Genomic DNA, 527,782 nt, shown 5'->3' on the forward strand with positions numbered 1-527,782 from the left:
GGAAGAAGTTTCAGTGTGTGGGGAAAAGGTTTCAGTGTGTGTGGAAGAGGTTTCAGTGTGTGGGGAAGGGTTTTAGTCTGTGGGGAAGAGCTTTCAGTGTGTGGGGAAGAGGTTACAGTGTGTGGGGATGGGTTTCAGTGTGTGGGGATGGGTTTCAGTGTGTGGGGAAGTGGTTTCACTGTGTGGGGAAGAGGTTTCAGTGTGTGGAGATGGGTTTCAGTGTGTGGGGAAGGGGTTTCACTGTGTGGGGAAGAGGATTCAGTGTGTGGTGAAGAGGTTTCAGAGTGTGGTGAAGAGGTTTCAGAGTGTGGGGAAGGGGTTTCAGTCTGTGGGGAAGGGGTTTCAGTGTGTGGGGACGAGGTTTCAGTGTGTGGGGAAGGGGTTTCAGTGTGTGGTGAAGGTGATTCAGTGTGTGGGGAAGAGGTTTCAGTGTGCGGGGAAGGGGTTACATTGTGTGGGGAAGAGGTTTCAGTGTGTGGGGAAGAGGTTGCATTGTGTGGGGAACAGATTTCAGTGTGTGGCGAAGAGGTTTCAGTGTGTGTGGATGAGGTTTCAGTGTGTGGGTAAGGGGTTTCAGTCTGTGGGGAAGAGATTTCAATGTGTAGGGAAAGGGTTTCAGTGTGTGGGGAAGGGGCTTCAGACTGTGGAGAAGTGGTTTCAGTGTGTGAGGAAGAGGTTTCAGTGTGTGGGGAAGAGGTTTCAGTGTGATGGGAAGGGGTTTCAGTGTGTGGGGAAGAGGTTTCTGTGTGTGGGGAAGAGGTTTCAGTGTGCGGGGAAGGGGTTACAGTGTGTGTTGAAGGGGTTTCAGTGTGTGGGGAAGAGGTTTCAGTGTGTGTGTAAGGGGTTTCAGTGTGTGGGGATGGTTTTCAGTGTGTGTGGAAGATGTTTCAGCGTGTGGCGAAGAGGTTTCAGTGTGGAGGGGAGATGTTTCAGTGTGTGTGTAAGGGGTTTCAGTGTGTGGGGATGGTTTTCAGTGTGTGTGGAAGATGTTTCAGCGTGTGGCAAAGAGGTTTCAGTGTGTGGGGGAGAGCTTTCAGTGTGTGGGGAAGGGTTTCAGTCTGTGGCGAAGAGGTTTCAGTGCATGGGGAAGTGGTTTCAGTGTGTGGGGAAGGGGTTTCAGTTTGTGGGGATGGGTTTCAGTGTGTGGGGAAGGGGTTTCAGTGTGTAGGGAAGGGGTTTCAGTGTGTGGTGATGAGGGTTCAGTGTGTGGGGAAGGGTTTCAGTGTGTGGGGATGGGTTTCAGTGTGTGGGGAAGGGGTTTCCGTGTGCGGGGAAGAGGTTTCAGTGTGTGGGGATGGGTTACAGAGTGTGGGGAAGGGGTTTCAGTCTGTGGGGATGTGTTTCAGTCTGTGGGGATGGGTTTCAGTGTGTGGGAATGGGTTTCAGTTTGTTGGGAAGAGGTTTCAGTGCGTGGGGAAGGGGTTTCTGTGTGCGTGGAAGGGGTTACAGTGTGTGTGGAAGGGGTTTCAGTGTGTGTGGAAGCGTTTTCAGTGTGTGGGGAAGGGGTTTCAGTGTGTGTGGAAGAGGTTTCAGTGTGTGTGTAAGGGGTTTCAGTGTGTGGGGAACGGATTTCAATGTGTGGAGAAGTGGTTTCAGTGTGTGTGGAAGAGGTTGCAGTGTGTGGGGAAGGGATTTCAGTGTGTGGGAATGGGTTTCAGTGTGTGGCGAAGGGGTTTCAGTGTGTGGGGAAGAGGTTTCAGTGTGTGGGGATGGCTTTCTGTGTGTGGGGAAGGGTTTTAAGTGTGTGGGGAAGAGGTTTCAGTGTGTGGGGAAGGGTTTCAGTGTGTGGGGAAGTGGTTTCAGTGTGTGGGGAAGAGGTTTCAGTGTGTGGGGATGGGTTTCAGTGTGTGGGGAAGGGGTTTCACTGTGTGGGGAAGGGTTTTCAGTGTGTGGGAAGGGATTTCAGTGAATGGGGATGGGTTTCAGTGTGTGGTTAAGGGGTTTCAGTCTGTGAGGAAGGGGTTTCAGTGTGTGGGGAAGAGGTTTCAGTGTGTGGGGAAGGGGTTTCAGTGTTTGGGGAAGTGGCTTCAGTGTGTGGGGAAGAGGATTCAGTGTGTGGTGAAGAGGTTTCAGAGTGTGGTGAAGAGGTTTCAGAGTGTGGGGAAGGGGTTTCAGTCTGTGGGGAAGTGGTTTCAGTGTGTGGGGACGAGGTTTCAGTGTGTGGGGAAGGGGTTTCAGTGTGTGGTGAAGGGGATTCAGTGTGAAGGGAAGAGGTTTCAGTGTGCGGGGAAGGGGTTACATTGTGTGGGAAAGAGGTTTCAGTGTGTGGGGAAGAGGTTGCAGTGTGTGGGGAACAGATTTCAGTGTGTGGCGAAGAGGTTTCAGTGTGTGTGGAAGAGCTTTCAGTGTGTGAGGAAGAGGTTTCAGTGTGTGGGGAAGAGGTTTCAGTCTGTGGCGAGAGGTTTCAGTTTCTGGGAATAGGTTTCAGTGCGTGGGGAAGGGTTTCAGTGTGTGGGGATGGGGTTCACTGTGTGGGGAAGGGGTTTCAGTGTGTGGCTAAGAGGTTTCAGTGTGTGGGGATGGCTTTCTGTGTGTGAGGAAGGGGTTTAAGTGTGTGGGGAAGAGGTTTCAGTGTGTGGGGCAGGGTTTCAGTCTGTAGGGAAAGGTTTCACTGTGTGTGGAAGAGGTTTCAGTGTTTGGGTATGGGTTAAAGAGTGTTGGGAAGGGGTTTCAGCATGTGGGGATGTGTTTCAGTCTGTGGGGATGGGTTTCAGTGTGTGGGGAAGGGGTTTCAGTGTGTGGGGAAGAGCTTTCAGTGCGTGGGGAAGGGGTTTCAGTGTGTGGGGAAGGGGTTACAGTGTGTGTGGAAGGGGTTTCAGTGTGTGGGGAAGGGGTTTCAGTGTGTGTGGAAGAGGTTTCAGTGTGTGTGTAAGGGGTTTCAGTGTGTGGGCATCGGTTTCAGCTTGTGTGGAAGATGTTTCAGCGTGTGGCGAAGAGGTTTCAGTGAGTGGGGATGGGTTTCAGTGTGTGGGGATGGGTTTCAGTGTGTGGAGAAGTGGTTTCAGTGTGTGGGGAAGAGGTTTCAGTGTGTGTGGAAGGGGTTTCAGTGTGTGGTGAAGGGGATTCAGTGTGTGGGGAAGAGGTTTCAGTTTGCGGGGAAGGGGTTACATTGTGTGGGGAAGTGGTTTCAGTGTGTGGGGAAGAGGTGTCAGTGTGTGGGGAAGAGGTTTCAGTGTGTGTGGAAGAGGATTCAGTGCCTGGGGAAGAAGTTTCAGTGTGTGGGGAAGAGGTTTCAGTGTGTGTAAAAGAGGTTTCAGTGTGTGGGGAAGGGTTTCAGTCTGTGGGGAAGAGCTTTCAGTGTGTGGGGAAGAGGTTTCAGTGTGTGGGGATGGGTTTCAGTGTGTGGGGATGGGTTTCAGTGTGTGGGGAAGTGGTTTCAGTGTGTGGGGAAGAGGTTTCAGTGTGTGGGGATGGGTTTCAGTGTGTGGGGAAGGGGTTTCACTGTGTGGCGAAGAGGTTTCAGTGTGTGGGGGAGAGGTTTCAGTGTGTGTGTAAGGGGTTTCAGTGTGTGGGGATGGTTTTCAGTGTGTGTGGAAGATGTTTCAGCGTGTGGCAAAGAGGTTTCAGTGTGTGAGGGAGAGGTTTCAGTGTGTGGGGAAGGGTTTCAGTCTGTGGCGAAGAGGTTTCAGTGCGTGGGGAAGTGGTTTCAGTGTGTGGGGAAGGGGTTTCAGTTTGTGGGGATGGGTTTCAGTGTGTGGGGAAGGGGTTTCAGTGTGTAGGGAAGGGGTTTCAGTGTGTGGTGATGAGGGTTCAGTGTGTGGGGAAGGGTTTCAGTGTGTGGGGAAGGGTTTCTGTGTGTTGGGAAGGGGTTTCCTTGTGTGGGGAAGAGGTTTCAGTGTGTGGGGATGGGTTACAGAGTGTGGGGAAGGGGTTTCAGTCTGTGGGGATGTGTTTCAGTCTGTGGGGATGGGTTTCAGTGTGTGGGGAAGGGGTTTCAGTGTGTTGGGAAGAGGTTTCAGTGCGTGGGGAAGGGGTTTCTGTGTGCGTGGAAGGGGTTACAGTGTGTGTGGAAGGGGTTTCAGTGTGTGTGGAAGCGGTTTCAGTGTGTGGGGAAGGGGTTTCAGTGTGTGTGGAAGAGGTTTCAGTGTGTGTGTAAGGGGTTTCAGTGTGTGGGGAACGGATTTCAATGTGTGGAGAAGTGGTTTCAGTGTGTGTGGAAGAGGTTGCAGTGTGTGGGGAAGGGGTTTCAGTGTGTGGGAATGGGTTTCAGTGTGTGGCGAAGGGGTTTCAGTGTGTGGGGACGAGGTTTCAGTGTGTGGGGATGGCTTTCTGTGTGTGGGGAAGGGTTTTAAGTGTGTGGGGAAGAGGTTTCAGTGTGTGAGGAAGGGTTTCAGTGTGTGGGGAAGTGGTTTCAGTGTGTGGGGAAGAGGTTTCAGTGTGTGGGGATGGGTTTCAGTGTGTGGGGAAGGGGTTTCACTGTGTGGGGAAGGGTTTTCAGTGTGTGGGAAGGGATTTCAGTGAATGGGGATGGGTTTCAGTGTGTGGTTAATGGGTTTCAGTCTGTGAGGAAGGGGTTTCAGTGTGTGGGGAAGAGGTTTCAGTGTGTGGGGAAGGGGTTTCAGTGTGTGGGGAAGTGGCTTCAGTGTGTGGGGAAGAGGATTCAGTGTGTGGTGAAGAGGTTTCAGATTGTGGTGAAGAGGTTTCAGAGTTTGGGGAAGGGGTTTCAGTCTGTGGGGAAGTGGTTTCAGTGTGTGGGGACGAGGTTTCAGTGTGTGGGGAAGGGGTTTCAGTGTGTGGTGAAGGGGATTCAGTGTGAAGGGAAGAGGTTTCAGTGTGCGGGGAAGGGGTTACATTGTGTGGGACAGAGGTTTCAGTGTGTGGGGAAGAGGTTGCAGTGTGTGGGGAACAGATTTCAGTGTGTGGCGAAGAGGTTTCAGTGTGTGTGGAAGAGGTTTCAGTGTGTGAGGAAGAGGTTTCAGTGTGTGGGGAAGAGGTTTCAGTCTGTGGCGAGAGGTTTCAGTTTCTGGGAATAGGTTTCAGTGCGTGGGGAAGGGTTTCAGTGTGTGGGGATGGGGTTCACTGTGTGGGGAAGGGGTTTCAGTGTGTGGCTAAGAGGTTTCAGTGTGTGGGGATGGCTTTCTGTGTGTGAGGAAGGGGTTTAAGTGTGTGGGGAAGAGGTTTCAGTGTGTGGGGCAGAGTTTCAGTCTGTAGGGAAAGGTTTCACTGTGTGTGGAAGAGGTTTCAGTGTTTGGGTATGGGTTGAAGAGTGTTGGGAAGGGGTTTCAGCATGTGGGGATGTGTTTCAGTCTGTGGGGATGGGTTTCAGTGTGTGGGGAAGGGGTTTCAGTGTGTGGGGAAGAGCTTTCAATGCGTGGGGAAGGGGTTTCAGTGTGTGGGGAAGGGGTTACAGTGTGTGTGGAAGGGGTTTCAGTGTGTGGGGAAGGGGTTTCAGTGTGTGTGGAAGAGGTTTCAGTGTGTGTGTAAGGGGTTTCAGTGTGTGGGGATGTGTTTCAGCTTGTGTGGAAGATGTTTCAGCGTGTGGCGAAGAGGTTTCAGTGTGTGGGGATGGGTTTCAGTGTGTGGGGATGGGTTTCAGTGTGTGGAGAAGTGGTTTCAGTGTGTGGGGAAGAGGTTTCACTGTGTGTGGAAGGGGTTCCAGTGGGTGGTGAAGGGGATTCAGTGTGTGGGGAAGAGGTTTCAGTTTGCGGGGAAGGGGTTACATTGTGTGGGGAAGTGGTTTCAGTGTGTGGGGAAGAGGTGTCAGTGTGTGGGGAAGAGGTTTCAGTGTGTGTGGAAGAGGATTCAGTGCCTGGGGAAGAAGTTTCAGTGTGTGGGGAAGAGGTTTCAGTGTGTGTGGAAGAGGTTTCAGTGTGTGGGGAAGGGTTTTAGTCTGTGGGGAAGAGCTTTCAGTGTGTGGGGAAGAGGTTTCAGTGTGTGGGGATGGGTTTCAGTGTGTGGGGATGGGTTTCAGTGTGTGGGGAAGGGGTTTCACTGTGTGGGGAAGAGGATTCAGTGTGTGGTGAAGAGGTTTCAGAGTGTGGTGAAGAGGTTCTTGAGTGTGGGGAAGGGGTTTCAGTCTGTGGGGAAGGGGTTTCAGTGTGTGGGGACGTGGTTTCAGTGTGTGGGGAAGGGGTTTCAGTGTGTGGTGAAGGTGATTCAGTGTGTGGGGAAGAGGTTTCAGTGTGCGGGGAAGGGGTTGCATTGTGTGGGGAAGAGGTTTCCGTGTGTGGGGAAGAGGTTGCAGTGTGTGGGGAACAGATTTCAGTGTGTGGCGAAGAGGTTTCTGTATGTGTGGAAGAGGTTTCAGTGTGTGGGGAAGAGGTTTCAGTGTGTGGGGAAGAGGTTTCAGTCTGTGGCGAAGAGGATTCAGTTTCTGGGAATAGGTTTCAGTGCGTGGGAAAGGGTTTCAGTGTGTGGATATGGGGTTCAGTGTGTTGGGTAGGGGTTTCAGTGTGTGGCTAAGAGGTTTCAGTGTTTGGCGATGGCTTTCTGTGTGTGGGGAAGGTGTTTAAGTGTGTGGGGAAGAGGTTTCAGTGTGTGGGGAAGTCTTTCAGTCTGTAGGGAAATGTTTCACTGTGTGTGGAAGAGGTTTCAGTGTTTGGGTATGGGTTACAGAGTGTGGGGAAGGGGTTTCAGTCTGTGGGGATGTGTTTCAGTCTGTGGGGATAGGTTTTAGTGTGTGGGGAAGGGGTTTCAGTGTGTGGGGAAGATGTTTCAGTGCGTGGGGAAGGGGTTTCAGTGTGCGGGGAAGGGGTTACAGTGTGTGTGGACGGGGTTTCAGTGTGTGGGGAAGGGGTTTCAGTGTGTGTGGAAGATGTTTCAGCGTGTCGCGAAGAGGTTTCAGTGTGTGGGGATGGGTTTCAGTGTGTGGGGATGGGTTTCAGTGTGTGGAGAAATGGTTTCAGTGTGTGGGGAAGAGGTTTCAGCGTGTGGGGATGTGTTGCAGTGTGTGGGGAAGGGGTTTCAGTGTGTGGGGAAGGGTTTTCAGTGTGTGGGAAGAGATTTCAGTGTGTGGGGATGGGTTTCAGTGTGTGGGAAAGGGGATTCAGTCTGTGGGGAAGGGGTTTCAGTGTGTGGGGAAGAGGCTTCAGTGTGTAGGGAAGGGGTTTCAGTCTGTGGGGAAGTGGTTTCAGTGTGTGGGGAAGAGGTTTCAGTGTGTGTGGAAGGGGTTTCAGTGTGTGTTGAAGGGGATTCAGTGTGTGGGGAAGAGGATTCAGTTTGCGGGGAAGGGGTTACATTGTGAGGGGAAGTGGTTTCAGTCTGTGGGGAAGAGGTTTCAGTGTGTGGAGAAGAGGTTTCAGTGTGTGGCGAAGAGGTTTCAGTGTGTGTGGAAGAGGTTTCAGTGTGTGGGGAAGAGGTTTCAGTGTGTGGGGAAGGGTTTCAGTCTTTGGCGAAGAGGTTTCAGTTTCTGGGAAGAGGTTTCAGTGCGTGGGGAAGGGTTTCAGTGTGTGGGGATGGGGTTCAGTGTGTGGGGAATGGGTTTCAGGGTGTGGGGATGGGTTTCAGCAGTGGGGAAGGGGTTTCAGTGTGTGGGGAAGAGGTTTCAATGTGTGGGGAAGAGGTTTCAGAGAGTGGGGAAGGTGTTTCAGTCTGTGGGGAAGTGGTTTATGTGTGTGGGAAAGAGGTTTCAGTGGGTGGGGAAGGGGTTTCAGGGTGTGGTGAAAGGGATTCAGTGTGAGGGGATGAGGTTTCAGTTTGCGGGGAAGGTGTTTCAGTGTGTTCGGGAGAGGTTTCAGTGTGTGGGGAAGGGTTACAGAGTGTGGGGAAGGGTTTTCAGTCTGTGGGGATGTGTTTCAGTCTGTGGGGATGGGTTTCAGTGTGTGGGGAAGGGGTTTCAGTGTGTGGGGAAGAGGTTTCACTGCGTGGGGAAGGGGTTTCTGTGTGCGTGGAAGGGGTTACAGTGTGTGTGGAAGGGGTTTCAGTGTTTGTGGAAGCGGTTTCAGTGTGTGGGGAAGGGGTTTCAGTGTGTGTGGAAGAAGTTTCAGTGTGTGTGGAAGCGGTTTCAGTGTGTGGGGAAGGGGTTTCAGTGTGATGGGAAGGGGTTTCAGTGTGTGGGGAAGAGGTTTCTGTGTGTGGGGAAGAGGTTTCAGTGTGCCGGGAAGGGGTTACAGTGTGTGTTGAAGGGGTTTCAGTGTGTGGGTTAGAGGTTTCAGTGTGTGTGTAAGGGGTTTCAGTGTGTGGGGATGGTTTTCAGTGTGTGTGGAAGATGTTTCAGCGTGTTGCGAAGAGGTTTCAGTGTGTGGGGTAGAGGTTTCAGTGTGTGTGTAAGGGGTTTCAGTGTGTGGGGATGGTTTTCAGTGTGTGTGGAAGATGTTTCAGCGTGTGGCGAAGAGGTTTCAGTGTGTGGGGGAGAGGTTTCAGTGTGTGGGGAAGGGTTTCAGTCTGTGGCGAAGAGGTTTCAGTGCGTGGGGTAGTGGTTTCAGTGTGTGGGGAAGGGGTTTCAGTTTGTTGGGATGGGTTTCAGTGTGTGGGGAAGGGGTTTCTGTGTGTAGGGAAGTGGTTTCAGTGTGTGGTGATGAGGGTTCAGTGTGTGGGGAAGGGTTTCAGTGTGTGGGGAAGGGTTTCAGTGTGTGGGGAAGGGGTTTCAGTATGTGGGGAAGAGGTTTCAGTGTGTGGGGATGGGTTTCAGTGTGTGGGGAAGGGGTTTCAGTGTGCGGGGAAGGTGTTTCAGTGTGTGGGGAAGAGGATTCAGTGTGTGGGAAGAGGTTTCAGTGTGTGGGGAAGGGGATTCAGTCTGTGGGGAAGAGATTTCAATGTGTGGGGATAGGGTTTCAGTGTGTGGGGAAGGGGCTTCAGTCTGTGGAGAAGTGGTTTCAGTGTGTGAGGAAGAGGTTTCAGTGTGTGGGGAAGAGGTTTCAGTATGATAGGAAGGGGTTTCAGTGTGTGGGGAAGAGGTTTCTGTGTGTGGGGAAGAGGTTTCAGTGTGTGGGAATGGGTTTTAGTTTGTGGGGAAGGGGTTTCAGTTTATGGGGAAGAGGTTTCAGTGTGTGGGGATGGTTTTCAGTGTTCAAGGAAGGGTTTCAGTGTATGGGGAAGTGTTTTCAGTGTGTGGGGATGGATTTCAGTGTGTGGGAAAGGGTTTCAGTGTGTGGGGAAGAGGTTTCAGAGTGTGGAGAGGGTTTCAGTGTGTAGCGAAGGGTTTCAGTGTGTGGGGAAAGGTTTTAGTGTGTGGGGAAGAGCTTTCAGTGTGTGGGGATGGGTTTCAGTGTGTGGGGAATGTTTTCAGTGTCTGGAAAAGATGTTTCAGTGTGCAGTGTAGAGGTTTCAGTGTGTGGGGATGGGTTTCAGTGTGCAGGGAAAGTTTTCAGTGTGTGGGGAAGGTGTTTCAGTGTGTGTGGAAGAGGTTTCAGTGTGTGGGGAAGATGTTTCAGTGTGTGGTGAAGGAGTTTCAGTGTGTGGGGAAGGGGTTTCAGTGTGTGTGGAAGAGGTTTCAGTGTGTGTGTAAGGGGTTTCAGTGTGTGGGGATGGGTTTCAGCTTGTGTGGTAGATGTTTCAGCGTGTGGCGAAGAGGTTTCAGTGTGTGGGGATGGGTTTCAGTGTGTGGGGATGGGTTTCAGTGTGTGGAGAAGTGGTTTCAGTGTGTGGGGAAGAGGTTTCACTGTGTGTGGAAGGGGTTCCAGTGGGTGGTGAAGGGGATTCAGTGTGTGGGGAAGAGGTTTCAGTTTGCGGGGAAGGGGTTACATTGTGTGGGGAAGTGGTTTCAGTGTGTGGGGAAGAGGTGTCAGTGTGTGGGGAAGAGGTTTCAGTGTGTGTGGAAGAGGATTCAGTGCCTGGGGAAGAAGTTTCAGTGTGTGGGTTAGAGGTTTCAGTGTGTGTGGAAGAGGTTTCAGTGTGTGGGGAAGGGTTTTAGTCTGTGGGGAAGAGCTTTCAGTGTGTGGGGAAGAGGTTTCAGTGTGTGGGGATGTGTTTCAGTGTGTGGGGATGGGTTTCAGTGTGTGGGGAAGGGGTTTCACTGTGTGGGGAAGAGGATTCAGTGTGTGGTGAAGAGGTTTCAGAGTGTGGTGAAGAGGTTCTTGAGTGTGGGGAAGGGGTTTCAGTCTGTGGGGAAGGGGTTTCAGTGTGTGGGGACGTGGTTTCAGTGTGTGGGGAAGGGGATTCAGTGTGTGGTGAAGGTGATTCAGTGTGTGGGGAATGGGTTTCAGGGTGTGGGGATGGGTTTCAGCAGTGGGGAAGGGGTTTCAGTGTGTGGGGAAGAGGTTTCAATGTGTGGGGAAGAGGTTTCAGAGTGTGGGGAAGGTGTTTCAGTCTGTGGGGAAGTGGTTTATGTGTGTGGGAAAGAGGTTTCAGTGGGTGGGGAAGGGGTTTCAGGGTGTGGTGAAAGGGATTCAGTGTGAGGGGATGAGGTTTCAGTTTGCGGGGAAGGGGTTTCAGTGTGTTCGGGAGAGGTTTCAGTGTGTGGGGAAGGGTTACAGAGTGTGGGGAAGGGTTTTCAGTCTGTGGGGATGTGTTTCAGTCTGTGGGGATGGGTTTCAGTGTGTGGGGAAGGGGTTTCAGTGTGTGGGGAAGAGGTTTCACTGCGTGGGGAAGGGGTTTCTGTGTGCGTGGAAGGGGTTACAGTGTGTGTGGAAGGGGTTTCAGTGTTTGTGGAAGCGGTTTCAGTGTGTGGGGAAGGGGTTTCAGTGTGTGTGGAAGAAGTTTCAGTGTGTGTGGAAGCGGTTTCAGTGTGTGGGGAAGGGGTTTCAGTGTGATGGGAAGGGGTTTCAGTGTGTGGGGAAGAGGTTTCTGTGTGTGGGGAAGAGGTTTCAGTGTGCGGGGAAGGGGTTACAGTGTGTGTTGAAGGGGTTTCAGTGTGTGGGTTAGAGGTTTCAGTGTGTGTGTAAGGGGTTTCAGTGTGTGGGGATGGTTTTCAGTGTGTGTGGAAGATGTTTCAGCGTGTTGCGAAGAGGTTTCAGTGTGTGGGGTAGAGGTTTCAGTGTGTGTGTAAGGGGTTTCAGTGTGTGGGGATGGTTTTCAGTGTGTGTGGAAGATGTTTCAGCGTGTGGCGAAGAGGTTTCAGTGTGTGGGGGAGAGGTTTCAGTGTGTGGGGAAGGGTTTCAGTCTGTGGCGAAGAGGTTTCAGTGCGTGGGGTAGTGGTTTCAGTGTGTGGGGAAGGGGTTTCAGTTTGTTGGGATGGGTTTCAGTGTGTGGGGAAGGGGTTTCTGTGTGTAGGGAAGTGGTTTCAGTGTGTGGTGATGAGGGTTCAGTGTGCGGGGAAGGGTTTCAGTGTGTGGGGAAGGGTTTCAGTGTGTGGGGAAGGGGTTTCAGTATGTGGGGAAGAGGTTTCAGTGTGTGGGGATGGGTTTCAGTGTGTGGGGAAGGGGTTTCAGTGTGCGGGGAAGGTGTTTCAGTGTGTGGGGAAGAGGATTCAGTGTGTGGGAAGAGGTTTCAGTGTGTGGGGAAGGGGTTTCAGTCTGTGGGGAAGAGATTTCAATGTGTGGGGATAGGGTTTCAGTGTGTGGGGAAGGGGCTTCAGTCTGTGGAGAAGTGGTTTCAGTGTGTGAGGAAGAGGTTTCAGTGTGTGGGGAAGAGGTTTCAGTATGATGGGAAGGGGTTTCAGTGTGTGGGGAAGAGGTTTCTGTGTGTGGGGAAGAGGTTTCAGTGTGTGGGAATGGGTTTTAGTTTGTGGGGAAGGGGTTTCAGTTTATGGGGAAGAGGTTTCAGTGTGTGGGGATGGGTTTCAGTGTTCAAGGAAGGGTTTCAGTGTATGGGGAAGTGTTTTCAGTGTGTGGGGATGGATTTCAGTGTGTGGGAAAGGGTTTCAGTGTGTGGGGAAGAGGTTTCAGAGTGTGGAGAGGGTTTCAGTGTGTAGCGAAGGGTTTCAGTGTGTGGGGAAAGGTTTTAGTGTGTGGGGAAGAGCTTTCAGTGTGTGGGGATGGGTTTCAGTGTGTGGGGAATGTTTTCAGTGTCTGGAAAAGATGTTTAAGTGTGCAGTGTAGAGGTTTCAGTGTGTGGGGATGGGTTTCAGTGTGCAGGGAAAGTTTTCAGAGTGTGGGGAAGGTGTTTCAGTGTGTGTGGAAGAGGTTTCAGTGTGTGGGGAAGATGTTTCAGTGTGTGGTGAAGGAGTTTCAGTGTGTGGGGAAGGGGTTTCAGTGTGTGTGGAAGAGGTTTCAGTGTGTGTGTAAGGGGTTTCAGTGTGTGGGGATGGGTTTCAGCTTGTGTGGTAGATGTTTCAGCGTGTGGCGAAGAGGTTTCAGTGTGTGGGGATGGGTTTCAGTGTGTGGGGATGGGTTTCAGTGTGTGGAGAAGTGGTTTCAGTGTGTGGGGAAGAGGTTTCACTGTGTGTGGAAGGGGTTCCAGTGTGTGGTGAAGGGGATTCAGTGTGTGGGGAAGAGGTTTCAGTTTGCGGGGAAGGGGTTACATTGTGTGGGGAAGTGGTTTCAGTGTGTGGGGAAGAGGTGTCAGTGTGTGGGGAAGAGGTTTCAGTGTGTGTGGAAGAGGATTCAGTGCCTGGGGAAGAAGTTTCAGTGTGTGGGTTAGAGGTTTCAGTGTGTGTGGAAGAGGTTTCAGTGTGTGGGGAAGGGTTTTAGTCTGTGGGGAAGAGCTTTCAGTGTGTGGGGAAGAGGTTTCAGTGTGTGGGGATGTGTTTCAGTGTGTGGGGATGGGTTTCAGTGTGTGGGGAAGGGGTTTCACTGTGTGGGGAAGAGGATTCAGTGTGTGGTGAAGAGGTTTCAGAGTGTGGTGAAGAGGTTCTTGAGTGTGGGGAAGGGGTTTCAGTCTGTGGGGAAGGGGTTTCAGTGTGTGGGGACGTGGTTTCAGTGTGTGGGGAAGGGGTTTCAGTGTGTGGTGAAGGTGATTCAGTGTGTGGGGAAGAGGTTTCAGTGTGCGGGGAAGGGGTTGCATTGTGTGGGGAAGAGGTTTCCGTGTGTGGGGAAGAGGTTGCAGTGTGTGGGGAACAGATTTCAGTGTGTGGCGAAGAGGTTTCAGTATGTGTGGAAGAGGTTTCAGTGTGTGGGGTAGAGGTTTCAGTTTGTGGGGAAGAGGTTTCAGTCTGTGGCGAAGAGGATTCAGTTTCTGGGAATAGGTTTCAGTGCGTGGGAAAGTTTTTCAGTGTGTGGATATGGGGTTCAGTGTGTGGGGTAGGGGTTTCAGTGTGTGGCTAAGAGGTTTCAGTGTTTGGCGATGGCTTTCTGTGTGTGGGGAAGGTGTTTAAGTGTGTGGGGAAGAGGTTTCAGTGTGTGGGGAAGTCTTTCAGTCTGTAGGGAAATGTTTCACTGTGTGTGGAAGAGGTTTCAGTATTTGGGTATGGGTTACAGAGTGTGGGGAAGGGGTTTCAGTCTGTGGGGATGTGTTTCAGTCTGTGGGGATAGGTTTTAGTGTGTGGGGAAGGGGTTTCAGTGTGTGGGGAAGATGTTTCAGTGCGTGGGGAAGGGGTTTCAGTGTGCGGGGAAGGGGTTACAGTGTGTGTGGACGGGGTTTCAGTGTGTGGGGAAGGGGTTTCAGTGTGTGTGGAAGATGTTTCAGCGTGTCGCGAAGAGGTTTCAGTGTGTGGGGATGAGTTTCAGTGTGTGGGGATGGGTTTCAGTGTGTGGAGAAATGGTTTCAGTCTGTGGGGAAGAGGTTTCAGCGTGTGGGGATGTGTTGCAGTGTGTGGGAAGAGATTTCAGTGTGTGGGGATGGGGTTCAGTGTGTGGGAAAGGGGATTCAGTCTGTGGGGAAGGGGTTTCAGTGTGTGGGGAAGAGGCTTCAGTGTGTAGGGAAGGGGTTTCAGTCTGTGGGGAAGTTTTTTCAGTGTGTGGGGAATAGGTTTCAGTGTGTGTGGAAGGGGTTTCAGTGTGTGTTGAAGGGGATTCAGTGTGTGGGGAAGAGGATTCAGTTTGCGGGGAAGGGGTTACATTGTGAGGGGAAGTGGTTTCAGTCTGTGGGGAAGAGGTTTCAGTGTGTGGAGAAGAGGTTTCAGTGTGTGTGGAAGAGGTTTCAGTGTGTGGGGAAGAGGTTTCAGTGTGTGGGGAAGGGTTTCAGTCTTTGGCGAAGAGGTTTCAGTTTCTGGGAAGAGGTTTCAGTGCGTGGGGAAGGGTTTCAGTGTGTGGGGATGGGGTTCAGTGTGTGGGGAATGGGTTTCAGGGTGTGGGGATGGGTTTCAGCAGTGGGGAAGGGGTTTCAGTGTGTGGGGAAGAGGTTTCAATGTGTGGGGAAGAGGTTTCAGAGTGTGGGGAAGGTGTTTCAGTCTGTGGGGAAGTGGTTTATGTGTGTGGGAAAGAGGTTTCAGTGGGTGGGGAAGGGGTTTCAGGGTGTGGTGAAAGGGATTCAGTGTGAGGGGATGAGGTTTCAGTTTGCGGGGAAGGTGTTTCAGTGTGTTCGGGAGAGGTTTCAGTGTGTGGGGAAGGGTTTCAGTCTGTGGCGAAGAGGTTTCAGTGTATGGGGATGGGTTACAGAGTGTGGGGAAGGGTTTTCAGTCTGTGGGGATGTGTTTCAGTCTGTGGGGATGGGTTTCAGTGTGTGGGGAAGGGGTTTCAGTGTGTGGGGAAGAGGTTTCACTGCGTGGGGAAGGGGTTTCTGTGTGCGTGGAAGGGGTTACAGTGTGTGTGGAAGGGGTTTCAGTGTTTGTGGAAGCAGTTTCAGTGTGTGGGGAAGGGGTTTCAGTGTGTGTGGAAGAAGTTTCAGTGTGTGTGGAAGCGGTTTCAGTGTGTGGGGAAGGGGTTTCAGTGTGATGGGAAGGGGTTTCAGTGTGTGGGGAAGAGGTTTCTGTGTGTGGGGAAGAGGTTTCAGTGTGCGGGGAAGGGGTTACAGTGTGTGTTGAAGGGGTTTCAGTGTGTGGGTTAGAGGTTTCAGTGTGTGTGTAAGGGGTTTCAGTGTGTGGGGATGGTTTTCAGTGTGTGTGGAAGATGTTTCAGCGTGTTGCGAAGAGGTTTCAGTGTGTGGGGTAGAGGTTTCAGTGTGTGTGTAAGGGGTTTCAGTGTGTGGGGATGGTTTTCAGTGTGTGTGGAAGATGTTTCAGCGTGTGGCGAAGAGGTTTCAGTGTGTGGGGGAGAGGTTTCAGTGTGTGGGGAAGGGTTTCAGTCTGTGGCGAAGAGGTTTCAGTGCGTGGGGTAGTGGTTTCAGTGTGTGGGGAAGGGGTTTCAGTTTGTTGGGATGGGTTTCAGTGTGTGGGGAAGTGGTTTCTGTGTGTAGGGAAGTGGTTTCAGTGTGTGGTGATGAGGGTTCAGTGTGTGGGGAAGGGTTTCAGTGTGTGGGGAAGGGTTTCAGTGTGTGGGGAAGGGGTCTCAGTATGTGGAGAAGAGGTTTCAGTGTGTGGGGATGGGTTTCAGTGTGTGGGGAAGGGGTTTCAGTGTGCGGGGAAGGTGTTTCAGTGTGTGGGGAAGAGGATTCAGTGTGTGGGAAGAGGTTTCAGTGTGTGGGGAAGGGGTTTCAGTCTGTGGGGAAGAGATTTCAATGTGTGGGGAAAGGGTTTCAGTGTGTGGGGAAGGGGCTTCAGTCTGTGGAGAAGTGGTTTCAGTGTGTGAGGAAGAGGTTTCAGTGTGTGGGGAAGAGGTTTCAGTATGATGGGAAGGGGTTTCAGTGTGTGGGGAAGAGGTTTCTGTGTGTGGGGAAGAGGTTTCAGTGTGTGGGAATGGGTTTTAGTTTGTGGGGAATGGGTTTCAGTTTATGGGGAAGAGGTTTCAGTGTGTGGGGATGGGTTTCAGTGTTCAAGGAAGGGTTTCAGTGTATGGGGAAGTGTTTTCAGTGTGTGGGGATGGATTTCAGTGTGTGGGAAAGGGTTTCAGTGTGTGGGGAAGAGGTTTCAGAGTGTGGAGATGGGTTTCAGTGTGTAGCGAAGGGTTTCAGTGTGTGGGGAAAGGTTTTAGTGTGTGGGGAAGAGGTTTCAGTGTGTGGGGATGGGTTTCAGTGTGTGGGGAATGTTTTCAGTGTCTGGAAAAGATGTTTCAGTGTGCAGTGTAGAGGTTTCAGTGTGTGGGGATGGGTTTCAGTGTGCAGGGAAAGTTTTCAGTGTGTGGGGAAGGCGTTCCAGTGTGTGTGGAAGAGGTTTCAGTGTGTGGGGAAGATGTTTCAGTGTGTGGTGAAGGAGTTTCAGTGTGTGGGGAAGAGGTGTCAGTGTGTGTGGAAGAGGTTCAGGATGTGGGGATGTGGTTCCAGTGTGTGGGGAAGTGGTTTCAGTGTGTGGGGAAGTGGTATCAGTGTGTGGGGAAGAGATTTCACAGTGTAGGGAAGAGATTTCAGAGTTTGGGGAAGGGGCTTCACTCTGCTGCGAACTGGTTTCGGTGTGTGGGGAAGTGGTTTCAGTCTGTGGGGAAGGGGTTTCAGTGTGTGGTGAAGGGAATTCAGTGTGTGGAAAAGAGGATTTTGTGTGCGGGGATGGGGTTTCAGTGTGTGGGGATGGGTTTCAGTCTGTGGGGATGGGTTTCAGCGTCTGGGGAAGGGGTTTCCGTGCGTGGGGAATTGGTGTCAGTGTGTGGGGAAGGTGATTCAGTGTGCGGTGAAGGGGTTTCAGTGTGTGTGGAAGTGGTTTCAGTGTGTGGGGAAGGGGTTTCTGTGTGCGGGGACGGGGTTACAGTGTGTGTGGAAGGGGTTTCAGTGTGTGGGGAAGGGGTTTCAGTGTGTGTGGAAGAGGTTTCAGTGTGTGTGGAAGGGGTTTCAGTGTGGGGATGGGTTTCAGTGGGTGTGGAAGAAGTTTCAGCGCGTGGGGAAGAGGTTTCAGTGTGTGGGGAAGATGTTTCAGTCTGTGTGGAAGAGGATTCAGTGCATGGGGAAGGAGTTTCAGTGTTTGGGGAAGAGGTTTCAGTGTGTGGAGAAGATGTTTCACTGTGAGTGGAATAGGTCTCAGTGCGTGGGGAAGGGGTTTCAGTGTGCGGGGAAGAGGTTACTGTGTGTGGGTTAGGGTTTCAGTCTGTGGGAAAGAGGTTTCAGTGTGTGGGGAAGAGGTTTCAGTGTGTGTGGATGGGTTTCAGTATGTGGGGATGGATTTTGGTGTGAGTGGAAGGGGTTTCAGTGTGTGGGGAAGGGGTTTCAGTGTGCGGGGAAGGGGTTTCAGTGTGTGGGGAAGAGGTTTCAGTGTGTGGGGAAGAGGTTTCAGTGTTTGGGGAAGAGGTTTCAGTGTTTGGGGAAGAGGTTTCAGTGCGTGGGGAAGCGGTTTCAGTGTGTGGGGAAGAGGTTTCAGTGTGTGAGGAAGGGTTTCAGTCTGTGGCGAAGAGGTTTCAGTGTGTGGGGAAGAGGTTTCAGTGTGTGGGGATGGGTTTCAGTGTGTGGGGAAGGGGTTTCAGTGAGTGGGGAAGAGGTTTCAGTGTGTGGGGAAGAGGTTTCCGTCTGTGGGGAAGTAGTTTCTGTGTGTGGGGAAGGGGTTTCAGTGTGTGGGGAAGGGGTTTCAGAGTGTGCTGAAGGGGATTCAGTGTATGGGGAGGATGTTTCAGTGTGCGGGGAAGGGGTTTCAGTGTGTGGGGGAGAGGTTTCAGTGTGTGGGGAAGAGGTTTCAGTGTTTGGGGAAGAGGTTTCAGTGTGTGTGGAAGAAGCTTCCGTGCGTGGGGAAGGGTTTCAGTGTGTGGCGAATAGGTTTCAGTGTGTGGGGAAGATGTTTCAGTGTGTGGGGATGTGTTTCAGCGTGTCGGGATGGGTTTCAGTGTGTGGGGAAGGGGTTTCAGTGTGTGGGGATGGGTTTCAGTGTGTGGGGAAGGGGTTTCAGTGTGTAGGGAAGGGGTTTCAGTGTGTGGGGATGAGGTTTCAGTGTGTGGGGAAGGGTTTCAGTGTGTGGGGATGGGTTTCAGTGTGTGGGGAACGGGTTTCAGTGTGTGGGGAAGAGGTTTCAGTGTGTAGGGATGGGTTTCAGAGTGTGGGGAAGGGGTTTCTATCTGTGGATAAGTGGTTGCTGTGTGTAGGGGAGAGGTTTCAGTGTGTGGGGAAGAGGTTTCAGTGTGTGGGGAAGGGGTTTCTGTGTGTGGGGAAGAGGTTTCTGTGTGTGGGGAAGAGGTTTCAGTGTGTGGGAATGGGTTTCAGTGTGTGGGGAAGGGGTTTCAGTATATGGGTAAAAGGTTTCAGTGTGTGGGGATGGGTTTCAGTGTGTTGGGAAGGGTTTCTGTGTATGGGGAAGAGTTTTCAGTGTGTGGGGATGGATTTCAGAGTGTGGGGAAGGGTTTCAGTGTGTGGGGAAGAGGTTTCAGAGTGTGGAGATAGTTTTCAGTATGTGGCGAAGGGTTTCAGTGTGTGGGGAAAGGTTTTAGTGTGTGGGGAAGAGGTTTCAGTGTGCTGGGAAGAGGTGTCAGTGTGTGGGAATGGGTTTCAGTGTTTAGGGAAAGGTTTCAGTGTGTGGGGAAGGTGTTTCAGTGTGTGTGGAAGAGGTTTCAGTGTGTGGGGAAGATGTTTCAGTGTGTGTGGATGAGGTCTCAGTGCGTGGGGAAGGAGTTTCAGTGTGTGGGGAAGAGGTTTCAGTGTGTGGGAAGAGGTTTCAGTGTGTGGGGAAGATGTTTCACTGTGCGTGGAATAGGTTTCAATGCGTGGGGAAGGGGTTTCAGTGTGTGGGGAAGAGGTTTCAGTTTGTGGGTTAGGGTTTCAGTCTGTGGGGAAGAGGTTTCAGTTTTTGGGGAAGAGGTTTCAGTGTGTGTGGATGGGTTTCAGTGTGTGGGGATGGGTTTTGTGTGTGGGGAAGGGTTTCAGTGTGTGGGGAAGGGGTTTCAGTGTGTGGGGAAGAGATTTCAGTGTGTGGGGATGGGTTTCAGTGTGTGGTGAAGGCGATTCAGTGTGTGGGGAGGAGGTTTCAGTGCGTGGGGAAACGGTTTCAGTGTGTGGGGAAGAGGTTTCAGTGTGTGAGGAAGGGTTTCAGTCTGTGGCGAAGAGGTTTAAGTGTGTGGGGAAAAGGTTTCAGTGTGTGGGGATGGGTTTCAGTGTGTGGGGAAGGGGTTTCAGTGTGTGGGGACGAGGTTTCAGTTTGTGGGGAAGAGTTTTCAGAGTGTGGGGAAGGTGTTTCAGTCTTTGGGGAAGTGTTCTGTGTGTGTGTGGGGAAGGGGCTTCAGTGTGTGGGGATGGGTTTCAGTATGTGGGGATGGATTTTTTGTGAGTGGAAGGGGTTTCAGTGTGTGGGGAAGGGGTTTCAGTGTGTGGGGAAGAGATTTCCGTGTGTGGGGATGGGTTTCAGTGTTTGGTGAATGGGATTCAGTGTGTGTGGAAGAGGTTTCAGTGTGTGGGGAAGGGGTTTCAGTGTGTGTGGAAGAGGTTTCAGTGTGTGTGGAAGGGGTTTCAGTATGGGGATGGGTTTCAGTGGGTGTGGAAGAAGTTTCAGCGCGTGGGGAAGAGGTTTCAGTGTGTGGGGAAGATGTTTCAGTGTGTGTGGAAGAGGATTCAGTGCATGGGGAAGGAGTTTCAGTGTGTGGGGAAGAGGTTTCAGTGTGTGGGGAAGATGTTTCACTGTGAGTGGAATAGGTTTCAGTGCGTGGGGAAGGGGTTTCAGTGTGTGGGGAAGAGGTTACTGTGTGTGGGTTAGGGTTTCAGTCTGTGGGGAAGAGGTTTCAGTGTGTGGGGAAGAGGTTTCAGTGTGTGTGGATGGGTTTCAGTATGTGGGGATGGATTTTGGTGTGAGTGGAAGGGGTTTCAGTGTGTGGGGAAGAGGTTTCAGTGTGTGGGGAAGATGTTTCAGTGTGTGTGGATGAGGTTTCAGTGCGTGGGGAAGGAGTTTCAGTGTGTGGGGAAGAGGTTTGAGTGTGTGGGAAGAGGTTTCAGTGTGTGGGGAAGATGTTTCACTGTGCGTGGAATAGGTTTCAGTGCGTGGGGAAGGGGTTTCAGTGTGTGGGGAAGAGGTTTCAGTCTGTGGGTTAAGGTTCCAGTCTGTGGGGAAGAGGTTTCAGTTTGTGGGGAAGAGGTTTCAGTGTGTGTGGATGGGTTTCAGTGTGTGGGGATGGGTTTTGTGTGTGGGGAAGGACTTCAGTGTGTGGGGAAGGGGTTTCAGTGTGTGGGGAAGAGATTTCAGTGTGTGGGGATGGGTTTCAGTGTGTGGTGAAGGCGATTCAGTGTGTGGGGAGGAGGTTTCAGTGCGTGGGGAAACGGTTTCAGTGTGTGGGGAAGAGGTTTCAGTGTGTGAGGAAGGGTTTCAGTCTGTGGCGAAGAGGTTTCAGTGTGTGGGGAAAAGGTTTCAGTGTGTGGGGATGGGTTTCAGTGTGTGGGGAAGGGATTTCAGTGTGTGGGGACGAGGTTTCAGTTTGTGGGGAAGAGGTTTCAGAGTGTGGGGAACGTGTTTCAGTCTGTGGGGAAGTGTTTTGTGTGTGTGGGGAAGGGGCTTCAGTGTGTGGGGATGGGTTTCAGTGGGTGTGGAAGAAGTTTCAGCGCGTGGGGAAGAGGTTTCAGTGTGTGGGGAAGATGTTTCAGTGTGTGTGGAAGAGGATTCAGTGCGTGGGGAAGGAGTTTCAATGTGTGGGAAGAGGTTTCAGTGTGTGGGGAAGATTTTTCACTGTGTGTGGAATAGGTTTCAGTGCGTGGGGAAGGGGTTTCAGTGTGTGGGGAAGCGGTTTCAGTGGGTGTGGAAGAAGTTTCAGCGCGTGGGGAAGAGGTTTCAGTGCGTGGGGAAGGAGTTTCAATGTGTGGGAAGAGGTTTCAGTGTGTGGGGAAGATGTTTCAGTTTGTGGGGAAGAGGTTTCAGAGTGTGGGGAAGGTGTTTCAGTCTGTGGGGAATTGTTTTGTGTGTGTGGGGAAGGGGCTTCAGTGTGTGGGGATGGGTTTCAGTGGGTGTGGAAGAAGTTTCAGCGCGTGGGGAAGAGGTTTCAGTGCGTGGGGAAGGAGTTTCAATGTGTGGGAAGAGGTTTCAGTGTGTGGGGAAGATGTTTCACTGTGTGTGGAATAGGTTTCTGTGCGTGGGGAAGGGGTTTCAGTGTGTGGGGAAGCGGTTTCAGTGTGTGGGTTAGGGTTTCAGTCTGTGGGGAAGAGGTTTCAGTGTGTGTGGATGGGTTTCAGTGTGTGCGGATGGGTTTAGTGTGTGGGGATGGGTTTAGTGTGTGGGGAAGGGTTTCAGTGTGTGGGGAAGGGGTTTCAGTGTGTGGGCAAGAGATTTCAGTGTGTGGGGATGGGTTTCAGTGTGTGGTGAAGGCGATTCAGTGTGTGGGGAGGAGGTTTCAGTGCGTGGGGAAGCGGTTTCAGTGTGTGGGGAAGAGGTTTCAGTGTGTGAGGAAGGGTTTCAGTCTGTGGCGAAGAGGTTTCAGTGTGTGGGGAAACGGTTTCAGTGTGTGGGGAAGGGATTCAGTGTGTGGGGAAGGGTTTTCAGTGTGTGGGGACGAGGTTTCAGTTTGTGGGGAAGAGGTTTCAGAGTGTGGGGAAGGTGTTTCAGTCTGTGGGGAAGTGGTTTGTGTGAGTGGGGAAGGGGTTTCAGTGTGTGGGGATGGGGTTTCAGAGTGTGGTGAAGGGGATTCAGTGTGTGGGGAGGAGGTTTCAGTGTGCGGGGAAGGGGTTTCAGTGTGTGGGGGAGAGGTTTCAGTGTGTGGGGAAGAGGTTTCAGTGTTTGGGGAAGAGGTTTCAGTGTGTGTGGAAGAAGTTTCCGTGCGTGGGGAAGGGTTACAGTCTGTGGTGAAGAGGTTTCTGTGTGTGGGGAAGAGGTTTCAGTGTGTGGGGAAGTGTTTCAGCGTGTCGGGATGGGTTTCAGTGTGTGGGGAAGGGGTTTCAGTGTGTGGGGATGGGTTTCAGTGTGTGGGGAAGGTGTTTCAGAGTGAAGGGAAGGGGTTTCAGTGTGTTGGGATGAGGTTTCAGTGTGTGGGGAAGGGTTTCAGTGTGTGGGGATTGGTTTCTGTGTGTGCGGAAGGGGTTTCAGTGTGTGGGGAAGAGGTTTCACTGTGTGGGGATGGGTTTCAGATTGTGGTGAAGGGGTTTTAGCCTGTGGAGAAGTGGTTTCAGAGTGTGGGGAAGATGTTTCAGTGTGTGGGAAAGTGGTTTCAATGTGTGGGGAAGAGGTTTCAGTGTGTGGGGAGGGGTTTCTGTGTGTGGGGAAGAGGGTTTCAGTGTGTGGGGAAGGGGTTTCAGTATATGGGTAAGAGGTTTCAGTGTGTGGGGATGGGTTTCAGTGTGTGGGGAAGGGTTTCTGTGTATGGGGAAGAGTTTTCAGTGTGTGGGGATGGATTTCAGAGTGTGGGGATAGTTTTCAGTATGTGGCGAAGGGGTTCAGTGTGTGGGGAAAGGTTTTAGTGTGTGGGAAAGAGGTTTCAGTGTGCTGGGAAGAGGTGTCAGTGTGTGGGAATGGGTTTCAGTGTGTAGGGAAAGGTTTCAGTGTGTGGGGAAGGTGTTTCAGTGTGTGTGGAAGAGGTTTCAGTGTGTGGAGAAGATGTTTCAGTGTGTGTGGATGAGGTTTCAGTGCGTGGGGAAGGAGTTTCAGTGTGTGGGGAAGAGGTTTCAGTGTGTGGGAAGAGGTTTCAGTGTGTGGGGAAGATGTTTCACTGTGTGTGGAATAGGTTTCAGTGCGTGGGGAAGGGGTTTCAGTGTGTGGGGAAGAGGTTTCAGTCTGTGGGTTAGGGTTTCAGTCTGTGGGGAATAGGTTTCAGTTTGTGGGGAAGAGGTTTCAGTGTGTGTGGATGGGTTTCAGTGTGTGGGGATGGGTTTTGTGTGTGGGGAAGGGTTTCAGTGTGTGGGGAAGGGGTTTCAGTGTGTGGGGAAGAGATTTCAGTGTGTGGGGATGGGTTTCAGTGTGTGGTGAAGGCGATTCAGTGTGTGGGGAGGAGGTTTCAGTGCGTGGGGAAACGGTTTCAGTGTGTGGGGAAGAGGTTTCAGTGTGTGAGGAAGGGTTTCAGTCTGTGGCGAAGAGGTTTCAGTGTGTGGGGAAAAGGTTTCAGTGTGTGGGGATGGGTTTCAGTGTGTGGGGAAGGGGTTTCAGTGTATGGGGACGAGGTTTCAGTTTGTGGGGAAGAGGTTTCAGAGTGTGGGGAAGGTGTTTCAGTCTGTGGGGAAGTGTTTTGTGTGTGTGGGGAAGGGGCTTCAGTGTGTGGGGATGGGTTTCAGTGGGTGTGGAAGAAGTTTCAGCGCGTGGGGAAGAGGTTTCAGTGTGTGGGGAAGATGTTTCAGTGTGTGTGGAAGAGGATTCAGTGCATGGGGAAGGAGTTTCAATGTGTGGGAAGAGGTTTCAGTGTGTGGGGAAGATTTTTCACTGTGTGTGGAATAGGTTTCAGTGCGTGGGGAAGGGGTTTCAGTGTGTGGGGAAGCGGTTTCAGTGTGTGGGTTAGGGTTTCAGTCTGTGGGGAAGAGGTTTCAGTTTGTGGGGAAGAGGTTTCAGTGTGTGTGGATGGGTTTCAGTGTGTGCGGATGGGTTTAGTGTGTGGGGAAGGGTTTCAGTGTGTGGGGAAGGGGTTTCAGTGTGTGGGGAAGAGATTTCAGTGTGTGGGGATGGGTTTCAGTGTGTGGTGAAGGCGATTCAGTGTGTGGGGAGGGGGTTTCAGTGCGTGGGGTAGCGGTTTCAGTGTGTGGGGAAGAGGTTTCAGTGTGTGAGGAAGGGTTTCAGTCTGTGGCGAAGAGGTTTCAGTGTGTGGGGAAAAGATTTCAGTGTGTGGGGATGGGTTTCAGTGTGTGGGGAAGGGGTTTCAGTGTGTGGGGACGAGGTTTCAGTTTGTGGGGAAGAGGTTTCTGAGTGTGGGGAAGGTGTTTCAGTCTGTGAAGAAGTGGTTTGTGTGAGTGGGGAAGGGGTTTCAGTGTGTGGGGATGGGGTTTCAGAGTGTGGTGAAGGGGATTCAGTGTGTGGGGAGGTGGTTTCAGTGTGCGGGGAAGGGGTTTCAGTGTGTGGGGGAGAGGTTTCAGTGTGTGGGGAAGAGGTTTCAGTGTTTGGGGAAGAGGTTTCAGTGTGTGTGGAAGACGTTTCCGTGCGTGGGGAAGGGTTTCAGTCTGTGGCGAAGAGGATTCAGTGTGTGGGGAAGAGGTTTCAGTGTTTGGGGAAGTGTTTCAGCGTGTCGGGATGGGTTTCAGTGTGTGGGGAAGGGGTTTCAGTGTGTGGGGATGGGTTTCAGTGTGTGGAGAATTTGTTTCAGTGTGAAGGGAAGGAGTTTCAGTGTATGGGGATGAGGTTTCAGTGTGTGGGGAAGGGTTTCAGTGTGCGGTGATTGGTTTCTGTGTGTGGGGAAGGGGTTTCAGTGTGTGGGGAAGAGGTTTCAGTGTGTGGGGATGGGTTTCAGAGTGTGGTGAAGGGGTTTCAGTCTGTGGAGAAGTAGTTTCAGTGTGTGGGGAAGATGTTTCAGTGTGTGGGAAAGAGGTTTCAGTGTGTGGGGAAGAGGTTTCTGTGTGTGGGGGAGGGGTTTCTGTGTGTGGGGAAGAGGGTTCAGTATGTGGGAATGGGTTTCAGTGTGTGGGGAAGGGGTTTCAGTGTATGGGTAAGAGGTTTCAGTGTGCGGGGAATGGGTTTCAGTGTGTGGGGAAGGGTTTCTGCGCATGGGGAAGAGTTTTCAGTGTGTGGGGATGGATTTCAGATTGTGGGGAAGGGGTTCAGTGTGTGGGGAAGAGGTTTCAGAGTGTGGAGATGGGGTTCAGTGTGTGGCGAAGGGTTTCAGTGTGTGGGGAAAGGTTTTAATGTGTGGGGAAGAGGTTTCAGTGTGCGGGGAATAGGTGTCAATGTGTGGGGATGGGTTTCAGTGTGTTGGGAAAGGTTTCAGTGTGTGGGGAAGCTGTTTCAGTGTGTGTGGAAGAGGTTTCAGTGTGTGGGGAAGATGTTTCAGTGTGTGTGGATGAGGTTTCAGTGCGTGGGGAAGGAGTTTCAATGTGTGGGGAAGAGGTTTCAGTGTGTAGGAAAGAGGTTTCTGTATGTGGGGAAGTGGTGTCAGTGTGTGGGGAAGTGGTTTCACTGTGTGGGGAAGAGGTTTCAGTGTGTGGGGAAGAGGTTTCAGTCTGTGGGGAAGTGGTTTCAGTGTGTGAGGAAAAGGTTTCAGTGTGTGGGGAAGGGGTTTCAGTGTTTGGTGAAGGGGATTCAGTGTGTGGGAAAGTGGTTTCTATGTGCGGGGAAGGGGTTACAGTGTGTGTGGAAGAGGTTTCAGTGCGTGGGGAAGGGGTTTCAGTTTGTGTGGAAGAGGTTTCAGGGTGTGTGGAAGGGGTTACAGTGTGCGGATGGGTTTCAGTGGGTGTGGAAGAAGTTTCAGCGCGTGGGGAAGAGGTTTCAGTGTGTGGGGAAGATGTTTCAGTGTGTGTGGAAGAGGATTCAGTGCGTGGGGAAGGAGTTTCAATGTGTGGGAAGAGGTTTCAGTGTGTGGGGAAGATGTTTCACTGTGTGTGGAATAGGTTTCAGTGCGTGGGGAAGGGGTTTCAGTGTGTGGGGAAGAGGTTTCAGTGTGTGGGTTAGGGTTTCAGTCTGTGGGGAAGAGGTTTCAGTTTGTGGGGAAGAGGTTTCAGTGTGTGTGGATGGGTTTCAGTGTGTGGGGATGGGTTTAGTGTGTGGGGAAGGGCTTCAGTGTGTGGGGAAGGGGTTTCAGTGTGTGGGGAAGAGATTTCAGTGTGTGGGGATGGGTTTCAGTGTGTGGTGAAGGCGATTCAATGTGTGGGGAGGAAGTTTCAGTGCGTGGGGAAGCTGTTTCAGTGCGTGGGGAAGAGGTTTCAGTGTGTGGGAAGGGTTTCAGTCTGTGGCGAAGAGGTGTCAGTGTGTGGGGAAAAGGTTTCAGTGTGTGGGGATGGGTTTCAGTGTGTGAGGAAGGGGTTTCAGTGTGTGGGGACGAGGTTTCAGTTTGTAGGGAAGAGGTTTCAGAGTGTGGGGAAGGTGTTTCAGTCTGTGGGGATGTGGTTTGTGTGTGTGGGGAAGGGGTTTCAGTGTGTGAGGATGGGGTTTCAGAGTGTGGTGAAGGGGATTCAGTGTGTGGGGAGGAGGTTTCAGTGTGCGGGGAAGGGGTTTCAGTGTGTGGGGGAGAGGTTTCAGTGTGTGGGGAAGAGGTTTCAGTGTTTGGGGAAGAGGTTTCAGTGTGTGTGGAAGAAGTTTCCGTGCGTGGGGAAGGGTTTCAGTCTGTGGCGAAGAGGTTTCAGTGTGTGGGGAAGAGGTTTCAGTGTGTGGGGAAGTGTTTCAGCGTGTCGGGATGGGTTTCAGTGTGTGGGGAAGGGGTTTCAGTGTGTGGGGATGGGTTTCAGTGTGTGGGGAAGGTGTTTCAGTGTGAAGGGAAGGGGTTTCAGTGTGTGGGGATGAGGTTTCAGTGTGTGGGGAAGGGTTTCAATGTGTGGGGATTGGTTTCTGTGTGTGGGGAAGGGGTTTCAGAGTGTGGGGAAGAGGTTTCAGTGTGTGGAGATGGGTTTCAGATTGTGGTGAAGGGGTTTCAGTCTGTGGAGAAGTGGTTTCAGTGTGTGGGGAAGATGTTTCAGTGTGTGGGAAAGAGGTTTCAGTGTGTGGGGAAGAGGTTTCAGTGTGTGGGGGAGGGGTTTCTGTGTGTGGGGAAGAGGTTTCAGTGTGTGGGAATGGGTTTCAGTGTGTGGGGAAGGTGTTTCAGTATATGGGTAAGAGGTTTCAGTGTGTGGGAATGGGTTTCAGTGTGTGGGTTAGAGTTTCTGTGTATTGGGTAGAGTTTTCAGTGTGTGGGGATGGATTTCAGAGTGTGGGGACGGAGTTCAGTGTGTGGGGAAGAGGTTTCAGAGTGTGGAGATGGGGTTCAGTGTGTGGCGAAGGGTTTCAGTGTGTGGGAAAAGGTTTTAGTGAGTGCGGAAGAGGTTTCAGTGTGCGGGGAAGAGGTGTCAGTGTGTGGGGATGGGTTTCAGTGTGTTGGGAAAGGTTTCAGAGTTTGGGGAAGGTATTTCAGTGTGTGTGGAAGAGGTTTCAGTGTGTGGGGAAGATGTTTCAGTGTGTATGGATGAGGATTCCGTGCGTGGGGAAGGAGTATCAATGTGTGGGGAAGAGGTTTCAGTGTGTAGGGAAGAGGTTTCTGTGTGTGGGGAAGTGGTTTCAGTGTGTGGGGAAGTGGTTTCACTGTGTGGGGATGAGGTTTCAGTGTGTGGGGAAGAGGTTTCAGTCTGTGGGGAAGTGGTTTCAGTGTGTGGGGAAAAGGTTTCAGTGTGTGTGGAAGGGGTTTCAGAGTTTGGTGAAGGGGATTCAGTGTGTGGGAAAGTGGTTTCTGTGTGCGGGGAACGGGTTTCAGTGTGTGGCGAAGAGGTTTCAGTGTGTGGGGAAGGGTTTTCAGTGTGTGGGGAAGGGTTTCAGTCTGTAGGGAACGGTTTCAGTGTGTGGGGAAGAGGTTTCAGTGTGTGGGGATGGGTTTCAGTTTGTGGGGTAGGTGTTTCAGTCTGTGGCTATGTGTTTCAGTCTGTGGGGATGGGTTTCAGTGTGTGGGGAAGTGGTTTTCGTGTGTGGGGAAGAGGTTTCAGTACGTGGGGAAGGGATTCAGTGTGCGGTGAAGGGGTTTCAGTGTGTGTGGAAGGGGTTTCAGTGTGTGGGGAAGGGGTTTCTGTGTGCGGGGCAGGGGTTACAGTGTTTGTGGAAGGGGTTTCGGAGTGTGGGGAAGGGGTTTCAGTGTGTGTGGAAGAGGTTTCTGTGTGTGGGGAAGAGGTTTCAGTGTGTGGGAATGGGTTTCAGTGTGTGGGGAAGGGGTTTCAGTATATGGGTAAGAGGTTTCAGTGTGTGGGGATGGGTTTCAGTGAGTGGGGAAGGGTTTCTGTGTATGGGGAAGAGTTTTCAGTGTGTGGGGATGGATTTCAGAGTGTGGGGAAGGGTTTCAGTGTGTGGGGAAGAGGTTTCAGAGTTTGGAGATTGTTTTCAGTATGTGGCGAAGGGTTTCAGTGTGTGGGGAAAGGTTTTAGTGTGTGGGGAAGAGGTTTCAGTTTGTTGGGAAGAGGTGTCAGTGTGTGGGAATGGGTTTCAGTGTGTAGGGAAAGGTTTCAGTGTGTGGGGAAGGTGTCTCAGTGTGTGTGGATGAGGTTTCAGTGCGTGGGGAAGGAGTTTCAGTGTGTGGGGAAGAGGTTTCAGTGTGTGGGGAGGAGGTTTCATTCTGTGGGGAAGTGGTTTCAGTGTGTGGGGAAGTGGTTTCAGAGTGTGGAGATGGGTATCAGTGTGTGGCGAAGGCTTTCAGTGTGTGGGGAAATGTTTTAGTGTGTGGGGAAGAGGTTTCAGTGTGTGGGGAAGAGGTTTCAGTGTGTGGGGATGGGTTTCAGTGTGTGGGGAATGTTTTCAGTGTCTGGGCAAGATGTTTCAGTGTGTGGGGTAGAGGTTTCAGTGTGTGGGGATGGGTTTCAGTGAGTAGGGAAAGTTTTCAGTGTGTGGGGAATGTGTTTCAGTGTGTGTGGAAGAGGTTTCAGTGTGTGGGGAAGATGCTTCAGTGTGTGTGGAAGAGGTTTCAGTGCGTGGGGAAGGAGTTTCGGTGTGTGGGGAAGAGGTTTCAGTGTGTGGGGAAGAGGTTTCAGTATGTGGGGAAGTGGTGCCAGTGTGTGGAGAAGTGGTTTCAGTTTGTGGGGAAGAGGTTTCAGTGTGTGGGGAAGATGTTTCAGAGTGTGGGGAAGGGGTTCCAGTCTGCTGCGAAGTGGTTTCAGTGTGTGGGAAAGTGGTTTCTGTGTGCGGGGAACGGGTTTCAGTGTGTGGCGAAGAGGTTTCAGTGTGTGGGGAAGGGTTTTCAGTGTGTGGGGAAGGGTTTCAGTCTGTAGGGAACGGTTTCAGTGTGTGGGGAAGAGGTTTCAGTGTGTGGGGATGGGTTTCAGTTTGTGGGGTAGGTGTTTCAGTCTGTGGCTATGTGTTTCAGTCTGTGGGGATGGGTTTCAGTGTGTGGGGAAGTGGTTTTCGTGTGTGGGGAAGAGGTTTCAGTCCGTGGGGAAGGGATTCAGTGTGCGGTGAAGGGGTTTCAGTGTGTGTGGAAGGGGTTTCAGTGTGTGGGGAAGGGGTTTCTGTGTGCGGGGCAGGGGTTACAGTGTGTGTGGAAGGGGTTTCAGAGTGTGGGGAAGGGGTTTCAGTGTGTGTGGAAGAGGTTTCTGTGTGTGGGGAAGAGGTTTCAGTGTGTGGGAATGGGTTTCAGTGTGTGGGGAAGGGGTTTCAGTATATGGGTAAGAGGTTTCAGTGTGTGGGGATGGGTTTCAGTGAGTGGGGAAGGGTTTCTGTGTATGGGGAAGAGTTTTCAGTGTGTGGGGATGGATTTCAGAGTGTGGGGAAGGGTTTCAGTGTGTGGGGAAGAGGTTTCAGAGTTTGGAGATTGTTTTCAGTATGTGGCGAAGGGTTTCAGTGTGTGGGGAAAGGTTTTAGTGTGTGGGGAAGAGGTTTCAGTTTGTTGGGAAGAGGTGTCAGTGTGTGGGAATGGGTTTCAGTGTGTAGGGAAAGGTTTCAGTGTGTGGGGAAGGTGTCTCAGTGTGTGTGGATGAGGTTTCAGTGCGTGGGGAAGGAGTTTCAGTGTGTGGGGAAGAGGTTTCAGTGTGTGGGGAGGAGGTTTCATTCTGTGGGGAAGTGGTTTCAGTGTGTGGGGAAGTGGTTTCAGAGTGTGGAGATGGGTATCAGTGTGTGGCGAAGGCTTTCAGTGTGTGGGGAAATGTTTTAGTGTGTGGGGAAGAGGTTTCAGTGTGTGGGGAAGAGGTTTCAGTGTGTGGGGATGGGTTTCAGTGTGTGGGGAATGTTTTCAGTGTCTGGGCAAGATGTTTCAGTGTGTGGGGTAGAGGTTTCAGTGTGTGGGGATGGGTTTCAGTGAGTAGGGAAAGTTTTCAGTGTGTGGGGAATGTGTTTCAGTGTGTGTGGAAGAGGTTTCAGTGTGTGGGGAAGATGCTTCAGTGTGTGTGGAAGAGGTTTCAGTGCGTGGGGAAGGAGTTTCGGTGTGTGGGGAAGAGGTTTCAGTGTGTGGGGAAGAGGTTTCAGTATGTGGGGAAGTGGTGCCAGTGTGTGGAGAAGTGGTTTCAGTTTGTGGGGAAGAGGTTTCAGTGTGTGGGGAAGATGTTTCAGAGTGTGGGGAAGGGGTTCCAGTCTGCTGCGAAGTGGTTTCAGTGTGTGGGGAAATGGTTTCAGTGTGTGGGCAAGGGGTTTCAGTGTGTGGTGAAGGAGATTCAGTGTGTGGGAAAGAGGATTCTGTGTGCGGGGAAGGTGTTTCAGTGTGTGGGGAAGAGGTATCAGTGTGTGGGGAAGAGTTTTCAGTGTGTGGGGAAGGGTTTCGTCTGTCGGGAACGGTTTCAGTGTGTGTGGAAGAGGTTTCAGTGTGTGGGGATGGGTTTCAGTGTGTGGGGTAGGGGTTTCAGTCTGTGGGGATGTGTTTCAGTCTGTGGGGATGGGTTTCAGCGTCTGGGGAAGGGGTTTCCGTGTGTGGGGAATAGGTTTCAGTGTGTGGGGAAGGGGATTCACTGTGCGGTGAAGGAGTTTCAGTGTGTGTGGAAGGGGTTTCAGTGTGTGGGGAAGGGGTTTCTGTGTGCGGGGAAGGGGTTACAGTGTGTGTGGAAGAGGTTTCAGTGCGTGGGGAAGGGGTTTCAGTTTGTGTGGAAGAGATTTCAGGGTGTGTGGAAGGGGTTTCAGTGTAGGGATGGGTTTCAGTGGGTGTGGAAGAAGTTTCAGCGTGTGGGGAAGAGGTTTCAGTGTATGGGGAAGATGTTTCAGTGTGTGTGGAAGAGGATTCAGTGCGTGGGGAAGGAGTTTCGATGTGTGGGAAGAGGTTTCAGTGTGTGGGGAAGATGTTTCACTGTTTGTGGAATAGGTTTCAGTGCGTGGGGAAGGGGTTTCAGTGTGTGGGGAAGAGGTTTCAGTGTGTGGGTTAGGGTTTCAGTCTGTGGGGAAGAGGTTTCAGTTTGTGGGGAAGAGGTTTCAGCGTGTGTGGATGGGTTTCAGTCTGTGGGGATGGGTTTAGTGTGTGGGGAAGGGTTTCAGTGTGTGGGGAAGAGGTTTCAGTGTGTGGGGAAGAGATTTCAGTGTGTGGGGATGGGTTGCAGTGTGTGGTGAAAGCGATTCAGTGTGTGGGGAGGAGGTTTCAGTGCGTGGGGAAACGGTTTCAGTGTGTGGGGAAGAGGTTTCAGTGTGTGAGGAAGGGTTTCAGTCTGTGGCGAAGAGGTTTAAGTGTGTGGGGAAAAGGTTTCAGTGTGTGGGGATGGTTTTCAGTGTGTGGGGAAGGGGTTTCAATGTGTGGGGACGAGGTTTCAGTTTGTGGGGAAGAGGTTTCAGAGTGTGGGGAAGGTGTTTCAGTCTGTGGGGAAGTGTTTTGTGTGTGTGGGGAAGGGGTTTCAGTGTGTGGGGATAGGTTTCAGTGGGTGTGGAAGAAGTTTCAGCGCGTGGGGAAGAGGTTTCAGTGTGTGGGGAAGATGTTTCAGTGTGTGTGGAAGAGGATTCAGTGCGTGGGGAAGGAGTTTCAATGTGTGGGAAGAGGTTTCAGTGTGTGGGGAAGATGTTTCACTGTGTGTGGAATAGGTTTCAGTGCGTGGGGAAGTGGTTTCAGTGTGTGGGGAAGAGGTTTCAGTTTGTGGGTTAGGGTTTCAGTCTGTGGGGAAGAGGTTTCAGTTTGTGGGGAAGAGGTTTCAGTGTGTGTGGATGGGTTTCAGTGTGTGGGGATGGGTTTAGTGTGTGGGGAAGGGTTTCAATGTGTGGGGAAGGGGTTTCAGTGTGTGGGGAAGAGATTTCAGTGTGTGGGGATGGGTTTCAGTGTGTGGTGAAGGCGATTCAGTGTGTGGGGAGGAGGTTTCAGTGCGTGGGGAAGCGGTTTCAGTGTGTGGGGAAGAGGTTTCATTGTGTGACGAAGGGTTTCAGTCTGTGGCGAAGAGGTTTCAGTGTGTGGGGAAAAGGTTTCAGTGTGTGAGGATGGGTTTCAGTGTGTGGGGAAGGGGTTTCAGTGTGTGGGGACGAGGTTTCAGTTTGTGGGGAAGAGGTTTCAGAGTGTAGGGAAGGTGTTTCAGTCTGTGGGGAAGTGGTTTGTGTGAGTGGGGAAGGGGTTTCAGTGTGTGGGGATGGTGTTTCAGAGTGTGATGAAGGGGATTCAGTGTGTGGGGAGGAGGTTTCAGTGTGCGGGGAAGGGGTTTCAGTGTGTGGGGGAGAGGTTTCAGTGTGTGGGGAAGCGGTTTCATTGTTTGTGGAAGAGGTTTCAGTGTGTGTGGAAGAAGTTTCCGTGCGTGGGGAAGGGTTTCAGTCTGTGGCGAAGAGGTTTCAGTGTGTGGGGAAGAGGTTTCAGTGCGTGGGGAAGGGATTCAGTGTGTGGGGAAGAGGTTTCAGAGTGTGGAGATGGGTATCAGTGTGTGGCGAAGGCTTTCAGTGTGTGGGGAAAGGTTTTAGTGTGTGGGGAAGAGGTTTCAGTGTGTGGGGAAGAGGTTTCAGTGTGTGGGGATGGGTTTCAGTGTGTGGGGAATGTTTTCAGTGTCTGGGCAAGATGTTTCAGTGTGTGGGGTAGAGGTTTCAGTGTGTGGGGATGGGTTTCAGTGAGTAGGGAAAGTTTTCAGTGTGTGGGGAATGTGTTTCAGTGTGTGTGGAAGAGGTTTCAGTGTGTGGGGAAGATGTTTCAGTGTGTGTGGAAGAGGTTTCAGTGCGTGGGGAAGGAGTTTCAGTGTGTGGGGAAGAGGTTTCAGTGTGAGGGGAAGAGGTTTAAGTCTGTGGGGAAGTGGTGCCAGTGTGTGCAGAAGTGGTTCCAGTTTGTGGGGAAGAGGTTTCAGTGTGTGGGGAAGATGTTTCAGAGTGTGGGGAAGGGGTTTCAGTGAGTGGGGACGAGGTTTCAGTTTGTGGGGAAGAGGTTTCAGAGTGTGGGGAAGGTGTTTCAGTCTGTGGGGAAGTGGTTTGTGTGAGTGGGGAAGGGGTTTCAGTGTGTGGGGATGGTGTTTCAGAGTGTGATGAAGGGGATTCAGTGTGTGGGGAGGAGGTTTCAGTGTGCGGGGAAGGGGTTTCAGTGTGTGGTGGAGAGGTTTCAGTGTGTGGGGAAGCGGTTTCAGTGTTTGGGGAAGAGGTTTCCGTGTGTGTGGAAGAAGTTTCCGTGCGTGGGGAAGGGTTTCAGTCTGTGGCGAAGAGGTTTCAGTGTGTGGGGAAGAGGTTTCAGTGCGTGGGGAAGGGATTCAGTGTGCGGTGAAGGGGTTTCAGTGTGTGTGGAAGGGGTTTCAGTGTGTGGGGAAGGGGTTTCTGTGTGCGGGGCAGGGGTTACAGTGTGTGTGGAAGGGGTTTCAGAGTTTGGGGAAGGGGTTTCAGTGTGTGTGGAAGAGGTTTCTGTGTGTGGGGATGAGGTTTCAGTGTGTGGGAATGGGTTTCAGTGTGTGGGGAAGGGGTTTCAGTATATGGGTAAGAGGTTTCAGTGTGTGGGGATGGGTTTCAGTGTGTGGGGAAGGGTTTCTGTGTATGGGGAAGAGTTTTCAGTGTGTGGGGATGGATTTCAGAGTGTGGGGAAGCGTTTCAGTGTGTGGGGAATGTGTTTCAGAGTGTGGAGATAGTTTGCAGTATGTGGCGAAGGGTTTCAGTGTGTGGGGAAAGGTTTTAGTGTGTGGGGAAGAGGTTTCAGTGTGCTGGGAAGAGGTGTCAGTGTGTGGGAATGGGTTTCAGTGTGCAGGGAAAGGTTTCAGTGTGTGGGGAAGGTGTTTCAGTGTGTGTGGAAGAGGTTTCAGTGTGTGGGGAAGATGTTTCAGTGTGTGTGGATGAGGTTTCAGTGCGTGGGGAAGGAGTTTCAGTGTGTGGGGAAGAGGTTTCAGTGTGTCGGGAAGAGGTTTCATTATGTGGGGAAGTGGTTTCAGTGTGTGGGGAAGTGGTTTCAGAGTGTGGAGATGGGTATCAGTGTGTGGCGAAGGCTTTCAGTGTGTGGGGAAAGGTTTTAGTGTGTGGGGAAGAGGTTTCAGTGTGTGGGGAAGAGGTTTCAGTGTGTGGGGATGGGTTTCAGTGTGTGGGGAATGTTTTCAGTGTCTGGGCAAGATGTTTCAGTGTGTGGGGTAGAGGTTTCAGTGTGTGGGGAAAGTTTTCAGTGTGTGGGGAATGTGTTTCAGTGTGTGTGGAAGAGGTTTCAGTGTGTGGGGAAGATGTTTCAGTGTGTGTGGAAGAGGTTTCAGTGCGTGGGGAAGGAGTTTCAGTCTGTGGGGAAGAGGTTTCAGTGTGTGGGGAAGAGGTTTCAGTATGTGGGGAAGTGGTGCCAGTGTGTGCAGAAGTGGTTCCAGTTTGTGGGGAAGAGGTTTCAGTGTGTGGGGAAGATGTTTCAGAGTGTGGGGAAGGGGTTTAAGTCTGCTGCGAAGTGGTTTCAGTGTGTGGGGAAATGGTTTCAGTGTGTGGGCAAGGGGTTTCAGTGTGTGGTGAAGGAGATTCAGTGTGTGGGAAAGAGGATTCTGTGTGCGGGGAAGGGGATTCAGTGTGTGGGGAAGAGGTTTCAGTGTGTGGGGAAGAGTTTTCAGTGTGTGGGGAAGGGTTTCGTCTGTAGGGAACGGTTTCAGTGTGTGTGGAAGAGGTTTCAGTGTGTGGGGATGGGTTTCAGTTTGTGGGGATGGGTTTCAGCGTCTGGGGAAGGGGTTTCCGTGTGTGGGGAATAGGTTTCAATGTGTGGGGAAGGGGATTCAGTGTGCGGTGAAGGGGTTTCAGTGTGTGTGGAAGGGGTTTCAGTGTGTGGGGAAGGGGTTTCTGTGTGCGGGAAAGGGGTTTCAGTGTGTGGGGAAGAGATTTCAGTGTGTGGGGATGGGTTTCAGTGTGTGGTGAAGGCGATTCATTGTGTGGGGAGGAGGTTTCAGTGCGTGGGGAAGCGGTTTCAGTGTGTGGGGAAGAGGTTTCAGTGTGTGGGAAGGGTTTCAGTCTGTGGCGAAGAGGTGTCAGTGTGTGAGGAAGGGTTTCAGTCTGTGGCGAAGAGGTTTCAGTGTGTGGGGAAAAGGTTTCAGTGTGTGGGGACGAGGTTTCAGTTTGTGGGGAAGAGGTTTCTGAGTGTGGGGAAGGTGTTTCTGTCTGTGGGGAAGTGTTTTGTGTGTGTGGGGAAGGGGTTTCAGTGTGTGGGGATGGGTTTCAGTGGGTGTGGAAGAAGTTTCAGCGCGTGGAGAAGAGGTTTCAGTGTGTGGGGAAGATGTTTCAGTGTGTGTGGAAGAGGATTCAGTGCGTGGGGAAGGAGTTTCAATGTGTGGGAAGAGGTTTCAGTGTGTGGGGAAGATGTTTCACTGTGTGTGGAATAGGTTTCAGTGCGTGGGGAAGAGGTTTCAGTGTGTGGGTTAGGGTTTCAGTGTTTGGGGAAGAGGTTTCAGTTTGTGGGGAAGAGGTTTCAGTGTGTGGGGATGGGTTTCAGTGTGTGGTGAAGGCGATTCAGTGTGTGGGGAGGAGGTTTCAGTGCGTGGGGAAGCGGTTTCAGTGTGTGGGGAAGAGGTTTCAGTGTGTGTGGATGGGTTTCAGTGTGTGGGGATGAGTTTAGTGTGTGGGGAAGGGTTTCAGTGTGTGGGGAAGGGGTTTCAGTGTGTGGGGAAGAGATTTCAGTGTGTGGGGATGGGTTTCAGTGTGTGGTGAAGGCGATTCAGTGTGTGGGGAAGAGGTTTCAGTGTGTGAGGAAGGGTTTCAGTCTGTGGCGAAGAGGTTTCAGTGTGTGGGGAAAAGGTTTCAGTGTGTGGGGATGGGTTTCAGTGTGTGGGGAAGTGGTTTCAGTGTGTGGGGACGAGGTTTCAGTTTGTGGGGAAGATGTTTCAGAGTGTGGGGAAGGTGTTTCAGTCTGTGGGGAAGTGGTTTGTGTGAGTGGGGAGGAGGTTTCAGTGTGCGGGGAAGGGGTTTCAGTGTGTGGGGGAGAGGTTTCAGTGTGTGGGGAAGAGGTTTCAGTGTTTGGGGAAGAGGATTCAGTGTGTGTGGAAGAAGTTTCCGTGCGTGGGGAAGGGTTTCAGTCTGTGGCGAAGAGGTTTCAGTGTGTGGGGAAGAGGTTTCAGTGTGTGGGGAAGTGTTTCAGCGTGTCGTGATGGGTTTCAGTGTGTGGGGAAGGGGTTTCAGTGTGTGGGGATGGGTTTCAGTGTGTGGGGAAGGTGTTTCAGTGTGAAGGGATGGGGTTTCAGTGTGTGGGGATGAGGTTTTAGTGTGTGGGGAAGGGTTTCAGTGTGTGGGGATTGGTTTCTGTGTGTGGGGAAGGGGTTTCAGTGTGTGGGGAAGAGGTTTCAGTGTGTGGGGAAGATGTTGCAGTGTGTGGGAAAGAGGTTTCAGTGTGTGGGGAAGAGGTTTCAGTGTGTGGGGGAGGGGTTTCTGTGTGTGGGGAAGAGGGTTCAGTGTGTGTGAATGTGTTTCAGTGTGTGGGGAAGGGGTTTCAGTGTATGGGTAAGAGGTTTCAGTGTGTGGGAATGGGTTTCAGTGTGTGGGGAAGGGTTTCTGTGTATGGGGAAGACTTTTCAGTATGTGGGGATGGATTTCAGAGTGTGGGGAAGGGGTTCAGTGTGTGGGGAAGAGGTTTCAGAGTGTGGAGATGGGGTTCAGTGTGTGGCGAAGGGTTTCAGTGTGTGGGGAAAGGTTTTAGTGTGTGGGGAAGAGGTTTCAGTGTGCGGGGAAGAGGTGTCAGTGTGTGGGGATGGGTTTCAGTGTGTTGGGAAAGGTTTCAGTGTGTGGGGAAGGTGTTTCAGTGTGTGTGGAAGAGGTTTCAGTGTGTGGGGAAGATGTTTCAGTGTGTGTGGATGAGGTTTCAGTGCGTGGGGACAGAGTTTCAATGTGTGGGGAAGAGGTTTCAGTGTGTCGGGAAGAGGTTTCTGTATGTGGGGAAGTGGTTTCAGTGTGTGGGGATGTGGTTTCACTGTGTGGGGAAGAGGTTTCAGTGTGTGTGGAAGAGGTTTCAGTCTGTGGGGAAGTGGTTTCAGTGTGTGGGGAAAAGGTTTCAGTGTGTGGGGAAGGGGTTTCAGTGTTTGGTGAAGGGGATTCAGTGTGTGGGAAAGTGGTTTCTGTGTGCGGGGAAGGGGTTACAGTGTGTGTGGAAGATGTTTCAGTGCGTGGGGAAGGGGTTTCAGTTTGTGTGGATGAGGTTTCAGTGTGTGAGGAAGGGGTTTCAGTGTGCGGATGGTTTACAGTGGGTGTGGAAGAAGTTTCAGCGCGTGGGGAAGAGGTTTCAGTGTGTGGGGAAGATGTTTCAGTGTGTGTGGAAGAGGATTCAGTGCGTGGGGAAGGAGTTTCAATGTGTGGGAAGAGGTTTCAGTGTGTGGGGAAGATGTTTCACTGTGTGTGGAATAGGTTTCAGTGCGTGGGGAAGGGGTTTCAGAGCGTGGGTTAGGGTTTCAGTGTGTGGGGCTGGGTTTAGTGTGTGGGGAAGGGTTTCAGTGTGTGGGGAAGAGATTTCAGTGTGTGGGGATGGGTTTCAGTGTGTGGTGAAGGCGATTCAGTGTGTGGGGAGGAGGTTTCAGTGCGTGGGGAAGCGGTTTCAGTGTGTGGGGAAGAGGTTTCAGAGTGTGGGAAGGGTTTCAGTCTGTGGCGAAGAGGTGTCAGTGTGTGGGGAAAAGGTTTCAGTGTGTGGGGATGGGTTTCAGTGTGTGGGGAAGGGGTTTCAGTGTGTGGGGAAGATGTTTCAGTGTGTGTGGAAGAGGATTCAGTGCGTGGGGAAGGAGTTTCAATGTGTGGGAAGAGGTTTCAGTGTGTGGGGAAGATGTTTCACTGTGTGTGGAATAGGTTTCAGTGCGTGGGGAAGGGGTTTCAGAGTGTGGGTTAGGGTTTCAGTGTGTGGGGATGGGTTTCAGTGGGTGTGGAAGAAGTGTCAGCGCGTGGGGAAGAGGTTTCAGTGTGTGGGGAAGATGTTTCAGTGTGTGGGGAAGAGGTTTCACTGTGTGTGGAATAGGTTTCAGTGCGTGGGGAAGGGGTTTCAGTATGTGGGGAAGAGGTTTCAGTGTGTGGGGATGGTTTTCAGTGTGTGTGGAAGAGGATTCAGTGCGTGGGGAAGGTGTTTCAGTGTGTGGGGAAGAGGTTTCAGTGTTTGGGGAAGAGGTTTCACTGTGTGTGGAATAGGTTTCCGTTCGTGGGGAAGGGGTTTCAGTATGTGGGGAAGAGGTTTCAGTGTGTGGGTTAGGGTTTCAGTCAGTGGGGAAGAGGTTTCAGTGTTTGGGGAAGAGGTTTCAGTGTGAGCGGATGGGTCTCAGTGTGTGGGGATGGGTTTCAGTGTGAGGGGAAGTGGTTTCAGTGTGTGGCGAAGAGGTTTCAGTGTGTGGGGATGGGCTTTAGTGTGTGGGGAAGGGGTTTCAGTGTGTGGGGAAGGGGTTTCAGTGTGTGGGGAAGGGGTTTCAGTGTGTGGGGAAGAGATTTCAGTGTGTGGGGATTGGTTTCAGTGTGTGGTGAAGGGGATTCAGTGTGTGGGGAGGAGGTTTCAGTGTGCGGGGAAGGGGTTTCAGTGTGTGGGGAAGAGGTTTCAGTGTGTGGGGAAGAGGTTTCAGTTTTTTGGGCTGAGGTTTCAGTGCGTGTGTAAGAGGTTTCAGTGTTTGGGGAAGCGGTTTCAGTGTGTGGGGAAGAGGTTTCAGTGTCTGAGGAAGGGTTTCAGTCTGTGGCAAAGAGGTTTCAGCGCGTGGGGATGGGGTTTCAGTGTGTGGGGAAGGTGTTTCTGTGTGTGGGGAAGAGGTTTCAGTGTGTGGGGAAGGGGGTTCAGTGTGTGGGGGAGGGGTTTCAGTCTGTGGGTAAGAGGTTTCATTGTGCGGGGAAGGGGTTTCAGTGTGTGGGGAAGGGGTTTCCGTGTGTGGGGAAGAGGTTTCTGTGTGTGGGGAAGAGGTTTCAGCGTGTGGAGATGGCTCTCAGTGTGTGGCTAATAGGTTTCACTGTGTGTGGAATAGGTTTCAGTGCGTGGGGAAGAGGTTTCAGTGTGTGGGTTAGGGTTTCAGTCTGTGGGGAAGACGTTTCAGTATGTGGGGAAGAGGTTTCAGTGTGAGCGGATTGGTTTCAGTGTGTGGGGATGGGTTTCAGTGTGTGGGGAAGTGGTTTCAGTGTATGGCGAAGAGGTTTCAGTGTTTGGGGAAGAGATTTCATTGTGCGGGGAAGGGGTTTCAGTGTGTGGGGAAGGGGTTTCCGTGTGTGGGGAAGAGGTTTCAGTGTTTGGGGAAGAGGTTTCAGTGCGTGTGTAAGAGGTTTCAGTGCCTGGGGAAGCGGTTTCAGTGTGTGGGGAAGAGGTTTCAGTGTGTGAGGAAGGTTTCAGTCTGTGGCAAAGAGGTTTCAGTGTGTGGGGAAGAGGTTTCAGTGTTTGGGGAACTGTTTCAGTGTGTGGGGATGGGTTTCATTGTGTGGGGAATGGGTTTCAGTGTTTGGGGATGGGTTTCAGTGTGTGAGGAAGGGGTTTCAGTGTGTAGGGAAGGGGGTTCAGTGTGTGGGGATGAGGTTTCAGTGTGTGGGGATGGGTTTAGTGTGTTTGGAAGGGTTTCAGTGTGTGGGGAAGGGGTTTCAGTGTGTGGGGAAGAGATTTCAGTGTGTGGGGATGGGTTTCAGTGTGTGGTGAAGGCGATTCATTGTGTGGGGAGGAGGTTTCAGTGCGTGGGGAAGCGGTTTCAGTGTGTGGGGAAGAGGTTTCAGTGTGTGGGAAGGGTTTCAGTGTGTGGCGAAGAGGTGTCAGTGTGTGGGGAAAAGGTTTCAGTGCGTGGGGATGGGTTTCAGTGTGTGGGGAAGAGGTTTCAGTGTGTGGGGACGAGGTTTCAGTTTGTGGGGAAGAGGTTTCAGAGTGTGGGGAAGGTGTTTCAGTCTGTGGGGATGTGGTTTGTGTGTGTGGGGAAGGGGTTTCAGTGTGTGGGGATGGGGTTTCAGAGTGTGGTGAAGGGGATTCAGTGTGTGGGGAGGAGGTTTCAGTGTGCGGGGAAGGGGTTTCAGTGTGTGGGGGAGAGGTTTCAGTGTGTGGGGAAGAGGTTTCAGTGTTTGGGGAAGAGGTTTCAGTGTGTGTGGAAGAAGTTTCCGTGCTTGGGGAAGATGTTTCAGCGTGTCGGGATGGGTTTCAGTGTGTGGGGAAGGGGTTTCAGTGTTTGGGGATGGGTTTCAGTGTGTGGGGAAGGTGTTTCAGTGTGAAGGGAAGGGGTTTCAGTGTGTGGGGATGAGGTTTCAGTGTGTGGGGAAGGGTTTCAGTGTGTGGGGATTGGTTTCTGTGTGTGGGGAAGGGGTTTCAGTGTGTGGAGAAGAGGTTTCAGTGTATGGGGATGGGTTTCAGAGTGTGGTGAAGGGGTTTCAGTCTGTGGAGAAGTGGTTTCAGTGTTTGGGGAAGATGTTTCAGTGTGTGGGAAAGAGGTTTAAGTGTGTGGGGAAGAGGTTTCAGTGTGTGGGGGAAGGGTTTCTGTGTGTGGGGAAGAGGGTTCAGTGTGTGGGAATGGGTTTCAGTGTGTGGCGAAGGGGTTTCAGTGTATGGGTAAGAGGTTTCAGTGTGTGGGAATGGGTTTCAGTGTGTGGGGAAGGTTTTCTGTGTATGGGGAAGAGTTTTCAGAGTGTGGGGATGGATTTCAGAGAGTGGGGAAGGGGTTCAGTGTGTGGGGAAGAGGTTTCAGAGTGTGGAGATGGGGTTCAGTGTGTGGCGAAGGGTTTCAGTGTGTCGGGAAAGGTTTTAGTGTGTGGGGAAGAGGTTTCAGTGTGCGGGGAAGAGGTGTCAGTGTGTGGGGATGGGTTTCAGTGTGTTGGGAAAGGTTTCAGTTTGTGGGGAAGGTATTTCAGTGTGTGTGGAAGAGGTTTCAGTGTGTGGGGAAGATGTTTCAGTGTGTGTGGATGAGGTTTAAGTGCGTGGGGAAGGAGTTTCAATGTGTGGGGAAGAGGTTTCAGTGTGTAGGGAAGAGGTTTCTGTATGTGGGGAAGTGGTTTCAGTGTGTGGGGATGTGGTTTCACTGTGTGGGGAAGAGGTTTCAGTGTGTGGGGAAGAGGTTTCAGTCTGTGGGGAAGTGGTTTCAGTGTGTGGGGAAAATGTTTCAGTGTGTGGGGAAGGGGATTCAGAGATTGGTGAAGGGGATTCAGTGTGTGGGAAAGTGGTTTCTGTGTGCGGGGAACGGGTTTCAGTGTGTGTCGAAGAGGTTTCAGTGTGTGGGGAAGAGTTTTCAGTGTGTGGGGAAGGGTTTCAGTCTGTCGGGAACGGTTTCAGTGTGTGTGGAAGAGGTTTCATTGTGTGGGGATGGGTTTCAGTTTGTGGGGTAGGTGTTTCAGTATGTGGGGATGTGTTTCAGTTCTTGGGGATGGGTTTCAGTGTGTGGGGAAGTGGTTTCCGTGTGTGGGGAAGAGGTTTCAGTGCGTGGGGAAGGGATTGAGTGTGCGGTGAAGGGGTTTCAGTGTGTGTGGAAGGGGTTTCAGTGTGTGGGGAAGGGGTTTCTGTGAGCGGGGCAGGGTTTACAGTGTGTGTGGAAGGGGTTTCAGTGTGTGGGGAAGGGGTTTCAGTGTGTGTGGAAGAGGTTTCAGTGTGTGGGGAAGGGGTTTCAGTGTGTGAGGATGGGTTTCAGTGTGGGGATGGGTTTCAGTGTGTGTGGAAGAGGTTTCAGTGTGTGGGGAAGAGGTTACAGTGTGTGTGGAAAGGGATTCAGTGTGTGGGGAAGGAGTTTCAGTGTGTGGTGAATATGTTTCAGTGTGTGGGGAAGATGTTTCAGTGTGTGGGAAAGAGGTTTCAGTGTGTGGGGAAGAGGTTTCAGTGTGTGGGGGAGGGGTTTCTGTGTGTGGGGAAGAGGGTTCAGTGTGTGGGAATGGGTTTCAGTGTGTGGGGAAGGGGTTTCAGTGTATGGGTAAGAGTTTTCAGAGTGTGGGGATGTATTTCAGAGAGTGGGGAAGGGGTTCAGTGTGTGGGGAAGAGGTTTCAGAGTGTGGAAATGGGGTTCAGTGTGTGGCGAAGGGTTTCAGTGTGTCGGGAAAGGTTTTAGTGTGTGGGGAAGAGGTTTCAGTGTGCGGGGAAGAGGTGTCAGTGTGTGGGGATGGGTTTCAGTGTGTTGGGAAAGGTTTCAGTTTGTGGGGAAGGTATTTCAGTGTGTGTGGAAGAGGTTTCAGTGTGTGGGGAAGATGTTTCAGTGTGTGTGGATGAGGTTTAAGTGCGTGGGGAAGGAGTTTCAATGTGTGGGGAAGAGGTTTCAGTGTGTAGGGAAGAGGTTTCTGTATGTGGGGGAGTGGTTTCAGTGTGTGGGGATGTGGTTTCACTGTGTGGGGAAGAGGTTTCAGTGTGTGGGGAAGAGGTTTCAGTCTGTGGGGATGTGGTTTCAGTGTGTGGGGAAAAGGTTTCAGTGTGTGGGGAAGGGGTTTCAGAGATTGGTGAAGGGGATTCAGTGTGTGGGAAAGTGGTTTCTGTGTGCGGGGATCGGGTTTCAGTGTGTGTCGAAGAGGTTTCAGTGTGTGGGGAAGAGTTTTCAGTGTGTGGGGAAGGGTTTCAGTCTGTCGGGAACGGTTTCAGTGTGTGTAGAAGAGGTTTCATTGTGTGGGGATGGGTTTCAGTTAGTGGGGTAGGTGTTTCAGTTTGTGGGGATGTATTTCAGTCTGTGGGGATGGGTGTCAGTGTGTGGGGAAGTGGTTTCCGTGTGTGGGGAAGAGGTTTCAGTGCGTGGGGAAGGGATTGAGTGTGCGGTGAAGGGGTTTCAGTGTGTGTGGAAGGGGTTTCAGTGTGTGGGGAAGGGGTTTCTGTGTGCGGGGCAGGGGTTACATTGTGTGTGGAAGGGGTTTCAGTGTGTGGGGAAGGGGTTTCAGTGTGTAGGGAAGAGGTTTCTGTATGTGGGGAAGTGGTTTCAGTGTGTGGGGATGTGGTTTCACTGTGTGGGGAAGAGGTTTCAGTGTGTGGGGAAGAGGTTTCAGTCTGTGGGGAAGTGGTTTCAGTGTGTGGGGAAAATGTTTCAGTGTGTGGGGAAGGGGATTCAGAGATTGGTGAAGGGGATTCAGTGTGTGGGAAAGTGGTTTCTGTGTGCGGGGAACGGGTTTCAGTGTGTGTCGAAGAGGTTTCAGTGTGTGGGGAAGAGTTTTCAGTGTGTGGGGAAGGGTTTCAGTCTGTCGGGAACGGTTTCAGTGTGTGTGGAAGAGGTTTCATTGTGTGGGGATGGGTTTCAGTTTGTGGGGTAGGTGTTTCAGTATGTGGGGATGTGTTTCAGTTCTTGGGGATGGGTTTCAGTGTGTGGGGAAGTGGTTTCCGTGAGTGGGGAAGAGGTTTCAGTGCGTGGGGAAGGGATTGAGTGTGCGGTGAAGGGGTTTCAGTGTGTGTGGAAGGGGTTTCAGTGTGTGGGGAAGGGGTTTCTGTGAGCGGGGCAGGGGTTACAGTGTGTGTGGAAGGGGTTTCAGTGTGTGGGGAAGGGGTTTCAGTGTGTGTGGAAGAGGTTTCAGTGTGTGGGGAAGGGGTTTCAGTGTGTGAGGATGGGTTTCAGTGTGGGGATGGGTTTCAGTGTGTGTGGAAGAGGTTTCAGTGTGTGGGGAAGAGGTTACAGTGTGTGTGGAAAGGGATTCAGTGTGTGGGGAAGGAGTTTCAGTGTGTGGTGAATATGTTTCAGTGTGTGGGGAAGATGTTTCAGTGTGTGGGAAAGAGGTTTCAGTGTGTGGGGAAGAGGTTTCAGTGTGTGGGGGAGGGGTTTCTGTGTGTGGGGAAGAGGGTTCAGTGTGTGGGAATGGGTTTCAGTGTGTGGGGAAGGGGTTTCAGTGTATGGGTAAGAGTTTTCAGAGTGTGGGGATGTATTTCAGAGAGTGGGGAAGGGGTTCAGTGTGTGGGGAAGAGGTTTCAGAGTGTGGAAATGGGGTTCAGTGTGTGGCGAAGGGTTTCAGTGTGTCGGGAAAGGTTTTAGTGTGTGGGGAAGAGGTTTCAGTGTGCGGGGAAGAGGTGTCAGTGTGTGGGGATGGGTTTCAGTGTGTTGGGAAAGGTTTCAGTTTGTGGGGAAGGTATTTCAGTGTGTGTGGAAGAGGTTTCAGTGTGTGGGGAAGATGTTTCAGTGTGTGTGGATGAGGTTTAAGTGCGTGGGGAAGGAGTTTCAATGTGTGGGGAAGAGGTTTCAGTGTGTAGGGAAGAGGTTTCTGTATGTGGGGGAGTGGTTTCAGTGTGTGGGGATGTGGTTTCACTGTGTGGGGAAGATGTTTCAGTGTGTGGGGAAGAGGTTTCAGTCTGTGGGGATGTGGTTTCAGTGTGTGGGGAAAAGGTTTCAGTGTGTGGGGAAGGGGTTTCAGAGATTGGTGAAGGGGATTCAGTGTGTGGGAAAGTGGTTTCTGTGTGCGGGGATCGGGTTTCAGTGTGTGTCGAAGAGGTTTCAGTGTGTGGGGAAGAGTTTTCAGTGTGTGGGGAAGGGTTTCAGTCTGTCGGGAACGGTTTCAGTGTGTGTAGAAGAGGTTTCATTGTGTGGGGATGGGTTTCAGTTAGTGGGGTAGGTGTTTCAGTTTGTGGGGATGTATTTCAGTCTGTGGGGATGGGTGTCAGTGTGTGGGGAAGTGGTTTCCGTGTGTGGGGAAGAGGTTTCAGTGCGTGGGGAAGGGATTGAGTGTGCGGTGAAGGGGTTTCAGTGTGTGTGGAAGGGGTTTCAGTGTGTGGGGAAGGGGTTTCTGTGTGCGGGGCAGGGGTTACATTGTGTGTGGAAGGGGTTTCAGTGTGTGGGGAAGGGGTTTCAGTGTGTGTGGAAGAGGTTTCAGTGTGTGGGGAAGGGGTTTCAGTGTGTGAGGATGGGTTTCAGTGTGGGGAAGGGTTTCAGTGTGTGGGGAAGAGGTTTCAGTGTGTGGGGAAGAGGTTACAGTGTGTGTGGAAAGGGATTCAGTGTGTGGGGAAGGAGTTTCAGTGTGTGGTGAATATGTTTCAGTGAGTGGGGAAGAGGTTTCAGTGTGTGGGTTAGGGTTTCAGTCTGTGGGGAAGAGGTTTCAGTGTGTGGGGAAGAGGTTTCAGTGTGTGGGGAAGAGGTTTTAGTGTGTGGGGATGGGTTTCAGTGTGTGGTGAAGGGGATTCAGTGTGTGGGGAGGAGGTTTCAGTGTGCGGGGAAGGGGTTTCAGTGTGTGGGGAAGAGGTTTCATTGTGTGGGGAAGAGGTTTCAGTGTTTGGGGAAGAGGTTTCAGTCCGTGTGTAAGAGTTTTCAGTGCGTGGGTAAGCGGTTTCAGTGTGTGGGGAAGAGGTTTCAGTGTGTGAGGAAGGATTTCAGTCTGTGGCGAAGAGGTTTCAGTGTGTGGGGAAGAGGTTTCAGTGTGTGGGGATGGGTTTCAGTGTGTGGGGAAGGGGTTTCAGTGTGTGGGGAAGAGGTTTCAGTGTGTGGGGAAGAGGTTTCAGAGTGTGGGGAAGAGGTTTCAGAGTGTGGGGAAGGGGTTTCAATCTGTGGGGAAGTGGTTTCTGTGTGTGGAGAAGGGGTTTCAGTGTGTGAGGAAGGGGTTTCAGAGTGTGGTGAAGGGGATTCAGTGTGTGGGGAGGAGGTTTCAGTGTGAGGGGAAGGGGTTTGAGTGTGTGGGGGAGAGATTTCAGTGTGTGGGGAAGAGGTTTCAGTGTTTGGGGAAGAGGTTTCAGTGTGTGTGGAAGAGGTTTCCGTGCGTGGGGAAGGGTTTCAGTCTGTGGCGAAGAGGTTTCAGTGTGTGGGGAAGAGGTTTCAGTGTGTGGGGAAGGGGTTTCAGTGTGTGGGGATGGGTTTCAGTGTGTGGGGAAGGGGTTTCAGTGTGTAGGGAAGGGGTTTCAGTGTGTGGGGATGAGGTTTCAGTGTGTGGGGAAGGGTTTCAGTGTGTGGGGATGGGGTTTCAGTGTGCGGGGAAGAGTTTTCAGTGTGTGGGGATGGGTTTCAGAGTGTGGGGAAGGGGTTTCAGTGTGTGGGGAAGGTGTTTCAGTGTGAGGGGAAGAGCTTTCACTGTGTGGGGAAGAGGTTTCAGTGTGTGGGGAAGGGGTTTCAGTCTGTGGGGAAGAGATTTCAGTGTGTGGGGAAGAGGTTTCAGTGTGTGGGGATGGGTTTCAGTGTGTGGGGAAGGGGTTTCAGTGTGTGGGGAAGAGGTTTCAGTGTGTGGGGAAGAGGTTTAAGTATGTGGGGATGGGTTTCAGTGTGTGGGGAAGGGGTTTCAGTGTGTGGGGAAGAGGTTTCAGTGTGTGGGGAAGAGGTTTCAGAGTGTGGGGAAAGGGTTTCAGTCTGTGGGGAAGTGGTTTCTGTGTGTGGGGAAGGGATTTCAGAGTGTGGTGAAGTGGATTCAGTGTGTGGGGAGGAGGTTTCAGTGTGCGGGGAAGGGGTTTCAGTGTGTGGGGGAGAAGTTTCAGTGTGTGGGGAAGAGGTTTCAGTGTTTGGGGTAGAGGTTTCAGTGTGTGAGGAAGAGTTTTCCGTGCGTGGGGAAGGGGTTTCAGTGTGTGGGGATGAGGTTTCAGTGAGTGGGGAAGGGTTTCAGTGTGTGGGGATGGGTTTGAGTGTGTGGGGAAGGGGTTTCAGTGTGAGGGGAAGAGGTTTCAGTGTGTGGGGATGGGTTTCAGAGTGTGGGGAAGGTGTTTCAGTGTGTGGGCAAGGTGTTTCAGTGTGAGGGGAAGAGGTTTCAGTGTGTGGGGAAGAGGTTTCAGTGTGTGGGGAAGGGGTTTCAGTCTGTGGGGAAGAGATTTCAGTGTGTGGGGAAGGGGTTTCAGTGTGTGGGGAAGGAGTTTCAGTCTGTGGAGAAGTGGTTTCAGTGTGTGGGGAAGAGGTTTCAGTGTGTGGAGAAGAGGTTTCAGTGTGTGGGGAAGGGGTTTCAGTGTGTGGGGAAGAGGTTTCTGTGTGTGGGGAAGAGGTTTCAGTGTGTGGGAATGGGTTTCAGTGTGAGGGGAAGGGGTTTCAATATATGGGTAAGAGGTTTCAGTGTGTGGGGATGGGTTTCAGTGTGTGGGGAAGGGGTTTCTGTGTATGGGGAAGAGTTTTCAGTGTGTGGGGATGGATTCCAGTTTGTGGGGAAGGGTTTCAGTGTGTGGGGAAGAGGTTTCAGAGTGTGGAGATGGGTTTCATTGTGTGGCGAAGGGTTTCACTGTGTGGGGAAAGGTTCTAGTGTGTGGGGAAGAGTTTTCAGTGTGCGGGGAAGAGGTGTCAGTGTGTGGGGATGTGTTTCAGTGCGTGGGGAATGTTTTCAGTGTCTGGGGAAGATGTTTCCGTGTGTGGGGTAAAGGTTTCGGTGTGTGGGGAAGGTGTTTCAGTGTGTGTGGAAGAGCTTTCACTGTGTGGGGAAGTTGTTTCAGTGTATGTGGATGAGGTTTCAGTGCGTGGGTAAGCAGTTTCAGTGTGTGGGGAAGTGGTTTCAGTGTGTGGGGAAGTGGTTTCACTGTGTGGGGAAGAGGTTTCAGTGTGTGGGGAAGAGGGTTCAGTCTCTGGGGAAGTGGTTTCAGTGTGTGGGGAAAAGGTTTCTGTGTGTGGGGAAGGGGTTTCAGTGTTTGGTGAAGGGGATTCAATGTGTGGGAAAGAGGTTTCTGTGTACGGGGAAGGGGTTTAAGTGTGTGTGGAAGAGGTTTCAGTGTGTGGGGAAGAGTTTTCAGTGTGTGGGGAAGGGTTTCAGTCTGTAGGGAACGGTTTCAGTGTGTGTTGAAGAGGTTTCAGTGTGTCGGGATGGGTTTCAGTGTGTGGGGTAGGGGTTTCAGTCTGTGGGGATGTGTTTCAGTCTGTGGGGATGGGTTTCAGCGTGTGGGGAAGGGGTTTCCGTGTGTGGGGAAGATGTTTCAGTGCGTGGGGAAGGGATTCAGTGTGCGTGAAGGGGTTTCAGTGTGTGTGGAAGGGTTTTCGTTGTGTGGGGAAGGGGTTTCTGTGTGCGGGGAAGGGGTTAGAGTGTGTGTGGAAAGGGATTCAGTTTGTGGGGAAGGGGTTTCAGTGTGTGTGGAAGAGGTTTCAGTGTGTGTGGAAGGGGTTTCTGTGTGTGGGGATGGGTTTCAGTGGGTGTGGAAGAAGTGTCAGCGCGTGGGGAAGAGGTTTCAGTGTGTGGGGAAGATGTTTCAGTGTGTGGGGAAGAGGTTTCACTGTGTGTGGAATAGGTTTCAGTGCGTGGGGAAGGGGTTTCAGTATGTGGGGAAGAGGTTTCAGTGTGTGGGGATGGGTTTCAGTGTGTGTGGAAGAGGATTCAGTGCGTGGGGAAGGAGTTTCAATGTGTGGGGCAGAGGTTTCAGTGTGTGGGTAAGAGGTTTCACTGTGTGTGGAATAGGTTTCAGTGCGTGGGGAAGGCGTTTCAGTATATGGGGAAGAGGTTTCAGTGTGTGGGTTAGGGTTTCAGTCACTGGGGAAGAGGTTTCAGTGTGTGGGGAAGAGGTTTCAGTGTGAGCGGATGGGTTTCAGTGTGTGGGGATGGGTTTCAGTGTGAGGGGAAGTGGTTTCAGTGTGTGGCGAAGAGGTTTCGGTGTGTGGGGATGGGCTTTAGTGTGTGGGGAAGGGGTTTCCGTGTGTGGGGAAGATGTTTCAGTGTGTGGGAAAGAGGTTTCAGTGTGTGGGGAAGAGGTTTCAGTGTGTGGGGGAGGGGTTTCTGTGTGTGGGGAAGAGGGTTCAGTATGTGGGAATGGGTTTCAGTGTGTGGGGAAGGGGTTTCAGTGTATGGGTAAGAGTTTTCAGAGTGTGGGGATGTATTTCAGAGAGTGGGGAAGGGGTTCAGTGTGTGGGGAAGAGGTTTCAGATTGTGGAGATGGGGTTCAGTGTGTGGCGAAGGGTTTCAGTGTGTCGGGAAAGGTTTTAGTGTGTGGGGAAGAGGTTTCAGTGTGCGGGGAAGAGGTGTCAGTGTGTGGGGATGGGTTTCAGTGTGTTGGGAAAGGTTTCAGTTTGTGGGGAAGGTATTTCAGTGTGTGTGGAAGAGGTTTCAGTGTGTGGGGAAGATGTTTCAGTGTGTGTGGATGAGGTTTAAGTGCGTGGGGAAGGAGTTTCAATGTGTGGGGAAGAGGTTTCAGTGTGTAGGGAAGAGGTTTCTGTATGTGGGGGAGTGGTTTCAGTGTGTGGGGATGTGGTTTCACTGTGTGGGGAAGCGGTTTCAGTGTGTGGGGAAGAGGTTTCAGTGTCTGAGGAAGGGTTTCAGTCTGTGGCAAAGAGGTTTCAGCGTGTGGGGATGGGGTTTCAGTGTGTGGGGAAGGTGTTTCTGTGTGTGGGGAAGAGGTTTCAGTGTGTGGGGAAGGGGTTTCAGTGTGTGGGGGAGGGGTTTCAGTCTGTGGGGAAGAGGTTTCATTGTGCGGGGAAGGGGTTTCAGTGTGTGGGGAAGGGGTTTAAGCCTGTGAAGAAGTGGTTTCAGTGTGTGGGGAAGAGGTTTCAGTGTGTGGGGAAGAGGTTTCAGTGTGTGGGGAAGGGGTTTCGGTGTGTGGGGAAGAGGTTTCTGTGTGTGGGGAAGAGGTTTCAGCGTGTGGAGATGGGTCTCAGTGTGTGGGGAATAGGTTTCACTGTGTGTGGAATAGGTTTCAGTACGTGGGGAAGGGGTTTCAGTATGTGGGGAAGAGGTTTCAGTGTGTGGGTTCGGGTTTCAGTCTGTGGGGAAGACGTTTCAGTATGTGGGGAAGAAGTTTCAGTGTGAGCGGATGGGTTTCAGTGTGTGGGGATGGGATTCAGTGTGTGGGGAAGGGGTTTCAGTGTGTGGCGAAGAGGTTTCAGTGTGTGGGGATGGTTTTTAGTGCGTGGAGAAGGGGTTTCAGTGTGTGGGGAAGGGGATTCAGTGTGTGGGGAGGAGGTTTCAGTGTGCGGGGAAGTGGTTTCAGTGTGAGGGGAAGAGGTTTCAGCGTGTGGGGAAGAGGTCTCAGTGTTTGGGGAAGTGGTTTCAGTGCGTGTGTAAGAGGTTTCAGTGCGTGGGGAAGCGGTTTCAGTGTGTGGGGAAGAGGTTTCAGTGTGTGAGGAAGGTTTCAGTCTGTGGCAAAGAGCTTTCAGTGTGTGGGGAAGAGGTTTCAGTGTGTGGGGAAGTGTTTCAGTGTGTGGGGGTGGGTTTCATTGTGTGGGGAATGGGTTTCAGAGTTTGGGGATGGGTTTCAGTGTGTGAGGAAGGGGTTTCAGTGTGTAGGGAAGGGGGTTCAGTGTGTGGGGATGAGGTTTCAGTGTGTGGGGAAGGGTTTCAGTGTGTGGGGATGGGTTTCAGTGTGTGGGGAAGGGGTTTCAGTGTGTGAGGAAGAGGTTTCAGTGTGTGGGGAAGGGTTTCAGTGTGTGGGGAAGGGGTTTCAGTGTGTGGGGAAGGTGTTTAAGTGTGTGGGGAAGAGGTTTCAGTGTGTGGGGAAGGGGTTTCAGTGTGTGGGGAAGAGGTTTCAGTGTGTGGGTAAGGGGTTTCAGTCTGTGGGGAAGAGGTTTCATTGTGCGGGGAAGGGGTTTCATTGTGCTGGGAAGAGGTTTCAGTGTGTGGGGAAGAGGTTTCAGTCTGTGGGGAAGGGGTTTCGGTGTGTGGGGAAGAGGTTTCTGTGTGTGGGGAAGAGGTTTCAGTGTGTAGAGAAGGGTTTCAGTCTGTGGCGAAGAGGTTTCAGTGTGTGGGGAAGAGGTTTCAGTGTGTGGGGAAGGGGTTTCAGTGTGTGGGGATGGGTTTCAGTGTGTGGGGAAGGGGTTTCAGTGTGTGGGGAAGGGGTTTCAGTGTGTGGGGATGAGGTTTCAGTGTGTGGGGAAGGGTTTCAGTGAGTGGGGATGGGGTTTCAGTGTGCGGGGAAGAGTTTTCAGTGTGTGGGGATGGGTTTCAGAGTGTGGGGAAGAGGTTTCAGTTTGTGGGGAAGGTGTTTCAGTGTGAGGGGAAGAGCTTTCAGTGTTTGGGGAAGAGGTTTCAGTGTGTGGGGAAGGGGTTTCAGTCTGTGGGGAAGAGATTTCAGTGTGTGGGGAAGAGGTTTCAGTGTGTGAGGAAGGATTTCAGTCTGTGGCGAAGAGATTTCAGTGTGTGGGGAAGTGGTTTCAGTGTGTGGGGATGGGTTTCAGTGTGTGGGGAAGGGGTTTCAGTGTGTGGGGAAGGGGTTTCAGTGTGTGGGGAAGAAGTTTCAGTGTGTGGCGAAGAGGTTTCAGAGTGTGGGGAAAGGGTATCAGTCTGTGGGGAAGTGGTTTCTGTGTGTGGGGAAGGGATTTCAGAGTGTGGTGAAGTGGATTCAGTGTGTGGGGAGGAGGTTTCAGTGTGCGGGGAAGGGGTTTCAGTGTGTGGGGGAGAAGTTTCACTGTGTGGGGAAGAGGTTTCAGTGTTTGGGGTAGAGGTTTCAGTGTGTGAGGAAGAGGTTTCCGTGCTTGGGGAAGGGGTTTCAGTGTGTGGGGATGAGGTTTCAGTGAGTGGGGAAGGATTTCAGTGTGTGGGGATGGGTTTGAGTGTGTGGGGAAGGGGTTTCAGTGTGAGGGGAAGAGGTTTCAGTGTGTGGGGATGGGTTTCAGAGTGTGGGGAAGGTGTTTCAGTGTGTGGGGAAGGTGTTTCAGTGTGAGGGGAAGAGGTTTCAGTGTGTGGGGAAGAGGTTTCACTGTGTGGGGAAGGGGTTTCAGTCTGTGGGGAAGAGATTTCAGTGTGTGGGGAAGGGGTTTCAGTGTGTGGGGAAGGAGTTTCAGTCTGTGGAGAAGTGGTTTCAGTGTGTGGGGAAGAGGTTTCAGTGTGTGGAGAAGAGGTTTCAGTGTGTGGGGAAGAGGTTTCAGTGTTTGGGAATGGGTTTCAGTGTGAGGGGAAGGGGTTTCAGTATATGGGTAAGAGTTTTCAGTGTGTGGGGATGGGTTTCAGTGTGTGGGGAAGGGGTTTCTGTGTATGGGGAAGAGTTTTCAGTGTGTGGGGATGGATTCCAGTTTGTGGGGAAGGGTTTCAGTGTGTGGGGAAGAGGTTTCAGAGTGTGGAGATGGGTTTCAGTGAGTGGCGAAGGGTTTCAGTGTGTGGGGAAAGGTTTTAGTGTGTGGGGAAGAGTTTTCAGTGTGCGGGGAAGAGGTGTCAGTGTGTGGGTAAGAGGTTTCAGTGTGTGGGGAATGTTTTCAGTGTCTGGGGAAGATGTTTCCGTGTGTGGCGTAAAGGTTTCGGTGTGTGGGGAAGGTGTTTCAGTGTGTGTGGCAGAGGTTTCACTGTGTGGGGAAGTTGTTTCAGTGTGTGTGGATGAGGTTTCAGTGCGTGGGGAAGCAGTTTCAGTGTGTGGGGAATAGGTTTCAGTGTGTGGGGAAGAGGTTTCAGTATGTGGGGAAGTGGTTTCAGTGTGTGGGGAAGTGGTTTCACTGTGTGGGGAAGAGGTTTCAGTGTGTGGGGAAGAGGTTTCAGTCCCTGGGGAAGTGGTTTCAGTGTGTGGGGAAAAGGTTTCAGTGTGTGGGGAAGGGGTTTCAGTGTTTGGTGAAGGGGATTCAATGTGTGGGAAAGAGGTTTCAGTGTGTGGGGAAGAGGTTTCAGTCCCTGGGGAAGTGGTTTCAGTGTGTGGGGAAGAGCTTTCAGTGTGTGGGGAAGGGTTTCAGTCTGTAGGGAACGGTTTCAGTGTGTGTTGAAGAGGTTTCAGTGTGTCGGGATGGGTTTCAGTGTGTGGGGTAGGGGTTTCAGTCTGTGGGGATGTGTTTCAGTCTGTGGGGATGGGTTTCAGTGTGTGTGGAAGGGTTTTCGTTGTGTGGGGAAGGGGTTTCTGTGTGCGGGGAAGGGGTTACAGTGTGTGTGGAAAGGGATTCAGTGTGTGGGGAAGGGGTTTCAGTGTGTGTGGAAGAGGTTTCAGTGTGTGTGGAAGGGGTTTCAGTGTGTGGGGATGGGTTTCAGTGGGTGTGGAAGAAGTGTCAGCGCGTGGGGAAGATGTTTCAGTGTGTGGGGAAGATGTTTCAGTGTGTGGGGAAGAGGTTTCACTGTGTGTGGAATAGGTTTCAGTGCGTGGGGAAGGGGTTTCAGTATGTGGGGAAGAGGTTTCAGTGTGTGGGTTAGGGTTTCAGTCAGTGGGGAAGAGGTTTCAGTGTGTGGGGAAGAGGTTTCAGTGTGAGCGGATGGGTTTCAGTGTGTGGGGATGGGTTTCAGTGTGAGGGGAAGTGGTTTCAGTGTGTGGCGAAGAGGTTTCAGTGTGTGGGGATGGGCTTTAGTGTGTGGGGAAGGGGTTTCAGTGTGTGGGGAAGGGTTTCAGTGTGTTGGGAAAGGTTTCAGTTTGTGGGGAAGGTATTTCAGTGTGTGTGGAAGAGGTTTCAGTGTGTGGGGAAGATGTTTCAGTGTGTGTGGATGAGGTTTAAGTGCGTGGGGAAGGAGTTTCAATGTGTGGGGAAGAGGTTTCAGTGTGTAGGGAAGAGGTTTCTGTATGTGGGGGAGTGGTTTCAGTGTGTGGGGATGTGGTTTCACTGTGTGGGGAAGCGGTTTCAGTGTGTGGGGAAGAGGTTTCAGTGTCTGAGGAAGGGTTTCAGTCTGTGGCAAAGAGGTTTCAGCGTGTGGGGATGGGGTTTCAGTGTGTGGGGAAGGTGTTTCTGTGTGTGGGGAAGAGGTTTCAGTGTGTGGGGAAGGGGTTTCAGTGTGTGGGGGAGGGGTTTCAGTCTGTGGGGAAGAGGTTTCATTGTGCGGGGAAGGGGTTTCAGTGTGTGGGGAAGGGGTTTAAGCCTGTGAAGAAGTGGTTTCAGTGTGTGGGGAAGAGGTTTCAGTGTGTGGGGAAGAGGTTTCAGTGTGTGGGAAGGGGTTTCGGTGTGTGGGGAAGAGGTTTCTGTGTGTGGGGAAGAGGTTTCAGCGTGTGGAGATGGGTCTCAGTGTGTGGGGAATAGGTTTCACTGTGTGTGGAATAGGTTTCAGTACGTGGGGAAGGGGTTTCAGTATGTGGGGAAGAGGTTTCAGTGTGTGGGTTCGGGTTTCAGTCTGTGGGGAAGACGTTTCAGTATGTGGGGAAGAAGTTTCAGTGTGAGCGGATGGGTTTCAGTGTGTGGGGATGGGATTCAGTGTGTGGGGAAGGGGTTTCAGTGTGTGGCGAAGAGGTTTCAGTGTGTGGGGATGGTTTTTAGTGCGTGGAGAAGGGGTTTCAGTGTGTGGGGAAGGGGATTCAGTGTGTGGGGAGGAGGTTTCAGTGTGCGGGGAAGTGGTTTCAGTGTGAGGGGAAGAGGTTTCAGCGTGTGGGGAAGAGGTCTCAGTGTTTGGGGAAGTGGTTTCAGTGCGTGTGTAAGAGGTTTCAGTGCGTGGGGAAGCGGTTTCAGTGTGTGGGGAAGAGGTTTCAGTGTGTGAGGAAGGTTTCAGTCTGTGGCAAAGAGCTTTCAGTGTGTGGGGAAGAGGTTTCAGTGTGTGGGGAAGTGTTTCAGTGTGTGGGGGTGGGTTTCATTGTGTGGGGAATGGGTTTCAGAGTTTGGGGATGGGTTTCAGTGTGTGAGGAAGGGGTTTCAGTGTGTAGGGAAGGGGGTTCAGTGTGTGGGGATGAGGTTTCAGTGTGTGGGGAAGGGTTTCAGTGTGTGGGGATGGGTTTCAGTGTGTGGGGAAGGGGTTTCAGTGTGTGAGGAAGAGGTTTCAGTGTGTGGGGAAGGGTTTCAGTGTGTGGGGAAGGGGTTTCAGTGTGTGGGGAAGGTGTTTAAGTGTGTGGGGAAGAGGTTTCAGTGTGTGGGGAAGGGGTTTCAGTGTGTGGGGAAGAGGTTTCAGTGTGTGGGTAAGGGGTTTCAGTCTGTGGGGAAGAGGTTTCATTGTGCGGGGAAGGGGTTTCATTGTGCTGGGAAGAGGTTTCAGTGTGTGGGGAAGAGGTTTCAGTCTGTGGGGAAGGGGTTTCGGTGTGTGGGGAAGAGGTTTCTGTGTGTGGGGAAGAGGTTTCAGTGTGTAGAGAAGGGTTTCAGTCTGTGGCGAAGAGGTTTCAGTGTGTGGGGAAGAGGTTTCAGTGTGTGGGGAAGGGGTTTCAGTGTTTGGGGATGGGTTTCAGTGTGTGGGGAAGGGGTTTCAGTGTGTGGGGAAGGGGTTTCAGTGTGTGGGGATGAGGTTTCAGTGTGTGGGGAAGGGTTTCAGTGAGTGGGGATGGGGTTTCAGTGTGCGGGGAAGAGTTTTCAGTGTGTGGGGATGGGTTTCAGAGTGTGGGGAAGAGGTTTCAGTTTGTGGGGAAGGTGTTTCAGTGTGAGGGGAAGAGCTTTCAGTGTGTGGGGAAGAGGTTTCAGTGTGTGGGGAAGGGGTTTCAGTCTGTGGGGAAGAGATTTCAGTGTGTGGGGAAGAGGTTTCAGTGTGTGAGGAAGGATTTCAGTCTGTGGCGAAGAGATTTCAGTGTGTGGGGAAGTGGTTTCAGTGTGTGGGGATGGGTTTCAGTGTGTGGGGAAGGGGTTTCAGTGTGTGGGGAAGGGGTTTCAGTGTGTGGGGAAGAAGTTTCAGTGTGTGGCGAAGAGGTTTCAGAGTGTGGGGAAAGGGTATCAGTCTGTGGGGAAGTGGTTTCTGTGTGTGGGGAAGGGATTTCAGAGTGTGGTGAAGTGGATTCAGTGTGTGGGGAGGAGGTTTCAGTGTGCGGGGAAGGGGTTTCAGTGTGTGGGGGAGAAGTTTCACTGTGTGGGGAAGAGGTTTCAGTGTTTGGGGTAGAGGTTTCAGTGTGTGAGGAAGAGGTTTCCGTGCTTGGGGAAGGGGTTTCAGTGTGTGGGGATGAGGTTTCAGTGAGTGGGGAAGGATTTCAGTGTGTGGGGATGGGTTTGAGTGTGTGGGGAAGGGGTTTCAGTGTGAGGGGAAGAGGTTTCAGTGTGTGGGGATGGGTTTCAGAGTGTGGGGAAGGTGTTTCAGTGTGTGGGGAAGGTGTTTCAGTGTGAGGGGAAGAGGTTTCAGTGTGTGGGGAAGAGGTTTCACTGTGTGGGGAAGGGGTTTCAGTCTGTGGGGAAGAGATTTCAGTGTGTGGGGAAGGGGTTTCAGTGTGTGGGGAAGGAGTTTCAGTCTGTGGAGAAGTGGTTTCAGTGTGTGGGGAAGAGGTTTCAGTGTGTGGAGAAGAGGTTTCAGTGTGTGGGGAAGAGGTTTCAGTGTTTGGGAATGGGTTTCAGTGTGAGGGGAAGGGGTTTCAGTATATGGGTAAGAGTTTTCAGTGTGTGGGGATGGGTTTCAGTGTGTGGGGAAGGGGTTTCTGTGTATGGGGAAGAGTTTTCAGTGTGTGGGGATGGATTCCAGTTTGTGGGGAAGGGTTTCAGTGTGTGGGGAAGAGGTTTCAGAGTGTGGAGATGGGTTTCAGTGAGTGGCGAAGGGTTTCAGTGTGTGGGGAAAGGTTTTAGTGTGTGGGGAAGAGTTTTCAGTGTGCGGGGAAGAGGTGTCAGTGTGTGGGTAAGAGGTTTCAGTGTGTGGGGAATGTTTTCAGTGTCTGGGGAAGATGTTTCCGTGTGTGGCGTAAAGGTTTCGGTGTGTGGGGAAGGTGTTTCAGTGTGTGTGGAAGAGGTTTCACTGTGTGGGGAAGTTGTTTCAGTGTGTGTGGATGAGGTTTCAGTGCGTGGGGAAGCAGTTTCAGTGTGTGGGGAATAGGTTTCAGTGTGTGGGGAAGAGGTTTCAGTATGTGGGGAAGTGGTTTCAGTGTGTGGGGAAGTGGTTTCACTGTGTGGGGAAGAGGTTTCAGTGTGTGGGGAAGAGGTTTCAGTCCCTGGGGAAGTGGTTTCAGTGTGTGGGGAAAAGGTTTCAGTGTGTGGGGAAGGGGTTTCAGTGTTTGGTGAAGGGGATTCAATGTGTGGGAAAGAGGTTTCAGTGTGTGGGGAAGAGGTTTCAGTCCCTGGGGAAGTGGTTTCAGTGTGTGGGGAAGAGCTTTCAGTGTGTGGGGAAGGGTTTCAGTCTGTAGGGAACGGTTTCAGTGTGTGTTGAAGAGGTTTCAGTGTGTCGGGATGGGTTTCAGTGTGTGGGGTAGGGGTTTCAGTCTGTGGGGATGTGTTTCAGTCTGTGGGGATGGGTTTCAGTGTGTGTGGAAGGGTTTTCGTTGTGTGGGGAAGGGGTTTCTGTGTGCGGGGAAGGGGTTACAGTGTGTGTGGAAAGGGATTCAGTGTGTGGGGAAGGGGTTTCAGTGTGTGTGGAAGAGGTTTCAGTGTGTGTGGAAGGGGTTTCAGTGTGTGGGGATGGGTTTCAGTGGGTGTGGAAGAAGTGTCAGCGCGTGGGGAAGATGTTTCAGTGTGTGGGGAAGATGTTTCAGTGTGTGGGGAAGAGGTTTCACTGTGTGTGGAATAGGTTTCAGTGCGTGGGGAAGGGGTTTCAGTATGTGGGGAAGAGGTTTCAGTGTGTGGGTTAGGGTTTCAGTCAGTGGGGAAGAGGTTTCAGTGTGTGGGGAAGAGGTTTCAGTGTGAGCGGATGGGTTTCAGTGTGTGGGGATGGGTTTCAGTGTGAGGGGAAGTGGTTTCAGTGTGTGGCGAAGAGGTTTCAGTGTGTGGGGATGGGCTTTAGTGTGTGGGGAAGGGGTTTCAGTGTGTGGGGAAGGGGTTTCAGTGTGTGGGGAAGGGGTTTCAGTGTGTGGAGAAGAGATTTCAGTGTGTGGGGATTGGTTTCAGTGTATGGTGAAGGGGATTCAGTGTGTGGGGAGGAGGTTTCATTGTGCGGGGAAGGGTTTTCAGTGTGTGGGGAAGAGGTTTCAGTGTGTGGGGAAGAGATTTCAGTTTTTTGGGCTGAGGTTTCAGTGCGTGTGTAAGAGGTTTCAGTGTTTGGGGAAGCGGTTTCAGTGTGTGGGGAAGAGGTTTCAGTGTCTGAGGAAGGGTTTCAGTCTGTGGCAAAGACGTTTCAGCGTGTGGGGATGGGGTTTCAGTGTGTGGGGAAGGTGTTTCTGTGTGTGGGGAAGAGGTTTCAGTGTGTGGCGAAGGGGTTTCAGTGTGTGGGGGAGGGGTTTCAGTCTGTGGGGAAGAGGTTTCATTGTGCGGGGAAGGGGTTTCAGTGTGTGGGGAAGGGGTTTAAGTCTGTGGAGAAGTGGTTTCAGTGTGTGGGGAAGAGGTTTCAGTGTGTGGGGAAGAGGTTTCAGTGTGTGGGGAAGGGGTTTCGGTGTGTGGGGAAGAGGTTTCTGTTTGTGGGGATGAGGTTTCAGCGTGTGGAGATGGGTCTCAGTGTGTGGGGAATAGGTTTCACTGTGTGTGGAATAGGTTTCAGTACGTGGGGAAGGGGTTTCAGTATGTGGGGAAGAGGTTTCAGTGTGTGGGTTCGGGTTTCAGTCTGTGAGGAAGACGTTTCAGTATGTGGGGAAGAGGTTTCAGTGTGAGCGGATGGGTTTCAGTGTGTGGGGATGGGATTCAGTGTGTGGGGAAGTGGTTTCAGTGTGTGGCGAAGAGGTTTCAGTGTGTGGGGATGGTTTTTAGTGCGTGGAGAAGGGGTTTCAGTGTGTGGGGAAGGGGATTCAGTGTGTGGGGAGGAGGTTTCAGTGTGCGGGGAAGGGGTTTCAGTGTGTGGGGAAGAGGTTTCAGCGTGTGGGGAAGAGGTTTCAGTGTTTGGGGAAGAGGTTTCAGTGCGTGTGTCAGAGGTTTCAGTGCGTGGGGAAGCGGTTTCAGTGTGTGGGGAAGAGGTTTCAGTGTGTGAGGAAGGTTTCAGTCTGTGGCAAAGAGGTTTCAGTGTGTGGGGAAGAGGTTTCAGTGTGTGGGGAAGTGTTTCAGTGTGTGGGGATGGTTTTCATTGTGTGGGGAATGGGTTTCAGTGTTTGGGGATGGGTTTCAGTGTGTGAGGAAGGGGTTTCAGTGTGTAGGGAAGGGGGTTCAGTGTGTGGGGATGGGTTTCAGTGTGTGGGGAAGGGGTTTCAGTGTGTGAGGAAGAGGTTTCACTTTGTGGGGAAGGGTTTCAGTGTGTGGGGAAGGGGTTTCAGTGTGTGGGGAAGGTGTTTCAGTGTGTGGGGAAGAGGTTTCAGTGTTAGGGGAAGGGGTTTCAGTGTGTGGGGAAGAGGTTTCAGTGTGTGGGTAAGGGGTTTCAGTCTGTGGGGAAGAGGTTTCATTGTGCGGGGAAGGGGTTTCAGTGTGTGGGGAAGGGGTTTCATTCTGTGGAGAAGTGGTTTCAGTCTGTGTGGAAGAGGTTTCAGTGTGTGGGGAAGAGGTTTCAGTGTGTGGGGAAGGGGTTTCGGTGTGTGGGAAAGAGGTTTCTGTGTGTGGGGAAGAGGTTTCAGTGTGTAGAGAAGGGTTTCAGTGTGTGGGGGGGGGCGGTTTCAGTGTATGGGGAAGAGGTTTCAGTGTGTGGGGATGGGTTTCAGTGTGTGTGTATGGGTTTCAGTGTGTGGGGAAGGGATTTCAGTGTCTGGGGATGGGTTTCAGTGTGTGGGGCAGATGTTTCAGTGTGTGTCAAAGAGGATTCAGTGCGTGGGGAAGGAGTTTCAGTGTGTGGGGAAGAGGTTTCAGTGTGTGGGGAAGAGGTTTCACTGTGTGTGGAATAGGTTTCAGTGCGTGTGGAAGGGGTTTCAGTGTGGGGGGAAGAGGTTTCAGTGTGTGGGCGAAGAGGTTTCAGTGTTTGTGGATGGGTTTCAGTGTTTGGGGATGGGTTTCAGTGTGTGGGGAAGGGGATTTAGTGTGTGGGGAAGAGGTTTCAGTGTGTGGGTATGGGTTTTAGTGTGTGGGGAATGGGTTTCAGTGTGTGGGGAAGGGGTTTCAGTGTGTGGGGAAGAGATTTCTGTGTGTGGGGATGGGTTTCAGTGTGTGGTGAAGGGGATTCAGTGTATGGGGATGGGTTTCAGTGTGTGGGGAAGGGGTTTCAGTGTGTGGGGAAGGGGTTTCAGTGTGTGGGGAAGAGGTTTCAGTGTGTGGCGAAGAGGTTTCAGAGTGTGGGGAAAGGGTATCAGTCTGTGGGGAAGTGGTTTCTGTGTGTGGGGAAGGGATTTCAGAGTGCGGTGAAGTGGATTCAGTGTGTGGGGAGGAGGTTTCAGTGTGCGGGGAAGGGGTTTCAGTGTGTGGGGGAGAAGTTTCACTGTGTGGGGAAGAGGTTTCAGTGTTTGGGGAAGGGGTTTCAGTGTGTGGGGATGAGGTTTCAGTGAGTGGGGAAGGATTTCAGTGTGTGGGGATGGGTTTGAGTGTGTGGGGAAGGGGTTTCAGTGTGAGGGGAAGAGGTTTCAGTGTGTGGGGATGGGTTTCAGAGTGTGGGGAAGGTGTTTCAGTGTGTGGGGAAGGTGTTTCAGTGTGAGGGGAAGAGGTTTCAGTGTGTGGGGAAGAGGTTTCACTGTGTGGGGAAGGGGTTTCAGTCTGTGGGGAAGAGATTTCAGTGTGTGGGGAAGGGGTTTCAGTGTGTGGGGAAGGAGTTTCAGTCTGTGGAGAAGTGGTTTCAGTGTGTGGGGAAGAGGTTTCAGTGTGTGGAGAAGAGGTTTCTGTGTTGGGGAAGAGGTTTCAGTGTTTGGGAATGGGTTTCAGTGTGAGGGGAAGGGGTTTCAGTATATGGGTAAGAGTTTTCAGTGTGTGGGGATGGGTTTCAGTGTGTGGGGAAGGGGTTTCTGTGTATGGGGAAGAGTTTTCAGTGTGTGGGGATGGATTCCAGTTTGTGGGGAAGGGTTTCAGTGTGTGGGGAAGAGGTTTCAGAGTGTGGAGATGGGTTTCAGTGAGTGGCGAAGGGTTTCAGTGTGTGGGGAAAGGTTTTAGTGTGTGGGGAAGAGTTTTCAGTGTGCGGGGAAGAGGTGTCAGTGTGTGGGTAAGAGGTTTCAGTGTGTGGGGAATGTTTTCAGTGTCTGGGGAAGATGTTTCCGTGTGTGGCGTAAAGGTTTTGGTGTGTGGGGAAGGTGTTTCAGTGTGTGTGGAAGAGGTTTCACTGTGTGGGGAAGTTGTTTCAGTGTGTGTGGATGAGGTTTCAGTGCGTGGGGAAGCAGTTTCAGTGTGTGGGGAATAGGTTTCAGTGTGTGGGGAAGAGGTTTCAGTATGTGGGGAAGTGGTTTCAGTGTGTGGGGAAGTGGTTTCACTGTGTGGGGAAGAGGTTTCAGTGTGTGGGGAAGAGGTTTCAGTCCCTGGGGAAGTGGTTTCAGTGTGTGGGGAAAAGGTTTCAGTGTGTGGGGAAGGGGTTTCAGTGTTTGGTGAAGGGGATTCAATGTGTGGGAAAGAGGTTTCAGTGTGTGGGGAAGAGGTTTCAGTCCCTGGGGAAGTGGTTTCAGTGTGTGGGGAAGAGTTTTCAGTGTGTGGGGAAGGGTTTCAGTCTGTAGGGAACGGTTTCAGTGTGTGTTGAAGAGGTTTCAGTGTGTCGGGATGGGTTTCAGTGTGTGGGGTAGGGGTTTCAGTCTGTGGGGATGTGTTTCAGTCTGTGGGGATGGGTTTCAGTGTGTGTGGAAGGGTTTTCGTTGTGTGGGGAAGGGGTTTCTGTGTGCGGGGAAGGGGTTACAGTGTGTGTGGAAAGGGATTCAGTGTGTGGGGAAGGGGTTTCAGTGTGTGTGGAAGAGGTTTCAGTGTGTGTGGAAGGGGTTTCAGTGAGTGGGGATGGGTTTCAGTGGGTGTGGAAGAAGTGTCAGCGCGTGGGGAAGAGGTTTCAGTGTGTGGGGAAGATGTTTCAGTGTGTGGGGAAGAGGTTTCACTGTGTGTGGAATAGGTTTCAGTGCGTGGGGAAGGGGTTTCAGTATGTGGGGAAGAGGTTTCAGTGTGTGGGTTAGGGTTTCAGTCAGTGGGGAAGAGGTTTCAGTGTGTGGGGAAGAGGTTTCAGTGTGAGCGGATGGGTTTCAGTGTGTGGGGATGGGTTTCAGTGTGAGGGGAAGTGGTTTCAGTGTGTGGCGAAGAGGTTTCAGTGTGTGGGGATGGGCTTTAGTGTGTGAGGAAGGGGTTTCAGTGTGTGGGGAAGGGGTTTCAGTGTGTGGGGAAGGGGTTTCAGTGTGTGGAGAAGAGATTTCAGTGTGTGGGGATTGGTTTCAGTGTATGGTGAAGGGGATTCAGTGTGTGGGGAGGAGGTTTCATTGTGCGGGGAAGGGGTTTCAGTGTGTGGGGAAGAGGTTTCAGTGTGTGGGGAAGAGATTTCAGTTTTTTGGGCTGAGGTTTCAGTGCGTGTGTAAGAGGTTTCAGTGTTTGGGGAAGCGGTTTCAGTGTGTGGGGAAGAGGTTTCAGTGTCTGAGGAAGGGTTTCAGTCTGTGGCAAAGACGTTTCAGCGTGTGGGGATGGGGTTTCAGTGTGTGGGGAAGGTGTTTCTGTGTGTGGGGAAGAGGTTTCAGTGTGTGGCGAAGGGGTTTCAGTGTGTGGGGGAGGGGTTTCAGTCTGTGGGGAAGAGGTTTCATTGTGCGGGGAAGGGGTTTCAGTGTGTGGGGAAGGGGTTTAAGTCTGTGGAGAAGTGGTTTCAGTGTGTGGGGAAGAGGTTTCAGTGTGTGGGGAAGAGGTTTCAGTGTGTGGGGAAGGGGTTTCGGTGTGTGGGGAAGAGGTTTCTGTTTGTGGGGAAGAGGTTTCAGCGTGTGGAGATGGGTCTCAGTGTGTGGGGAATAGGTTTCACTGTGTGTGGAATAGGTTTCAGTACGTGGGGAAGGGGTTTCAGTATGTGGGGAAGAGGTTTCAGTGTGTGGGTTCGGGTTTCAGTCTGTGAGGAAGACGTTTCAGTATGTGGGGAAGAGGTTTCAGTGTGAGCGGATGGGTTTCAGTGTGTGGGGATGGGATTCAGTGTGTGGGGAAGTGGTTTCAGTGTGTGGCGAAGAGGTTTCAGTGTGTGGGGATGGTTTTTAGTGCGTGGAGAAGGGGTTTCAGTGTGTGGGGAAGGGGATTCAGTGTGTGGGGAGGAGGTTTCAGTGTGCGGGGAAGGGGTTTCAGTGTGTGGGGAAGAGGTTTCAGCGTGTGGGGAAGAGGTTTCAGTGTTTGGGGAAGAGGTTTCAGTGCGTGTGTAAGAGGTTTCAGTGCGTGGGGAAGCGGTTTCAGTGTGTGGGGAAGAGGTTTCAGTGTGTGAGGAAGGTTTCAGTCTGTGGCAAAGAGGTTTCAGTGTGTGGGGAAGAGGTTTCAGTGTGTGGGGAAGTGTTTCAGTGTGTGGGGATGGTTTTCATTGTGTGGGGAATGGGTTTCAGTGTTTGGGGATGGGTTTCAGTGTGTGAGGAAGTGGTTTCAGTGTGTAGGGAAGGGGGTTCAGTGTGTGGGGATGAGGTTTCACTGTTTGGGGAAGGGTTTCAGTGTGTGGGGATGGGTTTCAGTGTGTGGGGAAGGGGTTTCAGTGTGTGTGGAAGAGGTTTCACTTTGTGGGGAAGGGTTTCAGTGTGTGGGGAAGGGGTTTCAGTGTGTGGGGAAGGTGTTTCAGTGTGTGGGGAAGAGGTTTCAGTTGTGAGGGGAAGGGGTTTCAGTGTGTGGGGAAGAGGTTTCAGTGTGTGGGTAAGGGGTTTCAGTCTGTGGGGAAGAGGTTTCATTGTGCGGGGAAGGGGTTTCAGTGTGTGGGGAAGGGGTTTCATTCTGTGGAGAAGTGGTTTCAGTGTGTGGGGAAGAGGTTTCAGTGTGTGGGGAAGAGGTTTCAGTGTGTGGGGAAGGGGTTTCGGTGTGTGGGGAAGAGGTTTCTGTGTGTGGGGAAGAGGTTTCAGTGTGTAGAGAAGGGTTTCAGTGTGTGGGGGGGGCGGTTTCAGTGTATGGGGAAGAGGATTCAGTGTGTGGGGATGGGTTTCAGTGTGTGTGTATGGGTTTCAGTGTGTGGGGAAGGGATTTCAGTGTCTGGGGATGGGTTTCAGTGTGTGGGGAAGATGTTTCAGTGTGTGTCAAAGAGGATTCAGTGCGTGGGGAAGGAGTTTCAGTGTGTGGGGAAGAGGTTTCAGTGTGTGGGGAAGAGGTTTCACTGTGTGTGGAATAGGTTTCAGTGCGTGTGGAAGGGGTTTCAGTGTGTGGGGAAGAGGTTTCAGTGTGTGGGCGAAGAGGTTTCAGTGTTTGTGGATGGGTTTCAGTGTTTGGGGATGGGTTTCAGTGCGTGGGGAAGGGGATTTAGTGTGTGGGGAAGAGGTTTCAGTGTGTGGGTATGGGTTTTAGTGTGTGGGGAATGGGTTTCAGTGTGTGGGGAAGGAGTTTCAGTGTGTGGGGAAGAGATTTCTGTGTGTGGGGATGGGTTTCAGTGTGTGGTGAAGGGGATTCAGTGTATGGGGAGGAAGTTTCAGTGTGCGGGGAAGGGGTTTCAGTGTTTGGGGAAGAGGTTTCAGTGTGTGGGGAACAGGTTTCAGTGTTTGGGGAAGAGGTTTCAGTGCGTGTGTAAGAGGTTTCAGTGCGTGCGGAAGCGGTTTCAGTGTGTGGGGAAGAGGTTTCAGTCTGTGAGGAAGGGTTTCATTCTGTGGCGAAGAGGATTCAGTGTGTAGGGAAGAGGTTTCAGTGCGCGGGGAAGTGTTTCAGTGTAAGGGGATGGGTTTCAGTGTGTGGGGAAGGGGTTTCTGTTTGTGTGGAAGAGGTTTCAGCGTGTGGAGATGGGTCTCAGTGTGTGGGGAATAGGTTTCACTGTGTGTGGAATAGGTTTCAGTACGTGGGGAAGGGGTTTCAGTATGTGGGGAAGAGGTTTCAGTGTGTGGGTTCGGGTTTCAGTCTGTGAGGAAGACGTTTCAATATGTGGGGAAGAGGTTTCAGTGTGAGCGGATGGGTTTCAGTGTGTGGGGATGGGATTCAGTGTGTGGGGAAGTGGTTTCAGTGTGTGGCGAAGAGGTTTCAGTGTGTGGGGATGGTTTTTAGTGCGTGGGGAAGGGGTTTCAGTGTGTGGGGAAGGGGATTCAGTGTGTGGGGAGGAGGTTTCAGTGTGCGGGGAAGGGGTTTCAGTGCATGGGGAAGAGGTTTCAGCGTGTGGGGAAGAGGTTTCAGTGTTTGGGGAAGAGGTTTCAGTGCGTGTGTAAGAGGTTTCAGTGCGTGGGGAAGTGGTTTCAGTGTGTGGGGAAGAGGTTTCAGTGTGTGAGGAAGGTTTCAGTCTGTGGCAAAGAGGTTTCAGTGTGTGGGGAAGAGGTTTCAGTGTGTGGGGAAGTGTTTCAGTGTGTGGGGATGGGTTTCATTGTGTGGGGAATGGGTTTCAGTGTTTGGGGATGGGTTTCAGTGTGTGAGGAAGGGGTTTCAGTGTGTAGGGAAGGGGGTTCAGTGTGTGGGGATGAGGTTTCAGTGTTTGGGGAAGGGTTTCAGTGTGTGGGGATGGGTTCCAGTGTGTGGGGAAGGGGTTTCAGTGTGTGAGGAAGAGGTTTCACTTTGTGGGGAAGGGTTTCAGTGTGTGGGGAAGGGGTTTCAGTGTGTGGGGAAGGTGTTTCAGTGTGTGGGGAAGAGGTTTCAGTGTGAGGGGAAGGGGTTTCAGTGTGTGGGGAAGAGGTTTCAGTGTGTGGGTAAGGGGTTTCAGTCTGTGGGGAAGGGGTTTCAGTGTGTGGGGAAGAGGTTTCAGTGTGTGGCGAAGAGGTTTCAGAGTGTGGGGAAAGGGTATCAGTCTGTGGGGAAGTGGTTTCTGTGTGTGGGGAAGGGATTTCAGAGTGTGGTGAAGTGGATTCAGTGTGTGGGGAGGAGGTTTCAGTGTGCGGGGAAGGGGTTTCAGTGTGTGGGGGAGAAGTTTCACTGTGTGGGGAAGAGGTTTCAGTGTTTGGGGTAGAGGTTTCAGTGTGTGAGGAAGAGGTTTCCGTGCTTGGGGAAGGGGTTTCAGTGTGTGGGGATGAGGTTTCAGTGAGTGGGGAAGGATTTCAGTGTGTGGGGATGGGTTTGAGTGTGTGGGGAAGGGGTTTCAGTGTGAGGGGAAGAGGTTTCAGTGTGTGGGGATGGGTTTCAGAGTGTGGGGAAGGTGTTTCAGTGTGTGGGGAAGGTGTTTCAGTGTGAGGGGAAGAGGTTTCAGTGTGTGGGGAAGAGGTTTCACTGTGTGGGGAAGGGGTTTCAGTCTGTGGGGAAGAGATTTCAGTGTGTGGGGAAGGGGTTTCAGTGTGTGGGGAAGGAGTTTCAGTCTGTGGAGAAGTGGTTTCAGTGTGTGGGGAAGAGGTTTCAGTGTGTGGAGAAGAGGTTTCTGTGTTGGGGAAGAGGTTTCAGTGTTTGGGAATGGGTTTCAGTGTGAGGGGAAGGGGTTTCAGTATATGGGTAAGAGTTTTCAGTGTGTGGGGATGGGTTTCAGTGTGTGGGGAAGGGGTTTCTGTGTATGGGGAAGAGTTTTCAGTGTGTGGGGATGGATTCCAGTTTGTGGGGAAGGGTTTCAGTGTGTGGGGAAGAGGTTTCAGAGTGTGGAGATGGGTTTCAGTGAGTGGCGAAGGGTTTCAGTGTGTGGGGAAAGGTTTTAGTGTGTGGGGAAGAGTTTTCAGTGTGCGGGGAAGAGGTGTCAGTGTGTGGGTAAGAGGTTTCAGTGTGTGGGGAATGTTTTCAGTGTCTGGGGAAGATGTTTCCGTGTGTGGCGTAAAGGTTTCGGTGTGTGGGGAAGGTGTTTCAGTGTGTGTGGAAGAGGTTTCACTGTGTGGGGAAGTTGTTTCAGTGTGCGTGGATGAGGTTTCAGTGCGTGGGGAAGCAGTTTCAGTGTGTGGGGAATAGGTTTCAGTGTGTGGGGAAGAGGTTTCAGTATGTGGGGAAGTGGTTTCAGTGTGTGGGGAAGTGGTTTCACTGTGTGGGGAAGAGGTTTCAGTGTGTGGGGAAGAGGTTTCAGTCCCTGGGGAAGTGGTTTCAGTGTGTGGGGAAAAGGTTTCAGTGTGTGGGGAAGGGGTTTCAGTGTTTGGTGAAGGGGATTCAATGTGTGGGAAAGAGGTTTCAGTGTGTGGGGAAGAGGTTTCAGTCCCTGGGGAAGTGGTTTCAGTGTGTGGGGAAGAGTTTTCAGTGTGTGGGGAAGGGTTTCAGTCTGTAGGGAACGGTTTCAGTGTGTGTTGAAGAGGTTTCAGTGTGTCGGGATGGGTTTCAGTGTGTGGGGTAGGGGTTTCAGTCTGTGGGGATGTGTTTCAGTCTGTGGGGATGGGTTTCAGTGTGTGTGGAAGGGTTTTCGTTGTGTGGGGAAGGGGTTTCTGTGTGCGGGGAAGGGGTTACAGTGTGTGTGGAAAGGGATTCAGTGTGTGGGGAAGGGGTTTCAGTGTGTGTGGAAGAGGTTTCAGTGTGTGTGGAAGGGGTTTCAGTGTGTGGGGATGGGTTTCAGTGGGTGTGGAAGAAGTGTCAGCGCGTGGGGAAGAGGTTTCAGTGTGTGGGGAAGATGTTTCAGTGTGTGGGGAAGAGGTTTCACTGTGTGTGGAATAGGTTTCAGTGCGTGGGGAAGGGGTTTCAGTATGTGGGGAAGAGGTTTCAGTGTGTGGGTTAGGGTTTCAGTCAGTGGGGAAGAGGTTTCAGTGTGTGGGGAAGAGGTTTCAGTGTGAGCGGATGGGTTTCAGTGTGTGGGGATGGGTTTCAGTGTGAGGGGAAGTGGTTTCAGTGTGTGGCGAAGAGGTTTCAGTGTGTGGGGATGGGCTTTAGTGTGTGGGGAAGGGGTTTCAGTGTGTGGGGAAGGGGTTTCAGTGTGTGGGGAAGGGGTTTCAGTGTGTGGAGAAGAGATTTCAGTGTGTGGGGATTGGTTTCAGTGTATGGTGAAGGGGATTCAGTGTGTGGGGAGGAGGTTTCATTGTGCGGGGAAGGGGTTTCAGTGTGTGGGGAAGAGGTTTCAGTGTGTGGGGAAGAGATTTCAGTTTTTTGGGCTGAGGTTTCAGTGCGTGTGTAAGAGGTTTCAGTGTTTGGGGAAGCGGTTTCAGTGTGTGGGGAAGAGGTTTCAGTGTCTGAGGAAGGGTTTCAGTCTGTGGCAAAGACGTTTCAGCGTGTGGGGATGGGGTTTCAGTGTGTGGGGAAGGTGTTTCTGTGTGTGGGGAAGAGGTTTCAGTGTGTGGCGAAGGGGTTTCAGTGTGTGGGGGAGGGGTTTCAGTCTGTGGGGAAGAGGTTTCATTGTGCGGGGAAGGGGTTTCAGTGTGTGGGGAAGGGGTTTAAGTCTGTGGAGAAGTGGTTTCAGTGTGTGGGGAAGAGGTTTCAGTGTGTGGGGAAGAGGTTTCAGTGTGTGGGGAAGGGGTTTCGGTGTGTGGGGAAGAGGTTTCTGTTTGTGGGGAAGAGGTTTCAGCGTGTGGAGATGGGTCTCAGTGTGTGGGGAATAGGTTTCACTGTGTGTGGAATAGGTTTCAGTACGTGGGGAAGGGGTTTCAGTATGTGGGGAAGAGGTTTCAGTGTGTGGGTTCGGGTTTCAGTCTGTGAGGAAGACGTTTCAGTATGTGGGGAAGAGGTTTCAGTGTGAGCGGATGGGTTTCAGTGTGTGGGGATGGGATTCAGTGTGTGGCGAAGAGGTTTCAGTGTGTGGGGATGGTTTTTAGTGCGTGGAGAAGGGGTTTCAGTGTGTGGGGAAGGGGATTCAGTGTGTGGGGAGGAGGTTTCAGTGTGCGGGGAAGGGGTTTCAGTGTGTGGGGAAGAGGTTTCAGCGTGTGGGGAAGAGGTTTCAGTGTTTGGGGAAGAGGTTTCAGTGCGTGTGTAAGAGGTTTCAGTGCGTGGGGAAGCGGTTTCAGTGTGTGGGGAAGAGGTTTCAGTGTGTGAGGAAGGTTTCAGTCTGTGGCAAAGAGGTTTCAGTGTGTGGGGAAGAGGTTTCAGTGTGTGGGGAAGTGTTTCAGTGTGTGGGGATGGTTTTCATTGTGTGGGGAATGGGTTTCAGTGTTTGGGGATGGGTTTCAGTGTGTGAGGAAGGGGTTTCAGTGTGTAGGGAAGGGGGTTCAGTGTGTGGGGATGAGGTTTCACTGTTTGGGGAAGGGTTTCAGTGTGTGGGGATGGGTTTCAGTGTGTGGGGAAGGGGTTTCAGTGTGTGTGGAAGAGGTTTCACTTTGTGGGGAAGGGTTTCAGTGTGTGGGGAAGGGGTTTCAGTGTGTGGGGAAGGTGTTTCAGTGTGTGGGGAAGAGGTTTCAGTTGTGAGGGGAAGGGGTTTCAGTGTGTGGGGAAGAGGTTTCAGTGTGTGGGTAAGGGGTTTCAGTCTGTGGGGAAGAGGTTTCATTGTGCGGGGAAGGGGTTTCAGTGTGTGGGGAAGGGGTTTCATTCTGTGGAGAAGTGGTTTCAGTGTGTGGGGAAGAGGTTTCAGTGTGTGGGGAAGAGGTTTCAGTGTGTGGGGAAGGGGTTTCGGTGTGTGGGGAAGAGGTTTCTGTGTGTGGGGAAGAGGTTTCAGTGTGTAGAGAAGGGTTTCAGTGTGTGGGGGGGGGGGCGGTTTCAGTGTATGGGGAAGATGTTTCAGTGTGTGGGGATGGGTTTCAGTGTGTGTGTATGGGTTTCAGTGTGTGGGGAAGGGATTTCAGTGTCTGGGGATGGGTTTCAGTGTGTGGGGAAGATGTTTCAGTGTGTGTCAAAGAGGATTCAGTGCGTGGGGAAGGAGTTTCAGTGTGTGGGGAAGAGGTTTCAGTGTGTGGGGAAGAGGTTTCACTGTGTGTGGAATAGGTTTCAGTGCGTGTGGAAGGGGTTTCAGTGTGTGGGGAAGAGGTTTCAATGTGTGGGCGAAGAGGTTTCAGTGTTTGTGGATGGGTTTCAGTGTTTGGGGATGGGTTTCAGTGTGTGGGGAAGGGGATTTAGTGTGTGGGGAAGAGGTTTCAGTGTGTGGGTATGGGTTTTAGTGTGTGGGGAATGGGTTTCAGTGTGTGGGGAAGGAGTTTCAGTGTGTGGGGAAGAGATTTCTGTGTGTGGGGATGGGTTTCAGTGTGTGGTGAAGGGGATTCAGTGTATGGGGAGGAAGTTTCAGTGTGCGGGGAAGGGGTTTCAGTGTTTGGGGAAGAGGTTTCAGTGTGTGGGGAACAGGTTTCAGTGTTTGGGGAAGAGGTTTCAGTGCGTGTGTAAGAGGTTTCAGTGCGTGCGGAAGCGGTTTCAGTGTGTGGGGAAGAGGTTTCAGTCTGTGAGGAAGGGTTTCAGTCTGTGGCGAAGAGGATTCAGTGTGTAGGGAAGAGGTTTCAGTGCGCGGGGAAGTGTTTCAGTGTAAGGGGATGGGTTTCAGTGTGTGGGGAAGGGGTTTCTGTTTGTGGGGAAGAGGTTTCAGCGTGTGGAGATGGGTCTCAGTGTGTGGGGAATAGGTTTCACTGTGTGTGGAATAGGTTTCAGTACGTGGGGAAGGGGTTTCAGTATGTGGGGAAGAGGTTTCAGTGTGTGGGTTCGGGTTTCAGTCTGTGAGGAAGACGTTTCAGTATGTGGGGAAGAGGTTTCAGTGTGAGCGGATGGGTTTCAGTGTGTGGGGATGGGATTCAGTGTGTGGGGAAGTGGTTTCAGTGTGTGGCGAAGAGGTTTCAGTGTGTGGGGATGGTTTTTAGTGCGTGGAGAAGGGGTTTCAGTGTGTGGGGAAGGGGATTCAGTGTGTGGGGAGGAGGTTTCAGTGAGCGGGGAAGGGGTTTCAGTGCATGGGGAAGAGGTTTCAGCGTGTGGGGAAGAGGTTTCAGTGTTTGGGGAAGAGGTTTCAGTGCGTGTGTAAGAGGTTTCAGTGCGTGGGGAAGCAGTTTCAGTGTGTGGGGAAGAGGTTTCAGTGTGTGAGGAAGGTTTCAGTCTGTGGCAAAGAGGTTTCAGTGTGTGGGGAAGAGGTTTCAGTGTGTGGGGAAGTGTTTCAGTGTGTGGGGATGGGTTTCATTGTGTGGGGAATGGGTTTCAGTGTTTGGGGATGGGTTTCAGTGTGTGAGGAAGGGGTTTCAGTGTGTAGGGAAGGGGGTTCAGTGTGTGGGGATGAGGTTTCAGTGTTTGGGGAAGGGTTTCAGTGTGTGGGGATGGGTTTCAGTGTGTGGGGAAGGGGTTTCAGTGTGTGAGGAAGAGGTTTCACTTTGTGGGGAAGGGTTTCAGTGTGTGGGGAAGGGGTTTCAGTGTGTGGGGAAGGTGTTTCAGTGTGTGGGGAAGAGGTTTCAGTGTGAGGGGAAGGGGTTTCAGTGTGTGGGGAAGAGGTTTCAGTGCGTGGGTAAGGGGTTTCAGTCTGTGGGGAAGAGGTTTCATTGTGCGGGGAAGGGGTTTCAGTGTGTGGGGAAGGGGTTTCTGTGTGTGGGGAAGAGGTTTCAGTGTGTAGAGAAGGGTTTCAGTGTGTGGGGGGGGGGGTTTCAGTGTATGGGGAAGAGGTTTCAGTGTGTGGGGATGGGTTTCAGTGTGTGTGTATGGGTTTCAGTGTGTGGGGAAGGGATTTCAGTGTCTGGGGATGGGTTTCAGTGTGTGGGGAAGATGTTTCTGTGCGTGTCAAAGAGGATTCAGTGCGTGGGGAAGGAGTTTCAGTGTGTGGGGAAGAGGTTTCAGTGTGTGGGAAAGAGGTTTCACTGTGTGTGGAATAGGTTTCAGTGCGTGTGGAAGGGGTTTCAGTGTGTGGGGAAGAGGTTTCAGTGTGTGGGCGAAGAGGTTTCAGTGTTTGTGGATGGGTTTCAGTGTGTGGGGATGGGTTTCAGTGTGTGGGGAAGGGGATTTAGTGTGTGGAGAAGAGGTTTCAGTGTGTGGGTATGGGTTTTAGTGTGTGGGGAATGGGTTTCAGTGTGTGGGGAAGGGGTTTCATTGTGTGGGGAAGAGATTTCTGTGTGTGGGGTTGGGTTTCAGTGTGTGGTGAAGGGGATTCAGTGTATGGGGAGGAAGTTTCAGTGTGCGGGGAAGGGGTTTCAGTGTTTGGGGAAGAGGTTTCAGTGTGTGGGGAACAGGTTTCAGTGTTTGGGGAAGAGGTTTCAGTGCGTGTGTAAGAGGTTTCAGTGCGTGCGGAAGCGGTTTCAGTGTGTGGGGAAGAGGTTTCAGTGTGTGAGGAAGGGTTTCAGTCTGTGGCGAAGAGGATTCAGTGTGTGGGGAAGAGGATTCAGTGCGCGGGGAAGTGTTTCAGTGTAAGGGGATAGGTTTCAGTGTGTGGGGAAGGGGTTTCAGTGTTTGGGGATGTGTTTCAGTGTGTGGGGAAGGGGTTTCAGTGTGCAGGGAAGGGGTTTCAGTGTGTGGGGATGAGATTTCAGTGTGTGGGGAAGGGTTTCAGTGTGTGGGGATGGGTTTCAGTGTGTGGGGAAGGGGTTTCACTGTGTGGGGAAGAGGTTTCAGTGTGTGGGGACGGTGTTTCACTGTGTGGGGAAGAGGTTTCAGTGTGTGGTGAAGAGGTTTCAGTGTGTGGGGGAGGGGTTTCAGTGTGTGGGGAAGAGGTTTCAGTGTGTGGAGAAGTGGTTTCAGTGTGTGGGGAAGGGGTTTCAGTCTGTGGAGAAGGGGTTTCAGTGTGTGGGGAAGAGGTTTCAGTGTGTGGCGATGAGTTTCAGTGTGTGCGGAAGGGGTTTCAGTGCATGGGGAAGAGGTTTCAGTGAGTGGGGGTGGGTTTCAGTGTGTGGGGAAGGGTTTCAGTGTGTGGGGAAGAGGTTTCAGTGTGTGGGAATGGGTTTCAGTGTGTGGGGATGGGTTTCAGTGTGTGGGGATGGGTTTCAGTGTGTGGGGTTGTGTTTCAGTGTGTGGGGAAGGGTTTCAGTGTGTGCGGATGGGTTTCAGTTTGTGGGGAAGGGGTTTCAGTGTGTGGGGAGGAGGTTTCAGTGTGTGGGGATGGGTTTCAGTGTGTGGGGAAGGGGTTTCTGTGTGTGGGGAAGGTGTTTCAGTGTGTGGGGAAGAGGTTTCAGTGTGTGTGGAAGAGGTTTCAGTGTGTGGGGAAGGGGTTTCAGTCTGTGGGGAAGAGGTTTCAGTGTGTGGGGAAGCGGTTTCAGTGTGTGGGGAAGGGGTTTCAGTCTGTGGAGAAGTGGTTTCAGTGTGTGGGGAAGAGGTTTCAGTGTGTGGTGAAGAGGTTTCAGTGTGTGGGGAAGGGGTTTCAGTCTGTGGGGAAGAGGTTTCTGTGTGTGGGGAAGAGGTTTCAGTGTGTGGGAATGGGTTTCAGTGTGTGGGGAAGGTGTCTCAGTGTATGAGGAAGAGGTTTCAGTGTGTGGGGATGGGTTTCAGTGTGTGGGGAAGGGTTGCAATGTATGGGGAAGAGGTTTCAGTGTGTGGGGATGGATTTCAGTGTGTGGGGAAGGGTTTCAGTGTGTGGGGAAGAGGTGTCAGAATGTGGAGATGGGTTTCAGTGTGCGGCGAAGGGTTTCAGTGTGTGGGTAAAGTTTTTAGTGTGTGGGGAAGAGGTTTCAGTGTGTGGGGAAGAGGTTTCAGTGTGTGGGGATGGGTTTCAGTGTGTGGGGAATGTTTTCAGTGTCTGGGGAAGATGTTTCAGTGTGTGGGGTAGAGGTTTCAGTGTGTGGGGATTGGTTTCAGTGTGTAGTGAAAGGTTTCAGTGCGTGGGGAAGGTGTTTCAGTGTGTGTGGAAGAGGTTTCAGTGTGTCGGGAAGATGTTTCAGTGTGTGTGGAAGAGGTTTCAGTGCGTGGGGAAGGAGTTTCAGTGTGTGGGGAAGAGTTTTCAGTGTGTGGGGAAGAGGTTTCAGTATGTGGGGAAGTGCTTTCAGTGTTTGGGGAAGTGGTTTCAGTGTGTGGGGAAGAGGTTTCAGTGTGTGGGGGAGAGGTTTCAGAGTGTGGCGAAGGGGTTTCAGTCTGTGGGGAAGTGGTTTCAGTGTGTGGGGAAAAGGTTTCAGTGTGTGGGGAAGTGCTTTCAGAGTGTGGTGAAGGGTATTCACTGTGTGGGAAAGAGGTTTCTGTGTGCGGGGAAGGGGTTTCAGTGTGTGGGGATGGGTTTCAGTGGGTGTGGAAGAAGTTTCAGCGCGTGGGGAAGAGGTTTCAGTGTGTGGGGAAGATGTTTCAGTGTGTGTGGAAGAGGATTCAGTGCGTGGGGAAGGAGTTTCAGTGTGTGGGGAAGAGGTTTCATTGTGTGGGGAAGAGGTTTCACTGTGTGTGGAATAGGTTTCAGTGCGTGGGGAAGGGGTTTCAGAGAGTGGGGAAGAGGTTTCAGTGTGTGGGTTAGGGTTTCATTCTGTGTGGAAGAGGTTTCAGTGTGTGGGGAAGAGGTTTCAGTGTGTGTGGATGGGTTTCAGTATGTGGGGATGGGGTTTCAGTGTGTGGGGAAGGGGTTTCAGTGTGTGGGGAGGAGGTTTCAGTGTGTGGGGATGGGTTTTACTGTGTGGGGAAGGGGTTTCAGTGTGTGGGGAAGGTGTATCAGTGTGTGGGGAAGGGATTTCAGTGTGTTGGGATGGGTTTCATTGTGTGGTGGAGGGGATTCAGTGTCTGGGGAGGAGGTTTCAGTGTGCGGGGAAGGTGTTTCAGTGTGTGGGGAAGAGGTTTCAGTGTGTGGCGAAGAGGTTTCAGTGTGTAGGGAAGAGGTTTCAGTGTGCGGGGAAGAGGTTTCAGAGTGTGAGGAAGGGGCTTCAGTCTGTGGGGAATTGGTTTCAGTGTGTGGGGAAAAGGTTTCAGTGTGTGGTAAAGTGGTTTCAGTGTGTGGTGAAGGGGATTCAGTGTGTGGGAAAGAGGTTCATTTGTGCGGGGAAGGGGTTTCATTGTGTGGGGATGGGTTTCAGTGGGTGTGGTATAAGTTTCAGCGCGTAGGGAAGAGTTTTCAGTGTGTGGGGAAGATGTTTCAGTGTGTGTGGAAGAGGATTCAGTTCGTGTGGAAGGAGTTTCAGTTCGTGGGGAAGAGGTTTCAGTGCGTGGGGAAGAGGTTTCACTGTGTGTGGAAGAGGTTTCAGTGTGTGGGTTAGGGTTTCAGTCTGTGGGGAAGGGGTTTCAGGGTGTGGGGAAGGGGTTTCAGTGTGTGGGGAGGAGGTTTCAGTGTGTGGGGAAGTGTTTTACTGTGTGGGGAAGGGGTTTCAGTGTGTGGGGAAGTGGTTTCAGTGTGTGGGGAAGAGGTTTCAGTGTGTGGGGTAGAGGTTTCAGTGTGTGGGGTTGTGTTTCAGTGTGTGGGGATGGGTGTCAGTGTGTGGGGAAGGGGTTTCAGTGTGTGGGGATGGGTTTCAGTGTGTGGGGAATGGGTTTCAGTGTGCAGGGAAGGGGTTTCAGTGTGTGGGGATGAGGTTTCCGTGTGTGGGGAAGGGTTTCAGTGTGTGGGGATGGCTTTCAGTGTGTGGGGATGGGGTTTCAGTGTGTGGGGAAGGGGTTTCAGTGTGTGGGGAGGTTTCAGTGTGTGGGGATGGGTTTTACTGTGTGGGGAAGGGGTTTCAGTGTGTGGGGAAGGTGTATCAGTGTGTGGGGAAGGGATTTCAGTGTGTTGGGATGGGTTTCATTGTGTGGTGAAGGGGATTCAGTGTGTGGGGAGGAGGTTTCAGTGTGCGGGGAAGGGGTTTCAGTGTGTGGGGAAGAGGTTTCAGTGTGTGGCGAAGAGGTTTCAGTGTGTAGGGAAGAGGTTTAAGTGTGCGGGGAAGAGGTTTCAGAGTGTGAGGAAGGGGATTCAGTCTGTGGGGAATTGGTTTCAGTGTGTGGGGAAAAGGTTTCAGTGTGTGGTAAAGTGGTTTCAGTGTGTGGTGAAGGGGATTCAGTGAGTGGGAAAGAGGTTTCTTTGTGCGGGGAAGGGGTGTCATTGTGTGGGGATGGGTTTCAGTGGGTGTGGTATAAGTTTCAGCGCGTGGGGAAGAGTTTTCAGTGTGTGGGGAAGATGTTTCAGTGTGTGTGGAAGAGGATTCAGTTCGTGAGGAAGGAGTTTCAGTTCGTGGGGAAGAGGTTTCAGTGACTGGGGAAGAGGTTTCACTGTGTGTGGAATAGGTTTCAGTGCGTGGGGAAGGGGTTTCAGTGTGTGGGGAAGAGGTTTCAGTTTGTGGGTTAGGGTTTCAGTCTGTGGGGAAGGGGTTTCAGTGTGTGGGGAAGGGGTTTCAGTGTGTGGGGAGGAGGTTTCAGAGTGTGGGGATGGGTTTTACTGTGTGGGGAAGGGGTATCAGTGTGTGGGGAAGGGGTTTCAGTGTGTGGGGAAGATGTTTCAGTGTGTGGGGAAGTGGTTTCAGTGTGTGGGGTTGTGTTTCAGTGTGTGTGGATGGGTTTCAGTATGTGGGGATGGGGTTTCAGTGTGTGGGGAAGGGGTTTCAGTGTGTGGGGAAAGTGTATCAGTGTGTGGGGAAGGGATTTCAGTGTGTTGGGATGGGTTTCATTGTGTGGTGGAGGGGATTCAGTGTGTGGGGAGGAGGTTTCAGTGTGCGGGGAAGGTGTTTCAGTGTGTGGGGAAGAGGTTTCAGTGTGTGGCGAAGAGGTTTCAGTGTGCAGGGAAGAGGTTTCAGAGTGTGAGGAAGGGGCTTCAGTCTGTGGGGAATTGGTTTCAGTGTGTGGGGAAAAGGTTTCAGTGTGTGGTAAAGTGGTTTCAGTGTGTGAGGAAGGGGTTTCAGTGTGTAGGGAAGGGGTTTCAGTGTGTGGGGATGAGGTTTCCGTGTGCGGGGAAGTGTTTCAGTGTGTGGGGATGGCTTTCAGTGTGTGGGGAAGGAGTTTCAGTGTGTGGGGAAGAGGTTTCAGTGTGTGGGGTTGTGTTTCAGTGTGTGGGGAAGGGGTTTCAGTGTGTGGGGAAGGTGTTTCAGTGTGTGGGGAAGAGGTTTCAGTGTGTGAGGAAGGTGTTTCAGTGTGTGGGGGAGGGCTTTCAGTCTGTGGGGAAGAGGTTTCACTGTGTGGGGAAGGGGTTTCAGTGGTTGGGGAAGGGGTTTCAGTCTGTGGAGAAGTGGTTTCAGTATGTGGTGAAGAGGTTTCAGTGTGTGGTGAAGAGGTTTCAGTGTGTGCGGAAGGGGTTTTGGTGTGTGGGGAAGAGGTTTCTGTGTGTGGGGAAGAGGTTTCAGTGTGCGGGGATGGGTTTCAGTATGTGGGGAAGGGGTTTCAGTGTATGGCGAGGAGGATTCAGTGTGTGGGGATGGGTTTCAGTGCGTGGGGAAGGGTTTCAGTGTGTGGGGAAGAGGTTTCAGTGAGTGGGGAAGTGTTTTAGTGTGTGCGGATGGGTTTCAGTGTGTGTGGAAGGGGTTTCAGTGTGTGGGGATGGGTTTCAGTGTGTGGGGAAGTGGTTTCAGTGTGTACGGTAGGGGTTTCAGTGTGTGGAGATGAGGTTTCAGTGTGTGGGGAAGGGATTCAGTGTGTGGGGAAGAGGTTTCAGTGTGTGGGGAAGGGGTTTCAGTGTGTGGGGAAGATGTTTCAGTGTTTGGGGATGGGTTTCAGTTAGTGGGGAAGAGGTTTCAGTGTGTGGGGAAGGGGTTTCAGTGTGTGGGGAAGAGGTTTCAGTGTGTGGGGAAGGGGTTTCAGTCTGTGGGGAAGAGGTTTCAGTGTGTGGGGAAGGGGTTTCAGTGTGTGGGGAAGGGGTTTCAGTCTGTGGAGAAGTGGTTTCAGTCTGTGGGGAAGAGGTTTCTGTGTGTGGGGAAGAGGTTTCAGTGTGTGGGGAAGGTGTTTCAGTGTTTGTGGAAGAGGTTTCAGTGTGTGGGGAAGATGTTTCAGTGTGTGGGGAAGAGTATTCAGTGTGTGGGGAACGGTGTCTGTCTGTAGGGAAAGGTCTCAGTGTGTGTGGAAGAGGTTTCAGTGTGTGCGGAAGTGTTTCAGTGTGTGGGGCAGGGTTTTCAGTCTGTGGGGATGTGTTTCAGTCTGTGGGGATGGGTTTCAGTGTGTGGGGAAGGGGTTTCCGTGTGTGGGGAAGAGGTTTCAGTGCGTGGGGAAGGGGTTTCAGTGGGCGGTGAAGGGGTTTCAGAGTGTGGTGAAGGGTATTCAGTGTGTGGGAAAGAGGTTTCTGTGTGCGGGGACGGGGTTTCAGTGTGCGTGGATGGTTTTCAGTGGGTGTGGAAGAAGTTTCAGCGCGTGGGGAAGAGGTTTCAGTGTGTGGGGAATAGGATACAGGGCGTGCGGAAGGAGTTTCAGTGTGTGGGGAAGAGGTTTCAGTGTGTGGGGAAGAGGTTTCAGTGTGTGGGGAAGGGGCTTCAGTCTGTGGGGAAGTGGTTTCAGTGTGTGGGGAAATGGTTTCAGTGTGTGGTGAAGGGGATTCAGTGTGTGGGAAAGAGGTTTCTGTGTGCGGGGAAGGGGTTTCATTGTGTGGGGATGGGTTTCAGTGGGTGTGGTATAAGTTTCAGCGCGTGGGAAAGAGTTTTCAGTGTGTGGGGAAGATGTTACAGTGTGTGTGGAAGAGGATTCAGTTCGTGGGGAAGGCGTTTCAGTTCGTGGGGAAGAGGTTTCAGTGCGTGGGGAAGAGGTTTCACTGTGTGCGGAATAGGTTTCAGTGCGTGGGGAAGGGGTTTCAGTGTGTGGGGAAGAGGTTTCAGTGTGTGGGTTAGGGTTTCAGTCTTTGGGGAAGAGGTTTCAGTGTGTGGGCAAGAGGTTTCAGTGTGTGTGGATGGGTTTCAGTGTGTGGGGATGGGTTTCAGTGTGTGGGGAAGGGGTTTCAGTGTGTGGGGATGAGGTTTCCGTGTGTGGGGAAGGGTTTCAGTGTGTGGGGATGGCTTTCAGTGTGTGGGGAAGGAGTTTCAGTGTGTGGGGAAGAGGTTTCAGTGTGTGGGGTTGTGTTTCAGTGTGTGGGGAAGGGGTTTCAGTGTGTGGGGAAGGGGTTTCAGTGTGTGGGGAAGAGGATTCAGTGTGTGGGGAAGAGGTTTCAGTGTGTGGGGGAGGGCTTTCAGTCTGTGGGGAAGAGGTTTCACTGTGTGGGGAAGGGGTTTCAGTGGGTGGGGAAGGGGTTTCAGTCTGTGGAGAAGTGGTTTCAGTATGTGGAGAAGTGGCTTCAGTGTGTGGTGAAGAGGTTTCAGTGTGTGGGGAAGGGGTTTCGGTGTGTGGGGAAGAGGTTTCTGTGTGTGGGGAAGAGGTTTCAGTGTGCGTGGATGGGTTTCAGTATGTGGGGAAGGGGTTTCAGTGTGTGGCGAGGAGGATTCAGTGTGTGGGGATGGGTTTCAGTGCGTGGGGAAGGGTTTCAGTGTGTGGGGAAGAGGTTTCAGTGAGTGGGGAAGTGTTTAAGTGTGTGGGCATGGGTTTCAGTGTGTGGGGAAGGGGTTTCAGTGTGTGGGGATGGGTTTCAGTGTGTGGGGAAGTGGTTTCCGTGTGTACGGTAGGGGTTTCAGTGTGTGGAGATGAGGTTTCAGTGTGTGGGGAAGGGATTCAGTGTGTGGGGATGGGTTTCAGTGTGTGGGGATGGGTTTCAGTTAATGGGGAAGATGTTTCAGTGTGTGGGGAAGGGGTTTCAGTGTGTGGGGAAGAGGTTTCAGTGTGTGGGGAAGGGGTTTCAGTCTGTGGGGAAGAGGTTTCAGTGTGTAGGGAAGGGGTTTCAGTGTGTGGGGAAGGGGTTTCAGTCTGTGGAGAAGTGGTTTCAGTCTGTGGGGAAGAGGTTTCTGTGTGTGGGGAAGAGGTTTCAGTGTGTGGGGAAGGGGTTTCAGTGTGTGTGGAAGAGGTTTCAGTGTGTGGGGAAGATGTTTCAGTGTGTGGGGAAGAGTATTCAGTGTGTGGGGAACGGTGTCTGTCTGTAGGGAACGGTTTCAGTGTGTGTGGACGAGGTTTCAGTGTGTGTGGATGTGTTTCAGTGTGTGGGGCAGGGGTTTCAGTCTGTGGGGATGTGTTTCAGTCTGTGGGGATGGGTTTCAGTGTGTGGGGAAGGGGTTTCCGTGTGTGGGGAAGGGGTTTCCGTGTGTGGGGAAGAGGTTTCAGTGCGTGGGGAAGAGGTTTCAGTGTGTGGGGAAGATGTTTCAGTGTGTGTGGAAGAGGATACAGGGCGTGCGGAAGGAGTTTCAGTGTGTGGGGAAGTGGTTTCAGTGTGTGGGGAAGAGGTTTCAGTGTGTGGGGAAGGGGCTTCAGTCTGTGGGGAAGTGGTTTCAGTGTGTGGGGAAAAGGTTTCAGTGTGTGGTAAAGTGGTTTCAGTGTGTGGTGAAGGGGATTCAGTGTGTGGGAAAGAGGTTTCTGTGTGCGGGGAAGGGGTTTCATTGTGTGGAGATGGGTTTCAGTGGGTGTGGTATAAGTTTCAGCGCGTGGGAAAGAGTTTTCAGTGTGTGGGGAAGATGTTTCAGTGTGTGTGGAAGAGGATTCAGTTCGTGGGGAAGGCGTTTCAGTTCGTGGGGAAGAGGTTTCAGTGCGTGGGGAAGGGGTTTCAGTGTGTGGGGAAGAGGTTTCAGTGTGTGGGTTAGGGTTTCAGTCTTTGGGGAAGAGGTTTCAGTGTGTGGGCAAGAGGTTTCAGTGTGTGTGGATGGGTTTCAGTGTGTGGGGATGGGTTTCAGTGTGTGGGGAAGGGGTTTCAGTGTGTGGGGATGAGGTTTCCGTGTGTGGGGAAGGGTTTCAGTGTGTGGGGATGGCTTTCAGTGTGTGGAGAAGGAGCTTCAGTGTGTGGGGAAGAGGTTTCAGTGTGTGGGGTTGTGTTTCAGTGTGTGAGGAAGGGGTTTCAGTGTGTGGGGAAGGTGTTTCAGTGTGTGGGGAAGAGGTTTCAGTGTGTGGGGAAGAGGTTTCAGTGTGTGGGGGAGGGCTTTCAGTCTGTGGGGAAGAGGTTTCACTGTGTGGGGAAGGGGTTTCAGTGGGTGGGGAAGGGGTTTCAGTCTGTGGAGAAGTGGTTTCAGTATGTGGAGAAGTGGTTTCAGTGTGTGGTGAAGAGGATTCAGTTTGTGGGGAAGGGGTTTCGGTGTGTGGGGAAGAGGTTTCTGTGTGTGGGGAAGAGGTTTCAGTGTGCGTGGATGGGTTTCAGTATGTGGGGAAGGGGTTTCAGTCTGTGGAGAAGTGGTTTCAGTATGTGGAGAAGTGGTTTCAGTGTGTGGTGAAGAGGATTCAGTGTGTGGGGATGGGTTTCAGTGCGTGGGGAAGGGTTTCATTGTGTGGGGAAGAGGTTTCAGTGAGTGGGGAAGTGTTTTAGTGTGTGGGCATGGGTTTCAGTGTGTGGGGAAGGGGTTTCAGTGTGTGGGGATGGGTTTCAGTGTGTGGGGAAGTGGTTGCCGTGTGTACGGTAGGGGTTTCAGTGTGTGGAGATGAGGTTTCAGTGTGTGGGGAAGGGATTCAGTGTGTGGGGATGGGTTTCAGTGTGTGGGGATGGGTTTCAGTTAATGGGGAAGAGGTTTCAGTGTGTGGGGAAGGGGTTTCAGTGTGTGGGGAAGAGGTTTCAGTGTGTGGGGAAGGGGTTTCAGTCTGTGGGGAAGAGGTTTCAGTGTGTAGGGAAGGGGTTTCAGTGTGTGGGGAAGGGGTTTCAGTCTGTGGAGAAGTGGTTTCAGTCTGTGGGGAAGAGGTTTCTGTGTGTGGGGAAGAGGTTTCAGTGTGTGGGGAAGGGGTTTCAGTGTGTGTGGAAGAGGTTTCAGTGTGTGGGGAAGATGTTTCAGTGTGTGGGGAAGAGTATTCAGTGTGTGGGGAACGGTGTCTGTCTGTAGGGAACGGTTTCAGTGTGTGTGGAAGAGGTTTCAGTGTGTGCGGATGTGTTTCAGTGTGTGGGGCAGGGGTTTCAGTCTGTGGGGATGTGTTTCAGTCTGTGGGGATGGGTTTCAGTGTGTGGGGAAGGGGTTTCCGTGTGTGGGGAAGAGGTTTCAGTGCGTGGGGAAGGGGTTTCAGTGGGCGGTGAAGGGGTTTCAGAGTGTGGTGAAGGGTATTCAGTGTGTGGGAAAGAGGTTTCTGTGTGCGGGGAAGGGGTTTCAGTGTGCGGGGATGGGTTTCAGTGGGTGTGGAAGAAGTTTCAGCGCGTGGGGAAGAGGGTTCAGAGTGTGGGGAGGATGTTTCAGTGTGTGTGGAAGAGGATACAGGGCGTGAGGAAGGAGTTTCAGTGTGTGGGGAAGAGGTTTCAGTGTGTGGGGAAGATGTTTCAGTGTGTGGGGAAGGGGCTTCAGTCTGTGGGGAAGTGGTTTCAGTGTGTGGGGAAAAGGTTTCAGTGTGTGGCAAAGTGGTTTCAGTGTGTGGTTAAAGGGATTCAGTGTGTGGGAAAGAGGTTTCTGTGTGCGGGGAAGGGGTTTCATTGTGTGGGGATGGGTTTCAGTGGGTGTGGTATAAGTTTCAGCGCGTGGGAAAGAGTTTTCAGTGTGTGGAAAGATGTTTCAGTGTGTGTGGAAGAGGATTCGTTTCGTGGGGAAGAGGTTTCAGTGCGTGGGGAAGAGGTTTCACTGTGTGTGGAATAGGTTTCAGTGCGTGGGGAAGGGGTTTCAGTGTGTGGGGAAGAGGTTTCAGTGTGTGGGTTAGGGTTTCAGTCTGTGGGGAAGAGGTTTCAGTGTGTGGGCAAGAGGTTTCAGTGTGTGTGGATGGGTTTCAGTGTGTGGGGATGGGTTTCAGTGTGTGGGGAAGGGGTTTCAGTGTGTGGGGAAGCGGTTTCAGTGTGTGGGGAAGAGGTTTCAGTGTGTGGGGAAGAGGTTTCAGTGTGTGGGGTTGTGTTTCAGTGTGTGGGGATGGGTTTCAGTGTGTAGGGAAGGGGTTTCAGTGTGTGGGGATGAGGTTTCCGTATGTGGGGAAGGGTTTCAGTGTGTGGGGATGGCTTTCAGTGTGTGGGGAAGGAGTTTCAGTGTGTGGGGAAGAGGTTTCAGTGTGTGGGGTTGGGTTTCAGTGTATGGGGAAGGGGTTTCAGTGTGTGGGCAAGGTGTTTCAGTGTGTGGGGAAGAGGTTTCAGTGTGTGGGGAAGAGGTTTCAGTGTGTGGGGGAGGACTTTCAGTCTGTGGCGAAGAGGTTTCGCTGTGTGGGGTAGGGGTTTCAGTGGGTGGGGAAGGGGTTTCAGTCTGTGGAGAAGTGGTTTCAGTATGTGGTGAAGAGGTTTCAGTGTGTGGTGAAGAGGTTTCAGTGTGTGGGGAAGGGGTTTCGGTGAGTGGGGAAGAGGTTTCTGTGTGTGGGGAAGAGGTTTCAGTGTGCGGGGATGGGTTTCAGTATGTGTGGAACGGGTTTCAGTGTATGGCGAAGAGGATTCAGTGTGTGGGGATGGGTTTCAGTGCGTGGGGAAGGGTTTCAGTGTGTGGGGAAGAGGTTTCAGTGAGTGGAGAATTGTTTTAGTGTGTGGGGATGGGTTTCAGTGTGTGGGGAAGGGGTTTCAGTGTGTGGGGAAGAGGTTTCAGTGTGTGGGGATGGGTTTCAGTTAGTGGGGAAGAGGTTTCAGTGTGTGGGGAAGGGGTTTCAGTGTGTGGGGAAGAGGTTTCAGTGTGTGGGGAAGGGGTTTCAGTCTGTGGGGAAGAGGTTTCAGTGTGTGGGGAAGGGGTTTCAGTGGGTGGGGAAGGGGTTTCAGTCTGTGGAGAAGTGGTTTCAGTCTGTGGGGAAGAGGTTTCAGTGTGTGGGGAAGAGGTTTCAGTGTATGGGGAAGGGGTTTCAGTGTGTGTGGAAGAGATTTCAGTGTGCGGGGAAGATGTTTCAGTGTGTGGGGAAGAGTTTTCAGTGTGTGGGGAACGGTGTCTGTCTGCAGGGAACGGTTTCAGTGTGTGTGGAAGAGGTTTCAGTGTGTGCGGAAGTGTTTCAGTGTGTGGGGCAGGGGTTTCAGTCTGTGGGGATGTGTTTCAGTCTGTGGGGATGGGTTTCAGTGTGTGGGGAAGGGGTTTCCGTGTGTGGGGAAAAGGTTTCAGTGCGTGGGGAAGGGTTTTACTTTGTGGGGAAGGGGTTTCAGTGTGTGGGGAAGGGATTTCAGTGTGTTGGGATGGGTTTCATTGTGTGGTGAAGGGGATTCAAAGTGTGGGGAGGAGGTTTCAGTGTGCGGGGAAGGGGTTTCTGTGTGTAGGGAAGAGGTTTCAGTGTGCGGGGAAGAGGTTTCAGAGTGTGGGGAAGGGGCTTCAGTCTGTGGGGAAGTGGTTTCAGTGTGTGGGGAAAAGGTTTCAGTGTGTGGTAAAGTGGTTTCAGTGTGTGGTGAAGGGGATTCTGTGTGTGGGAAAGAGGTTTCTTTGTGCGGGGAAGGGGTTTCATTGTGTGGGGATGGGTTTCAGTGGGTGTGGTATAAGTTTCAGCGCGTGGGGAAGAGTTTTCAGTGTGTGGGGAAGATGTTTCAGTGTGTGTGGAAGAGGATTCAGTTCGTGAGGAAGGAGTTTCAGTTCGTGGGGAAGAGGTTTCAGTGCGTGGGGAAGAGGTTTCACTGTGTGTGGAATAGGTTTCAGTGCGTGGGGAAGGGGTTTCAGTGTGTGGGGAAGAGGTTTCAGTGTGTGGGGAAGAGGTTTCAGTGTGTGGGTTTGGGTTTCAGTCTGTGGGGAAGGGGTTTCAGTGTGTGGGGAAGAGGTTTCAGTGTGTGGGGAAGGGTTTTAGTGTGTGGGAAAGGTGTTTCAGTGTGTGGGGTAGGGGTTTCAGTGTGTGGGGAAGAGGTTTCAGTGTGTGGGGAAGAGGTTTCAGTGTGTGGGGTTGTGTTTCAGTGTGTGGGGATGGGTTTCAGTGTGTGGGAATGGGTTTCAGTGTGTGGGGATGGGTTTCAGTGTGTGGGGAAGGGGTTTCAGTATGTAGGGAAGGGGTTTCAGTGTGTGGGGATGAGGTTTCCGTGTGTGGGGAAGGGTTTCAGTCTGTGGGGAAGAGGTTTCACTGTGTGGGGAAGGGGTTTCAGTGGGTGGGGAAGGGGTTTCAGTGTGTGGGGAAGAGGTTTCAAAGTGTGGAGATGGGTTTCAGTGTGTGGCGAAGGGTTTCAATGTGTGGGTAAAGGTTTTAGTGTGTGGGTAAGAGGTTTCAGTGTGTGGGGAAGTGGTTTCAGTGTGTGGGGATGGGTTTCAGTGTGTGGGGAATGTTTTCAGTGTCTGGGGAAGATGTTTCAGTGTGTGGGGTAGAGGTTTCAGTGTGCGGGGATGGGTTTCAGTGTGCAGGGAAAGGTTTCAGTGCATGGGGCAGGTGTTTCAGTGTGTGTGGAAGAAGTTTCAGTGTGTGGGGAAGATGTTTCAGTGTATGTGGAAGAGGTTTCAGTGCGTGGGGAAGGAGTTTCAGTGTGTGGGGAAGAGGTTTCATTGTGTGGGGAAGAGGTTTCAGTATGTGGGGAAGTGGTTTCAGTGTTGGGGAAGTGGTTTCAGTGTGTGGGGAAGGGGTTTCAGTATGTAGGGAAGGGGTTTCAGTGTGTGGGGATGAGGTTTCCGTGTGTGGGGAAGGGTTTCAGTCTGTGGGGAAGAGGTTTCACTGTGTGGGGAAGGGGTTTCAGTGGGTGGGGAAGGGGTTTCAGTGTGTGGGGAAGAGGTTTCAAAGTGTGGAGATGGGTTTCAGTGTGTGGCGAAGGGTTTCAATGTGTGGGTAAAGGTTTTAGTGTGTGGGTAAGAGGTTTCAGTGTGTGGGGAAGAGGTTTCAGTGTGTGGGGATGGGTTTCAGTGTGTGGGGAATGTTTTCAGTGTCTGGGGAAGATGTTTCAGTGTGTGGGGTAGAGGTTTCAGTGTGCGGGGATGGGTTTCAGTGTGCAGGGAAAGGTTTCAGTGCATGGGGCAGGTGTTTCAGTGTGTGTGGAAGAAGTTTCAGTGTGTGGGGAAGATGTTTCAGTGTATGTGGAAGAGGTTTCAGTGCGTGGGGAAGGAGTTTCAGTGTGTGGGGAAGAGGTTTCATTGTGTGGGGAAGAGGTTTCAGTATGTGGGGAAGTGGTTTCAGTGTTGGGGAAGTGGTTTCAGTGTGTGGGGAAGAGGTTTCAGTGTGTGGGGAAGAGGTTTCAGAGTGTGGGGAAGGGGTTTCAGTCTGTGGGGAAGTGGTTTCAGTGTGTGGGGAAAAGGTTTCAGTGTGTGGGGAAGTGGTTTCAGAGTGTGATGAAGGGTATTCAGTGTGTGGGAAAGAGGGTTCTGTGTGCGGGGAAGGGGTTTCAGTGTTTGGGGATGGGTTTCAGTGGTTGTAGAAGAAGTTTCAGCGCGTGGGTAAGAGGTTTCAGTGTGTGGGGAAGATGTTTCAGTGTGTGTGGAAGAGGATTCAGTGCGTGGGGAAGGAGTTTCAGTATGTGGGGAAGAGGTTTCAGTGTGTGGGGAAGATGTTTCACTGTGTGTGGAATAGGTTTCAGTGCGTGGGGAAGGGGTTTCAGTGTGTGGGGAAGTGGTTTCAGTGTGTGGGTTAGGGTTTCATTCTGTGGGGAAGAGGTTTCAGTGTTTGGGGAAGAGGTTTCAGTGTGTGTGGATGGGTTTCAGTGTGTGGGGATTTGTTTCAGTGTGTGGTGAAGGTGTTTCAGTGTGTGGGGAAGAGGTTTCATTGTGTGGGGATGGGTTTTAGTGTTTGGGGAAGGGGTTTCAGTAAGTGGGGAAGGGGTTTCAGTGTGTGGGGAAGGGATTTCAGTGTGTGGGGAAGGGATTTCATTCTGTGGTGAAGGGGATTCAGTGTGTGGGGAGGTGGTTTCTGTGAATGGGGATGGGTTTCAGTGTGTGGGAAGAGGTTTCAGTGTGTGGGGAAGAGGTTTCAGTGTGTGTGGAAGAGGACTCAGTGCGAGGGGAAGGAGTTTCAGTGTGTGGGGAAGAGGTTTCAGTGCGTGGCGAAGAGATTTCACTGTGTGTGGGGGGTGTTTCAGTGTGTGGGGAAGATGTTTCAGTATGTGTGGAAGAGGATTCAGTTCGTGGGGAAGGAGTTTCAGTTCGTGGGGAAGAGGTTTCAGTGCGTGGGGAAGATGTTTCACTTTGTGTGGAATCGGTTTCAGTGCGTGGGGAAGGGGTTTCAGTGTGTGGGGAAGAGGTTTCAGTGTGTGTGGATGGGTTTCAGTGTGTGGGGATGGATTTCAGTGTGTGGGGAAGGGGTTTCAGTGTGTGGGGAAGAGGTTTCAGTGTGTGGGGATGTGTTTTAGTGTCTGGGGAAGGGGTTTCAGTGTGTGGGGAAGGGGTTTCAGTGTGTGGGGAAGAGATTTCAGTGTGTGGGGATGGGTTTCAGTGTGTGGTGAAGGGGATTCAGTTTTTGGGAGGAGGTTTCAGTGTGCGGGGAAGGGGTTTCAGTGTGTGGGGAAGAGGTTTCAGTGTGTGGGGAAGAGGTTTCAGTGTTTGGGGAAGAGGTTTCTGTGTGTGTGTAAGAGTTTTCACTGCGTGGGGAAGCGGTTTCAGTGTGTGGGGAAGAGGTTTCAGTGTGTGAGGAAGGGTTTCAGTCTGTGGCGAAGAGGTTTCAGTGTGTGGGGTTGTGTTTCAGTGTGTGGGGATGGGTTTCTGTGTGTGGGGAAGGGGTTTCAGTGTGTGGGGATGGGTTTCAGTGTGTGGGGAAGGGGTTTCAGTGTGTAGGGAAGGGGTTTCAGTGTGTGGGGATGAGGGTTCTGTGTGTGGGGATGGGTTTCCGTGTATGGGGATGGCTTTCAGTGTGTGGGGAAGGGGTTTCAGTGTGTGGGGAAGAGGTTTCAGTGTGTGGGGATGGGTTTCAGTGCGTGGGGAAGGGGTTTCAGTGTGTGGGGAAGGTGTTTCAGTGTGTGGGGAAGATGTTTCAGTGTGTGGGGAAGAGGTTTCAGTGTGTGGGGGAGGGCTTTCAGTCTGTGGGGAAGAGGTTTCAGTGTGTGGGGGAGGGGTTTCAGTGTGTGGGGAAGGGGTTTCTGTCTGTGGAGAAGTGGTTTCAGTGTGTGGGGAAGAGGTTTCAGTGTGTGGGGAAGAGGTTTCAGTGTGTGGGGAAGGGGTTTCGGTGTGTGGGGAAGAGGTTTCTGTGTGTGGGGAAGAGGTTTCAGTGTGCGGGGATGAGTTTCAGTATGTGGGGAAGGGGTTTCAGTATGTGGCGAAGAGGATTCAGTGTGTGGGGATGGGTTTCTGTGCGTGGGGAAGGGTTTCAGTTTGTGGGGGAGGGGTTTCAGTGTGTGGGGAAGGGGTTTCTGTCTGTGGAGAAGTGGTTTCAGTGTGTGGGGAAGAGGTTTCAGTGTGTGGGGAAGAGGTTTCAGTGTGTGGGGAAGGGGTTTCGGTGCGTGGGGAAGAGGTTTCTGTGTGTGGGGAAGAGGTTTCAGTGTGCGGGGATGAGTTTCAGTATGTGGGGAAGGGGTTTCAGTATGTGGCGAAGAGGATTCAGTGTGTGGGGATGGGTTTCTGTGCGTGGGGAAGGGTTTCAGTTTGTGGGGAAGAGGTTTCAGTGTGTGGGGAAGTGTTTCAGTGTGTGGGGATGGGTTTCAGTGTGTGGGGAAGGTGTTTCAGTGTGTGGGGATGGGTTTCAGTGTGTGGGGAAGTGGTTTCAGTGTGTACGGTAGGGGTTTCAGTGTGTGGGGATGAGGTTTCAGTGTGTGGGGAAGGGTTTCAGTGTGTGGGGATGGGTTTCAGTGTGTGGGGAAGGGGTTTCAGTGTGTGGGGAAGGTGTTTCATTGTGTGGGGTCGGGTTTCAGTGTGTGGGGGATGTGTTTCAGTGTGTGTGAATGGGGTTTCAGTGTGTGGGTAAGGTGTTTCAGTGTGTGGGGAAGGTGTTTCAGTGTGTGGGAAAGGGGTTTCTGTGTGTGGGGAAGGTGTTTCAGTGTGTGGGGAAGTGTTTCAGTGTGTGGGCAAGGTGTTTCAGTGTGTGGGGAATGGTTTCAGTGTGTGGGGAAGGGGTTTCAGTGTGTGCGAAGGGGTTTCAGTGTGTGGGGAAGGTGTTTCAGTGTCTGGGAAAGGTGATTCAGTGTGTGGAGAAGGTGTTTCAGTGTGTGCGGAAGGGGTTTCAGTGTGTGGAGAAGGTGTTTCAGTGTCTGGGAAAGGTGTTTCAGTGTGTGGGGAAGGTGTTTCAGTGTGTTGGGAAGTGGTTTCAGTGTGTACGGTAGGGGTTTCAGTGTGTGGGGATGAGGTTTCAGTGTGTGGGGAAGGGTTTCAGTGTGTGGGGAAGAGGTTTCAGTGTGTGGGGAAGAGGTTTCAGTGTGTGGGGAAGGGGTTTCGGTGTGTGGGGAAGAGGTTTCTGTGTGTGGGGAAGAGGTTTCAGTGTGCGGGGATGAGTTTCAGTATGTGGGGAAGGGGTTTCAGTATGTGGCGAAGAGGATTCAGTGTGTGGGGATGGGTTTCTGTGCGTGGGGAAGGGTTTCAGTTTGTGGGGAAGAGGTTTCAGTGTGTGGGGAAGTGTTTAAGTGTGTGGGGATGGGTTTCAGTGTGTGGGGAAGGTGTTTCAGTGTGTGGGGATGGGTTTCAGTGTGCGGGGAAGTGGTTTCAGTGTGTACGGTAGGGGTTTCAGTGTGTGGGGATGAGGTTTCAGTGTGTGGGGAAGGGTTTCAGTGTGTGGGGAAGGGGTTTCAGTAAGTGGGGAAGGGGTTTCAGTGTGTGGGGAAGGGGTTTCAGTGTGTGGGGAAGAGGTTTCAGTGTGTGGGGAAGGGGTTTCAGTCTGTGGGGAAGAGGTTTCAGTGTGTGGGGAAGGGGTTTCAGTGGGTGGGGAAGGGGTTTCAGTCTGTGGAGAAGTGGTTTCAGTCTGTGGGGAAGAGGTTTCAGTGTGTGGGGAAGAGGTTTCAGTGTATGGGGAAGGGGTTTCAGTGTGTGTGGAAGAGATTTCAGTGTGCGGGGAAGATGTTTCAGTGTGTGGGGAAGAGTTTTCAGTGTGTGGGGAACGGTGTCTGTCTGCAGGGAACGGTTTCAGTGTGTGTGGAAGAGGTTTCAGTGTGTGCGGAAGTGTTTCAGTGTGTGGGGCAGGGGTTTCAGTCTGTGGGGATGTGTTTCAGTCTGTGGGGATGGGTTTCAGTGTGTGGGGAAGGGGTTTCCGTGTGTGGGGAAAAGGTTTCAGTGCGTGGGGAAGGGTTTTACTTTGTGGGGAAGGGGTTTCAGTGTGTGGGGAAGGGATTTCAGTGTGTTGGGATGGGTTTCATTGTGTGGTGAAGGGGATTCAAAGTGTGGGGAGGAGGTTTCAGTGTGCGGGGAAGGGGTTTCTGTGTGTAGGGAAGAGGTTTCAGTGTGCGGGGAAGAGGTTTCAGAGTGTGGGGAAGGGGCTTCAGTCTGTGGGGAAGTGGTTTCAGTGTGTGGGGAAAAGGTTTCAGTGTGTGGTAAAGTGGTTTCAGTGTGTGGTGAAGGGGATTCTGTGTGTGGGAAAGAGGTTTCTTTGTGCGGGGAAGGGGTTTCATTGTGTGGGGATGGGTTTCAGTGGGTGTGGTATAAGTTTCAGCGCGTGGGGAAGAGTTTTCAGTGTGTGGGGAAGATGTTTCAGTGTGTGTGGAAGAGGATTCAGTTCGTGAGGAAGGAGTTTCAGTTCGTGGGGAAGAGGTTTCAGTGCGTGGGGAAGAGGTTTCACTGTGTGTGGAATAGGTTTCAGTGCGTGGGGAAGGGGTTTCAGTGTGTGGGGAAGAGGTTTCAGTGTGTGGGGAAGAGGTTTCAGTGTGTGGGTTTGGGTTTCAGTCTGTGGGGAAGGGGTTTCAGTGTGTGGGGAAGAGGTTTCAGTGTGTGGGGAAGGGTTTTAGTGTGTGGGAAAGGTGTTTCAGTGTGTGGGGTAGGGGTTTCAGTGTGTGGGGAAGAGGTTTCAGTGTGTGGGGAAGAGGTTTCAGTGTGTGGGGTTGTGTTTCAGTGTGTGGGGATGGGTTTCAGTGTGTGGGAATGGGTTTCAGTGTGTGGGGATGGGTTTCAGTGTGTGGGGAAGGGGTTTCAGTATGTAGGGAAGGGGTTTCAGTGTGTGGGGATGAGGTTTCCGTGTGTGGGGAAGGGTTTCAGTCTGTGGGGAAGAGGTTTCACTGTGTGGGGAAGGGGTTTCAGTGGGTGGGGAAGGGGTTTCAGTGTGTGGGGAAGAGGTTTCAAAGTGTGGAGATGGGTTTCAGTGTGTGGCGAAGGGTTTCAATGTGTGGGTAAAGGTTTTAGTGTGTGGGTAAGAGGTTTCAGTGTGTGGGGAAGTGGTTTCAGTGTGTGGGGATGGGTTTCAGTGTGTGGGGAATGTTTTCAGTGTCTGGGGAAGATGTTTCAGTGTGTGGGGTAGAGGTTTCAGTGTGCGGGGATGGGTTTCAGTGTGCAGGGAAAGGTTTCAGTGCATGGGGCAGGTGTTTCAGTGTGTGTGGAAGAAGTTTCAGTGTGTGGGGAAGATGTTTCAGTGTATGTGGAAGAGGTTTCAGTGCGTGGGGAAGGAGTTTCAGTGTGTGGGGAAGAGGTTTCATTGTGTGGGGAAGAGGTTTCAGTATGTGGGGAAGTGGTTTCAGTGTTGGGGAAGTGGTTTCAGTGTGTGGGGAAGGGGTTTCAGTATGTAGGGAAGGGGTTTCAGTGTGTGGGGATGAGGTTTCCGTGTGTGGGGAAGGGTTTCAGTCTGTGGGGAAGAGGTTTCACTGTGTGGGGAAGGGGTTTCAGTGGGTGGGGAAGGGGTTTCAGTGTGTGGGGAAGAGGTTTCAAAGTGTGGAGATGGGTTTCAGTGTGTGGCGAAGGGTTTCAATGTGTGGGTAAAGGTTTTAGTGTGTGGGTAAGAGGTTTCAGTGTGTGGGGAAGAGGTTTCAGTGTGTGGGGATGGGTTTCAGTGTGTGGGGAATGTTTTCAGTGTCTGGGGAAGATGTTTCAGTGTGTGGGGTAGAGGTTTCAGTGTGCGGGGATGGGTTTCAGTGTGCAGGGAAAGGTTTCAGTGCATGGGGCAGGTGTTTCAGTGTGTGTGGAAGAAGTTTCAGTGTGTGGGGAAGATGTTTCAGTGTATGTGGAAGAGGTTTCAGTGCGTGGGGAAGGAGTTTCAGTGTGTGGGGAAGAGGTTTCATTGTGTGGGGAAGAGGTTTCAGTATGTGGGGAAGTGGTTTCAGTGTTGGGGAAGTGGTTTCAGTGTGTGGGGAAGAGGTTTCAGTGTGTGGGGAAGAGGTTTCAGAGTGTGGGGAAGGGGTTTCAGTCTGTGGGGAAGTGGTTTCAGTGTGTGGGGAAAAGGTTTCAGTGTGTGGGGAAGTGGTTTCAGAGTGTGATGAAGGGTATTCAGTGTGTGGGAAAGAGGGTTCTGTGTGCGGGGAAGGGGTTTCAGTGTTTGGGGATGGGTTTCAGTGGTTGTAGAAGAAGTTTCAGCGCGTGGGTAAGAGGTTTCAGTGTGTGGGGAAGATGTTTCAGTGTGTGTGGAAGAGGATTCAGTGCGTGGGGAAGGAGTTTCAGTATGTGGGGAAGAGGTTTCAGTGTGTGGGGAAGATGTTTCACTGTGTGTGGAATAGGTTTCAGTGCGTGGGGAAGGGGTTTCAGTGTGTGGGGAAGTGGTTTCAGTGTGTGGGTTAGGGTTTCATTCTGTGGGGAAGAGGTTTCAGTGTTTGGGGAAGAGGTTTCAGTGTGTGTGGATGGGTTTCAGTGTGTGGGGATTTGTTTCAGTGTGTGGTGAAGGTGTTTCAGTGTGTGGGGAAGAGGTTTCATTGTGTGGGGATGGGTTTTAGTGTTTGGGGAAGGGGTTTCAGTAAGTGGGGAAGGGGTTTCAGTGTGTGGGGAAGGGATTTCAGTGTGTGGGGAAGGGATTTCATTCTGTGGTGAAGGGGATTCAGTGTGTGGGGAGGTGGTTTCTGTGAATGGGGATGGGTTTCAGTGTGTGGGAAGAGGTTTCAGTGTGTGGGGAAGAGGTTTCAGTGTGTGTGGAAGAGGACTCAGTGCGAGGGGAAGGAGTTTCAGTGTGTGGGGAAGAGGTTTCAGTGCGTGGCGAAGAGATTTCACTGTGTGTGGGGGGTGTTTCAGTGTGTGGGGAAGATGTTTCAGTATGTGTGGAAGAGGATTCAGTTCGTGGGGAAGGAGTTTCAGTTCGTGGGGAAGAGGTTTCAGTGCGTGGGGAAGATGTTTCACTTTGTGTGGAATCGGTTTCAGTGCGTGGGGAAGGGGTTTCAGTGTGTGGGGAAGAGGTTTCAGTGTGTGTGGATGGGTTTCAGTGTGTGGGGATGGATTTCAGTGTGTGGGGAAGGGGTTTCAGTGTGTGGGGAAGAGGTTTCAGTGTGTGGGGATGTGTTTTAGTGTCTGGGGAAGGGGTTTCAGTGTGTGGGGAAGGGGTTTCAGTGTGTGGGGAAGAGATTTCAGTGTGTGGGGATGGGTTTCAGTGTGTGGTGAAGGGGATTCAGTTTTTGGGAGGAGGTTTCAGTGTGCGGGGAAGGGGTTTCAGTGTGTGGGGAAGAGGTTTCAGTGTGTGGGGAAGAGGTTTCAGTGTTTGGGGAAGAGGTTTCTGTGTGTGTGTAAGAGTTTTCACTGCGTGGGGAAGCGGTTTCAGTGTGTGGGGAAGAGGTTTCAGTGTGTGAGGAAGGGTTTCAGTCTGTGGCGAAGAGGTTTCAGTGTGTGGGGTTGTGTTTCAGTGTGTGGGGATGGGTTTCTGTGTGTGGGGAAGGGGTTTCAGTGTGTGGGGATGGGTTTCAGTGTGTGGGGAAGGGGTTTCAGTGTGTAGGGAAGGGGTTTCAGTGTGTGGGGATGAGGGTTCTGTGTGTGGGGATGGGTTTCCGTGTATGGGGATGGCTTTCAGTGTGTGGGGAAGGGGTTTCAGTGTGTGGGGAAGAGGTTTCAGTGTGTGGGGATGGGTTTCAGTGCGTGGGGAAGGGGTTTCAGTGTGTGGGGAAGGTGTTTCAGTGTGTGGGGAAGATGTTTCAGTGTGTGGGGAAGAGGTTTCAGTGTGTGGGGGAGGGCTTTCAGTCTGTGGGGAAGAGGTTTCAGTGTGTGGGGGAGGGGTTTCAGTGTGTGGGGAAGGGGTTTCTGTCTGTGGAGAAGTGGTTTCAGTGTGTGGGGAAGAGGTTTCAGTGTGTGGGGAAGAGGTTTCAGTGTGTGGGGAAGGGGTTTCGGAGTGTGGGGAAGAGGTTTCTGTGTGTGGGGAAGAGGTTTCAGTGTGCGGGGATGAGTTTCAGTATGTGGGGAAGGGGTTTCAGTATGTGGCGAAGAGGATTCAGTGTGTGGGGATGGGTTTCTGTGCGTGGGGAAGGGTTTCAGTTTGTGGGGGAGGGGTTTCAGTGTGTGGGGAAGGGGTTTCTGTCTGTGGAGAAGTGGTTTCAGTGTGTGGGGAAGAGGTTTCAGTGTGTGGGGAAGAGGTTTCAGTGTGTGGGGAAGGGGTTTCGGTGCGTGGGGAAGAGGTTTCTGTGTGTGGGGAAGAGGTTTCAGTGTGCGGGGATGAGTTTCAGTATGTGGGGAAGGGGTTTCAGTATGTGGCGAAGAGGATTCAGTGTGTGGGGATGGGTTTCTGTGCGTGGGGAAGGGTTTCAGTTTGTGGGGAAGAGGTTTCAGTGTGTGGGGAAGTGTTTCAGTGTGTGGGGATGGGTTTCAGTGTGTGGGGAAGGTGTTTCAGTGTGTGGGGATGGGTTTCAGTGTGTGGGGAAGTGGTTTCAGTGTGTACGGTAGGGGTTTCAGTGTGTGGGGATGAGGTTTCAGTGTGTGGGGAAGGGTTTCAGTGTGTGGGGATGGGTTTCAGTGTGTGGGGAAGGGGTTTCAGTGTGTGGGGAAGGTGTTTCATTGTGTGGGGTCGGGTTTCAGTGTGTGGGGGATGTGTTTCAGTGTGTGTGAATGGGGTTTCAGTGTGTGGGTAAGGTGTTTCAGTGTGTGGGGAAGGTGTTTCAGTGTGTGGGAAAGGGGTTTCTGTGTGTGGGGAAGGTGTTTCAGTGTGTGGGGAAGTGTTTCAGTGTGTGGGCAAGGTGTTTCAGTGTGTGGGGAATGGTTTCAGTGTGTGGGGAAGGGGTTTCAGTGTGTGCGAAGGGGTTTCAGTGTGTGGGGAAGGTGTTTCAGTGTCTGGGAAAGGTGATTCAGTGTGTGGAGAAGGTGTTTCAGTGTGTGCGGAAGGGGTTTCAGTGTGTGGAGAAGGTGTTTCAGTGTCTGGGAAAGGTGTTTCAGTGTGTGGGGAAGGTGTTTCAGTGTGTTGGGAAGTGGTTTCAGTGTGTACGGTAGGGGTTTCAGTGTGTGGGGATGAGGTTTCAGTGTGTGGGGAAGGGTTTCAGTGTGTGGGGAAGAGGTTTCAGTGTGTGGGGAAGAGGTTTCAGTGTGTGGGGAAGGGGTTTCGGTGTGTGGGGAAGAGGTTTCTGTGTGTGGGGAAGAGGTTTCAGTGTGCGGGGATGAGTTTCAGTATGTGGGGAAGGGGTTTCAGTATGTGGCGAAGAGGATTCAGTGTGTGGGGATGGGTTTCTGTGCGTGGGGAAGGGTTTCAGTTTGTGGGGAAGAGGTTTCAGTGTGTGGGGAAGTGTTTAAGTGTGTGGGGATGGGTTTCAGTGTGTGGGGAAGGTGTTTCAGTGTGTGGGGATGGGTTTCAGTGTGCGGGGAAGTGGTTTCAGTGTGTACGGTAGGGGTTTCAGTGTGTGGGGATGAGGTTTCAGTGTGTGGGGAAGGGTTTCAGTGTGTGGGGAAGGGGTTTCAGTAAGTGGGGAAGGGGTTTCAGTGTGTGGGGAAGGGATTTCAGTGTGTGGGGAAGGGATTTCATTCTGTGGTGAAGGGGATTCAGTGTGTGGGGAGGTGGTTTCTGTGAATGGGGATGGGTTTCAGTGTGTGGGAAGAGGTTTCAGTGTGTGGGGAAGAGGTTTCAGTGTGTGTGGAAGAGGACTCAATGCGTGGGGAAGGAGTTTCAGTGTGTGGGGAAGAGGTTTCAGTGCGTGGCGAAGAGATTTCACTGTGTGTGGGAGGTGTTTCAGTGTGTGGGGAAGATGTTTCAGTATGTGTGGAAGAGGATTCAGTTCGTGGGGAAGGAGTTTCAGTTCGTGGGGAAGAGGTTTCAGTGCGTGGGGAAGATGTTTCACTGTGTGTGGAATCGGTTTCAGTGCGTGGGGAAGGGGTTTCAGTGTGTGGGGAAGAGGTTTCAGTGTGTGTGGATGGGTTTCAGTGTGTGGGGATGGAATTCAGTGTGTGGGGAAGGGGTTGCAGTGTGTGGGGAAGAGGTTTCAGTGTGTGGGGATGTGTTTTAGTGTCTGGGGAAGGGGTTTCAGTGTGTGGGGAAGGGGTTTCAGTGTGTGGGGAAGAGATTTCAGTGTGTGGGGATGGGTTTCAGTGTGTGGTAAAGGGGATTCAGTTTTTGGGAGGAGGTTTCAGTGTGCGGGGAAGGGGTTTCAGTGTGTGGGGAAGAGGTTTCAGTGTGTGGGGAAGAGGTTTCAGTGTTTGGGGAAGAGGTTTCTGTGTGTGTGTAAGAGGTTTCACTGCGTGGGGAAGCGGTTTCAGTGTGTGGGGAAGAGGTTTCAGTGTGTGAGGAAGGGTTTCAGTCTGTGGCGAAGAGGTTTCAGTGTGTGGGGTTGTGTTTCAGTGTGTGGGGATGGGTTTCTGTGTGTGGGGAAGGGGTTTCAGTGTGTGGGGATGGGTTTCAGTGTGTGAGGAAGGGGTTTCAGTGTGTAGGGAAGGGGTTTCAGTGTGTGGGGATGAGGTTTCTGTGTGTGGGGATGGGTTTCAGTGTATGGGGATGGCTTTCAGTGTGTGGGGAAGGGGTTTCAGTGTGTGGGGAAGAGGTTTCAGTGAGTGGGGATGGGTTTCAGTGTGTGGGGAAGGGGTTTCAGTGTGTGGGGAAGGTGTTTCAGTGTGTGGGGAAGATGTTTCAGTGTGTGGGGAAGAGGTTTCAGTGTGTGGGGGAGGGCTTTCAGTCTGTGGGGAAGAGGTTTCAGTGTGTGGGGAAGGGGTTTCAGTGTGTGGGGAAGGGGTTTCTGTCTGTGGAGAAGTGGTTTCAGTGTGTGGGGAAGAGGTTTCAGTGTGTGGGGAAGAGGTTTCAGTGTGTGGGAAAGGGGTTTCGGTGTGTGGGGAAGAGGTTTCTGTGTGTGGGGAAGAGGTTTCAGTGTGCGGGGATGAGTTTCAGTATGTGGGGAAGGGGTTTCAGTATGTGGCGAAGAGGGTTCAGTGTGTGGGGATGGGTTTCTGTGCGTGGGGAAGGGTTTCAGTTTGTGGGGAAGAGGTTTCAGTGTGTGGGGAAGTGTTTAAGTGTGTGGGGATGGGTTTCAGTGTGTGGGGAAGGTGTTTCAGTGTGTGGGGATGGGTTTCAGTGTGTGGGGAAGTGGTTTCAGTGTGTACGGTAGGGGTTTCAGTGTGTGGGGATGAGGTTTCAGTGTGTGGGGAAGGGTTTCAGTGTGTGGGGATGGGTTTCAGTGTGTGGGGAAGGGGTTCCAGTGTGTGGGGAAGGAGTTTCATTGTGTGGGGTAGGGTTTCAGTGTGTGGGGGATGTGTTTCAGTGTGTGTGAATGGGGTTTCAGTGTGTGGGTAAGGTGTTTCAGTGTGTGGGGATTTGTTTCAGTGTGTGGGAAAGGGGTTTCTGTGTGTGGGGAAGGTGTTTCAGTGTGTGGGGAAGTGTTTCAGTGTGTGGGCAAGGTGTTTCAGTGTGTGGGGAATGGTTTCAGTGAGTGGGGAAGGGGTTTCAGTGTGTGCGGAAGGGGTTTCAGTGTGTGGGGAAGGTGTTTCAGTGTCTGGGAAAGGTGATTCAGTGTGTGGAGAAGGTGTTTCAGTTTGTGCGGAAGGGGTTTCAGTGTGTGGAGAAGGTGTTTCAGTGTCTGGGAAAGGTGTTTCAGTGTGTGGGGAAGGTGTTTCAGTGTGTACGGTAGGGGTTTCAGTGTGTGGGGATGAGGTTTCAGTGTGTGGGGAAGGGTTTCAGTGTGTGGGGATATGTTTCAGTGTGTGGGGAAGGGGTTTCAGTGTGTGGGGAAGGTGTTTCATTGTGTGGGGTAGGGTTTCAGTGTGTGGGGGATGTGTTTCAGTGTGTGTGAATGGGGTTTCAGTGTGTGGGTAAGGTGTTTCAGTGTGTGGGGAAGGTGTTCCAGTATGTGGGGAATGGTTTCAGTGTGTGGGGAAGGGGTTTCAGTGTGTGCGGAAGGGGTTTCAGTGTGTGGGGAAGGTGTTTCAGTGTCTGGGAAAGGTGATTCAGTGTGGGGGGAAGGTGTTTCAGTGTGTGCGGAAGGGGTTTCAGTGTGTGGGGAAGGTGTTTCATTGTGTGCAGAAGGGGTTTCAGTGTGTTGGGAAGTGGATTCAGTTTGTGGGGAAGGTGTTTCATTGTGTGGGGAAGGTGTTTCATTGTGTGCGGAAGGGGATTCAGTGTGTAGAGAAGGGGTTTCAGTGTGTGGGGAAGGGGTTTCAGTGTGTGGGGAAGGTGTTTCAATGTGGGGGGAAGGGGTTTCAGTGTATGGGGAAGGGGTTGCAGTGTGTGTGGAAGGGTTTCAGTGCGTGGGGATGTTTTTCAGTGTGTGGGGGAGGTGTTTCAGTGTGTGGGGAAGGTGTAGAAGTGTGTGGGGAAGGGTTTCACTGTGTGGGGAAGGGGTTTCAGTGTGTGGGGAAGGGGTTTCAGTGTATGGGGAAGGTGTTTCAGTGTGTGGGGAAGGTGATTCAATGTGTGCGGAAGGGGTTTCAGTGTGTAAGGAAGGGGTTTCAGTGTGTGGGGAAGGTGTTTCAGTGTGTGGGGAAGGTGTTTCAATGTGTGCGGAAGGTGTTTCAGTGTGTGCAGAAGGTGTTTCAGTGTGAGGGGAAGGGGTTTCAGTGTCTGGGGAAGGGATTTCATTGTGTGTGGAAGGGGTTTCTGTGTGTGGGGAAGGGGTTTCAGTGTGTGGGGAAGGTATTTCACTGTGTGGGGAAGGTGTTTTAATGTGTGTGGAAGGGGTTTCAGTGTGTGGGGATGTGTTTCAGTGTTTGGGGAAGGGGTTTCAGTGTGTGGGGATGTGTTTCAGTGTGTGGGGAAGGTGTTTCAGTGTGTGGGGAAGGGTTTCACTGTGTGCGGAAGGGGTTTCAGTGTGTGGGGAAGGAGTTTCAGTGTGTGGGGAAGGTGTTTCGATTTGTGCGGAAGGGTTTCAGTGTGTGGGGAAGGGGTTTCAGTGTGTGGGGAAGGTGTTTCAGTGTGTGCGGAAGGGGTTTCAGTGCGTGGGGAAGGCGTTTCAGTGTGTGGGGAAGGGGTTTCAGTGTGTGGGGAATGTGTTTCAGTGTGTGGGGATGTGTTTCAGTGGGTGGGGATGGGGTTTCAGTGTGTGGGCAAGGTGTTTCAGTGTGTGGGGAAGGTGTTTCAGTGTGTGGGAAAGGGGTTTCAGTGTGTGGGGAAGGTGTTTCAGAGTGTGCGGAAGGGGTTTCAGTATGGGGGGAAGGGTTTCAGTATATGGGGAAGGGTATAAGTGTGTGGGGAAGGGGTTTCAGTGTGTGGGGATGGGTTTCAAAATGTGGGGATGGGTTTCAGTGTTTGCAGAAGGTGTTTCAGTGTGTGGGGAAGGTGTTTCAGTGTCTGGGGAAGGTGTTTCAGTGTGTGGGGAAGGGGTTTCAGTGTGTGAGAGGAAGGTGTTTCAGTGTCTGGGGAAGGTGTTTCAGAGTGTGGGGATGGGTTTCAGTGTGTGCGGAAGGGGTTTCAGTGTGTGGGGAAGTGGTTACAGAGTGTGGGGAATGGTTTCAGTGTGCGGGGAAGGGGTTTCAATGTGGGGGGAAGGGGTTTCAGTTTTTGGGGAAGGGGTTTCAGTGTGTGGGGAAGGGTTTCAGTGTGTCGGGATGTTTTTCAGTTTGTGGGGAAGGGGTTTCAGTTTGTGGGGAAGGGGTTGAAGTGTGTGGGGAAGGGTTTCACTGTGTGCGGAAGGGATTTCAGTGTGTGGGGAAGGGGTTTCCTTGTGTGGGGAAGGTGTTTCAGTGTGTGGGGAAGGTGATTCAGTGTGTGCGGAAGGGGTTTCAGTGTTTGGGGAGGGGGTTTCAGTGTGTGGGGAAGGTGTTTCAGTGTGTGCGGAAGGGGTTTCAGTGTGTGGTGAAGGTGTTTCAGTGTGTGCGGAAGGGGGTTCAGTGTGTGGGGAAGGGGTTTCTGTGAGCTGGGATGTGTTTCAGTGTGTGGGGAAGGGGTTTCAGTGTGTGGGGAAGGGATTCACGGTGTGCAGAAGGGGTTTCAGTGTGTGGGGAAGGTGTTTCAGTGTGTGGGGATGTGTTTTGGTGTGTGGGGAAGGGGTGTCAGTGTGTGGGGATGTGTTTCAGTGTGTGGGGAATGGGTTTCAGTGTGTGTGGATGTGTTTCAGTGTGTGGGGAAGGGGTTTCAGTGTGTGGGGAAGGGTTTCACTGTGGGCGGAAGGGGTTTCAGTGTGTGGGGAAGTGGTTTCAGTGTGTGGTGAGGGTGTTTCAGTGTGTGCGGAAGGGGTTTCAGTGTGTGAGGAAGGGGTTTCAGTGTGTGGGGAAGTGGTTTCAGTTTGTTTGGAAGGTGTTTCAGTGTGTGCAGAAGTTGTTTCAGTGTGTGCGGAAGGGTTTTCAATGTGTATGGAAGGTGTTTCAGTGTGTGGGGAAGGGGTTTCAGTGTGTGGGGAAGGTGTTTCAATGTGGGGGGAAGGGATTTCAGTGTATGGGGAAGGGGTTGCAGTGTGTGTGGAAGGGTTTCAGTGCGTGGGGATGTTTTTCAGTGTGTGGGGGAGGTGTTTCAATGTGTGGGGAAGGGGTAGAATTGTGTGGGGAAGGGTTTCACTGTGTGGGGAAGGGGTTTCAGTGTGTGGGGAAGGGGTTTCAGTGTGTGGGGAAGGTGTTTCAGTGTGTGGGGAAGGTGATTCAGTGTGTGCGGAAGGGGTTTCAGTGTGTGGGGAAGGGGTTTCAGTGTGTGGGGAAGGTGTTTCAGTGTGTGCGGAAGGGGTTTCAGTGTGCGCGGAACGGGTTTCAGTGTGTGGGAACGGGGTTACAGTGAGTGGTGAAGGTGTTTCAGTGTGTGCGGAAGGGGGTTCAGTGTGTGCGGAAGGGGTTTCTGTGTGCGGGGATGTGTTTTGGTGTGTGGGGAAGGGGTTTCAGTGTGTGGGGATGTGTTTCAGTGTGTGGGGAAGGGGTTTCAGTGTGTGTGGATGTTTTTCAGTGTGTGGGGAAGGGGTTTCAGTGTGTGGGGAAGGGTTTCACTGTGGGCGGAAGGGGTTTCAGTGTGTGGGGAAGTGGTTTCAGTGTGTGGTGGTGGTTTTTCAGTGTGTGAGGAAGGGGTTTCAGTGTGTGGGGAAGTGGTTTCAGTTTGTTTGGAAGGTGTTTCAGTGTGGGCGGAATGTGTTACAGTGTGTGCGGAAGGTGTTTCAGTGTGTGCGGAAGGGTTTTCAATGTGTAGGGAAGGTGTTTCATTTTGTGCGGAAGGGGTTTCAGTGTGTGGGGAAGGGTAATCAGTGTGTGGGGAAGGTGTTTCATTGTGTGGGGAAGGTGTCTCATTGTGTGCGGAAGGGGATTCAGTGTGTAGGGAAGGGGTTTCAGTGTGTGGGGAAGGGGTTTTAGTGTGTGGGGAATTGTTTAACTGTGTGCGGAAGGGGTTTCAGTGTTTGGGGAAGGTGTTTCAGTGTGTGGGGAAGTTGTTTCAGTATGTGGGGAAGGGGGTTCAGTGTGTGGGGAAGGGTTTCAGCGTGCGGGAAGGGTTTCAGTGTGTGGGGACGGGGTTTCAGTGTGTGGGGACGGGGTTTCAGTGTGTGGGGAAGGGTTTCAGTGCGTGGGGACGGGGTTTCAGTGTGTGGGGAAGGGGTTTGAGTGTGTGGGGAAGGTGTTTCAGTGTGTGGGGAAGGCATTTCAATGTGTGGGGAAGGTGTTTCAGTGGGTGCGGAATGGGTTCAGTGTGTTGGGAAGGTGTTTCTGTGTGTGGGGATGTGTTTCAGTGTGTGGGGATGTGTTTCAGTGTGTTGGGTAGGGTTTCAGTGTGTGGGGAAGGAGTTTGAGTGTGTGGGGAAATAGTTTCAGTGTGTGCGGAAGGTGTTTCAGTGTATGTGGAAGGGGTTTGAGTGTGTGGGGAAGGTGTTTCAGTGTGTGGGGAAGGTATTTCAATGTGTGGGGAAGGTGTTTCCGTGGGTGCGGAATGGGTTCAGTATGTTGGGAAGGTGTTTCAGTGTGTGGGGATGTGTTTCAGTGAGTGGGGATGTGTTTCAGTGTGTGGGGTAGGGTTTCAGTGTGTGGGGAAGGAGTTTCAGTGTTTAGGGATGGGTTTCAGTGTGTGGGGATGGGTTTCAGTGAGTGCAGAAGGTGTTTCAGTGTGTGGGGAAGGTGTTTCAGTGTGTGGGGAAGCTGTTTCCGTATGTCGGGAAGGGGTTACAGTGTGTGTGAGGAAGGTGTTTCAGTGTGTGGGGAAGGTGTTTCAGTGTGTGGAGAAGGGGTTTCAGTGTGTGGCGAAGGGTTTCAGTGTGTGGGGAAGGGGTTTCAGTGTGTGGGGAAGGGTTTCAGTGTGTGGGGAAGATGTTTCAGTGTGTGGGGAAGGGGTTTCAGTGTGTGGCGAAGGGTTTCACGGTGAGCAGATGGTGTTTCAGTGTGTGGGGAAGGGGTTTCAGTATGTGGGAAAGGGGTATCAGTGTGTGGGGAAGGGTTTCAGTGTATGGGGAAGGGGTTTAAGTGTGTGGGGAAGGGTTTTCAGTGTGTGGGGAAGGGTTTAAGTGTGTGGGGAAGGGGTTTCAGTGTGTGGGGAAGGGGTTTCAGTTTGTGGGGAAGTGTTTCAGTGTGTGGGGAAGTGTTTCACTGTGTGGGGACGGGGTTTCAGTGTGTGGGGAAGGGGTTTCAGAGTGCGGGGAATTTGTTTCAGTGTTTGGGGAAGGTGTTTCAGTGTATGGGGTAGGTGTTTCAGTGTGTGGGGAAGGTGTTTCAGTGTGTGTGGAATGGGTTCAGTGTGTTGGGAATGTGTTACAGTGTGTGGGGATGTGTTTCAGTGTGTGAGGATGTGTTTCAGTGTGTGGGGAAGGGTTTCAGTGTGTGGGGAAGGAGTTGCAGTGTGTGGGGATGGGTTTCAGTGTGTGGGGATGGGTTTCAGTGTGTGGGGAAGCTGTTTCAGTGTGTGGGGAAGGGTTTTCAGTGTGTGGCGAAGGGTATCAGTGTGTGGGGAAGGGTTTCACTTTGTGCAGAAGGGGTTTCAGTGTGTGGGGAAGGTGTATCAGTGTGTGGGGATGTGTGTCAGTGTGTGGGGAAGGGGTTTCAGTGTGTGGGGATATGTTACAGTGTGTAGGGAAGGGGTTTCAGTGTGTGGGGAAGGTGTTTCAGTGCGTGGGGATGTGCTTCAGTGTGTGTGGATGTGGTTCAGTGTGTGGGGAAGGGTTTCAGTGTGTGGGGAAAGGGTTTCCGTGTGTGGGGATGGGTTTTTGTGTGTGGGGATTGTGTTTCAATGTGCGGGGATGGGTTTCAGTGTGTGCGGAAGCGGTTTCAGTGTGTGGGGAAGGTGTTTCAGAGTGTGGGGATTTGTTTCAGTGTGAGGGAAGGGGTTTCAGTGTGTGGGGAAAGGGTTTCTGTGTGTGGGGATTGTTTTCACTGTGTGGGGATGTGTTTCTGTGTGTGCGAAGGCGATTCAGGGTGTGGGGAAGGGGTTTCAATTTGTGGCAAATGGGTTTCAGTGTGTGGGGAATGTGTTTCAGTGTGTGGGGAAGGTGTTTCAGAGTGTGGGGAAGGGTTTCAGTGTGTGGGGAAGGGGTTTCAATGTGGGGGGAAGGTGTTTCAGTGTATGGGGAAGGGGATTCAGTGTGTGGGGAAGGGTTTCATTGTGGGGATGTTTTTCAGTGTGTGGGGAAGGTGTTTCAGTGTGGGGGGAGGGGTTGAAGAGTGTGGGGAAGGGTTTCACTGTGTGCGGAAGGGGTTTCAGTGTGTGGGGAAGGTGCTTCATTGTTTGGGGAAGGTGTTTCAGTGTGTGGGGAAGGTGTTTCGATGTGTGCGGAAGGGGTTTCAGTGTGTGGGGAAGGGGTTTCAGAGTGTGAGGAAGGCGTTTCAGTGTGTGCGGAAGGGGTTTCAGTGTGTGGGGAAGGGGTTTCTGTGTGTGGGGATGTGTTTCAGTGTGTGGGGAAGGGGTTTCAGTGTGTGGGGAAGGGTTTCACGGTGTGCGGAAGGGGTTTCAGTGTGTGAGGAAGGAGTTTCAGTGTGTGGGGATGTGTTTCAGTGTGTGGGGAAGGGGTTTCAGTATGTGGGGATGTGTTTCAGAGAGTGGGGAAGGGGTTTCAGTGTGTTGAGATGTGTTTCAGTGTGTGCGGAAGGGATTTCAGTGTTTGCGGAACGGGTTTCAGTGTGTGAGGAAGGGGATTTAGTGTGTGGGGAAGGGGTTTCAGTGTGTGCGGAAGGTGCTTCAGTGTGTGCGGAAGGGGTTTCAGTGTGTGCGGAAGGTGTTTCAGTGTGTGGGGAATGTGTTACTTTGTGCAGGGAAGGTGTTTCATTGTGTGCGGAAGGGGTTTCAGTGTGTGGGGAAGGGGATTCAGTGTGTGCGGAAGGTGTTTCATTGTGTGGGGAAGGTGTTTCATTGTGTGCGGAAGGGGATTCAGTGTGTAGGGAAGGGTTTCAGTGTGTGGGGAAGGGGTTTCCGTGTGTGGGGAATTGTTTAACTGTGTGCGGAAGGGGTTTCAGTGTGTGGGGAAGGTGTTTCAGTGTGTGGGGAAGTGGTTTCAGTATTTGAGGAAGTGGTTTCAGTGTGTGGGGAAGAGTTTCAGTGTGTGGGGAAGGGTTTCAGTGTGTGGGGAAGGGATTTCAGTGTGTGGGGTAGGGGTTTCAGTGTGTCGGGAAGTGTTTCAGTGTGTGGGGAAGGGGTATCAGTGTGTGCGGAAGGGGTTTTAGATTGTGGGGAAGTGTTTCAGTTTCTGGCGAAGGGTTACAGTGTGTGGGGACGGGGTTTCAGTGTGTGGGGAATGGGTTTCAGTGTGTGGGGAAGTTGTTTCAGTGTGTGGGGAATGTGTTTCGGTGTATGGGGAAGGGGTGTCAGTGTGTGGGGAAGGTGTTTCAGTGTGTGGGGAAGGTATTTCAATGTGTGGGGAAGGTGTTTCAGTGTGTGGGGAATTGGTTTCTGTGTGTTGGGAAGGGGTTTCAGTATGTGGGGATTTGTTTCAGTGTGTGGGGATGTATTTCAGTGTGTGGGGAAGGGTTTCAGTGTGTGGGGAAGGAGTTTCAGTGTGTGGGGATGGGTTTCAGTGTGTGTGGATGGGTTTCCGTGTGTGCAGAATGTGTTTCAGAGTGTGAGGAAGGTGTTTCAGTTGGTGGGGACGGTGTTTCAGTGTGTGAGGAAGGGGTTTCAGTGTGTGTGAGGAAGGTGTTCCAGTGTATGGGGAAGGTGTTTCAGTGTGTGGGGAAGGTGTTTCAGTTTGTGGGGAAGGGTTTCACGGTGTGCAGAAGGGGTTTCAGTGTGTGGGGAAGGTGCTTCAGTGTGTGGGGATGTGTTCCAGTGTGTGGGGAAGGGGTTTCAGTGTGTGGGGATGTGTTTCAGTGTGTGGGGAAGCGGTTTCAGTGTGTGGGGAAGGGTTTCACTGTGTGCGGAAGGGGTTTCCGTGTGTGGTGAAGTGGTTTCAGTGTGTGGGGAAGGTGCTTCAGTGTGTGCTGAAGGGGTTTCAGTGTGTGAGGAAGGGGTTTCAGTGTGGGGGAAGGGGTTTCACTGTGTTGGGAAGGTGTTTCAGTGTGTGCGGAAAGGGTTTCAGTGTGTGCAGAAGGTGTTTCAGTTTGTGGGAAAGGTGTTTCAGTGTGTCGGGAAGGTGTTACATTGTGTGCGGAAGGGGTTTCAGTGTGTGGGGAAGGGGATACAGTATGTGGGGATGGTGTTTCATTGTGTGAGGAAGGTGTTTCATTGTGTGCGGAAGGGGATTCAGTGTGTAGGGAAGGATTTTTAGTGTGTGGGGAAGGTGTTTCAGTGTGTGGGGAAGGGGTTTCAGTATGTGGGGAAGAGGTTTCAGTGTGTGGGGAAGGGTTTCAGTGTGTGGGGAAGGGGTTTAAGTGTGTTGTGAAGGGTTTTCAGTGTGTGGGGTAGGGTTTAAGTGTGTGGGGAAGGGGTTTCAGTGTGTGGGGAAGGGGTTTCAGTTTGTGGGGAAGTGTTTCAGTGTGTGGGGAAGTGTTTCACTGTGTGGGGACGGGGTTTCAGTGTGTGGGGAAGGGGTTTCAGAGTGCGGGGAATTTGTTTCAGTGTTTGGGGAAGGTGTTTCAGTGTATGGGGTAGGTGTTTCAGTGTGTGGGGAAGGTGTTTCAGTGTGTGTGGAATGGGTTCAGTGTGTTGGGAATGTGTTACAGTGTGTGGGGATGTGTTTCAGTGTGTGAGGATGTGTTTCAGTGTGTGGGGAAGGGTTTCAGTGTGTGGGGAAGGAGTTGCAGTGTGTGGGGATGGGTTTCAGTGTGTGGGGATGGGTTTCAGTGTGTGGGGAAGCTGTTTCAGTGTGTGGGGAAGGGTTTTCAGTGTGTGGCGAAGGGTATCAGTGTGTGGGGAAGGGTTTCACTTTGTGCAGAAGGGGTTTCAGTGTGTGGGGAAGGTGTATCAGTGTGTGGGGATGTGTGTCAGTGTGTGGGGAAGGGGTATCAGTGTGTGGGGATATGTTACAGTGTGTGGGGAAGGGGTTTCAGTGTGTGGGGAAGGTGTTTCTGTGCGTGGGGATGTGCTTCAGTGTGTGTGGATGTGGTTCAGTGTGTGGGGAAGGGTTTCAGTGTGTGGGGAAAGAGTTTCCGTGTGTGGGGATGGGTTTTTGTGTGTGGGGATTGTGTTTCAATGTGCGGGGATGGGTTTCAGTGTGTGCGGAAGCGGTTTCAGTGTGTGGGGAAGGTGTTTCAGAGTGTGGGGATTTGTTTCAGTGTGAGGGAAGGGGTTTCAGTGTGTGGGGAAAGGGTTTCTGTGTGTGGGGATTGTTTTCACTGTGTGGGGATGTGTTTCTGTGTGTGCGAAGGCGATTCAGGGTGTGGGGAAGGGGTTTCAATTTGTGGCAAATGGGTTTCAGTGTGTGGGGAATGTGTTTCAGTGTGTGGGGAAGGTGTTTCAGAGTGTGGGGAAGGGTTTCAGTGTGTGGGGAAGGGGTTTCAATGTGGGGGAAGGTGTTTCAGCGTATGGGGAAGGGGATTCAGTGTGTGGGGAAGGGTTTCATTGTGGGGATGTTTTTCAGTGTGTGGGGAAGGTGTTTCAGTGTGGGGGGGAGGGGTTGAAGAGTGTGGGGAAGGGTTTCACTGTGTGCGGAAGGGGTTTCAGTGTGTGGGGAAGGTGTTTCATTGTTTGGGGAAGGTGTTTCAGTGTGTGGGGAAGGTGTTTCGATGTGTGCGGAAGGGGTTTCAGTGTGTGGGGAAGGGGTTTCAGAGTGTGAGGAAGGCGTTTCAGTGTGTGGGGAAGGTGTTTCAGTGTGTGCGGAAGGGGTTTCAGTGTGTGCGGAAGGGGTTTCAGTGTACGGGGAATGGGCTTCAGTGTGTGGGGAAGGTGTTTCAGTGTGTGCGGAAGGGGTTTCAGTGTGTGGGGAAGGGGTTTCTGTGTGTGGGGATGTGTTTCAGTGTGTGGGGAAGGGGTTTCAGTGTGTGGGGAAGGGTTTCACGGTGTGCGGAAGGGGTTTCAGTGTGTGAGGAAGGAGTTTCAGTGTGTGGGGATGTGTTTCAGTGTGTGGGGAAGGGGTTTCAGTATGTGGGGATGTGTTTCAGAGAGTGGGGAAGGGGTTTCAGTGTGTTGAGATCTGTTTCAGTGTGTGCGGAAGGGATTTCAGTGTGTGCGGAACGGGTTTCAGTGTGTGAGGAAGGGGATTTAGTGTGTGGGGAAGGGGTTTCAGTGTGTGCGGAAGGTGCTTCAGTGTGTGCGGAAGGGGTTTCAGTGTGTGCGGAAGGTGTTTCAGTGTGTGGGGAATGTGTTACTTTGTGCAGGGAAGGTGTTTCATTGTGTGCGGAAGGGGTTTCAGTGTGTGGGGAAGGGGATTCAGTGTGTGCGGAAGGTGTTTCATTGTGTGGGGAAGGTGTTTCATTGTGTGCGGAAGGGGATTCAGTGTGTAGGGAAGGGTTTCAGTGTGTGGGGAAGGGGTTTCCGTGTGTGGGGAATTGTTTAACTGTGTGCGGAAGGGGTTTCAGTGTGTGGGGAAGGTGTTTCAGTGTGTGGGGAAGTGGTTTCAGTATGTGAGGAAGGGGTTTCAGTGTGTGGGGAAGAGTTTCAGTGTGTGGGGAAGGGTTTCAGTGTTTGGGGAAGGGATTTCAGTGTGTGGGGTAGGGGTTTCAGTGTGTCGGGAAGTGTTTCAGTGTGTGGGGAAGGGGTATCAGTGTGTGCGGAAGGGGTTTTAGATTGTGGGGAAGTGTTTCAGTTTGTGGCGAAGGGTTACAGTGTGTGGGGACGGGGTTTCAGTGTGTGGGGAATGGGTTTCAGTGTGTGGGGAAGTTGTTTCAGTGTGTGGGGAATGTGTTTCGGTGTATGGGGAAGGGGTGTCAGTGTGTGGGGAAGGTGTTTCAGTGTGTGGGGAAGGTATTTCAATGTGTGGGGAAGGTGTTTCAGTGTGTGGGGAATTGGTTTCTGTGTGTTGGGAAGGAGTTTCAGTATGTGGGGATTTGTTTCAGTGTGTGGGGATGTATTTCAGTGTGTGGGGAAGGGTTTCAGTGTGTGGGGAAGGAGTTTCAGTGTGTGGGGATGGGTTTCAGTGTGTGGGGATGGGTTTCCGTGTGTGCAGAATGTGTTTCAGAGTGTGAGGAAGGTGTTTCAGTTGGTGGGGACGGTGTTTCAGTGTGTGAGGAAGGGGTTTCAGTGTGTGGGGATGTGTTTCAGTGTGTGGGGAAGCGGTTTCAGTGTGTGGGCAAGGGTTTCACTGTGTGCGGAAGGGGTTCCCGTGTGTGGGGAAGTGGTTTCAGTGTGTGGGGAAGGTGCTTCAGTGTGTGCTGAAGGGGTTTCAGTGTGTGAGGAAGGGGTTTCAGTGTGGGGGAAGGGGTTTCACTGTGTTGGGAAGGTGTTTCAGTGTGTGCGGAAAGGGTTTCAGTGTGTGCGGAATGTGTTTCAGTTTGTGGGAAAGGTGTTTCAGTGTGTCGGGAAGGTGTTACATTGTGTGCGGAAGGGGTTTCAGTGTGTGGGGAAGGGGATTCAGTATGTGGGGATGGTGTTTCATTGTGTGGGGAAGGTGTTTCATTGTGTGCGGAAGGGGTTTCAGTGTGTCGGGAAGGATTTTTAGTGTGTGGGGAAGGTGTTTCAGTGTGTGGGGAAGGGGTTTCAGTATGTGGGGAAGAGGTTTCAGTGTGTGGGGAAGGGTTTCAGTGTGTGGGGAAGGGTTTAAGTGTGTGGGGAAGGGGTTTCAGAGTGTTTGGGGGGAGGGGTTTCAGTGTGTGGGGAAGGGTTTCAGTGTGTGGGGAAGGGGTTTCAGTTTGTGGGGAAGTGTTTCAGTGTGTGGGGAAGGGTTACAGTGTGTGGGGACGGGGTTTCAGTGCGTGGGGAAGGGTTTTCAGTGTGTCGGGAAGGTAATTCAGTGTGTGGGGAATGTAATTCAATGTGTTGGGAAGTTGTTTCAGTGTGTGGGGAAGGGGTTTCCGTGTGTCGGGAAGGTGATTCAGTGTGTGGGGAATGTAATTCAATGTGTGGGGTAGGTGTTTCAGTGTGTGGGGAATGGGTTTCAGTGTGTTGGGAAGGAGTTTCAGTATGTGGGGATTTGTTTCAGTGTGTGGGGATGTATTTCAGTGTGTGGGGAAGGGTTTCAGTGTGTGGGGAAGGAGTTTCAGTGTGTGGGGATGGGTTTCAGTGTGTGGGGATGGGGTTCCGTGTGTGCAGAATGTGTTTCAGAGTGTGAGGAAGGTGTTTCAGTTGGTGGGGACGGTGTTTCAGTGTGTGAGGAAGGGGTTTCAGTGTGTGTGAGGAAGGTGTTCCAGTGTATGGGGAAGGTGTTTCAGTGTGTGGGGAAGGGGTTTCAGTGTTTGGTGAAGGGTTTCAGTGTGTGGGGAAGGGGTTTCAGTGTGTCGGGAAGGTGATTCAGTGTGTGGGGAATGTAATTCAATGTGTTGGGAAGTTGTTTCAGTGTGTGGGGAAGGGGTTTCCGTGTGTCGGGAAGGTGATTCAGTGTGTGGGGAATGTAATTCAATGTGTGGGGAAGGTGTTTCAGTGTGTGGGGAATGGGTTTCAGTGTGTTGGGAAGGAGTTTCAGTATGTGGGGATTTGTTTCAGTGTGTGGGGATGTATTTCAGTGTGTGGGGAAGGGTTTCAGTGTGTGGGGAAGGAGTTTCAGTGTGTGGGGATGGGTTTCAGTGTGTGGGGATGGGTTTCCGTGTGTGCAGAATGTGTTTCAGAGTGTGAGGAAGGTGTTTCAGTTGGTGGGGACGGTGCTTCAGTGTGTGAGGAAGGGGTTTCAGTGTGTGTGAGGAAGGTGTTCCAGTGTATGGGGAAGGTGTTTCAGTGTGTGGGGAAGGTGTTTCAGTTTGTGGGGAAGGGTTTCACGGTGTGCAGAAGGGGTTTCAGTGTGTGGGGAAGGTGCTTCAGTGTGTGGGGATGTGTTCCAGTGTGTGGGGAAGGGGTTTCAGTGTGTGGGGATGTGTTTCAGTGTGTGGGGAAGCGGTTTCAGTGTGTGGGGAAGGGTTTCACTGTGTGCGGAAGGGGTTTCCGTGTGTGGGGAAGTGGTTTCAGTGTGTGGGGAAGGTGCTTCAGTGTGTGCTGAAGGGGTTTCAGTGTGTGAGGAAGGGGTTTCAGTGTGGGGGAAGGGGTTTCACTGTGTTGGGAAGGTGTTTCAGTGTGTGCGGAAAGGGTTTCAGTGTGTGCAGAAGGTGTTTCAGTTTGTGGGAAAGGTGTTTCAGTGTGTCGGGAAGGTGTTACATTGTGTGCGGAAGGTGTTTCAGTGTGTGGGGAAGGGGATACAGTATGTGGGGATGGTGTTTCATTGTGTGGGGAAGGTGTTTCATTGTGTGCGGAAGGGGATTCAGTGTGTAGGGAAGGATTTTTAGTGTGTGGGGAAGGTGTTTCAGTGTGTGGGGAAGGGGTTTCAGTATGTGGGGAAGAGGTTTCAGTGTGTGGGGAAGGGTTTCAGTGTGTGGGGAAGGGTTTCAGTGTGTGGGGAAGGGGTTTCAGAGGGTTTGGGGGGAGGGGTTTCAGTGTGTGGTGAAGGGTTTCAGTGTGTGAGGAAGGGGTTTCAGTTTGTGGGGAAGTGTTTCAGTGTGTGGGGAAGGGTTACAGTGTGTGGGGACGGGGATTCAGTGTGTGGGGAAGGGGTTTCAGTGTGTCGGGAAGGTGATTCAGTGTGTGGGGAATGTAATTCAATGTGTTGGGAAGGTGTTTCAGTGTGTGGGGAAGGGGTTTCCGTGTGTCGGGAAGGTGATTCAGTGTGTGGGGAATGTAATTCAATGTGTGGGGAAGGTGTTTCAGTGTGTGGGGAATGGGTTTCAGTGTGTTGGGAAGGAGTTTCAGTATGTGGGGATTTGTTTCAGTGTGTGGGGATGTATTTCAGTGTGTGGGGAAGGGTTTCAGTGTGTGGGGAAGGAGTTTCAGTGTGTGGGGATGGGTTTCAGTGTGTGGGGATGGGTTTCCGTGTGTGCAGAATGTGTTTCAGAGTGTGAGGAAGGTGTTTCAGTTGGTGGGGACGGTGTTTCAGTGTGTGAGGAAGGGGTTTCAGTGTGTGTGAGGAAGTTGTTCCAGTGTATGGGGATGGTGTTTCAGTGTGTGGGGAAGGGGTTTCAGTGTTTGGTGAAGGGTTTTAGTGTGTGGGGAAGGGGTTTCAGTGTGTAGGGAAGGGTTTCAGTGTGTGGGGAAGGTGCTTCAGTGTGTGGGGAAGGTGTTTCAGTTTGTGGGGAAGGGTTTCACGGTGTGCAGAAGGGGTTTCAGTGTGTGGGGAAGGTGCTTCAGTGTGTAGGGATGTGTTCCAGTGTGTAGGGAAGGGTTTCCGTGTGTGGGGAAGGTGTTTCAGTGTGTGGGGAAGGTGTTTCAGTTTGTGGGGAAGGGTTTCACGGTGTGCAGAAGGGGTTTCAGTGCGTGGGGAAGGTGCTTCAGTGTGTGGGGATGTGTTTCAGTGTGTGGGGAAGGGGTTTCAGTGTGTGGGGATGTGTTTCAGTGTGTGGGGAAGCGGTTTCAGTGTGTGGGCAAGGGTTTCACTGTGTGCGGAAGGGGTTCCCGTGTGTGGGGAAGTGGTTTCAGTGTGTGGGGAAGGTGCTTCAGTGTGTGCTGAAGGGGTTTCAGTGTGTGAGGAAGGGGTTTCAGTGTGGGGGAAGGGGTTTCACTGTGTTGGGAAGGTGTTTCAGTGTGTGCGGAAAGGGTTTCAGTGTGTGCGGAATGTGTTTCAGTTTGTGGGAAAGGTGTTTCAGTGTGTCGGGAAGGTGTTACATTGTGTGCGGAAGGGGTTTCAGTGTGTGGGGAAGGGGATTCAGTATGTGGGGATGGTGTTTCATTGTGTGGGGAAGGTGTTTCATTGTGTGCGGAAGGGGATTCAGTGTGTCGGGAAGGATTTTTAGTGTGTGGGGAAGGTGTTTCAGTGTGTGGGGAAGGGGTTTCAGTATGTGGGGAAGAGGTTTCAGTGTGTGGGGAAGGGTTTCAGTGTGTGGGGAAGGGTTTAAGTGTGTGGGGAAGGGGTTTCAGAGTGTTTGGGGGGAGGGGTTTCAGTGTGTGGGGAAGGGTTTCAGTGTGTGGGGAAGGGGTTTCAGTTTGTGGGGAAGTGTTTCAGTGTGTGGGGAAGGGTTACAGTGTGTGGGGACGGGGTTTCAGTGCGTGGGGAAGGGTTTTCAGTGTGTCGGGAAGGTGATTCAGTGTGTGGGGAATGTAATTCAATGTGTTGGGAAGTTGTTTCAGTGTGTGGGGAAGGGGTTTCCGTGTGTCGGGAAGGTGATTCAGTGTGTGGGGAATGTAATTCAATGTGTGGGGTAGGTGTTTCAGTGTGTGGGGAATGGGTTTCAGTGTGTTGGGAAGGAGTTTCAGTATGTGGGGATTTGTTTCAGTGTGTGGGGATGTATTTCAGTGTGTGGGGAAGGGTTTCAGTGTGTGGGGAAGGAGTTTCAGTGTGTGGGGATGGGTTTCAGTGTGTGGGGATGGGTTTCCGTGTGTGCAGAATGTGTTTCAGAGTGTGAGGAAGGTGTTTCAGTTGGTGGGGACGGTGTTTCAGTGTGTGAGGAAGGGGTTTCAGTGTGTGTGAGGAAGGTGTTCCAGTGTATGGGGAAGGTGTTTCAGTGTGTGGGGAAGGGGTTTCAGTGTTTGGTGAAGGGTTTCAGTGTGTGGGGAAGGGGTTTCAGTGTGTCGGGAAGGTGATTCAGTGTGTGGGGAATGTAATTCAATGTGTTGGGAAGTTGTTTCAGTGTGTGGGGAAGGGGTTTCCGTGTGTCGGGAAGGTGATTCAGTGTGTGGGGAATGTAATTCAATGTGTGGGGAAGGTGTTTCAGTGTGTGGGGAATGGGTTTCAGTGTGTTGGGAAGGAGTTTCAGTATGTGGGGATTTGTTTCAGTGTGTGGGGATGTATTTCAGTGTGTGGGGAAGGGTTTCAGTGTGTGGGGAAGGAGTTTCAGTGTGTGGGGATGGGTTTCAGTGTGTGGGGATGGGTTTCCGTGTGTGCAGAATGTGTTTCAGAGTGTGAGGAAGGTGTTTCAGTTGGTGGGGACGGTGTTTCAGTGTGTGAGGAAGGGGTTTCAGTGTGTGTGAGGAAGGTGTTCCAGTGTATGGGGAAGGTGTTTCAGTGTGTGGGGAAGGGGTTTCAGTGTTTGGTGAAGGGTTTCAGTGTGTGGGGAAGGGGTTTCAGTGTGTAGGGAAGGGTTACAGTGTGTGGGGAAGGTGTTTCAGTGTGTGGGGAAGGTGTTTCAGTTTGTGGGGAAGGGTTTCACGGTGTGCAGAAGGGGTTTCAGTGTGTGGGGAAGGTGCTTCAGTGTGTGGGGATGTGTTCCAGTGTGTGGGGAAGGTGTTTCAGTGTGTGGGGATGTGTTGCAGTGTGTGGGGAAGCGGTTTCAGTGTGTGGGGAAGGGTTTCACTGTGTGCGGAAGGGGTTTCCGTGTGTGGGGAAGTGGTTTCAGTGTGTGGGGAAGGTGCTTCAGTGTGTGCGGAAGGGGTTTCAGTGTGTGAATAAGGGGTTTCAGTGTGGGGGAAGGGGTTTCACTGTGTTGGGAAGGTGTTTCAGTGTGTGCGGAAAGGGTTTCAGTGTGTGCGGAATGTGTTTCAGTTTGTGGGAAAGGTGTTTCAGTGTGTCGGGAAGGTGTTACATTGTGTGCGGAAGGGGTTTCAGTGTGTGGGGAAGGGGATTCAGTATGTGGGGATGGTGTTTCATTGTGTGGGGAAGGTGTTTCATTGTGTGCGGAAGGGGATTCAGTGTGTCGGGAAGGATTTTCAGTGTGTGGGGAAGGTGTTTCAGTGTGTGGGGAAGGGGTTTCAGTATGTGGGGAAGAGGTTTCAGTGTGTGGGGAAGGGTTTAAGTGTGTGGGGAAGGGGTTTCAGAGTGTTTGGGGGGAGGGGTTTCAGTGTGTGGGGAAGGGTTTCAGTGTGTGGGGAAGGGGTTTCAGTTTGTGGGGAAGTGTTTCAGTGTGTGGGGAAGGGTTACAGTGTGTGGGGACGGGGTTTCAGTGTGTGGGGAAGGGTTTTCAGTGTGTCGGGAAGGTGATTCAGTGTGTGGGGAATGTAATTCAATGTGTTGGGAAGTTGTTTCAGTGTGTGGGGAAGGGGTTTCCGTGTGTCGGGAAGGTGATTCAGTGTGTGGGGAATGTAATTCAATGTGTGGGGAAGGTGTTTCAGTGTGTGGGGAATGGGTTTCAGTGTGTTGGGAAGGAGTTTCAGTATGTGGGGATTTGTTTCAGTGTGTGGGGATGTATTTCAGTGTGTGGGGAAGGGTTTCAGTGTGTGGGGAAGGAGTTTCAGTGTGTGGGGATGGGTTTCAGTGTGTGGGGATGGGTTTCCGTGTGTGCAGAATGTGTTTCAGAGTGTGAGGAATGTGTTTCAGTTGGTGGGGACGGTGTTTCAGTGTGTGAGGAAGGGGTTTCAGTGTGTGTGAGGAAGGTGTTCCAGTGTATGGGGAAGGTGTTTCAGTGTGTGGGGAAGGGGTTTCAGTGTTTGGTGAAGGGTTTCAGTGTGTGGGGAAGGGGTTTCAGTGTGTCGGGAAGGTGATTCAGTGTGTGGGGAATGTAATTCAATGTGTTGGGAAGTTGTTTCAGTGTGTGGGGAAGGGGTTTCCGTGTGTCGGGAAGGTGATTCAGTGTGTGGGGAATGTAATTCAATGTGTGGGGAAGGTGTTTCAGTGTATGGGGAATGGGTTTCAGTGTGTTGGGAAGGAGTTTCAGTATGTGGGGATTTGTTTCAGTGTGTGGGGATGTATTTCAGTGTGTGGGGAAGGGTTTCAGTGTGTGGGGAAGGAGTTTCAGTGTGTGGGGATGGGTTTCAGTGTATGGGGATGGGTTTCCGTGTGTGCAGAATGTGTTTCAGAGTGTGAGGAAGGTGTTTCAGTTGGTGGGGACGGTGTTTCAGTGTGTGAGGAAGGGGTTTCAGTGTGTGTGAGGAAGGTGTTCCAGTGTATGGGGAAGGTGTTTCAGTGTGTGGGGAAGGGGTTTCAGTGTTTGGTGAAGGGTTTCAGTGTGTGGGGAAGGGGTTTCAGTGTGTAGGGAAGGGTTACAGTGTGTGGGCAAGGTGTTTCAGTGTGTGGGGAAGGTGTTTCAGTTTGTGGGGAAGGGTTTCACGGTGTGCAGAAGGGGTTTCAGTGTGTGGGGAAGGTGCTTCAGTGTGTGGGGATGTGTTCCAGTGTGTGGGGAAGGTGTTTCAGTGTGTGGGGATGTGTTTCAGTGTGTGGGGAAGCGGTTTCAGTGTGTGGGGAAGGGTTTCACTGTGTGCGGAAGGGGTTTCCGTGTGTGGGGAAGTGGTTTCAGTGTGTGGGGAAGGTGCTTCAGTGTGTGCTGAAGGGGTTTCAGTGTGTGAGGAAGGGGTTTCAGTGTGGGGGAAGGGGTTTCACTGTGTTGGGAAGGTGTTTCAGTGTGTGCGGAAAGGGTTTCAGTGTGTGCGGAAGGTGTTTCAGTTTGTGGGAAAGGTGTTTCAGTGTGTCGGGAAGGTGTTACATTGTGTGCGGAAGGGGTTTCAGTTTGTGGGGAAGGGGATTCAGTATGTGGGGATGGTGTTTCATTGTGTGGGGAAGGTGTTTCATTGTGTGCGGAAGGGGATTCAGTGTGTAGGGAAGGATTTTTAGTGTGTGGGGAAGGTGTTTCAGTGTGTGGGGAAGGGGTTTCAGTATGTGGGGAAGAGGTTTCAGTGTGTGGGGAAGGGTTTCAGTGTGTGGGGAAGGGTTTCAGTGTGTGGGGAAGGGGTTTCAGAGTGTTTGGGGGGAGGGGTTTCAGTGTGTGGGGAAGGGTTTCAGTGTGTGGGGAAGGGGTTTCAGTTTGTGGGGAAGTGTTTCAGTGTGTGGGGAAGGGTTACAGTGTGTGGGGACGGGGTTTCAGTGTGTGGGGAAGGAGTTTCAGTGTGGGGGGATGGGTTTCAGTGTGTGGGGATGTGTTTCCGTGTGTGCAGAATGTGTTTCAGAGTGTGAGGAAGGTGTTTCAGTTGGTGGGGACGGTGTTTCAGTGTGTGAGGAAGGGGTTTCAGTGTGTGTGAGGAAGGTGTTCCAGTGTATGGGGATGGTGTTTCAGTGTGTGGGGAAGGGGTTTCAGTGTTTGGTGAAGGGTTTCAGTGTGTGGGGAAGGGGTTTCAGTGTGTAGGGAAGGGTTTCAGTGTGTGGGGAAGGTGCTTCAGTGTGTGGGGAAGGTGTTTCAATTTGTGGGGAAGGGTTTCACGGTGTGCAGAAGGGGTTTCAGTGTGTGGGGAAGGTGCTTCAGTGTGTGGGGATGTGTTCCAGTGTGTAGGGAAGGGTTTCCGTGTGTGGGGAAGGTGTTTCAGTGTGTGGGGAAGGTGTTTCAGTTTGTGGGGAAGGGTTTCACGGTGTGCAGAAGGGGTTTCAGTGTGTGGGGAAGGTGCTTCAGTGTGTGGGGATGTGTTTCAGTGTGTGGGGAAGGGGTTTCAGTGTGTGGGGATGTGTTTCAGTGTGTGGGGAAGCGGTTTCAGTGTGTGGGGAAGGGTTTCACTGTGTGCGGAAGGGGTTCCCGTGTGTGGGGAAGTGGTTTCAGTTTGTGGGGAAGGTGCTTCCCGTGTGTGCTGAAGGGGGTTCAGTGTGTGAGGAAGGGGTTTCAGTGTGGGGGAAGGGGTTTCACTGTGTTGGGAAGGTGTTTCAGTGTGTGCGGTATGGGTTTCAGTGTGTGCGGAATGTGTTTCAGTTTGTGAGAAAGGTGTTTCAGTGTGTCGGGAAGGTGTTACATTGTGTGCGGAAGGGGTTTCAGTGTGTGGGGAAGGGGATTCAGTATGTGGGGATGGTGTTTCATTGTGTGGGGAAGGTGTTTCATTGTGTGCGGAAGGGGATTCAGTGTGTAGGGAAGGAATTTTAGTGTGTGGGGAAGGTGTTTCAGTGTGTGGGGAAGGGGTTTCAGTATGTGGGGAAGAGGTTTCAGTGTGTGGGGAAGGGTTTCAGTGTGTGGGGAAGGGGTTTCAGAGTGTTTGGGGGGAGGGGTTTCAGTGTGTGGGGAAGGGTTTCAGTGTGTGGGGAAGGGGTTTCAGTTTGTGGGGAAGTGTTTCAGTGTGTGGGGAAGGGTTACAGTGTGTGGGGACGGGGTTTCAGTGTGTGGGGTATGGGTTTCAGTGTGTGCGGAATGTGTTTCAGTTTGTGGGAAAGGTGTTTCAGTGTGTCGGGAAGGTGTTACATTGTGTGCGGAAGGGGTTTCAGTGTGTGGGGAAGGGGATTCAGTATGTGGGGATGGTGTTTCATTGTGTGGGGAAGGTGTTTCATTGTGTGCGGAAGGGGATTCAGTGTGTAGGGAAGGATTTTTAGTGTGTGGGGAAGGTGTTTCAGTGTGTGGGGAAGGGGTTTCAGTATGTGGGGAAGAGGTTTCAGTGTGTGGGGAAGGGTTTCAGTGTGTGGGGAAGGGTTTCAGTGTGTGGGGAAGGAGTTTCAGAGTGTTTGGGGAAGTGTTTCAGTGTGTGGGGAAGGGTTACAGTGTGTGGGGACGGGGTTTCAGTGTGTGGGGAAGGGTTTTCAGTGTGTCGGGAAGGTGATTCAGTGTGTGGGGAATGTAATTCAATGTGTTGGGAAGTTGTTTCAGTGTGTGGGGAAGGGGTTTCCGTGTGTCGGGAAGGTGATTCAGTGTGTGGGGAATGTAATTCAATGTGTGGGGAAGGTGTTTCAGTGTGTGGGGAATGGGTTTCAGTGTGTTGGGAAGGAGTTTCAGTATGTGGGGATTTGTTTCAGTGTGTGGGGATGTATTTCAGTGTGTGGGGAAGGGTTTCAGTGTGTGGGGAAGGGGTTTCAGAGTGTGAGGAAGGTGTTTCAGTTGGTGGGGACGGTGTTTCAGTGTGTGAGGAAGGGGTTTCAGTGTGTGTGAGGAAGGTGTTCCAGTGTATGGGGAAGGTGTTTCAGTGTGTGGGGAAGGGGTTTCAGTGTTTGGTGAAGGGTTTCAGTGTGTGGGGAAGGGGTTTCAGTGTGTAGGGAAGGGTTACCGTGTGTGGGGAAGGTGTTTCAGTGTGTGGGGAAGGTGTTTCAGTTTGTGGGGAAGGGTATCACGGTGTGCAGAAGGGGTTTCAGTGTGTGGGGAAGGTGCTTCAGTGTGTGGGGATGTGTTCCAGTGTGTGGGGAAGGTGTTTCAGTGTGTGGGGATGTGTTTCAGTGTGTGGGGAAGGGTTTCACTGTGTGCGGAAGGGGTTTCCGTGTGTGGGGAAGTGGTTTCAGTGTGTGGGGAAGGTGCTTCAGTGTGTGCTGAAGGGGTTTCAGTGTGTGAGGAAGGGGTTTCAGTGTGGGGGAAGGGGTTTCACTGTGTTGGGAAGGTGTTTCAGTGTGTGCGGAAAGGGTTTCAGTGTGTGCGGAAGGTGTTTCAGTTTGTGGGAAAGGTGTTTCAGTGTGTCGGGAAGGTGTTACATTGTGTGCGGAAGGGGTTTCAGTTTGTGGGGAAGGGGTTTCAGTATGTGGGGAAGAGGTTTCAGTGTGTGGGGAAGGGTTTCAGTGTGTGGGGAAGGGTTTCAGTGTGTGGGGAAGGGGTTTCAGAGTGTTTGGGGGGAGGGGTTTCAGTGTGTGGGGAAGGGTTTCAGTGTGTGGGGAAGGGGTTTCAGTTTGTGGGGAAGTGTTTCAGTGTGTGGTGAAGTGTTACAGTGTGTGGGGACGGGGTTTCAGTGTGTGGGGAAGGGGTTTCAGTGTGTCGGGAAGGTGATTCAATGTGTGGGGAATGTAATTCAATGTGTTGGGAAGGTGTTTCAGTGTGTGGGGAAGGGGTTTCCCTGTGTCGGGAAGGTGATTCAGTGTGTGGGGAATGTAATTCAATGTGTGGGGAAGGTATTTCAGTGTGTGGGGAATGGGTTTCAGTGTGTTGGGAAGGTGTTTCAGTGTGTGGGGATGTGTTTCAGTGTGTGGGGATGTGTTTCAGTGTGTGGGGAAGGGTTTCAGTGTGTGGGGAAGGTGTTTCTGTGATTGGGGATGGGTTTCAGTGTGTGGGGATGGGTTTCAGTGTGTGAAGAAGGTGTTTCAGTGTGTGGGGAAGATGATTCAGTGTGTGAGGAAGAGGTTTCAGTGTGTGGGGAAGGGGTTTCAGTGTGTGTGAGGAAGGTGTTTCTGTGTGTGGGGAAGTAGTTTCAGTGTGTGGGGAAGGGGTTCCAGTGTGGGGCGAAGGGTTTCAGTGTGTGGGGAAGGGTTTCAGTGTGTGGGGAAGGTTTGTCAGTTTGTGGGGAAGGGATTTCAGTTTGTGGGGAAGGGTTTCACGGCGTGTAGAATGGGATTCAGTGTGTGGGGAAGGTGTTTCAGTGTGTGGGGATGTGTTTCAGTGTGTGGGGAAGCGGTTTCAGTGTGTGGGGAAGGGTTTCACTGTGTGCGGAAGGGGTTTCCGTGTGTGGGGAAGTGGTTTCAGTGTGTGGGGAAGGTGTTTCAGTGTGTGGGGATGTGTTTCAGTGTGTGGGGACGGGTTTCAGTGTGTGGGGAAGGAGTTACAGTGTGTGGGGATGGGTTTCAGTGTGTGGGGATGGGTTTCAGTGTATGCAGAAGGTGTTTCAGTATGTGGGGAAGGTGTTTCAATGTGTGGGGAAGGTGTTTCAGTGTGTGGGGAAGGGGTTACAGTGTGTGTGAGGAAGGTGTTTCAGTGTGTTGGGAAGGTGCTTCCGTGTGTGGGGAAGGGGTTTCAGTGTGTGTCGAAGGTTTTCAGTGTGTGGGGAAGGGGTTTCAGTGTGTGGGGAAGGATTTCAGTGAGTGGGGAGTGTGTTTCAGTGTGTGGGGTCGGGGTTTCAGTGTGTGGTGAAGGGTTTCACGGTGTGCAGAATGGGTTTCAGTGTGTGGGGAAGGTGTTTCAGTGTGTGGGGACGTGTTTGAGTGTGTTGGGAAGGCGTTTCAGTGTGTGGGGATGTGTTGCAGTGTGTGGGAAAGGGGTTTCAGTGTGTGGGGATGTGTTTCAGTGAGTGGGGAAGGGTTTTCAGCGTGCGGGGAAGGGTTTCACTGTGTGCGGAAGAGGTTTCAGTGTGTGAGGAAGGGGTTTCAGTGTGTGGGGAAGGGGCTTCAGTGTGTGGGGAAGGTTTTTCATTGGGTTGGGTAGGGGGTCCACAGTGTGGGGAATGGTTTCAATGTGTGAGGAAGGGATTTCAGTTTGTGGGGAAGGTGTTTCAATGTGTGGGGATTGGGTTTCAGTGTGTGGGGAAGGTGTTTCAGTGCGTGGGGATCTGCATCAGTGTGTGGGGATGTGTTTCAGTGTGTGGGGAAGGGTTTCAGTGTGTGGGGAAGGTGTTTCAGTGTGTGGGGATGGGTTTTTGTGTGTGTGGATGGAGTCTCAGTGTGTGGGGAGGGTTTCAGAGTGTGCGGAAGGTGTTTCAGTGTGTGGGGAAGGTGTTTCAGTGTCTGGGGATATGTTGCAGTGTGTGGGGAAGGGGTTTCAGTGTGTGGGGAAGGGGTTTCAGTGTGTGGGGATGGTTTTCAGTGTGTGGGGATGTGTTTCTGTGTGTGGGAAGGGGATTCAGGGTTTGGGGAAGTGGTTTCAGTGTGTGGGGAAGGGGTTTCAGTGTGTGGGGAAGGGGTTTCAGAATGTGGGGATGGGTTTCACTGTGTGCAGAAGGGGTTTCAGTGTGTGGGGAAGGGGTTACAGAGTGTGGGGAAAGGTTTCAGTGTGGGGGGAAGGGTTTTCAATGTGGGGGGAAGGTGTTTCAGTGTATGGGGAAGGGGATTCAGTGTGTGAGGAAGGGTTTCTGTGTGGGGATGTTTTTCAGTGTGTGTGGAAGGGGTTTCAGTATGGGCGAGAGGGGTTGAAGTGTGTGGGGAAGGGTTTCACTGTGTGCGGAAGGGTTTTCAGTGTGTGGGGAAGGTGTTTCAGTGTGTGGGGTAGGTGTTTCAGTGTGTGCGGAAGGGGTTTCAGTGTATGGGGAAGGGGTTGCAGAGTGTGGGGAAGGGGTTTCAGTGTGTGGGGAAGGGGTTTCAGTGTGTGGGGAAGGGTTTCAGTGTGTGGGGAAGGGGTTTCAGTGTGTGTGGAAGGTGTTTCAGTTTGTGGGGAAGTGTTTCAGTGTGTGGGGAAGGGTTACGGTGTGTGGGCACGGGGCTTCAGTGTGTGCGGAAGGGGTTTCAGTGTGTGGGGAAGTTGTTTCAGTGTCTGCAGAAGGTGTTTCAGTGTGTGGGGAAGGTGTTTCAGTGTGTGGGGAAGATGTTTCAGTCTGTGGGGAAGGTAATTAAATGTGTGGGGAAGGTGTTTCAGTGTTCGGGGAATGGGTTTCAGTGTGTTGGGAAGGTGTTTCAGTGTGTGGGGATGTGTTTCAGTGTGTGGGGAAGGGTTTCAGTGTGTGGGGAAGGTGTTTCTGTGTGTTGGGATTGGTTTCAGTGAGTGGGGATGGGTTTCAGTAAGTGCAGAAGATGTTTCAGTGTGTGGGGAAAGTGTTTCAGTGAGTGGGGAAGGTGTTTCAGTGTGTGGGGAAGGGGTTTCAGTGTGTGTGAGGAAGGTGTTTCAGTGCGTGGGGAAGGTGTTTCAGTGTGTGGGGAAGGGGTTTCAGTGTGTGTGTTAAGGTTTCAGTGTGTGGGGAAGGGGTTTCAGTGTGTGGGGAAGGGTTTCAGTGGCGGAGGGGAATATGTTTCAGTGTGTGGGAAAGGTGTTTCAGTGTGTGGGGAAGGTGTTTCTGTGTGTGGGGAAGGGGTTTCAATGTTTGGGGATGCTGTTTCAGTGTGTGGGGAAGGTGTTTCAGTGTGTCTGGGGAAGGGGTTTCAGTGAATGTGGAAGGTGTTTCGGTGTGTGGGGATGTGTTTCAGTGTGTGGGGATGTGTTTCACTGTGTGCGGAAGGGTTTCAGTGTGTGGGGAAGTGGTTTCAGTGTGTGTGGAAGGAGTTTCAGTGTGTGCAGAAGGGGTTTCAGTGTGTGAGGAAGGGGTTTCAGTGTGTGGGGAAGGGTTACAGTGTGTGGGCACGGGGCTTCAGTGAGTGCGGACGGGGTTTCAGTGTGTGGGGAAGTTGTTTCAGTGTGTGCGGAAGGTGTTTCAGTGTGTGGGGAAGGTGTTTCAGTGTGTGGGGAAGATGTTTCAGTCTGTGGGGAAGGGAACTAAATGTGTGGGGAAGGTGTTTCAGTGTTTGGGGAATGGGTTTCAGTGTGTTGGGAAGGTGTTTCAGTGTGTGGGGATGTGTTTCAGTGTGTGGGGAAGGGTTTCAGTGTGTGGGGAAGGTGTTTCTGTGTGTGGGGATTGGTTTCAGTGAGTGGGGATGGGTTTCAGTATGTGCAGAAGATGTTTCAGTGTGTGGGGAAGGTGTTTCAGTGAGTGGGGAAGGTGTTTCAGTGTGTGGGGAAGGGGTTTCAGTGTGTGTGAGGAAGGTGTTTCAGTGCGTGGGGAAGGTGTTTCAGTGTGTGGGGAAGGGGTTTCAGTGTGTGGGTTAGGGTTTCAGTGGGTGGGGAAGGGGTTTCAGTGTGTGGGGAAGAGTTTCAGTGGCGGGGGGGAATGTGTTTCAGTGTGTGGGGAAGGTGTTTCTGTGTGTGGGGAAGGGGTTTCAATGTTTGGGGATACTGTTTCAGTGTGTGGGGAAGGTGTTTCAGTGTCTCTGGGGAAGGGGTTTCAGTGAATGTGGAAGGTGTTTCAGTGTGTGGGGATGTGTTTCAGTGTGTGGGGATGTGTTTCACTGTGTGCGGAAGGGTTTCAGTGTTTGGGGGAGTGGTTTCAGTGTGTGTGGAATGGGTTTCAGTGTGTGAGGAAGGGGTTTCAGTGTGTGGGGAAGGGGTTTCAGTGTGTTGGAAAGGTGTTTCAGTGTGTGCGGACGGGGTTTCAGTGTGTGGGGAAGGTGTTTCAGTGTGTGGGGAAGGGGTTTCAGTGTGTGGGGAAGGTGTTTCATTGTGTGCGGAAGGGGTTTCAGTGTGTGGGGAAGGGGATTCAGTGTGTGGGGAAGGTGTTTCATTGTGTGGGGAAGGTGCTTCATTGTGTGCGGAAGGGGATTCAGTGTGTCGGGAAGGGCTTTCAGTGAGTGGGGAAGGGGTTTCAGTATGTGGGGAATTGTTTAACTGTGTGCGGAAGGGGTTTCAGTATGTGGGGAAGGTGTTTCAGTGTGTGGGGAAGGGTTTCAGTGTGTGGCGAACCGGTTTCAGTGTGTGGGGAATGTGTTTCAGTGTGTGGGGTAGGGTTTCAGTGTGTGGGGAAGGTGTTTCAGTGTGTGGGGAAGGGTTACAGTGTGTGGGGACGGGTTTTCAGTGTGTGGGAAACGGGTTTCAGTGTGTGGGGAAGGTGTTTCAGTGTGTGGGGAAGGGGTTACAGTGTGTGGGGATGGGGTTACAGTGTGTGGGGAAGGGGTTTCAGTTTGTGGGGAAGTGTTTCAGTGTGTGGGGAAGGGTTACAGTGTGTGGGGACGGGGTTTCAATGTGTGGGGAAGGGGTTTCAGTTTGTGGGGAAGTGTTTCGGTGTGTGGGGAAGGGTTACAGTGTGTGGGAACGGGGCTTCAGTGTGTGGGGAAGGGGTTTCAGTGTGTGGGGATGTGTTTCAGTGTGTGGGGACGGGTTTCAGTGTGTGGGGAAGGAGTTTCAGTGTGTGGGGATGGGCTTCAGTGTGTGGGGATGGGTTTCAGTGTGTGCAGAAGGTGTTTCAGTATGTGGGGAAGGTGTTTCAATGCGTGGGGAAGGTGTTTCAGTGTGTGGGGAAGGGGTTACAGTGTGTGTGAGGAAGGTGTTTCAGTGTGTGGGGAAGGTGTTTCAGTGTGTGGGGAAGGGGTTTCAGTGTGTGGCGAAGGTTTTCAGTGTGTGGGGAAGGGGTTTCAGTGTGTGGGGAAGGATTTCAGTGTGTGGGGAGTGTGTTTGAGTGTCTGGGGTAGGGGTTTCAGTGTGTGGGGAGGGGTTTCACGGTGTGCAGAAGGGGTTTCAGTGTGTGGGGAAGGTGTTTCAGTGTGTGGGGATGTGTTTCAGTGTGTTGGGAAGGCGTTTCAGTGTTGGGGATGTGTGACAGTGTGTGGGGAACGGGTTTCAGTGAGTGGGGAAGGGTTTTCAGCGTGCGGGGAAGGGTTTCACTGTGTGCGGAAGAGGTTTCAGTGTGTGAGGAAGGGGTTTCAGTGTGTGGGGAAGGGGCTTCAGTGTGTGGGGAAGGTTTTTCATTGGGTTGGGTAGGGGTTTCACAGTGTGGGGAATGGTTTCAATGTGTGAGGAAGGGATTTCAGTTTGTGGGGAAGGTGTTTCAGTGTGTGGGGATTGGGTTTCAGTGTGTGGGGAAGGTGTTTCAGTGCGTGGGGATGTGCTTCAGTGTGTGGGGATGTGTTTCAGTGTGTGGGGAAGGGTTTCAGTGTGTGGGGAAGGTGTTTCAGTGTGTGGGGATGGGTTTTTGTGTGTGTGGATTGGGTTTCAGTGTGTGGGGATGGGTTTCAGAGTGTGCGGAAGTTGTTTCAGTGTGTGGGGAAGTTGTTTCAGTGTCTGTGGATGTGTTTCAGTGTGTGGGGAAGGGGTTTCAGTATGTGGGGATGGGGTTTCAGTGCGTGGGGATGGTTTTCAGTGTGTGGGGATGTGTTTCTGTGTGTTGGAAGGGGATTCAGGGTTTGGGGAAGGGGTTTCAGTGTGTGGGGAAGGGGTTTCAGTGTGTGGGGAAGGTGCTTCAGTCTGTGGGGAAGGGGTTTCAGAATGTGGGGATGGGTTTCAGTGTGTGCGGAAGGGGTTTCAGTGAGTGGGGAAGGGGTTACAGAGTGTGGGGAAAGGTTTCAGTGTGTGGGGAAGGGTTTTCAATGTGGGGGGAAGGTGTTTCAGTGTATGGGGAAGGGGATTCAGTGTGTGGGGAAGGGTTTCTGTGTGGAGATGTTTTTCAGTGTGTGGGGAAGGGGTTTCAGTATGGGCGAGAGTGGTTGAAGTGTGTGGGGAAGGGTTTCACTGTGTGCGGAAGGGATTTCAGTGTGTGGGGAAGGTGTTTCAGTGTGTGGGGAAGGTGTTTCAGTGTGTGCGGAAGGGGTTTCATTCTATGGGGAAGGGGTTGCAGAGTGTGGGGAAGGGGTTTCAGTGTGTGGGGAAGGAGTTTCAGTGTGTGGGGAAGGGTTTCAGTGTGTGGGGAAGGGGTTTCAGTGTGTGGGGAAGGGGTTTCAGTTTGTAGGGAAGGGATTCAGTGTGTGGGGAAGGGTTACAGTGTGTGGGCACGGGGCTTCAGTGTGTGCGGAAGGGGTTTCAGTGTGTGGGGAAGTTGTTTCAGTGTGTGCGGAAGGTGTTTCAGTGTGTGGGGAAGGTGTTGCAGTGTGTGGGGAAGATGTTTCAGTCTGTGGGGAAGGTAATTAAATGTGTGGGGAAGGTGTTTCAGTGTGTGGGGAATGGGTTTCAGTGTGTTGGGAAGGTGTTTCAGTGTGTGGGGATGTGTTTCAGTGTGTGGGGAAGGGTTTCAGAGTGTGGGGAAGGAGTTTCTGTGTGTGGGCATGGGTTTCAGTATGGGCGAGAGTGGTTGAAGTGTGTGGGGAAGGGTTTCACTGTGTGCGGAAGGGATTTCAGTGTGTGGGGAAGGGGTTTCAGTGTGTGGGGAAGGGTTTCAGTGGGGGTGGAATGTGTTTCAGTGTGTGGGGAAGGTGTTTCAGTGTGTGGGGAAGGTGTTTCTGTGTGTGGGGAAGGGGTTTCAATGTTTGGGGATGCTGTTTCAGTGTGTGGGGAAGGTGTTTCAGTGTGTCTGGGGAAGGGGTTTCAGTGTATGTGGAAGGTGTTTCAGTGTGTGGGGATGTGTTTCAGTGTGTGGGGATGTGTTTCACTGTGTGCGGAAGGGTTTCAGTGTGTGGGGATGTGGTTTCAGTGTGTGTGGAAGGAGTTTCAGTGTGTGCAGAAGGGGGTTCAGTGTGTGAGGAAGGGATTTCAGTGTGTGGAGAAGGGGTTTCAGTGTGTTGGGAAGGTGTTTCTGTGTGTGCGGACGGGGTTTCAGTGTGTGGGGAAGGTGTTTCAGTGTGTGGGGAAGGGGTTTAAGTGTGTGGGGAAGGTGTTTCATTGTGTGCGGAAGGGGTTTCAGTGTGTGGGGAAGGGGATTCAGTGTGTGGGGAAGGTGTTTCATTGTGTGGGGAAGGTGTTTCATTGTGTGCGGAAGGGGATTCAGTGTGTCGGGAAGGGGTTTCAGTGTGTGGGGAAGGGGTTTCAGTGTGTGGGGAATTGTTTAACTGTGTGCAGAAGGGGTTCCAGTGTGTGGGGAAGGTGTTTCACTGTGTGGGGTAGGGGTTTCAGTATGTGGGGAAGGTGTTTCAGTGTGTGGGGAAGGGTTTCAGTGTGTGGCGAACCGGTTTCAGTGTGTGGGGAATGTGTTTCAGTGCGTGGGGAAGGGTTTCAGTGTGTGGGGAAGGTGTTTCAGTGGGTGGGGAAGGGTTACAGTGTGTGGGGACGGGTTTTCAGTGTGTGGGAAACGGGTTTCAGTGTGTGGGGAAGGTGTTTCAGTGTTTGGGGATGTGTTTCAGTGTGTGTGAGGAAGGTGTTTCAGTGTGTGGGGAAGGGGTTTCATTGCGTGGCGAAGGGTTTCAGTGTGTGGGGAAGGGGTTTCAGTGTGTGGGGAAGGAGTTTCAGTGTTTGGCGAATGTGTTTCAGTGTGTGGGGAAGGGGTTTCAGTTTGTGCAGAAGGGGTTTCAGTGTGTGGGGAAGGTGTTTCAGTGTGTGGGGATGTGTTTCAGTGTGCGGGGAAGGGGTTTCAGTGTGTGGGGATGTGTTTCAATGTATGGGGAAGGGGTTTCAGTGTGTGGGGAAGGGTTTCACTGTGTGCGGAACGGGTTTCAGTTTGTTGGGAAGTGGTTTCAGTGTGTGGGGCAGGTGTTTCAGTGTGTGCAGAAGGGGTTTCAGTGTGTGAGGAAGGGGTTTCAGTGCGTGGGGAAGGGGTTTCAGTGTGTTGGGAAGGTGTTTCAGTGTGTGCGGAAGTGGTTTCAGTGTGTGAGGAAGGGGTTTCATTGTGTGGGGAATGTGTTTCATTGTGTGCGGAAGGGGATTCAGTGTGTAGGGAAGGGGTTTCAGTGTGTGGGGAAGGGGCTTCAGTGTGTGCGCAATTATTTCACTGTGTGCAGAAGTGGTTTCAGTGTGTGGGGAAGGTGTTTCAGTGTGTGGGGAAGGGGTTTCAGTATGTGGGGAAGAGGTTTCAGTGTGTGGGGAAGGGATTCAGTGTGTGGGGAAGGGGTTTCAGTGTGTGGGGATGGGGTTTCAGTGTGTGGTGAAGGGTTTCAGTGTGTGGGGATTGGGTTTCAGTGTGTGTGGAAGCAGTTTCAGTGTGTGCAGAAGGGGTTTCAGTGCGTGAGGAAGGGGTTTCAGTGTGTGGGGAAGGGGTTTCTGTGTGTTGGGAAGGTGTTTCTGTGTGTGCGGACGGGGTTTCCGTGTGTGTGGAAGGTGTTTCAGTGTGTGGGGAAGGGGTTTCAGTGTGTGGGGAAGGTGTTTCATTGTATGCAGAAGGGGTTTCAGTGTGTGGGGAAGGGGATTCAGTGTGTGGGGAAGGTGTTTCATTGTGTGGGGAAGGTGTTTCTTTGTGTGCGGAAGGGGATTCAGTGTGTCCGGAAGGGGTTTCAGTGTTTGGGGAAGGGGTTTCAGTGTGTGGGGAAGGTGTTTCACTGTTTGGGGTAGGGGTTTCAGGATGTGGGGAAGGTGTTTCAGTGTGTGGGGAAGGGTTTCAGTGTGTGGCGAACCGGTTTCAGTGTGTGGGGAATGTGTTTCAGTGTGTGGGGAAGGGTTTCAGTGTGTGGGGAAGGTGTTTCAGTGTGTGGGGAAGGGTTACAGTGTGTGGGGATGGGTTTTCAGTGTGTGGGAAACGGGTTTCAGTGTGTGGGGAAGGTGTTTCAGTGTTTGGGGATGTGTTTCAGTGTGTGTGAGGAAGGTATCTCAATGTGTGGGGAAGGGGTTTCATTGTGTGGCGAAGGGTTTCAGTGTGTGGGGAAGGGGTTTCAGTGTGTGGGGAAGGGTTTCAGTGTGTGGGGAATGTGTTTCAGTGTGTGGGGAAGGGGTATCAGTTTGTGCAGAAGGGGTTTCAGTGTGTGGGGAAGGTGTTTCAGTGTGTGGGGATGAGTTTCAGTGTGCGGGGAAGGGGTTTCAGTGTGTGGGGATGTGTTTCAATGTATGGGGAAGGGGTTTCAGTGTGTGGGGAAGGGTTTCACTATGTGCGGAACGGGTTTCAGTTTGTTGGGAAGTGGTTTCAGTGTGTGGGGCAGGTGTTTCAGTGTGTGCGGAATGTGTTTCAGTGTGTGAGGAAGGGGTTTCAGTGTGTGGGGAAGGGGTTTCAGTGTGTTGGGAAGGAGTTTCGGTGTTTGCGGAAGGGGTTTCAGTGTGTGAGGAAGGGGTTTCATTGTGTGGGGAATGTGCTTCATTGTGTGCGGAAGGGGATTCAGAGTGTAGGGAAGGGGTTTCAGTGTGTGGGGAAGGGGCTTCAGTGTGTGCACAATTATTTTACTGTGTGCAGAAGGGGTTTCAGTGTGTGGGCAAGTTGTTTCAGTGTGTGGGGAAGGGGTTTCAGTATGTGGGGAAGAGGTTTCAGTGTGTGGGAAGGGTTTCAGTGTGTGGGGAAGGGTTTCAGTGTGTGGGGAAGGGGTTTCAGTGTGTGGGGATGGGGATTCAGTGTGTGGTGAAGGGTTTCAGTGTGTGGGGATTGGGTTTCAGTGTGTGGAGAAGGGGTTTCAGTTTGTGGGGAAGTGTTTCAGTGTGTGGGGAAGGGTTAAAGTGTGTGGGGACGGGGTTTCAGTGTGTGGGGAAGGGGTTTCAGTTTTTGGGAAGTTGTTTCAGTGTGTGGGGAAGGTGTTTCAGTCTGTGTGGAAGGGTTTTCAGTGTGTGGGGAAGGTATTTCAGTGTGTGGGGAAGGTAATTCAATGTTTGGGGAATGTGTTTCAGTGTGTGGGGAAAGGGTTTCAGTGTGTTGGGAAGGTGTTTCACTGTGTGGGGATGACTTTCAGTGTTTGGGGATGTGTTTCAGTGTGTGGGGAATGGTTTCAGTGTGTGGGGAAGGTGTTTCTGTGTGTGGGGATGGGTTTCAGTGTGTGGGGATGGGTTTCAGTGTGTGCAGAAGGTTTTTCAGTGTGTGGGGAAGGTGTTTCAGTGTGTGGGGAAGGGGGTTCAGTGTGTGTGAGGAAGGTGTTTCAGTGTGTGGGGAAGGGGTTTCAGTGTGTGGGGAAGGGTTTCAGTGTGTGGTGATTGTGTTTCAGTGTGTGGGGAAGGTGTTTCAGTGTGTGGTGATGTTGTTTCAGTGTGTGGGGATGTGTTACAGTGTGTGGGGATGTGTTTCACTCTGTGCGGAAGGGGTTTCAGTGTGTGGGCAAGTGGTTTCAGTGTGTGTGGAAGGTGTTTCAGTGTGTGCAGAAGGGGTTTCAGTGTGTGAGGAAGGGGTGTCAGTGTGTGGGGAAGGGGTTTCACTGTGTTGGCAAGGGGTTTCAGTGTGTGCGGATGGTGTTTCAGTGTGTGGGGAAGATGTTTCAGTTTGTGGGGAAGGGGTTTTCAGTGTGTGGGGATGGTTTTTCATTGTGTGCGGAAGGGGTTTCAATGTGTGGGGAAGGGGATTCAGTGTGTGCGGAAGGGGATTCAGTGTGTAGGGAAGGTGTTTTAGTGTGTGGGGAAGGGGTTTCAGTGTGTGGGGAATTGTTTACCTGTGTGCGGAAGGTGTTTCAGTCTGTGGGGAAGGTGTTTCACTGTGTGATGTCGGGGTTTCAGTATTTGGGGAATTTGTTTCAGTGTGTGGGGAAGCGTTTCAGTGTGTCGGGAACGGTTTCAGTGTGTGGGGAAGGGGTTTCAGTGTGTGGGGAATGGGTTTCAGTTTGTGGGGAAGGGTTTCACTGTGTGGGGAAGGTGTTTCGGTGTGTGGGGAAGGGTTACAGTGTTTGGGGACGGGGTTCCAGTGTGTGGGAAAGTGGTTTCAGTGTGTGTGGAAGGGGTTTCAGTGTGTGGGGATGTGCTTCAGTGTGTGGGGAAGGTGTTTCAGTGTGTGGGGATGTGTTTCTGTGTGTGGGGAAGGGGTTTCAGTGTGTGGGGAAGAGTTTCACTGTGTGCGGAAGGGGTTTCAGTGTGTGGGGAAGTGGTTTCAGTATGTGGGGATGGTGTTTCATTGTGTGCAGAAGGGGTTTCAGTGTGTGGGGAAGGGGATTCAGTGTGTGGGGAAGGTGTTTCATTGTGTGGGGAAGGTGTTTCATTGTGTGCGGAATGGGATTCAGTGTGTCGGGAAGGGGTTTCACTGTCTGGGGAATTGTTTAACTGTGTGCGGAAGGGGTTTCAGTGTGTGGCAATGGTGTTTCAGTGTGTGGGGAAGGGGTTTCAGTCTGTGGGGAAGGGGTTTCTGTGTGTGCGGAAGGGATTCAGTGTGTGGGGAAGAGGTTTCAGTGTGTGGGGAAGGGGTTTCAGTTTGTGGGGAAGGTGTTTCAGTGTGTGGGGAAGGGTTACAGAGTGTGGGACGGGGTTTCAATGTGTGGGGAAGGGGTTTCAGTTTGTGGGGAAGTTGTTTAAGTGTGTGTGGAAGTGTTTTCAGTGCGTGGGGAATGTGTTTCAGTGTGTGGGGGAGGTAATTCAATGTGTGGGGAAGGTGTTTCAGTGTGTGGAGAATGGGTTTCAGTGTGCTGGGAAGGTGTTTCAGTGTGTGGGGATGACTTTCAGTGTGTGGGGATGTGTTTCAGTGTGTGGGGAATGGTTTCAGTGTGTGGGGAAGGTGTTTCTGTGTGTGGGGAAGGTGTTTCAGTGTGTGGGGAAGGGGTTTCAGTGTGTGTGTGGAAGGTGTTTCAGTGTGTGGGGAAGGGCTTTCAGTGTGTGGGGAAGGGTGTCAGTGTGTGGGGAAGGGGTTTCAGTGTGTGGGGAAGGGTTTCAGTGTGTGGGGAAGGGGTTACAGTGTGTGGGGAAGGGGTGTCAGTTTGTGGGGAAGTGTTTCAGTGTGTGGGGAAGGGTTACAGTGTGTGTGCACGGGGCTTCAGTGTGTGCGGAAGGGGTTTCAGTGTGTGGGGAAGTTGTTTCAGTGTGTGCGGAAGGTGTTTCAGTGTGTGGGGAAGGTGTTTCAGTGTGTGGGGAAGATGTTTCAGTCTGTGGGGAAGGTAATTAAATGTGTGGGGAAGGTTTTTCAGTGTGTGGGGTATGGGTTTCAGTGTGTTGGGAAGGTGTTTCAGTGTGTGGGGATGTGTTTCAGTGTGTGGGGAAGGGTTTCAGTGTGTGACGAAGGTGTTTCTGTGTGTGGGGATGGGTTTCAGTGAGTGGGGATGGGTTTCAGTATGTGCAGAAGGTGTTTCAGTGTGTGGGCAAGGTGTTTCAGTGTGTGGGGAAGGGGTTTCAGTGTGTGTGAGGAAGGTGTTTCAGTGCGTGGCGAAGGCGTTTCAGTGTGTGGGGAAGGGGTTTCAGTGTGTGGGGAAGGGTTTCAGTGTGTGGGGAAGGGGTTTCAGTGTGTGGGGAAGGGTTTCAGTGGGGGGGGGAATGTGTTTCAGTGTGTGGGGAATGGGATTCAGTGTGTGGGGAAGGTGTTTCATTGTGTGCGGAAGGTGTTTCATTGTGTGCGGAAGGGGATTCAATGTGTCGGGAAGGGGTTTCAGTGTGTGAGGAAGGGGTTTCAGTGTGTGGGGAATTGTTTAACTGTGTGCGGAAGGGGTTTCAGTTTGTGGGGAAGGTGTTTCACTGTGTGGGGTAGGGGTTTCAGTATGTGGGGAAGGTGTTTCAGTGTGTGGGGAAGGGTTTCAGTGTGTGGCGAACCGGTTTCAGTGTGTGAGGAATGTGTTTCAGTGTGTGGGGAAGGGTTTCAGTGTGTGGGGACGGGTTTTCAGTGTGTGGGAAACGGGTTTCAGTGTGTAGGGAAGGTGTTTCAGTGTGTGGGGAATGGTTTCAGTATGTGGGGAAGGTGTTTCTGTGTGTGGGGAAGGTGTTTCAGTGTGTGGGGAAGGGGTTTCAGTGTGTGTGTGGAAGGTGTTTCAGTGTGTGGGGAAGGGGTTTCAGTGTGGGGGGAAGGGTTTCAGTGTGTGGGGAAGGGGTTTCAGTGTGTGGGGAAGGGTTTCAGTGTGTGGGGAAGGGGTTACAGTGTGTGGGGAAGGGGTTTCAGTTTGTGGGGAAGTGTTTCAGTGTGTGGGGAACGGTTACAGTGTGTGGGCACGGGGCTTCAGTGTGTGCGGAAGGGGTTTCAGTGTGTGGAGAAGTTGTTTTAGTGTGTGCGGAAGGTGTTTCAGTGTGTGGGGAAGGTGTTTCAGTGTGTGGGGAAGATGTTTCAGTCTGTGGGGAAGGTAATTAAATGTGTGGGGAAGGTGTTTCAGTGTGTGGGGTATGGGTTTCAGTGTGTTGGGAATTGGTTTCAGTTTGTGGGGAAGTTGTTTCAGTGTGTGGGGAAGGTGTTTCAGTCTGTGTGGAAGGGGTTTCAGTGTGTGGGGAAGGTGTTTCAGTGTGTGGGGAAGGTAATTCAATGTGTGGGGAATGTGTTTCAGTGTGTGGGGAATGAGTTTCAGTGTGTTGGGAAGGTGTTTCACTGTGTGGGGATGACTTTCAGTGTTTGGGGATGTGTTTCAGTGTGTGGGGAATGGTTTCACTGTGTGGGGAAGGTGTTTCTGTTTGTGGGGATGGGTTTCAGTGTGTGGGGATGGGTTTCAGTGTGTGCAAAAGGTGTTTCAGTGTGTGGGGAAGTGTGTTTCAGTGTGTGGGGAAGGGGTTTCAGTGTGTGTGAGGAAGGTGTTTCAGTGTGTGGGGAAGGGGTTTCAGTGTGTGGGGAAGGGTTTCAGTGTGTGGGGAAGGGGTTTCAGCGTGTGGGGAAGGTGTTTCAGTGTGTGGTGATTGTGTTTCAGTGTGTGGGGAAGCGATTTCAGTGTGTCTGGGGAAGGGGTTTCAGTGTGTGGTGATGGTGTTTCAGTGTGTGGGGATGTGTTACGGTGTGTGGGGTTGTGTTTCACTCTGTGCGGAAGGGGTTTCAGTTTGTGGGGAAGGGCTTCAGTGTGTGGGGAAGGTGTTTCGGTGTGTGGGGAAGGGTTACAGTGTCTGGGGACGGGGTTCCAGTGTGTGGGAAAGTGGTTTCAGTGTGTGGGGAAGGTGTTTCAGTGTGTCGGGATGTGTTTCAGTGTGTGGGGAAGGTGTTTCTGTGTGTGGGGATGGGTTTCAGTGAGTGGGGATGGGTTTCAGTATGTGCAGAAGGTGTTTCAGTGTGTGGGCAAGGTGTTTCAGTGTGTGGGGAAGGGGTTTCAGTGTGTGTGAGGAAGGTGTTTCAGTGCGTGGCGAAGGCGTATCAGTGTGTGGGGAAGGGGTTTCAGTGTGTGGGGAAGGGTTTCAGTGTGTGGGGAAGGGGTTTCAGTGTGTGGGGAAGGGTTTCAGTGGGGGGGGAATGTGTTTCAGTGTGTGGGGAAGGGGATTCAGTGTGTGGGGAAGGTGTTTCATTGTGTGCGGAAGGTGTTTCATTGTGTGCGGAAGGGGATTCAATGTGTCGGGAAGGGGTTTCAGTGTGTGAGGAAGGGGTTTCAGTGTGTGGGGAATTGTTTAACTGTGTGCGGAAGGGGTTTCAGTTTGTGGGGAAGGTGTTTCACTGTGTGGGGTAGGGGTTTCAGTATGTGGGGAAGGTGTTTCAGTGTGTGGGGAAGGGTTTCAGTGTGTGGCGAACCGGTTTCAGTGTGTGAGGAATGTGTTTCAGTGTGTGGGGAAGGGTTTCAGTGTGTGGGGACGGGTTTTCAGTGTGTGGGAAACGGGTTTCAGTGTGTAGGGAAGGTGTTTCAGTGTGTGGGGAATGGTTTCAGTATGTGGGGAAGGTGTTTCTGTGTGTGGGGAAGGTGTTTCAGTGTGTGGGGAAGGGGTTTCAGTGTGTGTGTGGAAGGTGTTTCAGTGTGTGGGGAAGGGGTTTCAGTGTGGGGGGAAGGGTTTCAGTGTGTGGGGAAGGGGTTTCAGTGTGTGGGGAAGGGTTTCAGTGTGTGGGGAAGGGGTTACAGTGTGTGGGAAAGGGGTTTCAGTTTGTGGGGAAGTGTTTCAGTGTGTGGGGAACGGTTACAGTGTGTGGGCACGGGGCTTCAGTGTGTGCGGAAGGGGTTTCAGTGTGTGGAGAAGTTGTTTTAGTGTGTGCGGAAGGTGTTTCAGTGTGTGGGGAAGGTGTTTCAGTGTGTGGGGAAGATGTTTCAGTCTGTGGGGAAGGTAATTAAATGTGTGGGGAAGGTGTTTCAGTGTGTGGGGTATGGGTTTCAGTGTGTTGGGAATTGGTTTCAGTTTGTGGGGAAGTTGTTTCAGTGTGTGGGGAAGGTGTTTCAGTCTGTGTGGAAGGGGTTTCAGTGTGTGGGGAAGGTGTTTCAGTGTGTGGGGAAGGTAATTCAATGTGTGGGGAATGTGTTTCAGTGTGTGGGGAATGAGTTTCAGTGTGTTGGGAAGGTGTTTCACTGTGTGGGGATGACTTTCAGTGTTTGGGGATGTGTTTCAGTGTGTGGGGAATGGTTTCAGTGTGTGGGGAAGGTGTTTCTGTTTGTGGGGATGGGTTTCAGTGTGTGGGGATGGGTTTCAGTGTGTGCAAAAGGTGTTTCAGTGTGTGGGGAAGGTGTTTCAGTGTGTGGGGAAGGGGTTTCAGTGTGTGTGAGGAAGGTGTTTCAGTGTGTGGGGAAGGGGTTTCAGTGTGTGGGGAAGGGTTTCAGTGTGTGGGGAAGGGGTTTCAGCGTGTGGGGAAGGTGTTTCAGTGTGTGGTGATTGTGTTTCAGTGTGTGGGGAAGCGATTTCAGTGTGTCTGGGGAAGGGGTTTCAGTGTGTGGTGATGGTGTTTCAGTGTGTGGGGATGTGTTACGGTGTGTGGGGTTGTGTTTCACTCTGTGCGGAAGGGGTTTCAGTTTGTGGGGAAGGGCTTCAGTGTGTGGGGAAGGTGTTTCGGTGTGTGGGGAAGGGTTACAGTGTCTGGGGACGGGGTTCCAGTGTGTGGGAAAGTGGTTTCAGTGTGTGGGGAAGGTGTTTCAGTGTGTCGGGATGTGTTTCAGTGTGTGGGGAAGTGGTGTCAGTGTGTGGGGATGTGTTTCAGTGTGTGGGGAAGGTGTTTCAGTGTGTGGGGATGTGTTTCTGTGTGTGGGGAAGGGGTTTCAGTGTGTGGGGAAGGGGTTTCAGTCTGTGGGGAAGGGCTTTCAGTGTGTGTGGAAGTGTTTCAGTGTGTGGGGAAGGGGTTTCAGTGTGTGGGGAAGGGTTTTCAGTTTGTGGGGAAGTGTTTCAGTGTGTGGGGAAGGGATACAGTGTGTGGGGACGGGGCTTCAGCGTGTGGGGAAGGAGTTTCAGTTTGTGGGGAAGTTGTTTCAGTGTGTGGGGAAGGTGTTTCAGTGTGTGTGGAAGGTAATACAATGTGTGGGGAAGGTGTTTCAGTGTGTGGGGATGACTTTCAGTGTGTGGGGATGTGTTTCAGTGTGTGGGGAATGGTTTCAGTGTGTGGGGAATGGTTTCAGTGTGTGGGGAAGGGGTTTCAGTGTGTGTGTGGAAGGTGTTTCAGTGTGTGGGGAAGGGGTTTCAGTGTGTGGGGAAGGGTTTCAGTGTGTGTGGAAGGTTTCCAGTATGTGGTGATTGTGTTTCAGTGTGTGGGGAAGGTGTTTCAGTTTGTGGGGAAGTTGTTTCAGTTTGTGGGTAAGGGGTTTCAGTGTTTGGGGAAGCTGCTTCAGTGTGTGGGGAAGGGGTTTCAGTGTGTCTGGTGAAGGGGTTTCAGTGTGTGGGGATGTGTTTCAGTGTGTGGGGATGTGTTTCACTGTGTGCGGAAGGGGTTTCAGTGTGTGGGGAAGTGGTTTCAGTGTGTGTGGAAGGTGTTTCAGTGTGTGCAGAAGGGGTTTCAGTGTGTGAGGAAGGGGTTTCAGTGTGTGGGGAAGGGGTTTCAGTGTGTTGGGAAGGTGTTTCATTGTGTGCGGATGGGGTTTCAGTGTGTGGGGAAGGGGTTTCAGTGTGTGGGGATGGTTTTCCATTGTGTGCGGAAGGGGTTTCAGTGTGTGGGGAAGGGGATTTAGTGCGTGCGGAAGGGGATTCAGTGTGTAGGGATTGGGTTTCAGTGTGTGGGGATGTGTTTCAGTGTGTGGGAAAGGGGTTTCAGTGTGTGGGGATGTGTTTCAGTGTGTGGGGAAGGTGTTTCAGTGTGTGGGGATGTGTTTCTGTGTGTGGGGAAGGGGTTTCAGTGCGTGGGGAAGGGTTTCACTGCGTGCGGAAGGTGTTTCAGTTTGTGGGGAAGTGGTTTCAGTCTGTGGGGAAGGGCTTTCAGTGTGTGTGGAAGTGTTTCAGTGTGTGGGGAAGGGGTTTCAGTGTGTGGGGAAGGGGTTTCAGTTTGTGGGGAAGTGTTTCAGTGTGTGGGGAAGGGTTACAGTGTGTGGGGACGGGGTTTCAGTGTGTGGGGAAGGGGTTTCAGTTTGTGGGGAAGTTGTTTCAGTGTGTGGGGAAGGTGTTTCAGTGTGTGTGGAAGTGTTTTCAGTGTGTGGGGAAGGTGTTTCAGTGTGTGGGGAAGGTAATTCAATGTGTGGGGAAGGTGTTTCAGTGTGTGGGGAATGGGTTTCAGTGTGTTGGGAAGGTGTTTCAGTGTGTGGGCATGACTTTCAGTGTGTGGGGATGTGTTTCAGTGTGTGGGGAATGGTTTCAGTGTGTGGGGAAGGTGTTTCTGTGTGTGGGGAAGGGGTTTCAGTGTGTGGGGAAGGGGTTTCAGTGTGTGTGTGGAAGGTGTTTCAGTGTGTGGGGATGGGGTTTCTGTGTGTGGGGAAGGTGTTTCAGTGTGTGGGGATGTGTTACAGTGTGTGGGGGTGTGTTTCTCTCTGTGCGGAAGGGGTTTCAGTTTGTGGGGAAGGGTTTCAGTGTGTGGGGAAGCTGTTTCGGTGTGTGGGGAAGGGTTACAGTGTGTGGGGACGGGGTTCCAGTGTGTGGGAAAGTGGTTTCAGTGTGTGGGGAAGGTGTTTCAGTGTGTCGGGATGTGTTTCACTGTGTGGGGAAGGGGTTTCAGTGTGTGGGGATGTGTTTCAGTGTGTGGGGAAGGTGTTTCAGTGTGTGGGGATGTGTTTCTGTGTGTGGGGAAGGGGTTTCAGTGTGTGGGGAAGAGTTTCACTGTGTGCGGAAGGGGTTTCAGTGTGTGGGGAAGTGGTTTCAGTGTGTGGGGATCGTGTTTCATTGTGTGCAGAAGGGGTTTCAGTGTGTGAGGAAGGGGATTCAGTGTGTGGGGAAGGTGTTTCATTGTGTGGGGAAGGTGTTTCATTGTGTGCGGAATGGGATTCAGTGTGTAGGGAAGGGGTTTCAGTGTGTGGGGAAGGGGTTTCAGTGTGTGGGGAATTGTTTAACTGTGTGCCGAAGGGGTTTCAGTGTGTGGCAATGGTGTTTCAGTGTGTGGGGAAGGTGTTTCAGTCTGTGGGGAAGGGGTTTCAGTGTGTGCGGAAGGGTTTCAGTGTGTGGGGAAGGGGTTTCAGTGTGTGGGGAAGGGGTTTCAGTTTGTGGGGAAGTGTTTCAGTATGTGGGGAAGGGTTACAGTGTGTGGGGACGGGATTTCAGTGTGTGGGGAAGGAGTTTCAGTTTGTGGGGAAGTTGTTTCAGTGTGTGGGGAAGGTGTTTCAGTGTGTGTGGAAGTGTTTTCAGTGTGTGGGGAAGGTGTTTCAGTGTGTGGGGAAGGTAATTCAATGTGTGGGGAAGGTGTTTCAGTGTGTGGGGAATGGGTTTCAGTGTGTTGGGAAGGTGTTTCAGTGTGTGGGGATGACTTTCAGTGTGTGGGGAATGGTTTCAGTGTGTGGGGAAGGTGTTTCTGTGTGTGGGGAAGGTGTTTCAGTGTGTGAGGAAGGGGTTTCAGTGTGTGTGTGGAAGGTGTTTCAGTGTGTGGGGAAGGGGTTTCAGTGTGAGGGGAAGGGTTTCAGTGTGTGGGGAAGGGTTCCAGTATGTGGTGATTGTGTTTCAGTGTGTGGGGAAGGGGTTTCAGTGTTTGGGGAAGCTGCTTCAGTGTGTGGGGAAGGGGTTTCAGTGTGTCTGGTGAAGGGGTTTCAGTGTGTGGGGATGTGTTTCAGTGTGTGGGGATGTGTTTCACTGTGTGTGGAAGGGGTTTCAGTGTGTGAGGAAGTGGTTTCAGTGTGTGTGGAAGGTGTTTCAGTGTGTGCAGAAGGGGTTTCAGTGTGTGAGGAAGGGGTCTCAGTGTGTGGGGAAGGGGTTTCAGTGTGTTGGGAAGGTGTTTCATTGTGTGCGGATGGGGTTTCAGTGTGTGGGGAAGGGGTTTCAGTGTGTGGGGATGGTTTTTCATTGTGTGCGGAAGGGGTTTCAGTGTGTGGGGAAGGGGATTTAGTGCGTGCGGAAGGGGATTCGGTGTGTAGGGATTGGGTTTCAGTGTGCGGGGAAGGGGTTTCAGTGTGTGGGGAATTGTTTAACTGTGTGTGCAAGGTGTTTCAGTGTGTGGGGAAGGTGTTTCACGGTGTTGTGTAGGGGTTTCAGTATGTGGGGAAGGGGTTTCAGTGTGTGTGCAAGCGTTTCAGTGTGTGTGCAAGCGTTTCAGTGTGTGGGGAAGGGTTTCAGTTTGTGGGGAAGTGTTTCAATGTGTGGGGAAGCTGTTTCAGTGTGTGGGGAAGGGTTACAGTGTGTGGGGACGGGGTTCCAGTGTGTGGGAAAGGGGTTTCAGTGTGTGGGGAAGGTGTTTCAGTGTGTGGGGATGTGTTTCAGTGTGTGGGAAAGGGGTTTCAGTGTGTGGGGATGTGTTTCAGTGTGTGGGGAAGGTGTTTCAGTGTGTGGGGATGTGTTTCTGTGTGTGGGGAAGGGGTTTCAGTGCGTGGGGAAGGGTTTCACAGCGTGCGGAAGGGGTTTCAGTTTGTGGGGAAGGGGTTTCTCTGTTTGGGGAAGTGTTTCAGTATGTGGGGAAGTGGTTTCAATTTGTGGGGAAGGGGTTTCAGTGTTTGGGGAAGTGTTTCAGTGTGTGGGGAAGGTGTTTCATTGTGTGCGGAATGGGATTCACTGTGTAGGGAAGGGGTTTCAGTGTGTGGGGAAGGGGTTTCAGTGTGTGGGGAATTTTTTAACTGTGTGCGGAAGGGGTTTTCGTGTGTGGCAATGGTGTTTCAGTGTGTGGGGAAGGGGTTTCAGTCTGTGGGGAAGGGGTTTCAGTGTGTGCGGAAGGTTTTCAGTGTGTGGGGACGGGGTTTCAGTGTGTGGGGAAGGGGTTTCAGTTTGTGGGGAAGTTGTTTCAGTGTGTGGGGAAGGTGTTTCAGTGTGTGTGGAAGTGTTTTCAGTGTGTGGGGAAGGTGTTTCAGTGTGTGGGGAAGGTAATTCAATGTGTGGGGAAGGTGTTTCAGTGTGTGGGGAATGGGTTTCAGTGTGTTGGGAAGGTGTTCCTGTGTGTGGGGAAGGTGTTTCAGTGTGTGGGGAAGGGGTTTCAGTGTGGGTGTGGAAGGTGTTTCAGTGTGTGGGGAAGGGGTCTCAGTGTGTGGGGAAGGGTTTCAGAGTGTGGGGAAGGGTTCCAGTCTGTGGTGATTGTGTTTCAGTGTGTGGGAAGGTGTTTCAGTTTGTGGGGAAGTTGTTTCAGTGTGTGGGGAAGGGGTTTCAGTGTTTGGGGAAGCTGCTTCAGTGTGTGGGGAAGGGGTTTCAGTGTGTCTGGTGAAGGGGTTTCAGTGTGTGGGGATGTGTTTCAGTGTGTGGGGATGTGTTTCACTGTGTGCGGAAGGGGTTTCAGTGTGTGGGGAAGTGGTTTCAGTGTGTGTGGAAGGTGTTTCAGTGTGTGCAGAAGGGGTTTCAGTGTGTGAGGAAGGGGTTTCAGTGTGTGGGGAAGGGGTTTCAGTGTGTTGGGAAGGTGTTTCATTGTGTGCGGATGGGGTTTCAGTGTGTGGGGAAGGGGTTTCAGTGTGTGGGGATGGTTTTTCATTGTGTGCGGAAGGCGTTTCAGTGTGTGGGGAAGGTGATTTAGTGCGTGAGGAAGGGGATTCAGTGTGTAGGGATTGGGTTTCAGTGTGCGGGGAAGGGGTTTCAGTGTGTGGGGAAGGTGTTTCACGGTGTTGTGTAGGGGTTTCAGTATGTGGGGAAGGGGTTTCAGTGTGTGTGCAAGCGTTTCAGTGTGTGGGGAAGGGTTTCAGTATGTGGGGAAGTGGTTCAATGTGTGGGGAAGGTGTTTCAGTGTGTGGGGAAGGGTTACAGTGTGTGGGGACGGGGTTCCAGTGTGTGGGAAAGGGGTTTCAGTGTGTGGGGAAGGTGTTTCAGTGTGTGCGGATGTGTTTCAATGTGTGGGAAAGGGGTTTCAGTGTGTGGGGATGTGTTTCAGTGTGTGGGGATGTGTTTCACTGTGTGCGGAAGGGGTTTCAGTGTGTGGGGAAGTGGTTTCAGTGTGTGTGGAAGGTGTTTCAGTGTGTGCAGAAGGGGTTTCAGTGTGTGAGGAAGGGGTTTCAGTGTGTGGGGAAGGGGTTTCAGTGTGTTGGGAAGGTGTTTCATTGTGTGCGGATGGGGTTTCAGTGTGTGGGGAAGGGGTTTCAGTGTGTGGGGATGGTTTTCCATTGTGTGCGGAAGGGGTTTCGGTGTGTGGGGAAGGGGATTTAGTGCGTGCGGAAGGGGATTCAGTGTGTAGGGATTGGATTTCAGTGTGTGGGGATGTGTTTCAGTGTGTGGGAAAGGGGTTTCAGTGTGTGGGGATGTGTTTCAGTGTGTGGGGAAGGTGTTTCAGTGTGTGGGGATGTGTTTCTGTGTGTGGGGAAGGGGTTTCAGTGCGTGGGGAAGGGTTTCACTGCGTGCGGAAGGTGTTTCAGTTTGTGGGGAAGTGGTTTCAGTCTGTGGGGAAGGGCTTTCAGTGTGTGTGGAAGTGTTTCAGTGTGTGGGGAAGGGGTTTCAGTGTGTGGGGAAGGGGTTTCAGTTTGTGGGGAAGTGTTTCAGTGTGTGGGGAAGGGTAACAGTGTGTGGGGACGGGGTTTCAGTGTGTGGGGAAGGGGTTTCAGTTTGTGGGGAAGTTGTTTCAGTGTGTGGGGAAGGTGTTTCAGTGTGTGTGGAAGTGTTTTCAGTGTGTGGGGAAGGTGTTTCAGTGTGTGGGGAAGGTAATTCAATGTGTGGGGAAGGTGTTTCAGTGTGTGGGGAATGGGTTTCAGTGTGTTGGGAAGCTGTTTCAGTGTGTGGGCATGACTTTCAGTGTGTGGGGATGTGTTTCAGTGTGTGGGGAATGGTTTCAGTGTGTGGGGAAGGTGTTTCTGTGTGTGGGGAAGGGGTTTCAGTGTGTGGGGAAGGGGTTTCAGTGTGTGTGTGGAAGGTGTTTCAGTGTGTGGGGATGGGGTTTCTGTGTGTGGGGAAGGTGTTTCAGTGTGTGGGGATGTGTTACAGTGTGTGGGGGTGTGTTTCACTCTGTGCGGAAGGGGTTTCAGTTTGTGGGGAAGGGTTTCAGTGTGTGGGGAAGCTGTTTCGGTGTGTGGGGAAGGGTTACAGTGTGTGGGGACGGGGTTCCAGTGTGTGGGAAAGTGGTTTCAGTGTGTGGGGAAGGTGTTTCAGTGTGTCGGGATGTGTTTCACTGTGTGGGGAAGGGGTTTCAGTGTGTGGGGATGTGTTTCAGTGTGTGGGGAAGGTGTTTCAGTGTGTGGGGATGTGTTTCTGTGTGTGGGGAAGGGGTTTCAGTGTGTGGGGAAGAGTTTCACTGTGTGCGGAAGGGGTTTCAGTGTGTGGGGAAGTGGTTTCAGTGTGTGGGGATGGTGTTTCATTGTGTGCAGAAGGGGTTTCAGTGTGTGAGGAAGGGGATTCAGTGTGTGGGGAAGGTGTGTCATTGTGTGGGGAAGGTGTTTCATTGTGTGCGGAATGGGATTCAGTGTGTAGGGAAGGGGTTTCAGTGTGTGGGGAAGGGGTTTCAGTGTGTGGGGAATTGTTTAACTGTGTGCCGAAGGGGTTTCAGTGTGTGGCAATGGTGTTTCAGTGTGTGGGGAAGGTGTTTCAGTCTGTGGGGAAGGGGTTTCAGTGTGTGCGGAAGGGTTTCAGTGTGTGGGGAAGGGGTTTCAGTGTGTGGGGAAGGGGTTTCAGTTTGTGGGGAAGTGTTTCAGTATGTGGGGAAGGGTTACAGTGTGTGGGGACGGGATTTCAGTGTGTGGGGAAGGAGTTTCAGTTTGTGGGGAAGTTGTTTCAGTGTGTGGGGAAGGTGTTTCAGTGTGTGTGGAAGTGTTTTCAGTGTGTGGGGAAGGTGTTTCAGTGTGTGGGGAAGGTAATTCAATGTGTGGGGAAGGTGTTTCAGTGTGTGGGGAATGGGTTTCAGTGTGTTGGGAAGGTGTTTCAGTGTGTGGGGATGACCTTCAGTGTGTGGGGAATGGTTTCAGTGTGTGGGGAAGGTGTTTCTGTGTGTGGGGAAGGTGTTTCAGTGTGTGAGGAAGGGGTTTCAGTGTGTGTGTGGAAGGTGTTTCTGTGTGTGGGGAAGGGGTTTCAGTGTGAGGGGAAGGGTTTCAGTGTGTGGGGAAGGGTTCCAGTATGTGGTGATTGTGTTTCAGTGTGTGGGGGAGGTGTTTCAGTTTGTGGGGAAGTTGTTTCAGTGTGTGGGGAAGGGGTTTCAGTGTTTGGGGAAGCTGCTTCAGTGTGTGGGGAAGGGGTTTCAGTGTGTCTGGTGAAGGGGTTTCAGTGTGTGGGGATGTGTTTCAGTGTGTGAGGATGTGTTTCACTGTGTGTGGAAGGGGTTTCAGTGTGTGAGGAAGTGGTTTCAGTGTGTGTGGAAGGTGTTTCAGTGTGTGCAGAAGGGGTTTCAGTGTGTGAGGAAGGGGTCTCAGTGTGTGGGGAAGGGGTTTCAGTGTGTTGGGAAGGTGTTTCATTGTGTGCGGATGGGGTTTCAGTGTGTGGGGAAGGGGTTTCAGTGTGTGGGGATGGTTTTTCATTGTGTGCGGAAGGGGTTTCAGTGTGTGGGGAAGGGGATTTAGTGCGTGCGGAAGGGGATTCGGTGTGTAGGGATTGGGTTTCAGTGTGCGGGGAAGGGGTTTCAGTGTGTGGGGAATTGTTTAACTGTGTGTGCAAGGTGTTTCAGTGTGTGGGGAAGGTGTTTCACGGTGTTGTGTAGGGGTTTCAGTATGTGGGGAAGGGGTTTCAGTGTGTGTGCAAGCGTTTCAGTGTGTGTGCAAGCGTTTCAGTGTGTGGGGAAGGGTTTCAGTTTGTGGGGAAGTGTTTCAATGTGTGGGGAAGCTGTTTCAGTGTGTGGGGAAGGGTTACAGTGTGTGGGGACGGGGTTCCAGTGTGTGGGAAAGGGGTTTCAGTGTGTGGGGAAGGTGTTTCAGTGTGTGGGGATGTGTTTCAGTGTGTGGGAAAGGGGTTTCAGTGTGTGGGGATGTGTTTCAGTGTGTGGGGAAGGTGTTTCAGTGTGTGGGGATGTGTTTCTGTGTGTGGGGAAGGGGTTTCAGTGCGTGGGGAAGGGTTTCACAGCGTGCGGAAGGGGTTTCAGTTTGTGGGGAAGGGGTTTCTCTGTTTGGGGAAGTGTTTCAGTGTGTGGGGAAGTGGTTTCAATTTGTGGGGAAGGGGTTTCAGTGTTTGGGGAAGTGTTTCAGTGTGTGGGGAAGGTGTTTCATTGTGTGCGGAATGGGATTCACTGTGTAGGGAAGGGGTTTCAGTGTGTGGGGAAGGGGTTTCAGTGTGTGGGGAATTGTTTAACTGTGTGCGGAAGGGGTTTTCGTGTGTGGCAATGGTGTTTCAGTGTGTGGGGAAGGGGTTTCAGTCTGTGGAGAAGGGGTTTCAGTGTGTGCGGAAGGTTTTCAGTGTGTGGGGACGGGGTTTCAGTGTGTGGGGAAGGGGTTTCAGTTTGTGGGGAAGTTGTTTCAGTGTGTGGGGAAGGTGTTTCAGTGTGTGTGGAAGTGTTTTCAGTGTGTGGGGAAGGTGTTTCAGTGTGTGGGGAAGGTAATTCAATGTGTGGGGAAGGTGTTTCAGTGTGTGGGGAATGGGTTTCAGTGTGTTGGGAAGGTGTTCCTGTGTGTGGGGAAGGTGTTTCAGTGTGTGGGGAAGGGGTTTCAGTGTGGGTGTGGAAGGTGTTTCAGTGTGTGGGGAAGGGGTCTCAGTGTGTGGGGAAGGGTTTCAGAGTGTGGGGAAGGGTTCCAGTCTGTGGTGATTGTGTTTCAGTGTGTGGGAAGGTGTTTCAGTTTGTGGGGAAGTTGTTTCAGTGTGTGGGGAAGGGGTTTCAGTGTTTGGGGAAGCTGCTTCAGTGTGTGGGGAAGGGGTTTCAGTGTGTCTGGTGAAGGGGTTTCAGTGTGTGGGGATGTGTTTCAGTGTGTGGGGATGTGTTTCACTGTGTGCGGAAGGGGTTTCAGTGTGTGGGGAAGTGGTTTCAGTGTGTGTGGAAGGTGTTTCAGTGTGTGCAGAAGGGGTTTCAGTGTGTGAGGAAGGGGTTTCAGTGTGTGGGGAAGGGGTTTCAGTGTGTTGGGAAGGTGTTTCATTGTGTGCGGATGGGGTTTCAGTGTGTGGGGAAGGGGTTTCAGTGTGTGGGGATGGTTTTTCATTGTGTGCGGAAGGGGTTTCAGTGTGTGGGGAAGGTGATTTAGTGCGTGAGGAAGGGGATTCAGTGTGTAGGGATTGGGTTTCAGTGTGCGGGGAAGGGGTTTCAGTGTGTGGGGAATTGTTTAACTGTGTGTGGAAGGTGTTTCAGTGTGTGGGGAAGGTGTTTCACGGTGTTGTGTAGGGGTTTCAGTATGTGGGGAAGGGGTTTCAGTGTGTGTGGAAGCGTTTCAGTGTGTGGGGAAGGGTTTCAGTATGTGGGGAAGTGGTTCAATGTGTGGGGAAGGTGTTTCAGTGTGTGGGGAAGGGTTACAGTGTGTGGGGACGGGGTTCCAGTGTGTGGGAAAGGGGTTTCAGTGTGTGGGGAAGGTGTTTCAGTGTGTGCGGATGTGTTTCAATGTGTGGGAAAGGGGTTTCAGTATGTGGGGATGTGTTTCAGTGTGTGGGGAAGGTGTTTCAGTGTGTGGGGATGTGTTTCTGTGTGTGCGGAAGGGGTTTCAGTGCGTGGGGAAGGGTTTCACTGCGTGCGGAAGGCGTTTCAGTTTGTGGGGAAGGGGTTTCTGTGTTTGGGGAAGTATTTCAGTGTGTGGGGAAGTGGTTTCAGTTTGTGGGGAAGGGGTTTCAGTGTTTGGGGAAGTTTTTCAGTGTGTGGGGAAGGGGTTTCTGTGTGTGGGGAAGTTGTTTCAGTGTTTGGGGAAGGTGTTTCAGTGTGTTGTGAAGGTGTTTCAGTGTGTGGTGAAGGGTTTCAGTATGTGCAGAAGGTGTTTCAGTGTGTCGGGATGTGTTTCAGTGTGTGGGGAAGGGGTGTCAGTGTGTGGGGATGTGTTTCAGTGTGTGGGGAAGGTGTTTCAGTGTGTGGGGATGTGTTTCTGTGTGTGGGGAAGGGGTTTCAGTGTGTGGGGAAGGGGTTTCAGTCTGTGGGGAAGGGCTTTCAGTGTGTGTGGAAGTGTTTCAGTGTGTGGGGAAGGGGTTTCAGTGTGTGGGGAAGGGTTTTCAGTTTGTGGGGAAGTGTTTCAGTGTGTGGGGAAGGGATACAGTGTGTGGGGACGGGGCTTCAGCGTGTGGGGAAGGAGTTTCAGTTTGTGGGGAAGTTGTTTCAGTGTGTGGGGAAGGTGTTTCAGTGTGTGTGGAAGTGTTTTCAGTGTGTGGGGAAGGTGTTTCAGTGTGTGGGGAAGGTAATACAATGTGTGGGGAAGGTGTTTCAGTGTGTGGGGATGACTTTCAGTGTGTGGGGATGTGTTTCAGTGTGTGGGGAATGGTTTCAGTGTGTGGGGAATGGTTTCAGTGTGTGGGGAAGGGGTTTCAGTGTGTGTGTGGAAGGTGTTTCAGTGTGTGGGGAAGGGGTTTCAGTGTGTGGGGAAGGGTTTCAGTGTGTGTGGAAGGTTTCCAGTATGTGGTGATAGTGTTTCCGTGTGTGGGGAAGGTGTTTCAGTTTGTGGGGAAGTTGTTTCAGTTTGTGGGGAAGGGGTTTCAGTGTTTGGGGAAGCTGCTTCAGTGTGTGGGGAAGGGGTTTCAGTGTGTCTGGTGAAGGAGTTTCAGTGTGTGGGGATGTGTTTCAGTGTGTGGGGATGTGTTTCACTGTGTGCGGAAGGGGTTTCAGTGTGTGGGGAAGTGGTTTCAGTGTGTGTGGAAGGTGTTTCAGTGTGTGCAGAAGGGGTTTCAGTGTGTGAGGAAGGGGTTTCAGTGTGTGGGGAAGGGGTTTCAGTGTGTTGGGAAGGTGTTTCATTGTGTGCGGATGGGGTTTCAGTGTGTGGGGAAGGGGTTTCAGTGTGTGGGGATGGTTTTCCATTGTGTGCGGAAGGGGTTTCAGTGTGTGGGGAAGGGGATTTAGTGCGTGCGGAAGGGGATTCAGTGTGTAGGAATTGGGTTTCAGTGTGTGGGGATGTGTTTCAGTGTGTGGGAAAGGGGTTTCAGTGTGTGGGGATGTGTTTCAGTGTGTGGGGAAGGTGTTTCAGTGTGTGGGGATGTGTTTCTGTGTGTGGGGAAGGGGTTTCAGTGCGTGGGGAAGGGTTTCACTGCGTGCGGAAGGTGTTTCAGTTTGTGGGGAAGTGGTTTCAGTCTGTGGGGAAGGGCTTTCAGTGTGTGTGGAAGTGTTTCAGTGTGTGGGGAAGGGGTTTCAGTGTGTGGGGAAGGGGTTTCAGTTTGTGGGGAAGTGTTTCAGTGTGTGGGGAAGGGTTACAGTGTGTGGGGACGGGGTTTCAGTGTGTGGGGAAGGGGTTTCAGTTTGTGGGGAAGTTGTTTCAGTGTGTGGGGAAGGTGTTTCAGTGTGTGTGGAAGTGTTTTCAGTGTGTGGGGAAGGTGTTTCAGTGTGTGGGGAAGGTAATACAATGTGTGGGGAAGGTGTTTCAGTGTGTGGGGAATGGGTTTCAGTGTGTTGGGAAGGTGTTTCAGTGTGTGGGCATGACTTTCAGTGTGTGGGGATGTGTTTCAGTGTGTGGGGAATGGTTTCAGTGTGTGGGGAAGGTGTTTCTGTGTGTGGGGAAGGGGTTTCAGTGTGTGGGGAAGGGGTTTCAGTGTGTGTGTGGAAGGTGTTTCAGTGTGTGGGGATGGGGTTTCTGTGTGTGGGGAAGGTGTTTCAGTGTGTGGGGATGTGTTACAGTGTGTGGCGGTGTGTTTCACTCTGTGCGGAAGGGGTTTCAGTTTGTGGGGAATGGTTTCAGTGTGTGGGGAAGCTGTTTCGGTGTGTGGGGAAGGGTTACAGTGTGTGGGGACGGGGTTCCAGTGTGTGGGAAAGTGGTTTCAGTGTGTGGGGAAGGTGTTTCAGTGTGTCGGGATGTGTTTCACTGTGTGGGGAAGGGGTTTCAGTGTGTGGGGATGTGTTTCAGTGTGTGGGGAAGGTGTTTCAGTGTGTGGGGATGTGTTTCTGTGTGTGGGGAAGGGGTTTCAGTGTGTGGGGAAGAGTTTCACTGTGTGCGGAAGGGGTTTCAGTGTGTGGGGAAGTGGTTTCAGTGTGTGGGGATGGTGTTTCATTGTGTGCAGAAGGGGTTTCAGTGTGTGAGGAAGGGGATTCAGTGTGTGGGGAAGGTGTTTCATTGTGTGGGGAAGGTGTTTCATTGTGTGCGGAATGGGATTCAGTGTGTAGGGAAGGGGTTTCAGTGTGTGGGGAAGGGGTTTCAGTGTGTGGGGAATTGTTTAACTGTGTGCCGAAGGGGTTTCAGTGTGTGGCAATGGTGTTTCAGTGTGTGGAAGAAGGTGTTTCAGTCTGTGGGGAAGGGGTTTCAGTGTGTGCGGAAGGGTTTCAGTGTGTGGGGAAGGGGTTTCAGTGTGTGGGGAAGGGGTTTCAGTTTGTGGGGAAGTGTTTCAGTATGTGGGGAAGGGTTACAGTGTGTGGGGACGGGATTTCAGTGTGTGGGGAAGGAGTTTCAGTTTGTGGGGAAGTTGTTTCAGTGTGTGGGGAAGGTGTTTCAGTGTGTGTGGAAGTGTTTTCAGTGTGTGGGGAAGGTGTTTCAGTGTGTGGGGAAGGTAATTCAATGTGTGGGGAAGGTGTTTCAGTGTGTGGGGAATGGGTTTCAGTGTGTTGGGAAGGTGTTTCAGTGTGTGGGGATGACTTTCAGTGTGTGGGGAATGGTTTCAGTGTGTGGGGAAGGTGTTTCTGTGTGTGGGGAAGGTGTTTCAGTGTGTGAGGAAGGGGTTTCAGTGTGTGTGTGGAAGGTGTTTCAGTGTGTGGGGAAGGGGTTTCAGTGTGAGGGGAAGGGTTTCAGTGTGTGGGGAAGGGTTCCAGTATGTGGTGATTGTGTTTCAGTGTGTGGGGGAGGTGTTTCAGTTTGTGGGGAAGTTGTTTCAGTGTGTGGGGAAGGGGTTTCAGTGTTTGGGGAAGCTGCTTCAGTGTGTGGGGAAGGGGTTTCAGTGTGTCTGGTGAAGGGGTTTCAGTGTGTGGGGATGTGTTTCAGTGTGTGGGGATGTGTTTCACTGTGTGTGGAAGGGGTTTCAGTGTGTGAGGAAGTGGTTTCAGTGTGTGTGGAAGGTGTTTCAGTGTGTGCAGAAGGGGTTTCAGTGTGTGAGGAAGGGGTCTCAGTGTGTGGGGAAGGGGTTTCAGTGTGTTGGGAAGGTGTTTCATTGTGTGCGGATGGGGTTTCAGTGTGTGGGGAAGGGGTTTCAGTGTGTGGGGATGGTTTTTCATTGTGTGCGGAAGGGGTTTCAGTGTGTGGGGAAGGGGATTTAGTGCGTGCGGAAGGGGATTCGGTGTGTAGGGATTGGGTTTCAGTGTGCGGGGAAGGGGTTTCAGTGTGTGGGGAATTGTTTAACTGTGTGTGCAAGGTGTTTCAGTGTGTGGGGAAGGTGTTTCACGGTGTTGTGTAGGGGTTTCAGTATGTGGGGAAGGGGTTTCAGTGTGTGTGCAAGCGTTTCAGTGTGTGTGCAAGCGTTTCAGTGTGTGGGGAAGGGTTTCAGTTTGTGGGGAAGTGTTTCAATGTGTGGGGAAGCTGTTTCAGTGTGTGGGGAAGGGTTACAGTGTGTGGGGACGGGGTTCCAGTGTGTGGGAAAGGGGTTTCAGTGTGTGGGGAAGGTGTTTCAGTGTGTGGGGATGTGTTTCAGTGTGTGGGAAAGGGGTTTCAGTGTGTGGGGATGTGTTTCAGTGTGTGGGGAAGGTGTTTCAGTGTGTGGGGATGTGTTTCTGTGTGTGGGGAAGGGGTTTCAGTGCGTGGGGAAGGGTTTCACAGCGTGCGGAAGGGGTTTCAGTTTGTGGGGAAGGGGTTTCTCTGTTTGGGGAAGTGTTTCAGTGTGTGGGGAAGTGGTTTCAATTTGTGGGGAAGGGGTTTCAGTGTTTGGGGAAGTGTTTCAGTGTGTGGGGAAGGTGTTTCATTGTGTGCGGAATGGGATTCACTGTGTAGGGAAGGGGTTTCAGTGTGTGGGGAAGGGGTTTCAGTGTGTGGGGAATTGTTTAACTGTGTGCAGAAGGGGTTTTCGTGTGTGGCAATGGTGTTTCAGTGTGTGGGGAAGGGGTTTCAGTCTGTGGGGAAGGGGTTTCAGTGTGTGCGGAAGGTTTTCAGTGTGTGGGGACGGGGTTTCAGTGTGTGGGGAAGGGGTTTCAGTTTGTGGGGAAGTTGTTTCAGTGTGTGGGGAAGGTGTTTCAGTGTGTGTGGAAGTGTTTTCAGTGTGTGGGGAAGGTGTTTCAGTGTGTGGGGAAGGTAATTCAATGTGTGGGGAAGGTGTTTCAGTGTGTGGGGAATGGGTTTCAGTGTGTTGGGAAGGTGTTCCTGTGTGTGGGGAAGGTGTTTCAGTGTGTGGGGAAGGGGTTTCAGTGTGGGTGTGGAAGGTGTTTCAGTGTGTGGGGAAGGGGTCTCAGTGTGTGGGGAAGGGTTTCAGAGTGTGGGGAAGGGTTCCAGTCTGTGGTGATTGTGTTTCAGTGTGTGGGAAGGTGTTTCAGTTTGTGGGGAAGTTGTTTCAGTGTGTGGGGAAGGGGTTTCAGTGTTTGGGGAAGCTGCTTCAGTGTGTGGGGAAGGGGTTTCAGTGTGTCTGGTGAAGGGGTTTCAGTGTGTGGGGATGTGTTTCAGTGTGTGGGGATGTGTTTCACTGTGTGCGGAAGGGGTTTCAGTGTGTGGGGAAGTGGTTTCAGTGTGTGTGGAAGGTGTTTCAGTGTGTGCAGAAGGGGTTTCAGTGTGTGAGGAAGGGGTTTCAGTGTGTGGGGAAGGGTTTCAGTATGTGCGGAAGGGGTTTCAGTGTGTGGGGAATGGGTTTCAGTTTGTGGGGAAGTGTTTCAATGTGTGGGGAAGGTGTTTCAGTGTGTGGGGAAGGGTTACAGTGTGTGGGGACGGGGTTCCAGTGTGTGGGAAAGGGGTTTCAGTGTGTGGGGAAGGTGTTTCAGTGTGTGGGGATGTGTTTCAGTGTGTGGGGATGTGTTTCAGTGTGTGGGGAAGGTGTTTCAGTGTGTGGGGATGTGTTTCTGTGTGTGGGGAAGGGGTTTCAGTGAGTGGGGAAGGGTTTCACTGCGTGCGGAAGGGGTTTCAGTTTGTGGGGAAGGGGTTTCTGTGTTTGGGGAAGTGTTTCAGTGTGTGGGGAAGTGGTTTCAATTTGTGGGGAAGGGGTTTCAGTGTTTGGGGAAGTGTTTCAGTGTGTGGGGAAGGTGTTTCATTGTGTGCGGAATGGGATTCAGTGTGTAGGGAAGGGGTTTCAGTGTGTGGGGAAGGGGTTTCAGTGTGTGGGGAATTGTTTAACTGTGAGCGGAAGGGGTTTCAGTGTGTGGCAATGGTGTTTCAGTGTGTGGGGAAGGGGCTTCAGTCTGTGGGGAAGGGGTTTCAGTGTGTGCAGACGGGTTTCAGTGTGTGGGGAAGGGGTTTCAGTGTGTGGGGAAGGGGTTTCAGTTTGTGGGGAAGTGTTTCAGTGTGTGGGGAAGGGTTACAGTGTGTGGGGACGGGGTTTCAGTGTGTGGGGAAGGGGTTTCAGTTTGTGGGGAAGTTGTTTCAGTGTGTGGGGAAGGTGTTTCAGTGTGTGTGGAAGTGTTTTCAGTGTGTGGGGAAGGTGTTTCAGTGTGTGGGGAAGGTAATTCAATGTGTGGGGAAGGTGTTTCAGTGTGTGGGGAATGGGTTTCAGGGTGTTGGGAAGGTGTTTCTGTGTGTGGGGATGACTTTCAGTGTGTGGGGATGTGTTTCAGTGTGTGGGGAAGGTGTTCCTGTGTGTGGGGAAGGTGTTTCAGTGTGTGGGGAAGGGGTTTCAGTGTGGGTGTGGAAGGTGTTTCAGTGTGTGGGGAAGGGGTTTCAGTGTGTGGGGAAGGGTCTCAGTGTGTGGGGAAGGGATCCAGTATGTGGTGATTGTGTTTCAGTGTGTGGGAAGGTGTTTCAGTTTGTGGGGAAGTTGTTTCAGTGTGTGGGGAAGGGGTTTCAGTGTTTGGGGAAGCTGCTTCACTGTGTGGGGAAGGGGTTTCAGTGTGTCTGGTGAAGGGGTTTCAGTGTGTGGGGATGTGTTTCAGTGTGTGGGGATGTGTTTCACTGTGTGCGGAAGGGTTTCAGTGTGTGGGGAAGTGGTTTCAGTGTGTGTGGAAGGTGTTTCAGTGTGTGCAGAAGGGGTTTCAGTGTGTGAGGAAGGGGTTTCAGTGTGTGGGGAAGTTGTTTCAGTGTTTGGGGAAGGTGTTTCAGTGTGTTGTGAAGGTGTTTCAGTGTGTGGGTAAGGGGTTTCAGTGTGTGGGGATGGTGTTTCAGTTTGTGGGGAAGTGTTTCAGTGTGTGGGGAAGGGTTACAGTGTGTGGGGACGGGGTTTCAGTGTGTGGGGAAGGGGTTTCAGTGTGTGGTGAAGCTGTTTCAGTGTGTGGGGAATGGTTTCAGTGTGTGGGGAAGGTGTTTCAGTGTGTGGGGAAGGTAATTCAATGTGTGGGGAAGGGGTTTCAGTTTGTGGGGAAGTGTTTCAGTATGTGGGGAAGGGTTACAGTGTGTGGGGACGGGGTTTCAGTGTGTGGGGAAGGGGTTTCAGTTTGTGGGGAAGTTGTTTCACTGTGTGGGGAAGGTGTTTCAGTGTGTGTGGAAGTGTTTTCAGTGTGTGGGGAAGGTGTTTCAGTGTGTGGGGAAGGTAATTCAATGTGTGGGGAAGGTGTTTCAGTGTGTGGGGAATGGGTTTCAGGGTGTTGGGAAGGTGTTTCTGTGTGTGGGGATGACTTTCAGTGTGTGGGGATGTGTTTCAGTGTGTGGGGAAGGTGTTCCTGTGCTTGGGGAAGGTGTTTCAGTGTGTGGGGAAGGGGTTTCAGTGTGGGTGTGGAAGGTGTTTCAGTGTGTGGGGAAGGGGTTTCAGTGTGTGGGGAAGGGTCTCAGTGTGTGGGGAAGGGATCCAGTATGTGGTGATTGTGTTTCAGTGTGTGGGAAGGTGTTTCAGTTTGTGGGGAAGTTGTTTCAGTGTGTGGGGAAGGGGTTTCAGTGTTTGGGGAAGCTGCTTCACTGTGTGGGGAAGGGGTTTCAGTGTGTCTGGTGAAGGGGTTTCAGTGTGTGGGGATGTGTTTCAGTGTGTGGGGATGTGTTTCACTGTGTGCGGAAGGGTTTCAGTGTGTGGGGAAGTGGTTTCAGTGTGTGTGGAAGGTGTTTCAGTGTGTGCAGAAGGGGTTTCAGTGTGTGAGGAAGGGGTTTCAGTGTGTGGGGAAGGGGTTTCAGTGTGTTGGGAAGGTGTTTCATTGTGTGCGGATGGGGTTTTAGTGTGTGGGGAAGGGGTTTCAGTGTGTGGGGATGGTTTTTCATTGTGTGCGGAAGGGGTTTCAGTGTGTGGGGAAGGTGATTTAGTGCGTGCGGAAGGGGATTCAGTGTGTAGGGATTGGGTTTCAGTGTGCGGGGAAGGGGTTTCAGTGTGTGGGGAATTGTTTAACTGTGTGTGGAAGGTGTTTCAGTGTGTGGGGAAGGTGTTTCACGGTGTTGTGTAGGGGTTTCAGTATGTGGGGAAGGGGTTTCAGTGTGTGTGCAAGCGTTTCAGTGTGTGGGGAAGGGTTTCAGTATGTGGGGAATGGGTTTCAGTGTGTGGGGAATGGGTTTCAGTTTGTGGGGAAGTGTTTCAATGTGTGGGGAAGGTGTTTCAGTGTGTGGGGATGTGTTTCAGTGTGTGGGGAATGGGTTTCAGTTTGTGGGGAAGTGTTTCAATGTGTGGGGAAGGTGTTTCAGTGTGTGGGGATGTGTTTCAGTGTGTGGGAAAGGGGTTTCAGTATGTGGGGAAGGTGTTTCATTGTGTGGGGATGTGTTTCTGTGTGTGGGGAAGGGGTTTCAGTGCGTGGGGAAGGGTTTCACTGCGTGCGGAAGGGGTTTCAGTTTGTGGGGAAGGGGTTTCTGTGTTTGGGGAAGTGGTTCAGTGTGTGGGGAAGTGGTTTCAGTTTGTGGGGAAGGAGTTTCAGTGTTTGGGGAAGTGTTTCAGTGCGTGGGGAAGGGGTTTCCGTGTGTGGGGAAGTTGTTTCAGTGTTTGGGGAAGGTGTTTCAGTGTGTTGTGAAGGGGTTTCAGTGTTTGGGGAAGGTGTTTCAGTTTGTGGGGAAGGTGTTTCAGTGTGTGGGGAAGGGGTTTCAGTGTGTGGGGATGGTGTTTCCGTCCTTGGGGATGTGTTTCAGTGTGGGGGATGTGTTTCAGTGTCTGGGCATGGGTTGCAGTGTGTGGGGAAGGTGTTTCAGTGTGTGGGGATGTTTTTCATTGTGTGGGGAAGTGGTTTCAGTGTGTGGAGAAGGGGTTTCAGTGTGTGGGGATGGGGTTTCAGCGTGTGGGGCATTGTTTAACTGTGTCCGAAGGGGGTTTCAGTGCGTGGGGAAGCTGTTTCAGTGCGTGGGGAAGGAGTTTCAGTGTGTGGAGAAGGGGTTTCAGTGTGTGGGGAAGGGTTTCAGTGTGTGGGGAAGGTGTTTCAGTGTGTGGGGAAGGGGTTTCAGTGTGTGGGGAAGGGTTTCAGTGTGTGGGGAAGGAGTTTCAGTGTGTGGGGATGTGTTTCTGCGTGTGGGGAAGGGGTTTCAGTGCGTGGGGAAGGGTTTCACTGCGTGCGGAAAGGGTTTCAGTTTGTGGGGAAGGGGTTTCTGTGTTTGGGGAAGTGTTTCAGTGTGTGGGGAAGTGGTTTCAGTTTGTGGGGAAGGGGTTTCAGTGTTTGGGGAAGTGTTTCAGTTTGTGGGGAAGGGGTTTCCGTGTGTGGGGATGTGTTTCAGTGTGTGGGAAAGGGGTTTCAGTATGTGGGGAAGGTGTTTCATTGTGTGGGGATGTGTTTCTGTGTGTGGGGAAGGGGTTTCAGTGCGTGGGGAAGGGTTTCACTGCGTGCGGAAGGGGTTTCAGTTTGTGGGGAAGGGGTTTCTGTGTTTGGGGAAGTGTTTCAGTGTGTGGGGAAGTGGTTTCAGTTTGTGGGGAAGGAGTTTCAGTGTTTGGGGAAGTGTTTCAGTGCGTGGGGAAGGGGTTTCCGTGTGTGGGGAAGTTGTTTCAGTGTTTGGGGAAGGTGTTTCAGTGTGTTGTGAAGGGGTTTCAGTGTTTGGGGAAGGTGTTTCAGTTTGTGGGGAAGGTGTTTCAGTGTGTGGGGAAGGGGTTTCAGTGTGTGGGGATGGTGTTTCCGTCCTTGGGGATGTGTTTCAGTGTGGGGGATGTGTTTCAGTGTCTGGGCATGGGTTGCAGTGTGTGGGGAAGGTGTTTCAGTGTGTGGGGATGTTTTTCATTGTGTGGGGAAGTGGTTTCAGTGTGTGGAGAAGGGGTTTCAGTGTGTGGGGATGGGGTTTCAGCGTGTGGGGCATTGTTTAACTGTGTCCGAAGGGGGTTTCAGTGCGTGGGGAAGCTGTTTCAGTGCGTGGGGAAGGAGTTTCAGTGTGTGGAGAAGGGGTTTCAGTGTGTGGGGAAGGGTTTCAGTGTGTGGGGAAGGTGTTTCAGTGTGTGGGGAAGGGGTTTCAGTGTGTGGGGAAGGGTTTCAGTGTGTGGGGAAGGAGTTTCAGTGTGTGGGGATGTGTTTCTGCGTGTGGGGAAGGGGTTTCAGTGCGTGGGGAAGGGTTTCACTGCGTGCGGAAAGGGTTTCAGTTTGTGGGGAAGGGGTTTCTGTGTTTGGGGAAGTGTTTCAGTGTGTGGGGAAGTGGTTTCAGTTTGTGGGGAAGGGGTTTCAGTGTTTGGGGAAGTGTTTCAGTTTGTGGGGAAGGGGTTTCCGTGTGTGGGGAAGTTGTTTCAGTGTTTGGGGAAGGTGTTTCAGTGTGTTGTGAAGGGGTTTCAGTGTTTGGGGAAGGTGTTTCAGTGTGTGGGGAAGGTGTTTCAGTTTGTGGGGGAGGGGTTTCAGTGTGTGGGGATGGTGTTTCCGTCTGTGGGGATGTGTTTCATTTTGGGGGATGTGTTTCAGTGTCTGGGCATTGGTTGCAGTGTGTGGGGAAGGTGTTTCAGTGTGTGGGGATGTGTTTCATTGTGTGGGGAAGTGGTTTCAGTGTGTGGAGAAAGGGTTTCAGTGTGTGGGGATGGGGTTTCAGCGTGTGGGGCATTGTTTTACTGTGTCCGAAGGGGGTTTCAGTGCGTGGGGAAGCTGTTTCAGTGCGTGGGGAAGGAGTTTCAGTGTGTGCAGAAGGGGTTTCAGGGTGTGGGGAAGGGTTTCACTGCGTGTGGAAGGGGTTTCAGTTTGTGGGGAAGGGGTTTCTGTGTTTGGGGAAGTGTTTCAGTGTGTGGGGTAGTGGTTTCAGTTTGTGGGGAAGGAGTTTCAGTGTTTGGGGAAGTGTTTCAGTGCGTGGGGAAGGGGTTTCCGTGTGTGGGGAAGTTGTTTCAGTGTTTGGGGAAGGTGTTTCAGTGTGTTGTGAAGGGGTTTCAGTGTTTGGGGAAGGTGTTTCAGTGTGTGGGGAAGGTGTTTCAGTGTGTGGGGAAGGGGTTTCAGTGTGTGGGGATGGTGTTTCCGTCTGTGGGGATGTGTTTCAGTGTGGGGGATGTGTTTCAGTGTCTGGGCATGGGTTGCAGTGTGTGGGGAAGGTGTTTCAGTGTGTGGGGATGTTTTTCATTGTGTGGGGAAGTGGTTTCAGTGTGTGGAGAAGGGGTTTCAGTGTGTGGGGATGGGGTTTCAGCGTGTGGGGCATTGTTTAACTGTGTCCGAAGGGGGTTTCAGAGCGGGTTGAAGCTGTTTCAGTGCGTGGGGAAGGAGTTTCAGAGTGTGGAGAAGGGGTTTCAGTGTGTGGGGAAGGGTTTCAGTGTGTGGGGAAGGTGTTTCAGTTTGTGGGGAAGGGGTTTCAGTGTGTGGGGAAGGGTTTCAGTGTGTGGGGAAGGAGTTTCAGTGTGTGGGGATGTGTTTCTGTGTGTGGGGAAGGGGTTTCCGTGCGTGGGGAAGGGTTTCACTGCGTGCGGAAAGGGTTTCAGTTTGTGGGGAAGGGGTTTCTGTGTTTGGGGAAGTGTTTCAGTGTGTGGGGAAGTGGTTTCAGTTTGTGGGGAAGGGGTTTCAGTGTTTGGGGAAGTGTTTCAGTGTGTGGGGAAGGGGTTTCCGTGTGTGGGGAAGTTGTTTCAGTGTGTGGGGAAGGTGTTTCAGTGTGTGGGGAAGGGGTTTCAGTGTGTGGGGATGGTGTTTCCGTCTGTGGGGATGTGTTTCATTTTGGGGGATGTGTTTCAGTGTCTGGGCATGGGTTGCAGTGTGTGGGGAAGGTGTTTCAGTGTGTGGGGATGTGTTTCATTGTGTGGGGAAGTGGTTTCAGTGTGTGGAGAAAGGGTTTCAGTGAGTGGGGATGGGGTTTCAGCGTGTGGGGCATTGTTTAACTGTGTCCGAAGGGGGTTTCAGTGCGTGGGGAAGCTGTTTCAGTGCGTGGGGAAGGAGTTTCAGTGTGTGGAGAAGGGGTTTCAGTGTGTGGGGAAGGGTTTCAGTGTGTGGGGAAGGTGTTTCAGTGTGTGGGGAAGGGGTTTCAGTGTGTGGGGAAGGGTTTCAGTGTGTGGGGAAGGAGTTTCAATGTGTGGGGAATGGGTTTCTGTTTGTGGGGAAGGGGTTTCAGTGTGTGGGGAAGTGTTTCAGTGTGTGGGGAAGGGGTTTCAGTGTGTGGAGACGTAGTTTCAGTGTGTGGGGAAGGTGTTTCAGTTTGTGGGGAAGTGGGTTCAGTGTGTGGGGACGGGTTTTCAGTGTGTGGGGAAGGGGTTTCAGTATGTGCTGAAGTTGTTTCAGTGTGTGGGCAAGATGTTTCAGTGTGTGGGGAAGGGGATTCAGTGTGTGGGTAAGGTGTTTCAGTGTGTGGGGAAGTTATTTCAGTGTGAGGGGAAGTTGTTTCAGATTGTGGGGAAGGGGTTTCAGTGTGTGGGGAAGTTGTTTCAGTCTGTGGGGATGTGTGTCAGTGTGTCGGGATGTGTTTCAGTGTGTGGGGAAGGGTTACAGTGTGTGGGGACGGGGTTTCAGTGTGTGGGGAAGGGGTTTCAGTTTGTGGGGAAGTTGTTTCAGTGTGTGGGGAAGGTGTTTCAGTGTGTGTGGAAGTGTTTTCAGTGTGTGGGGAAGGTGTTTCAGTGTGTGGGGAAGGTAATTCAATGTGTGGGGAAGGTGTTTCAGTGTGTGGGGAATGGGTTTCAGGGTGTTGGGAAGGTGTTTCTGTGTGTGGGGATGACTTTCAGTGTGTGGGGATGTGTTTCAGTGTGTGGGGAAGGTGTTCCTGTGTGTGGGGAAGGTGTTTCAGTGTGTGGGGAAGGGGTTTCAGTGTGGGTGTGGAAGGTGTTTCAGTGTGTGGGGAAGGGGTTTCAGTGTGTGGGGAAGGGTCTCAGTGTGTGGGGAAGGGATCCAGTATGTGGTGATTGTGTTTCAGTGTGTGGGAAGGTGTTTCAGTTTGTGGGGAAGTTGTTTCAGTGTGTGGGGAAGGAGTTTCAGTGTTTGGGGAAGCTGCTTCACTGTGTGGGGAAGGGGTTTCAGTGTGTCTGGTGAAGGGGTTTCAGTGTGTGGGGATGTGTTTCAGTGTGTGGGGATGTGTTTCACTGTGTGCGGAAGGGTTTCAGTGTGTGGGGAAGTGGTTTCAGTGTGTGTGGAAGGTGTTTCAGTGTGTGCAGAAGGGGTTTCAGTGTGTGAGGAAGGGGTTTCAGTGTGTGGGGAAGTTGTTTCAGTGTTTGGGGAAGGTGTTTCAGTGTGTTGTGAAGGTGTTTCAGTGTGTGGGTAAGGGGTTTCAGTGTGTGGGGATGGTGTTTCAGTTTGTGGGGAAGTGTTTCAGTGTGTGGGGAAGGGTTACAGTGTGTGGGGACGGGGTTTCAGTGTGTGGGGAAGGGGTTTCAGTGTGTGGTGAAGCTGTTTCAGTGTGTGGGGAATGGTTTCAGTGTGTGGGGATGGTGTTTCAGTGTGTGGGGAAGGTAATTCAATGTGTGGGGAAGGGGTTTCAGTTTGTGGGGAAGTGTTTCAGTATGTGGGGAAGGGTTACAGTGTGTGGGGACGGGGTTTCAGTGTGTGGGGAAGGGGTTTCAGTTTGTGGGGAAGTTGTTTCACTGTGTGGGGAAGGTGTTTCAGTGTGTGTGGAAGTGTTTTCAGTGTGTGGGGAAGGTGTTTCAGTGTGTGGGGAAGGTAATTCAATGTGTGGGGAAGGTGTTTCAGTGTGTGGGGAATGGGTTTCAGGGTGTTGGGAAGGTGTTTCTGTGTGTGGGGATGACTTTCAGTGTGTGGGGATGTGTTTCAGTGTGTGGGGAAGGTGTTCCTGTGTGTGGGGAAGGTGTTTCAGTGTGTGGGGAAGGGGTTTCAGTGTGGGTGTGGAAGGTGTTTCAGTGTGTGGGGAAGGGGTTTCAGTGTGTGGGGAAGGGTCTCAGTGTGTGGGGAAGGGATCCAGTATGTGGTGATTGTGTTTCAGTGTGTGGGAAGGTGTTTCAGTTTGTGGGGAAGTTGTTTCAGTGTGTGGGGAAGGGGTTTCAGTGTTTGGGGAAGCTGCTTCACTGTGTGGGGAAGGGGTTTCAGTGTGTCTGGTGAAGGGGTTTCAGTGTGTGGGGATGTGTTTCAGTGTGTGGGGATGTGTTTCACTGTGTGCGGAAGGGTTTCAGTGTGTGGGGAAGTGGTTTCAGTGTGTGTGGAAGGTGTTTCAGTGTGTGCAGAAGGGGTTTCAGTGTGTGAGGAAGGGGTTTCAGTGTGTGGGGAAGGGGTTTCAGTGTGTTGGGAAGGTGTTTCATTGTGTGCGGATGGGGTTTTAGTGTGTGGGGAAGGGGTTTCAGTGTGTGGGGATGGTTTTTCATTGTGTGCGGAAGGGGTTTCAGTGTGTGGGGAAGGTGATTTAGTGCGTGCGGAAGGGGATTCAGTGTGTAGGGATTGGGTTTCAGTGTGCGGGGAAGGGGTTTCAGTGTGTGGGGAATTGTTTAACTGTGTGTGGAAGGTGTTTCAGTGTGTGGGGAAGGTGTTTCACGGTGTTGTGTAGGGGTTTCAGTATGTGGGGAAGGGGTTTCAGTGTGAGTGCAAGCGTTTCAGTGTGTGGGGAAGGGTTTCAGTATGTGGGGAATGGGTTCCAGTGTGTGGGGAATGGGTTTCAGTTTGTGGGGAAGTGTTTCAATGTGTTGGGAAGGTGTTTCAGTGTGTGGGGATGTGTTTCAGTGTGTGGGGAATGGGTTTCAGTTTGTGGGGAAGTGTTTCAATGTGTGGGGAAGGTGTTTCAGTGTGTGGGGATGTGTTTCAGTGTGTGGGAAAGGGGTTTCAGTATGTGGGGAAGGTGTTTCATTGTGTGGGGATGTGTTTCTGTGTGTGGGGAAGGGGTTTCAGTGCGTGGGGAAGGGTTTCACTGCGTGCGCAAGGGGTTTCAGTTTGTGGGGAAGGGGTTTCTGTGTTTGGGGAAGTGTTTCAGTGTGTGGGGAAGTGGTTTCAGTTTGTGGGGAAGGGGTTTCAGTGTTTGGGGAAGTGTTTCAGTGTGTGGGGAAGGGGTTTCCGTGTGTGGGGAAGTTGTTTCAGTGTTTGGGGAAGGTGTTTCAGTGTGTTGTGAAGGGGTTTCAGTGTTTGGGGAAGGTGTTTCAGTGTGTGGGGAAGGTGTTTCAGTTTGTGGGGAAGGGGTTTCAGTGTGTGGGGATGGTGTTTCCGTCTGTGGGGATGTGTTTCATTTTGGGGGATGTGTTTCAGTGTCTGGGCATGGGTTGCAGTGTGTGGGGAAGGTGTTTCAGTGTGTGGGGATGTGTTTCATTGTGTGGGGAAGTGGTTTCAGTGTGTGGAGAAAGGGTTTCAGTGTGTGGGGATGGGGTTTCAGCGTGTGGGGCATTGTTTTACTGTGTCCGAAGGGGGTTTCAGTGCGTGGGGAAGCTGTTTCAGTGCGTGGGGAAGGAGTTTCAGTGTGTGCAGAAGGGGTTTCAGGGTGTGGGGAAGGGTTTCACTGCGTGCGGAAGGGGTTTCAGTTTGTGGGGAAGGGGTTTCTGTGTTTGGGGAAGTGTTTCAGTGTGTGGGGTAGTGGTTTCAGTTTGTGGGGAAGGAGTTTCAGTGTTTGGGGAAGTGTTTCAGTGCGTGGGGAAGGGGTTTCCGTGTGTGGGGAAGTTGTTTCAGTGTTTGGGGAAGGTGTTTCAGTGTGTTGTGAAGGGGTTTCAGTGTTTGGGGAAGGTGTTTCAGTGTGTGGGGAAGGTGTTTCAGTGTGTGGGGAAGGGGTTTCAGTGTGTGGGGATGGTGTTTCCGTCTGTGGGGATGTGTTTCAGTGTGGGGGATGTGTTTCAGTGTCTGGGCATGGGTTGCAGTGTGTGGGGAAGGTGTTTCAGTGTGTGGGGATGTTTTTCATTGTGTGGGGAAGTGGTTTCAGTGTGTGGAGAAGGGGTTTCAGTGTGTGGGGATGGGGTTTCAGCGTGTGGGGCATTGTTTAACTGTGTCCGAAGGGGGTTTCAGAGCGGGGGGAAGCTGTTTCAGTGCGTGGGGAAGGAGTTTCAGAGTGTGGAGAAGGGGTTTCAGTGTGTGGGGAAGGGTTTCAGTGTGTGGGGAAGGTGTTTCAGTTTGTGGGGAAGGGGTTTCAGTGTGTGGGGAAGGGTTTCAGTGTGTGGAGAAGGAGTTTCAGTGTGTGGGGATGTGTTTCTGTGTGTGGGGAAGGGGTTTCAGTGCGTGGGGAAGGGTTTCACTGCGTGCGGAAAGGGTTTCAGTTTGTGGGGAAGGGGTTTCTGTGTTTGGGGAAGTGTTTCAGTGTGTGGGGAAGTGGTTTCAGTTTGTGGGGAAGGGGTTTCAGTGTTTGGGGAAGTGTTTCAGTGTGTGGGGAAGGGGTTTCCGTGTGTGGGGAAGTTGTTTCAGTGTTTGGGGAAGGTGTTTCAGTGTGTTGTGAAGTGGTTTCAGTGTTTGGGGAAGGTGTTTCAGTGTGTGGGGAAGGTGTTTCAGTGTGTGGGGAAGGGGTTTCAGTGTGTGGGGATGGTGTTTCCGTCTGTGGGGATGTGTTTCATTTTGGGGGATGTGTTTCAGTGTCTGGGCATGGGTTGCAGTGTGTGGGGAAGTTGTTTCAGTGTGTGGGGATGTGTTTCATTGTGTGGGGAAGTGGTTTCAGTGTGTGGAGAAAGGGTTTCAGTGAGTGGGGATGGGGTTTCAGCGTGTGGGGCATTGTTTAACTGTGTCCGAAGGGGGTTTCAGTGCGTGGGGAAGCTGTTTCAGTGCGTGGGGAAGGAGTTTCAGTGTGTGGAGAAGGGGTTTCAGTGTGTGGGGAAGGGTTTCAGTGTGTGGGGAAGGTGTTTCAGTGTGTGGGGAAGGGGTTTCAGTGTGTGGGGAAGGGTTTCAGTGTGTGGGGAAGGAGTTTCAATGTGTGGGGAATGGGTTTCTGTTTGTGGGGAAGGGGTTTCAGTGTGTGGGGAAGTGTTTCAGTGTGTGGGGAAGGGGTTTCAGTGTGTTGAGACGTAGTTTCAGTGTGTGGGGAAGGTGTTTCAGTTTGTGGGGAAGTGGGTTCAGTGTGTGGGGACGGGTTTTCAGTGTGTGGGGAAGGGGTTTCAGTATGTGCTGAAGTTGTTTCAGTGTGTGGGCAAGATGTTTCAGTGTGTGGGGAAGGGGATTCAGTGTGTGGGTAAGGTGTTTCAGTGTGTGGGGAAGTTATTTCAGTGTGAGGGGAAGTTGTTTCAGATTGTGGGGAAGGGGTTTCAGTGTGTGGGGAAGTTGTTTCAGTCTGTGGGGATGTGTGTCAGTGTGTCGGGATGTGTTTCAGTGTGTGGGGAAGGGTTTCTGTGTGTGGGCAAGGTGTTTCAGTGTGTGGGGATGGGTTTCAGTGTGTGGGGAAGGGTTTCAGTGTGAGGGCAAGGTGTTTCAGTGTGTGGGCAAGGTGTTACAGTGTGTGGGCATGGGTTTCAGTGTATGGGGAAGGCATTTCAGTGTGTGCCGATGTGTTTCATTGTGTGGGGAAGGGGTTTCAGTGTGTGAGTAAGGGGTTTCAGTGTGTGGGGATGGGGTTTCAGTGTGTGGGGATCGGTTTCAGTGTGTGCGGAATGGCTTTCAGTGTGTGGGGAAGGTTTTTCAGTGTGTGTGGAAGGGGTTTCAGTGTGTGGGGAAGGTGTTTCAGTGTGTGGGGAAGGGATTTCAGTACGTGGGGAAGGTGTTTCAGTGTGTGGGGAAGGGGTTTCAGTGTGTGTGGAAGGGGTTTCAGTGTGTGGGGAAGGGTTTCAGTGTGTGGGTAAGGGGTTTCAGTGTGTGGGGATGGTGTTTCAGTTTGTGGGGAAGTGTTTCAGTGTGTGGGGAAGGGTTACAGTGTGTGGGGACGGGGTTTCAGTGTGTGGGGAAGGGGTTTCAGTGTGTGGTGAAGCTGTTTCAGTGTGTGGGGAATGGTTTCAGTGTGTGGGGAAGGTGTTTCAGTGTGTGGGGAAGGTAATTCAATGTGTGGGGAAGGGTTTTCAGTTTGTGGGGAAGTGTTTCAGTATGTGGGGAAGGGTTACAGTGTGTGGGGACGGGGTTTCAGTGTGTGGGGAAGGGGTTTCAGTTTGTGGGGAAGTTGTTTCACTGTGTGGGGAAGGTGTTTCAGTGTGTGTGGAAGTGTTTTCAGTGTGTGGGGAAGGTGTTTCAGTGTGTGGGGAAGGTAATTCAATGTGTGGGGAAGGTGTTTCAGTGTGTGGGGAATGGGTTTCAGGGTGTTGGGAAGGTGTTTCTGTGTGTGGGGATGACTTTCAGTGTGTGGGGATGTGTTTCAGTGTGTGGGGAAGGTGCTCCTGTGTGTGGGGAAGGTGTTTCAGTGTGTGGGGAAGGGGTTTCAGTGTGGGTGTGGAAGGTGTTTCAGTGTGTGGGGAAGGGGTTTCAGTGTGTGGGGAAGGGTCTCAGTGTGTGGGGAAGGGATCCAGTATGTGGTGATTGTGTTTCAGTGTGTGGGAAGGTGTTTCAGTTTGTGGGGAAGTTGTTTCAGTGTGTGGGGAAGGGGTTTCAGTGTTTGGGGAAGCTGCTTCACTGTGTGGGGAAGGGGTTTCAGTGTGTCTGGTGAAGGGGTTTCAGTGTGTGGGGATGTGTTTCAGTGTGTGGGGATGTGTTTCACTGTGTGCGGAAGGGTTTCAGTGTGTGGGGAAGTGGTTTCAGTGTGTGTGGAAGGTGTTTCAGTGTGTGCAGAAGGGGTTTCAGTGTGTGAGGAAGGGGTTTCAGTGTGTGGGGAAGGGGTTTCAGTGTGTTGGGAAGGTGTTTCATTGTGTGCGGATGGGGTTTTAGTGTGTGGGGAAGGGGTTTCAGTGTGTGGGGATGGTTTTTCATTGTGTGCGGAAGGGGTTTCAGTGTGTGGGGTCGGTGATTTAGTGCGTGCAGAAGGGGATTCAGTGTGTAGGGATTGGGTTTCAGTGTGCGGGGAAGGGGTTTCAGTGTGTGGGGAATTGTTTAACTGTGTGTGGAAGGTGTTTCAGTGTGTGGGGAAGGTGTTTCACGGTGTTGTGTAGGGGTTTCAGTATGTGGGGAAGGGGTTTCAGGGTGTGTGCAAGCGTTTCAGTGTGTGGGGAAGGGTTTCAGTATGTGGGGAAGGGGTTTCAGTGTGTGGGGAATGGGTTTCAGTTTGTGGGGAAGTGTTTCAATGTGTGGGGAAGGTGTTTCAGTGTGTGGGGATGTGTTTCAGTGTGTGGGAAAGGGGTTTCAGTATGTGGGGAAGGTGTTTCATTGTGTGGGGATGTGTTTCTGTGTGTGGGGAAGGGGTTTCAGTGCTTGGGGAAGGGTTTCACTGCGTGCGGAAGGGGTTTCAGTTTGTGGGGAAGGGGTTTCTGTGTTTGGGGAAGTGTTTCAGTGTGTGGGGAAGTGGTTTCAGTTTGTGGGGAAGGGGTTTCAGTGTTTGGGGAAGTGTTTCAGTGCGTGGGGAAGGGGTTTCCGTGTGTGGGGAAGTTGTTTCAGTGTTTGGGGAAGGTGTTTCAGTGTGTTGTGAAGGGGTTTCAGTGTTTGGGGAAGTTGTTTCAGTGTGTGGGGAAGGTGTTTCAGTGTGTGGGGAAGGTGTTTCAGTGTGTGGGGAAGGTAATTCAATGTGTGGGGAAGGGGTTTCAGTTTGTGGGGAAGTGTTTCAGTGTGTGGGGAAGGGTTACAGTGTGTGGGGACGGGGTTTCAGTGTGTGGGGAAGGGGTTTCAGTTTGTGGGGAAGTTGTTTCAGTGTGTGGGGAAGGTGTTTCAGTGTGTGTGGAAGTGTTTTCAGTGTGTGGGGAAGGTGTTTCAGTGTGTGGGGAAGGTAATTCAATGTGTGGGGAAGGTGTTTCATTGGGTGCGGAAGGGGTTTCAGTGTGTGGGGAAGGGTCTCACTGGGTGGGGAAGGGATCCAGTATGTGGTGATTGTGTTTCAGTGTGTGGGAAGGTGTTTCAGTTTGTGGGGAAGTTGTTTCAGTGTGTGGGGAAGGGGTTTCAGTGTTTGGGGAAGCTGCTTCACTGTGTGGGGAAGGGGTTTCAGTGTGTCTGGTGAAGGGGTTTCAGTGTGTGGGGATGTGTTTCAGTGTGTGGGGATGTGTTTCACTGTGTGCGGAAGGGTTTCAGTGTGTGGGGAAGTGGTTTCAGTGTGTGTGGAAGGTGTTTCAGTGTGTGCAGAAGGGGTTTCAGTGTGTGAGGAAGGGGTTTCAGTGTGTGGGGAAGGGGTTTCAGTGTGTTGGGAAGGTGTTTCATTGTGTGCGGATGTGGTTTTAGTGTGTGGGGAAGGGGTTTCAGTGTGTGGGGATGGTTTTTCATTGTGTGCGGAAGGGGTTTCAGTGTGTGGGGAAGGTGATTTAGTGCGTGCGGAAGGGGATTCAGTGTGTAGGGATTGGGTTTCAGTGTGCGGGGAAGGGGTTTCAGTGTGTGGGGAATTGTTTAACTGTGTGTGGAAGGTGTTTCAGTGTGTGGGGAAGGTGTTTCACGGTGTTGTGTAGGGGTTTCAGTATGTGGGGAAGGGGTTTCAGTGTGTGTGCAAGCGTTTCAGTGTGTGGGGAAGGGTTTCAGTATGTGGGGAAGGGGTTTCAGTGTGTGGGGAATGGGTTTCAGTTTGTGGGGAAGTGTTTCAATGTGTGGGGAAGGTGTTTCAGTGTGTGGGGATGTGTTTCAGTGTGTGGGAAAGGGGTTGCAGTATGTGGGGAAGGTGTTTCATTGTGTGGGGATGTGTTTCTGTGTGTGGGGAAGGGGTTTCAGTGCTTGGGGAAGGGTTTCACTGCGTGCGGAAGGGGATTCAGTTTGTGGGGAAGGGGTTTCTGTGTTTGGGGAAGTGTTTCAGTGCGTGGGGAAGGGGTTTCCGTGTGTGGGGAAGTTGTTTCAGTGTTTGGGGAAGGTGTTTCAGTGTGTTGTGAAGGGGTTTCAGTGTTTGGGGAAGGTGTTTCAGTGTGTGGGGAAGGTGTTTCAGTGTGTGGGGAAGGTAATTCAATGTGTGGGGAAGGGGTTTCAGTTTGTGGGGAAGTGTTTCAGTGTGTGGGGAAGGGTTACAGTGTGTGGGGACGGGGTTTCAGTGTGTGGGGAAGGGGTTTCAGTTTGTAGGGAAGTTGTTTCAGTGTGTGGGGAAGGTGTTTCAGTGTGTGTGGAAGTGTTTTCAGTGTGTGGGGAAGGTGTTTCAGTGTGTGGGGAAGGTAATTCAATGTGTGGGGAAGGTGTTTCATTGTGTGGGGAAGTGGTTTCAGTGTGTGGAGAAAGGGTTTCAGTGTGTGGGGATGGGGTTTCAGCGTGTGGGGCATTGTTTAACTGTGTCCGAAGGGGGTTTCAGTGCGTGGGGAAGCTGTTTCCGTGCGTGGGGAAGGAGTTTCAGTGTGTGGAGAAGGGGTTTCAGTGTGTGGGGAAGGGTTTCAGTGTGTGGGGAAGGTGTTTCAGTGTGTGGGGAAGGGGTTTCAGTGTGTGGGGAAGGGTTTCAGTGTGTGGGGAAGGAGTTTCAATGTGTGGGGAATGGGTTTCTGTTTGTGGGGAAGGGGTTTCAGTGTGTGGGGAAGTGTTTCAGTGTGTGGGGAAGGGGTTTCAGTGTGTGGAGACGTAGTTTCAGTGTGTGGGGAAGGTGTTTCAGTTTGTGGGGAAGTGGGTTCAGTGTGTGGGGACGGGTTTTCAGTGTGTGGGGAAGGGGTTTCAGTATGTGCGGAAGTTGTTTCAGTGTGTGGGCAAGATGTTTCAGTGTGTGGGGAAGGGGATTCAGTGTGTGGGTAAGGTGTTTCAGTGTGTGGGGAAGTTATTTCAGTGTGAGGGGAAGTTGTTTCAGATTGTGGGGAAGGGGTTTCAGTGTGTGGGGAAGTTGTTTCAGTCTGTGGGGATGTGTGTCAGTGTGTCGCGATGTGTTTCAGTGTGTGGGGAAGGGTTTCTGTGTGTGGGTAAGGAGTTTCAGTGTGTGGGGATGGGTTTCAGTGTGTGGGGAAGGGTTTCAGTGTGTGGGGAAGGGGTTTCAGAGTGTTTGGGGGGAGGGGTTTCAGTGTGTGGGGAAGGGTTTCAGTGTGTGGGGAAGGGGTTTCAGTTTGTGGGGAAGTGTTTCAGTGTGTGGGGAAGGGTTACAGTGTGTGGGGACGGGGTTTCAGTGTGTGGGGAAGGAGTTTCAGTGTGGGGGGATGGGTTTCAGTGTGTGGGGATGTGTTTCCGTGTGTGCAGAATGTGTTTCAGATTGTGAGGAAGGTGTTTCAGTTGGTGGGGACGGTGTTTCAGTGTGTGAGGAAGGGGTTTCAGTGTGTGTGAGGAAGGTGTTCCAGTGTATGGGGATGGTGTTTCAGTGTGTGGGGAAGGGGTTTCAGTGTTTGGTGAAGGGTTTCAGTGTGTGGGGAAGGGGTTTCAGTGTGTAGGGAAGGGTTTCAGTGTGTGGGGAAGGTGCTTCAGTGTGTGAGGAAGGTGTTTCTGTTTGTGGGGAAGGGTTTCACGGTGTGCAGAAGGGGTTTCAGTGTGTGGGGAAGGTGCTTCAGTGTGTGGGGATGTGTTCCAGTGTGTAGGGAAGGTTTTCCATGTTTGGGGAAGGTGTTTCAGTGTGTGGGGAAGGTGTTTCAGTTTGTGGGGAAGGGTTTCACGGTGTGCAGAAGGGGTTTCAGTGTGTGGAGAAGGTGCTTCAGTGTGTGGGGATGTGTTTCAGTGTGTGGGGAAGGGGTTTCAGTGTGTGGGGATGTGTTTCAGTGTGTGGGGAAGCGGTTTCAGTGTGTGGGGAAGGGTTTCACTGTGTGCGGAAGGGGTTCCCGTGTGTGGGGAAGTGGTTTCAGTGTGTGGGGAAGGTGCTTCAGTGTGTGCTGAAGGGGTTTCAGTGTGTGAGGAAGGGGTTTCAGTGTGGGGGAAGGGGTTTCACTGTGTTGGGAAGGTGTTTCAGTGTGTGCGGTATGGGTTTCAGTGTGTGCGGAATGTGTTTCAGTTTGTGGGAAAGGTGTTTCAGTGTGTCGGGAAGGTGTTACATTGTGTGTGGAAGGGGTTTCAGTGTGTGGGGAAGGGGATTCAGTATGTGGGGATGGTGTTTCATTGTGTGGGGAAGGTGTTTCATTGTGTGCGGAAGGGGATTCAATGTGTAGGGAAGGATTTTTAGTGTGTGGGGAAGGTGTTTCAGTGAGTGGGGAAGGGGTTTCAGTATGTGGGGAAGAGGTTTCAGGGTGTGGGGAAGGGTTTCAGTGTGTGGGGAAGGGTTTCAGTGTGTGGGGAAGGGGTTTCAGAGTGTTTGGGGGGAGGGGTTTCAGTGTGTGGGGAAGGGTTACAGTGTGTGGGGACGGGGTTTCAGTGTGTGGGGTATGGGTTTCAGTGTGTGCGGAATGTGTTTCAGTTTGTGGGAAAGGTGTTTCAGTGTGTCGGGAAGGTGTTACATTGTGTGCGGAAGGGGTTTCAGTGTGTGGGGAAGGGGATTCAGTATGTGGGGATGGTGTTTCATTGTGTGGGGAAGGTGTTTCATTGTGTGCGGAAGGGGATTCAGTGTGTAGGGAAGGATTTTTAGTGTGTGGGGAAGGTGTTTCAGTGTGTGGGGAAGGGGTTTCAGTATGTGGGGAAGAGGTTTCAGTGTGTGGGGAAGGGTTTCAGTGTGTGGGGAAGGGTTTTAGTGTGTGGGGAAGGGGTTTCAGAGTGTTTGGGGGGAGGGGTTTCAGTGTGTGGGGAAGGGTTTCAGTGTGTGGGGAAGGGGTTTCAGTTTGTGGGGAAGTGTTTCAGTGTGTGGGGAAGGGTTACAGTGTGCGGGGACGGGGTTTCAGTGTGTGGGGAAGGGTTTTCAGTGTGTCGGGAAGGTGATTCAGTGTGTGGGGAATGTAATTCAATGTGTTGGGAAGTTGTTTCAGTGTGTGGGGAAGGGGTTTCCGTGTGTCGGGAAGGTGATTCAGTGTGTGGGGAATGTAATTCAATGTGTGGGGAAGGTGTTTCAGTGTGTGGGGAATGGGTTTCTGTGTGTTGGGAAGGAGTTTCAGTATGTGGGGATTTGTTTCAGTGTGTGGGGATGTATTTCAGTGTGTGGGGAAGGGTTTCAGTGTGTGGGGAAGGGGTTTCAGTGTGTGGGGATGGGTTTCAGTGTGTGGGGATGGATTTCCGTGTGTGCAGAATGTGTTTCAGAGTGTGAGGAAGGTGTTTCAGTTGGTGGGGACGGTGTTTCAGTGTGTGAGGAAGGGGTTTCAGTGTGTGTGAGGAAGGTGTTCCAGTGTATGGGGAAGGTGTTTCAGTGTGTGGGGAAGGGGTTTCAGTGTTTGGTGAAGGGTTTCAGTGTGTGGGGAAGCGGTTTCAGTGTGTAGGGAAGGGTTACAGTGTGTGGGGAAGGTGTTTCAGTGTGTGGGGAAGGTGTTTCAGTTTGTGGGGAAGGGTTTCACGGTGTGCAGAATGGGTTTCAGTGTGTGGGGAAGGTGTTTCAGTGTGTGGGGATGTGTTTCAGTGTGTGGGGAAGCGGTTTCAGTGTGTGGGGAAGGGTTTGACTGTGTGCGGAAGGGGTTTCCGTGTGTGGGGAAGTGGTATCAGTGTGTGGGGAAGGTGCTTCAGTGTGTGCTGAAGGGGTTTCAGTGTGTGAGGAAGGGGTTTCAGTGTGGGGGAAGGGGTTTCACTGTGTTGGGAAGGTGTTTCAGTGTGTGCGGAAAGGGTTTCAGTGTGTGCGGAAGGTGTTTCAGTTTGTGGGAAAGGTGTTTCAGTGTGTCGGGAAGGTGTTACATTGTGTGCGGAAGGGGTTTCAGTTTGTGGGGAAGGGGATTCAGTATGTGGGGATGGTGTTTCATTGTGTGGGGAAGGTGTTTCATTGTGTGCGAAAGGGGATTCAGTGTGTAGGGAAGGATTTTTAGTGTGTGGGGAAGGTGTTTCAGTGTGTGGGGAAGGGGTTTCAGTATGTGGGGAAGAGGTTTCAGTGTGTGGGGAAGGGTTTCAGTGTGTGGGGAAGGGTTTCAGTGTGTGGGGAAGGGGTTTCAGAGTGTTTGGGGGGAGGGGTTTCAGTGTGTGGGGAAGGGTTTCAGTGTGTGGGGAAGGGGTTTCAGTTTGTGGGGAAGTGTTTCAGTGTGTGGGGAAGGGTTACAGTGTGTGGGGACGGGGTTTCAGTGTGTGGGGAAGGGGTTACAGTGTGTCGGGAAGGTGATTCAGTGTGTGGGGAATGTAATTCAATGTGTTGGGAAGGTGTTTCAGTGTGTGGGGAAGGGGTTTCCGTGTGTCGGGAAGGTGATTCAGTGTGTGGGGAATGTAATTCAATGTGTGGGGAAGGTGTTTCAGTGTGTGGGGAATGGGTTTCAGTGTGTTGGGAAGGTGTTTCAGTGTGTGGGGATGTGTTTCAGTGTGTGGGGATGTGTTTCAGTGTGTGGGGAAGGGTTTCAGTGTGTGGGGAAGGTGTTTCTGTGATTGGGGATGGGTTTCAGTGTGTGGGGATGGGTTTCAGTGTGTGAAGAAGGTGTTTCAGTGTGTGGGGAAGATGATTCAGTGTGTGAGGAAGAGGTTTCAGTGTGTGGGGAAGGGGTTTCAGTGTGTGTGAGGAAGGTGTTTCAGTGTGTGGGGAAGTTGTTTCAGTGTGTGGGGAAGGGGTTTCAGTGTGGGGCGAAGGGTTTCAGTGTGTGGGGAAGGGTTTCAGTGTGTGGGGAAGGTTTGTCAGTGTGTGGGGAAGGGGTTTCAGTTTGTGGGGAAGGGTTTCACGGCGTGCAGAATGGGATTCAGTGTGTGGGGACGGGGTTTCAGTGTGTGGGGATGTGTTTCAGTGTGTGGGGAAGGGGTTTCAGTGTGTGAGGAAGGTGTTTCAGTTGGTGGGGACGGTGTTTCAGTGTGTGAGGAAGGGGTTTCAGTGTGTGTGAGGAATTTGTTCCAGTGTATGGGGAAGGTGTTTCAGTGTGTGGGGAAGGGGTTTCAGTGTTTGGTGAAGGGTTTCAGTGTGTGGGGAAGGTGTTTCAGTGTGTGGGGAAGGTGTTTCAGTTTGTGGGGAAGGGTTTCACGGTGTGCAGAAGGGGTTTCAGTGTGTGGGGAAGGTGCTTCAGTGTGTGGGGATGTGTTCCAGTGTGTGGGGAAGGTGTTTCAGTGTGTGGGGATGTGTTTCAGTGTGTGGGGAAGCGGTTTCAGTGTGTGGGGAAGGGTTTCACTGTGTGCGGAAGGGGTTTCCGTGTGTGGGGAAGTGGTTTCAGTGTGTGGGGAAGGTGCTTCAGTGTGTGCTGAAGGGGTTTCAGTGTGTGAGGAAGGGGTTTCAGTGTGGGGGAAGGGGTTTCACTGTGTTGGGAAGGTGTTTCAGTGTGTGCGGAAAGGGTTTCAGTGTGTGCGGAAGGTGTTTCAGTTTGTGGGAAAGGTGTTTCAGTGTGTCGGGAAGGTGTTACATTGTGTGCGGAAGGGGTTTCAGTTTGTGGGGAAGGGGATTCAGTATGTGGGGATGGTGTTTCATTGTGTGGGGAAGGTGTTTCATTGTGTGCGGAAGGGGATTCAGTGTGTAGGGAAGGATTTTTAGTGTGTGGGGAAGGTGTTTCAGTGTGTGGGGAAGGGGTTTCAGTATGTGGGGAAGAGGTTTCAGTGTGTGGGGAAGGGTTTCAGTGTGTGGGGAAGGGTTTCAGTGTGTGGGGAAGGGGTTTCAGAGTGTTTGGGGGGAGGGGTTTCAGAGTGTGGGGAAGGGTTTCAGTGTGTGGGGAAGGGGTTTCAGTTTGTGGGGAAGTGTTTCAGTGTGTGGGGAAGGGTTACAGTGTGTGGGGACGGGGTTTCAGTGTGTGGGGAAGGGGTTTCAGTGTGTCGGGAAGGTGATTCAGTGTGTGGGGAATGTAATTCAATGTGTTGGGAAGGTGTTTCAGTGTGTGGGGAAGGGGTTTCCGTGTGTCGGGAAGGTGTTTCAGTGTGTGGGGATGTGTTTCAGTGTGTGGGGATGTGTTTCAGTGTGTGGGGAAGGGTTTCAGTGTGTGGGGAAGGTATTTCTGTGATTGGGGATGGGTTTCAGTGTGTGGGGATGGGTTTCAGTGTGTGAAGAAGGTGTTTCAGTGTGTGGGGAAGATGATTCAGTGTGTGAGGAAGAGGTTTCAGTGTGTGGGGAAGGGGTTTCAGTGTGTGTGAGGAAGGTGTTTCAGTGTGTGGGGAAGTCGTTTCAGTGTGTGGGGAAGGGGTTTCAGTGTGGGGCGAAGGGTTTCAGTGTGTGGGGAAGGGTTTCAGTGTGTGGGGAAGGTTTGTCAGTGTGTGGGGAAGGGGTTTCAGTTTGTGGGGAAGGGTTTCACGGCGTGCAGAATGGGATTCAGTGTGTGGGGAAGGTGTTTCAGTGTGTGGGGATGTGTTTCAGTGTGTGGGGAAGGGGTTTCAGTGTGTGGGGATGTGTTTCAGTGTGTGGGAAAGGGGTTTCAGTGTGTGGGGAAGGGTTTCATTGTGTGTAGAACGGGTTTCAGTGTGTGGGGAAGGTGTTTCAGTGTGTGCGGAAGGGGTTTCAGTGTGTGGGGTAGTGGTTTCAGTGTGTTGAGAAGGTGTTTCAGTGTGTGGGGAAGGGGTTTCAATATGTGGGGAAGAGGTTTCAATGTGTGGGGTAGGGTTTCAGTGTGTGGGGAAGGGTTTCTTTGTGGGGAAGGGGTTTCAGTGTGTGGGGAAGTGTTTTAGTGAGTGGGGAAGGGGTTTCAGTGTGTGGGGAAGGGGTTTCAGTTTGTGGGGAAGTGTTTCACTGTGTGGGGAAGGGTTGCAGTGTGTGGGGACGGGGTTTCAGTGTGTGGGGAAGGGGTTTCAGTGTGTGGGGACGTTGTTTCAGTGTGTGCGGAAGGTGTTTCAGTGTGTGGGGAAGGGGTTTCAATGTGTGGGGAAGTTGTAACAGAGTGTGGGGAAGGTAATTCAATGTGTGGGGAAGGTGTTTCAGTGTGTGGGGAATGGGTTTCAGTGTGTTGGGAAGGTGTTTCAGTGTGTGGGGATGAGTTTCAGTGTGTGCGGAAGGGTTTCAGTGTGTGGGGAAGGATTTCAGTGTGTGGGGAAGGTGTTTCTGTGTGTGGGGATGGGTTTCAGTGTGTGGGGATGGGTTTCAGTGTGTGCAGAAGGTGTTTCAGTGTGTGGGGAATTGTTTAACTGTGTGCGGAAGTGGTTTCAGTGTGTGGGGAAGGTGTTTCACTGTGTCGTGTACGGGTTTCAGTATGTGGGGAAGGGGATTCAGTGTGTGGGGAAGGGTTTCAGTGTGTGGTGAAGGGTTTCAGTGTGTGGGGAAGGGTTTCAGTGTGTGGGGAATGGGTTTCAGTGTGTGGGGAAGGGTTCCAGAGTGTGGGGAAGGGTTTCACTTTGTGCGGAACGGGTTTCAGTGTGTGGGGAAGTGGTTTCATTGTGTGGGGAATGTGTTTCATTGTGTGCGGAAGGGGTTTCAGTGTGTGGGGAAGTGGTTTCAGTGTGTTGGGAAGGTGTTTCAGTGTGTGCGGAAGGGGTTTCAGTGTTTGCGGAAGGTGTTTCAGTGTGTGGGGAAGGGGTTTCAGTTTGTGAGGAAGAGATTTCAGTGTGTGGGGTAGGGTTTCAGTGTGTGGGGAAGGGTTTCAGTGTGGGGAAGGGGTTTCAGTGTGTGGTGAAGGGTTTCAGTGTGTGGGAAAGGGGTTTCAGTGTGTGGGGAAGGGGTTTCAGTTTGTGGGGAAGTGTTTCAGTGTGTGGGGAAGGGTTGCAGTGTGTGGGGACGGGGTTTCAGTGTGTGGGGAAGGGGTTTCAGTGTGTGGGGACGTTGTTTCAGTGTGTGCGGAAGGTGTTTCAGTGTTTGGGCAAGGGGTTTCAATGTGTGGGGATGTTGTAACAGAGTGTGGGGAAGGTAATTCATGTGTGTGGGGAAGGTGTTTCAGTGTTTGGGGAATGGGTTTCAGTGTGTTGGGAAGGTGTTTCAGTGTGTGGGGATGTGTTTCAGTGTGTGGGGAAGGGTTTCAGTGTGTGGGGAATGGTTTCAGTCTGTGGGGAAGGTGTTTCTGTGTGTGGGGATGGGTTTCATTGTGTGGGGATGGGTTTCAGTGTGTGCAGAAGGTGTTGCAGTGTGTGGGGAATTGTTTCACTGTGTGCGGAAGTGGTTTATGTGTGTGGGGAAGGTGTTTCACTGTTTGGTTTAGGGGTTTCAGTAAGTGGGGCAGGGGATTCAGTGTGCGGGGAAGGGTTTCTGTGTGTGGTGAAGGGTTTCAGTGTGTGGGGAAGGGGATTCAGTGTGTGGGGAAGGGTTTCAGTGTGTGGTGAAGGGTTTCAGTGTGTGGGGAAGGGGTTTCAGTGTGTGGGGAATGGGTTTCAGTGTGTGGCGAAGGGTTTCAGTGTGTGGGGAAGATGTTTCAGTGTGTGGGGAAGGGTTACAGTGTGTGGGGACGAGGTTTCAGTGTGTGGGGAAGGTGTTTCAGTGTGTGGGGATGTGTTTCAGTTTGTGGGGAAGGGATTTCAGTGTGTGGGGATGTGTTTCAATGTGTGGGAATGGGGTTTCAGTGTGTGGGGATGTGTTTCAGTATGTGGGGAAGGGGTTTCAGTGCATGGGGAAGGGTTTCGCTGTGTGCGGAAGGGGCGTCAGTGTGTGGGGAAGTGGTTTCAGTGTGTGGGGAAGGTGTTTCAGTGTGTGCGGAAGGGGTTTCAGTGTGTGGGGAAGGTTTTTCAGTGTGTTGGGAAGTTGTTTCAGTGTCTGCGGAATGGGATTCAGTGTTTGCGGAAGTTGTTTCGGTGCGTGGGGAAGTGGTTTCAGTGTGTGGGGATGCTGTTTAATTGTGTGCGGAAGGGGTTTCAGTGTGTGGGGAAGGCGATTCTGTGTGTGGGGAAGGTATTTCATTGTATGGGGATGTGTTTCAATGTGTGGGAATGGGGTTTCAGTGTGTGGGGATGTGTTTCAGTATGTGGGGAAGGGGTTTCAGTGCATGGGGAAGGGTTTCGCTGTGTGCGGAAGGGGCGTCAGTGTGTGGGGAAGTGGTTTCAGTGTGTGGGGACGGTGTTTCATTGTGTGCGGAATAGGATTCAGTGTGTAGGGAAGGGGTTTCAGGGTGTGGGGAAGGGGTTTCAGTGTGTGCGGAAGGTGTTTCATTGTGTGCGGAAGGGATTTCAGTGTGTGGGGAAGTGGTTTCAGTGTGTTGGGAAGGTGTTTCAGTGTGTGCGGAAGGGGTTTCAGTGTGTGCGGAAGGTGTTTCTGTGTGTGGGGAAGGGGTTTCAGTTTGTGGGGAAGAGGTTTCAGTGTGTGGGGTAGGGTTTCAGTGTGTGGGGATTGGTTTCAGTGTGGGGAAGGGGTTTCAGTGTGTGGGGAAGGGTTTCAGTGTGTGGGGAAGGGGTTTCAGTATGTGGGGAAGTGTTTCAGTGTGTGGGGAAGGGTTGCAGTGTGTGGGGACGGGGTTTCAGTGTGTGGGGAAGGGGTGTCAGTGTGTGGGGACGTTGTTTCAGTGTGTGCGGAAGGTGTTTCAGTGTGTGGGCAAGGGGTTTCAATGTGTGGGGAAGTTGTAACAGAGTGTGGGGAAGGTAATTCAATATTTGGGGAAGGTGTTTCAGTGTGTGGGGAATGGGTTTCAGTGTGTTGGGAAGGTGTTTCGGTGTGTGGGGATGTGTTTCAGTGTGTGGGGAAGGGTTTCAGTGTGTGCGGAAGGGGTTTCAGTGTGTGGGGAAGGTTTTTCAGTGTGTTGGGAAGTTGTTTCAGTGTCTGCAGAATGGGATTCAGTGTGTGCGGAAGTTGTTTCGGTGCGTGGGGAAGTGGTTTCAGTGTGTGGGGATGCTGTTGAATTGTGTGCGGAAGGGGTTTCAGTGTGTGGGGAAGGCGATTCTGTGTGTGGGGAAGGTGTTTCATTGTGTGGGGACGGTGTTTCATTGTGTGCGGAATGGGATTCAGTGTGTAGGGAAGGGGTTTCAGGGTGTGGGGAAGGGGTTTCAGTGTGTGGGGAATTGTTTAACTGTGTGCAGAAGGGGTTTCAGTGTGTGGCGAAGGTCTTTCTGTGTGTGCGGAAGGGTTTGCAGCATGTGGGGAAGGGGTTTCAGTGTGTGGGGAAGGGTTTCAGTGTGTGGGGAAGGGGTTTCAGTGTGTGGGGAAGGGGTTTCAGTTTGTGGGGAAGGGTTTTGATGTGCGGGGAAGGGATTTCAGTGTCTGGGGAAGGGGTTTCAGTTTGTGGGGAAGGGGTTTCAGTGTGTGGGGAAGTGTTTCAGTGTGTGGGGAAGGGGTTTCAGTGTGTGGGGAAGTTGTTTCAGTGTTTGGGGAAGGTGTTTCAGTGTGTGTGGAAGGCGTTTCAGTGTGTGGGGACGGGGTTTCAGTGTGAGGGGACGGGGTTTCAGTGTGTGGGGAAGTTGTTTCAGTGTGTGGCGAAGGTGGTTCAGTGTGTGGGGAAGGTGTTTCTGTGTGTGGGGAATGGGTTTCAGTGTGTGGGGAAGGTGGTTCCGTCTGTGGGGATGTGTTTCAGTGTGTGGGGATGGGTTTCAGTGTGAGGGAAGGTCTTTCAGTGTGTGGGGATGTGTTTCATTGTTTGGGGAAGGGGTTTAACTGTTTGGGGAAGGGGTTTCAGTGTGTGGGGATGGGGTTTCAGTGTGTGGGGAATTGTTTAACTGTGTCTGGAAGGTGTTTCAGTGTGTGGGGAAGGTGTTTCAGTGTGTGGGGAAGGGTTGCAGTGTGTGGGGACGGGGTTTCAGTGTGTGGGGAAGGGGTTTCAGTGTGTGGGGACGTTGTTTCAGTGTTTGCGGAAGTTGTTTCAGTGTGTGGGGAAGGGGTTTCAATGTGTGGGGAAGTTGTAACAGAGTGTGGGGATGTGTTTCAGTGTGTGGGGAAGGGTTTCAGTGTGTGGGGAAGGGAATCAGTGTGTGGGGAAGTAGTTTCTGTGTGTGGGGATGGGTTTCAGTGAGTGGGGATGGGTTTCAGTGTGTGCAGAAGGTGTTTCAGTGTGTGGGGAATTGTTTAACTGTGTGCAGAAGTGGTTTCAGTGTGTGGGGAAGGTGCTTCACTGCGTGGTGTAGGGGTTTCAGTATGTGGGGAAGGGGATTCAGTGTGTGGGGAAGGGTTTCAGTGTGTGCGGAAGGTGTTTCAGTGTGTGGGCAAGGGGTTTCAATGTGTGGGGAAGTTGTAACAGAGTGTGGGGAAGGTAATTCAATGTTTGGGGAAGGTGTTTCAGTGTGTGGGGAATGGGTTTCAGTGTGTTGGGAAGGTGTTTCGGTGTGTGGGGATGTGTTTCAGTGTGTGGGGAAGGGTTTCAGTGTGTGCGGAAGGGGTTTCAGTGTGTGGGGAAGGTTTTTCAGTGTGTTGGGAAGTTGTTTCAGTGTCTGCAGAATGGGATTCAGTGTGTGCGGAAGTTGTTTCGGTGCGTGGGGAAGTGGTTTCAGTGTGTGGGGATGCTGTTGAATTGTGTGCGGAAGGGGTTTCAGTGTGTGGGGAAGGCGATTCTGTGTGTGGGGAAGGTGTTTCATTGTGTGGGGACGGTGTTTCATTGTGTGCGGAATGGGATTCAGTGTGTAGGGAAGGGGTTTCAGGGTGTGGGGAAGGGGTTTCAGTGTGTGGGGAATTGTTTAACTGTGTGCAGAAGGGGTTTCAGTGTGTGGCGAAGGTCTTTCTGTGTGTGCGGAAGGGTTTGCAGCATGTGGGGAAGGGGTTTCAGTGTGTGGGGAAGGGTTTCAGTGTGTGGGGAAGGGGTTTCAGTGTGTGGGGAAGGGGTTTCAGTTTGTGGGGAAGGGTTTTGATGTGCGGGGAAGGGATTTCAGTGTCTGGGGAAGGGGTTTCAGTTTGTGGGGAAGGGGTTTCAGTGTGTGGGGAAGTGTTTCAGTGTGTGGGGAAGGGGTTTCAGTGTGTGGGGAAGTTGTTTCAGTGTTTGGGGAAGGTGTTTCAGTGTGTGTGGAAGGCGTTTCAGTGTGTGGGGACGGGGTTTCAGTGTGAGGGGACGGGGTTTCAGTGTGTGGGGAAGTTGTTTCAGTGTGTGGCGAAGGTGGTTCAGTGTGTGGGGAAGGTGTTTCTGTGTGTGGGGAATGGGTTTCAGTGTGTGGGGAAGGTGGTTCCGTCTGTGGGGATGTGTTTCAGTGTGTGGGGATGGGTTTCAGTGTGAGGGAAGGTCTTTCAGTGTGTGGGGATGTGTTTCATTGTTTGGGGAAGGGGTTTAACTGTTTGGGGAAGGGGTTTCAGTGTGTGGGGATGGGGTTTCAGTGTGTGGGGAATTGTTTAACTGTGTCTGGAAGGTGTTTCAGTGTGTGGGGAAGGTGTTTCAGTGTGTGGGGAAGGGTTGCAGTGTGTGGGGACGGGGTTTCAGTGTGTGGGGAAGGGGTTTCAGTGTGTGGGGACGTTGTTTCAGTGTTTGCGGAAGTTGTTTCAGTGTGTGGGGAAGGGGTTTCAATGTGTGGGGAAGTTGTAACAGAGTGTGGGGATGTGTTTCAGTGTGTGGGGAAGGGTTTCAGTGTGTGGGGAAGGGAATCAGTGTGTGGGGAAGTAGTTTCTGTGTGTGGGGATGGGTTTCAGTGAGTGGGGATGGGTTTCAGTGTGTGCAGAAGGTGTTTCAGTGTGTGGGGAATTGTTTAACTGTGTGCAGAAGTGGTTTCAGTGTGTGGGGAAGGTGCTTCACTGCGTGGTGTAGGGGTTTCAGTATGTGGGGAAGGGGATTCAGTGTGTGGGGAAGGGTTTCAGTGTGTGGTGAAGAGTTTCAGTGTGTGGGGAAGGGGTTTCAGTGTGTGGGGAATGGGTTTCAGTGTGTGGGGAAGGGTTTCAGTGTGTGGGGAAGGTGTTTCAGTGTGTGGGGAAGGGTTACAGTGTGTGGGGACGAGGTTTCAGTGTGTGGGTAAGGGTTTCACTTTGTGCGGAACATGTTTCAGTGTGTGGGGAAGTGGTTTCATTGTGTGGGCAAGGTGTTTCATTGTGTGCGGAAGGGGTTTCAGTGTGTGGGGAAGTGGTTTCAGTGTGTTGGGAAGGTGTTTCAGTGCGTGCGGAAGGGGTTTCAGTGTGTGCGGAAGGTGTTTCAGTGTGTGGGGAAGGGGTTTCAGTTTGTGTGGAAGAGGTTTCAGTGTGTGGGGTAGGGTTTCAGTGTGTGGGGATGGGTTTCAGTGTGGGGAAGGGGTTTCAGTGTGTGGGGAAGGGTCTCAGTGTGTGGGGAAGGGGTTTCAGTGTGTGGGGAAGGGGTTTCAGTTTGTGGGGAAGTGTTTCAGTGTGTGGGGAAGGGTTGTAGTGTGTGGGGACGGGGTTTCAGTGGTGGGGAAGGGGTTTCAGTGTGTGGGGACGTTGTTTCAGTGTGTGCGGAAGGTGTTTCAGTGTGTGGGCAAGGGGTTTCAATGTGTGGGGAAGTTGTAACAGAGTGTGGGGAAGGTAATTCAATGTGTGGGGAAGGTGTTTCAGTGTGTGGGGAATGGGTTTCAGTGTGTTGGGAAGGTGTTTCAGTGTGTGGGGATGTGTTTCAGTGTGTGGGGAAGAGTTTCAGTGTGTGGGGAAGGGTTTCAGTGTGTGGGGAAGGTGTTTCTGTGTGTGGGGATGGGTTTCAGTGTGTGGGGATGGGTTTCAGTGTGTGCAGAAGGTGTTGCAGTGTGTGGGGAATTGTTTCACTGTGAGCGGAAGTTGTTTCTGTGTGTGGGGAAGGTGTCTCACCGAGTGGTGTCGGGGTTTCAGTATGTGGGGAAGGGGATTCAGTGTGTGGGGAAGGGTTTCAATGTGTGGTGAAGGGTTTCAGTGTGTGGGGAATGGGTTTCAGTGTGTGGGGAAGGTGTTTCATTGTGTGCGGAAGGGGTTTCAGTGTGTGGGGAAGTGGTTTCAGTGTGTTGGGAAGGTGTTTCTGTGTGTGCGGAAGGGGTTTCAGTGTGTGGGGAAGGGGTTTCAGTTTGTGTGGAAGAGTTTTCAGTGTGTGGGGTAGGGTTTCAGTGTGTGGGGATGGGTTTCAGTGTGGGGAAGGGGTTTCAGTGTGTGGTGAAGGGTCTCAGTGTGTGGGGAAGGGGTTTCAGTGTGTGGGGAAGGGGTTTCAGTTTGTGGGGAAGTGTTTCAGTGTGTGGGGAAGGGTTGCAGTGTGTGGGGACGGGGTTTCAGTGTGTGGGGAAGGGGTTTCAGTGTGTGGGGACGTTGTTTCAGTGTGTGCGGAAGGTGTTTCAGTGTGTGGGCAAGGGGTTTCAATGTGTGGGGAAGTTGTAACAGAGTGTGGGGAAGGTAATTCAATGTGTGGGGAAGGTGTTTCAGTGTGTGGGGAATGGGTTTCTGTGTGTTGGGAAGGTGTTTCAGTTTGTGGGGATGTGTTTCAGTGTGTGGGGAAGAGTTTCAGTGTGTGGGGAAGGGTTTCAGTGTGTGGGGAAGGTGTTTCTGTGTGTGGGGATGGGTTTCAGTGTGTGGGGATGGGTTTCAGTGTGTGCAGAAGGTGTTGCAGTGTGTGGGGAATTGTTTCACTGTGAGCGGAAGTTGTTTCTGTGTGTGGGGAAGGTGTTTCACCGAGTGGTGTCGGGGTTTCAGTATGTGGGGAAGGGGATTCAGTGTGTGGGGAAGGGTTTCAGTGTGTGGTGAAGGGTTTCAGTGTGTGGGGAATGGGTTTCAGTGTGTGGGGAAGGTTTTAAGTGTGTGGGGAAGGTGTTTCAGTGTGTGGGGAAGGGTTACAGTGTGTGGGGACGAGGTTTCAGTGTGTGGGGATGGTGTTTCAGTGTGTGGGGATGTGTTTCAGTTTGTGGGGAAGGGATTTCAGTGTGTGGGGATGTGTTTCAGTGTGTGGGAATGGGGTTTCAGAGTGTGGGGATGTGTTTCAGTCTGTGGGGAAGGGGTTTCAGTGCGTGGGGAAGGCTTTCGCTGTGTGCGGAAGGGGCTTCAGTGTGTGGGGAAGTGGTTTCAGTGCGTGGGGAAGGTGTTTCAGTGTGTGCAGAAGAGGTTTCAGTGTGTGGGGAAGGTGTTTCAGTGTGTTGGGAAGTTGTTTCAGTGTCTGCGGAATGGGATTCAGTGTGTGTGGAAGTTGTTTCGGTGCGTGGGGAAGTGGTTTCAGTGTGTGGGGATGCTGTTTAATTGTGTGCGGAAGGGGTTTCAGTGTGTGGGGAAGGCGATTCTGTGTGTGGGGAAGGTGTTTCATTGTGTGGGGACGGTATTTCATTGTGTGCGGAATGGGATTCAGTGTGTAGGGAAGGGGTTTCAGGGTGTGGGGAAGGGGTTTCAGTGTGTGGGGTATTGTTTAACTGTGTGCAGGAGGGGTTTCAGTGTGTGGCAAAGGTGTTTCTGTGTCTGGTGAAGGGTTTTCAGTATGTGGGGAAGGGGTTTCACTGTGTGGGGAAGGGTTTCAGTGTGTGGGGAAGGGGTTTCAGTGTGTGGGGAAGGGGTTTCAGTTTTTGGGGAAGGGTTTTGATGTGCCGGGAAGGGATTTCAGTGTCTGGGGAAGGGGTTTCAGTTTGTGGGGAAGGGGTTTCAGTGTGTGGGGAAGTGTTTCAGTGTGTGGGGAAGGGGTTTCAGTGTGTGGGGAAGTTGTTTCAGTGTTTGGGGAAGGTGTTTCAGTGTGTGGGGAAGGCGTTTCAGTGTGTGGGGACGGGGTTTCAGTGTGAGGGGAAGGGGTTTCAGTGTGTGGGGAAGTTGTTTCAGTGTGTGGGGAATGGGTTTCAGTGTGTGGGGAAGGTGTTTCCGTCTGTGGGATGTGTTTCAGTGTGTGGGGATGGGTTTCAGTGTGAGGGAAGGTGTTTCAGTGTGTGGGGATGTGTTTCCTTGTTTGGGGAAGGGGTTTCACTGTGTGGGGAACGGGTATCAGTGTTTGGGGATGGGGTTTCAGTGTGTGGGGAATTGTTTAACTGTGTCCGGAAGGGGTTTCAGTGTGTGGGGAAGGTGTTTCCGTGTGTGGGGAAGGGTTGCAGTGTGTGGGGACGGGGTTTCAGTGTGTGGGGAAGGGGTTTCAGTGTGTGGGGACGTTGTTTCAGTGTGTGCGGAAGGTGTTTCAGTGTGTGGGGAAGGGGTTTCAATGTGTGGGGAAGTTGTAACAGAGTGTGGGGAAGATAATTCAATGTGTGGGGAAGGTGTTTCAGTGTGTGGGGAATGGGTTTCAGTGTGTTGGGAAGGTGTTTCAGTGTGTGGGGATGTGTTTCAGTGTGTGGGGAAGGGTTTCAGTGTGTGGGGAAGGGTTTCAGTGTGTGGGGAAGGTGTTTCTGTGTGTGGGGATGGGTTTCAGTGTGTGGGGATGGGTTTCAGTGTGTGCAGAATGTGTTTCAGTGTGTGGGGAATTGTTTAACTGTGTGCAGAAGTAGTTTCAGTGTGTGGGGAAGGTGCTTCACTGCGTGGTGTAGGGGTTTCAGTATGTGGTTTAGGGGATTCAGTGTGTGGGGAAGGGTTTCAGTGTGTGGTGAAGGGTTTCAGTGTGTGGGGAAGGGGTTTCAGTGTGTGGGGAATGGGTTTCAGTGTGTGGGGAAGGGTTTCAGTGTGTGGGGAAGGTGTTTCAGTGTGTGGGCAAGGGTTACAGTATGTGGGGACGAGGTTTCAGTGTGTGGGTAAGGGTTTCGCTTTGTGCGGAACGGGTTTCAGTGTGTGGGGAAGTGGTTTCATTGTGTGGGGAAGGTGTTTCAGTGTGTGCGGAAGGGGTTTCAGTGTGTGGGGAAGTGGTTTCAGTGTGTTGGGAAGGTGTTTCAGTGTGTGCGGAAGGGGTTTCAGTGTGTGCGGAAGGTGTTTCAGTGTGTGGGGAAGGGGTTTCAGTATGTGGGGAAGAGATTTCAGTGTGTGGAGTAGGGTTTCAGTGTGTAGGGAAGGGTTTCAGTGTGTGGGGAAGGGTTTCAGTGTGTGGGGAAGGGGTTTCAGTGTGCGGGGAAGGCGTTTCAGTTTGTGGGGAAGTGTTTCAGTGTGTGGGAATGGGTTGCAGTGTGTGGGGACGGGGTTTCAGTGTGTGAGGAAGGGGTTTCAGTGTGTGGGGACGTTGTTTCAGTGTGTGTGGAAGGTGTTTCAGTGTGTGGGGAAGGGGTTTCAATGTGTGGTGAAGTTGTGACAGAGTGTGGGGAAGGTAATTCAATGTGTGGGGATGGTGTTTCAGTGTGTGGGGAATGGGTTTCAGTGTGTTGGGAAGGTGTTTCAGTGTGTGGGGATGTGTTTCAGTGTGTGGGGAAGGGTTTCGGTGTGTGGGGAAGTGTTTCAGTGTGTGGGGAAGGTGTTTCTGTGTGTGGGGATGGGTTTCAGTGTGTGGGGATGGGTTTAAGTGTGTGCAGAAGGTGTTTCAGTGTGTGGGGAATTGTTTCACTGTGTGCGGTAGTGGTTTCTGTGTGTGGGGAAGGTGTTTCACTGTGTCTTGTAGGGGTTTCAGTATGTGGGGAAGGGGATTCAGTCTGTGGGGAAGGGTTTCAGTGTGAGGTGAAGGGTTTCAGTGTGTGGGGAAGGTGTTTCAGTGTGTGGGGAATGGGTTTCAGTGTGTGGGGAAGGGTTTCAGTGTGTGGGGAAGGTGTTTCAGTGTGTGGGGAAGGGTTACAGTGTGTGGGGACGAGGTTTGACTGTGTGGGGAAAGTGTTTCAGTGTGTGGGGATGTGTTTCAGTGTGTGGGGAAAGGACTTCAGTGTGTGGGGATGTGTTTCAGTGTGTGGGAATGGGGTTTCAGTGAGTGGGGATGTGTTTCAGTATGTGGGGAAGGGGTTTCAGTGCGTGGGGAAGGGTTTCACTGTGTGTGGAAGGGGTTTCAGTGTGTGGGGAAGTGGTTTCAGTGTGTGGGGAAGGTGTTTCAGTGTGTGCGGAAGGGGTCTCAGTGTGTGGGGAAGGTGTTTCAGTGTGTTGGGAAGTTGTTTCAGTGTTTGGGGAAGGTGTTTCAGTGTGTGGGGAAGGCGTTTCAGTGTGTGGGGACGGGGTATCAGTGTGTGGGGAAGTTGTTTCATTGTGTGGGGAAGGGGTTTCAGTGTGTGGGGAAGTTGTTTCAGTGTGTGCGGAAGGTGTTTCAGTGTGTGGGGAAGGCGTTTCAGTGTGTGGGGACGGGGTTTCAGTGTGTGGGGAAGGTGTTTCAGTGTGTGCGGAAGGGGTTTCAGTGTGTGGGGAATTTGTTTCAGTGTTTTGGGAAGTTGTTTAAGTTTTTGGGGAAGGGTTTTGATGTGCGGGGAAGGGATTTCAGTGTATGGGGAAGGGGTTTCAGTTTGCGGGGAAGGGGTTTCAGTGTGTGGGGAAGTGTTTCAGTGTGTGGGGAAGGGGTTTCAGTGTGTGGGGATGTTGTTTCAGTGTTTGGGGAAGGTGTTTCAGTGTGTGGGGAAGGCGTTTCAGTGTGTGGGGACGGGGTTTCAAGGTGAGGGGTAGGGGTTTCCGTGTGTGGGGAAGTTGTTTCAGTGTGTGGGGAAGGTGTTTCAGTGGGTGAGGAAGGTGTTTCTGTGTGTGGGGAATGGGTTTCAGTGTGTGGGGAAGGTGTTTCCGTCTGTGGGGATGTGTTTCAGTGTGTGGGGAAGGTGTTTCAGTGTGTGGGGAAGGGTTACAGTGTGTGGGGACGAGGTTTGACTGTGTGGGGAAAGTGTTTCAGTGTGGGGGATGTGTTTCAGTGTGTGGGGAAAGGACTTCAGTGTGTGGGGATGTGTTTCAGTGTGTGGGAATGGGGTTTCAGTGAGTGGGGATGTGTTTCAGTATGTGGGGAAGGGGTTTCAGTGTGTGGGGAAGTGGTTTCAGTGTGTGGGGAAGGTGTTTCAGTGTGTGCGGAAGGGGTCTCAGTGTGTGGGGAAGGTGTTTCAGTGTGTTGGGAAGTTGTTTCAGTGTTTGGGGAAGGTGTTTCAGTGTGTGGGGAAGGCGTTTCAGTGTGTGGGGACGGGGTATCAGTGTGTGGGGAAGTTGTTTCATTGTGTGGGGAAGGGGTTTCAGTGTGTGGGGAAGGCGTTTCAGTGAGTGGGGACGGGGTTTCAGTGTGTGGGGAAGGTGTTTCAGTGTGTGCGGAAGGGGTTTCAGTGTGTGGGGAATTTGTTTCAGTGTTTTGGGAAGTTGTTTAAGTTTTTGGGGAAGGGTTTTGATGTGCGGGGAAGGGATTTCAGTGTATGGGGAAGGGGTTTCAGTTTGCGGGGAAGGGGTTTCAGTGTGTGGGGAAGTGTTTCAGTGTGTGGGGAAGGGGTTTCAGTGTGTGGGGATGTTGTTTCAGTGTTTGGGGAAGGTGTTTCAGTGTGTGGGGAAGGCGTTTCAGTGTGTGGGGACGGGGTTTCAAGGTGAGGGGAAGGGGTTTCCGTGTGTGGGGAAGTTGTTTCAGTGTGTGGGGAAGGTGTTTCAGTGTGTGGGGAAGGTGTTTCTGTGTGTGGGGAATGGGTTTCAGTGTGTGGGGAAGGTGTTTCCGTCTGTGGGGATGTGTTTCAGTGTGTGGGGATGTGTTTCAGTGTGTGGGGATGGGTTTCAGTGTGAGGGAAGGTGTTTCAGTGTGTGGGGATGTGTTTCATTGTTTGGGGAAGGCGTTTTACTGTGTGGGGAAGGGGTTTCAGTGTGTGGGGATGGGGTTTCAGTGTGTGGGGAATTATTTAACTGTGTCCGGAAGGGGATTCAGTTTGTGGGGAAGGTGTTTCAGTGTGTGGGGATGCGTTTCAGTGTGTGGGGAAGGGGTTTCAGTGTGTGGGGACTTTGTTTCAGTGTGTGCGGAAGGTGTTTCAGTGTGTGGGGAAGGGGTTTCAATGTGTGGTGAAGTTGTAACAGAGTGTGGGAAAGGTAATTCAATGTGTGGGGAAGGTGTTTCAGTGTGTGGGGAATGGGTTTCAGTGTGTTGGGAAGGTGTTTCAGTGTGTGGGGATGCGTTTCAGTGTGTGGGGAAGGCTTTCAGTGTGTGGGGAAGGGTTTCAGTGTGTGGGGAAGGTGTTTCTGTGTGTGGGGATGGGTTTCAGTGTGTGGGGATGGGTTTCAGTGTGTGGGGAAGGGGTTTCAGTGCGTGGGGAAGGGTTTCACTGTGTGTGGAAGGGGTTTCAGTGTGTGGGGAAGTGGTTTCAGTGTGTGGGGAAGGTGTTTCAGTGTGTGCGGAAGGGGTCTCAGTGTGTGGGGAAGGTGTTTCAGTGTGTTGGGAAGTTGTTTCAGTGTTTGGGGAAGGTGTTTCAGTGTGTGGGGAAGGCGTTTCAGTGTGTGGGGACGGGGTATCAGTGTGTGGGGAAGTTGTTTCATTGTGTGGGGAAGGGGTTTCAGTGTGTGGGGAAGTTGTTTCAGTGTGTGGGGAAGGTGTTTCAGTGTGTGGGGAAGGCGTTTCAGTGTGTGGGGACGGGGTTTCAGTGTGTGGGGAAGGTGTTTCAGTGTGTGCGGAAGGGTTCTCAGTGTGTGGGGAAGGTGTTTCAGTGTGTTGGGAAGTTGTTTCAGTGTTTGGGGAAGGTGTTTCAGTGTGTGGGGATGGGTTTCAGTGTGTGGGGATGGGTTTCAGTGTGTGCAGAATGTGTTTCAGTGTGTGGGGAATTGTTTAACTGTGTGCAGAAGTAGTTTCAGTGTGTGGGGAAGGTGCTTCACTGCGTGGTGTAGGGGTTTCAGTATGTGGGGAAGGGGATTCAGTGTGTGGGGAAGGGTTTCACTGTGTGGTGAAGGGTTTCAGTGTGTGGGGAAGGGGTTTCAGTGTGTGGGGAATGGGTTTCAGTGTGTGGGGAAGGGTTTCAGTGTGTGGGGAAGGTGTTTCAGTGTGTGGGCAAGGGTTACAGTATGTGGGGACGAGGTTTCAGTGTGTGGGTAAGGGTTTCGCTTTGTGCGGAACGGGTTTCAGTGTGTGGGGAAGTGGTTTCATTGTGTGGGGAAGGTGTTTCAGTGTGTGCGGAAGGGGTTTCAGTGTGTGGGGAAGTGGTTTCAGTGTGTTGGGAAGGTGTTTCAGTGTGTGCGGAAGGGGTTTCAGTGTGTGCGGAAGGTGTTTCAGTGTGTGGGGAAGGGGTTTCAGTATGTGGGGAAGAGATTTCAGTGTGTGGGGTAGGGTTTCAGTGTGTAGGGAAGGGTTTCAGTGTGTGGGGAAGGGTTTCAGTGTGTGGGGAAGGGGTTTCAGTGTGCGGGGAAGGCGTTTCAGTTTGTGGGGAAGTGTTTCAGTGTGTGGGAATGGGTTGCAGTGTGTGGGGACGGGGTTTCAGTGTGTGAGGAAGGGGTTTCAGTGTGTGGGGACGTTGTTTCAGTGTGTGTGGAAGGTGTTTCAGTGTGTGGGGAAGGGGTTTCAATGTGTGGTGAAGTTGTGACAGAGTGTGGGGAAGGTAATTCAATGTGTGGGGATGGTGTTTCAGTGTGTGGGGAATGGGTTTCAGTGTGTTGGGAAGGTGTTTCAGTGTGTGGGGATGTGTTTCAGTGTGTGGGGAAGGGTTTCGGTGTGTGGGGAAGTGTTTCAGTGTGTGGGGAAGGTGTTTCTGTGTGTGGGGATGGGTTTCAGTGTGTGGGGATGGGTTTAAGTGTGTGCAGAATGTGTTTCAGTGTGTGGGGAATTGTTTCACTGTGTGCGGTAGTGGTTTCTGTGTGTGGGGAAGGTGTTTCACTGTGTCTTGTAGGGGTTTCAGTATGTGGGGAAGGGGATTCAGTCTGTGGGGAAGGGTTTCAGTGTGTGGTGAAGGGTTTCAGTGTGTGGGAAAGGTGTTTCAGTGTGTGGGGAATGGGTTTCAGTGTGTGGGGAAGGGTTTCAGTGTGTGGGGAAGGTGTTTCAGTGTGTGGGGAAGGGTTACAGTGTGTGGGGACGAGGTTTGACTGTGTGGGGAAAGTGTTTCAGTGTGTGGGAATGTGTTTCAGTGTGTGGGGAAAGGACTTCAGTGTGTGGGGATGTGTTTCAGTGTGTGGGAATGGGGTTTCAGTGAGTGGGGATGTGTTTCAGTATGTGGGGAAGGGGTTTCATTGCGTGGGGAAGGGTTTCACTGTGTGTGGAAGGGGTTTCAGTGTGTGGGGAAGTGGTTTCAGTGTGTGGGGAAGGTGTTTCAGTGTGTGCGGAAGGGGTCTCAGTGTGTGGGGAAGGTGTTTCAGTGTGTTGGGAAGTTGTTTCAGTGTTTGGGGAAGGTGTTTCAGTGTGTGGGGAAGGCGTTTCAGTGTGTGGGGACGGGGTATCAGTGTGTGGGGAAGTTGTTTCATTGTGTGGGGAAGGGGTTTCAGTGTGTGGGGAAGTTGTTTCAGTGTGTGGGGAAGGTGTTTCAGTGTGTGGGGAAGGCGTTTCAGTGTGTGGGGACGGGGTTTCAGTGTGTGGGGAAGGTGTTTCAGTGTGTGCGGAAGGGGTTTCAGTGTGTGGGGAATTTGTTTCAGTGTTTTGGGAAGTTGTTTAAGTTTTTGGGGAAGGGTTTTGATGTGCGGGGAAGGGATTTCAGTGTATGGGGAAGGGGTTTCAGTTTGCGGGGAAGGGGTTTCAGTGTGTGGGGAAGTGTTTCAGTGTGTGGGGAAGGGGTTTCAGTGTGTGGGGATGTTGTTTCAGTGTTTGGGGAAGGTGTTTCAGTGTGTGGGGAAGGCGTTTCAGTGTGTGGGGACGGGGTTTCAAGGTGAGGGGAAGGGGTTTCCGTGTGTGGGGAAGTTGTTTCAGTGTGTGGGGAAGGTGTTTCAGTGTGTGGGGAAGGTGTTTCTGTGTGTGGGGAATGGGTTTCAGTGTGTGGGGAAGGTGTTTCCGTCTGTGGGGAAGGCTTTCAGTGTGTGGGGAAGGTGTTTCAGTGTGTGGGGAAGGGTTACAGTGTGTGGGGACGAGGTTTGACTGTGTGGGGAAAGTGTTTCAGTGTGTGGGGATGTGTTTCAGTGTGTGGGGAAAGGACTTCAGTGTGTGGGGATGTGTTTCAGTGTGTGGGAATGGGGTTTCAGTGAGTGGGGATGTGTTTCAGTATGTGGGGAAGGGGTTTCAGTGCGTGGGGAAGGGTTTCACTGTGTGTGGAAGGGGTTTCAGTGTGTGGGGAAGTGGTTTCAGTGTGTGGGGAAGGTGTTTCAGTGTGTGCGGAAGGGGTCTCAGTGTGTGGGGAAGGTGTTTCAGTGTGTTGGGAAGTTGTTTCAGTGTTTGGGGAAGGTGTTTCAGTGTGTGGGGAAGGCGTTTCAGTGTGTGGGGACGGGGTATCAGTGTGTGGGGAAGTTGTTTCATTGTGTGGGGAAGGGGTTTCAGTGTGTGGGGAAGTTGTTTCAGTGTGTGGGGAAGGTGTTTCAGTGTGTGGGGAAGGCGTTTCAGTGTGTGGGGACGGGGTTTCAGTGTGTGGGGAAGGTGTTTCAGTGTGTGCGGAAGGGGTTTCAGTGTGTGGGGAATTTGTTTCAGTGTTTTGGGAAGTTGTTTAAGTTTTTGGGGAAGGGTTTTGATGTGCGGGGAAGGGATTTCAGTGTATGGGGAAGGGGTTTCAGTTTGCGGGGAAGGGGTTTCAGTGTGTGGGGAAGGGGTTTCAGTGTTTGGGGATGTTGTTTCAGTGTTTGGGGAAGGTGTTTCAGTGTGTGGGGAAGGCGTTTCAGTGTGTGGGGACGGGGTTTCAAGGTGAGGGGAAGGGGTTTCCGTGTGTGGGGAAGTTGTTTCAGTGTGTGGGGAAGGTGTTTCAGTGTGTGGGGAAGGTGTTTCTGTGTGTGGGGAATGGGTTTCAGTGTGTGGGGAAGGTGTTTCCGTCTGTGGGGATGTGTTTCAGTGTGTGGGGATGTGTTTCAATGTGTGGGGATGGGTTTCAGTGTGAGGGAAGGTGTTTCAGTGTGTGGGGATGTGTTTCATTGTTTGGGGAAGGCGTTTTACTGTGTGGGGAAGGGGTTTCAGTGTGTGGGGATGGGGTTTCAGTGTGTGGGGAATTGTTTAACTGTGTCCGGAAGGGGATTCAGTTTGTGGGGAAGGTGTTTCAGTGTGTGGGGAAGGGTTGCAGTGTGTGGGGACGGGGTTTCAGTGTGTGGGGAAGGGGTTTCAGTGTGTGGGGACTTTGTTTCAGTGTGTGCGGAAGGTGTTTCAGTGTGTGGGGAAGGGGTTTCAATGTGTGGTGAAGTTGTAACAGAGTGTGGGGAAGGTAATTCAATGTGTGGGGAAGGTGTTTCAGTGTGTGGGGAAGGCGTTTCAGTGTGTGGGGACGGGGTATCAGTGTGTGGGGAAGTTGTTTCATTGTGTGGGGAAGGGGTTTCAGTGTGTGGGGAAGTTGTTTCAGTGTGTGGGGAAGGTGTTTCAGTGTGTGGGGAAGGCGTTTCAGTGTGTGGGGACGGGGTTTCAGTGTGTGGGGAAGGTGTTTCAGTGTGTGCGGAAGGGGTTTCAGTGTGTGGGGAATTTGTTTCAGTGTTTTGGGAAGTTGTTTAAGTTTTTGGGGAAGGGTTTTGATGTGCGGGGAAGGGATTTCAGTGTATGGGGAAGGGGTTTCAGTTTGCGGGGAAGGGGTTTCAGTGTGTGGGGAAGGGGTTTCAGTGTTTGGGGATGTTGTTTCAGTGTTTGGGGAAGGTGTTTCAGTGTGTGGGGAAGGCGTTTCAGTGTGTGGGGACGGGGTTTCAAGGTGAGGGGAAGGGGTTTCCGTGTGTGGGGAAGTTGTTTCAGTGTGTGGGGAAGGTGTTTCAGTGTGTGGGGAAGGTGTTTCTGTGTGTGGGGAATGGGTTTCAGTGTGTGGGGAAGGTGTTTCCGTCTGTGGGGATGTGTTTCAGTGTGTGGGGATGTGTTTCAATGTGTGGGGATGGGTTTCAGTGTGAGGGAAGGTGTTTCAGTGTGTGGGGATGTGTTTCATTGTTTGGGGAAGGCGTCTTACTGTGTGGGGAAGGGGTTTCAGTGTGTGGGGATGGGGTTTCAGTGTGTGGGGAATTGTTTAACTGTGTCCGGAAGGGGATTCAGTTTGTGGGGAAGGTGTTTCAGTGTGTGGGGAAGGGTTGCAGTGTGTGGGGACGGGGTTTCAGTGTGTGGGGAAGGGGTTTCAGTGTGTGGGGACTTTGTTTCAGTGTGTGCGGAAGGTGTTTCAGTGTGTGGGGAAGGGGTTTCAATGTGTGGTGAAGTTGTAACAGAGTGTGGGGAAGGTAATTCAATGTGTGGGGAAGGTGTTTCAGTGTGTGGGGAATGGGTTTCAGTGTGTTGGGAAGGTGTTTCAGTGTGTGGGGATGCGTTTCAGTGTGTGGGGAAGGGTTTCAGTGTGTGGGGAAGGGTTTCAGTGTGTGGGGAAGGTGTTTCTGTGTGTGGGGATGGGTTTCAGTGTGTGGGGATGGGTTTCAGTGTGTGGGGAAGGGGTTTCAGTGCGTGGGGAAGGGTTTCACTGTGTGTGGAAGGAAATTCAGTGTGTGGGGAAGTGGTTTCAGTGTCTGGGGAAGGTGTTTCAGTGTGTGCGGAAGGGGTCTCAGTGTGTGGGGAAGGTGTTTCAGTGTGTTGGGAAGTTGTTTCAGTGTTTGGGGAAGGTGTTTCAGTGTGTGGGGAAGGCGTTTCAGTGTGTGGGGACGGGGTATCAGTGTGTGGCGAAGTTGTTTCATTGTGTGGGGAAGGGGTTTCAGTGTGTGGGGAAGTTGTTTCAGTGTGTGGGGAAGGTGTTTCAGTGTGTGGGGAAGGCGTTTCAGTGTGTGGGGACGGGGTTTCAGTGTGTGGGGAAGGTGTTTCAGTGTGTGCGGAAGGGGTCTCAGTGTGTGGGGAAGGTGTTTCAGTGTGTTGGGAAGTTGTTTCAGTGTTTGGGGAAGGTGTTTCAGTGTGTGGGGATGGGTTTCAGTGTGTGGGGATGGGTTTCAGTGTGTGCAGAATGTGTTTCAGTGTGTGGGGAATTGTTTAACTGTGTGCAGAAGTAGTTTCAGTGTGTGGGGAAGGTGCTTCACTGCGTGGTGTAGGGGTTTCAGTATGTGGGGAAGGGGATTCAGTGTGTGGGGAAGGGTTTCAGTGTGTGGTGAAGGGTTTCAGTGTGTGGGGAAGGGGTTTCAGTGTGTGGGGAATGGGTTTCAGTGTGTGGGGAAGGGTTTCAGTGTGTGGGGAAGGTGTTTCAGTGTGTGGGCAAGGGTTACAGTATGTGGGGACGAGGTTTCAGTGTGTGGGTAAGGGTTTCGCTTTGTGCGGAACGGGTTTCAGTGTGTGGGGAAGTGGTTTCATTGTGTGGGGAAGGTGTTTCAGTGTGTGCGGAAGGGGTTTCAGTGTGTGGGGAAGTGGTTTCAGTGTGTTGGGAAGGTGTTTCAGTGTGTGCGGAAGGGGTTTCAGTGTGTGCGGAAGGTGTTTCAGTGTGTGGGGAAGGGGTTTCAGTATGTGGGGAAGAGATTTCAGTGTGTGGGGTAGGGTTTCAGTGTGTAGGGAAGGGTTTCAGTGTGTGGGGAAGGGTTTCAGTGTGTGGGGAAGGGGTTTCAGTGTGCGGGGAAGGCGTTTCAGTTTGTGGGGAAGTGTTTCAGTGTGTGGGAATGGGTTGCAGTGTGTGGGGACGGGGTTTCAGTGTGTGAGGAAGGGGTTTCAGTGTGTGGGGACGTTGTTTCAGTGTGTGTGGAAGGTGTTTCAGTGTGTGGGGAAGGGGTTTCAATGTGTGGTGAAGTTGTGACAGAGTGTGGGGAAGGTAATTCAATGTGTGGGGATGGTGTTTCAGTGTGTGGGGAATGGGTTTCAGTGTGTTGGGAAGGTGTTTCAGTGTGTGGGGATGTGTTTCAGTGTGTGGGGAAGGGTTTCGGTGTGTGGGGAAGTGTTTCAGTGTGTGGGGAAGGTGTTTCTGTGTGTGGGGATGGGTTTCAGTGTGTGGGGATGGGTTTAAGTGTGTGCAGAAGGTGTTTCAGTGTGTGGGGAATTGTTTCACTGTGTGCGGTAGTGGTTTCTGTGTGTGGGGAAGGTGTTTCACTGTGTCTTGTAGGGGTTTCAGTATGTGGGGAAGGGGATTCAGTCTGTGGGGAAGGGTTTCAGTGTGTGGTGAAGGGTTTCAGTGTGTGGGGAAGGTGTTTCAGTGTGTGGGGAATGGGTTTCAGTGTGTGGGGAAGGGTTTCAGTGTGTGGGGAAGGTGTTTCAGTGTGTGGGGAAGGGTTACAGTGTGTGAGGACGAGGTTTGACTGTGTGGGGAAAGTGTTTCAGTGTGTGGGGATGTGTTTCAGTGTGTGGGGAAAGGACTTCAGTGTGTGGGGATGTGTTTCAGTGTGTGGGAATGGGGTTTCAGTGAGTGGGGATGTGTTTCAGTATGTGGGGAAGGGGTTTCAGTGCGTGGGGAAGGGTTTCACTGTGTGTGGAAGGGGTTTCAGTGTGTGGGGAAGTGGATTCAGTGTGTGGGGAATGGGTTTCAGTGTGTGGGGAAGGGTTTCAGTGTGTGGGGAAGGTGTTTCAGTGTGTGGGCAAGGGTTACAGTATGTGGGGACGAGGTTTCAGTGTGTGGGTAAGGGTTTCGCTTTGTGCGGAACGGGTTTCAGTGTGTGGGGAAGTGGTTTCATTGTGTGGGGAAGGTGTTTCAGTATGTGCGGAAGGGGTTTCAGTGTGTGGGGAAGTGGTTTCAGTGTGTAGGGAAGGTGTTTCAGTGTGTGCGGAAGGGGTTTCAGTGTGTGCGGAAGGTGTTTCAGTGTGTGGGGAAGGGGTTTCAGTATGTGGGGAAGAGATTTCAGTGTGTGGAGTAGGGTTTCAGTGTGTAGGGAAGGGTTTCAGTGTGTGGGGAAGGGTTTCAGTGTGTGGGGAAGGGGTTTCAGTGTGCGGGGAAGGCGTTTCAGTTTGTGGGGAAGTGTTTCAGTGTGTGGGAATGGGTTGCAGTGTGTGGGGACGGGGTTTCAGTGTGTGAGGAAGGGGTTTCAGTGTGTGGGGACGTTGTTTCAGTGTGTGTGGAAGGTGTTTCAGTGTGTGGGGAAGGGGTTTCAATGTGTGGTGAAGTTGTGACAGAGTGTGGGGAAGGTAGTTCAATGTGTGGGGATGGTGTTTCAGTGTGTGGGGAATGGGTTTCAGTGTGTTGGGAAGGTGTTTCAGTGTGTGGGGATGTGTTTCAGTGTGTGGGGAAGGGTTTCGGTGTGTGGGGAAGTGTTTCAGTGTGTGGGGAAGGTGTTTCTGTGTGTGGGGATGGGTTTCAGTGTGTGGGGATGGGTTTAAGTGTGTGCAGAAGGTGTTTCAGTGTGTGGGGAATTGTTTCACTGTGTGCGGTAGTGGTTTCTGTGTGTGGGGAAGGTGTTTCACTGTGTCTTGTAGGGGTTTCAGTATGTGGGGAAGGGGATTCAGTCTGTGGGGAAGGGTTTCAGTGTGAGGTGAAGGGTTTCAGTGTGTGGGGAAGGTGTTTCAGTGTGTGGGGAATGGGTTTCAGTGTGTGGGGAAGGGTTTCAGTGTGTGGGGAAGGTGTTTCAGTGTGTGGGGAAGGGTTACAGTGTGTGGGGACGAGGTTTGACTGTGTGGGGAAAGTGTTTCAGTGTGTGGGGATGTGTTTCAGTGTGTGGGGAAAGGACTTCAGTGTGTGGGGATGTGTTTCAGTGTGTGGGAATGGGGTTTCAGTGAGTGGGGATGTGTTTCAGTATGTGGGGAAGGGGTTTCAGTGCGTGGGGAAGGGTTTCACTGTGTGTGGAAGGGGTTTCAGTGTGTGGGGAAGTGGTTTCAGTGTGTGGGGAAGGTGTTTCAGTGTGTGCGGAAGGGGTCTCAGTGTGTGGGGAAGGTGTTTCAGTGTGTTGGGAAGTTGTTTCAGTGTTTGGGGAAGGTGTTTCAGTGTGTGGGGAAGGCGTTTCAGTGTGTGGGGACGGGGTATCAGTGTGTGGGGAAGTTGTTTCATTGTGTGGGGAAGGGGTTTCAGTGTGTGGGGAAGTTGTTTCAGTGTGTGCGGAAGGTGTTTCAGTGTGTGGGGAAGGCGTTTCAGTGTGTGGGGACGGGGTTTCAGTGTGTGGGGAAGGTGTTTCAGTGTGTGCGGAAGGGGTTTCAGTGTGTGGGGAATTTGTTTCAGTGTTTTGGGAAGTTGTTTAAGTTTTTGGGGAAGGGTTTTGATGTGCGGGGAAGGGATTTCAGTGTATGGGGAAGGGGTTTCAGTTTGCGGGGAAGGGGTTTCAGTGTGTGGGGAAGTGTTTCAGTGTGTGGGGAAGGGGTTTCAGTGTGTGGGGATGTTGTTTCAGTGTTTGGGGAAGGTGTTTCAGTGTGTGGGGAAGGCGTTTCAGTGTGTGGGGACGGGGTTTCAAGGTGAGGGGTAGGGGTTTCCGTGTGTGGGGAAGTTGTTTCAGTGTGTGGGGAAGGTGTTTCAGTGGGTGGGGAAGGTGTTTCTGTGTGTGGGGAATGGGTTTCAGTGTGTGGGGAAGGTGTTTCCGTCTGTGGGGATGTGTTTCAGTGTGTGGGGAAGGTGTTTCAGTGTGTGGGGAAGGGTTACAGTGTGTGGGGACGAGGTTTGACTGTGTGGGGAAAGTGTTTCAGTGTGTGGGGATGTGTTTCAGTGTGTGGGGAAAGGACTTCAGTGTGTGGGGATGTGTTTCAGTGTGTGGGAATGGGGTTTCAGTGAGTGGGGATGTGTTTCAGTATGTGGGGAAGGGGTTTCAGTGTGTGGGGAAGTGGTTTCAGTGTGTGGGGAAGGTGTTTCAGTGTGTGCGGAAGGGGTCTCAGTGTGTGGGGAAGGTGTTTCAGTGTGTTGGGAAGTTGTTTCAGTGTTTGGGGAAGGTGTTTCAGTGTGTGGGGAAGGCGTTTCAGTGTGTGGGGACGGGGTATCAGTGTGTGGGGAAGTTGTTTCATTGTGTGGGGAAGGGGTTTCAGTGTGTGGGGAAGGCGTTTCAGTGAGTGGGGACGGGGTTTCAGTGTGTGGGGAAGGTGTTTCAGTGTGTGCGGAAGGGGTTTCAGTGTGTGGGGAATTTGTTTCAGTGTTTTGGGAAGTTGTTTAAGTTTTTGGGGAAGGGTTTTGATGTGCGGGGAAGGGATTTCAGTGTATGGGGAAGGGGTTTCAGTTTGCGGGGAAGGGGTTTCAGTGTGTGGGGAAGTGTTTCAGTGTGTGGGGAAGGGGTTTCAGTGTGTGGGGATGTTGTTTCAGTGTTTGGGGAAGGTGTTTCAGTGTGTGGGGAAGGCGTTTCAGTGTGTGGGGACGGGGTTTCAAGGTGAGGGGAAGGGGTTTCCGTGTGTGGGGAAGTTGTTTCAGTGTGTGGGGAAGGTGTTTCAGTGTGTGGGGAAGGTGTTTCTGTGTGTGGGGAATGGGTTTCAGTGTGTGGGGAAGGTGTTTCCGTCTGTGGGGATGTGTTTCAGTGTGTGGGGATGTGTTTCAGTGTGTGGGGATGGGTTTCAGTGTGAGGGAAGGTGTTTCAGTGTGTGGGGATGTGTTTCATTGTTTGGGGAAGGCGTTTTACTGTGTGGGGAAGGGGTTTCAGTGTGTGGGGATGGGGTTTCAGTGTGTGGGGAATTATTTAACTGTGTCCGGAAGGGGATTCAGTTTGTGGGGAAGGTGTTTCAGTGTGTGGGGATGCGTTTCAGTGTGTGGGGAAGGGGTTTCAGTGTGTGGGGACTTTGTTTCAGTGTGTGCGGAAGGTGTTTCAGTGTGTGGGGAAGGGGTTTCAATGTGTGGTGAAGTTGTAACAGAGTGTGGGAAAGGTAATTCAATGTGTGGGGAAGGTGTTTCAGTGTGTGGGGAATGGGTTTCAGTGTGTTGGGAAGGTGTTTCAGTGTGTGGGGATGCGTTTCAGTGTGTGGGGAAGGCTTTCAGTGTGTGGGGAAGGGTTTCAGTGTGTGGGGAAGGTGTTTCTGTGTGTGGGGATGGGTTTCAGTGTGTGGGGATGGGTTTCAGTGTGTGGGGAAGGGGTTTCAGTGCGTGGGGAAGGGTTTCACTGTGTGTGGAAGGGGTTTCAGTGTGTGGGGAAGTGGTTTCAGTGTGTGGGGAAGGTGTTTCAGTGTGTGCGGAAGGGGTCTCAGTGTGTGGGGAAGGTGTTTCAGTGTGTTGGGAAGTTGTTTCAGTGTTTGGGGAAGGTGTTTCAGTGTGTGGGGAAGGCGTTTCAGTGTGTGGGGACGGGGTATCAGTGTGTGGGGAAGTTGTTTCATTGTGTGGGGAAGGGGTTTCAGTGTGTGGGGAAGTTGTTTCAGTGTGTGGGGAAGGTGTTTCAGTGTGTGGGGAAGGCGTTTCAGTGTGTGGGGACGGGGTTTCAGTGTGTGGGGAAGGTGTTTCAGTGTGTGCGGAAGGGTTCTCAGTGTGTGGGGAAGGTGTTTCAGTGTGTTGGGAAGTTGTTTCAGTGTTTGGGGAAGGTGTTTCAGTGTGTGGGGATGGGTTTCAGTGTGTGGGGATGGGTTTCAGTGTGTGCAGAATGTGTTTCAGTGTGTGGGGAATTGTTTAACTGTGTGCAGAAGTAGTTTCAGTGTGTGGGGAAGGTGCTTCACTGCGTGGTGTAGGGGTTTCAGTATGTGGGGAAGGGGATTCAGTGTGTGGGGAAGGGTTTCAGTGTGTGGTGAAGGGTTTCAGTGTGTGGGGAAGGGGTTTCAGTGTGTGGGGAATGGGTTTCAGTGTGTGGGGAAGGGTTTCAGTGTGTGGGGAAGGTGTTTCAGTGTGTGGGCAAGGGTTACAGTATGTGGGGACGAGGTTTCAGTGTGTGGGTAAGGGTTTCGCTTTGTGCGGAACGGGTTTCAGTGTGTGGGGAAGTGGTTTCATTGTGTGGGGAAGGTGTTTCAGTGTGTGCGGAAGGGGTTTCAGTGTGTGGGGAAGTGGTTTCAGTGTGTTGGGAAGGTGTTTCAGTGTGTGCGGAAGGGGTTTCAGTGTGTGCGGAAGGTGTTTCAGTGTGTGGGGAAGGGGTTTCAGTATGTGGGGAAGAGATTTCAGTGTGTGGGGTAGGGTTTCAGTGTGTAGGGAAGGGTTTCAGTGTGTGGGGAAGGGTTTCAGTGTGTGGGGAAGGGGTTTCAGTGTGCGGGGAAGGCGTTTCAGTTTGTGGGGAAGTGTTTCAGTGTGTGGGAATGGGTTGCAGTGTGTGGGGACGGGGTTTCAGTGTGTGAGGAAGGGGTTTCAGTGTGTGGGGACGTTGTTTCAGTGTGTGTGGAAGGTGTTTCAGTGTGTGGGGAAGGGGTTTCAATGTGTGGTGAAGTTGTGACAGAGTGTGGGGAAGGTAATTCAATGTGTGGGGATGGTGTTTCAGTGTGTGGGGAATGGGTTTCAGTGTGTTGGGAAGGTGTTTCAGTGTGTGGGGATGTGTTTCAGTGTGTGGGGAAGGGTTTCGGTGTGTGGGGAAGTGTTTCAGTGTGTGGGGAAGGTGTTTCTGTGTGTGGGGATGGGTTTCAGTGTGTGGGGATGGGTTTAAGTGTGTGCAGAAGGTGTTTCAGTGTGTGGGGAATTGTTTCACTGTGTGCGGTAGTGGTTTCTGTGTGTGGGGAAGGTGTTTCACTGTGTCTTGTAGGGGTTTCAGTATGTGGGGAAGGGGATTCAGTCTGTGGGGAAGGGTTTCAGTGTGTGGTGAAGGGTTTCAGTGTGTGGGGAAGGTGTTTCAGTGTGTGGGGAATGGGTTTCAGTGTGTGGGGAAGGGTTTCAGTGTGTGGGGAAGGTGTTTCAGTGTGTGGGGAAGGGTTACAGTGTGTGGGGACGAGGTTTGACTGTGTGGGGAAAGTGTTTCAGTGTGTGGGAATGTGTTTCAGTGTGTGGGGAAAGGACTTCAGTGTGTGGGGATGTGTTTCAGTGTGTGGGAATGGGGTTTCAGTGAGTGGGGATGTGTTTCAGTATGTGGGGAAGGGGTTTCATTGCGTGGGGAAGGGTTTCACTGTGTGTGGAAGGGGTTTCAGTGTGTGGGGAAGTGGTTTCAGTGTGTGGGGAAGGTGTTTCAGTGTGTGCGGAAGGGGTCTCAGTGTGTGGGGAAGGTGTTTCAGTGTGTTGGGAAGTTGTTTCAGTGTTTGGGGAAGGTGTTTCAGTGTGTGGGGAAGGCGTTTCAGTGTGTGGGGACGGGGTATCAGTGTGTGGGGAAGTTGTTTCATTGTGTGGGGAAGGGGTTTCAGTGTGTGGGGAAGTTGTTTCAGTGTGTGGGGAAGGTGTTTCAGTGTGTGGGGAAGGCGTTTCAGTGTGTGGGGACGGGGTTTCAGTGTGTGGGGAAGGTGTTTCAGTGTGTGCGGAAGGGGTTTCAGTGTGTGGGGAATTTGTTTCAGTGTTTTGGGAAGTTGTTTAAGTTTTTGGGGAAGGGTTTTGATGTGCGGGGAAGGGATTTCAGTGTATGGGGAAGGGGTTTCAGTTTGCGGGGAAGGGGTTTCAGTGTGTGGGGAAGTGTTTCAGTGTGTGGGGAAGGGGTTTCAGTGTGTGGGGATGTTGTTTCAGTGTTTGGGGAAGGTGTTTCAGTGTGTGGGGAAGGCGTTTCAGTGTGTGGGGACGGGGTTTCAAGGTGAGGGGAAGGGGTTTCCGTGTGTGGGGAAGTTGTTTCAGTGTGTGGGGAAGGTGTTTCAGTGTGTGGGGAAGGTGTTTCTGTGTGTGGGGAATGGGTTTCAGTGTGTGGGGAAGGTGTTTCCGTCTGTGGGGATGTGTTTCAGTGTGTGGGGAAGGTGTTTCAGTGTGTGGGGAAGGGTTACAGTGTGTGGGGACGAGGTTTGACTGTGTGGGGAAAGTGTTTCAGTGTGTGGGGATGTGTTTCAGTGTGTGGGGAAAGGACTTCAGTGTGTGGGGATGTGTTTCAGTGTGTGGGAATGGGGTTTCAGTGAGTGGGGATGTGTTTCAGTATGTGGGGAAGGGGTTTCAGTGCGTGGGGAAGGGTTTCACTGTGTGTGGAAGGGGTTTCAGTGTGTGGGGAAGTGGTTTCAGTGTGTGGGGAAGGTGTTTCAGTGTGTGCGGAAGGGGTCTCAGTGTGTGGGGAAGGTGTTTCAGTGTGTTGGGAAGTTGTTTCAGTGTTTGGGGAAGGTGTTTCAGTGTGTGGGGAAGGCGTTTCAGTGTGTGGGGACGGGGTATCAGTGTGTGGGGAAGTTGTTTCATTGTGTGGGGAAGGGGTTTCAGTGTGTGGGGAAGTTGTTTCAGTGTGTGGGGAAGGTGTTTCAGTGTGTGGGGAAGGCGTTTCAGTGTGTGGGGACGGGGTTTCAGTGTGTGGGGAAGGTGTTTCAGTGTGTGCGGAAGGGGTTTCAGTGTGTGGGGAATTTGTTTCAGTGTTTTGGGAAGTTGTTTAAGTTTTTGGGGAAGGGTTTTGATGTGCGGGGAAGGGATTTCAGTGTATGGGGAAGGGGTTTCAGTTTGCGGGGAAGGGGTTTCAGTGTGTGGGGAAGGGGTTTCAGTGTTTGGGGATGTTGTTTCAGTGTTTGGGGAAGGTGTTTCAGTGTGTGGGGAAGGCGTTTCAGTGTGTGGGGACGGGGTTTCAAGGTGAGGGGAAGGGGTTTCCGTGTGTGGGGAAGTTGTTTCAGTGTGTGGGGAAGGTGTTTCAGTGTGTGGGGAAGGTGTTTCTGTGTGTGGGGAATGGGTTTCAGTGTGTGGGGAAGGTGTTTCCGTCTGTGGGGATGTGTTTCAGTGTGTGGGGATGTGTTTCAATGTGTGGGGATGGGTTTCAGTGTGAGGGAAGGTGTTTCAGTGTGTGGGGATGTGTTTCATTGTTTGGGGAAGGCGTTTTACTGTGTGGGGAAGGGGTTTCAGTGTGTGGGGATGGGGTTTCAGTGTGTGGGGAATTGTTTAACTGTGTCCGGAAGGGGATTCAGTTTGTGGGGAAGGTGTTTCAGTCTGTGGGGAAGGGTTGCAGTGTGTGGGGACGGTGTTTCAGTGTGTGGGGAAGGGGTTTCAGTGTGTGGGGACTTTGTTTCAGTGTGTGCGGAAGGTGTTTCAGTGTGTGGGGAAGGGGTTTCAATGTGTGGTGAAGTTGTAACAGAGTGTGGGGAAGGTAATTCAATGTGTGGGGAAGGTGTTTCAGTGTGTGGGGAATGGGTTTCAGTGTGTTGGGAAGGTGTTTCAGTGTGTGGGGATGCGTTTCAGTGTGTGGGGAAGGGTTTCAGTGTGTGGGGAAGGGTTTCAGTGTGTGGGGAAGGTGTTTCTGTGTGTGGGGATGGGTTTCAGTGTGTGGGGATGGGTTTCAGTGTGTGGGGAAGGGGTTTCAGTGCGTGGGGAAGGGTTTCACTGTGTGTGGAAGGAAATTCAGTGTGTGGGGAAGTGGTTTCAGTGTCTGGGGAAGGTGTTTCAGTGTGTGCGGAAGGGGTCTCAGTGTGTGGGGAAGGTGTTTCAGTGTGTTGGGAAGTTGTTTCAGTGTTTGGGGAAGGTGTTTCAGTGTGTGGGGAAGGCGTTTCAGTGTGTGGGGACGGGGTATCAGTGTGTGGCGAAGTTGTTTCATTGTGTGGGGAAGGGGTTTCAGTGTGTGGGGAAGTTGTTTCAGTGTGTGGGGAAGGTGTTTCAGTGTGTGGGGAAGGCGTTTCAGTGTGTGGGGACGGGGTTTCAGTGTGTGGGGAAGGTGTTTCAGTGTGTGCGGAAGGGGTCTCAGTGTGTGGGGAAGGTGTTTCAGTGTGTTGGGAAGTTGTTTCAGTGTTTGGGGAAGGTGTTTCAGTGTGTGGGGATGGGTTTCAGTGTGTGGGGATGGGTTTCAGTGTGTGCAGAATGTGTTTCAGTGTGTGGGGAATTGTTTAACTGTGTGCAGAAGTAGTTTCAGTGTGTGGGGAAGGTGCTTCACTGCGTGGTGTAGGGGTTTCAGTATGTGGGGAAGGGGATTCAGTGTGTGGGGAAGGGTTTCAGTGTGTGGTGAAGGGTTTCAGTGTGTGGGGAAGGGGTTTCAGTGTGTGGGGAATGGGTTTCAGTGTGTGGGGAAGGGTTTCAGTGTGTGGGGAAGGTGTTTCAGTGTGTGGGCAAGGGTTACAGTATGTGGGGACGAGGTTTCAGTGTGTGGGTAAGGGTTTCGCTTTGTGCGGAACGGGTTTCAGTGTGTGGGGAAGTGGTTTCATTGTGTGGGGAAGGTGTTTCAGTGTGTGCGGAAGGGGTTTCAGTGTGTGGGGAAGTGGTTTCAGTGTGTTGGGAAGGTGTTTCAGTGTGTGCGGAAGGGGTTTCAGTGTGTGCGGAAGGTGTTTCAGTGTGTGGGGAAGGGGTTTCAGTATGTGGGGAAGAGATTTCAGTGTGTGGGGTAGGGTTTCAGTGTGTAGGGAAGGGTTTCAGTGTGTGGGGAAGGGTTTCAGTGTGTGGGGAAGGGGTTTCAGTGTGCGGGGAAGGCGTTTCAGTTTGTGGGGAAGTGTTTCAGTGTGTGGGAATGGGTTGCAGTGTGTGGGGACGGGGTTTCAGTGTGTGAGGAAGGGGTTTCAGTGTGTGGGGACGTTGTTTCAGTGTGTGTGGAAGGTGTTTCAGTGTGTGGGGAAGGGGTTTCAATGTGTGGTGAAGTTGTGACAGAGTGTGGGGAAGGTAATTCAATGTGTGGGGATGGTGTTTCAGTGTGTGGGGAATGGGTTTCAGTGTGTTGGGAAGGTGTTTCAGTGTGTGGGGATGTGTTTCAGTGTGTGGGGAAGGGTTTCGGTGTGTGGGGAAGTGTTTCAGTGTGTGGGGAAGGTGTTTCTGTGTGTGGGGATGGGTTTCAGTGTGTGGGGATGGGTTTAAGTGTGTGCAGAAGGTGTTTCAGTGTGTGGGGAATTGTTTCACTGTGTGCGGTAGTGGTTTCTGTGTGTGGGGAAGGTGTTTCACTGTGTCTTGTAGGGGTTTCAGTATGTGGGGAAGGGGATTCAGTCTGTGGGGAAGGGTTTCAGTGTGTGGTGAAGGGTTTCAGTGTGTGGGGAAGGTGTTTCAGTGTGTGGGGAATGGGTTTCAGTGTGTGGGGAAGGGTTTCAGTGTGTGGGGAAGGTGTTTCAGTGTGTGGGGAAGGGTTACAGTGTGTGGGGACGAGGTTTGACTGTGTGGGGAAAGTGTTTCAGTGTGTGGGGATGTGTTTCAGTGTGTGGGGAAAGGACTTCAGTGTGTGGGGATGTGTTTCAGTGTGTGGGAATGGGGTTTCAGTGAGTGGGGATGTGTTTCAGTATGTGGGGAAGGGGTTTCAGTGCGTGGGGAAGGGTTTCACTGTGTGTGGAAGGGGTTTCAGTGTGTGGGGAAGTGGTTTCAGTGTGTGGGGAAGGTGTTTCAGTGTGTGCAGAAGGGGTCTCAGTGTGTGGGGAAGGTGTTTCAGTGTGTTGGGAAGTTGTTTCAGTGTTTGGGGAAGGTGTTTCAGTGTGTTGGGATGGGGTTTCAGTGTGTGGGGACGTTGTTTCAGTGTGTGTGGAAGGTGTTTCAGTGTGTGGGGAAGGGGTTTCAATGTGTGGTGAAGTTGTGACAGAGTGTGGGGAAGGTAATTCAATGTGTGGGGATGGTGTTTCAGTGTGTGGGGAATGGGTTTCAGTGTGTTGGGAAGGTGTTTCAGTGTGTGGGGATGTGTTTCAGTGTGTGGGGAAGGGTTTCGGTGTGTGGGGAAGTGTTTCAGTGTGTGGGGAAGGTGTTTCTGTGTGTGGGGATGGGTTTCAGTGTGTGGGGATGGGTTTAAGTGTGTGCAGAAGGTGTTTCAGTGTGTGGGGAATTGTTTCACTGTGTGCGGTAGTGGTTTCTGTGTGTGGGGAAGGTGTTTCACTGTGTCTTGTAGGGGTTTCAGTATGTGGGGAAGGGGATTCAGTCTGTGGGGAAGGGTTTCAGTGAGTGGTGAAGGGTTTCAGTGTGTGGGGAAGGTGTTTCAGTGTGTGGGGAATGGGTTTCAGTGTGTGGGGAAGTTGTTTCAGTGTGTGGGGAAGGTGTTTCAGTGTGTGGGGAAGGCGTTTCAGTGTGTGGGGACGGGGTTTCAGTGTGTGGGGAAGGTGTTTCAGTGTGTGCGGAAGGGGTTTCAGTGTGTGGGGAATTTGTTTCAGTGTTTTGGGAAGTTGTTTAAGTTTTTGGGGAAGGGTTTTGATGTGCGGGGAAGGGATTTCAGTGTATGGGGAAGGGGTTTCAGTTTGCGGGGAAGGGGTTTCAGTGTGTGGGGATGTTGTTTCAGTGTTTTGGGAAGGTGTTTCAGTGTGTGGGGAAGGCGTTTCAGTGTGTGGGGACGGGGTTTCAAGGTGAGGGGAAGGGGTTTCCGTGTGTGGGGAAGGTGTTTCTGTGTGTGGGGAATGTGTTTCAGTGTGTGGGGAAGGTGTTTCCGTCTGTGGGGATGTGTTTCAGTGTGTGGGGAAGGTGTTTCAGTGTGTGGGGAAGGGTTACAGTGTGTGGGGACGAGGTTTGACTGTGTGGGGAAAGTGTTTCAGTGTGTGGGGATGTGTTTCAGTGTGTGGGGAAAGGACTTCAGTGTGTGGGGATGTGTTTCAGTGTGTGGGAATGGGGTTTCAGTGAGTGGGGATGTGTTTCAGTATGTGGGGAAGGGGTTTCAGTGCGTGGGGAAGGGTTTCACTGTGTGTGGAAGGGGTTTCAGTGTGTGGGGAAGTGGTTTCAGTGTGTGGGGAAGGTGTTTCAGTGTGTGCGGAAGGGGTCTCAGTGTGTGGGGAAGGTGTTTCAGTGTGTTGGGAAGTTGTTTCAGTGTTTGGGGAAGGTGTTTCAGTGTGTGGGGAAGGCGTTTCAGTGTGTGGGGACGGGGTATCAGTGTGTGGGGAAGTTGTTTCATTGTGTGGGGAAGGGGTTTCAGTGTGTGGGGAAGTTGTTTCAGTGTGTGGGGAAGGTGTTTCAGTGTGTGGGGAAGGCGTTTCAGTGTGTGGGGACGGGGTTTCAGTGTGTGGGGAAGGTGTTTCAGTGTGTGCGGAAGGGGTTTCAGTGTGTGGGGAATTTGTTTCAGTGTTTTGGGAAGTTGTTTAAGTTTTTGGGGAAGGGTTTTGATGTGCGGGGAAGGGATTTCAGTGTATGGGGAAGGGGTTCAGTTTGCGGGGAAGGGGTTTCAGTGTGTGGGGAAGTGTTTCAGTGTGTGGGGAAGGGGTTTCAGTGTGTGGGGATGTTGTTTCAGTGTTTGGGGAAGGTGTTTCAGTGTGTGGGGAAGGCGTTTCAGTGTGTGGGGACGGGGTTTCAAGGTGAGGGGAAGGGGTTTCCGTGTGTGGGGAAGTTGTTTCAGTGTGTGGGGAAGGTGTTTCAGTGTGTGGGGAAGGTGTTTCTGTGTGTGGGGAATGGGTTTCAGTGTGTGGGGAAGGTGTTTCCGTCTGTGGGGATGTGTTTCAGTGTGTGGGGATGTGTTTCAGTGTGTGGGGATGGGTTTCAGTGTGAGGGAAGGTGTTTCAGTGTGTGGGGATGTGTTTCATTGTTTGGGGAAGGCGTTTTACTGTGTGGGGAAGGGGTTTCAGTGTGTGGGGATGGGGCTTCAGTGTGTGGGGAATTGTTTAACTGTGTCCGGAAGGGGATTCAGTTTGTGGGGAAGGTGTTTCAGTGTGTGGGGAAGGGTTGCAGTGTGTGGGGACGGGGTTTCAGTGTGTGGGGAAGGGGTTTCAGTGTGTGGGGACTTTGTTTCAGTGTGTGCGGAAGGTGTTTCAGTGTGCGGGGAAGGGGTTTCAATGTGTGGTGAAGTTGTAACAGAGTGTGGGGAAGGTAATTCAATGTGTGGGGAAGGTGTTTCAGTGTGTGGGGAATGGGTTTCAGTGTGTTGGGAAGGTGTTTCAGTGTGTGGGGATGCGTTTCAGTGTGTGGGGAAGGGTTTCAGTGTGTGGGGAAGGGTTTCAGTGTGTGGGGAAGGTGTTTCTGTGTGTGGGGATGGGTTTCAGTGTGTGGGGATGGGTTTCAGTGTGTGGGGAAGGGGTTTCAGTGCGTGGGGAAGGGTTTCACTGTGTGTGGAAGGGGTTTCAGTGTGTGCGGAAGGGGTCTCAGTGTGTGGGGAAGGTGTTTCAGTGTGTTGGGAAGTTGTTTCAGTGTTTGGGGAAGGTGTTTCAGTGTGTGGGGAAGGCGTTTCAGTGTGTGGGGACGGGGTATCAGTGTGTGGGGAAGTTGTTTCATTGTGTGGGGAAGGGGTTTCAGTGTGTGGGGAAGTTGTTTCAGTGTGTGGGGAAGGTGTTTCAGTGTGTGGGGAAGGCGTTTCAGTGTGTGGGGACGGGGTTTCAGTGTGTGGGGAAGGTGGTTCAGTGTGTGCGGAAGGGGTCTCAGTGTGTGGGGAAGGTGTTTCAGTGTGTTGGGAAGTTGTTTCAGTGTTTGGGGAAGGTGTTTCAGTGTGTGGGGATGTGTTTCAGTGTGTGGGGATGGGTATAACTGTGTGCAGAAGTAGTTTCAGTGTGTGGGGAAGGTGCTTCACTGCGTGGTGTAGGGGTTTCAGTATGTGGGGAAGGGGATTCAGTGTGTGGGGAAGGGTTTCAGTGTGTGGTGAAGGGTTTCAGTGTGTGGGGAAGGGGTTTCAGTGTGTGGGGAATGGGTTTCAGTGTGTGGGGAAGGGTTTCAGTGTGTGGGGAAGGTGTTTCAGTGTGTGGGCAAGGGTTACAGTATGTGGGGACGAGGTTTCAGTGTGTGGGTAAGGGTTTCGCTTTGTGCGGAACGGGTTTCAGTGTGTGGGGAAGTGGTTTCATTGTGTGGGGAAGGTGTTTCAGTGTGTGCGGAAGGGGTTTCAGTGTGTGGGGAAGTGGTTTCAGTGTGTTGGGAAGGTGTTTCAGTGTGTCCGGAAGGGGTTTCAGTGTGTGCGGAAGGTGTTTCAGTGTGTGGGGAAGGGGTTTCAGTATGTGGGGAAGAGATTTCAGTGTGTGGGGTAGGGTTTCAGTGTGTAGGGAAGGGTTTCAGTGTGTGGGGAAGGGTTTCAGTGTGTGGGGAAGGGGTTTCAGTGTGCGGGGAAGGCGTTTCAGTTTGTGGGGAAGTGTTTCAGTGTGTGGGAATGGGTTGCAGTGTGTGGGGACGGGGTTTCAGTGTGTGAGGAAGGGGTTTCAGTGTGTGGGGACGTTGTTTCAGTGTGTGTGGAAGGTGTTTCAGTGTGTGGGGAAGGGGTTTCAATGTGTGGTGAAGTTGTGACAGAGTGTGGGGAAGGTAATTCAATGTGTGGGGATGGTGTTTCAGTGTGTGGGGAATGGGTTTCAGTGTGTTGGGAAGGTGTTTCAGTGTGTGGGGATGTGTTTCAGTGTGTGGGGAAGGGTTTCGGTGTGTGGGGAATTGTTTCAGTGTGTGGGGAAGGTGTTTCTGTGTGTGGGGATGGGTTTCAGTGTGTGGGGATGGGTTTAAGTGTGTGCAGAAGGTGTTTCAGTGTGTGGGGAATTGTTTCACTGTGTGCGGTAGTGGTTTCTGTGTGTGGGGAAGGTGTTTCACTGTGTCTTGTAGGGGTTTCAGTATGTGGGGAAGGGGATTCAGTCTGTGGGGAAGGGTTTCAGTGTGTGGTGAAGGGTTTCAGTGTCTGGGGAAGGTGTTTCAGTGTGTGGGGAATGGGTTTCAGTGTGTGGGGAAGGGTTTCAGTGTGTGGGGAAGGTGTTTCAGTGTGTGGGGAAGGGTTACAGTGTGTGGGGACGAGGTTTGACTGTGTGGGGAAAGTGTTTCAGTGTGTGGGGATGTGTTTCAGTGTGTGGGGAAAGGACTTCAGTGTGTGGGGATGTGTTTCAGTGTGTGGGAATGGGGTTTCAGTGAGTGGGGATGTGTTTCAGTATGTGGGGAAGGGGTTTCAGTGCGTGGGGAAGGGTTTCACTGTGTGTGGAAGGGGTTTCAGTGTGTGGGGAAGTGGTTTCAGTGTGTGGGGAAGGTGTTTCAGTGTGTGCGGAAGGGGTCTCAGTGTGTGGGGAAGGTGTTTCAGTGTGTTGGGAAGTTGTTTCAGTGTTTGGGGAAGGTGTTTCAGTGTGTGGGGAAGGCGTTTCAGTGTGTGGGGACGGGGTATCAGTGTGTGGGGAAGTTGTTTCATTGTGTGGGGAAGGGGTTTCAGTGTGTGGGGAAGTTGTTTCAGTGTGTGGGGAAGGTGTTTCAGTGTGTGGGGAAGGCGTTTCAGTGTGTGGGGACGGGGTTTCAGTGTGTGGGGAAGGTGTTTCAGTGTGTGCGGAAGGGGTTTCAGTGTGTGGGGAATTTGTTTCAGTGTTTTGGGAAGTTGTTTAAGTTTTTGGGGAAGGGTTTTGATGTGCGGGGAAGGGATTTCAGTGTATGGGGAAGGGGTTTCAGTTTGCGGGGAAGGGGTTTCAGTGTGTGGGGAAGTGTTTCAGTGTGTGGGGAAGGGGTTTCAGTGTGTGGGGATGTTGTTTCAGTGTTTGGGGAAGGTGTTTCAGTGTGTGGGGAAGGCGTTTCAGTGTGTGGGGACGGGGTTTCAAGGTGAGGGGAAGGGGTTTCCGTGTGTGGGGAAGTTGTTTCAGTGTGTGGGGAAGGTGTTTCAGTGTGTGGGGAAGGTGTTTCTGTGTGTGGGGAATGGGTTTTAGTGTGTGGGGAAGGTGTTTCCGTCTGTGGGGATGTGTTTCAGTGTGTGGGGAAGGTGTTTCAGTGTGTGGGGAAGGGTTACAGTGTGTGGGGACGAGGTTTGACTGTGTGGGGAAAGTGTTTCAGTGTGTGGGGATGTGTTTCAGTGTGTGGGGAAAGGACTTCAGTGTGTGGGGATGTGTTTCAGTGAGTGGGAATGGGGTTTCAGTGAGTGGGGATGTGTTTCAGTATGTGGGGAAGGGGTTTCAGTGCGTGGGGAAGGGTTTCACTGTGTGTGGAAGGGGTTTCAGTGTGTGGGGAAGTGGTTTCAGTGTGTGGGGAAGGTGTTTCAGTGTGTGCGGAAGGGGTCTCAGTGTGTGGGGAAGGTGTTTCAGTGTGTTGGGAAGTTGTTTCAGTGTTTGGGGAAGGTGTTTCAGTGTGTGGGGAAGGCGTTTCAGTGTGTGGGGACGGGGTATCAGTGTGTGGGGAAGTTGTTTCATTGTGTGGGGAAGGGGTTTCAGTGTGTGGGGAAGTTGTTTCAGTGTGTGGGGAAGGTGTTTCAGTGTGTGGGGAAGGCGTTTCAGTGTGTGGGGACGGGGTTTCAGTGTGTGGGGAAGGTGTTTCAGTGTGTGCGGAAGGGGTTTCAGTGTGTGGGGAATTTGTTTCAGTGTTTTGGGAAGTTGTTTAAGTTTTTGGGGAAGGGTTTTGATGTGCGGGGAAGGGATTTCAGTGTATGGGGAAGGGGTTTCAGTTTGCGGGGAAGGGGTTTCAGTGTGTGGGGAAGTGTTTCAGTGTGTGGGGAAGGGGTTTCAGTGTGTGGGGATGTTGTTTCAGTGTTTGGGGAAGGTGTTTCAGTGTGTGGGGAAGGCGTTTCAGTGTGTGGGGACGGGGTTTCAAGGTGAGGGGAAGGGGTTTCCGTGTGTGGGGAAGTTGTTTCAGTGTGTGGGGAAGGTGTTTCAGTGTGTGGGGAAGGTGTTTCTGTGTGTGGGGAATGGGTTTCAGTGTGTGGGGAAGGTGTTTCCGTCTGTGGGGATGTGTTTCAGTGTGTGGGGATGTGTTTCAGTGTGTGGGGATGGGTTTCAGTGTGAGGGAAGGTGTTTCAGTGTGTGGGGATGTGTTTCATTGTTTGGGGAAGGCGTTTTACTGTGTGGGGAAGGGGTTTCAGTGTGTGGGGATGGGGTTTCAGTGTGTGGGGAATTGTTTAACTGTGTTCGGAAGGGGATTCAGTTTGTGGGGAAGGTGTTTCAGTGTGTGGGGAAGGGTTGCAGTGTGTGGGGACGGGGTTTCAGTGTGTGGGGAAGGGGTTTCAGTGTGTGGGGACTTTGTTTCAGTGTGTGCGGAAGGTGTTTCAGTGTGTGGGGAAGGGGTTTCAATGTGTGGTGAAGTTGTAACAGAGTGTGGGGAAGGTAATTCAATGTGTGGGGAAGGTGTTTCAGTGTGTGGGGAATGGGTTTCAGTGTGTTGGGAAGGTGTTTCAGTGTGTGGGGATGCGTTTCAGTGTGTGGGGAAGGGTTTCAGTGTGTGGGGAAGGGTTTCAGTGTGTGGGGAAGGTGTTTCTGTGTGTGGGGATGGGTTTCAGTGTGTGGGGATGGGTTTCAGTGTGTGGGGAAGGGGTTTCAGTGCGTGGGGAAGGGTTTCACTGTGTGTGGAAGGGGTTTCAGTGTGTGGGGAAGTGGTTTCAGTGTGTGGGGAAGGTGTTTCAGTGTGTGCGGAAGGGGTCTCAGTGTGTGGGGAAGGTGTTTCAGTGTGTTGGGAAGTTGTTTCAGTGTTTGGGGAAGGTGTTTCAGTGTGTGGGGAAGGCGTTTCAGTGTGTGGGGACGGGGTATCAGTGTGTGGGGAAGTTGTTTCATTGTGTGGGGTAGGGGTTTCAGTGTGTGGGGAAGTTGTTTCAGTGTGTGGGGAAGGTGTTTCAGTGTGTGGGGAAGGCGTTTCAGTGTGTGGGGACGGGGTTTCAGTGTGTGGGGAAGGTGTTTCAGTGTGTGCGGAAGTGGTCTCAGTGTGTGGGGAATTTGTTTCAGTGTTTTGGGAAGTTGTTTAAGTTTTTGGGGAAGGGTTTTGATGTGCGGGGAAGGGATTTCAGTGTATGGGGAAGGGGTTTCAGTTTGCGGGGAAGGGGTTTCAGTGTGTGGGGAAGTGTTTCAGTGTGTGGGGAAGGGGTTTCAGTGTGTGGGGAAGTTGTTTCAGTGTTTGGGGAAGGTGTTTCAGTGTGTGGGGAAGGCGTTTCAGTGTGTGGGGACGGGGTTTCAAGGTGAGGGGAAATGGTTTCCGTGTGTGGGGAAGTTGTTTCAGTGTGTGGGGAAGGTGTTTCAGTGTGTGGGGAAGGTGTTTCTGTGTGTGGGGAATGGGTTTCAGTGTGTGGGGAAGGTGTTTCCGTCTGTGGGGATGTGTTCCAGTGTGTGGGGATGTGTTTCAGTGTGTGGGGATGGGTTTCAGTGTGAGGGAAGGTGTTTCAGTGTGTGGGGATGTGTTTCATTGATTGGGGAAGGGGTTCTACTGTGTGGGAAAGGGGTTTCAGTGTGTGGGGATGGGGTTTCAGTGTGTGGGGAATTGTTTAACTGTGTCCTGAAGGGGTTTCAGTGTGTGGGGAAGGTGTTTCAGTGTGTGCGGAAGGGTTGCAGTGTGTGGGGACGGGGTTTCAGTGTGTGGGGAAGGGGTGTCAGTGTGTGGGGACTTTGTTTCAGTGTGTGCGGAAGGTGTTTCAGTGTGTGGGGAAGGGGTTTCAATGTGTGGTGAAGTTGTAACAGAGTGTGGGGAAGGTAATTCAATGTGTGGGGAAGGTGTTTCAGTGTGTGGGGAATGGGTTTCAGTGTGTTGGGAAGGTGTTTCAGTGTGTGGGGATGCGTTTCGGTGTGTGGAGAAGGGTTTCAGTGTGTGGGGAAGGGTTTCAGTGTGTGGGGAAGGTGTTTCTGTGTGTGGGGATGGGTTTCAGTGTGTGGGGATGGGTTTCAGTGTGTGCAGAAGGTGTTTCAGTGTGTGGGGAATTGTTTAACTGTGTGCAGAAGTGGTTTCAGTGTGTGGGGAAGGTGCCTCACTGCGTGGTGTAGGGGTTTCAGTATGTGGTTTAGGGGATTCAGTGTGTGGGGAAGGGTTTCAGTGTGTGGTGAAGGGTTTCAGTGTGTGGGGAAGGTGTTTCAGTGTGTGGGGAAGGGTTTCAGTGTGTGGGGAAGGTGTTTCAGTGTGTGGGGAAGGGTTACAGTGTGTGGGGACGAGGTTTCAGTGTGTGGGTAAGGGTTTCACTTTGTGCGGAACGGGTTTCAGTGTGTGGGGAAGTGGTTTCATTGTGTGGGGAAGGTGTTTCAGTGTGCGCGGAAGGGGTTTCAGTGTGTGGTGAAGTGGTTTCAGTGTGTTGGGAAGGTGTTTCAGCGTGTGCGGAAGGGGTTTCAGTGTGTGCGGAAGGTGTTTCAGTGTGTGGGGCAGGGGTTTCATTATGTGGGGAAGAGGTTTCAGTGTGTGGGGTAGGGTTTCAGTGTGTAGGGAAGGGTTTCAGTGTGGGGAAGGGGTTTCAGTGTGTGGGGAAGGGTTTCAGTGTGTGGGGAAGGGGTTTCAGTGTGCGGGGAAGGGGTTTCAATTTGTGGGGAAGTGTTTCAGTGTGTGGGGAAGGGTTGCAGTGTGTGGGGAAGGGTTTCAGTGTGTGGGGAAGGTGTTTCTGTGAGTGGGGAAGGGGTTTCAATGTGTGGGGAAGGTATTTCAGTGTGTGGGGAATGGGTTTCAGTGTGTGGTGAAGGGTTTCAGTGTGTGGGGAAGGGGTTTCAGTGTGTGGGGAATGGGTTTCAGTGTGTGGGGAAGGGTTTCAGTGTGTGGGGAAGGTGTTTCAGTGTGTGGGGAAGGGTTACAGTGTGTGGGGACGAGGTTTCAGTGTGTGGGTAAGGGTTTGACTTTGTGCGGAACGGGTTTCAGTGTGTGGGGAAGTGGTTTCATTGTGTGGGGAAGGTGTTTCAGTGTGCGCGGAAGGGGTTTCAGTGTGTGGGGAAGTGGTTTCAGTGTGTTGGGAAGGTGTTTCAGCGTGTGTGGAAGGGGTTTCAGTGTGTGCGGAAGGTGTTTCAGTGTGTGGGGAAGGGGTTTCATTATGTGGGGAAGAGGTTTCAGTGTGTGGGGTAGGGTTTCAGTGTGTAGGGAAGGGTTTCAGTGTGGGGAAGGGGTTTCAGTGTGTGGGGAAGGGTTTCAGTGTGTGGGGAAGGGGTTTCAGTGTGCGGGGAAGGGGTTTCAATTTGTGGGGAAGTGTTTCAGTGTGTGGGGAAGGGTTGCAGTGTGTGGGGAAGGGTTTCAGTGTGTGGGGAAGGTGTTTCTGTGAGTGGGGAAGGGGTTTCAATGTGTGGGGAAGGTGTTTCAGTTTGTGGGGAATGGGTTTCAGTGTGTTGGGAAGGTGTTTCAGTGTGTGGGGATGTGTTTCAGTGTGTGGGGAAGGGTTTCGGTGTGTGGGGAAGTGTTTCAGTGTGTGGGGAAGGTGTTTCTGTGTGTGGGGATGGGTTTCAGTGTGTGGGGATGGGTTTAAGTGTGTGCAGAAGGTGTTTCAGTGTGTGGGGAATTGTTTCACTGTGTGCGGAAGTGGTTTCTGTGTGTGGGGAAGGTGTTTCACTGTGTCTTGTAGGGGTTTCAGTATGTGGGGAAGGGGATTCAGTGTGCGGGGAAGGGTTTCAGTGTGTGGTGAAGGGTTACAGTGTGTGGGGAAGGGGGTTTCAGTGTGTGGGGAATGGGTTTCAGTGTGTGGGGAAGGGTTTCAGTGTGTGGGGAAGGTGTTTCAGTGTGTGGGGAAGGGTTACAGTGTGTGGGGACGAGGTTTCAGTGTGTGGGGAAGGTGTTTCAGTGTGTGGGGATGTGTTTCAGTGTGTGGGAAAAGGATTTCAGTGTGTGGGGATGTGTTTCAGTGTAAGGGAATGGGGTTTCAGTGTGTGGGGATGTATTTCAGTATGTGGGGAAGGGGTTTCAGTGCGTGGGGAAGGGTTTCACTGTGTGCGGAAGGGGTTTCAGTGTGTGGGGAAGTGGTTTCAGTGTGTGGGGAAGGTGTTTCAGTGTGTGCGGAAAAGGTTTCAGTGTGTGGGGAAGGTGTTTCAGTGTGTTGGGAAGTTGTTTCAGTGTCTGCGGAATGGGATTCAGTGTGTGCGGAAGTTGTTTCGGTGCGTGGGGAAGTGGTTTCAGTGTGTGGGGATGCTGTTTCCTTGTGTGCGGAAGGGGTTTCAGTGTGTGGGGATGCTGTTTCATTGTGTGCGGAAGGGGTTTCAGTGTGTGGGGAAGGCGATTCTGTGTGTGGGGAAGGTGTTTCATTGTGTGGGGACGGTGTTTCATTGTGTGCGGAATGGGATTCAGTGTGTAGGGAAGGGGCTTCAGTGTGTGGGGAAGGGGTTTCAGTGTGTGGGGAATTGTTTAACTGTGTGCGGAAGGGGTTTCAGTGTGAAGGGAAGGGGTTTCAGTGTGTGGGGAAGGGGGTTCAGTTTGTGGGGAAGGGGTTTCAGTGTGTGGGGAAGTGTTTCAGTGTGTGGGGAAGGGGTTTCAGTGTGTGGGGAAGGGGGTTCAGTTTGTGGGGAAGGGGTTTCAGTGTGTGGGGAAGTGTTTCAGTGTGTGGGGAAGGGGTTTCAGTGTGTGGGGAAGTTGTTTCAGTGTTTGGGGAAGGTGTTTCAGTGTGTGGGGAAGGGGTTTCAGTTTGTGGGGACGGGGTTTCAGTGTGAGGGGAAGGGGTTTCAGTGTGTGGGGAAGTTGTTTCAGTGTGTGGGGAAGGTGTTTCAGTGTGTGGGGATTGGGTTTCAGTGTGTTGGGAAGGTGTTTCAGTGTGTGGGGATGTGTTTCAGTGTGTGGGGAAGGGTTTCAGTGTGTGGGGAAGGGTTTCAGTGTGTGGGAAAGGTGTTCCTGTGTGTGGGGATGGGTTTCAGTGTGTGGGGATGGGTTTCAGTGTGTGCAGAATGTGTTTCAGTGTGTGGGGAATTGTTTAACTGTGTGCAGAAGTAGTTTCAGTGTGTGGGGAAGGTGCTTCACTGCGTGGTGTAGGGGTTTCAGTATGTGGGGAAGGGGATTCAGTGTGTGGGGAAGGGTTTCAGTGTGTGGTGAAGGGTTTCAGTGTGTGGGGAAGGAGTTTCAGTGTGTGGGGAATGGGTTTCAGTGTGTGGGGAGGGGTTTCATTGTGTGGGGAAGGTGTTTCAGTGTGTGGGGAAGGGTTACAGTATGTGGGGACGAGGTTTCAGTGTGTGGGTAAGGGTTTCACTTTGTGCGGAACGGGTTTCAGTGTGTGGGGAAGTGGTTCCATTGTGTGGGGAAGGTGTTTCAGTGTGTGTGGAAGGGGTTTCAGTGTGTGGGGAAGTGGTTTCAGTCTGTTGGGAAGGTGTTTCAGTGTGTGCGGAAGGGGTTTCAGTGTGTGCGGAAGGTGTTTCAGTGTGTGGGGAAGGGGTTTCAGTATGTGGGGAAGAGATTTCAGTGTGTGGGGTAGGGTTTCAGTGTGTAGGGAAGGGTTTCAGTGTGGGGAAGGGGTTTCAGTGTGTGGGGAAGGGTTTCAGTGTGTGGGGAAGGGGTTTCAGTGTGCGGGGAAGGGTTTCAGTTTGTGGGGAAGTGTTTCAGTGTGTGGGAATGGGTTGCAGTGTGTGGGGACGGGGTTTCAGTGTGTGAGGAAGGGGTTTCAGTGTGTGGGGACGTTGTTTCAGTGTGTGTGGAAGGTGTTTCAGTTTGTGGGGAAGGGGTTTCAATGTGTGGTGAAGTTGTGACAGAGTGTGGGGAAGGTAATTCAATGTGTGGGGAAGGTGTTTCAGTGTGTGGGGAATGGGTTTCAGTGTGTTGGGAAGGTGTTTCACTGTGTGGGGATGTGTTTCAGTGTGTGGGGAAGGGTTTCGGTGTGTGGGGAAGTGTTTCAGTGTGTGGGGAACGTGTTTCTGTGTGTGGGGATGGGTATCAGTGTGTGGGGATGGGTTTCAGTGTGTGGGGAAGGTGTTTCAGTGTGTGGGGAATGGGTTTCAGTGTGTGGGGAAGGGTTTCAGTGTGTGGGGAAGGTGTTTCAGTGTGTGGGGAAGGGTTACAGTGTGTGGGGACGAGGTTTGACTGTGTGGGGAAAGTGTTTCAGTGTGTGGGGATGTGTTTCAGTGTGTGGGGAAAGGATTTCAGTGTGTGGGGATGTGTTTCAGTGTGTGGGAATGGGGTTTCAGTGTGTGGGGATGTGTTTCAGTATGTGGGGAAGGGGTTTCAGTGCGTGGGGAAGGGTTTCACTAGTGTGGAAGGGGTTTCAGTGTGTGGGGAAGTGGTTTCAGTGTGTGGGGAAGGTGTTTCAGTGTGTGCGGAAGGGGTCTCAGTGTGTGGGGAAGGTGTTTCAGTGTGTTGGGAAGTTGTTTCAGTTTTTGGGGAAGGTGTTTCAGTGTGTGGGGAAGGCGTTTCAGTGTGTGGGGACGGGGTTTCAGTGTGTGGGGAAGTTGTTTCATTGTGTGGGGAAGGGGTTTCAGTGTGTGGGGAAGTTGTTTCAGTGTTTGGGGAAGTTGTTTCAGTGTGTGGGGAAGGTGTTTCAGTGTGTGGGGAAGGTGTTTCTGTGTGTGGGGAATGGGTTTCAGTGTGTGGGGAAGGTGTTTCCGTCTGTGGGGATGTGTTTCAGTGTGTGGGGATGTGTTTCAGTGTGTGGGGATGGGTTTCAGTGTGAGGGAAGGTGTTTCAGTGTGTGGGGATGTGTTTCATTGTTTGGGGAAGGCGTTTTACTGTGTGGGGAAGGGGTTTCAGTGTGTGGGGATGGGGTTTCAGTGTGTGGGGAATTGTTTAACTGTGTCCGGAAGGGGATTCAGTTTGTGGGGAAGGTGTTTCAGTGTGTGGGGAAGGGTTGCAGTGTGTGGGGACGGGGTTTCAGTGTGTGGGGAAGGGGTTTCAGTGTGTGGGGACTTTGTTTCAGTGTGTGCGGAAGGTGTTTCAGTGTGTGGGGAAGGGGCTTCAATGTGTGGTGAAGTTGTAACAGAGTGTGGGGAAGGTAATTCAATGTGTGGGGAAGGTGTTTCAGTGTGTGGGGAATGGGTTTCAGTGTGTTGGGAAGGTGTTTCAGTGTGTGGGGATGCGTTTCAGTGTGTGGGGAAGGGTTTCAGTGTGTGGGGAAGGGTTTCAGTGTGTGGGGAAGGTGTTTCTGTGTGTGGGGATGGGTTTCAGTGTGTGGGGATGGGTTTCAGTGTGTGGGGAAGGGGTTTCAGTGCGTGGGGAAGGGTTTCACTGTGTGTGGAAGGGGTTTCAGTGTTTGGGGAAGTGGTTTCAGTGTGTGGGGAAGGTGTTTCAGTGTGTGCGGAAGGGGTCTCAGTGTGTGGGGAAGGTGTTTCAGTGTGTTGGGAAGTTGTTTCAGTGTTTGGGGAAGGTGTTTCAGTGTGTGGGGAAGGCGTTTCAGTGTGTGGGGACGGGGTATCAGTGTGTGGGGAAGTTGTTTCATTGTGTGGGGAAGGGGTTTCAGTGTGTGGGGAAGTTGTTTCAGTGTTTGGGGAAGGTGTTTCAGTGTGTGGGGAAGGCGTTTCAGTGTGTGGGGACGGGGTTTCAGTGTGTGGGGAAGGTGTTTCAGTGTGTGCGGAAGTGGTTTCAGTGTGTGGGGAATTTGTTTCAGTGTTTTGGGAAGTTGTTTAAGTTTTTGGGGAAGGGTTTTGATGTGCGGGGAAGGGATTTCAGTGTATGGGGAAGGGGTTCAGTTTGCGGGGAAGGGGTTTCAGTGTGTGGGGAAGTGTTTCAGTGTGTGGGGAAGGGGTTTCAGTGTGTGGGGAAGTTGTTTCAGTGTTTGGGGAAGGTGTTTCAGTGTGTGGGGAAGGCGTTTCAGTGTGTGGGGACGGGGTTTCAAGGTGAGGGGAAGGGGTTTCCGTGTGTGGGGAAGTTGTTTCAGTGTGTGGGGAAGGTGTTTCAGTGTGTGGGGAAGGTGTTTCTGTGTGTGGGGAATGGGTTTCAGCGTGTGGGGAAGGTGTTTCCGTCTGTGGGGATGTGTTTCAGTGTGTGGGGATGTGTTTCAGTGTGTGGGGATGGGTTTCAGTGTGAGGGAAGGTGTTTCAGTGTGTGGGGATGTGTTTCATTGATTGGGGAAGGGGTTCTACTGTGTGGGAAAGGGGTTTCAGTGTGTGGGGATGGGGTTTCAGTGTGTGGGGAATTGTTTAACTGTGTCCTGAAGGGGTTTCAGTGTGTGGGGAAGGTGTTTCAGTGTGTGCGGAAGGGTTGCAGTGTGTGGGGACGGGGTTTCAGTGTGTGGGGAAGGGGTTTCAGTGTGTGGGGACTTTGTTTCAGTGTGTGCGGAAGGTGTTTCAGTGTTTGGGGAAGGGGTTTCAATGTGTGGTGAAGTTGTAACAGAGTGTGGGGAAGGTAATTCAATGTGTGGGGAAGGTGTTTCAGTGTGTGGGGAATGGGTTTCAGTGTGTTGGGAAGGTGTTTCAGTGTGTGGGGATGCGTTTCAGTGTGTGGAGAAGGGTTTCAGTGTGTGGGGAAGGGTTTCAGTGTGTGGGGAAGGTGTTTCTGTGTGTGGGGATGGGTTTCAGTGTGTGGGGATGGGTTTCAGTGTGTGCAGAAGGTGTTTCAGTGTGTGGGGAATTGTTTAACTGTGTGCAGAAGTGGTTTCAGTGTGTGGGGAAGGTGCCTCACTGCGTGGTGTAGGGGTTTCAGTATGTGGTTTAGGGGATTCAGTGTGTGGGGAAGGGTTTCAGTGTGTGGTGAAGGGTTTCAGTGTGTGGGGAAGGGGTTTCAGTGTGTGGGGAAGGGTTTCAGTGTGTGGGGAAGGTGTTTCAGTGTGTGGGGAAGGGTTACAGTGTGTGGGGACGAGGTTTCAGTGTGTGGGTAAGGGTTTCACTTTGTGCGGAACGGGTTTCAGTGTGTGGGGAAGTGGTTTCATTGTGTGGGGAAGGTGTTTCAGTGTGCGCGGAAGGGGTTTCAGTGTGTGGGGAAGTGGTTTCAGTGTGTTGGGAATGTGTTTCAGCGTGTGCGGAAGGGGTTTCAGTGTGTGCGGAAGGTGTTTCAGTGTGTGGGGAAGGGGTTTCATTATGTGGGGAAGAGGTTTCAGTGTGTGGGGTAGGGTTTCAGTGTGTAGGGAAGGGTTTCAGTGTGGGGAAGGGGTTTCAGTGTGTGGGGAAGGGTTTCAGTGTGTGGGGAAGGGGTTTCTGTGTGCGGGGAAGGGGTTTCAATTTGTGGGGAAGTGTTTCAGTGTGTGGGGAAGGGTTGCAGTGTGTGGGGAAGGGTTTCAGTGAGTGGGGAAGGTGTTTCTGTGAGTGGGGAAGGGGTTTCAATGTGTGGGGAAGGTGTTTCAGTGTGTGGGGAATGGGTTTCAGTGTGTTGGGAAGGTGTTTCAGTGTGTGGGGATGTGTTTCAGTGTGTGGGGAAGGGTTTCGGTGTGTGGGGAAGTGTTTCAGTGTGTGGGGAAGGTGTTTCTGTGTGTGGGGATGGGTTTCAGTGTGTGGGGATGGGTTTAAGTGTGTGCAGAAGGTGTTTCAGTGTGTGGGGAATTGTTTCACTGTGTGCGGAAGTGGTTTCTGTGTGTGGGGAAGGTGTTTCACTGTGTCTTGTAGGGGTTTCAGTGTGTGGGGAAGGGTTTCAGTGTGTGGGGAAGGTGTTTCAGTGTGTGGGGAAGGGTTACAGTGTGTGGGGACGAGGTTTCAGTGTGTGGGGAAGGTGTTTCAGTGTGTGGGGATGTGTTTCAGTGTGTGGGAAAAGGATTTCAGTGTGTGGGGATGTGCTTCAGTGTAAGGGAATGGGGTTTCAGTGTGTGGGGATGTATTTCAGTATGTGGGGAAGGGGTTTCAGTGCGTGGGGAAGGGTTTCACTGTGTGCGGAAGGGGTTTCAGTGTGTGGGGAAGTGGTTTCAGTGTGTGGGGAAGGTGTTTCAGTGTGTGCGGAAAAGGTTTCAGTGTGTGGGGAAGGTGTTTCAGTGTGTTGGGAAGTTGTTTCAGTGTCTGCGGAATGGGATTCAGTGTGTGCGGAAGTTGTTTCGGTGCGTGGGGAAGTGGTTTCAGTGTGTGGGGATGCTGTTTCCTTGTGTGCGGAAGGGGTTTCAGTGTGTGGGGATGCTGTTTCATTGTGTGCGGAAGGGGTTTCAGTGTGTGGGGAAGGCGATTCTGTGTGTGGGGAAGGTGTTTCATTGTGTGGGGACGGTGTTTCATTGTGTGCGGAATGGGATTCAGTGTGTAGGGAAGGGGCTTCAGTGTGTGGGGAAGGGGTTTCAGTGTGTGGGGAATTGTTTAACTGTGTGCGGAAGGGGTTTCAGTGTGAAGGGAAGGGGTTTCAGTGTGTGGGGAAGGGGGTTCAGTTTGTGGGGAAGGGGTTTCAGTGTGTGGGGAAGTGTTTCAGTGTGTGGGGAAGGGGTTTCAGTGTGTGGGGAAGGGGGTTCAGTTTGTGGGGAAGGGGTTTCAGTGTGTGGGGAAGTGTTTCAGTGTGTGGGGAAGGGGTTTCAGTGTGTGGGGAAGTTGTTTCAGTGTTTGGGGAAGGTGTTTCAGTGTGTGGGGAAGTGGTTTCAGTTTGTGGGGACGGGGTTTCAGTGTGAGGGGAAGGGGTTTCAGTGTGTGGGGAAGTTGTTTCAGTGTGTGGGGAAGGTGTTTCAGTGTGTGGGGATTGCGTTTCAGTGTGTTGGGAAGGTGTTTCAGTGTGTGGGGATGTGTTTCAGTGTGTGGGGAAGGGTTTCAGTGTGTGGGGAAGGGTTTCAGTGTGTGGGGAAGGTGTTTCAGTGTGTGGGGAAGGGTTACAGTGTGTGGGGACGAGGTTTGACTGTGTGGGGAAAGTGTTTCAGTGTGTGGGGATGTGTTTCAGTGTGTGGGGAAAGGATTTCAGTGTGTGGGGATGTGTTTCAGTGTGTGGGAATGGGGTTTCAGTGTGTGGGGATGTGTTTCAGTATGTGGGGAAGGGGTTTCAGTGCGTGGGGAAGGGTTTCACTAGTGTGGAAGGGGTTTCAGTGTGTGGGGAAGTGGTTTCAGTGTGTGGGGAAGGTGTTTCAGTGTGTGCGGAAGGGGTCTCAGTGTGTGGGGAAGGTGTTTCAGTGTGTTGGGAAGTTGTTTCAGTTTTTGGGGAAGGTGTTTCAGTGTGTGGGGAAGGCGTTTCAGTGTGTGGGGACGGGGTTTCAGTGTGTGGGGAAGTTGTTTCATTGTGTGGGGAAGGTGTTTCAGTGTGTGGGGAAGGGTTGCAGTGTGTGGGGACGGGGTTTCAGTGTGTGGGGAAGGGGTTTCAGTGTGTGGGGACTTTGTTTCAGTGTGTGCGGAAGGTGTTTCAGTGTGTGGGGAAGGGGCTTCAATGTGTGGTGAAGTTGTAACAGAGTGTGGGGAAGGTAATTCAATGTGTGGGGAAGGTGTTTCAGTGTGTGGGGAATGGGTTTCAGTGTGTTGGGAAGGTGTTTCAGTGTGTGGGGATGCGTTTCAGTGTGTGGGGAAGGGTTTCAGTGTGTGGGGAAGGGTTTCAGTGTGTGGGGAAGGTGTTTCTGTGTGTGGGGATGGGTTTCAGTGTGTGGGGATGGGTTTCAGTGTGTGGGGAAGGGGTTTCAGTGCGTGGGGAAGGGTTTCACTGTGTGTGGAAGGGGTTTCAGTGTTTGGGGAAGTGGTTTCAGTGTGTGGGGAAGGTGTTTCAGTGTGTGCGGAAGGGGTCTCAGTGTGTGGGGAAGGTGTTTCAGTGTGTTGGGAAGTTGTTTCAGTGTTTGGGGAAGGTGTTTCAGTGTGTGGGGAAGGCGTTTCAGTGTGTGGGGACGGGGTATCAGTGTGTGGGGAAGTTGTTTCATTGTGTGGGGAAGGGGTTTCAGTGTGTGGGGAAGTTGTTTCAGTGTTTGGGGAAGGTGTTTCAGTGTGTGGGGAAGGCGTTTCAGTGTGTGGGGACGGGGTTTCAGTGTGTGGGGAAGGTGTTTCAGTGTGTGCGGAAGTGGTTTCAGTGTGTGGGGAATTTGTTTCAGTGTTTTGGGAAGTTGTTTAAGTTTTTGGGGAAGGGTTTTGATGTGCGGGGAAGGGATTTCAGTGTATGGGGAAGGGGTTTCAGTTTGCGGGGAAGGGGTTTCAGTGTGTGGGGAAGTGTTTCAGTGTGTGGGGAAGGGGTTTCAGTGTGTGGGGAAGTTGTTTCAGTGTTTGGGGAAGGTGTTTCAGTGTGTGGGGAAGGCGTTTCAGTGTGTGGGGACGGGGTTTCAAGGTGAGGGGAAGGGGTTTCCGTGTGTGGGGAAGTTGTTTCAGTGTGTGGGGAAGGTGTTTCAGTGTGTGGGGAAGGTGTTTCTGTGTGTGGGGAATGGGTTTCAGTGTGTGGGGAAGGTGTTTCCGTCTGTGGGGATGTGTTTCAGTGTGTGGGGATGTGTTTCAGTGTGTGGGGATGGGTTTCAGTGTGAGGGAAGGTGTTTCAGTGTGTGGGGATGTGTTTCATTGATTGGGGAAGGGGTTCTACTGTGTGGGAAAGGGGTTTCAGTGTGTGGGGATGGGGTTTCAGTGTGTGGGGAATTGTTTAACTGTGTCCTGAAGGGGTTTCAGTGTGTGGGGAAGGTGTTTCAGTGTGTGCGGAAGGGTTGCAGTGTGTGGGGACGGGGTTTCAGTGTGTGGGGAAGGGGTTTCAGTGTGTGGGGACTTTGTTTCAGTGTGTGCGGAAGGTGTTTCAGTGTGTGGGGAAGGGGTTTCAATGTGTGGTGAAGTTGTAACAGAGTGTGGGGAAGGTAATTCAATGTGTGGGGAAGGTGTTTCAGTGTGTGGGGAATGGGTTTCAGTGTGTTGGGAAGGTGTTTCAGTGTGTGGGGATGCGTTTCAGTGTGTGGAGAAGGGTTTCAGTGTGTGGGGAAGGGTTTCAGTGTGTGGGGAAGGTGTTTCTGTGTGTGGGGATGGGTTTCAGTGTGTGGGGATGGGTTTCAGTGTGTGCAGAAGGTGTTTCAGTGTGTGGGGAATTGTTTAACTGTGTGCAGAAGTGGTTTCAGTGTGTGGGGAAGGTGCCTCACTGCGTGGTGTAGGGGTTTCAGTATGTGGTTTAGGGGATTCAGTGTGTGGGGAAGGGTTTCAGTGTGTGGTGAAGGGTTTCAGTGTGTGGGGAAGGGGTTTCAGTGTGTGGGGAAGGGTTTCAGTGTGTGGGGAAGGTGTTTCAGTGTGTGGGGAAGGGTTACAGTGTGTGGGGACGAGGTTTCAGTGTGTGGGTAAGGGTTTCACTTTGTGCGGAACGGGTTTCAGTGTGTGGGGAAGTGGTTTCATTGTGTGGGGAAGGTGTTTCAGTGTGCGCGGAAGGGGTTTCAGTGTGTGGGGAAGTGGTTTCAGTGTGTTGGGAATGTGTTTCAGCGTGTGCGGAAGGGGTTTCAGTGTGTGCGGAAGGTGTTTCAGTGTGTGGGGAAGGGGTTTCATTATGTGGGGAAGAGGTTTCAGTGTGTGGGGTAGGGTTTCAGTGTGTAGGGAAGGGTTTCAGTGTGGGGAAGGGGTTTCAGTGTGTGGGGAAGGGTTTCAGTGTGTGGGGAAGGGGTTTCTGTGTGCGGGGAAGGGGTTTCAATTTGTGGGGAAGTGTTTCAGTGTGTGGGGAAGGGTTGCAGTGTGTGGGGAAGGGTTTCAGTGAGTGGGGAAGGTGTTTCTGTGAGTGGGGAAGGGGTTTCAATGTGTGGGGAAGGTGTTTCAGTGTGTGGGGAATGGGTTTCAGTGTGTTGGGAAGGTGTTTCAGTGTGTGGGGATGTGTTTCAGTGTGTGGGGAAGGGTTTCGGTGTGTGGGGAAGTGTTTCAGTGTGTGGGGAAGGTGTTTCTGTGTGTGGGGATGGGTTTCAGTGTGTGGGGATGGGTTTAAGTGTGTGCAGAAGGTGTTTCAGTGTGTGGGGAATTGTTTCACTGTGTGCGGAAGTGGTTTCTGTGTGTGGGGAAGGTGTTTCACTGTGTCTTGTAGGGGTTTCAGTGTGTGGGGAAGGGTTTCAGTGTGTGGGGAAGGTGTTTCAGTGTGTGGGGAAGGGTTACAGTGTGTGGGGACGAGGTTTCAGTGTGTGGGGAAGGTGTTTCAGTGTGTGGGGATGTGTTTCAGTGTGTGGGAAAAGGATTTCAGTGTGTGGGGATGTGCTTCAGTGTAAGGGAATGGGGTTTCAGTGTGTGGGGATGTATTTCAGTATGTGGGGAAGGGGTTTCAGTGCGTGGGGAAGGGTTTCACTGTGTGCGGAAGGGGTTTCAGTGTGTGGGGAAGTGGTTTCAGTTTGTGGGGAAGGTGTTTCAGTGTGTGCGGAAAAGGTTTCAGTGTGTGGGGAAGGTGTTTCAGTGTGTTGGGAAGTTGTTTCAGTGTCTGCGGAATGGGATTCAGTGTGTGCGGAAGTTGTTTCGGTGCGTGGGGAAGTGGTTTCAGTGTGTGGGGATGCTGTTTCCTTGTGTGCGGAAGGGGTTTCAGTGTGTGGGGATGCTGTTTCATTGTGTGCGGAAGGGGTTTCAGTGTGTGGGGAAGGCGATTCTGTGTGTGGGGAAGGTGTTTCATTGTGTGGGGACGGTGTTTCATTGTGTGCGGAATGGGATTCAGTGTGTAGGGAAGGGGCTTCAGTGTGTGGGGAAGGGGTTTCAGTGTGTGGGGAATTGTTTAACTGTGTGCGGAAGGGGTTTCAGTGTGAAGGGAAGGGGTTTCAGTGTGTGGGGAACGGGGTTCAGTTTGTGGGGAAGGGGTTTCAGTGTGTGGGGAAGTGTTTCAGTGTGTGGGGAAGGGGTTTCAGTGTGTGGGGAAGGGGGTTCAGTTTGTGGGGAAGGGGTTTCAGTGTGTGGGGAAGTGTTTCAGTGTGTGGGGAAGGGGTTTCAGTGTGTGGGGAAGTTGTTTCAGTGTTTGGGGAAGGTGTTTCAGTGTGTGGGGAAGTGGTTTCAGTTTGTGGGGACGGGGTTTCAGTGTGAGGGGAAGGGGTTTCAGTGTGTGGGGAAGTTGTTTCAGTGTGTGGGGAAGGTGTTTCAGTGTGTGGGGATTGCGTTTCAGTGTGTTGGGAAGGTGTTTCAGTGTGTGGGGATGTGTTTCAGTGTGTGGGGAAGGGTTTCAGTGTGTGGGGAAGGGTTTCAGTGTGTGGGAAAGGTGTTCCTGTGTGTGGGGATGGGTTTCAGTGTGTGGGGATGGGTTTCAGTGTGTGCAGAATGTGTTTCAGTGTGTGGGGAATTGTTTAACTGTGTGCAGAAGTAGTTTCAGTGTGTGGGGAAGGTGCTTCACTGCGTGGTGTAGGGGTTTCAGTATGTGGGGAAGGGGATTCAGTGTGTGGGGAAGGGTTTCAGTGTGTGGTGAAGGGTTTCAGTGTGTGGGGAAGGAGTTTCAGTGTGTGGGGAATGGGTTTCAGTGTGTGGGGAGGGGTTTCATTGTGTGGGGAAGGTGTTTCAGTGTGTGGGGAAGGGTTACAGTATGTGGGGACGAGGTTTCAGTGTGTGGGTAAGGGTTTCACTTTGTGCGGAACGGGTTTCAGTGTGTGGGGAAGTGGTTTCATTGTGTGGGGAAGGTGTTTCAGTGTGTGCGGAAGGGGTTTCAGTGTGTGGGGAAGTGGTTTCAGTGTGTTGGGAAGGTGTTTCATTGTGTGCGGAAGGGGTTTCAGTGTGTGCGGAAGGTGTTTCTGTGTGTGGGGAAGGGGTTTCAATTTGTGGGGAAGTGTTTCAGTGTGTGGGGAAGGGTTGCAGTGTGTGGGGAAGGGTTTCAGTGTGTGGGGAAGGTGTTTCTGTGAGTGGGGAAGGGGTTTCAATGTGTGGGGAAGGTGTTTCAGTGTGTGGGGAATGGGTTTCAGTGTGTTGGGAAGGTGTTTCAGTGTGTGGGGATGTGTTTCAGTGTGTGGGGAAGGGTTTCGGTGTGTGGGGAAGTGTTTCAGTGTGTGGGGAAGGTGTTTCTGTGTGTGGGGATGGGTTTCCGTGTGTGGGGATGGGTTTAAGTGTGTGCAGAAGGTGTTTCAGTGTGTGGGGAATTGTTTCACTGTGTGCGGAAGTGGTTTCTGTGTGTGGGGAAGGTGTTTCACTGTGTCTTGTAGGGGTTTCAGTGTGTGGGGAAGGGTTTCAGTGTGTGGGGAAGGTGTTTCAGTGTGTGGGGAAGGGTTACAGTGTGTGGGGACGAGGTTTCAGTGTGTGGGGAAGGTGTTTCAGTGTGTGGGGATGTGTTTCAGTGTGTGGGAAAAGGATTTCAGTGTGTGGGGATGTGCTTCAGTGTAAGGGAATGGGGTTTCAGTGTGTGGGGATGTATTTCAGTATGTGGGGAAGGGGTTTCAGTGCGTGGGGAAGGGTTTCACTGTGTGCGGAAGGGGTTTCAGTGTGTGGGGAAGTGGTTTCAGTGTGTGGGGAAGGTGTTTCAGTGTGTGAGGAAAAGGTTTCAGTGTGTGGGGAAGGTGTTTCAGTGTGTTGGGAAGTTGTTTCAGTGTCTGCGGAATGGGATTCAGTGTGTGCGGAAGTTGTTTCGGTGCGTGGGGAAGTGGTTTCAGTGTGTGGGGATGCTGTTTCCTTGTGTGCGGAAGGGGTTTCAGTGTGTGGGGATGCTGTTTCATTGTGTGCGGAAGGGGTTTCAGTGTGTGGGGAAGGCGATTCTGTGTGTGGGGAAGGTGTTTCATTGTGTGGGGACGGTGATTCATTGTGTGCGGAATGGGATTCAGTGTGTAGGGAAGGGGCTTCAGTGTGTGGGGAAGGGGTTTCAGTGTGTGGGGAATTGTTTAACTGTGTGCGGAAGGGGTTTCAGTGTGAAGGGAAGGGGTTTCAGTGTGTGGGGAAGGGGGTTCAGTTTGTGGGGAAGGGGTTTCAGTGTGTGGGGAAGTGTTTCAGTGTGTGGGGAAGGGGTTTCAGTGTGTGGGGAAGGGGGTTCAGTTTGTGGGGAAGGGGTTTCAGTGTGTGGGGAAGTGTTTCAGTGTGTGGGGAAGGGGTTTCAGTGTGTGGGGAAGTTGTTTCAGTGTTTGGGGAAGGTGTTTCAGTGTGTGGGGAAGTGGTTTCAGTTTGTGGGGACGGGGTTTCAGTGTGAGGGGAAGGGGTTTCAGTGTGTGGGGAAGTTGTTTCAGTGTGTGGGGAAGGTGTTTCAGTGTGTGGGGATTGCGTTTCAGTGTGTTGGGAAGGTGTTTCAGTGTGTGGGGATGTGTTTCAGTGTGTGGGGAAGGGTTTCAGTGTGTGGGGAAGGGTTTCAGTGTGTGGGAAAGGTGTTCCTGTGTGTGGGGATGGGTTTCAGTGTGTGGGGATGGGTTTCAGTGTGTGCAGAATGTGTTTCAGTGTGTGGGGAATTGTTTAACTGTGTGCAGAAGTAGTTTCAGTGTGTGGGGAAGGTGCTTCACTGCGTGGTGTAGGGGTTTCAGTATGTGGGGAAGGGGATTCAGTGTGTGGGGAAGGGTTTCAGTGTGTGGTGAAGGGTTTCAGTGTGTGGGGAAGGAGTTTCAGTGTGTGGGGAATGGGTTTCAGTGTGTGGGGAGGGGTTTCATTGTGTGGGGAAGGTGTTTCAGTGTGTGGGGAAGGGTTACAGTATGTGGGGACGAGGTTTCAGTGTGTGGGTAAGGGTTTCACTTTGTGCGGAACGGGTTTCAGTGTGTGGGGAAGTGGTTTCATTGTGTGGGGAAGGTGTTTCAGTGTGTGCGGAAGGGGTTTCAGTGTGTGGGGAAGTGGTTTCAGTCTGTTGGGAAGGTGTTTCATTGTGTGCGGAAGGGGTTTCAGTGTGTGCGGAAGGTGTTTCTGTGTGTGGGGAAGGGGTTTCAGTATGTGGGGAAGAGATTTCAGTGTGTAGGGTAGGGTTTCAGTGTGTAGGGAAGGGTTTCAGTGTGGGGAAGGGGTTTCAGTGTGTGGGGAAGGGTTTCAGTGTGTGGGGAAGGGGTTTCAGTGTGCGGGGAAGGGTTTCAGTTTGTGGGGAAGTGTTTCAGTGTGTGGGAATGGGTTGCAGTGTGTGGGGACGGGGTTTCAGTGTGTGAGGAAGGGGTTTCAGTGTGTGGGGACGTTGTTTCAGTGTGTGTGGAAGGTGTTTCAGTTTGTGGGGAAGGGGTTTCAATGTGTGGTGAAGTTGTGACAGAGTGTGGGGAAGGTAATTCAATGTGTGGGGAAGGTGTTTCAGTGTGTGGGGAATGGGTTTCAGTGTGTTGGGAAGGTGTTTCAGTGTGTGGGGATGTGTTTCAGTGTGTGGGGAAGGGTTTCGGTGTGTGGGGAAGTGTTTCAGTGTGTGGGGAAGGTGTTTCTGTGTGTGGGGATGGGTTTCAGTGTGTGGGGATGGGTTTCAGTGTGTGGGGAAGGTGTTTCAGTGTGTGGGGAATGGGTTTCAGTGTGTGGGGAAGGGTTTCAGTGTGTGGGGAAGGTGTTTCAGTGTGTGGGGAAGGGTTACAGTGTGTGGGGACGAGGTTTGACTGTGTGGGGAAAGTGTTTCAGTGTGTGGGGATGTGTTTCAGTGTATGGGGAAAGGATTTCAGTGTGTGGGGATGTGTTTCAGTGTGTGGGAATGGGGTTTCAGTGTGTGGGGATGTGTTTCAGTATGTGGGGAAGGGGTTTCAGTGCGTGGGGAAGGGTTTCACTGTGTGTGGAAGGGGTTTCAGTGTGTGGGGAAGTGGTTTCAGTGTGTGGGGAAGGTGTTTCAGTGTGTGCGGAAGGGGTCTCAGTGTGTGGGGAAGGTATTTCAGTGTGTTGGGAAGTTGTTTCAGTGTTTGGGGAAGGTGTTTCAGTGTGTGGGGAAGGCGTTTCAGTGTGTGGGGACGGGGTTTCAGTGTGTGGGGAAGTTGTTTCATTGTGTGGGGAAGGGGTTTCAGTGTGTGGGGAAGTTGTTTCAGTGTTTGGGGAAGTTGTTTCAGTGTGTGGGGAAGGCGTTTCAGTTTGTGGGGACGGGGTTTCAGAGTGTGGGGAAGTGGTTCCAGTGTGTGGGGAATTTGTTTCAGTGTTTTGGGAAGTTGTTTAAGTTTTTGGGGAAGGGTTTTGATGTGCGGGGAAGGGATTTCAGTGTATGGGGAAGGGGTTTCAGTTTGTGGGGAAGGGGTTTCAGTGTGTGGGGAAGTGTTTCAGTGTGTGGGGAAGGGGTTTCAGTGTGTGGGGAAGTTGTTTCAGTGTTTGGGGAAGGTGTTTCAGTGTGTGGGGAAGGCGTTTCAGTGTGTGGGGACGGGGTTTCAAGGTGAGGGGAAGGGGTTTCCGTGTGTGGGGAAGTTGTTTCAGTGTGTGGGGAAGGTGTTTCAATGTGTGGGGAAGGTGTTTCTGTGTGTGGGGAATGGGTTTCAGTGTGTGGGGAAGGTGTTTCCGTCTGTGGGGATGTGTTTCAGTGTGTGGGGATGTGTTTCAGTGTGTGGGGATGGGTTTCAGTGTGAGCGAAGGTGTTTCAGTGTGTGGGGATGTGTTTCCTTGTTTGGGGAAGGGGTTTTACTGTGTGGGGAAGGGGTTTCAGTGTGTGGGGATGGGGTTTCAGTGTGTGGGGAATTGTTTAACTGTGTCCGGAAGGGGTTTCAGTGTGTGGGGAAGGTGTTTCAGTGTGTGGGGAAGGGTTGCAGTGTGTGGGGACGGGGTTTCAGTGTGTGGGGAAGGGGTTTCAGTGTGTGGGGACTTTGTTTCAGTGTGTGCAGAGGGTGTTTCAGTGTGTGGGGAAGGGGTTTCAATGTGCGGTGAAGTTGTAACAGAGTGTGGGGAAGGTAATTCAATGTGTGGGGATGGTGCTTCAGTGTGTGGGGAATGGGTTTCAGTGTGTTGGGAAGGTGTTTCAGTGTGTGGGGATGCGTTTCAGTGTGTGGGGAAGGGTTTCAGTGTGTGGAGAAGGGTTTCAGTGTGTGGGGAAGGTGTTTCTGTGTGTGGGGATGGGTTTCAGTGTGTGGGGATGGGTTTCAGTGTGTGCAGAAGGTGTTTCAGTGTGTGGGGAATTGTTTAACTGTTTGCAGAAGTGGTTTCAGTGTGTGGGGAAGGTGCCTCACTGCGTGGTGTAGGGGTTTCAGTATATGGGGAAAGGGATTCAGTGTGTGGGGAAGGGTTTCAATGTGTGGTGAAGGGTTTCATTGTGTGGGGAAGGGGTTTCAGTGTGTGGGGAAAGGGTTTCAGTGTGTGGGGAAGGGTTTCAGTGTGTGGGGAAGGTGTTTCAGTGTGTGGGGAAGGGTTACAGTATGTGGGGACGAGCTTTCAGTGTGTGGGTAAGGGTTTCACTTTGTGCGGAACGGGTTTCAGTGTGTGGGGAAGTGGTTTCATTGTGTGGGGAAGGTGTTTCAGTGTGTGCGGAAGGGGTTTCAGTGTGTGGGGAAGTGGTTTCAGTGTGTTGGGAAGGTGTTTCAGTGTGTGCGGAAGGGGTTTCAGTGTGTGCGGAAGGTGTTTCAGTGTGTGGGGAAGGGGTTTCAGTATGTGGGGAAGAGGTTTCAGTGTGTGGGGTAGGGTTTCAGTGTGTAGGGAAGGGTTTCAGTGTGGGGAAGGGGTTTCAGTGTGTGGGGAAGGGTTTCAGTGTGTGGGGAAGGGGTTTCAGTGTGCGGGGAAGGGGTTTCAGTTTGTGGGGAAGTGTTTCAGTGTGTGGGGAAGGGTTGCAGTGTGTGGGGAAGGGTTTCAGTGTGTGGGGAAGGTGTTCCTGTGTGGGGAAGGGGTTTCAATGTGTGGGGAAGGTGTTTCAGTGTGTGGGGAATGGGTTTCAGTGTGTTGGGAAGGTGTTTCAGTGTGTGGGGATGTGTTTCAGTGTGTGGGGAAGGGTTTCGGTGTGTGGGGAAATGTTTCAGTGTGTGGGGAAGGTGTTTCTGTGTGTGGGGATGGGTTTCAGTGTGTGGGGATGGGTGTAATTGTGTGCAGAAGGTGTTTCAGTGTGTGGGGAATTGTTTCACTGTGTGCGGAAGTGGTTTCTGTGTGTGGGGAAGGTGTTTCACTGTGTCTTGTAGGGGTTTCAGTATGTGGGGAAGGGGATTCAGTGTGTGGGGAAGGCGTTTCAGTGTGTAGTGAAGGGTTTCAGTGTGTGGGGAAGTTGTTTCATTGTGTGGGGAAGGGGTTTCAGTGTGTGGGGAAGTTGTTTCAGTGTTTGGGGAAGTTGTTTCAGTGTGTGGGGAAGGCGTTTCAGTGTGTGGGGACTGGGTTTCAGTGTGTGGGGAAGTGGTTTCAGTGTGTGGGGAAGGTGTTTCAGTGTGTGCGGAAGGGGTTTCAGTGTGTGGGGAATTTGTTTCAGTGTTTTGGGAAGTTGTTTAAGTTTTTGGGAAAGGGTTTTGATGTGCGGGGAAGGGATTTCAGTGTGTGGGGAAGGGGTTTCAGTTTGTGGGGAAGGGGTTTCAGTGTGTGGGGAAGTGTTTCAGTGTGTGGGGAAGGGGTTTCAGTGTGTGGGGAAGTTGTTTCAGTGTTTGGGGAAGGTGTTTCAGTGTGTGGGGAAGGCGTTTCAGTGTGTGGGGACGGGGTTTCAAGGTGAGGGGAAGGGGTTTCCGTGTGTGGGGAAGTTGTTTCAGTGTGTGGGGAAGGTGTTTCAGTGTGTGGGGAAGGTGTTTCTGTGTGTGGGGAATGGGTTTCAGTGTGTGGGGAAGGTGTTTCCGTCTGTGGGGATGTGTTTCAGTGTGTGGGGATGTGTTTCAGTGTGTGGGGATGGGTTTCAGTGTGAGGGAAGGTGTTTCAGTGTGTGGGGATGTGTTTCCTTGTTTGGGGAAGGGGTTTTACTGTGTGGGGAAGGGGTTTCAGTGTGTGGGGATGGGGTTTCAGTGTGTGGGGAATTGTTTAACTGTGTCCGGAAGGGGTTTCAGTGTGTGGGGAAGGTGTTTCAGTGTGTGGGGAAGGGTTGCAGTGTGTGGGGACGGGGTTTCAGTGTGTGGGGAAGGGGTTTCAGTGTGTGGGGACTTTGTTTCAGTGTGTGCGGAAGGTGTTTCAGTGTGTGGGGAAGGGGTTTCAATGTGCGGTGAAGTTGTAACAGAGTGTGGGGAAGGTAATTCAATGTGTGGGGAAGGTGTTTCAGTGTGTGGGGAATGGGTTTCAGTGTGTTGGGAAGGTGTTTCAGTGTGTGGGGATGCGTTTCAGTGTGTGGGGAAGGGTTTCAGTGTGTGGGGAAGGGTTTCAGTGTGTGGGGAAGGTGTTTCTGTGTGTGGGGATGGGTTTCAGTGTGTGGGGATGGGTTTCAGTGTGTGCAGAAGGTGTTTCAGTGTGTGGGGAATTGTTTAACTGTGTGCAGAAGTGGTTTCAGTGTGTGGGGAAGGTGCCTCACTGCGTGGTGTAGGGGTTTCAGTATGTGGGGAAGGGGATTCAGTGTGTGGGGAAGGGTTTCAGTGTGTGGTGAAGGGTTTCAGTGTGTGGGGAAGGGGTTTCAGTGTGTGGGGAATGGGTTTCAGTGTGTGGGGAAGGGTTTCAGTGTGTGGGGAAGGTGTTTCAGTGTGTGGGGAAGGGTTACAGTGTGTGGGGACGAGGTCTCAGTGTGTGGGTAAGGGTTTCACTTTGTGCGGAACGGGTTTCAGTGTGTGGGGAAGTGGTTTCATTGTGTGGGGAAGGTGTTTCAGTGTGTGCGGAAGGGGTTTCAGTGTGTGGGGAAGTTGTTTCAGTGTGTTGGGAAGGTGTTTCAGTGTGTGCGGAAGGGGTTTCAGTGTGTGCGGAAGGTGTTTCAGTGTGTGGGGAAGGGGTTTCAGTATGTGGGGAAGAGGTTTCAGTGTGTGGGGTAGGGTTTCAATGTGTAGGGAAGGGTTTCAGTGTGGGGAAGGGGTTTCAGTGTGTGGGGAAGGGTTTCAGTCTGTGGGGAAGGGGTTTCAGTGTGCGGGGAAGGGGTTTCAGTTTGTGGGGAAGTGTTTCAGTGTGTGGGGAAGGGTTGCAGTGTGTGGGGAAGGGTTTCAGTGTGTGGGGAAGGTGTTTCTGTGTGTGGGGAAGGGGTTTCAATGTGTGGGGAAGGTGTTTCAGTGTGTGGGGAATGGGTTTCAGTGTGTTGGGAAGGTGTTTCAGTGTGTGGGGATGTGTTTCAGTGTGTGGGGAAGGGTTTCGGTGTGTGGGGAAGTGTTTCAGTGTGTGGGGAAGGTGTTTCTGTGTGTGGGGATGGGTTTCAGTGTGTGGGGATGGGTTTAAGTGTGTGCAGAAGGTGTTTCAGTGTGTGGGGAATTGTTTCACTGTGTGCGGAAGTGGTTTCTGTGTGTGGGGAAGGTGTTTCACTGTGTCTTGTAGGGGTTTCAGTATGTGGGGAAGGGGATTCAGTGTGTGGGGAAGGGTTTCAGTGTGTGGTGAAGGGTTACAGTGTGTGGGGAAGGGGGTTTCAGTGTGTGGGGAATGGGTTTCAGTGTGTGGGGAAGGGTTTCAGTGTGTGGGGAAGGTGTTTCAGTGTGTGGGTAAGGGTTACAGTGTGTGGGGACGAGGTTTCAGTGTGTGGGGAAGATGTTTCAGTGTGTGGAGATGTGTTTCAGTGTGTGGGAAAAGGATTTCAGTGTGTGGGGATGTGTTTCAGTGTAAGGGAATGGGGTTTCAGTGTGTGGGGATGTTTTTCAGTATGTAGGGAAGGGGTTACCGTGCATGGGGAAGGGTTTCACTGTGTGCGGAAGGGGTTTCAGTGTGTGGGGAAGTGGTTTCAGTGTGTGGGGAAGGTGTTTCAGTGTGTGCGGAAGGGGTTTCAGTGTGTGGGGAAGGTGTTTCAGTGTGTTGGGAAGTTGTTTCAGTGTCTGCGGAATGGGATTCAGTGTGTGCGGAAGTTGTTTCGGTGCGTGGGGAAGTGGTTTCAGTGTGTGGGGATGCTGTTTCATTGTGTGCGGAAGGGGTTTCAGTGTGTGGGGAAGGCGATTCTGTGTGTGGGGAAGGTGTTTCATTGTGTGGGGACGGTGTTTCATTGTGTGCGGAATGCGATTCAGTGTGTAGGGAAGGGGCTTCAGTGTGTGGGGAAGGGGTTTCAGTGTGTGGGGAATTGTTTAACTGTGTGCGGAAGGGGTTTCAGTGTGTGGCGAAGGTGTTTCTGTGTGTGGGGAAGGGTTTTCATTATGTGGGGAAGGGGTTTCAGTGTGTGGGGAAGGGTTTCAGTGTGTGGGGAAGGGGTTTCAGTGTGTGGGGAAGGGGTTTCAGTTTGTGGGGAAGGGTTTTGATGTGCGGGGAAGGGATTTCAGTGTCTGGGGAAGGGGGTTCAGTTTGTGGGGAAGGGGTTTCAGTGTGTGGGGAAGGGTTTCAGTGTGTGGGAAAGGTGTTCCTGTGTGTGGGGATGGGTTTCAGTGTGTGGGGATGGGTTTCAGTGTGTGCAGAATGTGTTTCAGTGTGTGGGGAATTGTTTAACTGTGTGCAGAAGTAGTTTCAGTGTGTGGGGAAGGTGCTTCACTGCGTGGTGTAGGGGTTTCAGTATGTGGGGAAGGGGATTCAGTGTGTGGGGAAGGGTTTCAGTGTGTGGTGAAGGGTTTCAGTGTGTGGGGAAGGAGTTTCAGTGTGTGGGGAATGGGTTTCAGTGTGTGGGGAAGGTTTTCAGTGTGTGGGGAAGGTGTTTCAGTGTGTGGGGAAGGGTTACAGTATGTGGGGACGAGCTTTCAGTGTGTGGGTAAGGGTTTCACTTTGTGCGGAACGGGTTTCAGTGTGTGGGGAAGTGGTTTCATTGTGTGGGGAAGGTGTTTCAGTGTGTGCGGAAGGGGTTTCAGTGTGTGGGGAAGTGGTTTCAGTCTGTTGGGAAGGTGTTTCAGTGTGTGCGGAAGGGGTTTCAGTGTGTGCGAAAGGTGTTTCAGTGTGTGGGGAAGGGGTTTCAGTATGTGGGGAAGAGATTTCAGTGTGTGGGGTAGGGTTTCAGTGTGTAGGGAAGGGTTTCAATGTGGGGAAGGGGTTTCAGTGTGTGGGGAAGGGTTTCAGTGTGTGGGGAAGGGGTTTCAGTGTGCGGGGAAGGGGTTTCAGTTTATGGGGAAGTGTTTCAGTGTGTGGGAATGGGTTGCAGAGTGTGGGGACGGGATTTCAGTGTGTGAGGAAGGGGTTTCAGTGTGTGGGGACGTTGTTTCAGTGTGTGTGGAAGGTGTTTCAGTGTGTGGGGAAGGGGTTTCAGTGTGTGGGGAAGTTGTTTCAGTGTTTGGGGAAGGTGTTTCAGTGTGTGGGGAAGGCGTTTCAGTGTGTGGGGACGGGGTTTCAAGGTGAGGGGAAGGGGTTTCCGTGTGTGGGGAAGTTGTTTCAGTGTGTGGGGAAGGTGTTTCAGTGTGTGGGGAAGGTGTTTCTGTGTGTGGGGAATGGGTTTCAGTGTGTGGGGAAGGTGTTTCCGTCTGTGGGGATGTGTTTCAGTGTGTGGGGATGTGTTTCAGTGTGTGGGGATGGGTTTCAGTGTGAGGGAAGGTGTTTCAGTGTGTGGGGATGTGTTTCCTTGTTTGGGGAAGGGGTTTTACTGTGTGGGGAAGGGGTTTCAGTGTGTGGGGATGGGGTTTCAGTGTGTGGGGAATTGTTTAACTGTGTCCGGAAGGGGTTTCAGTGTGTGGGGAAGGTGTTTCAGTGTGTGGGGAAGGGTTGCAGTGTGTGGGGACGGGGTTTCAGTGTGTGGGGAAGGGGTTGCAGTGTGTGGGGACTTTGTTTCAGTGTGTGCGGAAGGTGTTTCAGTGTGTGGGGAAGGGGTTTCAATGTGCGGTGAAGTTGTAACAGAGTGTGGGGAAGGTAATTCAATGTGTGGGGAAGGTGTTTCAGTGTGTGGGGAATGGGTTTCAGTGTGTTGGGAAGGTGTTTCAGTGTGTGGGGATGCGTTTCAGTGTGTGGGGAAGGGTTTCAGTGTGTGGGGAAGGGTTTCAGTGTGTGGGGAAGGTGTTTCTGTGTGTGGGGATGGGTTTCAGTGTGTGGGGATGGGTTTCAGTGTGTGCAGAAGGTGTTTCAGTGTGTGGGGAATTGTTTAACTGTGTGCAGAAGTGGTTTCAGTGTGTGGGGAAGGTGCCTCACTGCGTGGTGTAGGGGTTTCAGTATGTGGGGAAGGGGATTCAGTGTGTGGGGAAGGGTTTCAGTGTGTGGTGAAGGGTTTCAGTGTGTGGGGAAGGGGTTTCAGTGTGTGGGGAATGGGTTTCAGTGTGTGGGGAAGGGTTTCAGTGTGTGGGGAAGGTGTTTCAGTGTGTGGGGAAGGGTTACAGTGTGTGGGGACGAGGTCTCAGTGTGTGGGTAAGGGTTTCACTTTGTGCGGAACGGGTTTCAGTGTGTGGGGAAGTGGTTTCATTGTGTGGGGAAGGTGTTTCAGTGTGTGCGGAAGGGGTTTCAGTGTGTGGGGAAGTGGTTTCAGTGTGTTGGGAAGGTGTTTCAGTGTGTGCGGAAGGGGTTTCAGTGTGTGCGGAAGGTGTTTCAGTGTGTGGGGAAGGGGTTTCAGTATGTGGGGAAGAGGTTTCAGTGTGTGGGGTAGGGTTTCAATGTGTAGGGAAGGGTTTCAGTGTGGGGAAGGGGTTTCAGTGTGTGGGGAAGGGTTTCAGTCTGTGGGGAAGGGGTTTCAGTGTGCGGGGAAGGGGTTTCAGTTTGTGGGGAAGTGTTTCAGTGTGTGGGGAAGGGTTGCAGTGTGTGGGGAAGGGTTTCAGTGTGTGGGGAAGGTGTTTCTGTGTGTGGGGAAGGGGTTTCAATGTGTGGGGAAGGTGTTTCAGTGTGTGGGGAATGGGTTTCAGTGTGTTGGGAAGGTGTGTCAGTGTGTGGGGATGTGTTTCAGTGTGTGGGGAAGGGTTTCGGTGTGTGGGGAAGTGTTTCAGTGTGTGGGGAAGGTGTTTCTGTGTGTGGGGATGGGTTTCAGTGTGTGGGGATGGGTTTAAGTGTGTGCAGAAGGTGTTTCAGTGTGTGGGGAATTGTTTCACTGTGTGCGGAAGTGGTTTCTGTGTGTGGGGAAGGTGTTTCACTGTGTCTTGTAGGGGTTTCAGTATGTGGGGAAGGGGATTCAGTGTGTGGGGAAGGGTTTCAGTGTGTGGTGAAGGGTTACAGTGTGTGGGGAAGGGGGTTTCAGTGTGTGGGGAATGGGTTTCAGTGTGTGGGGAAGGGTTTCAGTGTGTGGGGAAGGTGTTTCAGTGTGTGGGTAAGGGTTACAGTGTGTGGGGACGAGGTTTCAGTGTGTGGGGAAGATGTTTCAGTGTGTGGAGATGTGTTTCAGTGTGTGGGAAAAGGATTTCAGTGTGTGGGGATGTGTTTCAGTGTAAGGGAATGGCGTTTCAGTGTGTGGGGATGTTTTTCAGTATGTAGGGAAGGGGTTTCCGTGCATGGGGAAGGGTTTCACTGTGTGCGGAAGGGGTTTCAGTGTGTGGGGAAGTGGTTTCAGTGTGTGGGGAATTGTTTAACTGTGTGCAGAAGTGGTTTCAGTGTGTGGGGAAGGTGCCTCACTGCGTGGTGTAGGGGTTTCAGTATGTGGGGAAGGGGATTCAGTGTGTGGGGAAGGGTTTCAGTGTGTGGTGAAGGGTTTCAGTGTGTGGGGAAGGGGTTTCAGTGTGTGGGTAATGGGTTTCAGTGTGTGGGGAAGGGTTTCAGTGTGTGGGGAAGGTGTTTCAGTGTGTGGGGAAGGGTTACAGTGTGTGGGGACGAGGTCTCAGTGTGTGGGTAAGGGTTTCACTTTGTGCGGAACGGGTTTCAGTGTGTGGGGAAGTGGTTTCATTGTGTGGGGAAGGTGTTTCAGTGTGTGCGGAAGGGGTTTCAGTGTGTGGGGAAGTGGTTTCAGTGTGTTGGGAAGGTGTTTCAGTGTGTGCGGAAGGGGTTTCAGTGTGTGCGGAAGGTGTTTCAGTGTGTGGGGAAGGGGTTTCAGTATGTGGGGAAGAGGTTTCAGTGTGTGGGGTAGGGTTTCAATGTGTAGGGAAGGGTTTCAGTGTGGGGAAGGGGTTTCAGTGTGTGGGGAAGGGTTTCAGTCTGTGGGGAAGGGGTTTCAGTGTGCGGGGAAGGGGTTTCAGTTTGTGGGGAAGTGTTTCAGTGTGTGGGGAAGGGTTGCAGTGTGTGGGGAAGGGTTTCAGTGTGTGGGGAAGGTGTTTCTGTGTGTGGGGAAGGGGTTTCAATGTGTGGGGAAGGTGTTTCAGTGTGTGGGGAATGGGTTTCAGTGTGTTGGGAAGGTGTTTCAGTGTGTGGGGATGTGTTTCAGTGTGTGGGGAAGGGTTTCGGTGTGTGGGGAAGTGTTTCAGTGTGTGGGGAAGGTGTTTCTGTGTGTGGGGATGGGTTTCAGTGTGTGGGGATGGGTTTAAGTGTGTGCAGAAGGTGTTTCAGTGTGTGGGGAATTGTTTCACTGTGTGCGGAAGTGGTTTCTGTGTGTGGGGAAGGTGTTTCACTGTGTCTTGTAGGGGTTTCAGTATGTGGGGAAGGGGATTCAGTGTGTGGGGAAGGGTTTCAGTGTGTGGTGAAGGGTTACAGTGTGTGGGGAAGGGGGTTTCAGTGTGTGGGGAATGGGTTTCAGTGTGTGGGGAAGGGTTTCAGTGTGTGGGGAAGGTGTTTCAGTGTGTGGGTAAGGGTTACAGTGTGTGGGGACGAGGTTTCAGTGTGTGGGGAAGATGTTTCAGTGTGTGGAGATGTGTTTCAGTGTGTGGGAAAAGGATTTCAGTGTGTGGGGATGTGTTTCAGTGTAAGGGAATGGCGTTTCAGTGTGTGGGGATGTTTTTCAGTATGTAGGGAAGGGGTTTCCGTGCATGGGGAAGGGTTTCACTGTGTGCGGAAGGGGTTTCAGTGTGTGGGGAAGTGGTTTCAGTGTGTGGGGAAGGTGTTTCAGTGTGTGCGGAAGGGGTTTCAGTGTGTGGGGAAGGTGTTTCAGTGTGTTGGGAAGTTGTTTCAGTGTCTGCGGAATGGGATTCAGTGTGTGCGGAAGTTGTTTCGGTGCGTGGGGAAGTGGTTTCAGTGTGTGGGGATGCTGTTTCATTGTGTGCGGAAGGGGTTTCAGTGTGTGGGGAAGGCGATTCTGTGTGTGGGGAAGGTGTTTCATTGTGTGGGGACGGTGTTTCATTGTGTGCGGAATGCGATTCAGTGTGTAGGGAAGGGGCTTCAGTGTGTGGGGAAGGGGTTTCAGTGTGTGGGGAATTGTTTAACTGTGTGCGGAAGGGGTTTCAGTGTGTGGCGAAGGTGTTTCTGTGTGTGGGGAAGGGTTTTCATTATGTGGGGAAGGGGTTTCAGTGTGTGGGGAAGGGTTTCAGTGTGTGGGGAAGGGGTTTCAGTGTGTGGGGAAGGGGTTTCAGTTTGTGGGGAAGGGTTTTGATGTGCGGGGAAGGGATTTCAGTGTCTGGGGAAGGGGGTTCAGTTTGTGGGGAAGGGGTTTCAGTGTGTGGGGAAGGGTTTCAGTGTGTGGGAAAGGTGTTCCTGTGTGTGGGGATGGGTTTCAGTGTGTGGGGATGGGTTTCAGTGTGTGCAGAATGTGTTTCAGTGTGTGGGGAATTGTTTAACTGTGTGCAGAAGTAGTTTCAGTGTGTGGGGAAGGTGCTTCACTGCGTGGTGTAGGGGTTTCAGTATGTGGGGAAGGGGATTCAGTGTGTGGGGAAGGGTTTCAGTGTGTGGTGAAGGGTTTCAGTGTGTGGGGAAGGAGTTTCAGTGTGTGGGGAATGGGTTTCAGTGTGTGGGGAAGGTTTTCAGTGTGTGGGGAAGGTGTTTCAGTGTGTGGGGAAGGGTTACAGTATGTGGGGACGAGCTTTCAGTGTGTGGGTAAGGGTTTCACTTTGTGCGGAACGGGTTTCAGTGTGTGGGGAAGTGGTTTCATTGTGTGGGGAAGGTGTTTCAGTGTGTGCGGAAGGGGTTTCAGTGTGTGGGGAAGTGGTTTCAGTCTGTTGGGAAGGTGTTTCAGTGTGTGCGGAAGGGGTTTCAGTGTGTGCGAAAGGTGTTTCAGTGTGTGGGGAAGGGGTTTCAGTATGTGGGGAAGAGATTTCAGTGTGTGGGGTAGGGTTTCAGTGTGTAGGGAAGGGTTTCAATGTGGGGAAGGGGTTTCAGTGTGTGGGGAAGGGTTTCAGTGTGTGGGGAAGGGGTTTCAGTGTGCGGGGAAGGGGTTTCAGTTTATGGGGAAGTGTTTCAGTGTGTGGGAATGGGTTGCAGAGTGTGGGGACGGGATTTCAGTGTGTGAGGAAGGGGTTTCAGTGTGTGGGGACGTTGTTTCAGTGTGTGTGGAAGGTGTTTCAGTGTGTGGGGAAGGGGTTTCAATGTGTGGTGAAGTTGTGACAGAGTGTGGGGAAGGTGTTTCAGTGTGTGGGGAATGGGTTTCAGTGTGTTGGGAAGGTGTTTCAGTGTGTGGGGATGTGTTTCAGTGTGTGGGGATGTGTTTCAGTGTGTGGGGAAAGGATTTCAGTGTGTGGGGATGTGTTTCAGTGTGTGGGAATGGGGTTTCAGTGTGTGGGGATGTGTTTCAGTATGTTGGAAAGGGTTTCAGTGCGTGGGGAAGGGTTTCACTGTGTGTGGAAGGGGTTTCAGTGTGTGGGGAAGTGGTTTCAGTGTGTGGGGAAGGTGTTTCAGTGTGTGTGGAAGGGGTCTCAGTGTGTGGGGAAGGTGTTTCAGTGTGTTGGGAAGTTGTTTCAGTGTTTGGGGAAGGTGTTTCAGTGTGTGGGGAAGGCGTTTCAGTGTGTGGGGACGGGGTTTCAGTGTGTGGGGAAGTTGTTTCATTGTGTGGGGAAGGGGTTTCAGTGTGTGGGGAAGTTGTTTCAGTGTGTGGGGAAGGTGTTTCAGTGTGTGGGGAAGGCGTTTCAGTGTGTGGGGACGGGGTTTCAGTGTGTGGGGAAGTGGTTTCAGTGTGTGGGGAAGGTGTTTCAGTGTGTGCGGAAGGGGTTTCAGTGTGTGGGGAATTTGTTTCAGTGTTTTGGGAAGTTGTTTAATTTTTTGGGGAAGGGTTTTGATGTGCGGGGAAGGGATTTCAGTGTCTGGGGAAGGGGTTTCAGTTTGTGGGGAAGGGGTTTCAGTGTGTGGGGAAGTGTTTCAGTGTGTGGGGAAGGGGTTTCAGTGTCTGGGGAAGTTGTTTCAGTGTTTGGGGAAGGTGTTTCAGTGTGTGGGGAAGGCGTTTCAGTGTGTGGGGACGGGGTTTCAAGGTGAGGGGAAGGGGTTTCCGTGTGTGGGGAAGTTGTTTCAGTGTGTGGGGAAGGTGTTTCAGTGTGTGGGGAAGGTATTTCTGTGAGTGGGGAATGGGTTTCAGTGTGTGGGGAAGGTGTTTCCGTCTGTGGGGATGGGTTTCAGTGTGTGGGGATGTGTTTCAGTGTGTGGGGATGGGTTTCAGTTTGAGGGAAGGTGTTTCAGTGTGTGGGGATGTGTTTCATTGCTTGGGGAAGGGGTTTTACTGTGTGGGGAAGGGGTTTCAGTGTGTGGGGATGGAGTTTCAGTGTGTGGGGAATTGTTTAACTGTGTCCGGAAGGGGTTTCAGTGTGTGGGGAAGGTGTTTCAGTGTGTGGGGAAGGGTTGCAGTGTGTGGGGACGGGGTTTCAGTGTGTGGGGAAGGGGTTTCAGTGTGTGGGGACTTTGTTTCAGTGTTTGCGGAAGGTGTTTCAGTGTGTGGGGAAGGGGTTTCAATGTGCGGTGAAGTTGTAACAGAGTGTGGGGAAGGTAATTCAAAGTGTGGGGAAGGTGTTTCAGTGTGTGGGGAATGGGTTTCAGTGTGTTGGGAAGGTGTTTCAGTGTGTGGGGATGCGTTTCAGTGTGTGGGGAAGGGTTTCAGTGTGTGGGGAAGGGTTTCAGTGTGTGGGGAAGGTGTTTCTGTGTGTGGGGATGGGTTTCAGTGTGTGGGGATGGGTTTCAGTGTGTGCAGAAGGTGGTTCAGTGTGTGGGGAATTGTTTAACTGTGTGCAGAAGTGGTTTCAGTGTGTGGGGAAGGTGCCTCACTGCGTGGTGTAGGGGATTCAGTATGTGGGGAAGGGGATTCAGTGTGTGGGGAAGGGTTTCAGTGTGTGGTGAAGGGTTTCAGTGTGTGGGGAAGGGGTTTCAGTGTGTGGGGAATGGGTTTCAGTGTGTGGGGAAGGGTTTCAGTGTGTGGGGAAGGTGTTTCAGTGTGTGGGGAAGGGTTGCAGTGTGTGGGGACGAGGTTTCAGTGTGTGGGTAAGGGTTTCACTTTGTGCGGAACGGGTTTCAGTGTGTGGGGAAGTGGTTTCAGTGTGTTGGGAAGGTGTTTCAGTGTGTGCGGAAGGGGTTTCAGTGTGTGCGGAAGGTGTTTCAGTGTGTGGGGAAGGGGTTTCAGTATGTGGGGAAGAGGTTTCAGTGTGTGGGGTAGGGTTTCAGTGTGTAGGGAAGGGTTTCAGTGTGGGGAAGGTGTTTCAGCGTGTGGGGAAGGGTTTCAGTGTGTGGGGAAGGGGTTTCAGTGTGCGGGGAAGGGGTTTCAGTTTGTGGGGAATTGTTTCAGTGTGTGGGGAAGGGTTGCAGTGTGTGGGGATGGGTTTCAGTGTGTGGGGATGGTTTTTCTGTGTGTAGGGAAGGGGTTTCAATGTGTGGGGAAGGTGTTTCAGTGTGTGGGGAATGGGTTTCAGTGTGTGTTGGGAAGGTGTTTCAGTGTGTGGGGATGTGTTTCAGTGTGTGGGGAAGGGTTTCGGTGTGTGGGGAAGTGTTTCAGTGTGTGGGGAAGGTGTTTCTGTGCGTGGGGATGGGTTTCAGTGTGTGGGGATGGGTTTAAGTGTGTGCAGAAGGTGTTTCAGTGTGTGGGGAATTGTTTCACTGTGTGCGGAAGTGGTTTCTGTGTGTGGGGAAGGTGTTTCACTGTGTCTTGTAGGTATTTCAGTATGTGGGGAAGGGGATTCAGTGTGTGGGGAAGGGTTTCAGTGTGTGGTGAAGGGTTACAGTGTGTGGGGAAGGGGGTTTCAGTGTGTGGGGAATGGGTTTCAGTGTTTGGGGAAGGGTTTCAGTGTGTGGGGAAGGTGTTTCAGTGTGTGGGGAAGGGTTACAGTGTGTGGGGACGAGGTTTCAGTGTGTGGGGAAGATGTTTCAGTGTGTGGGGATGTGTTTCAGTGTGTGGGAAAATGATTTCAGTGTGTGGGGATGTGTTTCAGTGTAAGGGAATGGGGTTTCAGTGTGTGGGGATGTTTTTCAGTATGTGGGGAAGGGGTTTCAGTGCGTGGGGAAGGGTTTCACTGTGTGCGGAAGGGGTTTCAGTGTGTGGGGAAGTGGTTTCAGTGTGTGGGGAAGGTGGTTCAGTGTGTGCGGAAGGGGTTTCAGTGTGTGGGGAAGGTGTTTCAGTGTGTTGGGAAGTTGTTTCAGTGTCTGCGGAATGGGATTCAGTGTGTGCGGAAGTTGTTTCGGTGCGTGGGGAAGTGGTTTCAGTGTGTGGGGATGCTGTTTCATTGTGTGCGGAAGGGGTTTCAGTGTGTGGGGAAGGCGATTCTGTGTGTGGGGAAGGTGTTTCATTGTGTGGGGACGGTGTTTCATTGTGTGCGGAATGGGATTCAGTGTGTAGGGAAGCGGCTTCAGTGTGTGGGGAAGGGGTTTCAGTGTGTGGGGAATTGTTTAACTGTGTGTGGAAGGGGTTTCAGTGTGTGGCGAAGGTGTTTCTGTGTGTGGGGAAGGGTTTTCAGTATGTGGGGAAGGGGTTTCAGTGTGTGGGGAAGGGTTTCAGTGTGTGGGGAAGGGGTTTCAGTGTGTGGGGAAGGGGTTTCAGTTTGTGGGGAAGGGTTTTGATGTGCGGGGAAGGGATTTCAGTGTCTGGGGAAGGGGGTTCAGTTTGTGGGGAAGGGGTTTCAGTGTGTGGGGAAGTGTTTCAGTGTGTGGGGAAGGGGTTTCAGTGTGTGGGGAAGTTGTTTCAGTGTTTGGGGAAGGTGTTTCAGTGTGTGGGGAAGGGGTTTCAGTTTGTGGGGACGGGGTTTCAGTGTGAGGGGAAGGGGTTTCAGTGTGTGGGGATGTTGTTTCAGTGTGTGGGGAAGGTGTTTCAGTGTCTGGGGAAGGTGTTTCTGTGTGTGGGGAATGGGTTTCAGTGTGTGGGGAAGGTGTTTCCGTCTGTGGGGATGTGTTTCAGTGTGTGGGGATGTGTTTCAGTGTGTGGGGATGGGTTTCAGTGTGAGGGAAGGTGTTTCAGTGTGTGGGGATGTGTTTCATTGTTTGGGGAAGGGGATTTAGTGTGTGGGGAAGGGGTTTCAGTGTGTGGGGATGGGGTTTCAGTGTGTGGGGAATTGTTTAACTGTGTCCGGAAGGGGTTTCAGTGTGTGGGGAAGGTGTTTCAATGTGTGGGGAAGGGTTGCAGTGTGTGCGGAAGGTGTTTCAGTGTGTGGGGAAGGGGTTTCAATGTGTGGGGAAGGGTTGCAGTGTGTGCGGAAGGTGTTTCAGTGTGTGGGGAAGGTAATTCAATGTGTGGGGAATGGGTTTCAGTGTGTTGGGAAGGTGTTTCAGTGTGTGGGGATGTGTTTCAGTGTGTGGGGAAGGGTTTCAGTGTGTGGGGAAGGGTTTCAGTGTGTGGGGAAGGTGTTTCTGTGTGTGGAGATGGGTTTCAGTGTGTGGGGATGGATTTCAGTGTGTGCAGAAGGTGTTTCAGTGTGTGGGGAATTGTTTAACTGTATGCAGAAGTGGTTTCAGTGTGTGGGAAAGGTGTTTCACTGTGTGGTGTATAGGTTTCAGTATGTGGGGAAGGGGATTCAGTGTGTGGGGAAGGGTTTCAGTGTGTAGTGAAGGGTTTCAGTGTGTGGGGAAGGGGTTTCAGTGTGTGGGGAATGGGTTTCAGTGAGTGGGGAAGGGTTTCAGTGAGTGGGGAAGGTGTTTCAGTGTTTGGGGAAGGGTTACAGTGTGTGGGGAAGTGGTTTCAGTGTGCTGGGAAGGTGTTTCAGTGTGTGCGGAAGGGTTTCACTTTGTGCGGAACGGGTTTCAGTGTGTGGGAAAGTGGTTTCATTGTGTGGGGAAGGTGTTTCAGTGTGTGCGGAAGGGGTTTCAGTGTGTGGGGAAGTGTTTTCAGTGTGCTGGGAAGGTGTTTCAGTGTGTGCGGAAGGAGTTTCAGCGTGTGCGGAAGGTGTTTCAGTGTGTGGGGAAGGGGTTTCAGTATGTGGGGAAGAGGTTTCAGTGTGTGGGGTAGGGTTTCAGTGTGTGGGGAAGGGTTTCAGTGTGGGGAAGGGGTTTCAGTGTGTGGGGAAGGGTTTCAGTGTGTGGGGAAGGGGTTTCAGTGTGTGGGGATGGGGTTTCAGTTTGTGGGGAAGTGTTTCAGTGTGTGGGGAAAGGTTTCAGTGTGTGGGGACGGGGTTTCAGTGTGTGGGGAAGGGGTTTCAGTGTGTGGGGACGTTGTTTCAGTGTGTGTGGAAGGTGTTTCAGTGTGTGGGGAAGGGGTTTCAATGTGTGGGGAAGTTGTAACAGTGTGTGGGGAAGGTAATTCAATGTGTGGGGAAGGCGTTTCAGTGTGTGGGGAATTGGTTTCAGTGTGTTGGGAAGGTGTTTCAGTGTGTGGGGATGTGTTTCAGTGTGTGGGGAAGGGTTTCAGTGTGTGGGGAAGGGTTTCAGTGTGTGGGGAAGGTGTTTCTGTGTGTGGGGATGGTTTCAGTGTGTGGGGATGGGTTTCAGTGTGTGCAGAAGGTGTTTCAGTGTGTGGGGAATTGTTTCACTGTGTGCGGAATTGGTGTCTGTGTGTGGGGAAGGTGTTTCACTGTGTGGTGTAGGGGTTTCAGTATGTGGGGAAGGGGATTCAGTGTGTGGGGAAGGGTTTCAGTGTGTGGTGAAGGGTTTCAGTGTGTGGGGAAGGGGTTTCAGTGTGTGGGGAATGGGTTTCAGTGTGTGGGGAAGGGTTTCAGTGTGTGGGGAAGGTGTTTCAGTGTGTGGGGAAGGGTTACAGTGTGTGGGGACGAGGTTTCAGTGTGTGGGGAAGGTGTTTCAGTGTGTGGGGATGTGTTTCAGTGTGTGGGGAAGGTATTTCAGTGTGTGGGGATGTGTTTCAGTGTGTGGGAATGGGGTTTCAGTGTGTGGGGATGTGTTTCAGTATGTGCGGAAGGGGTTTCAGTGCGTGGGGAAGTGGTTTCAGTGTGTGGGGAAGGCGTTTCAGTGTGTTGGGAAGTTGTTTCAGTGTCTGCGGAATGGGATTCAGTGTGTGCGGAAGTTGTTTCGATGCGTGGGGAAGTGGTTTCAGTGTGTGGGGATACTGTTTCATTGTGTGCGGAAGGGGTTTCAGTGTGTGGGGAAGGCGATTCTCTGTGTGGGGAAGTTGTTTCATTGTGTGGGGACGGTGTTTCATTGTGTGCAGAATGGGATTCAGTGTGTAGGGAAGGGGTTTCAGTGTCTGGGGAAGGGGTTTCAGTGTGTGGGGAATTGTTTAACTGTGTGCGGAAGGGGTTTCAGTGTGTGGCGAAGGTGTTTCTGTGTGTGGGGAAGGGTTTTCAGTATGTGGGGAAGGGGTTTCAGTCTGTGGGGAAGGGTTTCAGTGTGTGGGGAAGGGGTTTCAGTGTGTGGGGAAGGGGTTTCAGTTTGTGGGGAAGGGTTTTGATGTGCGGGGAAGGGATTTCAGTGTCTGGGGAAGGGGTTTCAGTTAGTGGGGAAGGGGTTTCGGTGTGTGGGGAAGTGTTTCAGTGTGTGGGGAATGGGTTTCAGTGTGTGGGGAAGTTGTTTCAGTGTTTGGGGAAGGTGTTTCAGTGTGTGGGGAAGGGGTTTCAGTGTGTGGGGACGGGGTTTCAGTGTGAGGGGAAGGGGTTTCAGTATGTGGGGAAGTTGTTTCAGTGTGTGGGGAAGGTGTTTCAGTGTGTGGGGAAGGTGTTTCTGTGTGTGGGGAATGGGCTTCAGTGTGTGGGGAAGGTGTTTCAGAATGTGGGGATGGGTTTCAGTGTGAGGGAAGGTGTTTCAGTGTGTGGGGATGTGTTTAATTGCTCGGGGAAGGGGTTTTAGTGTGTGGGGAAGGGGTTTCAGTGTGTGGGGATGGGGTTTCAGTGTGTGGGGAATTGTTTAACTGTGTCCGGAAGGGGTTTCAGGGGGTGGGGAAGGTGTTTCAGTGTGTGGCGAAGGAGTTCAAGTATGTGGAGAAGGGGTTTCAGTGTGTGGCGAAGGATTCAGTGTGTGGGGAAGGTGTTTCAGTGAGTGGGGAAGTGTTTCAGTGTGTGGCGAAGGGGTTTCAGTGTGTGGAGAAGTTGTTTCAGTGTGTAGGGAAGGTGTTTCAGTGTGAGGGGAAGTGGTTTCAGTGTGTGGGGAAGGGGTTTCATTGTGTGGGGAAGGGGTTTCAGTGTGTGGGGAAGGTGTTTCAGTGTGTGGGGAAGGTATTTCAGTGTGTGGGGAAGGTGTTTCAGAGTGTGCGGAAGGGGTTTCAGTGTGTGGGGAAGGGTTTCAGTGTGTGGGGATGGTTTTCAGTGTGTTCGGAAGTGGTTTCAGTGAGTGGGGAAGGTGTTTCAGTGTGTGGGGATGTGTTTCATTGTGTGGGGAAGGGTTTTCAGTGTGTGGGTAAAGGGTTTCAGTGTGTGAGGATGGGGTTTCAGTGTGTGGGGATGGGTTTCAGTGTGTGGGGAAGGTGTTTCAGTGTGTGGGGAAGGGGTTTTAGTGTGTGGGGACGTTGTTTCAGTGTGTGCGGAAGGTGTTTCAGTGTGTGGGGAAGGGGTTTCAATGTGTGGGGAAGTTGTAACAGAGTGTGGGGAAGGTAATTCAATGTGTGGGGAATGGGTTTCAGTGTGTTGGGAAGGTGTTTCAGTGTGTGGGGATGTGTTTCAGTGTGTGGGGTAGGGTTTCAGTGTGTGGGGAAGGGTTTCAGTGTGTGGGGAAGGTGTTTCTGTGTGTGGAGATGGGTTTCAGTGTGTGGGGATGGATTTCAGTGTTTGCAGAAGGTGTTTCAGTGTGTGGGGAATTGTTTAACTGTATGCAGAAGTGGTTTCAGTGTGTGGATAAGGTGTTTCACTTTGTGTTGTTGGGGTTTCAGTATGTGGGGAAGGGGATTCAGTGTGTGGGGAAGGGTTTCAGTGTGTGGTGAAGGGTTTCAGTGTGTGGGGAAGGCGTTTCAGTGTGTGGGGAATGGGTTTCAGTGTGTGGGGAAGGGTTTCAGTGTGTGGGGAAGGTGTTTCAGTGTTTGGGAAGGGTTACAGTGTGTGGGGACGAGGTTTCAGTGTGTGGGGAAGGGTTTCACTTTGTGCGGAACGGGTTTCAGTGTGTGGGAAAGTGGTTTCATTGTGTGGGGAAGGTGTTTCAGTGTGTGCGGAAGGGGTTTCAGTGTGTGGGGAAGTGGTTTCAGTGTGCTGGGAAGGTGTTTCAGTGTGTGCGGAAGGGGTTTCAGTGTGTGCGGAAGGTTTTCAGTGTGTGGGGAAAGGTTTCAGTGTGTGGGGACGGGGTTTCAGTGTGTGGGGAAGGGGTTTCAGTGTGTGGGGACGTTGTTTCAGTGTGTGCGGAAGGTGTTTCAGTGTGTGGGGAAGGGGTTTCAATGTGTGGGGAAGTTGTAACAGAGAGTGGGGAAGGTAATTCAATGTGTGGGGAAGGCGTTTCAGTGTGTGGGGAATGGGTTTCAGTGTGTTGGGAAGGTGTTTCAGTGTGTGGGGATGTGTTTCAGTGTGTGGGGAAGGGTTTCAGTGTGTGGGGAAGGGTTTCAGTGTGTGGGGAAGGTGTTTCTGTGTGTGGGGATGGGTTTCAGTGTGTGGGGATGGGTTTCAGTGTGTGCAGAAGGTGTTTCAGTGTGTGGGGAATTGTTTCACTGTGTGCGGAAGTGGTGTCTGTGTGTGGGGAAGGTGTTTCACTGTGTGGTGTAGGGGCTTCAGTATGTGGGGAAGGGGATTCAGTGTGTGGGGAAGGGTTTCAGTGTGTGCTGAAGGGTTTCAGTGTGTGGGGAAGGGGTTTCAGTGTGTGGGGAATGGGTTTCAGTGTGTGGGGAAGGGTTTCAGTGTGTGGGGAAGGTGTTTCAGTGTGTGGGGAAGGGTTACAGTGTGTGGGGACGAGGTTTCAGTGTGTAGGGAAGGTGTTTCAGTGTGTGGGGATGTGTTTCAGTGTGTGGGGAAGGGATTTCAGTGTGTGGGGATGTGTTTCAGTGTGTGGGAATGGGGTTTCAGTGTGTGGGGATGTGTTTCAGTATGTGCGGAAGGGGTTTCAGTGTGTGGGGAAGTGGTTTCAGTGTGTGGGGAAGGCGTTTCAGTGTGTTGGGAAGTTGTTTCAGTGTCTGCGGAATGGGATTCAGTGTGTGAGGAAGTTGTTTCGATGCGTGGGGAAGTGGTTTCAGTGTGTGGGGATACTGTTTCATTGTGTGCGGAAGGGGTTTCAGTGTGTGGGGAAGGCGATTCTGTGTGTGGGGAAGTTGTTTCATTGTGTGGGGACGGTGTTTCATTGTGTGCAGAATGGGATTCAGTGTGTAGGGAAGGGGTTTCAGTGTGTGGGGAAGTGGTTTCAGTGTGTGGGGAAGGGTTTTCAGTTTGTGGGGAAGGGTTTTGATGTTCGGGGAAGGGATTTCAGTGTCTGGGGAAGGGGTTTCATTGTGTGGGGAAGGGTTTCAGTGTGTGGGGAATGGGTTTCAGTGTGTGGGGAAGGGGTTTCAGTTTGTGGGGAAGGGTTTTGATGTGCGGGGAAGGGATTTCAGTGTCTGGGGAAGGGGTTTCAGTTAGTGGGGAAGGGGTTTCGGTGTGTGGGGAAGTGTTTCATTGTGTGGGGAAGGGGTTTCAGTGTGTGGGGAAGTTGTTTCAGTGTTTGGGGAAGGTGTTTCAGTGTGTGGGGAAGGGGTTTCAGTGTGTGGGGACGGGGTTTCAGTGTGAGGGGAAGGGGTTTCAGTGTGTGGGGAAGTTGTTTCAGTGTGTGGGGAAGGTGTTTCAGTGTGTGGGGAAGGTGTTTCTGTGTGTGGGGAATGGGCTTCAGTGTGTGGGGAAGGTGTTTCCGTCTGTGGGGATGTGTTTCAGTGTGTGGGGATGTGTTTCAGAATGTGGGGATGGGTTTCAGTGTGAGGGAAGGTGTTTCAGTGTGTGGGGATGTGTTTCATTGTTTGGGGAAGGGGTTTTAGTGTATGGGGAAGGGGTTTCAGTGTGTGGGGATGGGGTTTCAGTGTGTGGGGAATTGATTAACTGTGTCCGGAAGGGGTTTCAGTGGGTGGGGAAGGTGTTTCAGTGTGTGGCGAAGGAGTTTAAGTAAGTGGAGAAGGGGTTTCAGTTTGTGGCGAAGGATTCAGTGTGTGGGGAAGGTGTTTCAGTGTGTGGGGAAGTGTTTCAGTGTGTGGGGAAGGGGTTTCAGTGTGTGGAGAAGTTGTTTCAGTGTGTAGGGAAGGTGGTTCAGTGTGAGGGGAAGTGGTTTCAGTGTGTGGGGACGGGGTTTCAGTGTGTGGGGCAGGGGTTTCAGTATGTGGGGAAGTTGTTTCAGTGTGTGGGGAAGGTGTTTCAGTGCGTGGGGAAGGTATTTCAGTGTGTGGGGAAGGTGTTTCAGAGTGTGCGGAAGGGGTTTCAGTGTGTGGGGAAGGGTTTCAGTGTGTGGGGATGGGTTTCAGTGTGTTCGGAAGTGGTTTCAGTGAGTGGGGAAGGTGTTTCAGTGTGTGGGGATGTGTTTCATTGTGTGGGGAAGGGTTTTCAGTGTGTGAGTAAAGGGTTTCAGTGTGTGAGGATGGGGTTTCAGTGTGTGGGGATGGGTTTCAGTGTGTGCGGAAGGGCTTTCAGTGTGTGGGGAAGGTTTTTCTGTGTGTGGAGAAGGGGTTTCATTGTGTGGGGAAGGTGTTTCATTGTGTGCGGAACGGGGTTCAGTGTATAGGGAAGGGGTTTCAGTGGGTGGGGATGGGGTTTCAGTTTGTGGGGAAGGGTTTCAGTGTGTGGCGAAGGTGTTTCAGTGTGTGGGGAAGGGGTTTCATTGCGTGGGGAAGGGGTTTCAGTGCGTGGGGAAGGGTTTCACGGTGTGCAGAAGGGGTTTCAGTGTGTGGGGAAGGTGTTTCAGTGTGTGGGGATTTGTTTCAGTGTGTGGGGAAGGTATTTCAGTGTGTGCGGATGTGTGACAGCGTGTGGCGAAGGGGTTACAGTGTGTGGGGATGTGTTTCAGTGAGAGGGGAAGAGTTTTCAGTGTGTGGGGAAGGGTATCACTGTTTGCGGAAGGGGTTTCAGTGTGTGGGGAAGTGGTTTCAGTGTGTGGGGAAGGTGTTTCAGTGTGTACGGAAGGGGTTTCAATGTGTGAGGAAGGGATTTCAGTTTGTGGGGAAGGTGTTTCAGTTGTGGGGAAGGGGTTTCAGTGTGTTGGGAAGGTGTTTCAGTGCGTGCGGATGTGCTTCAGTGTGTGGGGATGTGTTTCAGTGTGTGGGGAAGGGTTTCAGTTTGTGGGGTAGGTGTTTCAGTGTGTGGGGATGGGTTTTTGTGTGTGGGGATGGTGTTTCAGTGTGTGGGGAAGGGTTTCAGTGCGTGGGAAGGGTTTCACGGTGTGCAGAAGGGGTTTCAGTGTGTGGGGAAGGTGTTTCAGTGTGTGGGGATTTGTTTCAGTGTGTGGGGAAGGTATTTCAGTGTGTGCGGATGTGTGACAGCGTGTGGCGAAGGGGTTACAGTGTGTGGGATGTGTTTCAGTGAGAGGGGAAGAGTTTTCAGTGTGTGGGGAAGGGTATCACTGTTTGCGGAAGGGTTTCAGTGTGTGGGGAAGTGGTTTCAGTGTGTGGGGAAGGTGTTTCAGTGTGTACGGAAGGGTTTCAATGTGTGAGGAAGGGATTTCAGTTTGTGGGGAAGGTGTTTCAGTGTGTGGGGAAGGGGTTCAGGTGTGTTGGGAAGGTGTTTCAGTGCGTGCGGATGTGGCTTCAGTGTGTGGGGATGTGTTTCAGTGTGTGGGGAAGGGTTTCAGTTTGTGGGTAGGTGTTTCAGTGTGTGGGAATGGGTTTTTGTGTGTGGGGATGGTGTTTCAGTGTGTGGGGATGGGTTTCAGTGTGTGGGGAAGGTGTTTCAGTGTGTGGGATTTGTTTCATTGTTTGGGGAAGGGGTTTTAGCGTGTGGGGAAGGGGTTTCAGTGTGTGGGATGGTGTTTCAGTGTGTGGGGAAGGAGTTTAAGTATGTGGAGAAGGGGTTTCAGTGTGTGGGGAAGGGTTTCAGTGTGCTGGGGAAGGTGTTTCAGTATGTGGGGAAGTGTTTCAGTGTGTGGGGTATGGGTTTCAGTGTGTGGAGAAGTTGTTTCAGTGTGTAGGGAAGGTTTTTCAGTGTGAGGGAAGAGGTTTCAGTGTGTGGGGACGGGGTTCCAGTGTGTGGGGAAGGTGTTTCAGTATGTGGGGAAGTTGTTTCAGTGTGTGGGGAAGGTGTTTCAGTGCGTGGGGAAGGTATTTCCAGTGTGTGGGGAAGGTGTTTCAGAGTGTGCAGGAGGGGTTTCAGTGTGTGGGGAAGGGGTTCCAGTGTGTGGGGATGGGTTTCAGTGTGTTCGAAGGTGTTTCAGTGAGTGGGCGAAGGTGTTCAGTGTGTGGGGATGTGTTTCTTGTGTGGGGAGGGTTTTCAGTGTGTGGGAAAGGGGTTAGTGAGTGGGGATGGGGTTTCAGTGTGTGCGAAGGGCTTTCAGTGTGTGGGGAAGTTTTTCAGTGTGTGGGGAAGGGGTTTCATTGTGTGGGGAAGGTGTTTCATTGTGTGCGGAAGGGGATTCAGTGCATAGGGAAGGGGTTTCAGTGTGTGGGGATGGGGTTTCAGTGTGTGGGGAATTGTTTAACTGTGTGTGGAAGTGGTTTCAGTGTGTGGGAAGGGGTTTCAGTGTGTGGGGAAGGGGTTTCAGTATGTGGGATGGGGTTTCAGTGTGTGGGGAAGGGGTTCCAGTGTGTGGGGAAGGGTTTCAGTGAGTGGGGAAGGGGTTTCAGTGTGTGGGGAAGGGGTTTCAGTTTGTGGGGAAGTGTTTCACTGTGTGGGGAAGGGGTACAGTGGGTGGGGGCGGGGTTTCAGTGTGTGGGGAAGGGGTTTCAGTGTGTGGGGAAGGTTTTTCAGTGGGCTGGGAGGGGATTCACAGTGTGGGGAATGGTTTCAATGTGTGAGGAAGGATTTCAGTTTGTGGGGAAGGTGTTTCAGTGTGTGGGGAACGGGTTTCAGTGTGTTGGGAAGGTGTTTCAGTGCGTGCGGATGTGCATCAGTGTGTGGGGATGTGTTTCAGTGTGTGGGGATGGGTTTTTGTGTGTGGGGATGTGTTTCATTGTTTGGGGAAGGGGTTTTAGTGTGTGGGGAAGGGGTTTCACTGTGTAGGGATGGGGTTTCAGTGTGTGGGAAATTGATTAACTGTGTCCGGAAGGGGTTTCAGTGTGTGGAGAAGGTGTTTCAGTGTGTGGGGAAGGAGTTTATGTATGTGGAGAAGGGTTTCAGTGTGTGGGGAAGGGTTACAGTGTGTGGGGAGGTGTTTCAGTGTGTGGGAAGTGTTTCAGTGTGTGGGGAAGGGGTTTCAGTGTGTGGAGAAGTTGTTCAGTGTGTAGGGCAGGTGTTTCAGTGTGAGGGGAAGAGCTTTCAGTGTGTGGGGACGGGGTTTCAGTGTGTGGGGAAGGGGTTTCAGTATGTGGGGAAGTTGTTTCAGTGTGTGGGGAAGGTGGCTCAGTGCGTGGGCAAGGTATTTCAGTGTGTGGGGAAGGTGTTTCAGAGTGTGCGGAAGGGGTTTCAGTGTGTGGGGAAGGGTTCCAGTGTGAGGGGAAGAGGTTTCAGTGTGTGGGCAAGGGTATCACTGTTTGCGGAGGGGTTTCAGTGTGCGGGAAGTGGTTTCAGTGTGTGGGGAAGGTGTTTCAGTGTGTATGGAAGGGGTTTCAGTTTGTGAGGAAGGGGTTTCAGTGTGTGAGGAAGGGGTTTCAGTGTGTGGGAAGGTTTTTCAGTGGGTTGGGAGGGGTTTCACAGTGTGGGGAATGGTTTCAATGTGTGAGGAAGGGATTTCAGTTTGTGGGGAAGGTGTTTCAGTGTGTGGGGAAGGGGTTTCTGTGTGTGGGGAAGGTGTTTCAGTGCGTGCGGATGCGCTTCAGTGTGTGGGGATGAGTTTCAGTGTGTGGGGAAGGGTTTCAGTGTGTGGGGTAGGTTTTTCAGTGTGTGGGGATGGGTTTTTGTGTGTGGGGATGGTGTTTCAGTGTATGGGGATGGGTTTCAGTGTGTGGGGAAGGTGTTTCAGTGTGTGGGGAGGTGTTTCATTGTTTTGGGAAGGGGTTTTAGTGTGTGGGGAAGGGGTTTCTGTTTGTGGGGAAGGTGTTTCAGTGTGTGGGGAAGGGGTTTCTGTGTGTGGGGAAGGTGTTTCAGTGCGTGCGGATGCGCTTCAGTGTGTGGGGATGTGTTTCAGTGTTTGGGGAAAGGTTTCAGTGTGTGGGGTAGGTTTTTCAGTGTGTGGGGATGGGTTTTTGTGTGTGGGGATGGTGTTTCAGTGTATGGGGATGGGTTCAGTGTGTGGGGAAGGTGTTTCAGTGTGTGGGAGGTGTTTTCATTGTTTGGGGAAGGGGTTTTAGTGTGTGGGGCAAGGGGGTTTCTGTGTGGGGATGGGGTTTCAGTGTGTGGGGAATTATTTAACTGTGTCCGGAAGGGGTTTCAGTGTGTGGGGAAGGTGTTTCAGTGTGTGGGAAGGTGTTTCAGTGTGTGGGGCAGTGTTTCAGTGTGTGGGGAAGGGGTTTCAGTGTGTGGAGAAGTTGTTTCAGTGTGTCGGGAAGGTGTTTCAGTGTGAGGGGAAGTGGTTTCAGTGTGTGGGGAAGGTGTTTCAGTGCCTGGGGAAGGTATTTCAGTGTGTGGGCAAGATATGTCAGAGTGTGCAGAAGGGGTTGCAGTGTGTCAGGAAGGGTTTCAGTGTGTGGGGATGTGTTTAAGTGTGTGGGGAATGGGTTTCAGTGTGTGGGGAAGGGTTTCACTGTCTGCGGAAGGGATTTCAGTGTGTGCGGAAGGTGTTTCAGTGTGTGGGGAAGGGGTTTCAGTTTGTAGGGAAGGTGTTTCATTGTGTGCGGAAGGGGTTTCAGTGTGTGGGGAAGGGGATTCAGTGTGTGGGGAAGGTGTTTCATTGTGTGGGGAAGGTGTTTCATTGTGTGCGGAAGGGGATTCAGAGTGTGGGGAAGGGGTTACAGTGTGTGGGGAAGGGGTTTCAGTGTGTGGGAATTGTTTAACTGTGTGCGGAAGGGGTTTCAGTGTGTGGGGAAGGTGTTTCAGTGTGTGGAGAAGGTGTTTCAGTATGTGGGGATGGGGTTTCAGTGTGTGCGTAAGGGTTTCAATGTGTGAGGAAGGGTTTCAGTGTGTGGGGTAGGGGTTTCAGTCTGTGGGGAAGGGGTTTTAGTGTTCGGGAAGGGTTTCAGTGTGTTCGGAAGGGGTTTCAGTGTGTGGGGAAGATGTTTCACTGTGTGGGTATGTGTTTCATGTGTGGGAAGGGGTTTCAGTGTGTGGGTAAGTGGTTTCAGTTTGTGGGGATGGGGTTTCAGTGTGTGGGGAAGGTATTTCAGTGTGTGGGGAAGGTGCTTCATTGTGTGCGGAAGGGGATTCAGTGTATAGGGAAGGGGTATCAGTGTGTGGGGATGGGGTTTTCAGTGTGTGTGGAATTGTTTAACTGTGTGCGGAAGTGATTTCAGTTTGTGGGGAAGGTGTTTCAGTATGTGGGGAAGGTTTGTAAGTGTGTGGGAAGGGTTTCAGTGTGTGGGGAAGGGGTTTCAGTTTGTGGGGAAGTGTTTCGGTATGTGGGGAAGGGTTACAGTGTGTGGGGAAGAGGTTTCATTGTGTGGGATAGGTTTTAGTGTGTGGGGAAGGGGTTTCAGTAAGTGGGGAAGGGGTTTCAGTGTGTGGGGAAGGGATTTCAGTGTGTGGGGAAGGGATTTCATTCTGTGGTGAAGGGGATTCAGTGTGTGGGAGGTGGTTTCTGTGATGGGGATGGGTTTCAGTGTGTGGAAGAGGTTTCAGTGCGTGGCGAAGAGATTTCACTGTGTGTGGGAGGTGTTTCAGTGTGTGGGGAAGATGTTTCAGTATGTGTGGAAGAGGATTCAGTTCGTGGGGAAGGAGTTTCAGTTCGTGGGGAAGAGGTTTCAGTGCGTGGGGAAGATGTTTCACTGTGTGTGGAATCGGTTTCAGTGCGTGGGGAAGGCGTTTCAGTGTGTGGGGAAGAGTTTCAGTGTGTGTGGATGGGTTTCAGTGTGTGGGGATGGATTTCAGTGTGTGGGAAGGGGTTTCAGTGTGTGGGGAAGAGGTTTCAGTGTGTGGGGATGTGTCTTAGTGTCTGGGGAAGGGGTTTCAGAGTGTGGGGAAGGGGTTTCAGTGTGTGGGGAAGAGATTTCAGTGTGTGGGGATGGGTTTCAGTGGGTGGTGAAGGGATTCAGTTTTTGGGAGGAGGTTTCAGTGTGCGGGAAGGGTTTCAGTGTGTGGGGAAGAGGTTTCAGTGTGTGGGGAAGAGGTTTCAGTGTTTGGGGAAGAGGTTTCTGTGTGTGTGTAAGAGGTTTCACTGCGTGGGGAAGCGGTTTCAGTGTGTGGGGAAGAGGTTTCAGTGTGTGAGGAAGGGTTTCAGTCTGTGGCGAAGAGGTTTCAGTGTGTGTGGTTGTGTTTCAGTGTGTGGGGATGGGTTTCTGTGTGTGGGGAGGGTTTCAGTGTGTGGGGATGGATTTCAGTGTGTGAGGAAGGGGTTTCAGTGTGTAGGGAAGGGGTTTCAGTGTGTGGGGATGAGGTTTCTGTGTGTGGGGATGGGTTTCAGTGTATGGGGATGGCTTTCAGTGTGTGGGGAAGGGGTTTCAGTGTGTGGGGAAGAGGTTTCAGTGAGTGGGATGGGTTTCAGTGTGTGGGGAAGGGGTTTCAGTGTGTGGGGAAGGTGTTTCAGTGTGTGGGAAGATGTTTCAGTGTGTGGGAAGAGGTTTCAGTGTGTGGGGGAGGCTTTCCAGTCTGTGGGGAAGAGGTTTCAGTGTGTGGGGAAGGGGCTTCAGTGTGTGGGGAAGGGGTTTCTGTCTGTGGAGAAGTGGTTTCAGTGTGTGGGGAAGAGGTTTCAGTGTGTGGGGAAGAGGTTTCAGTGTGTGGGGAAGGGGTTTCGGTGTGTGGGGAAGAGGTTTCTGTGTGTGGGGAAGAGGTTTCAGTGTGCGGGGATGAGTTTCAGTATGTGGGGAAGGGGTTTCAGTATGTGGCGAAGAGGATTCAGTGTGTGGGGATGGTTTCTGTGCGTGGGGAAGGGTTTCAGTTTGTGGGAAGAGGTTTCAGTGTGTGGGGAAGTGTTTAAGTGTGTGGGGATGGGTTTCAGTGTGTGGGGAAGGTGTTTCAGTGTGTGGGGATGGGTTTCAGTGTGTGGGGAAGTAGTTTCAGTGTGTACGTAGGGGTTTCAGTGTGTGGGGATGAGGTTTCAGTGTGTGGGAAGGGTTTCAGTGTGTGGGAAGGGGTTTCAGTAAGTGGGGAAGGGGTTTCAGTGTGTGGGGAAGGGATTTCAGTGTGTGGGAAGGGATTTCATTCTGTGGTGAAGGGGATTCAGTGTGTGGGGAGGTGGTTTCTGTGAATGGGGATGGGTTTCAGTGTGTGGGAAGAGGTTTCAGTGTGTGGGGAAGAGGTTTCAGTGTGTGTGGAAGAGGACTCAGTGCGTGGGGAAGGAGTTTCAGTGTGTGGGGAAGAGGTTTCAGTGCGTGGCGAAGAGATTTCACTGTGTGTGGGAGTGTTTCAGTGTGTGGGGAAGATGTTTCAGTATGTGTGGAAGAGGATTCAGTTCGTGGGGAAGGAGTTTCAGTTCGTGGGGAAGAGGTTTCAGTGCGTGGGGAAGATGTTTCACTGTGTGTGGAATCGGTTTCAGTGCGTGGGGAAGGGGTTTCAGTGTGTGGGGAAGAGGTTTCAGTGTGTGTGGATGGGTTTCAGTGTGTGGGGATGGATTTCAGTGTGTGGGGAAGGGGTTTCAGTGTGTGGGGAAGAGGTTTCAGTGTGTGGGGATGTGTTTTAGTGTCTGGGGAAGGGGTTTCAGTGTGTGGGGAAGGGGTTTCAGTGTGTGGGGAAGAGATTTCAGTGTGTGGGGATGGGTTTCAGTGTGTGGTAAAGGGGATTCAGTTTTTGGGAGGAGGTTTCAGTGTGCGGGGAAGGGGTTTCAGTGTGTGGGGAAGAGGTTTCAGTGTGTGGGGAAGAGGTTTCAGTGTTTGGGGAAGAGGTTTCTGTGTGTGTGTAAGAGGTTTCACTGCGTGGGGAAGCGGTTTCAGTGTGTGGGGAAGAGGTTTCAGTGTGTGAGGAAGGGTTTCAGTCTGTGGCGAAGAGGTTTCAGTGTGTGGGGTTGTGTTTCAGTGTGTGGGGATGGGTTTCTGTGTGTGGGGAAGGGGTTTCAGTGTGTGGGGATGGGTTTCAGTGTGTGAGGAAGGGGTTTCAGTGTGTAGGGAAGGGGTTTCAGTGTGTGGGGATGAGGTTTCTGTGTGTGGGGATGGGTTTCAGTGTATGGGGATGGCTTTCAGTGTGTGGGGAAGGGGTTTCAGTGTGTGGGGAAGAGGTTTCAGTGAGTGGGGATGGGTTTCAGTGTGTGAGGAAGGGGGTTCAGTGTGTGGGGAAGGTGTTTCAGTGTGTGGGGAAGATGTTTCAGTGTGTGGGGAAGAGGTTTCAGTGTGTGGGGGAGGGCTTTCAGTCTGTGGGGAAGAGGTTTCAGTGTGTGGGGAAGGGGTTTCAGTGTGTGGGGAAGGGGTTTCTGTCTGTGGAGAAGTGGTTTCAGTGTGTGGGGAAGAGGTTTCAGTGTGTGGGGAAGAGGTTTCAGTGTGTGGGGAAGGGGTTTCGGTGTGTGGGGAAGAGGTTTCTGTGTGTGGGGAAGAGGTTTCAGTGTGCGGGGATGAGTTTCAGTATGTGGGGAAGGGGTTTCAGTATGTGGCGAAGGGAATTCAGTGTGTGGGGATGGGTTTCTGTGCGTGGGGAAGGGTTTCAGTTTGTGGGGAAGAGGTTTCAGTGTGTGGGGAAGTGTTTAAGTGTGTGGGGATGGGTTTCAGTGTGTGGGGAAGGTGTTTCAGAGTGTGGGGATGGGTTTCAGTGTGTGGGGAAGTGGTTTCAGTGTGTACGGTAGGGGTTTCAGTGTGTGGGGATGAGGTTTCAGTGTGTGGGGAAGGGTTTCAGTGTGTGGGGATGGGTTTCAGTGTGTGGGGAAGGGGTTTCAGTGTGTGGGGAAGGAGTTTCATTGTGTGGGGTAGGGTTTCAGTGTGTGGGGGATGTGTTTCAGTGTGTGTGAATGGGGTTTCAGTGTGTGGGTAAGGTGTTTCAGTGTGTGGGGAAGTTGTTTCAGTGTGTGGGAAAGGGGTTTCTGTGTGTGGGGAAGGTGTTTCAGTGTGTGGGGAAGTGTTTCAGTGTGTGGGCAAGGTGTTTCAGTGTGTGGGGAATGGTTTCAGTGAGTGGGGAAGGGGTTTCAGTGTGTGCGGAAGGGGTTTCAGTGTGTGGGGAAGGTGTTTCAGTGTCTGGGAAAGGTGATTCAGTGTGTGGAGAAGGTGTTTCAGTGTGTGCGGAAGGGGTTTCAGTGTGTGGAGAAGGTGTTTCAGTGTCTGGGAAAGGTGTTTCAGTGTGTGGGGAAGGTGTTTCAGTGTGTACGGTAGGGGTTTCAGTGTGTGGGGATGAGGTTTCAGTGTGTGCGGAAGGGTTTCAGTGTGTGGGGATATGTTTCAGTGTGTGGTGAAGGGGTTTCAGTGTGTGGGGAAGGTGTTTCATTGTGTGGGGTAGGGTTTCAGTGTGTGGGGGATGTGTTTCAGTGTGTGTGAATGGGGTTTCAGTGTGTGGGTAAGGTGTTTCAGTGTGTGGGGAAGGTGTTCCAGTGTGTGGGGAATGGTTTCAGTGTGTGGGGAAGGGGTTTCAGTGTGTGCGGAAGGGGTTTCAGTGTGTGGGGAAGGTGTTTCAGTGTCTGGGAAAGGTGATTCAGTGTGGGGGGAAGGTGTTTCAGTGTGTGCGGAAGGGGTTTCAGTGTGTGGGGAAGGTGTTTCATTGTGTGCGGAAGGGGTTTCAGTGTGTTGGGAAGTGGATTCAGTTTGTGGGGAAGGTGTTACATTGTGTGGGGAAGGTGTTTCATTGTGTGCGGAAGGGGATTCAGTGTGTAGAGAAGGGGTTTCAGTGTGTGGGGAAGGGGTTTCAGTGTGTGGGGAAGGTGTTTCAATGTGGGGGGAAGGGGTTTCAGTGTATGGGGAAGGGGTTGCAGTGTGTGTGGAAGGGTTTCAGTGCGTGGGGATGTTTTTCAGTGTGTGGGGGAGGTGTTTCAGTGTGTGGGGAAGGTGTAGAAGTGTGTGGGGAAGGGTTTCACTGTGTGGGGAAGGGGTTTCAGTGTGTGGGGAAGGGGTTTCAGTGTGTGGGGAAGGTGTTTCAGTGTGTGGGGAAGGTGATTCAGTGTGTGCGGAAGGGGTTTCAGTGTGTAAGGAAGGGGTTTCAGTGTGTGGGGAAGGTGTTTCAGTGTGTGGGGAAGGTGTTTCAATGTGTGCGGAAGGTGTTTCAGTGTGTGCAGAAGGTGTTTCAGTGTGAGGGGAAGGGGTTTCAGTGTGTGGGGAAGGGATTTCATTGTGTGCGGAAGGGGTTTCTGTGTGTGGGGAAGGGGTTTCAGTGTGTGGGGAAGGTATTTCACTGTGTGGGGAAGGTGTTTTAATGTGTGTGGAAGGGGTTTCAGTGTGTGGGGATGTGTTTCAGTGTTTTGGGGAAGGGGTTTCAGTGTGTGGGGATGTGTTTCAGTGTGTGGGGAAGGTGTTTCAGTGTGTGGGGAAGGGTTTCACTGTGTGCGGAAGGGGTTTCAGTGTGTGGGGAAGGAGTTTCAGTGTGTGGGGAAGGTGTTTCGGTTTGTGCGGAAGGGTTTCAGTGTGTGGGGAAGGGGTTTCAGTGTGTGGGGAAGGTGTTTCAGTGTGTGCGGAAGGGGTTTCAGTGTGTGGGGAAGGCGTTTCAGTGTGTGGGGAAGGGGTTTCAGTGTGTGGGGAATGTGTTTCAGTGTGTGGGGATGTGTTTCAGTGGGTGGGGATGGGGTTTCAGTGTGTGGGCAAGGTGTTTCAGTGTGTGGGGAAGGTGTTTCAGTGTGTGGGAAAGGGGTTTCAGTGTGTGGGGAAGGTGTTTCAGAGTGTGCGGAAGGGGTTTCAGTATGGGGGGAAGGGTTTCAGTGTATGGGGAAGGGTATAAGTGTGTGGGGAAGGGGTTTCAGTGTGTGGGGATGGATTTCAAAATGTGGGGATGGGTTTCAGTGTTTGCAGAAGGTGTTTCAGTGTGTGGGGAAGGTGTTTCAGTGTCTGGGGAAGGTGTTTCAGTGTGTGGGGAAGGGGTTTCAGTGTGTGAGAGGAAGGTGTTTCAGTGTCTGGGGAAGGTGTTTCAGAGTGTGGGGATGGGTTTCAGTGTGTGCGGAAGGGGTTTCAGTGTGTGGGGAAGTGGTTACAGAGTGTGGGGAATGGTTTCAGTGTGCGGGGAAGGGGTTTCAATGTGGGGGGAAGGGGTTTCAGTTTTTGGGGAAGGGGTTTCAGTGTGTGGGGAAGGGTTTCAGTGTGTCGGGATGTTTTTCAGTTTGTGGGGAAGGGGTTTCAGTTTGTGGGGAAGGGGTTGAAGTGTGTGGGGAAGGGTTTCACTGTGTGCGGAAGGGATTTCAGTGTGTGGGGAAGGGGTTTCCTTGTGTGGGGAAGGTGTTTCAGTGTGTGGGGAAGGTGATTCAGTGTGTGCGGAAGGGGTTTCAGTGTGTGGGGAGGGGGTTTCAGTGTGTGGGGAAGGTGTTTCAGTGTGTGCGGAAGGGGTTTCAGTGTGTGGTGAAGGTGTTTCAGTGTGTGCGGAAGGGGGTTCAGTGTGTGGGGAAGGGGTTTCTGTGAGCTGGGATGTGTTTCAGTGTGTGGGGAAGGGGTTTCAGTGTGTGGGGAAGGGATTCACGGTGTGCAGAAGGGGTTTCAGTGTGTGGGGAAGGTGTTTCAGTGTGTGGGGATGTGTTTTGGTGTGTGGGGAAGGGGTGTCAGTGTGTGGGGATGTGTTTCAGTGTGTGGGGAATGGGTTTCAGTGTGTGTGGATGTGTTTCAGTGTGTGGGGAAGGGGTTTCAGTGTGTGGGGAAGGGTTTCACTGTGGGCGGAAGGGGTTTCAGTGTGTGGGGAAGTGGTTTCAGTGTGTGGTGAGGGTGTTTCAGTGTGTGCGGAAGGGGTTTCAGTGTGTGAGGAAGGGGTTTCAGTGTGTGGGGAAGTGGTTTCAGTTTGTTTGGAAGGTGTTTCAGTGTGTGCAGAAGTTGTTTCAGTGTGTGCGGAAGGGTTTTCAATGTGTATGGAAGGTGTTTCAGTGTGTGGGGAAGGGGTTTCAGTGTGTGGGGAAGGTGTTTCAATGTGGGGGGAAGGGATTTCAGTGTATGGGGAAGGGGTTGCAGTGTGTGTGGAAGGGTTTCAGTGCGTGGGGATGTTTTTCAGTGTGTGGGGGAGGTGTTTCAATGTGTGGGGAAGGGGTAGAATTGTGTGGGGAAGGGTTTCACTGTGTGGGGAAGGGGTTTCAGTGTGTGGGGAAGGGGTTTCAGTGTGTGGGGAAGGTGTTTCAGTGTGTGGGGAAGGTGATTCAGTGTGTGGGGAAGGTGTTTCAATGTGTGCGGAAGGTGTTTCAGTGTGTGGGGAAGGTGTTTCAGTGTGTGGGGAAGGTGTTTCAATGTGTGCGGAAGGTGTTTCAGTGTGTGCAGAAGGTGTTTCAGTGTGAGGGGAAGGGGTTTCAGTGTGTGGGGAAGGGATTTCATTGTGTGCGGAAGGGGTTTCTGTGTGTGGGGAAGGGGTTTCAGTGTGTGGGGAAGGTATTTCACTGTGTGGGGAAGGTGTTTTAATGTGTGTGGAAGGGGTTTCAGTGTGTGGGGATGTGTTTCAGTGTTTTGGGGAAGGGGTTTCAGTGTGTGGGGATGTGTTTCAGTGTGTGGGGAAGGTGTTTCAGTGTGTGGGGAAGGGTTTCACTGTGTGCGGAAGGGGTTTCAGTGTGTGGGGAAGGAGTTTCAGTGTGTGGGGAAGGTGTTTCGGTTTGTGCGGAAGGGTTTCAGTGTGTGGGGAAGGGGTTTCAGTGTGTGGGGAAGGTGTTTCAGTGTGTGCGGAAGGGGTTTCAGTGTGTGGGGAAGGCGTTTCAGTGTGTGGGGAAGGGGTTTCAGTGTGTGGGGAATGTGTTTCAGTGTGTGGGGATGTGTTTCAGTGGGTGGGGATGGGGTTTCAGTGTGTGGGCAAGGTGTTTCAGTGTGTGGGGAAGGTGTTTCAGTGTGTGGGAAAGGGGTTTCAGTGTGTGGGGAAGGTGTTTCAGAGTGTGCGGAAGGGGTTTCAGTATGGGGGGAAGGGTTTCAGTGTATGGGGAAGGGTATAAGTGTGTGGGGAAGGGGTTTCAGTGTGTGGGGATGGGTTTCAAAATGTGGGGATGGGTTTCAGTGTTTGCAGAAGGTGTTTCAGTGTGTGGGGAAGGTGTTTCAGTGTCTGGGGAAGGTGTTTCAGTGTGTGGGGAAGGGGTTTCAGTGTGTGAGAGGAAGGTGTTTCAGTGTCTGGGGAAGGTGTTTCAGAGTGTGGGGATGGGTTTCAGTGTGTGCGGAAGGGGTTTCAGTGTGTGGGGAAGTGGTTACAGAGTGTGGGGAATGGTTTCAGTGTGCGGGGAAGGGGTTTCAATGTGGGGGGAAGGGGTTTCAGTTTTTGGGGAAGGGGTTTCAGTGTGTGGGGAAGGGTTTCAGTGTGTCGGGATGTTTTTCAGTTTGTGGGGAAGGGGTTTCAGTTTGTGGGGAAGGGGTTGAAGTGTGTGGGGAAGGGTTTCACTGTGTGCGGAAGGGATTTCAGTGTGTGGGGAAGGGGTTTCCTTGTGTGGGGAAGGTGTTTCAGTGTGTGGGGAAGGTGATTCAGTGTGTGCGGAAGGGGTTTCAGTGTGTGGGGAGGGGGTTTCAGTGTGTGGGGAAGGTGTTTCAGTGTGTGCGGAAGGGGTTTCAGTGTGTGGTGAAGGTGTTTCAGTGTGTGCGGAAGGGGGTTCAGTGTGTGGGGAAGGGGTTTCTGTGAGCTGGGATGTGTTTCAGTGTGTGGGGAAGGGGTTTCAGTGTGTGGGGAAGGGATTCACGGTGTGCAGAAGGGGTTTCAGTGTGTGGGGAAGGTGTTTCAGTGTGTGGGGATGTGTTTTGGTGTGTGGGGAAGGGGTGTCAGTGTGTGGGGATGTGTTTCAGTGTGTGGGGAATGGGTTTCAGTGTGTGTGGATGTGTTTCAGTGTGTGGGGAAGGGGTTTCAGTGTGTGGGGAAGGGTTTCACTGTGGGCGGAAGGGGTTTCAGTGTGTGGGGAAGTGGTTTCAGTGTGTGGTGAGGGTGTTTCAGTGTGTGCGGAAGGGGTTTCAGTGTGTGAGGAAGGGGTTTCAGTGTGTGGGGAAGTGGTTTCAGTTTGTTTGGAAGGTGTTTCAGTGTGTGCAGAAGTTGTTTCAGTGTGTGCGGAAGGGTTTTCAATGTGTATGGAAGGTGTTTCAGTGTGTGGGGAAGGGGTTTCAGTGTGTGGGGAAGGTGTTTCAATGTGGGGGGAAGGGATTTCAGTGTATGGGGAAGGGGTTGCAGTGTGTGTGGAAGGGTTTCAGTGCGTGGGGATGTTTTTCAGTGTGTGGGGGAGGTGTTTCAATGTGTGGGGAAGGGGTAGAATTGTGTGGGGAAGGGTTTCACTGTGTGGGGAAGGGGTTTCAGTGTGTGGGGAAGGGGTTTCAGTGTGTGGGGAAGGTGTTTCAGTGTGTGGGGAAGGTGATTCAGTGTGTGCGGAAGGGGTTTCAGTGTGTGGGGAAGGGGTTTCAGTGTGTGGGGAAGGTGTTTCAGTGTGTGCGGAAGGGGTTTCAGTGTGCGCGGAACGGGTTTCAGTGTGTGGGAACGGGGTTACAGTGAGTGGTGAAGGTGTTTCAGTGTGTGCGGAAGGGGGTTCAGTGTGTGCGGAAGGGGTTTCTGTGTGCGGGGATGTGTTTTGGTGTGTGGGGAAGGGGTTTCAGTGTGTGGGGATGTGTTTCAGTGTGTGGGGAAGGGGTTTCAGTGTGTGTGGATGTGTTTCAGTGTGTGGGGAAGGGGTTTCAGTGTGTGGGGAAGGGTTTCACTGTGGGCGGAAGGGGTTTCAGTGTGTGGGGAAGTGGTTTCAGTGTGTGGTGGTGGTTTTTCAGTGTGTGAGGAAGGGGTTTCAGTGTGTGGGGAAGTGGTTTCAGTTTGTTTGGAAGGTGTTTCAGTGTGGGCGGAATGTGTTACAGTGTGTGCGGAAGGTCTTTCAGTGTGTGCGGAAGGGTTTTCAATGTGTAGGGAAGGTGTTTCATTTTGTGCGGAAGGGGTTTCAGTGTGTGGGGAAGGGTAATCAGTGTGTGGGGAAGGTGTTTCATTGTGTGGGGAAGGTGTCTCATTGTGTGCGGAAGGGGATTCAGTGTGTAGGGAAGGGGTTTCAGTGTGTGGGGAAGGGGTTTTAGTGTGTGGGGAATTGTTTAACTGTGTGCGGAAGGGGTTTCAGTGTGTGGGGAAGGTGTTTCAGTGTGTGGGGAAGTTGTTTCAGTATGTGGGGAAGGGGGTTCAGTGTGTGGGGAAGGGTTTCAGCGTGCGGGAAGGGTTTCAGTGTGTGGGGACGGGGTTTCAGTGTGTGGGGACGGGGTTTCAGAGTGTGGGGAAGGGTTTCAGTGCGTGGGGACGGGGTTTCAGTGTGTGGGGAAGGGGTTTGAGTGTGTGGGGAAGGTGTTTCAGTGTGTGGGGAAGGTATTTCAATGTGTGGGGAAGGTGTTTCAGTGGGTGCGGAATGGGTTCAGTGTGTTGGGAAGGTGTTTCTGTGTGTGGGGATGTGTTTCAGTGTGTGGGGATGTGTTTCAGTGTGTGGGGTAGGGTTTCAGTGTGTGGGGAAGGAGTTTGAGTGTGTGGGGAAATAGTTTCAGTGTGTGCGGAAGGTGTTTCAGTGTATGTGGAAGGGGTTTGAGTGTGTGGGGAAGGTGTTTCAGTGTGTGGGGAAGGTATTTCAATGTGTGGGGAAGGTGTTTCCGTGGGTGCGGAATGGGTTCAGTATGTTGGGAAGGTGTTTCAGTGTGTGGGGATGTGTTTCAGTGAGTGGGGATGTGTTTCAGTGTGTGGGGTAGGGTTTCAGTGTGTGGGGAAGGAGTTTCAGTGTTTAGGGATGGGTTTCAGTGTGTGGGGATGGGTTTCAGTGAGTGCAGAAGGTGTTTCAGTGTGTGGGGAAGGTGTTTCAGTGTGTGGGGAAGCTGTTTCCGTATGTCGGGAAGGGGTTACAGTGTGTGTGAGGAAGGTGTTTCAGTGTGTGGGGAAGGTGTTTCAGTGTGTGGAGAAGGGGTTTCAGTGTGTGGCGAAGGGTTTCAGTGTGTGGGGAAGGGGTTTCAGTGTGTGGGGAAGGGTTTCAGTGTGTGGGGAAGATGTTTCAGTGTGTGGGGAAGGGGTTTCAGTGTGTGGCGAAGGGTTTCGCGGTGTGCAGATGGTGTTTCAGTGTGTGGGGAAGGGGTTTCAGTATGTGGGAAAGGGGTATCAGTGTGTGGGGAAGGGTTTCAGTTTATGGGGAAGGGGTTTAAGTGTGTGGGGAAGGGTTTTCAGTGTGTGGGGAAGGGTTTAAGTGTGTGGGGAAGGGGTTTCAGTGTGTGGGGAAGGGGTTTCAGTTTGTGGGGAAGTGTTTCAGTGTGTGGGGAAGTGTTTCACTGTGTGGGGACGGGGTTTCAGTGTGTGGGGAAGGGGTTTCAGAGTGCGGGGAATTTGTTTCAGTGTTTGGGGAAGGTGTTTCAGTGTATGGGGTAGGTGTTTCAGTGTGTGGGGAAGGTGTTTCAGTGTGTGTGGAATGGGTTCAGTGTGTTGGGAATGTGTTACAGTGTGTGGGGATGTGTTTCAGTGTGTGAGGATGTGTTTCAGTGTGTGGGGAAGGGTTTCAGTGTGTGGGGAAGGAGTTGCAGTGTGTGGGGATGGGTTCCAGTGTGTGGGGATGGGTTTCAGTGTGTGGGGAAGCTGTTTCAGTGTGTGGGGAAGGGTTTTCAGTGTGTGGCGAAGGGTATCAGTGTGTGGGGAAGGGTTTCACTTTGTGCAGAAGGGGTTTCAGTGTGTGGGGAAGGTGTATCAGTGTGTGGGGATGTGTGTCAGTGTGTGGGGAAGGGGTATCAGTGTGTGGGGATATGTTACAGTGTGTGGGGAAGGGGTTTCAGTGTGTGGGGAAGGTGTTTCAGTGCGTGGGGATGTGCTTCAGTGTGTGTGGATGTGGTTCAGTGTGTGGGGAAGGGTTTCAGTGTGTGGGGAAAGAGTTTCCGTGTATGGGGATGGGTTTTTGTGTGTGGGGATTGTGTTTCAATGTGCGGGGATGGGTTTCAGTGTGTGCGGAAGCGGTTTCAGTGTGTGGGGAAGGTGTTTCAGAGTGTGGGGATTTGTTTCAGTGTGAGGGAAGGGGTTTCAGTGTGTGGGGAAAGGGTTTCTGTGTGTGGGGATTGTTTTCACTGTGTGGGGATGTGTTTCTGTGTGTGCGAAGGCGATTCAGGGTGTGGGGAAGGGGTTTCAATTTGTGGCAAATGGGTTTCAGTGTGTGGGGAAGGTGTTTCAGAGTGTGGGGAAGGGTTTCAGTGTGTGGGGAAGGGGTTTCAATGTGGGGGGAAGGTGTTTCAGTGTATGGGGAAGGGGATTCAGTGTGTGGGGAAGGGTTTCATTGTGGGGATGTTTTTCAGTGTGTGGGGAAGGTGTTTCAGTGTGGGGGGGAGGGGTTGAAGAGTGTGGGGAAGGGTTTCACTGTGTGCGGAAGGGGTTTCAGTGTGTGGGGAAGGTGCTTCATTGTTTGGGGAAGGTGTTTCAGTGTGTGGGGAAGGTGTTTCGATGTGTGCGGAAGGGGTTTCAGTGTGTGGGGAAGGGGTTTCAGAGTGTGAGGAAGGCGTTTCAGTGTGTGGGGAAGGTGTTTCAGTGTGTGCGGAAGGGGTTTCAGTGTGTGCGGAAGGGGTTTCAGTGTACGGGGAATGGGCTTCAGTGTGTGGGGAAGGTGTTTCAGTGTGTGCGGAAGGGGTTTCAGTGTGTGGGGAAGGGGTTTCTGTGTGTGGGGATGTGTTTCAGTGTGTGGGGAAGGGGTTTCAGTGTGTGGGGAAGGGTTTCACGGTGTGCGGATGGGGTTTCAGTGTGTGAGGAAGGAGTTTCAGTGTGTGGGGATGTGTTTCAGTGTGTGGGGAAGGGGTTTCAGTATGTGGGGATGTGTTTCAGAGAGTGGGGAAGGGGTTTCAGTGTGTTGAGATGTGTTTCAGTGTGTGCGGAAGGGATTTCAGTGTGTGCGGAACGGGTTTCAGTTTGTGAGGAAGGGGATTTAGTGTGTGGGGAAGGGGTTTCAGTGTGTGTGGAAGGTGCTTCAGTGTGTGCGGAAGGGGTTTCAGTGTGTGCGGAAGGTGTTTCAGTGTGTGGGGAATGTGTTACTTTGTGCAGGGAAGGTGTTTCATTGTGTGCGGAAGGGGTTTCAGTGTGTGGGGAAGGGGATTCAGTGTGTGCGGAAGGTGTTTCATTGTGTGGGGAAGGTGTTTCATTGTGTGCGGAAGGGGATTCAGTGTGTAGGGAAGGGTTTCAGTGTGTGGGGAAGGGGTTTCCGTGTGTGGGGAATTGTTTAACTGTGTGCGGAAGGGGTTTCAGTGTGTGGGGAAGGTGTTTCAGTGTGAGGGGAAGTGGTTTCAGTATTTGAGGAAGGGGTTTCAGTGTGTGGGGAAGAGTTTCAGTGTGTGGGGAAGGGTTTCAGTGTTTGGGGAAGGGATTTCAGTGTGTGGGGTAGGGGTTTCAGTGTGTCGGGAAGTGTTTCAGTGTGTGGGGAAGGGGTATCAGTGTGTGCGGAAGGGGTTTTAGATTGTGGGGAAGTGTTTCAGTTTGTGGCGAAGGGTTACAGTGTGTGGGGACGGGGTTTCAGTGTGTGGGGAATGGGTTTCAGTGTGTGGGGAAGTTGTTTCAGTGTGTGGGGAATGTGTTTCGGTGTATGGGGAAGGGGTGTCAGTGTGTGGGGAAGGTGTTTCAGTGTGTGGGGAAGGTATTTCAATGTGTGGGGAAGGTGTTTCAGTGTGTGGGGAATTGGTTTCTGTGTGTTGGGAAGGAGTTTCAGTATGTGGGGATTTGTTTCAGTGTGTGGGGATGTATTTCAGTGTGTGGGGAAGGGTTTCAGTGTGTGGGGAAGGAGTTTCAGTGTGTGGGGATGGGTTTCAGTGTGTGGGGATGGGTTTCCGTGTGTGCAGAATGTGTTTCAGAGTGTGAGGAAGGTGTTTCAGTTGGTGGGGACGGTGTTTCAGTGTGTGAGGAAGGGGTTTCAGTGTGTGTGAGGAAGGTGTTCCAGTGTATGGGGAAGGTGTTTCAGTGTGTGGGGAAGGTGTTTCAGTTTGTGGGGAAGGGTTTCACGGTGTGCAGAAGGGGTTTCAGTGTGTGGGGAAGGTGCTTCAGTGTGTGGGGATGTGTTCCAGTGTGTGGGGAAGGGGTTTCAGTGTGTGGGGATGTGTTTCAGTGTGTGGGGAAGCGGTTTCAGTGTGTGGGGAAGGGTTTCACTGTGTGCGGAAGGGGTTTCCGTGTGTGGTGAAGTGGTTTCAGTGTGTGGGGAAGGTGCTTCAGTGTGTGCTGAAGGGGTTTCAGTGTGTGAGGAAGGGGTTTCAGTGTGGGGGAAGGGGTTTCACTGTGTTGGGAAGGTGTTTCAGTGTGTGCGGAAAGGGTTTCAGTGTGTGCAGAAGGTGTTTCAGTTTGTGGGAAAGGTGTTTCAGTGTGTCGGGAAGGTGTTACATTGTGTGCGGAAGGGGTTTCAGTGTGTGGGGAAGGGGATACAGTATGTGGGGATGGTGTTTCATTGTGTGGGGAATGTGTTTCATTGTGTGCGGAAGGGGATTCAGTGTGTAGGGAAGGATTTTTAGTGTGTGGGGAAGGTGTTTCAGTGTGTGGGGAAGGGGTTTCAGTATGTGGGGAAGAGGTTTCAGTGTGTGGGGAAGGGTTTCAGTGTGTGGGGAAGGGGTTTAAGTGTGTGGGGAAGGGTTTTCAGTGTGTGGGGAAGGTTTTAAGTGTGTGGGGAAGGGGTTTCAGTGTGTGGGGAAGGGGTTTCAGTTTGTGGGGAAGTGTTTCAGTGTGTGGGGAAGTGTTTCACTGTGTGGGGACGGGGTTTCAGTGTGTGGGGAAGGGGTTTCAGAGTGCGGGGAATTTGTTTCAGTGTTTGGGGAAGGTGTTTCAGTGTATGGGGTAGGTGTTTCAGTGTATGGGGAAGGTGTTTCAGTGTGTGTGGAATGGGTTCAGTGTGTTGGGAATGTGTTACAGTGTGTGGGGATGTGTTACAGTGTGTGAGGATGTGTTTCAGTGTGTGGGGAAGGGTTTCAGTGTGTGGGGAAGGAGTTGCAGTGTGTGGGGATGGGTTTCAGTGTGTGGGGATGGGTTTCAGTGTGTGGGGAAGCTGTTTCAGTGTGTGGGGAAGGGTTTTCAGTGTGTGGCGAAGGGTATCAGTGTGTGGGGAAGGGTTTCACTTTGTGCAGAAGGGGTTTCAGTGTGTGGGGAAGGTGTATCAGTGTGTGGGGATGTGTGTCAGTGTGTGGGGAAGGGGTATCAGTGTGTGGGGATATGTTACAGTGTGTGGGGAAGGGGTTTCAGTGTGTGGGGAAGGTGTTTCAGTGCGTGGGGATGTGCTTCAGTGTGTGTGGATGTGGTTCAGTGTGTGGGGAAGGGTTTCAGTGTGTGGGGAAAGAGTTTCCGTGTATGGGGATGGGTTTTTGTGTGTGGGGATTGTGTTTCAATGTGCGGGGATGGGTTTCAGTGTGTGCGGAAGCGGTTTCAGTGTGTGGGGAAGGTGTTTCAGAGTGTGGGGATTTGTTTCAGTGTGAGGGAAGGGGTTTCAGTGTGTGGGGAAAGGGTTTCTGTGTGTGGGGATTGTTTTCACTGTGTGGGGATGTGTTTCTGTGTGTGTGAAGGCGATTCAGGGTGTGGGGAAGGGGTTTCAATTTGTGGCAAATGGGTTTCAGTGTGTGGGGAATGTGTTTCAGTGTGTGGGGAATGTGTTTCAGAGTGTGGGGAAGGGTTTCAGTGTGTGGGGAAGGGGTTTCAATGTGGGGGGAAGGTGTTTCAGTGTATGGGGAAGGGGATTCAGTGTGTGGGGAAGGGTTTCATTGTGGGGATGTTTTTCAGTGTGTGGGGAAGGTGTTTCAGTGTGGGGGGGAGGGGTTGAAGAGTGTGGGGAAGGGTTTCACTGTGTGCGGAAGGGGTTTCAGTGTGTGGGGAAGGTGTTTCATTGTTTGGGGAAGGTGTTTCAGTGTGTGGGGAAGGTGTTTCGATGTGTGCGGAAGGGGTTTCAGTGTGTGGGGAAGGGGTTTCAGAGTGTGAGGAAGGTGTTTCAGTGTGTGGGGAAGGTGTTTCAGTGTGTGCGGAAGGGGTTTCAGTGTGTGCGGAAGGGGTTTCAGTGTACGGGGAATGGGCTTCAGTGTGTGGGGAAGGTGTTTCAGTGTGTGCGGAAGGGGTTTCAGTGTGTGGGGAAGGGGTTTCTGTGTGTGGGGATGTGTTTCAGTGTGTGGGGAAGGGGTTTCAGTGTGTGGGGAAGGGTTTCACGGTGTGCGGAAGGGGTTTCAATGTGTGAGGAAGGAGTTTCAGTGTGTGGGGATGTGTTTCAGTGTGTGCGGAAGGGGTTTCAGTGTGTGGGGAAGGGGTTTCTGTGTGTGGGGATGTGTTTCAGTGTGTGGGGAAGGGGTTTCAGTGTGTGGGGAAGGGTTTCACGGTGTGCGGAAGGGGTTTCAGTGTGTGAGGAAGGAGTTTCAGTGTGTTGAGATGTGTTTCAGTGTGTGCGGAAGGGATTTCAGTGTGTGCGGAACGGGTTTCAGTGTGTGAGGAAGGGGATTTAGTGTGTGGGGAAGGGGTTTCAGTGTGTGCGGAAGGTGCTTCAGTGTGTGCGGAAGGGGTTTCAGTGTGTGCGGAAGGTGTTTCAGTGTGTGGGGAATGTGTTACTTTGTGCAGGGAAGGTGTTTCATTGTGTGCGGAAGGGGTTTCAGTGTGTGCGGAAGGGGTTTCAGTGTGTGCGGAAGGGGTTTCAGTGTACGGGGAATGGGCTTCAGTGTGTGGGGAAGGTGTTTCAGTGTGTGCGGAAGGGGTTTCAGTGTGTGGGGAAGGGGTTTCTGTGTGTGGGGATGTGTTTCAGTGTGTGGGGAAGGGGTTTCAGTGTGTGGGGAAGGGTTTCACGGTGTGCGGAAGGGGTTTCAATGTGTGAGGAAGGAGTTTCAGTGTGTGGGGATGTGTTTCAGTGTGTGCGGAAGGGGTTTCAGTGTGTGGGGAAGGGGTTTCTGTGTGTGGGGATGTGTTTCAGTGTGTGGGGAAGGGGTTTCAGTGTGTGGGGAAGGGTTTCACGGTGTGCGGAAGGGGTTTCAGTGTGTGAGGAAGGAGTTTCAGTGTGTTGAGATGTGTTTCAGTGTGTGCGGAAGGGATTTCAGTGTGTGCGGAACGGGTTTCAGTGTGTGAGGAAGGGGATTTAGTGTGTGGGGAAGGGGTTTCAGTGTGTGCGGAAGGTGCTTCAGTGTGTGCGGAAGGGGTTTCAGTGTGTGCGGAAGGTGTTTCAGTGTGTGGGGAATGTGTTACTTTGTGCAGGGAAGGTGTTTCATTGTGTGCGGAAGGGGTTTCAGTGTGTGGGGAAGGGGATTCAGTGTGTGCGGAAGGTGTTTCATTGTGTGGGGAAGGTGTTTCATTGTGTGCGGAAGGGGATTCAGTGTGTAGGGAAGGGTTTCAGTGTGTGGGGAAGGGGTTTCCGTGTGTGGGGAATTGTTTAACTGTGTGCGGAAGGGGTTTCAGTGTGTGGGGAAGGTGTTTCAGTGTGTGGGGAAGTGGTTTCAGTATGTGAGGAAGGGGTTTCAGTGTGTGGGGAAGAGTTTCAGTGTGTGGGGAAGGGTTTCAGTGTTTGGGGAAGGGATTTCAGTGTGTGGGGTAGGGGTTTCAGTGTGTCGGGAAGTGTTTCAGTGTGTGGGGAAGGGGTATCAGTGTGTGCGGAAGGGGTTTTAGATTGTGGGGAAGTGTTTCAGTTTGTGGCGAAGGGTTACAGTGTGTGGGGACGGGGTTTCAGTGTGTGGGGAATGGGTTTCAGTGTGTGGGGAAGTTGTTTCAGTGTGTGGGGAATGTGTTTCGGTGTATGGGGAAGGGGTGTCAGTGTGTGGGGAAGGTGTTTCAGTGTGTGGGGAAGGTATTTCAATGTGTGGGGAAGGTGTTTCAGTGTGTGGGGAATTGGTTTCTGTGTGTTGGGAAGGAGTTTCAGTATGTGGGGATTTGTTTCAGTGTGTGGGGATGTATTTCAGTGTGTGGGGAAGTGTTTCAGTGTGTGGGGAAGGAGTTTCAGTGTGTGGGGATGGGTTTCAGTGTGTGGGGATGGATTTCCGTGTGTGCAGAATGTGTTTCAGAGTGTGAGGAAGGTGTTTCAGTTGGTGGGGACGGTGTTTCAGTGTGTGAGGAAGGGGTTTCAGTGTGTGTGAGGAAGGTGTTCCAGTGTATGGGGAAGCTGTTTTAGTGTGTGGGGAAGGTGTTTCAGTTTGTGGGGAAGGGTTTCACGGTGTGCAGAAGGGGTTTCAGTGTGTGGGGAAGGTGCTTCAGTATGTGGGGATGTGTTCCAGTGTGTGGGGAAGGGGTTTCAGTGTGTGGGGATGTGTTTCAGTGTGTGGGGAAGCGGTTTCAGTGTGTGGGGAAGGGTTTCACTGTGTGCGGAAGGGGTTTCCGTGTGTGGGGAAGTGGTTTCAGTGTGTGGGGAAGGTGCTTCAGTGTGTGCTGAAGGGGTTTCAGTGTGTGAGGAAGGGGTTTCAGTGTGGGGGAAGGGGTTTCACTGTGTTGGGAAGGTGTTTCAGTGTGTGCGGAAAGGGTTTCAGTGTGTGCAGAAGGTGTTTCAGTTTGTGGGAAAGGTGTTTCAGTGTGTCGGGAAGGTGTTACATTGTGTGCGGAAGGGGTTTCAGTGTGTGGGGAAGGGGATACAGTATGTGGGGATGGTGTTTCATTGTGTGGGGAAGGTGTTTCATTGTGTGCGGAAGGGGATTCAGTGTGTAGGGAAGGATTTTTAGTGTGTGGGGAAGGTGTTTCAGTGTGTGGGGAAGGGGTTTCAGTATGTGGGGAAGAGGTTTCAGTGTGTGGGGAAGGGTTTCAGTGTGTGGGGAAGGGTTTCAGTGTGTGGGGAAGGGGTTTCAGAGGGTTTGGGGGGAGGGGTTTCAGTGTGTGGGGAAGGGTTTCAGTGTGTGGGGAAGGGGTTTCAGTTTGTGGGGAAGTGTTTCAGTGTGTGAGGAAGGGGTTTCAGTGTGGGGGAAGGGGTTTCACTGTGTTGGGAAGGTGTTTCAGTGTGTGCGGAAAGGGTTTCAGTGTGTGCAGAAGGTGTTTCAGTTTGTGGGAAAGGTGTTTCAGTGTGTCGGGAAGGTGTTACATTGTGTGCGGAAGGTGTTTCAGTGTGTGGGGAAGGGGATACAGTATGTGGGGATGGTGTTTCATTGTGTGGGGAAGGTGTTTCATTGTGTGCGGAAGGGGATTCAGTGTGTAGGGAAGGATTTTTAGTGTGTGGGGAAGGTGTTTCAGTGTGTGGGGAAGGGGTTTCAGTATGTGGGGAAGAGGTTTCAGTGTGTGGGGAAGGGTTTCAGTGTGTGGGGAAGGGTTTCAGTGTGTGGGGAAGGGGTTTCAGAGGGTTTGGGGGGAGGGGTTTCAGTGTGTGGGGAAGGGTTTCAGTGTGTGGGGAAGGGGTTTCAGTTTGTGGGGAAGTGTTTCAGTGTGTGGGGAAGGGTTACAGTGTGTGGGGACGGGGTTTCAGTGTGTGGGGAAGGGGTTTCAGTGTGTCGGGAAGGTGATTCAGTGTGTGGGGAATGTAATTCAATGTGTTGGGAAGGTGTTTCAGTGTGTGGGGAAGGGGTTTCCGTGTGTCGGGAAGGTGATTCAGTGTGTGGGGAATGTAATTCAATGTGTGGGGAAGGTGTTTCAGTGTGTGGGGAATGGGTTTCAGTGTGTTGGGAAGGAGTTTCAGTATGTGGGGATTTGTTTCAGTGTGTGGGGATGTATTTCAGTGTGTGGGGAAGGGTTTCAGTGTGTGGGGAAGGAGTTTCAGTGTGTGGGGATGGGTTTCAGTGTGTGGGGATGGGTTTCCGTGTGTGCAGAATGTGTTTCAGAGTGTGAGGAAGGTGTTTCAGTTGGTGGGGACGGTGTTTCAGTGTGTGAGGAAGGGGTTTCAGTGTGTGTGAGGAAGTTGTTCCAGTGTATGGGGATGGTGTTTCAGTGTGTGGGGAAGGGGTTTCAGTGTTTGGTGAAGGGTTTTAGTGTGTGGGGAAGGGGTTTCAGTGTGTAGGGAAGGGTTTCAGTGTGTGGGGAAGGTGCTTCAGTGTGTGGGGAAGGTGTTTCAGTTTGTGCGGAAGGGTTTCACGGTGTGCAGAAGGGGTTTCAGTGTGTGGGGAAGGTGCTTCAGTGTGTAGGGATGTGTTCCAGTGTGTAGGGAAGGGTTTCCGTGTGTGGGGAAGGTGTTTCAGTGTGTGGGGAAGGTGTTTCAGTTTGTGGGGAAGGGTTTCACGGTGTGCAGAAGGGGTTTCAGTGCGTGGGGAAGGTGCTTCAGTGTGTGGGGATGTGTTTCAGTGTGTGGGGAAGGGGTTTCAGTGTGTGGGGATGTGTTTCAGTGTGTGGGGAAGCGGTTTCAGTGTGTGGGCAAGGGTTTCACTGTGTGCGGAAGGGGTTCCCGTGTGTGGGGAAGTGGTTTCAGTGTGTGGGGAAGGTGCTTCAGTGTGTGCTGAAGGGGTTTCAGTGTGTGAGGAAGGGGTTTCAGTGTGGGGGAAGGGGTTTCACTGTGTTGGGAAGGTGTTTCAGTGTGTGCGGAAAGGGTTTCAGTGTGTGCGGAATGTGTTTCAGTTTGTGGGAAAGGTGTTTCAGTGTGTCGGGAACGTGTTACATTGTGTGCGGAAGGGGTTTCAGTGTGTGGGGGAGGGGATTCAGTATGTGGGGATGGTGTTTCATTGTGTGGGGAAGGTGTTTCATTGTGTGCGGAAGGGGATTCAGTGTGTCGGGAAGGATTTTTAGTGTGTGGGGAAGGTGTTTCAGTGTGTGGGGAAGGGGTTTCAGTATGTGGGGAAGAGGTTTCAGTGTGTGGGGAAGGGTTTCAGTGTGTGGGGAAGGGTTTAAGTGTGTGGGGAAGGGGTTTCAGAGTGTTTGGGGGGAGGGGTTTCAGTGTGTGGGGAAGGGTTTCAGTGTGTGGGGAAGGGGTTTCAGTTTGTGGGGAAGTGTTTCAGTGTGTGGGGAAGGGTTACAGTGTGTGGGGACGGGGTTTCAGTGCGTGGGGAAGGGTTTTCAGTGTGTCGGGAAGGTGATTCAGTGTGTGGGGAATGTAATTCAATGTGTTGGGAAGTTGTTTCAGTGTGTGGGGAAGGGGTTTCCGTGTGTCGGGAAGGTGATTCAGTGTGTGGGGAATGTAATTCAATGTGTGGGGTAGGTGTTTCAGTGTGTGGGGAATGGGTTTCAGTGTGTTGGGAAGGAGTTTCAGTATGTGGGGATTTGTTTCAGTGTGTGGGGATGTATTTCAGTGTGTGGGGAAGGGTTTCAGTGTGTGGGGAAGGAGTTTCAGTGTGTGGGGATGGGTTTCAGTGTGTGGGGATGGGTTTCCGTGTGTGCAGAATGTGTTTCAGAGTGTGAGGAAGGTGTTTCAGTTGGTGGGGACGGTGTTTCAGTGTGTGAGGAAGGGGTTTCAGTGTGTGTGAGGAAGGTGTTCCAGTGTATGGGGAAGGTGTTTCAGTGTGTGGGGAAGGGGTTTCAGTGTTTGGTGAAGGGTTTCAGTGTGTGGGGAAGGGGTTTCAGTGTGTCGGGAAGGTGATTCAGTGTGTGGGGAATGTAATTCAATGTGTTGGGAAGTTGTTTCAGTGTGTGGGGAAGGGGTTTCCGTGTGTCGGGAAGGTGATTCAGTGTGTGGGGAATGTAATTCAATGTGTGGGGAAGGTGTTTCAGTGTGTGGGGAATGGGTTTCAGTGTGTTGGGAAGGAGTTTCAGTATGTGGGGATTTGTTTCAGTGTGTGGGGATGTATTTCAGTGTGTGGGGAAGGGTTTCAGTGTGTGGGGAAGGAGTTTCAGTGTGTGGGGATGGGTTTCAGTGTGTGGGGATGGGTTTCCGTGTGTGCAGAATGTGTTTCAGAGTGTGAGGAAGGTGTTTCAGTTGGTGGGGACGGTGTTTCAGTGTGTGAGGAAGGGGTTTCAGTGTGTGTGAGGAAGGTGTTCCAGTGTATGGGGAAGGTGTTTCAGTGTGTGGGGAAGGGGTTTCAGTGTTTGGTGAAGGGTTTCAGTGTGTGGGGAAGGGGTTTCAATGTGTAGGGAAGGGTTACAGTGTGTGGGGAAGGTGTTTCAGTGTGTGGGGAAGGTGTTTCAGTTTGTGGGGAAGGGTTTCACGGTGTGCAGAAGGGGTTTCAGTGTGTGGGGAAGGTGCTTCAGTGTGTGGGGATGTGTTCCAGTGTGTGGGGAAGGTGTTTCAGTGTGTGGGGATGTGTTTCAGTGTGTGGGGAAGCGGTTTCAGTGTGTGGGGAAGGGTTTCACTGTGTGCGGAAGGGGTTTCCGTGTGTGGGGAAGTGGTTTCAGTGTGTGGGGAAGGTGCTTCAGTGTGTGCGGAAGGGGTTTCAGTGTGTGAGGAAGGGGTTTCAGTGTGGGGGAAGGGGTTTCACTGTGTTGGGAAGGTGTTTCAGTGTGTGCGGAAAGGGTTTCAGTGTGTGCGGAAGGTGTTTCAGTTTGTGGGAAAGGTGTTTCAGTGTGTCGGGAAGGTGTTACATTGTGTGCGGAAGGGGTTTCAGTTTGTGGGGAAGGGGATTCAGTATGTGGGGATGGTGTTTCATTGTGTGGGGAAGGTGTTTCATTGTGTGCGGAAGGGGATTCAGTGTGTAGGGAAGGATTTTTAGTGTGTGGGGAAGGTGTTTCAGTGTGTGGGGAAGGGGTTTCAGTATGTGGGGAAGAGGTTTCAGTGTGTGGGGAAGGGTTTCAGTGTGTGGGGAAGGGTTTCAGTGTGTGGGGAAGGGGTTTCAGAGTGTTTGGGGGGAGGGGTTTCAGTGTGTGGGGAAGGGTTTCAGTGTGTGGGGAAGGGGTTTCAGTTTGTGGGGAAGTGTTTCAGTGTGTGGGGAAGGGTTACAGTGTGTGGGGACGGGGTTTCAGTGTGTGGGGAAGGAGTTTCAGTGTGGGGGGATGGGTTTCAGTGTGTGGGGATGTGTTTCCGTGTGTGCAGAATGTGTTTCAGAGTGTGAGGAAGGTGTTTCAGTTGGTGGGGACGGTGTTTCAGTGTGTGAGGAAGGGGTTTCAGTGTGTGTGAGGAAGGTGTTCCAGTGTATGGGGATGGTGTTTCAGTGTGTGGGGAAGGGGTTTCAGTGTTTGGTGAAGGGTTTCAGTGTGTGGGGAAGGGGATTCAGTGTGTAGGGAAGGGTTTCAGTGTGTGGGGAAGGTGCTTCAGTGTGTGGGGAAGGTGTTTCAATTTGTGGGGAAGGGTTTCACGGTGTGCAGAAGGGGTTTCAGTGTGTGGGGAAGGTGCTTCAGTGTGTGGGGATGTGTTCCAGTGTGTAGGGAAGGGTTTCCGTGTGTGGGGAAGGTGTTTCAGTGTGTGGGGAATGTGTTTCAGTTTGTGGGGAAGGGTTTCACGGTGTGCAGAAGGGGTTTCAGTGTGTGGGGAAGGTGCTTCAGTGTGTGGGGATGTGTTTCAGTGTGTGGGGAAGGGGTTTCAGTGTGTGGGGATGTGTTTCAGTGTGTGGGGAAGCGGTTTCAGTGTGTGGGGAAGGGTTTCACTGTGTGCGGAAGGGGTTCCCGTGTGTGGGGAAGTGGTTTCAGTTTGTGGGGAAGGTGCTTCAGTGTGTGCTGAAGGGGTTTCAGTGTGTGAGGAAGGGGTTTCAGTGTGGGGGAAGGGGTTTCACTGTGTTGGGAAGGTGTTTCAGTGTGTGCGGTATGGGTTTCAGTGTGTGCGGAATGTGTTTCAGTTTGTGGGAAAGGTGTTTCAGTGTGTCGGGAAGGTGTTACATTGTGTGCGGAAGGGGTTTCAGTGTGTGGGGAAGGGGATTCAGTATGTGGGGATGGTGTTTCATTGTGTGGGGAAGGTGTTTCATTGTGTGCGGAAGGGGATTCAGTGTGTAGGGAAGGATTTTTAGTGTGTGGGGAAGGTGTTTCAGTGTGTGGGGAAGGGGTTTCAGTATGTGGGGAAGAGGTTTCAGTGTGTGGGGAAGGGTTTCAGTGTGTGGGGAAGGGGTTTCAGAGTGTTTGGGGGGAGGGGTTTCAGTGTGTGGGGAAGGGTTTCAGTGTGTGGGGAAGGGGTTTCAGTTTGTGGGGAAGTGTTTCAGTGTGTGGGGAAGGGTTACAGTGTGTGGGGACGGGGTTTCAGTGTGTGGGGTATGGGTTTCAGTGTGTGCGGAATGTGTTTCAGTTTGTGGGAAAGGTGTTTCAGTGTGTCGGGAAGGTGTTACATTGTGTGCGGAAGGGGTTTCAGTGTGTGGGGAAGGGGATTCAGTATGTGGGGATGGTGTTTCATTGTGTGGGGAAGGTGTTTCATTGTGTGCGGAAGGGGATTCAGTGTGTAGGGAAGGATTTTTAGTGTGTGGGGAAGGTGTTTCAGTGTGTGGGGAAGGGGTTTCAGTATGTGGGGAAGAGGTTTCAGTGTGTGGGGAAGGGTTTCAGTGTGTGGGGAAGGGTTTCAGTGTGTTGGGAAGGGGTTTCAGAGTGTTTGGGTGAGGGGTTTCAGTGTGTGGGGAAGGGTTTCAGTGTGTGGGGAAGGGGTTTCAGTTTGTGGGGAAGTGTTTCAGTGTGTGGGGAAGGGTTACAGTGTGTGGGGACGGGGTTTCAGTGTGTGGGGAAGGGTTTTCAGTGTGTCGGGAAGGTGATTCAGTGTGTGGGGAATGTAATTCAATGTGTTGGGAAGTTGTTTCAGTGTGTGGGGAAGGGGTTTCCGTGTGTCGGGAAGGTGATTCAGTGTGTGGGGAATGTAATTCAATGTGTGGGGAAGGTGTTTCAGTGTGTGGGGAATGGGTTTCAGTGTGTTGGGAAGGAGTTTCAGTATGTGGGGATTTGTTTCAGTGTGTGGGGATGTATTTCAGTGTGTGGGGAAGGGTTTCAGTGTGTGGGGAAGGGGTTTCAGTGTGTGGGGATGGGTTTCAGTGTGTGGGGATGGGTTTCCGTGTGTGCAGAATGTGTTTCAGAGTGTGAGGAAGGTGTTTCAGTTGGTGGGGACGGTGTTTCAGTGTGTGAGGAAGGGGTTTCAGTGTGTGTGAGGAAGGTGTTCCAGTGTATGGGGAAGGTGTTTCAGTGTGTGGGGAAGGGGTTTCAGTGTTTGGTGAAGGGTTTCAGTGTGTGGGGAAGGGGTTTCAGTGTGTAGGGAAGGGTTACAGTGTGTGGGGAAGGTGTTTCAGTGTGTGGGGAAGGTGTTTCAGTTTGTGGGGAAGGGTATCACGGTGTGCAGAAGGGGTTTCAGTGTGTGGGGAAGGTGCTTCAGTGTGTGGGGATGTGTTCCAGGATGTGGGGAAGGTGTTTCAGTGTGTGGGGATGTGTTTCAGTGTGTGGGGAAGCGGTTTCAGTGTGTGGGGAAGGGTTTCACTGTGTGCGGAAGGGGTTTCCGTGTGTGGGGAAGTGGTTTCAGTGTGTGGCGAAGGTGCTTCAGTGTGTGCTGAAGGGGTTTCAGTGTGTGAGGAAGGGGTTTCAGTGTGGGGGAAGGGGTTTCACTGTGTTGGGAAGGTGTTTCAGTGTGTGCGGAAAGGGTTTCAGTGTGTGCGGAAGGTGTTTCAGTTTGTGGGAAAGGTGTTTCAGTGTGTCGGGAAGGTGTTACATTGTGTGCGGAAGGGGTTTCAGTTTGTGGGGAAGGGGATTCAGTATGTGGGGATGGTGTTTCATTGTGTGGGGAAGGTGTTTCATTGTGTGCGGAAGGGGTTTCAGTATGTGGGGAAGAGGTTTCAGTGTGTGGGGAAGGGTTTCAGTGTGTGGGGAAGGGTTTCAGTGTGTGGGGAAGGGGTTTCAGAGTGTGGGGAAGGGGTTTCAGTATGTGGGGAAGAGGTTTCAGTGTGTGGGGAAGGGTTTCAGTGTGTGGGGAAGGGTTTCAGTGTGTGGGGAAGGGGTTTCAGTATGTGGGGAAGAGGTTTCAGTGTGTGGGGAAGGGTTTCAGTGTGTGGGGAAGGGTTTCAGTGTGTGGGGAAGGGGTTTCAGAGTGTTTGGGGGGAGGGGTTTCAGTGTGTGGGGAAGGGTTTCAGTTTGTGGGGAAGTGTTTCAGTGTGTGGTGAAGTGTTACAGTGTGTGGGGACGGGGTTTCAGTGTGTGGGGAAGGGGTTTCAGTGTGTCGGGAAGGTGATTCAGTGTGTGGGGAATGTAATTAAATGTGTTGGGACGGTGTTTCAGTGTGTGGGGAAGGGGTTTCCCTGTGTCGGGAAGGTGATTCAGTGTGTGGGGAATGTAATTCAATGTGTTGGGAAGGTGTTTCAGTGTGTGGGGAATGGGTTTCAGTGTGTTGGGAAGGTGTTTCAGTGTGTGGGGATGTGTTTCAGTGTGTGGGGATGTGTTTCAGTGTGTGGGGAAGGGTTTCAGTGTGTGGGGAAGGTGTTTCTGTGATTGGGGATGGGTTTCAGTGTGTGGGGATGGGTTTCAGTGTGTGAAGAAGGTGTTTCAGTGTGTGGGGAAGATGATTCAGTGTGTGAGGAAGAGGTTTCAGTGTGTGGGGAAGGGGTTTCAGTGTGTGTGAGGAAGGTGTTTCAGTGTGTGGGGAAGTAGTTTCAGTGTGTGGGGAAGGGGTTCCAGTGTGGGGCGAAGGGTTTCAGTGTGTGGGGAAGGGTTTCAGTGTGTGGGGAAGGTTTGTCAGTGTGTGGGGAAGGGGTTTCAGTTTGTGGGGAAGGGTTTCACGGCGTGTAGAATGGGATTCAGTGTGTGGGGAAGGTGTTTCAGTGTGTGGGGATGTGTTTCAGTGTGTGGGGAAGCGGTTTCAGTGTGTGGGGAAGGGTTTCACTGTGTGCGGAAGGGGTTTCCGTGTGTGGGGAAGTGGTTTCAGTGTGTGGGGAAGGTGCTTCAGTGTGTGCGGAAGGGGTTTCAGTGTGTGAGGAAGGGGTTTCAGTGTGGGGGAAGGGGTTTCACTGTGTTGGGAAGGTGTTTCAGTGTGTGCGGAAAGGGTTTCAGTGTGTGCGGAAGGTGTTTCAGTTTGTGGGAAAGGTGTTTCAGTGTGTCGGGAAGGTGTTACATTGTGTGCGGAAGGGGTTTCAGTTTGTGGGGAAGGGGATTCAGTATGTGGGGATGGTGTTTCATTGTGTGGGGAAGGTGTTTCATTGTGTGCGGAAGGGGATTCAGTGTGTAGGGAAGGATTTTTAGTGTGTGGAGAAGGTGTTTCAGTGTGTGGGGAAGGGGTTTCAGTATGTGGGGAAGAGGTTTCAGTGTGTGGGGAAGGGTTTCAGTGTGTGGGGAAGGGTTTCAGTGTGTGGGGAAGGGGTTTCAGAGTGTTTGGGGGGAGGGGTTTCAGTGTGTGGGGAAGGGTTTCAGTGTGTGGGGAAGGGGTTTCAGTTTGTGGGGAAGTGTTTCAGTGTGTGGGGAAGGGTTACAGTGTGTGGGGACGGGGTTTCAGTGTGTGGGGAAGGAGTTTCAGTGTGGGGGGATGGGTTTCAGTGTGTGGGGATGTGTTTCCGTGTGTGCAGAATGTGTTTCAGATTGTGAGGAAGGTGTTTCAGTTTGTGGGGACGGTGTTTCAGTGTGTGAGGAAGGGGTTTCAGTGTGTGTGAGGAAGGTGTTCCAGTGTATGGGGATGGTGTTTCAGTGTGTGGGGAAGGGGTTTCAGTGTTTGGTGAAGGGTTTCAGTGTGTGGGGAAGGGGTTTCAGTGTGTAGGGAAGGGTTTCAGTGTGTGGGGAAGGTGCTTCAGTGTGTGGGGAAGGTGTTTCAGTTTGTGGGGAAGGGTTTAACGGTGTGCAGAAGGGGTTTCAGTGTGTGGGGAAGGTGCTTCAGTGTGTGGGGATGTGTTCCAGTGTGTAGGGAAGGGTTTCCGTGTGTGGGGAATGTGTTTCAGTGTGTGGGGAAGGTGTTTCAGTTTGTGGGGAAGGGTTTCACGGTGTGCAGAAGGGGTTTCAGTGTGTGGAGAAGGTGCTTCAGTGTGTGGGGATGTGTTTCAGTGCGTGGGGAAGGGGTTTCAGTGTGTGGGGATGTGTTTCAGTGTGTGGGGAAGCGGTTTCAGTGTGTGGGGAAGGGTTTCACTGTGTGCGGAAGGGGTTCCCGTGTGTGGGGAAGTGGTTTCAGTGTGTGGGGAAGGTGCTTCAGTGTGTGCTGAAGGGGTTTCAGTGTGTGAGGAAGGGGTTTCAGTGTGGGGGAAGGGGTTTCACTGTGTTGGGAAGGTGTTTCAGTGTGTGCGGTATGGGTTTCAGTGTGTGCGGAATGTGTTTCAGTTTGTGGGAAAGGTGTTTCAGTGTGTCGGGAAGGTGTTACATTGTGTGCGGAAGGGGTTTCAGTGTGTGGGGAAGGGGATTCAGTATGTGGGGATGGTGTTTCATTGTGTGGGGAAGGTGTTTCATTGTGTGCGGAAGGGGATTCAGTGTGTAGGGAAGGATTTTTAGTGTGTGGGGAAGGTGTTTCAGTGTGTGGGGAAGGGGTTTCAGTATGTGGGGAAGAGGTTTCAGGGTGTGGGGAAGGGTTTCAGTGTGTGGGGAAGGGTTTCAGTGTGTGGGGAAGGGGTTTCAGAGTGTTTGGGGGGAGGGGTTTCAGTGTGTGGGGAAGGGTTTCAGTGTGTGGGGAAGGGGTTTCAGTTTGTGGGGAAGTGTTTCAGTGTGTGGGGAAGGGTTACAGTGTGTGGGGACGGGGTTTCAGTGTGTGGGGTATGGGTTTCAGTGTGTGCGGAATGTGTTTCAGTTTGTGGGAAAGGTGTTTCAGTGTGTCGGGAAGGTGTTACATTGTGTGCGGAAGGGGTTTCAGTGTGTGGGGAAGGGGATTCAGTATGTGGGGATGGTGTTTCATTGTGTGGGGAAGGTGTTTCATTGTGTGCGGAAGGGGATTCAGTGTGTAGGGAAGGATTTTTAGTGTGTGGGGAAGGTGTTTCAGTGTGTGGGGAAGGGGTTTCAGTATGTGGGGAAGAGGTTTCAGTGTGTGGGGAAGGGTTTCAGTGTGTGGGGAAGGGTTTTAGTGTGTGGGAAAGGGGTTTCAGAGTGTTTGGGGGGAGGGGTTTCAGTGTGTGGGGAAGGGTTTCAGTGTGTGGGGAAGGGGTTTCAGTTTGTGGGGAAGTGTTTCAGTGTGTGGGGAAGGGTTACAGTGTGCGGGGACGGGGTTTCAGTGTGTGGGGAAGGGTTTTCAGTGTATCGGGAAGGTGATTCAGTGTGTGGGGAATGTAATTCAATGTGTTGGGAAGTTGTTTCAGTGTGTGGGGAAGGGGTTTCCGTGTGTCGGGAAGGTGTTTCAGTGTGTGGGGAATGGGTTTCAGTGTGTTGGGAAGGAGTTTCAGTATGTGGGGATTTGATTCAGTGTGTGGGGATGTATTTCAGTGTGTGGGGAAGGGTTTCAGTGTGTGGGGAAGGGGTTTCAGTGTGTGGGGATGGGTTTCAGTGTGTGGGGATGGATTTCCGTGTGTGCAGAATGTGTTTCAGAGTGTGAGGAAGGTGTTTCAGTTGGTGGGGACGGTGTTTCAGTGTGTGAGGAGGGGGTTTCAGTGTGTGTGAGGAAGGTGTTCCAGTGTATGGGGAAGGTGTTTCAGTGTGTGGGGAAGGGGTTTCAGTGTTTGGTGAAGGGTTTCAGTGTGTGGGGAAGGGGTTTCAGTGTGTAGGGAAGGGTTACAGTGTGTGGGGAAGGTGTTTCAGTGTGTGGGGATGTGTTTCAGTGTGTGGGGAAGCGGTTTCAGTGTGTGGGGAAGGGTTTCACTGTGTGCGGAAGGGGTTTCCGTGTGTGGGGAAGTGGTTTCAGTGTGTGGGGAAGGTGCTTCAATGTGTGCTGAAGGGGTTTCAGTGTGTGAGGAAGGGGTTTCAGTGTGGGGGAAGGGGTTTCACTGTGTTGGGAAGGTGTTTCAGTGTGTGCGGAAAGGGTTTCAGTGTGTGCGGAAGGTGTTTCAGTTTGTGGGAAAGGTGTTTCAGTGTGTCGGGAAGGTGTTACATTGTGTGCGGAAGGGGTTTCAGTTTGTGGGGAAGGGGATTCAGTATGTGGGGATGGTGTTTCATTGTGTGGGGAAGGTGTTTCATTGTGTGCGGTAGGGGATTCAGTGTGTAGGGAAGGATTTTTAGTGTGTGGGGAAGGTGTTTCAGTGTGTGGGGAAGGGGTTTCAGTATGTGGGGAAGAGGTTTCAGTGTGTGGGGAAGGGTTTCAGTGTGTGGGGAAGGGTTTCAGTGTGTGGGGAAGGGGTTTCAGAGTGTTTGGGGGGAGGGGTTTCAGTGTGTGGGGAAGGGTTTCAGTGTGTGGGGAAGGGGTTTCAGTTTGTGGGGAAGTGTTTCAGTGTGTGGGGAAGGGTTACAGTGTGTGGGGACGGGGTTTCAGTGTGTGGGGAAGGGGTTTCAGTGTGTCGGGAAGGTGATCCAGTGTGTGGGGAATGTAATTCAATGTGTTGGGAAGGTGTTTCAGTGTGTGGGGAAGGGGTTTCCGTGTGTCGGGAAGGTGATTCAGTGTGTGGGGAATGTAATTCAATGTGTGGGGAAGGTGTTTCAGTGTGTGGGGAATGGGTTTCAGTGTGTTGGGAAGGTGTTTCAGTATGTGGGGATGTGTTTCAGTGTGTGGGGATGTGTTTCAGTGTGTGGGGAAGGGTTTCAGTGTGTGGGGAAGGTGTTTCTGTGATTGGGGATGGGTTTCAGTGTGTGGGGATGGGTTTCAGTGTGTGAAGAAGGTGTTTCAGTGTGTGGGGAAGATGATTCAGTGTGTGAGGAAGAGGTTTCAGTGTGTGGGGAAGGGGTTTCAGTGTGTGTGAGGAAGGTGTTTCAGTGTGTGGGGAAGTTGTTTCAGTGTGTGGGGAAGGGGTTTCAGTGTGGGGCGAAGGGTTTCAGTGTGTGGGGAAGGGTTTCAGTGTGTGGGGAAGGGTTTCACGGCGTGCAGAATGGGATTCAGTGTGTGGGGAAGGTGTTTCAGTGTGTGGGGATGTGTTTCAGTGTGTGGGGAAGGGGTTTCAGTTTGTGGGGAAGGGTTTCACGGCGTGCAGAATGGGATTCAGTGTGTGGGGAAGGTGTTTCAGTGTGTGGGGATGTGTTTCAGTGTGTGGGGAAGGGGTTTCAGTGTGTGAGGAAGGTGTTTCAGTTGGTGGGGACGGTGTTTCAGTGTGTGAGGAAGGGGTTTCAGTGTGTGTGAGGAATGTGTTCCCGTGTATGGGGAAGGTGTTTCAGTGTGTGGGGAAGGGGTTTCAGTGTTTGGTGAAGGGTTTCAGTGTGTGGGGAAGGTGTTTCAGTGTGTGGGGAAGGTGTTTCAGTTTGTGGGGAAGGGTTTCACGGTGTGCAGAAGGGGTTTCAGTGTGTGGGGAAGGTGCTTCAGTGTGTGGGGATGTGTTCCTGTGTGTGGGGAAGGTGTTTCAGTGTGTGGGGATGTGTTTCAGTGTGTGGGGAAGCGGTTTCAGTGTGTGGGGAAGGGTTTCACTGTGTGCGGAAGGGGTTTCCGTGTGTGGGGAAGTGGTTTCAGTGTGTGGGGAAGGTGCTTCAGTGTGTGCTGAAGGGGTTTCAGTGTGTGAGGAAGGGGTTTCAGTGTGGGGGAAGGGGTTTCACTGTGTTGGGAAGGTGTTTCAGTGTGTGCGGAAAGGGTTTCAGTGTGTGCGGAAGGTGTTTCAGTTTGTGGGAAAGGTGTTTCAGTGTGTCGGGAAGGTGTTACATTGTGTGCGGAAGGGGTTTCAGTTTGTGGGGAAGGGGATTCAGTATGTGGGGATGGTGTTTCATTGTGTGGGGAAGGTGTTTCATTGTGTGCGGAAGGGGATTCAGTGTGTAGGGAAGGATTTTTAGTGTGTGGGGAAGGTGTTTCAGTGTGTGGGGAAGGGGTTTCAGTATGTGGGGAAGAGATTTCAGTGTGTGGGGAAGGGTTTCAGTGTGTGGGGAAGGGGTTTCAGAGTGTTTGGGGGGAGGGGTTTCAGTGTGTGGGGAAGGGTTTCAGTGTGTGGGGAAGGGGTTTCAGTTTGTGGGGAAGTGTTTCAGTGTGTGGGGAAGGGTTACAGTGTGTGGGGAAGATGATTCAGTGTGTGAGGAAGAGGTTTCAGTGTGTGGGGAAGGGGTTTCAGTGTGTGTGAGGAAGGTGTTTCAGTGTGTGGGGAAGTTGTTTCAGTGTGTGGGGAAGGGGTTTCAGTGTGGGGCGAAGGGTTTCAGTGTGTGGGGAAGGGTTTCAGTGTGTGGGGAAGGGTTTCACGGCGTGCAGAATGGGATTCAGTGTGTGGGGAAGGTGTTTCAGTGTGTGGGGATGTGTTTCAGTGTGTGGGGAAGGGGTTTCAGTTTGTGGGGAAGGGTTTCACGGCGTGCAGAATGGGATTCAGTGTGTGGGGAAGGTGTTTCAGTGTGTGGGGATGTGTTTCAGTGTGTGGGGAAGGGGTTTCAGTGTGTGAGGAAGGTGTTTCAGTTGGTGGGGACGGTGTTTCAGTGTGTGAGGAAGGGGTTTCAGTGTGTGTGAGGAATGTGTTCCCGTGTATGGGGAAGGTGTTTCAGTGTGTGGGGAAGGGGTTTCAGTGTTTGGTGAAGGGTTTCAGTGTGTGGGGAAGGTGTTTCAGTGTGTGGGGAAGGTGTTTCAGTTTGTGGGGAAGGGTTTCACGGTGTGCAGAAGGGGTTTCAGTGTGTGGGGAAGGTGCTTCAGTGTGTGGGGATGTGTTCCTGTGTGTGGGGAAGGTGTTTCAGTGTGTGGGGATGTGTTTCAGTGTGTGGGGAAGCGGTTTCAGTGTGTGGGGAAGGGTTTCACTGTGTGCGGAAGGGGTTTCCGTGTGTGGGGAAGTGGTTTCAGTGTGTGGGGAAGGTGCTTCAGTGTGTGCTGAAGGGGTTTCAGTGTGTGAGGAAGGGGTTTCAGTGTGGGGGAAGGGGTTTCACTGTGTTGGGAAGGTGTTTCAGTGTGTGCGGAAAGGGTTTCAGTGTGTGCGGAAGGTGTTTCAGTTTGTGGGAAAGGTGTTTCAGTGTGTCGGGAAGGTGTTACATTGTGTGCGGAAGGGGTTTCAGTTTGTGGGGAAGGGGATTCAGTATGTGGGGATGGTGTTTCATTGTGTGGGGAAGGTGTTTCATTGTGTGCGGAAGGGGATTCAGTGTGTAGGGAAGGATTTTTAGTGTGTGGGGAAGGTGTTTCAGTGTGTGGGGAAGGGGTTTCAGTATGTGGGGAAGAGGTTTCAGTGTGTGGGGAAGGGTTTCAGTGTGTGGGGAAGGGGTTTCAGAGTGTTTGGGGGGAGGGGTTTCAGTGTGTGGGGAAGGGTTTCAGTGTGTGGGGAAGGGGTTTCAGTTTGTGGGGAAGTGTTTCAGTGTGTGGGGAAGGGTTACAGTGTGTGGGGACGGGGTTTCAGTGTGTGGGGAAGGGGTTTCAGTGTGTCGGGAAGGTGATTCAGTGTGTGGGGAATGTAATTCAATGTGTTGGGAAGGTGTTTCAGTGTGTGGGGAAGGGGTTTCCGTGTGTCGGGAAGGTGATTCAGTGTGTGGGGAATGTAATTCAATGTGTGGGGAAGGTGTTTCAGTGTGTGGGGAATGGGTTTCAGTGTGTTGGGAAGGTGTTTCAGTGTGTGGGGATGTGTTTCAGTGTGTGGGGATGTGTTTCAGTGTGTGGGGAAGGGTTTCAGTGTGTGGGGAAGGTGTTTCTGTGATTGGGGATGGGTTTCAGAGTGTGGGGATGGGTTTCAGTGTGTGAAGAAGGTGTTTCAGTGTGTGGGGAAGATGATTCAGTGTGTGAGGAAGAGGTTTCAGTGTGTGGGGAAGGGGTTTCAGTGTGTGTGAGGAAGGTGTTTCAGTGTGTGGGGAAGTCGTTTCAGTGTGTGGGGAAGGGGTTTCAGTGTGGGGCGAAGGGTTTCAGTGTGTGGGGAAGGGTTTCAGTGTGTGGGGAAGGTTTGTCAGTGTGTGGGGAAGGGGTTTCAGTTTGTGGGGAAGGGTTTCACGGCGTGCAGAATGGGATTCAGTGTGTGGGGAAGGTGTTTCAGTGTGTGGGGATGTGTTTCAGTGTGTGGGGAAGGGGTTTCAGTGTGTGGGGATGTGTTTCAGTGTGTGGGAAAGGGGTTTCAGTGTGTGGGGAAGGGTTTCATTGTGTGCAGAACGGGTTTCAGTGTGTGGGGAAGGTGTTTCAGTGTGTGCGGAAGGGGTTTCAGTGTGTGGGGTAGTGGTTTCAGTGTGTTGAGAAGGTGTTTCAGTGTGTGGGGAAGGGGTTTCAATATGTGGGGAAGAGGTTTCAATGTGTGGGGTAGGGTTTCAGTGTGTGGGGAAGGGTTTCATTGTGGGGAAGGGGTTTCAGTGTGTGGGGAAGTGTTTTAGTGAGTGGGGAAGGGGTTTCAGTGTGTGGGGAAGGGGTTTCAGTTTGTGGGGAAGTGTTTCAGTGTGTGGGGAAGGGTTGCAGTGTGTGGGGACGGGGTTTCAGTGTGTGGGGAAGGGGTTTCAGTGTGTGGGGACGTTGTTTCAGTGTGTGCGGAAGGTGTTTCAGTGTGTGGGGAAGGGGTTTCAATGTGTGGGGAAGTTGTAACAGAGTGTGGGGAAGGTAATTCAATGTGTGGGGAAGGTGTTTCAGTGTGTGGGGAATGGGTTTCAGTGTGTTGGGAAGGTGTTTCAGTGTGTGGGGATGTGTTTCAGTGTGTGCGGAAGGGTTTCAGTGTGTGGGGAAGGATTTCAGTGTGTGGGGAAGGTGTTTCTGTGTGTGGGGATGGGTTTCAGTGTGTGGGGATGGGTTTCAGTGTGTGCAGAAGGTGTTTCAGTGTGTGGGGAATTGTTTAACTGTGTGCGGAAGTGGTTTCAGTGTGTGGGGAAGGTGTTTCACTGTGTCGTGTACGGGTTTCAGTATGTGGGGAAGGGGATTCAGTGTGTGGGGAAGCGTTTCAGTGTGTGGTGAAGGGTTTCAGTGTGTGGGGAAGGGTTTCAGTGTGTGGGGAATGGGTTTCAGTGTGTGGGGAAGGGTTCCAGAGTGTGGGGAAGGGTTTCACTTTGTGCGGAACGGGTTTCAGTGTGTGGGGAAGTGGTTTCATTGTGTGGGGAATGTGTTTCATTGTGTGCGGAAGGGGTTTCAGTGTGTGGGGAAGTGGTTTCAGTGTGTTGGGAAGGTGTTTCAGTGTGTGCGGAAGGGGTTTCAGTGTTTGCGGAAGGTGTTTCAGTGTGTGGGGAAGGGGTTTCAGTTTGTGAGGAAGAGATTTCAGTGTGTGGGGTAGGGTTTCAGTGTGTGGGGAAGGGTTTCAGTGTGGGGAAGGGGTTTCAGTGTGTGGTGAAGGGTTTCAGTGTGTGGGAAAGGGGTTTCAGTGTGTGGGGAAGGGGTTTCAGTTTGTGGGGAAGTGTTTCAGTGTGTGGGGAAGGGTTGCAGTGTGTGGGGACGGGGTTTCAGTGTGTGGGGAAGGGGTTTCAGTGTGTGGGGACGTTGTTTCAGTGTGTGCGGAAGGTGTTTCAGTGTTTGGGCAAGGGGTTTCAATGTGTGGGGATGTTGTAACAGAGTGTGGGGAAGGTAATTCAATGTGTGGGGAAGGTGTTTCAGTGTTTGGGGAATGGGTTTCAGTGTGTTGGGAAGGTGTTTCAGTGTGTGGGGATGTGTTTCAGTGTGTGGGGAAGGGTTTCAGTGTGTGGGGAATGGTTTCAGTCTGTGGGGAAGGTGTTTCTGTGTGTGGGGATGGGTTTCATTGTGTGGGGATGGGTTTCAGTGTGTGCAGAAGGTGTTGCAGTGTGTGGGGAATTGTTTCACTGTGTGCGGAAGTGGTTTATGTGTGTGGGGAAGGTGTTTCACTGTTTGGTTTAGGGGTTTCAGTATGTGGGGCAGGGGATTCAGTGTGCGGGGAAGGGTTTCTGTGTGTGGTGAAGGGTTTCAGTGTGTGGGGAAGGGGATTCAGTGTGTGGGGAAGGGTTTCAGTGTGTGGTGAAGGGTTTCAGTGTGTGGGGAAGGGGTTTCAGTGTGTGGGGAATGGGTTTCAGTGTGTGGCGAAGGGTTTCAGTGTGTGGGGAAGGTGTTTCAGTGTGTGGGGAAGGGTTACAGTGTGTGGGGACGAGGTTTCAGTGTGTGGGGAAGGTGTTTCAGTGTGTGGGGATATGTTTCAGTTTGTGGGGAAGGGATTTCAGTGTGTGGGGATGTGTTTCAATGTGTGGGAATGGGGTTTCAGTATGTGGGGATGTGTTTCAGTATGTGGGGAAGGGGTTTCAGTGCATGGGGAAGGGTTTCGCTGTGTGCGGAAGGGGCGTCAGTGTGTGGGGAAGTGGTTTCAGTGTGTGGGGAAGGTGTTTCAGTGTGTGCGGAAGGGGTTTCAGTGTGTGGGGAAGGTTTTTCAGTGTGTTGGGAAGTTGTTTCAGTGTCTGCGGAATGGGATTCAGTGTGTGCGGAAGTTGTTTCGGTGCGTGGGGAAGTGGTTTCAGTGTGTGGGGATGCTGTTTAATTGAGTGCGGAAGGGGTTTCAGTGTGTGGGGAAGGCGATTCTGTGTGTGGGGAAGGTATTTCATTGTATGGGGATGTGTTTCAATGTGTGAGAATGGGGTTTCAGTGTGTGGGGATGTGTTTCAGTATGTGGGGAAGGGGTTTCAGTGCATGGGGAAGGGTTTCGCTGTGTGCGGAAGGGGCGTCAGTGTGTGGGGAAGTGGTTTCAGTGTGTGGGGACGGTGTTTCATTGTGTGCGGAATAGGATTCAGTGTGTAGGGAAGGGGTTTCAGGGTGTGGGGAAGGGGTTTCAGTGTGTGGGGAAGGTGTTTCATTGTGTGCGGAAGGGATTTCAGTGTGTGGGGAAGTGGTTTCAGTGTGTTGGGAAGGTGTTTCAGTGTGTGCGGAAGGGGTTTCAGTGTGTGCGGAAGGTGTTTCTGTGTGTGGGGAAGGGGTTTCAGTTTGTGGGGAAGAGGTTTCAGTGTGTGGGGTAGGGTTTCAGTGTGTGGGGATTGGTTTCAGTGTGGGGAAGGGGATTCAGTGTGTGGGGAAGGGTTTCAGTGTGTGGGGAAGGGGTTTCAGTATGTGGGGAAGTGTTTCAGTGTGTGGGGAAGGGTTGCAGTGTGTGGGGACGTGGTTTCAGTGAGTGGGGAAGGGGTGTCAGTGTGTGGGGACGTTGTTTCAGTGTGTGCGGAAGGTGTTTCAGTGTGTGGGCAAGGGGTTTCAATGTGTGGGGAAGTTGTAACAGAGTGTGGGGAAGGTAATTCAATGTTTGGGGAAGGTGTTTCAGTGTGTGGGGAATGGGTTTCAGTGTGTTGGGAAGGTGTTTCGGTGTGTGGGGATGTGTTTCAGTGTGTGGGGAAGGGTTTCAGTGTGTGCGGAAGGGGTTTCAGTGTGTGGGGAAGGTTTTTCAGTGTGTTGGGAAGTTGTTTCAGTGTCTGCAGAATGGGATTCAGTGTGTGCGGAAGTTGTTTCGGTGCGTGGGGAAGTGGTTTCAGTGTGTGGGGATGCTGTTGAATTGTGTGCGGAAGGGGTTTCAGTGTGTGGGGAAGGCGATTCTGTGTGTGGGGAAGGTGTTTCATTGTGTGGGGACGGTGTTTCATTGTGTGCGGAATGGGATTCAGTATGTAGGGAAGGGGTTTCAGGGTGTGGGGAAGGGGTTTCAGTGTGTGGGGAATTGTTTAACTGTGTGCAGAAGGGGTTTCAGTGTGTGGCGAAGGTGTTTCTGTGTGTGGGGAAGGGTTTGCAGCATGTGGGGAAGGGGTTTCAGCGTGTGGGGAAGGGTTTCAGTGTGTGGGGAAGGGGTTTCAGTGTGTGGGGAAGGGGTTTCAGTTTGTGGGGAAGGGTTTTGATGTGCGGGGAAGGGATTTCAGTGTCTGGGGAAGGGGTTTCAGTTTGTGGGGAAGGGGTTTCAGTGTGTGGGGAAGTGTTTCAGTGTGTGGGGAAGGGGTTTCAGTGTGTGGGGAAGTTGTTTCAGTGTTTGGGGAAGGTGTTTCAGTGTGTGTGGAAGGCGTTTCAGTGTGTGGGGACGGGGTTTCAGTGTGAGGGGACGGGGTTTCAGTGTGTGGGGAAGTTGTTTCAGTGTGTGGCGAAGGTGGTTCAGTGTGTGGGGAAGGTGTTTCTGTGTGTGGGGAATGGGTTTCAGTGTGTGGGGAAGGTGGTTCCGTCTGTGGGGATGTGTTTCAGTGTGTGGGGATGGGTTTCAGTGTGAGGGAAGGTCTTTCAGTGTGTGGGGATGTGTTTCATTGTTTGGGGAAGGGGTTTAACTGTTTGGGGAAGGGGTTTCAGTGTGTGGGGATGGGGTTTCAGTGTGTGGGGAATTGTTTAACTGTGTCTGGAAGGTGTTTCAGTGATTGGGGAAGGTGTTTCAGTGTGTGGGGAAGGGTTGCAGTGTGTGGGGACGGGGTTTCAGTGTGTGGGGAAGGGGTTTCAGTGTGTGGGGACGTTGTTTCAGTGTTTGCGGAAGGTGTTTCAGTGTGTGGGGAAGGGGTTTCAATGTGTGGGGAAGTTGTAACAGAGTGTGGGGATGTGTTTCAGTGTGTGGGGAAGGGTTTCAGTGTGTGGGGAAGGGAATCAGTGTGTGGGGAAGTAGTTTCTGTGTGTGGGGATGGGTTTCAGTGAGTGGGGATGGGTTTCAGTGTGTGCAGAAGGTGTTTCAGTGTGTGGGGAATTGTTTAACTGTGTGCAGAAGTGGTTTCAGTGTGTGGGGAAGGTGCTTCACTGCGTGGTGTAGGGGTTTCAGTATGTGGGGAAGGGGATTCAGTGTGTGGGGAAGGGTTTCAGTGTGTGGTGAAGAGTTTCAGTGTGTGGGGAAGGGGTTTCAGTGTGTGGGGAATGGGTTTCAGTGTGTGGGGAAGGGTTTCAGTGTGTGGGGAAGGTGTTTCAGTGTGTGGGGAAGGGTTACAGTGTGTGGGGACGAGGTTTCAGTGTGTGGGTAAGGGTTTCACTTTGTGCGGAACGGGTTTCAGTGTGTGGGGAAGTGGTTTCATTGTGTGGGCAAGGTGTTTCATTGTGTGCGGAAGGGGTTTCAGTGTGTGGGGAAGTGGTTTCAGTGTGTTGGGAAGGTGTTTCAGTGTGTGCGGAAGGGGTTTCAGTGTGTGCGGAAGGTGTTTCAGTGTGTGGGGAAGGGGTTTCAGTTTGTGTGGAAGAGGTTTCAGTGTGTGGGGTAGGGTTTCAGTGTGTGGGGATGGGTTTCAGTGTGGGGAAGGGGTTTCAGTGTGTGGGGAAGGATCTCAGTGTGTGGGGAAGGGGTTTCAGTGTGTGGGGAAGGGGTTTCAGTTTGTGGGGAAGTGTTTCAGTGTGTGGGGAAGGGTTGTAGTGTGTGGGGACGGGGTTTCAGTGGTGGGGAAGGGGTTTCAGTGTGTGGGGACGTTGTTTCAGTGTGTGCGGAAGGTGTTTCAGTGTGTGGGCAAGGGGTTTCAATGTGTGGGGAAGTTGTAACAGAGTGTGGGGAAGGTAATTCAATGTGTGGGGAAGGTGTTTCAGTGTGTGGGGAATGGGTTTCAGTGTGTTGGGAAGGTGTTTCAGTGTGTGGGGATGTGTTTCAGTGTGTGGGGAAGAGTTTCAGTGTGTGGGGAAGGGTTTCAGAATGTGGGGAAGGTGTTTCTGTGTGTGGGGATGGGTTTCAGTGTGTGGGGATGGGTTTCAGTGTGTGCAGAAGGTGTTGAAGTGTGTGGGGAATTGTTTCACTGTGAGCGGAAGTTGTTTCTGTGTGTGGGGAAGGTGTCTCACCGAGTGGTGTCGGGGTTTCAGTATGTGGGGAAGGGGATTCAGTGTGTGGGGAAGGGTTTCAATGTGTGGTGAAGGGTTTCAGTGTGTGGGGAATGGGTTTCAGTGTGTGGGGAAGGTGTTTCATTGTGTGCGGAAGGGGTTTCAGTGTGTGGGGAAGTGGTTTCAGTGTGTTGGGAAGGTGTTTCTGTGTGTGCGGAAGGGGTTTCAGTGTGTGGGGAAGGGGTTTCAGTTTGTGTGGAAGAGTTTTCAGTGTGTGGGGTAGGGTTTCAGTGTGTGGGGATGGGTTTCAGTGTGGGGAAGGGGTTTCAGTGTGTGGTGAAGGGTCTCAGTGTGTGGGGAAGGGGTTTCAGTGTGTGGGGAAGGGGTTTCAGTTTGTGGGGAAGTGTTTCAGTGTGTGGGGAAGGGTTGCAGTGTGTGGGGACGGGGTTTCAGTGTGTGGGGAAGGGGTTTCAGTGTGTGGGGACGTTGTTTCAGTGTGTGCGGAAGGTGTGTCAGTGTGTGGGCAAGGGGTTTCAATGTGTGGGGAAGTTGTAACAGAGTGTGGGGAAGGTAATTCAATGTGTGGGGAAGGTGTTTCAGTGTGTGGGGAATGGGTTTCTGTGTGTTGGGAAGGTGTTTCAGTTTGTGGGGATGTGTTTCAGTGTGTGGGGAAGAGTTTCAGTGTGTGGGGAAGGGTTTCAGTGTGTGGGGAAGGTGTTTCTGTGTGTGGGGATGGGTTTCAGTGTGTGGGGATGGGTTTCAGTGTGTGCAGAAGGTGTTGCAGTGTGTGGGGAATTGTTTCACTGTGAGCGGAAGTTGTTTCTGTGTGTGGGGAAGGTGTTTCACCGAGTGGTGTCGGGGTTTCAGTATTTGGGGAAGGGGATTCAGTGTGTGGGGAAGGGTTTCAGTGTGTGGTGAAGGGTTTCAGTGTGTGGGGAATGGGTTTCAGTGTGTGGGGAAGGTTTTAAGTGTGTGGGGAAGGTGTTTCAGTGTGTGGGGAAGGGTTACAGTGTGTGGGGACGGGGTTTCAGTGTGTGGGGATGGTGTTTCAGTGTGTGGGGATGTGTTTCAGTTTGTGGGGAAGGGATTTCAGTGTGTGGGGATGTGTTTCAGTGTGTGGGAATGGGGTTTCAGAGTGTGGGGATGTGTTTCAGTCTGTGGGGAAGGGGTTTCAGTGCGTGGGGAAGGCTTTCGCTGTGTGCGGAAGGGGCTTCAGTGTGTGGGGAAGTGGTTTCAGTGCGTGGGGAAGGTGTTTCAGTGTGTGCAGAAGAGGTTTCAGTGTGTGGGGAAGGTGTTTCAGTGTGTTGGGAAGTTGTTTCAGTGTCTGCGGAATGGGATTCAGTGTGTGCGGAAGTTGTTTCGGTGCGTGGGGAAGTGGTTTCAGTGTGTGGGGATGCTGTTTAATTGTGTGCGGAAGGGGTTTCAGTGTGTGGGGAAGGCGATTCTGTGTGTGGGGAAGGTGTTTCATTGTGTGGGGACGGTATTTCATTGTGTGCGGAATGGGATTCAGTGTGTAGGGAAGGGGTTTCAGGGTGTGGGGAAGGGGTTTCAGTGTGTGGGGTATTGTTTAACTGTGTGCAGGAGGGGTTTCAGTGTGTGGCAAAGGTGTTTCTGTGTCTGGTGAAGGGTTTTCAGTATGTGGGGAAGGGGTTTCACTGTGTGGGGAAGGGTTTCAGTGTGTGGGGAAGGGGTTTCAGTGTGTGGGGAAGGGGTTTCAGTTTTTGGGGAAGGGTTTTGATGTGCCGGGAAGGGATTTCAGTGTCTGGGGAAGGGGTTTCAGTTTGTGGGGAAGGGGTTTCAGTGTGTGGGGAAGTGTTTCAGTGTGTGGGGAAGGGGATTCAGTGTGTGGGGAAGTTGTTTCAGTGTTTGGGGAAGGTGTTTCAGTGTGTGGGGAAGGCGTTTCAGTGTGTGGGGACGGGGTTTCAGTGTGAGGGGAAGGGGTTTCAGTGTGTGGGGAAGTTGTTTCAGTGTGTGGGGAATGGGTTTCAGTGTGTGGGGAAGGTGTTTCCGTCTGTGGGATGTGTTTCAGTGTGTGGGGATGGGTTTCAGTGTGAGGGAAGGTGTTTCAGTGTGTGGGGATGTGTTTCCTTGTTTGGGGAAGGGGTTTCACTGTGTGGGGAACGGGTTTCAGTGTTTGGGGATGGGGTTTCAGTGTGTGGGGAATTGTTTAACTGTGTCCGGAAGGGGTTTCAGTGTGTGGGGAAGGTGTTTCCGTGTGTGGGGAAGGGTTGCAGTGTGTGGGGACGGGGTTTCAGTGTGTGGGGAAGGGGTTTCAGTGTGTGGGGACGTTGTTTCAGTGTGTGCGGAAGGTGTTTCAGTGTGTGGGGAAGGGGTTTCAATGTGTGGGGAAGTTGTAACAGAGTGTGGGGAAGATAATTCAATGTGTGGGGAAGGTGTTTCAGTGTGTGGGGAATGGGTTTCAGTGTGTTGGGAAGGTGTTTCAGTGTGTGGGGATGTGTTTCAGTGTGTGGGGAAGGGTTTCAGTGTGTGGGGAAGGGTTTCAGTGTGTGGGGAAGGTGTTTCTGTGTGTGGGGATGGGTTTCAGTGTGTGGGGATGGGTTTCAGTGTGTGCAGAATGTGTTTCAGTGTGTGGGGAATTGTTTAACTGTGTGCAGAAGTAGTTTCAGTGTGTGGGGAAGGTGCTTCACTGCGTGGTGTAGGGGTTTCAGTATGTGGGGAAGGGGATTCAGTGTGTGGGGAAGGGTTTCAGTGTGTGGTGAAGGGTTTCAGTGTGTGGGGAAGGGGTTTCAGTGTGTGGGGAATGGGTTTCAGTGTGTGGGGAAGGGTTTCAGTGTGTGGGGAAGGTGTTTCAGTGTGTGGCAAGGGTTACAGTATGTGGGGACGAGGTTTCAGTGTGTGGGTAAGGGTTTCGCTTTGTGCGGAACGGGTTTCAGTGTGTGGGGAAGTGGTTTCATTGTGTGGGGAAGGTGTTTCAGTGTGTGCGGAAGGGGTTTCAGTGTGTGGGGAAGTGGTTTCAGTGTGTTGGGAAGGTGTTTCAGTGTGTGCGGAAGGGGTTTCAGTGTGTGCGGAAGGTGTTTCAGTGTGTGGGGAAGGGGTTTCAGTATGTGGGGAAGAGATTTCAGTGTGTGGTGTAGGGTTTCAGTGTGTAGGGAAGGGTTTCAGTGTGTGGGGAAGGGTTTCAGTGTGTGGGGAAGGGGTTTCAGTGTGCGGGGAAGGCGTTTCAGTTTGTGGGGAAGTGTTTCAGTGTGTGGGAATGGGTTGCAGTGTGTGGGGACGGGGTTTCAGTGTGTGGGGAAGGGGTTTCAATGTGTGGTGAAGTTGTGACAGAGTGTGGGGAAGGTAATTCAATGTGTGGGGATGGTGTTTCAGTGTGTGGGGAATGGGTTTCAGTGTGTTGGGAAGGTGTTTCAGTGTGTGGGGATGTGTTTCAGTGTGTGGGGAAGGGTTTCGGTGTGTGGGGAAGTGTTTCAGTGTGTGGGGAAGGTGTTTCTGTGTGTGGGGATGGGTTTCAGTGTGTGGGGATGGGTTTAAGTGTGTGCAGAAGGTGTTTCAGTGTGTGGGGAATTGTTTCACTGTGTACGGTAGTGGTTTCTGTGTGTGGGGAAGGTGTTTCACTGTGTCTTGTAGGGGTTTCAGTATGTGGGGAAGGGGATTCAGTCTGTGGGGAAGGGTTTCAGTGTGTGGTGAAGGGTTTCAGTGTGTGGGGAAGGTGTTTCAGTGTGTGGGGAAGGTGTTTCAGTGTGTGGGGAAGTGTTTCAGTGTGTGGGGAAGGTGTTTCAGTGTGTGGGGAAGGGTTACAGTGTGTGGGGACGAGGTTTGACTGTGTGGGGAAAGTGTTTCAGTGTGTGGGGATGTGTTTCAGTGTGTGGGGAAAGGACTTCAGTGTGTGGGGATGTGTTTCAGTGTGTGGGAATGGGGTTTCAGTGAGTGGGGATGTGTTTCAGTATGTGGGGAAGGGGTTTCAGTGCGTGGGGAAGGGTTTCACTGTGTGTGGAAGGGGTTTCAGTGTGTGGGGAAGGGGTCTCAGTGTGTGGGGAAGGTGTTTCAGTGTGTTGGGAAGTTGTTTCAGTGTTTGGGGAAGGTGTTTCAGTGTGTGGGGAAGGCGTTTCAGTGTGTGGGGACGGGGTATCAGTGTGTGGGGAAGTTGTTTCATTGTGTGGGGAAGGGGTTTCAGTGTGTGGGGAAGTTGTTTCAGTGTGTGGGGAAGGTGTTTCAGTGTGTGGGGAAGGCGTTTCAGTGTGTGGGGACGGGGTTTCAGTGTGTGGGGAAGGTGTTTCAGTGTGTGCGGAAGGGGTTTCAGTGTGTGGGGAATTTGTTTCAGTGTTTTGGGAAGTTGTTTAAGTTTTTGGGGAAGGGTTTTGATGTGCGGGGAAGGGATTTCAGTGTATGGGGAAGGGGTTTCAGTTTGCGGGGAAGGGGTTTCAGTGTGTGGGGAAGTGTTTCAGTGTGTGGGGAAGGGGTTTCAGTGTGTGGGGATGTTGTTTCAGTGTTTGGGGAAGGTGTTTCAGTGTGTGGGGAAGGCGTTTCAGTGTGTGGGGACGGGGTTTCAAGGTGAGGGGTAGGGGTTTCCGTGTGTGGGGAAGTTGTTTCAGTGTGTGGGGAAGGTGTTTCAGTGTGTGGGGAAGGTGTTTCTGTGTGTGGGGAATGGGTTTCAGTGTGTGGGGAAGGTGTTTCCGTCTGTGGGGATGTGTTTCAGTGTGTGGGGAAGGTGTTTCAGTGTGTGGGGAAGGGTTACAGTGTGTGGGGACGAGGTTTGACTGTGTGGGGAAAGTGTTTCAGTGTGTGGGGATGTGTTTCAGTGTGTGGGGAAAGGACTTCAGTGTGTGGGGATGTGTTTCAGTGTGTGGGAATGGGGTTTCAGTGAGTGGGGATGTGTTTCAGTATGTGGGGAAGGGGTTTCAGTGCGTGGGGTAGGGTTTCACTGTGTGTGGAAGGGGTTTCAGTGTGTGGGGAAGTGGTTTCAGCGTGTGGGGAAGGTGTTTCAGTGTGTGCGGAAGGGGTCTCAGTGTGTGGGGAAGGTGTTTCAGTGTGTTGGGAAGTTGTTTCAGTGTTTGGGGAAGGTGTTTCAGTGTGTGGGGAAGGCGTTTCAGTGTGTGGGGACGGGGTATCAGTGTGTGGGGAAGTTGTTTCATTGTGTGGGGAAGGGGTTTCAGTGTGTGGTGAAGGCGTTTCAGTGTGTGGGGACGGGGTTTCAGTGTGTGGGGAAGGTGTTTCAGTGTGTGCGGAAGGGGTTTCAGTGTGTGGGGAATTTGTTTCAGTGTTTTGGGAAGTTGTTTAAGTTTTTGGGGAAGGGTTTTGATGTGCGGGGAAGGGATTTCAGTGTATGGGGAAGGGGTTTCAGTTTGCGGGGAAGGGGTTTCAGTGTGTGGGGAAGTGTTTCAGTGTGTGGGGAAGGGGTTTCAGTGTGTGGGGATGTTGTTTCAGTGTTTGGGGAAGGTGTTTCAGTGTGTGGGGAAGGCGTTTCAGTGTGTGGGGAAGGTGTTTCTGTGTGTGGGGATGTGTTTCAGTGTGTGGGGATGTGTTTCAGTGTGTGGGGATGGGTTTCAGTGTGAGGGAAGGTGTTTCAGTGTGTGGGGATGTGTTTCAGTGTGTGGGGATGGGTTTCAGTGTGAGGGAAGGTGTTTCAGTGTGTGGGGATGTGTTTCATTGTTTGGGGAAGGCGTTTTACTGTGTGGGGAAGGGGTTTCAGTGTGTGGGGATGGGGTTTCAGTGTGTGGGGAATTGTTTAACTGTGTCCGGAAGGGGATTCAGTTTGTGGGGAAGGTGTTTCAGTGTGTGGGGAAGGGTTGCAGTGTGTGGGGACGGGGTTTCAGTGTGTGGGGAAGGGGTTTCAGTGTGTGGGGACTTTGTTTCAGTGTGTGCGGAAGGTGTTTCAGTGTGTGGGGAAGGGGTTTCAATGTGTGGTGAAGTTGTAACAGAGTGTGGGGAAGGTAATTCAATGTGTGGGGAAGGTGTTTCAGTGTGTGGGGAATGGGTTTCAGTGTGTTGGGAAGGTGTTTCAGTGTGTGGGGATGCGTTTCAGTGTGTGGGGAAGGGTTTCAGTGTGTGGGGAAGGGTTTCAGTGTGTGGGGAAGGTGTTTCTGTGTGTGGGGATGGGTTTCAGTGTGTGGGGATGGGTTTCAGTGTGTGGGGAAGGGGTTTCAGTGCGTGGGGAAGGGTTTCACTGTGTGTGGAAGGGGTTTCAGTGTGTGGGGAAGTGGTTTCAGTGTGTGGGGAAGGTGTTTCAGTGTGTGCGGAAGGGGTCTCAGTGTGTGGGGAAGGTGTTTCAGTGTGTTGGGAAGTTGTTTCAGTGTTTGGGGAAGGTGTTTCAGTGTGTGGGGAAGGCGTTTCAGTGTGTGGGGACGGGGTATCAGTGTGTGGGGAAGTTGTTTCATTGTGTGGGGAAGGGGTTTCAGTGTGTGGGGAAGTTGTTTCAGTGTGTGGGGAAGGTGTTTCAGTGTGTGGGGAAGGCGTTTCAGTGTGTGGGGACGGGGATTCAGTGTGTGGGGAAGGTGTTTCAGTGTGTGCGGAAGGGGTCTCAGTGTGTGGGGAAGGTGTTTCAGTGTGTTGGGAAGTTGTTTCAGTGTTTGGGGAAGGTGTTCCAGTGTGTGGGGATGGGTTTCAGTGTGTGGGGATGGGTTTCAGTGTGTGCAGAATGTGTTTCAGTGTGTGGGGAATTGTTTAACTGTGTGCAGAAGTAGTTTCAGTGTGTGGGGAAGGTGCTTCACTGCGTGGTGTAGGGGTTTCAGTATGTGGGGAAGGGGATTCAGTGTGTGGGGAAGGGTTTCAGTGTGTGGTGAAGGGTTTCAGTGTGTGGGGAAGGGGTTTCAGTGTGTGGGGAATGGGTTTCAGTGTGTGGGGAAGGGTTTCAGTGTGTGGGGAAGGTGTTTCAGTGTGTGGGCAAGGGTTACAGTATGTGGGGACGAGGTTTCAGTGTGTGGGTAAGGGTTTCGCTTTGTGCGGAACGGGTTTCAGTGTGTGGGGAAGTGGTTTCATTGTGTGGGGAAGGTGTTTCAGTGTGTGCGGAAGGGGTTTCAGTGTGTGGGGAAGTGGTTTCAGTGTGTTGGGAAGGTGTTTCAGTGTGTGCGGAAGGGGTTTCAGTGTGTGCGGAAGGTGTTTCAGTGTGTGGGGAAGGGGTTTCAGTATGTGGGGAAGAGATTTCAGTGTGTGGGGTAGGGTTTCAGTGTGTAGGGAAGGGTTTCAGTGTGTGGGGAAGGGTTTCAGTGTGTGGGGAAGTGGTTTCAGTGTGCGGGGAAGGCGTTTCAGTTTGTGGGGAAGCGTTTCAGTGTGTGGGAATGGGTTGCAGTGTGTGGGGACGGGGTTTCAGTGTGTGAGGAAGGGGTTTCAGTGTGTGGGGACGTTGTTTCAGTGTGTGTGGAAGGTGTTTCAGTGTGTGGGGAAGGGGTTTCAATGTGTGGTGAAGTTGTGACAGAGTGTGGGGAAGGTAATTCAATGTGTGGGGAAGGTGTTTCAGTGTGTGGGGAATGGGTTTCAGTGTGTTGGGAAGGTGTTTCAGTGTGTGATGATGTGTTTCAGTGTGTGGGGAAGGGTTTCGGTGTGTGGGGAAGTGTTTCAGTGTGTGGGGAAGGTGTTTCTGTGTGTGGGGATGGGTTTCAGTGTGTGGGGATGGGTTTAAGTGTGTGCAGAAGGTGTTTCAGTGTGTGGGGAATTGTTTCACTGTGTGCGGTAGTGGTTTCTGTGTGTGGGGAAGGTGTTTCACTGTGTCTTGTAGGGGTTTCAGTATGTGGGGAAGGGGATTCAGTCTGTGGGGAAGGGTTTCAGTGTGTGGTGAAGGGTTTCAGTGTGTGGGGAAGGTGTTTCAGTGTGTGGGGAATGGGTTTCAGTGTGTGGGGAAGGGTTTCAGTGTGTGGGGAAGGTGTTTCAGTGTGTGGGGAAGGGTTACAGTGTGTGGGGACGAGGTTTGACTGTGTGGGGAAAGTGTTTCAGTGTGTGGGGATGTGTTTCAGTGTGTGGGGAAAGGACTTCAGTGTGTGGGGATGTGTTTCAGTGTGTGGGAATGGGGTTTCAGTGAGTGGGGATGTGTTTCAGTATGTGGGGAAGGGGTTTCAGTGCGTGGGGAAGGGTTTCACTGTGTGTGGAAGGGGTTTCAGTGTGTGGGGAAGTGGTTTCAGTGTGTGGGGAAGGTGTTTCAGTGTGTGCGGAAGGGGTCTCAGTGTGTGGGGAAGGTGTTTCAGTGTGTTGGGAAGTTGTTTCAGTGTTTGGGGAAGGTGTTTCAGTGTGTGGGGAAGGCGTTTCAGTGTGTGGGGACGGGGTATCAGTGTGTGGGGAAGTTGTTTCATTGTGTGGGGAAGGGGTTTCAGTGTGTGGGGAAGATGTTTCAGTGTGTGGGGAAGGTGTTTCAGTGTGTGGGGAAGGCGTTTCAGTGTGTGGGGACGGGGTTTCAGTGTGTGGGGAAGGTGTTTCAGTGTGTGCGGAAGGGGTTTCAGTGTGTGGGGAATTTGTTTCAGTGTTTTGGGAAGTTGTTTAAGTTTTTGGGGAAGGGTTTTGATGTGCGGGGAAGGGATTTCAGTGTATGGGGAAGGGGTTTCAGTTTGCGGGGAAGGGGTTTCAGTGTGTGGGGAAGTGTTTCAGTGTGTGGGGAAGGGGTTTCAGTGTGTGGGGATGTTGTTTCAGTGTTTGGGGAAGGTGTTTCAGTGTGTGGGGAAGGCGTTTCAGTGTGTGGGGACGGGGTTTCAAGGTGAGGGGAAGGGGTTTCCGTGTGTGGGGAAGTTGTTTCAGTGTGTGGGGAAGGTGTTTCAGTGTGTGGGGAAGGTGTTTCTGTGTGTGGGGAATGGGTTTCAGTGTGTGGGGAAGGTGTTTCCGTCTGTGGGGATGTGTTTCAGTGTGTGGGGAAGGTGTTTCAGTGTGTGGGGAAGGGTTACAGTGTGTGGGGACGAGGTTTGACTGTGTGGGGAAAGTGTTTCAGTGTGTGGGGATGTGTTTCAGTGTGTGGGGAAAGGACTTCAGTGTGTGGGGATGTGTTTCAGTGTGTGGGAATGGGGTTTCAGTGAGTGGGGATGTGTTTCAGTATGTGGGGAAGGGGTTTCAGTGCGTGGGGAAGGGTTTCACTGTGTGTGGAAGGGGTTTCAGTGTGTGGGGAAGTGGTTTCAGTGTGTGGGGAAGGTGTTTCAGTGTGTGTGGAAGGGGTCTCAGTGTGTGGGGAAGGTGTTTCAGTGTGTTGGGAAGTTGTTTCAGTGTTTGGGGAAGGTGTTTCAGTGTGTGGGGAAGGCGTTTCAGTGTGTGGGGACGGGGTATCAGTGTGTGGGGAAGTTGTTTCATTGTGTGGGGAAGGGGTTTCAGTGTGTGGGGAAGTTGTTTCAGTGTGTGGGGAAGGTGTTTCAGTGTGTGGGGAAGGCGTTTCAGTGTGTGGGGACGGGGTTTCAGTGTGTGGGGAAGGTGTTTCAGTGTGTGCGGAAGGGGTTTCAGTGTGTGGGGAATTTGTTTCAGTGTTTTGGGAAGTTGTTTAAGTTTTTGGGGAAGGGTTTTGATGTGCGGGGAAGGGATTTCAGTGTATGGGGAAGGGGTTTCAGTTTGCGGGGAAGGGGTTTCAGTGTGTGGGGAAGTGTTTCAGTGTGTGGGGAAGGGGTTTCAGTGTGTGGGGATGTTGTTTCAGTGTTTGGGGAAGGTGTTTCAGTGTGTGGGGAAGGCGTTTCAGTGTGTGGGGACGGGGTTTCAAGGTGAGGGGAAGGGGTTTCCGTGTGTGGGGAAGTTGTTTCAGTGTGTGGGGAAGGTGTTTCAGTGTGTGGGGAAGGTGTTTCTGTGTGTGGGGAATGGGTTTCAGTGTGTGGGGAAGGTGTTTCCGTCTGTGGGGATGTGTTTCAGTGTGTGGGGAAGGTGTTTCAGTGTGTGGGGAAGGGTTACAGTGTGTGGGGACGAGGTTTGACTGTGTGGGGAAAGTGTTTCAGTGTGTGGGGATGTGTTTCAGTGTGTGGGGAAAGGACTTCAGTGTGTGGGGATGTGTTTCAGTGTGTGGGAATGGGGTTTCAGTGAGTGGGGATGTGTTTCAGTATGTGGGGAAGGGGTTTCAGTGTGTGGGGAAGGGTTTCACTGTGTGTGGAAGGGGTTTCAGTGTGTGGGGAAGTGGTTTCAGTGTGTGGGGAAGGTGTTTCAGTGTGTGCGGAAGGGGTCTCAGTGTGTGGGGAAGGTGTTTCAGTGTGTTGGGAAGTTGTTTCAGTGTTTGGGGAAGGTGTTTCAGTGTGTGGGGAAGGCGTTTCAGTGTGTGGGGACGGGGTATCAGTGTGTGGGGAAGTTGTTTCATTGTGTGGGGAAGGGGTTTCAGTGTGTGGGGAAGTTGTTTCAGTGTGTGGGGAAGGTGTTTCAGTGTGTGGGGAAGGCGTTTCAGTGTGTGGGGACGGGGTTTCAGTGTGTGGGGAAGGTGTTTCAGTGTGTGCGGAAGGGGTTTCAGTGTGTGGGGAATTTGTTTCAGTGTTTTGGGAAGTTGTTTAAGTTTTTGGGGAAGGGTTTTGATGTGCGGGGAAGGGATTTCAGTGTATGGGGAAGGGGTTTCAGTTTGCGGGGAAGGGGTTTCAGTGTGTGGGGAAGTGTTTCAGTGTGTGGGGAAGGGGTTTCAGTGTGTGGGGATGTTGTTTCAGTGTTTGGGGAAGGTGTTTCAGTGTGTGGGGAAGGCGTTTCAGTGTGTGGGGACGGGGTTTCAAGGTGAGGGGAAGGGGTTTCCGTGTGTGGGGAAGTTGTTTCAGTGTGTGGGGAAGGTGTTTCAGTGTGTGGGGAAGGTGTTTCTTGTGTGGGGAATGGGTTTCAGTGTGTGGGGAAGGTGTTTCCGTCTGTGGGGATGTGTTTCAGTGTGTGGGGATGTGTTTCAGTGTGTGGGGATGGGTTTCAGTGTGAGGGAAGGTGTTTCAGTGTGTGGGGATGTGTTTCATTGTTTGGGGAAGGCGTTTTACTGTGTGGGGAAGGGGTTTCAGTGTGTGGGGATGGGGTTTCAGTGTGTGGGGAATTGTTTAACTGTGTCCGGAAGGGGATTCAGTTTGTGGGGAAGGTGTTTCAGTGTGTGGGGAAGGGTTGCAGTGTGTGGGGACGGGGTTTCAGTGTGTGGGGAAGGGGTTTCAGTGTGTGGGGACTTTGTTTCAGTGTGTGCGGAAGGTGTTTCAGTGTGTGGGGAAGGGGTTTCAATGTGTGGTGAAGTTGTAACAGAGTGTGGGGAAGGTAATTCAATGTGTGGGGAAGGTGTTTCAGTGTGTGGGGAATGGGTTTCAGTGTGTTGGGAAGGTGTTTCAGTGTGTGGGGATGCGTGTCAGTGTGTGGGGAAGGGTTTCAGTGTGTGGGGAAGGGTTTCAGTGTGTGGGGAAGGTGTTTCTGTGTGTGGGGATGGGTTTCAGTGTGTGGGGATGGGTTTCAGTGTGTGGGGAAGGGTTTTCAGTGCGTGGGGAAGGGTTTCACTGTGTGTGGAAGGGGTTTCAGTGTGTGGGGAAGTGGTTTCAGTGTGTGGGGAAGGTGTTTCAGTGTGTGCGGAAGGGGTCTCAGTGTGTGGGGAAGGTGTTTCAGTGTGTTGGGAAGTTGTTTCAGTGTTTGGGGAAGGTGTTTCAGTGTGTGGGGAAGGCGTTTCAGTGTGTGGGGACGGGGTATCAGTGTGTGGGGAAGTTGTTTCATTGTGTGGGGAAGGGGTTTCAGTGTGTGGGGAAGTTGTTTCAGTGTGTGGGGAAGGTGTTTCAGTGTGTGGGGAAGGCGTTTCAGTGTGTGGGGACGGGGTTTCAGTGTGTGGGGATGTTGTTTCAGTGTTTGGGGAAGGTGTTTCAGTGTGTGGGGACGGCGTTTCAGTGTGTGGGGACGGGGTTTCAAGGTGAGGGGAAGGGGTTTCCGTGTGTGGGGAAGTTGTTTCAGTGTGTGGGGAAGGTGTTTCAGTGTGTGGGGAAGGTGTTTCTGTGTGTGGGGAATGGGTTTCAGTGTGTGGGGAAGGTGTTTCCGTCTGTGGGGATGTGTTTCAGTGTGTGGGGAAGGTGTTTCAGTGTGTGGGGAAGGGTTACAGTGTGTGGGGACGAGGTTTGACTGTGTGGGGAAAGTGTTTCAGTGTGTGGGGATGTGTTTCAGTGTGTGGGGAAAGGACTTCAGTGTGTGGGGATGTGTTTCAGTGTGTGGGAATGGGGTTTCAGTGAGTGGGGATGTGTTTCAGTATGTGGGGAAGGGGTTTCAGTGCGTGGGGAAGGGTTTCACTGTGTGTGGAAGGGGTTTCAGTGTGTGGGGAAGTGGTTTCAGTGTGTGGGGAAGGTGTTTCAGTGTGTGCGGAAGGGGTCTCAGTGTGTGGGGAAGGTGTTTCAGTGTGTTGGGAAGTTGTTTCAGTGTTTGGGGAAGGTGTTTCAGTGTGTGGGGAAGGCGTTTCAGTGTGTGGGGACGGGGTATCAGTGTGTGGGGAAGTTGTTTCATTGTGTGGGGAAGGGGTTTCAGTGTGTGGGGAAGTTGTTTCAGTGTGTGGGGAAGGTGTTTCAGTGTGTGGGGAAGGCGTTTCAGTGTGTGGGGACGGGGTTTCAGTGTGTGGGGAAGGTGTTTCAGTGTGTGCGGAAGGGGTTTCAGTGTGTGGGGAATTTGTTTCAGTGTTTTGGGAAGTTGTTTAAGTTTTTGGGGAAGGGTTTTGATGTGCGGGGAAGGGATTTCAGTGTATGGGGAAGGGGTTTCAGTTTGCGGGGAAGGGGTTTCAGTGTGTGGGGAAGTGTTTCAGTGTGTGGGGAAGGGGTTTCAGTGTGTGGGGATGTTGTTTCAGTGTTTGGGGAAGGTGTTTCAGTGTGTGGGGAAGGCGTTTCAGTGTGTGGGGACGGGGTTTCAAGGTGAGGGGAAGGGGTTTCCGTGTGTGGGGAAGTTGTTTCAGTGTGTGGGGAAGGTGTTTCAGTGTGTGGGGAAGGTGTTTCTGTGTGTGGGGAATGGGTTTCAGTGTGTGGGGAAGGTGTTTCCGTCTGTGGGGATGTGTTTCAGTGTGTGGGGATGTGTTTCAGTGTGTGGGGATGGGTTTCAGTGTGAGGGAAGGTGTTTCAGTGTGTGGGGATGTGTTTCATTGTTTGGGGAAGGCGTTTTACTGTGTGGGGAAGGGGTTTCAGTGTGTGGGGATGGGGTTTCAGTGTGTGGGGAATTGTTTAACTGTGTCCGGAAGGGGATTCAGTTTGTGGGGAAGGTGTTTCCGTGTGTGGGGAAGGGTTGCAGTGTGTGGGGACGGAGTTTCAGTGTGTGGGGAAGGGGTTTCAGTGTGTGGGGACTTTGTTTCAGTGTGTGCGGAAGGTGTTTCAGTGTGTGGGGAAGGGGTTTCAATGTGTGGTGAAGTTGTAACAGAGTGTGGGGAAGGTAATTCAATGTGTGGGGAAGGTGTTTCAGTGTGTGGGGAATGGGTTTCAGTGTGTTGGGAAGGTGTTTCAGTGTGTGGGGATGCGTTTCAGTGTGTGGGGAAGGGTTTCAGTGTGTGGGGAAGGGTTTCAGTGTGTGGGGAAGGTGTTTCTGTGTGTGGGGATGGGTTTCAGTGTGTGGGGATGGGTTTCAGTGTGTGGGGAAGGGGTTTCAGTGCGTGGGGAAGGGTTTCACTGTGTGTGGAAGGGGTTTCAGTGTGTGGGGAAGTGGTTTCAGTGTGTGGGGAAGGTGTTTCAGTGTGTGCGGAAGGGGTCTCAGTGTGTGGGGAAGGTGTTTCAGTGTGTTGGGAAGTTGTTTCAGTGTTTGGGGAAGGTGTTTCAGTGTGTGGGGAAGGCGTTTCAGTGTGTGGGGACGGGGTATCAGTGTGTGGGGAAGTTGTTTCATTGTGTGGGGAAGGGGTTTCAGTGTGTGGGGAAGTTGTTTCAGTGTGTGGGGAAGGTGTTTCAGTGTGTGGGGAAGGCGTTTCAGTGTGTGGGGACGGGGTTTCAGTGTGTGGGGAAGGTGTTTCAGTGTGTGCGGAAGTGGTTTCAGTGTGTGGGGAATTTGTTTCAGTGTTTTGGGAAGTTGTTTAGGTTTTTGGGGAAGGGTTTTGATGTGCGGGGAAGGGATTTCAGTGTATGGGGAAGGGGTTTCAGTTTGCGGGGAAGGGGTTTCAGTGTGTGGGGAAGTGTTTCAGTGTGTGGGGAAGGGGTGTCAGTGTGTGGGGAAGTTGTTTCAGTGTTTGGGGAAGGTGTTTCAGTGTGTGGGGAAGGCGTTTCAGTGTGTGGGGACGGGGTTTCAAGGTGAGGGGAAGGGGTTTCCGTGTGTGGGGAAGTTGTTTCAGTGTGTGGGGAAGGTGTTTCAGTGTGTGGGGAAGGTGTTTCTGTGTGTGGGGAATGGGTTTCAGTGTGTGGGGAAGGTGTTTCCGTCTGTGGGGATGTGTTTCAGTGTGTGGGGATGTGTTTCAGTGTGTGGGGATGGGTTTCAGTGTGAGGGAAGGTGTTTCAGTGTGTGGGGATGTGTTTCATTGTTTGGGGAAGGGGTTTTACTGTGTGGGGAAGGGGTTTCAGTGTGTGGGGATGGGGTTTCAGTGTGTGGGGAATTGTTTAACTGTGTCCTGAAGGGGTTTCAGTGTGTGGGGAAGGTGTTTCAGTGTGTGCGGAAGGGTTGCAGTGTGTGGGTACGGGGTTTCAGTGTGTGGGGAAGGGGTTTCAGTGTGTGGGGACTTTGTTTCAGTGTGTGCGGAAGGTGTTTCAGTGTGTGGGGAAGGGGTTTCAATGTGTGGTGAAGTTGTAACAGAGTGTGGGGAAGGTAATTCAATGTGTGGGGAAGGTGTTTCAGTGTGTGGGGAATGGGTTTCAGTGTGTTGGGAAGGTGTTTCAGTGTGTGGGGATGCGTTTCAGTGTGTGGAGAAGGGTTTCAGTGTGTGGGGAAGGGTTTCAGTGTGTGGGGAAGGTGTTTCTGTGTGTGGGGATGGGTTTCAGTGTGTGGGGATGGGTTTCAGTGTGTGCAGAAGGTGTTTCAGTGTGTGGGGAATTGTTTAACTGTGTGCAGAAGTGGTTTCAGTGTGTGGGGAAGGTGCCTCACTGCGTGGTGTAGGGGTTTCAGTATGTGGTTTAGGGGATTCAGTGTGTGGGGAAGGGTTTCAGTGTGTGGTGAAGGGTTTCAGTGTGTGGGGAAGGGGTTTCAGTGTGTGGGGAATGGGTTTCAGTGTGTGGGGAAGGGTTTCAGTGTGTGGGGAAGGTGTTTCAGTGTGTGGGGAAGGGTTACAGTGTGTGGGGACGAGGTTTCAGTGTGTGGATAAGGGTTTCACTTTGTGCGGAACGGGTTTCAGTGTGTGGGGAAGTGGTTTCATTGTGTGGGGAAGGTGTTTCAGTGTGCGCGGAAGGGGTTTCAGTGTGTGGGGAAGTGGTTTCAGTGTGTTGGGAAGGAGTTTCAGCGTGTGTGGAAGGGGTTTCAGTGTGTGCGGAAGGTGTTTCAGTGTGTGGGGAAGGGGTTTCATTATGTGGGGAAGAGGTTTCAGTGTGTGGGGTAGGGTTTCAGTGTGTAGGGAAGGGTTTCAGTGTGGGGAAGGGGTTTCAGTGTGTGGGGAAGTGTTTCAGTGTGTGGGGAAGGGGTTTCAGTGTGCGGGGAAGGGGTTTCAATTTGTGGGGAAGTGTTTCAGTGTGTGGGGAAGGGTTGCAGTGTGTGGGGAAGGGTTTCAGTGTGTGGGGAAGGTGTTTCTGTGAGTGGGGAAGGGGTTTCAATGTGTGGGGAAGGTGTTTCAGTGTGTGGGGAATGGGTTTCAGTGTGTTGGGAAGGTGTTTCAGTGTGTGGGGATGTGTTTCAGTGTGTGGGGAAGGGTTTCGGTGTGTGGGGAAGTGTTTCAGTGTGTGGGGAAGGTGTTTCTGTGTGTGGGGATGGGTTTCAGTGTGTGGGGATGGGTTTAAGTGTGTGCAGAAGGTGTTTCAGTGTGTGGGGAATTGTTTCACTGTGTGCGGAAGTGGTTTCTGTGTGTGGGGAAGGTGTTTCACTGTGTCTTGTAGGGGTTTCAGTATGTGGGGAAGGGGATTCAGTGTGCGGGGAAGGGTTTCAGTGTGTGGTGAAGGGTTACAGTGTGTGGGGAAGGGGGTTTCAGTGTGTGGGGAATGGGTTTCAGTGTGTGGGGAAGGGTTTCAGTGTGTGGGGAAGGTGTTTCAGTGTGTGGGGAAGGGTTACAGTGTGTGGGGACGAGGTTTCAGTGTGTGGGGAAGGTGTTTCAGTGTGTGGGGATGTGTTTCAGTGTGTGGGAAAAGGATTTCAGTGTGTGGGGATGTGTTTCAGTGTAAGGGAATGGGGTTTCAGTGTGTGGGGATGTATTTCAGTAAGTGGGGAAGGGGTTTCAGTGCGTGGGGAAGGGTTTCACTGTGTGCGGAAGGGGTTTCAGTGTGTGGGGAAGTGTTTTCAGTGTGTGGGGAAGGTGTTTCAGTGTGTGCGGAAAAGGTTTCAGTGTGTGGGGAAGGTGTTTCAGTGTGTTGGGAAGTTGTTTCAGTGTCTGCGGAATGGGATTCAGTGTGTGCGGAAGTTGTTTCGGTGCGTGGGGAAGTGGTTTCAGTGTGTGGGGATGCTGTTTCCTTGTGTGCGGAAGGGGTTTCAGTGTGTGGGGATGCTGTTTCATTGTGTGCCGAAGGGGTTTCAGTGTGTGGGGAAGGCGATTCTGTGTGTGGGGAAGGTGTTTCATTGTGTGGGGACGGTGTTTCATTGTGTGCGGAATGGGATTCAGTGTGTAGGGAAGGGGCTTCAGTGTGTGGGGAAGGGGTTTCAGTGTGTGGGGAATTGTTTAACTGTGTGCGGAAGGGGTTTCAGTGTGAAGGGAAGGGGTTTCAGTGTGTGGGGAAGGGGGTTCAGTTTGTGGGGAAGGGGTTTCAGTGTGTGGGGAAGTGTTTCAGTGTGTGGGGAAGGGGTTTCAGTGTGTGGGGAAGGGGGTTCAGCTGGTGGGGAAGGGGTTTCAGTGTGTGGGGAAGTGTTTCAGTGTGTGGGGAAGGGGTTTCAGTGTGTGGGGAAGTTGTTTCAGTGTTTGGGGAAGGTGTTTCAGTGTGTGGGGAAGGGGTTTCAGTTTGTGGGGACGGGGTTTCAGTGTGAGGGGAAGGGGTTTCAGTGTGTGGGGAAGTTGTTTCAGTGTGTGGGGAAGGTGTTTCAGTGTGTGGGGATTGGGTTTCAGTGTGTTGGGAAGGTGTTTCAGTGTGTGGGGATGTGTTTCAGTGTGTGGGGAAGGGTTTCAGTGTGTGGGGAAGGGTTTCAGTGTGTGGGAAAGGTGTTCCTGTGTGTGGGGATGGGTTTCAGTGTGTGGGGATGGGTTTCAGTGTGTGCAGAATGTGTTTCAGTGTGTGGGGAATTGTTTAACTGTGTGCAGAAGTAGTTTCAGTGTGTGGGGAAGGTGCTTCACTGCGTGGTGTAGGGGTTTCAGTATGTGGGGAAGGGGATTCAGTGTGTGGGGAAGGGTTTCAGTGTGTGGTGAAGGGTTTCAGTGTGTGGGGAAGGAGTTTCAGTGTGTGGGGAATGGGTTACAGTATGTGGGGACGAGGTTTCAGTGTGTGGGTAAGGGTTTCACTTTGTGCGGAACGGGTTTCAGTGTGTGGGGAAGTGGTTTCATTGTGTGGGGAAGGTGTTTCAGTGTGTGCGGAAGGGGTTTCAGTGTGTGGGGAAGTGGTTTCAGTCTGTTGGGAAGGTGTTTCAGTGTGTGCGGAAGGGCTTTCAGTGTGTGCGGAAGGTGTTTCAGTGTGTGGGGAAGGGGTTTCAGTATGTGGGGAAGAGATTTCAGTGTGTGGGGTAGGGTTTCAGTGTGTAGGGAAGGGTTTCAGTGTGGGGAAGGGGTTTCAGTGTGTGGGGAAGGGTTTCAGTGTGTGGGGAAGGGTTTCAGTGTGTGGGGAAGGTGTTTCAGTGTGTGGGGAAGGGTTACAGTGTGTGGGGACGAGGTTTCAGTGTGTGGATAAGGGTTTCACTTTGTGCGGAACGGGTTTCAGTGTGTGGGGAAGTGGTTTCATTGTGTGGGGAAGGTGTTTCAGTGTGCGCGGAAGGGGTTTCAGTGTGTGGGGAAGTGGTTTCAGTGTGTTGGGAAGGTGTTTCAGCGTGTGTGGAAGGGGTTTCAGTGTGTGCGGAAGGTGTTTCAGTGTGTGGGGAAGGGGTTTCATTATGTGGGGAAGAGGTTTCAGTGTGTGGGGTAGGGTTTCAGTGTGTAGGGAAGGGTTTCAGTGTGGGGAAGGGGTTTCAGTGTGTGGGGAAGGGTTTCAGTGTGTGGGGAAGGGGTTTCAGTGTGCGGGGAAGGGGTTTCAATTTGTGGGGAAGTGTTTCAGTGTGTGGGGAAGGGTTGCAGTGTGTGGGGAAGGGTTTCAGTGTGTGGGGAAGGTGTTTCTGTGAGTGGGGAAGGGGTTTCAATGTGTGGGGAAGGTGTTTCAGTGTGTGGGGAATGGGTTTCAGTGTGTTGGGAAGGTGTTTCAGTGTGTGGGGATGTGTTTCAGTGTGTGGGGAAGGGTTTCGGTGTGTGGGGAAGTGTTTCAGTGTGTGGGGAAGGTGTTTCTGTGTGTGGGGATGGGTTTCAGTGTGTGGGGATGGGTTTAAGTGTGTGCAGAAGGTGTTTCAGTGTGTGGGGAATTGTTTCACTGTGTGCGGAAGTGGTTTCTGTGTGTGGGGAAGGTGTTTCACTGTGTCTTGTAGGGGTTTCAGTATGTGGGGAAGGGGATTCAGTGTGCGGGGAAGGGTTTCAGTGTGTGGTGAAGGGTTACAGTGTGTGGGGAAGGGGGTTTCAGTGTGTGGGGAATGGGTTTCAGTGTGTGGGGAAGGGTTTCAGTGTGTGGGGAAGGTGTTTCAGTGTGTGGGGAAGGGTTACAGTGTGTGGGGACGAGGTTTCAGTGTGTGGGGAAGGTGTTTCAGTGTGTGGGGATGTGTTTCAGTGTGTGGGAAAAGGATTTCAGTGTGTGGGGATGTGTTTCAGTGTAAGGGAATGGGGTTTCAGTGTGTGGGGATGTATTTCAGTATGTGGGGAAGGGGTTTCAGTGCGTGGGGAAGGGTTTCACTGTGTGCGGAAGGGGTTTCAGTGTGTGGGGAAGTGGTTTCAGTGTGTGGGGAAGGTGTTTCAGTGTGTGCGGAAAAGGTTTCAGTGTGTGGGGAAGGTGTTTCAGTGTGTTGGGAAGTTGTTTCAGTGTCTGCGGAATGGGATTCAGTGTGTGCGGAAGTTGTTTCGGTGCGTGGGGAAGTGGTTTCAGTGTGTGGGGATGCTGTTTCCTTGTGTGCGGAAGGGGTTTCAGTGTGTGGGGATGCTGTTTCATTGTGTGCGGAAGGGGTTTCAGTGTGTGGGGAAGGCGATTCTGTGTGTGGGGAAGGTGTTTCATTGTGTGGGGACGGTGTTTCATTGTGTGCGGAATGGGATTCAGTGTGTAGGGAAGGGGCTTCAGTGTGTGGGGAAGGGGTTTCAGTGTGTGGGGAATTGTTTAACTGTGTGCGGAAGGGGTTTCAGTGTGAAGGGAAGGGGTTTCAGTGTGTGGGGAAGGGGGTTCAGTTTGTGGGGAAGGGGTTTCAGTGTGTGGGGAAGTGTTTCAGTGTGTGGGGAAGGGGTTTCAGTGTGTGGGGAAGGGGGTTCAGTTTGTGGGGAAGGGGTTTCAGTGTGTGGGGAAGTGTTTCAGTGTGTGGGGAAGGGGTTTCAGTGTGTGGGGAAGTTGTTTCAGTGTTTGGGGAAGGTGTTTCAGTGTGTGGGGAAGGGGTTTCAGTTTGTGGGGACGGGGTTTCAGTGTGAGGGGAAGGGGTTTCAGTGTGTGGGGAAGTTGTTTCAGTGTGTGGGGAAGGTGTTTCAGTGTGTGGGGATTGGGTTTCAGTGTGTTGGGAAGGTGTTTCAGTGTGTGGGGATGTGTTTCAGTGTGTGGGGAAGGGTTTCAGTGTGTGGGGAAGGGTTTCAGTGTGTGGGAAAGGTGTTCCTGTGTGTGGGGATGGGTTTCAGTGTGTGGGGATGGGTTTCAGTGTGTGCAGAATGTGTTTCAGTGTGTGGGGAATTGTTTAACTGTGTGCAGAAGTAGTTTCAGTGTGTGGGGAAGGTGCTTCACTGCGTGGTGTAGGGGTTTCAGTATGTGGGGAAGGGGATTCAGTGTGTGGGGAAGGGTTTCAGTGTGTGGTGAAGGGTTTCAGTGTGTGGGGAAGGAGTTTCAGTGTGTGGGGAATGGGTTACAGTATGTGGGGACGAGGTTTCAGTGTGTGGGTAAGGGTTTCACTTTGTGCGGAACGGGTTTCAGTGTGTGGGGAAGTGGTTTCATTGTGTGGGGAAGGTGTTTCAGTGTGTGCGGAAGGGGTTTCAGTGTGTGGGGAAGTGGTTTCAGTCTGTTGGGAAGGTGTTTCAGTGTGTGCGGAAGGGGTTTCAGTGTGTGCGGAAGGTGTTTCAGTGTGTGGGGAAGGGGTTTCAGTATGTGGGGAAGAGATTTCAGTGTGTGGGGTAGGGTTTCAGTGTGGGGAAGGGGTTTCAGTGTGTGGGGAAGGGTTTCAGTGTGTGGGGAAGGGGTTTCAGTGTGCGGGGAAGGGTTTCAGTTTGTGGGGAAGTGTTTCAGTGTGTGGGAATGGGGTGCAGTGTGTGGGGACGGGGTTTCAGTGTGTGAGGAAGGGGTTTCAGTGTGTGGGGACGTTGTTTCAGTGTGTGTGGAAGGTGTTTCAGTTTGTGGGGAAGGGGTTTCAATGTGTGGTGAAGTTGTGACAGAGTGTGGGGAAGGTAATTCAATGTGTGGGGAAGGTGTTTCAGTGTGTGGGGAATGGGTTTCAGTGTGTTGGGAAGGTGTTTCAGTGTGTGGGGATGTGTTTCAGTGTGTGGGGAAGGGTTTCGGTGTGTGGGGAAGTGTTTCAGTGTGTGGGGAAGGTGTTTCTGTGTGTGGGGATGGGTTTCAGTGTGTGGGGATGGGTTTCAGTGTGTGGGGAAGGTGTTTCAGTGTGTGGGGAATGGGTTTCAGTGTGTGGGGAAGGGTTTCAGTGTGTGGGGAAGGTGTTTCAGTGTGTGGGGAAGGGTTACAGTGTGTGGGGACGAGGTTTGACTGTGTGGGGAAAGTGTTTCAGTGTGTGGGGATGTGTTTCAGTGTGTGGGGAAAGGATTTCAGTGTGTGGGGATGTGTTTCAGTGTGTGGGAATGGGGTTTCAGTGAGTGGGGATGTGTTTCAGTATGTGGGGAAGGGGTTTCAGTGCGTGGGGAAGGGTTTCACTGTGTGTGGAAGGGGTTTCAGTGTGTGGGGAAGTGGTTTCAGTGTGTGGGGAAGGTGTTTCAGTGTGTGCGGAAGGGGTCTCAGTGTGTGGGGAAGGTGTTTCAGTGTGTTGGGAAGTTGTTTCAGTGTTTGGGGAAGGTGTTTCAGTGTGTGGGGAAGGCGTTTCAGTGTGTGGGGACGGGGTTTCAGTGTGTGGGGAAGTTGTTTCATTGTGTGGGGAAGGGGTTTCAGTGTGTGGGGAAGTTGTTTCAGTTTTTGGGGAAGTTGTTTCAGTGTGTGGGGAAGGCGTTTCAGTGTGTGGGGACGGGGTTTCAGTGTGTGGGGAAGTGGTTTCAGTGTGTGGGGAATTTGTTTCAGTGTTTTGGGAAGTTGTTTAAGTTTTTGGGGAAGGGTTTTGATGTGCGGGGAAGGGATTTCAGTGTATGGGGAAGGGGTTTCAGTTTGTGGGGAAGGGGTTTCAGTGTGTGGGGAAGTGTTTCAGTGTGTGGGGAAGGGGTTTCAGTGTGTGGGGAAGTTGTTTCAGTGTTTGGGGAAGGTGTTTCAGTGTGTGGGGAAGGCGTTTCAGTGTGTGGGGACGGGGTTTCAAGGTGAGGGGAAGGGGTTTCCGTGTGTGGGGAAGTTGTTTCAGTGTGTGGGGAAGGTGTTTCAATGTGTGGGGAAGGTGTTTCTGTGTGTGGGGAATGGGTTTCAGTGTGTGGGGAAGGTGTTTCCGTCTGTGGGGATGTGTTTCAGTGTGTGGGGATGTGTTTCAGTGTGAGGGAAGGTGTTTCAGTGTGTGGGGATGTGTTTCCTTGTTTGGGGAAGGGGTTTTACTGTGTGGGGAAGGGGTTTCAGTGTGTGGGGATGGGGTTTCAGTGTGTGGGGAATTGTTTAACTGTGTCCGGAAGGTGTTTCAGTGTGTGGGGAAGGTGTTTCAGTGTGTGGGGAAGGGTTGCAGTGTGTGGGGACTTTGTTTCAGTGTGTGCAGAAGGTGTTTCAGTGTGTGGGGAAGGGGTTTCAATGTGCGGTGAAGTTGTAACAGAGTGTGGGGAAGGTAATTCAATGTGTGGGGATGGTGCTTCAGTGTGTGGGGAATGGGTTTCAGTGTGTTGGGAAGGTGTTTCAGTGTGTGGGGATGCGTTTCAGTGTGTGGGGAAGGGTTTCAGTGTGTGGGGAAGGGTTTCAGTGTGTGGGGAAGGTGTTTGTGTGTGTGGGGATGGGTTTCAGTGTGTGGGGATGGGTTTCAGTGTGTGCAGAAGGTGTTTCAGTTTGTGGGGAATTGTTTAACTGTTTGCAGAAGTGGTTTCAGTGTGTGGGGAAGGTGCCTCACTGCGTGGTGTAGGGGTTTCAGTATATGGGGAAAGGGATTCAGTGTGTGGGGAAGGGTTTCAATGTGTGGTGAAGGGTTTCATTGTGTGGGGAAGGGGTTTCAGTGTGTGGGGAATGGGTTTCAGTGTGTGGGGAAGGGTTTCAGTGTGTGGGGAAGGTGTTTCAGTGTGTGGGGAAGGGTTACAGTATGTGGGGACGAGCTTTCAGTGTGTGGGTAAGGGTTTCACTTTGTGCGGAACGGGTTTCAGTGTGTGGGGAAGTGGTTTCATTGTGTGGGGAAGGTGTTTCAGTGTGTGCGGAAGGGGTTTCAGTGTGTGGGGAAGTGGTTTCAGTGTGTTGGGAAGGTGTTTCAGTGTGTGCGGAAGGGGTTTCAGTGTGTGCGGAAGGTGTTTCAGTGTGTGGGGAAGGGGTTTCAGTATGTGGGGAAGAGGTTTCAGTGTGTGGGGTAGGGTTTCAGTGTGTAGGGAAGGGTTTCAGTGTGGGGAAGGGGTTTCAGTGTGTGGGGAAGGGTTTCAGTGTGTGGGGAAGGGGTTTCAGTGTGCGGGGAAGGGGTTTCAGTTTGTGGGGAAGCGTTTCAGTGTGTGGGGAAGGGTTGCAGTGTGTGGGGAAGGTGTTTCAGTGTGTGGGGAAGGGGTTTCAATGTGTGGGGAAGGTGTTTCAGTGTGTGGGGAATGGGTTTCAGTGTGTTGGGAAGGTGTTTCAGTGTGTGGGGATGTGTTTCAGTGTGTGGGGAAGGGTTTCGGTGTGTGGGGAAGTGTTTCAGTGTGTGGGAAGGTGTTTCTGTGTGTGGGGATGGGTTTCAGTGTGTGGGGATGGGTGTAAGTGTGTGCAGAAGGTGTTTCAGTGTGTGGGGAATTGTTTCACTGTGTGCGGAAGTGGTTTCTGTGTGTGGGGAAGGTGTTTCACTGTGTCTTGTAGGGGTTTCAGTATGTGGGGAAGGGGATTCAGTGTGTGGTGAAGGCGTTTCAGTGTGTGGTGAAGGGTTTCAGTGTGTGGGGAAGTTGTTTCATTGTGTGGGGAAGGGGTTTCAGTGTGTGGGGAAGTTGTTTCAGTGTTTGGGGAAGTTGTTTCAGTGTGTGGGGAAGGCGTTTCAGTGTGTGGGGACGGGGTTTCAGTTTGTGGGGAAGGGGTTTCAGTGTGTGGGGAAGTGTTTCAGTGTGTGGGGCAGGGGTTTCAGTGTGTGGGGAAGTTGTTTCTGTGTGTGGGGAAGGTGTTTCAGTGTGTGGGGAAGGCGTTTCAGTGTGTGGGGACGGGGTTTCAAGGTGAGGGGAAGGGGTTTCCGTGTGTGGGGAAGTTGTTTCAGTGTGTGGGGAAGGTGTTTCAGTGTGTGGGGAAGGTGTTTCTGTGTGTGGGGAATGGGTTTCAGTGTGTGGGGAAGGTGTTTCCGTCTGTGGGGATGTGTTTCAGTGTGTGGGGATGTGTTTCAGTGTGTGGGGATGGGTTTCAGTGTGAGGGAAGGTGTTTCAGTGTGTGGGGATGTGTTTCCTTGTTTGGGGAAGGGGTTTTACTGTGTGGGGAAGGGGTTTCAGTGTGTGGGGATGGGGTTTCAGTGTGTGGGGAATTGTTTAACTGTGTCCGGAAGGGGTTTCAGTGTGTGGGGAAGGTGTTTCAGTGTGTGGGGAAGGGTTGCAGTGTGTGGGGACGGGGTTTCAGTGTGTGGGGAAGGGGTTTCAGTGTGTGGGGACTTTGTTTCAGTGTGTGCGGAAGGTGTTTCAGTGTGTGGGGAAGGGGTTTCAATGTGCGGTGAAGTTGTAACAGAGTGTGGGGAAGGTAATTCAATGTGTGGGGAAGGTGCTTCAGTGTGTGGGGAATGGGTTTCAGTGTGTTGGGAAGGTGTTTCAGTGTGTGGGGATGCGTTTCAGTGTGTGGGGAAGGGTTTCAGTGTGTGGGGAAGGGTTTCAGTGTGTGGGGAAGGTGTTTCTGTGTGTGGGGATGGGTTTCAGTGTGTGGGGATGGGTTTCAGTGTGTGCAGAAGTTGTTTCAGTGTGTGGGGAATTGTTTAACTGTGTGCAGAAGTGGTTTCAGTGTGTGGGGAAGGTGCCTCACTGCGTGTTGTAGGGGTTTCAGTATGTGGGGAAGGGGATTCAGAGTGTGGGGAAGGGTTTCAGTGTGTGGTGAAGGGTTTCAGTGTGTGGGGAAGGGGTTTCAGTGTGTGGGGAAGGTGTTTCAGTGTGTGGGGAAGGGTTTCAGTGTGTGGGGAAGGTGTTTCAGTGTGTGGGGAAGGGTTACAGTGTGTGGGGACGAGGTCTCAGTGTGTGGGTAAGGGTTTCACTTTGTGCGGAACGGGTTTCAGTGTGTGGGGAAGTGGTTTCATTGTGTGGGGAAGGTGTTTCAGTGTGTGCGGAAGGGGTTTCAGTGTGTGGGGAAGTGGTTTCAGTGTGTTGGGAAGGTGTTTCAGTGTGTGCGGAAGGGGTTTCAGTGTGTGCGGAAGGTGTTTCAGTGTGTGGGGAAGGGGTTTCAGTATGTGGGGAAGAGGTTTCAGTGTGTGGGGTAGGGTTTCAGTGTGTAGGGAAGGGTTTCAGTGTGGGGAAGGGGTTTCAGTGTGTGGGGAAGGGTTTCAGTGTGTGGGGAAGGGGTTTCAGTGTGCGGGGAAGGGGTTTCAGTTTGTGGGGAATTGTTTCAGTGTGTGGGGAAGGGTTGCAGTGTGTGGGGAAGGGTTTCAGTGTGTGGGGAAGGTGTTTCTGTGTGTGGGGAAGGGGTTTCAATGTGTGGGGAAGGTGTTTCAGTGTGTGGGGAATGGGTTTCAGTGTGTTGGGAAGGTGTTTCAGTGTGTGGGGATGTGTTTCAGTGTGTGGGGAAGGGTTTCGGTGTGTGGGGAAGTGTTTCAGTGTGTGGGGAAGGTGTTTCTGTGTGTGGGGATGGGTTTCAGTGTGTGGGGATGGGTTTAAGTGTGTGCAGAAGGTGTTTCAGTGTGTGGGGAATTGTTTCACTGTGTGCGGAAGTGGTTTCTGTGTGTGGGGAAGGTGTTTCACTGTGTCTTGTAGGGGTTTCAGTATGTGGGGAAGGGGATTCAGTGTGTGGGGAAGGGATTCAGTGTGTGGTGAAGGGTTACAGTGTGTGGGGAAGGGGGTTTCAGTGTGTGGGGAATGGGTTTCAGTGTGTGGGGAAGGGTTTCAGTGTGTGGGGAAGGTGTTTCAGTGTGTGGGCAAGGGTTACAGTGTGTGGGGACGAGGTTTCAGTGTGTGGGGAAGATGTTTCAGTGTGTGGAGATGTGTTTCAGTGTGTGGGAAAAGGATTTCAGTGTGTGGGGATGTGTTTCAGTGTAAGGGAATGGGGTTTCAGTGTGTGGGGATGTTTTTCAGTATGTAGGGAAGGGGTTTCCGTGCATGGGGAAGGTTTTCACTGTGTGCGGAAGGGGTTTCAGTGTGTGGGGAAGTGGTTTCAGTGTGTGGGGAAGGTGTTTCAGTGTGTGCGGAAGGGGTTTCAGTGTGTTGGGAAGTTGTTTCAGTGTCTGCGGAATGGGATTCAGTGTGTGCGGAAGTTGTTTCGGTGCGTGGGGAAGTGGTTTCAGTGTGTGGGGATGCTGTTTCATTGTGTGCAGAAGGGGTTTCAGTGTGTGGGGAAGGCGATTCTGTGTGTGGGGAAGGTGTTTCATTGTGTGGGGACGGTGTTTCATTGTGTGCGGAATGCGATTCAGTGTGTAGGGAAGGGGCTTCAGTGTGTGGGGAAGGGGTTTCAGTGTGTGGGGAATTGTTTAACTGTGTGTGGAAGGGGTTTCAGTGTGTGGCGAAGGTGTTTCTGTGTGTGGGGAAGGGTTTTCAGTATGTGGGGAAGGGGTTTCAGTGTGTGGGGAAGGGTTTCAGTGTGTGGGGAAGGGGTTTCAGTGTGTGGGGAAGGGGTTTCAGTTTGTGGGGAAGGGTTTTGATGTGCGGGGAAGGGATTTCAGTGTCTGGGGAAGGGGGTTCAGTTTGTGGGGAACGGGTTTCAGTGTGTGGGGAAGGGTTTCAGTGTGTGGGAAAGGTGTTCCTGTGTGTGGGGATGGATTTCAGTGTGTGGGGATGCGTTTCAGTGTGTGCAGAATGTGTTTCAGTGTGTGGGGAATTGTTTAACTGTGTGCAGAAGTAGTTTCAGTGTGTGGGGAAGGTGCTTCACTGCGTGGTGTAGGGGTTTCAGTATGTGGGGAAGGGGATTCAGTGTGTGGGGAAGGGTTTCAGTGTGTGGTGAAGGGTTTCAGTGTGTGGGGAAGGAGTTTCAGTGTGTGGGGAATGGGTTTCAGTGTGTGGGGAAGGGTTTCAGTGTGTGGGGAAGGTGTTTCAGTGTGTGGGGAAGGGTTACAGTATGTGGGGACGAGCTTTCAGTGTGTGGGTAAGGGTTTCACTTTGTGCGGAACGGGTTTCAGTGTGTGGGGAAGTGGTTTCATTGTGTGGGGAAGGTGTTTCAGTGTGTGCGGAAGGGGTTTCAGTGTGTGGGGAAGTGGTTTCAGTCTGTTGGGAAGGTGTTTCAGTGTGTGCGGAAGGGGTTTCAGTGTGTGCGAAAGGTGTTTCAGTGTGTGGGGAAGGGGTTTCAGTATGTGGGGAAGAGATTTCAGTGTGTGGGGTAGGGTTTCAGTGTGTAGGGAAGGGTTTCAATGTGGGGAAGGGGTTTCAGTGTGTGGGGAAGGGGTTTCAGTGTGTGGGGAAGGGGTTTCAGTGTGCGCGGAAGGGGTTTCAGTTTATGGGGAAGTGTTTCAGTGTGTGGGAATGGGTTGCAGAGTGTGGGGACGGGATTTCAGTGTGTGAGGAAGGGGTTTCAGTGTGTGGGGACGTTGTTTCAGTGTGTGTGGAAGGTGTTTCAGTGTGTGGGGAAGGGGTTTCAATGTGTGGTGAAGTTGTGACAGAGTGTGGGGAAGGTGTTTCAGTGTGTGGGGAATGGGTTTCAGTGTGTTGGGAAGGTGTTTCAGTGTGTGGGGATGTGTTTCAGTGTGTGGGGAAGGGTTTCGGTGTGTGGGGAAGTGTTTCAGTGTGTGGGGAAGGCGTTTCTGTGTGTGGGGATGGATTTCAGTGTGTGGGGATGGGTTTAAGTGTGTGCAGAAGGTGTTTCAGTGTGTGGGGAATTGTTTCACTGTGTGCGGAAGTGGTTTCTGTGTGTGGGGAAGGTGTTTCACTGTGTCTTGTAGGGGTTTCAGTATGTGGGGAAGGGGATTCTGTCTGTGGGGAAGGGTTTCAGTGTGTGGTGAAGGGTTTCAGTGTGTGGGGAAGGTGTTTCAGTGTGTGGGGAATGGGTTTCAGTGTGTGGGGAAGGGTTTCAGTGTGTGGGGAAGGTGTTTCAGTGTGTGGGGAAGGGTTACAGTGTGTGGGGACGAGGTTTCACTGTGTGGGGAAAGTGTTTCAGTGTGTGGGGATGTGTTTCAGTGTGTGGGGAAAGGATTTCAGTGTGTGGGGATGTGTTTCAGTGTGTGGGAATGGGGTTTCTGTGTGTGGGGATGTGTTTCAGTATGTTGGAAGGGGTTTCAGTGCGTGGGGAAGGGTTCAACTGTGTGTGGAAGGGGTTTCAGTGTGTGGGGAAGTGGTTTCAGTGTGTGGGGAAGGTGTTTCAGTGTGTGTGGAAGGTGTCTCAGTGTGTGGGGAAGGTGTTTCAGTGTGTTGGGAAGTTGTTTCAGTGTTTGGGGAAGGTGTTTCAGTGTGTGGGGAAGGCGTTTCAGTGTGTGGGGACGGTGTTTCAGTGTGTGGGGAAGTTGTTTCATTGTGTGGGGAAGGGGTTTCAGTGTGTGGGGAAGTTGTTTCAGTGTTTGGGGAAGTTGTTTCAGTGTGTGGGGAAGGCGTTTCAGTGTGTGGGGACGGGGTTTCAGTGTGTGGGGAAGTGGTTTCAGTGTGTGGGGAAGGTGTTTCAGTGTGTGCGGAAGGGGTTTCAGTGTGTGGGGAATTTGTTTCAGTGTTTTGGGAAGTTGTTTAATTTTTTGGGGAAGGGTTTTGATGTGCGGGGAAGGGATTTCAGTGTATGGGGAAGGGGTTTCAGTTTGTGGGGAAGGGGTTTCAGTGTGTGGGGAAGTGTTTCAGTGTGTGGGGAAGGGGTTTCAGTGTGTGGGGAAGTTGTTTCAGTGTTTGGGGAAGGTGTTTCAGTGTGTGGGGAAGGCGTTTCAGTGTGTGGGGACGGGGTTTCAAGGTGAGGGGAAGGGGTTTCCGTGTGTGGGGAAGTTGTTTCAGTGTGTGGGGAAGGTGTTTCAGTGTGTGGGGAAGGTATTTCTGTGAGTGGGGAATGGGTTTCAGTGTGTGGGGAAGGTGTTTCCGTCTGTGGGGATGGGTTTCAGTGTGTGGGGATGTGTTTCAGTGTGTGGGGATGGGTTTCAGTGTGAGGGAAGGTGTTTCAGTGTGTGGGGATGTGTTTCATTGCTTGGGGAAGGGGTTTTACTGTGTGGGGAAGGGGTTTCAGTGTGTGGGGATGGAGTTTCAGTGTGTGGGGAATTGTTTAACTGTGTCCGGAAGGGGTTTCAGTGTGTGGGGAAGGTGTTTCAGTGTGTGGGGAAGGGTTGCAGTGTGTGGGGACGGGGTTTCAGTGTGTGGGGAAGGGGTTTCAGTGTGTGGGGACTTTGTTTCAGTGTTTGCGGAAGGTGTTTCAGTGTGTGGGGAAGGGGTTTCAATGTGCGGTGAAGTTGTAACAGAGTGTGGGGAAGGTAATTCAAAGTGTTGGGAAGGTGTTTCAGTGTGTGGGGATGCGTTTCAGTGTGTGGGGAAGGGTTTCAGTGTGTGGGGAAGGGTTTCAGTGTGTGGGGAAGGTGTTTCTGTGTGTGGGGATGGGTTTCAGTGTGTGGGGATGGGTTTCAGTGTGTGCAGAAGGTGTTTCAGTGTGTGGGGAATTGTTTAACTGTGTGCAGAAGTGGTTTCAGTGTGTGGGGAAGGTGCCTCACTGCGTGGTGTAGGGGTTTCAGTATGTGGGGAAGGGGATTCAGTGTGTGGGGAAGGGTTTCAGTGTGTGGTGAAGGGTTTCAGTGTGTGGGGAAGGGGTTTCAGTGTGTGGGGAAGGGTTTCAGTGTGTGGGGAAGGTGTTTCAGTGTGTGGGGAAGGGTTACAGTGTGTGGGGACGAGGTTTCAGTGTGTGGGTAAGGGTTTCACTTTGTGCGGAACGGGTTTCAGTGTGTGGGGAAGTGGTTTCATTGTGTGGGGAAGGTGTTTCAGTGTGTGCGGAAGGGGTTTCAGTATGTGCGGAAGGTGTTTCAGTGTGTGGGGAAGGGGTTTCAGTATGTGGGGAAGAGGTTTCAGTGTGTGGGGTAGGGTTTCAGTGTGTAGGGAAGGGTTTCAGTGTGGGGAAGGGGTTTCAGCGTGTGGGGAAGGGTTTCAGTGTGTGGGGAAGGGGTTTCAGTGTGCGGGGAATGGGTTTCAGTTTGTGGGGAATTGTTTCAGTGTGTGGGGAAGGGTTGCAGTGTGTGGGGAAGGGTTTCAGTGTGTGGGGAAGGTTTTTCTGTGTGTAGGGAAGGGGTTTCAATGTGTGGGGAAGGTGTTTCAGTGTGTGGGGAATGGGTTTCAGTGTGTGTTGGGAAGGTGTTTCAGTGTGTGGGGATGTGTTTCAGTGTGTGGGGAAGGGTTTCGGTGTGTGGGGAAGTGTTTCAGTGTGTGGGGAAGGTGTTTCTGTGTGTGGGGATGGGTTTCAGTGTGTGGGGATGGGTTTAAGTGTTTGCAGAAGGTGTTTCAGTGTGTGGGGAATTGTTTCACTGTGTGCAGAAGTGGTTTCTGTGTGTGGGGAAGGTGTTTCACTGTGTCTTGTAGGTATTTCAGTGTGTGGGGAAGGGGATTCAGTGTGTGGGGAAGGGTTTCAGTGTGTGGTGAAGGGTTACAGTGTGTGGGGAAGGGGGTTTCAGTGTGTGGGGAATGGGTTTCAGTGTTTGGGGAAGGGTTTCAGTGTGTGGGGAAGGTGTTTCAGTGTGTGGGGAAGGGTTACAGTGTGTGGGGACGAGGTTTCAGTGTGTGGGGAAGATGTTTCAGTGTGTGGGGATGTGTTTCAGTGTGTGGGAAAAGGATTTCAGTGTGTGGGGATGTGTTTCAGTGTAAGGGAATGGGGTTTCAGTGTGTGGGGATGTTTTTCAGGATGTGGGGAAGGGGTTTCAGTGCGTGGGGAAGGGTTTCACTGTGTGCGGAAGGGGTTTCAGTGTGTGGGGAAGTGGTTTCAGTGTGTGGGGAAGGTGTTTCAGTGTGTGCGGAAGGGGTTTCAGTGTGTGGGGAAGGTGTTTCAGTGTGTTGGGAAGTTGTTTCAGTGTCTGCGGAATGGGATTCAGTGTGTGCGGAAGTTGTTTCGGTGCGTGGGGAAGTGGTTTCAGTGTGTGGGGATGCTGTTTCATTGTGTGCGGAAGGGGTTTCAGTGTGTGGGGAAGGCGATTCTGTGTGTGGGGAAGGTGTTTCATTGTGTGGGGACGGTGTTTCATTGTGTGCGGAATGGGATTCAGTGTGTAGGGAAGGGGCTTCAGTGTGTGGGGAAGGGGTTTCAGTGTGTGGGGAATTGTTTAACTGTGTGTGGAAGGGGTTTCAGTGTGTGGCGAAGGTGTTTCTGTGTGTGGGGAAGGGTTTTCAGTATGTGGGGAAGGGGTTTCAGTGTGTGGGGAAGGGTTTCAGTGTGTGGGGAAGGGGTTTCAGTGTGTGGGGAAGGGGTTTCAGTTTGTGGGGAAGGGTTTTGATGTGCGGGGAAGGGATTTCTGTGTCTGGGGAAGGGGGTTCAGTTTGTGGGGAAGGGGTTTCAGTGTGTGGGGAAGTGTTTCAGTGTGTGGGGAAGGGGTTTCAGTGTGTGGGGAAGTTGTTTCAGTGTTTGGGGAAGGTGTTTCAGTGTGTGGGGAAGGGGTTTCAGTTTGTGGGGACGGGGTTTCAGTGTGAGGGGAAGGGGTTTCAGTGTGTGGGGATGTTGTTTCAGTGTGTGGGGAAGGTGTTTCAGTGTCTGGGGAAGGTGTTTCTGTGTGTGGGGAATGGGTTTCAGTGTGTGGGGAAGGTGTTTCCGTCTGTGGGGATGTGTTTCAGTGTGTGGGGATGTGTTTCAGTGTGTGGGGATGGGTTTCAGTGTGAGGGAAGGTGTTTCAGTGTGTGGGGATGTGTTTCATTGTTTGGGGAAGGGGATTTAGTGTGTGGGGAAGGGGTTTCAGTGTGTGGGGATGGGGTTTCAGTGTGTGGGGAATTGTTTAACTGTGTCCGGAAGGGTTTTCAGTGTGTGGGGAAGATGTTTCAATGTGTGGGGAAGGGTTGCAGTGTGTGCGGAAGGTGTTTCAGTGTGTGGGGAAGGGGTTTCAATGTGTGGGGAAGTTGTAACAGAGTGTGGGGAAGGTAATTCAATGTGTGGGGAATGGGTTTCAGTGTGTTGGGAAGGTGTTTCAGTGTGTGGGGATGTGTTTCAGTGTGTGGGGAAGGGTTTCAGTGTGTGGGGAAGGGTTTCAGTGTGTGGGGAAGGTGTTTCTGTGTGTGGAGATGGGTTTCAGTGTGTGGGGATGGATTTCAGTGTGTGCAGAAGGTGTTTCAGTGTGTGGGGAATTGTTTAACTGTATGCAGAACTGGTTTCAGTGTGTGGGAAAGGTGTTTCACTGTGTGGTATATAGGTTTCAGTATGTGGGGAAGGGGATTCAGTGTGTGGGGAAGGGTTTCAGTGTATAGTGAAGGGTTTCAGTGTGTGGGGAAGGGGTTTCAGTGTGTGGGGAATGGGTTTCAGTGTGTGGGGAAGGGTTTCAGTGAGTGGGGAAGGTGTTTCAGTGTTTGGGGAAGGGTTACAGTGTGTGGGGAAGTGGTTTCAGTGTGCTGGGAAGGTGTTTCAGTGTGTGCGGAAGGGTTTCACTTTGTGCGGAACGGGTTTCAGTGTGTGGGAAAGTGGTTTCATTGTGTGGGGAAGGTGTTTCAGTGTGTGCGGAAGGGGTTTCAGTGTGTGGGGAAGTGGTTTCAGTGTGCTGGGAAGGTGTTTCAGTGTGTGCGGAAGGAGTTTCAGCATGTGCGGAAGGTGTTTCAGTGTGTGGGGAAGGGGTTTCAGTATGTGGGGAAGAGGTTTCAGTGTGTGGGGTAGGGTTTCAGTGTGTGGGGAAGGGTTTCAGTGTGGGGAAGGGGTTTCAGTGTGTGGGGAAGGGTTTCAGTGTGTGGGGAAGGGGTTTCAGTGTGTGGGGATGGGGTTTCAGTTTGTGGGGAAGTGTTTCAGTGTGTGGGGAAAGGTTTCAGTGTGTGGGGACGGGGTTTCAGTGTGTGGGGAAGGGGTTTCAGTGTGTGGGGACGTTGTTTCAGTGTGTGTGGAAGGTGTTTCAGTGTGTGGGGAGGGGTTTCAATGTGTCTTGTAGGGGTTTCAGTATGTGGGGAAGGGGATTCTGTCTGTGGGGAAGGGTTTCAGTGTGTGGTGAAGGGTTTCAGTGTGTGGGGAAGGTGTTTCAGTGTGTGGGGAATGGGTTTCAGTGTGTGGGGAAGGGTTTCAGTGTGTGGGGAAGGTGTTTCAGTGTGTGGGGAAGGGTTACAGTGTGTGGGGACGAGGTTTCACTGTGTGGGGAAAGTGTTTCAGTGTGTGGGGATGTGTTTCAGTGTGTGGGGAAAGGATTTCAGTGTGTGGGGATGTGTTTCAGTGTGTGGGAATGGGGTTTCAGTGTGTGGGGATGTGTTTCAGTATGTTGGAAGGGGTTTCAGTGCGTGGGGAAGGGTTTCACTGTGTGTGGAAGGGGTTTCAGTGTGTGGGGAAGTGGTTTCAGTGTGTGGGGAAGGTGTTTCAGTGTGTGTGGAAGGTGTCTCAGTGTGTGGGGAAGGTGTTTCAGTGTGTTGGGAAGTTGTTTCAGTGTTTGGGGAAGGTGTTTCAGTGTGTGGGGAAGGCGTTTCAGTGTGTGGGGACGGTGTTTCAGTGTGTGGGGAAGTTGTTTCATTGTGTGGGGAAGGGGTTTCAGTGTGTGGGGAAGTTGTTTCAGTGTTTGGGGAAGTTGTTTCAGTGTGTGGGGAAGGCGTTTCAGTGTGTGGGGACGGGGTTTCAGTGTGTGGGGAAGTGGTTTCAGTGTGTGGGGAAGGTGTTTCAGTGTGTGCGGAAGGGGTTTCAGTGTGTGGGGAATTTGTTTCAGTGTTTTGGGAAGTTGTTTAATTTTTTGGGGAAGGGTTTTGATGTGCGGGGAAGGGATTTCAGTGTATGGGGAAGGGGTTTCAGTTTGTGGGGAAGGGGTTTCAGTGTGTGGGGAAGTGTTTCAGTGTGTGGGGAAGGGGTTTCAGTGTGTGGGGAAGTTGTTTCAGTTTTTGGGGAAGGTGTTTCAGTGTGTGGGGAAGGCGTTTCAGTGTGTGGGGACGGGGTTTCAAGGTGAGGGGAAGGGGTTTCCGTGTGTGGGGAAGTTGTTTCAGTGTGTGGGGAAGGTGTTTCAGTGTGTGGGGAAGGTATTTCTGTGAGTGGGGAATGGGTTTCAGTGTGTGGGGAAGGTGTTTCCGTCTGTGGGGATGGGTTTCAGTGTGTGGGGATGTGTTTCAGTGTGTGGGGATGGGTTTCAGTGTGAGGGAAGGTGTTTCAGTGTGTGGGGATGTGTTTCATTGCTTGGGGAAGGGGTTTTACTGTGTGGGGAAGGGGTTTCAGTGTGTGGGGATGGAGTTTCAGTGTGTGGGGAATTGTTTAACTGTGTCCGGAAGGGGTTTCAGTGTGTGGGGAAGGTGTTTCAGTGTGTGGGGAAGGGTTGCAGTGTGTGGGGACGGGGTTTCAGTGTGTGGGGAAGGGGTTTCAGTGTGTGGGGACTTTGTTTCAGTGTTTGCGGAAGGTGTTTCAGTGTGTGGGGAAGGGGTTTCAATGTGCGGTGAAGTTGTAACAGAGTGTGGGGAAGGTAATTCAAAGTGTTGGGAAGGTGTTTCAGTGTGTGGGGATGCGTTTCAGTGTGTGGGGAAGGGTTTCAGTGTGTGGGGAAGGGTTTCAGTGTGTGGGGAAGGTGTTTCTGTGTGTGGGGATGGGTTTCAGTGTGTGGGGATGGGTTTCAGTGTGTGCAGAAGGTGTTTCAGTGTGTGGGGAATTGTTTAACTGTGTGCAGAAGTGGTTTCAGTGTGTGGGGAAGGTGCCTCACTGCGTGGTGTAGGGGTTTCAGTATGTGGGGAAGGGGATTCAGTGTGTGGGGAAGGGTTTCAGTGTGTGGTGAAGGGTTTCAGTGTGTGGGGAAGGGGTTTCAGTGTGTGGGGAAGGGTTTCAGTGTGTGGGGAAGGTGTTTCAGTGTGTGGGGAAGGGTTTCAGTGTGTGGGGACGAGGTTTCAGTGTGTGGGTAAGGGTTTCACTTTGTGCGGAACGGGTTTCAGTGTGTGGGGAAGTGGTTTCATTGTGTGGGGAAGGTGTTTCAGTGTGTGCGGAAGGGGTTTCAGTGTGTGGGGAAGTGGTTTCAGTGTGTTGGGAAGGTGTTTCAGTGTGTGCGGAAGGGGTTTCAGTGTGTGCGGAAGGTGTTTCAGTGTGTGGGGAAGGGGTTTCAGTATGTGGGGAAGAGGTTTCAGTGTGTGGGGTAGGGTTTCAGTGTGTAGGGAAGGGTTTCAGTGTGGGGAAGGGGTTTCAGCGTGTGGGGAAGGGTTTCAGTGTGTGGGGAAGGGGTTTCAGTGTGCGGGGAAGGGGTTTCAGTTTGTGGGGAATTGTTTCAGTGTGTGGGGAAGGGTTGCAGTGTGTGGGGAAGGGTTTCAGTGTGTGGGGAAGGTTTTTCTGTGTGTAGGGAAGGGGTTTCAATGTGTGGGGAAGGTGTTTCAGTGTGTGGGGAATGGGTTTCAGTGTGTGTTGGGAAGGTGTTTCAGTGTGTGGGGATGTGTTTCAGTGTGTGGGGAAGGGTTTCGGTGTGTGGGGAAGTGTTTCAGTGTGTGGGGAAGGTGTTTCTGTGTGTGGGGATGGGTTTCAGTGTGTGGGGATGGGTTTAAGTGTGTGCAGAAGGTGTTTCAGTGTGTGGGGAATTGTTTCACTGTGTGCAGAAGTGGTTTCTGTGTGTGGGGAAGGTGTTTCACTGTGTCTTGTAGGTATTTCAGTATGTGGGGAAGGGGATTCAGTGTGTGGGGAAGGGTTTCAGTGTGTGGTGAAGGGTTACAGTGTGTGGGGAAGGGGGTTTCAGTGTGTGGGGAATGGGTTTCAGTGTTTGGGGAAGGGTTTCAGTGTGTGGGGAAGGTGTTTCAGTGTGTGGGGAAGGGTTACAGTGTGTGGGGACGAGGTTTCAGTGTGTGGGGAAGATGTTTCAGTGTGTGGGGATGTGTTTCAGTGTGTGGGAAAAGGATTTCAGTGTGTGGGGATGTGTTTCAGTGTAAGGGAATGGGGTTTCAGTGTGTGGGGATGTTTTTCAGTATGTGGGGAAGGGGTTTCAGTGCGTGGGGAAGGGTTTCACTGTGTGCGGAAGGGGTTTCAGTGTGTGGGGAAGTGGTTTCAGTGTGTGGGGAAGGTGTTTCAGTGTGTGCGGAAGGGGTTTCAGTGTGTGGGGAAGGTGTTTCAGTGTGTTGGGAAGTTGTTTCAGTGTCTGCGGAATGGGATTCAGTGTGTGCGGAAGTTGTTTCGGTGCGTGGGGAAGTGGTTTCAGTGTGTGGGGATGCTGTTTCATTGTGTGCGGAAGGGGTTTCAGTGTGTGGGGAAGGCGACTCTGTGTGTGGGGAAGGTGTTTCATTGTGTGGGGACGGTGTTTCATTGAGTGCGGAATGGGATTCAGTGTGTAGGGAAGGGGCTTCAGTGTGTGGGGAAGGGGTTTCAGTGTGTGGGGAATTGTTTAACTGTGTGTGGAAGGGGTTTCAGTGTGTGGCGAAGGTGTTTCTGTGTGTGGGGAAGGGTTTTCAGTATGTGGGGAAGGGGTTTCAGTGTGTGGGGAAGGGTTTCAGTGTGTGGGGAAGGGGTTTCAGTGTGTGGGGAAGGGGTTTCAGTTTGTGGGGAAGGGTGTTGATGTGCGGGGAAGGGATTTCAGTGTCTGGGGAAGGGGGTTCAGTTTGTGGGGAAGGGGTTTCAGTTTGTGGGGAAGTGTTTCAGTGTGTGGGGAAGGGGTTTCAGTGTGTGGGGAAGTTGTTTCAGTGTTTGGGGAAGGTGTTTCAGTGTGTGGGGAAGGGGTTTCAGTTTGTGGGGACGGGGTTTCAGTGTGAGGGGAAGGGGTTTCAGTGTGTGGAAATGTTGTTTCAGTGTGTGGGGAAGGTGTTTCAGTGTCTGGGGAAGGTGTTTCTGTGTGTGGGGAATGGGTTTCAGTGTGTGGGGAAGGTGTTTCCGTCTGTGGGGATGTGTTTCAGTGTGTGGGGATGTGTTTCATTGTGTGGGGATGGGTTTCAGTGTGAGGGAAGGTGTTTCAGTGTGTGGGGATGTGTTTCATTGTTTGGGGAAGGGGATTTAGTGTGTGGGGAAGGGGTTTCAGTGTGTGGGGATGGGGTTTCAGTGTGTGGGGAATTGTTTAACTGTGTCCGGAAGGGGTTTCAGTGTGTGGGGAAGATGTTTCAATGTGTGGGGAAGGGTTGCAGTGTGTGCGGAAGGTGTTTCAGTGTGTGGGGAAGGGGTTTCAATGTGTGGGGAAGTTGTAACAGAGTGTGGGGAAGGTAATTCAATGTGTGGGGAATGGGTTTCAGTGTGTTGGGAAGGTGTTTCAGTGTGTGGGGATGTGTTTCAGTGTGTGGGGAAGGGTTTCAGTGAGTGGGGAAGGGTTTCAGTGTGTGGGGAAGGTGTTTCTGTGTGTGGAGATGGGTTTCAGTGTGTGGGGATGGATTTCAGTGTGTGCAGAAGGTGTTTCAGTGTGTGGGGAATTGTTTAACTGTATGCAGAACTGGTTTCAGTGTGTGGGAAAGGTGTTTCACTGTGTGGTGTATAGGTTTCAGTATGTGGGGAAGGGGATTCAGTGTGTGGGGAAGGGTTTCAGTGTGTAGTGAAGGGTTTCAGTGTGTGGGGAAGGGGTTTCAGTGTGTGGGGAATGGGTTTCAGTGTGTGGGGAAGGGTTTCAGTGAGTGGGGAAGGTGTTTCAGTGTTTGGGGAAGGGTTACAGTGTGTGGGGAAGTGGTTTCAGTGTGCTGGGAAGGTGTTTCAGTGTGTGCGGAAGGGTTTCACTTTGTGCGGAACGGGTTTCAGTGTGTGGGAAAGTGGTTTCATTGTGTGGGGAAGGTGTTTCAGTGTGTGCGGAAGGGGTTTCAGTGTGTGGGGAAGTGGTTTCAGTGTGCTGGGAAGTTGTTTCAGTGTGTGCGGAAGGAGTTTCAGCGTGTGCGGAAGGTGTTTCAGTGTGTGGGGAAGGGGTTTCAGTATGTGGGGAAGAGGTTTCAGTGTGTGGGGTAGGGTTTCAGTGTGTGGGGAAGGGTTTCAGTGTGGGGAAGGGGTTTCAGTGTGTGGGGAAGGGTTTCAGTGTGTGGGGAAGGGGTTTCAGTGTGTGGGGATGGGGTTTCAGTTTGTGGGGAAGTGTTTCAGTGTGTGGGGAAAGGTTTCAGTGTGTGGGGACGGGGTTTCAGTGTGTGGGGAAGGGGTTTCAGTGTGTGGGGACGTTGTTTCAGTGTGTGTGGAAGGTGTTTCAGTGTGTGGGGAAGGGGTTTCAATGTGTGGGGAAGTTGTAACAGAGTGTGGGGAAGGTAATTCAATGTGTGGGGAAGGCGTTTCAGTGTGTGGGGAATTGGTTTCAGTGTGTTGGGAAGGTGTTTCAGTGTGTGGGGATGTGTTTCAGTGTGTGGGGAAGGGTTTCAGTGTGTGGGGAAGGGTTTCAGTGTGTGGGGAAGGTGTTTCTGTGTGTGGGGATGGTTTCAGTGTGTGGGGATGGGTTTCAGTGTGTGCAGAAGGTGTTTCAGTGTGTGGGGAATTGTTTCACTGTGTGCGGAATTGGTGTCTGTGTGTGGGGAAGGTGTTTCACTGTGTGGTGTAGGGGTTTCAGTATGTGGGGAAGGGGATTCAGTGTGTGGGGAAGGGTTTCAGTGTGTGGTGAAGGGTTTCAGTGTGTGGGGAAGGGGTTTCAGTGTGTGGGGAATGGGTTTCAGTGTGTGGGGAAGGGTTTCAGTGTGTGGGGAAGGTGTTTCAGTGTGTGGGGAAGGGTTACAGTGTGTGGGGACGAGGTTTCAGTGTGTGGGGAAGGGGTTTCAGTGTGTGGGGATGTGTTTCAGTGTGTGGGGAAGGGATTTCAGTGTGTGGGGATGTGTTTCAGTGTGTGGGAATGGGGTTTCAGTGTGTGGGGATGTGTTTCAGTATGTGCGGAAGGGGTTTCAGTGTGTGGGGAAGTGGTTTCAGTGTGTGGGGAAGGCGTTTCAGTGTGTTGGGAAGTTGTTTCAGTGTCTGCGGAATGGGATTCAGTGTGTGCGGAAGTTGTTTCTATGCGTGGGGAAGTGGTTTCAGTGTGTGGGGATACTGTTTCATTGTGTGCGGAAGGGGTTTCAGTGTGTGGGGAAGGCGATTCTCTGTGTGGGGAAGTTGTTTCATTGTGTGGGGACGGTGTTTCATTGTGTGCAGAATGGGATTCAGTGTGTAGGGAAGGGGTTTCAGTGTCTGGGGAAGGGGTTTCAGTGTGTGGGGAATTGTTTAACTGTGTGCGGAAGGGGTTTCAGTGTGTGGCGAAGGTGTTTCTGTGTGTGGGGAAGGGTTTTCAGTATGTGGGGAAGGGGTTTCAGTCTGTGGGGAAGGGTTTCAGTGTGTGGGGAAGGGGTTTCAGTGTGTGGGGAAGGGGTTTCAGTTTGTGGGGAAGGGTTTTGATGTGCGGGGAAGGGATTTCAGTGTCTGGGGAAGGGGTTTCAGTTAGTGGGGAAGGGGTTTCGGTGAGTGGGGAAGTGTTTCAGTGTGTGGGGAAGGGGTTTCAGTGTGTGGGGAAGTTGTTTCAGTGTTTGGGGAAGGTGTTTCAGTGTGTGGGGAAGGGGTTTCAGTGTGTGGGGACGGGGTTTCAGTGTGAGGGGAAGGGGTTTCAGTGTGTGGGGAAGTTGTTTCAGTGTGTGGGGAAGGTGTTTCAGTGTGTGGGGAAGGTGTTTCTGTGTGTGGGGAATGGGCTTCAGTGTGTGGGGAAGGTGTTTCAGAATGTGGGGATGGGTTTCAGTGTGAGGGAAGGTGTTTCAGTGTGTGGGGATGTGTTTCATTGCTCGGGGAAGGGGTTTTAGTGTGTGGGGAAGGGATTTCAGTGTGTGGGGATGGGGTTTCAGTGTGTGGGGAATTGTTTAACTGTGTCCGGAAGGGGTTTCAGTGGGTGGGGAAGGTGTTTCAGTGTGTGGCGAAGGAGTTTAAGTATGTGGAGAAGGGGTTTCAGTGTGTGGCGAAGGATTCAGTGTGTGGGGAAGGTGTTTCAGTGAGTGGGGAAGTGTTTCAGTGTGTGGCGAAGGGGTTTCAGTGTGTGGAGAAGTTGTTTCAGTGTGTAGGGAAGGTGTTTCAGTGTGAGGGGAAGTGGTTTCAGTGTGTGGGGAAGGGGTTTCATTGTGTGGGGAAGGGGTTTCAGTGTGTGGGGAAGGTGTTTCAGTGTGTGGGGAAGGTATTTCAGTGTGTGGGGAAGGTGTTTCAGAGTGTGCGGAAGGGGTTTCAGTGTGTGGGGAAGGGTTTCAGTGTGTGGGGATGGGTTTCAGTGTATTCGGAAGTGGTTTCAGTGAGTGGGGAAGGTGTTTCAGTGTGTGGGGATGTGTTTCATTGTGTGGGGAAGGGTTTTCAGTGTTAGGGTAAAGGGTTTCAGTGTGTGAGGATGGGGTTTCAGTGTGTGGGGATGGGTTTCAGTGTGTGGGGAAGGTGTTTCAGTGTGTGGGGAAGGGTTGCAGTGTGTGGGGACGGGGTTTCAGTGTGTGGGGAAGGGGTTTCAGTGTGTGGGGACGTTGTTTCAGTGTGTGCGGAAGGTGTTTCAGTGTGTGGGGAAGGGGTTTCAATGTGTGGGGAAGTTGTAACAGAGTGTGGGGAAGGTAATTCAATGTGTGGGGAATGGGTTTCAGTGTGTTGGGAAGGTGTTTCAGTGTGTGGGGATGTGTTTCAGTGTGTGGGGTAGGGTTTCAGTGTGTGGGGAAGGGTTTCAGTGTGTGGGGAAGGTGTTTCTGTGTGTGGAGATGGGTTTCAGTGTGTGGGGATGGATTTCAGTGTTTGCAGAAGGTGTTTCAGTGTGTGGGGAATTGTTTAACTGTCTGCAGAAGTGGTTTCAGTGTGTGGATAAGGTGTTTCACTGTGTGGTGTAGGGGTTTCAGTATGTGGGGAAGGGGATTCAGTGTGTGGGGAAGGGTTTCAGTGTGTGGTGAAGGGTTTCAGTGTGTGGGGAAGGCGTTTCAGTGTGTGGGGAATGGGTTTCAGTGTGTGGGGAAGGGTTTCAGTGTGTGGGGAAGGTGTTTCAGTGTTTGGGAAGGGTTACAGTGTGTGGGGACGAGGTTTCAGTGTGTGGGGAAGGGTTTCACTTTGTGCGGAACGGGTTTCAGTGTGTGGGAAAGTGGTTTCATTGTGTGGGGAAGGTGTTTCAGTGTGTGCGGAAGGGGTTTCAGTGTGTGGGGAAGTGGTTTCAGTGTGCTGGGAAGGTGTTTCAGTGTGTGCGGAAGGGGTTTCAGTGTGTGCGGAAGGTTTTCAGTGTGTGGGGAAAGGTTTCAGTGTGTGGGGACGGGGTTTCAGTGTGTGGGGAAGGGGTTTCAGTGTGTGGGGACGTTGTTTCAGTGTGTGCGGAAGGTGTTTCAGTGTGTGGGGAAGGGGTTTCAATGTGTGGGGAAGTTGTAACAGAGAGTGGGGAAGGTAATTCAATGTGTGGGGAAGGCGTTTCAGTGTGTGGGGAATGGGTTTCAGTGTGTTGGGAAGGTGTTTCAGTGTGTGGGGATGTGTTTCAGTGTGTGGGGAAGGGTTTCAGTGTGTGGGGAAGGGTTTCAGTGTGTGGGGAAGGTGTTTCTGTGTGTGGGGATGGGTTTCAGTGTGTGGGGATGGGTTTCAGTGTGTGCAGAAGGTGTTTCAGTGTGTGGGGAATTGTTTCACTGTGTGCGGAAGTGGTGTCTGTGTGTGGGGAAGGTGTTTCACTGTGTGGTGTAGGGGCTTCAGTATGTGGGGAAGGGGATTCAGTGTGTGGGGAAGGGTTTCAGTGTGTGCTGAAGGGTTTCAGTGTGTGGGGAAGGGGTTTCAGTGTGTGGGGAATGGGTTTCAGTGTGTGGGGAAGGGTTTCAGTGTGTGGGGAAGGTGTTTCAGTGTGTGGGGAAGGGTTACAGTGTGTGGGGACGAGGTTTCAGTGTGTGGGGAAGGTGTTTCAGTGTGTGGGGAAGGGGTTTCAGTGTGTGGGGAAGTGGTTTCAGTGTGCTGGGAAGGTGTTTCAGTGTGTGCGGAAGGGGTTTCAGTGTGTGCGGAAGGTTTTCAGTGTGTGGGGAAAGGTTTCAGTGTGTGGGGACGGGGTTTCAGTGTGTGGGGAAGGGGTTTCAGTGTGTGGGGACGTTGTTTCAGTGTGTGCGGAAGGTGTTTCAGTGTGTGGGGAAGGGGTTTCAATGTGTGGGGCAGTTGTAACAGAGAGTGGGGAAGGTAATTCAATGTGTGGGGAAGGCGTTTCAGTGTGTGGGGAATGGGTTTCAGTGTGTTGGGAAGGTGTTTCAGTGTGTGGGGATGTGTTTCAGTGTGTGGGGAAGGGTTTCAGTGTGTGGGGAAGGGTTTCAGTGTGTGGGGAAGGTGTTTCTGTGTGTGGGGATGGGTTTCAGTGTGTGGGGATGGGTTTCAGTGTGTGCAGAAGGTGTTTCAGTGTGTGGGGAATTGTTTCACTGTGTGCGGAAGTGGTGTCTGTGTGTGGGGAAGGTGTTTCACTGTGTGGTGTAGGCGCTTCAGTATGTGGGGAAGGGGATTCAGTGTGTGGGGAAGGGTTTCAGTGTGTGCTGAAGGGTTTCAGTGTGTGGGGAAGGGGTTTCAGTGTGTGGGGAATGGGTTTCAGTGTGTGGGGAAGGGTTTCAGTGTGTGGGGAAGGTGTTTCAGTGTGTGGGGAAGGGTTACAGTGTGTGGGGACGAGGTTTCAGTGTGTGGGGAAGGTAATTCAATGTGTGGGGAATGGGTTTCAGTGTGTTGGGAAGGTGTTTCAGTGTGTGGGGATGTGTTTCAGTGTGTGGGGTAGGGTTTCAGTGTGTGGGGAAGGGTTTCAGTGTGTGGGGAAGGTGTTTCTGTGTGTGGAGATGGGTTTCAGTGTGTGGGGATGGATTTCAGTGTTTGCAGAAGGTGTTTCAGTGTGTGGGGAATTGTTTAACTGTATGCAGAAGTGGTTTCAGTGTGTGGATAAGGTGTTTCACTGTGTGGTGTAGGGGTTTCAGTATGTGGGGAAGGGGATTCAGTGTGTGGGGAAGGGTTTCAGTGTGTGGTGAAGGGTTTCAGTGTGTGGGGAAGGCGTTTCAGTGTGTGGGGAATGGGTTTCAGTATGTGGGGAAGGGTTTCAGTGTGTGGGGAAGGTGTTTCAGTGTTTGGGAAGGGTTACAGTGTGTGGGGACGAGGTTTCAGTGTGTGGGGAAGGGTTTCACTTTGTGCGGAACGGGTTTCAGTGTGTGGGAAAGTGGTTTCATTGTGTGGGGAAGGTGTTTCAGTGTGTGCGGAAGGGGTTTCAGTGTGTGGGGAAGTGGTTTCAGTGTGCTGGGAAGGTGTTTCAGTGTGTGCGGAAGGGGTTTCAGTGTGTGCGGAAGGTTTTCAGTGTGTGGGGAAAGGTTTCAGTGTGTGGGGACGGGGTTTCATTGTGTGGGGAAGGGGTTTCAGTGTGTGGGGACGTTGTTTCAGTGTGTGCGGAAGGTGTTTCAGTGTGTGGGGAAGGGGTTTCAATGTGTGGGGAAGTTGTAACAGAGAGTGGGGAAGGTAAATCAATGTGTGGGGAAGGCGTTTCAGTGTGTGGGGAATGGGTTTCAGTGTGTTGGGAAGGTGTTTCAGTGTGTGGGGATGTGTTTCAGTGTGTGGGGAAGGGTTTCAGTGTGTGGGGAAGGGTTTCAGTGTGTGGGGAAGGTGTTTCTGTGTGTGGGGATGGGTTTCAGTGTGTGGGGATGGGTTTCAGTGTGTGCAGAAGGTGTTTCAGTGTGTGGGGAATTGTTTCACTGTGTGCGGAAGTGGTGTCTGTGTGTGGGGAAGGTGTTTCACTGTGTGGTGTAGGGGCTTCAGTATGTGGGGAAGGGGATTCAGTGTGTGGGGAAGGGTTTCAGTGTGTGCTGAAGGGTTTCAGTGTGTGGGGAATGGGTTTCAGTGTGTGGGGAAGGGTTTCAGTGTGTGGGGAAGGTGTTTCAGTGTGTGGGGAAGGGTTACAGTGTGTGGGGACGAGGTTTCAGTGTGTGGGGAAGGTGTTTCAGTGTGTGGGGATGTGTTTCAGTGTGTGGGGAAGGGATTTCAATGTGTGGGGATGTGTTTCAGTGTGTGGGAATGGGGTTTCAGTGTGTGGGGATGTGTTTCAGTATGTGCGGAAGGGGTTTCAGTGTGTGGGGAAGTGGTTTCAGTGTGTGGGGAATGCGTTTCAGTGTGTTGGGAAGTTGTTTCAGTGTCTGCGGAATGGGATTCAGTGTGTGAGGAAGTTGTTTCGATGCTTGGGGAAGTGGTTTCAGTGTGTGGGGATACTGTTTCATTGTGTGCGGAAGGGGTTTCAGTGTGTGGGGAAGGCGATTCTGTGTGTGGGGAAGTTGTTTCATTGTGTGGGGACGGTGTTTCATTGTGTGCAGAATGGGATTCAGTGTGTAGGGAAGGGGTTTCAGTGTGTGGGGAAGTGGTTTCAGTGTGTGGGGAATTGTTTAACTGTGTGCGGAAGGTGTTTCAGTGTGTGGCGAAGGTGTTTCTGTGTGTGGGGAAGGGTTTTCAGTATTTGGGGAAGGGGTTTCAGTGTGTGGGGAAGGGTTTCAGTGTGTGGGGAATGGGTTTCAGTGTGTGGGGAAGGGGTTTCAGTTTGTGGGGAAGGGTTTTGATGTGCGGGGAAGGGATTTCAGTGTCTGGGGAAGGGGTTTCAGTTAGTGGGGAAGGGGTTTCGGTGTGTGGGGAAGTGTTTCATTGTGTGGGGAAGGGGTTTCAGTGTGTGGGGAAGTTGTTTCAGTGTTTGGGGAAGGTGTTTCAGTGTGTGGGGAAGGGGTTTCAGTGTGTGGGGACGGGGTTTCAGTGTGAGGGGAAGGGGTTTCAGTGTGTGGGGAAGTTGTTTCAGTGTGTGGGGAAGGTGTTTCAGTGTGTGGGGAAGGTGTTTCTGTGTGTGGGGAATGGGCTTCAGTGTGTGGGGAAGGTGTTTCCGTCTGTGGGGATGTGTTTCAGTGTGTGGGGATGTGTTTCAGAATGTGGGGATGGGTTTCAGTGTGAGGGAAGGTGTTTCAGTGTGTGGGGATGTGTTTCATTGTTTGGGGAAGGGGTTTTAGTGTATGGGGAAGGGGTTTCAGTGTGTGGGGATGGGGTTTCAGTGTGTGGGGAATTGTTTAACTGTGTCCGGAAGGGGTTTCAGTGGGTGGGGAAGGTGTTTCAGTGTGTGGCGAAGGAGTTTAAGTATGTGGAGAAGGGGTTTCAGTGTGTGGCGAAGGATTCAGTGTGTGGGGAAGGTGTTTCAGTGTGTGGAGAAGTTGTTTCAGTGTGTAGGGAAGGTGGTTCAGTGTGAGGGGAAGTGGTTTCAGTGTGTGGGGACGGGGTTTCAGTGTGTGGGGCAGGGGTTTCAGTATGTGGGGAAGTTGTTTCAGTGTGTGGGGAAGGTGTTTCAGTGCGTGGGGAAGGTATTTCAGTGTGTGGGGAAGGTGTTTCAGAGTGTACGGAAGGGGTTTCAGTGTGTGGGGAAGGGTTTCAGTGTGTGGGGATGGGTTTCAGTGTGTTCGGAAGTGGTTTCAGTGAGTGGGGAAGGTGTTTCAGTGTGTGGGGATGTGTTTCATTGTGTGGGGAAGGGTTTTCAGTGTGTGGGTAAAGGGTTTCAGTGTGTGAGGATGGGGTTTCAGTGTGTGAGGATGGGTTTCAGTGTGTGCGGAAGGGCTTTCAGTGTGTGGGGAAGGTTTTTCTGTGTGTGGAGAAGGGGTTTCATTGTGTGGGGAAGGTGTTTCATTGTGTGCGGAACGGGGTTCAGTGTATAGGGAAGGGGTTTCAGTGGGTGGGGATGGGGTTTCAGTTTGTGGGGAAGGGTTTCAGTGTGTGGCGAAGGTGTTTCAGTGTGTGGGGAAGGGGTTTCATTGCGTGGGGAAGGGGTTTCAGTGCGTGGGGAAGGGTTTCACGGTGTGCAGAAGGGGTTTCAGTGTGTGGGGAAGGTGTTTCAGTGTGTGGGGATTTGTTTCAGTGTGTGGGGAAGGTATTTCAGTGTGTGCGGATGTGTGACAGCGTGTGGCGAAGGGGTTACAGTGTGTGGGGATGTGTTTCAGTGAGAGGGGAAGAGTTTTCAGTGTGTGGGGAAGGGTATCACTGTTTGCGGAAGGGGTTTCAGTGTGTGGGGAAGTGGTTTCAGTGTGTGGGGAAGGTGTTTCAGTGTGTACGGAAGGGGTTTCAATGTGTGAGGAAGGGATTTCAGTTTGTGGGGAAGGTGTTTCAGTGTGTGTGGAAGGGGTTTCAGTGTGTTGGGAAGGTGTTTCAGTGCGTGCGGATGTGCTTCAGTGTGTGGGGATGTGTTTCAGTGTGTGGGGAAGGGTTTCAGTTTGTGGGGTAGGTGTTTCAGTGTGTGGGGATGGGTTTTTGTGTGTGGGGATGGTGTTTCAGTGTGTGGGGATGGGTTTCAGTGTGTGGGGAAGGTGTTTCAGTGTGTGGGGATTTGTTTCATTGTTTGGGGAAGGGGTTTTAGCGTGTGGGGAAGGGGTTTCAGTGTGTGGGGATGGGGTTTCAGTGTGTGGGGAATTGTTTAACTGTGTCCGGAAGGGGTTTCAGTGTGTGGGGAAGGTGTTTCAGTGTGTGGGGAAGGAGTTTAAGTATGTGGAGAAGGGGTTTCAGTGTGTGGGGAAGGGTTTCAGTGTGTGGGGAAGGTGTTTCAGTATGTGGGGAAGTGTTTCAGTGTATGGGGTATGGGTTTCAGTGTGTGGAGAAGTTGTTTCAGTGTGTAGGGAAGGTTTTTCAGTGTGAGGGGAAGAGGTTTCAGTGTGTGGGGACGGGGTTCCAGTGTGTGGGGAAGGTGTTTCAGTATGTGGGGAAGTTGTTTCAGTGTGTGGGGAAGGTGTTTCAGTGCGTGGGGAAGGTATTTCAGTGTGTGGGGAAGGTGTTTCAGAGTGTGCGGAAGGGGTTTCAGTGTGTGGGGAAGGGTTCCAGTGTGTGGGGATGGGTTTCAGTGTGTTCGGAAGGTGTTTCAGTGAGTGGGGAAGCTGTTTCAGTGTGTGGGGATGTGTTTCTTTGTGTGGGGAAGGGTTTTCAGTGTGTGGGAAAGGGGTTTAGTGAGTGGGGATGGGGTTTCAGTGTGTGCGGAAGGGCTTTCAGTGTGTGGGGAAGGTTTTTCAGTGTGTGGGGAAGGGGTTTCATTGTGTGGGGAAGGTGTTTCATTGTGTGCGGAAGGGGATTCAGTGCATAGGGAAGGGGTTTCAGTGTGTGGGGATGGGGTTTCAGTGTGTGGGGAATTGTTTAACTGTGTGTGGATGTGGTTTCAGTGTGTGGGGAAGGGGTTTCAGTGTGTGGGGAAGGGGTTTCAGGATGTGGGGAAGGGGTTTCAGTGTGTGGGGAAGGGGTTCCAGTGTGTGGGGAAGGGTTTCAGTGTGTGGGGAAGGGGTTTCAGTGTGTGGGGAAGGGGTTTCAGTTTGTGGGGAAGTGTTTCAGTGTGTGGGGAAGGGGTACAGTGGGTGGGGGCGGGGTTTCAGTGTGTGGGGAAGGGGTTTCAGTGTGTGGGGAAGGTTTTTCAGTGGGCTGGGAGGGGATTCACAGTGTGGGGAATGGTTTCAATGTGTGAGGAAGGGATTTCAGTTTGTGGGGAAGGTGTTTCAGTGTGTGGGGAAGGGGTTTCAGTGTGTTGGGAAGGTGTTTCAGTGCGTGCGGATGTGCATCAGTGTGTGGGGATGTGTTTCAGTGTGTGGGGATGGGTTTTTGTGTGTGGGGATGTGTTTCATTGTTTGGGGAAGGGGTTTTAGTGTGTGGGGAAGGGGTTTCACTGTGTAGGGATGGGGTTTCAGTGTGTGGGAAATTGATTAACTGTGTCCGGAAGGGGTTTCAGTGTGTGGAGAAGGTGTTTCAGTGTGTGGGGAAGGAGTTTATGTATGTGGAGAAGGGGTTTCAGTGTGTGGGGAAGGGTTACAGTGTGTGGGGAAGGTGTTTCAGTGTGTGGGGAAGTGTTTCAGTGTGTGGGGAAGGGGTTTCAGTGTGTGGAGAAGTTGTTTCAGTGTGTAGGGCAGGTGCTTCAGTGTGAGGGGAAGAGGTTTCAGTGTGTGGGGACGGGGTTTCAGTGTGTGGGGAAGGGGTTTCAGTATGTGGGGAAGTTGTTTCAGTGTGTGGGGAAGGTGTTTCAGTGCGTGGGGAAGGTATTTCAGTGTGTGGGGAAGGTGTTTCAGAGTGTGCGGAAGGGGTTTCAGTGTGTGGGGAAGGGTTCCAGTGTGAGGGGAAGAGGTTTCAGTGTGTGGGCAAGGGTATCACTCTTTGCGGAAGGGGTTTCAGTGTGCGGGGAAGTGGTTTCAGTGTGTGGGGAAGGTGTTTCAGTGTGTATGGAAGGGGTTTCAGTTTGTGAGAAGGGGTTTCAGTGTGTGAGGAAGGGGTTTCAGTGTGTGGGGAAGGTTTTTCAGTGGGTTGGGAGGGGTTTCACAGTGTGGGGAATGGTTTCAATGTGTGAGGAAGGGATTTCAGTTTGTGGGGAAGGTGTTTCAGTGTGTGGGGAAGGGGTTTCTGTGTGTGGGGAAGGTGTTTCAGTGCGTGCGGATGCGCTTCAGTGTGTGGGGATGAGTTTCAGTGTGTGGGGAAGGGTTTCAGTGTGTGGGGTAGGTTTTTCAGTGTGTGGGGATGGGTTTTTGTGTGTGGGGATGGTGTTTCAGTGTATGGGGATGGGTTTCAGTGTGTGGGGAAGGTGTTTCAGTGTGTGGGGAGGTGTTTCATTGTTTGGGGAAGGGGTTTTAGTGTGTGGGGAAGGGGTTTCTGTTTGTGGGGAAGGTGTTTCAGTGTGTGGGGAAGGGGTTTCTGTGTGTGGGGAAGGTGTTTCAGTGCGTGCGGATGCGCTTCAGTGTGTGGGGATGTGTTTCAGTGTGTGGGGAAGGGTTTCAGTGTGTGGGGTAGGTTTTTCAGTGTGTGGGGATGGGTTTTTGTGTGTGGGGATGGTGTTTCAGTGTATGGGGATGGGTTTCAGTGTGTGGGGAAGGTGTTTCAGTGTGTGGGGAGGTGTTTCATTGTTTGGGGAAGGGGTTTTAGTGTGTGGGGAAGGGGTTTCTGTGTGGGGATGGGGTTTCAGTGTGTGGGGAATTATTTAACTGTGTCCGGAAGGGGTTTCAGTGTGTGGGGAAGGTGTTTCAGTGTGTGGGGAAGGTGTTTCAGTGTGTGGGGCAGTGTTTCAGTGTGTGGGGAAGGGGTTTCAGTGTGTGGAGAAGTTGTTTCAGTGTGTCGGGAAGGTGTTTCAGTGTGAGGGGAAGTGGTTTCAGTGTGTGGGGAAGGTGTTTCAGTGCCTGGGGAAGGTATTTCAGTGTGTGGGCAAGATATTTCAGAGTGTGCAGAAGGGGTTGCAGTGTGTCAGGAAGGGTTTCAGTGTGTGGGGATGTGTTTAAGTGTGTGGGGAATGGGTTTCAGTGTGTGGGGAAGGGTCTCACTGTCTGCGGAAGGGATTTCAGTGTGTGCGGAAGGTGTTTCAGTGTGTGGGGAAGGGGCTTCAGTTTGTAGGGAAGGTGTTTCATTGTGTGCGGAAGGGGTTTCAGTGTGTGGGGAAGGGGATTCAGTGTGTGGGGAAGGTGTTTCATTGTGTGGGGAAGGTGTTTCATTGTGTGCGGAAGGGGATTCAGTGTGTGGGGAAGGGGTTACACTGTGTGCGGAAGGGGTTTCAGTGTGTGGGGAAGGTGTTTCAGTGTGTGGAGAAGGTGTTTCAGTATGTGGGGATGGGGTTTCAGTGTGTGCGTAAGGGTTTCAATGTGTGAGGAAGGGTTTCAGTGTGTGGGGTAGGGGTTTCAGTCTGTGGGGAAGGGGTTTTAGTGTGTCGGGAAGGGTTTCAGTGTGTTCGGAAGGGGTTTCAGTGTGTGGGGAAGATGTTTCACTGTGTGGGTATGTGTTTCATTGTGTGGGGAAGGGGTTTCAGTGTGTGGGTAAGTGGTTTCAGTTTGTGGGGATGGGGTTTCAGTGTGTGGGGAAGGTATTTCAGTGTGTGGGGAAGGTGCTTCATTGTGTGCGGAAGGGGATTCAGTGTATAGGGAAGGGGTATCAGTGTGTGGGGATGGGGTTTCAGTGTGTGTGGAATTGTTTAACTGTGTGCGGAAGTGATTTCAGTTTGTGGGGAAGGTGTTTCAGTGTGTGGGGAAGGGGTTTCAGTATGTGGGGAAGGTTTGTAAGTGTGTGGGGAAGGGGTTTCAGTGTGTGGGGTAGGGGTTTCAGTTTGTGGGGAAGTGTTTCGGTGTGTGGGGAAGGGTTACAGTGTGTTGGGAAGAGGTTTCATTGTGTGGGGATAGGTTTTAGTGTGTGGGGAAGGGGTTTCAGTAAGTGGGGAAGGGGTTTCAGTGTGTGGGGAAGGGATTTCAGTGTGTGGGGAAGGGATTTCATTCTGTGGTGAAGGGGATTCAGTGTGTGGGGAGGTGGTTTCTGTGAATGGGGATGGGTTTCAGTGTGTGGGAAGAGGTTTCAGTGTGTGGGGAAGAGGACTCAGTGCGTGTGGAAGAGGACTCAGTGCGTGGGGAAGGAGTTTCAGTGTGTGGGGAAGAGGTTTCAGTGCGTGGCGAAGAGATTTCACTGTGTGTGGGAGGTGTTTCAGTGTGTGGGGAAGATGTTTCAGTATGTGTGGAAGAGGATTCAGTTCGTGGGGAAGGAGTTTCAGTTCGTGGGGAAGAGGTTTCAGTGCGTGGGGAAGATGTTTCACTGTGTGTGGAATCGGTTTCAGTGCGTGGGGAAGGCGTTTCAGTGTGTGGGGAAGAGGTTTCAGTGTGTATGGATGGGTTTCAGTGTGTGGGGATGGATTTCAGTGTGTGGGGAAGGGGTTTCAGTGTGTGGGGAAGAGGTTTCAGTGTGTGGGGATGTGTCTTAGTGTCTGGGGAAGGGGTTTCAGTGTGTGGGGAAGGGGTTTCAGTGTGTGGGGAAGAGATTTCAGTGTGTGGGGATGGGTTTCAGTGGGTGGTGAAGGGGATTCAGTTTTTGGGAGGAGGTTTCAGTGTGCGGGGAAGGGGTTTCAGTGTGTGGGGAAGAGGTTTCAGTGTGTGGGGAAGAGGTTTCAGTGTTTGGGGAAGAGGTTTCTGTGTGTGTGTAAGAGGTTTCACTGCGTGGGGAAGCGGTTTCAGTGTGTGGGGAAGAGGTTTCAGTGTGTGGGGAAGGGGTTTCAGTGTGTGGGGATGGGTTTCAGTGTGTGAGGAAGGGGTTTCAGTGTGTAGGGAAGGGGTTTCAGTGTGTGGGGATGAGGTTTCTGTGTGTGGAGATGGGTTTCAGTGTATGGGGATGGCTTTCAGTGTGTGGGGAAGAGGTTTCAGTGAGTGGGGATGGGTTTCAGTGTGTGGGGAAGGGGTTTCAGTGTGTGGGGAAGGTGTTTCAGTGTGTGGGGAAGATGTTTCAGTGTGTGGGGAAGAGGTTTCAGTGTGTGGGGGAGGGCTTTCAGTCTGTGGGGAAGAGGTTTCAGTGTGTGGGGAAGGGGTTTCAGTGTGTGGGGAAGGGGTTTCTGTCTGTGGAGAAGTGGTTTCAGTGTGTGGGGAAGAGGTTTCAGTGTGTGGGGAAGAGGTTTCAGTGTGTGGGGAAGGGGTTTCGGTGTGTGGGGAAGAGGTTTCTGTGTGTGGGGAAGAGGTTTCAGTGTGCGGGGATGAGTTTCAGTATGTGGGGAAGGGGTTTCAGTATGTGGCGAAGAGGATTCAGTGTGTGGGGATGGGTTTCTGTGCGTGGGGAAGGGTTTCAGTTTGTGGGGAAGAGGTTTCAGTGTGTGGGGAAGTGTTTAAGTGTGTGGGGATGGGTTTCAGTGTGTGGGGAAGGTGTTTCAGTGTGTGGGGATGGGTTTCAGTGTGTGGGGAAGTAGTTTCAGTGTGTACGGTAGGGGTTTCTGTGTGTGGGGATGAGGTTTCAGTGTGTGGGGAAGGGTTTCAGTGTGTGGGGAAGGGGTTTCAGTAAGTGGGGAAGGGGTTTCAGTGTGTGGGGAAGGGATTTCAGTGTGTGGGGAAGGGATTTCATTCTGTGGTGAAGGGGATTCAGTGTGTGGGGAGGTGGTTTCTGTGAATGGGGATGGGTTTCAGTGTGTGGGAAGAGGTTTCAGTGTGTGGGGAAGAGGTTTCAGTGTGTGTGGAAGAGGACTCAGTGCGTGGGGAAGGAGTTTCTGTGTGTGGGGAAGAGGTTTCAGTGCGTGGCGAAGAGATTTCACTGTGTGTGGGAGGTGTTTCAGTGTGTGGGGAAGATGTTTCAGTATGTGTGGAAGAGGATTCAGTTCGTGGGGAAGGAGTTTCAGTTCGTGGGGAAGAGGTTTCAGTGCGTGGGGAAGATGTTTCACTGTGTGTGGAATCGGTTTCAGTGCGTGGGGAAGGGGTTTCAGTGTGTGGGGAAGAGGTTTCAGTGTGTGTGGATGGGTTTCAGTGTGTGGGGATGGATTTCAGTGTGTGGGGAAGGGGTTTCAGTGTGTGGGGAAGAGGTTTCAGTGTGTGGGGATGTGTTTTAGTGTCTGGGGAAGGGGTTTCAGTGTGTGGGGAAGGGGTTTCAGTGTGTGGGGAAGAGGTTTCAGTGTGCGGGGAAGGGGTTTCAGTGTGTGGGGAAGAGGTTTCAGTGTGTGGGGAAGAGGTTTCAGTGTTTGGGGAAGAGGTTTCTGTGTGTGTGTAAGAGGTTTCACTGCGTGGGGAAGCGGTTTCAGTGTGTGGGGAAGAGGTTTCAGTGTGTGAGGAAGGGTTTCAGTCTGTGGCGAAGAGGTTTCAGTGTGTGGGGTTGTGTTTCAGTGTGTGGGGATGGGTTTCTGTGTGTGGGGAAGGGGTTTCAGTGTGTGGGGATGGGTTTCAGTGTGTGAGGAAGGGGTTTCAGTGTGTAGGGAAGGGGTTTCAGTGTGTGGGGATGAGGTTTCTGTGTGTGGGGATGGGTTTCAGTGTATGGGGATGGCTTTCAGTGTGTGGGGAAGGGGTTTCATTGTGTGGGGAAGAGGTTTCAGTGAGTGGGGATGGGTTTCAGTGTGTGGGGAAGGGGTTTCAGTGTGTGGGGAAGGTGTTTCAGTGTGTGGGGAAGATGTTTCAGTGTGTGGGGAAGAGGTTTCAGTGTGTGGGGGAGGGCTTTCAGTCTGTGGGGAAGAGGTTTCAGTGTGTGGGGAAGGGGTTTCAGTGTGTGGGGAAGGGGTTTCTGTCTGTGGAGAAGTGGTTTCAGTGTGTGGGGAAGAGGTTTCTGTGTGTGGGGAAGAGGTTTCAGTGTGTGGGGAAGGGGTTTTGGTGTGTGGGGAAGAGGTTTCTGTGTGTGGGCAAGAGGTTTCAGTGTGCGGGGATGAGTTTCAGTATGTGGGGAAGGGGTTTCAGTATGTGGCGAAGAGGATTCAGTGTGTGGGGATGGGTTTCTGTGCGTGGGGAAGGGTTTCAGTTTGTGGGGAAGAGGTTTCAGTGTGTGGGGAAGTGTTTAAGTGTGTGGGGATGGGTTTCAGTGTGTGGGGAAGGTGTTTCAGAGTGTGGGGATGGGTTTCAGTGTGTGGGGAAGTGGTTTCAGTGTGTACGGTAGGGGTTTCAGTGTGTGGGGATGAGGTTTCAGTGTGTGGGGAAGGGTTTCAGTGTGTGGGGATGGGTTTCAGTGTGTGGGGAAGGGGTTTCAGTGTGTGGGGAAGGAGTTTCATTGTGTGGGGTAGGGTTTCCGTGTGTGGGGGATGTGTTTCAGTGTGTGTGAATGGGGTTTCAGTGTGTGGGTAAGGTGTTTCAGTGTGTGGGGAAGTTGTTTCAGTGTGTGGGAAAGGGGTTTCTGTGTGTGGGGAAGGTGTTTCAGTGTGTGGGGAAGTGTTTCAGTGTGTGGGCAAGGTGTTTCAGTGTGTGGGGAATGGTTTCAGTGAGTGGGGAAGGGGTTTCAGTGTGTGCGGAAGGGGTTTCAGTGTGTGGGGAAGGTGTTTCAGTGTCTGGGAAAGGTGATTCAGTGTGTGGAGAAGGTGTTTCAGTGTGTGCGGAAGGGGTTTCAGTGTGTGGAGAAGGTGTTTCAGTGTCTGGGAAAGGTGTTTCAGTGTGTGGGGAAGGTGTTTCAGTGTGTACGGTAGGGGTTTCAGTGTGTGGGGATGAGGTTTCAGTGTGTGGGGAAGGGTTTCAGTGTGTGGGGATATGTTTCAGTGTGTGGGGAAGGGGTTTCAGTGTGTGGGGAAGGTGTTTCATTGTGTGGGGTAGGGTTTCAGTGTGTGGGGGATGTGTTTCAGTGTGTGTGAATGGGGTTTCAGTGTGTGGGTAAGGTGTTTCAGTGTGTGGGGAAGGTGTTCCAGTGTGTGGGGAATGGTTTCAGTGTGTGGGGAAGGGGTTTCAGTGTGTGCGGAAGGGGTTTCAGTGTGTGGGGAAGGTGTTTCAGTGTCTGGGAAAGGTGATTCAGTGTGGGGGGAAGGTGTTTCAGTGTGTGCGGAAGGGGTTTCAGTGTGTGGGGAAGGTGTTTCATTGTGTGCGGAAGGGGTTTCAGTGTGTTGGGAAGTGGATTCAGTTTGTGGGGAAGGTGTTTCATTGTGTGGGGAAGGTGTTTCTTTGTGTGCGGAAGGGGATTCAGTGTGTAGAGAAGGGGTTTCAGTGTGTGGGGAAGGGGTTTCAGTGTGTGGGGAAGGTGTTTCAATGTGGGGGGAAGGGGTTTCAGTGTATGGGGAAGGGGTTGCAGTGTGTGTGGAAGGGTTTCAGTGCGTGGGGATGTTTTTCAGTGTGTGGGGGAGGTGTTTCAGTGTGTGGGGAAGGTGTAGAAGTGTGTGGGGAAGGGTTTCACTGTGTGGGGAAGGGGTTTCAGTGTGTGGGGAAGGGGTTTCAGTGTGTGGGGAAGGTGTTTCAGTGTGTGGGGAAGGTGATTCAGTGTGTGCGGAAGGGGTTTCAGTGTGTAAGGAAGGGGTTTCAGTGTGTGGGGAAGGTGTTTCAGTGTGTGGGGAAGGTGTTTCAATGTGTGCGGAAGGTGTTTCAGTGTGTGCAGAAGGTGTTTCAGTGTGAGGGGAAGGGGTTTCAGTGTGTGGGGAAGGGATTTCATTGTGTGCGGAAGGGGTTTCTGTGTGTGGGGAAGGGGTTTCAGTGTGTGGGGAAGGTATTTCACTGTGTGGGGAAGGTGTTTTAATGTGTGTGGAAGGGGTTTCAGTGTGTGGGGATGTGTTTCAGTGTTTGGGGAAGGGGTTTCAGTGTGTGGGGATGTGTTTCAGTGTGTGGGGAAGGTGTTTCAGTGTGTGGGGAAGGGTTTCACTGTGTGCGGAAGGGGTTTCAGTGTGTGGGGAAGGAGTTTCAGTGTGTGGGGAAGGTGTTTCGGTTTGTGCGGAAGGGTTTCAGTGTGTGGGGAAGGGGTTTCAGTGTGTGGGGAAGGTGTTTCAGTGTGTGCGGAAGGGGTTTCAGTGTGTGGGGAATGTGTTTCAGTGTGTGGGGATGTGTTTCAGTGGGTGGGGATGGGGTTTCAGTGTGTGGGCAAGGTGTTTCAGTGTGTGGGGAAGGTGTTTCAGTGTGTGGGAAAGGGGTTTCAGTGTGTGGGGAAGGTGTTTCAGAGTGTGCGGAAGGGGTTTCAGTATGGGGGGAAGGGTTTCAGTGTATGGGGAAGGGTATAAGTGTGTGGGGAAGGGGTTTCAGTGTGTGGGGATGGGTTTCAAAATGTGGGGAAGGTGTTTCAGTGTCTGGGGAAGGTGTTTCAGTGTGTGGGGAACGGGTTTCAGTGTGTGAGAGGAAGGTGTTTCAGTGTCTGGGGAAGGTGTTTCAGAGTGTGGGGATGGGTTTCAGTGTGTGCGGAAGGGGTTTCAGTGTGTGGGGAAGTGGTTACAGAGTGTGGGGAATGGTTTCAGTGTGCGGGGAAGGGGTTTCAATGTGGGGGGAAGGTGTTTCAGTTTTTGGGGAAGGGGTTTCAGTGTGTGGGGAAGGGTTTCAGTGTGTCGGGATGTTTTTCAGTTTGTGGGGAAGGGGTTTCAGTTTGTGGGGAAGGGGTTGAAGTGTGTGGGGAAGGGTTTCACTGTGTGCGGAAGGGATTTCAGTGTGTGGGGAAGGGGTTTCCTTGTGTGGGGAAGGTGTTTCAGTGTGTGGGGAAGGTGATTCAGTGTGTGCGGAAGGGGTTTCAGTGTGTGGGGAGGGGGTTTCAGTGTGTGGGGAAGGTGTTTCAGTGTGTGCGGAAGGGGTTTCAGTGTGTGGTGAAGGTGTTTCAGTGTGTGCGGAAGGGGGTTCAGTGTGTGGGGAAGGGGTTTCTGTGAGCTGGGATGTGTTTCAGTGTGTGGGGAAGGGGTTTCAGTGTGTGGGGAAGGGATTCACGGTGTGCAGAAGGGGTTTCAGTGTGTGGGGAAGGTGTTTCAGTGTGTGGGGATGTGTTTTGGTGTGTGGGGAAGGGGTGTCTGTGTGTGGGGATGTGTTTCAGTGTGTGGGGAATGGGTTTCAGTGTGTGTGGATGTGTTTCAGTGTGTGGGGAAGGGGTTTCAGTGTGTGGGGAAGGGTTTCACTGTGGGCGGAAGGGGTTTCAGTGTGTGGGGAAGTGGTTTCAGTGTGTGGTGAGGGTGTTTCAGTGTGTGCGGAAGGGGTTTCAGTGTGTGAGGAAGGGGTTTCAGTGTGTGGGGAAGTGGTTTCAGTTTGTTTGGAAGGTGTTTCAGTGTGTGCAGAAGTTGTTTCAGTGTGTGCGGAAGGGTTTTCAATGTGTATGGAAGGTGTTTCAGTGTGTGGGGAAGGGGTTTCAGTGTGTGGGGAAGGTGTTTCAATGTGGGGGGAAGGGATTTCAGTGTATGGGGAAGGGGTTGCAGTGTGGGTGGAAGGGTTTCAGTGCGTGGGGATGTTTTTCAGTGTGTGGGGGAGGTGTTTCAATGTGTGGGGAAGGGGTAGAATTGTGTGGGGAAGGGTTTCACTGTGTGGGGAAGGGGTTTCAGTGTGTGGGGAAGGGGTTTCAGTGTGTGGGGAAGGTGTTTCAGTGTGTGGGGAAGGTGATTCAGTGTGTGCGGAAGGGGTTTCAGTGTGTGGGGAAGGGGTTTCAGTGTGTGGGGAAGGTGTTTCAGTGTGTGCGGAAGGGGTTTCAGTGTGCGCGGAACGGGTTTCAGTGTGTGGGAACGGGGTTACAGTGAGTGGTGAAGGTGTTTCAGTGTGTGCGGAAGGGGGTTCAGTGTGTGCGGAAGGGGTTTCTGTGTGCGGGGATGTGTTTTGGTGTGTGGGGAAGGGGTTTCAGTGTGTGGGGATGTGTTTCAGTGTGTGGGGAAGGGATTTCAGTGTGTGTGGATGTGTTTCAGTGTGTGGGGAAGGGGTTTCAGTGTGTGGGGAAGGGTTTCACTGTGGGCGGAAGGGGTTTCAGTGTGTGGGGAAGTGGTTTCAGTGTGTGGTGGTGGTTTTTCAGTGTGTGAGGAAGGGGTTTCAGTGTGTGGGGAAGTGGTTTCAGTTTGTTTGGAAGGTGTTTCAGTGTGGGCGGAATGTGTTACAGTGTGTGCGGAAGGTGTTTCAGTGTGTGCGGAAGGGTTTTCAATGTGTAGGGAAGGTGTTTCATTTTGTGCGGAAGGGGTTTCAGTGTGTGGGGAAGGGTAATCAGTGTGTGGGGAAGGTGTTTCATTGTGTGGGGAAGGTGTCTCATTGTGTGCGGAAGGGGATTCAGTGTGTAGGGAAGGGGTTTCAGTGTGTGGGGAAGGGGTTTTAGTGTGTGGGGAATTGTTTAACTGTGTGCGGAAGGGGTTTCAGTGTGTGGGGAAGGTGTTTCAGTGTGTGGGGAAGTTGTTTCAGTATGTGGGGAAGGGGGTTCAGTGTGTGGGGAAGGGTTTCAGCGTGCGGGAAGGGTTTCAGTGTGTGGGGACGGGGTTTCAGTGTGTGGGGAAGGGTTTCAGTGCGTGGGGACGGGGTTTCAGTGTGTGGGGAAGGGGTTTGAGTGTGTGGGGAAGGTGTTTCAGTGTGTGGGGAAGGTATTTCAATGTGTGGGGAAGGTGTTTCAGTGGGTGCGGAATGGGTTCAGTGTGTTGGGAAGGTGTTTCTGTGTGTGGGGATGTGTTTCAGTGTGTGGGGATGTGTTTCAGTGTGTGGGGTAGGGTTTCAGTGTGTGGGGAAGGAGTTTGAGTGTGTGGGGAAATAGTTTCAGTGTGTGCGGAAGGTGTTTCAGTGTATGTGGAAGGGGTTTGAGTGTGTGGGGAAGGTGTTTCAGTGTGTGGGGAAGGTATTTCAATGTGTGGGGAAGGTGTTTCCGTGGGTGCGGAATGGGTTCAGTATGTTGGGAAGGTGTTTCAGTGTGTGGGGATGTGTTTCAGTGAGTGGGGATGTGTTTCAGTGTGTGGGGTAGGGTTTCAGTGTGTGGGGAAGGAGTTTCAGTGTTTAGGGATGGGTTTCAGTGTGTGGGGATGGGTTTCAGTGAGTGCAGAAGGTGTTTCAGTGTGTGGGGAAGGTGTTTCAGTGTGTGGGGAAGCTGTTTCCGTATGTCGGGAAGGGGTTACAGTGTGTGTGAGGAAGGTGTTTCAGTGTGTGGGGAAGGTGTTTCAGTGTGTGGAGAAGGGGTTTCAGTGTGTGGCGAAGGGTTTCAGTGTGTGGGGAAGGGGTTTCAGTGTGTGGGGAAGGGTTTCAGTGTGTGGGGAAGATGTTTCAGTGTGTGGGGAAGGGGTTTCAGTATGTGGCGAAGGGTTTCACGGTGTGCAGATGGTGTTTCAGTGTGTGGGGAAGGGGTTTCAGTATGTGGGAAAGGGGTATCAGTGTGTGGGGAAGGGTTTCAGTGTATGGGGAAGGGGTTTAAGTGTGTGGGGAAGGGTTTTCAGTGTGTGGGGAAGGGTTTAAGTGTGTGGGGAAGGGGTTTCAGTGTGTGGGGAAGGGGTTTCAGTTTGTGGGGAAGTGTTTCAGTGTGTGGGGAAGTGTTTCACTGTGTGGGGACGGGGTTTCAGTGTGTGGGGAAGGGGTTTCAGAGTGCGGGGAATTTGTTTCAGTGTTTGGGGAAGGTGTTTCAGTGTATGGGGTAGGTGTTTCAGTGTGTGGGGAAGGTGTTTCAGTGTGTGTGGAATGGGTTCAGTGTGTTGGGAATGTGTTACAGTGTGTGGGGATGTGTTTCAGTGTGTGAGGATGTGTTTCAGTGTGTGGGGAAGGGTTTCAGTGTGTGGGGAAGGAGTTGCAGTGTGTGGGGATGGGTTTCAGTGTGTGGGGATGGGTTTCAGTGTGTGGGGAAGCTGTTTCAGTGTGTGGGGAAGGGTTTTCAGTGTGTGGCGAAGGGTATCAGTGTGTGGGGAAGGGTTTCACTTTGTGCAGAAGGGGTTTCAGTGTGTGGGGAAGGTGTATCAGTGTGTGGGGATGTGTGTCAGTGTGTGGGGAAGGGGTATCAGTGTGTGGGGATATGTTACAGTGTGTGGGGAAGGGGTTTCAGTGTGTGGGGAAGGTGTTTCAGTGCGTGGGGATGTGCTTCAGTGTGTGTGGATGTGGTTCAGTGTGTGGGGAAGGGTTTCAGTGTGTGGGGAAAGAGTTTCCGTGTGTGGGGATGGGTTTTTGTGTGTGGGGATTGTGTTTCAATGTGCGGGGATGGGTTTCAGTGTGTGCGGAAGCGGTTTCAGTGTGTGGGGAAGGTGTTTCAGAGTGTGGGGATTTGTTTCAGTGTGAGGGAAGGGGTTTCAGTGTGTGGGGAAAGGGTTTCTGTGTGTGGGGATTGTTTTCACTGTGTGGGGATGTGTTTCTGTGTGTGCGAAGGCGATTCAGGGTGTGGGGAAGGGGTTTCAATTTGTGGCAAATGGGTTTCAGTGTGTGGGGAATGTGTTTCAGTGTGTGGGGAAGGTGTTTCAGAGTGTGGGGAAGGGTTTCAGTGTGTGGGGAAGGGGTTTCAATGTGGGGGGAAGGTGTTTCAGTGTATGGGGAAGGGGATTCAGTGTGTGGGGAAGGGTTTCATTGTGGGGACGTTTTTCAGTGTGTGGGGAAGGTGTTTCAGTGTGGGGGGGAGGGGTTGAAGAGTGTGGGGAAGCGTTTCACTGTGTGCGGAAGGGGTTTCAGTGTGTGGGGAAGGTGCTTCATTGTTTGGGGAAGGTGTTTCAGTGTGTGGGGAAGGTGTTTCGATGTGTGCGGAGGGGGTTTCAGTGTGTGGGGAAGGGGTTTCAGAGTGTGAGGAAGGCGTTTCAGTGTGTGGGGAAGGTGTTTCAGTGTGTGCGGAAGGGGTTTCAGTGTGTGCGGAAGGGGTTTCAGTGTACGGGGAATGGGCTTCAGTGTGTGGGGAAGGTGTTTCAGTGTGTGCGGAAGGGGTTTCAGTGTGTGGGGAAGGGGTTTCTGTGTGTGGGGATGTGTTTCAGTGTGTGGGGAAGGGGTTTCAGTGTGTGGGGAAGGGTTTCACGGTGTGCGGAAGGGTTTTCAGTGTGTGAGGAAGGAGTTTCAGTGTGTGGGGATGTGTTTCAGTGTGTGGGGAAGGGGTTTCAGTATGTGGGGATGTGTTTCAGAGAGTGAGGAAGGGGTTTCAGTGTGTTGAGATGTGTTTCAGTGTGTGCGGAAGGGATTTCAGTGTGTGCGGAACGGGTTTCAGTGTGTGAGGAAGGGGATTTAGTGTGTGGGGAAGGGGTTTCAGTGTGTGCGGAAGGGGTTTCAGTGTGTGCGGAAGGTGTTTCAGTGTGTGGGGAATGTGTTACTTTGTGCAGGGAAGGTGTTTCATTGTGTGCGGAAGGGGTTTCAGTGTGTGGGGAAGGGGATTCAGTGTGTGCGGAAGGTGTTTCATTGTGTGGGGAAGGAGTTTCATTGTGTGCGGAAGGGGATTCAGTGTGTAGGGAAGGGTTTCAGTGTGTGGGGAAGGGGTTTCCGTGTGTGGGGAATTGTTTAACTGTGTGCGGAAGGGGTTTCAGTGTGTGGGGAAGGTGTTTCAGTGTGTGGGGAAGTGGTTTCAGTATTTGAGGAAGGGGTTTCAGTGTGTGGGGAAGAGTTTCAGTGTGTGGGGAAGGGTTTCAGTGTTTGGGGAAGGGATTTCAGTGTGTGGGGTAGGGGTTTCAGTGTGTCGGGAAGTGTTTCAGTGTGTGGGGAAGGGGTATCAGTGTGTGCGGAAGGGGTTTTAGATTGTGGGGAAGTGTTTCAGTTTGTGGCGAAGGGTTACAGTGTGTGGGGACGGGGTTTCAGTGTGTGGGGAATGGGTTTCAGTGTGTGGGGAAGTTGTTTCAGTGTGTGGGGAATGTGTTTCGGTGTATGGGGAAGGGGTGTCAGTGTGTGGGGAAGGTGTTTCAGTGTGTGGGGAAGGTATTTCAATGTGTGGGGAAGGTGTTTCAGTGTGTGGGGAATTGGTTTCTGTGTGTTGGGAAGGAGTTTCAGTATGTGGGGATTTGTTTCAGTGTGTGGGGATGTATTTCAGTGTGTGGGGAAGGGTTTCAGTGTGTGGGGAAGGAGTTTCAGTGTGTGGGGATGGGTTTCAGTGTGTGGGGATGGGTTTCCGTGTGTGTAGAATGTGTTTCAGAGTGTGAGGAAGGTGTTTCAGTTGGTGGGGACGGTGTTTCAGTGTGTGAGGAAGGGGTTTCAGTGTGTGTGAGGAAGGTGTTCCAGTGTATGGGGAAGGTGTTTCAGTGTGTGGGGAAGGTGTTTCAGTTTTTGGGGAAGGGTTTCACGGTGTGCAGAAGGGGTTTCAGTGTGTGGGGAAGGTGCTTCAGTGTGTGGGGATGTGTTCCAGTGTGTGGGGAAGGGGTTTCAGTGTGTGGGGATGTGTTTCAGTGTGTGGGGAAGCGGTTTCAGTGTGTGGGGAAGGGTTTCACTGTGTGCGGAAGGGGTTTCCGTGTGTGGTGAAGTGGTTTCAGTGTGTGGGGAAGGTGCTTCAGTGTGTGCTGAAGGGGTTTCAGTGTGTGAGGAAGGGGTTTCAGTGTGGGGGAAGGGGTTTCACTGTGTTGGGAAGGTGTTTCAGTGTGTGCGGAAAGGGTTTCAGTGTGTGCAGAAGGTGTTTCAGTTTGTGGGAAAGGTGTTTCAGTGTGTCGGGAAGGTGGTACATTGTGTGCGGAAGGGGTTTCAGTGTGTGGGGAAGGGGATACAGTATGTGGGGATGGTGTTTCATTGTGTGGGGAAGGTGTTTCATTGTGTGCGGAAGGGGATTCAGTGTGTAGGGAAGGATTTTTAGTGTGTGGGGAAGGTGTTTCAGTGTGTGGGGAAGGGGTTTCAGTATGTGGGGAAGAGGTTTCAGTGTGTGGGGAAGGGTTTCAGTGTGTGGGGAAGGGGTTTAAGTGTGTGGGGAAGGGTTTTCAGTGTGTGGGGAAGGGTTTAAGTGTGTGGGGAAGGGGTTTCAGTGTGTGGGGAAGGGGTTTCAGTTTGTGGGGAAGGGTTTCAGTGTGTGGGGAATTGTTTCACTGTGTGGGGACGGGGTTTCAGTGTGTGGGGAAGGGGTTTCAGTGTGTGTGGAATGGGTTCAGTGTGTTGGGAATGTGTTACAGTGTGTGGGGATGTGTTTCAGTGTGTGAGGATGTGTTTCAGTGTGTGGGGAAGGGTTTCAGTGTGTGGGGAAGGAGTTGCAGTGTGTGGGGATGGGTTTCAGTGTGTGGGGATGGGTTTCAGTGTGTGGGGAAGCTGTTTCAGTGTGTGGGGAAGGGTTTTCAGTGTGTGGCGAAGGGTATCAGTGTGTGGGGAAGGGTTTCACTTTGTGCAGAAGGGGTTTCAGTGTGTGGGGAAGGTGTATCAGTGTGTGGGGATGTGTGTCAGTGTGTGGGGAAGGGGTATCAGTGTGTGGGGATATGTTACAGTGTGTGGGGAAGGGGTTTCAGTGTGTGGGGAAGGTGTTTCAGTGCGTGGGGATGTGCTTCAGTGTGTGTGGATGTGGTTCAGTGTGTGGGGAAGGGTTTCAGTGTGTGGGGAAAGAGTTTCCGTGTGTGGGGATGGGTTTTTGTGTGTGGGGATTGTGTTTCAATGTGCGGGGATGGGTTTCAGTGTGTGCGGAAGCGGTTTCAGTGAGTGGGGAAGGTGTTTCAGAGTGTGGGGATTTGTTTCAGTGTGAGGGAAGGGGTTTCAGTGTGTGGGGAAAGGGTTTCTGTGTGTGGGGATTGTTTTCACTGTGTGGGGATGTGTTTCTGTGTGTGCGAAGGCGATTCAGGGTGTGGGGAAGGGGTTTCAATTTGTGGCAAATGGGTTTCAGTGTGTGGGGAATGTGTTTCAGTGTGTGGGGAAGGTGTTTCAGAGTGTGGGGAAGGGTGTCAGTGTGTGGGGAAGGGGTTTCAATGTGGGGGGAAGGTGTTTCAGTGTATGGGGAAGGGGATTCAGTGTGTGGGGAAGGGTTTCATTGTGGGGATGTTTTTCAGTGTGTGGGGAAGGTGTTTCAGTGTGGGGGGGAGGGGTTGAAGAGTGTGGGGAAGGGTTTCACTGTGTGCGGAAGGGGTTTCAGTGTGTGGGGAAGGTGTTTCATTGTTTGGGGAAGGTGTTTCAGTGTGTGGGGAAGGTGTTTCGATGTGTGCGGAAGGGGTTTCAGTGTGTGGGGAAGGGGTTTCAGAGTGTGAGGAAGGCGTTTCAGTGTGTGGGGAAGGTGTTTCAGTGTGTGCGGAAGGGGTTTCAGTGTGTGCGGAAGGGGTTTCAGTGTACGGGGAATGGGCTTCAGTGTGTGGGGAAGGTGTTTCAGTGTGTGCGGAAGGGGTTTCAGTGTGTGGGGAAGGGGTTTCTGTGTGTGGGGATGTGTTTCAGTGTGTGGGGAAGGGGTTTCAGTGTGTGCGGAAGGGTTTCACGGTGTGCGGAAGGGGTTTCAGTGTGTGAGGAAGGAGTTTCAGTGTGTGGGGATGTGTTTCAGTGTGTGGGGAAGGGGTTTCAGTATGTGGGGATGTGTTTCAGAGAGTGGGGAAGGGGTTTCAGTGTGTTGAGATGTGTTTCAGTGTGTGCGGAAGGGATTTCAGTGTGTGCGGAACGGGTTTCAGTGTGTGAGGAAGGGGGTTTAGTGTGTGGGGAAGGGGTTTCAGTGTGTGCGGAAGGTGCTTCAGTGTGTGCGGAAGGGGTTTCAGTGTGTGCGGAAGGTGTTTCAGTGTGTGGGGAATGTGTTACTTTGTGCAGGGAAGGTGTTTCATTGTGTGCGGAAGGGGTTTCAGTGTGTGGGGAAGGGGATTCAGTGTGTGCGGAAGGTGTTTCATTGTGTGGGGAAGGAGTTTCATTGTGTGCGGAAGGGGATTCAGTGTGTAGGGAAGGGTTTCAGTGTGTGGGGAAGGGGTTTCTGTGTGTGGGGAATTGTTTAACAGTGTGCGGAAGGGGTTTCAGTGTGTGGGGAAGGTGTTTCAGTGTGTGGGGAAGTGGTTTCAGTATGTGAGGAAGGGGTTTCAGTGTGTGGGGAGAGTTTCAGTGTGTGGGGAAGGGTTTCAGTGTTTGGGGAAGGGATTTCAGAGTGTGGGGTAGGGGTTTCAGTGTGTCGGAAAGTGTTTCAGTGTGTGGGGAAGGGGTATCAGTGTGTGCGGAAGGGGTTTTAGATTGTGGGGAAGTGTTTCAGTTTGTGGCGAAGGGTTACAGTGTGTGGGGACGGGGTTTCAGTGTGTGGGGAATGGGTTTCAGTGTGTGGGGAAGTTGTTTCAGTGTGTGGGGAATGTGTTTCGGTGTATGGGGAAGGGGTGTCAGTGTGTGGGGAAGGTGTTTCAGTGTGTGGGGAAGGTATTTCAATGTGTGGGGAAGTTGTTTCAGTGTGTGGGGAATTGGTTTCTGTGTGTTGGGAAGGAGTTTCAGTATGTGGGGATTTGTTTCAGTGTGTGGGGATGTATTTCAGTGTGTGGGGAAGGGTTTCAGTGTGTGGGGAAGGAGTTTCAGTGTGTGGGGATGGGTTTCAGTGTGTGGGGATGGGTTTCCGTGTGTGCAGAATGTGTTTCAGAGTGTGAGGAAGGTGTTTCAGTTGGTGGGGACGGTGTTTCAGTGTGTGAGGAAGGGGTTTCAGTGTGTGTGAGGAAGGTGTTCCAGTGTATGGGGAAGGTGTTTCAGTGTGTGGGGAAGGTGTTTCAGTTTGTGGGGAAGGGTTTCACGGTGTGCAGAAGGGGTTTCAGTGTGTGGGGAAGGTGCTTCAGTGTGTGGGGATGTGTTCCAGTGTGTGGGGAAGGGGTTTCAGTGTGTTGGGATGTGTTTCAGTGTGTGGGGAAGCGGTTTCAGTGTGTGGGGAAGTGTTTCACTGTGTGCGGAAGGGGTTTCCGTGTGTGGGGAAGTGGTTTCAGTGTGTGGGGAAGGTGCTTCAGTGTGTGCTGAAGGGGTTTCAGTGTGTGAGGAAGGGGTTTCAGTGTGGGGGAAGGGGTTTCACTGTGTTGGGAAGGTGCTTCAGTGTGTGCGGAAAGGGTTTCAGTGTGTGCAGAAGGTGTTTCAGTTTGTGGGAAAGGTGTTTCAGTGTGTCGGGAAGGTGTTACATTGTGTGCGGAAGGGGTTTCAGTGTGTGGGGAAGGGGATACAGTATGTGGGGATGGTGTTTCATTGTGTGGGGAAGGTGTTTCATTGTGTGCGGAAGGGGATTCAGTGTGTAGGGAAGGATTTTTAGTGTGTGGGGAAGGTGTTTCAGTGTGTGGGGAAGGGGTTTCAGTATGTGGGGAAGAGGTTTCAGTGTGTGGGGAAGGGTTTCAGTGTGTGGGGAAGGGTTTCAGTGTGTGGGGAAGGGGTTTCAGAGGGTTTGGGGGGAGGGGTTTCAGTGTGTGGGGAAGGGTTTCAGTGTGTGGGGAAGGGGTTTCAGTTTGTGGGGAAGTGTTTCAGTGTGTGAGGAAGGGGTTTCAGTGTGGGGGAAGGGGTTTCACTGTGTTGGGAAGGTGTTTCAGTGTGTGCAGAAAGGGTTTCAGTGTGTGCAGAAGGTGTTTCAGTTTGTGGGAAAGGTGTTTCAGTGTGTCGGGAAGGTGTTACATTGTGTGCGGAAGGGGTTTCAGTGTGTGGGGAAGGGGATACAGTATGTGGGGATGGTGTTTCATTGTGTGGGGAAGGTGTTTCATTGTGTGCGGAAGGGGATTCAGTGTGTAGGGAAGGATTTTTAGTGTGTGGGGAAGGTGTTTCAGTGTGTGGGGAAGGGGTTTCAGTATGTGGGGAAGAGGTTTCAGTGTGTGGGGAAGGGTTTCAGTGTGTGGGGAAGGGTTTCAGTGTGTGGGGAAGGGGTTTCAGAGGGTTTGGGGGGAGGGGTTTCAGTGTGTGGGGAAGGGTTTCAGTGTGTGGGGAAGGGGTTTCAGTTTGTGGGGAAGTGTTTCAGTGTGTGGGGAAGGGTTACAGTGTGTGGGGACGGGGTTTCAGTGTGTGGGGAAGGGGTTTCAGTGTGTCGGGAAGGTGATTCAGTGTGTGGGGAATGTAATTCAATGTGTTGGGAAGGTGTTTCAGTGTGTGGGGAAGGGGTTTCCGTGTGTCGGGAAGGTGATTCAGTGTGTGGGGAATGTAATTCAATGTGTGGGGAAGGTGTTTCAGTGTGTGGGGAATGGGTTTCAGTGTGTTGGGAAGGAGTTTCAGTATGTGGGGATTTGTTTCAGTGTGTGGGGATGTATTTCAGTGTGTGGGGAAGGGTTTCAGTGTGTGGGGAAGGAGTTTCAGTGTGTGGGGATGGGTTTCAGTGTGTGGGGATGGGTTTCCGTGTGTGCAGAATGTGTTTCAGAGTGTGAGGAAGGTGTTTCAGTTGGTGGGGACGGTGTTTCAGTGTGTGAGGAAGGGGTTTCAGTGTGTGTGAGGAAGTTGTTCCAGTGTATGGGGATGGTGTTTCAGTGTGTGGGGAAGGGGTTTCAGTGTTTGGTGAAGGGTTTTAGTGTGTGGGGAAGGGGTTTCAGTGTGTAGGGAAGGGTTTCAGTGTGTGGGGAAGGTGCTTCAGTGTGTGGGGAAGGTGTTTCAGTTTGTGGGGAAGGGTTTCACGGTGTGCAGAAGGGGTTTCAGTGTGTGGGGAAGGTGCTTCAGTGTGTAGGGATGTGTTCCAGTGTGTAGGGAAGGGTTTCCGTGTGTGGGGAAGGTGTTTCAGTGTGTGGGGAAGGTGTTTCAGTTTGTGGGGAAGGGTTTCACGGTGTGCAGAAGGGGTTTCAGTGCGTGGGGAAGGTGCTTCAGTGTGTGGGGATGTGTTTCAGTGTGTGGGGAAGGGGTTTCAGTGTGTGGGGATGTGTTTCAGTGTGTGGGGAAGCGGTTTCAGTGTGTGGGCAAGGGTTTCACTGTGTGCGGAAGGTGTTCCCGTGTGTGGGGAAGTGGTTTCAGTGTGTGGGGAAGGTGCTTCAGTGTGTGCTGAAGGGGTTTCAGTGTGTGAGGAAGGGGTTTCAGTGTGGGGGAAGGGGTTTCACTGTGTTGGGAAGGTGTTTCAGTGTGTGCGGAAAGGGTTTCAGTGTGTGCGGAATGTGTTTCAGTTTGTGGGAAAGGTGTTTCAGTGTGTCGGGAAGGTGTTACATTGTGTGCGGAAGGGGTTTCAGTGTGTGGGGAAGGGGATTCAGTATGTGGGGATGGTGTTTCATTGTGTGGGGAAGGTGTTTCATTGTGTGCGGAAGGGGATTCAGTGTGTCGGGAAGGATTTTTAGTGTGTGGGGAAGGTGTTTCAGTGTGTGGGGAAGGGGTTTCAGTATGTGGGGAAGAGGTTTCAGTGTGTGGGGAAGGGTTTCAGTGTGTGGGGAAGGGTTTAAGTGTGTGGGGAAGGGGTTTCAGAGTGTTTGGGGGAGGGGTTTCAGTGTGTGGGGAAGGGTTTCAGTGTGTGGGGAAGGGGTTTCAGTTTGTGGGGAAGTGTTTCAGTGTGTGGGGAAGGGTTACAGTGTGTGGGGACGGGGTTTCAGTGCGTGGGGAAGGGTTTTCAGTGTGTCGGGAAGGTGATTCAGTGTGTGGGGAATGTAATTCAATGTGTTGGGAAGTTGTTTCAGTGTGTGGGGAAGGGGTTTCCGTGTGTCGGGAAGGTGATTCAGTGTGTGGGGAATGTAATTCAATGTGTGGGGTAGGTGTTTCAGTGTGTGGGGAATGGGTTTCAGTGTGTTGGGAAGGAGTTTCAGTATGTGGGGATTTGTTTCAGTGTGTGGGGATGTATTTCAGTGTGTGGGGAAGGGTTTCAGTGTGTGGGGAAGGAGTTTCAGTGTGTGGGGATGGGTTTCAGTGTGTGGGGAATGTAATTCAATGTGTTGGGAAGTTGTTTCAGTGTGTGGGGAAGGGGTTTCCGTGTGTCGGGAAGGTGATTCAGTGTGTGGGGAATGTAATTCAATGTGTGGGGAAGGTGTTTCAGTGTGTGGGGAATGGGTTTCAGTGTGTTGGGAAGGAGTTTCAGTATGTGGGGATTTGTTTCAGTGTGTGGGGATGTATTTCAGTGTGTGGGGAAGGGTTTCAGTGTGTGGGGAAGGAGTTTCAGTGTGTGGGGATGGGTTTCAGTGTGTGGGGATGGGTTTCCGTGTGTGCAGAATGTGTTTCAGAGTGTGAGGAATGTGTTTCAGTTGGTGGGGACGGTGTTTCAGTGTGTGAGGAAGGGGTTTCAGTGTGTGTGAGGAAGGTGTTCCAGTGTATGGGGAAGGTGTTTCAGTGTGTGGGGAAGGGGTTTCAGTGTTTGGTGAAGGGTTTCAGTGTGTGGGGAAGGGGTTTCAATGTGTAGGGAAGGGTTACAGTGTGTGGGGAAGGTGTTTCAGTGTGTGGGGAAGGTGTTACAGTTTGTGGGGAAGGGTTTCACGGTGTGCAGAAGGGGTTTCAGTGTGTGGGGAAGGTGCTTCAGTGTGTGGGGATGTGTTCCAGTGTGTGGGGAAGGTGTTTCAGTGTGTGGGGATGTGTTTCAGTGTGTGGGGAAGCGGTTTCAGTGTGTGGGGAAGGGTTTCACTGTGTGCGGAAGGGGTTTCCGTGTGTGGGGAAGTGGTTTCAGTGTGTGGGGAAGGTGCTTCAGTGTGTGCGGAAGGGGTTTCAGTGTGTGAGGAAGGGGTTTCAGTGTGGGGGAAGGGGTTTCACTGTGTTGGGAAGGTGTTTCAGTGTGTGCGGAAAGGGTTTCAGTGTGTGCGGAATGTGTTTCAGTTTGTGGGAAAGGTGTTTCAGTGTGTCGGGAAGGTGTTACATTGTGTGCGGAAGGGGTTTCAGTGTGTGGGGAAGGGGATTCAGTATGTGGGGATGGTGTTTCATTGTGTAGGGAAGGTGTTTCATTGTGTGTGGAAGGGGATTCAGTGTGTCGGGAAGGATTTTTAGTGTGTGGTGAAGGTGTTTCAGTGTGTGGGGAAGGGGTTTCAGTATGTGGGGAAGAGGTTTCAGTGTGTGGGGAAGGGTTTCAGTGTGTGGGGAAGGGTTTAAGTGTGTGGGGAAGGGGTTTCAGAGTGTTTGGGGGGAGGGGTTTCAGTGTGTGGGGAAGGGTTTCAGTGTGTGGGGAAGGGGTTTCAGTTTGTGGGGAAGTGTTTCAGTGTGTGGGGAAGGGTTACAGTGTGTGGGGACGGGGTTTCAGTGTGTGGGGAAGGGTTTTCAGTGTGTCGGGAAGGTGATTCAGTGTGTGGGGAATGTAATTCAATGTGTTGGGAAGTTGTTTCAGTGTGTGGGGAAGGGGTTTCCGTGTGTCGGGAAGGTGATTCAGTGTGTGGGGAATGTAATTCAATGTGTGGGGAAGGTGTTTCAGTGTGTGGGGAATGGGTTTCAGTGTGTTGGGAAGGAATTTCAGTATGTGGGGATTTGTTTCAGTGTGTGGGGATGTATTTCAGTGTGTGGGGAAGGGTTTCAGTGTGTGGGGAAGGAGTTTCAGTGTGTGGGGATGGGTTTCAGTGTTTGGGGATGGGTTTCCGTGTGTGCAGAATGTGTTTCAGAGTGTGAGGAAGGTGTTTCAGTTGGTGGGGACGGTGTTTCAGTGTGTGAGGAAGGGGTTTCAGTGTGTGTGAGGAAGGTGTTCCAGTGTATGGGGAAGGTGTTTCAATGTGTGGGGAAGGGGTTTCAGTGTTTGGTGAAGGGTTTCAGTGTGTGGGGAAGGGGTTTCAGTGTGTCGGGAAGGTGATTCAGTGTGTGGGGAATGTAATTCAATGTGTTGGGAAGTTGTTTCAGTGTGTGGGGAAGGGGTTTCCGTGTGTCGGGAAGGTGATTCAGTGTGTGGGGAATGTAATTCAATGTGTGGGGAAGGTGTTTCAGTGTGTGGGGAATGGGTTTCAGTGTGTTGGGAAGGAGTTTCAGTATGTGGGGATTTGTTTCAGTGTGTGGGGATGTATTTCAGTGTGTGGGGAAGGGTTTCCGTGTGTGGGGAAGGAGTTTCAGTGTGTGGGGATGGGTTTCAGTGTGTGGGGATGGGTTTCCGTGTGTGCAGAATGTGTTTCAGAGTGTGAGGAAGGTGTTTCAGTTGGTGGGGACGGTGTTTCAGTGTGTGAGGAAGGGGTTTCAGTGTGTGTGAGGAAGGTGTTCCAGTGTATGGGGAAGGTGTTTCAGTGTGTGGGGAAGGGGTTTCAGTGTTTGGTGAAGGGTTTCAGTGTGTGGGGAAGGGGTTTCAGTGTGTAGGGAAGGGTTACAGTGTGTGGGCAAGGTGTTTCAGTGTGTGGGGAAGGTGTTTCAGTTTGTGGGGAAGGGTTTCACGGTGTGCAGAAGGGGTTTCAGTGTGTGGGGAAGGTGCTTCAGTGTGTGGGGATGTGTTCCAGTGTGTGGGGAAGGTGTTTCAGTGTGTGGGGATGTGTTTCAGTGTGTGGGGAAGCGGTTTCAGTGTGTGGGGAAGGGTTTCACTGTGTGCGGAAGGGGTTTCCGTGTGTGGGGAAGTGGTTTCAGTGTGTGGGGAAGGTGCTTCAGTGTGTGCGGAAGGGGTTTCAGTGTGTGAGGAAGGGGTTTCAGTGTGGGGGAAGGGGTTTCACTGTGTTGGGAAGGTGTTTCAGTGTGTGCGGAAAGGGTTTCAGTGTGTGCGGAAGGTGTTTCAGTTTGTGGGAAAGGTGTTTCAGTGTGTCGGGAAGGTGTTACATTGTGTGCGGAAGGGGTTTCAGTTTGTGGGGAAGGTGATTCAGTATGTGGGGATGGTGTTTCATTGTGTGGGGAAGGTGTTTCATTGTGTGCGGAAGGGGATTCAGTGTGTAGGGAAGGATTTTTAGTGTGTGGGGAAGGTGTTTCAGTGTGTGGGGAAGGGGTTTCAGTATGTGGGGAAGGGGTTTCAGTGTGTGGGGAAGGTTTTCAGTGTGTGGGGAAGGGTTTCAGTGTGTGGGGAAGGGGTTTCAGAGTGTTTGGGGGGAGGGGTTTCAGTGTGTGGGGAAGGGTTTCAGTGTGTGGGGAAGGGGTTTCAGTTTGTGGGGAAGTGTTTCAGTGTGTGGGGACGGGGTTTCAGTGTGTGGGGAAGGAGTTTCAGTGTGGGGGGATGGGTTTCAGTGTGTGGGGATGTGTTTCCGTGTGTGCAGAATGTGTTTCAGAGTGTGAGGAAGGTGTTTCAGTTGGTGGGGACGGTGTTTCAGTGTGTGAGGAAGGGGTTTCAGTGTGTGTGAGGAAGGTGTTCCAGTGTATGGGGATGGTGTTTCAGTGTGTGGGGAAGGGGTTTCAGTGTTTGGTGAAGGGTTTCAGTGTGTGGGGAAGGGGTTTCAGTGAGTAGGGAAGGGTTTCAGTGTGTGGGGAAGGTGCTTCAGTGTGTGGGGAAGGTGTTTCAATTTGTGGGGAAGGGTTTCACGGTGTGCAGAAGGGGTTTCAGTGTTTGGGGAAGGTGCTTCAGTGTGTGGGGATGTGTTCCAGTGTGTAGGGAAGGGTTTCCGTGTGTGGGGAAGGTGTTTCAGTGTGTGGGGAAGGTGTTTCAGTTTGTGGGGAAGGGTTTCACGGTGTGCAGAAGGGGTTTCAGTGTGTGGGGAAGGTGCTTCAGTGTGTGGGGATGTGTTTCAGTGTGTGGGGAAGGGGTTTCAGTGTGTGGGGATGTGTTTCAGTGTGTGGGGAAGCGGTTTCAGTGTGTGGGGAAGGGTTTCACTGTGTGCGGAAGGGGTTCCCGTGTGTGGGGAAGTGGTTTCAGTTTGTGGGGAAGGTGCTTCAGTGTGTGCTGAAGGGGTTTCAGTGTGTGAGGAAGGGGTTTCAGTGTGGGGGAAGGGGTTTCACTGTGTTGGGAAGGTGTTTCAGTGTGTGCGGTATGGGTTTCAGTGTGTGCGGAATGTGTTTCAGTTTGTGGGAAAGGTGTTTCAGTGTGTCGGGAAGGTGTTACATTGTGTGCGGAAGGGGTTTCAGTGTGTGGGGAAGGGGATTCAGTATGTGGGGATGGTGTTTCATTGTGTGGGGAAGGTGTTTCATTGTGTGCGGAAGGGGATTCAGTGTGTAGGGAAGGATTTTTAGTGTGTGGGGAAGGTGTTTCAGTGTGTGGGGAAGGGGTTTCAGTATGTGGGGAAGAGGTTTCAGTGTGTGGGGAAGGGTTTCAGTGTGTGGGGAAGGGGTTTCAGAGTGTTTGGGGGAGGGGTTTCAGTGTGTGGGGAAGGGTTTCAGTGTGTGGGGAAGGGGTTTCAGTTTGTGGGGAAGTGTTTCAGTGTGTGGGGAAGGGTTACAGTGTGTGGGGACGGGGTTTCAGTGTGTGGGGTATGGGTTTCAGTGTGTGCGGAATGTGTTTCAGTTTGTGGGAAAGGTGTTTCAGTGTGTCGGGAAGGTGTTACATTGTGTGCGGAAGGGGTTTCAGTGTGTGGGGAAGGGGATTCAGTATGTGGGGATGTGTTTCATTGTGTGGGGAAGGTGTTTCATTGTGTGCGGAAGGGGATTCACTGTGTAGGGAAGGATTTTTAGTGTGTGGGGAAGGTGTTTCAGTGTGTGGGGAAGGGATTTCAGTATGTGGGGAAGAGGTTTCAGTGTGTGGGGAAGGGTTTCAGTGTGTGGGGAAGGGTTTCAGTGTGTGGGGAAGGGGTTTCAGAGTGTTTGGGGGAGGGGTTTCAGTGTGTGGGGAAGGGTTTCAGTGTGTGGGGAAGGGGTTTCAGTTTGTGGGGAAGTGTTTCAGTGTGTGGGGAAGGGTTACAGTGTGTGGGGACGGGGTTTCAGTGTGTGGGGAAGGGTTTTCAGTGTGTCGGGAAGGTGATTCAGTGTGTGGGGAATGTAATTCAATGTGTTGGGAAGTTGTTTCAGTGTGTGGGGAAGGGGTTTCCGTGTGTCGGGAAGGTGATTCAGTGTGTGGGGAATGTAATTCAATGTGTGGGGAAGGTGTTTCAGTGTGTGGGGAATGGGTTTCAGTGTGTTGGGAAGGAGTTTCAGTATGTGGGGATTTGTTTCAGTGTGTGGGGATGTATTTCAGTGTGTGGGGAAGGGTTTCAGTGTGTGGGGAAGGGGTTTCAGTGTGTGGGGATGGGTTTCAGTGTGTGGGGATGGGTTTCCGTGTGTGCAGAATGTGTTTCAGAGTGTGAGGAAGGTGTTTCAGTTGGTGGGGACGGTGTTTCAGTGTGTGAGGAAGGGGTTTCAGTGTGTGTGAGGAAGGTGTTCCAGTGTATGGGGAAGGTGTTTCAGTGTGTGGGGAAGGGGTTTCAGTGTTTGGTGAAGGGTTTCAGTGTGTGGGGAAGGGGTTTCAGTGTGTAGGGAAGGGTTACAGTGTGTGGGGAAGGTGTTTCAGTGTGTGGGGAAGGTGTTTCAGTTTGTGGGGAAGGGTATCACGGTGTGCAGAAGGGGTTTCAGTGTGTGGGGAAGGTGCTTCAGTGTGTGGGGATGTGTTCCAGTGTGTGGGGAAGGTGTTTCAGTGTGTGGGGATGTGTTTCAGTGTGTGGGGAAGCGGTTTCAGTGTGTGGGGAAGGGTTTCACTGTGTGCGGAAGGGGTTTCCATGTGTGGGGAAGTGGTTTCAGTGTGTGGGGAAGGTGCTTCAGTGTGTGCTGAAGGGGTTTCAGTGTGTGAGGAAGGGGTTTCAGTGTGGGGGAAGGGGTTTCACTGTGTTGGGAAGGTGTTTCAGTGTGTGCGGAAAGGGTTTCAGTGTGTGCGGAAGGTGTTTCAGTTTGTGGGAAAGGTGTTTCAGTGTGTCGGGAAGGTGTTACATTGTGTGCGGAAGGGGTTTCAGTTTGTGGGGAAGGGGATTCAGTATGTGGGGATGGTGTTTCATTGTGTGGGGAAGGTGTTTCATTGTGTGCGGAAGGGGATTCAGTGTGTAGGGAAGGATTTTTAGTGTGTGGGGAAGGTGTTTCAGTGTGTGGGGAAGGGGTTTCAGTATGTGGGGAAGAGGTTTCAGTGTGTGGGGAAGGGTTTCAGTGTGTGGGGAAGGGGTTTCAGAGTGTTTGGGGGGAGGGGTTTCAGTGTGTGGGGAAGGGTTTCAGTGTGTGGGGAAGGGGTTTCAGTTTGTGGGGAAGTGTTTCAGTGTGTGGGGAAGGGTTACAGTGTGTGGGGACGGGGTTTCAGTGTGTGGGGTATGGGTTTCAGTGTGTGCGGAATGTGTTTCAGTTTGTGGGAAAGGTGTTTCAGTGTGTCGGGAAGGTGTTACATTGTGTGCGGAAGGGGTTTCAGTGTGTGGGGAAGGGGATTCAGTATGTGGGGATGTGTTTCATTGTGTGGGGAAGGTGTTTCATTGTGTGCGGAAGGGGATTCAGTGTGTAGGGAAGGATTTTTAGTGTGTGGGGAAGGTGTTTCAGTGTGTGGGGAAGGGATTTCAGTATGTGGGGAAGAGGTTTCAGTGTGTGGGGAAGGGTTTCAGTGTGTGGGGAAGGGTTTCAGTGTGTGGGGAAGGGGTTTCAGAGTGTTTGGGGGAGGGGTTTCAGTGTGTGGGGAAGGGTTTCAGTGTGTGGGGAAGGGGTTTCAGTTTGTGGGGAAGTGTTTCAGTGTGTGGGGAAGGTTTACAGTGTGTGGGGACGGGGTTTCAGTGTGTGGGGAAGGGTTTTCAGTGTGTCGGGAAGGTGATTCAGTGTGTGGGGAATGTAATTCAATGTGTTGGGAAGTTGTTTCAGTGTGTGGGGAAGGGGTTTCCGTGTGTCGGGAAGGTGATTCAGTGTGTGGGGAATGTAATTCAATGTGTGGGGAAGGTGTTTCAGTGTGTGGGGAATGGGTTTCAGTGTGTTGGGAAGGAGTTTCAGTATGTGGGGATTTGTTTCAGTGTGTGGGGATGTATTTCAGTGTGTGGGGAAGGGTTTCAGTGTGTGGGGAAGGGGTTTCAGTGTGTGGGGATGGGTTTCAGTGTGTGGGGATGGGTTTCCGTGTGTGCAGAATGTGTTTCAGAGTGTGAGGAAGGTGTTTCAGTTGGTGGGGACGGTGTTTCAGTGTGTGAGGAAGGGGTTTCAGTGTGTGTGAGGAAGGTGTTCCAGTGTATGGGGAAGGTGTTTCAGTGTGTGGGGAAGGGGTTTCAGTGTTTGGTGAAGGGTTTCAGTGTGTGGGGAAGGGGTTTCAGTGTGTAGGGAAGGGTTACAGTGTGTGGGGAAGGTGTTTCAGTGTGTGGGGAAGGTGTTTCAGTTTGTGGGGAAGGGTATCACGGTGTGCAGAAGGGGTTTCAGTGTGTGGGGAAGGTGCTTCAGTGTGTGGGGATGTGTTCCAGTGTGTGGGGAAGGTGTTTCAGTGTGTGGGGATGTGTTTCAGTGTGTGGGGAAGCGGTTTCAGTGTGTGGGGAAGGGTTTCACTGTGTGCGGAAGGGGTTTCCGTGTGTGGGGAAGTGGTTTCAGTGTGTGGGGAAGGTGCTTCAGTGTGTGCTGAAGGGGTTTCAGTGTGTGAGGAAGGGGTTTCAGTGTGGGGGAAGGGGTTTCACTGTGTTGGGAAGGTGTTTCAGTGTGTGCGGAAAGGGTTTCAGTGTGTGCGGAAGGTGTTTCAGTTTGTGGGAAAGGTGTTTCAGTGTGTCGGGAAGGTGTTACATTGTGTGCGGAAGGGGTTTCAGTTTGTGGGGAAGGGGATTCAGTATGTGGGGATGGTGTTTCATTGCGTGGGGAAGGTGTTTCATTGTGTGCGGAAGGGGATTCAGTGTGTAGGGAAGGATTTTTAGTGTGTGGGGAAGGTGTTTCAGTGTGTGGGGAAGGGGTTTCAGTATGTGGGGAAGAGGTTTCAGTGTGTGGGGAAGGGTTTCAGTGTGTGGGGAAGGGTTTCAGTGTGTGGGGAAGGGGTTTCAGAGTGTTTGGGGGGAGGGGTTTCAGTGTGTGGGGAAGGGTTTCAGTGTGTGGGGAAGGGGTTTCAGTTTGTGGGGAAGTGTTTCAGTGTTTGTGAAGTGTTACAGTGTGTGGGGACGGGGTTTCAGTGTGTGGGGAAGGGGTTTCAGTGTGTCGGGAAGGTGATTCAGTGTGTGGGGAATGTAATTCAATGTGTTGGGAAGGTGTTTCAGTGTGTGGGGAAGGGGTTTCCCTATGTCGGGAAGGTGATTCAGTGTGTGGGGAATGTAATTCAATGTGTGGGGAAGGTGTTTCAGTGTGTGGGGAATGGGTTTCAGTGTGTTGGGAAGGTGTTTCAGTGTGTGGGGATGTGTTTCAGTGTGTGGGGAAGGGTTTCAGTGTGTGGGGAAGGTGTTTCTGTGATTGGGGATGGGTTTCAGTGTGTGGGGATGGGTTTCAGTGTGTGAAGAAGGTGTTTCAGTGTGTGGGGAAGATGATTCAGTGTGTGAGGAAGAGGTTTCAGTGTGTGGGGAAGGGGTTTCAGTGTGTGTGAGGAAGGTGTTTCAGTGTGTGGGGAAGTAGTTTCAGTGTGTGGGGAAGGGGTTCCAGTGTGGGGCGAAGGGTTTCAGTGCGTGGGGAAGGGTTTCAGTGTGTGGGGAAGGTTTGTCAGTGTGTGGGGAAGGGGTTTCAGTTTGTGGGGAAGGGTTTCACGGCGTGTAGAATGGGATTCAGTGTGTGGGGAAGGTGTTTCAGTGTGTGGGGATGTGTTTCAGTGTGTGGGGAAGCGGTTTCAGTGTGTGGGGAAGGGTTTCACTGTGTGCGGAAGGGGTTTCCGTGTGTGGGGAAGTGGTTTCAGTGTGTGGGGAAGGTGCTTCAGTGTGTGCGGAAGGGGTTTCAGTGTGTGAGGAAGGGGTTTCAGTGTGGGGGAAGGGGTTTCACTGTGTTGGGAAGGTGTTTCAGTGTGTGCAGAAAGGGTTTCAGTGTGTGCGGAAGGTGTTTCAGTTTGTGGGAAAGGTGTTTCAGTGTGTCGGGAAGGTGTTACATTGTGTGCGGAAGGGGTTTCAGTTTGTGGGGAAGGGGATTCAGTATGTGGGGATGGTGTTTCATTGTGTGGGGAAGGTGTTTCATTGTGTGCGGAAGGGGATTCAGTGTGTAGGGAAGGATTTTTAGTGTGTGGAGAAGGTGTTTCAGTGTGTGGGGAAGGGGTTTCAGTATGTGGGGAAGAGGTTTCAGTGTGTGGGGAAGGGTTTCAGTGTGTGGGGAAGGGTTTCAGTGTGTGGGGAAGGGGTTTCAGAGTGTTTGGGGGGAGGGGTTTCAGTGTGTGGGGAAGGGTTTCAGTGTGTGGGGAAGGGGTTTCAGTTTGTGGGGAAGTGTTTCAGTGTGTGGGGAAGGGTTACAGTGTGTGGGGACGGGGTTTCAGTGTGTGGGGAAGGAGTTTCAGTGTGGGGGGATGGGTTTCAGTGTGTGGGGATGTGTTTCCGTGTGTGCAGAATGTGTTTCAGATTGTGAGGAAGGTGTTTCAGTTGGTGGGGACGGTGTTTCAGTGTGTGAGGAAGGGGTTTCAGTGTGTGTGAGGAAGGTGTTCCAGTGTATGGGGATGGTGTTTCAGTGTGTGGGGAAGGGGTTTCAGTGTTTGGTGAAGGGTTTCAGTGTGTGGGGAAGGGGTTTCAGTGTGTAGGGAAGGGTTTCAGTGTGTGGGGAATGTGCTTCAGTGTGTGGGGAAGGTGTTTCAGTTTGTGGGGAAGGGTTTCAAGGTGTGCAGAAGGGGTTTCAGTGTGTGGGGAAGGTGCTTCAGTGTGTGGGGATGTGTTCCAGTGTGTAGGGAAGGGTTTCCGTGTGTGGGGAAGGTGTTTCAGTGTGTGGGGAAGGTGTTTCAGTTTGTGGGGAAGGGTTTCACGGTGTGCAGAAGGGGTTTCAGTGTGTGGAGAAGGTGCTTCAGTGTGTGGGGATGTGTTTCAGTGTGTGGGGAAGGGGTTTCAGTGTGTGGGGATGTGTTTCAGTGTGTGGGGAAGCGGTTTCAGTGTGTGGGGAAGGGTTTCACTGTGTGCGGAAGGGGTTCCCGTGTGTGGGGAAGTGGTTTCAGTGTGTGGGGAAGGTGCTTCAGTGTGTGCTGAAGGGGTTTCAGTCTGTGAGGAAGGGGTTTCAGTGTGGGGGAAGGGGTTTCACTGTGTTGGGAAGGTGTTTCAGTGTGTGCGGTATGGGTTTCAGTGTGTGCGGAATGTGTTTCAGTTTGTGGGAAAGGTGTTTCAGTGTGTCGGGAAGGTGTTACATTGTGTGCGGAAGGGGTTTCAGTGTGTGGGGAAGGGGATTCAGTATGTGGGGATGGTGTTTCATTGTGTGGGGAAGGTGTTTCATTGTGTGCGGAAGGGGATTCAGTGTGTAGGGAAGGATTTTTAGTGTGTGGGGAAGGTGTTTCAGTGTGTGGGGAAGGGGTTTCAGTATGTGGGGAAGAGGTTTCAGGGTGTGGGGAAGGGTTTCAGTGTGTGGGGAAGGGTTTCAGAGTGTGGGGAAGGGGTTTCAGAGTGTTTGGGGGGAGGGGTTTCAGTGTGTGGGGAAGGGTTTCAGTGTGTGGGGAAGGGGTTTCAGTTTGTGGGGAAGTGTTTCAGTGTGTGGGGAAGGGTTACAGTGTGTGGGGACGGGGTTTCAGTGTGTGGGGTATGGGTTTCAGTGTGTGCGGAATGTGTTTCAGTTTGTGGGAAAGGTGTTTCAGTGTGTCGGGAAGGTGTTACATTGTGTGCGGAAGGGGTTTCAGTGTGTGGGGAAGGGGATTCAGTATGTGGGGATGGTGTTTCATTGTGTGGGGAAGGTGTTTCATTGTGTGCGGAAGGGGATTCAGTGTGTAGGGAAGGATTTTTAGTGTGTGGGGAAGGTGTTTCAGTGTGTGGGGAAGGGGTTTCAGTATGTGGGGAAGAGGTTTCAGTGTGTGGGGAAGGGTTTCAGTGTGTGGGGAAGGGTTTTAGTGTGTGGGGAAGGGGTTTCAGAGTGTTTGGGGGGAGGGGTTTCAGTGTGTGGGGAAGGGTTTCAGTGTGTGGGGAAGGGGTTTCAGTTTGTGGGGAAGTGTTTCAGTGTGTGGGGAAGGGTTACAGTGTGCGGGGACGGGCTTTCAGTGTGTGGGGAAGGGTTTTCAGTGTGTCGGGAAGGTGATTCAGTGTGTGGGGAATGTAATTCAATGTGTTGGGAAGTTGTTTCCGTGTGTGGGGAAGGGGTTTCCGTGTGTCGGGAAGGTGATTCAGTGTGTGGGGAATGTAATTCAATGTGTGGGGAAGGTGTTTCAGTGTGTGGGGAATGGGTTTCAGTGTGTTGGGAAGGAGTTTCAGTATGTGGGGATTTGTTTCAGTGTGTGGGGATGTATTTCAGTGTGTGGGGAAGGGTTTCAGTGTGTGGGGAAGGGGTTTCAGTGTGTGGGGATGGGTTTCAGTGTGTGGGGATGGATTTCCGTGTGTGCAGAATGTGTTTCAGAGTGTGAGGAAGGTGTTTCAGTTGGTGGGGACGGTGTTTCAGTGTGTGAGGAAGGGGTTTCAGTGTGTGTGAGGAAGGTGTTCCAGTGTATGGGGAAGGTGTTTCAGTGTGTGGGGAAGGGGTTTCAGTGTTTGGTGAAGGGTTTCAGTGTGTGGGGAAGGGGTTTCAGTGTGTAGGGAAGGGTTACAGTGTGTGGGGAAGGTGTTTCAGTGTGTGGGGAAGGTGTTTCAGTTTGTGGGGACGGTGTTTCAGTGTGTGAGGAAGGGGTTTCAGTGTGTGTGAGGAAGGTGTTCCAGTGTATGGGGAAGGTGTTTCAGTGTGTGGGGAAGGGGTTTCAGTGTTTGGTGAAGGGTTTCAGTGTGTGGGGAAGGGGTTTCAGTGTGTAGGGAAGGGTTACAGAGTAGTGGGGAAGGTGTTTCAGTGTGTGGGGAAGGTGTTTCAGTTTGTGGGGATGTGTTTCAGTGTGTGGGGAAGCGGTTTCAGTGTGTGGGGAAGGGTTTCACTGTGTGCGGAAGGGGTTTCCGTGTGTGGGGAAGTGGTTTCAGTGTGTGGGGAAGGTGCTTCAGTGTGTGCTGAAGGGGTTTCAGTGTGTGAGGAAGGGGTTTCAGTGTGGGGGAAGGGGTTTCACTGTGTTGGGAAGGTGTTTCAGTGTGTGCGGAAAGGGTTTCACTGTGTGCGGAAGGTGTTTCAGTTTGTGGGAAAGGTGTTTCAGTGTGTCGGGAAGGTGTTACATTGTGTGCGGAAGGGGTTTCAGTTTGTGGGGAAGGGGATTCAGTATGTGGGGATGGTGTTTCATTGTGTGGGGAAGGTGTTTCATTGTGTGCGGAAGGGGATTCAGTGTGTAGGGAAGGATTTTTAGTGTGTGGGGAAGGTGTTTCAGTGTGTGGGGAAGGGGTTTCAGTATGTGGGGAAGAGGTTTCAGTGTGTGGGGAAGGGTTTCAGTGTGTGGGGAAGGGTTTCAGTGTGTGGGGAAGGGGTTTCAGAGTGTTTGGGGGGAGGGGTTTCAGTGTGTGGGGAAGGGTTTCAGTGTGTGGGGAAGGGGTTTCAGTTTGTGGGGAAGTGTTTCAGTGTGTGGGGAAGGGTTACAGTGTGTGGGGACGGGGTTTCAGTGTGTGGGGAAGGGGTTTCAGTGTGTCGGGAAGGTGATTCAGTGTGTGGGGAATGTAATTCAATGTGTTGGGAAGGTGTTTCAGTGTGTGGGGAAGGGGTTTCCGTGTGTCGGGAAGGTGATTCAGTGTGTGGGGAATGTAATTCAATGTGTGGGGAAGGTGTTTCAGTGTGTGGGGAATGGGTTTCAGTGTGTTGGGAAGGTGTTTCAGTGTGTGGGGATGTGTTTCAGTGTGTGGGGATGTGTTTCAGTGTGTGGGGAAGGGTTTCAGTGTGTGGGGAAGGTGTTTCTGTGATTGGGGATGGGTTTCAGTGTGTGGGGATGGGTTTCAGTGTGTGAAGAAGGTGTTTCAGTGTGTGGGGAAGATGATTCAGTGTGTGAGGAAGAGGTTTCAGTGTGTGGGGAAGGGGTTTCAGTGTGTGTGAGGAAGGTGTTTCAGTGTGTGGGGAAGTTGTTTCAGTGTGTGGGGAAGGGGTTTCAGTGTGGGGCGAAGGGTTTCAGTGTGTGGGGAAGGGTTTCAGTGTGTGGGGAAGGTTTGTCAGTGTGTGGGGAAGGGGTTTCAGTTTGTGGGGAAGGGTTTCACGGCGTGCAGAATGGGATTCAGTGTGTGGGGAAGGTGTTTCAGTGTGTGGGGATGTGTTTCAGTATGTGGGGAAGGGGTTTCAGTGTGTGAGGAAGGTGTTTCAGTTGGTGGGGACGGTGTTTCAGTGTGTGAGGAAGGGGTTTCAGTGTGTGTGAGGAATGTGTTCCAGTGTATGGGGAAGGTGTTTCAGTGTGTGGGGAAGGAGTTTCAGTGTTTGGTGAAGGGTTTCAGTGTGTGGGGAAGGTGTTTCAGTGTGTGGGGAAGGTGTTTCAGTTTGTGGGGAAGGGTTCCACGGTGTGCAGAAGGGGTTTCAGTGTGTGGGGAAGGTGCTTCAGTGTGTGGGGATGTGTTCCAGTGTGTGGGGAAGGTGTTTCAGTGTGTGGGGAAGGGTTTCACTGTGTGCGGAAGGGGTTTCCGTGTGTGGGGATGGGTTTCAGTGTGTGGGGATGGGTTTCAGTGTGTGAAGAAGGTGTTTCAGTGTTTGGGGAAGATGATTCAGTGTGTGAGGAAGAGGTTTCAGTGTGTGAGGAAGGGGTTTCAGTGTGTGTGAGGAAGGTGTTTCAGTGTGTGGGGAAGTCGTTTCAGTGTGTGGGGAAGGGGTTTCAGTGTGGGGCGAAGGGTTTCAGTGTGTGGGGAAGGGTTTCAGTGTGTGGGGAAGGTTTGTCAGTGTGTGGGGAAGGGGTTTCAGTTTGTGGGGAAGGGTTTCACGGCGTGCAGAATGGGATTCAGTGTGTGGGGAAGGTGTTTCAGTGTGTGGGGATGTGTTTTAGTGTGTGGGGAAGGGGTTTCAGTGTGTGGGGATGTGTTTCAGTGTGTGGGAAAGGGGTTTCAGTGTGTGGGGAAGGGTTTCATTGTGTGCAGAACGGGTTTCAGTGTGTGGGGAAGGTGTTTCAGTGTGTGCGGAAGGGGTTTCAGTGTGTGGGGTAGTGGTTTCAGTGTGTTGAGAAGGTGTTTCAGTGTGTGGGGAAGGGGTTTCAATATGTGGGGAAGAGGTTTCAATGTGTGGGGTAGGGTTTCAGTGTGTGGGGAAGGGTTTCATTGTGGGGAAGGGGTTTCAGTGTGTGGGGAAGTGTTTTAGTGAGTGGGGAAGGGGTTTCAGTGTGTGGGGAAGGGGTTTCAGTTTGTGGGGAAGTGTTTCAGTGTGTGGGGAAGGGTTGCAGTGTGTGGGGACGGGGTTTCAGTGTGTGGGGAAGGGGTTTCAGTGTGTGGGGACGTTGTTTCAGTGTGAGCGGAAGGTGTTTCAGTGTGTGGGGAAGGGGTTTCAATGTGTGGGGAAGTTGTAACAGAGTGTGGGGAAGGTAATTCAATGTGTGGGGAAGGTGTTTCAGTGTGTGGGGAATGGGTTTCAGTGTGTTGGGAAGGTGTTTCAGTGTGTGGGGATGTGTTTCAGTGTGTGCGGAAGGGTTTCAGTGTGTGGGGAAGGATTTCAGTGTGTGGGGAAGGTGTTTCTGTGTGTGGGGATGGGTTTCAGTGTGTGGGGATGGGTTTCAGTGTGTGCAGAAGGTGTTTCAGTGTGTGGGGAATTGTTTAACTGTGTGCGGAAGTGGTTTCAGTGTGTGGGGAAGGTGTTTCACTGTGTCGTGTACGGGTTTCAGTATGTGGGGAAGGGGATTCAGTGTGTGGGGAAGGGTTTCAGTGTGTGGTGAAGGGTTTCAGTGTGTGGGGAAGGGTTTCAGTGTGTGGGGAATGGGTTTCAGTGTGTGGGGAAGGGTTCCAGAGTGTGGGGAAGGGTTTCACTTTGTGCGGAACGGGTTTCAGTGTGTGGGGAAGTGGTTTCATTGTGTGGGGAATGTGTTTCATTGTGTGCGGAAGGGGTTTCAGTGTGTGGGGAAGTGGTTTCAGTGTGTTGGGAAGGTGTTTCAGTGTGTGCGGAAGGGGTTTCAGTGTTTGCGGAAGGTGTTTCAGTGTGTGGGGAAGGGGTTTCAGTTTGTGAGGAAGAGATTTCAGTGTGTGGGGTAGGGTTTCAGTGTGTGGGGAAGGGTTTCAGTGTGGGGAAGGGGTTTCAGTGTGTGGTGAAGGGTTTCAGTGTGTGGGAAAGGGGTTTCAGTGTGTGGGGAAGGGGTTTCAGTTTGTGGGGAAGTGTTTCAGTGTGTGGGGAAGGGTTGCAGTGTGTGGGGACGGGGTTTCAGTGTGTGGGGAAGGGGTTTCAGTGTGTGGGGACGTTGTTTCAGTGTGTGCGGAAGGTGTTTCAGTGTTTGGGCAAGGGGTTTCAATGTGTGGGGATGTTGTAACAGAGTGTGGGGAAGGTAATTCAATGTGTGGGGAAGGTGTTTCAGTGTTTGGGGAATGGGTTTCAGTGTGTTGGGAAGGTGTTTCAGTGTGTGGGGAAGGGTTTCAGTGTGTGGGGAATGGTTTCAGTCTGTGGGGAAGGTGTTTCTGTGTGTGGGGATGGGTTTCATTGTGTGGGGATGGGTTTCAGTGTGTGCAGAAGGTGTTGCAGTGTGTGGGGAATTGTTTCACTGTGTGCGGAAGTGGTTTATGTGTGTGGGGAAGGTGTTTCACTGTTTGGGCAAGGGGTTTCAATGTGTGGGGATGTTGTAACAGAGTGTGGGGAAGGTAATTCAATGTGTGGGGAAGGTGTTTCAGTGTTTGGGGAATGGGTTTCAGTGTGTTGGGAAGGTGTTTCAGTGTGTGGGGAAGGGTTTCAGTGTGTGGGGAATGGTTTCAGTCTGTGGGGAAGGTGTTTCTGTGTGTGGGGATGGGTTTCATTGTGTGGGGATGGGTTTCAGTGTGTGCAGAAGGTGTTGCAGTGTGTGGGGAATTGTTTCACTGTGTGCGGAAGTGGTTTATGTGTGTGGGGAAGGTGTTTCACTGTTTGGTTTAGGGGTTTCAGTATGTGGGGCAGGGGATTCAGTGTGCGGGGAAGGGTTTCTGTGTGTGGTGAAGGGTTTCAGTGTGTGGGGAAGGGGATTCAGTGTGTGGGGAAGGGTTTCAGTGTGTGGTGAAGGGTTTCAGTGTGTGGGGAAGGGGTTTCAGTGTGTGGGGAATGGGTTTCAGTGTGTGGCGAAGGGTTTCAGTGTGTGGGGAAGGTGTTTCAGTGTGTGGGGAAGGGTTACAGTGTGTGGGGACGAGGTTTCAGTGTGTGGGGAAGGTGTTTCAGTGTGTGGGGATGTGTTTCAGTTTGTGGGGAAGGGATTTCAGTGTGTGGGGATGTGTTTCAATGTGTGGGAATGGGGTTTCAGTGTGTGGGGATGTGTTTCAGTATGTGGGGAAGGGGTTTCAGTGCATGGGGAAGGGTTTCGCTGTGTGCGGAAGGGGCGTCAGTGTGTGGGGAAGTGGTTTCAGTGTGTGGGGAAGGTGTTTCAGTGTGTGCGGAAGGGGTTTCAGTGTGTGGGGAAGGTTTTTCAGTGTGTTGGGAAGTTGTTTCAGTGTCTGCGGAATGGGATTCAGTGTGTGCGGAAGTTGTTTAGGTGCGTGGGGAAGTGGTTTCAGTGTGTGGGGATGCTGTTTAATTGTGTGCGGAAGGGGTTTCAGTGTGTGGGGAAGGCGATTCTGTGTGTGGGGAAGGTATTTCATTGTATGGGGATGTGTTTCAATGTGTGAGAATGGGGTTTCAGTGTGTGGGGATGTGTTTCAGTATGTGGGGAAGGGGTTTCAGTGCATGGGGAAGGGTTTCGCTGTGTGCGGAAGGGGCGTCAGTGTGTGGGGAAGTGGTTTCAGTGTGTGGGGACGGTGTTTCATTGTGTGCGGAATAGGATTCAGTGTGTAGGGAAGGGGTTTCAGGGTGTGGGGAAGGGGTTTCAGTGTGTGGGGAAGGTGTTTCATTGTGTGCGGAAGGGATTTCAGTGTGTGTGGAATTGTTTTCAGTGTGTTGGGAAGGTGTTTCAGTGTGTGCGGAAGGGGTTTCAGTGTGTGCGGAAGGTGTTTCTGTGTGTGGGGAAGGGGTTTCAGTTTGTGGGGAAGAGGTTTCAGTGTGTGGGGTAGGGTTTCAGTGTGTGGGGATTGGTTTCAGTGTGGGGAAGGGGATTCAGTGTGTGGGGAAGGGTTTCAGTGTGTGGGGAAGGGGTTTCAGTATGTGGGGAAGTGTTTCAGTGTGTGGGGAAGGGTTGCAGTGTGTGGGGACGGGGTTTCAGTGAGTGGGGAAGGGGTGTCAGTGTGTGGGGACGTTGTTTCAGTGTGTGCGGAAGGTGTTTCAGTGTGTGGGCAAGGGGTTTCAATGTGTGGGGAAGATGTAACAGAGTGTGCGGAAGGTAATTCAATGTTTGGGGAAGGTGTTTCAGTGTGTGGGGAATGGGTTCCAGTGTGTTGGGAAGGTGTTTCGGTGTGTGGGGATGTGTTTCAGTGTGTGGGGAAGGGTTTCAGTGTGTGCGGAAGGGGTTTCAGTTTGTGGGGAAGGTTTTTCAGTGTGTTGGGATGTTGTTTCAGTGTCTGCAGAATGGGATTCAGTGTGTGCGGAAGTTGTTTCGGTGCGTGGGGAAGTGGTTTCAGTGTGTGGGGATGCTGTTGAATTGTGTGCGGAAGGGGTTTCAGTGTGTGGGGAAGGCGATTCTGTGTGTGGGGAAGGTGTTTCATTGTGTGGGGACGGTGTTTCATTGTGTGCGGAATGGGATTCAGTGTGTAGGGAAGGGGTTTCAGGGTGTGGGGAAGGGGTTTCAGTGTGTGGGGAATTGTTTAACTGTGTGCAGAAGGGGTTTCAGTGTGTGGCGAAGGTGTTTCTGTGTGTGGGGAAGGGTTTGCAGCATGTGGGGAAGGGGTTTCAGTGTGTGGGGAAGGGTTTCAGTGTGTGGGGAAGGGGTTTCAGTGTGTGGGGAAGGGGTTTCAGTTTGTGGGGAAGGGTTTTGATGTGCGGGGAAGGGATTTCAGTGTCTGGGGAAGGGGTTTCAGTTTGTGGGGAAGGGGTTTCAGTGTGTGGGGAAGTGTTTCAGTGTGTGAAGAAGGGGTTTCAGTGTGTGGGGAAGTTGTTTCAGTGTTTGGGGAAGGTGTTTCAGTGTGTGTGGAAGGCGTTTCAGTGTGTGGGGACGGGGTTTCAGTGTGAGGGGACGGGGTTTCAGTGAGTGGGGAAGTTGTTTCAGTGTGTGGCGAAGGTGGTTCAGTGTGTGGGGAAGGTGTTTCTGAGTGTGGGGAATGGGTTTCAGTGTGTGGGGAAGGTGGTTCCGTCTGTGGGGATGTGTTTCAGTGTGTGGGGATGGGTTTCAGTGTGAGGGAAGGTCTTTCAGTGTGTGGGGATGTGTTTCATTGTTTGGGGAAGGGGTTTAACTGTTTGGGGAAGGGGTTTCAGTGTGTGGGGATGGGGTTTCAGTGTGTGGGGAATTGTTTAACTGTGTCTGGAAGGTGTCTCAGTGTGTGGGGAAGGTGTTTCAGTGTGTGGGGAAGGGTTGCAGTGTGTGGGGACGGGGTTTCAGTGTGTGGGGAAGGGGTTTCAGTGTGTGGGGACGTTGTTTCAGTGTTTGCGGAAGGTGTTTCAGTGTGTGGGGAAGGGGTTTCAATGTGTGGGGAAGTTGTAACAGAGTGTGGGGATGTGTTTCAGTGTGTGGGGAAGGGTTTCAGTGTGTGGGGAAGGGAATCAGTGTGTGGGGAAGTAGTTTCTGTGTGTGGGGATGGGTTTCAGTGAGTGGGGATGGGTTTCAGTGTGTGCAGAAGGTGTTTCAGTGTGTGGGGAATTGTTTAACTGTGTGCAGAAGTGGTTTCAGTGTGTGGGGAAGGTGCTTCACTGCGTGGTGTAGGGGTTTCAGTATGTGGGGAAGGGGATTCAGTGTGTGGGGAAGGGTTTCAGTGTGTGGTGAAGAGTTTCAGTGTGTGGGGAAGGGGTTTCAGTGTGTGGGGAATGGGTTTCAGTGTGTGGGGAAGGGTTTCAGTGTGTGGGGAAGGTGTTTCAGTGTGTGGGGAAGGGTTACAGTGTGTGGGGACGAGGTTTCAGTGTGTGGGTAAGGGTTTCACTTTGTGCGGAACGGGTTTCAGTGTGTGGGGAAGTGGTTTCATTGTGTGGGCAAGGTGTTTCATTGTGTGCGGAAGGGGTTTCAGTGTGTGGGGAAGTGGTTTCAGTGTGTTGGGAAGGTGTTTCAGTGTGTGCGGAAGGGGTTTCAGTGTGTGCGGAAGGTGTTTCAGTGTGTGGGGAAGGGGTTTCAGTTTGTGTGGAAGAGGTTTCAGTGTGTGGGGTAGGGTTTCAGTGTGTGGGGATGGGTTTCAGTGTGGGGAAGGGGTTTCAGTGTGTGGGGAAGGGTCTCAGTGTGTGGGGAAGGGGTTTCAGTGTGTGGGGAAGGGGTTTCAGTTTGTGGGGAAGTGTTTCAGTGTGTGGGGAAGGGTTGTAGTGTGTGGGGACGGGGTTTCAGTGGTGGGGAAGGGGTTTCAGTGTGTGGGGACGTTGTTTCAGTGTGTGCGGAAGGTGTTTCAGTGTGTGGGCAAGGGGTTTCAATGTGTGGGGAAGTTGTAACAGAGTGTGGGGAAGGTAATTCAATGTGTGGGGAAGGTGTTTCAGTGTGTGGGGAATGGGTTTCAGTGTGTTGGGAAGGTGTTTCAGTGTGTGGGGATGTGTTTCAGTGTGTGGGGAAGAGTTTCAGTGTGTGGGGAAGGGTTTCAGTGTGTGGGGAAGGTGTTTCTGTGTGTGGGGATGGGTTTCAGTGTGTGGGGATGGGTTTCAGTGTGTGCAGAAGGTGTTGCAGTGTGTGGGGAATTGTTTCACTGTGAGCGGAAGTTGTTTCTGTGTGTGGGGAAGGTGTCTCACCGAATGGTGTCGGGGTTTCAGTATGTGGGGAAGGGGATTCAGTGTGTGGGGAAGGGTTTCAATGTGTGGTGAAGGGTTTCAGTGTGTGGGGAATGGGTTTCAGTGTGTGGGGAAGGTGTTTCATTGTGTGCGGAAGGGGTTTCAGTGTGTGGGGAAGTGGTTTCAGTGTGTTGGGAAGGTGTTTCTGTGTGTGCGGAAGGGGTTTCAGTGTGTGGGGAAGGGGTTTCAGTTTGTGTGGAAGAGTTTTCAGTGTGTGGGGTAGGGTTTCAGTGTGTGGGGATGGGTTTCAGTGTGGGGAAGGGGTTTCAGTGTGTGGTGAAGGGTCTCAGTGTGTGGGGAAGGGGTTTCAGTGTGTGGGGAAGGGGTTTCAGTTTGTGGGGAAGTGTTTCAGTGTGTGGGGAAGGGTTGCAGTGTGTGGGGACGGGGTTTCAGTGTGTGGGGAAGGGGTTTCAGTGTGTGGGGACGTTGTTTCAGTGTGTGCGGAAGGTGTTTCAGTGTGTGGGCAAGGGGTTTCAATGTGTGGGGAAGTTGTAACAGAGTGTGGGGAAGGTAATTCAATGTGTGGGGAAGTTGTTTCAGTGTGTGGGGAATGGGTTTCTGTGTGTTGGGAAGGTGTTTCAGTTTGTGGGGATGTGTTTCAGTGTGTGGGGAAGAGTTTCAGTGTGTGGGGAAGGGTTTCAGTGTGTGGGGAAGGTGTTTCTGTGTGTGGGGATGGGTTTCAGTGTGTGGGGATGGGTTTCAGTGTGTGCAGAAGGTGTTGCAGTGTGTGGGGAATTGTTTCACTGTGAGCGGAAGTTGTTTCTGTGTGTGGGGAAGGTGTTTCACCGAGTGGTGTCGGGGTTTCAGTATGTGGGGAAGGGGATTCAGTGTGTGGGGAAGGGTTTCAGTGTGTGGTGAAGGGTTTCAGTGTGTGGGGAATGGGTTTCAGTGTGTGGGGAAGGTTTTAAGTGTGTGGGGAAGGTGTTTCAGTGTGTGGGGAAGGGTTACAGTGTGTGGGGACGAGGTTTCAGTGTGTGGGGATGGTGTTTCAGTGTGTGGGGATGTGTTTCAGTTTGTGGGGAAGGGATTTCAGTGTGTGGGGATGTGTTTCAGTGTGTGGGAATGGGGTTTCAGAGTGTGGGGATGTGTTTCAGTCTGTGGGGAAGGGGTTTCAGTGCTTGGGGAAGGCTTTCGCTGTGTGAGGAAGGGGCGTCAGTGTGTGGGGAAGTGGTTTCAGTGCGTGGGGAAGGTGTTTCAGTGTGTGCAGAAGAGGTTTCAGTGTGTGGGGAAGGTGTTTCAGTGTGTTGGGAAGTTGTTTCAGTGTCTGCGGAATGGGATTCAGTGTGTGCGGAAGTTGTTTCGGTGCGTGGGGAAGTGGTTTCAGTGTGTGGGGATGCTGTTTAATTGTGTGCGGAAGGGGTTTCAGTGTGTGGGGAAGGCGATTCTGTGTGTGGGGAAGGTGTTTCATTGTGTGGGGACGGTATTTCATTGTGTGCGGAATGGGATTCAGTGTGTAGGGAAGGGGTTTCAGGGTGTGGGGAAGGGGTTTCAGTGTGTGGGGTATTGTTTAACTGTGTGCAGGAGGGGTTTCAGTGTGTGGCAAAGGTGTTTCTGTGTCTGGTGAAGGGTTTTCAGTATGTGGGGAAGGGGTTTCACTGTGTGGGGAAGGGTTTCAGTGTGTGGGGAAGGGGTTTCAGTGTGTGGGGAAGGGGTTTCAGTTTTTGGGGAAGGGTTTTGATGTGCCGGGAAGGGATTTCAGTGTCTGGGGAAGGGGTTTCAGTTTGTGGGGAAGGGGTTTCAGTGTGTGGGGAAGTGTTTCAGTGTGTGGGGAAGGGGTTTCAGTGTGTGGGGAAGTTGTTTCAGTGTTTGGGGAAGGTGTTTCAGTGTGTGGGGAAGGCGTTTCAGTGTGTGGGGACGGGGTTTCAGTGTGAGGGGAAGGGGTTTCAGTGTGTGGGGAAGTTGTTTCAGTGTGTGGGGAATGGGTTTCAGTGTGTGGGGAAGGTGTTTCCGTCTGTGGGATGTGTTTCAGTGTGTGGGGATGGGTTTCAGTGTGAGGGAAGGTGTTTCAGTGTGTGGGGATGTGTTTCCTTGTTTGGGGAAGGGGTTTCACTGTGTGGGGAACGGGTTTCAGTGTTTGGGGATGGGGTTTCAGTGTGTGGGGAATTGTTTAACTGTGTCCGGAAGGGGTTTCAGTGTGTGGGGAAGGTGTTTCCGTGTGTGGGGAAGGGTTGCAGTGTGTGGGGACGGGGTTTCAGTGTTTGGGGAAGGGGTTTCAGTGTGTGGGGACGTTGTTTCAGTGTGTGCGGAAGGTGTTTCAGTGTGTGGGGAAGGGGTTTCAATGTGTGGGGAAGTTGTAACAGAGTGTGGGGAAGATAATTCAATGTGTGGGGAAGGTGTTTCAGTGTGTGGGGAATGGGTTTCAGTGTGTTGGGAAGGTGTTTCAGTGTGTGGGGATGTGTTTCAGTGTGTGGGGAAGGGTTTCAGTGTGTGGGGAAGGGTTTCAGTGTGTGGGGAAGGTGTTTCTGTGTGTGGGGATGGGTTTCAGTGTGTGGGGATGGGTTTCAGTGTGTGCAGAATGTGTTTCAGTGTGTGGGGAATTGTTTAACTGTGTGCAGAAGTAGTTTCAGTGTGTGGGGAAGGTGCTTCACTGCGTGGTGTAGGGGTTTCAGTATGTGGGGAAGGGGATTCAGTGTGTGGGGAAGGGTTTCAGTGTGTGGTGAAGGGTTTCAGTGTGTGGGGAAGGGGTTTCAGTGTGTGGGGAATGGGTTTCAGTGTGTGGGGAAGGGTTTCAGTGTGTGGGGAAGGTGTTTCAGTGTGTGGGCAAGGGTTACAGTATGTGGGGACGAGGTTTCAGTGTGTGGGTACGGGTTTCGCTTTGTGCGGAACGGGTTTCAGTGTGTGGGGAAGTGGTTTCATTGTGTGGGGAAGGTGTTTCAGTGTGTGCGGAAGGGGTTTCAGTGTGTGGGGAAGTGGTTTCAGTGTGTTGGGAAGGTGTTTCAGTGTGTGCGGAAGGGGTTTCAGTGTGTGCGGAAGGTGTTTCAGTGTGTGGGGAAGGGGTTTCAGTATGTGGGGAAGAGATTTCAGTGTGTGGTGTAGGGTTTCAGTGTGTAGGGAAGGGTTTCAGTGTGTGGGGAAGGGTTTCAGTGTGTGGGGAAGGGGTTTCAGTGTGCGGGGAAGGCGTTTCAGTTTGTGGGGAAGTGTTTCAGTGTGTGGGAATGGGTTGCAGTGTGTGGGGACGGGGTTTCAGTGTGTGGGGAAGGGGTTTCAATGTGTGGTGAAGTTGTGACAGAGTGTGGGGAAGGTAATTCAATGTGTGGGGATGGTGTTTCAGTGTGTGGGGAATGGGTTTCAGTGTGTTGGGAAGGTGTTTCAGTGTGTGGGGATGTGTTTCAGTGTGTGGGGAAGGGTTTCGGTGTGTGGGGAAGTGTTTCAGTGTGTGGGGAAGGTGTTTCTGTGTGTGGGGATGGGTTTCAGTGTGTGGGGATGGGTTTAAGTGTGTGCAGAAGGTGTTTCAGTGTGTGGGGAATTGTTTCACTGTGTGCGGTAGTGGTTTCTGTGTGTGGGGAAGGTGTTTCACTGTGTCTTGTAGGGGTTTCAGTATGTGGGGAAGGGGATTCAGTGTGTGGGGAAGGGTTTCAGTGTGTGGTGAAGGGTTTCAGTGTGTGGGGAAGGTGTTTCAGTGTGTGGGGAATGGGTTTCAGTGTGTGGGGAAGGGTTTCAGTGTGTGGGGAAGGTGTTTCAGTGTGTGGGGAAGGGTTACAGTGTGTGGGGACGAGGTTTGACTGTGTGGGGAAAGTGTTTCAGTGTGTGGGGATGTGTTTCAGTGTGTGGGGAAAGGACTTCAGTGTGTGGGGATGTGTTTCAGTGTGTGGGAATGGGGTTTCAGTGAGTGGGGAAGGGGTTTCAGTAAGTGGGGAAGGGGTTTCAGTGCGTGGGGAAGGGTTTCACTGTGTGTGGAAGGGGTTTCAGTGTGTGGGGAAGTGGTTTCAGTGTGTGGGGAAGGTGTTTCAGTGTGTGCGGAAGGGGTCTCAGTGTGTGGGGAAGGTGTTTCAGTGTGTTGGGAAGTTGTTTCAGTGTTTGGGGAAGGTGTTTCAGTGTGTGGGGAAGGCGTTTCAGTGTGTGGGGACGGGGTATCAGTGTGTGGGGAAGTTGTTTCATTGTGTGGGGAAGGGGTTTCAGTGTGTGGGGAAGTTGTTTCAGTGTGTGGGGAAGGTGTTTCAGTGTGTGGGGAAGGCGTTTCAGTGTGTGGGGACGGGGTTTCAGTGTGTGGGGAAGGTGTTTCAGTGTGTGCGGAAGGGGTTTCAGTGTGTGGGGAATTTGTTTCAGTGTTTTGGGAAGTTGTTTAAGTTTTTGGGGAAGGGTTTTGATGTGCGGGGAAGGGATTTCAGTGTATGGGGAAGGGGTTTCAGTTTGCGGGGAAGGGGTTTCAGTGTGTGGGGAAGTGTTTCAGTGTGTGGGGAAGGGGTTTCAGTGTGTGGGGATGTTGTTTCAGTGTTTGGGGAAGGTGTTTCAGTGTGTGGGGAAGGCGTTTCAGTGTGTGGGGACGGGGTTTCAAGGTGAGGGGTAGGGGTTTCCGTGTGTGGGGAAGTTGTTTCAGTGTGTGGGGAAGGTGTTTCAGTGTGTGGGGAAGGTGATTCTGTGTGTGGGGAATGGGTTTCAGTGTGTGGGCAAGGTGTTTCCGTCTGTGGGGATGTGTTTCAGTGTGTGGGGAAGGTGTTTCAGTGTGTGGGGAAGGGTTACAGTGTGTGGGGACGAGGTTTGACTGTGTGGGGAAAGTGTTTCAGTGTGTGGGGATGTGTTTCAGTGTGTGGGGAAAGGACTTCAGTGTGTGGGGATGTGTTTCAGTGTGTGGGAATGGGGTTTCAGTGAGTGGGGATGTGTTTCAGTATGTGGGGAAGGGGTTTCAGTGCGTGGGGAAGGGTTTCACTGTGTGTAGAAGGGGTTTCAGTGTGTGGGGAAGTGGTTTCAGTGTGTGGGGAAGGTGTTTCAGTGTGTGCGGAAGGGGTCTCAGTGTGTGGGGAAGGTGTTTCAGTGTGTTGGGAAGTTGTTTCAGTGTTTGGGGAAGGTGTTTCAGTGTGTGGGGAAGGCGTTTCAGTGTGTGGGGACGGGGTATCAGTGTGTGGGGAAGTTGTTTCATTGTGTGGGGAAGGGGTTTCAGTGTGTGGGGAAGGCGTTTCAGTGTGTGGGGACGGGGTTTCAGTGTGTGGGGAAGGCGTTTCAGTGTGTGCGGAAGGGGTTTCAGTGTGTGGGGAATTTGTTTCAGTGTTTTGGGAAGTTGTTTAAGTTTTTGGGGAAGGGTTTTGATGTGCGGGGAAGGGATTTCAGTGTATGGGGAAGGGGTTTCAGTTTGCGGGGAAGGGGTTTCAGTGTGTGGGGAAGTGTTTCAGTGTGTGGGGAAGGGGTTTCAGTGTGTGGGGATGTTGTTTCAGTGTTTGGGGAAGGTGTTTCAGTGTGTGGGGAAGGCGTTTCAGTGTGTGGGGACGGGGTTTCAAGGTGAGGGGAAGGGGTTTCCGTGTGTGGGGAAGTTGTTTCAGTGTGTGGGGAAGGTGTTTCAGTGTGTGGGGAAGGTGTTTCTGTGTGTGGGGAATGGGTTTCAGTGTGTGGGGAAGGTGTTTCCGTCTGTGGGGATGTGTTTCAGTGTGTGGGGATGTGTTTCAGTGTGTGGGGATGGGTTTCAGTGTGAGGGAAGGTGTTTCAGTGTGTGGGGATGTGTTTCATTGTTTGGGGAAGGCGTTTTACTGTGTGGGGAAGGGGTTTCAGTGTGTGGGGATGGGGTTTCAGTGTGTGGGGAATTGTTTAACTGTGTCCGGAAGGGGATTCAGTTTGTGGGGAAGGTGTTTCAGTGTGTGGGGAAGGGTTGCAGTGTGTGGGGACGGGGTTTCAGTGTGTGGGGAAGGGGTTTCAGTGTGTGGGGACTTTGTTTCAGTGTGTGCGGAAGGTGTTTCAGTGTGTGGGGAAGGGGTTTCAATGTGTGGTGAAGTTGTAACAGAGTGTGGGGAAGGTAATTCAATGTGTGGGGAAGGTGTTTCAGTGTGTGGGGAATGGGTTTCAGTGTGTTGGGAAGGTGTTTCAGTGTGTGGGGATGCGTTTCAGTGTGTGGGGAAGGGTTTCAGTGTGTGGGGAAGGGTTTCAGTGTGTGGGGAAGGTGTTTCTGTGTGTGGGGATGGGTTTCAGTGTGTGGGGATGGGTTTCAGTGTGTGGGGAAGGGGTTTCAGTGCGTGGGGAAGGGTTTCACTGTGTGTGGAAGGGGTTTCAGTGTGTGGGGAAGTGGTTTCAGTGTGTGGGGAAGGTGTTTCAGTGTGTGGGGAAGGTGTTTCAGTGTGTGCGGAAGGTGTTTCAGTGTGTTGGGAAGTTGTTTCAGTGTTTGGGGAAGGTGTTTCAGTGTGTGGGGAAGGCGTTTCAGTGTGTGGGGACGGGGTATCAGTGTGTGGGGAAGTTGTTTCATTGTGTGGGGAAGGGGTTTCAGTGTGTGGGGAAGTTGTTTCAGTGTGTGGGGAAGGTGTTTCAGTGTGTGGGGAAGGCGTTTCAGTGTGTGGGGACGGGGTTTCAGTGTGTGGGGAAGGTGTTTCAGTGTGTGCGGAAGGGGTCTCAGTGTGTGGGGAAGGTGTTTCAGTGTGTTGGGAAGTTGTTTCAGTGTTTGGGGAAGGTGTTTCAGTGTGTGGGGATGGGTTTCAGTGTGTGGGGATGGGTTTCAGTGTGTGCAGAATGTGTTTCAGTGTGTGGGGAATTGTTTAACTGTGTGCAGAAGTAGTTTCAGTGTGTGGGGAAGGTGCTTCACTGCGTGGTGTAGGGGTTTCAGTATGTGGGGAAGGGGATTCAGTGTGTGGGGAAGGGTTTCAGTGTGTGGTGAAGGGTTTCAGTGTGTGGGGAAGGGGTTTCAGTGTGTGGGGATTGGGTTTCAGTGTGTGGGGAAGGGTTTCAGTGTGTGGGGAAGGTGTTTCAGTGTGTGGGCAAGGGTTACAGTATGTGGGGACGAGGTTTCAGTGTGTGGGTAAGGGTTTCGCTTTGTGCGGAACGGGTTTCAGTGTGTGGGGAAGTGGTTTCATTGTGTGGGGAAGGTGTTTCAGTGTGTGCGGAAGGGGTTTCAGTGTGTGTGGAAGTGGTTTCAGTGTGTTGGGAAGGTGTTTCAGTGTGTGCGGAAGGGGTTTCAGTGTGTGCGGAAGGTGTTTCAGTGTGTGGGGAAGGGGTTTCAGTATGTGGGGAAGAGATTTCAGTGTGTGGGGTAGGGTTTCAGTGTGTAGGGAAGGGTTTCAGTGTGTGGGGAAGGGGTTTCAGTGTGTGGGGAAGGGGTTTCAGTGTGTGGGGAAGGAGTTTCAGTGTGCGGGGAAGGCGTTTCAGTTTGTGGGGAAGCGTTTCAGTGTGTGGGAATGGGTTGCAGTGTGTGGGGACGGGGTTTCAGTGTGTGAGGAAGGGGTTTCAGTGTGTGGGGACGTTGTTTCAGTGTGTGTGGAAGGTGTTTCAGTGTGTTGGGAAGGGGTTTCAATGTGTGGTGAAGTTGTGACAGAGTGTGGGGAAGGTAATTCAATGTGTGGGGATGGTGTTTCAGTGTGTGGGGAATGGGTTTCAGTGTGTTGGGAAGGTGTTTCAGTGTGTGGGGATGTGTTTCAGTGTGTGGGGAAGGGTTTCGGTGTGTGGGGAAGTGTTTCAGTGTGTGGGGAAGGTGTTTCTGTGTGTGGGGATGGGTTTCAGTGTGTGGGGATGGGTTTAAGTGTGTGCAGAAGGTGTTTCAGTGTGTGGGGAATTGTTTCACTGTGTGCGGTAGTGGTTTCTGTGTGTGGGGAAGGTGTTTCACTGTGTCTTGTAGGGGTTTCAGTATGTGGGGAAGGGGATTCAGTCTGTGGGGAAGGGTTTCAGTGTGTGGTGAAGGGTTTCAGTGTGTGGGGAAGGTGTTTCAGTGTGTGGGGAATGGGTTTCAGTGTGTGGGGAAGGGTTTCAGTGTGTGGGGAAGGTGTTTCAGTGTGTGGGGAAGGGTTACAGTGTGTGGGGACGAGGTTTGACTGTGTGGGGAAAGTGTTTCAGTGTGTGGGGATGTGTTTCAGTGTGTGGGGAAAGGACTTCAGTGTGTGGGGATGTGTTTCAGTGTGTGGGAATGGGGTTTCAGTGAGTGGGGATGTGTTTCAGTATGTGGGGAAGGGGTTTCAGTGCGTGGGGAAGGGTTTCACTGTGTGTGGAAGGGGTTTCAGTGTGTGGGGAAGTGGTTTCAGTGTGTGGGGAAGGTGTTTCAGTGTGTGCGGAAGGGGTCTCAGTGTGTGGGGAAGGTGTTTCAGTGTGTTGGGAAGTTGTTTCAGTGTTTGGGGAAGGTGTTTCAGTGTGTGGGGAAGGCGTTTCAGTGTGTGGGGACGGGGTATCAGTGTGTGGGGAAGTTGTTTCATTGTGTGGGGAAGGGGTTTCAGTGTGTGGGGAAGTTGTTTCAGTGTGTGGGGAAGGTGTTTCAGTGTGTGGGGAAGGCGTTTCAGGGTGTGGGGACGGGGTTTCAGTGTGTGGGGAAGGTGTTTCAGTGTGTGCGGAAGGGGTTTCAGTGTGTGGGGAATTTGTTTCAGTGTTTTGGGAAGTTGTTTAAGTTTTTGGGGAAGGGTTTTGATGTGCGGGGAAGGGATTTCAGTGTATGGGGAAGGGGTTTCAGTTTGCGGGGAAGGGGTTTCAGTGTGTGGGGAAGGGTTTCAGTGTGTGGGGAAGGGGTTTCAGTGTGTGGGGATGTTGTTTCAGTGTTTGGGGAAGGTGTTTCAGTGTGTGGGGAAGGCGTTTCAGTGTGTGGGGACGGGGTTTCAAGGTGAGGGGAAGGGGTTTCCGTGTGTGGGGAAGTTGTTTCAGTGTGTGGGGAAGGTGTTTCAGTGTGTGGGGAAGGTGTTTCTGTGTGTGGGGAATGGGTTTCTGTGTGTGGGGAAGGTGTTTCCGTCTGAGGGGATGTGTTTCAGTGTGTGGGGAAGGTGTTTCAGTGTGTGGGGAAGGGTTACAGTGTGTGGGGACGAGGTTTGACTGTGTGGGGAAAGTGTTTCAGTGTGTGGGGATGTGTTTCAGTGTGTGGGGAAAGGACTTCAGTGTGTGGGGATGTGTTTCAGTGTGTGGGAATGGGGTTTCAGTGAGTGGGGATGTGTTTCAGTATGTGGGGAAGGGGTTTCAGTGCGTGGGGAAGGGTTTCACTGTGTGTGGAAGGGGTTTCAGTGTGTGGGGAAGTGGTTTCAGTGTGTGGGGAAGGTGTTTCAGTGTGTGCGGAAGGGGTCTCAGTGTGTGGGGAAGGTGTTTCAGTGTGTTGGGAAGTTGTTTCAGTGTTTGGGGAAGGTGTTTCAGTGTGTGGGGAAGGCGTTTCAGTGTGTGGGGACGGGGTATCAGTGTGTGGGGAAGTTGTTTCATTGTGTGGGGAAGGGGTTTCAGTGTGTGGGGAAGTTGTTTCAGTGTGTGGGGAAGGTGTTTCAGTGTGTGGGGAAGGCGTTTCAGTGTGTGGGGACGGGGTTTCAGTGTGTGGGGAAGGTGTTTCAGTGTGTGCGGAAGGGGTTTCAGTGTGTGGGGAAGGCGTTTCAGTGTGTGGGGACGGGGTTTCAGTGTGTGGGGATGGGTTTCAGTGTGTGCAGAATGTGTTTCAGTGTGTGGGGAATTGTTTAACTGTGTGCAGAAGTAGTTTCAGTGTGTGGGGAAGGTGCTTCACTGCGTGGTGTAGGGGTTTCAGTATGTGGGGAAGGGGATTCAGTGTGTGGGGAAGGGTTTCAGTGTGTGGTGAAGGGTTTCAGTGTGTGGGGAAGGGGTTTCAGTGTGTGGGGATTGGGTTTCAGTGTGTGGGGAAGGGTTTCAGTGTGTGGGGAAGGTGTTTCAGTGTGTGGGCAAGGGTTACAGTATGTGGGGACGAGGTTTCAGTGTGTGGGTAAGGGTTTCGCTTTGTGCGGAACGGGTTTCAGTGTGTGGGGAAGTGGTTTCATTGTGTGGGGAAGGTGTTTCAGTGTGTGCGGAAGGGGTTTCAGTGTGTGTGGAAGTGGTTTCAGTGTGTTGGGAAGGTGTTTCAGTGTGTGCGGAAGGGGTTTCAGTGTGTGCGGAAGGTGTTTCAGTGTGTGGGGAAGGGGTTTCAGTATGTGGGGAAGAGATTTCAGTGTGTGGGGTAGGGTTTCAGTGTGTAGGGAAGGGTTTCAGTGTGTGGGGAAGGGGTTTCAGTGTGTGGGGAAGGGGTTTCAGTGTGTGGGGAAGGAGTTTCAGTGTGCGGGGAAGGCGTTTCAGTTTGTGGGGAAGCGTTTCAGTGTGTGGGAATGGGTTGCAGTGTGTGGGGACGGGGTTTCAGTGTGTGAGGAAGGGGTTTCAGTGTGTGGGGACGTTGTTTCAGTGTGTGTGGAAGGTGTTTCAGTGTGTTGGGAAGGGGTTTCAATGTGTGGTGAAGTTGTGACAGAGTGTGGGGAAGGTAATTCAATGTGTGGGGATGGTGTTTCAGTGTGTGGGGAATGGGTTTCAGTGTGTTGGGAAGGTGTTTCAGTGTGTGGGGATGTGTTTCAGTGTGTGGGGAAGGGTTTCGGTGTGTGGGGAAGTGTTTCAGTGTGTGGGGAAGGTGTTTCTGTGTGTGGGGATGGGTTTCAGTGTGTGGGGATGGGTTTAAGTGTGTGCAGAAGGTGTTTCAGTGTGTGGGGAATTGTTTCACTGTGTGCGGTAGTGGTTTCTGTGTGTGGGGAAGGTGTTTCACTGTGTCTTGTAGGGGTTTCAGTATGTGGGGAAGGGGATTCAGTCTGTGGGGAAGGGTTTCAGTGTGTGGTGAAGGGTTTCAGTGTGTGGGGAAGGTGTTTCAGTGTGTGGGGAATGGGTTTCAGTGTGTGGGGAAGGGTTTCAGTGTGTGGGGAAGGTGTTTCAGTGTGTGGGGAAGGGTTACAGTGTGTGGGGACGAGGTTTGACTGTGTGGGGAAAGTGTTTCAGTGTGTGGGGATGTGTTTCAGTGTGTGGGGAAAGGACTTCAGTGTGTGGGGATGTGTTTCAGTGTGTGGGAATGGGGTTTCAGTGAGTGGGGATGTGTTTCAGTATGTGGGGAAGGGGTTTCAGTGCGTGGGGAAGGGTTTCACTGTGTGTGGAAGGGGTTTCAGTGTGTGGGGAAGTGGTTTCAGTGTGTGGGGAAGGTGTTTCAGTGTGTGCGGAAGGGGTCTCAGTGTGTGGGGAAGGTGTTTCAGTGTGTTGGGAAGTTGTTTCAGTGTTTGGGGAAGGTGTTTCAGTGTGTGGGGAAGGCGTTTCAGTGTGTGGGGACGGGGTATCAGTGTGTGGGGAAGTTGTTTCATTGTGTGGGGAAGGGGTTTCAGTGTGTGGGGAAGTTGTTTCAGTGTGTGGGGAAGGTGTTTCAGTGTGTGGGGAAGGCGTTTCAGGGTGTGGGGACGGGGTTTCAGTGTGTGGGGAAGGTGTTTCAGTGTGTGCGGAAGGGGTTTCAGTGTGTGGGGAATTTGTTTCAGTGTTTTGGGAAGTTGTTTAAGTTTTTGGGGAAGGGTTTTGATGTGCGGGGAAGGGATTTCAGTGTATGGGGAAGGGGTTTCAGTTTGCGGGGAAGGGGTTTCAGTGTGTGGGGAAGGGTTTCAGTGTGTGGGGAAGGGGTTTCAGTGTGTGGGGATGTTGTTTCAGTGTTTGGGGAAGGTGTTTCAGTGTGTGGGGAAGGCGTTTCAGTGTGTGGGGACGGGGTTTCAAGGTGAGGGGAAGGGGTTTCCGTGTGTGGGGAAGTTGTTTCAGTGTGTGGGGAAGGTGTTTCAGTGTGTGGGGAAGGTGTTTCTGTGTGTGGGGAATGGGTTTCTGTGTGTGGGGAAGGTGTTTCCGTCTGAGGGGATGTGTTTCAGTGTGTGGGGAAGGTGTTTCAGTGTGTGGGGAAGGGTTACAGTGTGTGGGGACGAGGTTTGACTGTGTGGGGAAAGTGTTTCAGTGTGTGGGGATGTGTTTCAGTGTGTGGGGAAAGGACTTCAGTGTGTGGGGATGTGTTTCAGTGTGTGGGAATGGGGTTTCAGTGAGTGGGGATGTGTTTCAGTATGTGGGGAAGGGGTTTCAGTGCGTGGGGAAGGGTTTCACTGTGTGTGGAAGGGGTTTCAGTGTGTGGGGAAGTGGTTTCAGTGTGTGGGGAAGGTGTTTCAGTGTGTGCAGAAGGGGTCTCAGTGTGTGGGGAAGGTGTTTCAGTGTGTTGGGAAGTTGTTTCAGTGTTTGGGGAAGGTGTTTCAGTGTGTGGGGAAGGCGTTTCAGTGTGTGGGGACGGGGTATCAGTGTGTGGGGAAGTTGTTTCATTGTGTGGGGAAGGGGTTTCAGTGTGTGGGGAAGTTGTTTCAGTGTGTGGGGAAGGTGTTTCAGTGTGTGGGGAAGGCGTTTCAGTGTGTGGGGACGGGGTTTCAGTGTGTGGGGAAGGTGTTTCAGTGTGTGCGGAAGGGGTTTCAGTGTGTGGGGAATTTGTTTCAGTGTTTTGGGAAGTTGTTTAAGTTTTTGGGGAAGGGTTTTGATGTGCGGGGAAGGGATTTCAGTGTATGGGGAAGGGGTTTCAGTTTGCGGGGAAGGGGTTTCAGTGTGTGGGGAAGTGTTTCAGTGTGTGGGGAAGGGGTTTCAGTGTGTGGGGATGTTGTTTCAGTGTTTGGGGAAGGTGTTTCAGTGTGTGGGGAAGGCGTTTCAGTGTGTGGGGACGGGGTTTCAAGGTGAGGGGAAGGGGTTTCCGTGTGTGGGGAAGTTGTTTCAGTGTGTGGGGAAGGTGTTTCAGTGTGTGGGGAAGGTGTTTCTGTGTGTGGGGAATGGGTTTCAGTGTGTGGGGAAGGTGTTTCCGTCTGTGGGGATGTGTTTCAGTGTGTGGGGATGTGTTTCAGTGTGTGGGGATGGGTTTCAGTGTGAGGGAAGGTGTTTCAGTGTGTGGGGATGTGTTTCATTGTTTGGGGAAGGCGTTTTACTGTGTGGGGAAGTGGTTTCAGTGTGTGGGGATGGGGTTTCAGTGTGTGGGGAATTGTTTAACTGTGTCCGGAAGGGGATTCAGTTTGTGGGGAAGGTGTTTCAGTGTGTGGGGAAGGGTTGCAGTGTGTGGGGACGGGGTTTCAGTGTGTGGGGAAGGGGTTTCAGTGTGTGGGGACTTTGTTTCAGTGTGTGCGGAAGGTGTTTCAGTGTGTGGGGAAGGGGTTTCAATGTGTGGTGAAGTTGTAACAGAGTGTGGGGAAGGTAATTCAATGTGTGGGGAAGGTGTTTCAGTGTGTGGGGAATGGGTTTCAGTGTGTTGGGAAGGTGTTTCAGTGTGTGGGGATGCGTTTCAGTGTGTGGGGAAGGGTTTCAGTGTGTGGGGAAGGGTTTCAGTGTGTGGGGAATGTGTTTCTGTGTGTGGGGATGGGTTTCAGTGTGTGGGGATGGGTTTCAGTGTGTGGGGAAGGGGTTTCAGTGCGTGGGGAAGGGTTTCACTGTGTGTGGAAGGGGTTTCAGTGTGTGGGGAAGTGGTTTCAGTGTGTGGGGAAGGTGTTTCAGTGTGTGCGGAAGGGGTCTCAGTGTGTGGGGAAGGTGTTTCAGTGTGTTGGGAAGTTGTTTCAGTGTTTGGGGAAGGTGTTTCAGTGTGTGGGGAAGGCGTTTCAGTGTGTGGGGAAGGGGTATCAGTGTGTGGGGAAGTTGTTTCATTGTGTGGGGAAGGGGTTTCAGTGTGTCGGGAAGTTGTTTCAGTGTGTGGGGAAGGTGTTTCAGTGTGTGGGGAAGGCGTTTCAGTGTGTGGGGACGGGGTTTCAGTGTGTGGGGAAGGTGTTTCAGTGTGTGCGGAAGGGGTCTCAGTGTGTGGGGAAGGTGTTTCAGTGTTTGGGGAAGGTGTTTCAGTGTGTGGGGAAGGCGTTTCAGTGTGTGGGGACGGGGTATCAGTGTGTGGGGAAGTTGTTTCATTGTGTGGGGAAGGGGTTTCAGTGTGTGGGGAAGTTGTTTCAGTGTGTGGGGAAGGTGTTTCAGTGTGTGGGGAAGGCGTTTCAGTGTGTGGGGACGGGGTTTCAGTGTGTGGGGAAGGTGTTTCAGTGTGTGCGGAAGGGGTCTCAGTGTGTGGGGAAGGTGTTTCAGTGTGTTGGGAAGTTGTTTCAGTGTTTGGGGAAGGTGTTTCAGTGTGTGGGGATGGGTTTCAGTGTGTGGGGATGGGTTTCAGTGTGTGCAGAATGTGTTTCAGTGTGTGGGGAATTGTTTAACTGTGTGCAGAAGTAGTTTCAGTGTGTGGGGAAGGTGCTTCACTGCGTGGTGTAGGGGTTTCAGTATGTGGGGAAGGGGATTCAGTGTGTGGGGAAGGGTTTCAGTGTGTGGTGAAGGGTTTCAGTGTGTGGGGAAGGGGTTTCAGTGTGTGGGGAATGGGTTTCAGTGTGTGGGGAAGGGTTTCAGTGTGTGGGGAAGGTGTTTCAGTGTGTGGGCAAGGGTTACAGTATGTGGGGACGAGGTTTCAGTGTGTGGGTAAGGGTTTCGCTTTGTGCGGAACGGGTTTCAGTGTGTGGGGAAGTGGTTTCATTGTGTGGGGAAGGTGTTTCAGTGTGTGCGGAAGGGGTTTCAGTGTGTGGGGAAGTGGTTTCAGTGTGTTGGGAAGGTGTTTCAGTGTGTGCGGAAGGGGTTTCAGTGTGTGCGGAAGGTGTTTCAGTGTGTGGGGAAGGGGTTTCAGTATGTGGGGAAGAGATTTCAGTGTGTGGGGTAGGGTTTCAGTGTGTAGGGAAGGGTTTCAGTGTGTGGGGAAGGGTTTCAGTGTGTGGGGAAGGGGTTTCAGTGTGCGGGGAAGGCGTTTCAGTTTGTGGGGAAGTGTTTCAGTGTGTGGGAATGGGTTGCAGTGTGTGGGGACGGGGTTTCAGTGTGTGAGGAAGGGGTTTCAGTGTGTGGGGACGTTGTTTCAGTGTGTGTGGAAGGTGTTTCAGTGTGTGGGGAAGGGGTTTCAATGTGTGGTGAAGTTGTGACAGAGTGTGGGGAAGGTAATTCAATGTGTGGGGATGGTGTTTCAGTGTGTGGGGAATGGGTTTCAGTGTGTTGGGAAGGTGTTTCAGTGTGTGGGGATGTGTTTCAGTGTGTGGGGAAGGGTTTCGGTGTGTGGGGAAGTGTTTCAGTGTGTGGGGAAGGTGTTTCTGTGTGTGGGGATGGGTTCCAGTGTGTGGGGATGGGTTTAAGTGTGTGCAGAAGGTGTTTCAGTGTGTGGGGAATTGTTTCACTGTGTGCGGGGAAAGGACTTCAGTGTGTGGGGATGTGTTTCAGTGTGTGGGAATGGGGTTTCAGTGAGTGGGGATGTGTTTCAGTATGTGGGGAAGGGGTTTCAGTGCGTGGGGAAGGGTTTCACTGTGTGTGGAAGGGGTTTCAGTGTGTGGGGAAGTGGTTTCAGTGTGTGGGGAAGGTGTTTCAGTGTGTGCGGAAGGGGTCTCAGTGTGTGGGGAAGGTGTTTCAGTGTGTTGGGAAGTTGTTTCAGTGTTTGGGGAAGGTGTTTCAGTGTGTGGGGAAGGCGTTTCAGTGTGTGGGGACGGGGTATCAGTGTGTGGGGAAGTTGTTTCATTGTGTGGGGAAGGGGTTTCAGTGTGTGGGGAAGTTGTTTCAGTGTGTGGGGAAGGTGTTTCAGTGTGTGGGGAAGGCGTTTCAGTGTGTGGGGACGGGGTTTCAGTGTGTGGGGAAGGTGTTTCAGTGTGTGCGGAAGGGGTTTCAGTGTGTGGGGAATTTGTTTCAGTGTTTTGGGAAGTTGTTTAAGTTTTTGGGGAAGGGTTTTGATGTGCGGGGAAGGGATTTCAGTGTATGGGGAAGGGGTTTCAGTTTGCGGGGAAGGGGTTTCAGTGTGTGGGGAAGTGTTTCAGTGTGTGGGGAAGGGGTTTCAGTGTGTGGGGATGTTGTTTCAGTGTTTGGGGAAGGTGTTTCAGTGTGTGGGGAAGGCGTTTCAGTGTGTGGGGACGGGGTTTCAAGGTGAGGGGAAGGGGTTTCCGTGTGTGGGGAAGTTGTTTCAGTGTGTGGGGAAGGTGTTTCAGTGTGTGGGGAAGGTGTTTCTGTGTGTGGGGAATGGGTTTCAGTGTGTGGGGAAGGTGTTTCCGTCTGTGGGGATGTGTTTCAGTGTGTGGGGAAGGTGTTTCAGTGTGTGGGGAAGGGTTACAGTGTGTGGGGACGAGGTTTGACTGTGTGGGGAAAGTGTTTCAGTGTGTGGGGATGTGTTTCAGTGTGTGGGGAAAGGACTTCAGTGTGTGGGGATGTGTTTCAGTGTGTGGGAATGGGGTTTCAGTGAGTGGGGATGTGTTTCAGTATGTGGGGAAGGGGTTTCAGTGCGTGGGGAAGGGTTTCACTGTGTGTGGAAGGGGTTTCAGTGTGTGGGGAAGTGGTTTCAGTGTGTGGGGAAGGTGTTTCAGTGTGTGCGGAAGGGGTCTCAGTGTGCGGGGAAGGTGTTTCAGTGTGTTGGGAAGTTGTTTCAGTGTTTGGGGAAGGTGTTTCAGTGTGTGGGGAAGGCGTTTCAGTGTGTGGGGACGGGGTATCAGTGTGTGGGGAAGTTGTTTCATTGTGTGGGGAAGGGGTTTCAGTGTGTGGGGAAGTTGTTTCAGTGTGTGGGGAAGGTGTTTCAGTGTGTGGGGAAGGCGTTTCAGTGTGTGGGGACGGGGTTTCAGTGTGTGGGGAAGGTGTTTCAGTGTGTGCGGAAGGGGTTTCAGTGTGTGGGGAATTTGTTTCAGTGTTTTGGGAAGTTGTTTAAGTTTTTGGTGAAGGGTTTTGATGTGCGGGGAAGGGATTTCAGTGTGTGGGGAAGGCGTTTCAGTGTGTGGGGACGGGGTTTCAAGGTGAGGGGAAGGGGTTTCCGTGTGTGGGGAAGTTGTTTCAGTGTGTGGGGAAGGTGTTTCAGTGTGTGGGGAAGGTGTTTCTGTGTGTGGGGAATGGGTTTCAGTGTGTGGGGAAGGTGTTTCCGTCTGTGGGGATGTGTTTCAGTGTGTGGGGATGTGTTTCAGTGTGTGGGGATGGGTTTCAGTGTGAGGGAAGGTGTTTCAGTGTGTGGGGATGTGTTTCATTGTTTGGGGAAGGCGTTTTACTGTGTGGGGAAGGGGTTTCAGTGTGTGGGGATGGGGTTTCAGTGTGTGGGGAATTGTTTAACTGTGTCCGGAAGGGGATTCAGTTTGTGGGGAAGGTGTTTCAGTGTGTGGGGAAGGGTTGCAGTGTGTGGGGACGGAGTTTCAGTGTGTGGGGAAGGGGTTTCAGTGTGTGGGGACTTTGTTTCAGTGTGTGCGGAAGGTGTTTCAGTGTGTGGGGAAGGGGTTTCAATGTGTGGTCAAGTTGTAACAGAGTGTGGGGAAGGTAATTCAATGTGTGGGGAAGGTGTTTCAGTGTGTGGGGAATGGGTTTCAGTGTGTTGGGAAGGTGTTTCAGTGTGTGGGGATGCGTTTCAGTGTGTGGGGAAGGGTTTCAGTGTGTGGGGAAGGGTTTCAGTGTGTGGGGAAGGTGTTTCTGTGTGTGGGGATGGGTTTCAGTGTGTGGGGATGGGTTTCAGTGTGTGGGGAAGGGGTTTCAGTGCGTGGGGAAGGGTTTCACTGTGTGTGGAAGGGGTTTCAGTGTGTGGGGAAGTGGTTTCAGTGTGTGGGGAAGGTGTTTCAGTGTGTGCGGAAGTGGTCTCAGTGTGTGGGGAAGGTGCTTCAGTGTGTTGGGAAGTTGTTTCAGTGTTTGGGGAAGGTGTTTCAGTGTGTGGGGAAGGCGTTTCAGTGTGTGGGGACGGGGTATCAGTGTGTGGGGAAGTTGTTTCATTGTGTGGGGAAGGGGTTTCAGTGTGTGGGGAAGTTGTTTCAGTGTGTGGGGAAGGTGTTTCAGTGTGTGGGGAAGGCGTTTCAGTGTGTGGGGACGGGGTTTCAGTGTGTGGGGAAGGTGTTTCAGTGTGTGCGGAAGTGGTTTCAGTGTGTGGGGAATTTGTTTCAGTGTTTTGGGAAGTTGTTTAAGTTTTTGGGGAAGGGTTTTGATGTGCGGGGAAGGGATTTCAGTGTATGGGGAAGGGGTTTCAGTTTGCGGGGAAGGGGTTTCAGTGTGTGGGGAAGTGTTTCAGTGTGTGGGGAAGGGGTTTCAGTGTGTGGGGAAGTTGTTTCAGTGTTTGGGGAAGGTGTTTCAGTGTGTGGGGAAGGCGTTTCAGTGTGTGGGGACGGGGTTTCAAGGTGAGGGGAAGGGGTTTCCTTGTGTGGGGAAGTTGTTTCAGTGTGTGGGGAAGGTGTTTCAGTGTGTGGGGAAGGTGTTTCTGTGTGTGGGGAATGGGTTTCAGTGTGTGGGGAAGGTGTTTCCGTCTGTGGGGATGTGTTTCAGTGTGTGGGGATGTGTTTCAGTGTGTGGGGATGGGTTTCAGTGTGAGGGAAGGTGTTTCAGTGTGTGGGGATGTGTTTCATTGTTTGGGGAAGGGGTTTTACTGTGTGGGGAAGGGGTTTCAGTGTGTGGGGATGGGGTTTCAGTGTGTGGGGAATTGTTTAACTGTGTCCTGAAGGGGTTTCAACGTGTGGGGAAGGTGTTTCAGTGTGTGCGGAAGGGTTGCAGTGTGTGGGGACGGGGTTTCAGTGTGTGAGGAAGGGGTTTCAGTGTGTGGGGACTTTGTTTCAGTGTGTGCGGAAGGTGTTTCAGTGTGTGGGGAAGGGGTTTCAATGTGTGGTGAAGTTGTAACAGAGTGTGGGGAAGGTAATTCAATGTGTGGGGAAGGTGTTTCAGTGTGTGGGGAATGGGTTTCAGTGTGTTGGGAAGGTGTTTCAGTGTGTGGGGATGCGTTTCAGTGTGTGGAGAAGGGTTTCAGTGTGTGGGGAAGGGTTTCAGTGTGTGGGGAATGTGTTTCTGTGTGTGGGGATGGGTTTCAGTGTGTGGGGAATTGTTTAACTGTGTGCAGAAGTGGTTTCAGTGTGTGGGGAAGGTGCCTCACTGCGTGGTGTAGGGGTTTCAGTATGTGGTTTAGGGGATTCAGTGTGTGGGGAAGGGGTTTCAGTGTGTGGTGAAGGGTTTCAGTGTGTGGGGAAGGGGTTTCAGTGTGTGGGGAACGGGTTTCAGTGTGTGGGGAAGGGTTTCAGTGTGTGGGGAAGGTGTTTCAGTGTGTGGGGAAGGGTTACAGTGTGTGGGGACGAGGTTTCAGTGTGTGGGGAAGGGTTTCACTTTGTGCGGAACGGGTTTCAGTGTGTGGGGAAGTGGTTTCATTGTGTGGGGAAGGTGTTTCAGTGTGCGCGGAAGGGGTTTCAGTGTGTGGGGAAGTGGTTTCAGTGTGTTGGGAAGGTGTTTCAGCGTGTGTGGAAGGGGATTCAGTGTGTGCGGAAGGTTTTTCAGTGTGTGGGGAAGGGGTTTCATTATGTGGGGAAGAGGTTTCAGTGTGTGGGGTAGGGTTTCAGTGTGTAGGGAAGGGTTTCAGTGTGGGGAAGGGGTTTCAGTGTGTGGGGAAGGGTTTCAGTGTGTGGGGAAGGGGTTTCAGTGTGCGGGGAAGGGGTTTCAATTTGTGGGGAAGTGTTTCAGTGTGTGGGGAAGGGTTGCAGTGTGTGGGGAAGGGTTTCAGTGTGTGGGGAAGGTGTTTCTGTGAGTGGGGAAGGGGTTTCAATGTGTGGGGAAGGTGTTTCAGTGTGTGGGGAATGGGTTTCAGTGTGTTGGGAAGGTGTTTCAGTGTGTGGGGATGTGTTTCAGTGTGTGGGGAAGGGTTTAGGTGTGTGGGGAAGTGTTTCAGTGTGTGGGGAAGGTGTTTCTGTGTGTGGGGATGGGTTTCAGTGTGTGGGGATGGGTTTAAGTGTGTGCAGAAGGTGTTTCAGTGTGTGGGGAATTGTTTCACTGTGTGCGGAAGTGGTTTCTGTGTGTGGGGAAGGTGTTTCACTGTGTCTTGTAGGGGTTTCAGTATGTGGGGAAGGGGATTCAGTGTGCGGGGAAGGGTTTCAGTGTGTGGTGAAGGGTTACAGTGTGTGGGGAAGGGGGTTTCAGTGTGTGGGGAATGGGTTTCAGTGTGTGGGGAAGGGTTTCAGTGTGTGGGGAAGGTGTTTCAGTGTGTGGGGAAGGGTTACAGTGTGTGGGGACGAGGTTTCAGTGAGTGGGGAAGGTGTTTCAGTGTGTGGGGATGTGTTTCAGTGTGTGGGAAAAGGATTTCAGTGTGTGGGGATGTGTTTCAGTGTAAGGGAATGGGGTTTCAGTGTGTGGGGATGTATTTCAGTATGTGGGGAAGGGGTTTCAGTGCGTGGGGAAGGGTTTCACTGTGTGCGGAAGGGGTTTCAGTGTGTGGGGAAGTGGATTCAGTGTGTGGGGAAGGTGTTTCAGTGTGTGCGGAAAAGGTTTCAGTGTGTGGGGAAGGTGTTTCAGTGTGTTGGGAAGTTGTTTCAGTGTCTGCGGAATGGGATTCAGTGTGTGCGGAAGTTGTTTCGGTGCGTGGGGAAGTGGTTTCAGTGTGTGGGGATGCTGTTTCCTTGTGTGCGGAAGGGGTTTCAGTGTGTGGGGATGCTGTTTCATTGTGTGCGGAAGGGGTTTCAGTGTGTGGGGAAGGCGATTCTGTGTGTGGGGAAGGTGTTTCATTGTGTGGGGACGGTGTTTCATTGTGTGCGGAATGGGATTCAGTGTGTAGGGAAGGGGCTTCAGTGTGTGGGGAAGGGGTTTCAGTGTGTGGGGAATTGTTTAACTGTGTGCGGAAGGGGTTTCAGTGTGAAGGGAAGGGGTTTCAGTGTGTGGGGAAGGGGGTTCAGTTTGTGGGGAAGGGGTTTCAGTGTGTGGGGAAGTGTTTCAGTGTGTGGGGAAGGGGTTTCAGTGTGTGGGGAAGGGGGTTCAGTTTGTGGGGAAGGGGTTTCAGTGTGTGGGGAAGTGTTTCAGTGTGTGGGGAAGGGGTTTCAGTGTGTGGGAAAGTTGTTTCAGTGTTTGGGGAAGGTGTTTCAGTGTGTGGGGAAGGGGTTTCTGTTTGTGGGGACGGGGTTTCAGTGTGAGGGGAAGGGGTTTCAGTGTGTGGGGAAGTTGTTTCAGTGTGTGGGGAAGGTGTTTCAGTGTGTGGGGATTGGGTTTCAGTGTGTTGGGAAGGTGTTTCAGTGTGTGGGGATGTGTTTCAGTGTGTGGGGAAGGGTTTCAGTGTGTGGGGAAGGGTTTCAGTGTGTGGGAAAGGTGTTCCTGTGCGTGGGGATGGGTTTCAGTGTGTGGGGATGGGTTTCAGTGTGTGCAGAATGTGTTTCAGTGTGTGGGGAATTGTTTAACTGTGTGCAGAAGTAGTTTCAGTGTGTGGGGAAGGTGCTTCACTGCGTGGTGTAGGGGTTTCAGTATGTGGGGAAGGGGATTCAGTGTGTGGGGAAGGGTTTCAGTGTGTGGTGAAGGGTTTCAGTGTGTGGGGAAGGAGTTTCAGTGTGTGGGGAATGGGTTTCAGTGTGTGGGGAGGGGTTTCATTGTGTGGGGAAGGTGTTTCAGTGTGTGGGGAAGGTGTTTCAGTGTGTGGGGAAGGGGTTTCAGTATGTGGGGAAGAGATTTCAGTGTGTGGGGTAGGGTTTCAGTGTGTAGGGAAGGGTTTCAGTGTGGGGAAGGGGTTTCAGTGTGTGGGGAAGGGTTTCAGTGTGTGGGGAAGGGGTTTCAGTGTGCGGGGAAGGGTTTCAGTTTGTGGGGAAGTGTTTCAGTGTGTGGGAATGGGTTGCAGTGTGTGGGGACGGGGTTTCAGTGTGTGAGGAAGGGGTTTCAGTGTGTGGGGACGTTGTTTCAGTGTGTGCGGAAGGTGTTTCAGTTTGTGGGGAAGGGGTTTCAATGTGTGGTGAAGTTGTGACAGAGTGTGGGGAAGGTAATTCAATGTGTGGGGAAGGTGTTTCAGTGTGTGGGGAATGGGTTTCAGTGTCTTGGGAAGGTGTTTCAGTGTGTGGGGATGTGTTTCAGTGTGTGGGGAAGGGTTTCGGTGTTTGAGGAAGTGTTTCAGTGTGTGGGGAAGGTGTTTCTGTGTGTGGGGATGGGTTTCAGTGTGTGGGGATGGGTTTCAGTGTGTGGGGAAGGTGTTTCAGTGTGTGGGGAATGGGTTTCAGTGTGTGGGGAAGGGTTTCAGTGTGTGGGGAAGGTGTTTCAGTGTGTGGGGAAGGGTTACAGTGTGTGGGGACGAGGTTTGACTGTGTGGGGAAAGTGTTTCAGTGTGTGGGGATGTGTTTCAGTGTGTGGGGAAAGGATTTCAGTGTGTGGGGATGTGTTTCAGTGTGTGGGAATGGGGTTTCAGTGTGTGGGGATGTGTTTCAGTATGTGGGGAAGGGGTTTCAGTGCGTGGGGAAGGGTTTCACTGTGTGTGGAAGGGGTTTCAGTGTGTGGGGAAGTGGTTTCAGTGTGTGGGGAAGGTGTTTCAGTGTGTGCGGAAGGGGTCTCAGTGTGTGGGGAAGGTGTTTCAGTGTGTTGGGAAGTTGTTTCAGTGTTTGGGGAAGGTGTTTCAGTGTGTGGGGAAGGCGTTTCAGTGTGTGGGGACGGGGTTTCAGTGTGTGGGGAAGTTGTTTCATTGTGTGGGGAAGGGGTTTCAGTGTGTGGGGAAGTTGTTTCAGTGTTTGGGGAAGTTGTTTCAGTGTGTGGGGAAGGCGTTTCAGTGTGTGGGGACGGGGTTTCAGTGTGTGGGGAAGTGGTTTCAGTGTGTGGGGAATTTGTTTCAGTGTTTTGGGAAGTTGTTTAAGTTTTTGGGGAAGGGTTTTGATGTGCGGGGAAGGGATTTCAGTGTATGGGGAAGGGGTTTCAGTTTGTGTGGAAGGGGTTTCAGTGTGTGGGGAAGTGTTTCAGTGTGTGGGGAAGGGGTTTCAGTGTGTGGGGAAGTTGTTTCAGTGTTTGGGGAAGGTGTTTCAGTGTGTGGGGAAGGCGTTTCAGTGTGTGGGGACGGGGTTTCAAGGTGAGGGGAAGGGGTTTCCGTGTGTGTGGAAAGTTGTTTCAGTGTGTGGGGAAGGTGTTTCAATGTGTGGGGAAGGTGTTTCTGTGTGTGGGGAATGGGTTTCAGTGTGTGGGGAAGGTGTTTCCGTCTGTGGGGATGTGTTTCAGTGTGTGGGGATGTGTTTCAGTGTGTGGGGATGGGTTTCAGTGTGAGGGAAGGTGTTTCAGTGTGTGGGGATGTGTTTCCTTGTTTGGGGAAGGGGTTTTACTGTGTGGGGAAGGGGTTTCAGTGTGTGGGGATGGGGTTTCAGTGTGTGGGGAATTGTTTAACTGTGTCCGGAAGGGGTTTCAGTGTGTGGGGAAGGTGTTTCAGTGTGTGGGGAAGGGTTGCAGTGTGTGGGGACGGGGTTTCAGTGTGTGGGGAAGGGGTTTCAGTGTGTGGGGACTTTGTTTCAGTGTGTGCAGAAGGTGTTTCAGTGTGTGGGGAAGGGGTTTCAATGTGCGGTGAAGTTGTAACAGAGTGTGGGGAAGGTAATTCAATGTGTGGGGATGGTGCTTCAGTGTGTGGGGAATGGGTTTCAGTGTGTTGGGAAGGTGTTTCAGTGTGTGGGGATGCGTTTCAGTGTGTGGGGAAGGGTTTCAGTGTGTGGGGAAGGGTTTCAGTGTGTGGGGAAGGTGTTTGTGTGTGTGGGGATGGGTTTCAGTGTGTGGGAATGGGTTTCAGTGTGTGCAGAAGGTGTTTCAGTGTGTGGGGAATTGTTTAACTGTTTGCAGAAGTGGTTTCAGTGTGTGGGGAAGGTGCCTCACTGCGTGGTGTAGGGGATTCAGTATATGGGGAAAGGGATTCAGTGTGTGGGGAAGGGTTTCAATGTGTGGTGAAGGGTTTCATTGTGTGGGGAAGGGGTTTCAGTGTGTGGGGAATGGGTTTCAGTGTGTGGGGAAGGGTCTCAGTGTGTGGGGAAGGTGTTTCAGTGTGTGGGGAAGGGTTACAGTATGTGGGGACGAGCTTTCAGTGTGTGGGTAAGGGTTTCACTTTGTGCGGAACGGGTTTCAGTGTGTGGGGAAGTGGTTTCATTGTGTGGGGAAGGTGTTTCAGTGTGTGCGGAAGGGGTTTCAGTGTGTGGGGAAGTGGTTTCAGTGTGTTGGGAAGGTGTTTCAGTGTGTGCGGAAGGGGTTTCAGTGTGTGCGGAAGGTGTTTCAGTGTGTGGGGAAGGGGTTTCAGTATGTGGGGAAGAGGTTTCAGTGTGTGGGGTAGGGTTTCAGTGTGTAGGGAAGGGTTTCAGTGTGGGGAAGGGGTTTCAGTGTGTGGGGAAGGGTTTCAGTGTGTGGGGAAGGGGTTTCTGTGTGCGGGGAAGGGGTTTCAGTTTGTGGGGAAGTGTTTCAGTGTGTGGGGAAGGGTTGCAGTGTGTGGGGAAGGGTTTCAGTGTGTGGGGAAGGTGTTTCTGTGTGTGGGGAAGGGGTTTCAATGTGTGGGGAAGGTGTTTCAGTGTGTGGGGAATGGGTTTCAGTGTGTTGGGAAGGTGTTTCAGTGTGTGGGGATGTGTTTCAGTGTGTGGGGAAGGGTTTCGGTGTGTGGGGAAGTGTTTCAGTGTGTGGGGAAGGTGTTTCTGTGTGTGGGGATGGGTTTCAGTGTGTGGGGATGGGTGTAAGTGTGTGCAGAAGGTGTTTCAGTGTGTGGGGAATTGTTTCACTGTGTGCGGAAGTGGTTTCTGTGTGTGGGGAAGGTGTTTCACTGTGTCTTGTAGGGGTATCAGTATGTGGGGAAGGGGATTCAGTGTGTGGGGAAGGCGTTTCAGTGTGTGGTGAAGGGTTTCAGTGTGTGGGGAAGTTGTTTCATTGTGTGGGGAAGGGGTTTCAGTGTGTGGGGAAGTTGTTTCAGTGTTTGGGGAAGTTGTTTCAGTGTGTGGGGAAGGCGTTTCAGTGTGTGGGGAAGTGGTTTCAGTGTGTGGGGAAGGTGTTTCAGTGTGTGCGGAAGGGGTTTCAGTGTGTGGGGAATTTGTTTCAGTGTTTTGGGAAGTTGTTTAAGTTTTTGGGAAAGGGTTTTGATGTGCGGGGAAGGGATTTCAGTGTATGGGGAAGGGGTTTCAGTTTGTGGGGAAGGGGTTTCAGTGTGTGGGGAAGTGTTTCAGTGTGTGGGGAAGGGGTTTCAGTGTGTGGGGAAGTTGTTTCAGTGTTTGGGGAAGGTGTTTCAGTGTGTGGGGAAGGCGTTTCAGTGTGTGGGGACGGGGTTTCAAGGTGAGGGGAAGGGGTTTCCGTGTGTGGGGAAGTTGTTTCAGTGTGTGGGGAAGGTGTTTCAGTGTGTGGGGAAGGTGTTTCTGTGTGTGGGGAATGGGTTTCAGTGTGTGGGGAAGGTGTTTCCGTCTGTGGGGATGTGTTTCAGTGTGTGGGGATGTGTTTCAGTGTGTGGGGATGGGTTTCAGTGTGAGGGAAGGTGTTTCAGTGTGTGGGGATGTGTTTCCTTGTTTGGGGAAGGGGTTTTACTGTGTGGGGAAGGGGTTTCAGTGTGTGGGGATGGGGTTTCAGTGTGTGGGGAATTGTTTAACTGTGTCCGGAAGGGGTTTCAGTGTGTGGGGAAGGTGTTTCAGTGTGTGGGGAAGGGTTGCAGTGTGTGGGGACGGGGTTTCAGTGTGTGGGGAAGAGGTTTCAGTGTGTGGGGACTTTGTTTCAGTGTGTGCGGAAGGTGTTTCAGTGTGTGGGGAAGGGGTTTCAATGTGCGGTGAAGTTGTAACAGAGTGTGGGGAAGGTAATTCAATGTGTGGGGAAGGGGTTTCAGTGTGTGGGGATGGGGTTTCAGTGTGTGGGGAATTGTTTAACTGTGTCCGGAAGGGGTTTCAGTGTGTGGGGAAGGTGTTTCAGTGTGTGGGGAAGGGTTGCAGTGTGTGGGGACGGGGTTTCAGTGTGTGGGGAAGGGGTTTCAGTGTGTGGGGACTTTGTTTCAGTGTGTGCAGAAGGTGTTTCAGTGTGTGGGGAAGGGGTTTCAATGTGCGGTGAAGTTGTAACAGAGTGTGGGGAAGGTAATTCAATGTGTGGGGATGGTGCTTCAGTGTGTGGGGAATGGGTTTCAGTGTGTTGGGAAGGTGTTTCAGTGTGTGGGGATGCGTTTCAGTGTGTGGGGAAGGGTTTCAGTGTGTGGGGAAGGGTTTCAGTGTGTGGGGAAGGTGTTTGTGTGTGTGGGGATGGGTTTCAGTGTGTGGGAATGGGTTTCAGTGTGTGCAGAAGGTGTTTCAGTGTGTGGGGAATTGTTTAACTGTTTGCAGAAGTGGTTTCAGTGTGTGGGGAAGGTGCCTCACTGCGTGGTGTAGGGGATTCAGTATATGGGGAAAGGGATTCAGTGTGTGGGGAAGGGTTTCAATGTGTGGTGAAGGGTTTCATTGTGTGGGGAAGGGGTTTCAGTGTGTGGGGAATGGGTTTCAGTGTGTGGGGAAGGGTTTCAGTGTGTGGGGAAGGTGTTTCAGTGTGTGGGGAAGGGTTACAGTATGTGGGGACGAGCTTTCAGTGTGTGGGTAAGGGTTTCACTTTGTGCGGAACGGGTTTCAGTGTGTGGGGAAGTGGTTTCATTGTGTGGGGAAGGTGTTTCAGTGTGTGCGGAAGGGGTTTCAGTGTGTGGGGAAGTGGTTTCAGTGTGTTGGGAAGGTGTTTCAGTGTGTGCGGAAGGGGTTTCAGTGTGTGCGGAAGGTGTTTCAGTGTGTGGGGAAGGGGTTTCAGTATGTGGGGAAGAGGTTTCAGTGTGTGGGGTAGGGTTTCAGTGTGTAGGGAAGGGTTTCAGTGTGGGGAAGGGGTTTCAGTGTGTGGGGAAGGGTTTCAGTGTGTGGGGAAGGGGTTTCTGTGTGCGGGGAAGGGGTTTCAGTTTGTGGGGAAGTGTTTCAGTGTGTGGGGAAGGGTTGCAGTGTGTGGGGAAGGGTTTCAGTGTGTGGGGAAGGTGTTTCTGTGTGTGGGGAAGGGGTTTCAATGTGTGGGGAAGGTGTTTCAGTGTGTGGGGAATGGGTTTCAGTGTGTTGGGAAGGTGTTTCAGTGTGTGGGGATGTGTTTCAGTGTGTGGGGAAGGGTTTCGGTGTGTGGGGAAGTGTTTCAGTGTGTGGGGAAGGTGTTTCTGTGTGTGGGGATGGGTTTCAGTGTGTGGGGATGGGTGTAAGTGTGTGCAGAAGGTGTTTCAGTGTGTGGGGAATTGTTTCACTGTGTGCGGAAGTGGTTTCTGTGTGTGGGGAAGGTGTTTCACTGTGTCTTGTAGGGGTATCAGTATGTGGGGAAGGGGATTCAGTGTGTGGGGAAGGCGTTTCAGTGTGTGGTGAAGGGTTTCAGTGTGTGGGGAAGTTGTTTCATTGTGTGGGGAAGGGGTTTCAGTGTGTGGGGAAGTTGTTTCAGTGTTTGGGGAAGTTGTTTCAGTGTGTGGGGAAGGCGTTTCAGTGTGTGGGGAAGTGGTTTCAGTGTGTGGGGAAGGTGTTTCAGTGTGTGCGGAAGGGGTTTCAGTGTGTGGGGAATTTGTTTCAGTGTTTTGGGAAGTTGTTTAAGTTTTTGGGAAAGGGTTTTGATGTGCGGGGAAGGGATTTCAGTGTATGGGGAAGGGGTTTCAGTTTGTGGGGAAGGGGTTTCAGTGTGTGGGGAAGTGTTTCAGTGTGTGGGGAAGGGGTTTCAGTGTGTGGGGAAGTTGTTTCAGTGTTTGGGGAAGGTGTTTCAGTGTGTGGGGAAGGCGTTTCAGTGTGTGGGGACGGGGTTTCAAGGTGAGGGGAAGGGGTTTCCGTGTGTGGGGAAGTTGTTTCAGTGTGTGGGGAAGGTGTTTCAGTGTGTGGGGAAGGTGTTTCTGTGTGTGGGGAATGGGTTTCAGTGTGTGGGGAAGGTGTTTCCGTCTGTGGGGATGTGTTTCAGTGTGTGGGGATGTGTTTCAGTGTGTGGGGATGGGTTTCAGTGTGAGGGAAGGTGTTTCAGTGTGTGGGGATGTGTTTCCTTGTTTGGGGAAGGGGTTTTACTGTGTGGGGAAGGGGTTTCAGTGTGTGGGGATGGGGTTTCAGTGTGTGGGGAATTGTTTAACTGTGTCCGGAAGGGGTTTCAGTGTGTGGGGAAGGTGTTTCAGTGTGTGGGGAAGGGTTGCAGTGTGTGGGGACGGGGTTTCAGTGTGTGGGGAAGGGGTTTCAGTGTGTGGGGACTTTGTTTCAGTGTGTGCGGAAGGTGTTTCAGTGTGTGGGGAAGGGGTTTCAATGTGCGGTGAAGTTGTAACAGAGTGTGGGGAAGGTAATTCAATGTGTGGGGAAGGTGTTTCAGTGTGTGGGGAATGGGTTTCAGTGTGTTGGGAAGGTGTTTCAGTGTGTGGGGATGCGTTTCAGTGTGTGGGGAAGGGTTTCAGTGTGTGGGGAAGGGTTTCAGTGTGTGGGGAAGGTGTTTCTGTGTGTGGGGATGGGTTTCAGTGTGTGGGGATGGGTTTCAGTGTGTGCAGAAGGTGTTTCAGTGTGTGGGGAATTGTTTAACTGTGTGCAGAAGTGGTTTCAGTGTGTGGGGAAGGTGCCTCACTGCGTGGTGTAGGGGTTTCAGTATGTGGGGAAGGGGATTCAGTGTGTGGGGAAGGGTTTCAGTGTGTGGTGAAGGGTTTCAGTGTGTGGGGAAGGGGTTTCAGTGTGTGGGGAAGGTGTTTCAGTGTGTGGGGAAGGGTTTCAGTGTGTGGGGAAGGTGTTTCAGTGTGTGGGGAAGGGTTACAGTGTGTGGGGACGAGGTCTCAGTGTGTGGGTAAGGGTTTCACTTTGTGCGGAACGGGTTTCAGTGTGTGGGGAAGTGGTTTCATTGTGTGGGGAAGGTGTTTCAGTGTGTGCGGAAGGGGTTTCAGTGTGTGGGGAAGTGGTTTCAGTGTGTTGGGAAGGTGTTTCAGTGTGTGCGGAAGGGGTTTCAGTGTGTGCGGAAGGTGTTTCAGTGTGTGGGGAAGGGGTTTCAGTATGTGGGGAAGAGGTTTCAGTGTGTGGGGTAGGGTTTCAGTGTGTAGGGAAGGGTTTCAGTGTGGGGAAGGGGTTTCAGTGTGTGGGGAAGGGTTTCAGTGTGTGGGGAAGGGGTTTCAGTGTGCGGGGAAGGGGTTTCAGTTTGTGGGGAAGTGTTTCAGTGTGTGGGGAAGGGTTGCAGTGTGTGGGGAAGGGTTTCAGTGTGTGGGGAAGGTGTTTCTGTGTGTGGGGAAGGGGTTTCAATGTGTGGGGAAGGTGTTTCAGTGTGTGGGGAATGGGTTTCAGTGTGTTGGGAAGGTGTTTCAGTGTGTGGGGATGTGTTTCAGTGTGTGGGGAAGGGTTTCGGTGTGTGGGGAAGTGTTTCAGTGTGTGGGGAAGGTGTTTCTGTGTGTGGGGATGGGTTTCAGTGTGTGGGGATGGGTTTAAGTGTGTGCAGAAGGTGTTTCAGTGTGTGGGGAATTGTTTCACTGTGTGCGGAAGTGGTTTCTGTGTGTGGGGAAGGTGTTTCACTGTGTCTTGTAGGGGTTTCAGTATGTGGGGAAGGGGATTCAGTGTGTGGGGAATGGATTCAGTGTGTGGTGAAGGGTTACAGTGTGTGGGGAAGGGGGTTTCAGTGTGTGGGGAATGGGTTTCAGTGTGTGGGGAAGGGTTTCAGTGTGTGGGGAAGGTGTTTCAGTGTGTGGGTAAGGGTTACAGTGTGTGGGGACGAGGTTTCAGTGTGTGGGGAAGATGTTTCAGTGTGTGGAGATGTGTTTCAGTGTGTGGGAAAAGGATTTCAGTGTGTGGGGATGTGTTTCAGTGTAAGGGAATGGGGTTTCAGTGTGTGGGGATGTTTTTCAGTGTGTTGGGAAGTTGTTTCAGTGTCTGCGGAATGGGATTCAGTGTGTGCGGAAGTTGTTTCGGTGCGTGGGGAAGTGGTTTCAGTGTGTGGGGATGCTGTTTCATTGTGTGCGGAAGGGGTTTCAGTGTGTGGGGAAGGTGTTTCAGTGTGTTGGGAAGTTGTTTCAGTGTCTGCGGAATGGGATTCAGTGTGTGCGGAAGTTGTTTCGGTGCGTGGGGAAGTGGTTTCAGTGTGTGGGGATGCTGTTTCATTGTGTGCGGAAGGAGTTTCAGTGTGTGGGGAAGGCGATTCTGTGTGTGGGGAAGGTGTTTCATTGTGTGGGGACGGTGTTTCATTGTGTGCGGAATGCGATTCAGTGTGTAGGGAAGGGGCTTCAGTGTGTGGGGAAGGGGTTTCAGTGTGTGGGGAATTGTTTAACTGTGTGCGGAAGGGGTTTCAGTGTGTGGCGAAGGTGTTTCTGTGTGTGGGGAAGGGTTTTCAGTATGTGGGGAAGGGGTTTCAGTGTGTGGGGAAGGGTTTCAGTGTGTGGGGAAGGGGTTTCAGTGTGTGGGGAAGGGGTTTCAGTTTGTGGGGAAGGGTTTTGATGTGCGGGGAAAGGATTTCAGTGTCTGGGGAAGGGGGTTCAGTTTGTGGGGAAGGGGTTTCAGTGTGTGGGGAAGGGTTTCAGTGTGTGGGAAAGGTGTTCCTGTGTGTGGGGATGGGTTTCAGTGTGTGGGGATGGGTTTCAGTGTGTGCAGAATGTGTTTCAGTGTGTGGGGAATTGTTTAACTGTGTGCAGAAGTAGTTTCAGTGTGTGGGGAAGGTGCTTCACTGCGTGGTGTAGGGGTTTCAGTATGTGGGGAAGGGGATTCAGTGTGTGGGGAAGGGTTTCAGTGTGTGGTGAAGGGTTTCAGTGTGTGGGGAAGGAGTTTCAGTGTGTGGGGAATGGGTTTCAGTGTGTGGGGAAGGGTTTCAGTGTGTGGGGAAGGTGTTTCAGTGTGTGGGGAAGGGTTACAGTATGTGGGGACGAGCTTTCAGTGTGTGGGTAAGGGTTTCACTTTGTGCGGAACGGGTTTCAGTGTGTGGGGAAGTGGTTTCATTGTGTGGGGAAGGTGTTTCAGTGTGTGCGGAAGGGGTTTCAGTGTGTGGGGAAGTGGTTTCAGTCTGTTGGGAAGGTGTTTCAGTGTCTCCGGAAGGGGTTTCAGTGTGTGCGAAAGGTGTTTCAGTGTGTGGGGAAGGGGTTTCAGTATGTGGGGAAGAGATTTCAGTGTGTGGGGTAGGGTTTCAGTGTGTAGGGAAGGGTTTCAATGTGGGGAAGGGGTTTCAGTGTGTGGGGAAGGGTTTCAGTGTGTGGGGAAGGGGTTTCAGTGTGCGGGGAAGGGGTTTCAGTTTATGGGGAAGTGTTTCAGTGTGTGGGAATGGGTTGCAGAGTGTGGGGACGGGATTTCAGTGTGTGAGGAAGGGGTTTCAGTGTGTGGGGACGTTGTTTCAGTGTGTGTGGAAGGTGTTTCAGTGTGTGGGGAAGGGGTTTCAATGTGTGGTGAAGTTGTGACAGAGTGTGGGGAAGGTGTTTCAGTGTGTGGGGAATGGGTTTCAGTGTGTTGGGAAGGTGTTTCAGTGTGTGGGGAAGGTGTTTCACTGTGTCTTGTAGGGGTTTCAGTATGTGGGGAAGGGGATTCTGTCTGTGGGGAAGGGTTTCAGTGTGTGGTGAAGGGTTTCAGTGTGTGGGGAAGGTGTTTCAGTGTGTGGGGAATGGGTTTCAGTGTGTGGGGAAGGGTTTCAGTGTGTGGGGAAGGTGTTTCAGTGTGTGGGGAAGGGTTACAGTGTGTGGGGACGAGGTTTCACTGTGTGGGGAAAGTGTTTCAGTGTGTGGGGATGTGTTTCAGTGTGTGGGGAAAGGATTTCAGTGTGTGGGGATGTGTTTCAGTGTGTGGGAATTTGGTTTCAGTGTGTGGGGATGTGTTTCAGTATGTTGGAAGGGGTTTCAGTGCGTGGGGAAGGGTTTCACTGTGTGTGGAAGGGGTTTCAGTGTGTGGGGAAGTGGTTTCAGTGTGTGGGGAAGGTGTTTCAGTGCGTGTGGAAGGGGTCTCAGTGTGTGGGGAAGGTGTTTCAGTGTGTTGGGAAGTTGTTTCAGTGTTTGGGGAAGGTGTTTCAGTGTGTGGGGAAGGCGTTTCAGTGTGTGGGGACGGGGTTTCAGTGTGTGGGGAAGTTGTTTCATTGTGTGGGGAAGGGGTTTCAGTGTGTGGGGAAGTTGTTTCAGTGTTTGGGGAAGTTGTTTCAGTGTGTGGGGAAGGCGTTTCAGTGTGTGGGGACGGGGTTTCAGTGTGTGGGGAAGTGGTTTCAGTGTGTGGGGAAGGTGTTTCAGTGTGTGCGGAAGGGGTTTCAGTGTGTGAGGAATTTGTTTCAGTGTTTTGGGAAGTTGTTTAATTTTTTGGGGAAGGGTTTTGATGTGCGGGGAAGGGATTTCAGTGTATGGGGAAGGGGTTTCAGTTTGTGGGGAAGGGGTTTCAGTGTGTGGGGAAGTGTTTCAGTGTGTGGGGAAGGGGTTTCAGTGTGTGGGGAAGTTGTTTCAGTGTTTGGGGAAGGTGTTTCAGTGTGTGGGGAAGGCGTTTCAGTGTGTGGGGACGGGGTTTCAAGGTGAGGGGAAGGGGTTTCCGTGTGTGGGGAAGTTGTTTCAGTGTGTGGGGAAGGTGTTTCAGTGTGTGGGGAAGGTATTTCTGTGAGTGGGGAATGGGTTTCAGTTTGTGGGGAAGGTGTTTCCGTCTGTGGGGATGGGTTTCAGTGTGTGGGGATGTGTTTCAGTGTGTGGGGATGGGTTTCAGTGTGAGGGAAGGTGTTTCAGTGTGTGGGGATGTGTTTCATTGCTTGGGGAAGGGGTTTTACTGTGTGGGGAAGGGGTTTCAGTGTGTGGGGATGGAGTTTCAGTGTGTGGGGAATTGTTTAACTGTGTCCGGAAGGGGTTTCAGTGTGTGGGGAAGGTGTTTCAGTGTGTGGGGAAGGGTTGCAGTGTGTGGGGACGGGGTTTCAGTGTGTGGGGAAGGGGTTTCAGTGTGTGGGGACTTTGTTTCAGTGTTTGCGGAAGGTGTTTCAGTGTGTGGGGAAGGGGTTTCAATGTGCGCTGAAGTTGTAACAGAGTGTGGGGAAGGTAATTCAAAGTGTGGGGAAGGTGTTTCAGTGTGTGGGGAATGGGTTTCAGTGTGTTGGGAAGGTGTTTCAGTGTGTGGGGATGCGTTTCAGTGTGTGGGGAAGGGTTTCAGTGTGTGGGGAAGGGTTTCAGTGTGTGGGGAAGGTGTTTCTGTGTGTGGGGATGGGTTTCAGTGTGTGGGGATGGGTTTCAGTGTGTGCAGAAGGTGTTTCAGTGTGTGGGGAATTGTTTAACTGTGTGCAGAAGTGGTTTCAGTGTGTGGGGAAGGTGCCTCACTGCGTGGTGTAGGGGTTTCAGTATGTGGGGAAGGGGATTCAGTGTGTGGGGAAGGGTTTCAGTGTGTGGTGAAGGGTTTCAGTGTGTGGGGAAGGGGTTTCAGTGTGTGGGGAATGGGTTTCAGTGTGTGGGGAAGGGTTTCAGTGTGTGGGGAAGGTGTTTCAGTGTGTGGGGAAGGGTTACAGTGTGTGGGGACGAGGTTTCAGTGTGTGGGTAAGGGTTTCACTTTGTGCGGAACGGGTTTCAGTGTGTGGGGAAGTGGTTTCATTGTGTGGGGAAGGTGTTTCAGTGTGTGCGGAAGGGGTTTCAGTGTGTGGGGAAGTGGTTTCAGTGTGTTGGGAAGCTGTTTCAGTGTGTGCGGAAGGGGTTTCAGTGTGTGCGGAAGGTGTTTCAGTGTGTGGGGAAGGGGTTTCAGTATGTGGGGAAGAGGTTTCAGTGTGTGGGGTAGGGTTTCAGTGTGTAGGGAAGGGTTTCAGTGTGGGGAAGGGGTTTCAGCGTGTGGGGAAGGGTTTCAGTGTGTGGGGAAGGGGTTTCAGTGTGCGGGGAAGGGGTTTCAGTTTGTGGGGAATTGTTTCAGTGTGTGGGGAAGGGTTGCAGTGTGTGGGGAAGGGTTTCAGTGTGTGGGGAAGGTTTTTCTGTGTGTAGGGAAGGGGTTTCAATGTGTGGGGAAGGTGTTTCAGTGTGTGGGGAATGGGTTTCAGTGTGTGTTGGGAAGGTGTTTCAGTGTGTGGGGATGTGTTTCAGTGTGTGGGGAAGGGTTTCGGTGTGTGGGGAAGTGTTTCAGTGTGTGGGGAAGGTGTTTCTGTGTGTGGGGATGGGTTTCAGTGTGTGGGGATGGGTTTAAGTGTGTGCAGAAGGTGTTTCAGTGTGTGGGGAATTGTTTCACTGTGTGCGGAAGTGGTTTCTGTGTGTGGGGAAGGTGTTTCACTGTGTCTTGTAGGTATTTCAGTATGTGGGGAAGGGGATTCAGTGTGTGGGGAAGGGTTTCAGTGTGTGGTGAAGGGTTACAGTGTGTGGGGAAGGGGGTTTCAGTGTGTGGGGAATGGGTTTCAGTGTTTGGGGAAGGGTTTCAGTGTGTGGGGAAGGTGTTTCAGTGTGTGGGGAAGGGTTACAGTGTGTGGGGACGAGGTTTCAGTGTGTGGGGAAGATGTTTCAGTGTGTGGGGATGTATTTCAGTGTGTGGGAAAAGGATTTCAGTGTGTGGGGATGTGTTTCAGTGTAAGGGAATGGGGTTTCAGTGTGTGGGGATGTTTTTCAGTATGTGGGGAAGGGGTTTCAGTGCGTGGGGAAGGGTTTCACTGTGTGCGGAAGGGGTTTCAGTGTGTGGGGAAGTGGTTTCAGTGTGTGGGGAAGGTGTTTCAGTGTGTGCGGAAGGGGTTTCAGTGTGTGGGGAAGGTGTTTCAGTGTGTTGGGAAGTTGTTTCAGTGTCTGCGGAATGGGATTCAGTGTGTGCGGAAGTTGTTTCGGTGCGTGGGGAAGTGGTTTCAGTGTGTGGGGATGCTGTTTCATTGTGTGCGGAAGGGGTTTCAGTGTGTGGGGAAGGCGATTCTGTGTGTGGGGAAGGTGTTTCATTGTGTGGGGACGGTGTTTCATTGAGTGCGGAATGGGATTCAGTGTGTAGGGAAGGGGCTTCAGTGTGTGGGGAAGGGGTTTCAGTGTGTGGGGAATTGTTTAACTGTGTGTGGAAGGGGTTTCAGTGTGTGGCGAAGGTGTTTCTGTGTGTGGGGAAGGGTTTTCAGTATGTGGGGAAGTGGTTTCAGTGTGTGGGGAAGGGTTTCAGTGTGTGGGGAAGGGGTTTCAGTGTGTGGGGAAGGGGTTTCAGTTTGTGGGGAAGGGTTTTGATGTGCGGGGAAGGGATTTCAGTGTCTGGGGAAGGGGGTTCAGTTTGTGGGGAAGGGGTTTCAGTGTGTGGGGAAGTGTTTCAGTGTGTGGGGAAGGGGTTTCAGTGTGTGGGGAAGTTGTTTCAGTGTTTGGGGAAGGTGTTTCAGTGTGTGGGGAAGGGGTTTCAGTTTGTGGGGACGGGGTTTCAGTGTGAGGGGAAGGGGTTTCAGTGTGTGGGGATGTTGTTTCAGTGTGTGGGGAAGGTGTTTCAGTGTCTGGGGAAGGTGTTTCTGTGTGTGGGGAATGGGTTTCAGTGTGTGGGGAAGGTGTTTCCGTCTGTGGGGATGTGTTTCAGTGTGTGGGGATGTGTTTCAGTGTGTGGGGATGGGTTTCAGTGTGAGGGAAGGTGTTTCAGTGTGTGGGGATGTGTTTCATTGTTTGGGGAAGGGGATTTAGTGTGTGGGGAAGGGGTTTCAGTGTGTGGGGATGGGGTTTCAGTGTGTGGGGAATTGTTTAACTGTGTCCGGAAGGGGTTTCAGTGTGTGGGGAAGGTGTTTCAATGTGTGGGGAAGGGTTGCAGTGTGTGCGGAAGGTGTTTCAGTGTGTGGGGAAGGGGTTTCAATGTGTGGGGAAGTTGTAACAGAGTGTGGGGAAGGTAATTCAATGTGTGGGGAATGGGTTTCAGTGTGTTGGGAAGGTGTTTCAGTGTGTGGGGATGTGTTTCAGTGTGTGGGGAAGGGTTTCAGTGTGTGGGGAAGGGTTTCAGTGTGTGGGGAAGGTGTTTCTGTGTGTGGAGATGGGTTTCAGTGTGTGGGGATGGATTTCAGTGTGTGCAGAAGGTGTTTCAGTGTGTGGGGAATTGTTTAACTGTATGCAGAAGTGGTTTCAGTGTGTGGGAAAGGTGTTTCACTGTGTGGTGTATAGGTTTCAGTATGTGGGGAAGGGGATTCAGTGTGTGGGGAAGGGTTTCAGTGTGTAGTGAAGGGTTTCAGTGTGTGGGGAAGGGGTTTCAGTGTGTGGGGAATGGGTTTCAGTGTGTGGGGAAGGGTTTCAGTGAGTGGGGAAGGTGTTTCAGTGTTTGGGGAAGGGTTACAGTGTGTGGGGAAGTGGTTTCAGTGTGCTGGGATGGTGTTTCAGTGTGTGCGGAAGGGTTTCACTTTGTGCGGAACGGGTTTCAGTGTGTGGGAAAGTGGTTTCATTGTGTGGGGAAGGTGTTTCAGTGTGTGCGGAAGGGGTTTCAGTGTGTGGGGAAGTGGTTTCAGTGTGCTGGGAAGGTGTTTCAGTGTGTGCGGAAGGAGTTTCAGCGTGTGCGGAAGGTGTTTCAGTGTGTGGGGAAGGGGTTTCAGTATGTGGGGAAGAGGTTTCAGTGTGTGGGGTAGGGTTTCAGTGTGTGGGGAAGGGTTTCAGTGTGGGGAAGGGGTTTCAGTGTGTGGGGAAGGGTTTCAGTGTGTGGGGATGGGGTTTCAGTTTGTGGGGAAGTGTTTCAGTGTGTGGGGAAAGGTTTCAGTGTGTGGGGACGGGGTTTCAGTGTGTGGGGAAGGGGTTTCAGTGTGTGGGGACGTTGTTTCAGTGTGTGTGGAAGGTGTTTCAGTGTGTGGGGAAGGGGTTTCAATGTGTGGGGAAGTTGTAACAGAGTGTGGGGAAGGTAATTCAATGTGTGGGGAAGGCGTTTCAGTGTGTGGGGAATTGGTTTCAGTGTGTTGGGAAGGTGTTTCAGTGTGTGGGGATGTGTTTCAGTGTGTGGGGAAGGGTTTCAGTGTGTGGGGAAGGGTTTCAGTGTGTGGGGAAGGTGTTTCTGTGTGTGGGGATGGTTTCAGTGTGTGGGGATGGGTTTCAGTGTGTGCAGAAGGTGTTTCAGTGTGTGGGGAATTGTTTCACTGTGTGCGGAATTGGTGTCTGTGTGTGGGGAAGGTGTTTCACTGTGTGGTGTAGGGGTTTCAGTATGTGGGGAAGGGGATTCAGTGTGTGGGGAAGGGTTTCAGTGTGTGGTGAAGGGTTTCAGTGTGTGGGGAAGGGGTTTCAGTGTGTGGGGAATGGGTTTCAGTGTGTGGGGAAGGGTTTCAGTGTGTGGGGAAGGTGTTTCAGTGTGTGGGGAAGGGTTACAGTGTGTGGGGACGAGGTTTCAGTGTGTGGGGAAGGTGTTTCAGTGTGTGGGGATGTGTTTCAGTGTGTGGGGAAGGGATTTCAGTGTGTGGGGATGTGTTTCAGTGTGTGGGAATGGGGTTTCAGTGTGTGGGGATGTGTTTCAGTATGTGCGGAATGGGTTTCAGTGTGTGGGGAAGTGGTTTCAGTGTGTGGGGAAGGCGTTTCAGTGTGTTGGGAAGTTGTTTCAGTGTCTGCGGAATGGGATTCAGTGTGTGCGGAAGTTGTTTCGATGCGTGGGGAAGTGGTTTCAGTGTGTGGGGATACTGTTTCATTGTGTGCGGAAGGGGTTTCAGTGTGTGGGGAAGGCGATTCTCTGTGTGGGGAAGTTGTTTCATTGTGTGGGGACGGTGTTTCATTGTGTGCAGAATGGGATTCAGTGTGTAGGGAAGGGGTTTCAGTGTCTGGGGAAGGGGTTTCAGTGTGTGGGGAATTGTTTAACTGTGTGCGGAAGGGGTTTCAGTGTGTGGCGAAGGTGTTTCTGTGTGTGGGGAAGGGTTTTCAGTATGTGGGGAAGGGGTTTCAGTCTGTGGGGAAGGGTTTCAGTGTGTGGGGAAGGGGTTTCAGTGTGTGGGGAAGGGGTTTCAGTTTGTGGGGAAGGGTTTTGATGTGCGGGGAAGGGATTTCAGTGTCTGGGGAAGGGGTTTCAGTTAGTGGGGAAGGGGTTTCGGTGTGTGGGGAAGTGTTTCAGTGTGTGGGGAAGGGGTTTCAGTGTGTGGGGAAGTTGTTTCAGTGTTTGGGGAAGGTGTTTCAGTGTGTGGGGAAGGGGTTTCAGTGTGTGGGGACGGGGTTTCAGTGTGAGGGGAAGGGGTTTCAGTGTGTGGGGAAGTTGTTTCAGTGTGTGGGGAAGGTGTTTCAGTGTGTGGGGAAGGTGTTTCTGTGTGTGGGGAATGGGCTTCAGTGTGTGGGGAAGGTGTTTCAGAATGTGGGGATGGGTTTCAGTGTGAGGGAAGGTGTTTCAGTGTGTGGGGATGTGTTTCATTGCTCGGGGAAGGGGTTTTAGTGTGTGGGGAAGGGGTTTCAGTGTGTGGGGATGGGGTTTCAGTGTGTGGGGAATTGTTTAACTGTGTCCGGAAGGGGTTTCAGTGGGTGGGGAAGGTGTTTCAGTGTGTGGCGAAGGAGTTTAAGTATGTGGAGAAGGGGTTTCAGTGTGTGGCGAAGGATTCAGTGCGTGGGGAAGGTGTTTCAGTGAGTGGGGAAGTGTTTCAGTGTGTGGCGAAGGGGTTTCAGTGTGTGGGGAAGTTGTTTCAGTGTGTAGGGAAGGTGTTTCAGTGTGAGGGGAAGTGGTTTCAGTGTGTGGGGAAGGGGTTTCATTGTGTGGGGAAGGGGTTTCAGTGTGTGGGGAAGGTGTTTCAGTGTGTGGGGAAGGTATTTCAGTGTGTGGGGAAGGTGTTTCAGAGTGTGCGGAAGGGGTTTCAGTGTGTGGGGAAGGGTTTCAGTGTGTGGGGATGGGTTTCAGTGTGTTCGGAAGTGGTTTCAGTGAGTGGGGAAGGTGTTTCAGTGTGTGGGGATGTGTTTCATTGTGTGGGGAAGGGTTTTCAGTGTGTGGGTAAAGGGTTTCAGTGTGTGAGGATGGGGTTTCAGTGTGTGGGGATGGGTTTCAGTGTGTGGGGAAGGTGTTTCAGTGTGTGGGGAAGGGTTGCAGTGTGTGGGGACGGGGTTTCAGTGTGTGGGGAAGGGGTTTCAGTGTGTGGGGACGTTGTTTCAGTGTGTGCGGAACGTGTTTCAGTGTGTGGGGAAGGGGTTTCAATGTGTGGGGAAGTTGTAACAGAGTGTGGGGAAGGTAATTCAATGTGTGGGGAATGGGTTTCAGTGTGTTGGGAAGGTGTTTCAGTGTGTGGGGATGTGTTTCAGTGTGAGGGGTAGGGTTTCAGTGTGTGGGGAAGGGTTTCAGTGTGTGGGGAAGGTGTTTCTGTGTGTGGAGATGGGTTTCAGTGTGTGGGGATGGATTTCAGTGTTTGCAGAAGGTGTTTCAGTGTGTGGGGAATTGTTTAACTGTATGCAGAAGTGGTTTCAGTGTGTGGATAAGGTGTTTCACTGTGTGGTGTAGGGGTTTCAGTATGTGGGGAATTGGATTCAGTGTGTGGGGAAGGGTTTCAGTGTGTGGTGAAGGGTTTCAGTGTGTGGGGAAGGCGTTTCAGTGTGTGGGGAATGGGTTTCAGTGTGTGGGGAAGGGTTTCAGTGTGTGGGGAAGGTGTTTCAGTGTTTGGGAAGGGTTACAGTGTGTGGGGACGAGGTTTCAGTGTGTGGGGAAGGGTTTCACTTTGTGCGGAACGGGTTTCAGTGTGTGGGAAAGTGGTTTCATTGTGTGGGGAAGGTGTTTCAGTGTGTGCGGAAGGGGTTTCAGTGTGTGGGGAAGTGGTTTCAGTGTGCTGGGAAGGTGTTTCAGTGTGTGCGGAAGGGGTTTCAGTGTGTGCGGAAGGTTTTCAGTGTGTGGGGAAAGGTTTCAGTGTGTGGGGACGGGGTTTCAGTGTGTGGGTAAGGGGTTTCAGTGTGTGGGGACGTTGTTTCAGTGTGTGCGGAAGGTGTTTCAGTGTGTGGGGAAGGGGTTTCAATGTGTGGGGAAGTTGTAACAGAGAGTGGGGAAGGTAATTCAATGTGTGGGGAAGGCGTTTCAGTGTGTGGGGAATGGGTTTCAGTGTGTTGGGAAGGTGTTTCAGTGTGTGGGGATGTGTTTCAGTGTGTGGGGAAGGGTTTCAGTGTGTGGGGAAGGGTTTCAGTGTGTGGGGAAGGTGTTTCTGTGTGTGGGGATGGGTTTCAGTGTGTGGGGATGGGTTTCAGTGTGTGCAGAAGGTGTTTCAGTGTGTGGGGAATTGTTTCACTGTGTGCGGAAGTGGTGTCTGTGTGTGGGGAAGGTGTTTCACTGTGTGGTGTAGGGGCTTCAGTATGTGGGGAAGGGGATTCAGTGTGTGGGGAAGGGTTTCAGTGTGTGCTGAAGGGTTTCAGTGTGTGGGGAAGGGGTTTCAGTGTGTGGGGAATGGGTTTCAGTGTGTGGGGAAGGGTTTCAGTGTGTGGGGAAGGTGTTTCAGTGTGTGGGGAAGGGTTACAGTGTGTGGGGACGAGGTTTCAGTGTGTGGGGAAGGTGTTTCAGTGTGTGGGGATGTGTTTCAGTGTGTGGGGAAGGGATTTCAGTGTGTGGGGATGTGTTTCAGTGTGTGGGAATGGGGTTTCAGTGTGTGGGGATGTGTTTCAGTATGTGCGGAAGGGGTTTCAGTGTGTGGGGAAGTGGTTTCAGTGTGTGGGGAAGGCGTTTCAGTGTGTTGGGAAGTTGTTTCAGTGTCTGCGGAATGGGATTCAGTGTGTGAGGAAGTTGTTTCGATGCGTGTGGAAGTGGTTTCAGTGTGTGGGGATACTGTTTCATTGTGTGCGGAAGGGGTTTCAGTGTGTGGGGAAGGCGATTCTGTGTGTGGGGAAGTTGTTTCATTGTGTGGGGACGGTGTTTCATTGTGTGCAGAATGGGATTCAGTGTGTAGGGAAGGGGTTTCAGTGTGTGGGGAAGTGGTTTCAGTGTGTGGGGAATTGTTTAACTGTGTGCGGAAGGTGTTTCAGTGTGTGGCGAAGGTGTTTCTGTGTGTGGGGAAGGGTTTTCAGTATTTGGGGAAGGGGTTTCAGTGTGTGGGGAAGGGTTTCAGTGTGTGGGGAATGGGTTTCAGTGTGTGGGGAAGGGGTTTCAGTTTGTGGGGAAGGGTATTGATGTGCGGGGAATGGATTTCAGTGTCTGGGGAAGGGGTTTCAGTTAGTGGGGAAGGGGTTTCGGTGTGTGGGGAAGTGTTTCATTGTGTGGGGAAGGGGTTTCAGTGTGTGGGGAAGTTGTTTCAGTGTTTGGGGAAGGTGTTTCAGTGTGTGGGGAAGGGGTTTCAGTGTGTGGGGACGGGGTTTCAGTGTGAGGGGAAGGGGTTTCAGTGTGTGGGGAAGTTGTTTCAGTGTGTGGGGAAGGTGTTTCAGTGTGTGGGGAAGGTGTTTCTGTGTGTGGGGAATGGGCTTCAGTGTGTGGGGAAGGTGTTTCCGTCTGTGGGGATGTGTTTAAGTGTGTGGGGATGTGTTTCAGAATGTGGGGATGGGTTTCAGTGTGAGGGAAGGTGTTTCAGTGTGTGGGGATGTGTTTCATTGTTTGGGGAAGGGGTTTTAGTGTATGGGGAAGGGGTTTCAGTGTGTGGGGATGGGGTTTCAGTGTGTGGGGAATTGTTTAACTGTGTCCGGAAGGGGTTTCAGTGGGTGGGGAAGGTGTTTCAGTGTGTGGCGAAGGAGTTTAAGTATGTGGAGAAGGGGTTTCAGTGTGTGGCGAAGGATTCAGTGTGTGGGGACGGTGTTTCAGTGTGTGGGGAAGTGTTTCAGTGTGTGGGGAAGGGGTTTCAGTGTGTGGAGAAGTTGTTTCAGTGTGTAGCGAAGGTGGTTCAGTGCGTGGGGAAGGTATTTCAGAGTGTGCGGAAGGAGTTTCAGTGTGTGGGGAAGGGTTTCAGTGTGTGGGGATGGGTTTCAGTGTGTGGGGCAGGGGTTTCAGTATGTGGGGAAGTTGTTTCAGTGTGTGGGGAAGGTGTTTCAGTGCGTGGGGAAGGTATTTCAGTGTGTGGGGAAGGTGTTTCAGAGTGTGCGGAAGGGGTTTCAGTGTGTGGGGAAGGGTTTCAGTGTGTGGGGATGGGTTTCAGTGTGTTCGGAAGTGGTTTCATTGAGTGGGGAAGGTGTTTCAGTGTGTGGGGATGTGTTTCATTGTGTGGGGAAGGGTTTTCAGTGTGTGGGTAAAGGGTTTCAGTGTGTGAGGATGGGGTTTCAGTGTGTGGGGATGGGTTTCAGTGTGTGCGGAAGGGCTTTCAGTGTGTGGGGAAGGTTTTTCTGTGTGTGGAGAAGGGGTTTCATTGTGTGGGGAAGGTGTTTCATTGTGTGCGGAACGGGGTTCAGTGTATAGGGAAGGGGTTTCAGTGGGTGGGGATGGGGTTTCAGTTTGTGGGGAAGGGTTTCAGTGTGTGGCGAAGGTGTTTCAGTGTGTGGGGAAGGGGTTTCATTGCGTGGGGAAGGGTTTTCAGTGCGTGGGGAAGGGTTTCACGGTGTGCAGAAGGGGTTTCAGTGTGTGGGGAAGGTGTTTCAGTGTGTGGGGATTTGTTTCAGTGTGTGGGGAAGGTATTTCACTGTGTGCGGATGTGTGACAGCGTGTGGCGAAGGGGTTACAGTGTGTGGGGATGTGTTTCAGTGAGAGGGGAAGAGTTTTCAGTGTGTGGGGAAGGGTATCACTGTTTGCGGAAGGGGTTTCAGTGTGTGGGGAAGTGGTTTCAGTGTGTGGGGAAGGTGTTTCAGTGTGTACGGAAGGGGTTTCAATGTGTGAGGAAGGGATTTCAGTTTGTGGGGAAGGTGTTTCAGTGTGTGGGGAAGGGGTTTCAGTGTGTTGGGAAGGTGTTTCAGTGCGTGCGGATGTGCCTCAGTGTGTGGGGATGTGTTTCAGTGTGTGGGGAAGGGTTTCAGTTTGTGGGGTAGGTGTTTCAGTTTGTGGGGATGGGTTTTTGTGTGTGGGGATGGTGTTTCAGTGTGTGGGGATGGGTTTCAGTGTGTGGGGAAGGTGTTTCAGTGTGTGGGGATTTGTTTCATTGTTTGGGGAAGGGGTTTTAGCGTGTGGGGAAGGGGTTTCAGTGTGTGGGGATGGGGTTTCAGTGTGTGGGGAATTGTTTAACTGTGTCCGGAAGGGGTTTCAGTGTGTGGGGAAGGTGTTTCAGTGTGTGGGGAAGGAGTTTAAGTATGTGGAGAAGGGGTTTCAGTGTGTGGGGAAGGGTTTCAGTGTGTGGGGAAGGTGTTTCAGTATGTGGGGAAGTGTTTCAGTGTGTGGGGTATGGGTTTCAGTGTGTGGGGAAGTGGTTTCAGTGTGTGGGGAATTGTTTAACTGTGTGCGGAAGGTGTTTCAGTGTGTGGCGAAGGTGTTTCTGTGTGTGGGGAAGGGTTTTCAGTATTTGGGGAAGGGGTTTCAGTGTGTGGGGAAGGGTTTCAGTGTGTGGGGAATGGGTTTCAGTGTGTGGGGAAGGGGTTTCAGTTTGTGGGGAAGGGTTTTGATGTGCGGGGAAGGGATTTCAGTGTCTGGGGAAGGGGTTTCAGTTAGTGGGGAAGGGGTTTCGGTGTGTGGGGAAGTGTTTCATTGTGTGGGGAAGGGGTTTCAGTGTGTGGGGAAGTTGTTTCAGTGTTTGGGGAAGGTGTTTCAGTGTGTGGGGAAGGGGTTTCAGTGTGTGGGGACGGGGTTTCAGTGTGAGGGGAAGGGGTTTCAGTGTGTGGGGAAGTTGTTTCAGTGTGTGGGGAAGGTGTTTCAGTGTGTGGGGAAGGTGTTTCTGTGTGTGGGGAATGGGCTTCAGTGTGTGGGGAAGGTGTTTCCGTCTGTGGGGATGTGTTTCAGTGTGTGGGGATGTGTTTCAGAATGTGGGGATGGGTTTCAGTGTGAGGGAAGGTGTTTCAGTGTGTGGGGATGTGTTTCATTGTTTGGGGAAGGGGTTTTAGTGTATGGGGAAGGGGTTTCAGTGTGTGGGGATGGGGTTTCAGTGTGTGGGGAATTGTTTAACTGTTTCCGGAAGGGGTTTCAGTGGGTGGGGAAGGTGTTTCAGTGTGTGGCGAAGGAGTTTAAGTATGTGGAGAAGGGGTTTCAGTGTGTGGCGAAGGATTCAGTGTGTGGGGAAGGTGTTTCAGTGTGTGGGGAAGTGTTTCAGTGTGTGGGGAAGGGGTTTCAGTGTGTGGAGAAGTTGTTTCAGTGTGTAGGGAAGGTGGTTCAGTGTGAGGGGAAGTGGTTTCAGTGTGTGGGGACGGGGTTTCAGTGTGTGGGGCAGGGGTTTCAGTATGTGGGGAAGTTGTTTCAGTGTGTGCGGAAGGTGTTTCAGTGCGTGGGGAAGGTATTTCAGTGTGTGGGGAAGGTGTTTCAGAGTGTGCGGAAGGGGTTTCAGTGTGTGGGGAAGGGTTTCAGTGTGTGGGGATGGGTTTCAGTGTGTTCGGAAGTGGTTTCAGTGAGTGGGGAAGGTGTTTCAGTGTGTGGGGATGTGTTTCATTGTGTGGGGAAGGGTTTTCAGTGTGTGGGTAAAGGGTTTCAGTGTGTGAGGATGGGGTTTCAGTGTGTGGGGATGGGTTTCAGTGTGTGCGGAAGGGCTTTCAGTGTGTGGGGAAGGTTTTTCTGTGTGTGGAGAAGGGGTTTCATTGTGTGGGGAAGGTGTTTCATTGTGTGCGGAACGGGGTTCAGTGTATAGGGAAGGGGTTTCAGTGGGTGGGGATGGGGTTTCAGTTTGTGGGGAAGGGTTTCAGTGTGTGGCGAAGGTGTTTCAGTGTGTGGGGAAGGGGTTTCATTGCGTGGGGAAGGGTTTTTAGTGCGTGGGGAAGGGTTTCACGGTGTGCAGAAGGGGTTTCAGTGTGTGGGGAAGGTGTTTCAGTGTGTGGGGATTTGTTTCAGTGTGTGGGGAAGGTATTTCACTGTGTGCGGATGTGTGACAGCGTGTGGCGAAGGGGTTACAGTGTGTGGGGATGTGTTTCAGTGAGAGGGGAAGAGTTTTCAGTGTGTGGGGAAGGGTATCACTGTTTGCGGAAGGGGTTTCAGTGTGTGGGGAAGTGGTTTCAGTGTGTGGGGAAGGTGTTTCAGTGTGTACGGAAGGGGTTTCAATGTGTGAGGAAGGGATTTCAGTTTGTGGGGAAGGTGTTTCAGTGTGTGGGGAAGGGGTTTCAGTGTGTTGGGAAGGTGTTTCAGTGCGTGCGGATGTGCTTCAGTGTGTGGGGATGTGTTTCAGTGTGTGGGGAAGGGTTTCAGTTTGTGGGGTAGGTGTTTCAGTTTGTGGGGATGGGTTTTTGTGTGTGGGGATGGTGTTTCAGTGTGTGGGGATGGGTTTCAGTGTGTGGGGAAGGTGTTTCAGTGTGTGGGGATTTGTTTCATTGTTTGGGGAAGGGGTTTTAGCGTGTGGGGAAGGGGTTTCAGTGTGTGGGGATGGGGTTTCAGTGTGTGGGGAATTGTTTAACTGTGTCCGGAAGGGGTTTCAGTGTGTGGGGAAGGTGTTTCAGTGTGTGGGGAAGGAGTTTAAGTATGTGGAGAAGGGGTTTCAGTGTGTGGGGAAGGGTTTCAGTGTGTGGGGAAGGTGTTTCAGTATGTGGGGAAGTGTTTCAGTGTGTGGGGTATGGGTTTCAGTGTGTGGAGAAGTTGTTTCAGTGTGTAGGGAAGGTTTTTCAGTGTGAGGGGAAGAGGTTTCAGTGTGTGGGGACGGGGTTCCAGTGTGTGGGGAAGGTGTTTCAGTCTGTGGGGAAGTTGTTTCAGTGTGTGGGGAAGGTGTTTCAGTGCGTGGGGAAGGTATTTCAGTGTGTGGGGAAGGTGTTTCAGAGTGTGCGGAAGGGGTTTCAGTGTGTGGGGAAGGGTTCCAGTGTGTGGGGATGGGTTTCAGTGTTTTCGGAAGGTGTTTCAGTGAGTGGGGAAGGTGTTTCAGTGTGTGGGGATGTGTTTCTTTGTGTGGGGAAGGGTTTTCAGTGTGTGGGAAAGGGGTTTACTGAGTGGGGATGGGGTTTCAGTGTGTGCGGAAGGGCTTTCAGTGTGTGGGGAAGGTTTTTCAGTGTGTGGGGAAGGGGTTTCATTGTGTGGGGAAGGTGTTTCATTGTGTGCGGAAGGGGATTCAGTGCATAGGGAAGGGGTTTCAGTGTGTGGGGATGGGGTTTCAGTGTGTGGGGAATTGTTTAACTGTGTGTGGAAGTGGTTTCAGTGTGTGGGGAAGGGGTTTCAGTGTGTGGGGAAGGGGTTTCAGGATGTGGGGAAGGGGTTTCAGTGTGTGGGGAAGGGGTTCCAGTGTGTGGGGAAGGGTTTCAGTGTGTGGGGAAGGGGTTTCAGTGTATGGGGAAGGGATTTCAGTTTGTGGGGAAGTGTTTCAGTGTGTGGGGAAGGGGTACAGTGGGTGGGGGCGGGGTTTCAGTGTGTGGGGAAGGGGTTTCAGTGTGTGGGGAAGGTTTTTCAGTGGGCTGGGAGGGGATTCACAGTGTGGGGAATGGTTTCAATGTGTGAGGAAGGGATTTCAGTTTGTGGGGAAGGTGTTTCAGTGTGTGAGGAAGGGGTTTCAGTGTGTTGGGAAGGTGTTTCAGTGCGTGCGGATGTGCATCAGTGTGTGGGGATGTGTTTCAGTGTGTGGGGATGGGTTTTTGTGTGTGGGGATGTGTTTCATTGTTTGGGGAAGGGGTTTTAGTGTGTGGGGAAGGGGTTTCACTGTGTAGGGATGGGGTTTCAGTGTGTGGGAAATTGATTAACTGTGTCCGGAAGGGGTTTCAGTGTGTGAAGAAGGTGTTTCAGTGTGTGGGGAAGGAGTTTATTTTATGTGGAGAAGGGGTTTCAGTGTGTGGGGAAGTGTTTCAGTGTGTGGGGAAGGGGTTTCAGTGTGTGGAGAAGTTGTTTCAGTGTGTAGGGCAGGCGTTTCAGTGTGAGGGGAAGAGCTTTCAGTGTGTGGGGACGCGGTTTCAGTGTGTGGGGAAGGGGTTTCAGTATGTGGGGAAGTTGTTTCAGTGTGTGGGGAAGGTGTTTCAGTGCGTGGGGAAGGTATTTCAGTGTGTGGGGAAGGTGTTTCAGAGTGTGCGGAAGGGGTTTCAGTGTGTGGGGAAGGGTTCCAGTGTGAGGGGAAGAGGTTTCAGTGTGTGGGCAAGGGTATCACTGTTTGCGGAAGGGGTTTCAGTGTGCGGGGAAGTGGTTTCAGTGTGTGGGGAAGGTGTTTCAGTGTGTATGGAAGGGGTTTCAGTTTGTGAGGAAGGGGTTTCAGTGTGTGAGGAAGGGGTTTCAGTGTGTGGGGAAGGTTTTTCAGAGGGTTGGGAGGGGTTTCACAGTGTGGGGAATGGTTTCAATGTGTGAGGAAGGGATTTCAGTTTGTGGGGAAGGTGTTTCAGTGTGTGGGGAAGGGGTTTCTGTGTGTGGGGAAGGTGTTTCAGTGCGTGCGGATGCGCTTCAGTGTGTGGGGATGAGTTTCAGTGTGTGGGGAAGGGTTTCAGTGTGTGGGGTAGGTTTTTCAGTGTGTGGGGATGGGTTTTTGTGTGTGGGGATGGTGTTTCAGTGTATGGGGATGGGTTTCAGTGTGTGGGGAAGGTGTTTCAGTGTGTGGGGAGGTGTTTCATTGTTTGGGGAAGGGGTTTTAGTGTGTGGGGAAGGGGTTTCTGTTTGTGGGGAAGGTGTTTCAGTGTGTGGGGAAGGGGTTTCTGTGTGTGGGGAAGGTGTTTCAGTGCGTGCGGATGCGCTTCAGTGTGTGGGGATGTGTTTCAGTGTGTGGGGAAGGGTTTCAGTGTGTGGGGTAGGTTTTTCAGTGTGTGGGGATGGGTTTTTGTGTGTGGGGATGGTGTTTCAGTGTATGGGGATGGGTTTCAGTGTGTGGGGAAGGTGTTTCAGTGTGTGGGGAGGTGTTTCATTGTTTGGGGAAGGGGTTTTAGTGTGTGGGGAAGGGGTTTCTGTGTGGGGATGGGGTTTCAGTGTGTGGGGAATTATTTAACTGTGTCCGGAAGGGGTTTCAGTGTGTGGGGAAGGTGTTTCAGTGTGTGGGGAAGGTGTTTCAGTGTGTGGGGCAGTGTTTCAGTGTGTGGGGAAGGGGTTTCAGTGTGTGGAGAAGTTGTTTCAGTGTGTCGGGAAGGTGTTTCAGTGTGAGGGGAAGTGGTTTCAGTGTGTGGGGAAGGTGTTTCAGTGCCTGGGGAAGGTATTTCAGTGTGTGGGCAAGATATTTCAGAGTGTGCAGAAGGGGTTGCAGTGTGTCAGGAAGGGTTTCAGTGTGTGGGGATGTGTTTAAGTGTGTGGGGAATGGGTTTCAGTGTGTGGGGAAGGGTTTCACTGCCTGCGGAAGGGATTTCAGTGTGTGCGGAAGGTGTTTCAGTGTGTGGGGAAGGGTTTTCAGTTTGTAGGGAAGGTGTTTCATTGTGTGCGGAAGGGGTTTCAGTGTGTGGGGAAGGGGATTCAGTGTGTGGGGAAGGTGTTTCATTGTGTGGGGAAGGTGTTTCATTGTGTGCGGAAGGGGATTCAGTGTGTGGGGAAGGGGTTACAGTGTGTGGGGAAGGGGTTTCAGTGTGTGGGGAATTGTTTAACTGTGTGCGGAAGGGGTTTCAGTGTGTGGGGAAGGTGTTTCAGTGTGTGGAGAAGGTGTTTCAGTATGTGGGGATGGGGTTTCAGTGTGTGCGTAAGGGTTTCAATGTGTGAGGAAGGGTTTCAGTGTGTGGGGTAGGGGTTTCAGTCTGTGGGGAAGGGGTTTTAGTGTGTCGGGAAGGGTTTCAGTGTGTTCGGAAGGGGTTTCAGTGTGTGGGGAAGATGTTTCACTGTGTGGGTATGTGTTTCATTGTGTGGGGAAGGGGTTTCAGTGTGTGGGTAAGTGGTTTCAGTTTGTGGGGATGGGGTTTCAGTGTGTGGGGAAGGTATTTCAGTGTGTGGGAAAGGTGCTTCATTGTGTGCGGAAGGGGATTCAGTGTATAGGGAAGGGGTATCAGTGTGTGGGGATGGGGTTTCAGTGTGTGTGGAATTGTTTAACTGTGTGCGGAAGTGATTTCAGTTTGTGGGGAAGGTGTTTCAGTGTGTGGGGAAGGGGTTTCAGTATGTGGGGAAGGTTTGTAAGTGTGTGGGGAAGGGGTTTCAGTGTGTGGGGAAGGGGTTTCAGTTTGTGGGGAAGTGTTTCGGTGTGTGGGGAAGGGTTACAGTGTGTGGGGACGGGGCTTCAGTGTGTGGGGAAGGGGTTTCAGTGTGTGGGGAAGTTGTTTCAGTGTGTGGGGATGTGTTTCAGTGTGTGGGGACGGGTTTCAGTGTGTGGGGAAGGAGTTTCAGTGTGTGGGGATGGGTTTCAGTGTGTGGGGATGGGTTTCAGTGTATGCAGAAGGTGTTTCAGTATGTGGGGAAGGTGTTTCAATGTGTGGGGAAGGTGTTTCAGTGTGTGGGGAAGGGGTTACAGTGTGTGTGAGGAAGGTGTTTCAGTGTGTGGGGAAGGTGCTTCCGTGTGTGGGGAAGGGGTTTCAGTGTGTGTCGAAGGTTTTCAGTGTGTGGGGAAGGGGTTTCAGTGTGTGGGGAAGGATTTCAGTGAGTGGGGAGTGTGTTTCAGTGTGTGGGGTCGGGGTTTCAGTGTGTGGTGAAGGGTTTCACGGTGTGCAGAATGGGTTTCAGTGTGTGGGGAAGGTGTTTCAGTGTGTGGGGACGTGTTTCAGTGTGTTGGGAAGGCGTTTCAGTGTGTGGGGATGTGTTGCAGTGTGTGGGAAAGGGGTTTCAGTGTGTGGGGATGTGTTTCAGTGAGTGGGGAAGGGTTTTCAGCGTGCGGGGAAGGGTTTCACTGTGTGCGGAAGAGGTTTCAGTGTGTGAGGAAGGGGTTTCAGTGTGTGGGGAAGGGGCTTCAGTGTGTGGGGAAGGTTTTTCATTGGGTTGGGTAGGGGGTCCACAGTGTGGGGAATGGTTTCAATGTGTGAGGAAGGGATTTCAGTTTGTGGGGAAGGTGTTCAATGTGTGGGGATTGGGTTTCAGTGTGTGGGGAAGGTGTTTCAGTGCGTGGGGATCTGCATCAGAGTGTGGGGATGTGTTTCAGTGTGTGGGGAAGGGTTTCAGTGTGTGGGGAAGGTGTTTCAGTGTGTGGGGAAGGTGTTTCAGTGTCTGGGGATATGTTGCAGTGTGTGGGGAAGGGGTTTCAGTGTGTGGGGAAGGGGTTTCAGTGTGTGGGGATGGTTTTCAGTGTGTGGGGATGTGTTTCTGTGTGTGGGAAGGGGATTCAGGGTTTGGGGAAGTGGTTTCAGTGTATGGGGAAGGGGTTTCAGTGTGTGGGGAAGGGGTTTCAGAATGTGGGGATGGGTTTCAGTGTGTGCAGAAGGGGTTTCAGTGTGTGGGGAAGGGGTTACAGAGTGTGGGGAAAGGTTTCAGTGTGGGGGGAAGGGTTTTCAATGTGGGGGGAAGGTGTTTCAGTGTATGGGGAAGGGGATTCAGTGTGTGAGGAAGGGTTTCTGTGTGGGGATGTTTTTCAGTGTGTGTGGAAGGGGTTTCAGTATGGGCGAGAGGGGTTGAAGTGTGTGGGGAAGGGTTTCACTGTGTGCGGAAGGGTTTTCAGTGTGTGGGGAAGGTGTTTCAGTGTGTGGGGTAGGTGTTTCAGTGTGTGCGGAAGGGGTTTCAGTGTATGGGGAAGGGGTTGCAGAGTGTGGGGAAGGGGTTTCAGTGTGTGGGGAAGGGGTTTCAGTGTGTGGGGAAGGGTTTCAGTGTGTGGGGAAGGGGTTTCAGTGTGTGTGGAAGGGGTTTCAGTTTGTGGGGAAGTGTTTCAGTGTGTGGGGAAGGGTTACGGTGTGTGGGCACGGGGCTTCAGTGTGTGCGGAAGGGGTTTCAGTGTGTGGGGAAGTTGTTTCAGTGTCTGCGGAAGGTGTTTCAGTGTGTGGGGAAGGTGTTTCAGTGTGTGGGGAAGATGTTTCAGTCTGTGGGGAAGGTAATTAAATGTGTGGGGAAGTTGTTTCAGTGTTCGGGGAATGGGTTTCAGTGTGTTGGGAAGGTGTTTCAGTGTGTGGGGATGTGTTTCAGTGTGTGGGGAAGGGTTTCAGAGTGTGGGGAAGGTGTTTCTGTGTGTGGGGATTGGTTTCAGTGAGTGGGGATGGGTTTCAGTAAGTGCAGAAGATGTTTCAGTGTGTGGGGAAGGTGTTTCAGTGAGTGGGGAAGGTGTTTCAGTGTGTGGGGAAGGGGTTTCAGTGTGTGTGAGGAAGGTGTTTCAGTGCGTGGGGAAGGTGTTTCAGTGTGTGGGGAAGGGGTTTCAGTGTGTGTGTTAGGGTTTCAGTGTGTGGGGAAGGGGTTTCAGTGTGTGGGGAAGGGTTTCAGTGGCGGAGGGGAATATGTTTCAGTGTGTGGGAAAGGTGTTTCAGTGTGTGGGGAAGGTGTTTCTGTGTGTGGGGAAGGGGTTTCAATGTTTGGGGATGCTGTTTCAGTGTGTGGGGAAGGTGTTTCAGTGTGTCTGGGGAAGGGGTTTCAGTGAATGTGGAAGGTGTTTCGGTGTGTGGGGATGTGTTTCAGTGTGTGGGGATGTGTTTCACTGTGTGCGGAAGGGTTTCAGTGTGTGGGGAAGTGGTTTCAGTGTGTGTGGAAGGAGTTTCAGTGTGTGCAGAAGGGGTTTCAGTGTGTGAGGAAGGGGTTTCAGTGTGTGGGGAAGGGTTACAGTGTGTGGGCACGGGGATTCAGTGAGTGCGGACGGGGTTTCAGTGTGTGGGGAAGTTGTTTCAGTGTGTGCGGAAAGTGTTTCAGTGTGTGGGGAAGGTGTTTCAGTGTGTGGGGAAGATGTTTCAGTCTGTGGGGAAGGTAATTAAATGTGTGGGGAAGGTGTTTCAGTGTTTGGGGAATGGGTTTCAGTGTGTTGGGAAGGTGTTTCAGTGTGTGGGGATGTGTTTCAGTGTATGCAGAAGGTGTTTCAGTATGTGGGGAAGGTGTTTCAATGTGTGGGGTAGGTGTTTCAGTGTGTGGGGAAGGGGTTTCAGTGTGTGTCGAAGGTTTTCAGTGTGTGGGGAAGGGGTTTCAGTGTGTGGGGAAGGATTTCAGTGAGTGGGGAGTGTGTTTCAGTGTGTGGGGTCGGGGTTTCAGTGTGTGGTGAAGGGTTTCACGGTGTGCAGAATGGGTTTCAGTGTGTGGGGAAGGTGTTTCAGTGTGTGGGGACGTGTTTCAGTGTGTTGGGAAGGCGTTTCAGTGTGTGGGGATGTGTTGCAGTTTGTGGGAAAGGGGTTTCAGTGTGTGGGGATGTGTTTCAGTGAGTGGGGAAGGGTTTTCAGCGTGCGGGGAAGGGTTTCACTGTGTGCGGAAGAGGTTTCAGTGTGTGAGGAAGGGGTTTCAGTGTGTGGGGAAGGGGCTTCAGTGTGTGGGGAAGGTTTTTCATTGGGTTGGGTAGGGGGTCCACAGTGTGGGGAATGGTTTCAATGTGTGAGGAAGGGATTTCAGTTTGTGGGGAAGGTGTTTCAATGTGTGGGGATTGGGTTTCAGTGTGTGGGGAAGGTGTTTCAGTGCGTGGGGATCTGCATCAGTGTGTGGGGATGTGTTTCAGTGTGTGGGGAAGGGTTTCAGTGTGTGGGGAAGGTGTTTCAGTGTGTGGGGATGGGTTTTTGTGTGTGTGGATGGTGTTTCAGTGTGTGGGGAGGGTTTCAGAGTGTGCGGAAGGTGTTTCAGTGTGTGGGGAAGGTGTTTCAGTGTCTGGGGATATGTTGCAGTGTGTGGGGAAGGGGTTTCAGTGTGTGGGGAAGGGGTTTCAGTGTGTGGGGATGGTTTTCAGTGTGTGGGGATGTGTTTCTGTGTGTGGGAAGGGAATTCAGGGTTTGGGGAAGTGGTTTCAGTGTGTGGGGAAGGGGTTTCAGTGTGTGGGGAAGGGGTTTCAGAATGTGGGGATGGGTTTCAGTGTGTGCAGAAGGGGTTTCAGTGTGTGGGGAAGGGGTTACAGAGTGTGGGGAAAGGTTTCAGTGTGGGGGGAAGGGTTTTCAATGTGGGGGGAAGGTGTTTCAGTGTATGGGGAAGGGGATTCAGTGTGTGAGGAAGGGTTTCTGTGTGGGGATGTTTTTCAGTGTGTGTGGAAGGGGTTTCAGTATGGGCGAGAGGGGTTGAAGTGTGTGGGGAAGGGTTTCACTGTGTGCGGAAGGGTTTTCAGTGTGTGGGGAAGGTGTTTCAGTGTGTGGGGTAGGTGTTTCAGTGTGTGCGGAAGGGGTTTCAGTGTATGGGGAAGGGGTTGCAGAGTGTGGGGAAGGGGTTTCAGTGTGTGGGGAAGGGGTTTCAGTGTGTGGGGAAGGGTTTCAGTGTGTGGGGAAGGGGTTTCAGTGTGTGTGGAAGGGGTTTCAGTTTGTGGGGAAGTGTTTCAGTGTGTGGGGAAGGGTTACGGTGTGTGGGCACGGGGCTTCAGTGTGTGCAGAAGGGGTTTCAGTGTGTGGGGAAGTTGTTTCAGTGTCTGCGGAAGGTGTTTCAGTGTGTGGGGAAGGTGTTTCAGTGTGTGGGGAAGATGTTTCAGTCTGTGGGGAAGGTAATTAAATGTGTGGGGAAGGTGTTTCAGTGTTCGGGGAATGGGTTTCAGTGTGTTGGGAAGGTGTTTCAGTGTGTGGGGATGTGTTTCAGTGTGTGGGGAAGGGTTTCAGTGTGTGGGGAAGGTGTTTCTGTGTGTGGGGATTGGTTTCAGTGAGTGGGGATGGGTTTCAGTAAGTGCAGAAGATGTTTCAGTGTGTGGGGAAGGTGTTTCAGTGAGTGGGGAAGGTGTTTCAGTGTGTGGGGAAGGGGTTTCAGTGTGTGTGAGGAAGGTGTTTCAGTGCGTGGGGAAGGTGTTTCAGTGTGTGGGGAAGGGGTTTCAGTGTGTGTGTTAGGGTTTCAGTGTGTGGGGAAGGGGTTTCAGTGTGTGGGGAAGGGTTTCAGTGGCGGAGGGGAATATGTTTCAGTGTGTGGGAAAGGTGTTTCAGTGTGTCTGGGGAAGGGGTTTCAGTGAATGTGGAAGGTGTTTCGGTGTGTGGGGATGTGTTTCAGTGTGTGGGGATGTGTTTCACTGTGTGCGGAAGGGTTTCAGTGTGTGGGGAAGTGGTTTCAGTGTGTGTGGAAGGAGTTTCAGTGTGTGCAGAAGGGGTTTCAGTGTGTGAGGAAGGGGTTTCAGTGTGTGGGGAAGGGTTACAGTGTGTGGGCACGGGGCTTCAGTGAGTGCGGACGGGGTTTCAGTGTGTGGGGAAGTTGTTTCAGTGTGTGCGGAAGGTGTTTCAGTGTGTGGGGAAGGTGTTTCAGTGTGTGGGGAAGATGTTTCAGTCTGTGGGGAAGGTAATTAAATGTGTGGGGAAGGTGTTTCAGTGTTTGGGGAATGGGTTTCAGTGTGTTGGGAAGGTGTTTCAGTGTGTGGGGATGTGTTTCAGTGTATGCAGAAGGTGTTTCAGTATGTGGGGAAGGTGTTTCAATGTGTGGGGAAGGTGTTTCAGTGTGTGGGGAAGGGGTTACAGTGTGTGTGAGGAAGGTGTTTCAGTGTGTGGGGAAGGTGCTTCCGTGTGTGGGGAAGGGGTTTCAGTGTGTGTCGAAGGTTTTCAGTGTGTGGGGAAGGGGTTTCAGTGTGTGGGGAAGGATTTCAGTGAGTGGGGAGTGTGTTTCAGTGTGTGGGGTCGGGGTTTCAGTGTGTGGTGAAGGGTTTCACGGTGTGCAGAATGGGTTTCAGTGTGTGGGGAAGGTGTTTCAGTGTGTGGGGACGTGTTTCAGTGTGTTGGGAAGGCGTTTCAGTGTGTGGGGATGTGTTGCAGTGTGTGGGAAAGGGGTTTCAGTGTGTGGGGATGTGTTTCAGTGAGTGGGGAAGGGTTTTCAGCGTGCGGGGAAGGGTTTCACTGTGTGCGGAAGAGGTTTCAGTGTGTGAGGAAGGGGTTTCAGTGTGTGGGGAAGGGGCTTCAGTGTGTGGGGAAGGTTTTTCATTGGGTTGGGTAGGGGGTCCACAGTGTGGGGAATGGTTTCAATGTGTGAGGAAGGGATTTCAGTTTGTGGGGAAGGTGTTTCAATGTGTGGGGATTGGGTTTCAGTGTGTGGGGAAGGTGTTTCAGTGCGTGGGGATCTGCATCAGTGTGTGGGGATGTGTTTCAGTGTGTGGGGAAGGGTTTCAGTGTGTGGGGAAGGTGTTTCAGTGTGTGGGGATGGGTTTTTGTGTGTGTGGATGGTGTTTCAGTGTGTGGGGAGGGTTTCAGAGTGTGCGGAAGGTGTTTCAGTGTGTGGGGAAGGTGTTTCAGTGTCTGGGGATATGTTGCAGTGTGTGGGGAAGGGGTTTCAGTGTGTGGGGAAGGGGTTTCAGTGTGTGGGGATGGTTTTCAGTGTGTGGGGATGTGTTTCTGTGTGTGGGAAGGGGATTCAGGGTTTGGGGAAGTGGTTTCAGTGTGTGGGGAAGGGGTTTCAGTGTGTGGGGAAGGGGTTTCAGAATGTGGGGATGGGTTTCAGTGTGTGCAGAAGGGGTTTCAGTGTGTGGGGAAGGGGTTACAGAGTGTGGGGAAAGGTTTCAGTGTGGGGGGAAGGGTTTTCAATGTGGGGGGAAGGTGTTTCAGTGTATGGGGAAGGGGATTCAGTGTGTGAGGAAGGGTTTCTGTGTGGGGATGTTTTTCAGTGTGTGTGGAAGGGGTTTCAGTATGGGCGAGAGGGGTTGAAGTGTGTGGGGAAGGGTTTCACTGTGTGCGGAAGGGTTTTCAGTGTGTGGGGAAGGTGTTTCAGTGTGTGGGGTAGGTGTTTCAGTGTGTGCGGAAGGGGTTTCAGTGTATGGGGAAGGGGTTGCAGAGTGTGGGGAAGGGGTTTCAGTGTGTGGGGAAGGGGTTTCAGTGTGTGGGGAAGGGTTTCAGTGTGTGGGGAAGGGGTTTCAGTGTGTGTGGAAGGGGTTTCAGTTTGTGGGGAAGTGTTTCAGTGTGTGGGGAAGGGTTACGGTGTGTGGGCACGGGGCTTCAGTGTGTGCGGAAGGGGTTTCAGTGTGTGGGGAAGTTGTTTCAGTGTCTGCGGAAGGTGTTTCAGTGTGTGGGGAAGGTGTTTCAGTGTGTGGGGAAGATGTTTCAGTCTGTGGGGAAGGTAATTAAATGTGTGGGGAAGGTGTTTCAGTGTTCGGGGAATGGGTTTCAGTGTGTTGGGAAGGTGTTTCAGTGTCTGGGGATGTGTTTCAGTGTGTGGGGAAGGGTTTCAGTGTGTGGGGAAGGTGTTTCTGTGTGTGGGGATTGGTTTCAGTGAGTGGGGATGGGTTTCAGTAAGTGCAGAAGATGTTTCAGTGTGTGGGGAAGGTGTTTCAGTGAGTGGGGAAGGTGTTTCAGTGTGTGGGGAAGGGGTTTCAGTGTGTGTGAGGAAGGTGTTTCAGTGCGTGGGGAAGGTGTTTCAGTGTGTGGGGAAGGGGTTTCAGTGTGTGTGTTAGGGTTTCAGTGTGTGGGGAAGGGGTTTCAGTGTGTGGGGAAGGGTTTCAGTGGCGGAGGGGAATATGTTTCAGTGTGTGGGGTCGGTGTTTCAGTGTGTGGGGAAGGTGTTTCTGTGTGTGGGGAAGGGGTTTCAATGTTTGGGGATGCTGTTTCAGTGTGTGGGGAAGGTGTTTCAGTGTGTCTGGGGAAGGGGTTTCAGTGAATGTGGAAGGTGTTTCGGTGTGTGGGGATGTGTTTCAGTGTGTGGGGATGTGTTTCACTGTGTGCGGAAGGGTTTCAGTGTGTGGGGAAGTGGTTTCAGTGTGTGTGGAAGGAGTTTCAGTGTGTGCAGAAGGGGTTTCAGTGTGTGAGGAAGGGGTTTCAGTGTGTGGGGAAGGGTTACAGTGTGTGGGCACGGGGCTTCAATGAGTGCGGACGGGGTTTCAGTGTGTGGGGAAGTTGTTTCAGTGTGTGCGGAAGGTGTTTCAGTGTGTGGGGAAGGTGTTTCAGTGTGTGGGGAAGATGTTTCAGTCTGTGGGGAAGGTAATTAAATGTGTGGGGAAGGTGTTTCAGTGTTTGGGGAATGGGTTTCAGTGTGTTGGGAAGGTGTTTCAGTGTGTGGGGATGTGTTTCAGTGTGTGGGGAAGGGTTTCAGTGTGTGGGGAAGGTGTTTCTGTGTGTGGGGATTGGTTTCAGTGAGTGGGGATGGGTTTCAGTATGTGCAGAAGATGTTTCAGTGTGTGGGGAAGGTGTTTCAGTGAGTGGGGAAGGTGTTTCAGTGTGTGGGGAAGGGGTTTCAGTGTGTGTGAGGAAGGTGTTTCAGTGCGTGGGGAAGGTGTTTCAGTGTGTGGGGAAGGGGTTTCAGTGTGTGGGTTAGGGTTTCAGTGGGTGGGGAAGGGGTTTCAGTGTGTGGGGAAGAGTTTCAGTGGCGGGGGGGAATGTGTTTCAGTGTGTGGGGAAGGTGTTTCTGTGTGTGGGGAAGGGGTTTCAATGTTTGGGGATGCTGTTTCAGTGTGTGGGGAAGGTGTTTCAGTGTCTCTGGGGAAGGGGTTTCAGTGAATGTGGAAGGTGTTTCAGTGTGTGGGGATGTGTTTCAGTGTGTGGGGATGTGTTTCACTGTGTGCGGAAGGTTTTCAGTGTTTGGGGGAGTGGTTTCAGTGTGTGTGGAATGGGTTTCAGTGTGTGAGGAAGGGGTTTCAGTGTGTGGGGAAGGGGTTTCAGTGTGTTGGAAAGGTGTTTCAGTGTGTGCGGACGGGGTTTCAGTGTGTGGGGAAGGTGTTTCAGTGTGTGGGGAAGGGGTTTCAGTGTGTGGGGAAGGTGTTTCATTGTGTGCGGAAGGGGTTTCAGTGTGTGGGGAAGGGGATTCAGTGTGTGGGGAAGGTGTTTCATTGTGTGGGGAAGGTGCTTCATTGTGTGCGGAAGGGGATTCAGTGTGTCGGGAAGGGCTTTCAGTGAGTGGGGAAGGGGTTTCAGTATGTGGGGAATTGTTTAACTGTGTGCGGAAGGGGTTTCAGTATGTGGGGAAGGTGTTTCAGTGTGTGGGGAAGGGTTTCAGTGTGTGGCGAACCGGTTTCAGTGTGTGGGGAATGTGTTTCAGTGTGTGGGGTAGGGTTTCAGTGTGTGGGGAAGGTGTTTCAGTGTGTGGGGAAGGGTTACAGTGTGTGGGGACGGGTTTTCAGTGTGTGGGAAACGGGTTTCAGTGTGTGGGGAAGGTGTTTCAGTGTGTGGGGAAGGGGTTACAGTGTGTGGGGATGGGGTTACAGTGTGTGGGGAAGGGGTTTCAGTTTGTGGGGAAGTGTTTCAGTGTGTGGGGAAGGGTTACAGTGTGTGGGGACGGGGTTTCAATGTGTGGGGAAGGGGTTTCAGTTTGTGGGGAAGTGTTTCGGTGTGTGGGGAAGGGTTACAGTGTGTGGGAACGGGGCTTCAGTGTGTGGGGAAGGGGTTTCAGTGTGTGGGGAAGTTGTTTCAGTGTGTGGGGATGTGTTTCAGTGTGTGGGGACGGGTTTCAGTGTGTAGGGAAGGAGTTTCAGTGTGTGGGGATGGGCTTCAGTGTGTGGGGATGGGTTTCAGTGTGTGCAGAAGGTGTTTCAGTATGTGGGGAACGTGTTTCAATGCGTGGGGAAGGTGTTTCAGTGTGTGGGGAAGGGGTTACAGTGTGTGTGAGGAAGGTGTTTCAGTGTGTGGGGAAGGTGTTTCAGTGTGTGGGGAAGGGGTTTCAGTGTGTGGCGAAGGTTTTCAGTGTGTGGGGAAGGGGTTTCAGTGTGTGGGGAAGGATTTCAGTGTGTGGGGAGTGTGTTTGAGTGTCTGGGGTAGGGGTTTCAGTGTGTGGGGAGGGGTTTCACGGTGTGCAGAAGGGGTTTCAGTGTGTGGGGAAGGTGTTTCAGTGTGTGGGGATGTGTTTCAGTGTGTTGGGAAGGCGTTTCAGTGTTGGGGATGTGTGACAGTGTGTGGGGAACGGGTTTCAGTGAGTGGGGAAGGGTTTTCAGCGTGCGGGGAAGGGTTTCACTGTGTGCGGAAGAGGTTTCAGTGTGTGAGGAAGGGGTTTCAGTGTGTGGGGAAGGGGCTTCAGTGTGTGGGGAAGGTTTTTCATTGGGTTGGGTAGGGGTTTCACAGTGTGGGGAATGGTTTCAATGTGTGAGGAAGGGATTTCAGTTTGTGGGGAAGGTGTTTCAGTGTGTGGGGATTGGGTTTCAGTGTGTGGGGAAGGTGTTTCAGTGCGTGGGGATGTGCTTCAGTGTGTGGGGATGTGTTTCAGTGTGTGGGGAAGGGTTTCAGTGTGTGGGGAAGGTGTTTCAGTGTGTGGGGATGGGTTTTTGTGTGTGTGGATTGGGTTTCAGTGTGTGGGGATGGGTTTCAGAGTGTGCGGAAGTTGTTTCAGTGTGTGGGGAAGTTGTTTCAGTGTCTGTGGATGTGTTTCAGTGTGTGGGGAAGGAGTTTCAGTGTGTGGGGATGGGGTTTCAGTGCGTGGGGATGGTTTTCAGTGTGTGGGGATGTGTTTCTGTGTGTTGGAAGGGGATTCAGGGTTTGGGGAAGGGGTTTCAGTGTGTGGGGAAGGGGTTTCAGTGTGTGGGGAAGGTGCTTCAGTCTGTGGGGAAGGGGTTTCAGAATGTGGGGATGGGTTTCAGTGTGTGCGGAAGGGGTTTCAGTGAGTGGGGAAGGGGTTACAGAGTGTGGGGAAAGGTTTCAGTGTGTGGGGAAGGGCTTTCAATGTGGGGGGAAGGTGTTTCAGTGTATGGGGAAGGGGATTCAGTGTGTGGGGAAGGGTTTCTGTGTGGGGATGTTTTTCAGTGTGTGGGAAAGGGGTTTCAGTATGGGCGAGAGTGGTTGAAGTGTGTGGGGAAGGGTTTCACTGTGTGCGGAAGGGATTTCAGAGTGTGGGGAAGGTGTTTCAGTGTGTGGGGAAGGTGTTTCAGTGTGTGCGGAAGGGGTTTCATTCTATGGGGAAGGGGTTGCAGAGTGTGGGGAAGGGGTTTCAGTGTGTGGGGAAGGAGTTTCAGTGTGTGGGGAAGGGTTTCAGTGTGTGGGGAAGGGGTTTCAGTGTGTGGGGAAGGGGTTTCAGTTTGTGGGGAAGGGATTCAGTGTGTGGGGAAGGGTTACAGTGTGTGGGCACGGGGCTTCAGTGTGTGCGGAAGGGGTTTCAGTGTGTGGGGAAGTTGTTTCAGTGTGTGCGGAAGGTGTTTCAGGGTGTGGGGAAGGTGTTGCAGTGTGTGGGGAAGATGTTTCAGTCTGTGGGGAAGGTAATTAAATGTGTGGGGAAGGTGTTTCAGTGTGTGGGAAATGGGTTTCAGTGTGTTGGGAAGGTGTTTCAGTGTGTGGGGATGTGTTTCAGTGTGTGGGGAAGGGTTTCAGTGTGTGGGGAAGGAGTTTCTGTGTGTGGGGATGGGTTTCAGTATGGGCGAGAGTGGTTGAAGTGTGTGGGGAAGGGTTTCACTGTGTGCGGAAGGGATTTCAGTGTGTGGGGAAGGGGTTTCAGTGTGTGGGGAAGGGTTTCAGTGGGGGTGGAATGTGTTTCAGTGTGTGGGGAAGGTGTTTCAGTGTGTGGGGAAGGTGTTTCTGTGTGTGGGGAAGGGGTTTCAATGTTTGGGGATGCTGTTTCAGTGTGTGGGGAAGGTGTTTCAGTGTGTCTGGGGAAGGGGTTTCAGTGTATGTGGAAGGTGTTTCAGTGTGTGGGGATGTGTTTCAGTGTTTGGGGATGTGTTTCACTGTGTGCGGAAGGGTTTCAGTGTGTGGGGATGTGGTTTCAGTGTGTGTGGAAGGAGTTTCAGTGTGTGCAGAAGGGGTTTCAGTGTGTGAGGAAGGGATTTCAGTGTGTGGAGAAGGGGTTTCAGTGTGTTGGGAAGGTGTTTCTGTGTGTGCGGACGGGGTTTCAGTGTGTGGGGAAGGTGTTTCAGTGTGTGGGGAAGGGGTTTAAGTGTGTGGGGAAGGTGTTTCATTGTGTGCGGAAGGGGTTTCAGTGTGTGGGGAAGGGGATTCAGTGTGTGGGGAAGGTGTTTCATTGTGTGGGGAAGGTGTTTCATTGTGTGCGGAAGGGGATTCAGTGTGTCGGGAAGGGGTTTCAGTGTGTGGGGAAGGGGTTTCAGTGTGTGGGGAATTGTTTAACTGTGTGCAGAAGGGGTTCCAGTGTGTGGGGAAGGTGTTTCACTGTGTGGGGTAGGGGTTTCAGTATGTGGGGAATGTGTTTCAGTGTGTGGGGAAGGGTTTCAGTGTGTGGCGAACCGGTTTCAGTGTGTGGGGAATGTGTTTCAGTGCGTGGGGAAGGGTTTCAGTGTGTGGGGAAGGTGTTTCAGTGGGTGGGGAAGGTTTACAGTGTGTGGGGACGGGTTTTCAGTGTGTGGGAAACGGGTTTCAGTGTGTGGGGAAGGTGTTTCAGTGTTTGGGGATGTGTTTCAGTGTGTGTGAGGAAGGTGTTTCAGTGTGTGGGGAAGGGGTTTCATTGCGTGGCGAAGGGTTTCAGTGTGTGGGGAAGGGGTTTCAGTGTGTGGGGAAGGGTTTCAGTGTGTGGCGGATGTGTTTCAGTGTGTGGGGAAGGGGTTTCAGTTTGTGCAGAAGGGGTTTCAGTGTGTGGGGAAGGTGTTTCAGTGTGTGGGGATGTGTTTCAGTGTGCGGGGAAGGGGTTTCAGTGTGTGGGGATGTGTTTCAATGTATGGGGAAGGGGTTTCAGTGTGTGGGGAAGGGTTTCACTGTGTGCGGAACGGGTTTCAGTTTGTTGGGAAGTGGTTTCAGTGTGTGGGGCAGGTGTTTCAGTGTGTGCGGAAGGGGTTTCAGTGTGTGAGGAAGGGGTTTCAGTGCGTGGGGAAGGGGTTTCAGTGTGTTGGGAAGGTGTTTCAGTGTGTGCGGAATTGGTTTCAGTGTGTGAGGAAGGGGTTTCATTGTGTGGGGAATGTGTTTCATTGTGTGCGGAAGGGGATTCAGTGTGTAGGGAAGGGGTTTCAGTGTGTGGGGAAGGGGCTTCAGTGTGTGCGCAATTATTTCACTGTGTGCAGAAGTGGTTTCAGTGTGTGGGGAAGGTGTTTCAGTGTGTGGGGAAGGGGTTTCAGTATGTGGGGAAGAGGTTTCAGTATGTGGGGAAGGGTTTCAGTGTGTGGGGAAGGGGTTTCAGTGTGTGGGGATGGGGTTTCAGTGTGTGGTGAAGGGTTTCAGTGTGTGGGGATTGGGTTTCAGTGTGTGTGGAAGCAGTTTCAGTGTGTGCAGAAGGGGTTTCAGTGCGTGAGGAAGGGGTTTCAGTGTGTGCGGAAGGGGTTTCTGTGTGTTGGGAAGGTGTTTCTGTGTGTGCGGACGGGGTTTCCGTGTGTGTGGAAGGTGTTTCAGTGTGTGGGGAAGGGGTTTCAGTGTGTGGGGAAGGTGTTTCATTGTATGCAGAAGGGGTTTCAGTGTGTGGGGAAGGGGATTCAGTGTGTGGGGAAGGTGTTTCATTGTGTGGGGATGGTGTTTCATTGTGTGCGGAAGGGGATTCAGTGTGTCCGGAAGGGGTTTCAGTGTTTGGGGAAGGGGTTTCAGTGTGTGGGGAAGGTGTTTCACTGTTTGGGGTAGGGGTTTCAGGATGTGGGGAAGGTGTTTCAGTGTGTGGGGAAGGGTTTCAGTGTGTGGCGAACCGGTTTCAGTGTGTGGGGAATGTGTTTCAGTGTGTGGGGAAGGGTTTCAGTGTGTGGGGAAGGTGTTTCAGTGTGTGGGGAAGGGTTACAGTGTGTGGGGATGGGTTTTCAGTGTGTGGGAAACGGGTTTCAGTGTGTGGGGAAGGTGTTTCAGTGTTTGGGGATGTGTTTCAGTGTGTGTGAGGAAGGTATCTCAATGTGTGGGGAAGGGGTTTCATTGTGTGGCGAAGGGTTTCAGTGTTTGGGGAAGGGGTTTCAGTGTGTGGGGAAGGGTTTCAGTGTGTGGGGAATGTGTTTCAGTGTGTGGGGAAGGGGTTTCAGTTTGTGCAGAAGGGGTTTCAGTGTGTGGGGAATGTGTTTCAGTGTGTGGGGATGTGTTTCAGTGTGCGGGGAAGGGGTTTCAGTGTGTGGGGATGTGTTTCAATGTATGGGGAAGGGGTTTCAGTGTGTGGGGAAGGGTTTCACTATGTGCGGAACGGGTTTCAGTTTGTTGGGAAGTGGTTTCAGTGTGTGGGGCAGGTGTTTCAGTGTGTGCGGAATGGGTTTCAGTGTGTGAGGAAGGGGTTTCAGTGTGTGGGGAAGGGGTTTCAGTGTGTTGGGAAGGTGTTTCGGTGTGTGCGGAAGGGGTTTCAGTGTGTGAGGAAGGGGTTTCATTGTGTGGGGAATGTGCTTCATTGTGTGCGGAAGGGGATTCAGAGTGTAGGGAAGGGGTTTCAGTGTGTGGGGAAGGGGCTTCAGTGTGTGCACAATTATTTTACTGTGTGCAGAAGGGGTTTCAGTGTGTGGGCAAGTTGTTTCAGTGTGTGGGGAAGGGGTTTCAGTATGTGGAGAAGAGGTTTCAGTGTGTGGGAAGGGTTTCAGTGTGTGGGGAAGGGTTTCAGTGTGTGGGGAAGGGGTTTCAGTGTGTGGGGATGGGGATTCAGTTTGTGGTGAAGGGTTTCAGTGTGTGGGGATTGGGTTTCAGTGTGTGGAGAAGGGGTTTCAGTTTGTGGGGAAGTGTTTCAGTGTGTGGGGAAGGGTTAAAGTGTGTGGGGACGGGGTTTCAGTGTGTGGGGAAGGGGTTTCAGTTTTTGGGGAAGTTGTTTCAGTGTGTGGGGAAGGTGTTTCAGTCTGTGTGGAAGGGTTTTCAGTGTGTGGGGAAGGTATTTCAGTGTGTGGGGAAGGTAATTCAATGTTTGGGGAATGTGTTTCAGTGTGTGGGGAATGGGTTTCAGTGTGTTGGGAAGGTGTTTCACTGTGTGGGGATGACTTTCAGTGTTTGGGGATGTGTTTCAGTGTGTGGGGAATGGTTTCAGTGTGTGGGGAAGGTGTTTCTGTGTGTGGGGATGGGTTTCAGTGTGTGGGGATGGGTTTCAGTGTGTGCAGAAGGTTTTTCAGTGTGTGGGGAAGGTGTTTCAGTGTGTGGGGAAGGGGGTTCAGTGTGTGTGAGGAAGGTGTTTCAGTGTGTGGGGAAGGGGTTTCAGTGTGTGGGGAAGGGTTTCAGTGTGTGGTGATTGTGTTTCAGTGTGTGGGGAAGGTGTTTCAGTTTGTGGGGAAGGTGTTTCAGTGTTTGGGGATGCTGTTTCAGTGTGTGGGGAACCGATTTCAGTGTGGCTGGGGAAGGGGTTTCAGTGTGTGGTGATGTTGTTTCAGTGTGTGGGGATGTGTTACAGTGTGTGGGGATGTGTTTCACTCTGTGCGGAAGGGGTTTCAGTGTGTGGGCAAGTGGTTTCAGTGTGTGTGGAAGGTGTTTCAGTGTGTGCAGAAGGGGTTTCAGTGTGTGAGGAAGGGGTGTCAGTGTGTGGGGAAGGGGTTTCACTGTGTTGGCAAGGTGTTTCAGTGTGTGCGGATGGGGTTTCAGTGTGTGGGGAAGATGTTTCAGTGTGTGGGGAAGGGGTTTCAGTGTGTGGGGATGGTTTTTCATTGTGTGCGGAAGGGGTTTCAATGTGTGGGGAAGGGGATTCAGTGTGTGCGGAAGGGGATTCAGTGTGTAGGGAAGGGGTTTTAGTGTGTGGGGAAGGGGTTTCAGTGTGTGGGGAATTGTTTACCTGTGTGCGGAAGGTGTTTCAGTCTGTGGGGAAGGTGTTTCACTGTGTGATGTCGGGGTTTCAGTATTTGGGGAATTTGTTTCAGTGTGTGGGGAAGCGTTTCAGTGTGTCGGGAACGGTTTCAGTGTGTGGGGAAGGGGTTTCAGTGTATGGGGAATGGGTTTCAGTTTGTGGGGAAGGGTTTCACTGTGTGGGGAAGGTGTTTCGGTGTGTGGGGAAGGGTTACAGTGTTTGGGGACGGGGTTCCAGTGTGTGGGAAAGTGGTTTCAGTGTGTGGGGAAGGTGTTTCAGTGTGTCGGGATGTGTTTCAGTGTGTGTGGAAGGGGTTTCAGTGTGTGGGGATGTGTTTCAGTGTGTGGGGAAGGTGTTTCAGTGTGTGGGGATGTGTTTCTGTGTGTGGGGAAGGGGTTTCAGTGTGTGGGGAAGAGTTTCACTGTGTGCGGAAGGGGTTTCAGTGTGTGGGGAAGTGGTTTCAGTATGTGGGGATGGTGTTTCATTGTGTGCAGAAGGCGTTTCAGTGTGTGGGGAAGGGGATTCAGTGTGTGGGGAAGGTGTTTCATTGTGTGGGGAAGGTGTTTCATTGTGTGCGGAATGGGATTCAGTGTGTCGGGAAGGGGTTTCACTGTGTGGGGAATTGTTTAACTGTGTGCGGAAGGGGTTTCAGTGTGTGGCAATGGTGTTTCAGTGTGTGGGGAAGGGGTTTCAGTCTGTGGGGAAGGGGTTTCTGTGTGTGCAGAAGGGATTCAGTGTGTGGGGAAGGGGTTTCAGTGTGTGGGGAAGGGGTTTCAGTTTGTGGGGAAGGTGTTTCAGTGTGTGGGGAAGGGTTACAGAGTGTGGGACGGGGTTTCAATGTGTGGGGAAGGGGTTTCAGTTTGTGGGGAAGTTGTTTAAGTGTGTGTGGAAGTGTTTTCAGTGTGTGGGGAATGTGTTTCAGTGTGTGGGGGAGGTAATTCAATGTGTGGGGAAGGTGTTTCAGTGTGTGGAGAATGGGTTTCAGTGTGCTGGGAAGGTGTTTCAGTGTGTGGGGATGACTTTCAGTGTGTGGGGATGTGTTTCAGTGTGTGGGGAATGGTTTCAGTGTGTGGGGAAGGTGTTTCTGTGTGTGGGGAAGGTGTTTCAGTGTGTGGGGAAGGGGTTTCAGTGTGTGTGTGGAAGGTGTTTCAGTGTGTGGGGAAGGGCTTTCAGTGTGTGGGGAAGGGTATCAGTCTGTGGGGAAGGGGTTTCAGTGTGTGGGGAAGGGTTTCAGTGTGTGGGGAAGGGGTTACAGTGTGTGGGGAAGGGGTGTCAGTTTGTGGGGAAGTGTTTCAGTGTGTGGGGAAGGGTTACAGTGTGTGTGCACGGGGCTTCAGTGTGTGCGGAAGGGGTTTCAGTGTGTGGGGAAGTTGTTTTAGTGTGTGCGGAAGGTATTTCTGTGTGTGGGGAAGGTGTTTCAGTGTGTGGGGAAGATGTTTCAGTCTGTGGGGAAGGTAATTAAATGTGTGGGGAAGGTTTTTCAGTGTGTGGGGTATGGGTTTCAGTGTGTTGGGAAGGTGTTTCAGTGTGTGGGGATGTGTTTCAGTGTGTGGGGAAGGGTTTCAGTGTGTGGCGAAGGTGTTTCTGTGTGTGGGGATGGGTTTCAGTGAGTGGGGATGGGTTTCAGTATGTGCAGAAGGTGTTTCAGTGCGTGGCGAAGGTGTTTCAGTGTGTGGGGAAGGGGTTTCAGTGTGTGGGGAAGGGTTTCAGTGTGTGGGGAAGGGGTTTCAGTGTGTGGGGAAGGGTTTCAGTGGGGGGGGGAATGTGTTTCAGTGTGTGGGGAAGGGGATTCAGTGTGTGGGGAAGGTGTTTCATTGTGTGCGGAAGGTGTTTCATTGTGTGCGGAAGGGGATTCAATGTGTCGGGAAGGGGTTTCAGTGTGTGAGGAAGGGGTTTCAGTGTGTGGGGAATTGTTTAACTGTGTGCGGAAGGGGTTTCAGTTTGTGGGGAAGGTGTTTCACTGTGTGGGGTAGGGGTTTCAGTATGTGGGGAAGGTGTTTCAGTGTGTGGGGAAGGGTTTCAGTGTGTGGCGAACCGGTTTCAGTGTGTGAGGAATGTGTTTCAGTGTGTGGGGAAGGGTTTCAGTGTGTGGGGACGGGTTTTCAGTGTGTGGGAAACGGGTTTCAGTGTGTAGGGAAGGTGTTTCAGTGTGTGGGGAATGGTTTCAGTATGTGGGGAAGGTGTTTCTGTGTGTGGGGAAGGAGTTTCAGTGTGTGGGGAAGGGGTTTCAGTGTGTGTGTGGAAGGTGTTTCAGTGTGTGGGGAAGGGGTTTCAGTGTGGGGGGAAGGGTTTCAGTGTGTGGGGAAGGGGTTTCAGTGTGTGGGGAAGGGGTTACAGTGTGTGGGGAAGGGGTTTCAGTTTGTGGGGAAGTGTTTCAGTGTGTGGGGAACGGTTACAGTGTGTGGGCACGGGGCTTCAGTGTGTGCGGAAGGGGTTTCAGTGTGTGGAGAAGTTGTTTTAGTGTGTGCGGAAGGTGTTTCAGTGTGTGGGGAAGGTGTTTCAGTGTGTGGGGAAGATGTTTCAGTCTGTGGGGAAGGTAATTAAAAGTGTGGGGAAGGTGTTTCAGTGTGTGGGGTATGGGTTTCAGTGTGTTGGGAATTGGTTTCAGTTTGTGGGGAAGTTGTTTCAGTGTGTGGGGAAGGTGTTTCAGTCTGTGTGGAAGGGGTTTCAGTGTGTGGGGAAGGTGTTTCAGTGTGTGGGGAAGGTAATTCAATGTGTGGGGAATGTGTTTCAGTGTGTGGGGAATGGGTTTCAGTGTGTTGGGAAGGTGTTTCACTGTGTGGGGATGACTTTCAGTGTTTGGGGATGTGTTTCAGTGTGTGGGGAATGGTTTCAGTGTGTGGGGAAGGTGTTTCTGTTTGTGGGGATGGGTTTCAGTGTGTGGGGATGGGTTTCAGTGTGTGCAAAAGGTGTTTCAGTGCGTGGGGAAGGTGTCTCAGTGTGTGGGGAAGGGGTTTCAGTGTGTGTGAGGAAGGTGTTTCAGTGTGTGGGGAAGGGGTTTCAGTGTGTGGGGAAGGGTTTCAGTGTGTGGGGAAGGGGTTTCAGCGTGTGGGGAAGGTGTTTCAGTGTGTGGTGATTGTGTTTCAGTGTGTGGGGAAGCGATTTCAGTGTGTCTGGGGAAGGGGTTTCAGTGTGTGGTGATGGTGTTTCAGTGTGTGGGGATGTGTTACGGTGTGTGGGGATGTGTTTCACTCTGTGCGGAAGGGGTTTCAGTTTGTGGGGAAGGGCTTCAGTGTGTGGGGAAGGTGTTTCGGTGTGTGGGGAAGGGTTACAGTGTCTGGGGACGGGGTTCCAGTGTGTGGGAAAGTGGTTTCAGTGTGTGGGGAAGGTGTTTCAGTGTGTCGGGATGTGTTTCAGTGTGTGGGGAAGGGGTGTCAGTGTGTGGGGATGTGTTTCAGTGTGTGGGGAAGGTGTTTCAGTGTGTGGGGATGTGTTTCTGTGTGTGGGGAAGGGGTTTCAGTGTGTGGGGAAGGGGTTTCAGTCTGTGGGGTAGGGCTTTCAGTGTGTGTGGAAGTGTTTCAGTGTGTGGGGAAGGGGTTTCAGTGTGTGGGGAAGGGTTTTCAGTTTGTGGGGAAGTGTTTCAGTGTGTGGGGAAGGGATACAGTGTGTGGGGACGGGGCTTCAGCGTGTGGGGAAGGAGTTTCAGTTTGTGGGGAAGTTGTTTCAGTGTGTGGGGAAGGTGTTTCAGTGTGTGTGGAAGTGTTTTCAGTGTGTGGGGAAGGTGTTTCAGTGTGTGGGGAAGGTAATACAATGTGTGGGGAAGGTGTTTCAGTGAGTGGGGATGACTTTCAGTGTGTGGGGATGTGTTTCAGTGTGTGGGGAATGGTTTCAGTGTGTGGGGAATGGTTTCAGTGTGTGGGGAAGGGGTTTCAGTGTGTGTGTGGAAGGTGTTTCAGTGTGTGGGGAAGGGGTTTCAGTGTGTGGGGAAGGGTTTCAGTGTGTGTGGAAGGTTTCCAGTATGTGGTGATTGTGTTTCAGTGTGTGGGGAAGGTGTTTCAGTTTGTGGGGAAGTTGTTTCAGTTTGTGGGGAAGGGGTTTCAGTGTTTGGGGAAGCTGCTTCAGTGTGTGGGGAAGGGGTTTCAGTGTGTCTGGTGAAGGGGTTTCAGTGTGTGGGGATGTGTTTCAGTGTGTGGGGATGTGTTTCACTGTGTGCGGAAGGGGTTTCAGTGTGTGGGGAAGTGGTTTCAGTGTGTGTGGAAGGTGTTTCAGTGTGTGCAGAAGGGGTTTCAGTGTGTGAGGAAGGGGTTTCAGTGTGTGGGGAAGGGGTTTCAGTGTGTTGGGAAGGTGTTTCATTGTGTGCGGATGGGGTTTCAGTGTGTGGGGAAGGGGTTTCAGTGTGTGGGGATGGTTTTCCATTGTGTGCGGAAGGGGTTTCAGTGTGTGGGGAAGGGGATTTAGTGCGTGCGGAAGGGGATTCAGTGTGTAGGGATTGGGTTTCAGTGTGTGGGGATGTGTTTCAGTGTGTGGGAAAGGGGTTTCAGTGTGTGGGGATGTGTTTCAGTGTGTGGGGAAGGTGTTTCAGTGTGTGGGGATGTGTTTCTGTGTGTGGGGAAGGGGTTTCAGTGCCTGGGGAAGGGTTTCACTGCGTGCGGAAGGTGTTTCAGTTTGTGGGGAAGTGGTTTCAGTCTGTGGGGAAGGGCTTTCAGTGTGTGTGGAAGTGTTTCAGTGTGTGGGGAAGGGGTTTCAGTGTGTGGGGAAGGGGTTTCAGTTTGTGGGGAAGTGTTTCAGTGTGTGGGGAAGGGTTACAGTGTGTGGGGACGGGGTTTCAGTGTGTGGGGAAGGGGTTTCAGTTTGTGGGGAAGTTGTTTCAGTGTGTGGGGAAGGTGTTTCAGTGTGTGTGGAAGTGTTTTCAGTGTGTGGGGAAGGTGTTTCAGTGTGTGGGGAAGGTAATTCAATGTGTGGGGAAGGTGTTTCAGTGTGTGGGGAATGGGTTTCAGTGTGTTGGGAAGGTGTTTCAGTGTGTGGGCATGACTTTCAGTGTGTGGGGATGTGTTTCAGTGTGTGGGGAATGGTTTCAGTGTGTGGGGAAGGTGTTTCTGTGTGTGGGGAAGGGGTTTCAGTGTGTGGGGAAGGGGTTTCAGTGTGTGTGTGGAAGGTGTTTCAGTGTGTGGGGATGGGGTTTCTGTGTGTGGGGAAGGTGTTTCAGTGTGTGGGGATGTGTTACAGTGTGTGGGGGTGTGTTTCACTCTGTGCGGAAGGGGTTTCAGTTTGTGGGGAAGGGTTTCAGTGTGTGGGGAAGCTGTTTCGGTGTGTGGGGAAGGGTTACAGTGTGTGGGGACGGGGTTCCAGTGTGTGGGAAAGTGGTTTCAGTGTGTGGGGAAGGTGTTTCAGTGTGTCGGGATGTGTTTCACTGTGTGGGGAAGGGGTTTCAGTGTGTGGGGATGTGTTTCAGTGTGTGGGGAAGGTGTTTCAGTGTGTGGGGATGTGTTTCTGTGTGTGGGGAAGGGGTTTCAGTGTGTGGGGAAGAGTTTCACTGTGTGCGGAAGGGGTTTCAGTGTGTGGGGAAGTGGTTTCAGTGTGTGGGGATGGTGTTTCATTGTGTGCAGAAGGGGTTTCAGTGTGTGAGGAAGGGGATTCAGTGTGTGGGGAAGGTGTGTCATTGTGTGGGGAAGGTGTTTCATTGTGTGCGGAATGGGATTCAGTGTGTAGGGAAGGGGTTTCAGTGTGTGGGGAAGGGGTTTCAGTGTGTGGGGAATTGTTTAACTGTGTGCCGAAGGGGTTTCAGTGTGTGGCAATGGTGTTTCAGTGTGTGGGGAAGGTGTTTCAGTCTGTGGGGAAGGGGTTTCAGTGTGTGCGGAAGGGTTTCAGTGTGTGGGGAAGGGGTTTCAGTGTGTGGGGAAGGGGTTTCAGTTTGTGGGGAAGTGTTTCAGTATGTGGGGAAGGGTTACAGTGTGTGGGGACGGGATTTCAGTGTGTGGGGAAGGAGTTTCAGTTTGTGGGGAAGTTGTTTCAGTGTGTGGGGAAGGTGTTTCAGTGTGTGTGGAAGTGTTTTCAGTGTGTGGGGAAGGTGTTTCAGTGTGTGGGGAAGGTAATTCAATGTGTGGGGAAGGTGTTTCAGTGTGTGGGGAATGGGTTTCAGTGTGTTGGGAAGGTGTTTCAGTGTGTGGGGATGACTTTCAGTGTGTGGGGAATGGTTTCAGTGTGTGGGGAAGGTGTTTCTGTGTGTGGGGAAGGTGTTTCAGTGTGTGAGGAAGGGGTTTCAGTGTGTGTGTGGAAGGTGTTTCAGTGTGTGGGGAAGGGGTTTCAGTGTGAGGGGAAGGGTTTCAGTGTGTGGGGAAGGGTTCCAGTATGTGGTGATTGTGTTTCAGTGTGTGGGGGAGGTGTTTCAGTTTGTGGGGAAGTTGTTTCAGTGTGTGGGGAAGGGGTTTCAGTGTTTGGGGAAGCTGCTTCAGTGTGTGGGGAAGGGGTTTCAGTGTGTCTGGTGAAGGGGTTTCAGTGTGTGGGGATGTGTTTCAGTGTGTGGGGATGTGTTTCACTGTGTGTGGAAGGGGTTTCAGTGTGTGAGGAAGTGGTTTCAGTGTGTGTGGAAGGTGTTTCAGTGTGTGCAGAAGGGGTTTCAGTGTGTGAGGAAGGGGTCTCAGTGTGTGGGGAAGGGGTTTCAGTGTGTTGGGAAGGTGTTTCATTGTGTGCGGATGGGGTTTCAGTGTGTGGGGAAGGGGTTTCAGTGTGTGGGGATGGTTTTTCATTGTGTGCGGAAGGGGTTTCAGTGTGTGGGGAAGGGGATTTAGTGCGTGCGGAAGGGGATTCGGTGTGTAGGGATTGGGTTTCAGTGTGCGGGGAAGGGGTTTCAGTGTGTGGGGAATTGTTTAACTGTGTGTGCAAGGTGTTTCAGTGTGTGGGGAAGGTGTTTCACGGTGTTGTGTAGGGGTTTCAGTATGTGGGGAAGGGGTTTCAGTGTGTGTGCAAGCGTTTCAGTGTGTGTGCAAGCGTTTCAGTGTGTGGGGAAGGGTTTCAGTTTGTGGGGAAGTGTTTCAATGTGTGGGGAAGCTGTTTCAGTGTGTGGGGAAGGGTTACAGTGTGTGGGGACGGGGTTCCAGTGTGTGGGAAAGGGGTTTCAGTGTGTGGGAAAGGTGTTTCAGTGTGTGGGGATGTGTTTCAGTGTGTGGGAAAGGGGTTTCAGTGTGTGGGGATGTGTTTCAGTGTGTGGGGAAGGTGTTTCAGAGTGTGGGGATGTGTTTCTGTGTGTGGGGAAGGGGTTTCAGTGCGTGGGGAAGGGTTTCACAGCGTGCGGAAGGGGTTTCAGTTTGTGGGGAAGGGGTTTCTCTGTTTGGGGAAGTGTTTCAGTGTGTGGGGAAGTGGTTTCAATTTGTGGGGAAGGGGTTTCAGTGTTTGGGGAAGTGTTTCAGTGTGTGGGGAAGGTGTTTCATTGTGTGCGGAATGGGATTCACTGTGTAGGGAAGGGGTTTCAGTGTGTGGAGAAGGGGTTTCAGTGTGTGGGGAATTGTTTAACTGTGTGCGGAAGGGGTTTTCGTGTGTGGCAATGGTGTTTCAGTGTGTGGGGAAGGGGTATCAGTCTGTGGGGAAGGGGTTTCAGTGTGTGCGGAAGGTTTTCAGTGTGTGGGGACGGGGTTTCAGTGTGTGGGGAAGGGGTTTCAGTTTGTGGGGAAGTTGTTTCAGTGTGTGGGGAAGGTGTTTCAGTGTGTGTGGAAGTGTTTTCAGTGTGTGGGGAAGGTGTTTCAGTGTGTGGGGAAGATAATTCAATGTGTGGGGAAGGTGTTTCAGTGTGTGGGGAATGGGTTTCAGTGTGTTGGGAAGGTGTTCCTGTGTGTGGGGAAGGTGTTTCAGTGTGTGGGGAAGGGGTTTCAGTGTGGGTGTGGAAGGTGTTTCAGTGTGTGGGGAAGGGGTCTCAGTGTGTGGGGAAGGGTTTCAGAGTGTGGGGAAGGGTTCCAGTCTGTGGTGATTGTGTTTCAGTGTGTGGGAAGGTGTTTCAGTTTGTGGGGAAGTTGTTTCAGTGTGTGGGGAAGGGGTTTCAGTGTTTGGGGAAGCTGCTTCAGTGTGTGGGGAAGGGGTTTCTGTGTGTCTGGTGAAGGGGTTTCAGTGTGTGGGGATGTGTTTCAGTGTGTGGGGATGTGTTTCACTGTGTGCGGAAGGGGTTTCAGTGTGTGGGGAAGTGGTTTCAGTGTGTGTGGAAGGTGTTTCAGTGTGTGCAGAAGGGGTTTCAGTGTGTGAGGAAGGGGTTTCAGTGTGTGGGGAAGGGGTTTCAGTGTGTTGGGAAGGTGTTTCATTGTGTGCGGATGGGGTTTCAGTGTGTGGGGAAGGGGTTTCAGTGTGTGGGGATGGTTTTTCATTGTGTGCGGAAGGGGTTTCAGTGTGTGGGGAAGGTGATTTAGTGCGTGAGGAAGGGGATTCAGTGTGTAGGGATTGGGTTTCAGTGTGCGGGGAAGGGGTTTCAGTGTGTGGGGAATTGTTTAACTGTGTGTGGAAGGTGTTTCAGTGTGTGGGGAAGGTGTTTCACGGTGTTGTGTAGGGGTTTCAGTATGTGGGGAAGGGGTCTCAGTGTGTGTGCAAGCGTTTCAGTGTGTGGGGAAGGGTTTCAGTATGTGGGGAAGGGGTTTCAGTGTGTGGGGAATGGGTTTCAGTTTGTGGGGAAGTGGTTCAATGTGTGGGGAATGTGTTTCAGTGTGTGGGGAAGGGTTACAGTGTGTGGGGACGGGGTTCCAGTGTGTGGGAAAGGGGTTTCAGTGTGTAGGGAAGGTGTTTCAGTGTGTGCGGATGTGTTTCAATGTGTGGGAAAGGGGTTTCAGTATGTGGGGATGTGTTTCAGTGTGTGGGGAAGGTGTTTCAGTGTGTGGGGATGTGTTTCTGTGTGTGCGGAAGGGGTTTCAGTGCGTGGGGAAGGGTTTCACTGCGTGCGGAAGGCGTTTCAGTTTGTGGGGAAGGGGTTTCTGTGTTTGGGGAAGTATTTCAGTGTGTGGGGAAGTGGTTTCAGTTTGTGGGGAAGGGGTTTCAGTGTTTGGGGAAGTTTTTCAGTGTGTGGGGAAGTGGTTTCCGTGTGTGGGGAAGTTGTTTCAGTGTTTGGGGAAGGTGTTTCAGTGTGTTGTGAAGGTGTTTCAGTGTGTGGGGAAGGGTTTCAGTATGTGCGGAAGGGGTTTCAGTGTGTGGGGAATGGGTTTCAGTTTGTGGGGAAGTGTTTCAATGTGTGGGGAAGGTGTTTCAGTGTGTGGGGAAGGGTTACAGTGTGTGGGGACGGGGTTCCAGTGTGTGGGAAAGGGGTTTCAGTGTGTGGGGAAGGTGTTTCAGTGTGTGGGGATGTGTTTCAGTGTGTGGGGATGTGTTTCAGTGTGTGGGGAAGGTGTTTCAGTGTGTTGGGATGTGTTTCTGTGTGTGGGGAAGGGGTTTCAGTGTGTGGGGAAGGGTTTCAGTGTGTGGGGAAGGGGTTACAGTGTGTGGGGAAGGGGTGTCAGTTTGTGGGGAAGTGTTTCAGTGTGTGGGGAAGGGTTACAGTGTGTGTGCACGGGGCTTCAGTATGTGCGGAAGGGGTTTCAGTGTGTGGGGAAGTTGTTTTAGTGTGTGCGGAAGGTATTTCTGTGTGTGGGGAAGGTGTTTCAGTGTGTGGGGAAGATGTTTCAGTCTGTGGGGAAGGTAATTAAATGTGTGGGGAAGGTTTTTCAGTGTGTGGGGTATGGGTTTCAGTGTGTTGGGAAGGTGTTTCAGTGTGTGGGGATGTGTTTCAGTGTGTGGGGAAGGGTTTCAGTGTGTGGCGAAGGTGTTTCTGTGTGTGGGGATGGGTTTCAGTGAGTGGGGATGGGTTTCAGTATGTGCAGAAGGTGTTTCAGTGCGTGGCGAAGGTGTTTCAGTGTGTGGGGAAGGGGTTTCAGTGTGTGGGGAAGGGTTTCAGTGTGTGGGGAAGGGGTTTCAGTGTGTGGGGAAGGGTTTCAGTGGGGGGGGGGAATGTGTTTCAGTGTGTGAGGAAGGGGATTCAGTGTGTGGGGAAGGTGTTTCATTGTGTGCGGAAGGTGTTTCATTGTGTGCGGAAGGGGATTCAATGTGTCGGGAAGGGGTTTCAGTGTGTGAGGAAGGGGTTTCAGTGTGTGGGGAATTGTTTAACTGTGTGCGGAAGGGGTTTCAGTTTGTGGGGAAGGTGTTTCACTGTGTGGGGTAGGGGTTTCAGTATGTGGGGAAGGTGTTTCAGTGTGTGGGGAAGGGTTTCAGTGTGTGGCGAACCGGTTTCAGTGTGTGAGGAATGTGTTTCAGTGTGTGGGGAAGGGTTTCAGTGTGTGGGGACGGGTTTTCAGTGTGTGGGAAACGGGTTTCAGTGTGTAGGGAAGGTGTTTCAGTGTGTGGGGAATGGTTTCAGTATGTGGGGAAGGTGTTTCTGTGTGTGGGGAAGGTGTTTCAGTGTGTGGGGAAGGGGTTTCAGTGTGTGTGTGGAAGGTGTTTCAGTGTGTGGGGAAGGGGTTTCAGTGTGGGGGGAAGGGTTTCAGTGTGTGGGGAAGGGGTTTCAGTGTGTGGGGAAGGGTTTCAGTGTGTGGGGAAGGGGTTACAGTGTGTGGGGAAGGGGTTTCAGTTTGTGGGGAAGTGTTTCAGTGTGTGGGGAACGGTTACAGTGTGTGGGCACGGGGCTTCAGTGTGTGCGGAAGGGGTTTCAGTGTGTGGAGAAGTTGTTTTAGTGTGTGCGGAAGGTGTTTCAGTGTGTGGGGAAGGTGTTTCAGTGTGTGGGGAAGATGTTTCAGTCTGTGGGGAAGGTAATTAAAAGTGTGGGGAAGGTGTTTCAGTGTGTGGGGTATGGGTTTCAGTGTGTTGGGAATTGGTTTCAGTTTGTGGGGAAGTTGTTTCAGTGTGTGGGGAAGGTGTTTCAGTCTGTGTGGAAGGGGTTTCAGTGTGTGGGGAAGGTGTTTCAGTGTGTGGGGAAGGTAATTCAATGTGTGGGGAATGTGTTTCAGTGTGTGGGGAATGGGTTTCAGTGTGTTGGGAAGGTGTTTCACTGTGTGGGGATGACTTTCAGTGTTTGGGGATGTGTTTCAGTGTGTGGGGAATGGTTTCAGTGTGTGGGGATGGTGTTTCTGTTTGTGGGGATGGGTTTCAGTGTGTGGGGATGGGTTTCAGTGTGTGCAAAAGGTGTTTCAGTGTGTGGGGAAGGTGTCTCAGTGTGTGGGGAAGGGGTTTCAGTGTGTGTGAGGAAGGTGTTTCAGTGTGTGGGGAAGGGGTTTCAGTGTGTGGGGAAGGGTTTCAGTGTGTGGGGAAGGGGTTTCAGCGTGTGGGGAAGGTGTTTCAGTGTGTGGTGATTGTGTTTCAGTGTGTGGGGAAGCGATTTCAGTGTGTCTGGGGAAGGGGTTTCAGTGTGTGGTGATGGTGTTTCAGTGTGTGGGGATGTGTTACGGTGTGTGGGGATGTGTTTCACTCTGTGCGGAAGGGGTTTCAGTTTGTGGGGAAGGGCTTCAGTGTGTGGGGAAGGTGTTTCGGTGTGTGGGGAAGGGTTACAGTGTCTGGGGACGGGGTTCCAGTGTGTGGGAAAGTGGTTTCAGTGTGTGGGGAAGGTGTTTCAGTGTGTCGGGATGTGTTTCAGTGTGTGGGGAAGGGGTGTCAGTGTGTGGGGATGTGTTTCAGTGTGTGGGGAAGGTGTTTCAGTGTGTGGGGATGTGTTTCTGTGTGTGGGGAAGGGGTTTCAGTGTGTGGGGAAGGGGTTTCAGTCTGTGGGGAAGGGCTTTCAGTGTGTGTGGAAGTGTTTCAGTGTGTGGGGAAGGGGTTTCAGTGTGTGGGGAAGGGTTTTCAGTTTGTGGGGAAGTGTTTCAGTGTGTGGGGAAGGGATACAGTGTGTGGGGACGGGGCTTCAGCGTGTGGGGAAGGTGTTTCAGTTTGTGGGGAAGTTGTTTCAGTGTGTGGGGAAGGTGTTTCAGTGTGTGTGGAAGTGTTTTCAGTGTGTGGGGAAGGTGTTTCAGTGTGTGGGGAAGGTAATACAATGTGTGGGGAAGGTGTTTCAGTGAGTGGGGATGACTTTCAGTGTGTGGGGATGTGTTTCAGTGTGTGGGGAATGGTTTCAGTGTGTGGGGAATGGTTTCAGTGTGTGGGGAAGGGGTTTCAGTGTGTGTGTGGAAGGTGTTTCAGTGTGTGGGGAAGGGGTTTCAGTGTGTGGGGAAGGGTTTCAGTGTGTGTGGAAGGTTTCCAGTATGTGGTGATTGTGTTTCAGTGTGTGGGGAAGGTGTTTCAGTTTGTGGGGAAGTTGTTTCAGTTTGTGGGGAAGGGGTTTCAGTGTTTGGGGAAGCTGCTTCAGTGTGTGGGGAAGGGGTTTCAGTGTGTCTGGTGAAGGGGTTTCAGTGTGTGGGGATGTGTTTCAGTGTGTGGGGATGTGTTTCACTGTGTGCGGAAGGGGTTTCAGTGTGTGGGGAAGTGGTTTCAGTGTGTGTGGAAGGTGTTTCAGTGTGTGCAGAAGGGGTTTCAGTGTGTGAGGAAGGGGTTTCAGTGTGTGGGGAAGGGGTTTCAGTGTGTTGGGAAGGTGTTTCATTGTGTGCGTATGGGGTTTCAGTGTGTGGGGAAGGGGTTTCAGTGTGTGGGGATGGTTTTCCATTGTGTGCGGAAGGGGTTTCAGTGTGTGGGGAAGGGGATTTAGTGCGTGCGGAAGGGGATTCAGTGTGTAGGGATTGGGTTTCAGTGTGTGGGGATGTGTTTCAGTGTGTGGGAAAGGGGTTTCAGTGTGTGGGGATGTGTTTCAGTGTGTGGGGAAGGTGTTTCAGTGTGTGGGGATGTGTTTCTGTGTGTGTGGAAGGGGTTTCAGTGCGTGGGGAAGGGTTTCACTGCGTGCGGAAGGTGTTTCAGTTTGTGGGGAAGTGGTTTCAGTCTGTGGGGAAGGGCTTTCAGTGTGTGTGGAAGTGTTTCAGTGTGTGGGGAAGGGGTTTCAGTGTGTGGGGAAGGGGTTTCAGTTTGTGGGGAAGTGTTTCAGTGTGTGGGGAAGGGTTACAGTGTGTGGGGACGGGGTTTCAGTGTGTGGGGAAGGGGTTTCAGTTTGTGGGGAAGTTGTTTCAGTGTGTGGGGAAGGTGTTTCAGTGTGTGTGGAAGTGTTTTCAGTGTGTGGGGAAGGTGTTTCAGTGTGTGGGGAAGGTAATTCAATGTGTGGGGAAGGTGTTTCAGTGTGTGGGGAATGGGTTTCAGTGTGTTGGGAAGGTGTTTCAGTGTGTGGGCATGACTTTCAGTGTGTGGGGATGTGTTTCAGTGTGTGGGGAATGGTTTCAGTGTGTGGGGAAGGTGTTTCTGTGTGTGGGGAAGGGGTTTCAGTGTGTGGGGAAGGGGTTTCAGTGTGTGTGTGGAAGGTGTTTCAGTGTGTGGGGATGGGGTTTCTGTGTGTGGGGAAGGTGTTTCAGTGTGTGGGGATGTGTTACAGTGTGTGGGGGTGTGTTTCACTCTGTGCGGAAGGGGTTTCAGTTTGTGGGGAAGGGTTTCAGTGTGTGGGGAAGCTGTTTCGGTGTGTGGGGAAGGGTTACAGTGTGTGGGAACGGGGTTCCAGTGTGTGGGAAAGTGGTTTCAGTGTGTGGGGAAGGTGTTTCAGTGTGTCGGGATGTGTTTCACTGTGTGGGGAAGGGGTTTCAGTGTGTGGGGATGTGTTTCAGTGTGTGGGGAAGGTGTTTCAGTGTGTGGGGATGTGTTTCTGTGTGTGGGGAAGGGGTTTCAGTGTGTGGGGAAGAGTTTCACTGTGTGCGGAAGGGGTTTCAGTGTGTGGGGAAGTGGTTTCAGTGTGTGGGGATGGTGTTTCATTGTGTGCAGAAGGGGTTTCAGTGTGTGAGGAAGGGGATTCAGTGTGTGGGGAAGGTGTTTCATTGTGTGGGGAAGGTGTTTCATTGTGTGCGGAATGGGATTCAGTGTGTAGGGAAGGGGTTTCAGTGTGTGGGGAAGGGGTTTCAGTGTGTGGGGAATTGTTTAACTGTGTGCCGAAGGGGTTTCAGTGTGTGGCAATGGTGTTTCAGTGTGTGGGGAAGGTGTTTCAGTCTGTGGGGAAGGGGTTTCAGTGTGTGCGGAAGGGTTTCAGTGTGTGGGGAAGGGGTTTCAGTGTGTGGGGAAGGGGTTTCAGTTTGTGGGGAAGTGTTTCAGTGTGTGGGGAAGGGTTACAGTGTGTGGGGACGGGGTTTCAGTGTGTGGGGAAGGGGTTTCAGTTTGTGGGGAAGTTGTTTCAGTGTGTGGGGAAGGTGTTTCAGTGTGTGTGGAAGTGTTTTCAGTGTGTGGGGAAGGTGTTTCAGTGTGTGGGGAAGGTAATTCAATGTGTGGGGAAGGTGTTTCAGTGTGTGGGGAATGGGTTTCAGTGTGTTGGGAAGGTGTTTCAGTGTGTGGGCATGACTTTCAGTGTGTGGGGATGTGTTTCAGTGTGTGGGGAATGGTTTCAGTGTGTGGGGAAGGTGTTTCTGTGTGTGGGGAAGGGGTTTCAGTGTGTGGGGAAGGGGTTTCAGTGTGTGTGTGGAAGGTGTTTCAGTGTGTGGGGATGGGGTTTCTGTGTGTGGGGAAGGTGTTTCAGTGTGTGGGGATGTGTTACAGTGTGTGGGGGTGTGTTTCACTCTGTGCGGAAGGGGTTTCAGTTTGTGGGGAAGGGTTTCAGTGTGTGGGGAAGCTGTTTCGGTGTGTGGGGAAGGGTTACAGTGTGTGGGAACGGGGTTCCAGTGTGTGGGAAAGTGGTTTCAGTGTGTGGGGAAGGTGTTTCAGTGTGTCGGGATGTGTTTCACTGTGTGGGGAAGGGGTTTCAGTGTGTGGGGATGTGTTTCAGTGTGTGGGGAAGGTGTTTCAGTGTGTGGGGATGTGTTTCTGTGTGTGGGGAAGGGGTTTCAGTGTGTGGGGAAGAGTTTCACTGTGTGCGGAAGGGGTTTCAGTGTGTGGAAAAGTGGTTTCAGTGTGTGGGGATGGTGTTTCATTGTGTGCAGAAGGGGTTTCAGTGTGTGAGGAAGGGGATTCAGTGTGTGGGGAAGGTGTTTCATTGTGTGGGGAAGGTGTTTCATTGTGTGCGGAATGGGATTCAGTGTGTAGGGAAGGGGTTTCAGTGTGTGGGGAAGGGGTTTCAGTGTGTGGGGAATTGTTTAACTGTGTGCCGAAGGGGTTTCAGTGTGTGGCAATGGTGTTTCAGTGTGTGGGGAAGGTGTTTCAGTCTGTGGGGAAGGGGTTTCAGTGTGTGCGGAAGGGTTTCAGTGTGTGGGGAAGGGGTTTCAGTGTGTGGGGAAGGGGTTTCAGTTTGTGGGGAAGTGTTTCAGTATGTGGGGAAGGGTTACAGTGTGTGGGGACGGGATTTCAGTGTGTGGGGAAGGAGTTTCAGTTTGTGGGGAAGTTGTTTCAGTGTGTGGGGAAGGTGTTTCAGTGTGTGTGGAAGTGTTTTCAGTGTGTGGGGAAGGTGTTTCAGTGTGTGGGGAAGGTAATTCAATGTGTGGGGAAGGTGTTTCAGTGTGTGGGGAATGGGTTTCAGTGTGTTGGGAAGGTGTTTCAGTGTGTGGGGATGACTTTCAGTGTGTGGGGAATGGTTTCAGTGTGTGGGGAAGGTGTTTCTGTGTGTGGGGAAGGTGTTTCAGTGTGTGAGGAAGGGGTTTCAGTGTGTGTGTGGAAGGTGTTTCAGTGTGTGGGGAAGGGGTTTCAGTGTGAGGGGAAGGGTTTCAGTGTGTGGGGAAGGGTTCCAGTATGTGGTGATTGTGTTTCAGTGTGTGGGGGAGGTGTTTCAGTTTGTGGGGAAGTTGTTTCAGTGTGTGGGGAAGGGGTTTCAGTGTTTGGGGAAGCTGCTTCAGTGTGTGGGGAAGGGGTTTCAGTGTGTCTGGTGAAGGGGTTTCAGTGTGTGGGGATGTGTTTCAGTGTGTGGGGATGTGTTTCACTGTGTGTGGAAGGGGTTTCAGTGTGTGAGGAAGTGGTTTCAGTGTGTGTGGAAGGTGTTTCAGTGTGTGCAGAAGGGGTTTCAGTGTGTGAGGAAGGGGTCTCAGTGTGTGGGGAAGGGGTTTCAGTGTGTTGGGAAGGTGTTTCATTGTGTGCGGATGGGGTTTCAGTGTGTGGGGAAGGGGTTTCAGTGTGTGGGGATGGTTTTTCATTGTGTGCGGAAGGGGTTTCAGTGTGTGGGGAAGGGGATTTAGTGCGTGCGGAAGGGGATTCTGTGTGTAGGGATTGGGTTTCAGTGTGCGGGAAGGGGTTTCAGTGTGTGGGGAATTGTTTAACTGTGTGTGCAAGGTGTTTCAGTGTGTGGGGAAGGTGTTTCACGGTGTTGTGTTGGGGTTTCAGTATGTGGGGAAGGGGTTTCAGTGTGTGTGCAAGCGTTTCAGTGTGTGTGCAAGCGTTTCAGTGTGTGGGGAAGGGTTTCAGTTTGTGGGGAAGTGTTTCAATGTGTGGGGAAGCTGTTTCAGTGTGTGGGGAAGGGTTACAGTGTGTGGGGACGGGGTTCCAGTGTGTGGGAAAGGGGTTTCAGTGTGTGGGAAAGGTGTTTCAGTGTGTGGGGATGTGTTTCAGTGTGTGGGAAAGGGGTTTCAGTGTGTGGGGATGTGTTTCAGTGTGTGGGGAAGGTGCTTCAGTGTGTGGGGATGTGTTTCTGTGTGTGGGGAAGGGGTTTCAGTGCGTGGGGAAGGGTTTCACAGCGTGCGGAAGGGGTTTCAGTTTGTGGGGAAGGGGTTTCTCTGTTTGGGGAAGTGTTTCAGTGTGTGGGGAAGTGGTTTCAATTTGTGGGGAAGGGGTTTCAGTGTTTGGGGAAGTGTTTCAGTGTGTGGGGAAGGTGTTTCATTGTGTGCGGAATGGGATTCACTGTGTAGGGAAGGGGTTTCAGTGTGTGGGGAAGGGGTTTCAGTGTGTGGGGAATTGTTTAATTGTGTGCGGAAGGGGTTTTCGTGTGTGGCAATGGTGTTTCAGTGTGTGGGGAAGGGGTTTCAGTCTGTGGGGAAGGGGTTTCAGTGTGTGCGGAAGGTTTTCAGTGTGTGGGGACGGGGTTTCAGTGTGTGGGGAAGGGGTTTCAGTTTGTGGGGAAGTTGTTTCAGTGTGTGGGGAAGGTGTTTCAGTGTGTGTGGAAGTGTTTTCAGTGTGTGGGGAAGGTGTTTCAGTGTGTGGGGAAGATAATTCAATGTGTGGGGAAGGTGTTTCAGTGTGTGGGGAATGGGTTTCAGTGTGTTGGGAAGGTGTTCCTGTGTGTGGGGAAGGTGTTTCAGTGTGTGGGGAAGGGGTTTCAGTGTGGGTGTGGAAGGTGTTTCAGTGTGTGGGGAAGGGGTCTCAGTGTGTGGGGAAGGGTTTCAGAGTGTGGGGAAGGGTTCCAGTCTGTGGTGATTGTGTTTCAGTGTGTGGGAAGGTGTTTCAGTTTGTGGGGAAGTTGTTTCAGTGTGTGGGGAAGGGGTTTCAGTGTTTGGGGAAGCTGCTTCAGTGTGTGGGGAAGGGGTTTCTGTGTGTCTGGTGAAGGGGTTTCAGTGTGTGGGGATGTGTTTCAGTGTGTGGGGATGTGTTTCACTGTGTGCGGAAGGGGTTTCAGTGTGTGGGGAAGTGGTTTCAGTGTGTGTGGAAGGTGTTTCAGTGTGTGCGGAATGGGATTCAGTGTGTAGGGAAGGGGTTTCAGTGTGTGGGGAAGGGGTTTCAGTGTGTGGGGAATTGTTTAACTGTGTGCCGAAGGGGTTTCAGTGTGTGGCAATGGTGTTTCAGTGTGTGGGGAAGGTGTTTCAGTCTGTGGGGAAGGGGTTTCAGTGTGTGCGGAAGGGTTTCAGTGTGTGGGGAAGGGGTTTCAGTGTGTGGGGAAGGGGTTCCAGTTTGTGGGGAAGTGTTTCAGTATGTGGGGAAGGGTTACAGTGTGTGGGGACGGGATTTCAGTGTGTGGGGAAGGAGTTTCAGTTTGTGGGGAAGTTGTTTCAGTGTGTGGGGAAGGTGTTTCAGTGTGTGTGGAAGTGTTTTCAGTGTGTGGGGAAGGTGTTTCAGTGTGTGGTGAAGGTAATTCAATGTGTGGGGAAGGTGTTTCAGTGTGTGGGGAATGGGTTTCAGTGTGTTGGGAAGGTGTTTCAGTGTGTGGGGATGACTTTCAGTGTGTGGGGAATGGTTTCAGTGTGTGGGGAAGGTGTTTCTGTGTGTGGGGAAGGTGTTTCAGTGTGTGAGGAAGGGGTTTCAGTGTGTGTGTGGAAGGTGTTTCAGTGTGTGGGGAAGGGGTTTCAGTGTGAGGGGAAGGGTTTCAGTGTGTGGGGAAGGGTTCCAGTATGTGGTGATTGTGTTTCAGTGTGTGGGGGAGGTGTTTCAGTTTGTGGGGAAGTTGTTTCAGTGTGTGGGGAAGGGGTTTCAGTGTTTGGGGAAGCTGCTTCAGTGTGTGGGGAAGGGGTTTCAGTGTGTCTGGTGAAGGGGTTTCAGTGTGTGGGGATGTGTTTCAGTGTGTGGGGATGTGTTTCACTGTGTGTGGAAGGGGTTTCAGTGTGTGAGGAAGTGGTTTCAGTGTGTGTGGAAGGTGTTTCAGTGTGTGCAGAAGGGGTTTCAGTGTGTGAGGAAGGGGTCTCAGTGTGTGGGGAAGGGGTTTCAGTGTGTTGGGAAGGTGTTTCATTGTGTGCGGATGGGGTTTCAGTGTGTGGGGAAGGGGTTTCAGTGTGTGGGGATGGTTTTTCATTGTGTGCGGAAGGGGTTTCAGTGTGTGGGGAAGGGGATTTAGTGCGTGCGGAAGGGGATTCGGTGTGTAGGGATTGGGTTTCAGTGTGCGGGGAAGGGGTTTCAGTGTGTGGGGAATTGTTTAACTGTGTGTGCAAGGTGTTTCAGTGTGTGGGGAAGGTGTTTCACGGTGTTGTGTAGGGGTTTCAGTATGTGGGGAAGGGGTTTCAGTGTGTGTGCAAGCGTTTCAGTGTGTGTGCAAGCGTTTCAGTGTGTGGGGAAGGGTTTCAGTTTGTGGGGAAGTGTTTCAATGTGTGGGGAAGCTGTTTCAGTATGTGGGGAAGGGTTACAGTGTGTGGGGACGGGGTTCCAGTGTGTGGGAAAGGGGTTTCAGTGTGTGGGAAAGGTGTTTCAGTGTGTGGGGATGTGTTTCAGTGTGTGGGAAAGGGGTTTCAGTGTGTGGGGATGTGTTTCAGTGTGTGGGGAAGGTGTTTCAGTGTGTGGGGATGTGTTTCTGTGTGTGGGGAAGGGGTTTCAGTGCGTGGGGAAGGGTTTCACAGCGTGCGGAAGGGGTTTCAGTTTGTGGGGAAGGGGTTTCTCTGTTTGGGGAAGTGTTTCAGTGTGTGGGGAAGTGGTTTCAATTTGTGGGGAAGGGGTTTCAGTGTTTGGGGAAGTGTTTCAGTGTGTGGGGAAGGTGTTTCATTGTGTGCGGAATGGGATTCACTGTGTAGGGAAGGGGTTTCAGTGTGTGGGGAAGGGGTTTCAGTGTGTGGGGATGGTTTTTCATTGTGTGCGGAAGGGGTTTCAGTGTGTGGGGAAGGGGATTTAGTGCGTGCGGAAGGGGATTCGGTGTGTAGGGATTGGGTTTCAGTGTGCGGGGAAGGGGTTTCAGTGTGTGGGGAATTGTTTAACTGTGTGGGGAAGGTGATTTAGTGCGTGAGGAAGGGGTTTCAGTATGTGGGGAAGGGGTCTCAGTGTGTGTGCAAGCGTTTCAGTGTGTGGGGAAGGGTTTCAGTATGTGGGAAAGGGGTTTCAGTGTGTGGGGAATGGGTTTCAGTTTGTGGGGAAGTGGTTCAATGTGTGGGGAATGTGTTTCAGTGTGTGGGGAAGGGTTACAGTGTGTGGGGACGGGGTTCCAGTGTGTGGGAAAGGGGTTTCAGTGTGTGGGGAAGGTGTTTCAGTGTGTGCGGATGTGTTTCAATGTGTGGGAAAGGGGTTTCAGTATGTGGGGATGTGTTTCAGTGTGTGGGGAAGGTGTTTCAGTGTGTGGGGATGTGTTTCTGTGTGTGCGGAAGGGGTTTCAGTGCGTGGGGAAGGGTTTCACTGCGTGCGGAAGGCGTTTCAGTTTGTGGGGAAGGGGTTTCTGTGTTTGGGGAAGTATTTCAGTGTGTGGGGAAGTGGTTTCAGTTTGTGGGGAAGGGGTTTCAGTGTTTGGGGAAGTTTTTCAGTGTGTGGGGAAGGGGTTTCCGTGTGTGGGGAAGTTGTTTCAGTGTTTGGGGAAGGTGTTTCAGTGTGTTGTGAAGGTGTTTCAGTGTGTGGGGAAGGGTTTCAGTATGTGCGGAAGGGGTTTCAGTGTGTGGGGAATGGGTTTCAGTTTGTGGGGAAGTGTTTCAATGTGTGGGGAAGGTGTTTCAGTGTGTGGGGAAGGGTTACAGTGTGTGGGGACGGGGTTCCAGTGTGTGGGAAAGGGGTTTCAGTGTGTGGGGAAGGTGTTTCAGTGTGTGGGGATGTGTTTCAGTGTGTGGGGATGTGTTTCAGTGTGTGGGGAAGGTGTTTCAGTGTGTGGGGATGTGTTTCTGTGTGTGGGGAAGGGGTTTCAGTGAGTGGGGAAGGGTTTCACTGCGTGCGGAAGGGGTTTCAGTTTGTGGGGAAGGGGTTTCTGTGTTTGGGGAAGTGTTTCAGTGTGTGGGGAAGTGGTTTCAATTTGTGGGGAAGGGGTTTCAGTGTTTGGGGAAGTGTTTCAGTGTGTGGGGAAGGTGTTTCATTGTGTGCGGAATGGGATTCAGTGTGTAGGGAAGGGGTTTCAGTGTGTGGGGAAGGGGTTTCAGTGTGTGGGGAATTGTTTAACTGTGAGCGGAAGGGGTTTCAGTGTGTGGCAATGGTGTTTCAGTGTGTGGGGAAGGGGCTTCAGTCTGTGGGGAAGGGGTTTCAGTGTGTGCAGACGGGATTCAGTGTGTGGGGAAGGGGTTTCAGTGTGTGGGGAAGGGGTTTCAGTTTGTGGGGAAGTGTTTCAGTGTGTGGGGAAGGGTTACAGTGTGTGGGGACGGGGTTTCAGTGTGTGGGGAAGGGGTTTCAGTTTGTGGGGAATTTGTTTCAGTGTGTGGGGAAGGTGTTTCAGTGTGTGTGGAAGTGTTTTCAGTGTGTGGGGAAGGTGTTTCAGTGTGTGGGGAAGGTAATTCAATGTGTGGGGAAGGTGTTTCAGTGTGTGGGGAATGGGTTTCAGGGTGTTGGGAAGGTGTTTCTGTGTGTGGGGATGACTTTCAGTGTGTGGGGATGTGTTTCAGTGTGTGGGGAAGGTGTTCCTGTGTGTGGGGAAGGTGTTTCAGTGTGTGGGGAAGGGGTTTCAGTGTGGGTGTGGAAGGTGTTTCAGTGTGTGGGGAAGGGGTTTCAGTGTGTGGGGAAGGGTCTCAGTGTGTGGGGAAGGGATCCAGTATGTGGTGATTGTGTTTCAGTGTGTGGGAAGGTGTTTCAGTTTGTGGGGAAGTTGTTTCAGTGTGTGGGGAAGGGGTTTCAGTGTTTGGGGAAGCTGCTTCACTGTGTGGGGAAGGGGTTTCAGTGTGTCTGGTGAAGGGGTTTCAGTGTGTGGGGATGTGTTTCAGTGTGTGGGGATGTGTTTCACTGTGTGCGGAAGGGTTTCAGTGTGTGGGGAAGTGGTTTCAGTGTGTGTGGAAGGTGTTTCAGTGTGTGCAGAAGGGGTTTCAGTGTGTGAGGAAGGGGTTTCAGTGTGTGGGGAAGTTGTTTCAGTGTTTGGGGAAGGTGTTTCAGTGTGTTGTGAAGGTGTTTCAGTGTGTGGGTAAGGGGTTTCAGTGTGTGGGGATGGTGTTTCAGTTTGTGGGGAAGTGTTTCAGTGTGTGGGGAAGGGTTACAGTGTGTGGGGACGGGGTTTCAGTGTGTGGGGAAGGGGTTTCAGTGTGTGGTGAAGCTGTTTCAGTGTGTGGGGAATGGTTTCAGTGTGTGGGGAAGGTGTTTCAGTGTGTGGGGAAGGTAATTCAATGTGTGGGGAAGGGGTTTCAGTTTGTGGGGAAGTGTTTCAGTATGTGGGGAAGGGTTACAGTGTGTGGGGACGGGGTTTCAGTGTGTGGGGAAGGGGTTTCAGTTTGTGGGGAAGTTGTTTCACTGTGTGGGGAAGGTGTTTCAGTGTGTGTGGAAGTGTTTTCAGTGTGTGGGGAAGGTGTTTCAGTGTGTGGGGAAGGTAATTCAATGTGTGGGGAAGGTGTTTCAGTGTGTGGGGAATGGGTTTCAGGGTGTTGGGAAGGTGTTTCTGTGTGTGGGGATGACTTTCAGTGTGTGGGGATGTGTTTCAGTGTGTGGGGAAGGTGTTCCTGTGTGTGGGGAAGGTGTTTCAGTGTGTGGGGAAGGGGTTTCAGTGTGGGTGTGGAAGGTGTTTCAGTGTGTGGGGAAGTGGTTTCAGTGTGTGGGGAAGGGTCTCAGTGTGTGGGGAAGGGATCCAGTATGTGGTGATTGTGTTTCAGTGTGTGGGAAGGTGTTTCAGTTTGTGGGGAAGTTGTTTCAGTGTGTGGGGAAGGGGTTTCAGTGTTTGGGGAAGCTGCTTCACTGTGTGGGGAAGGGGTTTCAGTGTGTCTGGTGAAGGGGTTTCAGTGTGTGGGGATGTGTTTCAGTGTGTGGGGATGTGTTTCACTGTGTGCGGAAGGGTTTCAGTGTGTGGGGAAGTGGTTTCAGTGTGTGTGGAAGGTGTTTCAGTGTGTGCAGAAGGGGTTTCAGTGTGTGAGGAAGGGGTTTCAGTGTGTGGGGAAGGGGTTTCAGTGTGTTGGGAAGGTGTTTCATTGTGTGCGGATGGGGTTTTAGTGTGTGGGGAAGGGGTTTCAGTGTGTGGGGATGGTTTTTCATTGTGTGCGGAAGGGGTTTCAGTGTGTGGGGAAGGTGATTTAGTGCGTGCGGAAGGGGATTCAGTGTGTAGGGATTGGGTTTCAGTGTGCGGGGAAGGGGTTTCAGTGTGTGGGGAATTGTTTAACTGTGTGTGGAAGGTGTTTCAGTGTGTGGGGAAGGTGTTTCACGGTGTTGTGTAGTGGTTTCAGTATGTGGGGAAGGGGTTTCAGTGTGTGTGCAAGCGTTTCAGTGTGTGGGGAAGGGTTTCAGTATGTGGGGAATGGGTTTCAGTGTGTGGGGAATGGGTTTCAGTTTGTGGGGAAGTGTTTCAATGTGTGGGGAAGGTGTTTCAGTGTGTGGGGATGTGTTTCAGTGTGTGGGGAATGGGTTTCAGTTTGTGGGGAAGTGTTTCAATGTGTGGGGAAGGTGTTTCAGTGTGTGGGGATGTGTTTCAGTGTGTGGGAAAGGGGTTTCAGTATGTGGGGAAGGTGTTTCATTGTGTGGGGATGTGTTTCTGTGTGTGGGGAAGGGGTTTCAGTGCGTGGGGAAGGGTTTCACTGCGTGCGGAAGGGGTTTCAGTTTGTGGGGAAGGGGTTTCTGTGTTTGGGGAAGTGTTTCAGTGTGTGGGGAAGTGGTTTCAGTTTGTGGGGAAGGAGTTTCAGTGTTTGGGGAAGTGTTTCAGTGCGTGGGGAAGGGGTTTCCGTGTGTGGGGAAGTTGTTTCAGTGTTTGGCGAAGGTGTTTCAGTGTGTTGTGAAGGGGTTTCAGTGTTTGGGGAAGGTGTTTCAGTTTGTGGGGAAGGTGTTTCAGTGTGTGGGGAAGGGGTTTCAGTGTGTGGGGATGGTGTTTCCGTCCTTGGGGATGTGTTTCAGTGTGGGGGATGTGTTTCAGTGTCTGGGCATGGGTTGCAGTGTGTGGGGAAGGTGTTTCAGTGTGTGGGGATGTTTTTCATTGTGTGGGGAAGTGGTTTCAGTGTGTGGAGAAGGGGTTTCAGTGTGTGGGGATGGGGTTTCAGCGTGTGGGGCATTGTTTAACTGTGTCCGAAGGGGGTTTCAGTGCGTGGGGAAGCTGTTTCAGTTCGTGGGGAAGGAGTTTCAGTGTGTGGAGAAGGGGTTTCAGTGTGTGGGGAAGGGTTTCAGTGTGTGGGGAAGGTGTTTCAGTGTGAGGGGAAGGGGTTTCAGTGTGTGGGGAAGGGTTTCAGTGTGTGGGGAAGGAGTTTCAGTGTGTGGGGATGTGTTTCTGCGTGTGGGGAAGGGGTTTCAGTGCGTGGGGAAGGGTTTCACTGCGTGCGGAAAGGGTTTCAGTTTGTGGGGAAGGGGTTTCTGTGTTTGGGGAAGTGTTTCAGTGTGTGGGGAAGTGGTTTCAGTTTGTGGGGAAGGGGTTTCAGTGTTTGGGGAAGTGTTTCAGTGTGTGGGGAAGGGGTTTCCGTGTGTGGGGAAGTTGTTTCAGTGTTTGGGGAAGGTGTTTCAGTGTGTTGTGAAGGGGTTTCAGTGTTTGGGGAAGGTGTTTCAGTGTGTGGGGAAGGTGTTTCAGTTTGTGGGGAAGGGGTTTCAGTGTGTGGGGATGGTGTTTCCGTCTGTGGGGATGTGTTTCATTTTGGGGGATGTGTTTCAGTGTCTGGGCATGGGTTGCAGTGTGTGGGGAAGGTGTTTCAGTGTGTGGGGATGTGTTTCATTGTGTGGGGAAGTGGTTTCAGTGTGTGGAGAAAGGGTTTCAGTGTGTGGGGATGGGGTTTCAGCGTGTGGGGCATTGTTTTACTGTGTCCGAAGGGGGTTTCAGTGCGTGGGGAAGCTGTTTCAGTGCGTGGGGAAGGAGTTTCAGTGTGTGCAGAAGGGGTTTCAGGGTGTGGGGAAGGGTTTCACTGCGTGCGGAAGGGGTTTCAGTTTGTGGGGAAGGGGTTTCTGTGTTTGGGGAAGTGTTTCAGTGTGTGGGGTAGTGGTTTCAGTTTGTGGGGAAGGAGTTTCAGTGTTTGGGGAAGTGTTTCAGTGCGTGGGGAAGGGGTTTCCGTGTGTGGGGAAGTTGTTTCAGTGTTTGGGGAAGGTGTTTCAGTGTGTTGTGAAGGGGTTTCAGTGTTTGGGGAAGGTGTTTCAGTGTGTGGGGAAGGTGTTTCAGTGTGTGGGGAAGGGGTTTCAGTGTGTGGGGATGGTGTTTCCGTCTGTGGGGATGTGTTTCAGTGTGGGGGATGTGTTTCAGTGTCTGGGCATGGGTTGCAGTGTGTGGGGAAGGTGTTTCAGTGTGTGGGGATGTTTTTCATTGTGTGGGGAAGTGGTTTCAGTGTGTGGAGAAGGGGTTTCAGTGTGTGGGGATGGGGTTTCAGCGTGTGGGGCATTGTTTAACTGTGTCCGAAGGGGGTTTCAGAGCGGGGGGAAGCTGTTTCAGTGCGTGGGGAAGGAGTTTCAGAGTGTGGAGAAGGGGTTTCAGTGTGTGGGGAAGGGTTTCAGTGTGTGGGGAAGGTGTTTCAGTTTGTGGGGAAGGGGTCTCAGTGTGTGGGGAAGGGTTTCAGTGTGTGGGGAAGGAGTTTCAGTGTGTGGGGATGTGTTTCTGTGTGTGGGGAAGGGGTTTCAGTGCGTGGGGAAGGGTTTCACTGCGTGCAGAAAGGGTTTCAGTTTGTGGGGAAGGGGTTTCTGTGTTTGGGGAAGTGTTTCAGTGTGTGGGGAAGTGGTTTCAGTTTGTGGGGAAGGGGTTTCAGTGTTTGGGGAAGTGTTTCAGTGTGTGGGGAAGGGGTTTCCGTGTGTGGGGAAGTTGTTTCAGTGTTTGGGGAAGGTGTTTCAGTGTGTTGTGAAGTGGTTTCAGTGTTTGGGGAAGGTGTTTCAGTGTGTGGGGAAGGTGTTTCAGTGTGTGGGGAAGGGGTTTCAGTGTGTGGGGATGGTGTTTCCGTCTGTGGGGATGTGTTTCATTTAGGGGGATGTGTTTCAGTGTCTGGGCATGGGTTGCAGTGTGTGGGGAAGGTGTTTCAGTGTGTGGGGATGTGTTTCATTGTGTGGGGAAGTGGTTTCAGTGTGTGGAGAAAGGGTTTCAGTGAGTGGGGATGGGGTTTCAGCGTGTGGGGCATTGTTTAACTGTGTCCGAAGGGGGTTTCAGTGCGTGGGGAAGCTGTTTCAGTGCGTGGGGAAGGAGTTTCAGTGTGTGGAGAAGGGGTTTCAGTGTGTGGGGAAGGGTTTCAGTGTGTGGGGAAGGTGTTTCAGTGTGTGGGGAAGGGGTTTCAGTGTGTGGGGAAGGGTTTCAGTGTGTGGGGAAGGAGTTTCAATGTGTGGGGAATGGGTTTCTGTTTGTGGGGAAGGGGTTTCAGTGTGTGGGGAAGTGTTTCAGTGTGTGGGGAAGGGGTTTCAGTGTGTGGAGACGTAGTTTCAGTGTGTGGGGAAGGTGTTTCAGTTTGTGGGGAAGTGGGTTCAGTGTGTGGGGACGTGTTTTCAGTGTGTGGGGAAGGGGTTTCAGTATGTGCGGAAGTTGTTTCAGTGTGTGGGCAAGATGTTTCAGTGTGTGGGGAAGGGGATTCAGTGTGTGGGTAAGGTGTTTCAGTGTGTGGGGAAGTTATTTCAGTGTGAGGGGAAGTTGTTTCAGATTGTGGGGAAGGGGTTTCAGTGTGTGGGGAAGTTGTTTCAGTCTGTGGGGATGTGTGTCAGTGTGTCGGGATGTGTTTCAGTGTGTGGGGAAGGGTTTCTGTGTGTGGGCAAGGTGTTTCAGTGTGTGGGGATGGGTTTCAGTGTGTGGGGAAGGGTTTCAGTGTGAGGGCAAGGTGTTTCAGTGTGTGGGCAAGGTGTTACAGTGTGTGGGCATGGGTTTCAGTGTATGGGGAAGGCATTTCAGTGTGTGCCGATGTGTTTCATTGTGTGGGGAAGGGGTTTCAGTGTGTGAGTAAGGGGTTTCAGTGTGTGGGGATGGGGTTTCAGTGTGTGGGGATCGGTTTCAGTGTGTGCGGAATGGCTTTCAGTGTGTGGGGAAGGATTTTCAGTGTGTGTGGAAGGGGTTTCAGTGTGTGGGGAAGGTGTTTCAGTGTGTGGGGAAGGGATTTCAGTACGTGGGGAAGGTGTTTCAGTGTGTGGGGAAGGGGTTTCAGTGTGTGTGGAAGGGGTTTCAGTGTGTGGGGAAGGGTTTCAGTGTGTGGGTAAGGGGTTTCAGTGTGTGGGGATGGTGTTTCAGTTTGTGGGGAAGTGTTTCAGTGTGTGGGGAAGGGTTACAGTGTGTGGGGACGGGGTTTCAGTGTGTGGGGAAGGGGTTTCAGTGTGTGGTGAAGCTGTTTCAGTGTGTGGGGAATGGTTTCAGTGTGTGGGGAAGGTGTTTCAGTGTGTGGGGAAGGTAATTCAATGTGTGGGGAAGGGTTTTCAGTTTGTGGGGAAGTGTTTCAGTATGTGGGGAAGGGTTACAGTGTGTGGGGACGGGGTTTCAGTGTGTGGGGAAGGGGTTTCAGTTTGTGGGGAAGTTGTTTCACTGTGTGGGGAAGGTGTTTCAGTGTGTGTGGAAGTGTTTTCAGTGTGTGGGGAAGGTGTTTCAGTGTGTGGGGAAGGTAATTCAATGTGTGGGGAAGGTGTTTCAGTGTGTGGGGAATGGGTTTCAGGGTGTTGGGAAGGTGTTTCTGTGTGTGGGGATGACTTTCAGTGTGTGGGGATGTGTTTCAGTGTGTGGGGAAGGTGTTCCTGTGTGTGGGGAAGGTGTTTCAGTGTGTGGGGAAGGGGTTTCAGTGTGGGTGTGGAAGGTGTTTCAGTGTGTGGGGAAGGGGTTTCAGTGTGTGGGGAAGGGTCTCAGTGTGTGGGGAAGGGATCCAGTATGTGGTGATTGTGTTTCAGTGTGTGGGAAGGTGTTTCAGTTTGTGGGGAAGTTGTTTCAGTGTGTGGGGAAGGGGTTTCAGTGTTTGGGGAAGCTGCTTCACTGTGTGGGGAAGGGGTTTCAGTGTGTCTGGTGAAGGGGTTTCAGTGTGTGGGGATGTGTTTCAGTGTGTGGGGATGTGTTTCACTGTGTGCGGAAGGGTTTCAGTGTGTGGGGAAGTGGTTTCAGTGTGTGTGGAAGGTGTTTCAGTGTGTGCAGAAGGGGTTTCAGTGTGTGAGGAAGGGGTTTCAGTGTGTGGGGAAGGGGTTTCAGTGTGTTGGGAAGGTGTTTCATTGTGTGCGGATGGGGTTTTAGTGTGTGGGGAAGGGGTTTCAGTGTGTGGGGATGGTTTTTCATTGTGTGCGGAAGGGGTTTCAGTGTGTGGGGAAGGTGATTTAGTGCGTGCGGAAGGGGATTCAGTGTGTGGGGATTGGGTTTCAGTGTGCGGGGAAGGGGTTTCAGTGTGTGGGGAATTGTTTAACTGTGTGTGGAAGGTGTTTCAGTGTGTGGGGAAGGTGTTTCACGGTGTTGTGTAGGGGTTTCAGTATGTGGGGAAGGGGTTTCAGGGTGTGTGCAAGCGTTTCAGTGTGTGGGGAAGTGTTTCAGTATGTGGGGAAGGGGTTTCAGTGTGTGGGGAATGGGTTTCAGTTTGTGGGGAAGTGTTTCAATGTGTGGGGAAGGTGTTTCAGTGTGTGGGGATGTGTTTCAGTGTGTGGGAAAGGGGTTTCAGTATGTGCGGAAGGTGTTTCATTGTGTGGGGATGTGTTTCTGTGTGTGGGGAAGGGGTTTCAGTGCTTGGGGAAGGGTTTCACTGCGTGCGGAAGGGGTTTCAGTTTGTGGGGAAGGGGTTTCTGTGTTTGGGGAAGTGTTTCAGTGTGTGGGGAAGTGGTTTCAGTTTGTGGGGAAGGGGTTTCAGTGTTTGGGGAAGTATTTCAGTGCGTGGGGAAGGGGTTTCCGTGTGTGGGGAAGTTGTTTCAGTGTTTGGGGAAGGTGTTTCAGTGTGTTGTGAAGGGGTTTCAGTGTTTGGGGAAGTTGTTTCAGTGTGTGGGGAAGGTGTTTCAGTGTGTGGGGAAGGTGTTTCAGTGTGTGGGGAAGGTAATTCAATGTGTGGGGAAGGGGTTTCAGTTTGTGGGGAAGTGTTTCAGTGTGTGGGGAAGGGTTACAGTGTGTGGGGACGGGGTTTCAGTGTGTGGGGAAGGGGTTTCAGTTTGTGGGGAAGTTGTTTCAGTGTGTGGGGAAGGTGTTTCAGTGTGTGTGGAAGTGTTTTCAGTGTGTGGGGAAGGTGTTTCAGTGTGTGGGGAAGGTAATTCAATGTGTGGGGAAGGTGTTTCATTGTGTGCGGAAGGGGTTTCAGTGTGTGGGGAAGGGTCTCAGTGTGTGGGGAAGGGATCCAGTATGTGGTGATTGTGTTTCAGTGTGTGGGAAGGTGTTTCAGTTTGTGGGGAAGTTGTTTCAGTGTGTGGGGAAGGGGTTTCAGTGTTTGGGGAAGCTGCTTCACTGTGTGGGGAAGGGGTTTCAGTGTGTCTGGTGAAGGGGTTTCAGTGTGTGGGGATGTGTTTCAGTGTGTGGGGATGTGTTTCACTGTGTGCGGAAGGGTTTCAGTGTGTGGGGAAGTGGTTTCAGTGTGTGTGGAAGGTGTTTCAGTGTGTGCAGAAGGGGTTTCAGTGTGTGAGGAAGGGGTTTCAGTGTGTGGGGAAGGGGTTTCAGTGTGTTGGGAAGGTGTTTCATTGTGTGCGGATGTGGTTTTAGTGTGTGGGGAAGGGGTTTCAGTGTGTGGGGATGGTTTTTCATTGTGTGCGGAAGGGGTTTCAGTGTGTGGGGAAGGTGATTTAGTGCGTGCGGAAGGGGATTCAGTGTGTAGGGATTGGGTTTCAGTGTGCGGGGAAGGGGTTTCAGTGTGTGGGGAATTGTTTAACTGTGTGTGGAAGGTGTTTCAGTGTGTGGGGAAGGTGTTTCACGGTGTTGTGTAGGGGTTTCAGTATGTGGGGAAGGGGTTTCAGTGTGTGTGCAAGCGTTTCAGTGTGTGGGGAAGGGTTTCAGTATGTGGGGAAGGGGTTTCAGTGTGTGGGGAATGGGTTTCAGTTTGTGGGGAAGTGTTTCAATGTGTTTGGAAGGTGTTTCAGTGTGTGGGGATGTGTTTCAGTGTGTGGGAAAGGGGTTGCAGTATGTGGGGAAGGTGTTTCATTGTGTGGGGATGTGTTTCTGTGTGTGGGGAAGGGGTTTCAGTGCTTGGGGAAGGGTTTCACTGCGTGCGGAAGGGGTTTCAGTTTGTGGGGAAGGGGTTTCTGTGTTTGGGGAAGTGTTTCAGTGCGTGGGGAAGGGGTTTCCGTGTGTGGGGAAGTTGTTTCAGTGTTTGGGGAAGGTGTTTCAGTGTGTTGTGAAGGGGTTTCAGTGTTTGGGGAAGGTGTTTCAGTGTGTGGGGAAGGTGTTTCAGTGTGTGGGGAAGGTAATTCAATGTGTGGGGAAGGGGTTTCAGTTTGTGGGGAAGTGTTTCAGTGTGTGGGGAAGGGTTACAGTGTGTGGGGACGGGGTTTCAGTGTGTGGGGAAGGGGTTTCAGTTTGTAGGGAAGTTGTTTCAGTGTGTGGGGAAGGTGTTTCAGTGTGTGTGGAAGTGTTTTCAGTGTGTGGGGAAGGTGTTTCAGTGTGTGGGGAAGGTAATTCAATGTGTGGGGAAGGTGTTTCATTGTGTGGGGAAGTGGTTTCAGTGTGTGGAGAAAGGGTTTCAGTGTGTGGGGATGGGGTTTCAGCGTGTGGGGCATTGTTTAACTGTGTCCGAAGGGGGTTTCAGTGCGTGGGGAAGCTGTTTCAGTGCGTGGGGAAGGAGTTTCAGTGTGTGGAGAAGGGGTTTCAGTGTGTGGGGAAGGGTTTCAGTGTGTGGGGAAGGTGTTTCAGTGTGTGGGGAAGGGGTTTCAGTGTGTGGGGAAGGGTTTCAGTGTGTGGGGAAGTGTTTCAGTGTGTGGGGAAGGGGTTTCAGTGTGTGGAGACGTAGTTTCAGTGTGTGGGGAAGGTGTTTCAGTTTGTGGGGAAGTGGGTTCAGTGTGTGGGGACGGGTTTTCAGTGTGTGGGGAAGGGGTTTCAGTATGTGCGGAAGTTGTTTCAGTGTGTGGGCAAGATGTTTCAGTGTGTGGGGAAGGGGATTCAGTGTGTGGGTAAGGTGTTTCAGTGTGTGGGGAAGTTATTTCAGTGTGAGGGGAAGTTGTTTCAGATTGTGGGGAAGGGGTTTCAGTGTGTGGGGAAGTTGTTTCAGTCTGTGGGGATGTGTGTCAGTGTGTCGCGATGTGTTTCAGTGTGTGGGGAAGGGTTTCTGTGTGTGGGCAAGGAGTTTCAGTGTGTGGGGATGGGTTTCAGTGTGTGGGGAAGGGTTTCAGTGTGTGGGGAAGGGGTTTCAGAGTGTTTGGGGGGAGGGGTTTCAGTGTGTGGGGAAGGGTTTCAGTGTGTGGGGAAGGGGTTTCAGTTTGTGGGGAAGTGTTTCAGTGTGTGGGGAAGGGTTACAGTGTGTGGGGACGGGGTTTCAGTGTGTGGGGAAGGAGTTTCAGTGTGGGGGGATGGGTTTCAGTGTGTGGGGATGTGTTTCCGTGTGTGCAGAATGTGTTTCAGATTGTGAGGAAGGTGTTTCAGTTGGTGGGGACGGTGTTTCAGTGTGTGAGGAAGGGGTTTCAGTGTGTGTGAGGAAGGTGTTCCAGTGTATGGGGATGGTGTTTCAGTGTGTGGGGAAGGGGTTTCAGTGTTTGGTGAAGGGTTTCAGTGTGTGGGGAAGGGGTTTCAGTGTGTAGGGAAGGGTTTCAGTGTGTGGGGAAGGTGCTTCAGTGTGTGGGGAAGGTGTTTCAGTTTGTGGGGAAGGGTTTCACGGTGTGCAGAAGGGGTTTCAGTGTGTGGGGAAGGTGCTTCAGTGTGTGGGGATGTGTTCCAGTGTGTAGGGAAGGGTTTCCATGTGTGGGGAAGGTGTTTCAGTGTGTGGGGAAGGTGTTTCAGTTTGTGGGGAAGGGTTTCACGGTGTGCAGAAGGGGTTTCAGTGTGTGGAGAAGGTGCTTCAGTGTGTGGGGATGTGTTTCAGTGTGTGGGGAAGGGGTTTCAGTGTGTGGGGATGTGTTTCAGTGTGTGGGGAAGCGGTTTCAGTGTGTGGGGAAGGGTTTCACTGTGTGCGGAAGGGGTTCCCGTGTGTGGGGAAGTGGTTTCAGTGTGTGGGGAAGGTGCTTCAGTGTGTGCTGAAGGGGTTTCAGTGTGTGAGGAAGGGGTTTCAGTGTGGGGGAAGGGGTTTCACTGTGTTGGGAAGGTGTTTCAGTGTGTGCGGTATGGGTTTCAGTGTGTGCGGAATGTGTTTCAGTTTGTGGGAAAGGTGTTTCAGTGTGTCGGGAAGGTGTTACATTGTGTGCGGAAGGGGTTTCAGTGTGTGGGGAAGGGGATTCAGTATGTGGGGATGGTGTTTCATTGTGTGGGGAAGGTGTTTCATTGTGTGCGGAAGGGGATTCAGTGTGTAGGGAAGGATTTTTAGTGTGTGGGGAAGGTGTTTCAGTGTGTGGGGAAGGGGTTTCAGTATGTGGGGAAGAGGTTTCAGGGTGTGGGGAAGGGTTTCAGTGTGTGGGGAAGGGTTTCAGTGTGTGGGGAAGGGGTTTCAGAGTGTTTGGGGGGAGGGGTTTCAGTGTGTGGGGAAGGGTTACAGTGTGTGGGGACGGGGTTTCAGTGTGTGGGGTATGGGTTTCAGTGTGTGCGGAATGTGTTTCAGTTTGTGGGAAAGGTGTTTCAGTGTGTCGGGAAGGTGTTACATTGTGTGCGGAAGGGGTTTCAGTGTGTGGGGAAGGGGATTCAGTATGTGGGGATGGTGTTTCATTGTGTGGGGAAGGTGTTTCATTGTGTGCGGAAGGGGATTCAGTGTGTAGGGAAGGATTTTTAGTGTGTGGGGAAGGTGTTTCAGTGTGTGGGGAAGGGGTTTCAGTATGTGGGGAAGAGGTTTCAGTGTGTGGGGAAGGGTTTCAGTGTGTGGGGAAGGGTTTTAGTGTGTGGGGAAGGGGTTTCAGAGTGTTTGGGGGGTGGGGTTTCAGTGTGTGGGGAAGGGTTTCAGTGTGTGGGGAAGGGGTTTCAGTTTGTGGGGAAGTGTTTCAGTGTGTGGGGAAGGGTTACAGTGTGCGGGGACGGGGTTTCAGTGTGTGGGGAAGGGTTTTCAGTGTGTCGGGAAGGTGATTCAGTGTGTGGGGAATGTAATTCAATGTGTTGGGAAGTTGTTTCAGTGTGTGGGGAAGGGGTTTCCGTGTGTCGGGAAGGTGATTCAGTGTGTGGGGAATGTAATTCAATGTGTGGGGAAGGTGTTTCAGTGTGTGGGGAATGGGTTTCAGTGTGTTGGGAAGGAGTTTCAGTATGTGGGGATTTGTTTCAGTGTGTGGGGATGTATTTCAGTGTGTGGGGAAGGGTTTCAGTGTGTGGGGAAGGGGTTTCAGTGTGTGGGGATGGGTTTCAGTGTGTGGGGATGGATTTCCGTGTGTGCAGAATGTGTTTCAGAGTGTGAGGAAGGTGTTTCAGTTGGTGGGGACGGTGTTTCAGTGTGTGAGGAAGGGGTTTCAGTGTGTGTGAGGAAGGTGTTCCAGTGTATGGGGAAGGTGTTTCAGTGTGTGGGGAAGGGGTTTAAGTGTTTGGTGAAGGGTTTCAGGGTGTGGGGAAGGGGTTTCAGTGTGTAGGGAAGGGTTACAGTGTGTGGGGAAGGTGTTTCAGTGTGTGGGGAAGGTGTTTCAGTTTGTGGGGAAGGGTTTCACGGTGTGCAGAAGGGGTTTCAGTGTGTGGGGAAGGTGTTTCAGTGTGTGGGGATGTGTTTCAGTGTGTGGGGAAGCGGTTTCAGTGTGTGGGGAAGGGTTTGACTGTGTGCGGAAGGGGTTTCCGTGTGTGGGGAAGTGGTTTCAGTGTGTGGGGAAGGTGCTTCAGTGTGTGCTGAAGGGGTTTCAGTGTGTGAGGAAGGGGTTTCAGTGTGGGGGAAGGGGTTCACTGTGTTGGGAAGGTGTTTCAGTGTGTGCGGAAAGGGTTTCAGTGTGTGCGGAAGGTGTTTCAGTTTGTGGGAAAGGTGTTTCAGTGTGTCGGGAAGGTGTTACATTGTGTGCGGAAGGGGTTTCAGTTTGTGGGGAAGGGGATTCAGTATGTGGGGATGGTGTTTCATTGTGTGGGGAAGGTGTTTCATTGTGTGCGGAAGGGGATTCAGTGTGTAGGGAAGGATTTTTAGTGTGTGGGGAAGGTGTTTCAGTGTGTGGGGAAGAGGTTTCAGTGTGTGGGGAAGGGTTTCAGTGTGTGGGGAAGGGTTTCAGTGTGTGGGGAAGGGGTTTCAGAGTGTTTGGGGGGAGGGGTTTCAGTGTGTGGGGAAGGGTTTCAGTGTGTGGGGAAGGGGTTTCAGTTTGTGGGGAAGTGTTTCAGTGTGTGGGGAAGGGTTACAGTGTGTGGGGACGGGGTTTCAGTGTGTGGGGAAGGGGTTTCAGTGTGTCGGGAAGGTGATTCAGTGTGTGGGGAATGTAATTCAATGTGTTGGGAAGGTGTTTCAGTGTGTGGGGAAGGGGTTTCCGTGTGTCGGGAAGGTGTTTCAGTGTGTGGGGATGTGTTTCAGTGTGTGGGGATGTGTTTCAGTGTGTGGGGAAGGGTTTCAGTGTGTGGGGAAGGTATTTCTGTGATTGGGGATGGGTTTCAGTGTGTGGGGATGGGTTTCAGTGTGTGTGAGGAAGGTGTTCCAGTGTATGGGGATGGTGTTTCAGTGTGTGGGGAAGGGGTTTCAGTATTTGGTGAAGGGTTTCAGTGTGTGGGGAAGGGGTTTCAGTGTGTAGGGAAGGGTTTCAGTGCGTGGGGAAGGTGCTTCAGTGTGTGGGGAAGGTGTTTCAGTTTGTGGGGAAGGGTTTCACGGTGTGCAGAAGGGGTTTCAGTGTGTGGGGAAGGTGCTTCAGTGTGTGGGGATGTGTTCCAGTGCGTAGGGAAGGGTTTCCATGTGTGGGGAAGGTGTTTCAGTGTGTGGGGAAGGTGTTTCAGTTTGTGGGGAAGGGTTTCACGGTGTGCAGAAGGGGTTTCAGTGTGTGGAGAAGGTGCTTCAGTGTGTGGGGATGTGTTTCAGTGTGTGGGGAAGGGGTTTCAGTGTGTGGGGATGTGTTTCAGTGTGTGGGGAAGCGGTTTCAGTGTGTGGGGAAGGGTTTCACTGTGTGCGGAAGGGGTTCCCGTGTGTGGGGAAGTGGTTTCAGTGTGTGGGGAAGGTGCTTCAGTGTGTGCTGAAGGGGTTTCAGTGTGTGAGGAAGGGGTTTCAGTGTGGGGGAAGGGGTTTCACTGTGTTGGGAAGGTGTTTCAGTGTGTGCGGAAAGGGTTTCAGTGTGTGCGGAATGTGTTTCAGTTTGTGGGAAAGGTGTTTCAGTGTGTCGGGAAGGTGTTACATTGTGTGCGGAAGGGGTTTCAGTGTGTGGGGAAGGGGATTCAGTATGTGGGGATGGTGTTTCATTGTGTGGGGAAGGTGTTTCATTGTGTGCGGAAGGGGATTCAGTGTGTAGGGAAGGATTTTTAGTGTGTGGGGAAGGTGTTTCAGTGTGTGGGGAAGGGGTTTCAGTATGTGGGGAAGAGGTTTCAGGGTGTGGGGAAGGGTTTCAGTGTGTGGGGAAGGGTTTCAGTGTGTGGGGAAGGGGTTTCAGAGTGTTTGGGGGGAGGGGTTTCAGTGTGTGGGGAAGGGTTTCAGTGTGTGCGGAATGTGTTTCAGTTTGTGGGAAAGGTGTTTCAGTGTGTCGGGAAGGTGTTACATTGTGTGCGGAAGGGGTTTCAGTGTGTGGGGAAGGGGATTCAGTATGTGGGGAAGGGGTTTCAGAGTGTTTGGGGGGAGGGGTTTCAGTGTGTGGGGAAGGGTTTCAGTGTGTGGGGAAGGGGTTTCAGTTTGTGGGGAAGTGTTTCAGTGTGTGGGGAAGGGTTACAGTGTGTGGGGACGGGGTTTCAGTGTGTGGGGAAGGGGTTTCAGTGTGTCGGGAAGGTGATTCAGTGTGTGGGGAATGTAATTCAATGTGTTGGGAAGGTGTTTCAGTGTGTGGGGAAGGGGTTTCCGTGTGTCGGGAAGGTGATTCAGTGTGTGGGGAATGTAATTCAATGTGTGGGGAAGGTGTTTCAGTGTGTGGGGAATGGGTTTCAGTGTGTTGGGAAGGTGTTTCAGTGTGTGGGGATGTGTTTCAGTGTGTGGGGATGTGTTTCAGTGTGTGGGGAAGGGTTTCAGTGTGTGGGGAAGGTGTTTCTGTGATTGGGGATGGGTTTCAGTGTGTGGGGATGGGTTTCAGTGTGTGAAGAAGGTGTTTCAGTGTGTGGGGAAGATGATTCAGTGTGTGAGGAAGAGGTTTCAGTGTGTGGGGAAGGGGTTTCAGTGTGTGTGAGGAAGGTGTTTCAGTGTGTGGGGAAGTTGTTTCAGTGTGTGGGGAAGGGGTTTCAGTGTGGGGCGAAGGGTTTCAGTGTGTGGGGAAGGGTTTCAGTGTGTGGGGAAGGTTTGTCAGTGTGTGGGGAAGGGGTTTCAGTTTGTGGGGAAGGGTTTCACGGCGTGCAGAATGGGATTCAGTGTGTGGGGAAGGTGTTTCAGTGTGTGGGGATGTGTTTCAGTGTGTGGGGAAGGGGTTTCAGTGTGTGAGGAAGGTGTTTCAGTTGGTGGGGACGGTGTTTCAGTGTGTGAGGAAGGGGTTTCAGTGTGTGTGAGGAATGTGTTCCAGTGTATGGGGAAGGTGTTTCAGTGTGTGGGGAAGGGGTTTCAGTGTTTGGTGAAGGGTTTCAGTGTGTGGGGAAGGTGTTTCAGTGTGTGGGGAAGGTGTTTCAGTTTGTGGGGAAGGTTTTCACGGTGTGCAGAAGGGGTTTCAGTGTGTGGGGAAGGTGCTTCAGTGTGTGGGGATGTGTTCCAGTGTGTGGGGAAGGTGTTTCAGTGTGTGGGGATGTGTTTCAGTGTGTGGGGAAGCGGTTTCAGTGTGTGGGGAAGGGTTTCACTGTGTGCGGAAGGGGTTTCCGTGTGTGGGGAAGTGGTTTCAGTGTGTGGGGAAGGTGCTTCAGTGTGTGCTGAAGGGGTTTCAGTGTGTGAGGAAGGGGTTTCAGTGTGGGGGAAGGGGTTTCACTGTGTTGGGAAGGTGTTTCAGTGTGTGCGGAAAGGGTTTCAGTGTGTGCGGAAGGTGTTTCAGTTTGTGGGAAAGGTGTTTCAGTGTGTCGGGAAGGTGTTACATTGTGTGCGGAAGGGGTTTCAGTTTGTGGGGAAGGGGATTCAGTATGTGGGGATGGTGTTTCATTGTGTGGGGAAGGTGTTTCATTGTGTGCGGAAGGGGATTCAGTGTGTAGGGAAGGATTTTTAGTGTGTGGGGAAGGTGTTTCAGTGTGTGGGGAAGGGGTTTCAGTATGTGGGGAAGAGGTTTCAGTGTGTGGGGAAGGGTTTCAGTGTGTGGGGAAGGGTTTCAGTGTGTGGGGAAGGGGTTTCAGAGTGTTTGGGGGGAGGGGTTTCAGTGTGTGGGGAAGGGTTTCAGTGAGTGGGGAAGGGGTTTCAGTTTGTGGGGAAGTGTTTCAGTGTGTGGGGAAGGGTTACAGTGTGTGGGGACGGGGTTTCAGTGTGTGGGGAAGGGGTTTCAGTGTGTCGGGAAGGTGATTCAGTGTGTGGGGAATGTAATTCAATGTGTTGGGAAGGTGTTTCAGTGTGTGGGGAAGGGGTTTCCGTGTGTCGGGAAGGTGTTTCAGTGTGTGGGGATGTGTTTCAGTGTGTGGGGATGTGTTTCAGTGTGTGGGGAAGGGTTTCAGTGTGTGGGGAAGGTGTTTCTGTGATTGGGGATGGGTTTCAGTGTGTGGGGATGGGTTTCAGTGTGTGAAGAAGGTGTTTCAGTGTGTGGGGAAGATGATTCAGTGTGTGAGGAAGAGGTTTCAGTGTGTGGGGAAGGGGTTTCAGTGTGTGTGAGGAAGGTGTTTCAGTGTGTGGGGAAGTAGTTTCAGTGTGTGGGGAAGGGGTTTCAGTGTGGGGCGAAGGGTTTCAGTGTGTGGGGAAGGGTTTCAGTGTGTGGGGAACGTTTGTCAGTGTGTGGGGAAGGGGTTTCAGTTTGTGGGGAAGGGTTTCACGGCGTGCAGAATGGGATTCAGTGTGTGGGGAAGATGTTCCAGTGTGTGCGGATGTGTTTCAGTGTGTGGGGAAGGGGTTTCAGTGTGTGGGGATGTGTTTCAGTGTGTGGGAAATGGGTTTCAGTGTGTGGGGAAGGGTTTCATTGTGTGCAGAACGGGTTTCAGTGTGTGGGGAAGGTGTTTCAGTGTGTGCGGAAGGGGTTTCAGTGTGTGGGGTAGTGGTTTCAGTGTGTTGAGAAGGTGTTTCAGTGTGTGGGGAAGGGGTTTCAATATGTGGGGAAGAGGTTTCAATGTGTGGGGTAGGGTTTCAGTGTGTGGGGAAGGGTTTCATTGTGGGGAAGGGGTTTCAGTGTGTGGGGAAGTGTTTTAGTGAGTGGGGAAGGGGTTTCAGTGTGTGGGGAAGGGGTTTCAGTTTGTGGGGAAGTGTTTCACTGTGTGGGGAAGGGTTGCAGTGTGTGGGGACGGGGTTTCAGTGTGTGGGGAAGGGGTTTCAGTGTGTGGGGACGTTGTTTCAGTGTGTGCGGAAGGTGTTTCAGTGTGTGGGGAAGGGGTTTCAATGTGTGGGGAAGTTGTAACAGAGTGTGGGGAAGGTAATTCAATGTGTGGGGAAGGTGTTTCAGTGTGTGGGGAATGGGTTTCAGTGTGTTGGGAAGGTGTTTCCGTGTGTGGGGATGTGTTTCAGTGTGTGCGGAAGGGTTTCAGTGTGTGGGGAAGGATTTCAGTGTGTGGGGAAGGTGTTTCTGTGTGTGGGGATGGGTTTCAGTGTGTGGGGATGGGTTTCAGTGTGTGCAGAAGGTGTTTCAGTGTGTGGGGAATTGTTTAACTGTGTGCGGAAGTGGTTTCAGTGTGTGGGGAAGGTGTTTCACTGTGTCGTGTACGGGTTTCAGTATGTGGGGAAGGGGATTCAGTGTGTGGGGAAGGGTTTCAGTGTGTGGTGAAGGGTTTCAGTGTGTGGGGAAGGGTTTCAGTGTGTGGGGAATGGGTTTCAGTGTGTGGGGAAGGGTTCCAGAGTGTGGGGAAGGGTTTCACTTTGTGCGGAACGGGTTTCAGTGTGTGGGGAAGTGGTTTCATTGTGTGGGGAATGTGTTTCATTGTGTGCGGAAGGGGTTTCAGTGTGTGGGGAAGTGGTTTCAGTGTGTTGGGAAGGTGTTTCAGTGTGTGCGGAAGGGGTTTCAGTGTTTGCGGAAGGTGTTTCAGTGTGTGGGGAAGGGGTTTCAGTTTGTGAGGAAGAGATTTCAGTGTGTGGGGTAGGGTTTCAGTGTGTGGGGAAGGGTTTCAGTGTGGGGAAGGGGTTTCAGTGTGTGGTGAAGGGTTTCAGTGTGTGGGAAAGGGGTTTCAGTGTGTGGGGAAGGGGTTTCAGTTTGTGGGGAAGTGTTTCAGTGTGTGGGGAAGGGTTGCAGTGTGTGGGGACGGGGTTTCAGTGTGTGGGGAAGGGGTTTCAGTGTGTGGGGACGTTGTTTCAGTGTGTGCGGAAGGTGTTTCAGTGTTTGGGCAAGGGGTTTCAATGTGTGGGGATGTTGTAACAGAGTGTGGGGAAGGTAATTCATGTGTGTGGGGAAGGTGTTTCAGTGTTTGGGGAATGGGTTTCAGTGTGTTGGGAAGGTGTTTCAGTGTGTGGGGATGTGTTTCAGTGTGTGGGGAAGGGTTTCAGTGTGTGGGGAATGGTTTCAGTCTGTGGGGAAGGTGTTTCTGTGTGTGGGGATGGGTTTCATTGTGTGGGGATGGGTTTCAGTGTGTGCAGAAGGTGTTGCAGTGTGTGGGGAATTGTTTCACTGTGTGCGGAAGTGGTTTATGTGTGTGGGGAAGGTGTTTCACTGTTTGGTTTAGGGGTTTCAGTAAGTGGGGCAGGGGATTCAGTGTGCGGGGAAGGGTTTCTGTGTGTGGTGAAGGGTTTCAGTGTGTGGGGAAGGGGATTCAGTGTGTGGGGAAGGGTTTCAGTGTGTGGTGAAGGGTTTCAGTGTGTGGGGAAGGGGTTTCAGTGTGTGGGGAATGGGTTTCAGTGTGTGGCGAAGGGTTTCAGTGTGTGGGGAAGGTGTTTCAGTGTGTGGGGAAGGGTTACAGTGTGTGGGGACGAGGTTTCAGTGTGTGGGGAAGGTGTTTCAGTGTGTGGGGATGTGTTTCAGTTTGTGGGGAAGGGATTTCAGTGTGTGGGGATGTGTTTCGATGTGTGGGAATGGGGTTTCAGTGTGTGGGGATGTGTTTCAGTATGTGGGGAAGGGGTTTCAGTGCATGGGGAAGGGTTTCGCTGTGTGCGGAAGGGGCGTCAGTGTGTGTGGAAGTGGTTTCAGTGTGTGGGGAAGGTGTTTCAGTGTGTGCGGAAGGGGTTTCAGTGTGTGGGGAAGGTTTTTCAGTGTGTTGGGAAGTTGTTTCAGTGTCTGCGGAATGGGATTCAGTGTGTGCGGAAGTTGTTTCGGTGCGTGGGGAAGTGGTTTCAGTGTGTGGGGATGCTGTTTAATTGTGTGCGGAAGGGGTTTCAGTGTGTGGGGAAGGCGATTCTGTGTGTGGGGAAGGTATTTCATTGTATGGGGATGTGTTTCAATGTGTGGGAATGGGGTTTCAGTGTGTGGGGATGTGTTTCAGTATGTGGGGAAGGGGTTTCAGTGCATGGGGAAGGGTTTCGCTGTGTGCGGAAGGGGCGTCAGTGTGTGGGGAAGTGGTTTCAGTGTGTGGGGACGGTGTTTCATTGTGTGCGGAATAGGATTCAGTGTGTAGGGAAGGGGTTTCAGGGTGTGGGGAAGGGGTTTCAGTGTGTGGGGAAGGTGTTTCATTGTGTGCGGAAGGGATTTCAGTGTGTGGGGAAGTGGTTTCAGTGTGTTGGGAAGGTGTTTCAGTGTGTGCGGAAGGGGTTTCAGTGTGTGCGGAAGGTGTTTCTGTGTGTGGGGAAGGGGTTTCAGTTTGTGGGGAAGAGGTTTCAGTGTGTGGGGTAGGGTTTCAGTGTGTGGGGATTGGTTTCAGTGTGGGGAAGGGGTTTCAGTGTGTGGGGAAGGGTTTCAGTGTGTGGGGAAGGGGTTTCAGTATGTGGGGAAGTGTTTCAGTGTGTGGGGAAGGGTTGCAGTGTGTGGGGACGGGGTTTCAGTGTGTGGGGAAGGGGTGTCAGTGTGTGGGGACGTTGTTTCAGTGTGTGCGGAAGGTGTTTCAGTGTGTGGGCAAGGGGTTTCAATGTGTGGGGAAGTTGTAACAGAGTGTGGGGAAGGTAATTCAATGTTTGGGGAAGGTGTTTCAGTGTGTGGGGAATGGGTTTCAGTGTGTTGGGAAGGTGTTTCGGTGTGTGGGGATGTGTTTCAGTGTGTGGGGAAGGGTTTCAGTGTGTGCGGAAGGGGTTTCAGTGTGTGGGGAAGGTTTTTCAGTGTGTTGGGAAGTTGTTTCAGTGTCTGCAGAATGGGATTCAGTGTGTGCGGAAGTTGTTTCGGTGCGTGGGGAAGTGGTTTCAGTGTGTGGGGATGCTGTTGAATTGTGTGCGGAAGGGGTTTCAGTGTGTGGGGAAGGCGATTCTGTGTGTGGGGAAGGTGTTTCATTGTGTGGGGACGGTGTTTCATTGTGTGCGGAATGGGATTCAGTGTGTAGGGAAGGGGTTTCAGGGTGTGGGGAAGGGGTTTCAGTGTGTGGGGAATTGTTTAACTGTGTGCAGAAGGGGTTTCAGTGTGTGGCGAAGGTGTTTCTGTGTGTGGGGAAGTGTTTGCAGCATGTGGGGAAGGGGTTTCAGTGTGTGGGGAAGGGTTTCAGTGTGTGGGGAAGGGGTTTCAGTGTGTGGGGAAGGGGTTTCAGTTTGTGGGGAAGAGTTTTGATGTGCGGGGAAGGGATTTCAGTGTCTGGGGAAGGGGTTTCAGTTTGTGGGGAAGGGGTTTCAGTGTGTGGGGAAGTGTTTCAGTGTGTGGGGAAGGGGTTTCAGTGTGTGGGGAAGTTGTTTCAGTGTTTGGGGAAGGTGTTTCAGTGTGTGTGGAAGGCGTTTCAGTGTGTGGGGACGGGGTTTCAGTGTGAGGGGACGGGGTTTCAGTGTGTGGGGAAGTTGTTTCAGTGTGTGGCGAAGGTGGTTCAGTGTGTGGGGAAGGTGTTTCTGTGTGTGGGGAATGGGTTTCAGTGTGTGGGGAAGGTGGTTCCGTCTGTGGGGATGTGTTTCAGTGTGTGGGGATGGGTTTCAGTGTGAGGGAAGGTCTTTCAGTGTGTGGGGATGTGTTTCATTGTTTGGGGAAGGGGTTTAACTGTTTGGGGAAGGGGTTTCAGTGTGTGGGGATGGGGTTTCAGTGTGTGGGGAATTGTTTAACTGTGTCTGGAAGGTGTTTCAGTGTGTGGGGAAGGTGTTTCAGTGTGTGGGGAAGGGTTGCAGTGTGTGGGGACGGGGTTTCAGTGTGTGGGGAAGGGGTTTCAGTGTGTGGGGACGTTGTTTCAGTGTTTGCGGAAGGTGTTTCAGTGTGTGGGGAAGGGGTTTCAATGTGTGGGGAAGTTGTAACAGAGTGTGGGGATGTGTTTCAGTGTGTGGGGAAGGGTTTCAGTGTGTGGGGAAGGGAATCAGTGTGTGGGGAAGTAGTTTCTGTGTGTGGGGATGGGTTTCAGTGAGTGGGGATGGGTTTCAGTGTGTGCAGAAGGTGTTTCAGTGTGTGGGGAATTGTTTAACTGTGTGCAGAAGTGGTTTCAGTGTGTGGGGAAGGTGCTTCACTGCGTGGTGTAGGGGTTTCAGTATGTGGGGAAGGGGATTCAGTGTGTGGGGAAGGGTTTCAGTGTGTGGTGAAGAGTTTCAGTGTGTGGGGAAGGGGTTTCAGTGTGTGAGGAATGGGTTTCAGTGTGTGGGGAAGGGTTTCAGTGTGTGGGGAAGGTGTTTCAGTGTGTGGGGAAGGGTTACAGTGTGTGGGGACGAGGTTTCAGTGTGTGGGTAAGGGTTTCACTTTGTGCGGAACGGGTTTCATTGTGTGGGCAAGGTGTTTCATTGTGTGCGGAAGGGGTTTCAGTGTGTGGGGAAGTGGTTTCAGTGTGTTGGGAAGGTGTTTCAGTGTGTGCGGAAGGGGTTTCAGTGTGTGCGGAAGGTGTTTCAGTGTGTGGGGAAGGGGTTTCAGTTTGTGTGGAAGAGGTTTCAGTGTGTGGGGTAGGGTTTCAGTGTGTGGGGATGGGTTTCAGTGTGGGGAAGGGGTTTCAGTGTGTGGGGAAGGGTCTCAGTGTGTGGGGAAGGGGTTTCAGTGTGTGGGGAAGGGGTTTCAGTTTGTGGGGAAGTGTTTCAGTGTGTGGGGAAGGGTTGTAGTGTGTGGGGACGGGGTTTCAGTGGTGGGGAAGGGGTTTCAGTGTGTGGGGACGTTGTTTCAGTGTGTGCGGAAGGTGTTTCAGTGTGTGGGCAAGGGGTTTCAATGTGTGGGGAAGTTGTAACAGAGTGTGGGGAAGGTAATTCAATGTGTGGGGAAGGTGTTTCAGTGTGTGGGGAATGGGTTTCAGTGTGTTGGGAAGGTGTTTCAGTGTGTGGGGATGTGTTTCAGTGTGTGGGGAAGAGTTTCAGTGTGTGGGGAAGGGTTTCAGTGTGTGGGGAAGGTGTTTCTGTGTGTGGGGATGGGTTTCAGTGTGTGGGGATGGGTTTCAGTGTGTGCAGAAGGTGTTGCAGTGTGTGGGGAATTGTTTCACTGTGAGCGGAAGTTGTTTCTGTGTGTGGGGAAGGTGTCTCACCGAGTGATGTCGGGGTTTCAGTATGTGGGGAAGGGGATTCAGTGTGTGGGGAAGGGTTTCAATGTGTGGTGAAGGGTTTCAGTGTGTGGGGAATGGGTTTCAGTGTGTGGGGAAGGTGTTTCATTGTGTGCGGAAGGGGTTTCAGTGTGTGGGGAAGTGGTTTCAGTGTGTTGGGAAGGTGTTTCTGTGTGTGCGGAAGGGGTTTCAGTGTGTGGGGAAGGGGTTTCAGTTTGTGTGGAAGAGTTTTCAGTGTGTGGGGTAGGGTTTCAGTGTGTGGGGATGGGTTTCAGTGTGGGGAAGGGGTTTCAGTGTGTGGTGAAGGGTCTCAGTGTGTGGGGAAGGGGTTTCAGTGTGTGGGGAAGGGGTTTCAGTTTGTGGGGAAGTGTTTCAGTGTGTGGGGAAGGGTTGCAGTGTGTGGGGACGGGGTTTCAGTGTGTGGGGAAGGGGTTTCAGTGTGTGGGGACGTTGTTTCAGTGTGTGCGGAAGGTGTTTCAGTGTGTGGGCAAGGGGTTTCAATGTGTGGGGAAGTTGTAACAGAGTGTGGGGAAGGTAATTCAATGTGTGGGGAAGGTGTTTCAGTGTGTGGGGAATGGGTTTCTGTGTGTTGGGAAGGTGTTTCCGTTTGTGGGGATGTGTTTCAGTGTGTGGGGAAGAGTTTCAGTGTGTGGGGAAGGGTTTCAGTGTGTGGGGAAGGTGTTTCTGTGTGTGGGGATGGGTTTCAGTGTGTGGGGATGGGTTTCAGTGTGTGCAGAAGGTGTTGCAGTGTGTGGGGAATTGTTTCACTGTGAGCGGAAGTTGTTTCTGTGTGTGGGGAAGGTGTTTCACCGAGTGGTGTCGGGGTTTCAGTATGTGGGGAAGGGGATTCAGTGTGTGGGGAAGGGTTTCAGTGTGTGGTGAAGGGTTTCAGTGTGTGGGGAATGGGTTTCAGTGTGTGGGGAAGGTTTTAAGTGTGTGGGGAAGGTGTTTCAGTGTGTGGGGAAGGGTTACAGTGTGTGGGGACGAGGTTTCAGTGTGTGGGGATGGTGTTTGTGTGTGGGGATGTGTTTCAGTTTGTGGGGAAGGGATTTCAGTGTGTGGGGATGTGTTTCAGTGTGTGGGAATGGGGTTTCAGAGTGTGGGGATGTGTTTCAGTCTGTGGGGAAGGGGTTTCAGTGCGTGGGGAAGGCTTTCGCTGTGTGCGGAAGGGGCTTCAGTGTGTGGGGAAGTGGTTTCAGTGCGTGGGGAAGGTGTTTCAGTGTGTGCAGAAGAGGTTTCAGTGTGTGGGGAAGGTGTTTCAGTGTGTTGGGAAGTTGTTTCAGTGTCTGCGGAATGGGATTCAGTGTGTGCGGAAGTTGTTTCGGTGCGTGGGGAAGTGGTTTCAGTGTGTGGGGATGCTGTTTAATTGTGTGCGGAAGGGGTTTCAGTGTGTGGGGAAGGCGATTCTGTGTGTGGGGAAGGTGTTTCATTGTGTGGGGACGGTATTTCATTGTGTGCGGAATGGGATTCAGTGTGTAGGGAAGGGGTTTCAGGGTGTGGGGAAGGGGTTTCAGTGTGTGGGGTATTGTTTAACTGTGTGCAGGAGGGGTTTCAGTGTGTGGCAAAGATGTTTCTGTGTCTGGTGAAGGGATTTCAGTATGTGGGGAAGGGGTTTCACTGTGTGGGGAAGGGTTTCAGTGTGTGGGGAAGGGGTTTCAGTGTGTGGGGAAGGGGTTTCAGTTTTTGGGGAAGGGTTTTGATGTGCCGGGAAGGGGTTTCAGTTTGTGGGGAAGGGGTTTCAGTGTGTGGGGAAGGGGTTTCAGTGTGTGGGGAAGTGTTTCAGTGTGTGGGGAAGGGGTTTCAGTGTGTGGGGAAGTTGTTTCAGTGTTTGGGGAAGGTGTTTCAGTGTGTGGGGAAGGCGTTTCAGTGTATGGGGACGGGGTTTCAGTGTGAGGGGAAGGGGTTTCAGTGTGTGGGGAAGTTGTTTCAGTGTGTGGGGAATGGGTTTCAGTGTGTGGGGAAGGTGTTTCCGTCTGTGGGATGTGTTCCAGTGTGTGGGGATGGGTTTCAGTGTGAGGGAAGGTGTTTCAGTGTGTGGGGATGTGTTTCCTTGTTTGGGGAAGGGGTTTCACTGTGTGGGGAACGGGTTTCAGTGTTTGGGGATGGGGTTTCAGTGTGTGGGGAATTGTTTAACTGTGTCCGGAAGGGGTTTCAGTGTGTGGGGAAGGTGTTTCAGTGTGTGCGGAAGGGTTGCAGTGTGTGGGGACGGGGTTTCAGTGTGTGGGGAAGGGGTTTCAGTGTGTGGGGACGTTGTTTCAGTGTGTGCGGAAGGTGTTTCAGTGTGTGGGGAAGGGGTTTCAATGTGTGGGGAAGTTGTAACAGAGTGTGGGGAAGATAATTCAATGTGTGGGGAAGGTGTTTCAGTGTGTGGGGAATGGGTTTCAGTGTGTTGGGAAGGTGTTTCAGTGTGTGGGGATGTGTTTCAGTGTGTGGGGAAGGGTTTCAGTGTGTGGGGAAGGGTTTCAGTGTGTGGGGAAGGTGTTTCTGTGTGTGGGGATGGGTTTCAGTGTGTGGGGATGGGTTTCAGTGTGTGCAGAATGTGTTTCAGTGTGTGGGGAATTGTTTAACTGTGTGCAGAAGTAGTTTCAGTGTGTGGGGAAGGTGCTTCACTGCGTGGTGTAGGGGTTTCAGTATGTGGGGAAGGGGATTCAGTTTGTGGGGAAGGGTTTCAGTGTGTGGTGAAGGGTTTCAGTGTGTGGGGAAGGGGTTTCAGTGTGTGGGGAATGGGTTTCAGTGTGTGGGGAAGGGTTTCAGTGTGTGGGGAAGGTGTTTCAGTGTGTGGGCAAGGGTTACAGTATGTGGGGACGAGGTTTCAGTGTGTGGGTAAGGGTTTCGCATTGTGCGGAACGGGTTTCAGTGTGTGGGGAAGTGGTTTCATTGTGTGGGGAAGGTGTTTCAGTGTGTGCGGAAGGGGTTTCAGTGTGTGGGGAAGTGGTTTCAGTGTGTTGGGAAGGTGTTTCAGTGTGTGCGGAAGGGGTTTCAGTGTGTGCGGAAGGTGTTTCAGTGTGTGGGGAAGGGGTTTCAGTATGTGGGGAAGAGATTTCAGTGTGTGGTGTAGGGTTTCAGTGTGTAGGGAAGGGTTTCAGTGTGTGGGGAAGGGTTTCAGTGTGTGGGGAAGGGGTTTCAGTGTGCGGGGAAGGCGTTTCAGTTTGTGGGGAAGTGTTTCAGTGTGTGGGAATGGGTTGCAGTGTGTGGGGACGGGGTTTCAGTGTGAGAGGAAGGGGTTTCAGTGTGTGGGGACGTTGTTTCAGTGTGTGTGGAAGGTGTTTCAGTGTGTGGGGAAGGGGTTTCAATGTGTGGTGAAGTTGTGACAGAGTGTGGGGAAGGTAATTCAATGTGTGGGGATGGTGTTTCAGTGTGTGGGGAATGGGTTTCAGTGTGTTGGGAAGGTGTTTCAGTGTGTGGGGATGTGTTTCAGTGTGTGGGGAAGGGTTTCGGTGTGTGGGGAAGTGTTTCAGTGTGTGGGGAAGGTGTTTCTGTGTGTGGGGATGGGTTTCAGTGTGTGGGGATGGGTTTAAGTGTGTGCAGAAGGTGTTTCAGTGTGTGGGGAATTGTTTCACTGTGTGCGGTAGTGGTTTCTGTGTGTGGGGAAGGTGTTTCACTGTGTCTTGTAGGGGTTTCAGTATGTGGGGAAGGGGATTCAGTCTGTGGGGAAGGGTTTCAGTGTGTGGTGAAGGGTTTCAGTGTGTGGGGAAGGTGTTTCAGTGTGTGGGGAATGGGTTTCAGTGTGTGGGGAAGGGTTTCAGTGTGTGGGGAAGGTGCTTCAGTGTGTGGGGAAGGGTTACAGTGTGTGGGGACGAGGTTTGACTGTGTGGGGAAAGTGTTTCAGTGTGTGGGGATGTGTTTCAGTGTGTGGGGAAAGGACTTCAGTGTGTGGGGATGTGTTTCAGTGTGTGGGAATGGGGTTTCAGTGAGTGGGGATGTGTTTCAGTATGTGGGGAAGGGGTTTCAGTGCGTGGGGAAGGGTTTCACTGTGTGTGGAAGGGGTTTCAGTGTGTGGGGAAGTGGTTTCAGTGTGTGGGGAAGGTGTTTCAGTGTGTGCGGAAGGGGTCTCAGTGTGTGGGGAAGGTGTTTCAGTGTGTTGGGAAGTTGTTTCAGTGTTTGGGGAAGGTGTTTCAGTGTGTGGGGAAGGCGTTTCAGTGTGTGGGGACGGGGTATCAGTGTGTGGGGAAGTTGTTTCATTGTGTGGGGAAGGGGTTTCAGTGTGTGGGGAAGTTGTTTCAGTGTGTGGGGAAGGTGTTTCAGTGTGTGGGGAAGGCGTTTCAGTGTGTGGGGACGGGGTTTCAGTGTGTGGGGAAGGTGTTTCAGTGTGTGCGGAAGGGGTTTCAGTGTGTGGGGAATTTGTTTCAGTGTTTTGGGAAGTTGTTTAAGTTTTTGGGGAAGGGTTTTGATGTGCGGGGAAGGGATTTCAGTGTATGGGGAAGGGGTTTCAGTTTGCGGGGAAGGGGTTTCAGTGTGTGGGGAAGTGTTTCAGTGTGTGGGGAAGGGGTTTCAGTGTGTGGGGATGTTGTTTCAGTGTTTGGGGAAGGTGTTTCAGTGTGTGGGGAAGGCGTTTCAGTGTGTGGGGACGGGGTTTCAAGGTGAGGGGTAGGGGTTTCCGTGTGTGGGGAAGTTGTTTCAGTGTGTGGGGAAGGTGTTTCAGTGTGTGGGGAAGGTGTTTCTGTGTGTGGGGAATGGGTTTCAGTGTGTGGGGAAGGTGTTTCAGTCTGTGGGGATGTGTTTCAGTGTGTGGGGAAGGTGTTTCAGTGTGTGGGGAAGGGTTACAGTGTGTGGGGACGAGGTTTGACTGTGTGGGGAAAGTGTTTCAGTGTGTGGGGATGTGTTTCAGTGTGTGGGGAAAGGACTTCAGTGTGTGGGGATGTGTTTCAGTGTGTGGGAATGGGGTTTCAGTGAGTGGGGATGTGTTTCAGTATGTGGGGAAGGGGTTTCAGTGCGTGGGGAAGGGTTTCACTGTGTGTGGAAGGGGTTTCAGTGTGTGGGGAAGTGGTTTCAGTGTGTGGGGAAGGTGTTTCAGTGTGTGCGGAAGGGGTCTCAGTGTGTGGGGAAGGTGTTTCAGTGTGTTGGGAAGTTGTTTCAGTGTTTGGGGAAGGTGTTTCAGTGTGTGGGGAAGGCGTTTCAGTGTGTGGGGACGGGGTATCAGTGTGTGGGGAAGTTGTTTCATTGTGTGGGGAAGGGGTTTCAGTGCGTGGGGAAGGCGTTTCAGTGTGTGGGGACGGGGTTTCAAGGTGAGGGGAAGGGGTTTCCGTGTGTGGGGAAGTTGTTTCAGTGTGTGGGGAAGGTGTTTCAGTGTGTGGGGAAGGTGTTTCTGTGTGTGGGGAATGGGTTTCAGTGTGTGGGGAAGGTGTTTCCGTCTGTGGGGATGTGTTTCAGTGTGTGGGGATGTGTTTCAGTGTGTGGGGATGGGTTTCAGTGTGAGGGAAGGTGTTTCAGTGTGTGGGGATGTGTTTCATTGTTTGGGGAAGGCGTTTTACTGTGTGGGGAAGGGGTTTCAGTGTGTGGGGATGGGGTTTCAGTGTGTGGGGAATTATTTAACTGTGTCCGGAAGGGGATTCAGTTTGTGGGGAAGGTGTTTCAGTGTGTGGGGATGCGTTTCAGTGTGTGGGGAAGGGGTTTCAGTGTGTGGGGACTTTGTTTCAGTGTGTGCGGAAGGTGTTTCAGTGTGTGGGGAAGGGGTTTCAATGTGTGGTTAAGTTGTAACAGAGTGTGGGGAAGGTAATTCAATGTGTGGGGAAGGTGTTTCAGTGTGTGGGGAATGGGTTTCAGTGTGTTGGGAAGGTGTTTCAGTGTGTGGGGATGCGTTTCAGTGTGTGGGGAAGGGTTTCAGTGTGTGGGGAAGGGTTTCAGTGTGTGGGGAAGGTGTTTCTGTGTGTGGGGATGGGTTTCAGTGTGTGGAGATGGGTTTCAGTGTGTGGGGAAGGGGTTTCAGTGCGTGGGGAAGGGTTTCACTGTGTGTGGAAGGGGTTTCAGTGTGTGGGGAAGTGGTTTCAGTGTGTGGGGAAGGTGTTTCAGTGTGTGCGGAAGGGGTCTCAGTGTGTGGGGAAGGTGTTTCAGTGTGTTGGGAAGTTGTTTCAGTGTTTGGGGAAGGTGTTTCAGTGTGTGGGGAAGGCGTTTCAGTGTGTGGGGACGGGGTATCAGTGTGTGGGGAAGTTGTTTCATTGTGTGGGGAAGGGGTTTCAGTGTGTGGGGAAGTTGTTTCAGTGTGTGGGGAAGGTGTTTCAGTGTGTGGGGAAGGCGTTTCAGTGTGTGGGGACGGGGTTTCAGTGTGTGTTTAGAAGGTGTTTCAGTGTGTGCGGAAGGGGTCTCAGTGTGTGGGGAAGGTGTTTCAGTGTGTTGGGAAGTTGTTTCAGTGTTTGGGGAAGGTGTTTCAGTGTGTGGGGATGGGTTTCAGTGTGTGGGGATGGGTTTCAGTGTGTGCAGAATGTGTTTCAGTGTGTGGGGAATTGTTTAACTGTGTGCAGAAGTAGTTTCAGTGTGTGGGGAAGGTGCTTCACTGCGTGGTGTAGGGGTTTCAGTATGTGGTGAAGGGGATTCAGTGTGTGGGGAAGGGTTTCAGTGTGTGGTGAAGGGTTTCAGTGTGTGGGGAAGGGGTTTCAGTGTGTGGGGAATGGGTTTCAGTGTGTGGGGAAGGGTTTCAGTGTGTGGGGAAGGTGTTTCAGTGTGTGGGCAAGGGTTACAGTTTGTGGGGACGAGGTTTCAGTGTGTGGGTAAGGGTTTCGCTTTGTGCGGAACGGGTTTCAGTGTGTGGGGAAGTGGTTTCATTGTGTGGGGAAGGTGTTTCAGTGTGTGCGGAAGGGGTTTCAGTGTGTGGGGAAGTGGTTTCAGTGTGTTGGGAAGGTGTTTCAGTGTGTGCGGAAGGGGTTTCAGTGTGTGCGGAAGGTGTTTCAGTGTGTGGGGAAGGGGTTTCAGTATGTGGGGAAGAGATTTCAGTGTGTGGGGAAGTTGTTTCAGTGTGTAGGGAAGGGTTTCAGTGTGTGGGGAAGGGTTTCAGTGTGTGGGGAAGGGGTTTCAGTGTGCGGGGAAGGCGTTTCAGTTTGTGGGGAAGTGTTTCAGTGTGTGGGAATGGGTTGCAGTGTGTGGGGACGGGGTTTCAGTGTGTGAGGAAGGGGTTTCAGTGTGTGGGGACGTTGTTTCAGTGTGTGTGGAAGGTGTTTCAGTGTGTGGGGAAGGGGTTTCAATGTGTGGTGAAGTTGTGACAGAGTGTGGGGAAGGTAATTCAATGTGTGGGGATGGTGTTTCAGTGTGTGGGGAATGGGTTTCAGTGTGTTGGGAAGGTGTTTCAGTGTGTGGGGATGTGTTTCAGTGTGTGGGGAAGGGTTTCGGTGTGTGGGGAAGTGTTTCAGTGTGTGGGGAAGGTGTTTCTGTGTGTGGGGATGGGTTTCAGTGTGTGGGGATGGGTTTAAGTGTGTGCAGAAGGTGTTTCAGTGTGTGGGGAATTGTTTCACTGTGTGCGGTAGTGGTTTCTGTGTGTGGGGAAGGTGTTTCACTGTGTCTTGTAGGGGTTTCAGTATGTGGGGAAGGGGATTCAGTCTGTGGGGAAGGGTTTCAGTGTGTGGTGAAGGGTTTCAGTGTGTGCGGAAGGTGTTTCAGTGTGTGGGGAATGGGTTTCAGTGTGTGGGGAAGGGTTTCAGTGTGTGGGGAAGGTGTTTCAGTGTGTGGGGAAGGGTTACAGTGTGTGGGGACGAGGTTTGACTGTGTGGGGAAAGTGTTTCAGTGTGTGGGAATGTGTTTCAGTGTGTGGGGAAAGGACTTCAGTGTGTGGGGATGTGTTTCAGTGTGTGGGAATGGGGTTTCAGTGAGTGGGGATGTGTTTCAGTATGTGGGGAAGGGGTTTCAGTGCGTGGGCAAGGGTTTCACTGTGTGTGGAAGGGGTTTCAGTGTGTGGGGAAGTGGTTTCAGTGTGTGGGGAAGGTGTTTCAGTGTGTGCGGAAGGGGTCTCAGTGTGTGGGGAAGGTGTTTCAGTGTGTTGGGAAGTTGTTTCAGTGTTTGGGGAAGGTGTTTCAGTGTGTGGGGAAGGCGTTTCAGTGTGTGGGGACGGGGTATCAGTGTGTGGGGAAGTTGTTTCATTGTGTGGGGAAGGGGTTTCAGTGTGTGGGGAAGTTGTTTCAGTGTGTGGGGAAGGTGTTTCAGTGTGTGGGGAAGGCGTTTCAGTGTGTGGGGACGGGGTTTCAGTGTGTGGGGAAGGTGTTTCAGTGTGTGCGGAAGGGGTTTCAGTGTGTGGGGAATTTGTTTCAGTGTTTTGGGAAGTTGTTTAACTTTTTGGGGAAGGGTTTTGATGTGCGGGGAAGGGATTTCAGTGTATGGGGAAGGGGTTTCAGTTTGCGGGGAAGGGGTTTCAGTGTGTGGGGAAGTGTTTCAGTGTGTGGGGAAGGGGTTTCAGTGTGTGGGGATGTTGTTTCAGTGTTTGGGGAAGGTGTTTCAGTGTGAGGGGAAGGCGTTTCAGTGTGTGGGGACGGGGTTTCAAGGTGAGGGGAAGGGGTTTCCGTGTGTGGGGAAGTTGTTTCAGTGTGTGGGGAAGGTGTTTCAGTGTGTGGGGAAGGTGTTTCTGTGTGTGGGGAATGGGTTTCAGTGTGTGGGGAAGGTGTTTCCGTCTGTGGGGATGTGTTTCAGTGTGTGGGGATGTGTTTCAATGTGTGGGGATGGGTTTCAGTGTGAGGGAAGGTGTTTCAGTGTGTGGGGATGTGTTTCATTGTTTGGGGAAGGCGTTTTACTGTGTGGGGAAGGGGTTTCAGTGTGTGGGGATGGGGTTTCAGTGTGTGGGGAATTGTTTAACTGTGTCCGGAAGGGGATTCAGTTTGTGGGGAAGGTGTTTCAGTGTGTGGGGAAGGGTTGCAGTGTGTGGGGACGGGGTTTCAGTGTGTGGGGAAGGGGTTTCAGTGTGTGGGGACTTTGTTTCAGTGTGTGCGGAAGGTGTTTCAGTGTGTGGGGAAGGGGTTTCAATGTGTGGTGAAGTTGTAACAGAGTGTGGGGAAGGTAATTCAATGTGTGGGGAAGGTGTTTCAGTGTGTGGGGAATGGGTTTCAGTGTGTTGGGAAGGTGTTTCAGTGTGTGGGGATGCGTTTCAGTGTGTGGGGAAGGGTTTCAGTGTGTGGGGAAGGGTTTCAGTGTGTGGGGAAGGGTTTCAGTGTGTGGGGAAGGGTTTCAGTGTGTGGTGAAGGGTTTCAGTGTGTGGGGAAGGGGTTTCAGTGTGTGGGGAATGGGTTTCAGTGTGTGGGGAAGGGTTTCAGTGTGTGGGGAAGGTGTTTCAGTGTGTGGGCAAGGGTTACAGTATGTGGGGACGAGGTTTCAGTGTGTGGGTAAGGGTTTCGCTTTGTGCGGAACGGGTTTCAGTGTGTGGGGAAGTGGTTTCATTGTATGGGGAAGGTGTTTCAGTGTGTGCGGAAGGGGTTTCAGTGTGTGGGGAAGTGGTTTCAGTGTGTTGGGAAGGTGTTTCAGTGTGTGCGGAAGGGGTTTCAGTGTGTGTGGAAGGTGTTTCAGTGTGTGGGGAAGGGGTTTCAGTATGTGGGGAAGAGATTTCAGTGTGTGGGGTAGGGTTTCAGTGTGTAGGGAAGGGTTTCAGTGTGTGGGGAAGGGTTTCAGTGTGTGGGGAAGGGGTTTCAGTGTGCGGGGAAGGCGTTTCAGTTTGTGGGGAAGTGTTTCAGTGTGTGGGAATGGGTTGCAGTGTGCGGGGAAGTGTTTCAGTGTGTGGGGAAGGGGTTTCAGTGTGTGGGGATGTTGTTTCAGTGTTTGGGGAAGGTGTTTCAGTGTGTGGGGAAGGCGTTTCAGTGTGTGGGGACGGGGTTTCAAGGTGAGGGGAAGGGGTTTCCGTGTGTGGGGAAGTTGTTTCAGTGTGTGGGGAAGGTGTTTCAGTGTGTGGGGAAGGTGTTTCTGTGTGTGGGGAATGGGTTTCAGTGTGTGGGGAAGGTGTTTCCGTCTGTGGGGATGTGTTTCAGTGTGTGGGGAAGGTGTTTCAGTGTGTGGGGAAGGGTTACAGTGTGTGGGGACGAGGTTTGACTGTGTGGGGAAAGTGTTTCAGTGTGTGGGGATGTGTTTCAGTGTGTGGGGAAAGGACTCCAGTGTGTGGGGATGTGTTTCAGTGTGTGGGAATGGGGTTTCAGTGAGTGGGGATGTGTTTCAGTATGTGGGGAAGGGGTTTCAGTGCGTGGGGAAGGGTTTCACTGTGTGTGGAAGGGGTTTCAGTGTGTGGGGAAGTGGTTTCAGTGTGTGGGGAAGGTGTTTCAGTGTGTGCGGAAGGGGTCTCAGTGTGTGGGGAAGGTGTTTCAGTGTGTTGGGAAGTTGTTTCAGTGTTTGGGGAAGGTGTTTCAGTGTGTGGGGAAGGCGTTTCAGTGAGTGGGGACGGGGTATCAGTGTGTGGGGAAGTTGTTTCATTGTGTGGGGAAGGGGTTTCAGTGTGTGGGGAAGTTGTTTCAGTGTGTGGGGAAGGTGTTTCAGTGTGTGGGGAAGGCGTTTCAGTGTGTGGGGACGGGGTTTCAGTGTGTGGGGAAGGTGTTTCAGTGTGTGCGGAAGGGGTTTCAGTGTGTGGGGAATTTGTTTCAGTGTTTTGGGAAGTTGTTTAAGTTTTTGGGGAAGGGTTTTGATGTGCGGCGAAGGGATTTCAGTGTATGGGGAAGGGGTTTCAGTTTGCGGGGAAGGGGTTTCAGTGTGTGGGGAAGTGTTTCAGTGTGTGGGGAAGGGGTTTCAGTGTGTGGGGATGTTGTTTCAGTGTTTGGGGAAGGTGTTTCAGTGTGTGGGGAAGGCGTTTCAGTGTGTGGGGACGGGGTTTCAAGGTGAGGGGAAGGGGTTTCCGTGTGTGGGGAAGTTGTTTCAGTGTGTGGGGAAGGTGTTTCAGTGTGTGGGGAAGGTGTTTCTGTGTGTGGGGAATGGGTTTCAGTGTGTGGGGAAGGTGTTTCCGTCTGTGGGGATGTGTTTCAGTGTGTGGGGATGTGTTTCAATGTGTGGGGATGGGTTTCAGTGTGAGGGAAGGTGTTTCAGTGTGTGGGGATGTGTTTCATTGTTTGGAGAAGGCGTTTTTCTGTGTGGGGAAGGGGTTTCAGTGTGTGGGGATGGGGTTTCAGTGTGTGGGGAATTGTTTAACTGTGTCCGGAAGGGGATTCAGTTTGTGGGGAAGGTGTTTCAGTGTGTGGGGAAGGGTTGCAGTGTGTGGGGACGGGGTTTCAGTGTGTGGGGAAGGGGTTTCAGTGTGTGAGGACTTTGTTTCAGTGTGTGCGGAAGGTGTTTCAGTGTGTGGGGAAGGGGTTTCAATGTGTGGTGAAGTTGTAACAGAGTGTGGGGAAGGTAATTCAATGTGTGGGGAAGGTGTTTCAGTGTGTGGGGAATGGGTTTCAGTGTGTTGGGAAGGTGTTTCAGTGTGTGGGGATGCGTTTCAGTGTGTGGGGAAGGGTTTCAGTGTGTGGGGAAGGGTTTCAGTGTGTGGGGAAGGTGTTTCTGTGTGTGGGGATGGGTTTCAGTGTGTGGGGATGGGTTTCAGTGTGTGGGGAAGGGGTTTCAGTGCGTGGGGAAGGGTTTCACTGTGTGTGGAAGGGGTTTCAGTGTGTGGGGAAGTGGTTTCAGTGTGTGGGGAAGGTGTTTCAGTGTGTGCGGAAGGGGTCTCAGTGTGTGGGGAAGGTGTTTCAGTGTGTTGGGAAGTTGTTTCAGTGTTTGGGGAAGGTGTTTCAGTGTGTGGGGAAGGCGTTTCAGTGTGTGGGGACGGGGTATCAGTGTGTGGGGAAGTTGTTTCATTGTGTGGGGAAGGGGTTTCAGTGTGTGGGGAAGTTGTTTCAGTGTGTGGGGAAGGTGTTTCAGTGTGTGGGGAAGGCGTTTCAGTGTGTGGGGACGGGGTTTCAGTGTGTGGGGAAGGTGTTTCAGTGTGTGCGGAAGGGGTCTCAGTGTGTGGGGAAGGTGTTTCAGTGTGTTGGGAAGTTGTTTCAGTGTTTGGGGAAGGTGTTTCAGTGTGTGGGGATGGGTTTCAGTGTGTGGGGATGGGTTTCAGTGTGTGCAGAATGTGTTTCAGTGTGTGGGGAATTGTTTAACTGTGTGCAGAAGTAGTTTCAGTGTGTGGGGAAGGTGCTTCACTGCGTGATGTAGGGGTTTCAGTATGTGGGGAAGGGGATTCAGTGTGTGGGGAAGGGTTTCAGTGTGTGGTGAAGGGTTTCAGTGTGTGGGGAAGGGGTTTCAGTGTGTGGGGAATGGGTTTCAGTGTGTGGGGAAGGGTTTCAGTGTGTGGGGAAGGTGTTTCAGTGTGTGGGCAAGGGTTACAGTATGTGGGGACGAGGTTTCAGTGTGTGGGTAAGGGTTTCGCTTTGTGCGGAACGGGTTTCAGTGTGTGGGGAAGTGGTTTCATTGTGTGGGGAAGGTGTTTCAGTGTGTGCGGAAGGGGTTTCAGTGTGTGGGGAAGTGGTTTCAGTGTGTTGGGAAGGTGTTTCAGTGTGTGCGGAAGGGGTTTCAGTGTGTGCGGAAGGTGTTTCAGTGTGTGGGGAAGGGGTTTCAGTATGTGGGGAAGAGATTTCAGTGTGTGGGGTAGGGTTTCAGTGTGTAGGGAAGGGTTTCAGTGTGTGGGGAAGGGGTTTCAGTGTGCGGGGAAGGCGTTTCAGTTTGTGGGGAAGTGTTTCAGTGTGTGGGAATGGGTTGCAGTGTGTGGGGACGGGGTTTCAGTGTGTGAGGAAGGGGTTTCAGTGTGTGGGGACGTTGTTTCAGTGTGTGTGGAAGGTGTTTCAGTGTGTGAGGAAGGGGTTTCAATGTGTGGTGAAGTTGTGACAGAGTGTGGGGAAGGTAATTCAATGTGTGGGGATGGTGTTTCAGTGTGTGGGGAATGGGTTTCAGTGTGTTGGGAAGGTGTTTCAGTGTGTGGGGATGTGTTTCAGTGTGTGGGGAAGGGTTTCGGTGTGTGGGGAAGTGTTTCAGTGTGTGGGGAAGGTGTTTCTGTGTGTGGGGATGGGTTTCAGTGTGTGGGGATGGGTTTAAGTGTGTGCAGAAGGTGTTTCAGTGTGTGGGGAATTGTTTCACTGTGTGCGGTAGTGGTTTCTGTGTGTGGGGAAGGTGTTTCACTGTGTCTTGTAGGGGTTTCAGTATGTGGGGAAGGGGATTCAGTCTGTGGGGAAGGGTTTCAGTGTGTGGTGAAGGGTTTCAGTGTGTGGGGAAGGTGTTTCAGTGTGTGGGGAATGGGTTTCAGTGTGTGGGGAAGGGTTTCAGTGTGTGGGGAAGGTGTTTCAGTGTGTGGGGAAGGGTTACAGTGTGTGGGGACGAGGTTTGACTGTGTGGGGAAAGTGTTTCAGTGTGTGGGGATGTGTTTCAGTGTGTGGGGAAAGGACTTCAGTGTGTGGGGATGTGTTTCAGTGTGTGGGAATGGGGTTTCAGTGAGTGGGGATGTGTTTCAGTATGTGGGGAAGGGGTTTCAGTGCGTGGGGAAGGGTTTCACTGTGTGTGGAAGGGGTTTCAGTGTGTGGGGAAGTGGTTTCAGTGTGTGGGGAAGGTGTTTCAGTGTGTGCAGAAGGGGTCTCAGTGTGTGGGGAAGGTGTTTCAGTGTGTTGGGAAGTTGTTTCAGTGTTTGGGGAAGGTGTTTCAGTGTGTGGGGATGGGGTTTCAGTGTGTGGGGACGTTGTTTCAGTGTGTGTGGAAGGTGTTTCAGTGTGTGGGGAAGGGGTTTCAATGTGTGGTGAAGTTGTGACAGAGTGTGGGGAAGGTAATTCAATGTGTGGGGATGGTGTTTCAGTGTGTGGGGAATGGGTTTCAGTGTGTTGGGAAGGTGTTTCAGTGTGTGGGGATGTGTTTCAGTGTGTGGGGAAGGGTTTCGGTGTGTGGGGAAGTGTTTCAGTGTGAGGGGAAGGTGTTTCTGTGTGTGGGGATGGGTTTCAGTGTGTGGGGATGGGTTTAAGTGTGTGCAGAAGGTGTTTCAGTGTGTGGGGAATTGTTTCACTGTGTGCGGTAGTGGTTTCTGTGTGTGGGGAAGGTGTTTCACTGTGTCTTGTAGGGGTTTCAGTATGTGGGGAAGGGGAATCAGTCTGTGGGGAAGGGTTTCAGTGGGTGGTGAAGGGTTTCAGTGTGTGGGGAAGGTGTTTCAGTGTGTGGGGAATGGGTTTCAGTGTGTGGGGAAGGGGTTCAGTGTGTGGGGAAGGTGTTTCAGTGTGTGGGGAAGGGTTACAGTGTGTGGGGACGAGGTTTGACTGTGTGGGGAAAGTGTTTCAGTGTGTGGTGATGTGTTTCAGTGTGTGGGGAAAGGACTTCAGTGTGTGGGGATGTGTTTCAGTGTGTGGGAATGGGGTTTCAGTGAGTGGGGATGTGTTTCAGTATGTGGGGAAGGGGTTTCAGTGCGTGGGGAAGGGTTTCACTGTGTGTGGAAGGGGTTTCAGTGTGTGGGGAAGTGGTTTCAGTGTGTGGGGAAGGTGTTTCAGTGTGTGCGGAAGGGGTCTCAGTGTGTGGGGAAGGTGTTTCAGTGTGTTGGGAAGTTGTTTCAGTGTTTGGGGAAGGTGTTTCAGTGTGTGGGGAAGGCGTTTCAGTGTGTGGGGACGGGGTATCAGTGTGTGGGGAAGTTGTTTCATTGTGTGGGGAAGGGGTTTCAGTGTGTGGGGAAGTTGTTTCAGTGTGTGGGGAAGGTGTTTCAGTGTGTGGGGAAGGCGTTTCAGTGTGTGGGGACGGGGTTTCAGTGTGTGGGGAAGGTGTTTCAGTGTGTGCGGAAGGGGTTTCAGTGTGTGGGGAATTTGTTTCAGTGTTTTGGGAAGTTGTTTAAGTTTTTGGGGAAGGGTTTTGATGTGCGGGGAAGGGATTTCAGTGTATGGGGAAGGGGTTTCAGTTTGCGGGGAAGGGGTTTCAGTGTGTGGGGAAGTGTTTCAGTGTGTGGGGAAGGGGTTTCAGTGTGTGGGGATGTTGTTTCAGTGTTTGGGGAAGGTGTTTCAGTGTGTGGGGAAGGCGTTTCAGTGTGTGGGGACGGGGTTTCAAGGTGAGGGGAAGGGGTTTCCGTGTGTGGGGAAGTTGTTTCAGTGTGTGGGGAAGGTGTTTCAGTGTGTGGGGAAGGTGTTTCTGTGTGTGGGGAATGGGTTTCAGTGTGTGGGGAAGGTGTTTCCGTCTGTGGGGATGTGTTTCAGTGTGTGGGGAAGGTGTTTCAGTGTGTGGGGAAGGGTTACAGTGTGTGGGGACGAGGTTTGACTGTGTGGGGAAAGTGTTTCAGTGTGTGGGGATGTGTTTCAGTGTGTGGGGAAAGGACTTCAGTGTGTGGGGATGTGTTTCAGTGTGTGGGAATGGGGTTTCAGTGAGTGGGGATGTGTTTCAGTATGTGGGGAAGGGGTTTCAGTGCGTGGGGAAGGGTTTCACTGTGTGTGGAAGGGGTTTCAGTGTGTGGGGAAGTGGTTTCAGTGTGTGGGGAAGGTGTTTCAGTGTGTGCGGAAGGGGTCTCAGTGTGTGGGGAAGGTGTTTCAGTGTGTTGGGAAGTTGTTTCAGTGTTTGGGGAAGGTGTTTCAGTGTGTGGGGAAGGCGTTTCAGTGTGTGGGGACGGGGTATCAGTGTGTGGGGAAGTTGTTTCATTGTGTGGGGAAGGGGTTTCAGTGTGTGGGGAAGGTGTTTCAGTGTGTGCGGAAGGGGTCTCAGTGTGTGGGGAAGGTGTTTCAGTGTGTTGGGAAGTTGTTTCAGTGTTTGGGGAAGGTGTTTCAGTGTGTGGGGAAGGCGTTTCAGTGTGTGGGGACGGGGTATCAGTGTGTGGGGAAGTTGTTTCATTGTGTGGGGAAGGGGTTTCAGTGTGTGGGGAAGTTGTTTCAGTGTGTGGGGAAGGTGTTTCAGTGTGTGGGGAAGGCGTTTCAGTGTGTGGGGACGGGGTTTCAGTGTGTGGGGAAGGTGTTTCAGTGTGTGCGGAAGGGGTTTCAGTGTGTGGGGAATTTGTTTCAGTGTTTTGGGAAGTTGTTTAAGTTTTTGGGGAAGGGTTTTGATGTGCGGGGAAGGGATTTCAGTGTATGGGGAAGGGGTTTCAGTTTGCGGGGAAGGGGTTTCAGTGTGTGGGGAAGTGTTTCAGTGTGTGGGGAAGGGGTTTCAGTGTGTGGGGATGTTGTTTCAGTGTTTGGGGAAGGTGTTTCAGTGTGTGGGGAAGGCGTTTCAGTGTGTGGGGACGGGGTTTCAAGGTGAGGGGAAGGGGTTTCCGTGTGTGGGGAAGTTGTTTCAGTGTGTGGGGAAGGTGTTTCAGTGTGTGGGGAAGGTGTTTCTGTGTGTGGGGAATGGGTTTCAGTGTGTGGGGAAGGTGTTTCCGTCTGTGGGGATGTGTTTCAGTGTGTGGGGAAGGTGTTTCAGTGTGTGGGGAAGGGTTACAGTGTGTGGGGACGAGGTTTGACTGTGTGGGGAAAGTGTTTCAGTGTGTGGGGATGTGTTTCAGTGTGTGGGGAAAGGACTTCAGTGTGTGGGGATGTGTTTCAGTGTGTGGGAATGGGGTTTCAGTGAGTGGGGATGTGTTTCAGTATGTGGGGAAGGGGTTTCAGTGCGTGGGGAAGGTTTTCACTGTGTGTGGAAGGGGTTTCAGTGTGTGGGGAAGTGGTTTCAGTGTGTGGGGAAGGTGTTTCAGTGTGTGCGGAAGGGGTCTCAGTGTGTGGGGAAGGTGTTTCAGTGTGTTGGGAAGTTGTTTCAGTGTTTGGGGAAGGTGTTTCAGTGTGTGGGGAAGGCGTTTCAGTGTGTGGGGACGGGGTATCAGTGTGTGGGGAAGTTGTTTCATTGTGTGGGGAAGGGGTTTCAGTGTGTGGGGAAGTTGTTTCAGTGTGTGGGGAAGGTGTTTCAGTGTGTGGGGAAGGCGTTTCAGTGTGTGGGGACGGGGTTTCAGTGTGTGGGGAAGGTGTTTCAGTGTGTGCGGAAGGGGTTTCAGTGTGTGGGGAATTTGTTTCAGTGTTTTGGGAAGTTGTTTAAGTTTTTGGGGAAGGGTTTTGATGTGCGGCGAAGGGATTTCAGTGTATGGGGAAGGGGTTTCAGTTTGCGGGGAAGGGGTTTCAGTGTGTGGGGAAGTGTTTCAGTGTGTGGGGAAGGGGTTTCAGTGTGTGGGGATGTTGTTTCAGTGTTTGGGGAAGGTGTTTCAGTGTGTGGGGAAGGCGTTTCAGTGTGTGGGGACGGGGTTTCAAGGTGAGGGGAAGGGGTTTCCGTGTGTGGGGAAGTTGTTTCAGTGTGTGGGGAAGGTGTTTCAGTGTGTGGGGAAGGTGTTTCTGTGTGTGGGGAATGGGTTTCAGTGTGTGGGGAAGGTGTTTCCGTCTGTGGGGATGTGTTTCAGTGTGTGGGGATGTGTTTCAGTGTGTGGGGATGGGTTTCAGTGTGAGGGAAGGTGTTTCAGTGTGTGGGGATGTGTTTCATTGTTTGGGGAAGGCGTTTTACTGTGTGGGGAAGGGGTTTCAGTGTGTGGGGATGGGGTTTCAGTGTGTGGGGAATTGTTTAACTGTGTCCGGAAGGGGATTCAGTTTGTGGGGAAGGTGTTTCAGTGTGTGGGGAAGGGTTGCAGTGTGTGGGGACGGGGTTTCAGTGTGTGGGGAAGGGGTTTCAGTGTGTGGGGACTTTGTTTCAGTGTGTGCGGAAGGTGTTTCAGTGTGTGGGGAAGGGGTTTCAAAGTGTGGTGAAGTTGTAACAGAGTGTGGGGAAGGTAATTCAATGTGTGGGGAAGGTGTTTCAGTGTGTGGGGAATGGGTTTCAGTGTGTTGGGAAGGTGTTTCAGTGTGTGGGGATGCGTTTCAGTGTGTGGGGAAGGGTTTCAGTGTGTGGGGAAGGGTTTCAGTGTGTGGGGAAGGTGTTTCTGTGTGTGGGGATGGGTTTCAGTGTGTGGGGATGGGTTTCAGTGTGTGGGGAAGGGGTTTCAGTGCGTGGGGAAGGGTTTCACTGTGTGTGGAAGGGGTTTCAGTGTGTGGGGAAGTGGTTTCAGTGTGTGGGGAAGGTGTTTCAGTGTGTGCGGAAGGGGTCTCAGTGTGTGGGGAAGGTGTTTCAGTGTGTTGGGAAGTTGTTTCAGTGTTTGGGGAAGGTGTTTCAGTGTGTGGGGAAGGCGTTTCAGTGTGTGGGGACGGGGTATCAGTGTGTGGGGAAGTTGTTTCATTGTGTGGGGAAGGGGTTTCAGTGTGTGGGGAAGTTGTTTCAGTGTGTGGGGAAGGTGTTTCAGTGTGTGGGGAAGGCGTTTCAGTGTGTGGGGACGGGGTTTCAGTGTGTGGGGAAGGTGTTTCAGTGTGTGCGGAAGGGGTCTCAGTGTGTGGGGAAGGTGTTTCAGTGTGTTGGGAAGTTGTTTCAGTGTTTGGGGAAGGTGTTTCAGTGTGTGGGGATGGGTTTCAGTGTGTGGGGATGGGTTTCAGTGTGTGCAGAATGTGTTTCAGTGTGTGGGGAATTGTTTAACTGTGTGCAGAAGTAGTTTCAGTGTGTGGGGAAGGTGCTCACTGCGTGGTGTAGGGGTTTCAGTATGTGGGGAAGGGGATTCAGTGTGTGGGGAAGGGTTTCAGTGTGTGGTGAAGGGTTTCAGTGTGTGGGGAAGGGGTTTCAGTGTGTGGGGAATGGGTTTCAGTGTGTGGGGAAGGGTTTCAGTGTGTGGGGAAGGTGTTTCAGTGTGTGGGCAAGGGTTACAGTATGTGGGGACGAGGTTTCAGTGTGTGGGTAAGGGTTTCGCTTTGTGCGGAACGGGTTTCAGTGTGTGGGGAAGTGGTTTCATTGTGTGGGGAAGTTGTTTCAGTGTGTGCGGAAGGGGTTTCAGTGTGTGGGGAAGTGGTTTCAGTGTGTTGGGAAGGTGTTTCAGTGTGTGCGGAAGGGGTTTCAGTGTGTGCGGAAGGTGTTTCAGTGTGTGGGGAAGGGGTTTCAGTATGTGGGGAAGAGATTTCAGTGTGTGGGGTAGGGTTTCAGTGTGTAGGGAAGGGTTTCAGTGTGTGGGGAAGGGTTTCAGTGTGTGGGGAAGGGGCTTCAGTGTGCGGGGAAGGCGTTTCAGTTTGTGGGGAAGTGTTTCAGTGTGTGGGAATGGGTTGCAGTGTGTGGGGACGGGGTTTCAGTGTGTGAGGAAGGGGTTTCAGTGTGTGGGGACGTTGTTTCAGTGTGTGTGGAAGGTGTTTCAGTGTGTGGGGAAGGGGTTTCAATGTGTGGTGAAGTTGTGACAGAGTGTGGGGAAGGTAATTCAATGTGTGGGGATGGTGTTTCAGTGTGTGGGGAATGGGTTTCAGTGTGTTGGGAAGGTGTTTCAGTGTGTGGGGATGTGTTTCAGTGTGTGGGGAAGGTGTTTCTGTGTGTGGGGATGGGTTTCAGTGTGTGGGGATGGGTTTAAGTGTGTGCAGAAGGTGTTTCAGTGTGTGGGGAATTGTTTCACTGTGTGCGGTAGTAGTTTCTGTGTGTGGGGAAGGTGTTTCACTGTGTCTTGTAGGGGTTTCAGTATGTGGGGAAGGGGATTCAGTCTGTGGGGAAGGGTTTCAGTGTGTGGTGAAGGGTTTCAGTGTGTGGGGAAGGTGTTTCAGTGTGTGGGGAATGGGTTTCAGTGTGTGGGGAAGGGTTTCAGTGTGTGGGGAAGGTGTTTCAGTGTGTGGGGAAGGGTTACAGTGTGTGGGGACGAGGTTTGACTGTGTGGGGAAAGTGTTTCAGTGTGTGGGGATGTGTTTCAGTGTGTGGGGAAAGGACTTCAGTGTGTGGGGATGTGTTTCAGTGTGTGGGAATGGGGTTTCAGTGAGTGGGGATGTGTTTCAGTATGTGGGGAAGGGGTTTCAGTGCGTGGGGAAGGGTTTCACTGTGTGTGGAAGGGGTTTCAGTGTGTGGGGAAGTGGTTTCAGTGTGTGGGGAAGGTGTTTCAGTGTGTGCGGAAGGGGTCTCAGTGTGTGGGGAAGGTTTTTCAGTGTGTTGGGAAGTTGTTTCAGTGTTTGGGGAAGGTGTTTCAGTGTGTGGGGAAGGCGTTTCAGTGTGTGGGGACGGGGTATCAGTGTGTGGGGAAGTTGTTTCATTGTGTGGGGAAGGGGTTTCAGAGTGTGGGGAAGTTGTTTCAGTGTGTGGGGAAGGTGTTTCAGTGTGTGGGGAAGGCGTTTCAGTGTGTGGGGACGGGGTTTCAGTGTGTGGGGAAGGTGTTTCAGTGTGTGCGGAAGGGGTTTCAGTGTGTGGGGAATTTGTTTCAGTGTTTTGGGAAGTTGTTTAAGTTTTTGGGGAAGGGTTTTGATGTGCGGGGAAGGGATTTCAGTGTATGGGGAAGGGTTTCAGTGTGTGGGGAAGGGGTTTCAGTGTGTGGGGATGTTGTTTCAGTGTTTGGGGAAGGTGTTTCAGTGTGTGGGGAAGGCGTTTCAGTGTGTGGGGACGGGGTTTCAAGGTGAGGGGAAGGGGTTTCCGTGTGTGGGGAAGTTGTTTCAGTGTGTGGGGAAGGTGTTTCAGTGTGTGGGGAAGGTGTTTCTGTGTGTGGGGAATGGGTTTCAGTGTGTGGGGAAGGTGTTTCCGTCTGTGGGGATGTGTTTCAGTGTGTGGGGAAGGTGTTTCAGTGTGTGGGGAAGGGTTACAGTGTGTGGGGACGAGGTTTGACTGTGTGGGGAAAGTGTTTCAGTGTGTGGGGATGTGTTTCAGTGTGTGGGGAAAGGACTTCAGTGTGTGGGGATGTGTTTCAGTGTGTGGGAATGGGGTTTCAGTGAGTGGGGATGTGTTTCAGTATGTGGGGAAGGGGTTTCAGTGCGTGGGGAAGGGTTTCACTGTGTGTGGAAGGGGTTTCAGTGTGTGGGGAAGTGGTTTCAGTGTGTGGGGAAGGTGTTTCAGTGTGTGCGGAAGGGGTCTCAGTGTGTGGGGAAGGTGTTTCAGTGTGTTGGGAAGTTGTTTCAGTGTTTGGGGAAGGTGTTTCAGTGTGTGGGGAAGGCGTTTCAGTGTGTGGGGACGGGGTATCAGTGTGTGGGGAAGTTGTTTCATTGTGTGGGGAAGGGGTTTCAGTGTGTGGGGAAGTTGTTTCAGTGTGTGGGGAAGGTGTTTCAGTGTGTGGGGAAGGCGTTTCAGTGTGTGGGGACGGGGTTTCAGTGTGTGGGGAAGGTGTTTCAGTGTGTGCGGAAGGGGTTTCAGTGTGTGGGGAATTTGTTTCAGTGTTTTGGGAAGTTGTTTAAGTTTTTGGGGAAGGGTTTTGATGTGCGGGGAAGGGATTTCAGTGTATGGGGAAGGGGTTTCAGTTTGCGGGGAAGGGGTTTCAGTGTGTGGGGAAGTGTTTCAGTGTGTGGGGAAGGGGTTTCAGTGTGTGGGGATGTTGTTTCAGTGTTTGGGGAAGGTGTTTCAGTGTGTGGGGAAGGCGTTTCAGTGTGTGGGGACGGGGTTTCAAGGTGAGGGGAAGGGGTTTCCGTGTGTGGGGAAGTTGTTTCAGTGTGTGGGGAAGGTGTTTCAGTGTGTTGGGAAGGTGTTTCTGTGTGTGGGGAATGGGTTTCAGTGTGTGGGGAAGGTGTTTCCGTCTGTGGGGATGTGTTTCAGTGTGTGGGGAAGGTGTTTCAGTGTGTGGGGAAGGGTTACAGTGTGTGGGGACGAGGTTTGACTGTGTGGGGAAAGTGTTTCAGTGTGTGGGGATGTGTTTCAGTGTGTGGGGAAAGGACTTCAGTGTGTGGGGATGTGTTTCAGTGTGTGGGAATGGGGTTTCAGTGAGTGGGGATGTGTTTCAGTATGTGGGGAAGGGGTTTCAGTGCGTGGGGAAGGGTTTCACTGTGTGTGGAAGGGGTTTCAGTGTGTGGGGAAGTGGTTTCAGTGTGTGGGGAAGGTGTTTCAGTGTGTGCGGAAGGGGTCTCAGTGTGTGGGGAAGGTGTTTCAGTGTGTTGGGAAGTTGTTTCAGTGTTTGGGGAAGGTGTTTCAGTGTGTGGGGAAGGCGTTTCAGTGTGTGGGGACGGGGTATCAGTGTGTGGGGAAGTTGTTTCATTGTGTGGGGAAGGGGTTTCAGTGTGTGGGGAAGGTGTTTCAGTGTGTGCGGAAGGGGTCTCAGTGTGTGGGGAAGGTGTTTCAGTGTGTTGGGAAGTTGTTTCAGTGTTTGGGGAAGGTGTTTCAGTGTGTGGGGAAGGCGTTTCAGTGTGTGGGGACGGGGTATCAGTGTGTGGGGAAGTTGTTTCATTGTGTGGGGAAGGGGTTTCAGTGTGTGGGGAAGTTGTTTCAGTGTGTGGGGAAGGTGTTTCAGTGTGTGGGGAAGGCGTTTCAGTGTGTGGGGACGGGGTTTCAGTGTGTGGGGAAGGTGTTTCAGTGTGTGCGGAAGGGGTTTCAGTGTGTGGGGAATTTGTTTCAGTGTTTTGGGAAGTTGTTTAAGTTTTTGGGGAAGGGTTTTGATGTGCGGGGAAGGGATTTCAGTGTATGGGGAAGGGGTTTCAGTTTGCGGGGAAGGGGTTTCAGTGTGTGGGGAAGTGTTTCAGTGTGTGGGGAAGGGGTTTCAGTGTGTGGGGATGTTGTTTCAGTGTTTGGGGAAGGTGTTTCAGTGTGTGGGGAAGGCGTTTCAGTGTGTGGGGACGGGGTTTCAAGGTGAGGGGAAGGGGTTTCCGTGTGTGGGGAAGTTGTTTCAGTGTGTGGGGAAGGTGTTTCAGTGTGTGGGGAAGGTGTTTCTGTGTGTGGGGAATGGGTTTCAGTGTGTGGGGAAGGTGTTTCCGTCTGTGGGGATGTGTTTCAGTGTGTGGGGAAGGTGTTTCAGTGTGTGGGGAAGGGTTACAGTGTGTGGGGACGAGGTTTGACTGTGTGGGGAAAGTGTTTCAGTGTGTGGGGATGTGTTTCAGTGTGTGGGGAAAGGACTTCAGTGTGTGGGGATGTGTTTCAGTGTGTGGGAATGGGGTTTCAGTGAGTGGGGATGTGTTTCAGTATGTGGGGAAGGGGTTTCAGTGCGTGGGGAAGGGTTTCACTGTGTGTGGAAGGGGTTTCAGTGTGTGGGGAAGTGGTTTCAGTGTGTGGGGAAGGTGTTTCAGTGTGTGCGGAAGGGGTCTCAGTGTGTGGGGAAGGTGTTTCAGTGTGTTGGGAAGTTGTTTCAGTGTTTGGGGAAGGTGTTTCAGTGTGTGGGGAAGGCGTTTCAGTGTGTGGGGACGGGGTATCAGTGTGTGGGGAAGTTGTTTCATTGTGTGGGGAAGGGGTTTCAGTGTGTGGGGAAGTTGTTTCAGTGTGTGGGGAAGGTGTTTCAGTGTGTGGGGAAGGCGTTTCAGTGTGTGGGGACGGGGTTTCAGTGTGTGGGGAAGGTGTTTCAGTGTGTGCGTAAGGGGTTTCAGTGTGTGGGGAATTTGTTTCAGTGTTTTGGGAAGTTGTTTAAGTTTTTGGGGAAGGGTTTTGATGTGCGGCGAAGGGATTTCAGTGTATGGGGAAGGGGTTTCAGTTTGCGGGGAAGGGGTTTCAGTGTGTGGGGAAGTGTTTCAGTGTGTGGGGAAGGGGTTTCAGTGTGTGGGGATGTTGTTTCAGTGTTTGGGGAAGGTGTTTCAGTGTGTGGGGAAGGCGTTTCAGTGTGTGGGGACGGGGTTTCAAGGTGAGGGGAAGGGGTTTCCGTGTGTGGGGAAGTTGTTTCAGTGTGTGGGGAAGGTGTTTCAGTGTGTGGGGAAGGTGTTTCTGTGTGTGGGGAATGGGTTTCAGTGTGTGGGGAAGGTGTTTCCGTCTGTGGGGATGTGTTTCAGTGTGTGGGGATGTGTTTCAGTGTGTGGGGATGGGTTTCAGTGTGAGGGAAGGTGTTTCAGTGTGTGGGGATGTGTTTCATTGTTTGGGGAAGGCGTTTTACTGTGTGGGGAAGGGGTTTCAGTGTGTGGGGATGGGGTTTCAGTGTGTGGGGAAGGGGTTTCAGTGTGTGGGGACTTTGTTTCAGTGTGTGCGGAAGGTGTTTCAGTGTGTGGGGAAGGGGTTTCAAAGTGTGGTGAAGTTGTAACAGAGTGTGGGGAAGGTAATTCAATGTGTGGGGAAGGTGTTTCAGTGTGTGGGGAATGGGTTTCAGTGTGTTGGGAAGGTGTTTCAGTGTGTGGGGACTTTGTTTCAGTGTGTGCGGAAGGTGTTTCAGTGTGTGGGGAAGGGGTTTCAAAGTGTGGTGAAGTTGTAACAGAGTGTGGGGAAGGTAATTCAATGTGTGGGGAAGGTGTTTCAGTGTGTGGGGAATGGGTTTCAGTGTGTTGGGAAGGTGTTTCAGTGTGTGGGGATGCGTTTCAGTGTGTGGGGAAGGGTTTCAGTGTGTGGGGAAGGGTTTCAGTGTGTGGGGAAGGTGTTTCTGTGTGTGGGGATGGGTTTCAGTGTGTGGGGATGGGTTTCAGTGTGTGGGGAAGGGGTTTCAGTGCGTGGGGAAGGGTTTCACTGTGTGTGGAAGGGGTTTCAGTGTGTGGGGAAGTGGTTTCAGTGTGTGGGGAAGGTGTTTCAGTGTGTGCGGAAGGGGTCTCAGTGTGTGGGGAAGGTGTTTCAGTGTGTTGGGAAGTTGTTTCAGTGTTTGGGGAAGGTGTTTCAGTGTGTGGGGAAGGCGTTTCAGTGTGTGGGGACGGGGTATCAGTGTGTGGGGAAGTTGTTTCATTGTGTGGGGAAGGGGTTTCAGTGTGTGGGGAAGTTGTTTCAGTGTGTGGGGAAGGTGTTTCAGTGTGTGGGGAAGGCGTTTCAGTGTGTGGGGACGGGGTTTCAGTGTGTGGGGAAGGTGTTTCAGTGTGTGCGGAAGGGGTCTCAGTGTGTGGGGAAGGTGTTTCAGTGTGTTGGGAAGTTGTTTCAGTGTTTGGGGAAGGTGTTTCAGTGTGTGGGGATGGGTTTCAGTGTGTGGGGATGGGTTTCAGTGTGTGCAGAATGTGTTTCAGTGTGTGGGGAATTGTTTAACTGTGTGCAGAAGTAGTTTCAGTGTGTGGGGAAGGTGCTTCACTGCGTGGTGTAGGGGTTTCAGTATGTGGGGAAGGGGATTCAGTGTGTGGGGAAGGGTTTCAGTGTGTGGTGAAGGGTTTCAGTGTGTGGGGAAGGGGTTTCAGTGTGTGGGGAATGGGTTTCAGTGTGTGGGGAAGGGTTTCAGTGTGTGGGGAAGGTGTTTCAGTGTGTGGGCAAGGGTTACAGTATGTGGGGACGAGGTTTCAGTGTGTGGGTAAGGGTTTCGCTTTGTGCGGAACGGGTTTCAGTGTGTGGGGAAGTGGTTTCATTGTGTGGGGAAGTTGTTTCAGTGTGTGCGGAAGGGGTTTCAGTGTGTGGGGAAGTGGTTTCAGTGTGTTGGGAAGGTGTTTCAGTGTGTGCGGAAGGGGTTTCAGTGTGTGCGGAAGGTGTTTCAGTGTGTGGGGAAGGGGTTTCAGTATGTGGGGAAGAGATTTCAGTGTGTGGGGTAGGGTTTCAGTGTGTAGGGAAGGGTTTCAGTGTGTGGGGAAGGGTTTCAGTGTGTGGGGAAGGGGCTTCAGTGTGCGGGGAAGGCGTTTCAGTTTGTGGGGAAGTGTTTCAGTGTGTGGGAATGGGTTGCAGTGTGTGGGGACGGGGTTTCAGTGTGTGAGGAAGGGGTTTCAGTGTGTGGGGACGTTGTTTCAGTGTGTGTGGAAGGTGTTTCAGTGTGTGGGGAAGGGGTTTCAATGTGTGGTGAAGTTGTGACAGAGTGTGGGGAAGGTAATTCAATGTGTGGGGATGGTGTTTCAGTGTGTGGGGAATGGGTTTCAGTGTGTTGGGAAGGTGTTTCAGTGTGTGGGGATGTGTTTCAGTGTGTGGGGAAGGTGTTTCTGTGTGTGGGGATGGGTTTCAGTGTGTGGGGATGGGTTTAAGTGTGTGCAGAAGGTGTTTCAGTGTGTGGGGAATTGTTTCACTGTGTGCGGTAGTAGTTTCTGTGTGTGGGGAAGGTGTTTCACTGTGTCTTGTAGGGGTTTCAGTATGTGGGGAAGGGGATTCAGTCTGTGGGGAAGGGTTTCAGTGTGTGGTGAAGGGTTTCAGTGTGTGGGGAAGGTGTTTCAGTGTGTGGGGAATGGGTTTCAGTGTGTGGGGAAGGGTTTCAGTGTGTGGGGAAGGTGTTTCAGTGTGTGGGGAAGGGTTACAGTGTGTGGGGACGAGGTTTGACTGTGTGGGGAAAGTGTTTCAGTGTGTGGGGATGTGTTTCAGTGTGTGGGGAAAGGACTTCAGTGTGTGGGGATGTGTTTCAGTGTGTGGGAATGGGGTTTCAGTGAGTGGGGATGTGTTTCAGTATGTGGGGAAGGGGTTTCAGTGCGTGGGGAAGGGTTTCACTGTGTGTGGAAGGGGTTTCAGTGTGTGGGGAAGTGGTTTCAGTGTGTGGGGAAGGTGTTTCAGTGTGTGCGGAAGGGGTCTCAGTGTGTGGGGAAGGTGTTTCAGTGTGTTGGGAAGTTGTTTCAGTGTTTGGGGAAGGTGTTTCAGTGTGTGGGGAAGGCGTTTCAGTGTGTGGGGACGGGGTATCAGTGTGTGGGGAAGTTGTTTCATTGTGTGGGGAAGGGGTTTCAGAGTGTGGGGAAGTTGTTTCAGTGTGTGGGGAAGGTGTTTCAGTGTGTGGGGAAGGCGTTTCAGTGTGTGGGGACGGGGTTTCAGTGTGTGGGGAAGGTGTTTCAGTGTGTGCGGAAGGGGTTTCAGTGTGTGGGGAATTTGTTTCAGTGTTTTGGGAAGTTGTTTAAGTTTTTGGGGAAGGGTTTTGATGTGCGGGGAAGGGATTTCAGTGTATGGGGAAGGGGTTTCAGTTTGCGGGGAAGGGGTTTCAGTGTGTGGGGAAGTGTTTCAGTGTGTGGGGAAGGGGTTTCAGTGTGTGGGGATGTTGTTTCAGTGTTTGGGGAAGGTGTTTCAGTGTGTGGGGAAGGCGTTTCAGTGTGTGGGGACGGGGTTTCAAGGTGAGGGGAAGGGGTTTCCGTGTGTGGGGAAGTTGTTTCAGTGTGTGGGGAAGGTGTTTCAGTGTGTGGGGAAGGTGTTTCTGTGTGTGGGGAATGGGTTTCAGTGTGTGGGGAAGGTGTTTCCGTCTGTGGGGATGTGTTTCAGTGTGTGGGGAAGGTGTTTCAGTGTGTGGGGAAGGGTTACAGTGTGTGGGGACGAGGTTTGACTGTGTGGGGAAAGTGTTTCAGTGTGTGGGGATGTGTTTCAGTGTGTGGGGAAAGGACTTCAGTGTGTGGGGATGTGTTTCAGTGTGTGGGAATGGGGTTTCAGTGAGTGGGGATGTGTTTCAGTATGTGGGGAAGGGGTTTCAGTGCGTGGGGAAGGGTTTCACTGTGTGTGGAAGGGGTTTCAGTGTGTGGGGAAGTGGTTTCAGTGTGTGGGGAAGGTGTTTCAGTGTGTGCGGAAGGGGTCTCAGTGTGTGGGGAAGGTGTTTCAGTGTGTTGGGAAGTTGTTTCAGTGTTTGGGGAAGGTGTTTCAGTGTGTGGGGAAGGCGTTTCAGTGTGTGGGGACGGGGTATCAGTGTGTGGGGAAGTTGTTTCATTGTGTGGGGAAGGGGTTTCAGTGTGTGGGGAAGTTGTTTCAGTGTGTGGGGAAGGTGTTTCAGTGTGTGGGGAAGGCGTTTCAGTGTGTGGGGACGGGGTTTCAGTGTGTGGGGAAGGTGTTTCAGTGTGTGCGGAAGGGGTTTCAGTGTGTGGGGAATTTGTTTCAGTGTTTTGGGAAGTTGTTTAAGTTTTTGGGGAAGGGTTTTGATGTGCGGGGAAGGGATTTCAGTGTATGGGGAAGGGGTTTCAGTTTGCGGGGAAGGGGTTTCAGTGTGTGGGGAAGTGTTTCAGTGTGTGGGGAAGGGGTTTCAGTGTGTGGGGATGTTGTTTCAGTGTTTGGGGAAGGTGTTTCAGTGTGTGGGGAAGGCGTTTCAGTGTGTGGGGACGGGGTTTCAAGGTGAGGGGAAGGGGTTTCCGTGTGTGGGGAAGTTGTTTCAGTGTGTGGGGAAGGTGTTTCAGTGTGTGGGGAAGGTGTTTCTGTGTGTGGGGAATGGGTTTCAGTGTGTGGGGAAGGTGTTTCCGTCTGTGGGGATGTGTTTCAGTGTGTGGGGATGTGTTTCAGTGTGTGGGGATGGGTTTCAGTGTGAGGGAAGGTGTTTCAGTGTGTGGGGATGTGTTTCATTGTTTGGGGAAGGCGTTTTACTGTGTGGGGAAGGGGTTTCAGTGTGTGGGGATGGGGTTTCAGTGTGTGGGGAATTGTTTAACTGTGTCCGGAAGGGGATTCAGTTTGTGGGGAAGGTGTTTCAGTGTGTGGGGAAGGGTTGCAGTGTGTGGGGACGGGGTTTCAGTGTGTGGGGAAGGGGTTTCAGTGTGTGGGGACTTTGTTTCAGTGTGTGCGGAAGGTGTTTCAGTGTGTGGGGAAGGGGTTTCAATGTGTGGTGAAGTTGTAACAGAGTGTGGGGAAGGTAATTCAATGTGTGGGGAAGGTGTTTCAGTGTGTGGGGAATGGGTTTCAGTGTGTTGGGAAGGTGTTTCAGTGTGTGGGGATGCGTTTCAGTGTGTGGGGAAGGGTTTCAGTGTGTGGGGAAGGGTTTCAGTGTGTGGGGAAGGTGTTTCTGTGTGTGGGGATGGGTTTCAGTGTGTGGGGATGGGTTTCAGTGTGTGGGGAAGGGGTTTCAGTGCGTGGGGAAGGGTTTCACTGTGTGTGGAAGGGGTTTCAGTGTGTGGGGAAGTGGTTTCAGTGTGTGGGGAAGGTGTTTCAGTGTGTGCGGAAGGGGTCTCAGTGTGTGGGGAAGGTGTTTCAGTGTGTTGGGAAGTTGTTTCAGTGTTTGGGGAAGGTGTTTCAGTGTGTGGGGAAGGCGTTTCTGTGTGTGGGGACGGGGTATCAGTGTGTGGGGAAGTTGTTTCATTGTGTGGGGAAGGGGTTTCAGTGTGTGGGGAAGTTGTTTCAGTGTGTGGGGAAGGTGTTTCAGTGTGTGGGGAAGGCGTTTCAGTGTGTGGGGACGGGGTTTCAGTGTGTGGGGAAGGTGTTTCAGTGTGTGCGGAAGTGGTTTCAGTGTGTGGGGAATTTGTTTCAGTGTTTTGGGAAGTTGTTTAAGTTTTTGGGGAAGGGTTTTGATGTGCGGGGAAGGGATTTCAGTGTATGGGGAAGGGGTTTCAGTTTGCGGGGAAGGGGTTTCAGTGTGTGGGGAAGTGTTTCAGTGTGTGGGGAAGGGGTTTCAGTGTGTGGGGAAGTTGTTTCAGTGTTTGGGGAAGGTGTTTCAGTGTGTGGGGAAGGCGTTTCAGTGTGTGGGGACGGGGTTTCAAGGTGAGGGGAAGGGGTTTCCGTGTGTGGGGAAGTTGTTTCAGTGTGTGGGGAAGGTGTTTCAGTGTGTGGGGAAGGTGTTTCTGTGTGTGGGGAATGGGTTTCAGTGTGTGGGGAAGGTGTTTCCGTCTGTGGGGATGTGTTTCAGTGTGTGGGGATGTGTTTCAGTGTGTGGGGATGGGTTTCAGTGTGAGGGAAGGTGTTTCAGTGTGTGGGGATGTGTTTCATTGATTGGGGAAGGGGTTCTACTGTGTGGGAAAGGGGTTTCAGTGTGTGGGGATGGGGTTTCAGTGTGTGGGGAATTGTTTAACTGTGTCCTGAAGGGGTTTCAGTGTGTGGGGAAGGTGTTTCAGTGTGTGCGGAAGGGTTGCAGTGTGTGGGGACGGGGTTTCAGTGTGTGGGGAAGGGGTTTCAGTGTGTGGGGACTTTGTTTCAGTGTGTGCGGAAGGTGTTTCAGTGTGTGGGGAAGGGGTTTCAATGTGTGGTGAAGTTGTAACAGAGTGTGGGGAAGGTAATTCAATGTGGGGGGAAGGTGTTTCAGTGTGTGGGGAATGGGTTTCAGTGTGTTGGGAAGGTGTTTCAGTGTGTGGGGATGCGTTTCAGTGTGTGGAGAAGGGTTTCAGTGTGTGGGGAAGGGTTTCAGTGTGTGGGGAAGGTGTTTCTGTGTGTGGGGATGGGTTTCAGTGTGTGGGGATGGGTTTCAGTGTGTGCAGAAGGTGTTTCAGTGTGTGGGGAATTGTTTAACTGTGTGCAGAAGTGGTTTCAGTGTGTGGGGAAGGTGCCTCACTGCGTGGTGTAGGGGTTTCAGTATGTGGTTTAGGGGATTCAGTGTGTGGGGAAGGGTTTCAGTGTGTGGTGAAGGGTTTCAGTGTGTGGGGAAGGGGTTTCAGTGTGTGGGGAATGGGTTTCAGTGTGTGGGGAAGGGTTTCAGTGTGTGGGGAAGGTGTTTCAGTGTGTGGGGAAGGGTTACAGTGTGTGGGGACGAGGTTTCAGTGTGTGGGTAAGGGTTTCACTTTGTGCGGAACGGGTTTCAGTGTGTGGGGAAGTGGTTTCATTGTGTGGGGAAGGTGTTTCAGTGTGCGCGGAAGGGGTTTCAGTGTGTGGGGAAGTGGTTTCAGTGTGTTGGGAAGGTGTTTCAGCGTGTGTGGAAGGGGTTTCAGTGTGTGCGGAAGGTGTTTCAGTGTGTGGGGAAGGGGTTTCATTATGTGGGGAAGAGGTTTCAGTGTGTGGGGTAGGGTTTCAGTGTGTAGGGAAGGGTTTCAGTGTGGGGAAGGGGTTTCAGTGTGTGGGGAAGGGTTTCAGTGTGTGGGGAAGGTGTTTCAGTGTGCGGGGAAAGGGTTTCAATTTGTGGGGAAGTGTTTCAGTGTGTGGGGAAGGGTTGCAGTGTGTGGGGAAGGGTTTCAGTGTGTGGGGAAGGTGTTTCTGTGAGTGGGGAAGGGGTTTCAATGTGTGGGGAAGGTGTTTCAGTGTGTGGGGAATGGGTTTCAGTGTGTTGGGAAGGTGTTTCAGTGTGTGGGGATGTGTTTCAGTGTGTGGGGAAGGGTTTCGGTGTGTGGGGAAGTGTTTCAGTGTGTGGGGAAGGTGTTTCTGTGTGTGGGGATGGGTTTCAGTGTGTGGGGATGGGTTTAAGTGTGTGCAGAAGGTGTTTCAGTGTGTGGGGAATTGTTTCACTGTGTGCGGAAGTGGTTTCTGTGTGTGGGGAAGGTGTTTCACTGTGTCTTGTAGGGGTTTCAGTATGTGGGGAAGGGGATTCAGTGTGCGGGGAAGGGTTTCAGTGTGTGGTGAAGGGTTACAGTGTGTGGGGAAGGGGGTTTCAGTGTGTGGGGAATGGGTTTCAGTGTGTGGGGAAGGGTTTCAGTGTGTGGGGAAGGTGTTTCAGTGTGTGGGGAAGGGTTACAGTGTGTGGGGACGAGGTTTCAGTGTGTGGGGAAGGTGTTTCAGTGTGTGGGGATGTGTTTCAGTGTGTGGGAAAAGGATTTCAGTGTGTGGGGATGTGTTTCAGTGTAAGGGAATGGGGTTTCAGTGTGTGGGGATGTATTTCAGTATGTGGGGAAGGGGTTTCAGTGCGTGGGGAAGGGTTTCACTGTGTGCGGAAGGGGTTTCAGTGTGTGGGGAAGTGGTTTCAGTGTGTGGGGAAGGTGTTTCAGTGTGTGCGGAAAAGGTTTCAGTGTGTGGGGAAGGTGTTTCAGTGTGTTGGGAAGTTGTTTCAGTGTCTGCGGAATGGGATTCAGTGTGTGCGGAAGTTGTTTCGGTGCGTGGGGAAGTGGTTTCAGTGTGTGGGGATGCTGTTTCCTTGTGTGCGGAAGGGGTTTCAGTGTGTGGGGATGCTGTTTCATTGTGTGCGGAAGGGGTTTCAGTGTGTGGGGAAGGCGATTCTGTGTGTGGGGAAGGTGTTTCATTGTGTGGGGACGGTGTTTCATTGTGTGCGGAATGGGATTCAGTGTGTAGGGAAGGGGCTTCAGTGTGTGGGGAAGGGGTTTCAGTGTGTGGGGAATTGTTTAACTGTGTGCGGAAGGGGTTTCAGTGTGAAGGGAAGGGGTTTCAGTGTGTGGGGATGGGGGTTCAGTTTGTGGGGAAGGGGTTTCAGTGTGTGGGGAAGTGTTTCAGTGTGTGGGGAAGGGGTTTCAGTGTGTGGGGAAGGGGGTTCAGTTTGTGGGGAAGTGGTTTCAGTGTGTGGGGAAGTGTTTCAGTGTGTGGGGAAGGGGTTTCAGTGTGTGGGGAAGTTGTTTCAGTGTTTGGGGAAGGTGTTTCAGTGTGTGGGGAAGGGGTTTCAGTTTGTGGGGACGGGGTTTCAGTGTGAGGGGAAGGGGTTTCAGTGTGTGGGGAAGTTGTTTCAGTGTGTGGGGAAGGTGTTTCAGTGTGTGGGGATTGGGTTTCAGTGTGTTGGGAAGGTGTTTCAGTGTGTGGGGATGTGTTTCAGTGTGTGGGGAAGGGTTTCAGTGTGTGGGGAAGGGTTTCAGTGTGTGGGAAAGGTGTTCCTGTGTGTGGGGATGGGTTTCAGTGTGTGGGGATGGGTTTCAGTGTGTGCAGAATGTGTTTCAGTGTGTGGGGAATTGTTTAACTGTGTGCAGAAGTAGTTTCAGTGTGTGGGGAAGGTGCTTCACTGCGTGGTGTAGGGGTTTCAGTATGTGGGGAAGGGGATTCAGTGTGTGGGGAAGGGTTTCAGTGTGTGGTGAAGGGTTTCAGTGTGTGGGGAAGTAGTTTCAGTGTGTGGGGAATGGGTTTCAGTGTGTGGGGAGGGGTTTCATTGTGTGGGGAAGGTGTTTCAGTGTGTGGGGAAGGGTTACAGTATGTGGGGACGAGGTTTCAGTGTGTGGGTAAGGGTTTCACTTTGTGCGGAACGGGTTTCAGTGTGTGGGGAAGTGGTTTCATTGTGTGGGGAAGGTGTTTCAGTGTGTGCGGAAGGGGTTTCAGTGTGTGGGGAAGAGGTTTCAGTCTGTTGGGAAGGTGTTTCAGTGTGTGCGGAAGGGGTTTCAGTGTGTGCGGAAGGTGTTTCAGTGTGTGGGGAAGGGGTTTCAGTATGTGGGGAAGAGATTTCAGTGTGTGGGGTAGGGTTTCAGTGTGTAGGGAAGGGTTTCAGTGTGGGGAAGGGGTTTCAGTGTGTGGGGAAGGGTTTCAGTGTGTGGGGAAGGGGTTTCAGTGTGCGGGGAAGTGTTTCAGTTTGTGGGGAAGTGTTTCAGTGTGTGGGAATGGGTTGCAGTGTGTGGGGATGGGTTTCAGTGTGTGGGGAAGGTGTTTCAGTGTGTGGGGAATGGGTTTCAGTGTGTGGGGAAGGGTTTCAGTGTGTGGGGAAGGTGTTTCAGTGTGTGGGGAAGGGTTACAGTGTGTGGGGACGAGGTTTGACTGTGTGGGGAAAGTGTTTCAGTGTGTGGGGATGTGTTTCAGTGTGTGGGGAAAGGATTTCAGTGTGTGGGGATGTGTTTCAGTGTGTGGGAATGGGGTTTCAGTGTGTGGGGATGTGTTTCAGTATGTGGGTAAGGGGTTTCAGTGCGTGGGGAAGGGTTTCACTGTGTGTGGAAGGGGTTTCAGTGTGTGGGGAAGTGGTTTCAGTGTGTGGGGAAGGTGTTTCAGTGTGTGCGGAAGGGGTCTCAGTGTGTGGGGAAGGTGTTTCAGTGTGTTGGGAAGTTGTTTCAGTGTTTGGGGAAGGTGTTTCAGTGTGTGGGGAAGGCGTTTCAGTGTGTGGGGACGGGGTTTCAGTGTGTGGGGAAGTTGTTTCATTGTGTGGGGAAGGGGTTTCAGTGTGTGGGGAAGTTGTTTCAGTGTTTGGGGAAGTTGTTTCAGTGTGTGGGGAAGGTGTTTCAGTGTGTGGGGAAGGTGTTTCTGTGTGTGGGGAATGGGTTTCAGTGTGTGGGGAAGGTGTTTCCGTCTGTGGGGATGTGTTTCAGTGTGTGGGGATGTGTTTCAGTGTGTGGGGATGGGTTTCAGTGTGAGGGAAGGTGTTTCAGTGTGTGGGGATGTGTTTCATTGTTTGGGGAAGGCGTTTTACTGTGTGGGGAAGGGGTTTCAGTGTGTGGGGATGGGGTTTCAGTGTGTGGGGAATTGTTTAACTGTGTCCGGAAGGGGATTCAGTTTGTGGGGAAGGTGTTTCAGTGTGTGGGGAAGGGTTGCAGTGTCTGGGGACGGGGTTTCAGTGTGTGGGGAAGGGGTTTCAGTGTGTGGGGACTTTGTTTCAGTGTGTGCGGAAGGTGTTTCAGTGTGTGGGGAAGGGGTTTCAATGTGTGGTGAAGTTGTAACAGAGTGTGGGGAAGGTAATTCAATGTGTGGGGAAGGTGTTTCAGTGTGTGGGGAATGGGTTTCAGTGTGTTGGGAAGGTGTTTCAGTGTGTGGGGATGCGTTTCAGTGTGTGGGGAAGGGTTTCAGTGTGTGGGGAAGGGTTTCAGTGTGTGGGGAAGGTGTTTCTGTGTGTGGGGATGGGTTTCAGTGTGTGGGGATGGGTTTCAGTGTGTGGGGAAGGGGTTTCAGTGCGTGGGGAAGGGTTTCACTGTGTGTGGAAGGGGTTTCAGTATGTGGGGAAGTGGTTTCAGTGTGTGGGGAAGGTGTTTCAGTGTGTGCGGAAGGGGTCTCAGTGTTTGGGGAAGGTGTTTCAGTGTGTTGGGAAGTTGTTTCAGTGTTTGGGGAAGGTGTTTCAGTGTGTGGGGACGGGGTATCAGTGTGTGGGGAAGTTGTTTCATTGTGTGGGGAAGGGGTTTCAGTGTGTGGGGAAGTTGTTTCAGTGTGTGGGGAAGGTGTTTCAGTGTGTGGGGAAGGCGTTTCAGTGTGTGGGGACGGGGTTTCAGTGTGTGGGGAAGGTGTTTCAGTGTGTGCGGAAGTGGTTTCAGTGTGTGGGGAATTTGTTTCAGTGTTTTGGGAAGTTGTTTAAGTTTTTGGGGAAGGGTTTTGATGTGCGGGGAAGGGATTTCAGTGTATGGGGAAGGGGTTTCAGTTTGCGGGGAAGGGGTTTCAGTGTGTGGGGAAGTGTTTCAGTGTGTGGGGAAGGGGTTTCAGTGTGTGGGGAAGTTGTTTCAGTGTTTGGGGAAGGTGTTTCAGTGTGTGGGGAAGGCGTTTCAGTGTGCGGGGACGGGGTTTCAAGGTGAGGGGAAGGTGTTTCCGTCTGTGGGGATGTGTTTCAGTGTGTGGGGATGTGTTTCAGTGTGTGGGGAAGTTGTTTCAGTGTGTGGGGAAGGTGTTTCAGTGTGTGGGGAAGGTGTTTCTGTGTGTGGGGAATGGGTTTCAGTGTGTGGGGAAGGTGTTTCCGTCTGTGGGGATGTGTTTCAGTGTGTGGGGATGTGTTTCAGTGTGTGGGGATGGGTTTCAGTGTGAGGGAAGGTGTTTCAGTGTGTGGGGATGTGTTTCATTGATTGGGGAAGGGGTTCTACTGTGTGGGAAAGGGGTTTCAGTGTGTGGGGATGGGGTTTCAGTGTGTGGGGAATTGTTTAACTGTGTCCTGAAGGGGTTTCAGTGTGTGGGGAAGGTGTTTCAGTGTGTGCGGAAGGGTTGCAGTGTGTGGGGACGGGGTTTCAGTGTGTGGGGAAGGGGTTTCAGTGTGTGGGGACTTTGTTTCAGTGTGTGCGGAAGGTGTTTCAGTGTGTGGGGAAGGGGTTTCAATGTGTGGTGAAGTTGTAACAGAGTGTGGGGAAGGTAATTCAATGTGTGGGGAAGGTGTTTCAGTGTGTGGGGAATGGGTTTCAGTGTGTTGGGAAGGTGTTTCAGTGTGTGGGGATGCGTTTCAGTGTGTGGAGAAGGGTTTCAGTGTGTGGGGAAGGGTTTCAGTGTGTGGGGAAGGTGTTTCTGTGTGTGGGGATGGGTTTCAGTGTGTGGGGATGGGTTTCAGTGTGTGCAGAAGGTGTTTCAGTGTGTGGGGAATTGTTTAACTGTGTGCAGAAGTGGTTTCAGTGTGTGGGGAAGGTGCCTCACTGCGTGGTGTAGGGGTTTCAGTATGTGGTTTAGGGGATTCAGTGTGTGGGGAAGGGTTTCAGTGTGTGGTGAAGGGTTTCAGTGTGTGGGGAAGGGGTTTCAGTGTGTGGGGAAGGGTTTCAGTGTGTGGGGAAGGTGTTTCAGTGTGTGGGGAAGGGTTACAGTGTGTGGGGACGAGGTTTCAGTGTGTGGGTAAGGGTTTCACTTTGTGCGGAACGGGTTTCAGTGTGTGGGGAAGTGGTTTCATTGTGTTGGGAAGGTGTTTCAGTGTGCGCGGAAGGGGTTTCAGTGTGTGGGGAAGTGGTTTCAGTGTGTTGGGAAGGTGTTTCAGCGTGTGTGGAAGGGGTTTCAGTGTGTGCGGAAGGTGTTTCAGTGTGTGGGGAAGGGGTTTCATTATGTGGGGAAGAGGTTTCAGTGTGTGGGGTAGGGTTTCAGTGTGTAGGGAAGGGTTTCAGTGTGGGGAAGGGGTTTCAGTGTGTGGGGAAGGGTTTCAGTGTGTGGGGAAGGGGTTTCAGTGTGCGGGGAAGGGGTTTCAATTTGTGGGGAAGTGTTTCAGTGTGTGGGGAAGGGTTGCAGTGTGTGGGGAAGGGTTTCAGTGTGTGGGGAAGGTGTTTCTGTGAGTGGGGAAGGGGTTTCAATGTGTGGGGAAGGTGTTTCAGTGTGTGGGGAATGGGTTTCAGTGTGTTGGGAAGGTGTTTCAGTGTGTGGGGATGTGTTTCAGTGTGTGGGGAAGGGTTTCGGTGTGTGGGGAAGTGTTTCAGTGTGTGGGGAAGGTGTTTCTGTGTGTGGGGATGGGTTTCAGTGTGTGGGGATGGGTTTAAGTGTGTGCAGAAGGTGTTTCAGTGTGTGGGGAATTGTTTCACTGTGTGCGGAAGTGGTTTCTGTGTGTGGGGAAGGTGTTTCACTGTGTCTTGTAGGGGTTTCAGTATGTGGGGAAGGGGATTCAGTGTGCGGGGAAGGGTTTCAGTGTGTGGTGAAGGGTTACAGTGTGTGGGGAAGGGGGTTTCAGTGTGTGGGGAATGGGTTTCAGTGTGTGGGGAAGGGTTTCAGTGTGTGGGGAAGGTGTTTCAGTGTGTGGGGAAGGGTTACAGTGTGTGGGGACGAGGTTTCAGTGTGTGGGGAAGGTGTTTCAGTGTGTGGGGATGTGTTTCAGTGTGTGGGAAAAGGATTTCAGTGTGTGGGGATGTGTTTCAGTGTAAGGGAATGGGGTTTCAGTGTGTGGGGATGTATTTCAGTATGTGGGGAAGGGGTTTCAGTGCGTGGGGAAGGGTTTCACTGTGTGCGGAAGGGGTTTCAGTGTGTGGGGAAGTGGTTTCAGTGTGTGGGGAAGGTGTTTCAGTGTGTGCGGAAAAGGTTTCAGTGTGTGGGGAAGGTGTTTCAGTGTGTTGGGAAGTTGTTTCAGTGTCTGCGGAATGGGATTCAGTGTGTGCGGAAGTTGTTTCGGTGCGTGGGGAAGTGGTTTCAGTGTGTGGGGATGCTGTTTCCTTGTGTGCGGAAGGGGTTTCAGTGTGTGGGGATGCTGTTTCATTGTGTGCGGAAGGGGTTTCAGTGTGTGGGGAAGGCGATTCTGTGTGTGGGGAAGGTGTTTCATTGTGTGGGGACGGTGTTTCATTGTGTGCGGAATGGGATTCAGTGTGTAGGGAAGGGGCTTCAGTGTGTGGGGAAGGGGTTTCAGTGTGTGGGGAATTGTTTAACTGTGTGCGGAAGGGGTTTCAGTGTGAAGGGAAGGGGTTTCAGTGTGTGGGGAAGGGGGTTCAGTTTGTGGGGAAGGGGTTTCAGTGTGTGGGGAAGTGTTTCAGTGTGTGGGGAAGGGGTTTCAGTGTGTGGGGAAGGGGGTTCAGTTTGTGGGGAAGGGGTTTCAGTGTGTGGGGAAGTGTTTCAGTGTGTGGGGAAGGGGTTTCAGTGTGTGGGGAAGTTGTTTCAGTGTTTGGGGAAGGTGTTTCAGTGTGTGGGGAAGGGGTTTCAGTTTGTGGGGACGGGGTTTCAGTGTGAGGGGAAGGGGTTTCAGTGTGTGGGGAAGTTGTTTCAGTGTGTGGGGAAGGTGTTTCAGTGTGTGGGGATTGGGTTTCAGTGTGTTGGGAAGGTGTTTCAGTGTGTGGGGATGTGTTTCAGTGTGTGGGGAAGGGTTTCAGTGTGTGGGGAAGGGTTTCAGTGTGTGGGAAAGGTGTTCCTGTGTGTGGGGATGGGTTTCAGTGTGTGGGGATGGGTTTCAGTGTGTGCAGAATGTGTTTCAGTGTGTGGGGAATTGTTTAACTGTGTGCAGAAGTAGTTTCAGTGTGTGGGGAAGGTGCTTCACTGCGTGGTGTAGGGGTTTCAGTATGTGGGGAAGGGGATTCAGTGTGTGGGGAAGGGTTTCAGTGTGTGGTGAAGGGTTTCAGTGTGTGGGGAAGGAGTTTCAGTGTGTGGGGAATGGGTTTCAGTGTGTGGGGAGGGGTTTCATTGTGTGGGGAAGGTGTTTCAGTGTGTGGGGAAGGGTTACAGTATGTGGGGACGAGGTTTCAGTGTGTGGGTAAGGGTTTCACTTTGTGCGGAACGGGTTTCAGTGTGTGGGGAAGTGGTTTCATTGTGTGGGGAAGGTGTTTCAGTGTGTGCGGAAGGGGTTTCAGTGTGTGGGGAAGTGGTTTCAGTCTGTTGGGAAGGTGTTTCAGTGTGTGCGGAAGGGGTTTCAGTGTGTGCGGAAGGTGTTTCAGTGTGTGGGGAAGGGGTTTCAGTATGTGGGGAAGAGATTTCAGTGTGTGGGGTAGGGTTTCAGTGTGTAGGGAAGGGTTTCAGTGTGGGGAAGGGGTTTCAGTGTGTGGGGAAGGGTTTCAGTGTGTGGGGAAGGGGTTTCAGTGTGCGGGGAAGGGTTTCAGTTTGTGGGGAAGTGTTTCAGTGTGTGGGAATGGGTTGCAGTGTGTGGGGACGGGGTTTCAGTGTGTGAGGAAGGGGTTTCAGTGTGTGGGGACGTTGTTTCAGTGTGTGTGGAAGGTGTTTCAGTTTGTGGGGAAGGGGTTTCAATGTGTGGTGAAGTTGTGACAGAGTGTGGGGAAGGTAATTCAATGTGTGGGGAAGGTGTTTCAGTGTGTGGGGAATGGGTTTCAGTGTGTTGGGAAGGTGTTTCAGTGTGTGGGGATGTGTTTCAGTGTGTGGGGAAGGGTTTCGGTGTGTGGGGAAGTGTTTCAGTGTGTGGGGAAGGTGTTTCTGTGTGTGGGGATGGGTTTCAGTGTGTGGTGATGGGTTTCAGTGTGTGGGGAAGGTGTTTCAGTGTGTGGGGAATGGGTTTCAGTGTGTGGGGAAGGGTTTCAGTGTGTGGGGAAGGTGTTTCAGTGTGTGGGGAAGGGTTACAGTGTGTGGGGACGAGGTTTGACTGTGTGGGGAAAGTGTTTCAGTGTGTGGGGATGTGTTTCAGTGTGTGGGGAAAGGATTTCAGTGTGTGGGGATGTGTTTCAGTGTGTGGGAATGGGGTTTCAGTGTGTGGGGATGTGTTTCAGTATGTGGGGAAGGGGTTTCAGTGCGTGGGGAAGGGTTTCACTGTGTGTGGAAGGGGTTTCAGTGTGTGGGGAAGTGGTTTCAGTGTGTGGGGAAGGTGTTTCAGTGTGTGCGGAAGGGGTCTCAGTGTGTGGGGAAGGTATTTCAGTGTGTTGGGAAGTTGTTTCAGTGTTTGGGGAAGGTGTTTCAGTGTGTGGGGAAGGCGTTTCAGTGTGTGGGGACGGGGTTTCAGTGTGTGGGGAAGTTGTTTCATTGTGTGGGGAAGGGGTTTCAGTGTGTGGGGAAGTTGTTTCAGTGTTTGGGGAAGGTGTTTCAGTGTGTGGGGAAGGCGTTTCAGTGTGTGGGGACGGGGTTTCAGTGTGTGGGGAAGTGGTTTCAGTGTGTGGGGAATTTGTTTCAGTGTTTTGGGAAGTTGTTTAAGTTTTTGGGGAAGGGTTTTGATGTGCGGGGAAGGGATTTCAGTGTATGGGGAAGGGGTTTCAGTTTGTGGGGAAGGGGTTTCAGTGTGTGGGGAAGTGTTTCAGTGTGTGGGGAAGGGGTTTCAGTGTGTGGGGAAGGGGTTTCAGTGTTTGGGGAAGGTGTTTCAGTGTGTGGGGAAGGCGTTTCAGTGTGTGGGGACGGGGTTTCAAGGTGAGGGGAAGGGGTTTCCGTGTGTGGGGAAGTTGTTTCAATGTGTGGGGAAGGTGTTTCAATGTGTGGGGAAGGTGTTTCTGTGTGTGGGGAATGGGTTTCAGTGTGTGGGGAAGGTGTTTCCGTATGTGGGGATGTGTTTCAGTGTGTGGGGATGTGTTTCAGTGTGTGGGGATGGGTTTCAGTGTGAGCGAAGGTGTTTCAGTGTGTGGGGATGTGTTTCCTTGTTTGGGGAAGGGGTTTTACTGTGTGGGGAAGGGGTTTCAGTGTGTGGGGATGGGGTTTCAGTGTGTGGGGAATTGTTTAACTGTGTCCGGAAGGGGTTTCAGTGTGTGGGGAAGGTGTTTCAGTGTGTGGGGAAGGGTTGCAGTGTGTGGGGACGGGGTTTCAGTGTGTGGGGAAGGGGTTTCAGTGTGTGGGGACTTTGTTTCAGTGTGTGCAGAAGGTGTTTCAGTGTGTGGGGAAGGGGTTTCAATGTGCGGTGAAGTTGTAACAGAGTGTGGGGAAGGTAATTCAATGTGTGGGGATGGTGCTTCAGTGTGTGGGGAATGGGTTTCAGTGTGTTGGGAAGGTGTTTCAGTGTGTGGGGATGCGTTTCAGTGTGTGGGGAAGGGTTTCAGTGTGTGGGGAAGGGTTTCAGTGTGTGGGGAAGGTGTTTGTGTGTGTGGGGATGGGTTTCAGTGTGTGGGGATGGGTTTCAGTGTGTGCAGAAGGTGTTTCAGTGTGTGGGGAATTGTTTAACTGTTTGCAGAAATGGTTTCAGTGTGTGGGGAAGGTGCCTCACTGCGTGGTGTAGGGGTTTCAGTATATGGGGAAAGGGATTCAGTGTGTGGGGAAGGGTTTCAATGTGTGGTGAAGGGTTTCATTGTGTGGGGAAGGGGTTTCACTGTGTGGGGAATGGGTTTCAGTGTGTGGGGAAGGGTTTCAGTGTGTGGGGAAGGTGTTTCAGTGTGTGGGGAAGGGTTACAGTATGTGGGGACGAGCTTTCAGTGTGTGGGTAAGGGTTTCACTTTGTGCGGAACGGGTTTCAGTGTGTGGGGAAGTGGTTTCATTGTGTGGGGAAGGTGTTTCAGTGTGTGCGGAAGGGGTTTCAGTGTGTGGGGAAGTGGTTTCAGTGTGTTGGGAAGGTGTTTCAGTGTGTGCGGAAGGGGTTTCAGTGTGTGCGGAAGGTGTTTCAGTGTGTGGGGAAGGGGTTTCAGTATGTGGGGAAGAGGTTTCAGTGTGTGGGGTAGGGTTTCAGTGTGTAGGGAAGGGTTTCAGTGTGGGGAAGGGGTTTCAGTGTGTGGGGAAGGGTTTCAGTGTGTGGGGAAGGGGTTTCAGTGTGCGGGGAAGGGGTTTCAGTTTGTGGGGAAGTGTTTCAGTGTGTGGGGAAGGGTTGCAGTGTGTGGGGAAGGGTTTCAGTGTGTGGGGAAGGTGTTTCTGTGTGGGGAAGGGGTTTCAATGTGTGGGGAAGGTGTTTCAGTGTGTGGGGAATGGGTTTCAGTGTGTTGGGAAGGTGTTTCAGTGTGTGGGGATGTGTTTCAGTGTGTGGGGAAGGGTTTCGGTGTGTGGGGAAGTGTTTCAGTGTGTGGGGAAGGTGTTTCTGTGTGTGGGGATGGGTTTCAGTGTGTGGGGATGGGTGTAAGTGTGTGCAGAAGGTGTTTCAGTGTGTGGGGAATTGTTTCACTGTGTGCGGAAGTGGTTTCTGTGTGTGGGGAAGGTGTTTCACTGTGTCTTGTAGGGGTTTCAGTATGTGGGGAAGGGGATTCAGTGTGTGGGGAAGGCGTTTCAGTGTGTGGTGAAGGGTTTCAGTGTGTGGGGAAGTTGTTTCATTGTGTGGGGAAGGGGTTTCAGTGTGTGGGGAAGTTGTTTCAGTGTTTGGGGAAGTTGTTTCAGTGTGTGGGGAAGGCGTTTCAGTGTGTGGCAACGGGGTTTCAGTGTGTGGGGAAGTGGTTTCAGTGTGTGGGGAAGGTGTTTCAGTGTGTGCGGAAGGGGTTTCAGTGTGTGGGGAATTTGTTTCAGTGTTTTGGGAAGTTGTTTAAGTTTTTGGGAAAGGGTTTTGATGTGCGGGGAAGGGATTTCAGTGTGTGGGGAAGGGGTTTCAGTTTGTGGGGAAGGGGTTTCAGTGTGTGGGGAAGTGTTTCAGTGTGTGGGGAAGGGGTTTCAGTGTGTGGGGAAGTTGTTTCAGTGTTTGGGGAAGGTGTTTCAGTGTGTGGGGAAGGCGTTTCAGTGTGTGGGGACGGGGTTTCAAGGTGAGGGGAAGGGGTTTCCGTGTGTGGGGAAGTTGTTTCAGTGTGTGGGGAAGGTGTTTCAGTGTGTGGGGAAGGTGTTTCTGTGTGTGGGGAATGGGTTTCAGTGTGTGGGGAAGGTGTTTCCGTCTGTGGGGATGTGTTTCAGTGTGTGGGGATGTGTTTCAGTGTGTGGGGATGGGTTTCAGTGTGAGGGAAGGTGTTTCAGTGTGTGGGGATGTGTTTCCTTGTTTGGGGAAGGGGTTTTACTGTGTGGGGAAGGGGTTTCAGTGTGTGGGGATGGGGTTTCAGTGTGTGGGGAATTGTTTAACTGTGTCCGGAAGGGGTTTCAGTGTGTGGGGAAGGTGTTTCAGTGCGTGGGGAAGGGTTGCAGTGTGTGGGGACGGGGTTTCAGTGTGTGGGGAAGGGGTTTCAGTGTGTGGGGACTTTGTTTCAGTGTGTGCGGAAGGTGTCTCAGTGTGTGGGGAAGGGGTTTCAATGTGCGGTGAAGTTGTAACAGAGTGTGGGGAAGGTAATTCAATGTGTGGGGAAGGTGTTTCAGTGTGTGGGGAATGGGTTTCAGTGTGTTGGGAAGGTGTTTCAGTGTGTGGGGATGCGTTTCAGTGTGTGGGGAAGGGTTTCAGTGTGTGGGGAAGGGTTTCAGTGTGTGGGGAAGGTGTTTCTGTGTGTGGGGATGGGTTTCAGTGCGTGGAGATGGGTTTCAGTGTGTGCAGAAGGTGTTTCAGTGTGTGGGGAATTGTTTAACTGTGTGCAGAAGTGGTTTCAGTGTGTGGGGAAGGTGCCTCACTGCGTGGTGTAGGGGTTTCAGTATGTGGGGAAGGGGATTCAGTGTGTGGGGAAGGGGTTTCAGTGTGTGGGGAATGGGTTTCAGTGTGTGGGGAAGGGTTTCAGTGTGTGGGGAAGGTGTTTCAGTGTGTGGGGAAGGGTTACAGTGTGTGGGGACGAGGTCTCAGTGTGTGGGTAAGGGTTTCACTTTGTGCGGAACGGGTTTCAGTGTGTGGGGAAGTGGTTTCATTGTGTGGGGAAGGTGTTTCAGTGTGTGCGGAAGGGGTTTCAGTGTGTGGGGAAGTGGTTTCAGTGTGTTGGGAAGGTGTTTCAGTGTGTGCGGAAGGGGTTTCAGTGTGTGCGGAAGGTGTTTCAGTGTGTGGGGAAGGGGTTTCAGTATGTGGGGAAGAGGTTTCAGTGTGTGGGGTAGGGTTTCAATGTGTAGGGAAGGGTTTCAGTGTGGGGAAGGGGTTTCAGTGTGTGGGGAAGGGTTTCAGTCTGTGGGGAAGGGGTTTCAGTGTGCGGGGAAGGGGTTTCAGTTTGTGGGGAAGTGTTTCAGTGTGTGGGGAAGGGTTGCAGTGTGTGGGGAAGGGTTTCAGTGTGTGGGGAAGGTGTTTCTGTGTGTGGGGAAGGGGTTTCAATGTGTGGGGAAGGTGTTTCAGTGTGTGGGGAATGGGTTTCAGTGTGTTGGGAAGGTGTTTCAGTGTGTGGGGATGTGTTTCAGTGTGTGGGGAAGGGTTTCGGTGTGTGGGGAAGTGTTTCAGTGTGTGGGGAAGGTGTTTCTGTGTGTGGGGATGGGTTTCAGTGTGTGGGGATGGGTTTAAGTGTGTGCAGAAGGTGTTTCAGTGTGTGGGGAATTGTTTCACTGTGTGCGGAAGTGGTTTCTGTGTGTGGGGAAGGTGTTTCACTGTGTCTTGTAGGGGTTTCAGTATGTGGGGAAGGGGATTCAGTGTGTGGGGAAGGGTTTCAGTGTGTGGTGAAGGGTTACAGTGTGTGGGGAAGGGGGTTTCAGTGTGTGGGGAATGGGTTTCAGTGTGTGGGGAAGGGTTTCAGTGTGTGGGGAAGGTGTTTCAGTGTGTGGGTAAGGGTTACAGTGTGTGGGGACGAGGTTTCAGTGTGTGGGGAAGATGTTTCAGTGTGTGGAGATGTGTTTCAGTGTGTGGGAAAAGGATTTCAGTGTGTGGGGATGTGTTTCAGTGTAAGGGAATGGGGTTTCAGTGTGTGGGGATGTTTTTCAGTATGTAGTTAAGGGGTTTCCGTGCATGGGGAAGGGTTTCACTGTGTGCGGAAGGGGTTTTAGTGTGTGGGGAAGTGGTTTCAGTGTGTGGGGAAGGTGTTTCAGTGTGTGCGGAAGGGGTTTCAGTGTGTGGGGAAGGTGTTTCAGTGTGTTGGGAAGTTGTTTCAGTGTCTGCGGAATGGGATTCAGTGTGTGCGGAAGTTGTTTCGGTGCGTGGGGAAGTGGTTTCAGTGTGTGGGGATGCTGTTTCATTGTGTGCGGAAGGGGTTTCAGTGTGTGGGGAAGGCGATTCTGTGTGTGGGGAAGGTGTTTCATTGTGTGGGGACGGTGTTTCATTGTGTGCGGAATGCGATTCAGTGTGTAGGGAAGGGGCTTCAGTGTGTGGGGAAGGGGTTTCAGTGTGTGGGGAATTGTTTAACTGTGTGCGGAAGGGGTTTCAGTGTGTGGCGAAGGTGTTTCTGTGTGTGGGGAAGGGTTTTCAGTATGTGGGGAAGGGGTTTCAGTGTGTGGGGAAGGGTTTCAGTGTGTGGGGAAGGGGTTTCAGTGTGTGGGGAAGGGGTTTCAGTTTGTGGGGAAGGGTTTTGATGTGCGGGGAAGGGATTTCAGTGTCTGGGGAAGGGGGTTCAGTTTGTGGGGAAGGGGTTTCAGTGTGTGGGGAAGGGTTTCAGTGTGTGGGAAAGGTGTTCCTGTGTGTGGGGATGGGTTTCAGTGTGTGGGGATGGGTTTCAGTGTGTGCAGAATGTGTTTCAGTGTGTGGGGAATTGTTTAACTGTGTGCAGAAGTAGTTTCAGTGTGTGGGGAAGGTGCTTCACTGCGTGGTGTAGGGGTTTCAGTATGTGGGGAAGGGGATTCAGTGTGTGGGGAAGGGTTTCAGTGTGTG

Source organism: Heterodontus francisci, chromosome 22 (genome assembly GCF_036365525.1).
Source record: "Heterodontus francisci isolate sHetFra1 chromosome 22, sHetFra1.hap1, whole genome shotgun sequence".
NCBI lineage: Eukaryota > Metazoa > Chordata > Chondrichthyes > Heterodontiformes > Heterodontidae > Heterodontus > Heterodontus francisci.